Source organism: Strix aluco, chromosome 1 (genome assembly GCF_031877795.1).
Source record: "Strix aluco isolate bStrAlu1 chromosome 1, bStrAlu1.hap1, whole genome shotgun sequence".
NCBI classification, from domain to species: Eukaryota; Metazoa; Chordata; class Aves; order Strigiformes; family Strigidae; genus Strix; species Strix aluco.
Genome location: NC_133931.1, coordinates 163926729 through 164500303, shown reverse-complemented (window position 1 = coordinate 164500303; position 573575 = coordinate 163926729). Strand labels below are relative to the sequence as shown.

Below are 573575 nucleotides of genomic sequence, written 5' to 3'. Positions count from 1 at the left end.
CACATTCTTCTACAGTGTTTTCTAAAAACAAAAGTGGAGCTCTTAGGTAAAGTATTGCCAGATCAGTTTATAACAATTAACCACCTTATTTCATGGCTTCATTTTTGGTGAATCCTGGAATGCATGAGAAATAGTGGGAGAAGAATCTAGTAATTTCCTTTAGCAATCTGAGGGGGTTTTTAACCAAGTTTGGAAAGCAAAATAAAACGCTGAATTATGAATTTTTCTCTATTATCTGTCAGTTGTCCCTATTCTGGAAGTATCTAGCAGCCCTAATGAAAATGGAAAACTAGCTTATCTGATTCTGCATGAATGCATCCTGATGCACAGTTCCTGCCTAGGTTGAAATGGGGGAGACAGTCCGCTCTTGTGTGGAGGGAGGATTATCTCCTCCTTTTTTACCAAGCACGCAGGAAGTCCCCAGCAGAGCCAGAAAAAGATCCCAGCTCTCTTGCCTTTCTGTTCAGTTTTTCAACCCAAAGGTAAGCAAGGATGGCACAGAAGTATTTAAGTCATTGCTGAAAAATGCTATGGGCAGGCTTCTTTCCCTGCAGGTTCAACCGACGCCACTGAGAGCACCAGTTTAAGGAGCTGCCTTGCTCTCTGTGACAGAGGAGGGAGGGAAGTGCTGATCTGCAGCATGGCTCAGTCAGAGATAAGATAAAGCGAAGGAGGTGATTTTGTTGCATTATTGTCTCCTAGACTCAATGGTGCAAGTCTCATTAACACGGTGAAAAGACATGGAAAGACTGCAGCAATCAGAAGTCTTTACACTCAAGTCTTTAGAGATCTAATTTTGAGGTGCAGGCTACAGTATATATGGGTTTGCAAGGTTTCTTGTTAAACTACAGAGCAACAGAGTTGTTTTAAGACTCAGTCTCTGCCTAGCTGTAACCCTGAAAGCTCATTACTGGTGCACTGAAGATTAAGATCTCCCAGTAAGTCAACATGTTTCCTCCAAACCTCCTTTATGGTCAATACAAAGAGCAAGGCACCACCACAGCAGTTCACCTATGTTAGGAGGAAGAGACAAGGAGCTATTTGGAGGTCCTTTTCTCCACTGACAGAAGCAGCAGCCTAGCCTTGGCTAGGAGTTCTGAGATGGCTAGTGAGATGATCCCAGGTGTTAGGTGATGTACCCTGACAAGTGGCACATTCACCCAGGCAGAAGTGAGAACAGTAGAACAAAGGTGAAGTTTTGATGAAAACAAGATCAGATTTTGCAATGCATGGTGATTTTTTCCCCATCCAGTGAAGAGAAAGGAGGCAAACCCAAACCACAACTGTTACACTGAGTATCAATTTAAGTATCTGGTACTTACAAACTGGCCCGGGAAACAATAGATTTCTGCATATTTAACATTCCAATAGGAAATACAAACAGGTGCACAGATTCTACCAGAACCTCTGTGGGCAAGAACAAAAGACTGAGAATAAAAATGAAGATGGAGTTGGTGACTAAGAGCAAAGCATGAATGCTTGTCACCAGTACAAGCTCACCAATACAGAAAAAACACCTGACATTGTCCTCAGTCACCACGGGATGCTGAGAACCTGCAGAATCCTTCATTCCAGTCTTGCTATGCAGTGGCATAGGAAAAGGGTGGTAACAGTGGAGAGTCTTCATCTAGGTAAATCCATGATGCTCTGCTGCACAACAGAATCCCCCTCCCTTGTCCATCTCAAAGCTGTGGCCGATCCATTGGCCTGGGTCTGATATCATTTCACAAAGCAAGTCTGAAAACTAAAGAAAAAGATTCCCCACCCTTACTTATCAAAAAGCATCAGCAGTGGTTTTAGAGCCTATCAGTCAATAGAGAGCTCTATTATTGATCATATGGTGGGATGTTATTTTTTGAGGCTGAATCCCCGGGCTGGTACTCTGGAAACATGGGTTCCTTCTTGAATGGGCAAGTCTCCTCTTCATTTTGCACCTCAGTTTCCTGTGAGCAATGCAAATATTATAATACTGCCTCTTTCCAATGGTATTCATTTGAATTGTAAGATTTTTGGCCAGCAGGACCTTGTAACACAGTCAGTGTAATAATGTGCTATTTTTCTTCTTTTCAGTATCACTGCAACAGAAATTTTAAAGTCCTCTGCAATGACTAGTGTTGGGGCATCTTGTTTCCTTTCAATCCCTGTATCTTTCAGAAATTAAACTTTTTCCACATGTTCAGATGCGTTTGCAACCAAAAGTGAGTTTGGTAGGATGCCACTGATATAACTGTCCAGCTGCTACCCCTCAGACAGTGAAAACTGCTCCAGCAAACCAGCAAGGCAATGTTCTCACAGCCATCAATGCAATTATTAATCACATCAAAGTGGGGTTGTTTTTGAGATGGTGAGAAGGGGTGAGGAGAAGTGGGTGCATACAAAGAGAGATAGAAACCAGGCTGTGTCAAAGACATTCAGAGAGAAAAATGGATTAAGCCCCACAAGAGCAGCTTTTAAGAGGTTTGGTATCAGTGGACATGGCATTGAAAAGGAACACCTATTAAATGCTGATTTATTTAGTGAATTTGGGAGGCTTTTTGTCTGACCCTGAGAACATTGGTTCAAGGAAGACACAGCTCAGCAGCCACTGAAGAGACACCTCCACTTAGCTTTGCTGAGACACTTGATCTGCATCGTCTGGGACGCTGTCACCACTTCCTGAGTAAAAAGCACATCCGTCAAGGTGAAATGCAGCTAAGAGAAGTGGTTTTATAACTCTCCTGGCTTGAAAACCCAAAGGAACAATATCTGGGTCTGCTGTAGTCACGTACAAGAGCAGTCACGTACAACAGCCCAGATGTGACACTAGAGACAAAAGATTTTACAAACCCAATTACCAATGATTGGGGTGGATAAAATTTGCTTTCCTGTCCGTTTTGTGAATGTTCTCAGGACAAATAAACCAGGATACATGACATTCTTTGAAATCACTTAGATTTTTAGCTGTAGTTTGTCATATTTCATTGGGTTGGTACATTCTTTTATCACCTTTTAGGAGACCTTGAGACTAATAAAAAGCCATGAGTAAAAGACTGAAAGAATGGTCTAGCAATCTCCTTTGTGCAGAGGATGGGATATACAGCTTGAACTGTGTTTCTGAGTCCCTTGGCAAGGGACTCCAGAGTCTCGTCTACTTGCTGTGGCCTCTCAAAGTCCTTCTAGTTGGAGCATTGCAGTTACACAAGCATGGTGAGAAAATATCTGTCGCTGCATTTGGTCAGAGAAAAAAAATGCAAGGAAACACATACTCCCATCTGTCAGAGAAATTTCCAAGAGAAATGCCTGTGCAGCAGGAGGTCACAGAAAAGACAGTAGTGTTTTGGGGGAGTAAAGGGAGAAGAATAAGGCAGAAGAACCATTTTTTTCATGTTAAGATGACTCACAGTGGAGGAGACACAGTGACACACCTTGTCAGGTTAGAAGTCAAAGTTTAGAGCTAATTTAATCAAAAATAACTAATTCCCCACATGAGTAATCCACCGGTCTGATTCTCCATTGCCTGATGACTAGCACAGCCATTTACAGCAGGGCACAGTGAGGGTAAGATGTTACAATGGCTCTGAACTGTAAATGACACAACATGAAGGGCAATAAAGAGTTTGGCCCCAGATGTGGGAAGTACAGAGGTAACTTCCATTACATTTAATTAGTGCTATCACCATTAATTTCCTGTGCATAGACAGCAGAAGACATCCTTTTGATTTCAAATTAATTAACACATAATGATTAATCTGATAGGGTACATCTTTTCAGACAAGAGTGTCCTCTTGATCACAGTTTGGGTGCCAGCACCACTCATCATCTGTGTGTTTTAATTTCTAACTGCTCTCCAGAAGCAAATTTAGCTCTGCAAATCTGTCGATGGAATGAATGACTGGCTGGTTTCCATGTTCTGTGTGTTTTGTTCATTTGATAACACACTGAGAACATCTTGGAAATATCTTTTTTTTTTTCTTCTCTCTCCCCCTCCCCTTCAAGGAGGTTTCAAGGTAGAAATTGAGGACTCTGCATCAGTGAGAAATTTATACCAGCTCTTTACTACAGAATGCAAGAAATGAAAAGTTCCTAAAAATTGAAAAACACATAAACAGTTTATGGCAGGTTCCCAGACAGATTTGTCTCACTTTGGTTGCCAGCATTTAACAGAATCATTCTCCTTGCCACCAACTACAGTAAAGTGTGTTTGTTTCACTGAAACAGGATCTTGAACTTCATCAGCTTCGCACCATTTTCCTCACACTGTATGATACCTACTGAATAGTACTGTTAATATTACTCTTCCCTTTCCATTTGTCAAGTGATTACTCAGTCACACTTGGTTAATATTTATCCACTTTCTGTAGATGTTTATGAATGCAAACATCTCCATATCCAGGTGCACCAATACTTGATTAGACAGCCCACGGTTCACTTTAATATTGAGAAATACGCAACTAAACTTGCAGTTACACAGACATAAATTAGGAGGTAGCGGCAAATCTCAGATACTTTGAGTTAGGAAGACCTTTAAATTCCAAGACATTCCATATCCATACAGAAAAGTATTTGAGCGTATTTATGGTGACTGGCAGCAGAACACCAAGTATGCTTTTGCAACATGGAATGAATAGGGGAAAAAAATGCTTTTTTCCAAATCCCTTAGCTAGGATGAGAAGTTTTTCTATTATCAACTCTGTGAACTCATACATACAGTTTCTGGATCAATTGCTGCATTTAGGTAACCATTAAAAAAAAGAAAAGAATGGGAGGAAAATAACAAAGAAGATCCTTCATACTATTACTGTGAAGTCATTTATGTGATACAGTTGTGTTCTGCATTCTGTCTCAGCTATGCTTTTTATGGCAGCTCTACCAGCGAGAAGGCTCATGGCATCTATCTGCCCATCTCTGCTCCAGCAAACAAGAATAAAGATACAGCTAGCACGGTACCCTCAGGCAGGAACAATCATAATTCCTGATCTGTAGTATTCAGTCTTTTCAGATGCCATTTACTGGGGCAAACCACTGCTTGAAGATTGAGGACTCTTGTTTTCTTTCTGTCTGACTCAGAAGCAAAAGGAGATGACAAAAGCCTTTTCAGTCTTTAAATTTAGAACCTGACTTTGGGCAGCTAAATGAAGTTGTGGTCCCCCTTCTCTGCCCATCAACGTTTGAGCTGTTAAGCACAGTGAAATGGTAGCTGCTGTAGGAAGATACCAATTTATTTTTGTCTCTTCAGTATGCCTGCCATTTGCATTGAAAGAAATGAAGAACACTCAGTTTGATATTCAAAGCACCCCTGGAACATACATGTGAAAACTTACAAGTGAAGTGACTCCAGGGAATGAAGCTTTTCTGGAAGTGTGCCAGGTAGTAAAAGCTGTAATAACACTTCCAGCCTTCTCGTATGTTGGTAAATAGAAATTTGGGTAGGGTTCTGTCTTTGTGAAGCCTTTGGTAAAATTCCTGTTCAGAGGCCACAATATCAACTTGTTCTGCTCTTTTCAAAGTAGAAGTCCTAGGGCTGGTTGAGACAATCAGTGTTGCTCACTGTGAATAACCGCATTGGAAGCTGATGGTATCTTAGTGCTGCATTTTAATCACAATGTGAGCTCACTCTTAATTGAGAAGAAACATTACAGATAACGCTAAATAACAATAGCTAAAGATGTTTCCATTTGAAACAGCATAAGACTGAGCTGAAGAGGGAGAGAAAGAGCTGTATTTTAAGCCTCCCAGATACATAAGGGAAAGTGCATAAATTCAGTGCACAGATTCTCACAGGCAAGCAAACAAAACAACAGTGAAAACAGTAACAACAACAATAATTTTGCTGTACACTCAGTTTGAGTTTTGTCCCTTTACTTGAAAAAACATACCCTGGCTGGTCGAAAAAGACAACCTATGAAGCTATGAAAAAAATTCAAAGCTCTTTAAATCTGGAATTGAGCTCTTTTAACTGGAATTAAACCCAGAAACAGGAAAAAAAAAAAAATTGTTTCCCACATCATATCTTACAGATCAGAAGAGAAAAAAAAGGCTTTCTAATATTTTTAACCACTACAATGAAAAAAAATTATAAGCTCCAACCTGTATGGCTTGATCCAGCTGTTAATATAATGGAATAGTTGCAGGCTGGTGCATCTGTGCCTCTGCTCTGCCACAGACCCAAAGTCTGAAAAACTGGACGACAAGAACTCGTGTTCTTGGTTTGGCTTTCCACCCCCATTATTTTTTTTAAAGATACCGGGAAGGGCAGGAAAAGGCTCTTTGCCAAGAAGTGGTGTTTAAGTTGACAGTTCAGAGGGATGATTGCTTAGTGTCTAGGCAAGGGGAGAGCAGAAATCAAAACTAGTCTAGTTTCTAATGATGGGAACTCTAGAAAAAGACAAGATGGGAAAGAGGGTGGAGGAGTAAGGGCAGCAATAACTAAAACAAAAAAAAAGGAAAAAGCAGAACTTGCTTTGGTTGCTTCCATTTCCAAGAAATATATTGCTGTCCCTTTAACTCTGTGTGCTTTGGCACATGTACCAGGGGAAGGATTACACTTTACTAAGGAAGTAATGCAAACTTGTCTTCATTTGGTTACCATGGATATGGCACTATGTGAGACAAAGCCTCCCATTTGCATTGCAAACAACCAGGAGCAGTGAAGGACACCCAACTTGATATTCTGGCCACAGAGTGTCCCAGGTTCTTCGTTGTGACTGATCACAAGTAAAACAACCAGCAGCTTTGGGTCTGTGCTTGGTACCAAGAGAACGAAGGTAAGGCATGTTGCATTTCAGATGAAGAAGGAAGAGGCAGAATCACGCACGTCTGCAGAACAAACGGCATTTCTTGTTCTACCTAGTGTGAAATAGCTAACAGATAGGTATGGTGATCATTTAGCTTTCCAGCTTTTTCCCCCTGGGGTACTAGAGCTGAATCAATATGTTGGTAGTCTGGAATAAGTGATTTCCACAAACACTGGAATGGAATAGGCAGTAGCCAAGTCTTATGATTGCTGGGCTTTTATGCAACAGTTTTTATCTAGCTGAGTGTCCTCTTCATCCTGCAGAAGTAGTGTATAAAGTACCTTAATTTTATACAAAATCCAGTTAAATGAGCAAGATGAACATTCCCCTAAGCAGATCTAGTGGGAACCAGCACAGTACAGTTAATAGCGAAGAGGGACATTTTCTTGTTTCCCTAAAACAAATTGCAGATGATTGTTTGTCTATTAGATTGTTAGATTGTCAGTAATTCTTTTTTATTGCTTTAAGCGCTGCCAGATATATAGTCACACATTTTTTTTATTTCAACTGACATGGAATACAAATGGTATGACCCTGCTTCTATGGATAGAAATGGCCAAATTGCCATCAGTTTGAGTGAAAAAAGAACTGGATCCCAAACAGTTAGCCCACATCCATGAATAAAGGATTTTCTTTCCAAGGGATTTTAGGCATAGATTAACCAGAATAGTACATCAGACGTTTAGCAAAAACATTCTTTCCTCCCTTAGTGATGGACTAGGCACATCTCTGATGGGGCCAGGGCAGCTATATCATTCCAGGATACTCTTCTTGGCTCCCCACTTCAGGACAGTGGCCCACAGCTGGTGACAGGGCACCAGCACCATCTAAGTAGTTTTCCCTCGATAAGAAGGGTGCAGCCACAGCTCCCTCTGTCCTTACACCACTGTTCTCTGTGGGTACAGGGGCATAATGAGGACCACCAACCCTTCAGTTGCCCACCAAAGGGTCCACAAAATAGTAGCTTTGCACTAGTATAATCCCACTCACATCAGCGAATTTGTTTCCTGCTGGTGTTGTGAGCAAAAGAGAAGAATCAGCCCTAGATGTGTCTGCTTTTTCCCTCTCTTCTAAATCAAGGAGCTCGTGCCATGCCAGCACTGAACACATTTTCTAACCCTGTGCTCATGGGGAGCTCAATCCCACTGCTGTCGTGGCCCTGAGCAAACACCGTGAGCAAAGAACAGGGAGCTTTGCAAAAGGGTTCCGTCTTTGCTCTGGTGTCCCACCACAGCATGCTCCTGCAACTCCCACTCAGACGCTGCAGCAGCACAGTGATATGTGCCCTTGAGACCAGTTTTAGAGGTGCACAGCAACATCACCAGACTATGACCTTCACATAACCCTGAGGATTATTTCAGGTGTTTCCAGCAGCCCTGGTTAACTACCAGTGGGACAGATTTTGTCAGACATTTCAGGGGATGTGCTGCTGGGGAGAGAACAGGGAAGGAGGCAAGTGTTAAACACAGAAATACTGCCCCAGCCTCGTGGTGCCTGTGTAAGCACCACTGGACTTTATACACACACACTTCAGTCTTTTCCTACCCTTTTGGAGCACCTGGTAATGAAATAAAGCCCTGGGTCTACTCTTTCCTCCTCCCTCTCTGCACCAGCCCATGAAGCGATCAAGCTGGTGGGTGGGACTTGAAATTGGAGCAAATACCTGGACTGGCAACTCTCTCTGCATGCCTCCAACAGCTCTCCAGGGCTTCAAGTCCTCAGCCTCCCCTTGCAGCAGTGCAGAGTGGGGATGTGTCACCCATGGGCTGCTCTTGGTGCTCTTCCAGATGCACCCTGCAGCAGCAACAGGAAAGTGTAGAGAACGCGGGTGCCAGCCTGTCTTGTCAGGCCAAAGCAAACATAAATCCTGACCATACGTAGGTCTCCTCAAAAACTGAATTTAGCATTTCATTTACTTTTAGTCCCATCCTCCTGCCCTGTAGGATCCTTTCCGTCCTCTGCAACAAAATTGATTAGGGAACAGTTTTCTTGGCATTTCTTTAAACATTAGTACACCAGCTAGTATAGTGAAGGTAGGTGGGATGGTCAGTATCTTGAATGACAAAATGACTCAGAGTGAATAATCTGTGAAAAGCACTGCTTTCTTTAATGTCTGAAAATAAGTTTGGACTCAGTCCTCCAATCAATAGGTCTGTTTCCTCTGTGTGTTCAGTCCTCTGTTCATTTTAGTAAAAAACATTTTGTTGCTTTAATTCTATTAATCCTGCACAACCACAAGAGGGGTGGGAAAAGCAGCATTCCCTGCCTCCTCACATCAGCACGACCGCAACTTCTGTATGGTAATGCTGAACCCATAAATGGTAGATATCCTGTTATTTCCACTGGTTTCAAGGGAGTTACAGCCAGATATTCCAGAAGAGGTAAATGGCCTGCTATTTTTATTTTTAGCATTGTCAGAGCCAGGAATAACTCACCCTGACTCTTATGGACAAGGCTAAATTTGCAGAACTGAAATTTAGAACGTTTGTTTTTTCTTCTTGATGAAACTAGGATCTTTAAGTCATAAAGGATACAGCAATAGTTAAGTGTATTGGCCCTTGTAATGTCATTCTTACAGGGTTCATTTAAAAGTGTAGCATCAGTGCAAACTATTTTCACATTTGTTGCTATATATAGCAATACAGTTCAGGTGGAATCAGGTTCTCACCAACCTTTATATCCCTACCCCACCCTTATATATGAGCTCAGAGTTCTTATTTGATGATGACAGTTCAAAAGCCAGTACCAATTATGGGATGGGTATGCATTTCATTAATATCTCAGTAACGTCCTAACATGGAGAAGCAAACACTGTTTCTGCTTGTTTGCAGCTAGTCGTACCCGATTTTGCCATGATTTTGGAACAGATTTGGATAGCTTTAAGTTAGATCACAAGCAGCTTGGCTGACTTCAGTCAGAAGCCAGCATGCTTGGTATGTGTCAGCGTATAAGGAAAGAAATCAGATGAGGCTGACCTCCTGTCTCAGATTAGAGATACTACATGTTCACCAGAATTGTTCTGACAAGTGTTTAACCATAATTACTCCCTTCTTTCTCTCTTCTGTACAAAGTTTGAACTGATTTTTCTTTCATATGGAAGTAGACAGGTTTTGCCCAAAATTGCTCCCAATTTCACTGACAGTCACTTCAGGTCTAGTTCTGAGACTACAAAAGTCAGTTGAAAATTACCCACTGAGAATTTGGTTCAGGCTTCATCTACACCAGACTCTGCTAGCCATTACGAACATTAATTTCCCCCATCTGTGAACTGGCACAGGAAAGCCTGAGGGCAAACATTTTACTTTTCTGTGTCGATAAGAGTATGCTTTGCACACTGGGGATGAGCAGGGGGGCACTGTAAGTATATGTAATCTTTTGTGTTGTAGGCCAGATTTTGTGTCCCTTAGTCAAACAGAGCTGTCATTTAAACAATGGCTAATCCTATCTCTATGTCTGAGAATACGAAGAGTACAGCTGATAAATCGATAACTTAATCTGACTTTATATGGACCAATAAAATCATACGGCTCAATATCTTAGATAGTGGTATCATTAGACATGGTTTATTTAATTACTCAGTGACATAAGCTTCAAACTTTAGCCACTGGTAATGGCATTGTCACATGCACATGGAGTAATACAGTACGACACAGTGGTGCTGTGTTAGACACACCTTCCCTCTTGATTAGATGTGTTTGCATGCAGTGGAACACCAGAAAAATAAATTTGTCCTCCAAAGACACTTGCCTTGGCATCATCCTTCTGCCAGTAGTGCTTGTCTGGAGTAGGCTTACAATACAAACACAGCTTCAATAAAGAATAAGGGAACGTGAACAAGGGTTACCTGGTCCTGCACGGGTACTGCAGAGCATGCTCTAACGCTCCCTCAGAAGCCAGAGGAGGGACGGGTGAGACTCTCCAGCAGCTCTCCCGTCGCAACTCAACAGCTCTGAAAATCTCTCGCAGCTTTCCTGTTCCTAAAGGAGGGAGGACAAACATTTGCCTAACCTGGGCTGATATTTTCATAAACCCCACCTGTTCATGCCAAAAGAAACCTGTTTTTCAAATACGCTTTGTCTACTCTGTGTCACATAGGTGTTTTCAAGAATAGACGTGTTCAGGTTTGTTAATGTTGAGTTTTTTCTTAAAGTGGTGCGGGAAGTTGATATGGCACAGATTTTAGGGCCAGTGAGACCTGTTGTGAGGGCTGTTGTCCTGTTGATGCAACAAGCCAACCTGTTTGTGCACAGAGTTGTAAGTGAATGCAAAACACTCTGGGCAATTCTGTGGGGTGAGGCAGACACAGGCTGGGAAGAGGTCCCAATAATGTCCAAAACTGGACTGCCTTAACATGGTCAGTCCACGCCATCTTCTCCAGGTGTGAAGGTCCCAATGTCTGCAAGAAGACAGTCTGCCCAATTGTCAGTCAGGTACCTGGGGAGGGTGGCAACCGTGGAGTTCAACAGAACAATAAAAATTCCCATTGCCTTCACAACTCATGGAAATGACACAAAGCGCTCTCAAACATCAATCCCAAGAACAAACAAGACTTTTAAAACAAACAGGCGAGCTAACAAAAACAAACTCAGCACTTGAAAACTAATGAAAATAACAACACAGCCAAAGCCTACAAAGCTGCTCTCATCAGACTTGGGAAAAAAAAAAAAAAACAACAACAACCCAGCCTGACAAACAACAAATCCAACCTTGCAAAGCTACTCTCAGCAGCACAATATTCCCAAATATGCAACTTCTGCAGGGTGTGCCATTTCAACTGGGGGCAAGGACACTTCAATAGCCCTAGTGCACCAAAGATATTGAGCAGACCAGCTAGCATGGATGTCAGCCGGGGCAAAGCTCTCATTCTCAGCCTGGCTCAGCCTCTGACTTCCAGTGTTTTGGGCAAGTAATTTAACTTCTCTGTCTCTGCGCTGTAAAATAAGGTTTCTAGCAACCTGGCACTTGTATATTAAGGTACGCATACCACTTTACACATTAATATTATATATTCCCTATGGCCATCTAAAGTCAGTCCTCACCAGCGATGAAGCTTCTCCTCTGCAAGCTCATGCTACAAACTCGGAAAGCAAGACTTGTGAGGGGAAGGATGCCCTCGAGCAGCCCTTTGACCTGGAATCCTGACCAGAAAAGTCTTCATAATGTCTCCTTCCATGTATATTGAGAAATCAAAGGTCATATTGGATGGGCTTCATAAAATAACCAGATCATGAAACTGTAGTCTGTAGTCAAGGAGGTTAACTAAACCAATACTGAGACTAGAAAAAACAGAATGAAGGAAAAACCTAGGAATCTAATCTGGAGCTCTGTAAGAGCTCCTGGAGGGGAGCTACTTGTCGTGCATGAATGCACATAAACAACACATGATTTCATTAAGTGCAATTTATCCTTCCTCCTTTCTTCCTCCCAATCTTCTACGCTTTTTGGCTTCCCACCTTATCAGCGAGGAAATCAAAAACACAAACCACTGGTTTCACATGTAATTTCAGTTCATTTGCTCATCCCTCCCTGCTCATGCTGGAGGATAGATGTACAAAACTGAAAATAATATAAACAGAGTGGAGCTGCACTGAGCTCCATCAAACTCCTAGTGTACAGCACTAACTAGTTTGCACTATTGCATTTTACCAGTGATAAACCAGTTGACAGAACTAGTTGATATTGCTTCAAGATGCAGCAAGATGCTCAGCAGAGCCTGCAGGGATGTCTCTAAACACGAAGTTATGTTGCATGCTGTTCATATAGCAAACTCACCCCCACAAAATGATATTTTCCCTAGTGAAATCTGGGCCTCTTTAAAAGGGAAAATGTCACCCAGTCTGGATTAGCAATTTATCTGCACTTATCCTCCCTTTATTTTCAGAACATTCATTAGACCATTGTACTAAAGAGGTGAAGTGAGAAAAAAATCAAATTAAAGAGGCCAACAGAAATCAACCAGCTTCTTTTCCACAACTTTTTAACTAAGTCAGACACTGTATCCCAATGTCTTTGGAACAGCCAGTGTGATGTAATTTATTGTTACCACAAACACATTTTATTGAACATACAAAAAAAATCCTTCAATAATGATTTTCTTCAGGACTCAGAAACTGGGTTTCAAAGACACCTCACCCTCCAATATGCAACTGCTGGGTCAAATGGCATTCTCAGATTTCTCTCTAAACTTTCCTCATATACAAAATCCTTTCATTTTATTCAGATTTCTGATCTTTCCACCATTGTTGTTTAATATTGTCCCCCTTTTTCACAGAAAATACCAATTGAAATTTTACAAACTCTTTCAAACCCATTAAATGTTTCTATCTTAGTAATATCAAACCAACTAATTTTATTGTTATAATTTATATTTGAAAATATGTATTTGAATAAAGTGCATTTCTATGTAAAAAACCCTTTCAGACTGGAAATAAAAAAGATCTTGTGATTAAAATGCTATAATGGCGTATTTTAAACAAGTCCAGAAGAAAGGCTATCCTAAACAGTTTCAGGTCAAGAGCTGGTCAAGATGAACTATTTCTATAAAATGTTCTTGTTTTGGCAGACCAACATTTTTAATGAGGAAAACGTCAAAAAATGTTCTAACCAGATTTACCTCTAATGCCTTTCCCTGCTTGTCCTTTAATCTCAAATTACTCTGGGGAGAGTCATGTCCTGTTAAAAGACACATCTGTCTTTCAGGAGCACATGTTAAGTTTCTGAGAGACACAATATGATGAATATGATTGCCAAGCAGTGGTAAGCTGCTCCTCAGGTTTGCAGGCAAATGTTCTGCATTTGGTGGGAAACTCCAGTGCATTCACATCCTTCTCTCCATGTAGTCTTTCACTTTCTACAGAGAAATCATTCTCTGGGACATCAGAGTGGATATACTTTGTTGTGGCCCTCAGTAGAGGATGAAAGGCACATACTTGTCACCTCAGCTCCACACAAGCCAGAAGAGGGGACTATCCCAAAGACCAGGGATTAAAATGTTGCTCTTTCATACTGGTGGGATTCAGTCTTGCCCACTGCAAAGGATGTGGGATTGCACCAACAAATTTGAGGTTATATTTTTGGCGGACAGAATGAATTTGCACAAACACCCCAATAGCCAAATTTCCCTCCTTATCTCACCGTGACCCCACTCCATCCAGAGAAACTAGCCAGAATTTAGGCTTGGAAGCAGCAAAGTGTGTGCTTAGAATTAAGCATAGTTTCCACTGTTTTGTGATAAAGTCAGACTTACACTTGAAATTAAGCAAGCTGGACTCAGCCCTCCAGCAGTAGATTTTCTGCAATAATCTTTTACATTTTCCTTCCACATCTCCTGTAAAACAAACTAAAAATCAAATAGCTCAGCTTCTTCCTCAGAGATTTAAAGTCACAGATGCCTTTTGTACAAATAAAATCTACAAAATTTGGTTGTTGACCTGTGAGACTAAAGTGAAACTAGTCCTCCCAGAGCTATTTCTAGAATACTAGGCAAAAAAAAAGAGAACATTTTTCGACAGGACAGTCATTGATAAGGAGCTATTTGCATGTGTGCATGTGTCTGCTTTTCTACGGGCGCGTATGGGGAATGTACAAAATTAGAAGAAAGCTCTGAAAGTATGTTTTTCCAGCATTCTCTGTGAAGTTAGCCAGAAACATGAAGAACAAATCTGGATCGGGAAACAACTAATATGTGTTCTTTTGCAACCCATGGCACAAAGAGCTCATTCTGGGCTCTTGCCATGTCTTTTCTGCTCCCTTTTTGTCACACGGGAGACTCCAACTCAGCGTGCTAAAGAAAATTTGGGAAAACAGCATATAAATGACAGGGCCTGCCCTGTCCTGTGACTGCACGCTCCCTAGAGATATCTGGTTGGAAAGTTTCTGAAGAACTTTCTTTCCCCAGTGAAAAACAGGGTTATGTTAAAACTGAGATTCTTATGAGAATTAAGTTTTCACAAGCTAGGGGTTTTTTTAATGTGTTTTTTAAAAAACTGTTTTTAAACAAGCACACTTAGAAAGACACTCTAGTGTTTTCACGTCCCATTTTCCCATTCTGCTCCTATGTTACAACTAGCAAACAATGCTCAGCAACTACAAAAAGTGGGTAAACCCCCCCTTTCTTTCTTGACTACATTCAGATCTTTGTCAATAACAAAAGCTTGCAGACATTGGCATAGAAAATAGTAAGCTGGTATCTAGAAAATGGTACTGTGACTTTAGGTAACATTTTCAAAACTGCCATAATCTAGAAAATCTATGTGGCCATAATTTTCTGTTTTTCCATGCCTGCATATAGATGAATATCACTGTCTATGCAAAGTTTGCTGATTGTTATTATTCACTAAGTGCCCTTTATAGAAGGAGACAGAAAAGGAGATAGTAAATGACATATATTATAAGCATGATTCAGACCATAAACCTTTTGGATCTTATAGAAAGATTAGAAAGACAGACTCTACTAGTAAGTGCAGAAAGATGGTCTTCTTCCAAATCAAATCCATCTTCCACACAGAAAGGAGTAAAATGACTCTACTATCACTTATGTGATCTAATTTTATCCTTGCTAGGAGTCTGCTTTTTATTTTTAAGGAAAGGATGCTGCAGGAATGGGTGCCACAGTCAAAATGTTTTTTATAAGAACAAATATTTTGGGGTCACTGTCTTTTCTTTAGTATTTCAGCATTCCTTGGGCCTATATCTTTTTGGTACTGAAGATAGCTGACAATCTTCTAACATACAGCATCTTTGAAACGTTCCAGTTCTCCTTAGAAGATCTCTGCAATAAAATATGCTGAGAAAGCAGAGCAATAGCATTTGGGCACAAACGTTTATGAAAAGACCTGGATAATACTTGATTAATTGAACAGACATGCAAATTTCCACCAGCAGAGGTCATTTTCACTCTAGAATGAATTAAGGAGCTCATAAAAAGCTCTGTCTTTTTATCTAAGGGAATATTTTAAAAACAGTCCCAATGCCCAGGGTATTCTTCATCAAAGCAAGTAATCTGGGGTAGTATATAAAGAATGTTAAAAAGCTTAAGCAAATGCTCTTAATTTGATCAAGCAAATTCAGTCTATGCTGTGAAACATCAACAAAACCCCTGCTTTCACATTTCTTGTGCATATGGCATTGGTCAGTTTAAGCAACCCTGATGGCCTAAATATTTATCCTGAGCAATTATGCTTGTCTGGGAAAAACTTGCCTATGCAACACTAAAACTTTGTACAAGTCTCAGTAAAAATGCAGTGGGCAAATGGGAGCCATCTGTTTTCTCCACTTTCTTTCTAATGTCTACCAGCATCATCTGCAACTCCCTTTCCAGAAGGCCAAATCCCACCCTAACGTACACTGCCTCAGTGGCACGGCTGTCATTAAGGGATGTCTCTGACAAATGGACTGTGTTCGCAAGGACATACACATGCATACCATTCACGTGGAGATCAAATTATGAAGTAATACATACTGACATTTGAGTTTTTGGAAGGGGGTGCATTTTAGGTCTTTGGCAAAGGTAAGAGCTGTTATTTAGAAAAGGAACCTGGAATCAAAAAAAAAGTTAAAAATTAAGTAATACCTGTTAGGCACAGCTATGGCATGAGCCTGAGAAACCATTACACTGTTGTACTGTAACAAATTAAAAACAGAAACAAAGGAAAACGGAAATGTTGATAAAATGTGCAATTGCCCTAAATGAACTTTGAGAGTAACACGATGATTCAGGTAAGCAGACGCATACGAGAGTTGATAGTAACTGTTCCTCATATAATCATACTGGGAAACACACCTACACTGGGATATCAGGGAGCTCTGATTTTTCGGGTTGTCTTTTTGGGTGACAAGATGCTTAGAAAACACATTTCCCTCTATGCTGTCACACTGCCATTAAAACACCTACACTCACTGACCAAACACCTCTCTACTATTTAGTTTTTCCTTTTACTGAGACTACAAGTTTCCACTATGGATATATTACACTATCTGCTGAAGAAACACTGTACAAAACCAGTATTGTTTAACATTCCCACAGAGCTTATCATCTGTAACATCACACGATTTTTTTTCCCCCACCACAACAGGGGCAAGAATCCCACTGCACTGTGTAAATGCTATAAGCAAGTATTATCTTCTAAATGTGTAGAAATGTGTAGAAATAATTTCTAAATTGTTGCAATTCAAGGAAAATAATGTTATAGTTCATTTGGAGTTCTAGAATATTTTTACAGCAAGATACATGAATTTCTTGAACTGACAGATCAACTGTCCCTGTCTTTCACACTCAGCATTTGGTGAACTTCCTACCCCAAAACCTACTGTGGGGCTAGATGATGCATGTGAAACTGTGGAGATGATGCTACTTTGTCTCTCAGGTGTTTGGAGAAGGCCGATATATGTTGACTGGTTATAAAGCAGTCCCAGGATAGAAAGTCAGTTGCAAACTGGACTGTGGACAGGTTGGTGTCTTGTACAATAACATGTTCAGCAAAGATGGACTTGAGTTTGATCCAAAGTGCCTGAAAGACAATGGGAAAACTTTGAATTAGGCCCAGCAACAAAGGTAACAAGGGACAGGTTTTGTTTATAAATGCCATGAAGACTGTTATTGGGGGCAACAAGAAACAGGGAGGAATGGATGTGAAATATCCCTTCTAAGTCTGAAAACGCTGCACGGCAATCACTATACAGGAATTAACACTTGGCAAAGCAATAATATCCTTATTTCTCCTTGTTTTACACCAAGGACCGAAAGGGGAGTTGAAGGAGATTAATTACTTTGCCTGCTAATCAATGCAAAGACATATTTTTCTGCTCCTCCATCTCATAATTTTTATTTCATCTAGTTTGGGTTTTTTTAGGGTTGCCAGATGTCCCAGTTTCACTGGGACAATCCTGGTTTTTGAAGGTACATCCCATCTGCTCTTGAAAATATTTCTGTTCACTGCTCTCTTGTTGATTGTGTGGTTTTAGAGCAGCCAGCCAGCAAAGGGCTGCAGGAGAGAGGCTGATAAATTATTATCAAACTATAAAAAGCTGCCCATATTTCCCCAATGTTGAAAATTAATTCTGTAGGGACACTTTTTCGCAAAATATAAATGGTCACCATGGCACATAAGAAATTATGATTACAAGTCCCACTGCTGCTTGGAGATTGCCCGTTAATGTGTGTACATTTCAAACTGGAAGCGGTACTTCTGCCCTTCCTGGGCTGCCTGAGCTCCCATCACAGAGGGAGCCCTGGACTTTTTGATTGTGCAGCCAAGAAAAGAGATCCTCTAAAACTAGTGAGGGGGAAGACATTGCAGGAAAACCTCAAACTAAGATCCAGACTTGGATACAGCAGCAGTGCAGGTGAGCGGCAAGGAGACTATGTTGGTGCTGGAGCGAGTGCAGAGGAGGGCAACGAAGCTGGGGAAGGGCCTGGAGAATAAATCCTGTGAGGAGCGATTGAGGGAGCTGGGACTATTTAGCTTGAGGAAGAGAAGGCTGAGGGGAGACCTCATCACTCTCTACAGCTCCCTGAAAGGACATTGTAGAGAGGTTGGTGCTGGTCTCTTCTCACAGGTGATTAGTGACAGAACAAGGGGGAATGGCTTTAAAATGTAACAGGGGAGGTTCAGACTGGACATTAGGAGAAAATTTTTCCCAGAAAGAGTGGTCAGACAGTGGAATAGGCTGCCCAGGGAGGGGGTGGAGTCACCATCCCTGGGTGTGTTTAAGGGTCGTTTGGGTGAGATGCTGGGGGATGTGGTGTAGGGGAGAACTTTGTAGAGTAGGGCTGATGGTTGGACTCGATGATCCCAAGGGTCTTTTCCAACCTGAATGATTCTGTGATTCTGTGATCCCTGACTCAGGAAGGTTCCCCAAGGGAAGGAGGCAAGAGGTTGATTAGCCCAAGGTATCTGGAGAAAGTGGGAGCTGACTCCTGCACTCTCAGCTCCAGATCTATTTCACAGCTGCTATCTCCCATGAATTACAATTATAATGAATGTATCACAATATTATTCCTAAAGCTCTAGCTACTGGAGTCATGTGAATCTGAGCTATTGAATCAAAGATATTCATTAAGAACAGAAAGTAAGCTTGTGGTCCTCATTACATAAAGCTTTCAAAATCAGCTGTGAAAGGACAAATGAAAAGCATACCAAGTCAGTTGTTTTCCATTCCTTTTCATGGTGTTCTTCCTAGGCTTGACTCATAGTTTCTGAATGCTTGGGGAGAACAGGAGAAGATCAAGAAAAAGAGAAAGTGATGATACCTCAAATGGGAGGCCATCTTCCTCCAATCTGGTGCCACATTTGCAGACAAATCCCATCACAATATCTCCTGTGCATTCCTTCAACTTAACATTCACACGACTACCCCACTTTGTTCCAGCAAATGTCTCATTAAAAACTGCCTTTGTCACAAAGACTGCAAAGGGCTTGACAACATCTACACTGCCAGTTGTTGTACTGAAAGTAGAGGCATAAAACTTGCAGAAGTTAAGAAGCATAACTGCTTGCCTTTTCTTCCCTGAAGTGTGAGGAATTAGGGAGGAAAAAAATAATCTATAGTTTTCACTCATCCATCAATACAAACAAATATTTGATCCCTTTAAGAATTAGAAATATGGTAAATATATTTCAGCTAGTACATATAAAGTACTGGGAGTATATTTATAAACTAAATCAGCACAAACCTTTTCTTGCAAATAACAGCATATGGGAATAACAAGTTTCTAATGGGAGAGAGAGTTTACCTAGTGATAGAGTTCAAAAATGGGAAGAGTGGAATATCAAAAATAAAACCTAAACCCACCAATCTTGCTTACATGACATCTAAAAGGAAGGTTACATCCATTAAACTCAGACCTGTAGAACCCGATTCATTTGTCCAAATGACTGACTGTAAAGGGAACCAGACTTACTAGCTCAGGCACAGAAATTTACACTCCAGACAGCTGGAATGAGATGAGATGCATCCCACTCCTAACGCTCTCATACAGATGGAGGAACACCTATTTTTAAAGAGTTTGGAAAGCCACCATAACTGCCCAATAATTACTGAATGTAACAAACCAGGATATTAAGTACTAGCAACATATTTACCTTAGAGCACACCAGAATCATAAGGGACTAATACTGTCTGGCACCAGCAACTTCACCTGAAATAATTATTCAGTACGGAAACCATTTTGAAGGACTGAAGTACAGCAATGAGAGTATGATTCTCTAGTTTTCTTCTGGGATAAAAAATTTAGCAGGAGAACAATTTTTTTTTTTTTCCTCTGCATTTCTAATTGATGGGAGGAAACTCTAGAACTGCTTATTCTGCCTTTTCAGCTCTGCCTACAACAGTCAGCTGTCTTGCCGGCCAACATGGTCCTTCTGCTTCCTCTTCCTCAGGATAAATGTCTTGCCTCCAAACACAAGCTCGTTGGAGCAGAAAATTTATTTTTTCTTGCATTGTGAGGTCCAACTTACAAGCAGTTGCTTTGATAATTGTTCCCATCCTGTTCCAAGACTCTTCTAAGCACAGCCCATGACACCTCCACATCTCCTCTGGCACTGTAGTGGCCTGTCCTGGCCAGGTCTGAGCTTGTTCATGGCTGGAGCATGACCCGCACATCCTTCTCTGGGAGGAGGTTTGAGGAAGAAAGCTCCCATCTTGTGCTTAATGAGGTACCTGTTACAGCATCACTGTGTCAATGCAGGGTCCTTGCAGGATTCCATGCTTCTAGGGCAGCACACAACAACCTGGTTGCAAGCTCACCGATCACAAACCACTGGACTTAGATTCAAAAAATGAAACACATTGGTTGGGAAACATGAGTACTCTTTCTGACAAATGAACTCAAACTCTGCAGCTGTGTGCAACCTACCTGAACTTGCTCTGGCACTCTGATGGCATCATTAGGACATAGGTTTAACTGGTAGCAGACAGTAAGGAAAGCAATGGCTGGTACATCTATGAGAAGGTTTTGAGATCAAGTTTCCCTAATACTATGGCAGACATTTCGTATTAACAGGCTTTTAAAAACTAAAACCTCACCTGTAAAATGCACATTTTTGAATGCAGGGTACTATTTGCAAAGGTGGAGAGATATACCTCAAAGGTCACAAGACGGAGGTATAACTCAAAAGTCACTAACTCCTTAGTATCTTAATTTACCCAGTCTGTGGATTCAGCTGACCACAGTACTTGCTTGCATTGTGTGTATAATATTAGACCTATATCATCTGCAATACATGGAAGTTATAAAGTTTATTTCCAAATGCCTGTAGAGGAGTCAAAACATCCCTACAACTTACCAGCAAGCGTCTAATAATTCATATGGTAATGCCAGTGATAGCAGTGCCATCATTTACACAAAAGATTTGCAGAAACTCTTTCTGGCTGACACATCCTATGTTTTCAGTAAGGATGCCAGTCGTTTTTCATTTGACATTTGTTCTACCCGAGTTAAAAAGACGTTAAATTAAATTTTAAAGCTGAACAGATACAATTCTAGGTGCATGGAGTGGAGCACCACAAAGAAAGCCTCTTATCATTTTTCCCTTGTCTCCACATAGTGATTTTGTTGCTTTCATCAAAGACAGGAAAGGCACTTTCACTCAACAAACAATCTCAAGTGTCACCCTTAAGTAGTTAAATTCTCTGCAAACAATAACCCTACACCTGGTGTTTGCATAAAGCTACTCTGTTTTCAGGGTCCCTCAGACCTGTCTTCTCTGCTGGGTGAAATAAAAATTTTTGTCCTGATATGTGCCTGGCAAAGAGCAATGAGCAATTACGGATAAATCTTATAGTCCGGTTATACTGATTCTGTCACTTCCAGGACACAGCTGATTCACATGGTGTTTACCACAAAGACTGCCTGCATACATGCAACGTATCTGATGTTCCCCAAATAGTGTCTGCTTACTGGGCAGTGCGTGTGCAAGTATTTTCTGTCTAGGAAACGTGCTAGTCTCACTCTTGTTATATAATGCAGTTCCCACTATACCCCAGATCGGTTCAGCATTTCACTGCACAGTTAGACATGGAATTTAAATACCAAAGTAAATGAATTTTTTGTATCAGAACTATTGTCATCACTTACTCCAACCTGGATACAGAGACATCCAGTGTGAACACTCATTAATTCCAGAGAGCAAAAAGGTTCAACTCTGTAGACCTCTAAACTACAGACAACTGTTCAAAAACCAGTGCATCACTAGAGTATTGTATGTTCTGTGAGCAGGTTGAAAAGCAATCAAGAAAGATCCAAAGACAATTCTGCCTCTAGGATGAATTAATTCAGAGAAAGGAAAACAATGCTGTTAAATAAGAAATGACACAAACTTTTATTTGAACTTGAAACAAATCAGATCACAGACCTTTGGGGAAGTGTAAAAGATTGTATTTGATTGTTTTCTATTTTTTACCCTTATTTTCTCTAATTGTGATCAAGACAGGAAGGGCCAGCACTGACATACAAAAGAAGAAAACATAATTAAAAGTGTTCTCACTGTGACAGGCCAAAGCATCAAAAACATTGTGAAATGCCTTTATTAAATATGTAAAGCTATTGTGAATACATGCTTAAGTGCTTTATTGCGCTGGAAATGCAGTCTTTTATTTCTCAGGCAAGATGAAACAGAATAAAGAAAGAGAGAAAGAGGAGTTGCTTTAAGTCCTACGTTGCACATCTGGTACTACAGAAGCCTTACAGCACGGGGTTTTGGCAGACCCAAGCACCAGACCTGGCTGCTCGTGGTCCCACGTACAGCAACCCAGCACGGCAGAGTAAAGGCAGATAAAATGACCATCACTCCAGCTTGGAGCTCCTGCTTTCCATACCCAAATAATTTAGCAGGTCAGGAGACAGGGAAACAGGCAAAGCAAGCATTGAATTGCTTGACTTTGTGCTTTTTCTTCCTTGCTCTCTAAAAAATGCTAACTTGTTACTGGCCTCACAGAAATTTCACCCTCAGGGAAGCACAGGAGCCCACTAAAAGGGCTTTCTCAGCTTGCCTGCCTTGGTTCAGCCCTTGCCCTTGGGCTCCCATGCTCTCATATGGCCCCACATGGCTTGGAGACTCTTCTGACACTGCTCAGCCCCTGCCGTTTGTTCCTGCTATAGGAACAAATCACTGGTTAATCACTCATGCCCTTTCTGTCTTCTGCAAAACAGCCTCAGCTGGGAGCCTGAGCGCAGAATGATATTCAATAACTGCCCCCAAATGTTTGCTGGAAGACGCTTTTCTAGATCCACGGAGTCGATTTCCTGCTTGGTTATCCGTTATGCCCCTGTTCAGCTAGGGTAATGTCTACATGCAGGGAAATTTCGTGTCTCAGCAGAATGATACTGTATTTTGTCTCACAGCTAAGATTACATATGGGATTTCCAAAATTGTTATAGATCGATATTTTAAGTGATTGCACAGCAGCTCCATGTCTGCTATGTGCCTCACGAGCAGATAGGATACTTCCTAGTCCTAAATGCAAAACAAATCTCCTGTGTTTTAATTCAAAAAGCCTGGAGAGGCAGCGAAGTCTTAAAGCCTGCAAGCATAGATAGACCCACTGGCACATAGCTATTTGCTTCAGAAATTGGACAAGAAAGCTTTACCCAAAGTCAACCTACCTACTTGAAGGGTATGAAGATTATGCATAACCCTTGTCCAGTTGCACTAATTTCTGCAGTAGTTTTAATACACATCACCTCTGTTATAACAGCTTCTGAGCACCCCACAACCTCTCATGGATTTATCTTTATTTCTCTTAGGTGGGTGGACAGCAAAGTCTCAAAGAAGATAAATGACCTGCTTCAAACCACCTCGGAAGTCTAGAGCAGGGCAAGATTTTGCACATTGCCTTTCTCAGGCCCATCATCTTCCCCTCCTTTCTGAAGAATAGAAAATCTGTTTGCAGAGGACCCAAAACAAAACCTATAGAAAATCTGTTTGCAGAGGACCCAAAACAAAACCTATAGAAGAGCAAATTGCCCAGAGCTGACCATCCCAAATATGAGTATTTGTATGAATAGATTTGCATAACATGTTCCTGTTTTGGCAGGATGTTGCACCCCTTCGCTTCAGGTTCAGAATACTGAAATATATTGCTGAAAACGTGGGGCATTTCCATCTACAAACAGGATTTTACATGTGCACATCACCAGGTGCTACAGACAGTACGGGAGCTCCCTCGTCGTTGCTGTGGACAGATGAGGCTGTGCATGCTTTGGCGTTACACGTGTAAACCACTTGCTTAGTACAAAGTGGATGTATTTCCTCCAAGGCAAATAAAACCATTACAACTTCTGCCTATGACTTCACAGGAGATTTGAAAAATCAAGCAAACTCATTAAGGCAATTAAATGATCTTTAAAAAGTGAATCAGCTCAGCTCTGGTTTCCTGGATTTTAGGGGAGGGAGGCAACAACAGAATTCTCTAATCTAATCATGACTTGAAGTAAATAAAAAGGGATAAACTGAAATAGTTGCCGACTCTCACAAGAAGAAACATAGGAACAGTGACAGAGAAGCACTATGTCACTTCAGGGACAGAAGGATTATGTTTCTCTGTTTCTACATAATTGTCTCTACCTGGACAGATTTCCCATTGTGTTCTCCATGCCAAGGGGAGCACTACTAAGTTAATTACTGTAGTTTACAAGGTAGTCAGTGACCATAATATCTAAACATATTTAGCATGGAGTATGACATTTAAATCAGGGAGGGAAAACCTATATGACTTTGAGGGCTGCAAGTCTCTTCAGATATTTTGGAAGTACAACAGAGTACTAGCGTTTTTACCATCTTTCCCCTGTATATCATACCCTCACATTCTTCCTAATAAACAGCCCTTTAAATATATATGCCCCTGTAACAGGGGTAACCAGAGACTAACCATTTTTATCTAGGGAAAAACAAATCTGTGAATATTGTGCATCTAATGGTCCAAAAAGCTTTAGCAATGTTCCTGAAGTCTGTGGTACCAAGGTACTTCAGAATGAAGATGATCTGTCATTTTCAGTTGAATTTTAAAAATTCAGCCTACAATATCTAATAGCTCTCCTGCTTTCCTAAATTTCCAAAGGATTATTTGTATTTTTATAACGCAAAAAAATGCTCTCAGTAAAATACAGTTTTGTAAAAGCAAGGCAATTTCAATCTAAAATAAGTTCTTGTTTAACTGCAAGTTTGACTTTCCTTATTTTCCTGTCTTGCTTTTAAGAGTTCAGAAAACTCCAGCCCAACTTACAGTTTTCATCCCAGTCAAAAATCAGTTGCTTATAAAAAGGCATTTTCAAAGAAGAGTTTTCTGTGCCCCCTTACACTGATACTAGATCACACAGCTCTGCGCCTTTAATTTTCAACTCGTAAAAAATTGTGATGCTGACAACAGAGGTCAGACCTGCTGATGAAGGAAGCAGCCTGTGTGACAATAACAGGATCTGGGGCTAGCAGAGTGCTTCTCATTTTTTGAGAGTGACTGCGCTTTTTTGGTAGCGATTAATCCAACCTTTACAGGTAAAGCAGAATATACTGACAAAAGCCCACTTCTGTTAGCACAAAATACCATCAGCTACCCCTTGTATAGCTACATGGGCCATAAATCACTCCTTGCCCTGCCTATCCATGGTGGCTACACCTCTGCTAATAAAAATGTGTGGTATAGACTGACACTGCCCAAGTCATTGACATTCACTGACATTATCAGCCAGTTTTGCCTGCTGAGAGGTAACTGGCTGGAGACAGCAGCACTTGGGAAGGCACAGACGATGAAGATTATGCATTACCTGTCTGCCTGCAAGCGGCCATCCCTGAAATAGGTGAGGACGCAAGTGTGAGCTTCGGAGTAAGTAAGTAAGTAAGTAAGTAAGTAAGTAAGGTGGTCCAGGAAGCTCTCCAGGCTCAATTTAAATTTTAACACAGCCATAAGTTAGAAACATCATTTGCTTTAATCAAAATCATTTTGAGAGTGCAAGTGCGCAGCCAGGGGTGAGTAATGCTGGTGTGAAACATGCGGTGTAGGAGATAGAGAATCCCCCAAAACACTAACACCAGCCAATGCCTCGTGTGCTGCATTTTCCTTTCTGTAAGAATTTTTCTTCCTAGTTTTCACAACAGTTTTTTATGGCTTCCCAAAAAAGAAGAGGGCCCAAGTCAATGCTCTGAATCATGAAGCCCAGTTTCAGGACTTATATAAATGGGTACCAGTGATACAAACAGAGTTGTATCTGTTTTCACCAGTTCTGAATCTGTGAAGCAATCTTAGGTTCAAAAGTCATCTCCCCATTCTTCATGTAGTCATAAAGACATTTATATGCTGGAATCAGTTTCCTTTCCTTTTTGCACAGCCATTAATACATTTTTTCTTTTTTGTTTCATAGCTGCCAAGTCTTGCACAGCTCCATGTGTGAATTTATGCAGATTTCAGAATGCGCTAATTCACATATTTGCAAATTGGCAAGTGATTGGCAAACATGTAAATGAGCTCATTTAGTCATTTTCCTCTTCCTTTAAACCGCAGTTTGGGTTCAGTACACCCTTCCCCAAGTTATGACAATGAAGGGAAGTTAATGCAACTGCCCCAAACACAGCAGGTCTAGTAGGGGTTTGGGCCAGTTACCCATGGGCCTGGCTGAGTATGGGAAGGATGTTAAAAAATGCATAGACTGCTAATGCACCAAGGAGATCCCTAGATGTGGTAAGAAGGTGTCAGGGAAGTACCCAGCACATCTGCAAAAGGATCAGCAGTAAATGGTTGTGGTTGTGGCCATGTTTAGCACGGTCAGGCCAGGGGTGGGAGCTGAGATGTCTGACGGTGTGAAGCAATGCTGACTGTGAGGGGAGCTCAAGAGCTGGTTTCACTGCAGGGGACAGCAGTTTGGAGCATAGCCAGTGTCCCTGGATGAGAGAAAAGGATGAGTTTGACAGAAGGATGTGGATCAGGAGGTATGGTGAAAAAAGTCATCTCTTGACTCTTCTGGTAGAGCCTAAGATTTTGCTGTAAAAAGGGGAAGCAGGACATGGAGCAGGAATGGAGATGTCCTAGCACCCAGGCTCCCACTGGCTGGGCTTGCTCTTCCCCCTCCAGACTACGCAGCCCCATGGGCACCCATCACCCAAGAGCTCCTGGCAGCAGCTCCTGCAGTACCTGCAAATAGCTGCTCGTAGCAAGAGTATGGCAGAGCTGCCGCATAGGGGTGAGCCGTGCCAGATGGAGGGTGATAGGCAACCCTCTTAATTTTCCCTCTCACCAAGGGCAGCTTAATGCTTTTGTATGGACGGCACAGGCTCATGGAGAAAATAAAAATTACTCTCCAGTTTGCCCATTGCTCACAGCCCAGCAATGTCTGGTGCAAAGTGTGTCCTCCTGAGCTATGTTACACCAGCACTTCCAAGGTTTAGGGCAACCTCTGATCTTCTCCCTTTATTTACCTGAGCTGGAATATGTTTGAAGCCCTATCACACTATCTGATAAAACATAGCTTATGAGCTGATGAGTTCCCAATAACTGCTTATTCCAGACAGCACCAGTTGTGTTGCTTCTCCTCATATTTGTAGCAAGCTGTATCACCTCTAAAAATAACAGATACTTGGTAAAGCATCTCTAGTTTTGGGTGACAAAATTAACAGAGAGTGGCCTCAAAAGGTTAAACAAACCAAGGTTGAGAAACTCAGGTAAACCAAAAGGGAAAAAAAAAAAAAGGCCAGAGAAAACATACAATTCATCTTCAAGTTATCTAGGGCAGCTTGCCTTAGAATTAGCTTAATTAGTTTCATTACCTTGTTTCATATGGAAATATTGTAGGAACAGTATTCTTTCTGTGGCACTCAGGTAGTTAAATCCACACAATTTGCTTTTTGAAGCCTGGATTCTGCTGACTTTATTTCAAGCAATCAAAAGTATCTAATTTGCATTCACATTCACATTAGTGGTCCATATGTTAGCCCTGTTTAAAAGCTATATGCTGCATTCATTATGAAATACTTGGCTTCCTAGCTTTATCCTTTTACTTTGAAATTATTGTGATAATATTGCAACTCTTCTATTTAGGCTATTCTCAAATACAAGGGGTTTTGTGTGATTTGATTCTTTTTCAAAGTCTTCCAAGGGTAGGGCTTTTTAATTTTTGTTTACAGTGTTATGGGAACTTGCAAATTGGCAAAATAACTCACTACCGTCATTTAATATGACAGTGTATTATTTCTCATACCTAAAGCTTCATTAAAATATCAGGATTTCAATCTGGCTCTGCATAAGATTTCAGACCACACACAGTGTCATGAAGTACATGCCCTTCAGAGTTCATCATGCTACTCACTGAATTGAGTCAGCCTCTTAAAATGATAAAATTTGGTTACACTACATTATTGTTCTTCAAGTTTCTTTTTCATCATGGAACACAGAGCAAAGAACTTCCTTCTTACAGAGTTCATAATCCAAATGAAACAAAAATAAATTGACAGAATTAAAAAAAAATGAGTCACTGTTGGATGAAATGTCCTGTCCATGGTCACATAAAAGGACTGTGACAGAGCTAAGAATTAAAGCAAGTTCTTCAAGGATGCCCTCCTCTGCTTGGGATGGAAGACCACCTGCCAAATACTATTACCTACTTCATCAGGTCATCACTTTGTCAGTACTTGCTGTAATGAATACATTAAAGACATCACCAAAGTATTACTTCCAGAATTTAATGTATATCACAGTTTGTTTTTATTCGCCAGCTTAAATATTGTACATCTAATGCTCGTAGTTTGGGAAAAGAATTGTATTTCTTCTCAGAAAAAACACTGATAAGTGATTCCCCCTTGGAGACTGATTCTCATACTCCTGAAAACTTGAAAGAGAAATGCCTTTCTTGCCTGCATGTTCACTGTGGCTTCTGATATTTGGAAAATCCTTTCCCACTTCAGTACTTGGAAGCTCTCTGGACATCCTAAAAGGTGAAAAATAATGACGTGTCATCACAAAAGGGTATCTGCTGAGTATGAGACAAATATCCTAAGGTAAACATTAAAAAAAAAATCATAAAATCTTCATTAAGAATCCAGTGATCAGAAAAAAAATAAATCCTTCATTGGTCCTAAATTTTTACATGAAATCTGTTTAAGCAAAAGTTTCTTGGAGAGGTGGAAGAGAAGTGGAAGGTTTATTAAATGAATTGTTTCAAACAACGTGTGGAGTTTTAAATTATTAGGTTTGCTGTTTGGAGACGTCTCGACCTGACTCCATTAACAAATGTACATGCTACCCCTGAGAATGAATTGTCATTAATGGTCAAAGAGTTCATTTACAATTAATTCCGAAGTGTAGGAGCTACATCTTTCAAACAAGGGTTGTGTATGGGAGGAGCATGAACAAAAGCCATTGGGTTATGATGGCACCCAGCATGAAATCAGAAATTCAAAGAATAAGCTCCAAATCCAGATTGGATCTGGTTATTAAGTGATTTAAGAAGAGACTCTGAATATCCTATTCTGATTACACGTAGAATAGAATAGAATAGAATAGAATAGAATAGAATAGAATAGAATAGAATAGAATAGAATAGAATAGAATAGAATAGAATAGAATAGAATAGAATAAAGAAAATTCAGTCACGAAATGTAAGATATCCAAGCATGAAACCTGTGGTACATAAAGAAATACAAAATCACTACAAAGCATTTCTGATCATTGTGGTCACGTCTCTGGCACATAACTATTTGAACTAAATAGGAAATACTGCCTTTTATTGGTGGACTACTCTGCATTTTTTAAAAAATGGAGCTCTTCACAACACCTGAGTAATATAATAACACATGGTAAATTGCAGCTCACTTTCTAGAGGACTCTGAGTGAGGTAAACACAAATAATGATCCACAACTCACAAGTGAGTTTTTCAACATTCTTTCTGTGGTATTAGTTTAAGCAGAACATGCCAAGCTTTACGTAGAGTCTAAAAAGCTAGAAAAAACTCAATGTGCATAATAAATAGACTGACTTTTTCTTAAGTCCAAGAGAATTCAGATCAGTACTTAGTATAGCTAGACATTATGTTGAACCTTCTCCTCCACCCAAAATCCCAACAGTTTAGAAAGTATAGGCAGAAACCCAAAATTTTAGTGTTAGAATCAAGCAAGCTTCTTGAGTCAGAGTATTAACCCTGAAATAGTTATAAAAGACCAATATGCCAGGAATTAAGAACAAAACTACATGTGTCAAAAAGTTATCCTATCTGCATTCCATTTCCACCTATATAACACCTCCTTGGGTTACAGTTATACTATCCATACCGCATGTGATCACTCTCGAGAGTCAGGCCCTTCAGAGGAACAAGAGATGTTTCAATAACACAAATGAAAAGGCACAGATACACCATGTCCAAGATGCTTCCCACTGTGCTGACTCACTGGCAGAAGTACAGTTCTGAACATCTTGAAATAATTTATCCATAAAAGAGTGGGGCCCTGTCTCAGTCGTGGTAAGTCACAGAGAGCAATGCCTGTAGCTGCTATAGGTCCCTTGAAGACAGCAGAGCAACGCTGACTGAGTCCAGCTGCGGTCCTGGGTCAGTTGGTCCAGTTTTCTGAACAGGTGTAGGTGAAACCTGGTAACTGAATTGATAGGGCTGAATATTTGCTATGGCTGGGTCATGCTTTTGTCTTAGCATGTGATTGCAACTCCCATATGAAATTAAAAAAATGAAACTTTAATGTCTGGGGGGGAAAAAACCCTAGAAAGCCAAAAGCTTCTTCTCTCCACCTGACACACTCATTGGCTCTATGCAGTTGTCTTAGCCAGAGGCAATGTCAATGTACAAGGAAAAAAAATTAATATTTAGTTTAGGAGAACCACTCACACACACTAAGATTGTTTTTTTTTTTTTCTGAAACAGGTGTAATGGAGCTAAAAAAAAGATAAGCATAGGCAAATCAACATGTAAATTAGTCTTCACTAAAAATGAAGCTGTGCCTGGATCCAAACTTCCAGTATTTCATTTGTATGGCAACTGGAATATCCCAGCTACAGACATCAAACCAGCCCAAGTCATAAAAAACTGACAATAACTTTCAATGAAATCCGTATTTAGCCTTCCATAAGCCTTGAAAAAATTCATGCAATCATTTAATTCTCTGTGCGCCTGTGAGTACATACTGCTTTATTCCCTTGAAGTGCAAATACTAATGAATTTTTTTCCCCCCTTCTTTGGTACTTCCAGTTTAGAAGAAATCAAAAAGAACAGGTTTCTGGCTAAAATGGTGTTAGCATGAAAGTAAGGTGAATGCTCCAGGTTTGGACTGTCTCAAAGAAATTCCCATCTGGGTGTTTAAATTTTTCTTGCCATTTTGAGCCACTAAATTGGAATCACAGCTGTTAGGACCTGACTATATACTGGGAAGGCACTTTGGATAATATAGTTTTCTGTGGTTGACTGAGTATCCTCATGACCTCAACAAGTCTGATTTTTTATCATGTATGTTATCCTCTGCTGCCTTGAGATCGATTTCATCAGAACAACACAAATATCTACATCTGCCCTGGGAATAATGTAAAGAGTACACACCCATTCACAGGCTTAAGCTAGGATTTTGCCACTTTCTCCCATACCTTCCTCAGCAAATTTCAGTAGATAACAGCACGTCCCCCATTATGGTTTCTTATCTTACGAATCAGGCTGCATGGTTCTCTGCTGCTCAAAGGACACATCAGATGAATCACTTTGTTGCCACCGGTTGGCAGGTAATAAATGTGCAGGTTAGGAGTGTTAATGATTTAAAAGTTCCAGTGCTGCTCCTGTTGCTGGCAACCTCTTCCCAATGAAACAGAGCTAAAACTGACTGAAAAGCTAGATTTTGTGGCAGCTCCTGCTATTTTCTACTAGAAATCTCCTGTAGCTTCATACTTCACCAGCCTCAAATGTTCTCCTCCCTGTTTTTTTTCTAACCAGTGTGGAGAGTGTGCAGGGTGGTGCCACTCACATTGAAAAGTCTGTAGCCATAAAGACATAGACAAATCTGGCCCATTGGTTTTAAATGCTGACTGAAGAGTATGGGAGAGCTAGTTCCATGTTTTAATGGTTCTTTTCTCCATAAAGCAATGAGACTTTAAAGAAAAAAGCCAAAGAAATTATATATATATATATGTATGTATTCCCACATGATGTCAGAATTTACCTGAAGTACCTCTTTCATTCAGGACTAAACCACACTCCAGGAGGGTATTCAGCAGCATCAGAGTGTAGGGAGCTCATAGAAACCAAATCGAGAGTCCCATAAACTCTGAGGACTAATGATCCAGCACAACCATTTCATATAAGCACAGAGCACACCAAGTATGGGACTGTAGTTAAAGTCTGTTTCCAGGAGTGGCTAAGTGCCGTGGCATGTATATGCATTTTCCACTGGAAGTGTCTTGTACATGCTTTATTGTAGGTAGGGCTCATTTTTCTTCATTACCTGGGATGATTCTTGTGTTTCTATTGACAATTTTTGAATCACTTTAAGCCACCAAGTCAAACAATCATTGTTACAAAGCTATGCTGGGGAACCGGTGATCCTGTCAGCCACTATCACAGGAATTAGGAGAGCAAACCTATCTACTCATGACTAGCAAGGTCAAAAGAAGCCAGGCAACTTAAAACAGCCTTCAATGTGCACCAACTCTAGGACTAAGGAAGTTCAAATGTAGCTTAAAATCAGCTTCACATACTCATCTTTCTTGAGCTTGAACTCTTTTAGACAAAGTACAGAGTCCGGTTTCTGATGCCAACAGAGGACTAATGTCAAAGTCTAGAGTAGATTCTTCACAGTACTGGGTGTATTGGGTGAGTGGATTGACTCTGATTTCCTGCCTGGCCTGCAGTTGTGGTAAACTGTGTCACCTGGAAAATGTTCATTAGGAACCATCAACTAGCTGCAACGTGCCCTAGGTCCTTCCAAAGTCTCCTCCATCTACACCTTCCTCGGGGAAGGGTCTAGGTGAGCTCTAAGGGACTGCGGTGGCCAGGGCCACTCTCCAAGCAGCAGGGACTAGATGCTTCATATGGGACAGGAGAGTTGTAAAATGGGTAGAGGATGTAAAGTCTGAACTTTTAACTTTTTCAGGTCCTTACTTGATATTTTAACTGTGTACATAGATTTGCATCCTTTAGGTATTTACAGTATAAATCAATTCATTCTGTCATCACATCAACTTGTATAATATCTGTATATTATAATATACAATCCTCAGCTCACATTCAAATAAATAAACATTGACTTAATATAAATTGTTCTCTTACCATATCAGAACATTGTGTAATTAAATCATCTCACTGGTAGTGTGTACAGATGGCTTAATTTTCTGTAATACCCACTAAAGCTCAATTGACTTAAAGGGGACTACTAATCTATTTAAAGTTAAACCCACAATGGATAAATTTGTAGCTCAAAAAGTATTTGTCTCTCTAGTAGACCACCATTTACTTAAATGTTTGGGGAGAGCAAAAGAATTTGCCATTTAGAATTAGTAGTAACCTAAAAAAAAGGAAAAATATTAAATTAAGAGAACCCCAACCCTGGGGGTTCTACGAACAAAGTAATAAGGCTAGCAGATGATCTCTTTCCTTCTCAATAATCTTTCACCATGAAACATTTCTTTCAAACTGGAACCCAGCACTGAGAGCAAAAGCAAAGCTTAGTCTTCTTTCAGACACTGCTGCATATTTCTACGCTTTCGTATCACAACAGAAGAAAAAAAGAAAAGAAAAAAAAAATAACCAACTGAAGTGAATTACAAGGCAACACGTTGCATGAAGGTTTACAGCTTTTTCGTAAAGTGAAATTTAACATCTCCAGAACCTGTGCACTGAGTTAGTTTTCTATTTTTATTGTGTTGCAGCTTTAAAAAATTGCCAATTAAGTCAAATTAAGCTGTTGTGCAGTCGGCTTCTATAATTACTAGCAATAGTTTATGGTAGGTTCAAGCAAATAGAGGGTGTTTGGGTTTTTGGTTTTTGTTTTGTATTTTTTTTCTTCTTTTTTTTTTTTTTTTTTTTTTTTCCAGAGTAGTAGTTTCTTTTTGTAGAAACAATTATCATGGTAGTGCTTCCCAGCAAAGAAAAACATAGCCTGCAGCCATACCATATTTCATTTTCAGTCCAGCAGTTTTAGAGAGGCTTTTTGCTTTTCTAGCGAATGTACAATAAGAGGAAAACAATCCAAGGTGACGAATAAAATGTGGGGCATCATAAAGCAGGCAGAGGCATAAATGAGGCAGAATGGAGAGGGAGCCGTGCTGGTCTGGACGACTTCTTCCTCTCATGCTCAGACTCACAGGGGCAGTAAGTATCTGTTCTGTCATGCAGCACCAGGACTCTCATATACACCCAGCCACTCTAAAGATCTTATTGCCACACCTGAAATAATTGCAATGCAAGCCCATGAATGACAGACTTGTCACAGAGGACAAACCAAAGACACGTATATATCATTTTATATATCTGGAATGTGCTGGTCTCATGCATGTTGTTTGCAACTCCAGTCCCCCCTCCTTTAAAAGAATATGGTGGCACTGAAAAGGTAAAGGGAATTATGGCAAGGATGGTCAAGGGTAGGATGCAGCTTTTGTATGACACTTTGTTGTAAGAGGAATGGCTAAATAGACTGGGGTTCCTTCACCTTGGTGTGGGATGATGGTATGGGTATCCAAAGAAATCTATAAAACCATGAGTGCTGCTGTGATACAGGCAATGATCATCTGCTGTGTCTTCTGGTGTAAGAAGCAGGCCATATGAAATAAAACTAGCAATGGCCAGTTCAAAATTAACTGAAAGAAATCCTTCTTCACAGAGGATGTGGTTAGACCCCAGATCTCTGTGTCAGGGCATATTGGAGGTGTTGAAAGTCTGCATGAGTTCAAAAAGCAACAGGAAAAATTCAGAGAACTGGAAAAAACCCCGCCACATTAGGATCAGTAATCTGTACTAATTTGATGGAGCTGAGACAAGGGAATGATTGCTCTAGCCTTCTCTTTACAGCCCTGGCATCTCCAGTCTTCTGTCCAGTGTGCCCTTTACTCCAGCAGTGGACACCCTTGTCTAGCCTACCATGGCAAGGTGAAATGGTTCCCATATTAGGGAGAAAATGACAAAAGCCTCAATTGTTCGACAGAGCAGAAACTAGTATAAAACTGTATTTTACACAAGGCGCAAGTCAAATGTAAACATTCTGGTAGCAAGGCATTGATAACACGTAACATCTAGCCCAACACAAGCGCATAGTGCTTTACAAACCTTCACAGAGTCTCCCAACACCTTCCATGTTAGCATTAAGATATTATTACACAGGCCAGCATCAAAGAACACTCCAACCTCCACAAGTAGAGAGATTAGCCTTCTTTTACAGAAGGAGAAAGCAGAATACACAGATGTTAAGTACCTAACCCAAAGTGATCTATCAGCATAGCCAAGACAGCAACCATCCCAGCTACCTCCCAGTCCTATGCTTAAGCCTCTTGACTGATCTGCTCTCCAGCTGACAAGCTCTACACAGATCTCGGCACCACACTTCCAAGCAGTGCCTGCTAAGTGGCATATACATCACCACCAAAGAGGTGCAGAGAGGGAATGCAGCATCAGAGTCAGCGGCTGCCTCGACTCCAGCTCTGAGCAGCCCGTTCATCGTGCACAGATTTTCTTCACTATAAAGAATGAATAATTTGTTCAAGCACTGAATGCAAAAGCCAGTGCCAGATCAGTCAGTGCCAGTTCAGGGGCTATATCAATGAACATGGGTAGCCTGAGTCCGCCACAAAGCGTGGGGTGCTGTGAGGACCTGTAGAATAGTCCTTCCTCTGTCTCCCTGGGAGGTGAACCAAAGGAAATAGCTTCTGCCCCACAGTCCTACCGCTGGCCAGGAGAATGCTTTGGCTTGGACCTGTATGCGATCCCACAGTTGGACCTTTGAGAAATTTATCAAAGGATTATGAGGGTTTTTTCCCTCCTTCCAGGATTTTTTTTTTTTTTTTAACTATCCTAAGGAATGCATAACTTCAGATTAATTGCAAGGGGGAAGGGAGAAGAACAACAAGAAGTCCATTTTTATTCTCCTTGAATTAGAAACATGAATTTTCTTCCCCTCCCACTGATTCACCGCTCAGCATTCAGCTAAGATGATCACCGAAAAAGGAAAAGCAAATGAACAGTGATGTTTCTTAGGGTATGAAATACTTTACAATTAAATAAGGTGCTGCGGAGTATTGCACTGATCACCAGTGATTGGTAGCTCTCTGCTAAGCTGCAAATGAATTCAGCACAGGACAGCATTCCAAATTGCTCTTACAAGCTTTCCTTTATTATTTTTATTTGGTTATGCTCTGACTCTCATCCAGAATTGTACTTAATGCCCTCGTCTGAAGTTGTTGAAATGGCACCCCATGGCATAGTGTGACAGTGAAAGGATATTGCCTTTGGAAGCTGCTAATGGTCCATGAAAAGAAAACAGCAGAAAACGGGAGAGCAGTTGTTCCAAAATAATAAGAACAAAAATCTTTACATTTTTAGCTCATCGTCTTCCCATTGTCAGAGGATTGAGAATGGGCAGAACATAGTTTGCAGCTAGTGAGGAGTTGCAGATCCAGATGGGTTACAAGTCAAAGATACCAGTGACGAAAAAATATTGCATTATATGTAGCAAAATAATGTAATATTTTTAATCTTCCACTTGCCGCTCAAAATTGTCATTTACTATATGACATTATCCACAAGGCATCATTATTCCCTGGTGTGGGAGATTCAAACCAATAAAGTATCATTAGAAATGAGCAGCAAGGGTTGCAAAGGTCAGGCCAAGCAACAAAAGCTTTAGTCCCAGTAACTCTGTCTTAGACAAAGATACTTCAGTGACCCCCAAGCACAAGGCCCTACTGAAGCCAAAAGGAGCTTTCTGCCTCGATTTTTTTAAATTTAGGAGTACAAAACACAGCTGAGAAGGCCTAATTCCTCAGTGACTTTACCCTAGACTTCCCTGCACATTGCTCCAGCAGGAGTATTGTAAAGGCAAAGCAATAATCACTTGACTAAAGCAATGCCAACAGGCAAACTATGAGCGTATCTCTGTTTTAACAAACCTGTTTGTCCCAATTCCCCCGAAGTGATATATTTCCCCTGCTGTTGAGCAGACTTGTACAGGTGAAAACAAAGAAAAGAGAATAAAGGTAAGGGTGGCTCATTCCTTTAACAACTCTCTCTCTACTCACGAGAGTTTATCCTCCATTCTTAGATTATTTCTATGGCCATAACTGCCTCAGCATAAGCTTTGGCACCTGCCTCTGCATCCCACAGACCACAGCAGTAATAAGGCACTAGCTGGACCCTTTCATGTCCCCTACCAGTCTACCGACACACTTGCTGCAGGAAAAACAAGGAGATACCAACTTCTTCATCCCAGCATAACAACATCAAAGTGGAGTCTATGTGTCCTAAGTTACTTTAACAGCTGTCTAGCTTACAGTATATTTCACCCCAAAGTAAAGCATTACATTCTTTTTCAATATAACCATTGCTTGAACGACTTACTACCACAAAATTTGCCATTTTTTCTTCCCCTCTCCAAACAACAATATGATAAAATAATAATAATAATAATTAGAAGGAAAAAACGTTGCCCTAAGAGACAGTTATGTTTACTGTGTAATGATTTCCCAATAGAAATTAATTCAAAACAAATTTACATTCTACATTTAAAGAAGATATAAATAATTCATGTTCTCATATCATGAGCACTCTGCATGTCATACACCGGGGTACCTGCAATTTTTCAGTTTATCCATTTAAAATTTTCATTCAGGAACTCATTATCATGTTTTTTTGTGCTTCTATTCCACTGTGGTAATTTAATAGTCTTCAATAGAATTATGTTCAATTAAAATGTATTCAGTTTTACCATTCCAAATCTTTTTAGCTTTTAATTTAATTGCTGTAAGCTTCGATTTTACTTATGTACTATTAACTCACCTTGTTCATCGATTCTGCTCTCAGAAATTTGAAAAGAGTAACCCCATAAAGGCTGCGAAACAGGGTTTCACTCCTCTTAAGACACTTCTGCATAAATGTCACTCCACCTCTTCCAGGCCAAACTCTCAGAGCAGAGCCAAGCCCTATTGCTTCATTTTTAGCAGCCATTCTTCTTCCATATAAACACAGTAAACTCCCTTGCCCGCCAGTGCACCCCGATGTCCCGCCAGTGCACCCCGATGTCCTCCGACAGGCCGTTCCCACACCAGCACAGGGTCCCATGGGTTTCTGCTTGCCCAGCTCCTGCCCACGATTATCATGTGTGTAAGCCCCTGCAAGAACCCCCAAGCCACTGGTGTGCTCAAAGCTGAGCATAAGTAAATGCTTTGCTGGAGAGGGGAGGAAAACCCTCCACTTCTTGTAGGATCAGTGACGTGACATGGAAATGGACCTCCTTCCAGTCACTGGAGTTTTGATGCCTGAAAATAGCGAAAAAGAACAAGTGACCCATGGAAAGGTAGAAAATGGTAATTCAGGATTTCTTCTGGATTTCTTCGACTCTGTACCCCCGCAGGCATGTATGGGGACGGTAGACCAGGAAGTCTCACATCAGTTTCTGAGTCTCTGCTGTCAAAAGCAGGTGTCCTAAACTGTACTGGCATATAAGCAGTGGACTCATGAATGTAACACACTCCTTGTCTGGAAAAAAAAAAAAATAGCTCTGCATCTTCTGTATAGGCCTCTCTGATCCTATGTTGCAGGTGACAACACACCACTGATGCGTACAGTGACATTTTCAGGTTCACATAGTTCTGCAACTGTAACTGACCGACACAGTTTTATAGTCCAAACTTTACAGGTACTAACATTTTGCCTATTTTTGAGCTACTTTACAGACTCACTAGTTCTGACTGACCTGTGTTCAGTAGTATTTTTCCTGATATTAAAGTTAACTTGTAAGCTCCAAAATGAATGGGCTGTTTCAAATTCTCCCTTCATTATCCCAAGATAAATGACTTGGTTTTATCAAGTTTCAGTTTCCTATGTCATTGTGTTAAGTCCTATTGTCTCCTTCTGAATTTCCTTATGAATCTTGACTGGCTTAAATGTCTACAAATTCTTCTACCTGAGAGTTTATTTTCATGCTCTCAAATGTCAGTCAGTAATTCACCAAACTGCAAAAACTTCGAGTGTTCCTTTTCTCCTGTACTGAAAGAACTAACATTTTTTATTTCTAGCAAAACAAACCCTTTTCATGGGTATCTCATAGACATAGAAATTTTCATCTAATAAACACCGTCTCTTTAATTTTTTCATGTGCAAAGACATTTTGAATAGTGATTATAAACAAAATCAGGAGAAAAAATTTGTTACAAAACACTCTAGAGTCATCTGAAACTACTAAATTTATGGTAAAGAACTTGGAAAAGCATGCTGCAAAAATGGCTTGAAATCAGTCAGGTAAATAATTTACTGGGGAAAAAAAAAAAAGGTAGATATGTATTGTCCAACTTCGTAACCTTGCTGCACAGGTACTTGTTGGACCCAGGTGTGCTAGACTCAATCTTTATGCATTGTCAGATTATAGTAGGATTGATTCTCTTCTCCCATGTATACGTGTATGCTGTTATCAAAAGATCAAAGATCAACCCAAATCTGACAGGTCAGTCAGATTATTATGACCAGCTTTCCATAGGCAGTGGCATGGGAACAGGCAACGTGCTCAGCAACACACTTGGCTTGCTTCAGAGACCATTTACACATAAATAACCATAGAGGAGGTATTCACTAAGATCTACAGCAGAGTCTAGACTCACACCATTAGCACTGTATCAAGACTCACTGTGCTGTTGAGAAGAGACAACAGCTCACACTTGGATCAGACCAAATGTCCAGCTAGCTGACAGCCCTGTCTCCGACAAGGATCAGCCACAGAGCCTGTGCCATGGCCCTTCCACAAATGGTAAGAGACTTCCATTTAGGACGAGCAACACAGGCAAAACCTGCCAGAAAAAGAATGAACTTTTTCTTTGTGTGCAGTGATATATATATGTCCATCTAGAACTCATCTGGCCTATGACACAGGTTTTTTCCGCAGTCAGCAGTAATAAATTCCCATTATGAATTAATGCCAGCAACATTTCATTTTTAATATTAGAAAGACACTTAGCTCTTCAATCACTCCACAAAGAAATGATACAAGGAACCACCAGGTGTCATGTCCCAAAGCAACTTGAACATGGGAAAGCAAAGTTTTGTGTTTTAAGTTTCAAGCAGCACTGAAGTTTAGCTGAGATTTTGCGTGCCAAGTTTCAGCTTAAAGGGAATTTTTTTGGCTACAGTATAAGCCCTGGAGAATAGGAAGCATTCTAGAGGAAGCATCAAATCACACTTAACTACTGTATGGCAGAGCAAGTGGCTGTGTTACAACACAATCACTCAATAAGATAATTTCTTATGTTAGCATTTTAATTAAAATAAAGAATACTTGCCTCCATCTTACACTCTACAATTCTCTCTTCAAATTACATAGACAGACAAAATGTACAAAGCAAACAGAAAATAGGATCACAAATCCTAGCAGACTTGAAGGCATGACTCAGAAGCTTTGTGAGAAATATGGCCAATAAAACCAGAGTTAATGATTCCATAAACATTTATTTCGAGGAAATATTAACGGCGGTCCCTAAAATGTTTCTGGGCAATAAAGGATAAATAACACCTATTATTAATGTAATGGTAAAAAATGTCATTTACCACACATTTGCAGTACTCTAGTTAAATACATTATTAAACAGCATCCCAGTATGGATTAACACTGAACAGAAGCTCCAGATGTAGAGATGTTTCCCTGTGGTTTTATCAGCAGCTACATGGTTGGTGCTAGCCCAATCCTGATCCCAGTGTGGACAGGGCCTCTGGCTTGGTCTGTTTGCTTTTTGGATGAATAATAACACTTGTGCAGACTTTGTGCTGGGCTTGGTGCTTTGATCAAAGCACTTTCCAGTGGGCACAAAATCTGCTTCTATGTTTGCACCTAAGCTTTCATTTTAAAGTAAATCACTGGGGTTAGACCCTGTCAATCCAGCCTTGCATACTGCTCTCTTCAGCCAAACGGTTGCAGATTGTCCCCTACAGGGTCTTGCACCAAGAGAAAAACAGGTTTTCTCCCACCTGTGCCAACAAATGGTCCAGGAACCTTGTCTACACCTCCTCCCCTCTCTGGTTTCCCCCAAACAGTGTCTTTGCTCAGCCCAAAGGCAGCAGTGGGGGAATAGACAGTTATTGGGCAGCACGTGGCAGGAGCCGATATGTGCCGGTCTACTCCTGACGGTAGAAAAGCTCTTGAGGAGAGACAGAGCTTTCTGCATTGACCTCCCACTTCTCCAGCCAGCCATGTTGCTTTGGGGTGAGCAATGGTGTCTTACCCAGCAGGTTTCTTGAGAAAGATGAGCAACGTGGCATGGACTGGCTGAAGATGCGGTTAAAGCCTCACTTCAGTTAAATGTGATCTTCCCACTGGAACCCAGATCAGATGTGTTTTAGAGAAAGGCATTGCTGATGCTATCCTGGAGGGTCAGGCGGGTCCATGCAGGCTTCTTTCACTCTCTCCAATCCCCACGGACCCCAGATGCTGAAGAAACCAGCAGCCTTTCACTTGGGTAGTAGCACTCCAGTCTGGTTGACATCTGCCTCCTCGCAATGGGAATTTTTATCACCGATCTCTTCGTGGTGGTAGACGTGCTCTAGGTTATACGAGATCATGTCTCCCTCTAGTGACTAAATGTCTGTATTTTTGAAAGTCGTGACCCCGACTTTAGAGACATATTTTTTTAAAGGGGTTGCAAAGTACATGTCTACCTACCTATCCATAGATTAAACTCTCTTTTCTTTCACTCCTGATTGTGCACCAAGGTTTTAATTGGATTTTTCTTAAAACTGTCCAATTATTAAGAGAGTCATAGGACTCCTCGGTAGGCATTGTGTCTCCATTATGCTGGGCTTTTAAACAAAAAAGGCAGTATCTGACCAGGAGGAATGATAGATCTTGATTAAACATTCATGCTATTTATTTTGTACTGGCAGCTAATCTTTGTCCAAACATTTAAATCCAGACAGTGATATTTAACAGCAACTCTACTAAAACTATCACTTGTGCTTGCTACAGATAGGAGGATCACTCTTTCTTGTTTGGCAAGCTAAAAGACATCTACTTATCCTCCGAACAAAACAGTAGCACAATTTGTTTTTAAAAGACATAGAAAAAAAGGGAAAGCCATGTTCAAATTTTCATCAGCTGGAGACAAGAGTGGAGAGAAGATGATCAGAGAGAAGAGACTGGAAGCTTGAAGCTGGTTTCTTCTCTGGCTTATGCCACAGGCAATAATACACCTCATGCTGATAATAAAAAGCAACAACATGCAAAGCATCAGATAAGGAGGATGTCCTGAGATTTAGAAAAGCAAAATCTTTTTATATTTAGCCCTAGTAATATGAGGCATAGTGCAAAGTGTGGTATGTACACATCAACAAATGGAAATGGAACATAGAGTGTAAGAGTGTCCAAAAAACAGTGCCATGGCACATAGCAAGGGAGAGCACTAGGAAGCAAGGAAAGGCAACACAGAATCTCATGGGAGGTATGTCACATTCCTCACACAGGGACAGAAGGAAACAGGAAAGTAAAATGACAACATACCTGAGCTATGCTGGGAAAAAAAAAAAAATCGCAAAACAATTTTTAAAACTCTGCTCAAAACTGCTAAAAAAGCATCATGAGACAAAGTCAACTTCAGATTCACATTTCCACTCAAAAATTTTAAGCAATTGTTATTATAATAAATATAACTGAAAAGGGAGGTAGTCTTAATATTTTTCTATATGTTTTCTTTATTGAATGACTTTTCCGCGCATAAAATCAATTAAATTTTACATCTGGCATTACTTTTGTTCTCATTTTTAGTGGTAGTTCTTAGATTTAGTGCCTAAATCCACATGTAACCTGTGGGAACACACAGAGCTCAACAATTTCAGCATTTCTGCTGACTAGGAAACCAGGGCCTGGTTCTGCGACTGCCGATATGTCTGGCCTCAAAGCTTCGTAGGGTACCATGAAGTGGGAGCAAGAAACCTCTCTACCAGCTCTTATCATGATCTGAGTTTAATGTTATCTTGCTTGATCCCCTAGATCTTTCACAGAAAAGAGGGTAAGACAGTGTGATTTAAAATCTATAGAAACTAATAAAGTTTGGAAGTGGGAATAATGCCCAGGGCTAGATGTCAAGCCTGTGGGGTTCATTAAACTAATCCTACCTAATTGCAAAAGAGAGTGTTATACCAGTGTTTTATATGGTCTGAAATATTTTTGATTTTTTAAAAAATAGTAATAACCATCATAATAAGACTCCAAAGCTAGAGGAGATCCCTTGAAACTCTTCCTAAAAATTCACCGTGCCCCTAGTCTTGTTTCAAGGATGGTTTTGATTTTTCTTCTGAGTCAACTCTAGTTCAGCTTCTTCTCTCAACTTGATTCTGGTCCTGCTGCAAAGGAGTAACTAAACTTAAGCACATGCCCTTCATCTCAGGATGACTGTAGCTTCCTTTAGCTACAGTGTAAAAATATGAAATAATAGGTTGTTCTTTTTCTCCCCCCCCCCCCCCCAAACCATTTTGTATAATACTTCTCTTTCAATCATCTACATTCCCCAGTTTACTTCTTCAGCTTCAAGTCACCAGCTAGAAAAATAGTATGTCCGTACTAGAAGAACCTGGAAAGGATAAAGAAATACACCCGCCTACAAACCTTGCAAATAGTACAAACCACCACCCCTGCCTCCAGAAGTCTAAAAGCTGTTGCGGTGCTCCTCAGCGGCAAAGCAGACCACAGCTCTACCGGTTACTTTTCTTCTACCTTTAGGTGGCACTAGTTATGTTTGTAACATCTCAGCCCATGCTTGCCGTTCTGTCTGCGGACCTGGACTGTAGCTTCTTGGCTGATTTCTCCCTTGCTGTCGGTAGAGGTGTTAATCACAAACTTTAAATACATTCAGAAGCAGCTTCAGACAAACTAAACATGCATTTATAAAGCAAGAAATAAACTCTCCCGATATCTGCCAGTTCACACACCTCCACCGCCTGGGCGTACATGCGTGTCCTCTGGGTGTCCTCAAACGTTAAGGCCAAATGGTGGCAAATAGCAGTCTGAATCATACTTCTCAGGAAAGGCGGCTTTATAATTGTTAGGGCATATTTAGCATTGTTCTCCCAGACCTGCCTCTGGTGAAGAGAAGCAGCAAACCCACCAGCCTCCCATGGAAAGCAGCATCAACCCACAATTCACCGAATGTCACCCCAAATTTGACAGTGTAACATTGACTATCATTTGAGCCACAGACCTTTCTAGATTTTAACCATTAAACTAAGCCACAAACACTTTTCCCATCACATGTGAAATTGCAGAATTCTGGTAAAAAGCCAAAAACCTGAAAAATAATGCTGTTCAAGAAGACAAATAAAAATCCCTGAGATTAAATTGTTAAAATATTTCACATAAATAATGTTCTTATGTTTTTTAATTTTTGTTATTTTTTTCCACACTTTAAAGTATAAATTAACTAAAATACTGTGATTAAAGCATTGGTTTGAATTATAAAACAATAAACTCCTCTTGAAAATATCAAAAAGGAACATTTTGAGAAAACATTTTTTCCCCCAGAAATGTTTCAGATTAGATCAGAACAATCAAAACTGATCCTTCCTTACAATCAGGTTATATTGTTGTTTCAATGGACCTACATTTTCCAAAAGAGAAACTAAAGAGTTGAAATTAAAATGTCAGATGTATTTTGTGTCCTGTTTCTTTTTCTCGTGATCTGCTAATTTTTACCCTTCTGTTGCCTTTCATTTTGTGCTTCAGGTTTTTTTATTTTGCTTTAATTCGGAGAACCAAAATGTTTGTGAATAGATGTATGCATTTTTTTTTTTTTCCCAAACGCTGGTGTTTAATCCTGGCCTTTAGAAAATGAGGTTACCCTTAACACCCTGCTCCATCCAGAGAGAACTACAAGGAAGACCTTACTCCAGGCACATGCAAAACTTCTCCAAACAGCTCAGGAACTGCCTCAGCTTGCTGTGTCCAGCTGTACGCCCAGCACACGAGAAGCAGCAGAGAAAAGATGGATCAGTCTTATAATATCTATTGAGGTAAGGACTAATTTCACCTAATTCTAGCCATCTGAAATGGGAATGTCCAGTTGAAACCATCAGTGGAGAGTGATGATCCATCTCAGCCTGAAGCAGTTTCTGTGGGATGAGTTGTCCTCCAGAAATGTCTCTCGAGTGCTGCTGAAGCAGACTGCAGAACTAGCTTATACTCAGCATGTCACGCTTAGCTGGCGTGGTAGACCTGAGGACAAAGACCCCATGCATGCACCCTGAATGCAAAGGCTGCTTGTGGGAATGATGCACACCGAGGTGGCTGTGTATTTTCTTCACCTCTACTCTCACCAGCCATCCGCCATCTGCACTGATAGGTTTTTAAACCTCAGGCCACCTTCATGCCATTGTTTGAGTGGTTTGTTAGATGCTGTGCTGCCCTGCCCTTTACTCTTCTCCTTTGTCTTCAGAGCAAAGATAAATATTATGTACTGCAATTCCAGGCTTTTCTCTATAAAAACAGGCCAAAAAATATTCTAAATACAAACAACTATATTACACCCTAACACACTCACAAAGGCTAAAGAATTGTCACTCCTGTGCAACATTATTTTAGTCCACTTTTCAGTGTTTTATTTAAATGATTAGTTATTGTGTAACTTACTTTTCTCAAAAAAAAAAAAAATCTGTTTTAACACATTTCGGCTCTGTTAAACTACCTTTTACACATGAATTAGTGTGAATTTTATTGCTGTATTTTCCCAACTTATTAAAAGGGCTGTACTTCACAAATAAAACTGCAGGATGGATTTATTATTTACAGTCCTAGTCCTAGCCTTCATATCTACTTAATATGTGTAAAGTGTTTAGTCTTCCAATGTAGTCCAGCTGCATCACTGGAATCAAACTTGTAATTGCCTCTTTGGGATTTAAAACCATTATAGTTGTGCTTTTATGTTCTCTTTTGTTTTGCTTGAATCACTTTTTCAGGTCTATGAAGTACAGCTGGCACAATAAAAGTTTGATCAATGCATAACCAATGCAGTGTATATTTCTTCCAGATATATAAAACCCAGGTGAAAAATGTTAATCTATGAAAATTATCTTTGTCAGCTACTTATTCTTGGAATTTAAATCGGTTTCAGTCTTGAGGTATATGGTTTGGCCTGGGGTTTTCCAGTCTGGGTTTTTCAACAGTTTCTTGTAATGTGTACATTTGACATATTAAAATGAATGATTGCCTCATGTAAAGTTTCAATTACCAGGGCAGATTTTTTTCTCATACTGTGATACTTGAATAAAATTATCCTGTTACCACAGGAGTTAGCATTGGAAAAAGTCTACACAAGCAGCCTTTATTTCCTTACCAATTTAGGATCCTCTCACGCATCACTGACATTGATGCTATTGGATCATCAACCCAAATCCTTTAGGCCTCAAAGTCATGCTTTGGGCATGTGGGAAATCACCAAATCCCTGCCAAGAAACTGAAAAACTAAACCACTGGGTTTTGGAAACATGAACTGGTCTTCAAGTTCTGGAGTGCATTAACCTGGTAGACAATTATTTCTCGTTCCCTCACACTGATTTAGTGGCCTTCTCCACCTAAAGCCTGACACTTCTGGAATTGCTGGTGGAGCAAGGTGTTCTTCATTATGAGCCAGTAATTAAAACTCGGGCCTTCAGATAACATTTAGTGCACTATACCCTTTTAAAGTCAAATGTAAAATAAAATAGAAAGTGGGGAAAATGTCAGTATATACCTTTTTGGTGGTAGTTTTTCTAAATAACATTGTATAAAAACATTGTAGGTGTATTAACATAAAACTGCAGAGCCAGCTTAAACGTGGTGTTGCCAGAGCTCATGGTTTCAGCAAGTTTCACAATATTTGATGTTTGTCTCTGAAAGCTCAGTTTCAGGATTTAAATGATTACATTAGCCTCAGAAGCAAGACCACAAATAAAATGGACAAGATTTGTAAACAAATTTGAAGCCAACTTCACTGTTAGCAACTTAGACCCCAGACTCCTCCGTTCTGCTCATGTCATATGTAGTACATCACACAGCCCTGTGTGGTTCCAGAACATGACTGACTTTGTCATCAGGCACAGACAGCCATGTAACCTGTCCATACACCCTGGCAGAAAGCTTCACACAGGCACACTGATGTATTAATTTAGGAGCCCAATATATAAAAGTGTCATAGCTTGAGTGGTGAGCAAGTCTTGGCTTCCTACACTGCCGATGCAGTACGTTTGGCCCAACTGCATGTGCAAGACAGATTTTCTTTGTGGAGGCATTCGTAAAAACAGAGTCTCTAGTAGTTATAAGAATGCTCTCCTAGACACTCTTCAGATAGGTATTATAAACATGTCTATGAGAACAGAACTTGCATCAAAACATAAATGTGATTTGACTGAAAGTGTGAGGGGAAACAGCTACCTCTACAGTAGACTTGACTAGTCTGATTAGAGTGGAGGCTCTCATACCATCCAGAATAAGAAGGATTTTCTAGACAATATTCAAATGTCTTCTTCCTGTCTAAAAAAACCTAATTATGAGATTCAGGTTTCTGTAGCTTATATTCATATTTATAAATTCAAGACTCACATTCTGCTAATGTGTTGAAAAAAATAGGTAATATCCATAGGAATGTCAAGTCTTCCTCACTGTACCGTTTGACACACAATAAAGATACTTTGCATATGCAAACATAGTCATAAATTTCAGTTAGTACTCACTAGAATGATTTTGTAGTTCTCCTGTACCATGTCATCAGAAACGGGTGTAACAAGAATGTATTCACAAGTGGAATATATGTCCCATCTATTTTCTAGAACAAAGAATGTGTACAAGGTAATCATGATCATCTTTCAAGGGAAGACGTCATTTACGAATGCCACTAAACAGAGAAATCCCCAGATATGTCCTAAGATACTCACTTTCAATATATATTAAATAGACATTTTTTTATTTATTGTCCAACAGACATTTCTGACAATTCTTCTATACTATATATTGCATGGAACTCTTCTAGATTGTCCCTTGAATTAAGACTCTCACTGTCTTCAGAGAACCCTTGAAGTTCTGACTCTACCACAAATATCTACAAGAAAACAGCCATGCTGAGGAAGATTTTCTCTTCCTTTTTCCCTTTAATTATCACCTATTTGTCACCTATGCCCCATTTGTGTGTTCTCCTGCCTCTTCTGCTCAATCCTCATCTGTTCTTTGGTTCAGTCACTAGTAGTAACTTTCCCAAAATACCTCAGTGATTGAAGAAGTTACTCTGGCATGATTTGGCAGATCTCACGGAACTTTTCAAAAACACCTCATTTTTTGACTTTTATTGATTTGAAATACAAGTAATTGCAGACAATCATGTTCTGACCATCCTCTCCGGATGGCCAGTTTAGGCATAGTTTCTCCTGCTCTCAACTGACTGTATACAGAACTCAGACCTGGCAACTTCAAACAGCAAATGTCCTGGATTGCTTATTCCTTTCTAGTACTTGGGCCATAATAGCTCACCTCAAAACAGTCCTCAGACATTTTTTAAAATCTAATGAGGGGTCTTCTTGCATCATTTTCTACCTAGATAGTGAAAAAAACCCGACCATGCCTTATTACGTCTTCTTCTTGAAAGACAGTGGGCCTTAGGCTCCCATATTCCTGCTGGTCTTGAAAGTTGGACTTGGGATTTTGAAAGTGCAGGTCCATGATATGAATCCTTCTCTATCAGACCTGGCTCAAAATAAGGTTCTGCGCCCTTCCAAGAACATCCTGTTCTCACTGCTTCCCTGTCAAAGACTGCAGTCTCTCCATTGTGACAATACTTGTGTGTTTATATTTAATACCATCTTTTTAAAATTTCCCTTAAAAAAAAAAAAAAATTTCACATAAATGAAAGGATGGTACTAGTACAGTGAAGAACCAGAGCTGGGATAGAAAGGAAATTTCCTAAAATTATTTTGCAAACAAATATTTTGTAAAGTAGCGTTTAAAACTAAATTATTGTAGTTTTAGCCTTGTAGTGTTCAGTGACCAGCAATGTGGGCTTCTCCCACCCTCAGACCTCATACCACCATCATATCCCAGTATGGGCAGATAGGAGCTAGAGAATCAGATGCTGTTGTCACTCTGACATACCTCATCCTTTTCATAAAAATATCCTTATTCCATCTAGCACTTGCTATCATACTGAGACTTGGTTTGTCAAGGTTTAGGCCAAATCAAGCATTTGCAAAACAGTTCCCTATTTTTGACTGTAGAGATTATGATGTGAAAAACAAACTTCAGCAACAGAACTGCAGGCACAACTGCTGCTGTAATTTGGATGGTGTGAGGTGTCTGTGAAGCTTAGTTCATCCTTCTAACACAACATTCAGGTAGGGTAGCTGCACTACATTCCAAATTGTGCTATTTTAAAGTAAATTATTTGCCTTTCGCAGCACAATAATTGTTAACTGTGAATATTTGCAGCCACTACAGGGGTACACATAGGAGGCAGAGTAATGGAAGACTTGTTAATTTATTTTACCAGTGGGATATAATGGTTCCTCAGCATTTCTCTTCTTCTCTCTTAGAAAAAAGAGGCATGAGGAAAAGATGTGCTGTATGTCTTTCAAACTCTCCCTTTGTATCATCATTGAAATTAGATATTTGTATAAAGACCTACAGCATCATTTGTAACGCTGAACTCTCTAGAACTGCTGCTTTAATCATGTGTAATATAGGCAACAAGATGTACAAAGCAGGAAGGAAGATACACGTTCAACCATACTTGGCCTGATATCTCTTGACTCTCACGAGAAAGGTCAGAGTAGCAGGTTTTGGAGGCTGAAAGTCAAATGTTTAACCATCAGAAATGCTGCATGGAGATTAATGTTCCATATACCTTCCCATCTAAACCACCACAAAGCTTTCCCCACCCACAGCCATCATCAAAAAGGAAAATACAGTTCAACCTCCATTTTTGTTTCGATCTAAACATCTGTGCTGAAGAAACCGCAAAAGAAGATCTTTAAAGTCAATGGTAGCCATAATTATCTTGTTGTTTGGCCAGATCTTCCACTAACTAGGAACTCAGCTCCCACAGCATGCCAAACCACCACCAGATGGTTCTCTGAAACCCTTTTTGCCAAGCTTATAGTACGATTTGGATGAAGTTGCCAGCCTTGTGTTAGAAAGCCTCTTTCTGCCACTACCATTATTTCTGGACCCCTCAAGCTTTTTATCCCCTGCACACGCCACCCATGCATGGGAGATGTGGCTGTGCCACACTCAGGCACAACAGGTGTGTTAAGACATGGTGGCATGGCCCAGAGAGAAAGATTACTTCCAGCCTGAGCTACTGGAAATAACACCACCATCCCTCTATTTTGTCACGGTCTCTCCTTCCCACAGAGGCTCCATATACCATGTCTCATTGGTAGATGATGGGTCAGGCGAGAAACCACAAGGCTGTACTGCATATGCATGAGAATGAGACCTAATTATGAGGAGGCGGAAGCTGGTTGTGTAAGACCTGTACGAAACACATGAGTATTGACTACTCGTGTCTTCTCTGTGAGCCTGTCTTCATATTCAGCTGCCTGCCCTCTCTCACAATTCACAGTGGTGTTTACTGCTGTGGTTGAAAGGAAATTTCTTGGGGTTTCCCCTTCACTGGAAGTCCCCTGGTTAAGGCTGCTGTTGCTGGGGAACTCTGTGCAGCCTTTCTTCTGGTAGAGGGCTGAACCCTGTAGTCTTAATCTGTAATTAGCTTTCCTTTGACCCCTCCGCAAGGCTTGCCACTGGAAGGCTTCTCCCTGGGGTGAGGAAGACACCTACTTGCGTAAGACATTTTGCTGAATCTCTTTAGAAGTGCTCAGGCTGAGAGAGCTGCCAGGACCTGCAGAGCACTCTGTCTCAGCTTCATGGTAACAGGGTTTTCTGCAGAATACTGTACACTGGCCACCAGTTAAAGTCATTTCAGCTTTGCCCCTTTTGTCTCACTGACGTTGCGTGGGTTCAGGCCATTCCCAGCCATGAAGATTTTACACGGGACGGAAGACAGCAAGAAAGGCTGATTACCAAGTCTTTTCACAAGCAGATCCCTGGCTCTCTGCAACCCAGCTAGGCACCCACATGCAAAGAGGCTGCCCCTCTGTTAAAGGGGCATCCGCTGTCTCACTGGGCATAGACATGAAGTATTCCCCATCAAGAAGTCAAGGAAGTTTGGTGACATTGCTACTTCAGAAAAGTTTGAGCTGGAAACTTCTCCGATGCCTGGAGCAAGTATTACTTTCTGAATGCAAAGACACGGTAAGAAGAGTTATCACAACACCTACCACGAGGCAGATTCCTACAGAGCACCCACCACAGAGCTGAACTCCTCAGGTCTCTCAATGGTCAGCAATGGGAAACAGGCACCGTCAGAGAAAGGACCCATAGTCATAGTCCAGGACCCTACTGCAAGCACCAAGGACTGCCCTCTAAATAAGTTTCTCTCCCTCTTCGTTGACTACAGTTGATACCTTGGAAGATGAGGGTATAGTTCGGCAGTTACAGAAAGCTGGATGACTAAATACACACTGGTAGTGTCATTGACTGATCATGATTACAGGGATTGTAATAATTATGTTCTCCCTTTCCTTTTCTTGCTGTGCTTTTGTGATTGCTGCTAGCAATATCACTCACAGTGTCTGCATTGCAGCCTGAGTTTTCATTATCAGAAACAGTTGCACTAATATTAGCAATTCCCTGGAGCCTACAGCTTCACTCTGATAACTACTTTTTCTAACTGAATGTTTTGCATTTCACCTGGGCAACTACCACATCAATCTATTACTGTCCAATAGGGTTTCCCTCTGTTAGAAAGGAGGTTTTCTTCCACCTTACAGTCTTTAGTCATAGAAGGATTTCTTCTTCCTTCCTCCAGCCAGGAAGTTGTATTAATTTGCTGAGCTTTCCAGCGCTGGGCCGTGAAATGGGCAACACCTTCATAGCTGGAGTCAGGGGGAAACATCATCAGGTATGTTGAAGTCACTCAGCTGTCCGAGGAAACGGTCTGGCTCCTCTTCAGTCACGCGGGCTACCTGCCCCTGGGACGGCGTGACATGCAAACCATTAGTTGTTTGTGCATCAGACACTCATCCTCCAAAATCTTCAAGAATCTTCAGGCAAAATTTCTTCTCTGCTTTCTGGGATTACTTTGGTGGCAATACAATATCTATCGGCCTTGCTTTTCTTGAAGTGGCCTCAAAAAAATTCTGTTTTCTTCACTCGCCATCCGATAGTTTTTCCTCCGTGTCAGAGGAGACCAGCTGGTGCCTCAATTTTCTAGGTCCAACATGCATGCTTAAAGGTTCCCTGCAGCGACAGCCCTGCCATGTGGAGCAAGCCCAGTATTTTGTGCATTAGCATGGGGCTATCAGTGCACAAATGTTGAACTGGGACGATGTGTCTCCAAAACATATTTTGGATAGTGCTATATGAAGGTGTCTGCTGGGAATATTTTTTCTGGCTTTGGCCACAGCTTCTTTGGATTCAACTTGCTGCACTTTCCACAATTCACTTCATTTTCTCTCCAGAGCAAAACGAACTTACTTTTGTACAGACCCTCTTGATGTGATCCCTTCTTTCAAGACTGATTACATCGTCACTTTCTGTTTCTTTCCTGGTAAGTGCTGCTGCAGCTCACACATCTGCTCCTTTAATTCTTCCTCCCCTTTTGCAACATGCTGCCCCATTCAACCACAGTCAAGAAAAATCTCCTAAAGGAATTTTTCTTCTGGGTTTGTACTGTACTTTCAAGGAGCAACTTCACAGATTAGAAGCACTGCAATGAAGTCTTGGCCACGCAGATACTAGAGGTTTGTCAGTAATGTCCTCTGGGGGCCTGTGATCTGTTTCAGTGGTAGCAGCACAGCTATATATGTGCTGATTAAGCTCCTGATACCCAGGGACAACAGCAATAATCCATTTTTTTCCATCTCAACATCATTTTGCTGTGTTGACATCTGTACTATCAATCCTTTCACTGGAGCTTCTCTTTGCACTAGTGCTGTTTCAACTGCTGCTTGTTAAGCACTTCCTTGTGGTGCGACTTTCCCTGTTTTCATAAAATATTTTATTTCTTTCCCAAGGCAACAGCATCCTTCATGTTGCAGATCACTGCCCCATCCTGGCTGTTATGGAGACCCTGTGACTTATGCTGATCTTGGTACCCAATATTAATTGGTAAGTAATTACCCAACACATGGCTTCCAGTTTCTTAGGGAAGGTTGTTTAATGGCATTTACTTCGTTCATGGTGCCTGAAGTCCTTCATTTGCTATGCAGTGATTTACATTATGCTGTGATCCAGATTTAGTTTATGCTTCCCGAATTTTGGCTGAGCAGCGGTATTCCCTCTTGTCTTGGTTGCGTACCTCTAAGTTGTCATGTACGTTTTCACCTCCTGTCAACATTCATGCAACGCGCACCCTTTTCCCAGGAAATCTCTTGTGCCGATAACAGGCCAGCAGGTGTTTCCTACAAAATGTTGTGGCTGCTTATCTCTTCTTCCAGTCTCATCTGCCTCACCCAGGATAGGCAGGTTATATTCAGAATATGCTGCAGAGTCCTGATAAATAATAGCCTATAGCACAGGGAGCCTATAACCTATAGCCTCCCTGAAATACTGAGTTGCTTTTTTTGCAGTGATCAGTATGTATCCAGACTGTTATTTTCTTCCTTGATGTACCCATTTTAGAGTTCTGACTACTTTAAATAATACTCTTGTGTCAGACACTGAGGTTCCTTTACCTCTTTGCACCTCGCTTGTGGATGTGGCTGCTGAAATACCTGAGCTGTTGGTACCAGAACCTTGGGAGGGGACTTATTTTTGCAGTTTCCAGGGTATAGCCCATGATTGCAGGCAAAAAATTCTTAGCTGCTAGAAAAATCCCACTTGCCTCCACTATGAAATGGATTGTACGGATATGAAGTTTTTTATCAAGTGAAGCCATTTTCTGTCTTGGGATGGATTTGCCAGCCTGTCAACCACATAGAAAGAGAGATTCTGACCTTTCTCTTTGCATCTATATTCAATCTGCATTTCTCCAACACTTGGGGTGGAAGACCCATATTTTGTTAGTCCTACTGATGCAGGCAATGTTAGAGTCCAAATGAAAGCTGGCTTTTGCTCATCTTCTGTCTCATGAATACAGATTACTTTTTCCTCAGTTATCTGTTTTGAATGTCACAGGTTTTCCTTTGGCCCTATGCGGCTAATTAGACCTAGGAAGCTAGCTGCATTGTGATCCTTCTCTTTGTACTGTACCGTAGCCAAGAAGAGTGCTGTGTCACTGCTGCTGCTCAAGTCTCTTTGGGGGTGCTCTCCAACTGCAGGCACCATACGCCCTGTACTTTTCTGTTTGCTTATGCGTCATGCTTCTGCAAAATGGTTTACTCTGTGGTTGGAATCAAACAGCCTTATCGAAATGCAACTCTTCAATAAAGCTGAAATGAAACATTTGGACCTCATGAAAACAAAATGTTTTGCTATTTTGCACGGGGGAGTTTAGGGAGAAGGTGAACAGCTTCTCAGTTGTTGAGTCAGCATTTGGAGGGTGGGGGGTGAGGGCGGAAAGGATCTCCCTAAATGACCAGAGCATTATTTTCTTTTAGCACAGTTTTAATGGTCAGAATTGGAGACAGTGTCAGAACACAAAGCTGCAAACATGAGAAGATGATAGTTCAATCTAGATCCAAAAGCAAATTCACAGCTGTCTGTAAATTAAAACAAAGAACAGCTCAGTGACTTGGGAGCTTGCAGACATGTAGAGCTACGCATCTGCCTGCACTTAAGGCTGACGGGGAACCAAGCAATCCTAACCCACCAGGACGATAGCTGTGTGTGTGTGGCACTGAGTCCCAATAATACGCCTTGCTAACGGGCAGTGTGTCCTACATCAGGGTGAACACCTACATAACATAGTGCCATGGCTTCCAGGCCAGGGCTGCCTCGTATACACATGTGCATCCATGTCCGAAATTACTTTCATCTGCCTACAGGGTTAGGTTTTTAAAGAGTACCGAAGGATGCAGATAGAGAACTCGATGGCAGTGGGGCGCTGAAAACAGCAGTGGGAACCAATTTGCCTCTATAGGTCCTGAATGTGTTTGCAAATCTGGTTATGTTTCAAGCATAATAATGACTTTGGTCAAAAGTAAGTTTGGTTATTTGGCCCTACAAATTGTTCAATTTTTACCTGAGATGACATTCATGAAGGACAAGTTTTATTTTTGCTTCTATTTTCTCCTAATTGTTTATGATGCAATTGAATATGACAGAATTTTTGAAAAATATTCTGATTAAAAGAATGACTGTAAAACCTCTATCTTTAGCTATAGCAGTAAAAAGATTCTTTTAAGTAAAATTCTTTACCCATATTCTTTCTTTGTCTAATGTTTATTCACAAATTCTTTCTTACTACTACTGGATTTCATAGATGAAACAATGTTTTAGAAATAATATCAATAGAAGATAATGTTTTCTTATCTTGTAATTATTTTCAAATACTGATGAAATTTATCCGGTTTTTGTAGTAAATGTAGAATTAAAATTTATTGATTGGTAGGCGGAAAAAAAGCATTTAGCTTGTAATCCCCACACAGGCATTATAATAACAAATTATTGTACCTGGGTGTAGGTGTATAAAGGAAAAATAGGGGCTGTCTCATTTCATAGGGATGATTACATTTTGAATTATCTAGCATACATCTAATATGCCAGGGGCATCCTGGGAGCTAATCAACACCTGCAAATTTCACAAAAATTAATGGATTCAAGTCTATAAGATAATCCTGTTGACTTAGGCCCAGTTTGCACTTAGATTTTACAAACTAATGAAAGTATATCAGAAGGGACAGAGTTTATGCCTGCAAAGTATACATTAGCTTAAACTCATTCCTTGAGCAGAATAGAAATATACTTTATTAAAAGTATAACTGCATCTATATTACAGCTCTAACTGCTGTAGCTAAATTTTTAAGTTTAGTAGCAAAAAACCAAAAAAAATAATCAAAAAGGAGCAAAGTGACTTGCTGTGGTAGAGCAGAGGATCTAGAGGAAGCTGCTACAAGTCTTTAACCGCACCGTGCTGTAAATGCATGGTGATGGCAAGTGATGGGCAATACCCATTTGAATCTTCCACAACACCCACACAGGTGTCAAAGTGGCACCAATGGCTAAAATCTGATCAAAGCTTTTGGACAAGGACCCAGTGAGCTTTCAGAGGACTGTTTTGGGGCCAGCCCTTGCTCATCCCCCATTCCCAGTCACCGTAGTCTTGAAGAGGAGACAGTCAGTCTCACTGGGGGAGGACTACAGATTTCCTCCAGCTGTAGTGGAGAGAGCAATATAAAGTGCCCCAAGGAGGTACCAGGGCTTCCTCCACTGACCCCCATGAAAACCAGCTCTGCTCTGCACCCTGAGAGGAGCATTAGTAACCAGCCTACAGATATCATGGCATCTGGATATATTACCCGACAGACAGACACCTCTCTCTTCAATGTTCTCTCAAACCTCCTTAAAACCTCCCTGAAACTTGGGACAATGGCTTTCCAGGCATACCAAGTTCAGGTATGCAGAGCAGAAGGACTGTTCAGATGTATACAAAGAGGCACACCCACAAGGGTGTCCAAGGAGGAAAAAACGACAGCACAGTGACCTGGAAAGCTAATCACTTCTCCCAGGCTTTTATGGACTCTGCTGACTTTGACCTCTCAGCATTAGCAATTGGTTAGACGGTGTAACTAGGAAGAGGGGAAATAGCCTTGTCCCATCTATGACATGGCAAGAAGGCTCCTTAGAGTTCCCCTTCGGCACCTAAATCAGGAGATCTGCAGCAGCTACCCTCCCTTAAAGGTCTGACTGTTCAGAAGCATCAACGAGTTTCATGGTTGCAGTGGCTCATTGCAGGAAGTAAATTAATGAGAAAAACAGCTGAAAAGGTGATTAAAAAGCCAAATCAAAAAAATTTCTTAAAAAAATTAGCAGTCTTAATATCTTAGACCACATATTTGCACTCCGTTCTTCTAACAAAAGACACGATGAGCTTGCGCGGGCACACACACGCACACGCTCATGCTTATTCTATGCTTTTTCGCCTCATCTGGCAGCCGCTTTCCGGTCCAGCAGACACTAACATCTAATGAGTCAAACTTCCCATTTTCAGACTAATCAGTCGGCTGCACTAATTGCAAATGCAAATATGCAAATTTATATTAATTAATTACTCTGCTAATTAGTTCTGCGGTCTTTTTGGGGTAATAAATCATTGTGCAGTGGAAGGGAAACACGTCCTGTCCCATTTCACTCCACATAAAAATTTAATGTACTCATTGAAGAAAATATATAAAAAAACCCCCGATTCTGATAGCTCTGCTTCTACTGATGAGTCCCCTACAGAAAGGTATGATTGTAAGAAGGCTTTCACATCTCCAGCAAATGCCATCACTAAGGTGCCTGTTAGCAATTTAATTATCACATTATGAGCTCCAGGAAAAGCCAGTTTGCTGTGCTGCAGGCTGTGACTCTGAGCTCCGTAGTTCACACATTTTGCAGCAAATGCTGTTTATACATACATGAAAGATAATCTGGAGGAAAGCATTTGGTTTGCTCTACCTGAATGGACTGCTAAAGCTTGTACTCAAATCCCAGGAAGCTGGATCTGCTAAAACCGTCATGACTATATATGCTTTGGTCCTGTAGCCTCACTAGATCACATTTGAATGGGTTGTCAGGAAAAATGAAGAGCAGCTGAAGAAGAAACTGCTTGCAGAGCACTTTCCTGGCCTTGAATTTGGCTCTGATCCATTTCAACAGGGAACTCGTGGCTCCCCAGCCAGTGCCACCTCTCCCTTACACCCCTCACCTCCCCAGCACACCCCAGGAAGAGGGAGGGTCACTCCATTGCACCCCTGCCAGTGGTCTGCCCAGCCTGAGGGGATCTCTGGTCTTCCTCCCCCACACTGACATCTGGAAGGTGCAGCGAGTTCCCCACACAGGCCTCATGCCCCAGAACTAGCACACAGGGCAGGACGCTGGCGGAGGCTCAGGCATCAGAGCTCGTCAGGGTAGGGAAGTCAGTGTGTCATCCTACGTCTTCCTCCTTTTAGAACAGGAGAAAAACATCCCCATGGCATAACAAACCCAACGGCACCTGGCTGTGAAAAGAGAGTCGCTCAGTCCCCTCATCATATGGAGCTACACCAACTCACAGCAATGTTATGGTGCACAGTTCATCACAGGCGTACTAGGAGCCAAAGGCTTTCCTAAGAGATTTAGAAAGGCATTAAGCAAAGTACATCCTCTTACCTCACACAAGTTAAGGCTAACTAGAAATACAGCATCTCCCACAGCTCTCAGAAGGTTTCTTCATCCCCCACTTGCTTACTTTTCACTGTTATATGCCATCGTTTCAATAAATGTGAAACCTTCACAGAGCATTTTATTGAGAGCTTGAATGTGATCAAGTGAGTTAAACCGCCTCACAGAGATAGGCTGAAAACCAGATAAAGATGTTATAAAAGTCAACAGAGCTCTTCTCGTATCTCTGAGATTCAGGCACCTCACATGTAAAAAGTCTTCTGATATTAAAAAAAAAAAAAAAAAAAGAAAAAGCATTAGCAAATGTTTTGCTTTATGCTTTAAATTATTGTGTTTAAATTGAAACAATAAATGAGGTTTACAGGTAATTAAATTCCAAGAGCCTTTATCATGCTAGGTTTAACCAGAACTTGAGCTGTATATTTTTCTCATAGTTTGAAACTCTAGGATAGCTTCTTTCTCATTTATTTATCTTTCCTATCCAAACACTGGAATAAAATACTGTTGAACTGACTATCTGAAGTCCTGTGACTTAGGTTCTGGGAAACAGAGCAAACCAAAAAACCTAAAAAAAACTTAAAAATTGACCAGGCAGTTTATGAAACAGCCAAAGATAAAATTTATTTTTAAAAAGTTGCCACCTTAGTTTGAAATACTAATATGCACTAATGGCTATGCCATTTAACATCATGCAAATTAAAATATTTATTTAACAGCAAACCACCTTTGTGATCTTTCCAGGTTTGCAGGATCCTGGAGTCACTTGGGATCCAAATTGTTTGTTATAGAGTACAGTTCTTCACACCTACTGTGACTTTTTCCTGATATTTAAAAAGCAGCTTCTTCTTTTTTTTTTTTTAAACCCTACAAGTTTTCAGAGATTAATATGTAAAGATTTTGACAAAACTCCACAGGTAACTCTTTAATAATGAATAGGTACAAGACGGTAATGGGACTTTGTTCTGGTTGTCTGTAGTGTTCTTTAAAGAGTTACATTTAAATTGTAATTGCACTGGGACATGAGATATAACTTAAGACATTTGACAAAGTCTCTAGACCCTTTGATGGGTTAGCTTCAATTAGAAAGCTTCAACAGCACATGCATCTTTTGCAAAATGCAGTAGGCTTCCTCACGGCAGGCACTGTGAACAAAATTATCTTTTTTTTCTTTTTTTTGATTGTGTTCGTAAAATAGCTAAGAAAGTTCTGTCAACACTTATTTCTGAAGAATATTGTCTTGATTCAGAATGCTTACGTACAGTCAGAAAGGAGTGATGCTAATAAAAATTCCATCATGATAGTCTATGTTTATTCCCTTTCAGTTACTTCTGGCTGATATTTATTCTCCTGTCAGGGCTGTGAAATTAAGACTTTTCTTAACATATAGGACAGCAAGACCCATTTGGCATCCAAGATGAAACCCAGATGAGTGTTAAGATTGACAGTGTTTTCACCCTTATAATTAGCTATTCACACAAATGGGGTTTTAGTTTGCACTTATGCTTGGAACATGGCACTTCTTCATACAGAGAGCAGCATTCACATGTTAACATTTTCACTTTTGTTTTTTGTTGGCACGTAAACCAGCGTACTTGCTATTGACTTCTGTTAGCGTTTTGCTATATATTATTCACTATTTATTAATGCCCTATTTAAAAATAATTTAACATGAGCAAAGCATGAACAAGAACTACAGTGGTGCTCCTTTTCTTTGCCCTGCTCTGGAGGAGGATGGCACCTCCAGAGTCACTCTGCTGCTTCCAGGTGAATGCTCTGCACATGCATAAGCACCGAGGCACAGCTTTCTAGCATATTTTTTTTTTAAGGGTTAAAGACACCCCTCCTTTGCTGAGGGAAGAACGGGTGGCCCCAGTGCAACAGAACGCGTACCATGCCGAGCTAATTTGCAGCCTTGTCCTCGGTTGCACACTGACTCAGTGATGTCTGGAGGAAGGGCGCAGAAGTAGGAAACCTTATGGCAGTACAGCAACTGTTGCCAGAAATTCATCAAGGATTGTGATGGGTTCTGAACAAGGTCCCGTCGTTCTAAATCAAGGAATAAAAGGCTCAGTGATGGAAAAGAAGGCAAAAGGATGGATAAAACATCGCTGTTTTGCTAGATCTGGGATGTGACTGACTTGCTCATATGCATTAAGAGTTTTAAACAGAAAAAACCCCCAAAATAAAACACCCTAAATGGACTGTGCTCAATATGCACTTAGGATAGAGAGCTCAGTGTCACAAGAAGTGGATTTCAGAAATGTATGTTTGCAAAAAGGAATTGATATGCATATCAGAGTTACCATAATTAATTACAATAACGTTTTTGGGTTATGCTTCAGGGCTCACAGAATTCAGCAACTGTTAGAGAACGGGCTGAGACTTAACAAGGGTAATGTCTTTTTAACCTTCATGCACACATTTTAGGGGTCTCTCTTTGGCAATGGCTATTGCCAGAAAATAAATATGAGATGAAACCGATCTTAGGTCTAAAGAAACAGGAAAAATTCCTGTGTTCTCAGCTGTGGACTATATCCCTACAGTCTTTCCTCTTATGGGAATGGATGGCTTTTGGCAGTTGATTTAGTCTCTTTCCTAACTCTTTATAAGTCTAAAATAAAAAGGGGATTAAAGAATATACGGAAAACTTGATCACTTGAGCAAAAGAGGTGGTATAATATACAAGGTCTTTTGCACCAAACAAATTAATTAATATTGTTAATCTCTTTAGAAACAATTGCATCTACAATGGACAAGAGGACAACTATCAGGCTAGATTAAAATGAAGATTACATATAAAATCACTGGGGGAAAAAAAGGAGAACAGACTAATGGTGGAGAAAAGGCACAGAGAAGCCCTAAAGGCAAACAATAGAATGAATAAGTATGGTAACTGCAAACCACCTAAGCAAAAAATAAAAATAACGATTGGGGAAATAGCAGTAAAATGGGAAAATCATTTGTCTATACCAAAGCTCCATGACCGCAGCTCTTTGCCTCCAGGCACACCAAGCACAAGGATGCCTTCTCACCCAAGTTGTAAGATATCCAAACTGAGACTGCTGTTCATCTCCCTTAGAGGAGCAGAGCAATGCCTCCCTCTCTGCTCCCACAACAATGCAGCACCACCACCACAGCTCAGAGAGGGCAGCTGTGTGGGCAACCAGACATGAGGCCGGGCCAGGGGAATATAGCGATATACAGCAACGTCGGGAGCCCAGGGCTCACATGCTGCGGTTGCAGCTGCCCAGGAAGGCAGCAGCAACAAGCATCTCTGATGCAAATCACAGTGTGAGGCAGGTCAGTGCTTCAGGGATGGGGACTTCCACTGGTGCAGGTCAGAAAAGTGGAACTGAACCACCACATCCCTACCAGAGATAACAAAGTCTGGTTTACTCTCTTTTATTGTATTTCAAAGTCCTTTGCTCACCTTTGTTGGGGGATACTTCACTGCACTGTGCTGAGGCAGAAACACTGAGCCTGCTATGCGACAGGTTAAAATGGAGTTGTGGCTGCAAGGCACTTTGAGATAGTTAAAGATAAACCAAAATCAGTGTATTCTTCCAGTGAGTTATCCCAAAATTTCTGTGTTTGTTTTCAATCCCAGTCATGATGAAATGTTGCAATACTTGGTTGAAACACACCCTAACAGTATTTTCAACTGAAAAACTATATTTAAATTTCAGAAGCCGAACCTTTTCAGCTCTGATGTACAAAGTAGGAAACAAACAGCTCATTGCCAGACATTTAAAACAGAGAAATGCCTATTTCCCTGACGACACTTGGTGTCGTGGGAGTTTTCCTCGGGAGCAAGTGCCTCCCGCAAGTTCAGCTTCCTGCCCCAGCTGCACATGGTGGTACAGAGGGATGGTCATTCAGAGGCAGGATTGCCCCGTGCCCTGGAAAACACGTTATGGCCACAGAACAACAGCAATAAAGAAGAATTGGGGCCCACACCACAGCTCCCATGACTCAGTGTGTCTTCTAGGACAGGACACACTGACATTTAACTGACTAGAGAAATACGCATTTTGGGGCAGTCCAACAAACATTATTCCTGTCGGGATTTACCGACCCCACAAAGGACTGGTTTTGGCTTTCTGAGCAGATAGTCAGCCAATTTCACGAACGACAAAACACACTCAAGAAAATTCTGATTTGTGAAAACAGCTTTAGAATGAGGAAATTGTTCTGGCAAAGGATTTCCAACCAGCTCTAGTCCTGACCCTGCAAAGACTTCCAGTGGAATTCAATTTACCTAACATCAGCCACCAAAAAAATTGTCTGTCCTAAGCAGGCTGTCTAACACATGCAGAGAGTTAATGGAAAGTAGTGAAAGGTGATTCATTGAACTTAGTTTAGACACCCCAGGAGAAGATGGTGCCTCCTCTTCCCATTCTCTAAAAGCAGGTTTAAGTGGTTGGTTTTCACTCAGGCAGCTACTGAGCAGTAAACTGGGGGTATGCGAGTCCTTGCACAGCTTCACGTGTACATGCAGCGTTGTTATTCATTGCCCATCTCAGATGGTGGTGGTGCTGAGTGCAACCCGCCTGGAGCTGAGCTCAGTGAAAAGCCCTTACCCTCACTGTCATCCTTAGCATCACCGTGGCTGCATGTGTCCGCCTGAACAAAACGGAAATAATAACGCTTTGGGCTCTGTAAGATTAAGTGGCAAAAACCTGAAGTTATGGCATGAAATATGTGGGTGAGAGCAAAGGTTGCAGCAGCCTAAGATGACAGGAATCTTTTTTCATTCCCTAATTGAAAAAACTTTCACTGAAAATGGGACTGAAGGATTTGGAGTAAACTTTTGATGGGATTTTAAATGTCCTAGTGGTCTCAAGTTGGCTTTACAACATCGCCTACAGTGTTTAGGCAGCTCAAAACCAAAGCCTTGAAATGAGTGTACTAGTACTTAAATAAAGAAAAAAAGACCTGAAGTAAAAAAAAAATCCTAAAAAAAAAATCAACTAGGGTTTTGGGAGGATTCTTACACGTTTAAAAAGGTTTGCTTTGGGAGAAAAGTTGTTGTTGTTGACTAATTACTAATTTTTAGTTCCTCTTTTAATTTCTCATTTGAATTACCCTCTGATGCAAAGAGCAAAGAAGAAAATGGTTTTGTATGTAGTTCTTTAACATTTACTACCTAGTGTACTTAGTGAAGAACCGAATTAAAATTCTGGCTTTCAGTTAAATAATTTTTCATGAGTTAATTTCTTTTACTGTATCTTAATTATCTTTCTTTTTCAGCATTTTACTCATCCAGGATCAAATCTTAGCTTTGAGCAGTGACATGATAGGAAGTATGAAGTTTAGGTTTGTAGCTGAATATTAAACCCCTTCTCCTACATAAAGCATGTAAATTCACAACTTTTTTTCTACAAGAGCAAAGACATACATGTGTCATATTCGACTATAGTTTTACATAAACAGAGGTTAAATAAAGCATTGGTTACAAATGCCATTTGACCAAAGCAAAGGTTTCTCGACCATACACTTACAAGATGCAGTTTAAACATCTGAGTTCCTTGAAAATTAATTACTCAGTTTCTCTGAAACAGAAGAGGCAGCACAGACAGGTCTGGATGGATTTTATCAGACTGCGAACTAGCTGTGCTGTAAATAGAGAAATACTTGAGCTAGATCAGGCTGGAGAGGAACAGAAAAATGTTTATGCTGTGCTGCATTACCAATAGGACAACCACGTGCTCCATAGACAACAGTGTCACTGACCTTTCTTTTTTCTGCTCTGCTCTCAGTCTATCCTCTTCTAGCTCACACCACCATTGCCCCAGATAAATAATAATCAATACCATCACTCTTGCCTCGATCTATCACCGGTAAGAGATTTCAGAAGGCAATCAGTCCAGCTGGAGAACACATCAAAGTGGAAAATATATTTGTACCTAGGAAACATTATGTTTGTATTTGGGACTTGGACACATCAGGCTCTCACATATTTCCTCTAGCTGCCTGAGCACCCTTTTTTCCTAATCGCTTGCAGATATAAATTGGGCTCTGTGCGTGTGGTAGCGGTGTACATGGAATTCACAGCAATATTCACAGCATCCACCTCAGGGAACGTGTCCCTTATGGTTTCAGTCAGGAACAGATGTTTTAAGTACGTAGTTTGAATAGAAGTTTCTTTATTTTCCTTTGAGGTTGAAAAATAAAATTGTTTCACTCCACGATCTTCTCATCACTTAAAAGTTAGAACTCAGCTGATGGGAAGGGCACATGTATGTGTGGGTTAGATCCAGAGACTGAAAGTTGCTGAGCTCTCAGCATATTTCCCACTGTACGTCTGACTCACCATGGGAACCTGAGCAATAGCTCCTCCATCTATGAAACACTGATACAAACTCACAGAACCAGCAGGCGCTGAAGCTTAATTTCAGTATGTACAGTGCTGAGAGATATTTATTTGCTGTGTGCTGTAAGAAGAGCAAAGTAACTTCCACAGTACCAAAAGTAAAAGCAAGTAAAGTGGATTTCCCTTGGACATTTCTGATAAGACGTCCTTGGTGCTGTGAGTATCTTTTCCTGCCACTGATGGGATTTCACCATTTTAGTAGTAGCACACAAAAAAGGTTTTTATTTCACAATGCTCCTTTGCGCATAAACAGTTATTAACTTTGCATCAACATCTCCATGGATTAACCAGTCCCTAAGTACACATTGACAGCACGGATCGTTATGGACCCTTAACATTTAAAATGGGAGGGGAGGGAGGTTGCCTGTGTGTGTATTCATCTCCTTGCTCCCTCTCTTTCACAAACTATAAGGTTTAATAGCGATTAACACTAGACCACAGCACTTCTAAATTAACGATAGCCCTGCCAATTCTAATTGGTATTCTAATTAGTCTGACAATTCTACTAATTAAGAACACTAAACTTTTTAACAAAGGCTATCTTTTTTGTGTTGTGTTTGGCAAAATGGAATTGAGGGTATAGGGGAACCTGAACTGCTAATTCAGAGAACTGACGATGATTAAAGGAAAAAAAAAAAAAGGTTTGGGGATATAGAAACATTTATATATGGTAGTTAAACAACAAGAACAGGCTATCTGAATTATAGGATATAGTAAATAACAGAGAAGTGGATTAACAAAGTGAAAACTGCAAATCCAGAATACATGGCTGAAAGAGGTTTGCCTTTTGGAAACACTGATTTAGCCCAGGTGCTATAGGGATTTTGGTACAGTAGGCAAACTGAGACATTCCTTTGTTTGGAGAAAGCTCATGTTTCTAAATTTGCTTTCCTTCAGATATGATACAAAAGCAAAGGAAAAAAAATGTGTTCCACTATGCAAAGTTTTCAGTATTTGTTTCACATCAAGTGAAATGTTTCATTTTGGAAAAAAAAGCAAAAAAAAGCAGCTCTGTTTTTGATTGTATGTGTGATTTTGAAAAGAAATATTCTTTTGAATCCCTTTGAAATTAAAGACCTTACTTTTCCTAAATGTCTTATTCTCAGAATAAAATTTCATTATAATTCGCTTAATACACAAAGTTTTATGCCGAAAAGTATACGCAATCTTCTGAAAGAAAACACATTCTATTTTCTGCCACTTTACGTTACAAGGTCAAACTGCAAATATCTTGCTCATAATCAAGATTTCTGTTTCCACGGGAGTCAGAGCATTTGCACAGTCTTTGCAAAAATACTCCTTGATGTTAGTTAGTGCTGCAAGAAGCAAACGAATAACAGACTGAACAGAAAGCAATATTTACTCCAAACCCCACCACCCTGAACCTCACAGATTTTATTCTTCCAACACCCAGCCTCCATGGCATAGTGCAGAAGCTCTGAATCTCTCAGGATTTGGCCCCATGCTGTAATGCTGAGTGTATTTCCTCCATCCCTTCACCAAATTGTTATTGCACTGCCTGTATTCACACTGTTCAAGGGCTTAGAGGTACGGGTAGAGACGGCTATTCCAGTCACCATCTGCTGGTGACAACAAATGTTCTCCACATGGCTGTCTTCAAAATTCATAGCAAAGTACCCTTTTGAGATAAATTTTACCTAGATGGCTTTACATAGTGAGATGCCTTAGAGGTCCGAATGCAGAATGCAGAAGCCAGCGTGTCTCTCTAGTCAGAAAGTGCACTTCAAATTTCAACCCAAGCCACGCATAAAACTCCTGAACACAAGAATGAGGCCCTGAACATATTCTAGCACAATCTCCAGAATGCATATCTTCAAATACTTTCCAAAGCGCTTGTTTTTTCTTTCCTGGTCACACTGCAGTAATAATGAATTGAACTGCAGTAAGTATTTCTCCAAAAATAACAATTGAATTAAAGATGATCACGAAGAAACCAAAATAAGGCCAGCTACATACTGGCTGACACTATGAACAATATCATAGCAAAAAAAAAAAAAAAAAGGAAAAATTATTTCTAACTTGCAAAAATATATGCATATTCAGTACTGTTTCTGCTGACCACTGACTCTTTTAGCATTTTGCAAACTATGCCCTGTATGACCTTTTCCTGGTACTTAATTGCTGAAACAGTAAGGCCCCCAGTAAGGCCATACAAGCCAGGTAGAAAGTCAGATTATACAGCAGCTAACACAACAGAGGGGAAACACAGGCAGGATTCAGGCTCAGCAAGCCACACTCCCTTTTTAGGAAAGGGAATTTGGCCAGAAAAGAAGGCTTTTTGCCAAACTTCCAGGTGCATTCTGGCCATGGTTGCTTTAAACTATTTGGGGATTCAAACCAGTCCTCAGCCAGCCCAAGGACTGAAATGAAAACTCTGGGCTGCCAAAAGATACTACTCGCTTTCCTTTGCACACCCTGTAAGGTGAGGCCACTTTACAGAGCAGTTCCCTCCAAAAACAACACTGTGTGCTCAAGGCTGTGGCATGAAGCACTGATTTTCATGATGCCTGGTGGCTGAGGAAATTGGCAAGCTGTAGGGCTTACACAGCTCCTTAGAGATTATGCAGACATAAGAGATGGAAAGAGATGGAAATTACTGAAACTACTGTTTACTTCATCTTGTACTTAAATACGTGATAACCTCACCTCTCGTTATGGCAGATCATAACTTCATGTTGGTTTTGGCAAATTTTATTGACTGTTGCTAGACAGTGCTGCTTCCAAGGGGATGTCCACAAATCTGACCAAAACCATCTAAGCAGGTATAAGCAAAATCCTCTCTTGAGCTCTACTTCTCTCAGCTGTGTACTTGAATAGATGGGAACCATTGGTCTGTTCTTAATCTTTTCTTCTTTACCCCGTCCTAGGATAATTATGAGGCTTGCAATAGGACTCTGAGAAATTTACAGCTCACAACATCAATGTGTCGACTTGCCCAGTTAATTTGGTGAAAAACACATTAAAATGTGTTTTTATAAAGATGAGAAACATCAGTTACTCTAAAAGTAGATCTGCAGCTAGAAGTAATAGAATTGTTAGTTCATCACTGAAAAAAATATTCTTTAAACATCAATTTTCCAAAATTATTTTGGAAAAAGATCATTACAGCCCAATCTGAATTCAGCACCATTTTACAGCTGAGCTGAAATTGGCTGTGCCTTTCACTTTCTCAGAAGCTTGGGGATCGAATCCAGAAAACAGTTTTATAAAATCCTGTTCTATTTGTGGTCAAATTCTGCCACCGAATCTCCAGTACTCTCTGGGGAAAATTGATCCTGTGGGTAAAACACCTCAAATGACCCAGCTTCCAATCTCAGCTGTGACAAACTTTTTGTGTCTTGAGGAAAAATATGATGGTCAAGATCATCCAAAGTATATTGCTGTCCATCTTTCACTGCCTTCAAATCAGTGAAGATACATATAGTTTTGTGCAATAGGAAAAAGCAAGAAGGCTGGAGGATCCAGTGACTGTATGCTTCATCTAATCCGCTTCTGAAAAATAATTTCTGGAGAATTTATCAAATAGAGATCAGGTTCTTGATTACTCCTAACACTTGCATCAAGCATTTTAAATCAGTGGAACAAGTTCAGGAACAGTGCCATAAGATCTTTTCCTCCTGGGAAGTAGCATTTCCCTGCTTCATAGGAGTGTTATAAAGATAAACATTGAATTCTGGCACTGACTTAGGTTTGTTTGGTTTGGTTGGGTTTTTTTAACCCAAAGTTACCTTTCTTTTTGATAAGGAAAGATCTTCAGTAAGGTTTTTAAGTGCACACATCATCACATGTTGCAGATGCTGGTTGGCAATTGCAGATGTTAGAAGGCAAAAGTGTAACGCAGATTTGGGAAATGTAAGGGAGGCCGTAGCTCATTAACAGCTTGGGATCCCTGTTTGCATTGGTTTTCTGCTTTTTGAATGGAACGTTTACTTATCTTCATCAAACCAGTATTTCAGGAAGTGTCCTGTCCAAGGAAGGTTATAAATTCCGATAATAGAATGAAAACCAAAAGGAGCAGATATTCCCATTACAGTAAGCCTGAGTCATCCTGCCCCACACTCAATATTATTTCCTAAAATCAAGCACTCCAGCTGAGCTGTGCTGTTAAGAAACTACCTGCGTATTTGTACATAAGGAGAGACCATAGAGGTTTTATAGACCACTGTAGCTCTGGCATTTCCTACTGTCAGCTACTCAGCTTCTCAACTTCAATAATGTGCTTTCAAAATAGGTTTAAAGGAATTTTTACTTCTAAGGTGGATTGTTTCGGTTTTCGTTTTTGTTTTTGTTTTTTCTTGAGGTGTTCAGGTATTACTTCAGCATGCTGCTAAAATTTGCCTGAGGAGTGCATGCAAGAGAAAGGAAAGGATGATTCTTCGTTAGGAGCTTACAGCTCACCTGAACCTGGAAAAATTTCATGGGGGTAAAGAAAAGTCATTTCTCTAGCCTGAGGGCTTTCTCCCTGCTGAGTTTCAAAGGTCTGCTGCAAACAATGGAAATGTCAGAGTTTCTCACAAACTTTTCAAGGATCTTTTACAAAGTTCCCCTTACAAAACATCCTATAATTTCCTGGGAGAGAACTGTCCACCAGAAGCTGATGTTATTCTTCAGTTTTATTTTGCACTTCCATCAAGTCAGTGTTAATTCAACTTCTCTGGTTCCTTGCATCTCGCATTTAATTTAGATCATGCCGCACAGTCCTAAGCAAACTGCTTATCTCGGCGTGTGCTTTCTGTAAGGCCGTTCTGGTCTTCTGACTAAGTCAGTGCTGTTGCCACAGGCTCAGAGCTTCCACCACTTCCCAGAGGGTCTTTGCCCTGGTGTCACCTCACCACGCAGGGCTCAGCATGTTGATGCTCCCCACACAAAGGATAATCCTCTCACAGAGACAAGGCTGCAGGAAGGGAGAAAAGTATTGGGAGCATCCACATGGGTGACCTTGGGAGAATATCCCATCGGGCACCTCTTGCTGAGGGAGATTTGCAGCAGAGAGAGGAAAACAGCCCATCAGCCTCAGAGAATTTGCAAGGAAGGAGTGCCCCCTGGTTTATGGAAGAAAAAGCCTGCATCATAGCCAGGGGTCTGCCTGGGGAAGGGGAAGAAGCACAGGTCTCTTCTGGGGTCATGCACACCCACATCACCTCTTCTGGAAGGGACTGGCTTCAAAGTCTGTCCCCAAAAACATGCTTTGATGGGCACAGAGACATTCTCAAAATGGAAACATGCCTGCAAATCACTGTAGACACCAGCAGAAGAAAGGGAGGATAAAAGCAGGATCACTAACTAGCTGTTTGACAGAGATTGCCATTAAAGAGTAGGTGCCAATCAGCAACGTCAGGGTGTGTGCTACAGCCCAGTCTCCCTGATGCAGCCTCTAAAGGCTGCCAAACTTACTGAGCTCAGAGCATCCTCAACGTAGGGTAGCAGAGTGTGACAAGCCCAGTCACCAAGTATGAATGAAAAAAAACAGTTTCTCAGATGTACTATAGGGTTGCTTCACACCACAAAGCAATAGGAATGATCTCAAACCCCTGCAGTTTCAAGAAGTGACACAGCTATGTGACCGGTCTGTCTAGAGCATTTTTCCCCAGGGAAAGAAGTATGTTAAATCTGATATTGCTGCAAGGTACATATCGCCTCAGTCTGGTAATAAAACTTTCAGGCCCATACTGTACCATTCCTTTTCTAGGTGAAACACATTTCATTAATTTTTTTAAAAATATCTTTTCCATTTTAAGACTATTTAGTCCCACCCCCTCTCAATTCATTTGTATTAGTATAAGCCAGGAGTAGCTCTGAATTAATGGGATTATGCCAAATGTATGTCATATCTAAATCAGACTCATTCTAGTCATGTGTTTCAGAAATCTTAGAGCAATATCTGGTCACAAACTCATTTTTGGTTAACCATAAGCAATGAGTATTAGAGACCATTTGTAAATTCTAAATTCATGTTTTACTCAAGCGACTCTCATTAAAACAGAGTAACTAACCCCTCTACAGCTCTTTCATATTTGTCCATAACAGCCTATTCAAAACATAAAATTAAGAATGTCTGACTAGAGCAAGAAGTGCATCCTCCTTACAGGGGGCTTAGATAGTGCAAAGCACTTTTATAATATCTTGCAGCATTAGCAGATGGGTTAAAATCATGTTTTCAGGCTGAACCAAATCCTCTTGAGCTAATGTCGGTTACTTCTCCGAGATGGGGGTCCTTACTAATGTCTTCTTTAATCTCTCCTGGGAGAAGGACATATATCCCTGAACATCATCTTAACGCTGGTGGGAGAGGGCTTAGCCAACTTGATGGGAATGTCAGGTTCCCCTCACAAAGCAGTCCGTAGTCTACAGCAGCATACTGGGGACACAGAGAGGCAGGAAAGGGGCTGGATCACCCCTGGACAGGGATGCACATCACTTCAGTCCCATAGCGTGCTAGCTGCACACAGGATGGGCAGCTGGCATGTGACATGCATATGGCACATTGAGCTGGTTCCTCCTCTGGCAGCTCCTTCTGTCGGGATGCTGTCCCGCCTTCACCAGAGAGTTCCACTTCTGACCAGTCTGAAACTCACTGGGGCTGGTAGACCAGAGTCCCTGCTCAAGAAACCATCCTCTTTTGCCCTACTTTTGGAAAATAAAAGCAAAAGAAAACAAAACCAAACACAAACACACACACAACACCCAAAATCCCCCCACAAAACCCCCCAAATAGGTATTTCCCACCTCTGCCTGAGCTCTGAACTCGGCATGAGATTGGAGCCAGGAACCACTGTTTTTTGTACTGTCACCCATGTATTTGCCCCTCGTGGTCTGGCTTTGCAATTTGGGATGCCCAAGGCAGCACTGTCGAGGGAAGCTGAGAGTCCAACCCTGCTGCAGGCTTATGGTTGGGTTCTGGCATAGCCACCAAACGCAGGAGCCTGCCCAGAGGTGGGTGGGTTTGGAGAGGGTATTTCTGGTCCTCCCCCAGGTGTCTGGGCTGTGCGCGTGGGTCCTGCGGCAGGAAGGCAAACTCATGTCAGGTCATGAGTGAGGAAGTGGGAGTTCGGCTTTGCAAGATTGTTGCCATGACTTTACGCGCACAAGGAGCAGAGCTGCTGTGACATTTAGTGACTACATTAGAAAGATGAGGAAACAAAGAAAAGAAAAAGATTTAGAGAACTCCCACTTCTGAACAGTCCCTCGCTGCCCGCAAGGTCCCACTGCAACCAGCAAATGACCCAGATTACCACACACCAAACTGGTCCTGAGCAAACGTCACTAGAGTTCCTTAATTCTGATGCAGTTCTCCTGTTCCAGTGAAACTGCGAGATATGGCCCAGTTGGGAGAGGGTGGGAGAGAGTGATGAAAAAAAAGAAGGAAAAAAAAAAAAGAAAAAAAAGAAAAAAAGAAAAGAGTAGAGACATTCCCTGGGGATCCCATGGTAGTGTATTGAAGTTACTGAAGGACTCCCATTGATTGCAGTGCAGTTTGGGTCAGTCCCCCTGATGCACCATGGAGGTTCTGCAGTCCTTTGAACTCAATATTATTTCAGTGAATCTATTAATGTTTGGCTGTGTTAAATGTATTATAATATTACATTTGAAAGAGTCACTTATAATTCAAAACTATACAGCCTGGGCACAGGAAAAAAAAAATCTGTGGTATGTGTTCAGTAACATATTTGGTGCTGTGCAGCCGTTCTATAGAGTGCATTTAACTGTGTTTTGTGTATTATTCTTAACATGCATTCACAGTAGACAGCAAAGCAGCAGTTATGGGGTATGCTGTGAATGCATATTAACAGCAGTACACATTTGCATATCATGGATCCATAATACAAAATGCGTAGTAAAATCCTTATGAAAAGTTATTATGCATGCACAGTAGAGGCTTTTTAAACCTTGATATCTCAGCTATTTTGTTTCTCCACTATTTATTTGAAAATATTAAAAAGGTCAAATGATGGATTAAGAATCTGCAAAAATGTAATGTTACTACTACAGAGGGAATCCTTCAACACAAACTAATTCATTTATTTTGTTTTTAGTGGCAGTATAAAAGCCATTCAAAAATGCATTTTACAATAACACTTGGGTAGTTTAAAAACCACCTACTTCAGCAATAAAAAAGGACAGAGAAAATATTTTTATAAAAGTGTATTTTGGAGGCTGGGTGATATAGCTGGAAATTTTGATGGTCCTTCCCTTAACACAGAGCCACTACAATGTCAACCTTTCCTTCAATTTCTCGTAGTATTTTTAGTATGCATTGAAACAGGGTTTGGTTCCTCAGGACTTTGCATATTTAGATTATCGTGCATTGTATAATACTCTGAATATGCAAAACACTTGAAAAGGTTGACAACCCTTAGGACCTTCCACAATATAAATCTTAATACATAAATTCCTATTGAGAATAATGGGATTCTACCCTCCTCTCTGTTACACAGATTGTAATATTTGGGATAAAACGGAACAAATGTTATGAATAGTACAGCTCTTGCTCCTTTTGAACAGTTGTCACTTAAGTTTTAACATCTTTGTCACTTCAAATACATTTGCCTTAAAAAAAATAAAAATGAAACAAAAAGAGGCCTGAGCTCCATAAAGAATGAATGACCCGATGTGTCTCAGTTCTGTAAAAAAATACAAAGTTTGGGGCGAAGGATTTTTATTTTTTTTTTTAACAAAAGGCTCCAAAATCATTGAGTGCATGCATGTAGATGTACATAACACACTGTCCCCCCACCACATACGTTGCTCTGTTGCTGTCTTTTTTTTTGTTCCCCTCTCTAATCAAAAAATGTCTAAACAGATTTAAATGAAACTTTGTGAAAACAAAATAATTGGACTGGGACTGAGAACATTAATGCCAAGCTTGGGCCCAATGTGAATTAAAGCAGATGAGTTATAAACCCTTCAAAAACAGGATTTATAATGGAAACGCTGACACAGACCCATAACAATAGCAGCTCTGCCAGGGATTATTTTAATACTAAAAGCATACTCAGTCGCTCACTTTTTTAAAACAGAGATTACTTAGTCACTAAAAAGCAGTGATAATACTCAATAATAATGAAAGCAAACTTTTAAAAAAATGTTTCTAAGATGACACATCATTCCCTCTGTAACTCTTTTGATATCGCTTATATGTGACACGACACTCCTTAAACAAAAAAACCCCCCACAAACCCCAAACACACCAAGGTGGAGTTTGCCATAAGCTCCATGGCAAGGCTGAGCCGAGAGGCTTTGTCAGCTTCGTTTAACAGTTTCTTGCCTGTGGAAAGAGACAAAAGGGTTAAGGGAGGAAGAGCAGGGAGTACAGGAGAGGCAGCTGATGGGAAAAACAAGGGCACGAAGAAAGGAGCAGCCAGAGAGGCAAATGGAAGAACAGGGGGAGATTTTTAGGAGGAGGAAGAGCGTGTTTCCAAAGGAAATAACTCAGTTTTTAAAGAGATTTCGGGGAAGCGTTCACAAAAAGGCCAGGCAGGCAGAGAAAATTTGGCAGAGGGACAAACCCTGTGAGCACCCCAAGTTACACCTGTGAGCGTGTCATCCCGCCGGGAGCAGGTGGGTCTCGCTCGCACCACATCGCATCGCACGGGGGCGGGATGGGGGCCAGTGAGCCCCACCACACGCTGCCGAAAAAATGCATCGCTTCTTAAATCTTCACCTTGTATGTCCAGTCTCCTACAAATGCATCTCTTCTTTCGGAAATGTCAAAACCCACTGAGGGATGAGAGGGGAGAATTTCATACAGCCGGCAGGATGTTTGCTCCTGTTCCCCTGCTCTCTGGGGCGACACGCTGCACTCAAAAAAAACCCCACACCCCAAAAATTGCTCCCAGCAGCTTTATACAAAAACTACTTTTTGTGACCATGCTATGTGTTACAGCACCGGCATTACTTCCCCATTCCTGCCTTCCCTTTTTTTTTTTTTTTCCCTGGGTACCAGGTGCACCAGAGGGACTCAGATCAATACAAGACAGCACTTTTCGTATAAACAATACCGTATTAACAACCACAGGGCAGCCGTACCTGTAGGCAGGGATAGCACCAAATGTTGGCATGTCTATCTGTGCAGCTAGGCTGCTAAAAAGAAGCAGCTCCAGTGGAAATGCACCTACTGTATGTGAAATGCTGGTGCAGATTTTTTTTTCATTTCTTTTTTTTTTTTTTTTTTTTTTTTTTTTCTATCAGTCTAACCTTCTGTGTTGATACATGAATGCTGGTACCCACTTAGAGGGATGCCAGATGATCAGTGCAGAATGAAGGTCCCAGGAGAAAGGCTCACGTGGTTTTCTCTGCCCCGTGACGTCACTAGCAGATGGCATGGGTACCAGCTCTGGCAGTTGGCATCAATGTCACTTTTTAGAGATCAATGAGATAGTGCAGATATACACAGATCTAGACTCCAGGAGACGATGCGACATTCAGACTGAAAAGATTTGGAAGGCAAAAAATGAAAACTGATTGTTGAATGAAATAAAAAGCTAAGGTAATACAAATAAAGATATATTTCAGTTGGTGCTGGGTGTGCATGCAAGTGTTTAAAGATACAGTATCATTGTCTTGTATTTTATGTATGCTATTTACTGTCTAATAACTCCTCCTAACATTTTATTCTTCTGATGCAATTGCATACTTTCATTGGTGTTATGTAATATTGCAAGTGTGTAGACAATACTGATAGAGTTAGTCTTTGACTGGGGTTTTTGTTTAGTTTTGTTCTATCAAAAAAAGTCCCTGCATTCGTTTTGCTTGTCTCTTTGAGGACCGTGGGATCCAAGCGTTTGCTGCTCCCAAACTGCAAACAAAAGCAAAATAATTGGGAAAAGGAAATTATTTTCCCATTCCAGGCTGGATTCTGAGCACACGTGCAGGGTTGCAGTCAGAATCTACAGACCGCTCCTGTCAGCTACGAGCTGGAGGGAGACGTCTGAGCCTCGCAGAACATAAACACTGCTATAGTGTGCAGGGAATTTTTCACCTCCCCCCCACCACAATTGATGGGGGAGAAAAAAAAAAGGAGGAAAGAAAAAGAGAAAAAGCAAATAAGTTGATTCTAGCTAAACAGATAATATCCATTAGAATTTTTGCTGGGAAAAAAGGAAAAAAAAGGTAGGGGGATTTTATTTCCTGACTCTAATCTGAATAGATTTAGGGTTAGATCATTCTGATTTTTGTCTTAATATGAAATAAGTAATATGTGATTTTCATACAAATGATTAGAAAAAAAAAATTCTTTGTTTTTACTTATGTTACTAGCTGAGTGATCTGGAGGGGGGGGGGGGATGTTCCATTATTTTTTTTTTCTCACCCACTCTAACTTACTAGAGTTTAATATCTTGATTCATAAGGGAAGAAACGTGGAGAGGGGGGAAAAAAAAACTTTGAAATATAAGTCTAAAAGTGATTTTAAAATATTTAACAATCAGTTAATAGAGATATGGCACTTTTCAATTTTAAAACTGCTCTCGCTCTCCTCATTTTTTCACCCAGGGGAATTTGGATTAATGAAATTTCTGTATTGCTTTATCATGTTTTGCATTTCTTTGAATTCCATGGTGGCGAGGGTTCGAAGGGCTTGTTTAAAAATAAAGATAAATGAGCAGGGAGCTAATTGTACATTTTGAATATTGATTTACTCTATATTTATCTGTGAGAAATGTGGCTTTTTGGTTGCAAGATCCTGAACGTATCAACTATTTTAAAATTCTGGACAGCTTTTATTTTTTAAAAAATGAGCATTTGCAACTGGCATTTTATGCAAAAAATATAAATTGTGCATTTATATATATATATATACACACAGACACTCATACACAGGGTGTGCACACAGACGCACGAAAGGTGCATGAGGATGTGTGTGTAAGTCGGCAAACTTTGAAAATGGAAATATTTAAATATTGTGCTGGCATTCTTTCAGGTAACTTAAGATTATAGAACCATGTTAACACTACCGTTTGATGAGTCTGTTGTAATGCCAGAATCCCAGATGTGCAGAAAGTTTTCCAGAGAAAGTGATGACCAAAAGCAAATGAAGAACCCAGAAAGCTTTTCGAAGCAGATCGTGCTCCGAGGAAAGAATATTAAAAGATCTCCTGGAGAAGACACAGAAAAAGAGGAGGAGGAGGAAGAGAGAGAAGAGGAGGATGAGAATGGCTTGCCTAGGCGAAGGGGCCTCCGGAAAAAAAAGACAAGCAAGATAAGGATGGAAAGGATCAAATTCAGGCGACAAGAAGCCAACGCTAGAGAGAGGAACCGGATGCACGGCCTTAATGACGCCCTGGACAATTTAAGGAAAGTGGTCCCTTGTTATTCTAAAACACAAAAACTGTCCAAAATAGAAACTTTAAGACTAGCCAAGAACTACATTTGGGCTCTTTCTGAAATCCTGCGAATTGGCAAGAGACCCGACCTGCTCACCTTCGTCCAAAACTTGTGCAAGGGTCTGTCCCAGCCAACTACAAACTTGGTGGCGGGATGCCTGCAGCTGAATGCCAGAAGTTTCCTGATGGGCCAGGCAGGCGAAGGTGCCCATCACACCCGCTCGCCCTACTCCACCTTCTACCCCCCCTACCACAGCCCCGAGCTTGGCACCCCCCCGGGGCACGGGACTCTCGACAACTCCAAGTCCATGAAACCTTACAATTACTGCAGCGCTTACGAGTCCTTCTATGAAAGCACTTCCCCCGAGTGCGCCAGCCCACAGTTTGAAGGTCCCTTAAGTCCTCCCCCAATTAACTATAATGGGATATTTTCCCTGAAGCAAGAAGAAAGCTTGGACTATGGCAAAAATTACAATTACGGCATGCATTACTGTGCAGTGCCACCCAGGGGTCCCCTTGGGCAGAGCTCTATGTTCAGGTTGCCTACAGAGAGCCACTTCCCTTACGACTTACATCTGCGCAGCCAGTCTCTCACCATGCAAGATGAATTAAATGCAGTTTTTCATAATTAATGAGGAAAATGAAAATAAACAGTGGTCATTCACCTCCCCATCTAATTAAGAGCAAGCAGATGCTTGGGCACTGCGTAATTGGCACAACTCTATTTAACGTGTTTACTAGTTCCTAAAGTGTGTTTCAACTATTGTGGGGATTTTCTATGTATTAATAAATCCTTTTTCCGATAAGTATTTTTCCTTTCATTTTTTTGTCTGTAAACACTGTGAGATTCTGTTTCCTCCCAGAGGTTATTTCCCCCTCCTTTTTTTTTTTTTTTTAATTTTTATTTCCCTGTTTGCTTGATTTGTTGAGCAGTGTGTCTGAATAATATCGCTGAAATAAAAGCGTACACACTGTGTAAAGTCAATGTCTATTTTGATTGTACAGTAATTATACAAATGCATGTTATTGAAATCAGATTAATAAAAATGATGTATTTATAATTGGTAGAAAATATATATTATGTATTTGAGGAGAACTGGATTAAAAATATTCAGAACTTTAAAGAAATTATCTCAGAACTGAGATGGGCTTGCAATATGCAGAGGTGAGAGTGCAGCAATATTGAAAGCTATGCAAAAAAAAAAAAGCAAACAAAAAAAACAAAACAGTTTTTTGGGTTGTTGTTTTTGGGTGAGCTAAGGAAAACCAGTGATTGTCACTGACATTATTCAGCCTGACCTTTAGAGTGTTGCTGGCAGGGGCCAGATGCTAATATTTTAGAAGATGTTGTTGAAATTTTGCCTCAGTTATTTTGACCATATATAATCAGCACTTTTTTTTGTATTATTCTGACTTCAGATGTAAAGGTTTGTTATAACAATGTATAACTGTGGTTTCTCACTACGTACTTTAAATGCAATTAAACATAGATGTTTCCACTTTTAAAATACATCTATTAGCTGTGATACTGTATTTTGCCTGATACTTATTATTTCACAGTATACAGCTGCCTCTGGTCTTGCCTACACAGCTTTCTTCCCCGCACCCCTGTAGTGCTTGAGCCTAGGGATGGAAATCATGAATTATCAGGGCGAACCTTGTGCTATTTTCAGAAGGATGTATTAGCGATGCAGTAAAAGTGGACCCAAAATATCACAGAAACAGCTGTGTGCTAAATGAAACACAGGTTAGAGGAAGAAGGTAACTTTGTCTTGTCGCTCAGTGAAACACCAGATTTCATACGGGAACGGGCCCTGAGCAGACATGCAGGCCACTAGCTGCCCCTCCGGCTCTAGCTCGTGGAGGGGTGCAGGAGCATGGCAAGCATAAAAACTGCAGAGAAAAGGTCTCCCTGAGCATTGCTAAACTTAGTCTTGGCTAATAAACAGCACCAGTAAACTATAGATGTGTCTGCGACCCACATTAGTTCAGCAGCCACAGGGGTCTGCACGGCCCCTCGCACCTTAACAGAGCTGAGCTCAGCTGAGCCTTGGCTGTTTTCTAGCCGCTCAGAGCTATTTCTCAGTAAGCTGCACGTGTGACAAAACGAATGAACAGTTGAGCTAAAAGCCAACAGTCTTTAAACCTGTGAGTGAGCAAGACCTCTTGATTCTGAGGGATAAATAGCAGCTACCTGACAAGCATTCACCTGAAGTATCAAAATGCTATGCTGTGAACGAGCAGGGAATACTTTTTAAAAAATCTGTATAAAAAGTGTAAATCCACACACAAGTTAGAGACTCCTGGTTGAATCACAGTCTGCGTTGCCGTTTGTTAATGACACATCAACCTCAGACCCTCACTTGAGTATGCAGCTTGACAAAGAGGGCACGGGCCAATTTTTCCTGATAATTTGCCTAACTTCACAAGTGGGACTTGTTGTAAACGGTCTGCTCCCTCAAGCATTGCAGCTCCTTCAGGAGAGCAGCAGCCTGACATTCACCTATTCTAAATAAGACCACGCTACACCAACTGCTGGAGAGGGGTAACAAGTCCCAAAGTTTGGATCAGGGTCTAAATGCTTCCAAGTTTGCAGAGGGGGGGTTGGCAGACATGGGGTTTTGCTCAACCAACATCCTCTCTAGAGACCAATATCAGGCCCAGAATAGAGCCTTTTGAAGCAGTCTTGAGCCACGGGTCAGGTGGTTTAGCTCAGGATTATCCCACCTTTCATCAGGGTCAGGGACTGTGGAAGATACAGGCAGCGGTTTTCTGCCTTGGATGAAAGGTAATGGTTAACGACTCTCAGCTCAACAGCATCTCCAGGTGTTCTGCACCAAATATAGGAGGGGTTGGGGGAAAAAGAACAGGTTAAAATAGATTGCTTTTGCTGTTATTCAGAATTCGCTGATATTCAGCAAAGTGTGGAAAGGTGACAGGAGAGAGCAGAAGGGGGAAGAAGCCAGTCAAGGAGAAGAAAACATGCGGTCCTGGGCACAGATTGGCACAAAGAGACACTGCGATATATTAATACATCACAAGGATCTATAGGCAAGTGGGCCTGGAAACGGGATCCTTTGAAGCGGGGGGAGATGCCGTCCCACTGAGCGGTGGCAACAAACTTATCTAACCAAGTTTTCTAAGAGGAATCTCCTCCAGGAGGCTGGAAGTTAGCCGAGCGCTTCAGAGCAGCCTTGCTGCACCGGGTAAGGGTGCGTTTGCATAAGTTGAGAGCGAAGCAAGGCGGCAGCTGTAAAGTCCTGCACCAAGGGAAGGAAATGCCTGCCGCGATACATTCAGCAGGCACCCGGGGGTGTTAGGACTTCAGGCTCTGCAATCTGGGGGTCTCCAGCTCCGTGGCCCTATATTAACTCAATAACTCATGGGCCAGTTCCAGTTTCCCCTTCTGGCAGCAGAAGCAAAGGGAAAGGGGAAAAAAAAAATTATCCCTGCCAGTTCAGATCTTTCTCGCTCACTCCACGACAGATGGGGAGGCAATTCGCAGCCAGATTCCCCCTCTGGTAGCTCAAGGCGGGCACCACGCTTGCTCAGGGCATTGCAAATTGGAAAGCCAGTCCAGAATAAATAATGGAGCAAGTCATAGAAAAATATTGAGACAGCATAAAGACACCCGACGTTCCCTGTCTGGAAGGGTATGGATTATTTAGAGATATGGAGGTAGGGGATCCCCTTGAGAGCAGGCTCTCTCACATACCTTCTCTTTCATGCACGTGACAAACATTTCTGTGCTCCTTCACTGGCCAGTCACAGAACATAAGGTGCTCCAAGCTCTGACGCGATTTATAAAAGCTTTTGAAGTCACCTTATTTTAGGAAACAAATCCGAGCATCGAGAAAGTTCTGGTGCTTTAAACCTACAGGAGCAAAAGCCAGGGGGTTTCTTTACCCATAATCTCCACTTTATAAGGTTTGTCTCCTTTCAACACTATTCATACAGCAAAACAAAGCTGTTCATTTCTGCTTGCCTTGTTCTCCTCTTAACTGCCTTCACTTCCTTGAGGATAGAAATATGTAAAATAGCAACTGCTCCAGAAAAATTAGGTGAGAAGTTTCTATTCTTCCCTGTCCTCTAGCACAAGAGTAATGAAGCCTTCTGTCAATTTTAGAGGTGGGAACCCCAAAGCTGGCAGAAGAAAAGCTATTTCATACATGGCTTTGTTACACAGTGGAACTCTTTGCCATTTATTATTTCCCAGAGTAACATTTTAGCATGATTTTTAAAAAGCACTGTATGTTTTTATGGTATCAGAAATACACTAATTATTTAAGAATGGCTGTACTGGTTCAGATTAAACATCCATCTAACCTAATATGCTGTTTCTGACATGAGGGCATAAAAAAAGATGTCCAAAGATGTCAGAACAGAGTGAGGAAAATAAATATTTGTTTTACTAATAAAAATGCTGGAAAAGAAACTAAACATCGTGTTCCAGGATTGCAGCCAGCCCTGTTGAAGACAGGAACTGGAAAAAGGAGTGGGGGGCATGACAGCGTACTTCAGGGTTTGCACCCTTTCCTCTGCAACGCTGGTCTCACTAGTAATGGCAGAGTAGGATGGACGGGGTAGCACTAGGCTTTACCTCTGAACTTCATCTCAAAAAACACCTAATTGGAAGTAAAATTTAAAACCAGTGGCCCCAGCCCCACAGTCCTACAAATCTCAGTGCAACTGCAAAGAGAGGGAGGGGTAAATCACTGCTTTGCCAGAGCTCAGAGGAGATCTCAAAGCTCCTCTGCATTACAGTAGGAATATGCTCATTTTAGGACATATCCTGGCTGTTCTCCCTTTGGGACTGTCTGCATTCTTTCACTTCATAGCTATCTGCACAAAGATTTTTAAAATGTATGGAGATTGCACAGGCACAAACGTGACGGCAGGTTTTTTCTACACAAGCAATTCCCTTTCCCATTTTTACCCCTACTTTACTCTTCTCTTCTCCCCTTTGCCTGTAGGGCTCTCAAATGGCAGCAAATTAAGTGAAATGCCATCAATAAAGATGAATGAAATCCCAGTGAAACACATGGCAGAATCTTTCCTTGCAAAAGCAAATAGTACTTGCCCAATTTAAAAAGTAGCTGCATGGTTTTGTTTTTCAGATTGTGAATCTAGCTTGGCTCAAGCCTACGGTTATATTTTGTGGTCCGTAGCCAGTGTGAAAGCAGGGTTAACCCCGGTACCAAAATCCTACAGCTTTTGATATACAAGTAGCAGAGATGGTACCACTTTGGGCCAAATTTTCATGAAAGCAGGACATTATAAAATTTCAGCGATTTCCCAATTAAAAGCAAAACCAAACAAACCAACAAAAAGAAACAAACCGAAAGAAACCACCCCTCAGTAATCTGGCTGTGGGTCTGACCCAGAGCTGAACCATGGCAGCAGGTTGTGATTTTGCTCTGGAGAGACACAGATCAGCGTGGCGAACAGCTGGCACCGTGCCACCGCAGAATCTCAAGGGCAGACCTGTCTTGTCTCACTGATACAAATCTAACTACCGTACACAGGGCTGCCATGCAGAATCGCACTCCCAAGCCCTCTCCACCGCACAATCAGACCTGAGCAAGTCGACTCACAAAATTCTTGCATGTTATGCCAAGAGGATGGCCTATTTTCCTGCAGAGCCTTACCCCAGAGGATGTGCAAGAGCGAGCTAGGAGAAGGGAAAGGAAAGCCAAATTCACAGGCAAAAGAGCTCAGGAAAAAAAGTTTCTTTTTTTTTTTTTTTTTTTTTTTTTTCCTAATGCCTTCAGTGTGGAGTCCCTCTGACTTGGAAATGGCTTAGAACTGGCATCACCCACAAAGGTTGTTACAGCGTGGTGAAGAGGTTTCCTCCCCCTTCCCCCCCAAAACATTGTTTTCTCTTGATTGTCTTCCTTTGTCACTAGCTCCTTAGACTCCCACATTTATCCCTGCCACTGCGCTACTTGCACTATTTAATTCTAGGACACCATGTATGTATAACATACCATACAGAAACAAACCTGATCTAGCTGTAGCTGAAATTCTGGACTACTTCAGGAGGTTAAAAATAAATAAATAATAACATTGGAACAGAAAAGCAACCTTTACGATTTATCATTTTTCTAGGATGTTCAGTGTGCCCCCATCCCCACCCCAACTTAGTGAACATTGTACTTTCTGATACGCTGGGGTTTTTTTTTTGCATTTTTGTAGAGCATTACTAAGCAGGTTTGATTTTTTTTTTTCTTAGGATTTTTTTGATTGGAGCTGATTAATATGTGAAATAGTATTTTTCAAAGTGATGAAATTTCCTGGTCTGTAAGTATACCCACACATAAAAGGTTATAAATTCTGAACTGCTTGCACATTCTGTTTGCAAATGAAAAATATAATAATCAACTGAATTGGAGGTCCTTGTACAGCTAGAGAATCCAGGCTAAATCTGAGATTATAACATAAATTTTGTACTCTTGAAAGCACGAACATGAGGGCTTGGGTCTGCTCTTGTTCCGTGGGAGTTCAGCAGATACCAGATTGGATTCTAAATCACACGGGAAGCTAAACGTAGCCTTATCCACTACGTTATTTATTTACAGCCACATGAGCAGATGCATAATGCTTAGATGCAACTGAAATGACATTTCTGTTGGGCAGACAGATTGCAAACAAAGAAACTATGATGGGATCTTCCTCAGAATCCAGGGGGAAGCCCACATGAATACTAGTGGATATTTGCCCCGCAACAGGAGAAGCACATGTGGGAAAGAAAAGCATTGTCCAGACACGGAGAGCAGCAAGAGGAGGACTCTTGCTAATTTTAATAATTAAGCAATTGAGATTCCATCCCCAAATTCTGTGGGAGAGTCTGTGTCAGTCACAATGCAAAACCCTTTCCCTCTGGATTTATGAAGAGTGCTGTTCTTGTGCTTGGCATCTTTGTCTTGATAACAGATACCACTTTAGAAAAGTAAATATATTCCCCACAATAGTTAAAATAACCATTTTGGTTCACTTCACAACCATCAGTGTACATACAGAGGCACGCCTATACCTACTGGGACACAGATTTTGCAGGTCCCCATCAGAAAGTGGGGAAATCGTTTGACTGAATGCATGTAGTTATACTAATTTTGATGCCACAGGGACACAAAATTTAGGAGTGTGATAAGACAGTGAGTGAATAACCAGGCAACATGTCCATCCACAATTTTAAAGGTGTTTAGCTACACAGACTTTCAGCCCATGGATTCAAATTAGTCATAACCATCATGTTCCCTCAACTCCTAAATTTCATATATTCTTACTCTTTCTACACACCCAGTTTTTCCCTTATTCAACAAAATAATAGAAGTTTAGCTAAAAGGATAACCCTGTCCCTGGGCCTCATCTCACACTCTCTTTTTAGGCTTAAGATAACTAAATCCGGAAATCAGAATGACAAATATTGCAACCACGGAAACACAACCCCAACATAACAAGTGACACAGGATGCGAATAAATGTCGCCAGGAGCATGACCACAGCTTTCCTAGCAGATAGTGTAATTCAGTGCTTTCAGAGTAATTCGGATGCACCGCAGCGCCTGGTGGAGACACAGGTAAGGGAGTACTTGGTTTCTGAGGGGAAAAATCAACTTCATGGCCACAACAAATTCAGATAATTACCTCCTCAGAGACAAATGCGTTAAACATGAGCGGGGTGCCGGTGCGCTTTGCCTGGACAGCAAGTGTGTCCCGGCTACGACTCTGTCTATCCCCATTTTGAACAGCGCAGTTGCTTTGCACAGCAGGTCATCTACCCCATAACAGTTACTTCAGCCTTCATGCTGGATTAACAGGCACTTCACAACAGCTGAGCCTGCAAAAGATGCCCTAGAGGAGATATGTTGCTGTACAATACATCCACATCTTACTTAATCACGGGTTCCCCGTACCCTCAGGTACTCACACAGATGTCAGCGCTTTCTGTAAGATGGTGACTCCACCATGAGTAATGGCCTCTACCACAGGCACAGCCTTATGGAAAAGCTCTTCAGTGGTTCATTTAAGCTGTGCCTAGTGGCCTCCATGAGAGACTAACAGTACAAGCTGCCTGAGCGCAGTATCTCACTGCTAGTGTGGTCATATTCCCTATACTCTTTTTCCTATCCATGTGTTGGGATGTGCCCTCCCTTCAAATTCAGCACTGTTCTGGGCAAAATGACACTAGCAACATCAGTATTAATATATTAAATATGTTATTAATGGACCGAGAGAAGATATTTTATATGGGACCGCACACATTTCTATCAATCCTAGGCTGCAAGCATACACCCACCATCATTCTTTGCCTTCTTACAGTCACCAAGGAGATGTCTGGGAAGCAACTCCTCCTCCAGAAAGGATAAATTATTGTCAAGGAAGGACCGCACACAAGGACGGGTAACTCTTGTGCTCAGGTATCCTAGATCAGTGTTATACCTGCCCCTTCTCTCCTGCAGGCCAGTATGTGTAAAGGTAGCAGTAGACAATAGAGTCTTTGCTTAGTTCACCCATTTCACCTGTGATCTACCCCAGCTCCTGCATCATGTATAGGTAATCTAGTCTCCAGGTCACTGTGTCACAATGTGACGTTTTACTTTGAAATATCTAGAGAATTGTTAAATAAACTCAGTCTCAAATTATAATCTAGCATTAATTTTTTTAAAAGAAAAAAAATCCTCAGATTTGTTCCTAAATGTATTTAAATCTTACCAGTGAACATGATGCTGGTTATTAAAAAGTAATTCTGGAGAAATTAGCTTGCAGCTACAAAATTAATATAATTCATTTATTACTTGCAGCCACAAATCAAAATGCTGTTAACACTGCTGCACGCAATTTAATATGCACAGTAAGTTTCCATATGGCTTCAATTTTAGGTTCCCTGGTCACTACAGAGGCTCATTTGCAGAATGGTCTGTAGGCATGTGAAGTCAGCTTGTGCTTACTGGCAGAAAAGCTGTTCTAGATGGTTCTTACATAGGCACAACAGTCCAAACAGGTCCAAACCCACTAACACCATTTGGGATTATCATATCCTACATAGGACTGAGGAATACCTATATGCATTCATAGAACCACAAATATAACCAGTATTTATAAAAAAGACATCCATAGTCAGACTGCTGTTACCAGTTCAGCCTCCTGAACATGAATGCACATTTTTTTAAAAGCACTGAGCATCCAGTACCTCTTTCGGAGCCAACATAATAGTCAATCAGTGTTGACTACAAAGCTTAAAAACAACCAAAGAGCCTAAATTTTAACAGTGACATACAGGTTGGCTGTTAGTGAAGTACTGCTGAGTTTTTGCATAAGGTACTCGGAGCTGTGCATACACCATGATCAGTTTGAACACATCAGCTAGGTAAAGGCAGTATACTGCACATACATTTCATTTTCAATAGGCTTGTTGCAGAACCTTGTCATGTCTGAATGAACAACAGCGCTTGTTCAAACTTGTCTCTCTTACCTCTTCGAGCACTGAGACCACACCAAACTCCAGCGATACCAGGCTCATCGTTGTCTGACAAAGCCCACTGAAGAGTGATTACAGTGCATTTATGCCCCTAGATTCAAGTCTGACTGATCAATTGCCTGACTGGGAGCAAGAGCAATGTACTGAGCCCTTTCCAAATAAGAGCAGGCCACGAATGTTGGCATCCCATACCACAGCTCTAGTCACTAGGCTGCAAGCCCACACAGGTCACAGCAATGCTCATTCCGTTCCTCTTCGTCTCCTCCAAAAAACCCACCCATCGAAGTTTCTCTCATAACCAAAGCAAGATATTTCAAAGCACTTTTGCCTTGTTGAAAGTTTTCTGACCATCTTTGCTAACAAAATTATCGGAGATTCCCAGTGTGCTTTCTCTCTTGCTTCAAACAGGCAACTGGCATCAGCTGTGGCATGGCGATCGGCACCAGGTCAACAGTGAATAAGGCCAAAATCATAGGCACAGAATTATCTTTTTTTCATTAACAGCACTTGCGATTGAACCCTTGCCACTTGTTCGATAAGTCAGCAGCTGGTTTGGTTCAGCACTGTTCAGCTGTGCCTGGGTTCCACTTATAGCTGGGAAATCACATGAAACACAGCCCCAGTCATATCCAAACTCAGAATAAAAGCACATGGGGCTGGGGCAAAAAAGAGCCTTTCACATCCTGAGACCACAGTGCATCAAGTAACAGCCTGAAAGCACCTAACAGAGGCATGAACACCACCCAGAACTAGGAGGTCAGTCTTACCAAATATCCACTAGGCTAGTCAAAAAGAATAAGAAGGGTGGGGGAGTCTTGATGACTGTTATTTATCAGGGGCATACCTTTGAGTCATCATTAACTGTTGGTTGTTCAGAATGGTTGATGCCAACACAGCCCCTCACCTGGAAAACATCTTTGCCAGACCTCTCCTGGGCGGCAAAGGCATCAGCATGCCATTGCAGCCTGGCTAACCACAGATGGGAAAACCCACCGGAGATCAAAGCACTAACAATGCTGAAGCCCTGATTCTGAAGAGGTTCAGTGAAACAAGTCTCTGATGTAACCTCTTCTAGGACTTCAGGTTATTTTGACTAATTTCTAACTGACACTTTTGGGACAACCCCAGGCTAAATTACTGTGAAAGAAAGGAGACAGATGGAGGGAAGAACAATAGAAGCAGACAGCCTATTATAACTTAAGTCCTACTCTTTCTAGCATTCCTGACATCAATAAGTCCTGTCCACCAGAAGGGCATCATGATGGAAAGCGGGCTCTCACAGAAATATTTCACTGCATTTCCACAATGATTTCCCAAGATGGGAGGGAGCGGGGGAGCTGCCTTCTTTATTTTAGTACTGTCAACTGTTAGTACAGAGAGTCTCTCTCTGGTGTGTTATGTTCTCGTGAGCTGGCAGACCTGTTGGGAATATAATGAGGTCTGTGCATGCACCTCCTGGTGTGATGTTTAAAAACTCCATTTCTAACAACTTATTCCTCAGATGCTCTCCTGATTTTCTTGAGGCGTAAGGACCAGTTGACTATGCAAATGAAAGAAGAGAATGTAGGAAATGAGTTAGACACAAAAGGGAGTTGCTGGCAAATGCCATTGCTTCCTCGGGGCATAATGGTAAGAGACAGCTGCTACTGCCAGCCCAGAAGCAGTAGCTCAGGGGGTTAGCACAGCTCTGTTGAAAATCTTTAATCTGATGAATAACCAGGCAGAGGCTGCCTACGCTTACGAGGCAGGACCCCCAAACCAAGATCTTTGATTTTTGCTCTGCTGTTTTCCATTACCATCCACCGTAAATGCACACAGGAGTGATATCAGACAATTTTTGTAGCAGTTTGTGAGTTTATTGTCTGAAAGTCCTTTGTAACAGGAGGGGCAAGACAGGAAATTGACTGCAAGTACATGAGAAGCATTGTCCTTTGCAACTTCTAAAGGTATTATTGTAAGAATATGGTCACCATTTTTGCAGCAAGACATTAATTTTTCTGGATCAAATACTTTAAAATATGAACCACCTTCATGACTGTAGAATAAATCATTCCACAAATATTTAATCACTGTACACGATACTAAGGTTTTATTTTTAATTTTCATTATGGAGTGATTTCCTCAAGTAATTATCACAGCAATCGTAACTCTGATACATGTATTTTGTCGTTCTGCCCAATAAATGGTAACAGAATACTGTAACTGATGTGCATACATAAATATTTTAGGACTTTGTGCTTCTTAAATTGTTTAGAAATACTTATGGTAACCAGTAAATACTGATACACTTCTTTCGCCTCCAAAATAATCTGTCACTTGGAGAACTGGCACGATGCTTAGAGTACCACTTTATGGAAAAAATAACAGAAATGTTTATTGGTAGTATTAAAGGAAATGCTTAGTGTTTTTCAGCTCTGAGCAGAATAGCTGTCTGGAGTGCCACATGTTATGATCATCACACAAAGACAGAATAAAAATCCTTCCACAGGGGAACACCTTCATTACAAACAAGGGAGAAACCAAACCCCTCAATATTAAATGATTTTAAAACATATTGTATTTTTAAAAAATGGACATTTGTGTATTTTTCCTGGGAGGATAGGGGCACCTGATACTTTCCAAAACACCCAAAGAGAGTAAGTGGCAAGCAAAAAGCACATTTCCTGATTCTTCTGCTCTTTCCTCAGCACTTCGCAGGAATTATGATAGATCTCAGCTGAGGTTATGCATGCTCACCAACAGAAGGCTAAGTCCCTATGGCAAGATTCTGTCCTCGTTTATACCAGCAAAACTCCTTTAAACACATTGGATTTACTCAGGTATTAATGAGGACAAACATGAAAACTTTTCATTAAACTCAAAGTTCAACATACTCCACAATTCTACCCAGCAACAAATAGAAACATCCTGCTCTTATAATATTCCTTCCCTCCCCCCCCCCCCCCCCAAAGCACTTCACAGTTGTGAGTTGGCACCATTACTACTGCTATATGCATGAGAAAAAAACAAGATGAAACAGTTGCCCAAAGAAGTCACTAAGTGAGCAGAAGCCTGGTGACCTACCTCCTGAACTGAACCCAGATTCCTTAAATCGGATTTCAGACATATGACTGAGCTACCTTGGCTTAATGGCTGCCATGCATCAGCTGAGCCCCAGTGAAAATAGTTTAAATTAGCGTGTGCTACCCTACATTTGCAACAGCTCAGCTGCTACACAGGAACTCATTAAGCTATGGTAACTTGCTCAAGTGTCTGAGACCTCAATCTGATGCTTTACCCAGTGGCCCACATAACTGCCCAAATCATGCTCTCTGCCTCCATGCCAATAAACATCCTGAGCCCATCTTTCACAAAGTGAGGACGTGCCCAAGAAAATAAGCTCAGTACAATTTTCCAGTGAGATGCTTCAGAAGAAGATTTGTTTAGATGAGGAGAGACCCCTCAAGGATGCTTTTATTTCTTCTCTCCCTGACCTAGATCTGGACAGAGCTCTCTGTAATTCAAATAAACTCCATGGACGGCACTAGGAAGATCTTCATGTCTTGTCTGTATCTTCTCTTTCATATACAATGTTTTCTTCCTCAGCCCACCAACAAGGATTATGCTGTTCATTACTCTTACAGTAATTATTGCAATTTCTTCTCCTTCTGATCTCCTCAAGACCTACTTCTCCAGAACACTTCAAGCAACTTCTTTTTCCTAGAGGAGAAAAGAAAAAAAACCCATTTTTAAAAAATCAGCCATATAACCCTAATTTACATTAGACTCTACTGACTCCTTCTTCATTTAAAATCCAGTTCCAAACTGTCTCTATGCTTCTCTCTTCTTCTCTAAACCATCTGTTCATCTATTGTCTACCAGAAATGTAGTGCAGGAAACTTCACTTCAGCTGGTGCCGTGTGGAATGCATCTTCTGATCCTTGAGCCATATCCCTCTTTTTGGAAAGAGGGCTCCTATTCATTCTTGCTTGCTTCCCTAATCTCTCTTTTGGGGTATTGTAAATGTATCATTTAACTCTATTAAACATTTTAGGATTCAGATCACACTGAAATGTTATGCAAAATTAAGTTATATTTTATTGTCTTGCATGGATTTCTTGTTATTTTGCAACCTGTAATATCCACCAAGAGAAATATCTGTGAAGATAATTAAATTATATTAAATGCAGAGCAGAAGTGAATATCTCTATATTCCTGACCTGGTGTAGCTCAGTATCTCAAGTTTTCTAAGCCACTAGTTTAAGCCTTGGGGCAAGCGTTATCTCACTATTATATCTACAGGTAAAGAAAATCCGATTGAGCCAAGAAATTTTGGGCAGCTATAAAATTGCCATGCTAAGATTTGTAATTTTGCATGAAAGAACACACCAACTTATACAATCACAAAGTCATATTTTGGAGGGGCTAAATGCAAGGAGAGCAGTTACTCTCTGATGCAACAAATTTACCAAAGCATCTCAAGAAAAAGCAGGCTAGTCTTCTCCCATCTGACAATGATATTATCACAGCAACTTCAACAGGTAAACACGATTTCAGCTTTGTGCTGTAGGGCAAAAGCACTGACTATCTGTGAGTTATCCTTGAACATGCTGCGATACTTTCCCTAGATTTATGACTCCTAAGCTCACAAGCAGCCAAAGTCAGGCTTAGCTTTAGGAGTGCCTCCCAGAGCTGATGGCTTAGTTGTACTAGCACAAGGTCTGCTAAGAAATACAATTTCCTGGCTGAGAGAGGAATTAGGAAACAGAGGATTGCCGTGGTTGTTTTCATCTGGTTGGGCTGAGATCTTGCTGCTTGCTCAGCCCAGCCCCACCAGCTGTGAAATAACAGGACCCTAAAGGGGCCATTGCCATCACCATTCTTCACTTGTCCTCTCAGCTTTCTGAGGGGATGTCTCTTATTACCTCTATATTTGAGGAGATGTCATGGATTTAAGGGTCAGCCTGTCTATTAGGGCATCGTGCAATCTCTCTGCTATCCTAGAGGAGAGCCAGGAGGCAGCTGTCAATGGTCTTAAACTGGGCAGCAATGGTCAGGGAAGGGCTGGCCTCAGGCTTGCTTGATATAGACTCCAAATGGCCTTCCCTGGTGGCAATTTGTTCAGATCATCGGCAGGTTTTAAAGCTGTGTATTCACAGCAAAACCTCTGGGAAAAGACAATGAAAATTTTGTTCTTTGGCATCTCCATGAGGGAATCCATACTTTAGCTCAATCAGTAGCTACGAGAGTGATGGAGGAAATGAGATGCGAATCCCTTTCAGCGAGGGGGAAAGGGTATCTGTCCCTGAGTGCTTATGTCTAGATTCCATGCCAGGAGCAGAAAAGCAAACAAATGAAAACAAACATGTTTTATAATAAAAAAAATGGCAAATAGGGAATGTTCCCCAAAACTAAGAAGAATAGAATAGCTCAGCACACTAAAAAAATGCTGGAGACAAAACCAAATGCATCCTATTGCATTTTCCCAGAGCTAGGAAGAAAGTAACTAGTTCATAAATTCCATCAGGAGCTTGGGGATTTTTGATGTAATGAGTTTTACAGTTTCAGAGGAGACTGCTTTGCTAATAATTATGTAACAGTAATTAAATCTGAAAAAGGCTGTACTCTAACTATGTTGATTTATTGCAGCTCCAACAAAGTACTCCTAGAGTGTGCTTTGGAGCGTGCACCTCCTCCCTCCAGTTTTCTTTAAATTCTCACAGAGCACTGGGTCACAGATGGTCTGAGATGCGATATTTTCCCTATTAAATTCCTAATAATCTTTTTCCGAGGCTGAGTCATGGAAGCCTGGGGATTTCTCATTTTAATTAGAAGGTTTAAGGAGCTAACTCTGTTTGAAATTTCCTCCTAGGAGATATGGGTGCAGGTGATCCCATTCAGAAGAATGACACAATATCAAGGCCAACATCTCATTTCCATATTAGATTACAGCTAGTTTGGCATAACTCCTGATCTGGATGCTGATGATGTGCCGCCTGAGCAGGAGGCACGAACTTTTACCATTTGAAAACAGGATTATTTAAGGATTATGTCTGAAGACATTTTAGGCTCTAGCTGGATGTTTCCTACCTTACCACAACGCTCCATCACCCTGTGTAGAAACCATTTAGAAATGTGAATTATTTATCAGTCTGATTGAAGCAATAAGTCTCTATCATTTGGAAAGCAGTGTTGTTAAGGATGCTCATACAAAGAGATTTACCGTATTGTCCAAAGGGCTGATCCTCATGGTACTTAAGATATTAGTCTTTCAGATGGATTTTGTCTGCAAATATTATAAGCTATATAAACAGAGCATTCACCCAGCAAAATGTTTTATGTACGGCTTCAGCATTTGCAGCACGCAAAGAGCAACGTCCCACCCCTGCCATCCAAAGGAGGTTATTCTTAGGCACTCATAGCTGAGTTTGATCATTTGTAAGAATGCCTGTTGTTTAAGAGTTAGTCTGGTGTACTGTTCACATGTCCCTTGATAGTCTATTGTGAAAAAAACCTGCTTCTTAGAAGACAGCTGTTGAAGTTTCGTCAGCCTACACTGTACAGCCAATTCCTGTGCTTTAGGAAAATAATGAGCATCTCTTATTCTTCCAGCGTGGCATGCAGTTGTCAAGAAGTCAGATGAGACATTATTTTCCTTTTATAACACTAGGTAGCTTCTCAGTTTTCGAAAGACAGAAGTGACTGTATTTTGGGAAAATAAAAAATTTCACCCACTCTAAGCTGCACCACTTAAACATGCTAAAAATAAGATTTTATTGGAAGTAGTACTGCAGCATATAGACTTGGCTGTGAATAGAAGAAATAACCTTTTCCACATTATATCCTGCCAGCTATGCCATCTCCATGAAGGGGTTTTGATGAGCCTGAAGTTTTAACTTTGTTATGCATTTTAAAAATACTCTGCATGTAATTGTTCAAAAGCTTGAGTTGTTATAAATTGTTTAAAAGGTTTAGTTTCTATATATAATCCATCCATTTGTATATGCAATTTTTATGCCCTTTGTTGCTCTGAAAATCTGGGATTTAATTTAATGGCAGGTATTTCTCTTCTGCATCATGGAAACAAAAAACCAGAGACATGGAATAGTGCTTTAGATTGTTTTCCAAAGATCAGATTCATCCTTACTGTCATACCACAGTCTCCAAATGCCCCACAAATAGGGTTACTCCCAGTAAAGTGCTACACTACTTGAGAAAGAGGAAGAAGCCATAATAGCAATGAGTAAGAAAACCCAACCCTTGCCTGGGACACAACAAGAAAGAAGAATTTGACCCAGCCCTAGATTTCACGTAGTATTTTGTATATGAAACTTCAACGTATGAACTGCAAAACCAGCCATTCTTCCAAATGCCCATGAGCCCGGCTGATGCTGTGAGAATTGGCAGGGTTTGGACACTTGCTTCACGACACCTTTTGTGAAGCCCAGGAAGGAGGTGGCTAGCAGTAGCTGCCTTGGCAAGGCACTCACATGGAAGCAGGTTGGCCTCTGCGGTGTATGTCGAGAGTACCGTTTCTTGTAATAAGGCCCTCTAATTGCATGGAAAATCCAATTAATTTCCCCAAAACTGATGTAGGGAAAAGCAAGTATTGCTTTTCAGTCTCCATTCATGTAATGGTTGAGATGCAAAATGAACTCCTCAGTGGAGGGTCAGCAGAAAGTGTGGGCAATGACAGCTTTTTCAGAAGTGATTGGACTTCCAGCTCTGTTCTCCTCCTTGAAGGCCCAAAGTACGAAAACACAAGGAAAGGTAGATTCAAAATACTCTGTAAACCAAAGAGTTAAAATGGCAGATGAAATCAGGTTCTGTAATGAGTTAAAGGGAAAATGTCTCCGAGTTCTGATTAATGACCAGGGACACCTAGAGCTGCTTTGCCTGTCTCAGCAGTACATGACTGGTGCAGCAGGGTAATGTCTAATAACTAATCTTTGACACTAGAATTAAGTCATTTTGCAAGAAAGCAGGTCATTAGAAGCTAAATTGAATTATAAGTAATACTATCTCTATGGAGGATTGTAAATTAATTGGTTTTTAACAATAACATTTCTGTATTTTATTAAAGCAGTGTAAGAATTCAGCAAAGAAAAGAATGTAGCAGATAAACAGGGCAGGTGTTGATGATGCAAATGAAATAGATGACAGATGGTTAGTAGCACGATCACTCACTGTGTGTGTATAATGGATAGAGGTAATCAAATTCCTTTGTGAATTGGTGACTTTCTTTACATCAAGAACTTTAACTGTGCCGTGCTTATACAGCTTCTCCTTAAAAATTAACTCCACTCCTTGTCATTATCTGGAGGTGCAGGACGTTCATATTTGCATACTGTCACAAACAAAAGCCGGGCGTGCAAATAAAACCCCACCTGGGCAACCAGCTATGTTTGCAAAGTGGCCATGGGACTCTGAAGAAGCCTCTGCCATCAAAGAGCAGCCCACCCCTCAAAGCAGTCAGGGCGACCCCCCGTGTAAAGGCTTTTCTCCAGCCCTGTGGATGAACCACTGGGCTGAATATGACCCCACAATGTGGGTGCTGCCCCCCAAACCCCAGTTCATGCTTCTGTCTCGGAGGGAAGAGACAAGTTAACTCCGCAGCAGAGTAACACGACTGTTGCTTGCTGACGGGTGCCAAGCTTGGCTCAGTCTCTGACCGGTATACCGATTTTTGAGGGAGATTTATTTCATGGCACCACACAGCTATGCCTGATGATTTGACATACACTGCAAGAGAAAATCACCAGGCTCTAGATGCAGAGATATCATATCATTATATATCCACACACACGTGCAAACACACCCAGGGAAAAAGCAGAGAATGCTTGAGCCAGCACTTACTTTACAGAAAGCTGTCCTTGTTCTGAGCCAAAAAAATGAGCAAAAATAATTGATCAAGGACTGCAGACACCATATCAGGAGCCACTCTATTAGCAGAGCAGTTTCCAGGATGAGTACAGAATGCACTACAGACACTGTAGATGGAAAATATTATCTACACACAGCACTTTCTTAGCATTCTGCAATTCATCAAAACAAAGGCAAACCTTTTCCCTGGAAAACACCTACTCTGCACACAGCAGTGTTGGAAGAACCCCTGCAAGATATTTCCAGGATCGCTGGTGAGGCAAGGTTGACATTGTCTTACTCTTACAATTATGAGCATAGCATCACCGTACCAAGGCAGCCTCTTGCTCTTTAGCAGAGTGGTGTTGTCAGGGTGGCATAAAAGGGCAATAGTCTTGGTTTTGTGGTCTAGCAAAGTATTCCTATAAGGATCTGCTCTGCTGGAAGCATCTGCGTTGCATACCCCTTCCTCACCCTCAAGGAGCAGAGGGCAATGCCTGCAGGGAGAGAGAAGGGTGGCAGGATCCTCTGCAGCATCCCTCCACCACAGCTAATCCTTCTAAACAGCCAAAACCTCTCCTAAACTCTAAAACTGCTCAGGGGAAGGCTTCATTTGCTTTAAGGTTAGAGTAGCTTCAGGGCCACAGTATCAGCTGCTTGTACCCTCCTCTGTCACCGGAAACCTGAGCCTGGATAAATGCAGATCACTCACCACGCTTATGGAGAGCTTCGCAATATGATGATTTTTGTGAAAGTGCTAAAATATTTTGGTGATAGGTGTCCTGCTGCACACACACAGCTGTGTACAGCATTGGAAATCTGGACAATATAGTTGATGCTTTGCTTAAAGTATGCAGTATCTGCTACATGTTATTGAGGCACGTAACTTTTTCATATTTTGCGTATTTGTTCTTGAAACTTTAAGTATGGAAAATGAAAAATTAAAGTAGGTTACAAAGTACCACATAAAGGATATTTTTTTTTCTATTTTTCCTCTTTGTAGCAGGAACCTACTTATTCAGTTTCTCTTACCTGCAGTACCCTACATGAAGTCAAGGAAAATAGCCCATGCAACTGCATTTGTTTATGAGTCAACACGGAAAAGTGAGATAGACACCTTTCAATAGAAACAAATACACTTTCTTTGGCTGTTAAGAAAGCCACTGCAGCATCAAGAAAAAAAAATAAACATGGTACAGAGTAAACACTGTGCTTGAAGGTACATGTCAAGAATTCTAGCAAGCTTCTGTGGTGAGAGTACAGATATACACAGATACTACAGGAAGTTTACTACATTTTATATTAGGGAATCAAAATGCCTCTCTATGTTAGATGACAGACCAACTATTAAATACTTTTTGTAACAAATCAAGAACAGTTGTTGACACTGTTTTGGAGCAGAATATTTTTCCCCAAAAACCCTACATCTACTCCCTATTAAAATGAAATTGTAGCAGGTTGCTGTATCATTAGAACAGGAGAGATGCATGCACAGTCCAGACATTACCACATGCAACAAAAGACTGGAACTACATTCAAGACCCCTTGATGTTTCAGTTTATTCATGCTGTATTTCTGTTTTATGATTCTTTAATATTATACAACCATTATTTTGGTTTATTCATGCCTATACTTATGACTGACACCTGCAAACAATTTAACAAAGTTATTAGGGAATTTTATTATTTTTCCTGTGGGAAAACTGCATATTTCACAAAGGAAAGAACATGTGATGATATCTATTTTTGGGAAGGCAAAACACAGAACCTTCATGTTAAAGAAACTATGCATAAATCTTTTAATATCATACGTATTTGGAATAAAGACAATAATTGTTACTGAATAAAAAGAAGAGTAATTTACAAGACATTTTATCACTGCCTTTAAATTATATCTGCTTAGGCATCAAATCTGTTGTTGCTATTGTTGCTTCTGCTCCTTGTTTGCCTTGCAGAAACAAAACAGCAAAGAATGAGTTTGGTTATTTCTTTTTAGGAAGCAACATTGACAACTAATTTCAAAATACATGTGCAGTGTGTTAACCCTAACTTTGTGTTAAGTCTAACATTGAATGAAAAGCTGTGGCAGGGGAAAATATGGCCTGTTGCATTTTCACCACTGCTGATGGTTAACAACTAGAGAAGGTATTTGGACTCTTGGATGGCAGACTGAGCTTACAAGAGTATTTCTTATAAAAAAAAATATTTTAGTATACACAATACAGAAACTAGCAAGGAACAAAACTGCATGCAGAAAACATGCACACACTATTTTTGTGATCAAGTTTCTGAGTTGAGGAACACGCTAAAATGAATGAGGTTAGATCTCATATAGAGGTATTTAACTGTCTTGTGCTTGGTGTATTGCTCACAAAGAAAGTTACCTAAACAGGTAAGTACTGTGTGTGACCAGGGGTTTCTATGTGGCTGTTAAAAAACAAACAGGAGTTGTAAAATAAGATCCCTGTGACAAGACCGGGTCCAGGTGTACACTCCAACCTAGAGTCCTAGCTCATCAGAAGCCAAACCAATAACGCATTTGACTATTGCATATGTTAAAATGGCATTTTACCACCACTATTTTGACAAACTGCTGTGTGGTCATTTTGTACAGAAAAGAGACCTTAGAATCCCTTCCCACCAGTTCTTTCCCATAGGGGCTGGAACTGTTTCCATGCTGGTCAGAAGTTCCTTTAGGAGGCCACACAGTTATCTCAGCATTATCCAGGGTTCACATTTCTGCCTTGACACCTAAATTCACTGAAATTGGTGAAGAATTACATGCTTAACAAGAATAAGAATTTGACTATTGATTTTAGCCTCTTTCCCCTGCTCCCCCTGCCAGTGTCATTTTGACGAAGAGTTACAGATTCCCAAAAGCTGACAACATACTGCAGATGACCTCAGTCATGCATTTCATACGCATTTTAGCAACTACAGTAGTCTCTCAACTCTATTCCCATCTTTGAGACCACCACAGAAAACTTTTATTGATTAATATGTTACATCTCACTCACCACCCTAGGGCAAGTGTTAGGGAAGGAAGGAAATATATCCTATACCAGTTAAAGTAAATTAAGATAGACTTCAGGTGAATAACCCCTATCTATCCCTGCGTATGTTGTGATAACTGTGTCTTTGGAAGAATAGCAGAAATACCAGATTAAATTTTTGGAATGCAAATCTCCTCTAGAATTACTGGTGATGGAAACCTGAAATACAGAGGAAAGTTAACGAGGAGGAGAAACACCCTCACAGCATTTTTGTTTCTTCACTTTTCAGTATTCCTGCTGCCAAATAGGATCTAGAGAAATAGGGTGATCATCAGTTGTTTATTCATCAAAAACCTTACTTTGTGGGGAGGTGGGAAAAGGAGAAAACACAGAAGAAATAATAGCAAAGTTACATTTAATTTTGCTGATTTGAGGAATCCAAAATATATATATAAAAAAAAAATAATCCCCGTTTCTTTTATAAATTACATAGGCCTTTTCTTTGAGCTATTTTGGAAGACCCAGGAGTCCTCCGGGGTTAAAATAACAGTCTGCATTCAGACACTTGGATGCATCCCTATTCCAGTAACAAACCACAGAGTAACTTACATTTACGCTATTCAGCAGTTACAAGGATGAGCAATTCTGCATCACTTCTCTAGTGTGCTCTCTTCAATGACAACTAAGCATCCCTGAGGTGAAAAAGCACTAAATTATCACTTTTTCACCTTGATCTCTTCCATACCCATTGGGACTGGCCCTTGCACTGAAGTGTTACCATCATATTGGTCTTAATCTTCTCACCAGTGGTAGGCAGAAGCTAGCTGTGTTTCGAGATGGGAACAGCAAAAAAACACTTGCGTCGAAGGTTTGTTCAGAGTTTTTGGCTGCCCATGAACTTCAGATGGAGGAGACTGAAGGCATTTGCCTGTGGGCTGGGAAAGAACCAGCCACAGAGCAAGGGCTGGACATTGGGAGACAAAATGAGACTCAGCTTGAACACGCTACAGGCCTATGGAGGAAACTGGACAGAAAGAGCCTTTAAAGCAGGCTCTTGGGACCTCCTAAAACAGAAATCAGATTTTTAGAAACTATTTTAAAAATTTTTAAAGTAGGATTTACTTTTTAAAGCTGTTACTAAGAAGTGGCTTTTCATTTTAGATTCTTTTTCTACTCAGAAAGCACATAATTTCTGCTACATTAACTTAATTTTCTGGCTGTGTTATGTATGTTAGACAATTATGTATGTTAGATAATGAACTTAACATGTTTGTCTGTAACTGGAATTTTGGAATAGGAATCCAATATGGAACAGCTATCTTGTAAGGATCAAACATCACCTCTTCTGCTAGTGTCAAAAGACTCGACAGATGCCTTAAAACTGTTGAGGGTTTTCAGACAGAGAGTGGCACTTGCTGCAGTCCTCCTCAGGATTTTACTGGGCAAGGACAGAAAGAAATGGCTGCCATGGCTTTAGAGAAAAGCAAATGACCAAGAAAAGGAAAGTGTTACAGTAAAGGAGTCCTTCCTTCCTATAGAGAAGGAAAAAACCCTCTCCCTAGACATGTGAGAGGCTTTAATGAGAAAACAAAAGTCAAAGATATGGAAAATGGACACAGAAGATTTGTCATGAGCTAGACCTAAACCACTTTCAGAAAAAAAATGGCAAAGTAGCCAGCTGAAAAGATTGTGTCTGCCTTTCAGCAACCATGTGGCACCAAAGGTGAAGTTAGAGCTGCACAAGCCATAGAAAAGTTCATTTGTTCCTGAGAAACTCTGTAACCTAAAATTAGCAGTAGACATCACAATCCAGAGATATGGCATGCGTATGTGATCCATGATGTCCATAATGCAGTCACTCGAATATCTGATGGAAGGATTTTGAGTTGCTTTCACAAGAGTTTGACTGTTGCAGAGGAGGCAGTTGAAAGGAGAACCAGCATAGCTATTGCCATAGGGAGCTGCACAGGAGATAGGATGGAGAAGGTGCTGTGGGAAAGACCCAGACAGCAGCTGGGCAAGAGACACATGATGAGCCCAAACAGAAAAAAAAGCATCTACACTGAAGCACAATCATAAGCATTTCAACCTCTGCAATTGTTGATAATGAGTAAGGGGAAGTTGCACGATGCTTGCGCTGTTCAGAAATGACTTGAAGCTAAGCAGCTCCTTACAGGCTGAATCTGAGTGGCAACCGGTCACCACAGAGAAATGCAAGACTCTGTGTAACACAGCCACTGTGCCCAGTGCTCTCATGGCAGAGTCTCACAAGGGACAGTTCCCCACAACTTTCTCCTTGTCAAACTTAAAAATAAGACGGATTGATCAACATGAACATAATGCACATCTGCAGTTGCTTATAAGCAACCTGCTGACTCAAGTGGAAACATTCAGTTGCAGTGGCACATGGACCTCCACATCCACACGTGATTTTTGGGAGGCAGCAACGAGAAGTGCTCAGTCTACCCCCCTGCCCTGGGTCTCAGCTCTCACAGGCATCTCTGCTTAGTCTCAGGGTCTCTTGATAGAAACAACCAATATAGCGCCCTCACTGCTCTGACATTTTGAGGAGCTGCCACGTGTTTTTCCACAGGAGATCCACAGTTGGTGGGAATGGAAGCTTCATGCAGCTGGAGCACTACCTCGTATGCTATCCCCATCATCTGCAGCTACAATTCCTAGTGTAGACGCACACAACATTGCTCCTTGGAGAAATGACAATACCCAGGTGGTCAAATCATACCAAGCATCTGTTTTCCTGATCTTTATTCTTTCCATATCTCTACATCTCCACTGAGCCTGACATCAGTGTCTAAACGTGCAGACATTGTGCTCTGCAGCCGTCAGTTGAACAAAATGTCAGCAGGTGATGATTCATGCTTCATTGGTGCTGCTCTATAATTTAACAGCAGTATATACAAATTAGGTCTGCCTCCACTGTCTTTTTTTAAGAGAGGCGGTATTATTTTGATGCTGTTTTCCAGCAACCTCCCTGTAGTGGTTAAGGGAGAGTAGCAGTTACTGGTAAAAATCTTTACTTGAAATGAAGGAATGGCTCATGTTTGTGATAATTCATTTGTGAAAGTTACCATGCCAGATATAAAATATGAAAGGAATAGATTCAATACGGACAAATATCTAGCTATGAGTTCTTCCAGTAAGAATATCTTGGGAAAGAAAGAACATCAGATTAGGAGAAATACCCAGTTTTTTGAAACTAGTAAGAGGAACAGGAAACTTGCTGTTTGTCCACTGTGTTTTAATAGTGTTGCTTGGTTTTGCTGTGACTCCTCCCAACGCTGGTCATGTGGCCACCAAGACCAGGGTGTTACAGAAAAGTATTTAAAGAGTTTCTCTTGGGACTTCGCTTCATCGTATTCTTTTAAAATGCTGAATACAGCATATCCACAGCCACGATGTCTCCCAGAATTGTATCGTATTTACCGTTACAGGTGGAAAAAAATTCTTGTACCATTGCAGGGAGATAGGGAGAAAAGAGGAGGAAGAGAAAATACCAAGCCAGGGAGAGGTGATTTTACAGAGTCAGTTTCAGTAAAAGCTGATCCCTCATAAATGATGAGATTAAAATTTTTGCACCTGGTTACCTCTGGAAGATCAGCATTTACTGACACCAACTCCAGTTTCACATTCACTTACTAAGACCTAAACCTCCTCTTCTGTTTCAGCATGCTGGTAATCCACCTTGCCAGCCCTGACGACAAGCTCCAAATGTCCCATTCAGATCAGAGTATTGTAAGAGAGCAGTAACAATACCCTGAGAAATGACAGCGAGCAATTCAGTCTCTGAAATACTTTGACAATAAGCATGAACTTATTTTGCTAACTGCTTCAGCCACTCAAGCACTTGATTTACAATTACTCACCATACCTGGTTTTCAATACTTTACTCAAGGTTGTTGGATCAGGTAGCTAAGGAAGATGCTTAATTCCTCCACCACGTGTTTATTTTAAGTCTCCATATTTGTCATTATTTACATAACAGTTCATGTAAATCTGGAAAATATTAATACATCTAGCCTTTTAGGACTACTCTCCAGATACAGACGACAGCATTTTTTAAATCTGAAAAAAACATCATGCCAAAATAAACTTGTTCTTAAGGTCTAAGAAAACCCCCAACACCTTTGGAAATGCGGCTCCATCTCTCTTTCAGCTTGTTACCAAAGAGGAGCAGATTTTGAATGATTAGCCCCAATGAGTGAATTGCCTGCTGGGGTTTATAACACTAAACCACGTTTCATTTATAAATTAAATGTTTTTTCAGCTTGCTGTCTCAAAGCAATCCCCATGCTCTGCTGTCTTATGAAATATCAAGCTTTAACATGTTGCTGATGTTTTATACATACTGACAGTCTTGTTTACTAAATACACGTATCGTCAACTGTGTTATCCCTAACCACATTATAATCTCTATTTACACCAATCTAATTGGTACTGCCGCTGAGCATTATCAGTATTATTAACAGCAACTAAAGCACAGAAAATACAGCAAGTGTTTCCTCAGCAGAAAGTCACACTCTCTGTTGACCTGCTCCCCCCTTTATGTCAGTGAATTTAGGGCAGCGTGAATGGAGAAGTGTAAGACAAGACTGAATTTGCAGCTTATTTTGTACTGTGCCACTTCTCAAAGTCCTGCCCTGCTTCAATCACAGGCAGCTTCATGCACAAAGGATTTACATGCAACTCCATTGCAAGAAAAGATCTACTCCGGTTTGACCCAAAGCCCATTGCAGTCAGAGAAGGTCCACCCTGACAATCTGTACTGAGCCCTTACTGTCCATAGCATATTTATAATTGTTAACCAGCAGTAGTATCAGCTAAAGCTGTTTGAGTAGAGAACCCCTAGAATTTCATAGGTAATAAGAGTCCTTTTTATAAAAAATAAATAATCAGAGAAATAAGGTTCCCCACTATACTTTGTAGGATGTTTAAAAGAAACTACAGAAATGGTACCATTCTTTATTAAATTTTAAGTGGTTCTGAAAGAGTAGTTTCTAGGGGGGCCCATTTAATTTCTAAACAGTCCCACTGGGTTTCATCTCTTCTGAATTCCATGGGGAAAGAAGAGATAGAAATTGCATTAAAAAAAAAATAATCTGACAAGAGGGGAAAACATCTTGCAAGCACTGTACCCTCCCCAGGAAAAAAAAAAAAAAAAAAAGTAAAAAGGATGATTTAAACAAAAATTAAGGACAACTCACATTTGAATATTATATCTTTGGGCACAGAGCCAAATGCAGATGCATCTAGCCATGTTTTGGACCGAGGCCAAATTCTCTCAGTCCCAGTTGTTCAATTTTATAGCGAGTGAACAAAAGGGGGGGGTTGATATAATATGGTCGTTTGGTAACCAATGTTTGGGGGCTTGTTAAGGTGCAAGTGAGGGTGTTTATGCGAAAGGAGAGCATAAAATTAACACTGTGTTCTTCAAACCAAAGGATGATCTGTGTCATGTAGCACTGTATTTTGTGATTATTTCCGATAGCAGTAGGGCAGCTCAGTGCAATGATTTACAAGCGAAGACATTGTGTCAATCCACTGGGTTTCACTTCATGACCATCTTGAGAAAAATCAAATCTGGACACGATATGCAGTGACAATCCCAAATATACCACAGTAACTGTGTTTCTATCTACAGGCAAACAAACATCTACAGCAGTGTTTTTATTCTTCTCTCATAGCACTGCTAAACCAAGTCAAACCTTTAGCAAATCCCAATGTCCAGGAATATTAACATGCTAATATTGGGGTTTTGTTCCAAATTGCAATGCATTCACTGAGCCCTCCGACCCAACAGACGGGGAGGGAACCTGACGGCTCTGGTTTGGGATGGAGCAGAAGAGGCGATTACCAACAACATGAGGAACACACACCCTCCCTCTCCCCTCCAGCCACACTAATGTATTTCACGGTGTGGAGGATCACTGAGTGGGGAAATGACAGCTGCAGAGGCAGCACCAGCCACCACAGACCCATGAGATATTAGCAGGTACATTAAGGCTGATTCTGTCGGCATTAATTTCCTGGCTGTCCTCTCTGCAATGTGAAACTCTCCCTGGAAGGGTTTTGGGGTAGCAGAGGGGAAGCTGTATGTTCTGGCGGGTACCCAAAGTGACTGGGACCAACTGAGGTGACAAAGGGCCTCTGTGCCACCAGCCCGGACCTCCATTACCATGATAGTTTGGGCTGGCTGCTATTCCAGGGGTGGAAAAGAAACCCTCCATCTCAATGCCTACCGGGAAACTAGTGAGAAGCTCAGTTAAGTGAGTAATAGTAACAATTAATAATCCTGGGGATTTGTAGCTGCAGGAAGTTAGAATAGCTGGCCAGAGGGAGAACAAAGAGTCTTTTCGATGTTTGAGATATTTACAGTGGCCAAAAAAAACCCTCTACAAGGGAAAACAGAGTCTCAACTTCTACAAGTGCTCTTGGGCCAACTGGAGAAACAACGCAACAGCCAGTGGGTAAGAATGGACATTGGAGCATGAGTGGAAGCAAGATCACCCCATCACCCAGGGCTGGCTCTGACTCTAAATTACCCTCCTGCAGAGGAGGGGAAGGGCAGGGCCAGCCCATCCATCGTTGCCGCAGCTGGCCCTGGTGGCTCAGTAACACCTGCGACACAACCCCACTCACGGGCAGAGACAGCAACAGGTCTTGGAGGACCATTTTGAGTGCTCTCCAGACTGTTCTCGGGCACACTTCTCTAAGCCTAAATTCAGCTCGAGTGCAGGCGGCTGCCTCACAGTTGAAGTCAATGAAGTTGCACCCACCTACACCGGATCTGAATTTACTCTATGAATAGATATGTACAGGGTAGGATATTCAAATTCTGTGGTTGCCAAAACTAGACATCTGTGTCAAAGCATTTGACAAGTGCACTGATATATGTCAGCAAATTGCCTGAGGTACTTGCTAAAAAACTACAGCAACTTTCTCATCCTGAAATACTTCATCTGCACAATGATTAGAAAATGGCTACAAAGGCAAAATGCTAATAACTCCTGCCTGAGAATTTAACTATATGCTCCAATTCAAGAAATGAGACTGCAACTTAAATTTTGTTATGTTCAAAAAAAAAAAACCAAACCCAAAACCAACCAACTTTCAAATACAGGACCTTCAAAATCAGCTCTACATGCCAAGGATCTTACTGGGATCTGATGGTAAAGAAATACTACTGCAACTTAATAACTCAGCCTGTGACCACTGCAGGAAACTCAAGACTATCATGATCATCAATTCCAGGGAGCAACCTCTGTGCAAAGTAACACTGATGGGTCAAGTGCCCTGTCCTGTTCTCTGGCTTAATAACAGAGTTGTGCACCAGATTGGTGCTTGAGGAATCCATATGCTGACATTCTGCCTCGCTTGCCTCAGCCCAGGCTGCACTACTCATTGCTGGCATCTCTGGACACCACATTCGAGGGAGAAAAAAAAGCCAGATTGAAAAAGGAAAAAAAATCCCATTCTGTCTCCTTTTATCAAGGGACACCAGAGCTTCTAAAGCATAGAAAGGGCCATAAGCAAATTCTGTGGAAAGAAATACCCGAGACAGAAGGACACCACCTCTGGTTTTCAGGGGAGGAGGGGTGTAGTTTGGATTCCAGCAAGACATGATATATATGTTCTGTTTTGCAATGAAGATGGCTGTAGTCATAAGTATACGTCAATAAATGCAAGCTGTTAGAGAATACCAAAACAGCCCATCCAGGTCTTTGATCAGTAAGATATTTATTATAAATATACATTTTTATTTTACCTCTGGCAAAAACCCCTTAGCTTGGAATTGCTGCAAAATCGCAATCCTGGGTTTTTCTTATGCATTCACTGATTAAACATTCAGGGGAAAAAAAAAAAAAAACAACACCCAACCAAAAAGCAGCAGATATTTTGAGCCCAGCCTGAATAATTAAACAAATTATGTAAAAATAAAAAGATAGTCACAGGGAATAATTACAAACAGGAGCATATTTTATAAAACAACTGAGACAAGGTAGTTCTCCAAAACCAAGCACAAACAAAGACAGTTTTCCTAAGAATATGAACCCAGCTGGAAAAATTTAGTTCGGAAGTCTTTAACAACCCTGAAATTACCCCAGTGCACTGCAGTTATGACATGGCTGTATCCATTCCGAATAACAGGTAGTATCTCTTCACAGCACTGACAGTATTTGACATTAGTTTATTTAGAGCTGCATTGCACAGGATAGCTGTATTTCAGAATTTACTGTAGCTTAAGCTATGTTACTCTTATAGCTGCAAGATTTATTTCAGTAATTTTATGCAATTGGCAAATAGGCAGAAACGGTATAATTTAACATTTATGAATTGCCAATCTCCTCATATAAATACTGTAAGGAATGCTGCAATTATCAAATTATCTACAGAAAGTAAATTGCAAGTTGGGATGCTGCTTATTTGTAAAAGTGATTTATAAAAGAACATAAGCACATCGACTTAAAGAGCCTAATGCAGTGACTCAACAAAAAAGTTACGCTGCCTAGCACAGGTGGTTTCATAATGGTGATACGTTAGGAAATTTCACTGTGTTTAAAGGACCCCAAACTCACCTTTCCTCTTGAAAACAAACTAATGAGATCTTTGATGAAGAAGTGCCTAGGAGCCCTCTCTGGAGTCAGAGGTAAAATGCAGTTATCAGCCACATTTTATATATTTTTATATATATATATCAGCTATAACCTGTTTGGCTCGGTCAGATTTGGAGTTTCACTGAAGTTTAGCACAACCTGAATTCAGCACCCTAATATTTGTTATTTGGCCCATTAAAATCACTCTTATCAAATAGGTTATGCTCTCTAGAAGGTAAAGAAAGCCTTTAATTGGCTTCCTTTCTCTCGCCTACAGGAAAGAGCACCTCCTCTTCCCCCATCCCATTGCCGGGGCTGCTCAGAAGCACTTGAGCAGGCAGCAAATCTAGGACACCAGAGCAGACGTGCAGGCAAAATTAGCCCTAGTTAACTCACAGGAAGGGAAGTTTCTGCATATGAAAGGAATTGTGTGAGAAGCCACTTGTTCCCTGAAATTTGACATTCATTGCTTAAATATTGGATCAAACCCACAGTTTGAAATGAAGCAACAAGCAGAAAAGCTCAAAACTTCTTTGAGCCACAGACATACAGGAATGTATGTACTAAAGAAATGTATATAGATACCAAATTTTACAATAAGGGGGGATGTATTTAATGTAATAAAAAGTGTATATAAACATACATAAATAATTACATTTCTTATGCTAGCAGAAATACTTTATCTACAAGGGCAAGCTAAGAATTTTAGTGGAAGGCACTTACACATTGTCATCTATTGTTTAGTTACATAGAAGTTTTTCTTGGAGAATTATATGTGGGGATCCATATATCTCATTTTGACATGATCCCAGAAAAAGAGCAGTAAGAATTTGACAATTTAGCAAAAAGTATTTCTATTCAATTTCTTGCATTGCGTTCATCACTGTAGCATTGGAGCACTTTCCAGCAGAGCAGTAAGCCACACGGCTAACACGTCACATGTTTGTTCTTTCTTCCTCTCCCCAAGAGGACAATTGTGTGTGGCGTTTTCCTTTTCTTTCTCTTGCACGCGCAGACTGCTGGGGAAAATTTATGCTGGGGAAGCTAGGGTGAAAGACTTGTGTTAGTGTCAAAGATGATAACTGCAATGGTACTTCATCCTTCTGCAAAAGCATTAGAAACCCATGCAGAGATTAACTTTGTCCTTTGAGTAAAATAATCTTTTAGCCTTATGTACAAAGTTGTTCTCTCTTGTTGACCTACCCTAAATGCTTACTGCACAGAGCACCCAACGAAGGCAGAGGCGTCAGCATTGTGAAAGATACAGAGCATTGGTGAAAACGTGGTCACAGCCATCCACTAGAATTTGTAACATTCTAAGCTGGACTATTTTCCATTAGCAGACACACTAATTTATGTAATGAAATGTTGAAACCACTTACTCACCAAGAAGAGCCTGTCAACATTTTCCCAACAAAACTCTTCCAACAGAAAAACTGGTGTTCTGACTAAAATTAAATTTTTACAAAAAGTATCTACTTTCTAAGGAAATTTTGCCTGCTTGTTGAAAAAAATAAAAACATGAAAAGTTTTTGAAGCCCATTCTCTGAAAAGTTCTAGTCACAGGCATAAACTTAGCTTCTTTTCACACATCTTGACAATGTTTAGATCTGTTGACAGTGTTGTTATCAAGAAATGCCGAGGGGACACGGACAGAAATCTGTTTCATGTAGCTCATTTAAGTTAATACCTTCTCCTACCGTTTGCTATCCCAGCACAGCCAGTATGTCCAGAAATAGATGGAAACAACTGTGTGCAAAGGGTGGCTGGTGATAAATCCATCAAAATTAAAATTCAAGGTTCGAAAACCTTGACAACAGGAAGGATCCAGATTTGAATCTGACAGCAAAATGAAAAGAGCAAAATTCTCATTATAAGCACTTCCATGGCGATCTGGGGGATTTAATCCTAGAAAGCTGCATCACAACTGGGTCCAGGTTGCCACTGCTCTCCTAGAGCACCAAGAAGCTTGCTGTCACCTTTGGGGATTCGTTCCTGTTAGGCTTGTGACACCCTGTTCCCGCAGCTTGAGGCCAGGAAGAGTATTAGGAGAATACCTGTGTACAGAGGACCAGCCTAGCACCAGTGATGAAGCCTGGAAATTGATTTTGGCCTTTTCTATTCAGGGTCTAAACAATCTCTGAATTTCTTCGTTAAGATCTCTGATTCAAAGTACATCTCAGATTTAATCAACATCTACCTGCCAAATTTATTCTAATATAACAGTGCCCCAAATAGATAATTTTTTGTTAAATATGCTTGTTAACTAGTATCATAATAGTCTATTTTCCACTCTTTATAAAAATATAAAACCAACAACAACAGGAAAAAACACACACAAAAAACTCACCACCAATAAAAAAAGCTTTACCTTCTCTGTCTAAGTCTTCTATGCTAGATGACCCTTCTGGGACTGACTCTTCTGGAAATTTTAGGCAAATGCCCCCTATAACTCCAAAGCCCAGGTGTCTGGAGAGGAGGCAGGACCCCTTTGTCCATGGAGACGGGCACACCACAGGAACGAGGGTGCTGGCCACAAAACAAAACCAGAATGGTCAGACCCTAGAGTCTTATCCCCTTCTTTTCAACCTCTTATCAACTCTCCTTCCAGCTCTGGCTCTATCAGGTTGTCAATAATTCAATCAGGTTGCACAGCTTTGGGGCTGATTGAGTTCTCAGGCTCTCCTTAACTTTTTCACCACCACCATGTTGTTAGCTCTGTCTGCACAAATGAGGTTTAATCTTACCAGAGCTCTCAGGGGCTCTAAACACAGAGATGTTACTACAATCTCCTTTCTGCACATGTAAATGATTTCTTTAGAAATAAAAGGATAATAACTGAGCACCTTGAATACAAGGGGTCAAGAATTGAGAACAGATTTGATCTTCACCAAGTCACCTGGCATAGAGAGTGCCCAGCATCCACACACCACCTCTGTTGTTCAAATATGTTCCAGTGTTGTGTCTTGCTCGTGGTTTCCCGAATACAAGACCACATTGTATATGCTCACTGTACTCAGTCAAAAGTGACAGAAACATGTTTAAGTAAGGACTGGCCAACACATACAAATGCCAAGCAGATATGTTAAAAGCCAATACTGGAAAATGAAGTTATGTGAAACCTTTCCAAGAAAACTCTACAAATATTCATAAGTCATGCAGCATCTCAAACATCGCTTCATCCAACACTGTCCTAAAGCAGTGGGTCACCATGAAGAAAATGCAAGGCCACGTGTAGTGGAAGGCAATTGAGGGCTTTACCTCTCACCTGTATATGTCCATTGATTCAGTTTATTTTGCCTTACATTTTGCTAATACCTGCATATGGAGATTCTACAGGGAGAAAACCCACGTCCTCGTGGGACAAAGGTGCACCCTCCACTGCTTTTGGAAGGCACCCTGAGGGGAGAACCTGGAGCTGGGATTGAGATACCCAAAATGAGTTTCTTCAGTGTGGGTTGCATTATTCCACATTTTGAAGGGGGATGGGACACACCTTTTCCTAACAAAGGCGTTGAATATTTTGGCTGTGAGCAGCACGAGTTCTTCAAAACCGTCCTTCTCATCAGCCAGGGAGGATGGGACTCATATATTTGGTATTTTCAGTACAATTGCTTTAAGCAACCCCTGAAACTGCACGTGAATAAATGTATTAAGCCCTAGGAATGCAGATAGGGAAGTGAAGACATCAGTTCTGTGATTTTTTTATATCTGCACTCCTGTCAGCATGAACGTTGAAGTCTCTGGAGGTAAAAGTCTGGAGTATTTCACCATCATTGCCAACAAGGTATCAGTAAACTCCATTATGAACCCTCTGGGGGCACGGCAAATGAACAAAAATGTATGTTAGCCTTGGCTCTGTTTTCTATTGTTAGATGAATGAATTAAATCAAACGTGTCTGATCTGAGGGACCGCTTGGGTTTTAAAGTTTGAAGGGATGATAAATGAAGTGTAGCCTTCCTTTCTCTCTTCTCTGAGTTTGTGATGAGCCCAGTGGCCTGCTGAGAGAAGGGAGGCAAAGGGAGCGTCGAGGAATGGACTAACACTGGCTTTGCCATGTCCTCTGCCTGGGAGTCTGTGATAAAAGCTGTATCATATGCATCATGTTTGAGAAGTCTTCATATTGTTTGGTGGCAAGTAATCTTGCATTCATACTAATGTCTTTAGTGGAGATAAGTAATATAATGTTCTTCAATCAACTACATCAAGTAATTTCCAGGACTCTGTGTCCACACTTACAAATACGTATACATGTAAGACTGGTCTGACTCAGGCACCTTAGCTATATTCTTTCACTGAATATCCCTATGAAAGAACCTCTCTCTGCTCAGTCATGGGTGGACCCTACGGACACCATCTGCCTAACTACATCAGTAGGTTAAGGTCCCTAACTGCAATTTCTTGTGCATTTTTCTTCTATCACCTACTTTTCCTGAATGCAGTTGGGTTTATCAATGGTGTGTTTGGAAAGACAAACTCCTGCAACAATTCCTGAAGAGCCTCCCCCATATGCCAGTACCCAAGGACAGCTGCTAGGCTCCCCAGTTTTCCAGGGAGATGAATAACAGTGGTAGCTGAAGACAGCAAGGTCTAGTGAGTCTGAAACTGGTCAAGAATGCAGGAAATCTGGATTTTATTCCAAATCTGTCACTGAGTGTCGTGTGACTGACCTTAGGCAAATCTTTTTTACCTCTCATTATCTCCTGTTCTCTCCCACTCACTTTCTATCTTATCTCTTCATGGTACAAACTCTTTGAGATAGGAGCTGCCACTCTTTACGTACAGAGAACCAGGAGACCTAAGCTGGCTGTTACAGAATTAAAGCACTTCAGTTCTTTAGTACGTGCATATAATTTTTAAACACTTTACAAACAATTACTTAAATCTGCTTTTACAGAGTAGTAAACTGGCACATGACACTCCAGTGACTAGCTTTAACTTCTGAGAATCCGTGGCAAACTATGAACTACAGTCTTGAAATCCTGGCTATTAACCACTTGATACAGTCCTTGTGCTCTTCGTATGGAGTCTGCTAAGTTGGAATTACTCTATCCTTTCCAGTGATATACATCCAAAGCGCTCAATAAAAAAACCCTCTAAACTTATATAACAAATGCACAAATGTATTTTAGCTCAGAAGTATTACGGATCCAGAGTTGTCTTTACATGTCACAATCACATTTTCTTACCCATGCTTTTACCATGTGTTGTAAGCATATGGCATGTTGGCAATGCATGACAAGAATGCACAAAGTATGGTGTCAAAAAAAAATCCTACCAAGAAGTTTGAGAAGCTGCCTACTACTCTATTTGCTCTTGAGTAAGTCAGGCAACTTCTAAAGTACCCATTTTCTTGTAACCTGAAGACTCTCTCTACTATTGCCAGAGGCTTTTATTTTCATACTAAATAGAAACATGCAGCTCTGGAAGGGGCTTGGTATTCTGGTCTCTTGTTCACAATAAACACCAGTGGAGAGTGTATGCCATCTAATCTACCAGTCTCCCACGTGTCTTCCTCATGGGCACAGGAATCCTGATTGTGACTGTCTGTGTGCAATACCAAAACTCTGCTTCTACTATTTGTTCACTGGCTGACACCTTCTACTTTCATTAGTCAGAGGATGAAACAGACAATTAAGGTGCTACTTAGCCTATACCACTAAATTAAATAGTGCAAAGGAGACTTCCCTGCCACTGAAAGCTGAACGTGTATTTCTTAGAACAGTCTGCAGCCCAGTTTTGGCCCAGGCCAACCAGCACCCCCCCAAACCATTCCTCAGCATGGTTCAAGTATTAATAATGTGTACATAGGCTTCACTGTGCCAGATGGCCTTGAGGCCAGGGAATAGTCATGTCCCTACTAGAGGCATAGTCAGTATGAGGGAGCTGATGGCATGTGATCTGAAATCTTAAGATTTAATCAAAGACTCTTGACAGAGAATGAAGCTCCATACCTCTTGATTTGTCAGTGAAAGCAACAGGTATGCAAAAAATCCAGTCACTGTGTAAAGAAAGCCAGGGCTACTCCCTCTATGAAAGGCTACAATGACATCTAAGGCTAATTCCCTCCTATTTGCAAGCTCTTCCCCTGCCCCTCCTCAAATTATACCCTCAACTCCTACTCTAAATCTTGCTCTTTCCTCCAGCAAAAGGACCAGCTCCTCAAGCTGACCCTTAAATGTTCCTGCTAGGTGAGCTTGTCCTGCCTCCAAATTTTTGACAGCAGTAGGAAGGCAATTGCAGTAAGAAGCAGCAGTAAGAAGCAGCCAACAGTCGAGATGGTGCCACCTCACGCTCACACTTCCCAGCCAAATCCTGGGTAAACACTATTTAAAGCAACTGAGAAATGGGCCCTGATCTGCAGAACCTGAAAGAAGGCTGCAGACATCACATTTAAAAATTGCTTTCTAATGACAGTGGCTACTCATTATGTATTAAAACTTTCTGATAATCACACAGGACACTAGAAACAATATTTAAGCAGACCAAGGAATGTTTAGCTCATTTACTAGGTCAAGTGAGCGATTTTGGTACTGAATACCCAAATTCATTCTCAAGTAAGGGGATGGTAAAAAGAGTAAACTTCTTTCAGTTATCAAACTACTTGACACCATGCCAACAGGTATTAAGTAGACAGAACATGTCCAGCTAAAAACACTGAAAGACAGTGTGAAAAGAAGCAAATTAAACTATGAATTACAGTGTGTTTTCAAAGACTGCGTTATAGCTGGTGGCAAGCAGTGTATCCTAGCAGCTCAGAAAGAGACAAGGAATCACAATTCATGGCACAAACCAGTTCACAGCTGCCCACCAGAGAAGTTGTTGTCAGGATTATTTTAGCAGAAGTCAGATAAATAACAAGACCTATAGCAAGGCTGCCTAGCATTGTCGAATGTATATTCTCGTTGTAAAATGGGCAATACTGAAAATACTCATAACAATAGTGATGTTGAATGCCCATAGCCCTGATCATTTTCAAGGTGTGTTATAGTAACCCTACCACATCCCACAAATATAAGGACGACTGATACGGTTGTGATCAGTATAACATCTGATCCATTTATGAAAACAGACCTGTATTCTCTATTTGACAGCACCTCGGACTAAATCCAAATGGCCAGTCACACATTTGCTGTACTCAAATTTTCCTCACTATTATAAACTACACGTTAGTTGTTAAGTAACTCCTCTTTAACAGAAAGGTAAATTTGGATAATCATGTGCGTACAAAATAAAGCATCAACTGACACCATGTAGAGGATGCAAAGTCATCCCTTTTTCTTCTCTCACACAAAATTAGTAGACATTATCTCTACCAGTGCCTCTTCCTTCCTAATAAAATTATGCTATGTACCTTAGAAAACCCAAACATCGTTCTATAAAACATGATGTACTGGACAAATGAAACTTAAAAAGTTAATTTCATTAAGTGAATAGGAAGATGAAGCCATTAGTAGTGATGAAGTGGAATTTTTAATTAGCTAGAAAATAAAAGGTAAATCCTTTAGTAGACATAAGGCAGCAAAGGAATTAACATTGAAAGAGATTAGGGGCAAATATCTTCTTTTAGATCCATGGGAGTCTGTACCCCAATACTATTTTCTCCTTTGTTGCCCCAAACTCTCCTGTCGACATTAGTGTGCAGAGAGGGAGCAGAGCATCAAAGACAAGGAAGGTCTCTGATCTGCTTGGATGTCTCTCGGCAGCTCTTCTTCTTGGCCTTTCTCCCTATCGTCACCTACCTCTTATGCCTCCTCTGCTTAAGAGACAGCACACAGAAATGCTGCATAACTTGTCGATTGTACTTTGCAGCCTCAGCCCTGGTAAATGTTGGTGGGTTTTACCCTATAGGGTGTAAAATGAGCAGACCTTTTTTTTCTTGTGCGAGTAACGGAGAAGGAAAGCTGGAGTCTTGGGTTTGTAGTGTGCAGCTGGGACAAGGAGTGGAGAAATCCCGAGCTCCAGCTCCGTGCCCAGGCTCCCTCCCGCTCTTGTGTTGGACAGGTCTGCCAGCCTCAGCCTCAGAGCTGGGAACTTTGGTTTTCTGAATAGAAGATACATTAAAACCGCAGTTTGGGAACCATTAAAAAACCCAACAGAACCCTATTCACAGTTGCGTTGAAGCCCGTTAACAGTCTCAGCTGTCAAAAGTGGGTTTTTTTCCTGAGAAGTTGAAATGCTTGCTTTAAACTTTCAATGCAAAATGTTTTGATTGTTCTTTTAACTGAAATTTCAATTTCAAAGTAACCTAACTTTTTGAAATATATATATATTTAGAGAAGTGTTACAGAGTCCCAAAATAAAAAAGGGAAATTTTGTATGAAAATAAAATTTGGCCAGTGTTTTTATTTTAGTCTAGTCATTGAAACTTCAAATTAATGTAATAAGATAAAATTGCAAAAAATTAAAATATTTAAAAGTGTTCCACTTATTCTTAAACTACATGCTACAAATCCATGTGATTAATTTAGCAAAGTAAGAATTCAAGTTCGAACACTCAAAAGAAAAAACCTCCACCATGCCCCAAAATGATACTTTTGGTATCTTCTTGTAATTCAGATTAGATTATTTCTTCAAGGAAAAAAAAATTGCATTTTTTCCCTTCATGATCACAGGACTGAGATGGGGTTGTTTCAATGCCTTAACAATCCAGAGCAGTACATGTATCTCAGTGTCTGTGCCCTTTAAGCTTTCCCACTCTAACCCTTCCTCAGTTCTCTCTAGTGTTCCTGTCTCAGCTTGCAGGAACGTAAACGCAGCCGTGTTGTGTAAGCCCTCAAACTGCCCATCTCCATGTAGCAATCGTAAAGGGCAGTGACAAACGGACCAATCAGCTCCCTCTTGACACATGCAGTTTCCTTGAAGCCACTGAAATCAGTAGAACTGTTGCAAGCAAATTAACATTGGTGGAAATACAGTTCTTGGCAGAACTAGTCATGTTGTCTAGGTTATATTTAAGAGTTATAAAAACTGTTGACCAAGGCACATCTATAGCTTACAATAATCATCGCAATTAGAAACAATAAATGTTAATAACTTTGCTTAAGTTATTAACTTCTTCAAACACAGCCTAAGCACAAGATCTGAATTAGCTTTATAAGAAAAGTTTTAAGTGACTGATATTATGCTGTTAAGACCATTTGGGACAAAGGAAAGTAACACAGGTGCTAAATTTTGTAAATGACCCAGTTTTAAACTAACTTTAACAGGCAAACTAATGAATGGTGTTATATGAAATTCATCCAATACTTGTAAAGGAAGAACCCAAAGTTTGGTGAGGACATGTTGCACTGTTCAGAGGTAAAAAAAGAGATTAATCTCTTTTCTATAAACCAAACAATACCAGGCTGTAAATTTTGGCCAGTGTCTGTCTGCTGTTAAGTGTTATCTATTTTATGGACTTGAATGGACCATAAATATCCTAGCAAATTAAGACATTTTAATTTTAAATGTTTTATAACCTATTCTAATACTTCGATGGAGGAATTCACCTCCATCAACCAAGTCAGTGAAGCTTACATTCTTGAGGGAGGTCTTAGCTTGATAACTTTATTCTTTTATATAGATATACTTTAGGTATTTAAATATAACTCCAGAATAACCCCAACAGAAGAGGCGCAGAGATGTCCTCTTCTGTCAAAACACTCTGCAACCAGTTGGTTAGAACACATGCTTGGATAAGGATGAGTTGGAACCCCATCAGACTGAGAAGGGAATTATATTTGGTTACCCCAGGTTGAGGACTTTGATTTGATGCATAAAACCCAGCAGCAGCAATATTTTAGAAGGAAATGGCCACAACAGCATTTCCAAAAGGTCCAATCCTGTTGATATTCATGAGGCACTCCCATAACATACCTTCTGGTTGAAGCTACTGAAGAGACTGAAATAGTGGAATATGGAGGTTTCTGGATCCTCATTGTATTTAAATAAGCTGGAAATCAGTATTGCCTTGATCAGAGGTGTGGCGCAGGGTGCGAGCACACTTCCAGGTACGTGGGCATCTCTGGAAAGACGGGGAGGCACGCAGGGGCTAACAGGTTTAGGAGTTTTGCATTGCAACTCTGGACCATCATCTTTACTTTCCATATCCATCCTGCTTTAGCCCCCCATGTTTTTACCAGTGAACCTTTTAACCAGCAGTCAGGGAACATATTTTTACTGTGATTGTAGGTTCTGAGGAAAATAGCTGGTACAGTGCTGTTATGTAGCTTGAAACACACGTACCACAGTGAGACTTACACTGTCATTTGGTACAAAACATTCAGACACCACTACTTACAAGTCGACTCAGTTATAACACAGTTTGCATTTGCACCTAATATTAGTTGTAAGCATTGTAGGGACTCTATGCTGCATGGCTGAACTGTTTGATTTAAAACAAGGCAACAAAAAGGCTGGTAAATGGCCTAGTTGCCTTTAAAAATGCCCATCCATGTCTTAAAAAGAAAATCATGCTAAAATAATCACACTAGTCTAAAATCAAGCAATCAGATTCTATTTGCAAATGATTGTAAAATTGGGGTAAAAAGTGTGAATTGAGCTGAAATGCAACACTACTAACCAACTATGTTCTAGAGGCCTCCCTTAATTTACTTTTTTTTAATCTAAGGGGACAAAAAATAAGGTACTGCTGTTGGTACATTATTTCTGCTTAACGCACAAGATCAGTAATTAAATATATTTCTGCTGGTCTTGTGGCCATATGCCTGCAATATGTAAAAATATATTTGCTTCTTTTCTTTTTTTTTTAATTCCTTTTGTTCCCAGTACTGACTGCCTGTCAGAGTGAACCCTCCAGATTCCTGTGTGCTGGTATCCATGGGCTCTTTCTTGCCAAGCTGCCAGTCTGGAGCGTCACACCTTACTGCCTTTAAAGATTGCCCTGCAGAGATAGAGGAAAATGGCAATTTTTACATGATGCAGTCTGGCGGCCCAGGAGATTTGAAGTCAGAACTGGTGCCAAGATTTACCCAGGAGAGCAAGCAGAGGCAAAACAGAGAACCTGGGCCAAAGGAAAAAAAAAAAAAAAAAAGGAAAAAAATAAAGCAAAGGAAGAAGGGAGTGAAAGGGAGGAAAGCGTGGCAGAGTGGGAGCAGGTTTTCTGATCAAGGGTGGAACACAGGGCTAAGCAGTGGACACTACATGTTGTTTGCACGTGCTTATTAAGAGGGTCAGGGTCCTAAAGAAAGTCAAAGGGAAGAGGTCGGCTTTTTTTGCATGCCCCAAATTGTAGTAGATTGCAGAATGTAAATGAGACAATTATTACACCAATGCTCATCAAGCTGTGCTGGAAAGACTTCAATAGCCTGATGAATATGCATGCAAATTTGTTAATTAAGTTAATTATTCTGCTGAAAATTCATTTGTCTTCCAAGGACATTTTCCCAATGATTTTAACATGCTTGTGCCATTAGTCATGCTCCATGCTATTTAACATTACTTTTTGTCCACTTTTTCTTTTTTCCTTCCTTCCTTCTTGCTTTTCTGTTCTATTCAGGTTTTTTTATTAAAGCTTTAAAACCAGATGATTGGTTCTCTTAATTGACCCCTGCAACGCTGGAAGACGCTAGCAGCCAGCTCCGTAGGAATCCCCTAAAACCAGATTTCGTTCAAATACATGCTTCATATATAAAAAGTCCCTAAAATGTCACCTAGGAAAGAGGGGGTGCCAGGGGGAGTGGAGAGGGGGGAGCGAACCTATCTGGCATCATTTGAGCTGGAGTCTGAATGAGTCCACGCGGGGATCGGGAGGGATAAATCTGTCCCTGCTGCAGGCTTTTTCCTCAGTGGCAGCCTTGGTTTGGCACAGGGAGTTACCTTGCTCTGAAAGGTGCGATCTCCTCACACCTCCCTTCCCTCTGCCTGTACAGCTATACACAGAAACATATGCGTTCAAAGAGGAACAAGAACTGAGATACTTTTCTGTCACCATGAGGGCCAAAACCCGTTACCATGGCAACAAAAGGGAATCGTGAGTTTAAAAATCATGTCTAAATGGCAAAATGAGATACTTTAAAGAAACAGAAGGATTTTTTTTTTTTTTTTCCTTCTGTGAAAGAGAAGCACGGTATTGTTACAACTTCACATGATTACACTCGCAAAAAACAGGACCTTTCTCTCTCCATTCTCAAATCCCCAGCATTTGAACATGTGTCAGAGTGCACAATGACTATTTTACATTTCTAATATGCATTAGGCTTTTTCTATAACTCCACAGCATTTAGCTGCTGGTTCCTCCTAACTTCACCGATCCTTATTCTATTACTCACTTATTCTATTCTGTCACACATGAAAAATAAATTATTTGTTTTTTCAGCAAACAGGAAAAGTCCCAGTATGACCACGGGATGCTTTCTGCCTTCCTACAGCAACAAGGATACCAGGAAAATCTTAACAGAAAAGGGGTTATAAGGAAGGGAGAACTGCAGATAATGGAGTTTAAGAAAATTAATTGGCAAGATTTCTCTTTTGTGCAGTCCTTATACATTACACAGTCTGAATGGCACTGTAGTGTCACATAGATCGTAAACCAATTAGGATGATATTTTAAACCCTGTAATTTCTGTAATTCCATCTGCTTTAGATGGTTTAATTAGTGAAAGTTACAAAAGCCAAATATATTTGAATATTTTGAAATCAAGCCCAAAGGCAAGAAATAAGAGTTACCGAAAACACTTGATGTGCAAGTGGGCATATTGCATGAGTATATGAAAAAGGGGAGGGGAAGTCTTTTTCTTTTCAGGTTTTTTTTTTTGTGTTTTTTTTTTTTTTTTAAATGGAAGATTGGTTAAACAATATTAGTGGTGAAATCCCAGCGGTACAGAAGACAGTGGCAAAATCACCATGGACTCCAAAAGGGTAAAAGTTCATCCCAGAAGAAGACAATCTTTAGTCCTGAGCTATTTTTCTAGCAAGGATATAACTGCTTTCTTAATTACTTAGACCCCATCCCGCTCCTTCTGAAATCAAATACAAACTCCTCACTGGGGACTCTGAGCAATCCCTTCTTTTGCAGTATGTAGTTGGGAAAATCTACAATATTTCTGACTTTAAGATGGTGGAGGGAAAGACTGGTCAATGGGTATAGCCCTTATACTTCCAGAAGCTCTATCCTGAAGCCATTACCCCTACTGTTTTATATCCTTAACCTTTGCCCAGTGAACTGGTGAATACTTTGATTAAAAACCACTTCTCACTTAGCTGGGTGATTATACACAACATATACCTGCTTTCATCTTTTTAAATTTTACCATGGAGCTGATTGTGAGAAATTAAAATCCATCATTTTCTGGTGTGTTTCCAATTGCTAATAGTAACCATCATAATATGGAAAGCCATCGTGCTGGTAACTTTGTTGCTGCAAATATTCCCAGAGAAGTCCACAAGAAGGATGATTTACATGGAAGAGGGTTACACAAACAACCCATGAAATCACTTTAACATACTGGAAAGAAGAGTAATCTCTCATTTTAAAAAGGAATTTATCAGAACTTTAAGAATGTCTAAAACCAATTAAATTATTAGCACCGCACCGTGTTTGTTTAGCGATGGTATTTCTCCTGCACGGCAGCTGTGCATTATTATGGACCACGAATAGCTTCAGTCAGTGGTGACTGACAGCAGCATACTGAAGACAGGGTGTATGCTATTGCAATGTCTGTCACCCTGTGATTGAGACACCGTAGGTGTCCAGGGCTGTCCTTGCTCACTCTGAAATATTCCAAGGTAAAACTGTTACTCATAAAAAAAAAATGACTTGTCTTTCCACTTAACAGGAACACAATAATAGAAGTGAGCTATTAATTCATGGTGCCTCCTACAGTTTAAACAAATCACTTTTGTTCTAGCTGTTGTGAGAAATGTCAAGTCAATGAAAATATCTAACATAAAAACAATTGTCAAACAGTAACGATGAAATGGAAAAAATAAGGGGAAGCAACAGTTATATAGTAGTGTTAAAAAAAAAGACTTATAAAATACCTGTGTCATTACAGGGCAACAGCTGTTTTCTGTAACTGTCGGGAAAGGTTTTACTAATAAAATCAGGCACATACTACCCTCTTGCATATTTGGTTCTGTAGCCATTTGCAGTGTGGTACTTTAGTGAAGGAGAAAGGAGAGGAGAAATGAAAAAACTTTTCTCTATCCAAAACCCACACCCTTGACGTCAATCAAAGTCACATCAGAAGCAGCTGTAAAGATGAAGGACACCTCCTGCTCCTGGGATTGCCCAGCTGTTTGGCTCTTGCTCTCTATAACGCAGACAGCCAGCTTGCTTTCCTTTCCATAGCCTAACACTTGAATCCAAGTGTCCTTGTGACAGCTGGTAATTGTCACTGTAGGTGTGCCGTGAACATACACCTTTCCTCCCAGTTCACAACCCACTGGTAAGGGGTGGCCTGAGCTTGCTCTCCAAGTTGCTGAGAACACCTGAGTCTTTCGCTAGTGGCTCCATTACACATAAAGTGTAAAGCTAACAGACCATGGAAAATAATTCGGGCAAACACCTCTGGAGCCCAGAACTATCAGTTTTTCAGGTAATCTCTTTGGGGCAACGTATCTGTGGTCATACACTCTATTAAATGAGCAAATTTGAGTGAACCATAGATACATAACTGATAGGAAATTTTAAAAGAGGAAAGCACTATTGCTTAGCAGCTGAGAGCCTCCTTTCATTGGGCAGCTCTGGTTCCTGTGCCCTTGCTTCATGTTTCTTTCTCCTCTGGACATCATCAGCACATTTTGGGATTAGTTGCCTGCTCTTTAGCACTCCATGACTCCACTGCAAAAGCATTAAGGATTTAGCCGTACAGACAATGTTAGGCAATCCAGGAGCAATAGAAGATCACGATAAACATCTATTCCAGGACAAAGCAGAGGCAAAAAAAAGAAGAGGAAAAAATCCAGAACAAGGGACAAAAAGGAAAGAATGAAATATAGATATTTATTCAGCATTATTACAGCAGAACACTACTGTCCCACAAGGGTTAAAATTCCCTCCACAAGTATGTTATATAGAAAAATCCAAACCATATCTCCCCACAGGCATAGCCAGCAGAATTAGAGGTCAACAAGATGCCTGATGCTCAGTGCTGGGAAGCCAGTCTGTCATCTTCTGCGGAGGGATCGCTGGGCTGCTCTGCACCAGCAGCCTCCCTGCTGTCCGGTGGCCCCAAGGCTCAGCTGCCCATCAGCTCCCACCGGCAAAGAAGAGCACAGCTCCCTTTCCCTGGCATGAAGAGAGGCAAAAAGGCATCTCCCTACTCTCCACAAAGAGCGTCTCCTGCACTGCTGCTCTTCCTGTTGCTGGAAACCAAATCCTACCAGCCAGCTCTTCTCAAACCTTTGTTTCCCCTTCTGATAGCAGCAGCACCCACCTGGGACATATTAGGGCCCGCAAACTCATCACAGAGGGGGGATCAGCATCTCCTCTTTCCCATGCAAGCTGTGGCCTCTTGACAGGTCTGTGAGGTCTGGCCCACCACACAGGACACGTGTTCTGCAGAGCTGCAGCAGCTCTTTGGGCTCTGGACTGGATCCTGGAGGAGGTCTGTGCCTCCGGGCATGGACAGCAGAAGCAGTGTCACCATGCGATGGAGATGACATTGGGCCCTGGTGTTTTTCACAAGCCACCAGAGCAGGGAGAATATTTCCATTTGTTTCTTACACTATCATGAATGGAGAGTGGTTTACTGCCCTGACTGAATGTATTATTGACCTCCAACAGTAACTTTAGGCAGAGTTGGGCCGTTACACCTCATTACTGCCTTGTCTTGCTGCTTTCTCCCTCCAAAAAGCACCACTCAAGTTGCATTCAACTTTCACTGACTTAGAGCTGCACTGCAATGTTTCTCACTCCATCGACCCTCAGAGAAGTACTTAATGTATCCTGAGGGACCGTTTTTCTCAGGGTGTTTCCCCTCAAGGACTCAGACAACCCTTGTGCTCCTGCCTCCTCTGCTGCCTTTTCTATTGTTGTCTCCACTGCTAATTGTGGATGTGACAAGGAGGTAGCAACAGTGGTAAAACCTTAAGTAAAATGTTGTTAAGTCCGAGCCTTCAACTGCAAAAGAAACTTATAAGGAGAGTTGACTCAGCACACTACTGCAACAATTCATTTCCTTTTTTTAAATCCAACTCAGCTTATTTAAAAAAAAGAGGGGGGAGAGGGGGGGAAGAAATGGCAATAGACTTATCAGTGAATTAGTCACGGCAGATTTTGGCTCTTCTAAGACTGGCAAAGCTACAGAACTATACCTAATCCTGTCGCAGTCTTAAAATTAATATCATAGCCCACTCTCATTCTGTGCACTAGAGCATTCACTGTGGTTTTCCCTCTGCGGGAAAGACTGTACTGAACCCACAAACTGCACAAGTCAAGGCACACATGTGCAGCGTGAGCGTTCCTTGGGATCACAGTTGGAAATGCCCAGGCAGTCCAGAGGATGAGAGGTGCTTGTGACAGACCTCCAAAAGAGGGGCAGAACTTTGCTGAGGGGACATGGGCTGTCAACGCTGCAGTCATGATCGGGCAGGAGCTCAGCATTTCTGGCACCATTTGCTGATGGTTTCTGCCTTTTTTTCTCATTCACTTCCCCTACGAAGGCCAACTCCATCCCATTCTGACAGCACAGCTGTGTTGGTCAGAGGTGCGATGAGATGTGTTCTCTGTCAGCGTAAGCTGCCACCACGCTCTGGCACGTTATTTTTCTCCAGTTATCATTAACACTTACAGTGAATAAACCTCTTAATGCAGATTGCCGCAAATCCCCATTTGTCTTCTGTTCTTTTAGGCGGAGAAACACAATATGTGTCTGCGCTGCAGTCACAACAAAGACGGCGAGTTCTGCCCACGGTCCAAGCTAGTTTTAAACCAGCAGCCGTGTGGAGGCAGAGCCACCCTACAGACGGCAAGAGACAGATCGGCTCCTGCTGAGCATCCCCGGATAGCATGAATAAAGCCAGTCCAGCTACACCGCAATCACAGCGGCCACTCTTGGGTAGAGACACACTCGGGTGTGTCACAAGTCTCACCATAAAAATTGCAAATGTCTTCAGCTGAAGACACTCCTGTGAGTTTCTTGCCAACGATGAGATATTTGGGATTTCTCTTGAAATCCCAGTACTTTCGAATCATGCGATTGTGTCAGCAGTTTCAGCCTCCAGTTTATAAAAAGGAAAGCAAAAAGTAAATCTTTAGCCAGGAAAAAAGTCTTCAAGTGAGACCCCCCTTCTCAGAAAAACAAAAAGAGGATGAAAAGACAAGCATCTCTAGAGATTTTTTGAGGGCTGGACGCATGAGGTGTTGCTCATCATGTTTTGATTTATTCTGTACTTCTTACGAGACTTCATCTGCTGGTCTCTGCAGTGAATGCCAGTGGAAGTTTTGTCATGCTTTGTGCTTGCACTAATGTATGCTTTTCCATACACTCAAAATTTTAGGAAATGCATGTCTCTCAGAGTCCAAAACCCAGCTACATCAACAATTTAGACTGCAGGGTTTTTTTAGCTTTACTTCAGTGACAGAGCGTTTTAAGCTAATGCATGCTGAGCGAACATCAGGTTCTTATCCCACGATTCTTCGTCGTGATATTACTACATTACCCGGTCCAAAGGAACAGGCACACAATATATTTGAGCTTATGTGATAAAGAAATAACAGACATGCTGGAAGGAGGGCTTCCTGCCCGGCTCACCGAAGAACTATGTGTACACCCAAAGTGCTGGCGGGAGGTACAACGTGGAGGTGGAGAAAGAAAAAAAGGGAAAAAAGCCAAAAAAGACAGACAACCAACAAACTGATGTGTACTTTCTCTCCACGGGTCACTACAAAATGTAATGGGAAGGGACACAACAGCATTTGCAAATGAGCACATCACTAGAATAACTTAGGGGCAATAATTAACCACATGGGTATTACTGTAAACTGAATTCAGACCTTCCGGTATAGATATTGATCTAAATCTTCTTGACCAGAACAGACCAGGGTTAACTTTCAGTGGATTTAATGACTTTGCTTTCAAAGGGGAAAAGGGAAAAAGCCACATGTTGAAGATACACTACAGTTAGCACACACAAATAACATAATGCCAGTTAAAAAACAATTCACTGGCAGGGATTTATTTTTATTATTATATTTTCTGTTGCATCATGTGAATTACCCCTTTTAAGCTTTTTTGAAATGACTCAGAGAAATACAGACTTCTTTGCAAAAGTAAATAGGGCAGTGTGATTTCAGGTTTTCCTTTCCTCCTTCCTCTCTTCTTTCCCTCCTGCTCCCTCACTGCCACTCCCCTTCCCCTGTTTACAATCTCAAATGTATTTACTGATCATCAGCAAATGCGTAAACGATGTAGTCGGGATGGTTAACATTCTGTTTAGCCAAGATCTTCAACCTTGAGCTCGCAAATGTTGCTGTGAGCACTGGTGGCTAAAGACAGAGGTTTTCAATTATAGCCGTGCAAGTGCTTAATGTGTGCATCTGTTCTGCAGAAAGGCTAAACATCTTTAAAATTTTAACACACGCACACTGACATTGTAAAAGGAAAATCAAATGTCATTGAGAAGCGAATGGTTAAAAAGGTTGCTGAGGATCTTATTTGCATTTTTTGGATGGCTAATTAGGTCACAAGGGTTAATATGTTAAAGAATGGTCTGTCTATTGTTATGTTGGCTGTCAGAGCCTATCTCAATCAAGCATAACTACAGATTACGGGGCAGCTGTCTTTGATCAAAATCTGAGTCCTTGTTTAGTCTTGGTTCAAAATGAAAAGCCTAATACTTACTATTTTAAAATATTTTGTAGCCTAAGTGCCATTGTGAGTAAAAGTCCTGCTGAGGAAATCAAAAGCTTTCTTATGAAAAAACCAGGAAACTTCTCACAAATTTAGGTTGTCGGTCTGATGCTTTGTACCAGAATGAAGTATGGTGATGTTGGCATCATTTTTTTCCTCCCTAACAAACAAAAACTAGTCCTGTACCACCCTGTTTCAGGAACTTTTTCAATGTGAGCAACATTTGCTAAAGACTTGTGTCCCTTCTATATACTGAACTGGAAAAAACACTATTACAATGGACATTTTCCCCCATTATAGTGAACAATTACTCGGCAGTCTAAGTTATTTTAATGGACATATCACTTTAAACTAAGCTTTCGCATCTGTTCTGCCCTCTAATTACAAATGCAAAAAGAACATAATTCACAATTGCGTAATAAAAAAGGAAGCTGTAAGTGATTTAAATGTATGTGTATGTTCTTCAGTAAACACAACATGCAATCTGCTATGTTTTTCCCATGTACTGGGAACAAATCAGATGGAAAACCTGATGTACCAACCAGAGATTCCTCTTTCTCTCTCCCTTTATTCCCCTAGTAGAAGAAAGATTTCGCCGTATGAATGAGTCTGTTGAAGAAGCAAACTGGTAGAAGAATCAAGTACATTCTCCTGCTTCCTTCTTATACAGTAGAGGATTGACTAAAGCTGAGCAAGTACTTCACAGTTCTTAATTTAACAAATTTTGATGTCTTATGTCTGCAATCTGTCCCTAAGTGACTTTTTTTTTTTTTTTTTGTAGTTCTTCTTAAAGAATTAGGAAAAAATGACACAAGGGTTTTTTACCCTCTTTTTGGTCAATACTACATTTTTTTGCAATAATTTTCTACCCACTTTTGATATTTTTCTCTGTTGCAGTTACTACAAATACTGGAGGAATTTTGCTACCATTTTTGTTCCCAACCGAACACGGTTCATAAGCAATTTTGAACAGCCATCTGATACGCCAGTTTGGGCAGACTCAACTAGTTGTTACTGGAACACAAGTTACTTGCTTCATGTCTCCCTATCACAGTGGGTCTCAGAAGTAGGATGACAGTAAATGATTGCATTTAAAGGTTTTATTTTTCCTCTTAATATTCACTTCAAATTCACAGTTCCTATAAATATGCCTGATAGGAAAGTCTTGTATGAAATCCATGTATGAATATGTAAATAATCAGTAAGATCATTTTGACATCTACCCATTTGTTCCTGTAACACTATATAGAGAGCAACAAAGGTACAGCTGAGAAATAATTTTCTCTAGCCTATCACCTAGACTGCTTGCTTTTCCAGTTGTTACCACCAGGCTAGATGGATGACATGCTCGCTTGTGATTTCCTCACACACTTCCACAACCCACATGTGGGCTTCAGGACTTCTCTCCACAGTCAATGCTCTTATCTAGCAATGACCCTTACAGAATAACTACTATAGGGGCTGGTATTGTGCGTTTTGTGGATTTCCCCTCAAATATATAAACTGTTCATCAAAGCACAGGAGAAGACATCAGAAGAAATACCGATGTGTCTGAAAGTTTTTGCCATTTTTTTCCTTAGCTATGTCTGATATAAGCCATCCTCTCACTACATTCCTCTCCTCTCATTTAGATTGCCCTGTAAGTTTATGGAAGGGATGGTATAACAGAGAACTTAGCTTTTCAGCTCAATCCTTAGATCCCTGATGTGATGAGGTCTCCAAAGGTACTTGCAAGGAGACATCACCCACCAGTGATCTGCAACAGTTATAGGGTATTATCCCCGTACGTCACCTAACAGACCAGAAGAAACTCCATTTTCTTAACTATACCACCATCTGATATGTAGCATGGTTTATGGGACATTTTTTCACCTTCTCCCATTGAAATAATGGAGACTGGCCACAGCTATGAGCAGAATGGACCATTGCCCACTTTTTAGAGTCCTCTGAGAATCTCATGTAGTAATATCTGTTGAAAGGACCAAAGCCTCAAATCTTTAATTTTCCCTTATTTTCATGGTTGTTGGTCTCCCACTACTTGCTCTAAGTTTGTAACAGTATCTCAGGAGTGTTTGGTAGTGTGTGACGATGCATGGAGCTCCCTATTGATCCTCCATCCCTTACAACACCTAATTATTGTGGCTAAACAGCTGAGGAACAGCAGTGCCCACACGCTCCTGTCGTTATTCCACGTTAGGAACAGATCTAGTTAGCAAATCACAAGCGAGGCTTTAAGCTTAATGATGTAAAGCTTTGGGGAAAAGCCTGGATCTGCAGATTTCACTGATGTCTGCCTAAAGCTGAATTTGCACGACAGCTTGGCAAGCCCTGGCCGAAAAGCGAGTTCCACCATACACACTCCCCTGGACTTGACGTCATTTTCCAACAGAGATGCAATCCTACGCAGCCTGGGGTGCTAATGTACCAAAACAAAATGAACGGGCTTTCGTTGGTAGGTCTGAGAACTCTGCGTAGCAAGACAGAGTGAGGATTCAGCATCATACAAAAAGCCCGCCGCAGAGGCAAAGGCAGGCAGCCCACGGCCCTGCCAGCCAGCCACACGGACCCTCTCAGAGTGTCACGGAGCCATAATTCAGCCAGAGCTATGGGCTAGGAAACGTCTGCCTTACTTTTGGTTTGACAGGCCCATGCCAACTCCCTCAAAGAACAGAAAGTCAACAGCAGTGTAAAATTTAGAGAGAAAATCGGGTTTCCAGAAAGAAAGTGCACTGAGTGACAGCACAGAAAGCTAAAATGGATGTTCAGGACAACACACATTGGGTACCAGCTTCCAGATGCCTCCCTGGGACGTTTCAAGTCTGGAGCAAGCGAAACTGATATCAGCACAGCTTTCAAGGGATAAAAAGAAAGGCAGGTAACATCATTCATTTTCCTTTCCTCGCCTCTCTCCCCATCTAGTAACTGCTGAAACATGGCAAAACAGGGATGTCACACCAGGGTGCTGCGGGGCTGGAGGCTGCGGCATCCCAACACACCCGTGCTCTCCCATCCCTTCCCTCCGCTGTCCCTGGCTGCAGCTGGCACAGCAAATGGCTGCTTTCTCACCGCAGCAGTTGGTTTCTATTGTTTCTATCGGGCATCAATAGGCCTCTGCTGCTTCATTTTATCCCCGTAACAGTGAGTGCCCCAGCAAGCTGCTGCGCTGTTTGTCTCTGTAGTCCCTGGGGACTCTGGCGGAGACCGCGTTTTTTCTCCAGAAATGGCAGGTGCCCGCTCTTTGACAAGGTGAATTTAAGTCTAGCGCGGCAGACGTACTGGGAAGAAAACAATCCTAGCCTGGATTGTGTCTCTGGCATGAAAGGCAGGCATTTTCACTTGGGTAGCTCCCGTCTGTTCTGGGCAGTTCGGTGCCCTCATGTCGGGCGGGAAGGGGAGCTACCACACCAGAGGGAAGCCATGTCAAGCCCGTAAGCAGCATGGGCAGGACCGGCCCCCCGGCCCCCAGCTCTTCCTTCTCCCTGGTCCTTCTCCCCATTTTCAGGCTCTTCGCAGCTGATTGCCCTGTGCAAGGAGCCAGGCCAGGCTGCATGCTTAACTTTCCCCTCACTTGTTTTTGTCCCTGTTTGCTTTCTACCCTTCCTGGTGATTCCTCCGCCTCCTCCCTGCCCCACAGCAGTAGAATCCCCCTTTTAAACAGACACACGGCTGACACCACGGTGGTGGATTAGAAGCAGGGTCTTGCTGGCAGGTCACCATCTTGCACTCTGCTGCTCTCTGCTTCTCACTGCAGCAGCTGCCAAAACCACCTGTATCACCGTTTTGGCCTCTGAAAGTATCCCCTGTTCCTGGTCCTGCTGGACCACAACCCCTGGAGCAGCCATTCATCTTCTCCTATGGCTCCTGAGGACTGCCCCGGTGCTCTCTGCAGGAGCATCCTTTTTACACCCATAATTGCAGCAGAAACCCCAGAGGTCCCAAATGAGACATGAAGAAGCACAGGTTTGAGGCAGAGGAGCCAGTGCTGCTGGTCTTTCTGGTGGGAGCTAGTTGAGAACTGATGAAACCCTCCCATTTGATGTTTTTTCTCCCCTTGAACGTCCTACTTCTTTAGGAGCGCTGCGAGCCTGCCAGGAAGTAGGCTGACCTAGAGAGAGGAACAGAAACATTTTTGGTGATGAGAAGGGAGCAAGAAATGGGAGGGTTTCTCACTGGTAAGAAATATCCTTCACAGAACTGCATCAAATTTGGCAGCTCTGAGAAATCTCTCTGGAACTCCTCGCCCCATCATATGTCATGGCTAAATGATAAAACACACTGTTCTCTCACTAAACAAGACTGGAAAAATCCAGAAAGTAAGACATCGCTTTCTCCTGAGAGGTACCACCTCTCAGCCAGAGGCCAGGTGGGCTGCGAGAGGACTTTTGCTACTGTGTTTCGTATGAAATGAGATGGTCTCAACCTCCGTCATGACAGTTGTGAGTACAAACAGTTGCAGACAGATGACAAATCAACACCACAAGAAAGAGGATGGGTCTGTCACGTGGGGAAAACCCTTCTCACAGAAAATAAAGCTTTCCACGCTGAAGGAAAGACTGAACGGTTGAGGCTGAGTAGCCTTCCAGATGCTTTCCAGAAATTTCATATTTCAACGGGTTTATAATGATCTTTTGTAGGGCCACAATTGCTGAACATTTAAGCAGCAACGACTAAAGAAGATTTTTAAAAACTGAAATAAAAAAAAGAAAATGCAAAAAATAATGTTTAAAAGAGAGTTCTGCTTAGAACTTTGATTCTTGGGATAACTTCACATATTAACAAGCTACACATGTAGGTTCCCACATACCATGTGTGAATACACATGTTTTTAACTTTTCCAGTTGCCCTGCCACTGTGGCCTTGCATGGCAGAGCGGTCTCATATCTCTGCTTCAGAAGGACACTGAAGTGCTGTCAGCCCTCACCGTGCGAGTACTTCCACTGCAGCCAACCGAGATCATCACATTCCCCATGCTACAGCTGCCTGTAAAGCCTTTAGCAGAGGAGGCCCTGTTCTATTTGACTCGACCAACCTCTAAACTTCACGTTTTTTCCCATCATTCCCTTTTTTTGCAAGAAACAGAAAGTAATCAGAGTCATACATTACCAACTCTTTTTTTTTTACCCCCAACTAAGTTCTTCCACCCCATTAAGCACTGTGCATACGCCCTAACCACCCCCAATATACTCAACACATTTTGGGAACCCAGAAAATGTCAATTTCTGTATTTATATCTCTATTTAGTGAATTATGGCACTGGCATTTCTTCCGTTTTTCCATGTAGCTATGTAATACTTCACAATATGTCTTTACACCACTGTGATATTTTATCCCAGCTATTTGGTCAGATAGTGGATATTTTGGTAACTGAATGCCTGCAATTTCTATAATTTCTACACTGTTCAAATAGGGTTACCCAACTTCTGTTAATAATTGGTCATTCCCACACAATGCTTACTAGTGCAGCTATGTCAAATCTTGTGCAAATCAGGAAATCAAAATGTAGAGAGTTTAAATGGCTTGCTAGAGGACTTATCAAGAGTCAGTAGTGAAGCCAGGCACAAAAATTGTACCACATCCTTTCCGGATTTGTGATTTCTCCTACAAGCGCTAGGCCAGTCCAAAACAAATGAGCATAGGATTATCACCAGAATGTATAGTATTAGATAGCTGATGCTATTTTAAAAGTCATTTCAGATAAGGAAAAATATATCAGCCAAGTTTTGTAAAGATGGCAGGTTCCCAAGAGAGGACTGTGGCTGCTGATGCCACAGTAGTTCATCAACTGGATAAGCATATACTTCTGTCTCTGCTAACAAGTCATAGAGCAGAATCAAGGCTGACATGTTTAACTACTTTTAATCTCTTTTCTAATAGGATTAAATCCATTATTCATAGAAATTTGCATATTTTGCAGTATGATGCAAAGGTGGGATTCTGCTCTATTCAATTACAACGCATGTCATATAGAAGGGACTGTAGCCTACCCAGCTCCACCAATACACTTATTTCTGGCCAGGGGTATTTTTCCATCTTTAAAGTTTTCTATGGAGGAAGTTTTGGCCAACTGTTCTTTCACTTATTCTGGCTACATATACTTGCTTTACTGTAGAACTTACTCAGGCAAATTTCTGTGGGCAGAATATGATCACAGTATTGTGAAAAGTTAGAAAAGATTTTTTTTTTTCCTAGACTTTTTTTTTTTTTTTTTGCATTTTGATATATCTTTTTCTAGACTTGAGACAAAGACGCTCACATTTCCGAGGTATTTCAAAATTTTTAGCAGACCTGGAAAAGCCTGAAAAAGGTTGATTTTAAGTGGGACAGTTTAGTATCTCTCCCCCCACCAAATTCAAACGCTAGCCTGTAATTCATTAGAACGCTACCAACAGCATAGCTCCAGTTAATCTTGAGCTGTTCTAAAAGACAAAGTAAAACTAAAATGTGAAGAAGTCTTTGTACAAAATCCTTGCAAAAGTAGCACGATGCTTTTGAACGAGTCTGCATAATACTGAGCCTCAGAGCTACCAGCAATCTGCGTCGAAACTGGAGAGTTAACTGAAAAAAACCCTCTCAAATCATATGCTTAAAAAAAAATGGGAGATACTGGTAAATCGTGCCAGAAAGCTAAATCAGATGCAACCTAAATTCTGCAGCACAGTAAAATTCACTCCTACAAAGAATTTACACTGAAGAACCCAGAAGCCATCATCTTCACCTGCTGAAGGTGAATTCTCTCCTGAATTTAAAATTGTTAACAAGAATTTGGCTATATTTGCCCTTTATTTTTCCAAGTGCAAAGGAAGAAGCCAAAAGAAAGAAGGAGAAAAAAAAAAAAAAAAAACCCACCCACAACAAACCCAACCAACCCAACGATCATCTCATCTGAAAAAAAGCTGGTTCCTAGCGGTAAGCCTTAACCCTCAGAAAAAGAAATGGCAAGAGGAAAGAGAGACGGGGAAAGGCTCTTCCTAGGAGAGTGAATTCCTAGGAGAGGAATGGCAAGAGGAAAAAGAAAGAGAAGTCCGGCGCTGGGCTCTCCGGCACCCGCCGGGCACCAGCCCCTCGGCGCGGGGGGGCCCCGCCGGAATCCCTGGGTCGCAGTGACCTCTAGGGGTAAGCGGCACATCTGCAGGGTTCCCCCGGCTCCGGCTGCAAAGGGAAAGCTTTCTTCCACACAAAAGGAGTCTCCTGAGGATTTTTTTGGTGAGCGTCACCCAAAATTCTTCCGTGGGGAGCTCGCCAGTGCATGCAGCTATATGAAATTGTGAGTAAGTTTTTCCAAATACGAACGTGAAGCGAAAAGTTTGCTTCTCAGAAAACAGGTTGAGTGTAACAAACTGAGTGAGAACATGATCTCAGAGTGACCAAAAAAATTGCACTAAATAAATTAGAGTCAGACCCCCTGCCTGTTGAACACAGTGGTAAAACTCACCCTCACCTTGGCGAGTGAAGGACACGATGGGTGACGGCCTTCCATTCGCTTATGACTACCCAAAGAAACTCCAGCCACGGTCCTGCAAGAAAAATAATGCTTTTAAAAATAAACCAGCAGTCCTTGGCTCCTAAAGGCAGATCATTTGTGAGTGCTGTTCTGTGAGAGCTTGTTCCCACTTTAAACCATTGAGAATCCAATTCCCATTTACTCGGAGAATCCTTTCTCTTGCCAGACCTGCATAAAAAGTCTGTAAGGCAGAGTAATGTGTACGCTGGCAGGTTATGTTTTAGCACACTCCCCACTGCATGAGGAATTAAAAGCTCAGTCCCTGTTATTTGTAAAAGTTGTGTAATTAATTTGTAGCATGCATTAAAAAGCTCCGGGGAACCGGAATGGATTAAATTAGTGATTTTACTATTGTTCAACCAAGCTATACTCCAATTCTCAGGGAAAAGACAAGGGAATATAAACTGGAGGTTGTACTTCTAAATCCCACTTCCAGTCTTATGCCAGCTGCCACTAAGGTCCAAACTCTGACTTTCTGGCTGTTTGCAGTCTTCTCCCCAGAGGTGGCCTGGCCCATACTGGTATTTCAGCAGTGAACATTCATGGGGAGAGGGGTTACACACAGAGAAACAATTTCATGGTCTATCCACCAGCCGTGGAGGACTTTTTAACGCTAGCACAGGTGGAGCATGGTTGCACATCTTCACACCCTGGCAGAACCCGAGGCGTCTCACCTCAGAGTTTTCCACGGTGCCTGAAGCCACAACTTACAAAGCCTTACGAAGTGTGGATGTTAGGTGTTTGTATCTGATGTGTGAGATGGGAGGAGGAGGAGGTGCATAGTGGGCCCAAGGAGAAGAGAGAACGTGTGGCACTCTGTCCACATGGCAGCTGAGGAGCAGGCTTCCACCCCCTTCCACCATGGATGATCCTTGTATATTCAAAGGTATTTAGGCGACTGATTTGGTTATTTCCCCAATGCAATTTTACTGCTATTAAAGATTCAAATAATATGAACCCATCTGGAGGAAAAAAAAATCACAGACAAAAGAGCAGCTAGTTAGAAGAGTAATACGGTTGGATTTATTGGACACAAGACCACAGACAGGGGAAATACTGCTTGGTATATTAAAAAAAAAAAAAAAAAAAAAAGAAAAAAGAAAAAAAAGACCCAATGCTTCTTTAAGCAAGGGAGAATCAGAGCAAAACAGCCTTGCAAATCAATCATCCATTACAAACCAGAACATATTGGCATCTCAGTCTGCAGTCACTCAGGATGGGGGCGAAGTCTCCTGATGCCAGCATTGCTCCAGGCTTTCCGAGACATCTGGTCATTTCACTGAAAGGTGAAGACTCCGAACAGAAGTGAATATACATGAAAATTAATTTAAAAGAGGGGGGAAATCCTCTCGCTAGTGCTGTTGGGATGATTTCAGGAAAAAAGGGAGTCAGTGCAATGCAGAGCATTGACTAAGCAACAAGCATGAGGGAGGGAAGCGTAACTGAGCGTGCTGCACAGAGCAAAAGCAGCATCCAAAGCGATTTGATGATATTTTCTTAACTTTACTGGAAACTAGGTAAAAGAAACAAATAATACAAACAGAAGTTAACCGACGTAACACGAGAGGTCGCTCTAGAATAGGATTACCCGCGTTGACAGCTCCCGTTAATTCTGTGCGGTGACAAAATCACTGCAAACACAGCTACCCTGTAGCGCAAGAAAGTTGCACCAGATTGAAGACTGGGTTGGGGTTTTTTGCCTACGTGTAGCTTTTTCGAACATGTATGTTTATACATCCATGGACAAAACTGCAATTATATTTTTTTCTCTTGTCCCACTGATAAAAAAATCAGATGGAACCAGACTTTATCCAATAGCCACATCCAGGTTGGGACAAACTCCCATGGGAGAAAAGGGAGGCATCTTAATCAGTTATATTCATTCGCTGGGAGAAATATTATTGCCTACAATGAGTAGTGAAGCTTCACTTCACACACAAGGGTTGTCAAATATGGAGGGGGTCACCAAATAACCAAAAAATGAAGAGCGGTCAATAGAAAATAACCAAATCTAGGTACAGCATCTGACAACAAGGTCCACCGATGTCCCCTGAGTGCCTTTACACTGTCTTCAGTAGCTTAAAATCTGCCTTTGCAAACAAAATCTCCTCAGCCGTGGTTACTTTTCTTCTACTGGATTCCCATGTACACGAAAAATTGAGTTATTGCCTGTTTTCTAGTCTGTGGAGCGATGCTGACTTTGTTAAGCATTGGCTCTCAGCTCTTTCTTCAAATTTATGACTCTTCCTGCAGCATATGACTTGCTTTCATTGAAAGAAAGCTTGTCATTTTGTTAATAAAATTCACATTTTCAAAGAAAGAAACTGAAACCTCTTTTCTAATTGCCTACACTCATATAAACTAATGATGCTAGGTTGGTAATGAATATGACAAATTCCTGTGGTAATTTGTGCTTCACGCTGGCTCTGTGTGGGCTTGCAATAACATTTGCTACACTAAAAACATGAGGTGAAATCTTGGCCTCATTTGAATCAATGATTTTTATTTTTTTTTATCTCTTTCAGCCTCCGCAGGGCTGTGCCGCGATGGTGCCTACTGAATTCAGTGGCATTATCTGTTTGATTGCTGTGAACATGGCCATATGGACATATCCTTTGCCACATGGCATCACAAATGAATATCTCATTTTTTTTCCCCTCAAGAATTATAAGATGTTATGCTATGTGATGGTACCATAAAATATTTAGGTTAAGTCCCTGCTCCCACCAAAATCCACAATAAAGAATGGCAGTGATCTCAAAGGGACAAGATTTCACCCTAAAACATGCAGAAGAGCAGCTCTCTAATGGGAGAGCACAGGGGACTTGTTTAAGCTTGAGTCCTTAAAGCAGCTCTGGTACCACAGTAGTGAGTTTTCATTCATGGAGCTATGTAAGGACACTGCATTGCCCTTTCACTGCTGCTTCACAGCTTTTGACTGCTTTTCAATGTAAGATTTTTCTGCTTTTTGCCACACAAACATAAGATTTGCTTCTCCCACCCTCCTTCCCCTGAAGTAATGGATGTCCATCAATTCAGTGATAACTAGGTAAAGCTGAGAAGCTTATGATAGACATGGGATCAGGTAAGGCTCCGTCTCACCCCTGTTATGTGAATCCTTTATATGGCTTCTAGAAAATTTCATAAGTAAAGGGATGAGCACTCCTTTTCTCAGTTTCCTGTTATTTTATTCAGGATTTTGATGTTAGAGCAATTATAATATTTGAGAAAAAGAGAGGTAGAACAACAAATATGGAGAAAATAAGAGTGTGGGAAGGAGAGGGAAACCTCTCAGTGTGAAACCACAACATACAGCTGGGGGGTGTCTCAGATATCTTCCGCTTCAGTCAGCACCAGGGCAGTATTCATTTAGCATTAAGAAGTATGTCACAGTTGCACCCCCTCCAAGATGTGGACTGTGTAACTATCACAGAAAATTTTCATGCCCAGCACTTCTTTTAAAAATAAACTGCATTGGAGCCAGTTTAGCCAATGACTGAAATAATGCTGAGCTTTCCTGTGACTTCTTTCTCTCCCCCCCACCCCCCCGCTGTCACTCACTGCCCTCCTTCAACTACCTCTATTGCCTTCAACTCCCCAGCGAATTAAAGCAGCTCTCTTGAGGCTGGGTACTCCATAGGAACCAGCATCTCCTGGATCCCCCTGCCTGAGCCCCACAGTCCCAAAACTTTCAGCTTCTTTTCCAGGCACATCTTTGGGAAGAGCATACTGCGAAGCCAGTAAGGCCAATTCAGATTTCACCCTGTAACCCTGGGCTTTGCACACCAGCGTGGCCAGTGCTCGCTGGGCTACCAGCACGGGGAGTCACCTTGGGCAGTGTCCCTGGGCAAGCGACAGGCAAGAGAGCAGTCGGTCCCTCCTAGCTGCCTAGAGCACTTGCGCAGAACTGCTGTCGGGAAGATGCAAAATATTCTGTGGTAGTATGTGACCACACAGACGTCTGGCACGAATAACAGAAAATTCTGCTTAAAGGCTTCAGAAAATTCAGTAAAAAGACAGCTTTTCAACAACCCTGGATTTCTCTTAATGCACTTTTTGAAGTCCACACAAAGGCAGTAAATGCCTTAAATGTGTGACCAACCCCAAATCGCAGTGGCTGCCAGTGCAGAAGTCCTGCCCAGGCTTTTACATGCAGCTTCCAGCGCTGTGGCCATGCTACTTTATATAATGGAGCCTGTTAAAAGTTAACATGATAAAGTGGCGTGTAAAAGAACTAGAAAGGGCAGAACTAATCCTGGGGGTAGCAGCTAACAGCGTAAAAGGAGTTTAGTCAGAATAATGAATGCAGCATAGCTGAAGGAAGGAGTGCAACAAGTTCTTGTTTCAGTGTCGTATCTGCAACAAAAAAATTAATCGCAGAGGAGAAAGTTTCTTGATGTGACGTTAAATCTAATAGGGAAATTGGACCGCTGCTTGCATATCAAGGTGTCTTTCAGGTCACTTGTTCTTATAACCGTTGTGCAGAGGATACTTGCCTTCTAAAGACTGTAAAAATCATGATTCCTCTTAAGAGGTTATCATAGCTTTTTAACAATAAAGTCGTCAAGACAGCTGAAATTATTTGGGTTTTCTACTTATTTTTCTAGATCTGCTCACTAACAGCAAGTAGCTCTCTGTACATATAAAACCGGCTTTTTTTGGAGTTTATATGGTGTCAGTTTTACCTCCAATGTTTCGTTTGGCATGTAGTGCTTGACAGCGCTAGCACTGGACTGTAAAGTAAACAAATAAAGTTTTGTGGGGAGAAAATGTTCACTCAGAGATTCCATGGCTGAATACTGCAAAAACCTAGGAAAGGAATACTTAAAGACAAGCCAGTGGGCAATCTTCATTCCTTTCCACTTCCAGTATTCTTTCCAACTTCTTTCTTTCCTCAGCCACTTTAACTCCCAATAAAAAATAAATCAATATGCTATATTAAAAAAAGAAAATCTTCAATCCATAATGTCCTTTATCCAAAAATGTCACCAGGGTCTCTTTCAGTGCGGTTGGCTAAAGCTGCAAGGCTAATGTTCATGTCCATTAGTGAACATTAGAGTTGGTCTGATCTCTAATTTTACAGTCATCTTGCCTTCAATAGTCTGTAGGTTTTCTTTGGCAGGCTACTTGTAATGATAATGAATTGATCACTGCTGGATTGCTTGAGAGCTACATGAGCTTTTATAGACAGTGAGCTTAATCCTCCTCAGATTTACATTCACTCAGCTGCTCCAGCTACCTCCGCTGCGGCTGCGCTGGAAGTGCTTGCCATAAAGAAATGAAAGCACCTAAACTAAACAAGATGTTTTTTTAACAACCGAATGTTTTAACTTTTTTTCTGTCTAGGATTCAAGGTCTATCCAGTTTTTAAGTCGTCTGAGGTTTGTTTTATCCATAATATAGTGTTTGAAGTCACAGACTGAACTGAGGACATGCCAAATAGTGAAAAAAGGATCCCTGCTCCATCACTTCTGCAGTTTCTATAGTCCCAGGCACCAGGTCAATAAAATGAATGGATACAGGAAAGCAGTAAGACACAGGGCATTACAGTAAGTGACACAAAAGGATGTTGTAGTATTACTGTAGCCATTATGAGACACAAGCAATTTAAGGAGATTATCTTAATTATCCAAGGTGGCTTTGAATACACTAGTGAACCAAATTCAGGACAAATGAGAGGAGTACACACATTAGACGATACGAACCACATCTTCTTAACCTGGCCTACAGTTTTAAGACTATTACAGCATACTGCTGTTTGAGTAGGGCATAGACTCATTGTTTGGCAAACTTAGGTGGTTGATTTTTTAGTAATTCAGGTCAGACTAGTAAATATAAATTACAGTGAAAACTTTGCCATATCAAAATTGATACTACTCTAAAAGTGCAGCTGTCATTCAAAGTGTGTTCAGATGTGAACAGCAAAGGAATGCTACATTTTACTAGAACAACAAAATTTTGTTTTTCATTTTTCTTTCATACTCTTTGTGTTGACTGTGGAATTTTCAATGACTGGCAGATTTTTACATCACTGAGATCAATCAGTAGAATAAAGATCAAAATCCCATAGGATCTTCTAATATTACAGAAGCTTTGGAGCATTTCTTTTATTTCACACAACAGGGTCTAGAGCTTGGACCGTCTGGGCACTGATGTAACATCAATGTACAAAGAACAGCTCAGGAGACAGGTAGCTGTCTGCTGTTATTTAACTTTAAAAGTGCATATTTGAAACTACCCAGCAGTTAATTTAATGTGACAAATGGTGGTGGTCTACATGAAATGAGGTTTTGATGCCTACCCAGTCCCTGATAAAAAATTGCCAGCACTAAACAGATTATAACTTTAACCATAACTTTTCTGCTGTGACAGGCTCAAGGACTAAGACTGATTCTGCTAAACTGCACACACACGCCCACATTACCATTGACACTCCCATTGAAATTTTTCTCACAGGTAAAAATTAGGACCCAGCTTCACATTCGCACAGCATCTCTTGTTATTTCAGTATTGGAATGCTTGTAATGGCAACACTCAGTACATCACTGGTGGTGTTTTGAGGGGGTGCTCACAAGGGAGAGGACTTGGTCCTTCCTTCAGAGCTTTCATTCTGTTACCTCTCCAAGAGCTACATCTCTGCTGAAAAAAAGAAAAAAAAAAAAAAAAAAAAGAGTGGGGAAACAAAGCATAAATATTTATTAGCATTTCATGTTATACAATTGCTGCAACACAACGACATGGAAGAAGTAGCCATCACCTGCTATTTAGAGACTCAACAGACAACCTCAATTTACAGTTTTTTGATGTTCTTTAGGTGGACACCTTTCTCTTTCAGTCATGTTCCTGACTAGCCTTCAGTAGCACTTTAGCTTTTAGGATGAGCTAAGCAAAGTAGAATTCGTTTCACTGTTGTTATTAATATTGTTGATTGGCACCTGAAGGACAATTTTCCTCTGGGAACAACCTGAAATGTTTTGCTGCAGTAACATATGTTCGGGGTGGCAGGGGGAAGGTATTTGCTAACAACTATATGATGGGAGAATGCTAGACAGTAAAACAAATTATAAAGAGCTATGCCAGAAGGAGTGAAAACTTTAAATGATGGAAACAAACAGAATATTTAGGTATCACTTTGGTGAGGTTTGAGATGATTCAAAATCATACTGGGAAATTGGATGTTTGGAGTGCTTGTTATTGGATATCTGGGATATTTGATACAGGAGCCCCTTAAAGATTTAATCTCAAATATTCATTTTCTTCAGAAGTAGTTTCTTGGGCAGGCAAAAGAGCTATTGAAATAATTCACTCTCCAACTGCAAAAGGAAAGACACAAAAGTCAAGATTAAAAAAGAAAACCCAAACTGGTCTCCTCAGCCTTCCTGATTCTGTTATTATGTTCTATTATTCTCTCTAACACAGATGGCAGCTGACTTCCATGGAAATGGGGATAGTTTTTTCTACTTATATGAAATGGGATTTTAAAAAAAATTATTATTGCAACCACTGAAACAAAACAAAAATAGTTCCCTTAGGAAGCCAGAGGAATTCTCTGGTGCCATAGCTCATCTGAAGAATTTCCCTTGCTGCTGGAGGCCAGTTGAAAGCCATGAGGATGTACAAATGCCTGCTCTGCACCAGACCATCTCACCCAGCATCCTATCTCCAACACTGTCTGGGGCAGATGTGCAGAAAAAAGAGCATGTCAAGTGGGGAGCGACATTTCCCCAGTACACTCATCCTGCCTCCAGTGCAGAAATCACTGGGATTTCCTAAGCCAGACATAATCCATTTTCTTTTAATAACCATTTGTGGATTTTTCTTTTACATGTCAGTCGGTTTCACTTTGAAAGCAAAATCAATGAGGTAAACTCTGAGTATTTTCCTGTGTGTTTCTCGAACCTCTGAACTGTCCCAGTTTACATATACACACCCTAACCACTGAGGACAGACCTTTTCAGTCAGTATAAAGGTGCATGCATCACCTTCATGAGAATGGTAGGATTCTGTACCATTATCAAAGCAGTTTAATACATCTAGAATTCTCCACACCAGGCATTACGGAAATATCTCTAAAAAATTTACAGCTATAAATATGATAAATATATAAATGCAAGGCTGCATTTGAATCAGAGTCACATAGGTCTTAGTTAATTGAAAAGTCATTGAACTAGAACAGAACAGAAAGGTTCAGTTGGAAGGAACATACAATGATCATCTAGTCCAGCTGAGTTAGTAAATAGTACTAGTAGTAAATTTCTAGTAAATAGTAAATTTCCAAAAGCCTTAGCCTAAACCCAATGCTAGTTTCCAAAAGAATAAAAACATCAAGAGTTAACTATTGAAAGAAATTAAACCAGAAGGAAATAACTCCAGATTCTTTCATGGCACGTAGCCTACACCACTTTCCTTGGAAAATGTGTGGGCTTTAGGACCCATTTACACTTTGACCATTTTATTTTTCATTTTATTGAAGTAAACATTATTCCAAACATAAATGTTTGATAACTAACAGTGCCCCTTTCATAGTATATGTCAGCTTTTGTATACCTATTGCCAAAATAAATAATTATTTTTAAAAACACTGCTAAGATTTTATCACACTGTTGTAAGACTATGTTCTCTGTAGGGTATGCCAGCACTCTGCACACAGAAGTACATGACAGCTATTCTAGTCAGAAAATTAAACAAATAAATAAATTAAAATAATGCTTCCAGTGCATACTAAGGTAAATTAGCCTGGCACTCAGAGAAAGAGGAGCAGATCGTGCAATGAGCGATGGGCTCATATGCCAATCCAAACTCCACTGCACACACACAAAAAAGGGTCATCTTAAATGAGTACCTGCTGAAGGTAACTTTGGCACATCAAGCATCAAACACCTGTGTGGTTATGAACTTTTACATACTCAACATCTGGGGAGATATTTATCTTGTTAAATAAAACATGCACCTGGCCCCTTAATTATCAGCTATAATTGACAACTTCACTATCTCAGACCACTTTTTTTCTGCCCATACCTCATTGCTGAAAGTAATTAGACAATAATTAATTAATGGTGTTTTAAGTGCATGATATCTTAGGAAAGACTCCAAGCATAAATAAGAACAATTGGTGTTTTGGTCACCTAGCATGTGGTCAGCACTAGTTGGGAATTTTCTGATGAAAACGCTCACTGAAGTCAAACCACTTTGTGCATTTATATATTAGTTTCAGTTAATTTCTGTCAAAACACAGCCAAAGCCTCCCATGGAGAACCTCTCTGATTCGCTTCCAGCTCATCTAGCAGGAAGGCATCATACTCCAAAGATCTACAGCTCAAGGCACAGCCATGGGGTGGTTCCCTTCATCTCATAACAACCTTCTCCATGGGGCACCGGCAATATTTGGGTTCCAGACTCCACAAAATGGTAGATGAAAATCTCTTGAGAAAGGTCAGTTGTGCTAGAGCTTTCAGTGTCCCTCGTTGTTCAAGACATCTCACAGAGAGCTGGTAACCTTCATGGAGCCAGGAGAGCTAGTCCTATGTACAGGTGATGTACAAGGCATTGAACAAGGAATTTGGTAACTCACCCAGAAAATAGTGTCTTCTTCTGGTCACCCATATTCAAGAATGATCAACTCAGAACAGGAAGGAAGGAAGGGACTTACTTAAAGAACTTGTTAGCAAGAGAACAAATTGAGATGAAAATGACCATTAACAACACCATCAAAATGAGGTGCTGGAATACTCTTTTAGAAAGAATAATAAGAAAAATAAATTTAACTGGTTCTACTGGCCTTTGTTCAGTTAGTTCATGAAAGGAAATATATGGAGTAGCTGCCAATGAAAATAGGAGACTGGAGTTGAGTACCTTCCAATCCCATGCTCCTAATTGCATTTCAGAATTTCCAAACAAAATGTTTACATTATTCTGAAGGGCTGAGGCTTTGGCAGGCTTGGCCTTTATATATGATTTGTCCACTTCCAGAATAAGTTTCAGTCATATACACATCTGTCTGTCTGTCTGTCTGTCTGTCTATCTACCTACCTACCTACTTACCTCAGATTTCACATTCATTAGTGTTTTGACAAGGTACACTTCAACCTGGCTAATAAGTGAGACAAAAAGGAAGCTGAGGAAAAGACCACAGTGCCCGACACAACTTCCCACAGGCCTCAGAACTACTGATGTAGTTGGGAAAACTGCCAAGTTTTCAGGACAAATCTTTCTTTGGGTCTGAAACAAGTGTAACATATTTCAAAATAAGTGCAAGTTGGGAAAAATCACTTTAAGTTAGCCCTCTTATTCAGACAAATTGAGAGAAAAGGGTAACTTAATGAAGCAGAGGAGAAACTTAAGAAGAGGCCATGTGAAAAAGTTGTGTCTGTAGGGTAAGAGTGAGAGTGGGACAAGCACAGCTGAGCAGGCAGTAGAGTAGGAGACAAGGTTATTGTAGGGTGACACATGCCACCTGGTCAAGGCGAAGCATGGGTGTCTCCTTCGATGAAGCCATGTCATGGACACAGTGCTGAGCTAAGAAACAGGGCAACACTCCACCTTGATGTTGGCATTTGGCAATGCACAAAAAACTTTTATTTTCTTACACTGTTAGATGCAGTCTCTCATCCCCCACCCTGAGAATTAAAATGGAGAAAAGTATTTTACCCCATTTCTATCATCTTCTATCCAACCCTATGTATAGAATTCATGAATTTAATACCGAGCAGCTATTCTGACCTCTTACTAGGTAATCAGTTCATTGCCAGCTCCCTATTCTGTGCCATTCTCCTAAAATCAACACAGCAAAATACATAACAGGAATTTTAGCCATCAGCCTGATTATTCAAGTTAGATAAAGGTAAGTGGGCAGATCATGTCCAGTTCTCAAGTGCCCCATCTCCGTTGAGAGACTGATGTAGGACAGATTATATCCTCGCTATGAAGTGGTCTCTTTGCTAGATAAAGTGATCGCTTTTTTACTGTTCCTTTTCTCTTTCTGAATATAGCATGGAACAGCATCATTAGGACTGAATTACACAGCTCTCAGATAGCAAACCCAGAGGAATACTGTTTAAATGACAGAAATTACTGTACATTACCACTTATGCAGATTAGTGCAAAGCTTGTCTCATGGTGTGTGTCCTTCAGCTTCAAGGGAGCCTGTTTGAGTCCCTTCTCACTTGTGTTAGTATAAATCTAGAATAATTTCATGAAAGTCAATACATCATATCTGAATACGTGTCTGCAGCAGGGAAATCTCTGCTCTGGGTTACTACTTCATTAATTTCTGATTCTTTACAGCTGTTGAACTGCTGGTTAACTTACCAAAACATTGCACATCTAGAAGTTCAGGCATTAAAATGACACTAACTACATCAAAAGCAAAGGAGAAATGAACTGGAAATCCATGAATTAATCCTTTCCGACAGTCACAGGAAATTATAGCATGGCTAGGACATGAAAAAATAATTTCCATTGCTCTTTTGTTAAGATGATTCATTTCTCTACTATCATGCTTTACTTCTGTCAAAGCCACTTGCAAATAAAATTTCTATTTGCAGGCATTTAAAATGTTGAAACCTCGGATGTGCAGGATTGAGCAGTCATATGACTTTAAATCCATTTGTACATTTGAATCTTCACAAAACAGCAGTTTTGTTGTATTTTCATTCTGGTAGCAAGCCAACTGGGGCCAGAGGACCAAAAGATCTACTTTGCAGCTTTAATGACTCCCACAACGCTCTCCTTAGTCATTCTGGGACTCCATTATCTAGTGTGTGACAGGCACTGAACATTTCAATCAAATCAAAATATCTTACCCAAGACTACTCAGGTCAGTATCCACCCCACTAGACCCAAGAGCTGAAGTGAAAAGTCACGTATCTCTTTACTGTGGGATCTTTTGCTACTAAATGGAAAAGATCTAGCAGAGGTGCTCCCATTACATTCCATCCTAAGAGCAGGCCAATGGCCCGCATAGGAAGTCAAAATGTCAGACGAACTCCAGTTCTACACAAGTCAGGCTGAGCAGCATGCTAACAGATGAGCTGCTTTTTCTGTGGTCAAAGAACATCCCCCTTTTCTTGAATTTTGATTTAGTTTTGATCTAGTTCTTCCCTTCTTGGTGAAACTGGAAGAAACAAATCTGCAAAAGGTTTTGGGTTTATTTTCTAAAACAAAGCCACTTTGTCATAGAAGTCCTAAGATGTTCTTAAAAAGCCACTTAGGGAGAAAGCAACACACAAAATCCTGCAATGTAGAGACTGCTGTTCTCTGCTTAGTAAAAAGAAAAAAAGGAGCAAGCCCCACAGAGGGCAGTGTGAGCTCATCCATCCTGCGTCCCCAGGAGGGGACAACCATCGCTTCCTGCCACACACACACGCTCGCACGATGACAAAAAGGCATTAGGACATCTAAAAGTTTCCGGTAATTATTTTAGCTGCTGCTGCACTAATGCTTCCACTAATCTCCAAAAGCAAACTGCTCATTGCATTCCTCTCAGCAGCATCCTCCTCCTACCACTTTTGCCCAACGATGTTTTCTTTCCCCTGAAGAAAGCTTTCCAGACTGAGAACATTTGTTTTTACTTTGAAGGGTGCTACCTGCATGCCAGGACTCACGTCTACTTGGAGGTCTCCTAATGCCTTTGGCTTTGTGGTACATAAAGCTGTGGTCTTCCACCAGTACAAACGTGCTCTGAGTCACAGGTTAGGTCCTAACTCTGCCCAGCCTGTTCTTAGATATTTAGCCGACAGCCTAACGCTGAGGAAACAGGCTGTTTCTGTATGGCTGGAGAATATTTAAACACTTACACAGAGGTCTCCACAAAAACCAGAGAATGGAGCCAAAGATGAGGAAAAGGAGAGCCTGAAATTTCAGGTTCAGTTTTCTCTTTTAGAATGAAGGTTCGGGTCAGTTCATACTTTACCACAGAGGTTTCACCCATCCTCAAAATGATGAGAAAGCTTCAGTGGGAGCTCTAAGGGGTATTAGAAGTAAAGAGGTACACCACAGCCATAGAAATCAATCAGCTTTTTTTACTGCTTCTATCCAGCTTCTACTCCCTTTGACAAAGTAAGCATAGGGTAGTACGGAGTCAAAGAAAATCTTTCAAATGTAATAGTTAGCTACTCATGGAATATAAATCCTTGCAGAAAAAATACACGAAGCTGAATAATTTGACTTTCATCCAAATTCATACAGTCTGAAACAGAACTTAAGTTATAGGGGTTTACACTCATCACAGAGCAGTATCACCACTACGCGGGGGTTTATTGGATGTTGATAGAGCAATACTGTTGAAATATAAATAATTCCCACTGCTATTATTTTATTTCCATGGTTTTACAATATTGTAGTCAAATTAGTTATACTCTTAGTCTTCAAATCTTGATTTTATAGAAGTCACGAAACTACAATAAAATATGTCCATTATCCACATGCTGATAAATACATGCACATACCATTTAATTCAAACATACATGAGAAAATGTCTCACCCAATTAATGGAAAAATACTCCAGCTGGACAAGGGCAATAAGTGACAAAAGGATAATATTAGGATAATTTTGCAGCCACTTTTTATTCCAAAAAGTTGTATTTTTGTAAACCTGACATTTCCAAAACAGTGCAAGTGAATTAGAATACAGGTGAACACGAGCTTCTAAATACAGGTGACATCATAAGTGTGAACACATTCTTCCAACCACAAGTTCACAAAAAGAAACATACAATTTTACAATACATAAGGAGTGACATTCTAAGAAAAAGGAGTGACAATGGCGCGAGTACCCTACTGCATATGCAAACCACGCTTCAAAAGCAGTTATAGTCTTCATGCCAGTTTAATCAACATACACTGAATGAACCAAATCCTACTTTCATTTATATCCAAGAAACCCTAGCAAGTGGATGAACTTGCACAAAGGTAGAAATTAGTTCCATGACTCCCTTAATCCTTCAGTGAAAGCAATATTATACATTCCCACGCCACATGGATACTGTGCTTGAAACTCCAAATGTGCCCATAAACAGAAGACGTTCAAGAAAGTTAATACTAAATATTGCCAAACACAATCTTGGTGCAACTGTTGCTCTCAGCAAGCCGAGTTACCTGCACATCACTGACTTGTATGTAGGGTCCTTCCCATCCGCGCATCAAGGCAGAGGGGTTTGTCCTCACTGGCTCGGCACTGCAAAAGCCTTTGCCACTTGGAGATGAAAGGATTGCTTAAGCGGTTCACAGGCTTGGGGTTCACATCAAGCACAATTTCTCTCTCAGATATTCCAAGTGATTTGTGAGGTGACTTCAATTCAGAGGCTGCTCCAGTATTTTCTAGTTTGTTGACTTCCTCATTGTAACTGAGCAAATTAAAAACTAGCTTTATTTAGAAAAACATAGCTAGAATTTTTGTTAGCTACAATGGCCAAGTAGCAGAGCATACCAGTGACAGCCTCAGAGTACACTAGCCCTGCTGTTGCTTGGGGTGAACTGATGGAAATTCACCTCCAAAAGCAAAACATGCTTCTTATGGTCATAAAACATGCTGTGAAAGATGGCAAATGCTTTCAGCTCTTAGGAGGTGAAACTCATCCCTGTGCTGTGGGCCACCAAAACTCTGAAATGACTGTGATGCTCTTGATGTCAAGATGGAAATTAAATGGGATTTCAATGGCATGGGCTCTGCATTAAGTGAACTTTTCTCTAATTTTTCTTCCCCTTTCTTCCTGATTGTATTTTTCTGAGATTGCTTTCTTCCTACCCTAAAAGCAACTTCAAGGGTACTATCTGTAAGAAGACACCCTGCACAGCGCAAGCCTCAGGGCTTGAACAAAAGATCTCTCAGGCACCAGATGATGCATTTGAAAATGTTACTGCCCCACTTCTAAGCCTTCACCTGCACACCTCAGAGCCAGTGCAAAATGAGCCCGCTGCAAAAAAAATGTAATGCCAATGCAGCAAACCCTTCAATGAAGTTGTCATGAAGTTGTCCAAGATAACTGATGACTTTGTCCTGAAATGCATTAACCGGAGAGAACTAGTACAATGACTTCCCCCAGCTCTGCTGCACAAGTGGTACAACACAATGGAACTAAGAAGCAGATGACAGATGGGAACTTCCACAGCCCTAGAAGCAATTTCCAAAGTAACCATGTCTCTAGATTTTGATAGAATTACATTTATTAGGATTTCTTATTTTTTTTTTAAAAAAAGCACCCAACAAAACCAAACAGCAGATCTATAGCACAGCTATTTTCTACACGTTCTTGAAGTATACTAAGTTTTCACAAGATTTTTGGGTTAGAAACTGATTGCAGCCAACTGATATTAGTGGGGTTTTTTTTTTGTTTGGCTTGTTTGGTTGTTTTTTAAGGAGTGGAAAGGTGCATCTACAGGATTTTAATACTAAGTACTGGTATGTTTCATTGTCAAATATGACTATTTTAACTGGAACCAAGCAAGAAGCCACAATGGAATTTGACAAAAAAAAATTATGAAGAGAATACATATAAAAACAAATAATCTGTGACAACAGAACTACTGAGTATCTAACAGTGATGATACTAAGAATTTATAGATTATTTCAAGAATATGTCACTAATCTGGCCAACAACTAGATTTTCACTGAGTGACGACTTGTGCTGGATCAACAGTAGAAAATTCAAGTCAGAGATCAAAAAAGTCCAGTGTGGGCTCAATTAAATGGGATTTACTTTTAATTGTTTTTTCACTTTAATCAAATAAGAAAAACATTTTTGCCTTGAGCAAAGAAAAAATAAATAATTGTCCAACACAATCTGAAATGCTAAATGGGTATTTTACCTTAACTCTTTTTTTCATATACTTTAAAAAGATATTTCAAAGGAATAACTAATCTTGATTTAAAAATACTGTAAAGAAGCATTTTTGGCAGATCTGAAAGTAAATTTTTCTTTAAAAAGTGGAAATGAGGCATTTCTACTTTTCAAAGGGAATTTCCTCCTTTTTTTTGGATGGAAACTTTCAAATTCAGTTAAATTCACAAATAGTTTCACTTCTCCGCTGAAATACTTTTTCAGCAAATTTACTTTTTAATAACTTTTTGAAGGCTCAGTTTTAGAGAGGGGAGATACTGAAAATTCTTCCAGCTAAATAGATGGATTTTTTTTTCAGCAAGAATTTTAAGCAATTTCTTATTCAATTCATAGTCGTGAATCAACCTCATGTCCAACTTCTGTCAGTCTTAGGTATTTTTCAACAACAGTAAAAATAGATATATCAGGTTTAAATACTAGCAGAACTAACTGACGTCAGAAATATAGTGTGAGGAATTCAACAGCCTCCACACAACAGTGCAGTCAAAGGCCACGAGCCTTTGTTATTACACTCTGATGAAAATTCTGCAGTCCACTACATATGGTTATAACAGGATTTTTGCCTCAGCAGTTTTTGTCAGATACTGGCTTAAATGATCATTTGTTATACGAAATCTGCCAAATCACCAATGATTGTTTTAAGAAAGATAACTTAATAGACTAATAGTTTTTCTTGTCAAACGTTGAATCAATACGCTTCATTCACTTAAAAACCATCTTCTGCCTAATGGGTGCAGATAGTTAAGTTAATAAATATTGATCCCTACTGCAGTAATAGCAGGCACTTAATGCCAGTGGGGGGAAAAAGCAAACAGCAACATGGACGTGGTTCATTTTTAAAAATTGGAAGCTATAATGAATTTGGCAAGGAAGAGCAAGAATAAGACCTGTTCTCAAGCAGATTTCTTGCGTGTTCTCTGCATTCAAGTTTCCAAACTTCCAGCAGTTCTTTTACCTTACCCTTATGGAAGGAGACACCCTGCAACCATTCATTCCTGTTTCTCCTTCACCTTCTACCACAGAGCTCAACCCATCTTTCCCTTACCTGGATTTTATACCAACATGACATTTACTTCTTATTTACACAAGGTGCAAAGTACAAGTAGATTCTAAACCCAAGTCTTACAGAGTTCCACTATATCAATCCAGAAATCCAAGAGCTTTTTAAAGAAACATGGTTGAATTAATTACAACTAAGTTTCTTCTAACCCAACAAATGATACCAGCGAACAAAGTGGCAATCTGAGATCCAGTAACATTTGCACCTTGACTAAACTTCCTTCTTAATGCTTGAGGAAGGATGACATTCAGTACTTGGAACACCCACATAGGGAGTCTCAAGATCCAAAGATCCAAACATTTTAACCGTTGCATCTACTAATCTCTCTTAAAATTATCATATAAACAAACTCATGTATAAAACTCACAAGGCAGGCATAATGCTCATACCTTGTAGCAATTTTCCACTTGCTCTGATAGCAACAGATCACCATCATTAACAGTAGCTTAAAACCCATCCTTCTTAACATAATCATTAATATGGATCTATTTATTTTAACTCCAAGGAATTTGTCAGTGCCATAGTGGTTGGCCTAATTATATCCTTCTGGTATCTCAGTTGTACAGTCCTAGACCATTACCAAAGTACTAGAGACTGCAAAGGAAAACACTCTGTGATGCTTTCTTCAGTGAGCCAAAGCAAGCTACAAGTCTTGCGAGACATTACCGAGGAAGCGTTTTCATCCTTTCCCATTCAGGCCAGTAGAGGATAGACCCAGATACAGAACATCACATCTGTGTAATACTTTAGGTTCTTTAGTTTATAAATCAAACACCAAATTCAGCTCAGAAAAAGAGAGAGTGAAAAGACTTTGGCTTATTGCCATTAAATGCTCTATATACAACATTACCAAGCCTTGTGAATTAAGCATATGAGGATTTCAGCTACTTTTATCTGCAAATCTCTCTTTTTCTCTCTTGCATTGAAGTTTAAAAGTACAATAGGATTTATATATACATATATGTATTTCCAAGGATTTAGCCAGATATCAGTGCTTGAGTGAACTATATAGCTATTCAATAGAAACTATAAAACATTGATACAAATATAAAGACATAATCAATATAAAAAGCTTATATTTATAAAAAATATTTTTAGGTAACAGTCTTCCCCTGAGGGTATACCACATAGTTGGATTCATAAATATTGCTCTGCACTGCAGCTTGGTTACCAAAGTTCAAAGTTCAGCTCTTAAATGAAGTGGGAATTGCTCCAGTCACCTGACATGGCTGCAGTGGTTGCCTCAGGATATGTTCCCTAGCTTGTTGGAGTGATAAAGACACAGCATCAATGGGGTCTCCGAAAAATCTGGAGAAGATTCCTTCTTCCACATATGGAAGATACGAGAGCAGGACCTATAGGCTAGCAAGCGCGTGTCACATGACTGGGCTTTAGTTTTCACAGGCAGTTCACTGATTTTTCTGGACCCAGTCCCAACTATCTTCATTCTCCTTTCTGCTCTTTTCGGCCTCAATAATTTCTTTGTACCTCCGGCGGAAGAAGCCCATCTGCAAATCAAGAAGAGATGACAGTGGTGAGTAACAGTGTCATTAAATTGAAACTTACTTTGTCAGAAAACGGTGTGCAGAAAAAAAAAATAGCACAGGTGTTAATATCTAATTTCTCCTAGTGCCAATCTGGAATCATAGCTCCCTGTTTACATCAATATAAATGAGATCAAACCAGGTCCCAAATCTTCACAAGTGCTCTGCTCCTTACTGATGAACTACTCTGAGGGAAGAGTCTTCTTATACGAAACATGATTTTTAAAAAAAAAATGCACATAAAGTATTTCTAATAGACACAGACCAGAAGAGGCAGATACAGGTTTATTGGTTTCAAATAAAGACTAATGCAAAATTTGGATCTGTCCCTAAAGCCAGGCTAACAATTGGGTCCTGAGTAGATGCTGCCAGTTTTATGAACTATGCTCTCAGTGTCCACAACTGCACAAAGCAACAGAGATCAGAGGAATAAAGTACACCCACCTCCCAGCATGCCAATTCCAACTATCAGCCTTTTCTGTAAGAAACCCTCTTCCAGAAAAGCCAGCACGCCCTATGGTCTATCACAGGTGTTCCATCACCGTTCTGAAGAGCTCTGCTGCCATTTTGGTGTAGCTGTCTCCAAGAACTATCAGCCCACTGCTGCGCAGCCACAGGTACTCCTCTCCTGCCAGTAATCACTCTAAGTTCAGGTCTCAAATTTTCTATTTACAGATCGTTTACGTTAAGATGCTTTGGAGGAAACCAATACCTACAGACTCTTCTTTTTGCTAAATGACTTCCCTTGTCCCATTGCTATCAGTTGTGTAATCTGCAGCCCAGGAAGGCAAAATACAAGCCTAATCCTACAAAACACAGAGCATCAACAATAACTTCTCCACAAGCTTTCAAGATGCTGCAGGGTTGATAATCACTTTTGCATATTTTCTTGTTTCCTAAACCCTTGTACTTAGTTAAAGAAATGCAAGTGGGTTTCATTTCAGTTTAGATAAAAACCTCTCATATCTCTGTTTTTTTAAGTCTTTCAAATAAACAAAAATGATTTTAATAACAGACTTTGGTAAGCATTCAAGAATAACTCCTCAAACTTAGTAGGGCACTATTGAGACCATTGAATCAATATTTTGTTCATCATAATTAAACATTTATGTAACTCCTACCACTCTAAACCTGTTTTCTTACTCCTGCTGGGTAAAACATGATGCTTTAGTCTTCCTTTATCAACCAGTTATTGCCATCCTTTATTCCCAAATTGGCTATACATAGGAATATTTTGTGCTGTTTTGTCACTGCTAAGTTTCTGTTAAATCGGGCTTTTTAGTTTCAGTTCTTTAGCAACTTTAATTTTCTTCAAGTATATTTTAACTCGCGGGGGTCTGAAAGGCAGCTTGTTCAAACTGCCAACAGTGCTTCCTAAAGCCCAGGTCCTCGCCAGTGCCCCCACCAACATCCTGAATTCACAGCAACATTAGACCAGACACACACCGTCCTCTCAACCACCTCTTCCCCGCGGCGCTTGGATTTTGTGCAAAGAACACAGAAGCTGCAGCGTGGTCTGTCTCTCTTTTGCCTAACTGTGGACCACAGCGCCGGGGCGTGCTATTTATCTAGAGATAGGTGTCCCCTGCTGAGTGCATAGATACACATTACATACACACCTGCAACCCCTTTATAAATACATAATAGGTAGGCATACACAAAAATGCCCATGATCTCTATTTTGCAGAGGTCCCATGACCTTCTGGACGTCCCCATGAATAACTGGCATTAGACCTTAAATGTCATTTGTTCATAGTCTTGTGCACAGACCATGGACATAGTCTTTTTCCCATCTAAAATAAGTAAAGCTTTATCTGCTGCTCAATACATGCAAACGCAGAACAGTGGTTCTGTTCTGAAAAAACACCTCGCAAAAGGGACACTGTTGAATCTTGGAGAACCATGTCTCTCTCACCTCCTGCCATCTTTCAGAATTGTGTACGCAAGGATTCAGAAAAAGAGAATCTAAGAAGAGTTTCTCTAGTTCCCTATTCTTCAAACTTGCTCTAGTAGTCAGAACAAGTTTTTTCTTTAGAAGAATATCATTACTAGTAATTTTCATACTTGTACCTACGAGCTATACCAGTGCAAAGGATGCATTTTGAGAAGACATCCTCAAGATAGCACCACCATAAAATCCCAGTGAAATTTCACCATTGATGTCGACATACTTCAGCTCAATGAAGACTTGAAGCCAATAGCAAAAGTTTCCCTAGACTTTCATGGTCTAAAATAGAGGTGAATTATTTTATTGATAATGAAAAAAAAAAAAGTGTAAGACCTACTACTCTTCCGTTGTTCTGCCCCAGTAGGATTAATCACAGGTACTTGTAGTCACAGGAATCTGCAGATACTCCTTATATATGGCCAGAGAGCAGATGTGTTGAAGAAGTGGGTGCCATTTTTGTATTATCAATTTTTATAACAGACCTACATATTCTGCACATTAGTAAAGAAAATAGCCACAGGACTTTGTTTCCTAAGATTAACAAGAGAAATTCAATTTGTAGCTTTTAAAAACAGGTTTTAAACCCTTAAGGTTTCCATCTTTCATGCAACCACATCCTTGGTACAATAAAATCCTCTCTTGAAGTTATAATCAAAATTATAGAAAGGCTTTTTATTTCCTCGAGGGCCAAACAAACAAAAGCAAACTCCTTCCCACTGTTATTTTAATAAAAATTGTCTCTTTGTGAACATCTGCTTCAAGAATTATCTTAAAAAGTTGGTTATGATAGTTCTGGTATTTTACTATTTTGTTACTGGATAGAGAATATTTTTGTGTAACTTTCCGGTACAGCAAAAAGTGAGCTGAAGACTGTAATAAATATTAATGAAGCATGAAATCCTACATCTAGAGGTGATTCCACTACGAAGCTATATATGTTTACTTGCTGTAAATGATGTGGATAATCTAAAATGACATAGAGGACTTAATTTAAGTGCAAGCAAAGAGAGAAACTGGACCTTAAGGCTTTTTTTCTTTTTACATTTTTTAAAATAGTGGTCAGGAATTAGATGTATTTCCCATCCTTGAAAGGCAAGGATGTACTTTAGAGTACTGTTCCGTAGTGTTAACACCACATATTTCCACTTAACGTCATAGAGTCCCTATCATCACCAGAAAGGGATTTTTTTTGGTAATGTCCATGAAGAAATCACAACATAGTAGTTGTCTCACAAGAGACCACACAACCCACATATCCATTTCCTTACAATAAACTGATTTCATTGAAAATGACAGCAATACTAACCCATATGGTGAGGGCTGATAAGTGCCTGTGGCAAGCTGGAGAGAACAAGTGAATTTAACATACAATGAGGAGATGCAGGGCTAATAAGGAGAAGGACACTTGGACTAAAGCAGGAGAATTGATGCAACATGGGGCTGAGCACATACTGGCTGTCTTGTCACCGGGGTGACACCAGAAGATCTCTTTTCTGTGGCTAATGCAAAGTCCTTAAGGGAACTCAGAAAACCAGTCCTGGATTTCAAGCAGGGAGAGAAGGAATGGATCCTCAGCTTTAATAGGAATATTGCTGCATTCTCATTTGTGGAATAGGTGTTTACAGCGGGTCAATGGTGTCCAACCCATGTTTCATGGGCAATGAGTCTCTGACACTGCTGAATTCTCCCAAACTTTGCTTTCCATATATACAGACATATATGTGTGTGTGTGTACACATACAGATGTATGTATATGGGAAAGGAATATCCAAGTCCAGAGCTGTGACCCCATCATGCAACCTGTGAGTTCCCACCACCACATCCAAGGAAAGGAGTGATGACAGTATTTTGATCAGTAAACCTCTGCCTAGGGAAGTCACTCATGACAGGAAGAGCAACATCAGAACATATTTACAGGAGGCAAGGAGAAAGTACCATGGGAAGCTGAAGGGTTATAATGGAAAAAGAGGCATCAGCCACCAAAGACAATGCAGGAAATGAGAAAAGCAAACTACAGTCAGCATTTCAGAGTTGGGTGAAAATTATTTAGGAAGGCTGAAGAGCCCCTCTTGAGTTACAGGCCTTTTGGGTCTGTGTGGCTGAAAGAAAGGTCTCAGGATGCTTTACTCTTAACCCTGTCAGACATCACCAGAGAGGAACTGCTACGCCAAGGGCACCATGTCCTACCTTGCTGCTTCTGTGTGCAAACATGGAGGAGAAAGAGGGCCACTGAAGACTTCAGGAATACAGGGAGAGTCCCAAAATCCTGGGGCTATCAGTGTCCGTCACAATGGATTCATGCCCCACACCACAGAAAGAAGAGAGTGTCTGAATTGTCTGTGATTCCACAAACTGTCATGTTTCACATCTGCCATGATAAACTGATGTCTGCTGGCTTTTAAACAAATCCAAACGAATTCAGGCAGAACCAAACAAAATGGAAAGAAAAGGTTGGCCTGGTCTTTACCAGAAGTGACAAACAATAACCAGTCCTTTCTGAAGGTGCTTCAAGTAAGTATTAAAGCTGTTACAAATAGGTAGCTTAGATTCAAAACCTGAAACCATCCATAGGTTGTACACACATCCTTTAATTCAGTTATTCCAGCCCACGTACCCTTTTCTAGCATAACCTTACTGCCATCTACAGTATACGTGGAGCAGAAAGCATGTTCCGGGCAAAACCGAACAACAAAGGAATAGAAACTCTGTGTTACTTGTAGGCTGGGGAATTACACCTGCTACTGTGAAGTTATTTCTTGCCATGTGACAGCACTGTTAAGTCCTCTATTCAATCTTGAGTATTTAAAGCCTTTCACTAGCACACACAACTCCCTCTAGCTGTCGCGACAGGTTTAAATCCCTTAAAAATCATAGATAAGTCATGTCTAACAACACTCACATAAAATGGTACTCTTCAAGCACTCACAAAAATGGAAAACTTCAGTCAAAGTGATTTCAAAGTGTTGGATTAACATCACAATAAACTATTGTCTTTTTCAGCTGCTATTTTCTGCACATCCAAGGCTGACCGCTGAATTACTGGACTTTATATTTTTCTGAACTCCAAAAGTATAAACATTTAGTCAGCACTTCCTGCATTACCGTCCTGTGGCTATCTCTCTAGGGTGCCAATTATAAGTAGGTTTGAAGAGTGACAATATTACAAAATAAAATTTAATCAGCAGTTGGGAACAAAACAAAGTTGATCAGAGGAAAAGCAGTATAACTGCCTTTGTTATATTCGTTGTTGGGTAAATGTCTAAAGCATTTTTGTCATGCCCAGTGAGGCTTATTCTCTCAATCAAATAAAAATAGTTTGAAATGTGGATTGTAGAAGAATGGTTACATTATGTATCTTTTTAACAGTCTTTTTCCCATTAACATCACCTATTAAGAAATAAGAAACAATTGATAAGAACAGGTAGACACTGCTGTTAAAAAAAAAATTGTCTTGATTTACAGTTTTGAGACTATAACTGAGCTATGAATACAGGTTTGTGAACGACAATGTTCAAAACGAATCCAAAACTATATCAGAGACTTTTGCCACTTTTTGTTCATTTTTTAAATTAAGTTTCTCTAATGTATACTGAGGTACTAAACTGCACACAAAAAGTATTGATTTCTATCACTATGGCTCTGCTGACAAATGTCTTCTAAAGGAGGTTACTGACCACAGTACAAACCACCAAGTAAAAAGAAAAGAGAGCGAAGTAAATACTGACATAGGTGCAACTAGAAATAAAACAAAATTTAAGAACCACTAAAGAAATCTTCCATTAAACAAGGCTTTGACAAGATACTTTGGGTTCAGTGCCTTAATCACAAGCTTATGTCTTACCTCTATTATACAGTTTCTTCATCTACTGTAAGCACTATCCAGCTATACCTGATGAACAGTCCGGACTTACATCATGAATCTTTTACTGCCACATCTCTTTAATGTAGGTAGAGGTCCCAAACCATTGACCTCATGGCCCTTCAGAAAGAATTAACTTACTCCTCTCCTCACCTCTTTTGGGTGCGTGCCCCTTGGCCAATTCTGCCTTCTCATAAACAGCACCACAGCTAGAAAATACACAGCTAATCATGGTTCAAAGTGGGGCCAGGAACGTCACCCCAACAAAGATGACACCAGTCGGCAAAGCAGCAACACCCCCAATCTCTGCAAAGCAGGGCTGCTGAGATTGGAAGCGTGTTTCCCCATGCAGAGATCAATCACTGGTTATTAGGTGCATCTCACTTTACTACTGCCAAGAAGGCAAGAAAAAATTCTTTGCTCTTGGCTTCACAGGGCCCTGGATAATTCTGGCAAGCCACCAGCTCCAAGAGGATGCACCACTTCCTTTGTCCCAATTAAAGGACCCTTGCCATAGTACAGAGGGGTCATGAACAGATACTGTGTATCAGCTTTTCCATAAAGGACTGACAAACTGCCACTGCCCGGCTCCCCATGAGGAAAAGGCATGTTTGGAAAGCAGCTATGTGTCTTGCCTGCAGTTAAAAGAGAACTGTATATTTAGGAGGAATCATAGAATGGTTTGGGTTGGAAGGGACCTTAAAGACCATCTAGTCCCAACCCCCTGCCATGGGCAGGGACACCTTCCACTAGCCCAGGTTGCCCAAAGCCCTGTCCAACCTGGCCTTGAACACTTCTAGGGAGGGGGCAGCCACAGCTTCTCTGGGCAACCTGTGACAGTGTCTCACACCCCCACAGGGAAAAACTTCTTCCTTAGATCTAATGTAAACCTACCCTCTTTCAGTTTAAAGCCATTACTCCTTGGCCTATCACTACATGCCCTTGTAAAAAGTCCCTCCCCATCTGTAGTCCCTTTCAGTCCTGGAAGGCTGCTCTAAGGTCTCCCCAGAGCCTTCTCTTCTCCAGCTGAACACCCCCAACTCTCTCAGCCTGCCCTCACAGAAGAGGTGCTCCAGCCCCCCGAGCATCTTTGTGGATCTCCTCTGGACTAGATCCAACAGATCCATGTCCTTCTTACGTTGGGGGCCCCAGAGCTGGACACAGTACTCCAGGTAAGGGTCTAAAGAGCAGAGCAGAGGCAGAGAATCACCTCTCTCAACCTGCTGGTCATGTTCCTTTTGATGCAGCCCAGGGTATGGTTGGCTTTCTGGGCTGTGAGCGCAAATTGCTGGGTCACGTTGAGCTTCTCATCAACCAACACCCCCAAGTCCTTTTCCTCAGGGCTGCTCTCAATCCACTCTTTGCCCAAGCCTGTATTTGTGCTTGGCATTGCGCTGACCCACGTGCAGGACCTTGCACTTGGCCTTGTTGAACTCCATGAGGTTTGCACAGGCCCACCTCTCCAGTCTGCTCTCCTGAAGTCCAGGGTAGTGAGTTTGCTGTGCGCCCTCCTCGCTGCCCTAAGGATCTTGAACTCCACCATTTCACGGCTACTGCAGCCAAGGCTGTCCTTGAGCTTCACATTCCCCACGAGCCCCTCCTTGTTGGTGACAACAAGGTCCAGCATAGCACCTCTCCTCGTTGGCTCCTCTATCACTTGGAGAAGGAAGTTATCATCACCGCATTCCAGGAACCTCCTGGATTGCTTATGTCCTGCTCTGTTGTCCCTCCAACAGGTATTGGGGTGTTAAAGTCCCCCACATGAGGACCAGTGCTTGTGAATGTGAGACTGCTCCCATCTGTCTATGGAGGGCCTCATCCACTCGGTCTTCCTGGTCAGGTGGCCTGTAGCAGACCCCCACTATAGACCCCCACTATAACGTCACCTGTCCCTGCCCTCCCTTTAATCCTGACCCATAAACTCTCGGTTGGCTCCTCACCCATCCCCAGGTGGAGCTCCATGCACCCCAGCTGGTCAGTGACATAGAGGGTGACCCTCTCCTCATCTCCCCTGCCTGTCCTTCCTAAAGAGCCTGTATCCTTCCATTCCAACACTCCAGTCATAGGAGCCATTCCACCATGTCTCTGTGATGCCAATAAGATGGTAGCCCTGCAGGCATGTGCACGTCTCTAGCTCCTCTTGTTTATTCCCCATGCTATGTGCATTTGCACAGAGGCATTTAAGTTGGGCCCCTGATGAAGCTGACTAGGACGATAGTGTGACTAAGGTAAGCTAATGAGGACTTGAGAGGTCTGGCTATGATTATTCAGTGTCTTTGACTTTTTGAGCATCAAATCCCTTAATCTTCCTGTGATGTAGGTCCTCATTTGCTTAATATACACAATGCTATATATACTTATACAGCTGGGAAATTGAGGCAAAGAGAAGTTCAGCAGCTTGTTCAGAGGTAAGTTCTCCTGTCCAAACACCTGGTCTACTACTATGGAAGAATTTGATACCTAGCATCTGTATCTGATCTCAACATATTGCAACAGATAGACATTGCTATGGCAGAAAAGAACTAGCAATGTACACAGTATTGCACTTAACTTTTAAGCTGTTTTCACATAGCCTGGCTAACTGACTTAAGATAGTATTGTTTGTACCTAGGGTGAAGATCTGTAATCCTCCACAGATTTTAGAAGGAAGTTCATTTTACATGCTGTAGTAGTAAAACAAGCATAGTTTTTAAACACGTATTTTCTTAGGCAGTTACTTTGTAATGTTGAAATAATAAGAAAAACTTTAAGTGCTCTTTTTGTTTTGCTAAGAACAGTCAGTCAATTCATAAACTTAGCTCAAACAGTCATTAAATAAACTATTAATTTAATGAAAGGCTTTATGTCTGTCTCAAAGGCCAGATTTTCAAAAAACACTCACTAATGCTGAGTACCTCAAAGTAGATATACACAATTCAGAGTAGCAGCATGCATGGAAAAGATGCATTTATGTGTGTGAAAGAGATAACTGCACACAGAGATGGACACCACGGCAGGCAATCTAATTTAGAACTCTGGTTTTTTTTAATGTAACATGCCTTGCTGTTGTCACTGATGCTATAGTGTCACCCCACTCTAAACACAAGGCTCAGTCATCAATAATTTGTTCCTCTAACCACTTCTCATGCAACTTTTCTTCCAGGAGTTGTTCAGTGGGCTTCAACAGACCTACTTGCTAATGTAGTGAATAAAGCTGGTAGTTCTGGTGTCTACCCTTGGAATATCTTTCCCATGTAGGTAAGATCTACTCTGCCTCAGACAAGACTCATCCGTCTAGCATTTGAATCATTTGTGCATACATAATACATTTTGTTAAGGACTTAGTACTTACAGTAATTTAGAAATGAAGAGAACTCCAGTGACTGGACTTTTAAAGATCTTTCAGTAATGAGTTCTGGTAAGTTTTGTTTAATGAAAGCATGAACTTCTTGCTGGATGGTAACTGTGCACAGTAACTTGCATGACAGATGTTACCAGTATATTTACAAGTGTAATCAAAAAGCGAATTAGCCAACAGTAAAACTTATAAACACTTCCAAACAGTGTAAAGATTTCTTCCTATTGCAAAATCTTACTAAGTAGTTTGTTTTTTTAAAAGTCATAGAATGAACACAGCCATCATCCAAAGCTCATCTCTGATTATCAGTCTCAAAAATTAGAAAGAACACAATGTCTACTGCAGACATGTCTGGACAAATTACTATATACTGATTTCTTAAATCTCAGCAGGGAATAGGACAGTAATTAAATATATCATTCCTGTAAGTGCTATTAATTTAAGATGTATCTCAATCCTTATTTCCTATTTCCTCTCCAAAGAAAAAAAGAAAAACTACTGAAATATTTCTGGCTTTGTTTGAAAACCAGAGACTAAACATTAAAGACTATTTCTGGAATCAATAAAAAGTAGCTTTACAATCATATTTTGATACATTCCACTTGCCAAAAATATTTGAATGAAAGTTGTACTACGTCCATAATTATCAGAATAACTTATTACATGGGTTTAGCTGAACCAGGAGGAAATGGCAACGGCTGTTTTAAGTCACAATACAGCATTTCCCACTGTGACACCAAGCCTAAAGAGAGAATTCAGACTATGCAAGTCACATTTTCTCTGTTATTGGCATTTGGGTCTGAGGGATGCTAACGACTTCCAATACATACACATGTTGTGTTCCGGCCGTGGGGAACCTTGGAACCTTAGGTACTTATTTGCAATTTTTCAGTCTACACACGTATTCTTTTTCTGGTTTGGGCTCCTGAAAATGATGGCTATCTTTCTTCTTTTCAGAAAGATGTTCTGAACCACAATTCTATCTCTCTCTTGCCAGCAGATTCAATTTGTTCACACAGTGCCAGGATGAGAGCGACACAGTTGCAATGGCTGTGATGTTCTGAAAGTGCCCTGGCATGCACAGCTCCCATTTGGAGGACACCGAGACCAGAGAGAACGCTCAGCCACAACATTATTGTTGTACATTTACATAGCTCATTTTATCCGGAAAGATAACAAAGGCATTTCACAAGTACTGGACACACACCACCACTGAAATGTTGCCAACCTTGTTCTTGAGGGTGGTGAACAAATATTACATGGCAGCCAGCAAACTCACTGGGGAAGACAGTGTTTTGGCTACAACAGCAGCATTAACCACTTACTTGTGTAAAAACAAATAAAAGATGCCAAGCTCAATCTTCCTGTAACATTCAGGCTGAATTCAAAAAGTACAGCAAAGACCCCAAATAATCTACTGTAGAAAAGCCAACATTTGAGTCACTGTTGCAGGAACACAAACCTTTTTGGTCTCGGGAAGTCGAGGGTCTACAAACATTTTGTGATGCTCACTTTGGTCCAGGAAAAGGAAACATAATAAAACACAGTTTTGACTGTTCTTTAAGAAAATGAGCAGATTTCAAATGATCCACCTAACTTCTGCCTGGTGAAAATGTCATTATTTATATAGACAATCAACAACTTCCACCGCCCCATTCCCTTCTCAAGTTTTCCCAGCTGATACACATAATGAAGATGTATCCATGTTTGGGAGTTAATATGGGTTTGGTTTTCAATCACTGAAGTTAATTATTGTCTGACTGGAAAATATTGCAAAAGCCTCATTCTAGGACTACTGAACCTAGAATTTGTGTCAAAAAAGTAGTACTCCTTAGAAGCCTACATACGGGATAGCAAGTAACTTACTTGAAACAACTAGATCAATGGGTAACAAAAGCCACAAAATTAAAAGTTTATCAGAAAAACTCTACAGAATGCAATGATTTGAGGACTACAGAAAGAGGACGTTCAGGGAACACAAATGAAATCACAGTTTTTGCAGGTCTGATGGACAGACAGGACAGATAAAGGCTATGTAGTTCCTACTGGTAGGGATCATACTTTTGTAAGTGAGAAAAGCTGAAAAATGAGCAAAGCTGGGCAGGAACTTGTAAGAAGGTGTGAGAAACTAGCATCGCCATGGTTTTACACTGAGGAGAGACAGTGGAGAAGAAAAAAAAAAAAGGAAGAAAAAGGAGAATTATAGACTTAATGAGTTCTGAGGCAGCTGGTGCATCCATCTACATCTCTACAGGGAAGACCTTTGTGAGCTGTGAATTCCACCCCATCACTAGCCCCTAGCAAAGAGTCGGCTCCCTTGTTTATCTGAACATCAATTATGATTCTTAATTTTAAAGCATCACCTTAGTAAATAATGGCTTATTCTTGGAATTGTATGTACAGAAAGGAAGAAGCATGTGAACTCTGAATAGGCACCACTTTCATCAAAGGTACAAAATGCCACTCAGTTTCAACAGGTTTCTCTGTCCCCACCTCTAAAACCAACATTTGAGGTTACAGACCTGTGACTGGGTGGGTTACAACCATCTGGGAGATTTTTTTAATTGAAAAGTATTCTTCCTGCAAAGAGTATATAAATAGATTATAGACAGATATATACAGATTATAGATATACAGATAGGAAATATATATATAGAGAGAGACAGAGAAGCCAGACTTCTCCCCTGCACTGAAATCCAAAGAGGTTTTGTGCCATAACTGTATTTGCATGTGCACCTCTGGGGAAGGAAAAGAAAAAGTTTTATTTCATTGCAGATCTACTGCTCCAAAACCTGGCCACCAGGAAAGGGGGTCAGTACAAGGACTGGCCAGGAAATGGTAGCTAGCCTCTGCCACCTGAGCTATAGATAAAAGGGAGAGAAAATACTTTTGGGCTTGTAACGCAGGATACAGAGCAACCACTGGCAAAGAATAAGTGCAGAGGGTTGGGTTGGTTTTTTTTTCCTCTGCTGGAAAATGGTGAGCTGTATATTTTGGCCTATTGTAAAAAGACTTAATGTTTGAGGCCCTAAGTAAGGGAAAGTGTCTCCTTCCAAAAAGGGGGAAACAGTGGTTTTTGCTACATAGGTGAATTTCAAGTTCGCTTTAGCCTTGGTTAGCTTCAGATATTTTCTGAACACTGAAAGGATATGAGAGGCAATGGCAACTATTGCATGTAGGGCAATACAAGTGTTCTTTCAAAGACACTTGTGCAGGCACAGGAAAAAGTCATAAGGCTTCTCCAAGCGAGAAGCCCAAAAGCACCTCTGAAAAGCCTGCTAGGGTTTGTCTGGCTTTTTTTAAAGGACTTCATATTTCATAAAGAAAGCTTCAGATTTCAAAGTTTGTCCCTTAAAGCAGTGCAAGCAAACAGCTGCATCCACGCATACAGCCTCTGTTTAAACGAGGATTTTGCAAGTCCAGCACTTGGTAGGACTCACGCTCCCCACTGGAAAAAGCCAGTTCAAAGAGCGCAGTAACTCAGCTCAGTATACAGAAGTGTCTTCACAATATTTCTCCTAAAAACTAAAAAAAAAAAAAAAAAGTCTTAAAACTTTCAATTTAAGACAAAGGGAAAAAAAGTTCTGCCTAGCACATACAGAAGAGCAGCAACCCTCTGGCTAGTCAAAAAACAACACATGTGGGTGCTATCCTGCTTGTCCTTCTCTCTGCAACCCTGTCAAAAATCCACGGTTTGAAGCAGAGGAGCGTCATATTACATAAGGGACACCCACAGATCAATTATTTGCCCCAGGAATCCAAAAGCTATGAAACACTGTTAGAAACCTCATTTTAGACAAGTCAGAGCATGGCTACCACAGGGATAGGCTCAGTTTAGAAAGAAGATTAATGTCTAGATAAATAAGTTTAGATAAAAGTCCAGCTCCTGCGTTATACATGCCACAAATACTACTATGAATATAAAATCTTTGTTTTGCAGGTCACTTCCACAACTGGCTCCACAGATCACTCAGCTGCCCAAATGTCCAGTCTGGTACTCACTTACATAACCCCTCTTTGATATCCTCTGGGCACAAAATATTGTTTTCTTTCTGTGCACTTTATCTAAAATGATATGGATTGAATAATTCACTCCCACAACTCAAGCCAGTTCAAATGTAGAAACTTCAATCCAAAGCATTGTAAAGCACTACTACTATTAATAGAATATTGTGTTATAATATATCATGCTTCAGTTTTGCATTTGCATGGCGTATGCTATTTCTCCACTGGTTTATGTGTGGATAAATCCACAATGCCTGAAGGGGACCTTGTCCCCGCGCATGGCTGCAGTCCTGACAGCTGAGGGAAGCGTGTGTGGGACAGCACTCTCCAAAACAATCCAGCCATGACTGCCTTTCCTTCCTGAACTGTTGCCAGGGCTTGTGAAACCACCAGCTCGTCTAGCACGTGGGTAGTTGGCCTGAAGCAAAGCGACCTCCTCCCCTGCTCCACTCTCCACAAGCATCTGGAGGCCACCGAAGAGGTACAGGCCAATCTCCGCAGTAAAAAGCAAGAATCTCCGCAGTAAAAAGCAAGATGTATTGCTGTGGGCAACAGCATGAGAGCCCCTCCTGCTCCACTTCCACGTGGGAGACCACAGGCGAGGCACAAGTAGGGAGAGCAAGCCACGCTGCAGAGGAACTGGCAAGTGGGAGCACGTCCCCACAGATGCCTGCACAAAGGCATCCAGAGGGGATGAACAAGATACAAATAGCCAAAAGTGTCAGTGTAAAACTGGGCTATCCAACGAAATAGGCAAAAATGGGGCAACTCTTGCCTCTCTGCCTTATGCACAGCATCTCATGGAAGTCAGGGAAATGCTGCTCACCCCCTCTGATTCTGCATGCACTTAAACCAGAGGAAACACTGTGTCTACACCAAATACTAATATAAACAGAGAAGCAAAGCCAGTCAAAAACTGATCAAGCTCACGCCCTCATAACAAGATTTTGAGCATAAACATGGCTGTGGTCTTGCATGTAAACAAATAAGCTTTTATTTGAAGTGAAACAACCCAGCATTTAACATCACTTCCATTGACATGGACCCCCTCAACTGTGCAGTTTTAGATTTACAAATAATGAAATAATTACCGTCTTCATCTTACTGTATGCACAGTAACCTTATTCTGATTCAAAATAGGATTTGGGGCTGGAATGTCCCTGAGATCTCACTCCTGCTAATGCCATTAATTCTAGCAGTGCATTATGTGAAATATTTACAAGTATTCTAATATTTTTCTGCGATTTTAAGGAGCTGCTTACTCCATCTGCAAAACACTGGCATGCTCGAGGATTTGTCCATTGTGTTGCACCACTCCCGGCGCAGTTGTGCGCACAGTGAGTGTGTACCTTCCACAGCGGGCTGAGACACAGTCGCTGCCAGCAAGTCCTGCACGGCTGCCAGCGCTCAGTTCCCTTATAATGAGTTTGCTCCAGCTCCTGCTCTGTTTTGTGTAAACAGCTGCGTGCCAGGACCACAGTTTAGCTCTAATTTCTTAATAAAAATATAATTTAGTTTATACTCTAGTCCTAAAATTTGAGTCATTTCTAGTTCTCACTAGTGGTTCTAAGATGCCCAAACTCTAATTCAAATCTGTTCTTTCGTTCCACAGTTAAAGACTATAACATTTCTAATACAAGGATTTTTTTGATGACTTCACACACAAAATTTAGGAATGACTGTAGGATATACTTGGCCAATTTTAGTATCAGACAATTAAGATTCCTCTGTAGGACCGCAACTTTCCCATGTCAGTTTTATCTCAGACAACTTTAATATTGCCAGTAACTAATAAATATAGCAACTAGTGAGTGCAAAGTATTACTTAGGTATATTTATGTTCCAAACTAAGACTTAAATGAAAATACTGGCTGATTCTAGCAGCTACACACTTTTAATCACTTTTCTCTAAAACAAAACCTGAAGTTATTGGTTCCTTTAGTAATCATGCGACGCTGTGGATAAGCACTGGACTGCAGCTGACAAAGCCTGGCTGTTACTGCCATCTCTGCCACAGGGCCTCGGGCAAGGCATCTCACCTTGCCTTGCCTCAGCACATCTGCATGTAGAAAGGGCTATATAAGCCTCGTGTTCGTTATAATTATTTATTACTGTCACTTGGATTTTCCCTCAAGGCTTTCATGCAACAAAATGGCAGCTTCTTCATGTGTACCTGAACGATCCCTATAAAATTTAAAAGAGCTCAAGTCTCAAGCTTAAGCCAGGAAGCAAAAGACTGTAATTAATTCTAGTAGAGACCAAGAATTGAACTTGTGTCAGATTCTGATGGAGACTCACAGTGAAAGGTGCTGTTCCTCTTATCTTGTACATTTTCAAACAGCTCATCTAGTTCCTTTTTACCTTCAGGAAACGAGCCATATAAAATCAGTCATATAGGTATCAGCAGCAGTAACTCCTTTTTCAAAACTGTGTGTCATTGAGACATAAACCCTGGGCCTCTTCCAATCTCACATTTTTCCATTCTCATGGTTATTTTGCCATCTAAGTTGCTCTTTTTTTTTTTTTTTTTTTTTTTTTTTTTTTAAATTTTCACTCTTTCTGCCATGGAAAGCAAAAGCATTTCCTGCATGCCAAAAAACCCAGAAGTTACAAGATATTCTAGACTATGGTCAAATCTTGTTTTCCAAATTGAAAACACACTCAATTTTGACCTGGCCAGTATGTGTTTAAAAATCTTCAAAAGTGACTAGAAAAATACGTTAACTCTATAACCCATATAAAATGCATATAATCTATGAAGTAGTTGTATAATCTACAACACAGCTACATCTGTATAATCTACAATAAAAACTGCACGGCCAGGTTTTGGCCCAGGTTTGTAAATCCATTTTACAGCCTCGCGACCTGCAGCAATATGTCCTTTAGCAGCACACTGGGGCTGTGACCTCCAGTCCCGGCACAGTCAGCGAGCAGAGCCTGCAGCACACATGCTGCTAAACAGTGCGAATCAGGCTGCTGGACCTCCGCCACGGGAAGCAAAATAAGGTTGGACTTGTTCCCATGTGTGTATTTGAGATTTACTTCTCTCAAAGACAGTCCCTGACCTTGACCATGGCCTTTTAAATTTATGGATTGGTAACAGGGAACTGAGGAATGAAAACACTTGAAGCTCCTTACCCTTCATATTTACCACACCAGATGGTTGCTGCTAAGTGTCAGCATCAGCCCAGTTTTACCATGTAACAGTGCCTGGGTACAAGAATTCTGTCTTGTCAGAGATGGTGTGAAGGCTGGCTTTTAACAGGTCCCAGTGCTTCTTGCTCTGATAATACATTTTACTCATCCAGAACTCTCTCTTTGAGGGATCTGAAGAATTTATTGCTGGATACTCCTCTCCCCCAGGTGCTTAACTCTTGAAAACAGTAGTTAGACTGGTTTTTGCTAGGCATATATACAATCTTTTGGCTGGTCAAGCAAAGCTGACCTGATTTTCAGGAAACCCTGTTGAAATCAGCGAGCCTCAGTCATCAGAAAAACATAGAGATGAACCAAATATCTAAGTGTGAGATAACAGCAGGTTTTTAAGAGGGATCCTCCTTTGTCCTGAAATGGCATCAGAGGTTTCAACTTTTAATAACCAGACCCTAAAAAAAAAAAAATAAAATCCACTTTTCCACTTCTGCTCTACATCACGAGTCTCTCCCTGTTCCTCACAAAAGCCTGGATATGAAAATATTTTCACTGGCTGATGGCTTTTGTAATGGAGTGGACAATCATTCAGTTCCTAAAGCAAATGGATGTTAAATGCAAGGATAAATTTAAGCTTTTTTTCCTGGGAATAGCCTTGGTGTTTTTGTTGCATCTGTTACCTTACCTTCCATAAGAGCACAGCCAGCAACAGGAAGATGAGAATTCCCACCAGCAAACTGATGGCAATGATCCATCCGACAACATATCCACGAGGCTCCAGATTGTGCAAAGCCTCGAAGACCACCTACAAAGCAATTAGAAAAAGATCTTTTTATGATTGGAAGTTGTATTGTTTTCTCTTGTACTCATCTTATTAAACACATTGCATGGTGGCCTCGCTGATCGTATTTCAACTGTCAAACAAATACGGAATGCGTCCTTCATTTCGTGCTTTCCATCTATTTTTCGCAAGGGATTTAAAGCTTTCAAGTGGAATTTGAGTAGCCACGCATTGGATCCAAAGGATATCAGCTTCCACCCTGAAATAATTCCTACCCTGCCAACCCCCACTCCAGACACTGAGCTTGTTCTGTACTGGGCCACCAAAGGTGCACAAAGGTTTGCACAAAGAGTCCATCCCTTGGATTGGCAGGGATTGCCGTGACATCTCACGTGGTTTGTCTCACTCATCATGTTCCTGGCACTGCCAAACGCCCCAACGCTTCACATGAAACACTCACGTATGCTGAGCTTGTTAACGTTTTTCCACAAAAAATGGGACAACTCGCATACATCCCTATCGAATACATTGTCCCTGCTGCTTCACAAGGCACATTGTGTGAAAGAGGGAAGGGCGTGTGCAGTCATGGGTTCTTCTGGGAATGCAGAAAGCAGACCCCTGCTGTTATTGTCTCTCTTTTTGTACAGCATGTATGGCAGGGAAATACATCCTACAAAGTGCTTTCCTTAACCGTCTGTCTTAAGACGAAAATGGGAGCAAATTATACTGCTTGTATACACCGTGTGAATTTTCAGTCTCTTATTTCAATCAAAACCAGTTCCTCAGTGGAAAACTCAAAAACAGTTCACCTCAGTGAGGGCTATTTCATGTTAAATTTTGCAATTTAATATCCAGCAAATGCAGAGAGGCAGCAGGGATTTTTTTTAAATGTAATACGTTTGCTTTGTCTGGCTTTGCTTTGATAGGCAAAGTACTGAGTCTTCCTCCCTCCTTCACAAACCACTTTCATCATCTTTGCTTAAAAATGTCAAAACCCTTTAGTACATATGAACTGTTAAATCAACTTTTTAAACAAAACAAAAAAAATTGGTAGTTAAAAGTGGGTGAAAATCTGGGAGTTAAGAGTCAGATACAATTACGCAACCCCCAAGATACTCATCTTTAAGAGGCCCATGGAGGATCCACCTTCACTCACCGGTGACAGCGTGCAAACAGTGTCATTCATGAGACAGCAAAGGGAACACGATAGCATTCAACCCATGCGGATGTTGAAGGTGGGCATTCAGGAAAAGGCTGCAACAGGGAAGTGATGGCAGCACTGGAACAAGGGCCAAAGAGGATCTGGGTTCTCCATCCTTGCAGGCTTCCAGGCCTCAGACAAAGCCATGGAGATCCCGAGTCAGTGTGGGCAACAGCCCTGCTCTGAGGGGGAAATGGGACAGGACAGCCTCCCAAGATACCACTAAAGAACATTCTTCTGTTTCAGTTAAGCATACACAGCCTCAGCAAACACCCACAAAAATTACAGGCACAGATGAGAGAAAGCAGGTGAGTAGGGCTATATTTTGTCATGGTGTTCCCATAAAGAAGTACTCAAAGATCCTTTGCTCAGTTTAACAGGCTAATGCTGACTAAGACCACAGCTTTTCTGGAGGAGGAATTTGAACACAGTTGATTTACACACACTGTTTTTTTCTATTGATGAGATATTATCAGGCATTTGATGATGACGAGACATGAAAACATAACCAATGGACAGGAATGAAACTATACATAGAGAGCATTACCCAAACATATTCCCATAACTACTATCATAATGCTCAAAATAGCTCTCAAACATGGATCAGTTCTTCACCTGAGAAAAAGAATAATTTTAATGTTTCAGACATTAGTGCAAAGTCTTTGTAAGACCTTTTAAGACATCTTGCTGAAGAGAGAAAGTTTCCTAAGTAGCAGAGTTTCCCTCATAGCCAAGATGAGCGTAAGGGAAATACCAGAGAGATCAAACACAAATTTTGTGCCTTACTCGTATTTCTGAGCCAGCTTGGAAAGATGATCTGGTGTGGCAGTCCATTTCTCATGGAGGCTATGGCTAGTATCCATCTTGTGGACACAAGTTAGATAACTATTTCTTAGATGATAAGTCATTAGTGTTATTTTCCTTTCTGACTCTAAAAGAAAAAAACTCTGAACATTTTAAGTACTGCCAACTTCAGTGAAGAGACCTTTCAAGCAGTCCCTGAATGCTAAATGACACGGTGCCTTCTCTCCACTACTCAGAGAGTAAATGTTAACATAACACAACCTCTAGCACAATAGACCTGTATGTCCTTCATGCTGCCAAAAGACAGAGCCAGGAATAGCTGCAGAGATCAAATCATACATCATCTGTAGAGCAAGAGTCCCACATTTCAGATTTGAAGTACAGTGGCTGTAGCTTTTGCAGTCACAGCTCAAGCTGTAAGGGTAAAGAGCAACAACAGCTTCTTATCTATCCTGTTTCTTCTATCTGTCTGCAATCAACATACAAGCATAAAACCCACCGTGTTTATGGCTTTGTGGTTTGGAGAGGAGCAGGGATGTTGCATATGTTAATGTCCTTATCCCTCTCAAGCCCTCAAAATCTGCCTGCACTAATACACAGCTACTGCAGGGAGTTTTGGTGAAGAAGCAACCAACAACAAAAAACCCAAGCCAAACCCCAACCAAACCAGACTGAGCAGACAGTGTCGATCACACGTTAGGAGTATCAGCAAGAAGCCAGTACAGTAAGTGGTGGGAGGACAGGGAAGCAAGTCATCCTGGGGAGGGAGGTTGGAGGCAGAGGGTGACATTACTAAAGAGAAGCATGCCATCCACCACCTGCCGCTTGACCCCTTGGCCATTGGGCTGTCTCTGAAAACCAATCTCAAGTGAACCTTGAACTCCTCGTCCTGTCCACCCCAGCAGCACAGCCCCTACAGGGCAGCCAGCACGTTGGGGAACACAGGGCAGTCCCCAGCCCGGCGCACTTCCCACAGCCCCGACCGATAGAGAAGACAGGATTGATAAGAGTGACTGATGCAGAAGATAAGAGGTGGTGACGTTGGGAAAGCATCCCAGAGCGGGCAGCAGCCGTCTGGTTCAGAGAAAGCACATGCAGCAGTCATAAAATATGGAGCAGATTATAGGCTTGTTTTCAGACTCTGACGAAACACCAGGGAAAGGCCGTGAAAAACACAGTTGTCTTGATAATGTATACGGAGTTTTAGTTTCATATTTATCTTTTGCACTTCACACTGTACTTGCAGGATCTGAAAGCCCAGGAGGCAGCGTGGTTTGCTGTTTAGCTGTACCTAGCTCACATGTCAACCAGGTTTTACCCAATGTAACTGACCTTCTGTAAAATAACAGAGATTTGCACCCTACTACTGATTTCTTAAATGTTGAACCCTCATGGACAAGGGCATCTACCAGGGCATCTTCTACCTGTGCCAAACATTTGCTATATTCTGATAGTCTTAGTGAACAAATTGAAATAAATCAGATTTTTTTTTTTTTTTTTTTTAGTGCTTTTAAAATACCCTATTTCAGAAAAGTGTGTAGGCAAGAAGTTAACTGAGTAGGAACTTTGCAAATACCTCAAGTTCATACTGTGTTGAAGCCCTTTGCAGAATACGCACACACTGCTGCACTGGAACTCAGACAAGAAACATACTTCAGCAAAATCTGGTTAGAAATACATAATTGCAAAGTTTTCATTTCTTTTTGCTTATGCACACTAAATGAGTTTTATGCACTTGTATCATGACCCACTGCCCATGGAAGACAAAGGCTGATAAAACAATGCTATTTGATTTCTGTATTATCACCCAGAAGATTTCTGGTGTTTCGAACCACGCTGCACTGCTGGCTGACTTGTCCATCCAAGTGCTGTTATACTTGGGGGGACTTGCAGTAAAGACACCATTCTCCTATACATCTGTACACCTATGCATACGCATCCCTTTTTATATATTTATTTATTTACATATACTAAGAAAAACCTTAGAAGTTCTTGAAAAATACAAACCTGAGGTATCCTTGCTATCTGCTTGTCTCTATCCTTGGGAAATGAACTGCATTTTATTGCTATTGTGTAGTGTTCTGTTCCTTTACCCAAGTTTGTGTTTCTACCTGCCAGACTGCACTGTAAAGGCAAGAAAATCTATAAAGGGATTGTTACAGTAACAGATGCAAAGGTAAAACGATGAAATGAGAAACAAAACATGGGGAAAACAATAAGGCAGCAAATAACCCACTGGAAAGGAAGCTGCAAAGCTGCATGTATCTGGCTCCAGCCAGGCTAGGATGTTCCGCCCATCTCAAAGGTAAGCTGGAGAGAACAGGCAGGAGGGGGTGGTGGTCCGGAGTCTGGAGCATGTGTCGTACGAGGAGCGGCTGAGGGAGCTGGGGGGGTTTAGTCTGGAGAAGAGGAGGCTGAGGGGAGACCTCATCGCCCTCTACAACTCCCTGAAAGGAGGGTGCAGAGAGGGGGGATGAGTCTCTTGAGCCAAGTAAGAAGTGATAGGACAAGAGATAATGGCCTCAAGTTGCGCCAGGGAAGGTTTAGACTGGATATTAGGAAGTATTTCTTTCCAGAACGGGTAGTTGGGCGTTGGAATGGGCTGCCCAGGGAGGTGGTGGAGTCCCCATCCCTGGAGGTGTGCAAGAGTCGGGTTGACATAGCGCTGAGGGATCTGGTGTAGCTGGGATCTGTCAGTGCTGGGTTAACGGTTGGACTAGATGATCTTCAAGGTCCTTTCCAACCTAGATGATTCTGTGATTCTATGGGTTGCTGAGTGGAAGAGCTATTCCCATGTGCATTAAAAAAAGGCTGGGACACCATGAGCACTGTCTAGTACCACAGGCTGCTCCTTCCAATGCAGACATGGAGAACAGGCTGAAGTCAGGAGTCCTCTGCACCACAGGCAGACAGCTAAAGCTTAGGCACCTGAACATGCATTTAAATGTCTCTGCATATAAACATGCATATAAAGACCCCTCAAAAACACCTTGTAGGTCTTCACAACCATAAACTTTATTTTTTAAGTTTTCTTTTTTTTTTGTTGTTCTTTTCCCTGAAATACATTTGTTTATGACTGCAAACAAACATACCTAAATCTTGGGCAAAAAAAAAAAAAATCCATGTAGGGCAGCCACTTGCCTGTGTTGAATTAAACCTGGGGTGACTGGGCTGAAAATGGAAGAGTGAACTCTATCCAGGAGGAGGGAAAGGTTCAAAGGCTTGATGAAGCGTACCAGTGCTGAGCTGACAGCACCAGAGAGCTATACAGTAGCCTTCAGCTCTACAGGGCACTTTGTTGCAGGAGCTGCGTGCATTTTATCTGGGGTTCCCCTTTCATCTATTCAGCTTTGCATTCTCTCACTTTCAAGACAGGGAAGACTCGGAGACATTTGGCTGGTTTTGACATAGTGAAATCTAGCCTATTTTTCCCTCCACACTGGCACCCACAGAGGGAAGTCCTTTTGCTCCATAAGAGCACTCCTCCTCCAGCACATGAGCAGAGAGCATGGGATGCGAATCCTTGGATCTGGTATTTGACCACCGTGGTCTCAAGGAGCTTATTGTTGGTTTTGCCTCACATGCAGAGAAGGGAGCCAAACCTGCATGGAAACTCATATGCTCAAGAAAATAAATTATGCCTCCTGAAAATACCACGTCATCATTCTAGCCAATATATACTCATGTTAATACAACTGTCATCACAGAGCCAAATCCAAACTCTGCTCACCTTCTTCGTGTGATTTGTCTAAGAGTTCAAACAGCCTATTATAACCAGAGACAGAAAATATATCATTCCAAATCACATAAAACCATATCCAAATCCAGAGAAATGGTTTCTGAAAATTGCATAAATGCATCTTTTTAAAAAATGGGTTAATTTCAAAGACAGCCTGCTACCCATCTTACAGATATTTACGTAAGCTTTTGCTTCTCCCTTACAAATCGTCTACTACAGTTTCTGACAAAGCTGATATTTATATGTGTGGTCCTGCCCCTACGGGTACTTCTTACACTAGCATCACAAATATCAGTCTTCTTTTTACTTCTGCCTTCTTTACAGGTAGTTTGCACTGTGATATTGTAACATTGTCTTGTAAAAGTGCCCAGTGAAGTAAGAGCACATGGTTCTAAAGAACCATTTAAATGTGGTAATAAGTCTACATCAAGCTGCAGAAAGCAAAAAGGCCTTTTCAAATTTACCACAAAAAAGTGTTTAAGAAAATGTTTTTCATTGTTAGGGAATATTTTCATAAACAGAGGAAGTCCACGCACAACTGTTCAGAAGGAGCTGCTATCCAAATGGATATGGTAAAGCTGTCCACGGTCAATGAAAATAATACAGGATGAGCTTTATAAAGGAAGGGAGGAGTATGAACAAAGATATTTTTTCTCTCCTGCCTCTACTTCTAGATGAATAGCTGTGGCTTGCAACAAGTACTATTCCCTTCTGCATTCCACAAGAAAAGAGTAGGGGAAAAAATGAATACCTTGAGCCAAACCACATGTCTTAAATTTTTCCCTGAACATGATCCTGTGCAAAACATACAGCAATGGTGAAGCCAACAGACATATGGAAATAGCATAAAAGAGAGAGCAAATGGCAGTCTCATTAGAAAAGACTTGAAATTACAAATTGATGTTACATGGCTACAATGTGTCAAGCATGCTCCTCTACAGCTAGGGCTTCCCAGGAACTAGGACCAAGCTCTTGTCTGAAGATTAATAGAGCTTCCCAGCACACACAGTGCACTTTATAATCATTGCAACTCAAGGCTTGATGAAAGGCTTTCCGGGAACAGGAAAAGGGCAATGGGGGTTTTTTGTTGTTTTCTTTTTTCTCCAAGCATTAGATAATAATGAAATACAGCAGAGCTTGCATTCCTAGATAAAAGCATTTCTAAATTTTGAACATTAAATAGTAATCCCACACATTTTACATTATGCCTATCACTCTGAGGGATTCTAAAACCCTTCACAGAACAAAATATTTAGTAGAGATCCAGGCTTCTTCCATTTCACTTGGGGCATGCGTATCGCAGTCAGGTGTTACTTCAGTCATTAATGAAATTTTGCCATAAAAATTGCAAGATTTGCTCTGTGCAAGCACCAGAACCAAAAAAAGATAAAGCAATGTATTAAAATCAGGGCTGCAGGTCACTTATAAGGCACATTCCCAGGGAAGGCTAGCTATGTTTTTCATTTCTGCTGCCAAGACTATTTTTTAATGCTCCTCAATGGTCCAGAAACCTGACAAAGAAAATAAAACAGAAGGGAAAAAATGGGGTCTTGTCATATAAAAGAATTTCTTTTTCTGACAGGTGTAATAAAATAGAAAGTTAAGTCTAGGGTTGCAGACATGATGATGGAGAAATGGTCACCATAGCGGTGTCCTCTACTTTCAAACTGAAGGTAATAAGTAGATGCCAGTTCAATTCTTCCTTTGCCTGTAGGGTTTTAAATCCAGTATCTCTGAGATAAGGGCTTTAACTCGGGACATCAGTGTCTTTGAAAAGCGTGTTGAACTCAATGCTCTCACGCTCAAACCTCAATAGTACTCACTGAAATGGAGCCAATGACAGAATGGTTGCATGGGCTGGTGGTGATGACAATCATTGGGGATAAAAGGATAACTGAGAGATGGGATCTAGATCATGTTTTAAAATACACAGCAATAGGAAAGATTGAAAGTAGTCCACATTCCCTCTGATCCTCACGTGAGAGAGAAATAAGAAACAAAACTTTAAAATTTCACCAAGCAAAAAGAAAGCTGAATTTGGGTGTGGCCCCCTATTCAATTTTCATGTGTAAGTATAAGGCGACTTCGTAGTAGGAAACCAAAGCCATTACCTCTTCCAGTAGATTGTAAACAAGGTCCTATATAGCTTTACTTACAGCCAAAACTATACAGTGAATTCACCTTAAGCTTTAATAGTTCCCCTTCAATTTTCAATCCAGACTCACGCAGATCAACACAAAATGCAGTATCAGGTCACACATGAATTCCACCATCTCAGCACAATAGAACAGTTAAATGAATCTCTGAAAGTTTAGACTTCCTTGCCCATTTTCACAGCTCCCAAAATATCATTAAGACTTCTAAATATTTCATACTGGCACTTCTGAAAAGACTTTGCTGGGGTTTCAAGTCTCTGCTAGGTTTTCAAGGAAAATCTGCCTTAGATTAAAGCAGATGCTAACCCTAGAACAGGAAGCTAAACGTAACTTTGGCATGAATACCTCAAGGGTATTACAATTTTGGCTAGTACAACACAGATCCTACTGCTCCACATAACATCATTCACTGTGATGGCATGGTTATCACAGAGAGCAAAACCACAGAAGCACAGTTCACAGCACTGCTAGTCTAGCCAGACAAAGTCTGGGCACTCTTATGGGCTAGCCCAGCCCAAGCCCAGTCACAAATTCCATTTTGTGTCGAGCTCTCAATGATCTCCAGCCCACTGGGATCAGGAAACCTTTCTCTTCAGGTTTATTTACTCACTGGTTTTTCTTCTGGGCTTCCATTGGGCACCTCCACAACTCTGAGGTCAGGGTCCACCCTCACCCTCGCCCTTGTGACAAACTGGATGACTGATGAACTGTCCTGAAAAGTACAAAGACGAAGAATTAGATTTGAGGGTACAATAAAAAAAGGACCAAAAACCCCCCAAACAAAATATCAAACATTTGCCAGTGTAATAAACACATCTAGACAATGCTTAGTGGGGGCTGGGTTGTGAGCTAAGTACCATCACGGTTAAAACCCTGCTTTGAAAAAAAATATATCTTATGCTCATAATAGACAGACAAAACTGAGCACATTATCCTAGATTAAAACAAAATCAGGTATGCTGGACTTTAAACACATCATTTGTATTTGGCCTGTTAATGTTACCCACATTTACCGCAAAAGCAAAAGACAGAACGTTGCCAATCAACACAGGCAGGCTCGATATTAACCATCAAAGAAAAGTTCCTATTTGTTTTTCAAGTGAACAGAAGATATACAAAACCTGGGATAAACTCAAGTATATCTCATTAATCACTCAAACCTGGCACTGCAGATATCTTAAAAATTCAGTGTACACCTCTCCCCTTATTAATATATATTTCTTCTGTATTTTACACAGTGCATTTTAACAGGCATATTCCAATAAGCTGCCATTTCAACTCACAGGTTAGTCATTTGTGTGCTGTTCACCTTGGGGAGGGTAGGTGATAAGTAGAAAATGGCATGTATTGGTGATACTGACCCAAAGACGCGTGTAAGCACTATATGTCTTTTAAAGGAGCGTTGCCAATGGTTATCTTGGAAAGGAGCTGGAAGATGGGATGAATCCTAGTTATTCCCAGCACTGAATTTCCCAGAAGCACATTTTGTGTGCACTCAGTTACTTGCTTACATATTTCAGCATTTCTTCTAAGTATGTAACAAATACCTGAAACTTCTGGCCTTGACTATGCTTTCCGTTTCCAAATAGGAACAAACATTAGCAGACTGGTTGGTTTCAGCTGGAAAAGCTGAGAGCTATCAATTGCTTTAGGAACTGCTTTGTCATAAGGGATCTCTCCAATGCTTTTAATCTAGCAGCCATCAAAGACAGGTTTATTTTAGTAGGCTCACGTTATCAGCTTTCTCCTCAGATTATCTTATACCTTCATAATCTTACAGCATCATGCCACAATTACACAGTCAGCATTTTTGTAAGTAAAGGAAAAAGGCCAAAATGCAGTAAATCACTAGAAATTTAAAAGATTTGCTGTCTCATTCAGTGGCTTCAGAGAAGACAAGAATTAACTTGCAACCATTTGTTTCTTGTCAAAAATGTCAAGTTCAGCATTAATATGGTCATGATGTATCTTCTTTGAATAATAATCATCTGAAGTAAAAAATTACAAAAAACTGCCACGTCTCTGTTTACATGGAAGGAATGATAGATAGTTGGTCACAGTTTACATGCACTTACTCTACTTCTAATTTTTCAGAATGAAAACTTTCAGAAATCAATTCAACTTTCAGAAGTCTCTAGCCTCAACACCATGCATACAATTAGGGGCCTCATTTGTTGTTTCTCAATGTATAAATTTCTGAACTTAATTTATTTCTATCTTAATGAGAAATGGGTAAGAACTAGGATTAACACCTCCATACATGCTGTTGATAAATAGATCTGTTTTCTTTGACACCATAATTTTTTTTAACACGCTAGTAAAGAGAGGAAAGAATGCAAGTTTTGAGTCCACTGGTGTGCATAAGCATTCTGAAATTGGTATTTAAGACAAACTACAAAGGAAGCACATACCTTCTTCAGTATCTCAGTATTCAGCAGCGTATAGATACTTATATCACAGGACTCTGCTTTGGCTAGTGAGCTTAAGTTGCAGCGTATAATTAAGCAGGACCTGCCTGGTCTTTCACAGTCCTACAGGAAATATGGAAAAAGCTGTTAGGCAAAGGAGGAAAAAATTCACACAAATTGTGTGACAGCAAACACACCAGCTGACTAAGCTACATAGCAAACTGCTAAAATACAGCACTCCTGCATTGAAATAAGAGCAACTTTCAAGACTTGAAGACAGCTAGATACAGACCCCTGCATGAAAGCAAGCCAGGTAAAATTCAGCCCTCTACAGAGCTGCTGAGCCAGGCAGGTGCCCGGGGCTGGGAGGAGAGGAGCCACTGCTGCACATCAGCCCTCTACGTGGGTCAGGCACCAAGCACGTGCCTTTGACAAAACACGGGAGCGAGGGCTCTGGTCACCCAGTGCACACTGCCATGGCAGGTAACTCCCCACTGCACTTCCTGAAACTTCCTATTTCTGTTTAAAAATCAGATAATCAAAATCACTAAATATTCCCACAGCACAACATCAGTATTAGGACACATGCACCGAACAGCTGCTCTGTAATGAACTATCTGCTTGAGTTCTTCATGCTAAGCCTTGCAAAATCTTTTGTAAGATACACTGTATGTTCAAGTTTGCCATAAGTAGACTTTCTTACCAATACTTTTCTGCCAGACTTTGTGAAAAAAGCAAATATTGTGTGGAAAATATTTTCATTCTCTTGAGGAACAATGCATGGGCTGGGGTTTCTGTGAAAAGAACAGCTTCCTTTGTCATGACCAACCTGCAAGCACAGTTATAAATCACAATTATTATTCTGAATTAAACACAAGAAGCTGGGATTACCCTCTCTATAAAAATACACGTATATCTGAGCTGGATGTCTGGACTCCCATTAATAGTCAAAAGAGAAATAAGCGCTTCAGGAGTTAAATAAACCCAAAGAAAATATCTGCAGTAAGCCAGACGAACTACTCTTTGGAAATGCTTGTCTCTCTTGACTGGATAGGATATGAATGGATCCGACCTAGCTCACGTGTAGGTGTCTGTGTTCTACATGTCTGGAGATAGAGACAGAAGAGAAAAATCTCAGCAAAAGTTATATATCACCACATAGCATTTTGAGTTAATAGTGTTACCCTGTGTATTACCTTTTTTGTAACCGTATTATTTGGTGCTTTGGCCATCTTGGCTGTTTCACAGTTTATACCAGAACTAATGAGAAAAATGAAATCTCTGTGTAAGTGCACAAGCCCAGACACTAAACCTGTTCTTTTACCTTCAGCACAAATAGTATAAAAATAAACTTTTAGTATCATTAGTTATTCACTTGTCCAGGAAAGAAGATGCTTGAAGCAAGTGAAATGTACCAAGCTTTGATAAAATGATCTTCAGTCAAGATAACCTTGCACTAGAAAACCCTTCTCACTTTTTGCAGCTTATGAATATTCCAAATCTATTGGAATTTAATACAAACTATGACAACAAAGTATCAGCAAATTCCTCCTGCTGCCATCCTTAAAACCTGTAAGAGTGAGAGGGAGATTTTCCCACAAACCACCAAGTGACATTATTACACATCCTGCTGTTGACCTCCCCACATCCTCTATATTCTGAGAGGATGAAAACTTGTACCTTATTCAAATCACAAATCCTTGAAAGAGGGAGAAAAAAAGTTATAGATATGAAATTACTGCGTGCTCTGAGTCTGATTCTGCATTAAAGAGTTTATAGCTGAGTTAGCTGAAGTATTGCCAAAAAAGAAGCAAAACCCAAAGGTCTAGATAAATCTGAAATGGTATTTCCCAGACAAGTGATATCTATGTCTCTTGGTAAGATATACCTTTTGTGCTTCACTGGCCCACAAGCTCTTCATAATCTGTTCTTTGAAGTATGTATTCATAACCTGTCTTTACATAATCTGTCCTTACTTCCCCAACAGATACAGGCACAGGTAGCTACCCACATTTTACAGGCTCCCTGGGATCAGCTGAAAATTAACACTATGATGTTCTCCATTTGTCCAGATCACCTGGAATGAGTTTTCTTATTTATTGTAGGTAAGAGATTCACAAAGCCCACTGACATCTATTTTCTTTGAACTTTCACATGGGAATTAGATCCAGATCAACCAGAAGGTTTTTGTTAAATCAAGAACAGCAAAGAGTCAAGACCTACTCAGTACTTGCTTTTTCTTCCTGAAAGTTTGAATTACCAAACACTTGGACAGATGTCATTAGATTCATGCAAGAGATACAGAAAGGACAGGATGAGCTTCTGCACTATCCCAGCTTTTGGCGTATTCTCCAAACAGTCCTGCTTTACATCCTGTACAAATATGGTGTAAGAACAAACCAAAGCAGAAATATCTCACAAGACTAAAAGGAATTACCTGGCATGAAGCAACATAAATCTGGTCCTTCCTTCTCTAAATTATTATCTTTTCTTAAACTGAAGTTTGGCTACATCTCGTCCTTCTTAAAACACTTCAGCTGAAACAGAGAAAGGTACCTCCAGAGGACTAAGTCTGAACTTGGAAATACCCCCTCCTCTCGGCCAACCACGCAGCAATCTTACATGAGGTAGCTACTAAATCCAGTCTCAGCCCATGTTAGGAGGGACACGTGCAAGCACTGAGCACCTCCTGTCACCTGTGCTGCTCTGGAACAGACCAGCAGGTCACCTATAGCCTGTTTTAGTAGCCAAGGTAGATGCCAGTTCCTGTGAGGGGGCAGACACTACTACTTGGCCTGCGGAACTGGGGGGAATTCAACCAGGCAGAAATTAGGTCATATTCATCTGTGTATCTCTGAACAATCAGCATATGCTGACAGCAGGTAGGCAGGAAAGGATGCAAGGCAGCTGAGAATCACTCAGCTTCTTTTAGCACTCTTAGAAACAGCAGAGACACAGAACTAGGAAAAAAAGTAACAAAAAACTTTGAAATGGGTGGATCATGCTGAGGTAGAAGGAAATCCAGCCTTTCCAAAGGACTGGCCACAGTTAGGGTTTTTGTTTTGTGGTGGTTGTTTGTTTTTTTTTCTGGGGGGGGTGTGGGTTTGTTTGTTTGTTTGTTTTGTTAGGGTCACTGTCAAACACTTATATTTCACATCATCTCTTATTTTCCTCAGTTTTTACATGCATAAAGGGAAGGTTCAGTCAACCGGTCAGACAATACTATGGTAACTTTTCATCAAACTTTGTTTTCCATGAAAAATTCAGCTCTAGGAAATCAACCTGGTAAATAAAATTTTAGCACAAAGCTCCTACCTGCATTATGCTGACACTGAACTGCATCTCTGACATACAAATCAGGATTTGGCCTCACGTGTGTGAACAAGCCTCTCCTCATTCCTACATGGTGCTATCCCAGTCACCTGTTTTTCCTCATTGTGACCAACCTCAATCTGGTACACAGAGAAGAAAATTTCTGGCAAAGTTTAAGGGCTTTGCATGAGCAAACGCTTACAATTTATAGATGCAAGAACTGTGCAAGGCTTTGAAATGGAGTAGGTAGACAGGCTCTTTGACAACATCTTGGGAGTTTCAGGGTACATGACCTACTAGAGCTTTTCGGAAATTTCCACGTGGTCTCAGCAGCCTATAAACAGCAAAGGACTGCCCCCAAAGTGATCTTCCCAGGACCTGGGATCTAACATCTCACAGAAATAGCATCGGGGGTTTTCAGAGCAGCACAGAGGATGTGGAAAGAGATGTGCGTTGCCTTTGTACTCAGTACGAGGACTACACAGAAGCCACAGAGAAAAATCAACATCCAACTCCTAACTTAAACACAAAACTGGGGCAGGGGGAATGGGGACAGAAGGGAGGCTCTCTTAAATCCTACATTAAGACTGCAGCTTGGGAAATAAAAACCCTGTCCCGAGTGAGGTACCAAGCAGAAGCAGCCCTACAGCCTCCCAAGGCGGGACTTCCAAGAAGCTGTGTTGGAGCTGTCTCTGCAAGACGTTTTTCATTCTGTTTTCCAGAAGGTACTTAACCACTTTAAGTCCTGCATGAAATGATTTGTGGTCTGGTGCACTGGCAATACAGTTAAATCTCCTGTACTGGAAGCGTACCTACAACCTGTACCCAGACGGGTGTAGGGAAAGTCTACATCAGCACGTAATGTAGGCCAAACAAAAAGGTGAACCAGGCTAACTGCATGGCATCCTCAACACCTGATGTCCATATTACATACTCTTCTAACACGCTCCGAGTCTGATTCTGTAGCCTGAATGTGCCGCAGCCACAAATGTGTGTTAAGCTCACTCTCCAAGTGCTCCTTTGCGTTTCTTCTGACCCAAAAGGAATCCAGTCTGTGCACTCTGCAATGTGAACCACAGGTTCCTGCGTGGGGAGGGCTGGCAATTTTGCGGTAAAAGCTCACTTCTGGGCTGAACTAAGATGCTAGTAAAGAAGCACTTTAAGGAACACTTTGGTCTTCAGTTCAGCAGAGCTTCTGCAGAGGGTGATGACTTTGACAGTGCACTAAATATACATTATGCATGCTTGCTAAGAAGTTTTCAGTTCTTTCACCCATGAGTGTGGATATTACATTGACTTCTATAAGCAGGACTCCTTGAATTCATATTGTTTCTTATGTACTAGCATGGTTACACTTCTATATAAGCAAACCCTTCTGGAATAAAAAAGCTACAATCAGTCTTGACCATACAAAATTCCTCCATAACTAAAAGCAAGATATATATATATATATATATATTTAATCTGATCTAGCAGATTTTATTGAACCAGCTTTACATTGCAGAAAAAAAAGGCATAAAAATAATTTCAAAGGTCTTAAGTTATTTTCTACTTTTTCTCTACATATAGTCTAGACTACCACATATATAATGAGTTTTTTCAGGGTAACTGTGTAAAATTTTTGTAACACAGAACTAAATATTACCAACTACTGATCCTAGCCTTCAACTCCTGGAAAACCTAACCAATTAAAAAAAATAGAGTATTTTTTCAAAGAAATCAGATTTTCAGATTTTTGATTCTAAACTGAAAAAGTTCATAAGGGAGTGGGACTTTCTGATGGAAACCGAAACATTTTTGAAAAAGTTTTCCATGAAGAATTTATAACTTGATATATTTATTATGATTTGTCATTGCTCTAATCAGAATGAGGCACGTTTTGACCATCTTTAATAATGTCTTAAACTTTCACGTGAGGTAAACCAACATCAAGAACGAAAGTAAAATTTTCCCACACATTTTTACTGACAATGGTTTCTTTTTACCGACAATGGTTTCTTTTTACCAGGCTCTTTGTGTGCAGGGATGTTCCCATTCTCTAGGAACATCTTGTCATAGACTGCAAAACACCTAACATCAGCAGAATGTGTATTATTTTTTTCTAGTTTTTATCTCAAGTTCAAAAGCACTTTTGTCGAAGTTCTCAGCCCCAAGGTGAAGGAAGGTAAAAAAAAAAAAAAAAAAAATCACTGATATTTCCACTGTGGAAACACTTCTCACATTCCCACTAATGAAACACTTCTCACATTTCCAATTCAGGTCAGCCATGGGTTTAGGGGGCTTGGAGTTTCTAGGTGAAATAATGCACCTGCTGCCTCAGCAGAGTCCCCTACTATCAGCTCTGTCCCCCACCTTCATGGTACTCGTAACATCATTTTTGCTCATCCGTAGCTACTCTCAGAACATGGCAATGTCTAGCAAGCCTTTGGGGCCTTTAAGAATATCCACTGTGGAATATCAGAGCGATTAAAGCCAGCACAGCCTGCATTCAGATCTCACCTGCATTCTTGAACATGGTTGGATGCCAGAATAGCCATCGACAATTTTCAATAGCAAGACATTATTGTTGGGCGCCTCACTTAAGACACCTAACAGGCCTGCTTCCAGAAGATGGACACGTGACACTTAAAAATCACCATCTTCCAGAGACTTTTAGATGGACATCCAAAATCTAAGGGACTGAAAATCACTACTCACTCATGAACACATATGTGTGTATTCTTCTACTGTATTCAACACTCGTGCATACACATGCAACATGCATAAACACAAAGAGATATAAGCCAGAACATTTGTACTACACAGACCGTAAATGGCACCTTGCGTAACAGCCCTCTAAAGGTCACCATAAGTCTGCAAAAGCTAATAGTATTACTAATCTATCATCATGCAGAAAACCAGAACATCCCTTATGCTGCCTACCCTACCCATAAATGGCCACATGTTCAGAGACAAGTTAGTCTCTAGCTTTGTTAATTTACTGGAAGTTGTTGTCCCCTTAAAGAGCCCATAACCACACTTGAGAGACAATGTTTAAATAGGACAGCCTATACAGTGGAATACCTTGCCAACTTTTTGTTGTCAGCACTAACCACTAACCTTCTTAGAGACAAGACGTAATCACTGGAGAAAGCATGTGCATTACTTCATGCTTTAGAAATGCTGTATCTGCAACAAGAAATTCCCACAGGATGACTTTAATGGACTCTGAATATTTGAAAAGTCTTACGGAGCAGGGGCAAACCCATGAAGTAGCAATGATTTTTAATCATATCAGATTACACCACCCTTAAGAAAAAGTGGCAGGAGGACATTTCAGAGAGAAATAGTTGTATGTAAAACATACAATAGGCACATCACATCCTAAAAAAATGCAGGATATTTAATAGGGCTGTATGGGAATAGCATTTTGGATTTATTATGTACACAGGGATCATCCTCTCTGACTTTCTCTGCCCGTGTAGGTATTTACGAGAATACTTGGGCTGGGCTTGTCACTCCAGCAAGGTGGTACCAGTGCAAGGGGGACAATCACCACACGTTCCCCCGGGAACCCAGGGCTACTAATGAAACACTTCTCACATTTCCAATTCAGGTCAGCCATGGGTCTAGGGGGCTTGGAGTTTCTAGGTGAAATAATGCACCTACTGCCTCAGCAGAGTCCCCTACTATCAGCTCTGTCCCCCACCTTCATGGTACTCGTAACATCATTTTTGCTCATCTGTAGCTACTCTCAGAACATGGCAATGTCTAGCAAGCCTTTGGGGCCTTTAAGAAATTATTGGGGTTTGTTAACAAACATTTTAAGGGTTCAGGCCATGCTGCCTGTAACATAAACTTCACAGGTGGACTGAACCTCAACTTGTTTAACATGCATCAAAGGCAAGACCCTCCACTTTTTCAGAGCTCTGTATCCTGCATAAGATGTCAACCTGGGAGATGGAAATGAAATTCAATTTCCAAACAGTGGGCTAGGAAGGTCAGCTGAGGACCAAGCACAGAGAAGTGGAAATTAACATTTGGCATGGGGTTAAGTATGTGCATGTGATAGGAGTATCTTAGCAGAATGAGACTGAAACTAGCTGTTGCTTCCAACGAAGCATTAAGCACAACCTCCCTGCTACACTGCTGCACATTAGAAGCCGAGGGCTAATCCCATATTTAATGACTGGCATTTTACAAGATAAACAGGCGAGCAAATGCATGTCTCCAGCTCATTCCATATAGACAACACTAGACACCCATTAATGCAAAAGAATTCATTATGGTATCAAAACTTAAACGTTTCCAGGCTCTTCCAGTAAGCCTGATTCCTCTCTTGAGCTAAATCATCACCAGTTATTAGTGGGAGCCTGGAAGCCAGAAGAATTAAGCTAACACAAAGCAAGCATGAAGAAAGTGGAATCCAACCGTGAGTGCATGTGACAGAACTAAATGCATGTCCGATCGTGGCAAAAGGACAGGGGCAAGCTCAGGGAAAACATCATAAGACACAAGATGTTTGGAACAGCAATTTTAGCTGCAGGAAACATGCTCAAGGTCTGAACACAAGTCGGTCATCTCACAGATTTGTTAACATTGTCCAACTCCGAAATGGATGCCTTTCTCATCAGCCCTGGGGTATGCCGGCTCCAAAGGACAGTTTGGCCATAGTCTTCTTGAAATTGCTGCCAGATAGTTTTTAGATATTTCTCCTTTCTTATTAGTTTTTTTTTACTGTTTTATTTATGTACACATGCCTCATCAGTGGTTCAAGTTTGCAAGCTGGATAATAAATAACAGATCCACTTTTGTTTGTCTTTGTTGTTAACCATAGCACATTCATCCTAATATGAGGGAAAAAATGTATACATGTGTCCTGATTCAAAGATACTGATTCACCCTTTAGTAGGGGAACAGAGATGAATTGATAGGCATGGTTAATCTGACATGTCACACTGAGAAAAAAAGGGTACTGACAAGAAATTCCAGACAAGGTCAGACTTTCAACAGTAGACAAATAAGTTATGTAAATATGTTATCTGAGTACTTGCTCCATATGCCAAAAATGTTTAATATTCACAGATAATGAAACATGCTTGAATCAGTGCAGTTTTGTTGATTCTGGCAATAAATTTAAGAGCCACTGAAACAACAGAAAAGAATTTAAAAAATTAACCCATTTTACACAACCCTTGAAAGATTTCGACTAAAAATAGCAATGCTGGTAAGGAAAACTAGTACTCCGCAGATCCAATAGGTAAACTTACATGGTCATAAGGAGCAACAAGATTTAAACAGCAAAGTGGAGATGCTAAAGCATTAAATCAGCATAGAGGAGTTCTGGCTTCTGCTTCTCCAGCCAAAAAGCAGAACACCAGATGCACGTTTGGCATAAATCTGTGCTAACCCAATTGCAACGCCTATAGATGTTTTTCTGATGCACTTAACCCTGCAGCTTAATTAAATAACCTGTTAACCTTGCTTGATCAGCATAATCCTGCAACATTTGCCTGGTTTTGGCCCTGCAACCACTTTGCACATACCTAGCAGCAATCCCCAGAAGTACTGCTCTCAAGAACTAGTGCTGCCCAGCCAGCTTAGTAAGAAAAGCAAAGATGTCCTGATTTAGAGTTCCTGACTTACAAGACGGTGGCTTCTTTCCTAGACAGAGGGTACTGCCATATGTACACAGAGAGAAGAAAGACCAACCACTCGTATGATTTAACTGCGAGGTCCATAGAAGGTTGGTGAGGTCGCCCCTCAATGAGTGGGTTCAGTTTTGGGCCCCTCACTCCAAAAAGGCCACTGAATGACTCGAGCGTGTCCAGAGAAGGGCAACGGAGCTGGTGCAGGGTCTGGAGCACAGGTCTGATGGGGAGCGGCTGAGAGAACTGGGGGGGTTTAGTCTGGAGAAGAGGAGGCTGAGGGGAGACCTCATTGTCCTCTCCAACTCCCTGAAAGGAGGGTGCAGAGAAGGGGGATGAGTGCTCCTTCAGCTAGGTTCTACCTGTCTCCAGCACATCCCTTTCTACAGCATTTCCTATGGTGCATAAAACACATATAAACCCATGGTTTTTCTTTATCTAATTGTTCAACTTTCCTCATGGGCTGTGTTGATGTTTGGATGAAAAGTTCTGAAGACCATGCAGGTAAATATATTCCCTGCAGGGCTCAAACAACTCCGGTGGGATGTTTCACTAAAGCAGATATTTGAATGTATTGGAAAGGTATCTAAGATCAGCTCTAAGATCTAAGCTCTCTTTAGAGGCAGTGGAGAGAAGGTAGGACCTCCAGGAGGATGATTATGATGATCTGTTGTAGACATTGAAGACTAAATGAGTCATGCTCATTAAAATAACCCTCCTGGGGGGTGAAGTGGGGGTGAAGTGGGGGTGAGGTATTTTAAGTTAGGCAGATATCCTTTTTTCCAGAACATCTCAGAGTTCTCTTTCCCCCAGGGAATGGCTTACTGATACTTTTGATACTATCTGGTACCTTGCACAAGACTGGAATGATGTACTTTCGAAGACAGGAAAAAAATCCAACAAAAGACACTTATTTCCACTCTGATACATGAACATGGCAGTACACCCTTCTTCCATCAAATGAGCTAAAGTTTATACACACAGATACCATTGTTCTTAACTCTTCCTTTCTGGTTTCCAAATTTACATTTAAACCACAATCTTGTATATTATTTACAGAAGGAAAAGGCTAGTTTATGAATCAGAATTTAAAAGAGGCAGGTATGTTAAAAGCTCTTTTCTGAATTTCCTCCTTCATTGTTTTTTGGCAGGAACAGCTTCACCAATGGGAAAATTGTGAAAGGATGCAATTCCCACACTCCTTCAAAAAGAAATAAAATAAAAAATAATTTTAAAAATTAATTTGTGAACTCTTTTCTCGTTCAGCAGTTCCTTCACCAGGAGGAGCTTCCTTCTCTGGCTGGGAAGCTTACAAAAAGTCTACTGTATATTTTTTTCCATACCTCAGCAAAACTTCTGATTACTGTGGTATCTACCAAACCTCCTGCTTCCTTCATGAATCTGGTAAGAAATGTATATATCCAATTCACTTCATAAGACTTCTTTTTTTATCTGAAATTCACTTTTATAAAAAGGCAAATCAGCCATCTTTTTCAAAATTTGGATTTCACATATTCAGTCAAGAAAATAGGAGCTATGGGAAGTTCACAAAGTAGCAACACTTTCAGTTAACCCCATACATTAATCAGACCGCCACATCATATTGACAGGTCATGAGTTTTGAGGGGAGAGAGTGTTGGAAAACTTCAATAACTAAGAAATTTGACAAGCTTCTGTAGTTTAGAAGTTAATTGTGAGCAGGCCACAAGTGAACACATCGTGTTGCCATGGTTTGATTTAATACATAGATCACTGCATTTTTTCCACATTTTGATGGCCTTGATTTTTATAGTACCAGTCTTTCTTGAAAGTTAAAATTGTTTTTCTACGTTCAAAATGTGTTTTACATGAACATTCTCTTTAGCATTTTCAAAAAAAATTCATTACTTATGCAAATACTATAGCACCCTCGTTGCTAGAAGATTTGGTCAAAACAAATAGAAAACATCAGAAAATTTGTTGAAATCAGGTTTCACCTAAAAATCCAAACTAGGAAGTCACAGAAAACTTTCTGCCATGTTAAGTAGCTCTGCTGTATCCTCAAGGCAATATCCAGCAATGCATGAAGAGATTATTTTGAAACACTGAAAATGCAGTGAACTCTAACCAAGGCACAGCTCTTGTATAGTGATTCAGATGACTCCTGTAAAGCAAAAATGTCACGATTTTTTTTCCACTTTGGATTTATTTTAAGGTTCCAACTCAGGAAAGAACTTAATTTTACGGCCAGGCACCCTTTCCTGTATAACAATGAAAACTTAAATGAGAGCTAAGTTCCTCTTCACTGAAAGAGCTTCAGTTTATCACGTTGACATTAGGAAGATGTTTATGAGAGCTCTTTCTGAGCTGCTTTGGGTCCTGCTTCCCATGTCTAGAGGTGACTGTGCCATGCTGCACCATGGCGTATGCTCCTGCCTCCCCTCATGGCCATCCCAGGATGCGGTAGATACACCAGTTTCTCCTGCAAGTGACGGAGCTCCCAGGCAAAGCCAGATTCCGTTGCTATCACAGAGATGCTCTAGACTGGGGGTGGGGGAACACCTCCAACTGCCTAAGCAAAACATTTTGGAAAAGTCATTTAAAGAAGCAATTAAAGTGAAGGAGGCAGGAAGGTCAGCAAGTTTCTGTACAATACACTCCCTGGAATGAATAATTTCCTCCAACAATCTAGTTATGCCTTTAAATATAGTGCCAAAGTACGTGTATGTCAGTGTGCATATAACAATCACTGCAAAGAAGAGACTACGGGGGGGATGACTAATACAAAGAGCTAAAATAAATCTTGCTCTAAGTCCAAAATGTTCCTATACATTCTTGTATCAATGGCGGCAACCAGCGGCAGCTTAAATCGCTGCTGGAAAAAAAATTTGTTACATCAAGTACTATTAGAAAATATTTATATCTTCCATGCTGGGACTGTTTATATGTTTTCAGAGCCGAGATCTGAAACTTCAAAAGACAAAAACTAAACAATTTTAAATTGGCTGCCAACAAACAAGGGGTTTTCTACATAATGATAACAACATACAGGTTTGCCTCTATACATGGAGCATGCAATAGTAAGTCTGACGATCTCAACATATGCCTCAAGTAGTATTCATGCACTATCAACACAGAGAGCTTTGGCAGGCCTCCTTTGCTTATGGTTTTAAACATCAGCAGTGCAGTAGCCAACACATCTTATTCTTATGTTGGAGGATAACAACCTACAGATAATAAGCAGAAATTACATTTAAAGTTTTAAAATTGCAAACATTTCTTTTTCATTATACAAGTGAAGAAAAACCTCAAGCAGCCCGGGACCTTTCATGGATTGAGACAGCAAGCTTTAACTCTTCCTCTTAACATCTTCCCAATTCTTACAGACATTACTGTGCAAATGTCATGAAGAAAAATGACATGAGTGCTACACAAAACTAGCCTTAAAAATGTCACCTGTCATCAGCCAGGAAAGACTTGTGGCTCTGGGACTGACTCCATTTTACTTTTTCTATTTCAGCGTTCAAAGGAAGAGAATAATGTTTATTTCAACAGCTTTCCTTACTGAACATGACAAGCTTTTCTACAGTCTCATGCTCAGGCAGCCATTAACTTAAAAGGCAGCTTGGAAAAGGAATTCTCTTCAAGTCCTCCATGCTGCTAATCCATTTCCAATTCAGGTTTTCTTTATTTTTTAAATCTTACTGATACCCAGCTTTCATAAAGGCACAATCCAGGTCTCACTCACCCAGACAGAACAAAGGAAAAGTGTAAAGTGAATATGCCAAGCATAGTAAGGACAACTGGAGGTCTTCTGTTTGTCCTTCCAACAGAAGGACTTTTTATTTTGCTCCCTAACCAAAAAGTGAATGGGAATGCTGGACCAGGAACTAGGGGCTTGAGCTAACTGGCACATTCCAGGTTAATGGGAGCAGGATTCAGAAGACTGAGGTTTAACCCATTTTTCACTCTCGGGAGATAATTCTCAAAGTCTAAGCTTAGATGCCTAGGGAAACTCAGGGAGACTAGATGGCTTTTGCACTGTCAGTGGAGACTGGCAAGTGCTTCTCCAGAGTTGCTTCTGTGACCCTCTCTCTCCATTAATTACTAGAGTGAAAGAATATAGTAATTTCAAAATATTCTATTACCAGCAATTACTAAAACAGTAATTACCATACTTAGATATCAAAGGTTAGATGCAGGGAGGGAGTTTCTCATCAGAAAATTGAGGACAGTGTTTCTTTCCTTCTCCCTCCCTCCGAATTCCCTTTTATTTCATCGCCTAGACTGCAAACTCTTGGAAGAGGTTGTCTTTCAACACATACATCTCACTTTCCAACCAGACTCTTATCTCAGCAGCGATAACAACACGGTTCTTTACACTGATTCACGTAAACAGGCTCTTAAAAAACCAAAAAATATATATATATCAGTGCTTGCTGGCCTGCATGATGCATGCAATAGAAGGAGCAATACCTCCTTCCAAAAACCCACAAGCACACACAGCACTTGCTCTGGGTTAACACTGTGCATCTTTGGTTCTGGTGACAATTGTATGACTGGAGTCTAAACAACCTGGCAGCCTTGCAGAGCCTGGTCCCTCCAGAGGAAGGGTGAGGATCATCTGCTTGCGCTGCAGTTGGCTTCCAGTTCAAACAGACAAACTCGGTTTCCAACTGCTACTCCCTCGTTCCTCATAATTGTGTTTACCTTCACTGGAAATAAAATAAATAGGAAGGCAACAATCTGATCCAATTCCATAAAGCCAGCATCAGAGTAATCCCGGACACATTGCTAATTTATCAACAGCTTCAGGAAATACCCTGGTTAATTGGTAGGAACTCCCATTGTGAAAATCTTTTTGGATGCCCCTGAAAGCAGCTCCTTGGCTGGCAAGTCAAGTAGCGCTTCCCTTGCCCTCCAAATTAGCTGGATACCCAAAGGAAATTACTAATCTTTCAGTTCAAAACCAACACACGCACAAGTATAATGAGCACTGTTTTCCTTTGTGGAAGAATAGATCATCAATGGCTTGAAGAGTGGAGAACATACATTTCTGTTAACACTACCTCTACTGTACTGTTTGGGCGAAGCTCTTCCGTGTCATCACCTGTACTGTTCTTATCACACCACTTTTACCAACAAGATGAGCTATTTCATTTATTATGTTTTTAACCTGGCTTGAAGCCTCTGCCAGAAAGCAAATACAAAAATACATAAAGCCAAACAAGTACTAATTTGTCTTATCTGCTTCCAAAATATCATTTACCACTGCAGAATTTGAATATCTACTAGGTAAAACCAATGCCAATAGTGAAATTCCCTAGTTAAAATGACTTGTAAAATTTTTTGAATTTCCTTTTGGTTTAAAATTTCTGATAGGGAGGATGTTCACTTAGGGTTTTTTCTAGTTTTCTTTCAATTATCCATTTTCTTTTACTTCTGGCTTTTACTGTTGGCTTGTTTCCTTTACATATTAGGGGCTTTGTTGGGGGAAGTGCTGCAAAAACTCCCAAGACCCCTTGAAGAGCATCTGAACATCTCTAAGGCAGAACTCTAAATGTCAAAATACCTTTGTGACCTGAATTTCTCTGAAAGAAAATCTTAAAGCAGTTTCTGCAATAAAGCCAAAAGCTTAGAGCAACAGGAACAGAGGAAGCATGAGGACTGTCATTTCCTCTAAGAGCAGCAAGATAATAATTCCTATTAACACCTCCCAGAGATACAGACCATTCCAGTGGGCCATATGTGACTCTATTTTATTATTTTTTGTACCTGTAAGACTAGATCAGTCCACACAACATGAAGGAATTAGCTCCTGGCACTATCTTGTGTGGTATATGTGCATCTGAGACACAAACTCTAGTGCTTTTACTATGCATTTTCAGCCATAAATTTCATTGCTGTACTGTATATCAGAGAAGTGGCAAAAGTATTACTAGCTTTAAAAAACCCAAACCATGATGAAATCAAATCTGAAATGCTGTATCAACAGTTTCAGTTACAGATAATTGACAGTTCCTAGTCCTCTGTATTAATGACAGCTATTCTGAAAGGTCTGGCAATGCTGACACCTAGAACGGCTGGATTATAGGTATAAAGGTATAATTACAGAAACATCTGCACTGCCTGAAAGGATACTATCACCTTTACTGCAGGCTAGATTCTGGGAAGTTCAAAATAAGCAAAAGCTTGAAATATTTAATGACTATGCTTACAAAAATGCTCTTGAAAAACAGCTGTTCTAACCCATTTTCCAAAGGTCATTCCAATCTGCTTTTAGGGGTTTTTTGTTTGTTTGTTTAAGTATATTTGGTCTGTGAAAAGATGAAAAACTCCATGATTTTGGTTCCCTTTTCTGTCAATAAAAACTCAGTGGGAGAGAAGCAGGAGGAAAGGCAGTAGGATGCTTTTCCTGTTACAACAGTAAGACTTGGGAGACATGGGTTCAGTGCCTGGCTCTGACACAAATTTCCTGTGTGACCTCAGGCAAACCATTTGGTGTTTCAATTATTTATCTGTAAAGCAGGGATAACCACTATCCCAGACAGGATTTGCTTGGATAACATTTATTAACATGTCAGAGGTGCTCAAAAAGTCATGTATTAGACTCCTACTGACCATATACCCAAAATCAGTGGTTGAATTGACCCAGGGTATGCCAGTGTATCATGCAGACATCTCTCATAAAACCATACTGGCCTACTACCACTCTTCAGCCTTCAATGAAAATAAGTCTCACAACAGCAGTTTGAAATTTCTATAAAGACAAGAAGAAAGAAGTCAAATAATGTGGGGGGAAATGCAACTTGTTCTTGGAGAAAAGGGATACAAACCCTGCAAGTATTTATTAGCACAGTGCCCAGGACCACAGCACCCAGCTGGATATCCTTTAAATAAGCCACCAGAGGTACAACAGCAATGAAAAACAAGTTAAGAGCAAGATTTTGCCTTGTTTTTCTAAGAGCTATTCAAAACCACATAGTCCATTCCATTCTTGCCAGTGTAACTTAGGGTCTTATGTAGAAATGATGGCAAACTATGCCTGGAAATTAGCCCTTGCCCACTTGGTGGGTAGTGTACACCTCAGCTAATTCAAATGTGCAAAATAGGTGTCTTGTCTAAGACAATTTCCCCAGACTTCTGGAAGAGTCAAGACAGAGAAACAAGCAATGCCCAGAATGAATTCTTCACACCCTAAGTTGGATGGGGCTGAGTTCCTTTCTCTTGCTATATAGGAACATGTAGAATGACTGACTTTAGAGGAGACACCAACATTTGAGCAGGCAAAATCTGTTAAGGACACCACCTCTCTGCTGCTGCTGCGAATGCTCTCTCCCACAGCACACAGAGACCAGGGAAGGGACAAGGAAATGGGTCACGATCCTTTGAGAGACAACGTGTTGAAGGGAAGGTGGTCTTCCGCCTATAAGGCTGGACTAAATAAAACATTAAAATGCAGTGCCATGGAAAATGAGACATAGGCTGGAGAATTAATTCAGTCTACTTGGAGAATTGACTCAAGTATATACAATACTGGTGCCTCATACAATACCCCAAATCTGTTTCTCAGTGATTCTGTCTTTCGTGCCCATCTGTAAGCCATATATATAGATTTATCTCATACCTTTCAACAGCACAAATCTTGTAAATCTGCTTAGAAAGGTCTTATTGGAGCTATATTTACACAGATCCAGCAACACAGTTACCTGCATATGAGGGATGATAATACTTTTCAGCCAGAAGGCTAGAGAAGTAGCTAGCAACAAAGAAACTATAATACTTCTTTTCAAGTAGCCCAAAGAGCTGGTTCCATCTCACAAAGACAGATTACTCTGAATTTCAACAATAAATTTTTCTCAGTAGTGAGGTTTCCCTCCCTTGGCCACCACAGTATAAATGATGGTATTTTAGTGATTTAACAAAAGCTTTGAAAGTAATAAATAAATATTAGAAATTAAATCTACAAATGTGTCTAATTTATCACAATTTATTTTGATTTTCTTTGTAGTTGACACAAAATCATATTTTGAAAAACATTGTGTTGAAAGAATTAATTTCTCTGTTCCTTACACTTGCTAACACTCAAAAAGAGCAAATTATAACATGGACTATAGAAAAAATAGATATTGAGAATGTATTCAGACCTCGCTGGTGTTTTTGCAGAAAACCACAGAAAAAAAACAGGGAACGTGAGTCAGCTTGGTAACACATCCTGCTGATATTACATACACCATTTAATCAGGGAGGACTGATTAAGACTCAATCCTCTCTGGAGGTGCGACTCAGGGAGTGTCTACACATTTCCTTCAGGATTATTAGCCTGACCTAGTTTTACACTGCGTTGTAGGAAACCAGGAACACGCAACTGGCTGCTTGCCCTAGGTGAGGGACAGCAGTCAACAGTTGGAGGGGCTCAGCTGCTTATGATGATCTGGATGCAGATACAAGGAACCTCTTATTGTCTTAAAAAGCCACTGACCCATCTAGTTCTGCTGGAACTTTTCTTGTTTCAGTCATCGACAGCTCTCAGTGCTTCTCTGGGCTCAGAACACATCATAACGTACTCACCATCATCTGCTGAACATGAAATATTTCGGCTCCAGTGGCAGAGAGGCGGTTTGGAAATGAAATGTCGAGAAAAGCTCCAGGGAGAGTGCTTGGTCCAGCATTGTAAACCTGTAAGACAAAGATGCATATAAATGTATAAAAAAAATAAATAAAGTTACATACATGATTGCTCATTAATGGGGAGCTACTGTAGAACCACAGCTGGCAATATAGAAAAATTTGAAAAAAATTCAAATACTATGCAAGTTTTAAAATGTCTTCAGACTAAGACTTCTTTTTTAAGTGTCAGGATTTAGCTTACCTAACAGTCTTTAGGCACAGTTCACATATCAAGAAGCAGTTTTGCAAGATAATGACCAGCCATCAATACAAATAGCATGAGACTCCCACCTTACATACAGAGACACTGCTAGTACTCTTTGAGTGTTTTGGTAATACCATCCGGAAGACTAAGAAATCTTGCTGTCTCAGTTAACATTCTCATTTCCATCTGGTAACCACTGCATTATATTCTGCATGTGTTTTCCTTACGGAGCAGAAGCCAAAGTAATGATGATTGTGACTACCGGACTGCGGGTTTGCTGAGTGAGTTGCCAGGAAATGCATGTGAACAACTTCCATTCAAGTTCTGGGGTTTCCAATTAAATGAAACTCTTAGTGGAAAACATTGGCTTTCTATCAAACCTCCCATAAATTTTCAACAAAAGCTCAAGGAATTTCCAGTCCACCACTGAAACGTATTCAGTGAAAATTCTAAAATCTGTGGGTTTTTTCTGAAAAGAAACAATCCATGGAAAAATTTCAATGAAAATAAGTTTTCATGTCTATCTACATTTTTTCATTAGGAAAAATATTTCCTGGTTGTTTCCAACAACACATATAAGTGCATACAGTAAAAACATTAAGCCCAGTAGAATATTTATCTGCACTGAGGCACTACTGTCAAAAGATGTATCAATCAGTCGTTAATTGTGTAAAGTACAAATATTAAAACCAACAGGTTTTCATTCTTCAAACACTGTTTATATCTGAAGAAATGTCTGACTGATAAAGAGAATCATTTCACAATGCCAAATCGTTTCAAAAACCCTGAGGCTTCAGGCAGGGAGAGAAATCCCACTACAATGGAGCATGATAAATGCTGCATGAAATACAAACATAATGTTTCATGTTAGACATTTAAAAAAACTTGATTATCTCATTGAGATCAGATATAAGAGTTAATGCAGAAAAGACATTTTCATTGCACATGTTGTTACACCCCCCCACCCCCCCCCACCCCCCCAAAAAAAAAAGCTGCACAGATCTGTTTCCTTACCAACACTGGACATAGTATAGATTCCCACATATAAAAACTGCTATAAAGTCCTGTATTTTTGTAAATCATCTCCTTTTCTTGGTTAAGAAACTATTCTCTCCATCTGGAGAAGTTTAATAAATTGCAGGCAAACCATTAAAAACAATTAAGCAAACAGTGATACAAACCATGCTTTGCCCATTATGAAACTCTACCCTTTCTCTCTGACACACACAGTTATGAGGTTTACCATGTTACTGGGGAGCAGATCTGTGACTTGTTACAGGATAATTTTCTACTTCTATATGGAAAAAAAATTATTAATATTGCAACTTGTAAGCACGTGCATGAGAGACAAGAGGATGGGGCAGGACAAATGGTGGCTCTGCCAATACATAGATTGTCTCTCCCTTACCTGTTATCACTTTGTTTTATTGAAAATATTCATCTAGTTAAAGCATCAGGACATCTGTTCTTTATCTGTTTTTAACCAATAACTGGCTTGGGGGGGGGGGGGGAGGGAGGGGGGGAAGACCTATAAACCCTCAAGAATGAAATCAGAATCACAAGAATTAATAGCCTGGTTCACAAAAGCTTTAATGTCCTGAAATCCTGTTTTCACTCCTTTTCAGTAAATAGCTAAGGGCACTGCATGACAGTGGGGGCTTAATTGCTCTGGACCACAGTCTGTCCACGGAGGCAGACATGTGTTATTCATTATGAGCTGAGTGGCAGTCATGCCTAGGAGAACAGAAAGGGGAAAAAAGGCGAAAGACTATTTTTCACAATAAATGATTCCCCCACCTCCATATGATTTATCATTCCTTAGTTCCATCTAGTGGTCAAAAAGGATGTGAAATGCTTGTAATAGTCAGTCATGGCAGCCAAACAAGTTCATTTTGGCCACATCGCAAGAGTTTGTTGTAATAAATCATCCAAATATTTTACCCATCTAACTGCCATGTGAAGCGTAATCTATAAATAATTCTTGAATAACACTGAGATGCTAGGAGATGTTTAATAAACCTTCTCACACCTGTCCTTTTAGTGGCACAGTCTCTTCCCTGTACAGTATTCCTGTCAGGAGTGCTATAAACATTTTCATACCGGGGTCATTTAGAAAGTCTGAATCCCTTGCACAGGTATGTGTTTGTTCTCATGGATAAAGGCTGCCCACTCCTCTGCTCGATGACCATGCCACTAAAAAGAATGACTCCTCCCTTTTGAACCTGTGACTGCATCCAAGATGTGGCACTTGAGTAACCAGAGCTCTTTACTCAGCATGTGATGAAAAGTAAAAGAGAAACAAATGGTAGCAGCTTCATTCCTGTGGAAGTGAGATGCCCTATTTGCAATTCTTGTAATAATATATTCAGATGAGGAAATATACCATCCCTGCACGTTGTAAATATGGCATCCAGTCAAGAATGCATTCCACAGCATACTGTGATTTAGAAACATGCACCAAAGCCCACACCACACTCAGAATAAGAGAGATACAAACCCAGAATGTGCTGTCAAGCACGAAAGCAGTCGAAATAAGGATCAGTTTTACCTGCAGTGTGAAGTTGAGAGACTGGAAAAGGCATTCGTGGTTTTCCAACCGAACAAAGTTGGATACTTCCACAGAATCACCGTAGAAAAATGAAGTAGGGAAGACTTCTCTGAAAGATCAAGACACAGATTTAGTAAGCTGTGTTTGTCACCAAAACTAAATATATTTGTGGCAAGCTGAACTGCACCCCCTTGCTTTCTAGTAATTTGAAATTCTATGGGACCATTTTACATTAATCTATTATTTGTGATTCGATTTCCTCTTGACAACACTAGACTACACAAGCAGCATCTCAACCGACCTGGGTTAACATCCCATCACGTTAATCCCATCCCATCAAGCAGACTTCATTTGATTACTTCTCTTTTTTTTTTTTTTTCTCCTTTCCTATCACAAAACCTCTTCTCCAGGGCCCCCTTGCCACAGATGATTTGTGCAAGTCCTATAGTTTGTGTAACACAGGAAATCACTGCACTACCAAGTTAATCTGAAGAAACAGTTACTAATAGGAATACTTTCAGTTACATCTTCACCAAAGTAACATTTCAGTTTTATCTACCATTTACATAGCATTGCAGGAATAAACACTTCATTAATTATCTGAGCTTCACTACCTTTATGATTAGCAGATGGTTAAAGGGAGGAATAGAGGAGGATATGATTTGCTTTCAACTACAGTGGCACAGGCCAAGTCTCCTCAATTATTCTTAGCATCTTATCACAAAGTAAAACGCAGAAGGGTTTTATCAGAAAAGGCTTGGAAGCACAACACAGTACCTGGAAATCCTGTAGAAGAGGACTAGGAGTGCTTTAAGCATCCTTTGTGCCCCCTTCTAATCTCAGGCTGCTCCACTGGCTGGAAAGGGTCCTGGTGTAATTTCAGACAAACCTTGGTGAGGGATTGCCTAAAACTCAGCTTCCTTCTCAGGCTGTCCTTTTGGGTCAGAGTTTTTTGAGACAGGATTTTAAGCCTGTTTAGGTGCATTTCTTTTTTTCCTGCCTGCCTCCTATGCCAGAGATTGCTAGGGGAAACAGTAAGAGACAGACGTATTCCTCCCATTTACAGCGTTGTGCCAAAAGGCTACTCCCAAACATGGTACAAGCCCTTCCGGGCTATTTATGACTAGGGATAAAGTTTGCTCTCATAGACTCAAATGCAGGCTAGCTAGTAAAAATAAGTTTTAAAAATGCACTGTCCAAAAAAGAGTATTACTAATATTACCATGCCTGGGAATGTTGTGCCCTCCAATAAACCCAACCTTTCTGTAGTAGTTGGACACTTCTGTGAGCTTGAATTAACTAAGCCTTGTCTATGAAAAATAAAAAAATAATCCACACAGCTGGGTGGGGCTTATAAATTCAGAAACCTTGTTCTTTAAAAAGTACATTCTGAAAAAAGCCAAATTTTTATCAGTTGCTTTGGCATGCATTATTCTGTAGGTGACAAACAGAGATCTAAAGACACAGATGAAAGCATTTGTATCTGTACAGCTGTATAAAATCCATCTGTATCAAAGAATTAAGAAGCCACGGATACAGAGTTAAATTTCTACACAATCTGTAACAATGAAAGCATTCAAAAACTTCCAGAACATGCTGCTGAGAGTGTACTCTCAATATAGAGGGATTTTTGTCCTTGCTAGTCATCTTGTGAGGTCTGACAGCGCTCCTCACTTCCCTGAGCAGGCTCAAGCATATCTTCTATCCATTCTGACTATTGTGGCAGTAATTAAGGGATTTTATTTCTATGCAACAAGAGGGGAAATCAACTTTATGTGGCAAAATCCAGACTAGGCAATGACTCTGAGTTTACCCAGATTTTTAGCCAAATCACATGTCAGTGCAGGTAACTTTGCTCCTACCCATGTAGCATGCTGGTCACGGGAATCTCTGACTTCTGCTGATGCCAACCTGCACTGGTCATTTAGACAATACACATTCCCTGGGGTTGCCATAAACGGTGGCTAAGATACACTGACCTCTTGGGGACACCACTGACGAGCTTTTGCTTCTCCAGTTTAGGAACGAACATCAGCTTCCTCAGTCTACGTGGATGCTAATTCACCTCCAGTGAGCAGGTCCCCCAGTTCCAGCTCAAGAACTGTCTACACTAGAGGACAGTCTGTATGTTGGGACTGACCACAAATCTTTCATTTTAGACTTAAGATTGTAATGCAGAAGTGGAAAGGAAGACCCCTGAGTCCAAAGGCAGGAGCTCACACATGTTCAGCCCCGGGGAGAGGACAATGGCTATGTGCTATACAAGTATTTCAGTCAGAGGGTGAGTGATGTTCCTCAGTTGGTATTCAGATGCCTCGCAGACTAGGAAGCAGAAGCGAATACTGATTGTGAAATTAAACAGAAACGCAAACAGCTAGGCTCCACCAAGCTCCTTAAAATCCCAGAACATTTGACCCTAACCTTTGGCCTGGTGATTCTCAACCATATCCTTAAAGACGGGCCCTAAGGAACAAGATGTGATTTACTTGTTCTCTTTTGATTTTATTTTAAGGTCCATCATATCTACAGAATCACATGAATTCAAATATGATCACTACAATACCTACTATAAATGTGATGGTAACTAATTAGCATTAGCTAAAAAGGAGTGAGAAAGAGGTACACGTTGGAATGAAAGGCATGACAAATAAAATTTCCAGATAATGAATGAGGTTGTCTGTATTTCCAGGGTCTGGGAAACAAGAAAAAAACCAACAGTCTGGCTACATGTAAACAAAGAGAAGAATTCAGTTTTTCACTGGAAGAGACTCAGATGTTATTGTTAGGATTATTATTATTTTTGTTGTTTTCATTTGGTGACTGGTACTTACCCATTGATAGATGAGTCCACTTCATGCATCAGTGGCACCGACAGGGTTAGAGTATTATCATGCAAAGATTCAGTGCGTTCTAGGTTTCCACTGTGCCAGAAAGGAAAAATAAACATGCTGTAAATCGACAGCCTTTGCAATATCTCACACAGTTTCACAGCTACCGTCTCTCTGCCTTGTACTTCGAGCCTCTCTATTTGAGTGATGTCAGCTCTCCTTAAGAAGCCTCTTAAAGATTAAGAGTTACATTTGTTCACTCACCTTGGAGAGGGCGCACACATAAAGCATGTGTTTTGCAGCTGCTCCTCTGTGTCTGTGATGTGATCAGGCTCACACCAAGAAAACCTATCTTGGAGCAAGTTGTGAACTCAAACGGCAGTGCAAAACTACAGCAGCCATCACACACAGTGGAGAGAAACAAGGACATTTAGACTCCAAAGAAAGAGTTCATCTTCTCCCAGCCTGACTGTACATCAGTTTAAGGGGGATACACACACCCCACAGAGGGTCTTGACTCAGTAAATGAAACGGTGCTTTCACCGTATCTGCGCTGTACCACAGAACCAACGTGGTGCCACTACAAGCAGCTTTTTGGGCGAGACCCTCGTGCTGAACTGGCTGTAACCTCTCAGCAGTTCCACCTCCTCTTCCTGTACTTAGTTGCCAAAATGAAAGCACTACTGCTTTACATTTTCAAAGGCATTTGCCTCAACTGGTCAAAAGCAGGAGGAGGAAAGAGAAAAGTGAGCAATCATCTCTCATTTGAGTCAGTTTATTTCAGTGTGAACACTTATGTATGAAGTCTGGGATAGGTTCCTGAAATGCATGTCCAACACGTAGACTTGTGATTACTCTAATTCTGATGGTGAGTCTGCTTGGCAGGTGACAGCTCAGAAGAACAATCTTGAAAGACATGTTACATATGTTTCCAACACAGCAGTGACTCTGAAATCACTTTGCCTTGCAGTTCATTGGATTTACTCAAAAATCAAGCTGGCAAAACAAAAGATATGATCCTATTTATTTGAAGACAGTGTCACTGAGGCAACAGCAGGCAGTAACATCCCAAGTGATACCATGTAGATGATGAGTTGCTCAGATTACAAAAACAGAACCTGCTGGCTACATACATGCACAGATACAGCTCAGCTTTCTGCAGCTGACACACTGGCCATGTCTGCTAATAAAACTATGGCCCAGATGGAAAAACCCACAAACTTTCAGTCCCAGGAAAAAAACACTTAATAAAAGCTTTTCCTCTGAATAGGCTCAAGAGTCCAAAATGGAGACATTTCGCATCCAACACAAATACCGAGATACCATGGTGGCAAGCAGAATAAGCAAGTAGAATTCCATACAGGGTTCATGGGTATGTGCTTATCTGTTTCAAATGGAGCAAAGGTACTGTCACAAAAGGACAATATAGCTCAGTGAATCTAGCTCTAGAAAATAGTTCATGCCAGGAAGCACAGAAGAGGATTTGGAGGTTTTTTAAACAAAAAGAATAACTGTAATGTAATGTTTAGTTCTTTCTCCAATTGATCTCTCCCACTACTGAACCAGTCTCTTGTTACAGATGCTACTGCCAAATTTGCAGCTTCAAGGGACAGGCTTAAGTGGCCACTTGAAGGGCAATAGTTACTTTCCCATGACAGTGTGGCATAGCTTCTCTGCATCCAGCCATTTCTGCCAGGCTAGCTCCAGTTTTGTGTGGAAACAATGTCCCCACTCATTGAAGTCTGGCCACAACACAGACACTTCCTCTCCATTTCCTTATCACTGACTTTACCCCAGGGCTCCCTGCAACTCTTGTGGTAGAAAGATTTTATTACACTTATTTGACAGCGAGGGAATTGAGCAATTGTCCAAAGACACAGAGAAAATGAGCGTAATCAGCAGTGGGGCTTGCACTGTTGTCTTTGGAGGTTCAGCTGAATCCTTCAGAACACAACTGTCCTCCCACCCATCCTTTTGAAATGAGAAACTTTCTCTTAACCCCTCTTAGCATTTCTGCTATGTGTACAAACTTCTATTTATTTCGTTGGTCCATCTAAAGGCACTGACTAACCCTTCTCACTGGTAGCGCACAGAAATCTGAGGAGTGAGGTTACAGAGGAAAGTCCTGTGCTATCCAAGGCAGGGAAATGGGCGGTACCATCTGGAAAACACTGGCTGGGCAAATTTAAAGCAGGGCTGACCCATCTTTGCACCAGCTGGCATTCACCTAGCAGATATGGATACATCTCCCTGACCTAGAAGCATCATGGGGTCATCTGAACACACAATGAATTTCTCCTCACAGAGAATAAAACTTCTCTAATGTGTAAAACATGGCCTTGTCTCTCTGATGCGAGGTCTCACTTTCAGCATTTCATACCAGCCCTGTATGCTGCAGGATCTTGTTCCCACCTACAGCTGTTACTGCTGGGGAGGACTATGCCTTATGAGAGCAGTCACTCAGCAACTGCTACATCTCATCTCTCATCTCCAGCCCGTCAGTGAGATGTCATCAAATTGGTGAGAAGAATTAAGGCTGGAGATCCTGATTTTGACATGGGAGGGTATGAAGTTGGCTCACTTACACAGTAAGTGGCAGCAGGAACCAGTCACACACCCGGCACATCAGAGCAGCAGTTCGTGGCCCATACACACGCCAACAGTGCCTGTGACTGAATCAGCCATGGAGTCTCCTTCTTTGTGGCATATCATCTTAGAAGGCACAGAGTATGTGTCACACCTTTATTCTGCTCCAGATAAAATCCCTATGCACACATACTTGGCATCACCCTACTTCAATGCCTGCTTTAAGCACCCTTGGGGAAATACCCTATTCAGCTGTTTCATGCGGTCTGTCATAGCTCACTGAAGATCCAGAGGAAAAAATAGACATGCAACTTTGGAAACTGTCAGTGAGATCCCTGACCATCTGATGAAAGCATTTATCTTTTTTGGTTTGCATCCAAGCACGCTTATTTCATTCAAATGCTGGAACAAATGGGTCTGCCTGGTGCTGATCGTCAACCACAGCTGAGCTGAGCTTGATACAGGGCCCAAAGGGATGGGCACAGAAACACAAGGGCCTTCCAGCTGAGAGAACATGAAATGCTCATTCAGAATTGAAACTGCCTGGCAAAGAAAGCCTAAGTATGGTCCTACCTCATTTTTCAGGAAGCTGCATCACGTGGTTCCTCTATATTATCAAAATACATGCATTTAGCCCCAGTAATTTAACCTCATTTATTACACATACACATGTCTACAACTAATATCACACAGCTGTCAAGCATATGCAACGCACACTTCATGCAACAAAGAATATCCAAGTCATCAAGATGTACAAAGGTTCCCTTACCTTTGGGCAGTGACAAGGAATGTAAGCGTTTCTTCCTGCCCAGACAAGTGGCTTGTGTCAAAGATCACGCTGAACTCATACTGCACAAAGAAAAAGTGGTATTTAGAGACACTGTATATTGTTTCAAAATACATTTATTCTGAAACTGCATATACATTTTACTAGCCTAGCTGTACAAAAGTAGTGTATTTTGATACATGTAAGAAAGCTTTCTCTACTGCAGCTTTTACACCGCAGCAACCGTGTCTCTGTTCAAATACGAGAGTTCAATTTTTCCCTCATTGTGAAAAGGCCTTTACTAGAATTACCATTCAAAGATATTTCTTGAGGACAACATCTGCCAGGGAAAGAGTCTTCCAGTATAAGGGGATCCCTACCTGAAACTACCTCAACACCAATCTATGTTTTACTTGCTGGTGAAGAGATCTTTCGGATGAATAAAGATCACACCATAGCCCTGCACAGAGACTTGACAAGCTAAAGCAGCATCCAGGCCACCCGTCGTAAAGGATAAAATGAAGTGCCAGTTTTGAAAAGAGGATCTACTTTGATGACCACTGCAGCACTGTATTAGTTTCTCCGTGCAGTAACTTTTCTACCTAACTCCAAAACAGTTTTTGGCCAAGTGAAACAGTTTCCAAATTCATACTAATTTCAATGGCCTGTTGAAAAAAACACAAAGATAACCAAACTATGTCATTTTGAAGCAAAACACTGAAATTCTTACATTCCAGATAATATTCTGCATTTATTTTTTTCCATTCCATTTAAAATCTTTTTAAATGTTTCAAAAGAGCATGTTACGGTCAATAAAACACATAAAAGAAAACATTTAATGATGGGCCAAAGGATACATCGGTTCAAATGGAAAAGATCAGTTTTTGAAATTGAAATTTTCTGAAAAATTTCACTCATTTTGTTCAGGTCATCCTAAAGTTATTCCTCATCATCTCACCTTTCTGGGTTGGTCATTTGTACAGTTCGGTTTAGTGACAGAAAGAACCCAGCTGGATTTCTAAATATTATGAGAGAGTTCATCTTCTATTACTGAACAAAATCCTCTTTAAAAGCTATGAGGAGACCATAATATGAAAAAGTGATTAAGACATTTTCATTGTAATTCGTACAAATTCAGTCGCACTTTAATGCGAGAGGAGACAAAAATAAAAATGGAATAAGGCAACATAAATAAGTCAGAGAATCCTTCTCTAATTTTCTGCAGAGGAAATATATAAGTTTTTCATAGCTGCAACTCTTGCCTCATTTTACAAGAGCATTGTATTGCGGGGCACAGGGTACTGTCATTGGCTCTATCTGGTGGAAAGAGGACAGCTACCCTCCATAACTGTGAAAGGCTTGGATAAGGGGGTTAGAAAGCTACAGAAAGTATCAGTCACAGACGTTTAACAGAGCAGTTGCCTTTCCACCCACTTCTTGGAGACAAAGAAGTGAAGGGACCATCACTCTGCAAATATCACAACATTACCCTAGATTTTGATCTCATGAAAGGAAATCCCACGCTGCACTTGAGGAAGTCTGACTCCAGCAACTCACAAGCAATGCCCAGCTCCTCCTGTAAGAAAATAAAAAAAGACCATGAGATGATAGATTTGGGGAGAAAAAGAGGATTACTAAGAAATACCATTGCGATGAAGTATTGTAGAAAACTAAACATTTCCCACCATAGCAGTGTTATTCCCAGAAAACTAATACTCATTGAAAAAGTGAAGTGTTGCACTTCCTCACTCTGCCTCACTCAGACCAGCACTGGGACGAAGTCAACCATCAGAACATTGCTCTGAGAGGCAGACCACACGGAAATACTGCAGGACTAAACACATTAGAGTCAGGGCATCAGTCCAAGTTCTTGGATAACTCAGACCATCAGTTGTTCCCCCCGTTTATTAAAAGATAGCTTTCAAATGGCCCAGAATACAGGTTCCCTGAGGTAGTGTTTGCAGGTAACAGTATCATAAAGAAAGAAGTGCGTTGGGCAACAGTGACCAAACCATGCCACGCAGAGATGCTGGAGAAAACGTTAATCTGGTCCTAGTGTCATTCACTGCCTTGGTCTCTTTCTCTGATCTTCAGGATGAGCCACATTTGTATGGATACCAACTTTCTTTAGTGATACAATGGTGGTATAGATGAAGTAGAGAGATGAGCCTCTCCTCACGCTGAACATTGACAGACTATGGCCACTGTCAATCATACAAATGATAAAGGTTAGAGCAGCCCTATCCAGCTTGACTAGTGACTCCTCTACAACAACAGAAATACTTCTCTTGAATGGAGGGTGTTTCATTGCTCCATAAAATAAGTGTCTGGCTCCAGGTTAGCATGTTCTCATCTCCAGATTATCAGGGAATATTTTTTTATTCAACCTATGAATTCTCCTTTTTTTTTTGTCCCTCCCCTATTTCACCGGGAAGGGGGGAAGAAAGTAAGTGACTGGCTGCATGGTGACTGGCTACTGGCTGAGTTCAAACCACGACAGTGTCACTTCTCCCATCGTAGTCAATGGATGTAGAAAATGGTTCAGCAGACCAAATGCAAGATGTTTGCTGAATACCTCTCCAGGGCCTATTATTGACTGGATCATCACTGGAGCTATGGCATTGATGTTATGCAGCTACAATATGAATGCCTAAATTTAGGTATCTGAATCCAGAAATTAACTCTATTCTAGACATGCAGCTAAGAATCTCTTAGCTACAGGACTTATGATTTATTTGACCTGTTTTTGGTATCTACAGCAGTTTGTGAAGCCCAGGCTCTGTCTCCTTATGCACATTTCCCAAATAACTTCAAATATGAGTTCTACTTTAAATATGCACTTAAAATTTATATGAGTACCATTCTCAGATGGAACAAGCACATGTGGAAGTAGCTTCCTCTACCATGGACTCTGGCCATAAGCAGCTCCAGGAAATGCCTCTCTGCCTTTCACATTCTGACCCAAGCACAACATTAGCACTCTACAAATGTTACTATTATCCTAATTATGAGTCTGACAGCATTCGGATTCTTGATCTTTTAACTGGTTCCTGTGATATCTGAAAGACAAGGTCTCCTTTGTCTTCAAAATCATCGTTCAAATCAGAGCACACATTTATAGAAAATTATAGACCTAACGCTACCTTTCTTATCTGACTCGATATTTCACTGGTTTCATATGAAAAGAAAATAATGTAAGCAGAAAATCAATGCAGGCTTGGAGATACCTGATGGCATGATACTACTCCAGTACTACTCAAGCAGTGGCCTCCACATTCAGCTTCTTTATGGATTTGTTTCCTTGCAATCTTCAGTAGGCTTTTGTTTCCAGAAATACAGAAGATGGCACTGCCCAGCAAATCAAATATCTAGTTTCAGTTGTACAAAGCTGCCGTCCTCATACGCTGTGTTAGATTTAACACAAAACAGCAGAGCAAGTGCTTCATGCGAGAAGCATCCCCTTCACTTGCCTTTTCCTCTCAGCAATCTGGGAGATTCTCTAGTTTTATGCCAGTGATCAAGTGAACACAAACTCTGAGCAGCTGCGTAGCCAAATGAAAAATTTCACAGCTGTTTCCTCTGGGAACATTCTTGGTTCTGTGTTGTTCAAATGTCCCTTGCTGTCTAACTGTGGCAACCTATGAACTCTCTTTCATGAACTCCCCGCCTCTGTTCATTCAAGAGGGGTTTCTATTTACATAGCTGTCTGGTGGTGACAGTGACCAGACAGACCCAAGAGGCTTCCTCCTCTCCTCAAGACCATATCCCTTCAGAGATGTCAAAAACCAGGACAACAGAAAGAACTCTCATCTTGATAATGGAAGTAGTGCAGTACTTCATTTTGCATGTTGGCGGCTGCCTGCCTTTGCAGCCCTGACAGCAGGCAGGCAGATGCCAGTTGTTGGCCTGTTAAGGAAATGACAGATAACATTGCACTGGCTGGTTTTGCTGTTGTTGCTTGCAACATCTTATTGAACAACCTTCTGGCTTCATTAACATACCATTCAATTGAATGATTAATATTAATACAATATTACTGAAGTTCAGATTAGCCATTAGGAAAAGGCTCTCAAGTGGTGGTCGGTCACTGGAAGAGGCTGCCCAGAGAAGTGGTCATGGCACCAAACCTGTCAGAGTTCAAGGAGTGTCTGGATGATGCTCTTGGTCGTATGATTTAGTTTTAGGTAGTTCTGCAAAGAGCAGCGAGTTGGATTTGATGGTCCTTATGGGTCCCTTCCAACTGGAGATATTCTAGGATTCCATTAATGCTGCAAAGGCAAATTGTTCAATGCTAGGAAATAGCAGAAATAAGTTTGCCCGTACCACACTGGTTCAGCCTTCCACACATTTCTAAATTACACAGGCTACCCAGAAAACTTCTTCCATGGACCCCTGGCCTAGCTCTGTGATTAGAATGAAGAAGTTCAGCTAACAAGTAAATATTTTGTTTTTCCTTCACTGCTCACTGTCTGACTTCAGGCTTTATTTGCAGTGCACTGTTTTGGAGAGAGAGAAAATTATTTCTTCATGGGGTTTCCTATGGTGTTCAGCTCTGTAACAGGTGAGCACTCTGTAAGCACTACATAAATTCAATTTTCACACTATTCCAGCAGGCTGAAGGGTTGCTGCTGTCTTATCTAACAAATAGGGAACAGAAACAGCCCGACTCACGGCTTACAGAAGTTTTGGATGCCGCTCCTTGCTGATGTTAGGTAACACTTTCAGTGCGCAATGCTTTTCTCTATGACAATATAACCCAGCTGAGAAGTCAGCTTATTGCATGAGTTTCCATAGCAGTTTCTAGTTTGCTTAGAAAACATAGCCAAAGGGCTTGGAAGTTTCCCTTCCAACGAGACAGTGTGAAGCTTTATCTGGAAAACTGTTTTCTTTCTGAAACATTTCACTGCCTTTCATATTCTTATGAGAGTCAATCAGATAAATAGACAGCTAGCCAGCCAAATGAATAGCTGTACCATTACTGCATAACAAATGCAGACCTGGCTATGAGAAACATGAAGCTCAGGCTGGCTCACAGTCTGTTTCTCAAAGTCCTTTATCACAGAAAGAAAAGTTCCTGGTAATTATAACACGAGCAATGAAACAATCAAGTTCTAACCCCATTATAAGGGGCACATGGGGAAAAAACAAGGCAACCTAAATTCTGCAGCATAATGCTGTCAAACAATCCCTGCAGTATGTGATTGGGGGTATATGCAGAGATCTAACAAAATGGCCTTACTTCTGGACATAAGTGTTTTGAAGCATAAATATTATGTGTGATTTCAACTAAGTGCAGGAAGTTGGTAACGATCATATTAATATAGTGCTTAGAAGCAGCGACCTGGAATGTTGCTATTTGCTAAATTTAAGACTTGAGAGAGGAGAAATTTCAGCAATGCTCATGTTCTCCCCCAGTTCTTCCTCCCCTTCTGCTGTTTCAGATATTCACCTGGTGCACCACACAGTCTGCACTGGGGTACACCCGCTGTCTCCTCCAGGGGCAGCTTTGGCCAGTACCTGTCTCAGCAGAAGTGGGCAGTTGCTGAACATGGGAGCTCTAAGTTCATCTGACTACAGGCTGACAACATGGGATGTGCCTAGGTGCAATGTCTCCTCATATTCTTGTCCCCAAAGCACACACTACATGTGCTCAAATCCTCACTGCCCAAACCAACTCAGATACCTGCCAGAGGAAAGTAAGGTGCTCATGGAGTAATTTTTTTTTTAAGACAGGTGAACAAGTTAGATCAAGCTGAATGCTTAAAACAATGCATTCAGCTTTGTCTAGAAAATATTTCAACGTGAGTAAAGCATTTTAACCACATAGATGGGATGCTAGATTATGGGATCATTATCTTACCCTGGAATAACTCACAGGCAGTATCCTTTTGCTGGCTTCACCTAGCTGATTATCTGTGGATATAAAACATTGCACTAGTCCAGATTTTGCTCTTTTCCTAACACAGAGATCATGACTGGACTGCAAGAGAACCACTCCTTTTCCAGGCCACATTAAGGTAGGTTATCACTAAGAAAATAGCTTGTCAACACAAGAACAGGTCATGTCAAATAAGCCTTTCACTGCATGTATTTTGGCATTTTAAAAGCCTGTCTTCCCTTAATAGTACCTTATGGGCCCAATGTTCTCATGGTACAAAAGGTGGGACTGGTGCCAGCTGGAGAGCAAGACCAGATTACTTTAGGTATGATCCTGCAAAAGGCCCCTTATTAGAACCAAATCCTGCTCGAAGACAGCTGCCATTTGTCCCCCCTCCTCCCGAAACAAATATTTTTAGAAGATTTCTCAAATATTGTTTACTTTGACCTTGAAGGGTCCTTTTCAATTTGGTTAACTGCCAAATCTAAGGCTTAAGAAAGCAAAACAGAATGCCTTAAGAGAACAGTAAGAGAGAACTGCCGGTGGAGGAAAGGTTGCTTGGCCCTGGATAAAACACAGCCACAGGTCAGAGACTCTGCTTCTGGGAAGAGTCCATGCTGACATACCAACACAACATGTTGCTCCTAATCGAGCTCCCTCTTCCTGAATGCAGATGACCAAAACCAGCCACCATACGTGAAATGGCACAGCCCAACGGATATTGAAACTTCCTCAGCTTCACCTTGACTAACCGTTTTCAGATCAGATCACATTTTTTCTTCCCAGGGGAGTCTCACATAGCTTGGATGTGATGACTTACTGATCAGTCGATACACCCTGATCTTTCTCTGCCTCACTTATGTCCAATCAAAACCCTCCAACCTTTCTGAGTCTGATCTGGCAGCTCATATAATCATATTCTGTTTTAATTTTTCCCATCCTTGGGGTCATTAATTTCTTCACAAAGGTAAAACAATTTCTCTGAACTGATGTTGGTCCCAACTCAGAATCATCAGCACCCTTTTTCAACTTGCTCCCAACCCCTCATCCCTGCCCATGACTGGTTGCAAGCTCCTTGCCTCAAACATCTTCTTCTCCCCTAGCCTGTTAATTCCCCTTCAACAATCTCCAGTACCAGCCTTTTATCTATCTGCCAACTCTTCTACCAAATTATGACTAGCAGCAAAAGCAAGCAAATATAAAAGTATAGGTCCCGTGTATTATTTCACACTCACCAGTGCTCTCACAGAGAAGGTGTGACTTCAACTATCCTAACACTCATTTATGGCCTGCTAGCTCTCTGCTTTTCTAAGCACACAAGCTACTAGTAGATACTACATCTGAAATGTCAACAGGGACATGCAACAGAGCAATACTAAATTTGCAAAAGGATGTGCCAGATATGGCTCTAACCAATTTTTTTAATAAAATCATACCAAGATAGCCAGAAAGTTATATTAATTTATTAACTTAGGATAAGTTCAGTACGGCTCTGAATACTGTTGATCATCTGTGCCAGAGTTGACTTCACCCTTTTAAATACTCTTCTGATTAGCTGTTCTTTATAAATGGATTAAAACCACTAATGAAAGGCACTGAAAATATCTTCATTGCAGAATTAAGATAATCTGTGTATTTCTTTTAGAAGGAAGAAGACCCCAACTTGTTAGAAAATATATTTACCAACCGCTTATATTTCTCTTTCCTTAGCTATACTCTAATTAAAGTTTTTTTGTCGTTGTTTAGATGGAAGTTTCCCCTGCAAATCCTGGCTACTAGCACATATACTCTGGAACAGAGGAGAAAATGTCCTGGAAGCCTTGATAATATATTGGCAGAACACTCCTGTTTTGAAGATGCTGAGAATTTATTTAGCTTGTTAGTTTTTTTTATGCTGCTGCATGTTTTCCAAAGGGTACAAAAGAAGAATGACAAGAGTGAATACTGAGGAACCTGCACTTGTTGCCAGAGCACACACTCCTGTTATTGCTTTTCTTGTTCTATAATGCCTGTCTGTGAACCATCACACTTGACACCACGGGGGACCATGAACAGTATCCTCATTCGAGAAGTCCTAAAACAAATACGCTAAGAAAATATCACAAAGGAGGGCTACTTGCACTGTCCACTTCATGCTATGCTAAGTCTCAAAAGTTAGATACTATCCATTTACCTACTATATACTCTCCAGTATACAGACTTTACAACTAACTCTCCCCACTAGTTATCTGGAAATGTGGGTTCTCTGATAGCACCAAAGGTAGAGGCTTACATCAGGCACTAGGAAAAATACAGTTTTACTAAATTTGTACAGTTTTTTATTCTCCTCATGGACCCGGACTTAAAGCATATACTTATACCTGAGTAATTCCAATTTGTACTTTTGGTGAAGAGGGACACTTTCCCAAATGAGAGTTTAGATGAACATCTGGATGTTTTGTTCAACCCAACAGGACAATTATATAGACCTGACCTGCATTTTAAGAGCTTCTTACTTTTGGGAGATATCACTGAACATATGTCTGTTCACAGCTGGTAATCTGCTTCCTGTGCACTTAGCTAGCAAAGTCTGGTAGCACAAACACCTCCCAAGTCAGGAACATAAAATAAAGGCTCACCTCTCTGATGATGTTTGAGGTGGCTTCTTCAAATCACTCTTCTTAATCCTGGTCTAAGCCCAACAACTTGTGGGTTTCCCTAGGGTTTTGAGAGTGTATTTTTTATTTTGCTCCCACCCTTATCTCTCTCTGCCTCACAATCCTCTTAATGCCTTCACTGAGGCTTCAAGGATATGAAGATTTGTCAACTCATTTAACAGCCAGCCCCTAAGCATACTGATGTACTTACTTTCCACAGCAACTGAAGTCACCAAAGAATGTGGGTCACAGTTACCCACATGTACAGAACAATTAGGGATGCCTGAGCTCATGAAAGCTTGGGGATTTTTTCCAAATAAAAAGACTGGCTCAGGCTGAGTTTCCCTATGGCTGAGAGCAAGTGCAGCTCAGTAATTTAATCTTGGAGACCCCTTCTTGTGCATACAACAGCTTATTTTTTCCAACACAAAATTCCACAGATACCATGCTTTCCTCCAACACTGGGCTTCACTGGGTATTTTAAAACTGCAAGAACACAAAGGAAATCAGTGGCATTACTGACTGGGAACTCTTCCTGGCGCTGTACAATAATTCAAGTAAAAATCATCTGAAATGACTGAAATGGTGGGTCTGATCTATCTCAGATAAAAGTTGCTTTGATCATCATTCCTGAAAGCCCTTTGGGCCTCTGTTTTCATCATATAACTAGCTGTCTGATGTCTGCTTTGCCTCTTTGTTAGCAGTACTCTGTTAGCTGCACAGACATTTCCTCTGTGTTTGCCACAGACCTTCCCCAACTCCTTCAGCCCACAGCTAATGTCAAAGGCATCAGCAACTCACTCATGTTTGGAAATCTCAGTATCTCACAAACTGAGCCAGCAGGTTTGGTTTTCCTTTTTTTATTCGTCTGTTTCAGGAGTTACAAATGCACAAAGCATTCAAACACCCATTGCCATCAACACCCCGCTCCCAACACTGCACAAACCAGGGGTTAGACAGAGAAAGGAAGGCACAGGAAAAGCAGCGTGTGGTGATGAGATGCACTGCTTCCCTGAGGCCAGCCTCCCAGGTGGTGGCACTGGCACGTGGTGGTGGCACCGGGCCACCTGGTAAGGCCACGAGGCCTCTCGTGAGCTGCAAGTGTGCAACAGAACCTGGGGGAAAATAAAATCCTAATACTGATAGTAGCTTTGAAGATGGACTGCAGTGGTCCAAGCAGAGGTGGCCATGACTTTAAAAGCAATCAAAGGTCCAGAAAAAATTCTCACGTGCATTTCAGGGAGTTTTTGCTCTCAGACTGCAAATCTCATGAGTTTTATTCCAGTTTTTTGAAACATAGTTTACTTGGCAACTTCAAGTAAACACCTTGTGTTCAGAAACTCTTCTGCATGCACTTCTCCACTTGCCAAAGCAAAGTGTGTGACGGAATCACACATAGGGAAGAAAAAGATGTTCATGATGAAAAAAATTAAGATGGTTTTACTCTTTTAACATAACAACTCTTGTTATCTGAGCTTCACAGGTTTCTTCTGTTGTAAATAATTTCCAAACACAGGTGGAATGTGAGTAACATGAAGGACAAGTCAAAGATAAATCATCAGCAATAGCAACTATAGCGTGAAAAATTATTGTTAATCATTACCTGCTAGGATAAATATTACGGAGAGGGAGATATAGCCTCAGTACGGACTTGCTCAGCTAGAGACTGTCATGAAACCTCTTGAATGCAATGATTAAAGAATATTGGATATCCAATCAAATTATACAATGAAGTAAAAAGATTTTTGTGTGCGCATTGCAAAAGTCTGTTTTAAAGGTGTGACAGGGACTGAAAGTCATCCTTTACTTTTCAACACACAGATATTCCCCTAACAAACCAAATCAGCTAATGCAAATGCCACACATCACAAATTCTGCAGCTCCACAAACTGCTGTTTCATCAGCAAAGACCCTCACCATCCCAGCACTTACACGAGCAAGCAAAACAGCATACCTGAGTACGCTGACATGCATGCAGCCAACTGTGCATATAAAGATCTGGCGGAGCAGGGCATCTGGACCTGTATTCTGATAATTAATCCTTTGATTCATTATCAGAAAATAAGCTTGAAAGGGGGTTAGGGGAACCTCAACAGTTGTTTCATAAAAAGAACGGGGTGGGGGGGGGTGGGGGGGGTGGGGGGAGTTTTCTTTGGCATTATGGAGAGATTTCCTGTCCTATTCCATGATCTCACTAGTAAATGCTGTAGGCACACCCCACCCCCAAGCCCAGTGAGCCTGGCTTCAAACATCTTGGATTTGCTGCTTATTTTGTGAAAACAACTATTTCTATATAATTAATTAGAGCCTCCTGCCTCTCCCCTCTCCTCCCTGGATGGAACCTATTTATAGATCATGAGCTCACTGATCCCAGCCAACACTGCAAATCTCTGAGTAAAAAGGGAGAGAAAGACAAAAACTTTTCTATTTACTGGTATTCCAACATTCTTTTTTTTTTGCTCTTTTTCTCATAAATGTTTATCTTAATTGGTGAAAAGCTAGTGCAGCAGATTTTTAAAGCACACCGTCTCAGAAACTGAAGAAGCAGCAGAAATTGTTTGCTCAGGTCATGTCAGTGATTAAAACCCAAGACAAGTTTCAGAACCAGACAACAAAATCGATTGTGTTTTTGCTTCTCCCATCTTTTAAGGGACCTGCAGGGAAAGCTGTAATGAGAAAGGGGGATTTGGTGCCACCCTGAGAAGTTTAATCTTCTTTGCTGCCACACTAACTCCCATTTTTAACAGACCAATTAGACTTGCATCAGCTTTCACTGTATTATACAAGCTAAATCTTTCTTTTCCCCAGTTGCTGAGATCTGCTGAACTTAATTTCTTCAAGATATAGGAAATAATCCAGGGAACATCACCAAGATCCACCGTCCCCATAGAGCTGTTAGGTCAGCTGTCCCTCGTTCACTGTGTGGTTGGCCACATTTCAGCTACTCTGTTTGGTTGGGCCTGACTATATGATCCTTTTCCATGCCTTAATGTACTCTGCCAGCAGAGCAGCTTAAAGGTCAGACTTCCACCTGCCCACACAACAATGCTCATCCACTGGAGCACCTTCGGGCATGACCAGGGTGTTATTAATAACATAAGGAATGTTCTTTAATTTGGGCAGAGTGGGCCATATGACTAAGTCGCATAGAGCTTGTTATTTAGGTAGAATGCCCCCCAGGTAGAGGATAGTAGCCTATTTTACGGTGGTGGATGACCAGTGTCCCCAGTAGAGTTGTCCAGGCAAGTAACAGCTGGAGACACCAGACTTGCCCTGTGATGTCTTTACTATGTCTCATAAAAGTTTGGAACAGAGATGAGAGCCTTATTCTTCCTTTTATATCCTTTCCACAGACAGTGGTACAAAAGCAGTCACAGAGGAAAATAGTTCTCAGCAGAGCAAATATGTATTTTTTTGGAATCCAGCTCTTAACGACAAGTCACATTTCTGAGACCACCCCTCCCCCCCGCAGCAGCAATTAACATCTGAGAAGTGACATCATTGCTGACACCATCGGTCTGGGAACTCACGCTGGGGCTCTGGCGCCTGCAGCTACCTCCATGCCCCAGGGAAGATGTGTTAGCTCAGACTTGGCACTTGCACCTCTCTTCTCAGCACAGGGGGCTGCTGGTCCAGTCAGGATAACTTCAGGCTCCTGAAGGCCTCTCTTACTCCCAAACACAACCCAAACCAAACGTTTTCTCAGGGCCAGAAGTCTCAAGCTGCCTTTTCCCTCCTATCCCCACGAGTCTCTAACGCTTCCCAGATCCCATCGGGGAGGAACCACCTGAGCTGAAAGGCTGCAAGGAGGCCAGCAGCTACCTTGACTGCCGGCACTGGAAACTTCCCAAGGAAGCCTCTTGTCATGCCATTTTCTGGGTGGTTTGCTGTCTGAGGCTTTGGAGGAGCACACAGGGCCTTGAGAGCTTCCCCCAAACACTTTCTGCCAATGCTCCTCTTTGTTTTTAAACACTTGTCTCAGGCTGGGGGCGGCTTTGGGATGAGATTTGCCTGCTTCCACAGAAGAATGATCCAGGAAATGTTGGAGGAAGATCAGTACAATCCCCAAAGTCAGTTCATTCATTTTCTACCAAAAAAGGAAGAGCGTTCTTTTCACGGGAAGGATTCACATGGAACCCTCTGTCCCTTGCAGTATTTAAGCAAAACCAGTCTTGAGCAGGTCGTGGCAGGGAGCCCCACTTGCACTTGGATCCCTTTCTGGTTTCTCCTACTTGCAAATTGACCTTCTCCATCCTTCTTTCCTCTAAATGATGCTAAGCAATGGCAAGGTACTTCTAACAAGACAACTTCATTTAAGACTGTATTACGATCAGCTGTCTCTTGCAAGTGGCCCTTCTTGTCTCCCCTCTTTAGAGAACAAAGAAAAGAGAGGACAAAAGGGCTGCCTGCTTGTAGGATGGGGCAGTTACCGTCACTCCACAATTAAAAAACTACTAAAAATGCAACATAGTGAAGTATCAAGCATGGAATACAAGACAGTTTTGCAAGATTTATTTACCTACTGAGTAGTTTAATGTACTTTCATGTCTATCATTAACCAAGAAATTACTACCTTTCTAAGCCTGTATGAATGCATGTTTAATAAAAGCAAAAATCATTCCAGTGATCCAGTTTTTGTTGGTCCTTTGTAATCCTCACTAAAGAATCAGGCCCATAACTTCTATTAAGACACAAGCGCCTTTCACATAACAAGTACTTTCTATAGTGGAAAAATGTAATTATTGCTTGGAATAGAAAGAGAAAGAATTCTTTGCTTGGAACTCTCTGGCTAAAACAATAAACAGGCCCCTTTGCTCCTGCTCTTCTTTGCATGCAGCATTTCAAAACTATGTACAGTCACTGGGGAAAAATGAGAAACAAGGAGAAAAAAGCCAACATCAAACTTCATTTGAGGTCCACTGCTCATACTATTTTCCAGTTGAGGCAGACAGACAAAAGTATATTGGTTTCAAACTAGGATTAACCCATTGGCTCCACTCATGACCATAACCTAATCATTTTTATTTTCTCCTCCATAGGCAGTTCAGATGAGAAATGGGAGAAAGGACGTCATGACTGTACCAGAGCTGGTAAGATATCATGCTATGTCAGGTACCTTCACAGATAGCTGACCTTGCAGGTGTTTCCAAAATATATGTTGCTCCTACTGCTATGCTCCTTGCCCTATAAATACACATGGATAGATTCATGACTGCTGCATTAAAAACAAAACCAAACCACACTCACAAAATAACCCCCAAAAAAAGACAAAAATTAAAGGGGGTAGGTAATAATAAAGCTAAGACATTTTTTTCCTCTTGGATCAAAGAGCCAACACAACTGGAAATGCCAATCATTCAACTTTCAGAAGTTCTGACTATTCCATCAATTCCACCAAAAGTTTATTTTTGATTAAAGAGAAAATAAAACAGACTGCTCTGCTTTAGTTGGAGAAGGATTAGGGACATACAGGATCCCTGAGTTGACTCAGTGGCATCATAAATATTTATAGTTTTGGTCTATTCGTATTGTACCATTTTTTGAACAAATTCAGCTGCTTTCTTCCATACACACACATCACCCCATTTATTAGTAAGTCACAAGGCAAAAATAAAAAGGTAACTCTGTACTTGCAGCCAAGCAAAAGAAAATATTTCCTAGATTCAAAATCAGTAACACACACACACACACTGCAAATGACCCAAACACAGCCACTTTACAGCAGGTCTTTTGTACCCCACAGGTTATTACCATCAGTAGATATTATAGTTGAGGAGCCAAGCACATGCAGGTTACACTTACATTTGCAGAGTCTTTTCAGTAGATTTTTATACACACCATTTACTTTTGTGTGAGTTTCCCAGCTTGATATTGGAAAGGATGGCAACCATCACTTCTAACGGGAATTCTAATCACACAGATCATTTCATATTCTTATTTTTCAGGACCAGTGTCACAGGTTGCACAGGCCAGACACGGTGTGAAGCATCCCTTTCTTTTGTTTGCTTCCTACCACAGACAGCAGGATAGCAGAAAAAATTAATTGCCCCTCTTAAGTCTACTCAGCTGATTTACTAACTACCTTCTGCAGCTACTGTCTTAGGTAGCCTCCTTGGAAAACAGACCTCTTGTTGCCATCACTTGAAAAACTTTTTTTCATTTATTCCAAGAGATGTAGAGCTCTCCCTTCTAAAAGCACACAGCATCACTTCCTGACACGATGTGGGCAACAGTCTTTTGCATCCACAACAGGACAAGTAAACAGGAACAAAATCACTGGGAAGTGAGCTGGCCAGCTGAACTCCCACCATCCACAAGGCAAATGGAAAATGGACGCAGAAGGCTCCTCTCCATTTGGAACACTGGTCTGGACACTCCTCTCCAGTGGGATCCCACTGCTGGCTGCAAGTGCCACAGCATCAGGAACAGTCCCTGAGATCTTAACACAGCCAAACACAAAGCTGGAAACTTGGACTACATCTACTCCAAACTCCATCTTCCCCATATACTTGCACCTTATTTTAGAATTTGTACCTTTACTGGTCTGGTCCAACGATTCTGCCAAGCAGCCAGAGGCCCATGTGTAGATGACCACTGGACAGCGAGCCAACTGAGAGAGGAAATTCAACACAGACTACCCCTTGCAAAAGGGATGCTTAAAAACAGTTGAACACAACATGCATTTGTTCCCTCTCTGCATGCCTTGAACACAAGTTTCATCTTAAAAAAAGAAACCTGCAAAAGGTAACCCTGTGCACAACTGCCAGTCCTACAAATCATTCATTGCCACAATATTTCTCAAGTTAGACTGAAGATTTCATGAGAAATCAAGACTTAGGTGCAGAATGGGAAAAATCCACGATGCACAAGTAGCAAAGCATTACAAAATGGTGCCTGCTTAGTAATGCACTATTAGCTTGCCAACCAAGCTAAAACCTTTGCTCATAAAAGTGTGGACACACCTTTTGAAAGCACTACACTGGCTAGTACATACACTAATATACTACTACACCTAAGGCAACTTCTACATACTCGCCATGTCCTTAAGTTCCACACACAAAAACATACTAAAACCCTGAGGAAAATAAAAAACAAGGGAAAATCAGGTTTCTGACTCCACAGTGATATATTTAAAAAGCAACCATGAGAACTATTACACAAAGTATCTGGTACACATTCAGCTAAGTTAAGCAGTAATTTAGATTGTGCTCTTCCCCAAAAAAAGCTTTTCTCTATAAAACTGCAGAAACTTTGTTGGATTAAATGCCTGTCCAGACATAATGGAAGTATCCAGAAGAGAAAACTCAGTCTTGAGAGTAAAAAAAAAAAAAATGTCCAGAATTATACACTTCCTATACTCTTCATACCACTACGTGTATATCCAAACTACATATGCTGTTGTAATCTGTCAGCAGTGCATTGCATTTACACCTTTATTTCAAAAATATTGTGGATGAACACGTATTTTTATCTTTATTATTCCCTCATGATATGTGCATAGGAATATTATGATAAGCTTCATAATAGCAGTGCATTCTTGTGTGTATGAGTCCATGCTCTCCAATAACCCAAGGAAAACTCACAGAGAGGGAAGATGTTGGGAGGAGAAAGGGCTCTGGGACAAGCCTTCCTTCATCTCCCTTCACATGTAGATGTATGTATATATGTGCTCACACACATGTGTCTCACTAGTAAATCATGGTTGCATGGCAACATTAACAGGGGAACTGGTTTTTAATTATTACAGATAACCCATGGGTTATACACATTCTACAATAAACAAAAACATATCTTCAAAACATGCTCCTCTTAAATTAAAAGCAGAAAAAAAAAGCAGCAGAAATCAAAAAAATTAGCTAACATTTATTTCCTAGTGGTATTTCTGAAAGCATGGATAATATATCCCTACATACACTGTAAGACAACCTTCTGTAAGGCGTCGATGATACTGAATATTGGTGTATTCAACTGCAACACAGCTATTCGCTCTTAGTCTTATAATGAAATACTTAAATTCATAACAAGGCCAGCAAATAAATTCAAATGTCATAAACTACATATAGTTCAATGAAAAAGCAAACGGAAAACCTCACAATTAAAGAAAAATATTAAAACCAAACTGGGTGAGGAAATAAAAATCAATAAAGTCAATCCTTACACCCCCACCCCCCCCTTCTTTGCTGGTAGTAATTCTCAAGTGGAAAGAATAATATTAACGTAATAACAATAATGAGTTTGGCACTGGGTGTTTTCCTGGAATTAATAAACTTTAGCTCAACCTATAATCCCCAACAACCAAAGCCAAATCTGAAACCCCAGGAAATGCTTTTTACGAACACACACAGGTCTGGGGGTTTTGTCTTTCAGAAACTCAAATCCAAGACGCATCAGGACTTCCTCACAGAAAAGCCTGATGACAGGATAACTACAATATAACCTAGGGAACTGCTGAAATGCAGAGGTATAATCCATTACCTACTGCACCAGGATAGCGAAACAGGGTTTTTTTATATACGTATTTTCTTTTTTTAAAACAAAAGCTTAGCAGTTCACTTGTAAGGCTTTACTTTAAGAGGTGCCGCTCTACTTTATAGAGCAGCTTTTTAGTGCGTTCCTCCTTTTTTCCCTTGCTAAGTGGAAATCACTGCGTTACTCTTGCGCAGCTGGTTACAGCCAAAAGTCAGTCGCAGGTTTTCTGGCTTCCTCCCAACGACAGGCTGCGAAAGCACTGCCGGCGGGAACACGCCTGGCTTGGTGTCCCCTGCAGCCTGCCTGGGCGGGGGGTCAGCTGAGACAGCCCAGAGAGGGGTCCCCCGCTCACCCCCCGAGCCTGCAACGGAGCCAGCTGAAACGCTTCTCGCTCTTCTTTCCTGCCTCGCTCAATGCCTCTGGGTTTGATGAAATGCCACAGGAGACTCCCTCTGGGAAACAAAACAGATTTGGGGCCCAAAGGACTCCTTCGCAGTGGCGGGGGTTAACATGCCTGCTCCTGCTAGTAGGAATGTAGACTGATGCCAGCTGAACCCAGGGTTGAGTCTCTGACTGTCAGCTGCTCCAAGCCTGCCTCACCTAGTCCCCTAGAAGAAATCAAGGCTCTCCTGAGAGCTTTTCCACCATGTATTTGGAGGAAGGGAAAGAGCAAAGGATGAGCAAAAAGGAGGGAGAGGTAACAGAAAGGGGAAAAAAAAGGCAGGGACTTTCCTTTCACACCAGAAACCAGGGAGTTCGCAACAGTCAGAAAATCCGAGGGCCCCGGTGTCAAACCCAAAGAAAGGAAAGCTTGTGATTTCTTAAAGAGTGCTGGCCCCTCCTTGGATTTTCAGCTAAGAACTCTTCACATCCTTACTCACCTTTTTGACTGTGAAGCTGGGTTTTTTTAAGTCTTTCTACAGACAAATCTGTTGACTTCAGAGAGGCTACACCTGAAGTATGACTGCAGGATCATGCCTTGTGGTTAATAAGATTAATTAAAGAGGGGTTTGTTTTTATTTATAGATCCTATCAGCATCACAGGAGAAATCTGAACTATTAGGTGAAAGAGCAATTGCCACCACTTCCCACCACACAGCACCGTGACTACAACATCCCACAGGACAAAGCAACATAAACACATATATATGTATACATGTATATTATACATACAGTGTAATATATATAATTTGTTTATATATAGTGTAAGCATATATCTGTATTTGTTTACAATTCCATTGTATTTTCCACTTGGGGGTATCATTTATCTTCTGGCACCTTCTTGAGTCACCTGTCTTAAAAGTGACCAAAAGAAACTCCTGCAAGAACAGAATTGACCTTTCATACCAGAAACTTGATCAACTTTAAGCTTCAAGTTACAACAAAAACAACCCCCCATTTCTTGCTGTAATGAAAGCTACTGAAAGCCACGCAAATCAATTCTTAAGTCTTTTGCAGAGGATGTCAAAGTTCAGACAATTTTAAGCCTCATCCTAAGTACACAGTAGACAAACCCTGCCCAAAGATTTCTCACCTCAAGCGTTGGTAAGTCTCTCTCCACTGAGTTTAAAAGCAAAATATGATAATGAAGAGAGACACTGGCACACAGGAAAGTCACTGGTGATCTTTCTGTAGGGACAGCATAGCCCTTAAATAAGGACATCCAAGACCAAGTGTGTTGAGCTCGCTGTATACTGGGCTCTACCCGCTGTGAAGGGTTTTCCCCTTCCTCCTAGCAATGCAGTTTATCAAGATAATGGTCTAGATTGGGGTGGCTGGATCTCAGCAACCAAGGCAGCCAAACCCCTTTTCCAAAGCCCTTTCCCATGGCCAGCACCGATGAACTGATTTGCTGTACGCAGGCTTTGCTATAGCACCGGCTGCCTTCTAGCCTCTACAAAAAGTAGATCTCACATGACTGTATTCATCCACACAGCTGTTCTTCCTTTAGAAAACCATTCCCCTCTCAGACCCAAGGGAAGAGCAGAGCTAGGCAGTCAAACAAAACCTCCCTTAATAATCTGAGCCACAAAAAGCATCCCAGGCTACTCCTCAAAACCACTATGCATATATACGTAAACAGTCAAACAGAGTCATGACGAGCTACTTCCAGGACAAACACTTTCCACATCACGTAACCCAGAGCACAGCCCCACCTGATCAGGATACAACTTCTCAATGTATCTGGTCACATGTGTTATTCCAGGACCATCATGTACTTAAAAACAGAGGTGTTTAGTAATAGCTTACTAATCGCAACCTGTTTAAAAACAACCAACCAACTTGCCCCTTCCCAAATCCACACAAAAATTGATACCACCTTTTTGTACCACAAAATAAATTTTTAGTCTGCCTAACTTCACTCAAAAGAAACAGGCATATCATCAAAAGTCCTGTCTTTTTGAATCTGAAGTTTCTGTTGCTTTCTGTGGAAATGCTTGGGGTGATTCCCCCCTGCATCTCATTGTTTCCCTGCAAGTAGCGTAAGATTGCAAAAACTTGGATTTTTAAAGCTAGTTGGAGTTAGCTGCATTTGGTTTTGCAAGGCCAGAGTCATTTAGGCTTTTGGAATCTTATATGCTATCAACATTCAATGAGATTTCTAAGTGTTAAGCTGCTCCTGAAAATGTGATTTCACAAACTCACAAAGGCTCCTCCAACACTAAGCAGAACAAGACCTATAGTCCTGCAAAACCATGGCTTCTGAATCATTTATTCCAGTCAGGATTTTGCCAAAAGACTTTAGGGATTTTTCATTCTATTCATTAAGTTAATTTGTTGGGAAAAATAACAAAGATTTCTTTCAGATATACATGATAAATCAGAGTATAGGAGAAAAATTTACAAGACTCTGATCAGCAATAATTACACAGCTAAACCCAGTCTCCAATGCCTATTGCCTGAACGTGGGAGTGATACATGAATCCCAAGTGGAAAGTTTGGATCAGAAGTCCAGCCTTCAATTCCCACCTGCTAAGAGCAGGGGGATATTAGATGGCTCTAACAGCCCCTGGCCTGAAAAAGGTGCTGCTCTTTACTTATCCCTAGGGAAGCATAAAAGTTGAGGTTTTCATTGAGCATTCACAGAAAAAGAAAATTAAAATAAACAATGAAGTCAGATAGCTTGAACTGCACGTATTTCTTCTTCCCAATTAAGAAATTGGACAATTTTGCTCCAGGCATGCAAAACATTTTGGTGCACTCTGAAGCAAAAGTTAAGCATTAGATTTCCAAAAATAGCGAGGCAGCATGTGGCGTGGTTACCTCCATGCTACTGATATACCCAAGCCCTGGCTATAAAAGCTCTCCCGGCAAAAGGGTTCAAATCTCCTCATGCAAGTGATATATGGCTTGGGCAATCTTGCAGATGCACTTGTATCAGTGCAAGGGGTCACAGCTTCCACACTGCTTGGCATCACTCCCCTCTGACCTTCTGGCAGAGTGGTTTACATAAGCAAGTCCAACTCACTCCATGCAAAATCAGCTGCATTAAATCAAACCACTAATTTAAAAGGTTTCTGCTAACCAGCTGGATGTGAATTGAGACTGATCACATTAGCCTGTCTGCCAGTGGATCCAAAGGGGCAGTAAATGCTGGAAACAGAGACATAATGAATACCCAGGACCTAAATTGTCTTCCAGTGGCACAGCTGGATGCAAAAGAGGGCACGTGTCTTCTGCTTTTGTGCCCTATCAGTATCCTGTCCCTGTCAGCCTTAAGACTCTTAGAAAGTATGAGCAGCATGGGAAACCAGTGTAAGAGAATTTCCAGTTTGGAAAAAATTAAACTCTGCCTGCGTCTGCGGCTCTTCTGGGCAATCCTAGTCAAGAGATGTCGGCAAGCACTCTAGGAGCAAGGAAGAAAGAGTTCATATCCAAATTGCATGAACTCCCTGCTAACCTGGAAAGAGACATATCGCAATACTCATCAGAAGAAAAACCCCAGAGCCCGTGAGCAGCATGACTCTGGTTGTCGGCAATATTCATACTCAACACCGGTTTCAGGTACATGCTCACGACAGAATCACAGGATATTACTACATCTGAAGAAATCATAACCTCACTATTCACCCTGCCCTGGCCTGGCCCCACTAACTCCACTCAGCTGTTGCTTGCAAAAGCTGCAGGAATGTTACACACAGCTGGCTTTGGATGCTGGGAGCCTGTCTGAAATTTAGGAACAATCCATGGCTGGAAATGACAGTCAGCAATGGGATTTCCTGACCTACTCTCTCCGTAACCAGCCCTGAAATGGGGTTAGCTGATAGATTCCTGACAGCCCTTGCAGAGCAGCGAGAGATTAATGCTATACATATTGGGTTACTGCTGTTGTTTTTACTATTATTATGTTATATATGCTATTTTTATACTATTGTATAAAATCCCATGCCATAGCTGAGCTGATTTAATAAAGGTATGGGTCTGCCCTACACCACATTAACTGCCACTGCCAGTAAGGTGGCAGTGCTTTTTCTGCAACCGTACTGAAAATACCCCTCTGCGCTGAACAGCCCCTAACAAACAGTTAGCAAAGTGCCTATTGCTGACAAGCATTTTCCACAAAACATCACAAGCCAGGAGGCAATTCCAATAGATGTGAAATGGTGTCGAAATTAGTAGCAATGGCTTTTTATTCTTTTTCCAGACTCAGCACACAGCAGCACTCTGCATTCTTGTATAGGAAAGTGGTATCACCTGTGTTAAGTGGGTTTTTCAGACTCTGAAATAGGATGCTTTCCTGAAACTGAATTAAGATTATGGGACAATAAACTTTAAGATTAAAAAAATAAATAAATAAATCTACTCTACACAGAGGAAGGGACCAAGATTTCTTTGTCAACATATTAAAAAAAAAAAATCAAAGCGGACAGGTGAAGTGTCTTTCTCCCTCTCTCTTTTTTCCTTTTTAAAGGGAAAATGATTAAATCATTCTGTATTTCAAAAGCAACATTTTTCTTAGTGTACACATTTTGAAATTCAGTGCAGTACAGTAATGCCATGCATCTGTAAAACAATCCGCTCTCACAGAGTGAGAGCTGGAAACTTTGCACAGGAGTTGTATCAGTGTCCAATCTTCACCAGTCAAAAACATACCCAAGCCTCAGTCCAGCCCTGAAAGGACTTTGTCATTTTAGCTGAATGTTTCTTTTTTAAATATGCAATGTGAGTTGCAATTGGCATCTAAAAATCTCATCTCAGTTTAACTCCACCAAATTTAGGAGTTGAAAAATAAGGCTCATAACAAAAGTGTTGTCATGCCCAGTAAGAGGTGCAATAACTGTAGGGCAGTAAATGTAAATGTAAAGAAAAGCACAGGCACACTAAGTTACTGGAGATGAAACCCATGGCTATATCCTAAGTCTTCGGGAACTCCACCAGTTAACAAATTTGGTATTTTACAGTTACATGCTCACTTCCCCAGAAAAGCCCCCCTGTATTTAAAAAAGGTGAAGGGATGTGCTGAGTGAAGAAGGACAGTGACACCTCGGTGAAGACAGCCCCTTCAAAGGGCAGTAGTGGTGAGAGAGTTAAAGTGCTACAGAGAGCACGGCAGGAATGAGAAGTCAGCCCCTGCCACATACTCTGCCTCTCAAGAGAAGGACTGACTGTATGTTAGGAGCTACGGAAAGAAAATGCTGGGCGTTGTCCATGGAGACGGGGAGGACTGGCTGCAGCACAACAGGAAAATTAGACAGTGGAATAGGCGGAGTCTCCTAAGTACCAGTCAGTGAATGAATGCTTTTTCACCTCGCAGAGATGCGGCAAAGCCTTGCCACATATCACAGAATCACAGAACACCAAGTGGGAAGGTACCTCAAGGATCATTTGGTCCAATCTTCCTTGAAAAAAGCACGGTCTAGATAAGATGGCCCAGCACCCTGTCCAGACGAATCTTAAAAGTGTCCAGTGTTGGGGAATCCACCACTTCCCTGGGGAGATTATTCCAATGGCTGATTGTTGTCTAAGTAGTGTATCTATCCACCACATCTCACGAAATCTCAGTCTCCAGGAAGGAAAGAGGAGCTAGCTCCACTCAGAGCCTTCAGGGAATGCTACTGTCATCATCCCTGAGCTAGGCCACCCCATTTCTTTTCAAACGCAAGATGTGGCATTTTTGTCTCGATAAATCCATTGGAAAAAACCAGCATTAAACTTCTGCACTGTCAGGTCTCCTTGTAACCAGTCCATAGAAAGGAACAAACTGCACTGAATGTGCTAGAAACGTTCCCAGTGGGGATACAGGGAAAACACACAGGGAACTCACAGCATCTTGAAAGGACTCCAGAGGCAGGTTACGAAACCCAACCACAAGATCATCATTCTGAGTCTCCTTGCAGAAAAAGGATCAGGCAACCACATGGAAGAGACCACTCTCTTCCACTTCAACATTATTCATTAAAAGGCAATTGCTGCTGAAAGTTTCCCACAACAAGAAGCTCTTCTGATTCCAAAATTGCTCCACTAAGGGAAATCTTAGCAGTTGTCATTTTTATTCTGGCTTTACATTCTGGATATTTGCCTGGGCAATGCTCAACCAGGAACAAAACCTATTTAAAGTACATGCACAGTACATATTATACATAGATGTCAAGGGATGGGAGTAGGTTATGAAACATGGAGGCTGTAATGGTTTTTTTAAAAAAAAAATCATTGTTCAAAGATCTTAGGGAAAATGTAAGACTGTAATTGAGGCTATGAGGTCATAATCCAGTTTCCCAACTGGACAAATGGTGAGGCCAACAATATATTAGTTTGTCCTAAAGCAGAAGCTGACTGAGAGGAAGTAAGACAGCCCAACACAACCCTGTGACTTGGTTTTTCAAAACTGTTACTAAAATAACCGAAACCCTATAAAATCAATCACAAGAACAGTGGAGCAGAAGGAATAATAGCAGACTATACCCTGATCCTGTTTGTAAGACCCGAAGAAGAAGGAAGCCTACATGCTTCCTTGATGTATGCTGTGGTGTTGGGGTTTTAAGAAATGCTAGCTTCTATTAGCAGAAGACCCACTAAGTAGTGAGATAACAGCACAACAATGTCATCTGCTTCCAGAAACTACTTCTTCTAGGCAACATTGAGCACAGATGTTTCAAGTCTGCTATAGACCCGGGCTCAAGGTAAAATACCAAGGAAAACAGTACATCATCTTCAGCTTGTTCCCTCACAGCATTGGCCAAGAAGAATGAAGGCAACTGGTGTTAGTCCATGTGTGTAAAATATCCAGCATGTAAGCACAGAAGAAAAAAAAAAAGCCACCACCACCACCAACCTTTTAAAAGAACATGCATCAAGCTTTGTTTCTTTTCCAGTGCAGAGGATTGGAAAACCTCCCATTGACTTCAGCGGGATCTGGGCCAGACCCTGAAAATCTTCACATAAAACTGCCATTAAGGCTAAGTTGCATATTGGTGTAAGGCATTTCTGTTTTATCCCCTGTTTTTTTCCCCTCTCGATAAACTGCACACTTGCAGCACACACTGTCCGAAAAGAAAGCTTATAAATACAAAGACAACTTTCTGAGGCTTGCAACTGTATTAAACATAATAGTCAAAATTGAACACTAAAAGAATTAACATGTATAAGGAATTACCGTATTTTGTTTTATTATGTAATGAGTTAATTTGAGAGGTTTATAATAACGAAAATCTTGTCATAAACCATGACAAACAATGGCAAAACGTCACTGGTTCAATGGACCGAGTTAATCCCATACTTCACAACAGTTGTACTACTGTTTTTAACACTGCTCTTACGGCTTGCAAAGCAAAGCTCCAGCAGACAGAAACAACTGTGAAAGGCAGGAATAAACAGAGAGAATGTTGTTACAATGCTCCCATTTTGCACAATCATTTTCACATTACTCACACTCAAGACAGCTTTCACAGCCATCAGTTTGCAAAAAGCTCAGTTCAGTGTTTGCATTTCAACAGCTTTATCTCTAAATGAACTCATACTAACCAAAACATCCGAGTATTTCAACCTAAATGTAAAGAGATTAAAACTTAAAATATTCGCTTGACTCCTTACGGGTGAAATTAAAAGCACTTTTGAGCTCTTTGATCTAGTGACGTGCCCTGGCCACAACCCAACCTTGCACCAGGGCGTGAGCAAAGAACAGCCTTGTATCTTTGTTTCAACGAGGAGAAAAACTAGGAGCCCAGGTCAGGAGATGAGCAGGACTGCTGAGTGCAGTGTGGCACCACTCAAACTAGAGGCATCCTTCATATTTCAGCACCATTTGGTACCCTACTGGTTTCCAAACCAGTCTCCCTCTACCTTTCTTTTCAGTCTTTTTCGTTAGTGCGCCCCAAGTAACAGTGCTGTGTCTTCTACAGTAACACTAAGAGTGCAATTTACGCAGAAAGAAAAGAACTCAGTAAAGAGCCTGGAAGAAATTCAAGTCCAGCATAAACAGAAATAACTTCCAAAGGTCTCAACAGTGTGGACCAAACCACCCTCTGTCCCTACATCTTGCAATTACATTGGTTTAAAGTTAAGAGACTTGCTCACAGAGAGATTGGCCTTTCTTACCTTTTGCCACATTTTGATGAAGAACAGCTCCCCAGAAAAATTGAAGAAAACATTGGTGTCGTAGGCATCATCCCCAATGTTAGAGATGGAAATGTTAAGTGAGATGTTCCTCACCGCTCCCAGGGCCAGGTAGGCAGTTCTGTCATCAACACTGTAGGCAGAAACAGTTACACTGGTTTAACTCCGAACAACTTTCACACTCTGGTCCTTCCTTCTTCCTGCTACGGAAGTGTCACAACTCAAATGCTTAAAAGCTCAGCAGTCAGCAGTTCAGGAATGTGCTGTATGACCAATGCATGGTGTGGGTACAGGGAATGAGAAACTCCCGAATCCTGGTTCTGCCACTGCCTTTTGTGACTGTGAGGAAACCCCATGATCCTCATGTAGAACTACTTCATGTGACTTATTGTTAATACAATTTTAGTGAGAATAAAATAGTTGAAGACTGTAAAGTATCTGGAAAGGGGAAGTGCAACAAGTGCAAGATATTATGCTCACATTCAAATACACAAGCTATTTCAGTTTGTCTCTCAGCAATTCAAACTTTTTCTAACATTCTAGTAACTTTCTGAAAAATCTTCTTAGAGTTATGCTATAGATAGAAAAAATGGAAAAGAGGGTCAAATAAAATCCAGGAACTGGTTTAAGTAGAAAAGCATATGGATATTACAATAAATATCCACTGAATGTGACTAATCTTTCTTCAGGTGTTTATGCTGGACCTAACATGATGAAGTCATCTTCTGTAAGTGGAATACCGAGGGAATAGCTTTATTAAAATAACAGCTATATATCATGAATCAACACACTATTGTAATATGGCATCACAGATTATGAACACAGACAGGCATGCACACATAGGGGCAAATATACATATTAATACACACACATTTATTATTTGATATTTAATCATAGTAGTCTGTCCAGAAGATGAGATAACAAGTAGGAATAAAGGCTAAGGATAAATCACAAGAAAATACAGTATCAGCGCACAGATCCTCAGGTCTAGGAGCTAAAAGTACAGTAAAAGATAATATGAAATATGCAAGGTGCAAATGTAATCATAAGTAAAAATAGGCAAAATATCAGGTTGGCTACAGTTATCATAACTGGAATCTAAGACCATTCATACATCCTGGAGAAACAGTGTCACAGAGAAAACACGAAGTAGCTGGTCAGAAAAGGACAGAGACCTCCAGCCTCACAGCAGGGAGATATTCTCATTTTCCCTAGGGGACAGCCACACCAAAAGAAAAAAGGAACCACCTCTGAAAAAAAGTACCCTTGCACCACCCACCCTGCCAGATGCTGTCGCACAACACACATGCACACAGTGGCACAGAGAAATCCTTAACTGACCAAGTCACCAATTTCCATGAAGCTGTGCCAGGGACGTACACGTTGGCACATGCTGCTCCTCTGCATACCCGCAACTCTCTGAAAACGGCTGGGGTGCAGGATGTGAGCTGTCCCTCCATTGCCATGAGCCCTCCTCTGCCAGCCTTGCTCTTGGCATTGCAGTCAGAGCACCTGCATAAAAGCGGGGTTCCTCAGAACATGGTGCTTATAAACCCTGCAGTGTCTTCTGCCAACCACCACCATACCAGACCTCCAAAGGCAGAGCTTGCTGGACTTCATCTCCCCATGTTTGCCAAGAAGTCTCTAGATGTGGGTTTCTGAAGGTGTGTACCAAATCAGCCAGGGGCACTGGTGAGTGCAGACTTCAGAGGAAGGTGGTCTAGACTCAGGCTTTATAGCTGATGGCTGTGGATCGTGAGCGTAACTTTTCCACGTAACAGAGACAATATTTATAGCATATTTGTTTCCTGTACTTACTTCATTTATGATGATCTTCATTTATTAAGCACAAAGTTATGGCTTACATTCAATGACAGCTTCTTAGGAGGCAGATATCAGTCTCCAGGAAATGTGCCTGCTTTCTCATGCTTACAATCAACTGCAGACACCAACTAATCCTACTAATAATTGGCCACTTTGCTTTCTAAACATTATAGTTTATTCTCATAGTCAACTATCAGTGCAAATAAACATTTGCAAAAGTGTACGCAGAGCAGGATCGACTGCAAAACTAGTTTGAGAGGTCCCAATCATTTGAGATGTTGCTCCTCATATACCAAATTAATGGCACAACTATAGGAGAGTACTTGGAAGCATTTAACCTTTTGGCCCCGACCTCAACATTTACTGTTGAAAAGCAGACAAATTATGAAGATGCTAAACAATCTGCTGGGATTTTCTAATAATCAAAAGCACATATTTGGAAGCAAAGAAATAGGACAACCATTTATTACTGTGGATTATTTCTCATCAACTTTATAATCTCACTTCTTGCGATCACTCCAAAATTTAATCAGCATCTATCAAAGCCATTAGGAAAATCTGGAAGTATCACTTCAGTAAGCAAAGGAACATTACAAGATATTTATCATGCAGGGTTGATACTAAATGCAATGCACGCTACAGACTCCTCTCTGAACTGGTAGATTTAACATAAAGACAATCAAGAATGCTTGTCTTACTAGTGAATAATAAAAAATACTCAAAATGAAATCCTATTCGAACCTAAACCAACAAAAAATGTCAAAATCAACACCATTGGGTTGTGTTATTCCTTTCTAAAGCTATCACTCTCTTAAAAGTTCATCATACCAAAATGATATTTATAACAACATTTTCCTCAGCAGAGAAAACAACCACTTTCTAACAGCACACTGTGGCTGCTGCTACACAAAATTCACACACTAAAAAACGTTGAAAAACCTCACTGATTTTAGGCTGGCAGAGGAGTTCAGTTCTTCCTCTGAAAGGCTATATGACATTGTGCTGTAAGTCCCATTTTAAGAGAGCGGCTTTCTGAGTCATTAAATCTGTGTACATCTGGAATGAATCAGGTTCACTTGCAGTGAGAAGAGGATTAGGAATCTCCCCCTTCACAGGGGAGCTCCCAGGCCCTGTTTGGTGCTTGAGAGAGTAACGTCACGGGGCGCGGACAGCCTGTTGTGGTGCTGGAGCAGCTCTGCAGCCAAGCCGGTGCCATCCTCCTCCAGCGCCTGCTGCATATCGAGCAGCCCAGCTGCCAAGTCAAAATATATCCACTAAAGAACTGTTGTCACCCTCCAGAAACAAGAAAACAAACCAAAGGCACCCCTTCATCTCGACAAGGTATGTCAAACAGTTTAAGAAACATAATCAAGCAATGGCTTTCAGTTTATGTTTTGTTGGATGAGAACTATAAAGCCGCCAACGTCCTCACCATGACCCTTGTAACCTTGCTCACATCAAGGAAGAGAAGCTAAAAAGACTCAAAAAAGGAAAAAGAAAGAAGAGGAAAAAATATCAAGATATAATCACTTAATTGGACAGAACACCACCATCTCATTACATCAGGTAATACACACAAACAATGAACTGAGTAGAAGTTCTGGGTAGACTGCAGACATGTATTATATATAGGCAACCACATTTGCACACACACACACACGTACAGGTACACGAAGGGTGTCAAGCTATCAATGTTTGCACGGAAAGGAAAAGAAGTTTGACATTCAGTACTAAATACCTGCAGCTTTCATTCACATGCCCCAGACTTGCAGGTAACAAGCAGTTGTGAAAATCAGGCTCCAAATATCTGCCACGGTTTTGAATTCACTGGCTGTGGTACTACACATCAAATGTAAACAGAAATATTTAATGTTTTTCTCTTAAGTGATTAAGAATAGGAAACTAAATTCCAGGATAAAACAAGTATCAATTTTTTTGCATGCTTTACCATTCTTTGTTAATGCTTGCACCACATCATTGCACTATGGTCAGTGAGGGAAGAAAGACCAGCTGGGAAAGGCAAACTGAAAAGATCTGCAGTTTTCATTTCCCCACCCCCCCAAGATGCTGGTGTTTTTATTAACGTGGGTCAGGGGAGACATAATCTGCATTCCAAAAGGTACGCAGGGACATATTTCTCTATTTCCTGCGCTAGAGAGAATTTTTTAAAAAATTGAAAAAGCATTTAGCACTTCCTCTCAGCCTGCGCACATCATACATAGGGCAAGGAATGTGACAGGGTTGCACTTACCCTGTTAGTCTGGGTCACCGACTTTCCCTTTTGAATTAGGAGCCTTTCTTTCCTTACAGCAAATCAGCACCTACATGGATAAATCACCACTGCTCGATGGAGAGTGGAAGTTACAGCTGGGGTCAGTTAGACTGCAAGTGGGTAAAAATGCTTCAAACAACTAAAGTCCAATCTGTCCGCCATCCCCATCAGATGAAATTAGAGTCCCACCTTTTGCTTTTAAATCAGTAAAAGGTGTGAGTCAACAACACTGGTCCTGTGACAGATCCAAACAGATTTCTACTTTCCCCAACCAGCATCGCAGTTGGTCTTCGCAGTTACTATGACACTTGAATATTAATCTTGTCTCCACAGACTCTTTACATCAATCCTGAAAACCTTTCTCCTGATGGGTTTTTATTACAGGCTCCATGGTTCATTGAACTTTGGGAGGAGTTTTGCAAATACTTAAACCTCAAGGGCCAATGAAAAGCTGAAACCTGCAGCTGATCTTCTGGGAATTCATTTGATGTCTCCGAGCAAAACTGAGAAGTAGCAGCTCCATAAAGAAATCCAACCCAAGTAAAAATTTTAAACAACCCCCCAGGGAACAAAGCTATTGGATTTTACCCTGCTTGGTTACACTGTCTTGCCATCACATGTGTGTTCGAGGTCAATTCTCTCCACAAAGTTCACAGCCAATCTAGACTAAGGACTCAGCCAAACACTCAAGGTATCGTGGCTTATTCTGCATTAGCTGAGCTGCTGCCTTCTCCCTCTCACACAGAATCCTACGCTAGCAGAGGCATTAAGAGACCTCATGCAGTGGATGACTGGAACCTATCTGAGGTGCACTAAGCCAGCTATGATAAACTAGCTCTGAGCCCATCAGATCATTTCATTAGTGATCTTTTCTATTTCTGTTTCTCAAGTGGAAACTTTCCAGTGTGCTCTGAGCAGCAGATAACACGAGGTGATGGGAAAAACATAATAGAGAGTTTGAGTAGTCAACCAAGCCTCTGTGTCAGCAGGGCAAAGCCTGGGAGTAATCTCATACCAATATTGCTCCCTGTAAAAACTGAGTAACAACGTACCAATGTTTCCCCACAGGAAGGGGCCAGAAGTCCCCTATGAAAAAAGAGCTTACTGCGGTGAGCCCAGGGCCAAGGGGGTGGAACTGCTCATGCTGACACCCTTCTGGAGCAGAGCTGCCACCTCTAGCGCTTTGGTTCCCATATATATTGCAATTCAAGAATATGGTACAGTGTTACCTTTTCCATCTTTCCTACACTTAAATTATAAAAATGAATGCATCTGAGAAGTAAACAATGGGGGGGGGTGGGGTGGGTGTAAAACTCTAGGAAATTCTTTTTGCTCTTTATTATGGTATTGAAACAGAGTGATTTCTAGTTACAACTAGTTACCATATAATTCAAAGCTTCTCTGGAAATTGTCTTTTCCCCAAATGTAGTTTCTCCACATAAATCCCCCATAACTACATAACAGATATAACTCCCAGCCACTTACGTTTTCAAACTTTTAAGCAAAAAGGACAGAGCAGGGCACAACATCCACATAAAAATACCCCTTATCACCCTACAGAAGTCTGGTGCCTTTTATTACTATCAGTAATTTCAATTATACCCAGATGTTCACAACTTTTATAAACAGAACTGAAGAAGCAACGGGGAAAGAGTCGCCTCAGTTTCCACACAGTGTTTACTCCAGGGAGCAGCTTTTGGTTTGAATGGAGCTACCCTGGTTTATGAAACTGTCACATGAAAGCAAGATGAGGCACAACATCTACCGAAGCTCTAGTCTAATCTCTCACCCTTGCAGACACACATACAAACCAACACCTTTTGTATAATCACAAGCAGCATCCTTGAAATCAATGGTATGTGCCCCGGGACAAAGCTATCCCTGCACGTGCGTGTAAAACAGCATCCTAAGGTTGGCACACAAACAAAACCAAGTTACGAGTGGCAGAAAGAAATTCAAAAGATAAATGGTACCAGGCACGTAGCTGAAAGTTGCACTCATCAGCCTGACATGAAAGAAAAAAACCCTCTACGTTTTCCCTTTTTGTTAAAATACTTGGACGAGCTCTGTTAAAATAGGTGACTGTTGACAATAGATCTGGCCCTGAAATTTGAGAACGAAACAGTAGCACCTTCTAGGAATTAGATCATTAACAAAGTCACCATGCAAACCACGCATTTACCATAGAAATTATGCCTTCAGAAATAGATCTCCTACTATTAGATAGCTTCAATTGCTTGTCCTATTCCTGGGATGCTGAGGTGCAATATGTAATTTTAAAAGCATACTCAGCTGAGTGTCGATGAGGGAGAAAAAGACTAGTGCCCTACACAGCAATCACTTTCAGAGGTCAATAAAAGGCAGTTAATCAAAGATGAAACGTTAGAAACAGTACAGGTTTGTTACTTCAGGAAATCTGTTTTGCAGTAGCAGGTGTTACACATCAAGAGAAAGTTATGTCTACATGTCAAACATGATAAGCAACATATACCCGTATCAGCACATCTCCTTTATAGCTCATGCAAAACCAGCAAGACGATTTACCTGGTGACCTGTGAAGAACCTCAGCTTTACCAGATTTTGTAACTGCATCACGGAAGAGTATGTGTGTATCTATGTATACATACATTGACATGCATGTATACATCAGCCAAGATGTATTCTGCAAGTACAAAACAACGGTGCATCTGCTTCTCATTGTGGTCTGTACAGCATCAAGAACTTCCACCTCTGGAGGCAGCTAATGTATGACAGTGCTGCCTGAGGTTAAGCTTTTGTTAGCTTTATATTTCAGTTGCTAGAGGAAGATACAATATAGCGACTTGAACTATCTTAGGTCCATAAAATACTGATGATGAGATGTTCACAATGAGGGCCAGGTTATACATTACTCCAGCAATTAATTAAAGTTATATGAAAGAACATCTCTTCAGGGTCTAGTTTAAAAAACAAACAGCAAAATCCTACTCCAGTAGATACAGTCAAGTGATTCTTACAAAACAAACCCAGTACTTATGAAGTGACAAGACTGGCTTGTATAGTAGCCCTGATCATCAGTGGCCTGTTCTTAGAAAATAGAGATGGGGAATCTGTATTCTTGTATGAGATGTGGACGACTGGGGTTTGTTACCACTCATCACTTGATGGCTCTATTACCATCCATATGGGTTCAATCACCGTATGTTCAAAAGGAGCAGGACTGCCCACTGCTATCAAACTGGACTTATTTATTTTAGGAGAGATTTATGAAGCTCTGAGCACAACTAACCAGATGGAAACCAAGAAACCATTCCCTCATCCCCATTCACCCTCAACAAGGGAAAACATTCACTCGTTCCTGAGATGATGCTCCCACTGCAACTTGTACAACATCTGAATAACTGCGGGCCCTGCTAGGCAGCCCTTCCAGAAGACTGCAAATCTGATCCTGGATGAGCTACAACAAAGTTTTCCATGTGCCTCACAAAGACAGCATTCAATACACTAACAACTGTCTGTAGGTAACAAATCAATAAAAATAAATATAAATTAGAAATCAGAATTCTGCTTCCTGGATTCACCAAAAAGACTAAATTTCAAACAGAATTACAAATGTAGTAATATACATGAAACTGTATACGCATTTTTTTCATAGCACCCTTTACAATGCAGCAAATTGCTTTTAAATAACATTAAACTACACTATAATTCATGAAATCACTTAAATCACAACGTGAAACTTGGTCTGACTTCTTGAGAAAGCAGAAAGCAACTTACTCATATGGATTTTCCTAATGCTTTGTCATTCTTTTCTCCCTGGAAATAACTCTTTTGGTAGTTTAAAAGAGTGCCAGTTAGGACAGCACTGGGATATGACCAAGTAACCAGTGGGCAGCACATGACTGCAGTGGGATCAGTCATGGCCCCGTATCTGTGGTGTGGGGGTTGGGAATATCCATGTTGGTACACACAGATTTATACACATGAGGTCTTGACGGAAAGCTCAAGACCACTTTCCTAGCACTAGAAATGTTAAACCATAGCATTTGCTCATTTTTCTTTGGTTGTTTTTTGTAAAGCAGAAAATTAGCTCCATCTGAGAAGCTCGGCTATTCAGGGTAGCCTGTCTAGGGTAAACAGAATGTCAAAAATATTTTTGAAAGAAGTGTTTGTTCAATGAAAGATAAAATAAGTGAAAACAAATTCTTCATCTGCTATGAATGAAGAGGAAGGGAAAACCCGATATTATCAGAGCATGTAATTAAGCTCCAAATGAAAGGATATTGTTTTTCCCCATCACAACTGTTTTGTTAAGATGCACTTCAGGGGCATAAAACCACAACAGGCATGCCATGAAACGTGAGGCCTCTCTGGAAACAAATCCCCGTTGTGTGATCAAAGAAAGATAAGTGCTGGGGTGTGAGCCTGCTCAAATTTATGAAACAGCTTTGCTTCCCACATTAAACCACAGGCTTGCAGCTTCCCTCAATAGATTTGCAAAAGCCTCTGATCGGTGAAAACCTTTATTAACTTTTTTTATAAAATACTACTATATTTATGAGACACACTTGAAGATTTTTCAACTTTCTGATCAAAATTTGATGTTGTTTCTCCTTCCTTCAGAAGACACTGACTTTCTGCACTGTTACCGCACTAACCTATGTTCTGTGCCGTTAACATTTTATGCTGGTGAAAAGCAAGTTTGACAAAGTTGTCATAACACATGTTTTTATCTACAATTTCTGGATTCCTTCAGCTCGGGTTCTGTGATAATTTGACAAGTCAATATGAAACTGCTGAGGTTCATTTTTTCCAATCCAGGTGCCCAATGTCTGATGATGCACCCAGGGAACCAGAGGGAGTCCTTCCACTGATTTTAATAGGTCCATCAGCATATTCATCCTTCACTTACACACAGCATTTACAAAACAACCAGTTTTGCAGTTGCATAGCTAGTCACCTATGTGAAATTATTCATTCTTCACTAGTACAAATAATATGCTTACAGACTCTTACAAACTTCAGAGTTGTAAGCTCAAGGGCTGGGGACGGGGGGGTACAGGATGGTGGTGCACACTCTCACTTGTCTTTTCAGTGAGGCCTGGCTTAGGTACTTCGAGATTACATCCCAAAACATCAAATCATTTACCTGCCTATCAAATAAAGAGCCATGCCTAAGACAAAAGAGATCATAGAAACAAAAGGAGTGTTGGCAGAAAACATGTTAATCCTTTAGTAAGTCACAGAAGGAATTTATTTGGGAAAAAACAAACAAAGCACCTTCTGTGGAGCTGACCAGGAGATACTGGAAAATACTTTTTTTTTTCATAAATTACCATTACATTAAAATGGAAACACTTCAAACTCAAGGAAATTTTTGACAGACTTGGACTATGTCCCTTCTCTCGCAAATTCCAGAGGGATCAACAGAAGCAGAAACAGCTCAAGTCACAAACTTGACCTTTCACCTGGAAAAGGGCATTTCCCAAAAATCCCATTTCACAAGAGAACTTTTGAAAGCATTGACTCCAACTCAGAAAACTCCGCAATTCGAAAAACCTTGAAAATTTCTACAGAGTGCACCTGTCACCCCTTTGGCTTTCTGTGACTTTTGCTTCCAATTTCACGTTTCCAAAATAAACAATTTACAGCAGTATATATGGGAACTCCAGCCAGTCTGTAGGGGAAGAACATAAATTTGAGTCTAACGAATGGTGGCTCTTAAGGATGGCCTAAACCAACACATAAAAGCAAGCTGCTTATTCCAAACAGCCAAACATACACTCAGAAGCACTCCAATGGGTGAGTAATTCTGTTTCTAATGATGGATGAAGGGTAACCTCATGTCACATAAATGTATGGAAGACAGACTTCCTCCTGGAACCTTCTCAGGAATAGCAATATTTATTGCAGCATTTTTTGTTGCTATAGTATTTATTATAGCAGTATTTATTACAGCATTTTCTATCCAAGGGGGCTCATAGTCCTGAGCTTACAACCTGATTTACACAGGTTGTAAGGGAACGCAGCAGCTACATGACATGCTGCATCATCATCTTCTTGTACTGTTTGTTTTTGGTAACGCTGCTCTATTCATTGCAACACATGGGCTGTCAGTATATTTACACAGCCATACAGGATTTCCTTCCTAGCTGCATCTCGCAGGGAAGCCACCACCCATTCTGCTCTGGTCTTTTTAGCTGGTTTGTTTATTATAGCTGGAGGAAACTCTGTTTTTCTCAAACACTCTCACTGTTACTCAAATGTCTTCTCCACGGTTTTCACTTTGTTACCATTACAGCCTAAAGAGAGCTTGATAACTACTGATTCCTTCACAGAGTGCCAATCAGATGGATAGGCGTCAGCTCAGGACCTGAAACTACCCTGGTATGTCAGACAAGATGTGTGTTCCTGTCAGCCCTGCTCCCTCAGCATTTCAGGTTCTTCTTAAAAGACCAGAGTGCTTTTCGCCCATATAAAGTACCAGAAGAATGGATTAACAGATTTTAAAGGCTAGGGAGGTCTAATCTTCTACAGAACACCTACTTCAGAGTCTCCCCCAGCACATCTTGAGGAAACAGATGCAGTTCAGCTTCTAAATAAGTAGCTATGGAGAGGTTCAATAAAAATGTGCTATTTGCTACAGAAACCTGATGGAAAAGACATTTGCTGTGCTGAGAAAACAGAGTGAGGCATTGAAGTCAAGCATACTACGTAATAAATATATTTTTAATATTAAACACTATTTGAAAATAATAGCTAACAGAAACAAAAAATTGCATTTTGCTTTTCAGTACTGGATTGCTGGAAAGGAGGTTTCCTATTGCTGACCCAAAGCTATAGCTATAAAGTTTATTGCAAAATATTCTATTCCTATTTCTCTTATGGTTTCAGGTTGTGTCATTAAAGTTAGCCATTTGCAATACATAAATACCTTCTTTACACTAAGATACATTTAAGTCTCTTCCTTTAGAAATCCCCGTGCCCTCAGTCCCAACACAGGGCGTTACTGCACAGATAGGGCCAGATTTTGCTATCTCTTATGACAGCTGCAAGATTTAACACCGGGGACTCTTTGAAAGGGATGCGATGAGTAGTCTCTCTGCTCCGTGCTGCCGAAATCTCATGTTTATTCTTTAAGAAAAATGGATTTGAAGACAGTCACGACTGGAAAGATGAAACACCTCTCTTCTGCTCCTTCAGTTTCTCCCAACACTGCCTTTGCCAAGTCCCCAGCACACTCTGTGGCTCCTTCTTCCTTACTCTTAAGTTGCCATCTGTAGTTTCAGCCTAGCAACACTCACACTTCTATGAGTAAGTCCAGGCCAACCACTAAAAAGACCGTTTATAGTAATACTAGCACACACCACTGCAGCTGTTTCCACATACTATCTCGTAATGTCTGTCTGCCATAGAAAGTTAAATCCCCACAGTTTGCTTTGTCAGGTCCAGCCTTCAATATTACTGTCGTCTCTTGTGATGTTCCATGTTCTTGCTGGCAGAGGTGGCATCAGGGAGAGGCGAGGAGTTCCACAGGCAGGTTTCCAGCCAGAGTGATGGAGCACACTCACAACCATCCTAGACTGGTGTTTCCATGTTGGCGTACAGCTAGTGGTCGTTGAGGCAATTTTGCTCAGGTTACAGGAGGATTTACCTTGAGATGAGTCAGAAAACTGCAGAAAAGTTGGTTGGAAGGGATTTCTAGAGGTCATACAATCCATCCTCAACCTCCTCCAACAGATGAGGTCAGCAGGGACCTTATCTAGCCAAGTCCAGAAACCCAGGATGGCAGAGCACATCCTTCCTGCATACTTCATTCTCGTGCAGCACAAACTGCCTACACAAGAAGGTTTTTCCAAATCCCTGGTCTGAACCTGCCAAACCACAGTCCATGACTGTAGCCCCTCTTGCAGTCTCTCACAAGCAGGAAGAGTTCGGCTCCTTCATTCCAGAATCCCTTCAGGAAGTTGGGATGGGTTTACATGCAAGCTGATGCTAATGAAGGTGGACAAGCCTTAAAGAGATTCGTCTGTTAACTGAAAACAAACCTTTTTTTTCCCCAGAATAATGTTCTAACACTTCTTCACTCCAGTAAGGCATGATCTTCAGCATAAGTCTCCAATGACACCTTTCACTATAACAGAAGTATTCAAAAAAGCAGAATACAGGAATCACTACCACATCCCACCCTCACCCTCCCAAGTCTTTGCAAAAGCTTCCACGCAGAGTTAGAGGCTTTAAGGGTTTTTATCATGGCCCACTTTCACCTCTTCTCGAGCTTCACAGTGGAGGGTTTCAGCTTGCCCAGCAGCAGTTTCCACATGCAGCAGCACCTCAATAACAGGAAATAACGAGGCAAACCCAATCCCATCTGGTCAGAACAGCACTGAAGTTTCTAACTTACACATACAGATTTGCTTGGTTTGAGCTCTTTGGATACATATTAGGTCATTACCTAGACCGAGTGTTAACATCCTGGGCTATTTGTTATTTACCAAAGTGCAGTGCTCCCAATTTGAGGAACCATGAGTAACTTTTTAGAAGAGGAGGAGGATCGCAGGAAAAGCAAAATCGGAGCAGACCTGGTTAGCTCTTGCCAGCACAGGCTGGTTTTCCTATCAGCCATTTGGTATGTGTGTTTGGCATCTTCAAAGCTGGGTGTAATCTTTTAACTGGGTAATTCTAGTCATCCAAACGCATCCCAGGTGAACTCTAAATCCAAGTAGCTTGTGCAGTTCCTGAACTCATAAGAGTGACCTCAGCAAGAAATTCTCTTGATGATAATGTAATCTGAGCTAACTTCTTACGCACACATACGCTCTAACCAGCACACATTTGAAAGCATATTGTATATAGTGATGGACAAAACTATACCTTACAATATATAGCGCTCTGCACAGCTTTTGGCTCTACCATGTTACAAATTCATGAAAAGTGTGTAAGAACAGCCAGACCAAGTTGGTTCATCTATCAGAGTGCCCTGTATCTAACCATGTCTAAAAGCAAGAGGCCTATGGAAGAACAAGGCAAGCACAGAGTGTTATTTTGCTGATATATTTCTGCAGCTTCCAGCATTCATATTTGCTGTTTCTTTACCATGTAAACAATTAGCATTTACGACATCCCCAGCATTACAATCCACAGATTAATCACACGCTTCATGAAAACATACCTCCTTGGTTGTTCTTTTCATTTCTCTGAATAGTTTAGCACGATTAGCAAACTTCATCACCTTGCAATTAATTTTTAGCATATTATTTCCCTGATCATTTATGAATATGCTGAATACCACTGGCCCCAGCAGAAGCACTTGTAGAATTTTTTCCACCAGGAAAACAAACTATTTACTCCTCTCTGTTGACTACTTTTTAATTAGGTAGCAATGCTCAGGCACCATTCCTCTCAGACCTGGGCAACGTTCTTTGTGAACCTTTGATGAGAAATCTTAATAAAAGCCTTCTGCAAGCTCAGGTAGATGATCTTAACTGGATCACCCTAACCACATGTCCAGTGACATCTTCAAACAACTGCAGCCGGTCTGAGAGATGGCACTTACTGCTGCCTTCCCATAAACATGCTGTTTATTTCAATCCAATGTATCTGTGTCTCATTAATTGCATTCTTTCAAACAGTAAGTCCACCAAATGTAGTCAGACGTGATTATTTAGACAAAGACATTGCCATAACCTTGCTAACATTGAAGTCAATCGTTTAGTGCAGATAGTAATAAATGAGTCACCTTTTTTGCTCTTTCTACCAAAAAAGCTTCGTACACAGACTTAGCATAAATAGGAATAATGTGGGAAAATGCTGATAGGATTCTTTAGCATAAAACACATGGGGCTGGAAAAATTACCATATTCTTCAAGAGAGGCACTTCTCTAAAATCAGAATCCATAGCATGTTTTTGTAGTTTTACACACAATAATAATAATAAAAAATATCTGTTCTCTTTAGAGATACCCATTGTGTTATGTTTCTTAACTGAATCTTACAGCGCCCTTTAGCTAAAGAAAACCCATTCTGTGAAGACTTGATGTATTTGACGACATCCTGTTTACTTCAAACAGGAGTTCAGTGTCACTGGATAAAGGAGATTTGAGGGCATTTGTTCAACATTTTGCTCTATAAACATAGAAACTGTATTTGAATATCCTAAGCTTTTTTGACAGTTGTGGCTTTTAAATTGCCAAGATAACATAAATAACAGCCATAAAAACAAACAGTCTAATGCTCCAATTGCAAATACAGTTCTTTCTGCTGTGATTACTATACGCGAACAAGTTTTTAGGACTCATTCTCTGCTTTTTACTGATTATTCCTCAACTGCAAGTCAAAATCCCTCACTGGCTTCCTTAGTCCACACAGACACGTCTCCAGCTCTCAACAGATTTTGCTCACCATGAAGATCGAGCGAAAGGTCAAAAATCCAGCCTAATCACAGTCAAAGCTCGGACTCTGCAACCTGAGACCTAACCCTGCTCCCAACCAATCCCCCAAAACATTCCTGTGGACTTCAGTCGTGTCTGGAGAAGTCAGTAACTTCTCAGACTTGACTCTGGTTCAGTTTTGTCTCCAAGTACAGTTACAGCATGCTGTAGACTTATATAAAATGAGTATCTCCTGATTATTACCTCTTCCCCGCCCCACCCCCCCTTCCTCCTAAAGCAGGGGAGTCTATTCCCCTCTCTTTCCTGACCTGAAAGCAAAGCACTTCCACAGAAAGCATCTCCATCAAACAGCAACCCCCCTGGCATACAATTAAATAACTCGCATCAGCACTTCCATCTCTAAAAATGCTGAAAAAAAGGAAATAGAAGTGATGTGTAAAGGTCACCTTTAGCCTGATTAATCCCAAAATTGAATAACTACATCCTGGCAAAACAATAGTCATTTTTCTAGGATCACCAGTCACAAGGGACAGAACATAAACCACCTCTGATCTATTTGATGAGGTTTATTATCCCGGAAGAAAGTGAAATTAGACATCCCTCCCCAAGTTACTAACAAAAATAATCTGACAAAGGAGAGTAGTATTTCAGAAGAGTTAGCAAAACTACAAGTTCAGAAACAGAGAAAGATAATTTGAAGAAGATAATTTGCCATGCTGTGAGGGTTTTTTTTTAACCTTCCATGTGACTTTTTTTCTGAACAAAACTGCTTTTCTGCAGGCAGTTTTACTCCTACCACATCATAAAGACTATTTTATGATCTCTGAAAAATTACATGGTTGACATTGGTACTTGATTTGGGCATGCATATTTACTTTCCTTGCCCCTCTCTGCTACGCTATTTTTTTTCCTCCAGTTTCCTCTGTTGTGATTGGGAAGGTGAAGGTGTCTTGCCCTGTATGTGCACAGGGCCCACCACCACAGGAGATTTCAGATTCTGTGTACCTCTCAAAACCTTTCTGCACTAATGGTATCGCTGTCGTCATACATCCATCATATAAAATGTCTGTGTTTGTATTTTGATTTTTCAATGCCATCTTACATAAAATGAATGGCATACTAGTGTGTAAGAAAGAAAGAAAACCAAAAAACAAGTTCACCTACTCACCTAGACAGCAATAATTTACCCTGAAGTTTCAAATCAGCAGCACAGTCATCAGATTGACAGTTCCTCTCAAAAACAGTCTGTGAAAAACAGGGAGAAGAACTGTTACAGCATGAAAAGAGTAAGATCAAAATTCAAAGATGGAACATTCTTGGATGAATTAAAACCCCACCAAAATCTGTGATACAGGAATATATGCTGTGAGTGTTAAAGAAACTCAAGGGCAGGCAAATCTCTTCTTTATCAGAATAATTTTTATTCTCTTCTAACTGAACAAGAAGTTTCACCAAAACTAGACTCTCTCAGATGTTTTCCTCAATTCATTCCCACTTCTCATCTGACAAGAATTACTGCTCACACAATATTCCTGGCACTCTTATTTCTCCTCCCAATGCAGGTGCATGAAAACAAAACAGAATATAAACTATTTATGAAACTATTTTCAGTCCTAATAATTGCAAGTAAGGAAATCGTGCAAACATATTCACTAGCCTGTATTAAAGATAAGGAATTAAACTTTTTATATATATTTTATGTATGGTAGGAAGCATTTCTGCAATCCTGCAAGCAACAGAAAATTACAAAAACTGTTACATACCCTCAAATAATGGAACCATTGTCAATCTTGTGAACTCTGGTAAAGACTATAATTTAGAAAATTTAACAGATTGATAAAGCTAGGAACTGTGAAAGGACGACATACCACTAGACACGGGCATGCTATTTAAGCAGCAAAAAGAAGGGGAATATGTGAAAAGTCTATGACCCTGTGCAAATCTCTATTACAGTTTGCCATGGCTACATGAGGCAGCCGCCAGTGGGTGAAAGATGAGGACAGGAACATGTCCCTGGCGTCCAAGAAACTCAGATGCTGTCAAGATCATGGTTATTTTCCCCTGCTGTTGAGAACAGAGACCAATACCTTTCTGAACATATGACTAGACTTTTCAGGCTGGAGGATTCATTCTTTCAGAGTCGTAATGCTCTTCAGCTTACCAAGTATTCAAAGGACAAACACCCAAAATGAGGGTTGCCAACACTGTTTAGCTAGCAAACCTGACAATCCACCCATCTCTTCCTTTCATATGAAAGCTCCTTTCTACGGTCTTGGCTTTGTGACTTTTTTTACCAAAGTAAATATCAAATATATTTCAATCATAAGTGCAAAGACAGAGCAAATCCGTGCAAGACACACGTAATGGTCAGGTAGGATTGGAGACACTCAGGGGGGAAAAAACAAAAAAAAGAAGATAGTTAATAAAGTTTTTAAGAGTTCTGCCCAACTCTATCAGGACTGGAGAATGACTTTGAATCTTGATCCCAGAGGGCATACAGACTTCTAGTCCTTGTCTCTCCAGGAAGATTCTTGGCTAAGGAGACAGCTTGCCCTCCTTTTTCTATATTGTCAGAGCTCTCAGAAAAGGAGCAGATCTTTATGAAGATTAATTGGTGCTGGACTAGCCAATATCAAACTATGCTGTAGGTTGCACTGAGTTGCAGAGAAAAGAAAGGTGGGAGGTGACCAGCGCATATGGGGTTATTTAGTTTGTCCTTTCACTTTCCTCTCCCACCTTTTGCTTTCTCAGAATCTCAGAAGTGGAAATTGTTGATGATTTAAACACAAGGGCTGAACTTATCCTTCCTCCTTAATAAAGGCTACCACACCAAAGGACAAGAATAGCCCTGAGAGGGCAACCGGCACAAGGTATCCCTCTGAAAACATGGCACGTTTCAGAGGTAGAGTCTCAAAAGCCCTCAGAATTAATCCTCAACCACCATAGTAGCTATATATGGGAAAGACCATTTGACTTTCAGAGGAGAAAGAAAAATAAACTGTAAAAATATTCTTGCCTGACAGTTTCCCTATTTGCATTGCAGAAACCTTGGCAAACCAAACAGAGCGATCAAAGATACGACCTGCACATTTCAAAGATTAAAGTACTGTAAGTACATTTAAGTAACCACCTAATAATCCTGGAATTTTGTTACTAAATCTATAGTTGTGGTTCTTTAAAAAAAATGAAAAAATACCTCGTTTTCTGAAACTACTGAGCATGTAACTCTTCCAACATACCATGCACTAGACAGCAAGCTACTTTGAAATACAGTGGGAGCATTTGATTGCGTCACAGAAACTCAAGTTCCTACACAGTACCGGGATAGGAGAAGGAAATAAGGATGGAGTCCCCAGATCCATAACTGCAGGAGGAGTGAACCCTTTGCTTCTGTGGAGGATCTTGAAACCATTCAAGGTTTGAGGGGAGAAAGGATTTCCAGTCCAGCCAGCTGCTAGGACCTATCAATGCAGCCACAGCTAGTTCAGCAGTGCACTTCCATTGCATGCTAATGACATCTATGGACTATTTAGCTATTTTCTGCTGTTGCCCTGGTCTGGATAGATCTTGCCATGACTCTACGCCACCTCCCCTTTTGGTATGCCTGCCAGAGCCTCAACCCTGTAGCTTCTCACAGTCAATCTACTTCTTCCATTTTCTCCTATCTTGAGCCTCCCCTTCCCCAGCTTGTTGCTGCTTCTGCCTTTCCCGTTGACTAATCCCTGCCTGTTCAAATCCCTCCTAAAGAACTAAGAAGTAAACACACTTTAAGTCGTCATAACATTTGTGAACGCTGCTTATATATTCTGTTACTGTGCCCTTACTTGGGCTGTTATTTCTTTGGGCCAGAAATTGTACCTAACGCAACACTGCATGTTGTTAGACCAGGAGTCCATTCCTGGGATATGCACCGGCCCTTCTAGAATATAATCACTAACTCTAAGCAATCTTTAAAGTAGTTTCAGCTACCATTGTACAGTACCAGTTTTAGGCATTTATAGAGCCCTTTACATATTAAAAGTGTTGAACAAGTTAACCAACGGGCTGTATGTATTATCTAGAACTGGAAAAAGGGAAGTAGGACAAAACAAATTCATTGCACTATGGAAACACTTCATAATTTTTGCTGTTACTGTTACCCAAAGTGAAGAGGAGCAATTCTGAACAGTGGTTTTAATGAAGTCAAATTGATTCCTACTGGATTCCACTTATATTGTACCAAGTACCTCACAGCTTTGAATATGTGTATCAGGGATGGTCAGGAAGCTTCTTTACCTAAGAAATACTTACAAGAAAAATTGTAAGGGGGGTGGGGGTGGAGAAGGGGCAAAAAATTGTCCTGAATGAGAAACACAGCTGCATCTCTTATGTCAAGGCCACTGTGCTTTTGTCTGGCATTTCCAGGAGGGAAATAGGTGTTTGTGTGCTCAGTAGCAGAGACAGAATAACCTCAGTGTTTCTAGGACACATCTTTACTGTACAAACACAAAGCTAACGTAAAGTGCATGCACAGCGAGTCTGTCGGACTTCCTGCAATCACCAGATCTACAGCAATGCACAGAGCAAATCCAGTGTTTCCAAGGTCCACGATTCCCCTCTGCACTCTCCCCTGCTGCACTGAATACAGCAGCTACGGGGAATTGCTCCACAGAGGGTCCCACCAGGTCACCAAACTTCCCAGAAAAACATGGTTTTCTCAAAAGTGTGGCAACTTTTCCAGGTAGAAAATATGATGCTTTTTGAGAGGTCAAGGAATGTGGCAGATATATCCTGAAGGGTTAGCAGAAATGGGTGTTGTTCATGTCCTCCAGAGGGTAAGTCAAAAAGCCTACAGTAAGATACACTCATTATAAAGAGTGAATATACACATCTGTACACGATTAAATGTACAGTAGGTAAGGAGACACCTAGAGCCAGCTGATAAGGAAGGGGGTATGTCTAAACAGGCACTGAGATCAGGGCCCCCAGGCAAGTACCTTTGTGTCCACTCTGCCTCTTGAAGAGATGTAGTGGCTTAAATTCCACATTTTCTGGTAAAGGCCAGGGTAAATGTACAGTCCTCTGCCCGAAGGATGAATCCCTAGTTCCAGTATCCTAAGCACAAAGCTGCTGGGTACTGGGTGTGAAGGTACTTCTCCTTCCTGCTGATTGTGGACTGTTAAGGAATGCTGCTGGGAGGTAAAACAAGCTACAAGGAGCCTGGCTTCTCAGAGCTCTCTTCTCAGAGGAGGGTAATCTGGGATTTCAAACCTGGCTCACTAAATTGCTTCACTTTCTTTCAATGGCTATCTAAGATTAAAACACATCTATGTTTCTGGGAGTAGGGAAGAGAACAGGAAACAGAAAACTAAGAAAACCTGTGTTTATGGCACTTCTACCCACAGAGAATACTGGAAATCATCCAATAAACAAAGAAAAAAAAAAAAGTATTTCAAGACGTTCAACCTCCCAAAATTCAGGGAAGCACATGGAAATTTCAGGTTGCAGCCAAAAAGTACAATCAAGACTTTGAGAGGTTGCCAGTACTGGTTCCAGGAAGAGCTGTGCCTATCCTTTCACAGAAAAGGGGAAGTGACAGCTGAAGGACAATGCTTGAAGAAAAGAGGGAGAAACAGGATTCTCAAATGAACCCTTGAAAACATGTTGGTTTATGGTCTGGATAAGAGAATAGTGATTCACTCTGATCAGGCCTTAACTGCTTCCTCACACATCAGTCTACAAAAGGTTCAGAGAGCAGCTCTCAAAAGGTAGCAGAGCTGGCCTTGGGTAACTGAGGATCCATTCCTTTAACTTCATAAACTGTGCCACATACTTCAGTAGGATAATTTAGGTTATGCTAGGTAATCTGCATTAAGAATACAGTATTCTGATCTCTACATTGATTTCTTGTAAATTGTCACCATACCCTATGGTATGTGAAGGGATGACTTAACAATTAGATCATGCTAGTAACACAAAAGCAATTCTATTTAAAGGATGCAGGATAAGGGGGCTTGTTAGTCTAATAATTCTTTACTTTTTAGATCTTGATGCAATATGGCTATTACCATGTTATCTGGTGAAGTTGGGTTCCTGGGTCCTTATTTAGGGACCAGGATATGTGATCCAACTTTCAAAAGTACTGAGCTGTAAGCAAACTTCACTGCCTTTTCCAGGAACTATCTCCTGTTATATAGCTTTAAAAATCAGTCAGAGAGGGACCTGGGGGTGTTGATTGACAGCCGGCTGAACAGGAGCCAGCAGTGTGCCCAGGTGGCCAAGAAGGCCAATGGCATCCTGGCTTGTATCAGCACTAGCGTGGCCAGCAGGGACAGGGAAGGGATCTTGCCCCTGTACTCGACACTGGTGAGGCCGCACCTCGATTACTGTGTTCAGTTTTGGGCCCCTCACTACAAAAAGGACATTGAATGACTTGAGCGTGTCCAGAGAAGGGCAACGGAGCTGGTGAAGGGTCTGGAGCACAGGTCTGATGGGGAGCGGCTGAGGGAACTGGGGGGGTTGAGTCTGGAGAAGAGGAGGCTGAAGGGAGACCTCATCGCCCTCTACAACTCCCTGAAAGGAGGGTACAGAGACGGGGGATGAGTCTCTTGAACCAAGGAACAAGCGATAGGACAAGAAGGAATGGCCTCAAGCTGTGCCAGGGAAGGTTTAGACTGGATATTGGGAAGCATTTCTTTGCAGAAGGGGTTGTTGGGTGTTGGAATGGGCTGCCCAGGGCAGGGGGGGAGTCCCCATCCCTGGAGGGGTTTAAGAGTCGGGTTGACCCAGCGCTGAGGGATCTGGTGGAGTTGAGAACAGTCAGTGTGAGGTTAATGGTTGGACTGGATGATCTACAAGGTCTTTTCCAACCGAGATGATTCTGTGGAATCAATCACTTTGATATTAATGTGCCTAAGTATGGATTTTAGACCTTTATTTATTGTGTCTTCAAATTTTCAAGTTGCCTGCAAAATAAAGCTATTATCTACAGATCTATTGACCACAGAAAAAGAGTGACTGACTCTCCCCAGACATCCTATGCTTCACTGTACTACTCATGAAAACCGTGCATTCATATATCCTGCTGAGCCAACTGCAAAATGGCCGATTTAAATTCCCACTAGAAAAGCAATTAATATTGTGAAAAACCTTCCAGGATTTCATCAGATGTGCTGGCTAAAATGAGAACGCACGATTTCCACAATAGCCCTACTGAGTGGTGGAGCAAACGTGTGATGAAGGCAAGAATACCAGGGGAGCGATAAGCGTTCAATAGAATCCTACTACAAAACCAGAGCCGTGATGGTACTGCATGATGCAGGGGACCAAGATTAGCTAGCAAGCTCCCTCAGCTCCACGTAGATTTCATCAGAGCATGTCTTCATACAAAGAAAACAGATGCTCATTTATAGTGCATTAGCGTAAGAAAACAGAAACTGGCCAGTAATCATTATTTTACTACACAAGTAAGGTTGCAACCATGTTAAGTTGAACTTCTCCAGCTGGAGAAAGCTACAGGGGAATTCATCCACTTTATTGAGAGGAAGACTCTGGGCCTATGGCTCATGACTAGCACATTGCCACTTGTCAAGCCATCGAAGACCAAATGCAACCATTTCTCCCCTACTTCAGCCGCATCCTGCTTTCAGTAAGTTTTTAGAAGCTGGGCTGGAGCACCAAGCTAAAAAGGAGAGAGGACACTCAAATATTAGATGAGCAGCAACTCCCAAATGAAATCAGCTTTTCAGAAAAGATCAGGCATGAAACCTGTTAGCTATTGACAGCGAGCATAAATTAATGAACATATGTATTAGTTATTCCTCACAGCAGTGAATGAATTTAACAATGCTTTTGTCCTCATATTCTCCTGGGGTGAAGAATTACAATTGGTGGCAATAGAAATACGCCCCCAGCCTTTCAGAGCTTTATTAGAGCTCTTGTCTGACTCACTCATTTTTCAGGCTGAGGCGATTTTTTTTTTTTTTTTAAATCATTAGTAGTTCAAATCATCCAAATAATGTTCTCATTTTACAAGACTTCAGACCTTATAAATTCATAGAACAATAGATGGGAAAGACCTATTGGGTTAATTGTCCCATCTCCCCATACCATTATAGAACGGATTTCTGCAGCACATTTCTCAATATATTTTCCTGTCTTGTCTTAAATGGTCTTCCATTTGTTTTAGATGACTACAGAATAATTCAATTATATCATCTCAGGAGGGTTCTTTAATGATATTTGAGCACATTTTCTTCTCCAAACCTCCTTTCTAAAAGTGGAACCATGCAAGATGAATCTTTTTCACTTAGGATGCCTTCATACTTAAACATTTTAACATAAGAGCCAAAACCTTTGTTACTTATCACACAAGTCTGTAATTAAAAATATAAAAGCATAACAACAACAATAAATGAAAGACAGATGTGGCATTTGTTTTGTCAGCTGGAAATGCAAAAGAAGACTTCAAATCATCGGATACACAATTTATGTCTACCTTTAGCTCATTTAGAACCCCAAGGATATGTGAAAGTTCTATCCTATAATCCACCTGCACTTCAGTGGCTTTGTATTTATGAATGCTACCCTGAACCAACAAGGATTTTGTGGCACTGAGGTACTCTGAACTGAATGAACTAATACTATCATATTATCTCCTCTCAAAATGTTAGGTAATCCAATTAAGCTCTACTGATCCTTCATATAACTGCTGAAAAGATTTGAACAGAGCTAATGGAGCTTGGCTTCCGGAAGTCTGTCACCAGTCTCTGTGGCTTTTTAAGAATATTACAATTTTCTTTTATAGCTCCACACATAAGCAGGAACTCCCCCTTTCTTACAATTACAATTCTCCATCCACAGAGTAGTTTGGAAATGAAATGCATGTTGTTACGCTCAACTGCAGAAATTATGCAGTAGGATTTTAAGTTAGGGTTCAGTTTGCAAATGCTTACATGATCATCTCTCTTTTCTCTACTTATTTATATGAAGAACCTGTAAACTAAATCAAGTAATTCACATCCTGCCACCTAAGACAGGATAGTCTGACCCTCCCCTAGCACATATGCCAAGATATGAAGGTCTATATATCTGTGTGTGCATTTGTGTGTATATTAGCATGTGATATTGGCTAGTGTTCTTTAGGCAGCCCATGAGATCTAAACCTGGGGATTAAACCATGTTTTACACATTCTCAGTTATGTTGTTTTTCCTCTACTATTAAACAGGAATATGAACAAGTTGGACAATTACTGGCCAAGCCTGTCATTACTTAAGAACGAGCATATAGAAACCTGCATACTGTCAGAGGCACTGATTTCCACTCATTCTTACTTCAGCAAGTTTGCTAATTATAAACATTTCAGAGGTACAATACATCTGGACACCTGCTGTTCTTGTTCAGTTCTGAATCTCTTCCAGATTTGCAGATCTTTCCTCTTTACTGCCATTCAAGAACAGAAAAAAAAAAAAAAAAAAAAAAAAAAAAAGAAAGCAGGCAAATGTAATACTCAGCCTAATCCAGTACATGCTCAGGGTGGGTCCTTTCCAGATTTCCTGGCATGAACAGCACCCAGTACCTGCCAGTTCAGCACCAACTCTGACCAAATTTGTCTAGAGCAAAAGACAGACACCACTAAAGGGATGGAAGAGGGAGGCGTGGAAATCATCACTTTCAGCTACCCCACTCCAGCCAAAGGGAAAATCATGGCAACTAAGCAGGAAGGGTGGCACATGGTGGATCTTTGCAAGAATAAATGCCGAAGATAACTTGGGAGCTCACTCTGCCCAAGGGGGAAAGAGTTTAGTGGCAAGACGTTTCATCTGGAACATGGCAACTGGGCTGACTCTTGCAGTCTCCTGAAGACTTCCTATGTGCCTAGGTATAAGTCAGTTAATCTTCAAACTTTCCACCTACCCAGCTACTGACAGGTATACTAAGGTACTGAGGCTTCGGCTGTACCAGTAAATTAAACTGTCCTGTCCTCCAAGATAGGAGCATCCTAACTCCTGACTCATGCCTGGGAATGGTTTGCAGTAGTTGGCACAGGCTAAAGTCATGCCAAGAGCCACTTCAGCAGCTTACCAGGATAAAGATGTTTTTCCAATGCCTAGAAATGCTCCAGCCACAGCTCAGTTTGCTGGCAGAGACATGACCTGAGTCAAGCAGGCACACAGGGATGTCTGCTCTGGAGAAGGCACCCCTGACAAACCTGGGCCATGCTGTGTGTATGGAAGCTACATTTCAGCCCGTCCAGATCTGTCATTGCTTTGTTCTCAGTATGAGATCAGGGGGGTGCATGCGTGTTTTAAAATAGAGGATGGAATTATTTGTGCCGGAAACCAAAAATTACTAAAGGTGTTCATAATTCAGCTCCATAAATATCCTCCTGTACCTTCTCATACCTGCCAACTAAGCTAATTTACATGCAAATACTTAGCCAGCTTTTCAAACACAAGTATTTCCAAAAAATAGTCCTCTGCTTTAAAAAGGTGAAGTTTATGCCAGAGATGTGCAGCCTCAGTCACCTGGAGGTGTAGCACCGTACCCAAATTCTCACTGCAAGTCAGTGACACAGTTGGGAACAGAACGCCCTAAAACATTTTCTGTCTCTTCTTATAACTCACAAGGAGTTTTATGGCAGACCATTCACAAAGTCCTGAAGACACTGATGCAATTAAATCTACGGATAATATTTTCCTATAACAAAATGGTGTCTCCATCCACATAACAGCAGGTGATTTTATTACAGTACTTAGAACAGGCAGAATTCTAGCATACCACATTTTGAACTCTAAAATACATTACTGCATACTACTAGGAACAAATCCCCACTGTATTTGGCTGGAGATCTTTCTCCTTCTTGGTTGACATGTATTTATACAGTGGGTATACAAAAATAAATGTTATAGTACAAACCACTTACAACGAACTAAGCCAAACCAAGTTCTAAATACACATTCATTTCCCTGAAGTAAGAAGACTTATTAGTTTTTTCCAGTGGATGGAAGTAGCAACTGGATTTGGGAGGCAACAAAGAAGCTCATGGAAAGTCATCCTCAGGGTGGGAAATTTTAAAGTTCATAATACACACTCAAAAAGTAGAATCTTTTTTTTCCCCCACCCAGTCTTGACCCACCAGAGATTTTCTGTTTGAGCAAAACTGAGCTGGCTAGCCACTTACAACTTAGAAAGCTGTAATCTTCTCCATGCAACCAGTCTCCACCCAACAATTGTATAAGTTGCCAAGGTATCTATCAATAGACATGTACACATAACCCTTAAGTATTTGCCTTTGCTACCACAAAAAATTACACCAAGCTACAGAAACCATTGTTTCCGGTAAGCTTATACAAGAACCAAGAAAATAATTAAGTCTATGAAAAAATCAACCGTTACTGTATCTTGGACCAAAGAGTCCCCCAGACCAGTTTAATTACATTATTACTTCATTTTGAAGTATCAGAGCCTCTTTGCTTACAAAAAAAATGGCCAATATATGAAGTCCCAAAATTGCATGCTTTTTCATTAGGAAATTTCAGTTAAGATTCTTTTCTTCAAATCAATCAGACATTCAAATTATTTATCATAATTTGATTGTTTCAAGCACAGTTCATTTAGGAATAGAAGCAGGCTCCTTCACTTAACCAAGGTTTGGTTTTGTTTTGTTTTATTTTTAAATACAAGCATTTTGCACTGCCTTACAGTAAAAACTGCATTATTTCAACATAAAGGTGACCAATAAATAAAAGCATTTTGACTGATATCCCACATCCATGCACTCCTTTACTACTATAGCTCTGCTTTGGTCGAAGTGATAACGTACAAGACCAGACTGCTCTCTCACATACAGTGTAATACTGATTTAAAGGATGAATATCCAACAAAATCCTTTTCTGTGGTTATGTTATTAGGGAGATGTCACTTCTGGTGGTGGGTGTCCAAGATGACTCCTTAATGCATAAGAGCAAAGCACCATGAAGAACTTTATATGTTCAATATAATCTTCAATTCTCATGTCAAGAGGCCTCTTGATGGCTTTCCTATCTCCTTGCTTGTGAGCCATAGGTCTGCACACTCTTTTTGGGAAGTCAGGCATGCATGCAGGGAACATCTGGTTCATGAAAAACAAAACTGAAATCCCAGTGCAAGGGATCACTTCAGCTTCAACACCACTTTAGTTTAAATAAAATCATATCTAGGTAACTATAAAGCCCACATATCTGTAAGATGAGTGGCTTTTCAAGTAGGTCTAGCAGACCTGCAGTAGGATCTTGAAAGACAGAAGTCTCCCCCTTTCCTGCCCAGTCTCAGCTCCCTCCCATTTCTTCAGCTGTTCACTACTTCCAGCTGCTTCTCCTGCATTCATTCACAAAAACCAGTCACCTGGGCTTTTTAGAAAAGTGTCAACCTCTTAACAGTATCTTAATGGTGCCTCAAAGCAACAGATGCAACATTTCTGATTTCAAAATGCCAAATCTTATTGGATCAATAGGATCTAGGGCTTTTGAAAACCACACACAACTAGCTATATTTAAAGACTTCAGTACTAGCACCAACACTAAGTTTGTCCACCTGCCCTCACTCGTGCTGTATCTTCTGAAAACAGAGTCCACCAGATCTGTCTTAAATTAGACTTCCAAAATATAAGGACCCTCCATAATCATTAGATTATTTGAAAATGTAAATCCTTTATTATATAAACTTTGGTTCCCAGTATCCCTCTTGGCTTTCTAAACCCATTTCTACTCATAAGATAACACGAATCCTGAAAGAGAACGCTACGCCCTGATTTCCCCATGAAATCGGTTTTTGAGGACCCCACCACCATGCCTCGAGGCTACTCCGTCAGGGCTTTGTCACCATGACTGCCACACTAACTCTGAAGCTCTTCCCACTTCCTTAGCTGAAAGCACGCTTGCAGGCACACCCCATGTCAAAATCCTTTTCTTACTAAGCTAAGTGAACAACATCTGGAAAGCAAATGGAAAGGGATTGTTAAACAGGCTCCCTCTCATCCAAATTACACAAAAAAACAAGTCAGGAAAATTCCCAACATATTTTTGTTTCTGCTCTATAATCTCAGCATTTAGGTATTTTAATATTGATCCAAGACTATGCCTGCAGGGCGAGATGTGACCTTTTGAGTTCAAACCCAGTGGTAAAGCATCCAAGCAGTTTCGTTCACGTAACACTTGGATTTTCAGCACGCTGCTCAAGTTCCAAAGTTCTCCACAAATTCCCATCATATCGTTGTAACAATACGACATTCAGATATGTAATAGCCACACAATCCCTTTTCATAAAACTAAGTAGTTCTTAGATGCATCTTTCATTCATATATTTACAAAAATAAAGCATGCTTGAATAAATATGTGTCTAGAACAAGGATTATAGCCAAATACATTTCAAAACACTTGTGTATATGACAAAGCAAATCTCTTCAAGCCTTTTACTTTTTTTAAGTAGTATGCAGGGACCTGGAATTTCAATGCAGTAACATATCCTGATGAGCAGCACCAGAAAGTAATGTTATAGATGATGACGCAAGCATCACTTAATAGACATGAACTTCCCAGGGTTAAAAACCAGATCTAAGAATTCACTGCTAAAAGCCTCAGACTCCAGACAGACTTTTCACAGCTTTTAAAAGACAAAAAAGAGTGAAGTTTCCTATTCACAAGCAATTCCAGCTCATAACTCTGTAAGCATGCTTTGGAAAACAAACTTGACTGGCTGCAAACCTGAGCAACTTGATCACTTTTAAGTTGGCTCTGCTTTGAGCAAGGAACTGGATTACAAAGGTCCCTTCTAGCCCAAATTATCCTGCAATGCTGACACACAAGAAGTTTTACAAGCCACAGAAGTAGTTTGATTTCCCCGTGGAGCCTCGAGCTTCACGGCTGAATGCTCCAGTGCCGACACGGTGGGAGGTTGAATTGTCCTGCAGGCTCCTTCCTGGAAGACTGTCCTGCACCTACAAGGACCGAGCTTGAACTGGAGTCTTTCAAAAGCTCACTAACATGGTCTCTCTCCTTGACATGACTATCTGCTTCATAAACCCTGAAGGTGTTTAATACCTTCATAAGCACTGTCTTGATCACTCCTGTCAAAACCTGCCAAAATTGGGCAGCATTTTCTGAAGATGCTAGTGAGGTCAAGACAGACAAATAAGAGAGGTGGGATAATCACGTACGCTTCAGTTCCTTAGGGAACAATTTGGGAGAAAAAGAAAAATAAATCTCTACTCTCTAAATGAGAAGTGTTTCAAAATTAAGGGAATTCTCTTGCTCTCACCAAAATTAAAGACAAAAGGGTTTTCCACACTGCAGTGGAGCAAAATAGGACACTAATAAGTACACAGCTGCACCTACACTTCACTTTCTCTGAAACAAAACCATCCTATTTTAGCATGGCATGTCCTGCAATAACAGCAGGAGTGGATTTCCCTTGCCACATGACTGGATGTGAGGAGCCCTCAAGAAGAGAGAGCAGTTGGGCCAGACAAGTTTTTTTGTTCCGTCTGTCGTTCTCCCCTCGCACAGAGGGGCAAGTTCCCGTGACCCCTCCTGGAGCCAGCCCTGTCCCTCTGGCACTAGCAAAGGCTCAACCTGGAAAGAAAGCCAGGGCCAAGCCTTTCACAAGAACCTCCTACAGAAAGGGAAGAATCAGAAGGAGCGGGACCTTTCTCATCCTTTCTCCTCTTCGGTCTCCTCCTTCCCAGCACAAACACCCCGAAACAAGAAAGTGACCTCACGTTGCGCTGCCCAACATCGTGGCAGCACAAGTCTTTACCACCTCGTGGAAAAGCACTGATGTCAACAGCAGGAGGGATTGTACAAAAAGGCTACAGTGTGCAAACAACCCAGAGCTTGGCAATCCTCTTTTATATCCACTTCCACTGGCACAGGCCTTCTAGGGAAATAACATAGCCCAAATCTAACCTGATTCCTTTGTGCTATCTTTTGTCCTTTCTTCCAGCGGAGAATGGGCTTGAGAGCAGGTAGTTCCTTGTTCTCTTTTCCTCTTTCTATGGCATGTTCCCCAAGGCTGTATGCAGCTTCAAATACAATTGGAGATATGACGTCTTTAACTCTTTTCTGTAAAAGAAAACAGGCAATTCACCTAAGCATACAGTCAAGAACACTTTTATATATAACAATTATGCGTACAATTAAAGCAGATTTTTCTATTCAACACTGCAGACAGGAAGCAGACTCCTCTACTTCCTTTAGTCTTCTCCATGTCAAACAAGAATAAGCACATTATATCAAAACAAGTCAGAATATTAAGAAAGTCAACAAGAAAAAATAGTTCTTCATTTGGAACCTACTCTTGGTTCCACAGAAGCAGTAGCATATTTGGCGCACCTATAAATCAAGTTTTTTTCCATAAAACCAAGACATCATCTTAAAAAAATAAAATAAATTAGGAAGTGTTTCCATTAGTCCTGCACAATGCAGAAGCAAAGAGCAAATCATCTTCATCACTAGGGTTTCTAAATCCTAGACTGTGAGTGTGGTCACCTCTAGTGTGCTCTGCTCATTAAAAGAAAATAAAATTCCATCTTGCTTTGTTGGTTTGCAATTATCAGTGAAATGAATGGATGGGTAAAGATACCCATGTGGCTATAAAACAAGATTACAGACATGCAGGAGCAGGAGAACCCATCTTCCAGCATGGTTCGGAAAGCAAAACTCACAACTCCCCCCACCCTCAGCACAGCAACACTTTTTAGTATGTACAAGAAGAAAGTTTTTCAGTGTCTTTATTTGCTATATTCTAGGCCTCACACCAGATGTATCAAATTGTGCCACATTATTCCTCTGATGGGACGAAAGGATTGCCTTTTCTTGTTGTTGGAGCCCAAGCCACAAAACTCATGCCATTTGTCACAACATGTGACACCTAAATCCAGTTTGCTGTGCGAGGACAAAATACTCATTGTGCTCTGTTCAGTCCTGACTTCCAAAATCCAGACAACCAGAAGTGGCAAGTGCTCCACCTTTTCATGTGCAAACATTCCTCTTAAATTTTAACTACTTAAAAACTTAGCGTGAATTCAGCGCAGACAAAATTGAGGCAATAAATAAATACCATAAGTAAGTAAAACAAATCTTCAAACGGGCCAACTCTCAACTTGGCCTTGCATCAGTTACCAGGCTTCTCTGAACACAGCCTGCCAACCACAAGTAATTGAGATGCAATGCAATTTACATTGCGTCTTCCAGATGTGGGAAACCTGGGAACTAACTGGCTTTCTGACCACCCTGTTTGTCCTGTTTCAAGGCAACCATTTTCTCTCTCCAATACGTCAGCTGATCACAGACCTCTGAAGTCAGATGAAGATTAGTGGCTAACCAAATTCCCAAATCATCGGTTAGCTGGGTGAATGATAGCAGAGACCAGGTTGGATGACATTTACCCTGCTGCACCTTGAAGCCTCCAGCCAGGCCCTGAATTCCCTCGCACTACCAACGTCTGCCAGCGCCCTGTGCCCAGAAGCAGCAGCACAAAGCACCTGAAGTTTAGACCATGCATTTCTTGGAGTGGCTTGTGCCTTCTTTGTAATGGACATCAATCGACAGCTCATATACTGGCAGTAGTGATGGCAGCTCTGTGACCTCTTCCCCATCCCATAAAAAGGACCATGCATACTCCGGAGCACTGCTAATCCCCTCAGCAGAAGAGACGCCAACACCTTCAGCCCCTTCCACAGTCCCACCCTTGGGGTGGGAGTTGTCCAGTTCTGAGATTACCAAGTACCAATATTACAACTCACAGAAGCTACTAGCATTGCTCTCAGAAAAATCACATGTATTAACTTAAGCGAGGATTGAATCAGCATACAAGACTATGTATACAGAGAAACAAGACTATAAAAGAGCATGCCATGCATCAACAGTCAAACACAATCAATCATCAGGCAGATCACCACCTAATCCAACTGTATGCAACCAACTGTGTAAACACAGAACAATTAAAAATGTAGGGAGTGGGTTAAATTAAAATCCACCTATAGTTTTTCTAGCTCTATTACTGCAGCATGGCAAGAATAAGTACTTAATGACTTCTAAGTGTTTTAACGTGATCTTGCAGGCTTCAGTCCAATACCCTTTGAAGTCAAAAGACAAGTTTCCCATTGACTTCAATGAACGTTGGAGTGTGCCCATATTGTTCGCTGGTGTCTCTTTCTGCTTCATTTTAGTGGTGAAATTGTGACTTCCAGCAGCTAGATTAATTACATGTGTGGATATTCCCTCACCACAGCCCTGGGGAAATATATTTCACATACCCACTTGTCTTTAATTAAGGATGAAAGTATGAATGCTACACAGTTATTAATTTTGCCACATGTTCAGTCCCTTCTGCTCACAATCTTACAAACATGAAGGCGACAGTCTGTGGGATTTGTCCTCAGTAAGACAGAGACAAGACAGTTCTGCCTCGCAGGTACACCACAGACTGTCTGGGATGTGAGCATGTAAAGAGAATAATGAATATTTGCCCAAACACAATCTGGAGAAGCACTATTTTTGGTTGAAAATACACCCAATTTTGTTCTCTTTCAGTCTACCCAAACGTACTGCTTCCAGTAGTTAAATCACATACTGACGACACAGCACACGGATTGCTTTTAAGTATTCCTGATTTCTAAAAGGCAGTCAAAAGATGCAATAACAATCAGGTTTGAGATAGACTGAAAAATCCTTCAAGTCAAGGAAACTATGTGTGTTGCTTTTCGTATCAGTTACACAGCCCTAATGAAGTGGATTTGCCACGGGAAATAATTACCACAAACAGCTTTTATACATATTCACCATTTTTCACCACGACGCTGCTATGCTGAGGAAGTGTCGAAGGTTAAAGACATTTCTGCATCATGAAAAAGCATCCCTGGCAAGCATAGCACACAGACAACACAGCTTCATTAATGGAAAAAATGTCTGGAGGACATTAAAACCAGTGTAATATCCAAGGAGCTCACATTATCAACAGCAACAACTGCATAACAAGGGTTCAGTGAGTAATAGCAATAAATATCCAGTCTGTACAGACTGGATGTCACTAAACTGCTGCAAGTTTTCACTGTGCCTGAATTAGATTGGGGACCTGAAGCTGGGTTTCCCACCAGCCGTCAGCTATCCTATGTAGCTTTCTTATTCTTACAAGCAATTTCTCTAGAGTGATGGGTTTTTTCTTTCTCTCTCTGTCGGACCAGATTTTATTCTGGACATAATGAACTTTTGCAACAAGGCTTTTGCTGAAATCAGTGTGCTTCAGTCCCAGTAAGTTACCCTTCTGCCAGTATCCCCTCCTGCAATGGAAACAGCCCTAGCCAACTGTAGCCTTTCATAGGGATCTTTTATCTTTTCCTGTGAAGCACATTGCATGACATCACTCAGAGTTGAAGAAAAAGGTGTTTTGTATGAACAAACTGGGTTTTTAATCAAGGGTACTACAGGATGATCCCTCGCTAGTATCTAGCAAAGACAAAGAACTCCAAGTCCAAAAAGAGCACACTTTTAAATGCATTTAAGCAAGCAATAAGGCGCTTAGAGATGTTTCAAAAGATACCAGTGTCCTGAAAGCTCACGCTAACAAAGACCAAGCTTGCCATCTCCTCTCCCAGACCAATCACCTCGAAGAAATAGGCATTTTTTATTTCAGTGCTGTGGTAGAAGCTGGGCATGACCACATATTTCTTCCTTTTTGTTTTCTAGCTTAGCAGGGGAGTAGAAGGCAAGCAAGCAAAGCCTCTGCCAGATTTATGACTGCATTTCTGCTTGGCTTTAGTACCAAAAAGTCCTAAAAATCTGAAAAGTAATCACAGAGCAATGATCAAACATCAGAGCTGTGATTCTGAACACCATTTCCAATTCCCTCTCGAAGATGGAGCGTGATGACTGTAAGAAATCGTTTTCTGCGCTTTTCACAGACACAGCTTAAGGCACATAGTGACAACACAAACAGCCACAGATTCCAACATCCTAAAGGCACACTGCCTTGGCGGGCAGCCACTGCCTTCTCCTACCATAACTTTGTGCTACCAAGAGCCCCCACACATCAGGAACTCAGGCAAATTTGGATGGAACAAGACAGGGTTTTAGTCAAGGGATAGGATTTACTCTGCTCATGATGCAAGTGGTTGCCAGAGAGGACTGGATATCATTTCAGCTTTCTGTTGGCTCACTGCCACAGTACCGTCAGGGGACTGTACATGAGCCCAATAAATCATCACATCTAATCCCCTTTCTTCTACAAGGTGAAAGTCTCCAGCAGAGGCTCTGGAGAGTGCCAAATTCCATTTTTAATTACGGCCAATGGGCTGAGAAATAAATTGAGATGTAAATAATCCTCACAATCTACAGCAAGAGTCCTGCAGGAATGACGGATGAAACGTGGTCCTTTAAAGCAATGAATATGAAGTCATTTTCAACAGCATCGAGTGAGGAAATACACGTAACTGTCAGGGTGACTTCTACAGTTGCCCCTTGCTTTTGTCCTTGTTTATGCCCTTCTGGAGCTTCCTCTTTCTCTTTGGTAAAGTCCTCTGAACTGTTGGGCCTTTTTTCTACTCCCTGACTTGAATCTTGAGGACATCAACCCATGCATAGATTCCAGAGCTTTTACTGAATTCAGCACAGCTTTTCAGTACTACTGAGAATCAAGCTCTCTTTAGTTTGATGACTAAGAATGAATTCAAGAACCTGGCTTTTAAAACACTCAACTTGAATCTTTTAGTCTAAACATATTTATTTCATTTTAAACAAGCACTAATAATAGACTACAGGAATTTTTACAGCCTTAAAAAACACAAAGTAGATTTGACAATCCAAATTTAATAACATATTAATGCTGTAAAATGTATAAAAGCCATTGTGCTAATGCTAATCCAGCATAACACTTTAATCAACTCACAGGTCACTACCACATAAGTCCTCAATTCAGTGCCATGAGATAAATAGTTCCCTGTTCACTGACATCAACAATGACTCAAATGTCCCCCAGCCTTCAGAGCCAAAGGCCACTACTTCCACAATTTACCAAATGAAGTATCAGCTGTAGGTCTTAATAAACATACATTATGGCTTATGAATCAATAAGATGACAGTGCTTGACTTTAAAATGAATTACCTTCTCCTATTATCTCAGACTCCCTCTCTAAACCATGAGTCATTCAGGATGCAAGGATTAAGTGTGATGCAAATCAATGAAAATATCAGTTAGACAAATTTGCTTTAAACTAGAAGACAGATTTCCATTCAATTTCAGACAAATGAATGTGTACATGTCATTCTTGTACCTGAAAACAAGTAAGGAGTAACTTTCTTGCAACGTTTGAGTCAAAGTTTAGATCCCTTGGTGTCAGTTCCCAGTGCAAGTTAATACTTTCAATCTTTTACTAATTCTGTGCAAAAGAATAACCACCTCTGTCCTCACGAGAGCTTTCCTCTGTCCTGTGTTTCCTTTCATAAAGATATCCTAGGACTTGCAATAATTTATTTCAGATTGGTGCAATTTTAGCATTGGTGTCTCCCAACTGCAAAGGCAGCAAATCATCATCATGCCAAAAACTTCTAGAAAAGATCTAGTTTCCCTTCCACAAACAAGTTGATTTTAATATATATTTTTTTAATTATTATTTAAGATGTTACTGTACTTAAATCGGGAAAAAACCCAACTGCAAACTCTTTTCCAGAGAAGAGGCAGAACTAGAAGTTTACTTGGTTGGTAAAAGCTCATTTACAAGATTATTGGTGAATTTTTTGTCAAATTAATAACATATGAAGGCAATCAGAGGCCTGATGTTTCAATAATGCATGCTTCTGTTTTCTTTTAAGAGCTTGTGACAGCTACAATTCAACAAGTAGGCCAATAGTCTTTGTTGCTAAACTTCAAACATTACAAGGCTTCTGAAGAATCCCAAAGTTTAGAGCAGGGGGGAAAAAAAAAAAAAGAGCAAAGGATTTGGAGGGTGTCACACCCTTGAGTGTTATTTAGGGTTAGCATTTGAAAGGAGTCCTTCCTTTGTCCTCTTCCTAAATGCATGACTCCAGCACACAACTGTTTCCATCAGGTCAGCAACCCCTCTTCGCAAACACTGATAACTGGAAAGATGTTGTGGGAGAGAAAAAAAGCAAATCCTGGGGAAATCTGGTGTTAAATAAACACCAGGCATCCAGGAGCCTGTGTGCATTGAGAGGACACCCTGAGACAGCAAGGGAAGAGCTGCGAGTCCAAACCCCAGCTGGGTACAGTCACACTCTGGGTTTAAATAAGTGCTCACCATTCCCGCGCATCTGGCTTCCCGCTATCAGCTGGGGAGTGATAAAGGTATTACTGACGTCGGCATGGGAGAGATTGCGATCAATAGTGTAAATATTTTCCATGTCAAAGGTTACAAAAGCTTAGCAATAATATATTACTGATAATCCTTTCATGGTCATCAGTAAGTCTCTACATGCCACCCAGATACAATATTGTGTATTAGTGAGTTCAGACCTTAATTTTCCAGCTCAGTACTAAAATACATTCTGACAATATAGTTTCACACCCTATCTATATATTCAACTGTTGGGTCCTTTATTGGACCTAATGTTTTCAGTTATGTTTTTATCACCCATTCCCCTTCTCTCTTTTATAGTTCCCTTTCAAGTCTTTCATTGGGTTTTTTTAGATGAAAAATAAGGAAAATTCCTCAACTATCTAAAATCGTGTTACTTCCCTCTGAGGAGAATAGCCCTGCTGGGATCAGATGCCCAGCTTTTTCCTGGTACCAGGCCAGACACAACCAATCTCCATAACATATGACTGGATACCTGCAATACCAACCATACAGAAATACAAATAATTAGAAAGTTCAGGAGTTGATGGGTATTTGTGAAATGAAGTCCTGAACTTAGCTGAGCAAAGAAAACCCAAGAAGGAAGAACAGGGGTAACAATTCAAACATTCATTTATTTTACTCACTTTCTGAAAATATGATCCATTTCAGCAGGGAATTATATGCAGAGTAGAGACAGTAATTAAATCCAGACTCTTCCTGCACATATGTAACCCTATCATATACTTGTCTTTTCTGCTGGAGTTACCACATTTCATATTCTGCTGATACAAGATTTTATCAAAACCAAGCTTTAAAGAGATTTCCTCTAATAGTGTCTTAAAATGCATTGGGTCCAAAATATGAGTTAATTCAACTACCTGTTTCCTTTTATACAGCATTTCCCTCCAACCCTGATGCAGAAGCTGAACACAGGGGTCTCTGTGTACGAAGCTGTTAGAGGAGAAGGAGTTTAAGACCCTTGGCTCCTGGGTCATTGTGTACGATAACAAGTCTGCTAAAAGTTTGACATGTTCATGGAGCTGGGGGAGCAGTGTTTGGTCAAAACATCATGGTTAACATTAGCGTTCATATATGCATTTGCTTGCTCACTCTCTTGCTTTCTTCCTGTATACATCTAGCTAGGGATAAAGACAGCTGTGCGACTGTGTCATCCAACAAACTTCCAGTGCAAAACCTCACACAAAAGCTGTCCTCAGAGCCAAGGACTGGGGTTGAGGACCGACCCTCCCAGCCTCTTCCCAAAGCCACGGTCCACAGGGGTTGTTAGGAGCCCTCCTTGCTGGCCCTATAGCCTTTTTGCTGTGCATGGCAGATGGGACTGGGGTGCGGTGCAGCCCTGCAGCTGATGGCTGCTGCTCAGGGGATGCTCCAAGGCACTGTGGCCCTCAGTCTTTGCCTGAGCTCAGCCTGCTTCCTACGCAGCTGTGAGTAAACTTCTGAGCTGCTCTATAAGCCATTCCTCCCTCATTCCCTTGCTCTCCAGATGGATTTTCTTCCTCCTTTTGAAAAAAAAAAAAACAACCACCAAACAACACAAATAGCAGAAGCACCTTTCCAAACACATCTCGAGAGGCAATGGTGAAGTAATCAAAAGGCTTCTCCCAATATCTCTCTAGAGGACACAGGAGCCACAGGGTGGGCTAAGATACAGGACACACTCTTCTCAGCATTTCCCACTGACCATCCCACAAAGCGGCTGACTAAATGCCTGCTCCCATTTGGAGGTGCCTGTCGCTTGTCAAGGGGAGTAAGCAGCTAATACACGTTTATATGAATTGAGACAGGATCTACACCCCTTCTTGCATCTGGATCCTAGGGCACATTTTATCTCACACTGTCATAAAGTATGTCTATCTCATATCTAGCAGGTCACCTTATTATCAGTAGGTCAGACATCTATGGGCTGAATGAGACTATCCTGCTGCATTCCCTAGATTTGCAGTGGTTTTGTTTGAGAAAAGCATCGGTCTGTACCAACTGTCATGTCTCCTCAGTTCTAACCCTAGAATCTCAAATGGTAAAGGTGGCTGAATATCTGCTAGAAGAGTCAGGGCAGAAGACAGAAAGCCTGGATGGCTATGAAACATCACAATAGCAGTGGAAAAAAATAATTTTGATAGATACTTCATTTTAAGGTGACTAGAATTGAAGGCCTGACAATACACTGTTATGGTCCTTTCAACGCCACTGTGACAAAAAGCATTTCATCAATACAGCTTTATAAGAAACACATGTATGGAACAAAGAAATGCTCTATTTAAGCCCAGTATCCTACAAAAAGAGAGCTAAAGAAAAAAAAAAGTAGCATTGTGTCAGGATTGAAAGTAAGCAGAACCATCCTCAGTAGAAGAGGATAGAGAGAGATGAAAGAAGGTTATCATTGACATTTTTAGTGACAGCATTTTAATTCAGTTGAGTAGAGCCAACAGAAATGGTCCTTAGAAGCGTTGCAAAGAAAGCAACACACTACTCAGCCTGCCTGCCTGCATCTGAGAGAGAAAGGCTGAGTGCATGAGAAGAATGGTGTTCATATGCTTCCACTGACATACTATGGAGATGAGAACAGTTTACTTAAGAAATCTGGAGGTATTTACACACAAAAATATAAATTCTTCTTTCAGTCACAGGAGAATGGATAGGTCCACAATGGGGGCCTGAGAGGAGTGTTGCAATAATGTGACCCAAGTCTATTCTTCCACTATTAAGTGGAGGAGGTAGTATTTGTTAGTCTAATTCTCTTGAGAGCAGGATTTAAAATCAATACGGGTAAAAGGAAAAAGTGTTATGATTGTCTACTTTGCCACATGAATTTAAAAATGTGAACAGAGCTCCTCTGTGACGTCTATTTGTATGTTTAATATCAGTTCACATTTCACATGCTATATACCTGCTAGAAACCTGAAACCAGGACCCACAGTTGTAGCTCTTTATTCCCGTGTGCTATGGCTTCTGTACACACATGAGCTGTGATATCTGAAGAGGGTGAGGGAACCATATTGTCCTGGAAACAATGAAATCTCCAAGGATGACAAGTTCTCATTCACTACTCTGTAACAACCTAATTAATAGGACTTAATATTATTATTAACCTTGTAATGTTGAGGAGAATACTTGATGGAAATTTATCCATCACATAGCACAAGCACTATGGATGACTTCAAGGACATTTCATTAGCTTCTAGGTCTCCCATCCTGCACATACCTACAAATCAACACGCTGACGACACCTCAGTAACACCCTGCCTCCGTGTCATTTCCCTCCCCACCACTTTTCTCCTTTTCTCCCATTCTCCTCTGATCATCCAGACACCACTTCGCTAACACCCTCCTCTCCAGGCTCCCAGCCTCTGCTCACAACCAACACAAAACCAAAAGGAAGAAGAGGAAGGAATCAGAACATACTTCACGAACCTCACAGTCATTTTAGTCCATTTACATCTGAAATCATGACTGAGTGGAAAGCTCAACATTCATTTCAGCAAGGATAAGGCTTTTGCCCTTGTTTCGCAGATCATTCACAAAGAGGCAGAGCGGATACGGCTGCCCAGCTCTCAGAGATGGCTGGGCTGGAGGATATTGTACGACGACAAAGAGCGATTGTTTAAACCCACGGACGGGAGCAGTATGAACGACCGTTTCTCAGGGGAACCAAGGAAAACCAAAACTTTCCCTCGAGTTCCACAGGCTTTAAAAACAAACTGGACAAATGTTTCCACAAATAAGTGCAAACCATACAGTTCCCCAGATCAAAGCTGAAAGATCTACTCTGAAGCTAGAGGTGCATTCATGGGGAATGGAAAAAATGGCCCTTTACGACAGCAATACTGCATTTACCGTAATAAGGTTTTAACCCAATATGACTAAGTGCAGGTATTGCCACTTTACATATCTGCAGCCTGCAGCTGATTACTTTTGATCATTTCAGACATTATTCACCAGGATGAGAGTGCTCGTCCTAACAGCAGCACTTCCTCAAAGCCTTGTCTCTCACTTCCACCACAGGTAACGTTTCAGTGGCAACAGAAATTTATGGCCTAGGCACAAGACTACTCGAGATGATATGCAGTGACGCTAAATGGATAACTGATATACGCTGTGGTTTGGGTCGAGGGAAGAGATGCCAGCAAAGCTGGGAAAGGGCAGAGTTAGCCCCTACCCAGCTGCAGGCCCTGCCAGCTAAATACACACAATCCTTGGGAAAACGTCTGAAAGAGATTATAACCAGTGGGAGTATCAGAAGAAGGGAGGGGTTGGGGATTGGCTTTTTTTTTTTTCCCTAAATTCTGTTTTTAGGAAGACATAATATAACAAAAATTCATAAAAAGACAAGTTTATCTGCACTAGATATTATCTTATATTGTAGAGCTGCAAAATAATCTTGATCTGTCAGATTATTCTCTTGCAGCACTTCCTCTTACCTAATAGAGTCAAAGCCAACCAGACTCAGCCCGAGAGTTAGGTTTTTTTGTGTGTGTTCAGCACATCAGGCTGAGATACAAAGCTACACAAATGCCAGAATGGAGAGATGCTGAAATGTTGTCTTTATCAGGCAATGAAAGATGCCTTCCATTCCAAAGACAGAAACTGTCTGACTTCTCAACCACTTCATCTGTGAACAGCTCACAGTATACCTGAAAGTGCGTGCAGGTAACAGCCACCAGTACCCGAGGAGCAGAAAGAGCTTGTGCTATATTTCAGCAACATTCCAACTGTTAGAGGCTCGGTGGTTTCACCTGTTAATTCTGCTTTTTCACTGTAGAAAGTAACTTCACATTAATCTCAACAAGACATGACAGCACACCGAGCACTATGTAACATTATCAGGAAACTCATCTCTTCTGCAATTCCTCTTTTTACCCAGCTGCTCTCCTCGGGTGTCCCAGAGATAACCACTACTTTCCTCCTTATCATCATTTGCGTGGTACCCCGAGCACACTGTAGGCTTTTTGTAAAGGGCTGTGATCCAAATCTACCTCCTCTGCAAACAGCAACCCCTTAAAAACCAAGAGCCAATACTGTGGAGAAAGGCATCTTTCCAGGTCTCAGGCATAAGCCAACTGGAACCGGTTGCATGGTGGGGGCCACTAACACCTCTGACACTGACCGTGGCAGATCCCTGCCAGGAGGCGGCTTTCAACATCACCAGCCAGAGAGGTACCGCTTTGACCTTCATTTCCAGCTCCAGAGGGAATGAGAGCTCTTCACTGCCCCTCACTTTGGGAGTACGCAGCACGGCATCGCTGCCCTCGGGTAAGTCAGCTTTCAAAGGCTGTGAGCTCGGTGGCACCAGGCTTGGAAGCAGCTTTGTTACAGCATGCAGCACCAACAGCAATAAATATGCTCGCCCTAGCTATGAAACTAGGTCAAAGCTGAGGTTATTTCATTTTAAGGGGTGAAGCCTTTCTTTAATTTTCTTACTTCATGAACTTTTGGAACGTAATTTTCCAGGGTCTGTCTAATTCCAAGTTGGCTGGGATGCAACGCTGAAGTAAGAGCAGATCAGAGAACAGTAAGCGCGTTGGAGGAAAAACATCAGACAGTGCAAGGAGCAACTGTGGAGGCCAGGGAGTACTTGGAGAGAGCTGCAAGTGCATCAGAAGCATGGCACTGAGCTTGGGAAAGACAAGACGAGGGGGAGATGGATCAGAAAAGGAAGCCAAAGCCACAGGCCAGGATGGCAAAGCTCTGACTATACAAGCAGCGCATATCAAATCCTGAAAATCACCACCAGCCACCTCTAAATGCTTCGTGATAGCTAAACAAAACAGAAGAAAAATAGCTGTGTAGGAAGCTTCAGTGGTCAGATTCAAGACACAAAGAGAGTCTTTCAAAAAACAGTCACAGGTCAGAAGCGTGCATCAGGCTCCCAGCCCAGCCTGCTGTTGCACGGCCTTGCCTAGACTTGGACATTTGCCAGCAGCACGTTATATTCACAGAACTATGCTGTGAACATATTAAATACATACCCACTGGCAAGCTGTAATATTTTTACCTTTATCTTAATTTCTCTATTACTTGTTCAGAAATTATATCTTCAATCCCAGACACAAACTACATCCTGCTCTTTTTTATCCCACTGGCTGTGGGATTTTGTCCTATCTCTCTGCTTTGGTACTGCTTCAATAATCCAGTACAGAGAAACTGTTATTGCTTTGTTGTAATTTGTCCCTATTTTATCAACAGGAAACTCTTAGAAACAAACACTGGGATACTAATGATGCTCCTTGAAATTCTCCTTTGTGTAAAAATCCTAAGAGGCAGTAATAGACTGTATCATTTAGTCTGCCTACTTGTAATATCCCAGACATTACATTTCATTTGTTAACCTTCCACTATATGAAATCATTTGTTTAGTTACAGCATATTTTCCAGAAATGCATATAATTAGATCCTATAGTAATCCTTCTTGAACTTGAGAAGCCCTGGGTCTGGCTTCTTTAAATGCATGTGGCACCAACTTTCAGACACAGGTTTTTGTCACGCCTTTCTCTGCTAGATTACAAATATCTTCTTAGCTGCCTCTTGGCCTTAAAATAAATGCTGTGACTAGTTCAGATTTCTAAGTGAGGCCTTCCCAAGGACACTTGAACAGGTTTAATAATTGTTTACATCATCTAAACAGAAAGCATCTCATCAGTGAACACACAACTCCTGCCCTGGCCAAAGCAGTGATCTATACAGAAGAAGAATCCCTCCAAGGTACCATTCTCTCTGTTTATATAGCCAAAGAACTCATTACTCCTTTTTGCCAACCATAATGCTGGGAAGTCATGTTAAACTGTTGGTCTGCTGTGACCCTGAAATCTTTCTCAAGGCCCCTGGCTTTCCAGGAGACAAGCCCCTTCCCCCTTTGTAGGGCCTGCGTTCTTCATTCCTGGATGTATGACCTCACACTTAACCAGATTAAAATAAACTTTTCTTGAGTGGCTCAGCTTAGTAGCTGCTCCAAAGCACTTCATAAAAAATTCCCTGTCCTCCCTTTTAACCAGGTATTTTTGTATTACCTGCAAAATGTAGAAGTAATTTTTTATTTATTTTCAGAAAGCTTAAAATGAGTATTAAAGATCCACTGATCCTGGAAGAATGTCACTGGAAGTAACCCCACTTAACCCTACACTGACATCTCCTTTTTAGATCAGCCTGCTGTCCAAATATTAACTTTTATGTGCACAGATTTTGTACAATCGTTTTAAAAAAAAAAAATCATTGTGCCTAAAATGCTAAGTAAAATTGCAAGCCCCTAAACCTCTATTACATCTTCACAGCTACCTTCACTGAGCAAACTCATTATTTCATTACTCAGGGTTTTTTTTTTTCTTGATTTGTTGTGGGGTTTTTTTGTTTTGTTTTGCTTTTTTAAAATCAAACTGCATTTGTTCCTTTATTTTCTTGAGTAATCACATGACATATTTGCATTTCCATTATACTACTTGTACGATGATGTCAATGGATCTGCTCTTCAGATCAGCTCTCCTACCCTTTTTTGGTATATTGACACTTTAAAACCCTTAATGCTTGCTGGAATTTCCCTTGCATTGCAAGAATTAGGAAAAGTTAACAGTATGGAGCCAGAACGCTCTTCAGCTGGTCTTTGGGACTCAAGTTTTCAGACCATTTAAATGTGTTTATTTCTGGTAAACAGTATTTGACATCGTCCATATTTACAAACGCATTAAAAGCGCAGCATAAACTTCATGAAAGATGAGTGCATTCTTCTCCTCCTTTACAAAATGCCTAAGTATTCAATGAAGCACTTTTGCCTTTGTGTAGGAACAGCTTTATTGCCATCACCAAATGACAGGCCAAATATTATTGCTAGGATTTATTTCATTAATGCCTCACAACTTTATTCTGAAGAGGCTATAATCACAGAGGAAAAGACACCCACATAAATTCTGAGGGGACAAAGTACAGCTGCTGTACCACAAATACTGATGGTCCCATTACAGATGCCATAGAGTAGCTAGGCAAGAGGTCAGAAATGTTTTATCATCTTAGAGAACAACGTAAGAAGAGACATGAGTTGAGAAACCTCTCTAAAAAAATGCACTGCACATCTTCCTTTTCTCCATAAAGATAAATGAATGTGTCCAAACAACTACTCTCAGCTTTCTCACCATCCAGGCTGATTTCAAGTGTGACAGCTTGAAATCTCTGTAAACTGAAATCATGAAAACCCCCACAAACAACAACATGAAGGCAAATTTATACCCTAGACTTACTGGTATAGTGTGGCTCAATAGACACAAAGCTTTTTACTAAGAATGGAAAAATGTCCTGTAAAAAGCTCCATGCAACGCAGTAGGTGTTTAAACCTAGATGGCAGAAATGATTTATGGCCGCCCACAGGTGATCTGATTCCTTTGAAAAGGACCTCAGTCAGGCAAGTAAGAATAAAATGAGACATCACAAGTGACAGGATGAAAAGAAAAGGCTTACTTAGCTCTATTTTGTTAAAAATACAGAACGATTTTTAGGTTTTCTTTTTATTTAAAGTGGGTGGAATTCTCTTTCCACAGAAACCTGTTTTTACCACTACTCATCAGTAAAGAGGAGGCTTCTCTCAGCATGTGACATTTAAAAAGGAAAAAAAAGGGAAAAATAAAGATCATGTTACGGTAGTAGGTATCCACCTCCAGCAAGTTTTTCCAAGGCCTCTGAGAGGAAAACCCTTTCCGTTATGTAGAAATAGCCTCAATTGACTTTTCCACTCCTTTAACTGCCAGTCTGCAGCACATATAATCTCAAAGGTCTACCTTTAGAGCTGACCAAATTAACAACCACATCTTTTCCTTGGAAAGGGCATTTAAAAAAATAAACAAAAAGCCCAAAACAACATAAAAATATATTACAAATCCTCTTGAGGATCCTAAAGTAACAAGTGTTCATTGCCAGCAATTCCCCAGCTTGTTGTAGATGGATGAAACATATTACTAAAACTTCAAATCCTTGGGCAAGACAGATACACACAGTGCTGTTAAACCTTAATGTTTTAGGAAATAATAATTGAGATATTTGTGGTACTCTCGGTATACTACATAAACCACAATTATCTGCTTTGCAAAGATGGAATTATATAAAGACCAAAGGTTTGCCAGTTTACTTTCTTGGCTAATATAAATGGAATTTAAAATGAAAATTGGCTACCCGGGAGAAGCCTACCCTAGGATTCAGAATAACGGTTATGAAGGTTTGTTAATCTTCTTCCCTAGAAACCCAGAGAGAGGAAAATTGTCCTTTTCAAACAAGGTCTGGGTTACTTGATGCAAAAAAATCCAGAAATCATTTCTTCTAGAAAAAAGGCAAAGAAAGAAGTGCACCTAATTGATGAAAACATTGCCTCAGAGGTGAAGTGCGGGTGAACACCACTGTCCCACTGCAGCTGTGCAGTCCTGAAACACACTTGTGACACGCCACAACCAAAAACTTACACACTTTGAAAGTGGTATTTTACACATCCTTCACTCCCTTTCACCTTTAATACTTTTTTTTAAAGCACTTGATCAAAGAAAACATTTCCATACTTTCCAACTTGATGGGTAGAAATTTACTGAACTCCTCAAATAATGACTCCTGCAACCAAGAGTTCTCATGTTGATGTCTTGGATGACAACCTTCAAAGCAGTACTGTCACACTCAAACACTGAGCCGAACCACTAGTCAAAATCAGTTTTCTCTGAAAATCCCTGCCTTAATTACATCTGCCCATTTGCATTCTTTTTGGACCTCTGGGTACATGAGCATGCAGCTTGACACGTAAATCAAATTATTACCCTTCTAACCGACCATACACATAGCTATTATTTTGTTCTTACTTGAACGCAGATGCAGTTTGCATCCATGGTTTTCAAAAATCTGCTCTTGGTCGGACCATTTCTCCACACTGAAAGTATCCTGAGCTCCCACCCAGCCTTGAGCCAACAGAACAAGCTATAGAAAGTGTAACAGTTCAAAACAGGCCCCTGTTTTTCTTCCCATTTAGTAGAACTGTAACATATTCTGCTTCTCTTCACTGTGTTTTACACCATACTGTAACACACTAACCATTTATTACCAAAACATGACAACTGAAAGTTTCTGGAAGACCTCTACTCAATTATCAATCATGTTCAAACTTCAAGCTTAGCCCCATTAGGCTTGCTTTAAAACTGCTTCTTAAACACACAAACACAAATCCCACATACAATTAAAAGTGGCTTTCTATCAAGACAGACATATATGGTTTGGATGTAAGGTTTTACTTAGGAAACGATTTGGGCAATCCTCACAGAGAGTAAATAGTATGTTAACAAACAGACTCCCAAACACATGACAACCTAAAAATACAGACCGTTCGAAAAGGATGGGATGGGAAGGGAGAATACTTCAGTTTGTGACAGTGAGGACTGGATACTTTTCTAACTAATACTCCTAAAACAAACTATCCATTCCACGTCTGTTAGGAGCTGAGACTGAAGATACAGTCAGGAACTGTTTTCACACGAAGAGTATATGCAAAGTCCCACTTTTCTGAATACAGCAGTAACATACAGCAAGAAACCATTATCAAACTCCTCTCCACAGCACTGCTTGCCCCCAAGCTTTCAGCTTATTCTTAAACTTCCGTCCTTTCAGTGGTCTATGGTGCTTCCCTACCACGGCTGCTGTGAGCCCATCACCAGACCCTCCAGACTACCCTGCTCAGGTTGGTGTATAGCCTAGACCTGTAACGGAGACTCACCTTTATGTCCATCACTGCCACTTCAATAAAATGCAGCCACAATATCCAATGATTTTAAGAAGGCAAAATGATATCCCTACCCTCATATACTTTTGGGGAGTAAGAATATACACATACTTTTAAGAGCAGAGCGAGGGCCAGACTGGTCCATCCCATAGTTCCTCAACCCACTCTTTGTTCGTCAGCCCAGGTCTTGCAAATCTCGCCAGAGGTAAGTCAGTCAGGATGCCTTGACAACATGTGCCATGGAAGGGAAAGAGGCACAGAGACAGCTGTGGGAAAGGCAGACAATGCCACTGTTGCTTTATAAAGCTTCTGTGGCACTTCTTGCTTAATGAAAGCACTTGGCCTTTGGTCAGCCTGAAGAACACCTCCACAGTCATTTACAACAATGCTGTCAGGATTCGTTTATATACCAAGCACTCAGACATACACTGCATATCTTTTAAACCAAAAAAGGGAGACACTATGCATTCTCACTTTGGAAGTTATTCTTCAAAACTCCTGGTGCTGTTTTTAACTCTCCTTATTTTCTACCTATCTGCTTGCTGGAAAAATCATATATTCAGCCTCTTTTTTTTTTTTTTGTTTCCCAGAAGGAGGACATAAAGCGATTTAAAACTAGATCACCAGTCTCTGAACTGAAGTAAGTGTAAAGTATACCCTTGCTTTCCTAAAACCACTTCTTTCTATTAATACAATACAAATATCTGGCTAGCCAGATAGCAAGCAAATACAAAGTGCAATGCAGGAAGGAAATGTTTTTGGAGAGAGGATAAGCGGAGGCAGCGTGCGTGAAAAACCCAGCACAAAAAACAAAGCCAGTTTTCTCAACAAACTGGAAGAGCAGCCCCAGAGCCCCCCAGGTGGAGCCCTGCCGCAGGCCATCCGGGCCCCATGCAGGCCAATCGCACCCCTCTGATCGCAGCAGCTGTATTTCCACCTACACAACATCTGGCTGTAACATCGGGCTACCTCTTACATCCGCAGGACCACTGCCCTGACAGTGCTGGCACAGCTCTTAGCACAGCCAGGCTTTAGAGTGGGCTCAGCTGCCTTCTCATTAAGAAGTCTCTTCAGAGGCAGTTGATTCTGATGATCTAGTGCAGAGACCTGCATAACAGAGGGCACAGCATGCAATGGTGCAAGGGTAGAAAGAGGGCTACAGCCCAGGTACCTGGTCTGAGAATCGAACAAAAATTATGCCAACTAATTCCAGCTGCGTGAATAATGAATCAAATCCTTTTCATCTAGCCATAGGTTTCCTGAAGCTTTCGCCTCACCTTCACCACATGGGTAACTGCATGTGGGGGAAAAAGCAAATACACAAATGGGATTCTGCTTCTAAGAAGAAACATTCTTGATAATTGCCTCGTTCTGCTTTTGTTGTAGTTATAAAGTATATCTGCTCCACCATCCTTCCCTGGTAGTACCTGAAGGCACCAGCTTGGGCAAAAAAAAGCTCAGATTAACATTTTGGTAGGCTTTCCAAGCTGTAAGCAGTTGGAAAGAGTACGTTCACCAGGTAATGCTTTTAGGAAGGCAACATGTCCACATTCAGACTGTTCTCTGTGAGCAATACAGTATGCACTGGGAGTCACGACATTGTCAAGCCTCTCTGAAGGACGACAGGTTTGTATCTGCAGATTCAGCTTTTAGTCCAAGCTGTATGTGTACTCCTTTTCATTAATCTCCCAGTCAATTCCCAATCTTATTGGCAGTCAGTTTCAAGACCTCAGACTCTTCAAAAACTAGCTATTTGCAGTTCACAATCTTAGTTGGGCAATAAGGATTTTAAAAGAAAACAAACAAAAATCAAACAAATGGATCCCTAAAAAAAAAAGCCACCCACCAAAACATACCAGAGGCCCAGCAAAAGCTCATGCACATCACCGTATGCTGCATCTACTTCCCAGTCAGATCCCCTGAAGTAGTGCTGGGTCTTTGGCTCTCAGCTTCATTCTCAAGTTAGGACAGTGTGCTTGGCCTTGGGCTCCACCCAACTTTGGGTAGGGATTTCCAAAGAGTACATTCCCTGGGTGTGCTGCCATGCAAAGCCGCGATGCACCCCTCAACACCAGGGCAGTGGGAGCTCCACATGCCAGGGTAAATCCCTGTTCTGAGGACAGCCTGCCATCAGGGGCAGAGGGACAGCTTACCTGGGAGTTAAGCATTGAAATGTCAACTCTTGCTTTCTTCTCAGACACTCTTACTTCCAAAATACGTTTTTTATGATCTAGTGTTCACCACCACCACCACCCCTCCCCCCTGACAGAACAGGTGCTTATTGCAGCTGCTATTCAAAGATTGAAGGATTTTACTCCACTCTGGTACCTTCATCTCTCACAGATATTCCCCAAATCCCAACAGGATGGCAGCTCTCTGCCACTTTTAGAAGATACACGCTGTCTCTTCCCGCCACGCTGTCCCTGGATTGTCCTCATCATGTGGTGTCAGCCCCTAACTACAGTCATCACAAAACCAACATTCTCCAGGCTCTGATTGTAAAAGCCCTCCCCTTGAAAGGGCTCAAAGACCTTTTAGACCTTTATTTTATTACTATGAGCTTACTAGCAAGCATTTTTATTTTTCAAACTTTTAAAATACACTCCTTGAGAAAGACTAGTTTTGTCTTCAGCAGTTGCATCTACACATCATGTCAAATGCAAGCTGTCTGTGTAGACATTAAAAAAGATGAAAAAATAAAACGGCTCAAGTGTGTATTTTTCCAACCTTGCCCAAACCCAAGGACAAGTAGAGAAAGTCCCATTTCTTCTACTTTGCACAGTCACGCCACACGGAAAATTTCATTCCCCAAAAAGCAGTGTACCGAAAAGGTATGATAGTGTGAAAAAAGGGTGCTAAAATTGAAATCCTTTTGCAGCTGTAATTATAGCAGTTGCTACGAAGCCAAGGCTGTAATTTTTGCAAGCCAAACTAAAGCAAAAGGAACAAAAGTACTGCAATTGTTTTGGAAAGCTATGAGGGAGGTTTTCTTTCCTTTCCTGCTGTCTAATCAAAGTAGCAATGGGTGGGGTCATGAAGACACATGAAAGTTGTATTAATGTTCTCGGCTGGGATCCAGTCTTCTCAGTATTTTTGCAACATAATGCCATTAGAGGATATTCGTAAATCATGTAGAACATTACCCAAATTGAATCCTCCTTCTTACTAGTTAAATTAACCACTGATCTTAAAAAAAAAAAAGGCAAGTCCCAATCCTGCAATAGGCTCCATAATGGCTTATATTCCTGTGGCCACAGGGAAGCTATTATTTTACATAGAGTATATCAGAAGAGTGTCTCAAGCTAATGAGAAAGAGAAGAAGCAGGCACAAGAACTCCATCCAAGTCAGTCAGGCCAACCACAGTTGCAAGGGGACGTCCTCACTGAAAAATGTAGGCTGAAGGATGCACACAACCAACCTGACCTCCCAGACCTCCACCATGGTCTAGAGAAACCCAGCAACCCAGCTAAAAATCAAATCTTTGGAGAGGACAACAGTTTTAACTTTATTTGGCTACCGAATTTACATTGACCTGCTTTTTTCCTAAGATTCCATTGTTGATTTTCAGCACAATAAATAGAGCCCAAAGAAAATTCCTGAGAATAACCTGACATGGTTCCAGTCCTCCTTATGGTGAGGGGATACACTAGCAATCCAAAAATCTCCCCTTTAAACATTTTATACACACCTGTACTTTCCAGTTTCAAAACCACTTCAGCTCCCATATTATGCATTGAGAGAGATCAGAGGGTATGGGATATTCTCAGCTCAAGCAGAAGCAGACAATTCAGGGAAGGGCTTGGTCTTGTGTTTCTGCTCGCAGCTAAAGTGAGCAGGATTGACTATGTGCCTAGAATTCAGCACTGCTGCCAGACCAGGTAGTATTTTAAATCTGAATTGCATTGGCTCAGCTTAGGAGCTCTGAGGATTCCCAGTTGTCAAAATGGCAATCATACGGAAACATTAAACGTGCTCATACTGACTTAACCACATTTTTTATATGTACCACCTTAGTTGTTCTTCATGTATCTTCTGCAGCTGTGTAGAGGGTTTGTGTTTTGGGTTCTTTTCAAACTATAAAAATTCTATAAAAAGAGAATGTCTTTTAATTTTTCCTACACTTGAGATAAATTGCTGGTTTAGCCAATAAAAAACCTTTGTAAAAACATCCATATATCACTTTGTACCACAGCCAAGCATCCATTTCAAAAAAGCAGCAAAGTACAAGTTATCATTTTGTCCACGTTTACAAGAGAATAAACAGTGCTATTTTTGGTCACTTGAACTTTAAAATATTACTGCAAAGAACTGGTTGACCTCTTCCAAGCCACTTAATTATCAGGCAGCTACTTAAATACAAAGTCTATATTCCTTGCTTCCATAGCTTCTCATTTCCCTTTTTAAACCAATTTTCTCTGAGATAAAAGGTTACTGCAGATTAGGGCTGTAATTACAGCTAAGCAGGACTCTGGAGACTGCTTCTCTTTCTCTCGTGATGGAAAGATACAAGTTGTTATATTCAAGGTTCAGAAAATCTGCTAAATGGAAGGAGAAAAATTTTGAGTTCTTTTGGTGACAAAAAAAAAAATCTCAAACTCCTTGTGACTGAAGAAAAGTTTGAAAGGATTTACAAAATTAAAAAAAAAATAATTAACTCTATTTAGAAATAATTCTGAATTTGAGGGAAAAAAAAAGGTGGAAACAAAAATGAGGGGACAATTCACGACCATTTCCCATGGAAATTACTATCCCAAACAAAAAATACTTTGAGCATAAGGTGATGAAAAACCCCCACCAGCCACAGTTGGAGGACCAAAAAAACCACCCTTTTGTTGTAGACTGTCTCTTCCCACATAAGCATAAACTCAAAAAATATGCTTTCTAATGTTGTAGCATGAAATGTCCAAAGCTTGCAAAACTGAAGTATTCTGATCTAACTTTATAACTAAGTTTTCTGATGTAACTTTATAAAAAGCCTATCTTTCCCACTTCTACATAGTATCTTTCCTCAAGGCCACGTCAATGTCTGCATATAACTTGTTCTTTCCTGGAAACCCCAGTCACTCTTTATTCCCTGTACCTTTTAGGCATAATGTCTCAACTTTCCTACATTACAATTTTCCTCTCACTTGCAAACACCATTCACCACACGGAGTATTGACTCAGCTTCCATTTCTGATAAACATAGAAAAAATTCTAACCCAAAGACAAATGTTACGATGGATAAACATTTCTAAAGTGTATTTCAGGAGTTGTAGAAATTCACAGCAGAATTTCATATGGAAAAGCATTGGTGCTTATTGGCAGTACAACTGACTGCTTACCTGCAGTCATTCAGAGTTTACATAGCTTTACTAGACTGTGAAATTCCTCATTCCAGGGGTCTGAAAGATGAGAAAATCCGTATTTCAATTACAGCAACTTGTTCTCCTATCAAAACAAGCCCATTTTTACACAAACTAAGTCTCTATAGAAAAAAAAGTTCTTTACAGAAAGTAGTAGAGTTTCTTTACAACTCTTCCTCCATCACGTCCATTTACACAGAATTATCCGACTATTACCAGAAAGTTCCTGCTATTTTAAGCCATATGAACGTCTGCCTCACACATTTGACTATTATTGTCCCAAGAGCAACAACTGCCATGCAATGCATCTTACACAGCACAGTAAGAAAAAACACGTTTTCTTTTTTGTTTGTGCCAAGCTGACCATGATGGGATGCCAATTTAATTTTTTGTAAGCCACCATGCTTGCCACCAAAGCTTGTGTTTAAAGCACAATGTTATCCCACCAGAAAGTTGCCCAACACTGATTGATCCAAATGACAAAGACGGCTCCCAAAGTCATCAGATGGACAGGACACACAAAGGGCTTGGGTTTGGGACAGTTTCTGGATTCTTCTAAAGTTGTCACAGAAAGATTGCTTTAGTTTTGGGTACTCAGAGTTTAATGGGGCAGGGTCAGATGTTACTCTGATATATGTATCTCACTGTTTGTGTTACAGAAAATGCCCTGTGACAAAGTACAAACTACAGCCTGTGAAGTTTCCTTCAACCTGATAATATGAAACCCTCAAGAGCAACATAATAATGAAGAAACATTTCCCTCCTTGGCATGGTATTCATAAGAAGTGGTCTCTTCTTTATACTTTAAAGACAACACAGTCTTTCAAAGCATTCCAAGTAATGCCTTTCAGAAGAATTGCATTTCATATGAAGAAAAACCACAGGAGGGAAACAACACAAAAAGAGATTTAAACCTCTTGATCTGTTCATTTTCTTAAACCACCTTAAAAAAAGGTAATTTATTTGCAAATTGAAGGTATAGACAACTTGCAATAAAAAATGTGAACATGAAAAGACATTTTTAAAGTAAGAATATAGAGTTCCTTAAACATGCAGATAAAGCAAAGAACATTCAGAATAAAATGAATGGGAATAATCAGTGGGATTTGGAAAAGATCATTATCTAACTATCTATGTCACAACTCAAGAGTATAAGTGTGTAGGGGTAGCTGAACTAGCTTTAAACTGAGTTACTGGTAACTATGTAACCGCAATTTTGCAATTTGAGGGACTTCCGGATGTCTGAGTGGAAAAGAACTGCCTGCAAAGCTGGTGAAGGGATTTATATGTTTATCTTTCTCCAATTTATTTTTTTTAATTCTCCAAGCACATTCCTGGGTACAGTCTTGGCCACTGCCAGCTTCTAGAAGGGATGCACAAATCTTGATTTATTGACCAAAAGAATCATATATTCTCTCATTAAACCCGTCCCAACAACGAAGGACACACTGTGCTGCAGGGACATGCTCATACCAGCGCGCTCTCTGCTACTGTCCTTCCCCTCTAAAATTATCAAAGGGTCATTGCACTTTTTCACCCTGAAAGCCTCAAAGCGCACAGACCCAAAACTTCCCAGGGACTCATTTCCTGCCCAAGGATAAATGGTGGTATCTGTACTTTATTAATCCCTCATCTTCGCCAGGTCTCTGGGGACTGGCCACTATCTATATGTCCCCTGAGGATTATTAAACCAGCTGGAGGTTTAAATTAACTCCAAGTGCAGCCCCACAGACAGGGGTGGCTTTCAGAAAACGTGCAGCATAGGGGCTTCACATGCCGCACTGACACATGCTGGGGACCCTGTTGCTTGATGCCACCAGGGCTCTGTTGGGGACAATGCAGTGCCTGCCTTCTGGGCACAGCTCCACGCTGGGACAAGAGCTGGGTGGAACTGCTTGTGGAAAAATGGGTTCACTGAAATGGAAAAAACACAGCTCAGGAAAACACTGCTGCTTTAGTGACCAGCCTCACCTACAGTACTACAAAGAACCCAAACGCAACAGACATGGAAAAAAAGAGTTCCTCCAAGAGGGATGGAGGATTTCCCTGCACTGGAGGACGAGGGGACAGACAGGAAAATCAATGTGGGATGCCACGGGCCTTCAGGTCCCCTCATGGATGTAGACAGGCACTCTCACAAACCACTCCAGCTGCGTTACCTGCCTTCACAGCCCTAACAAATCCAAACCAAAGCCCTCCACTGATAAATGCGTCTCTAAATTCTCCACGCCTGAGGCCAGCGCACACCCTGCCCCAGGTGGAGCAAGCTGCAGTGCCAGTGCAGCCTCAGGGCTTGGCTGCAGGGAGCACAACCCTCTTCTGCTTTCCCCCCTCCTCTTTCCTTTTAACTGCAAGGGCACGCTAACAAAATCGGTCCCCTAGGGCTCCCGTAGCTGTCTCAGCTGCCACTGGGGAACCATGGTATGGTTTGGGGGGAGTTTAACAGAGAAAAGGAGATGGCAGAGTGCCTGCTGATGCTGTTCCCCATGTGAAATGCCCCAAGGCTGACACAGCAGCTCCTCCGGGGCTAAGTCACCAGCAGAGATAGTATAATGACTTGTTTCTAACTTGATGCCTAATTTAATGAGCCTGGATCTGTGAAAGAGCTATTTTAAAGAAAAATCAGTAACAGAAGAAGAGCTTTTAATCCTTCAAAAATCCTTAATAGGCCAAATTCATCCTGCTCTAACTTTGGAGGCTGACCAGCCCCCGCCCCGTAAGGAGTCAGATAAGACCACAAGCAAACACATCTGGCAACTCTCTTCCCCTCCCAGCCTCATGCACGCAACCGACTGGGAGCCATGTGCAGCACTCACCAGCTCCAAAATTCTGCTCAGGAGTCATTGGAGAAGGCTAGTTTGGTCCAAAACTGTGCCAGGAGCTATGCTATAATGTGGTGCCATGTGTGACTGAACCACAGCTGCCAGCAGAGCTTCCCAGTGATGCTTAATTCAGTAGTACAGGTACCACCATAAAAACTAAGTCCTGTGCTTAAATTCATAAATATTTATACACCAATCTCCAGCTTCACAAACCACCTCAAGGCTGGGAACCTTGAGCTGCAAGACAGCCAATGTTGAGAAGAGGATGATACACCTTTGTAGTCACCATCTCTCTCCAGCCACACTTGACATTTTCATTCCAAACCAGAACAAAAACAAGTTTCAAAATATCAAAGCTATTGCTTATGAAGTAGAAATACCTTCCTCTACCAAAATCTACTGACTGGAGACAGCCCACATCAGCAGAAATGCAGCCACATGAAGCTTTCAAGTCCGCATGAAATATTTCACTGTGTTCTCTCCTTGCATGGTTTTGCTTTCAAACCTAGACTCCAATTTCTTCTGCTCTCTAGTAAAGAATGAGAAAACTGAGAAGAAAGGTCAAAAATTACTTCCCTCAAGAGATCTACACAGTTCTGGAGGTTACACTGACTCTTCACCCCATTTAAACAGCTCAGACAAATGCTAAACAGAAAACTCCTGCAACAAAGAAATTCCACTACATCCAACTAACAAACTTTTCAAGTAAATAAATGTAACTGATTCTCACACAAATTACCTCCAGTGAACCCACCACTGGGGACCTCAGTGCTCAGGCGCAGCTTGCACAAGGCATGACATGGCCAAGGTCCCCCCATTCACTGCCTGACCTAGACCTATTGTCCTGTTGGACCTTACCTGAAATGGGAGACAAAGCTACAAAGTTTTAATCCCAGAATTTTGACACTTACTTCCTTAGCGGTTTTGAGCAAATTATTTTGTCTCACTACCTCACCTTTCCAACTGTGAAACAGAGATAATGCTATTCACCTATCTTAAAGGAACTTTCTTGAGACTGATTGTGTCTGCAAGGTACCCTAAAGAAAAACACTTTACAAATGCAAAGCAAAATGTTTTTCAACCAAAATTCTTCTGGCCATCCTGTTTATTAACAAGAGGAAAACATCTGAGCTAAAAACAAGGCATGAGGCTATTGTTTCCCATGAGGCTCACAGAAATACTAAGTTGTCCCCAGGGTAAATGCACATCATTTAACTCGTATCACCAAAAAAAACCCCACCGAAAAAAAAAACCAACTATGCTCAGAGCAAACTGTACTAATAGAAACATGGCATTCAGGTGAATAACACACAATCCCACTGTGTATTCAGCACTGCACGCTTCAGAGGCAACATCTGACCAGTAGAAAAATGGTCTTGCTCTTGGGCTGAAGCCAAGTCCCTGTGTACCAACGGCACAGCCACCGGTGCAGCTGACTTACTGAAACCCAGGTGCAGGCTGTTTCAGGAGGTGGGAAATAGGATATGTTGGGGGTGTTTTTCCCCCCTGGGCAATGTGTTGTCATTTCATAGCAACTCTGCTGAGAAGGGGAGGAGGTTAATTAGGACTTATTCCTGATTTCCAGCTGTTGGGGGTTCAAGGCATGAATCTTAAATGTAGTTACCACAGTAGCTGCAGGCAGGGTGTGCAAGGAGCAGGGCACTGAAGGACACCGTGCACTTCCAGAGCTTGTGCTGTACTGGAGAATTTCATCTTGCAAGATTTCCCAGACCAAGAGTTTTCAGAATCACTGCAGCTCCCATGAAAAAGGAACCAAAAAGTCTGATGATGCTACTTTCTGCTTCAGCTGCATAATGGATGATGCAACGCTGGCACAAGATTTGAGTGCTGCTATAGAGTGCAGGAAAATCACCGAGATAAAAAGCAGCAAGAAAACTAGAATGGTTACTAAATAAGGCAAACAATTCAAAACTAGAGTTGCAATGGGACATTAGAACAGAAAGAAACATGGGACTTTCACCAGATGATCAGCACTGTTGCTAACATGACTGGAAACAGCGTATCTCCAGCAGGGGTTGTGGTGGGATTTTTTTAATGCAAGAAAACCAGAACACATTTCAGACGAAAAAAAACATAATTAGGAAGGATTACAGGTTTCATGAGAAACTCATCACTGATATTTTTGCCTTTGAGACTAATTTCTGTCTCCAGAATCTGGTCAACATCAAGGTTTAAGAAATACAATAGCTACTAACATCCTTTTTTGTCAAAAAGACAGAATTATTTTACTTGTAATAAATATTTGACATTCTACGTCACCCGTCTCCCACTGACTTCTCCAGCTTATTTCATCTAAACAAGAAGGAAGTTGAATGGTTAAAAGCACAGTAGCAGATTTGTCCCAATGCAGCCTAAAGTCACATGACAATCAATGAGCTCCAGTATACTCTGAACTTTCAGTAATCAGAGAAATGACTGCATGTAGCAAACTCTGGTTGATATGACTGGGGACTATGAACTATTCAGTTTTGTAATCCTCAACTCTTGCTGCAGTGCTTTAATTTGTTAATTCACAGTGTCTTGTGAGTTATAAAACTTGTGCCTGAACTGAACTTCAGGTGAGAAAGGGGCTTCATGTTGCATCTGCATCCTGAGAGAGTTGGCTTCTGACCTTAGACTCAGGTAAAAAAGTGTACAAATACACAAGTTCGGTAACTGAATGTTGTGATAGGACTGCATAGTCTTTGTAGTATTGTTTAAATTAAAAGTAAAAAAGGGAGAGAAAGAAAAGAAAGTAAGTATATTAACTCCAGAATTAGGAGATCAAAACCCACTTGTTTCATTTCAGAATGCATCCAGAAGCCTGTTCCATCACTCCCTCATCTTGAGATTAGGTCTTTTAACCAAAAATTTGACATTTTTAAATTCCTGGCATAAAGAAAACACTACCTCCCCATTATCTCCAGCTTCCAGTAAATCAAGTATTATTAGCTAGATGTTATTTGCTTTGGACTGCAAACAGCAACTTCTATCCCAAATGTCAGAGGAAGCGTAGGGGTGGCAATATAGAAGTGACTGCTCTTTTTGCTCAGTAGCCTTGCAATTTCTCAGCATCACCTTGTTTGGTAGCTGGCCAAATCAGTACTAAGTACCTTCATCTAAAGATCATGTTGACACTTCATTTATCAAAGCAAATGAATAAAAATGCATCATGTAACACAGTAGGTGAAATCCTGGGACAGTAGCAAGGAGACTGGCGACCTATAGTGTCAGTTTAAATGCAAAACTGAAGTTAAATGGAGCACATTTTCTTGACTACATTTACAGCATCTTTCTTTCCCAGTGGACTTACTGCATTTCATCAGAAGCAGGGGATGTTAACCAGTAGCAGCCTCAAACCAACCTGGTGCATCCTCACATCAGACCGGGACTTTTTTAGTAGCAAAAGTCATTAAGGGAGTGTATCTTTGTCCTTCTTTTGTTTGTGCCCACTGAAAAGAACCAAAGCACCAAGACCACCATAGGACTTCATTAGCGAATCAAAACATATAGCTGTGAAATCCCAGGGGCAAGATCCATTTCGATTGAAAAGTTTTCCCACTTGACAATTTTTGGAAGGCTTTAACCAACCGTGTTCTTTTGTGTAAAAGCGGGGCTGAGTCATTCCGTGTAGGAGTAACTATAAATACCTAATGCCAAGACTTCTGCGCAAAAGCTGCAGCACTTGATATACAGCATTTTGGAGACACCAGAACACTGGAGAAAGAGTACAGCATGTCCTTTTTAGGAAGGAACATCTGTTGCACTCACTGAGGAGCAGCTGGCGTGACCTCCCGTCCCCTAAATAATGTCAACTTACCGGTGTTACTTTTTACAAGTAGCATCGCAAGATTTCCTCACAGTTTGGGGGGGGGGGGGGGGGGGGGGGGGAAGTATTTGGAATGGAAAAAGGAGCTGCCGCCAGAGGATTTGTTCAGCCACTAAAACTTTGTTCCTTTCAGTAAAACATAGTCATTACATTATCTCATAATGATGCAAATATCTGGTTCTCTTTATTCTGTCATTGTCTTCTGCAGTTCATCTTGATGTAGAAGTCAAACAGTCAAAGTCTGTTTGCAACCTAGCCATCACCGTGCTGCATTCCCACTCTCCCAGAGGTTTCTTCCTGAATTCAATGCCTCTAGAGATTAGAAAATACCTAGGCAACTATTCTGATACACAGCAGTGAAAACCCTCATATGTGAGTTTAACTCAACGTTAAGATTATTTTTTCCTGCCATGATCAGATGTAGGAGTGCAATCTAACAAGACAGGCCTGAATCAAAGCACGAGACCAAAACAGCACCCAGCCCTGGAAGTCTCATTTGCTTTGCAATTGATACCACAGATAAGTAACAAAGTCTTCAGGCTCCATCTTTTTCCTTTCTTCTATAGACAGCTCTGCCAGTTCCTAAATACGTGTGTATCAGTGAGTTCTGCTGTCTGGCTCTACAGCTTTCTGTAGAGTTTCAACACTGGTTTTATAAAGTTAATATTTATAGCTACCTCAAGGAAGGGTCTGAGCACTTCCTACCCCCTGCAGATAAAAGCAAAGAATCTACCCTGAAATCCCCTGCCAAATACTATAAACCACCATATTTCATGCCTGCAATGTCAACAGACTGTTGGAATAGGGCTTGGGTCTTCACTCACATACCCACTTTTCCCTTTCACATGCACACTGGGGGGTTTTTTATAAACAAAACATGGCTTTATGCTAGTTTATTTTGCTGTTTCATTTTGAATCCATAATTAAGATCTTTAAGAACATGTTACCAAGCTTCCCCCCCCCCTTTTTTTTTTTGTTTCTCCCTCTTCTTTAAAAGACCATAAACAAACCTGAGTTCCTTAGCGTGTTCTACCAGCACTGTGACAGGCATCACAAAAGAAGACCAGATGAACAAACAAGTATGAAAACCTCTGAGAAGCAATGAAGTCTTAATTACAAAGTAGGAACTCTTTCTTTCCTGTGACCAAAAGTGGTAGCTGATTACCCTCCAACACACAGAAATTAGATAGGACACTCACGAGTATTTGCACTGATCTTTTGTTCCTACCCATCAGGTTTATAAAGCAATCAATGCTACAGTGCTCTGTAGCCATCTGGGGATCAGCTGGTCCTGAGGCATGATTTCTTAAACCTTTCTTGTGACGGTGCTCTGCTTGCACAAAATACATGGGCCCTCCTAACTGCTTATGAGGGGGTCTGACAGTGACTACAGGCCCACTGGCTCAAGCTGGGATGTGCCAAGGAGCTCAAAGACCCTACTGTAAAAAGGGTGAAAAAGAAAAAGGCTCTCACCATCTTGCTCTGAATGCAACAGGAATACTTTTTTTTCAGCCAAAGTTACTAAGGGAAAATCTCAAACTGCTTCCCCATCCTCCTCTCCCACAAAGTACCCCTATTTCTGACACAGGACAAGAGTGACTTGAGTCAAGTTTGCACCCACTCTCAGCCTGATTCAGGCCACACCACCAAGTTCATGATTTAACTATCAGGTTTTGGTCAAAAGCTTACTCTTTTGCCCAAAGATTACTCGACTGCAAAGCTCAGACCAGAGCAGCACAGAGCCAGCCTTGTGATGAGGATCCTCCCATGGCCAGTGAGAAATGCAGCTTCAACTAGGATATTAGGAATCTAATTAAATATCTAGATATTAGGAAGTATTTCTTTACAGAACAGGTAGTCAGGTGTTGGAATGGGCTGCCCAGGGAGGTGGTGGAGTCCCCATCCCTGGAGGCATTCAAGAGGCAGGTTGACATAGCACTTAGGGATCTGGTGTAGTTGGGATCTGTCAGTGCTGGGTTAACGGTTGGACTAGATGATCTTCAAGGTCCTTTCCAACCTAGATGATTCTGTGATAGGAGCCCAGAGCAGCCATACGGGATCAAATCAACCAGTAAGTATGGCATATACAGGAGACAGACAATAAAGGACGTTAAGGAGGAGACTACAAGAGTGGGGAGAAGACACACCACCACTATTCCTGCTATATACTCCCAAGTTCAGACACTAATTTTTACCTAATTTTTTTTTATTAACCCTTCATGACTTTTCTTGCTTGAATTTGCCCAATCACCTTCTGAAGTCATCTCACTCCTCTAACTATCCTTATTTCTCTGTACCCCTCCTAACTTTGTCATACCCTTTTCTGAAAGCAGATAAAGACGACAGTGCCCAGGATATGTACGCACCACAAAGATATCCTGAACACAAATGAATTTCAGTTTGGCTCTCTACTTCTCTCCTAATTAGTTCTGATCAAAAATTGACTTTTTGGCTGCCACCTGAGCTGATGTTTTCAAACAGCTAGGCATAATGATTTCAACATTTCTATACTGAATTGTAATAACCAGTTTAAACCCTATAATTGTGTGTATATATTTACAGCTGGCTTATGCCATGTACATTAGTGGGAATTTAATCTACTATTTTATTACCCATTCACTGCGAAAACCTTCTGCAAACCTGGAATAACATCTTTTGGTTTTTTTCTACCCAGAATTCTACCATACCATTGGCAGTTTTTTCCTACCCTGAATACCACTGTAGCATCAGCACACTTTGTCATCTCACCATTCATCCTTTTTCTGTATCACTTATGAAGCACAGGCCCAACAGTTCTCTGTGACAACCTGGTAATCTTCTTCAACTACAAGACAAGACTATTTATTCCCACTCTTCAATCAACTCCTAATTCACAGCAGTACCTTTCCTCTTGAGGGCTTCATTTCTACAAGGCTACCTAATGAAATAGCTTGTAAAAACCCTTTTAGAAATTCATTTAGACAATATCCAGAATAGTATCTTCATTGACTCTTTCTAATGAACACAAACAGATTTCTGACAAATGGATATCTCCCTAAGAAAATCATACTGATTTTTCCTCATTCTATCATATAATTCATGGACATAATAATTCTATTCTTTGCATACTTTCTTTCAGTTTCTCTGGTATCTAAGGAAGACAAACAGTATTTAGTCTCCCTGAAGTCTGTTAAATTTGTATCAGATTTGTCATTGTTCTGATACCAAAAAGTAAATTCAGTGGCAGCTTGTGAACTGGAGCTGATAGTTTGTTATTTCCTATTTGAGTTCCCTCAGAACTTTTGGGTGAAAACCAGCTGGTCCTGAAAATGCAAAACACAATTATTCATTGCATCAGTTTGTCACACAACCTCTTTCACTGCCATTTTGGCTTGTGACAACTCACCTCATTTGTCTCCCATAATGAAAGGGTCATGTAGGAAGCCTTCTACGCATTTTGAGAAGGAACTTAAAAAGGAAGGAATTAACTGAGATTTTTCTGCCGTGCCTTTGCTATCTGTGCATCCTCATTTCAGGACCTGATCTTCGACAAATCTTTTGGTTTCTCACCTAGGCTTCTTCCTCTCCTCGGGCAGAGGGTAGCTAGTATTCCTTTCATATCCAGGATGAATATCCTACTCATTGTCTTGGTTAGCAGCTGTTACCACCAGCCCACCACCTACCTCTGTTTTCACTGGTTTTGTAAATGCTTTTGAAGTTTAATTCTTTGTTTCTACTACTTCCCTTCTGTAAAAACCCTTTCTAAAATGGAAAATAAACAACCACTGCTTTCACCAGAATGAGTTAACTTGAAAAATGTCTGAGGAGGTGTGGTTTTTTTTTTCCAATGGAAAGTTTTGTTGAAACACTTCTGTTCAATCCAAGCTTTGTTCTCCCTTTTAGTTTTCTTTCTCCTTTACCTCCCACTTTTTCCAGTGTAGGGCTGAGCCAAAACTCATTTAGCATTCACATAGCCTCTAATTAACCAATGCTCATGAGATAAGGAAATGACATACCACTATAAGTATTGTTTTACAAATGAATCAGAAAACCAAAGTCTTCATTAAAGCCATAGGGCGCTTCCTCTCTGCTCCTGAATCAGTCCAAATGGGCTGTCCAAACCCTAGTCAGTCTCCATCTCTGCCTATTCATGTTGCTCTGGCATCCTTTCTGCTCCCAGCCACCGCTCTTCAAGCATGCTAAATGTTAGCTGCCCCTTTTCAGAGCACCCCCTTGTTTCAGCCCCTATACTTTGTATATGGCTACAAAGAATCAGTTTACAGACCCTTGAGACTCAAACCCTGTGCAGCATTCAAAAATGGTAGATACCATCATTGTGTAGGACACTTCTTTATTTTGGAAGGTGCAATTTCTGGCATGTGGAAGGATACAACAATGATTCTAGGGTACAAAACTACTAAGATCTCATGATCTTCCTCCCTTTTGGCACTACGCTTCTTGAAATAATCTCTGAAAGATTCACCACTCCTCTTTGCTCATTCACCCCACCTCTTCAAAATGACCACAGAGAATCAAACTAGTATTCTTCACCTGCTGTCAGAAACACTTGTCCCTGAGTTGATGGGAAATGCCCCCCCTGATTTACACCAAGATAGACTTACAAAATTTCAGATTAACAGATTGCGAGTTACACAGGCCGAAGAGCCTGCACAGAAGCTCTTGGGGCTCCACAGATTAAAACAATCAAAGCAGTCTGAATCCCTAAGACACTGTCATCAGTGTTTCTGTGTATACCAGGAAAGATGAACATTAATAATTTTAGCGTAATCCAAGAGAGGATCAAACGCTCTCAGATGTTTGAGCATTGCCAAATGTCACTGTGTTTCTTCCCTTCTGAGAATTAGAGGAACATAGCCATCAGTGGTAGCTGCTCTTTGCTATTCCATATGAAATCAGATTTTCTAGAGCACTTCTCATCTGCCTGACCCATCACATAATGCATCTGCCAGGGCTTAATGATATCATCTGAAATCATACAATCTTCCCCAGCCCAGTCATTCCCTCTGGAGTTCAGGTTTTCCCCTTATTTTTAAAATTCTAAATACTAAACCACAAAAGGTTTCCAAAGTTACTTCAATCTCTCTTTCGGAGCCTTTCTTTCCCCTTTTATTAAATCACAGGACTGCTTTTAGATCCAGCAACAGAAAGGAATTTGTTTGGCATGTCAAGGAACCTGTTGACCAGACACAAACACAGTCACTATTTTTAAAACTAAAAATAAAATCAGAGAACAGCTTACATATTTTTTTCATTCTTTTGACAATTGCCAAGATATTCATCCCGGGCCTCTGCAACAATAACTTAGAGAAGAAAAAAAATGTTAAACAAGAGGTGGCAGAGGAAGAACGGTTTTCAAGCCAGCTTCACTTTCGTGTCACTTGCAACCTAACGAAATACTTGCTTCCTACTCAGTTAATAAGAGCACTTCCAGCTGATTATGGAAACAGGAAACAGTGCAAAAAGCTGATTTCTTAAAAGCAAACAGTGATAAAAACTAGGATTGTTTAATAACAATATGGTCAATTTAGAACCTTTCCCTCCTCCCTCACGGTCTCTGGAAACAAATACACACCTGCAAAGGAACACTGCAGAACTGTTTGCCACCATCTTATTTTTATTAAATGAGACATTTATAGAAAACCAGGAAGGACAACTACAGTAGAAGGAAATGTCCTTTCAAGCAGCCCTCTGGCTTTAACTCATTCATCTTACAGTCTCACATCCCATTGACAACTACTTCCCCAGGCTGTAAAACTCTTCTGTTCCTTCCTCAGGTTACTCCACAGACTTGATCTCTGTCTCTCCTCCCAGCTAAGCCCCTGCCCCTCCTGATGCCAGAGATTACCTGTTTGCAGGTTACCCTGCCTGTAATGTGTCTACAGGCACAGCCTGTCTGTATCTTTCTACCTGTCACTGTAAAATGCTTTGGGTGCAGCCTTCAATGAAGACACTACTTGTGCAACCAGTTACTGAAAAACAGCTGTCAGCCAACTGAAGCACCAGCAGAGGTGCTGAATTCATTAAAACTGTTTAAGGCTCTCCTATAACGCTGGTATTTCAATTATAATTAACTTAAAATATTCACAAGGATGACAATATGGGTAAGAGTATGAGGTAAGACCAGGGGACTGTCTCAGCCTGTGCCTATTCCCAAGCACAGCCAATGGCAAAACCTATCAGAGAAGAATAAGCAAAGGCCAAGCACACAGTGATAACCCCCTGACACACTGTCCCAGCTTCCAGCAATATGTAAAGGCTCCCTGAGTCCAAGGCTGCATCTTTGTGTTTATCTTTGAATTATTATGCCATGGACTCATGTGATCACTTTTGGAACCCAGGTAAATTTTTGGCATCCACAGTTTCAACCACCTGCCTTCTGTCATACCTACTTAGGAGCTCTGATCTTCCCAAAACACATTCCCCAGGTTACTGAGAGTCATTCAGAGAAAAAGCTGTGATATACACACCTCCCAGACTCATCTTTTAACCAAAACCTCATCTCTGCCTCCCCTGGTTGTTTTCTGAGGCTAAACTGGCATCAGCTGCTGGAAGCAAGGAAGAGCAAATGAAATATTGCCTCCACCAACATCTGCGATACTGATATCTCCTGAAAAGTAGGCTTGAGATATCTCAAGGTCAACACCTTCAGTTAAGATTCACAACTGGATGCTTAAGTGTTTTCTTTCCTTCACACTCCCTCTGGTCACCAAGAGAGAGTCACCTGCCTCCTGGAGGTATCTGCCTCTGTTGTTTAGTAACACAGCCAGACTGCAGCAATAAGGCCTTCACTTTACAACAGTTAACTGCCCTAAGTCAGTAGGAATACCTAAGCCTAACGTTTTTTGGTGCATTGAAATAAAAGCACCTACAACAGCAGAGCATTGTCATGCTGGGCAACTGGCTCATCGCTAAGTCAGCAGAAGGAAGGCCAAAACCCAAAGCCCCACACCCACTTTGCTACAGCTTTTTCAGTCTTCCAAGTTTTCCCACATTGTTTCCCAGCTTGCTAGGCCTTGGTTTTCTTAGGACATCTAACAAGGTCACAGCTGGAGGTGTTACAGCTTGAGGCCCTCAGTGCAATTCATTGTTATCAACAGGTCAAATCACAGCTTATTCTGCTTTTGTTGAAAAACATCATCAGATATTTGTAACAGGGCATACAAGGTTTATGCTGTGGCTGTAGAAAGCACTAAAATAGATTTGAGTGGAAGAGCCTAACAGAAGGTCCCAAATAGAGAACACGATTGAAAGTATTGTAAAAAATATATTTACAGAATGAGACTGATGTAGCCCAGCTGGCAGATATGCACACACACACAAAATGCGTGGAAGATGAGAAGAATTTTAAAGCAAACAATCAATGCCTTCAACTTAAAAGCATCTCTGTGATCTATTGCCTTGGCCCCTGACCCTGGAGTGCTCTGTCTCTTACAACACCGTTGGCAGTTATGAGTAGCCAATCTGCACACTTTCACCCAAGCTTTCCACACCACAGTGTATGGCAGTGAGATTTGGCAGCGTCTGCCTCTGCCAAAACACCCAAAGGGAGGGGAAAAAGCAGAGAGCAAAGCAAAAAGAAAAAACTAAAACGCAAATTAATTTGTCTGGCAGAACTGCACTGAATTCTGAGCTGGATTCAGAGAATTAGTGTTCCAGTAATACACAAATACATAAAACAAATGATCACCATAGGAACTGCAAGTTACAGACTGTCTTCAAAGTGCGAAAAGCCTTGGAGCAAACAGGCGTGACGACTCGAGGGCAAGAGAGAAGGGCAATACAAAGATCAGAAACCGAAAGAAAAATTCTAAGTAAGTGCCTTCCCAGCTTCACACCAGATTACTGCTTTACAGCTGAGAATTCAATGCAGATTTCTGAACTCCCAGCCCAGGACTTCAAACATACAACAATATTTCCTCTTAGGGAAACAACGACGGCTCCAAACAAAGCTCCCTAGGACATGCCAAGTTTGGTGGTTTTGGTGGTGGTGCAAAGGCCTGCTTTTTTTTTTTTTAAAACTCTCTGGATTATTTAAACAACAAACTGGGTGGTCAGGAGTGCTTGTCATACACAGGATGGTGGATGGTCTAGTTGCTGGCTGGTTCACAAAGGAGATGGTGACTGCTAATGGTGGCAGCTAATGAAGTGATCCCTTCAGTTCAAGTGGTAGGGATGCGTGCCTTGGAGATCAAACGTTAGGATTTCTTTGCTGGAGACGGTAACTACCCAGGCATGTTTAGTATTGCATTTGTCAGGGGACACTTGGAACGTTACTGTCTCATCGGGGGCCCATGGAGGGACCACTGAACACTTTGAGGTCTATTTTTATGCTGAGGGAGGCCAGGCAAAGAGCCAGACCAGACCTGAATTCACCCAAAGCATGGAGACAAGCAGGCTCTTCCTACCTTTGGATGTTCAGTGACAACATTTCAGTGCTTCCAAAGTCATTTATAAAGCACAGAATATGTTCAAAAGGAGAAAACAGTGATTATTTCACCATTTCCTTTAAGAAAGTAACTTCTTTGTAAAAAAAAAAAAAAAGTTAAAAAAATCCCGTAACACTTAAGCCTTTACCTGCACTTCTTGCCTTTTTATTGTTTTGCTTTTGGTTTTGGTGAGGCTCTGGGGAAGGGGGTGGGGGTAAGAGGGCAAATTCCTAGTGATGTGATGCTGTTTCTAAAAGCTTTACATTTCTATGAACAGTGCTCCAAGCGTTGTCTTTCGCATGAACATTTTCCTTCCCTGGATGATTCATGTCAGAATTTTTATCATGTTAAACCATTAATAGAAGAAATGCAGGAAGAGGTTAAGAGTGCAGTCTGACATTCAAAGAGTGAGGACCACTGTTTAATGTAATTTTAAATGATTGGGAAAAATAAGCAATCACTGAAGTGGCAAGTGATGCCAAATTATTAAGTTTAGCCAAAACTAGAAAAGGCCATGATGAAATTCAGAAACATATAGAAAATGGAAAAGATAACCAGTGCACACAAAATCTAATTTTGATAAAGCCAGGGTAACAGCCACTTTAGAGAAATAATTTAATTTATATTGTTGGGTACCATTCAAGAGAGAGGTGGGTAGTGCTATGGACAGTTCAGGCAGACCCACTTCCCACAGTGTGCAAGATAGTAGCCTGAAAAAAGACACTTGAATTAAATGTTGAGATTCTGTTAGATATGAAAAGCACAGATGCTTTTATCTAATGAACCAGTTTGTTCTGCTGTGTGTAATGAATCTCTTATTGAGTCCATACTTTCATTCTAGAAACTGGCTAATACAGTCTTCTAGCTGAAGAGCTGGCCAAGGCTTTACCAGTGAGCGTATTATGGGTCTGGCTCTGGAACAGAGAGAAGGTAGTCTTGCCTCAAACGTCCATGCTAGGGGAAGTTTTGGCTCAGACCTCATTTCATGTAATTCTTACACGGTTTCCTGCACTACTTAGTAAATTATTTTTATATAGGAGAGAGCTTATGACCTTCCCAATAATCCTTAGCTTCACAGTCTCTGCCACAGAAGGATTAATTTTTAGGGCTGTGGATCACATCGCTCAAGGAAAGCACTAGAAACCCTAGTAAAAATAAATCCATACAACAACATGGCTACGAGGTCTGAATATACTGACTCGGGACTTGAAAACTGCAGTAAACGTCCACTGTAGCTCAATGTAATGAAAGATTTATGAAAAGCAAGAGCAGCTTCTTTGTGTTAGATGAAGCATGAATTCAAGTTTGGGTATTTCATCCAGAAGGTCTTTTTTCTCCTCCATACTTCGAGGCACAAGCAGGAGTTATTTAATATGTTCTGGAGAGCTTTTCTTTTCAGTGTATTTCTTATTTGGTAAACAACCAACCCACCCAGGAGTTCCACACATCCTAAAGCTCACATTCCTGAAATGGCAAAATTCGTTTCCTTGATAAATAGGCATTTTCAATGAAAGAATAGAGCGCCATTTTCAGAAATTGTTTCAGACACATTATCTGTGCTGTTTCTGATCAAAACTATACTAACACTGAGCAAACACCATTGCCACATTTCTTTGCCCACAATCCACAACTCTGAAGCCTTTGAAAAATTCCACGCCTTAAAAATAACGCAATGGATGGGTGAGCTCCTCAGAGAGCCCACTAAACAGCCCAGGAAAAGCAAAGAGCTCTTTTGGAACACAAAAAGAAAAGTAAGGACCAAGAGTGGTTTCTAGAGAACAGAGCGCTCTGGGGTCTTCAACACACTACCTGCACAAATATACAACCAAGACTCCTGCAGAAAGATAAATGTTTCATTTACAGACCACCACTATAGATGTGAAAAACACTCAAAGGATTCATCCACATGGTACCACTAGCACATACAAAAATTACAGTGAAGTGTAGATGGACTCGCTTAAGTTTGACCTGATCACACTGGAAACCACCCACAGAAACCAACCCCGGAATAAGTCCCTAGCAGAAACACAACCTTGTCCATTGATTTTCATGTAAAATTCCCCATATAAGCTCAATTTTGACTCTTCTATTGTAGCCTAAATCTGTAAGTGGAAGCAGCAGGCTGACTACTTTCCTGAAATTTTCGTGGAACTTGACTTTCTACCTAAAGCAAAGTTCAGGTTCCCACAAAAATCCTTGGGGGGAAGGATCAGAACACATCACTGACATCTGGAAGTGGGTCTGCTCTGCTGAAAAGATGCAGGCTGATCCACACTGAGCAACACGGTGCTGCCTGCACTTACATCGTCTCCTGTGAACTGTGCGTGCTAACGCTGCTCTGACCTGACTGAGCAGCCCCCTCAGCTTTTAAGCATCCAGCTCACTGCTTCTCCCACACATCTCAGCATCCAAATCTCCTGCACGTCTCCCCCTTTCAGAAATTCATCCAAGTCAAACCTTTCTTTCAACCCACATACATGGCAGCATGACCGAAATCTTTCTTAATCAAGTAGGACAATTAATTTCTTCAGAATGGATTCTGCGTCCATCATTTATTTTTAAATTACAAGAAGCTGAAGCTATAGCTGTGCTGCTGCTATGCAGTTAGAGCATCCTCGTGTGTCCCCTTATCTTCTGATTCAGAAACTCCCCTCTTTTCAGAATGTCTAGAACGCATCCCCAAATTGACATCTGTAAGTCTAAAGCCAACGTTAAGCATAACAAGAACCTGTGCCTACAGCTCAAAACTAAAATCAGACACGTGCCTCATAAGAGGAATGACCTGCAGCGGCTTCAAAAAAAAAAAAGTGAATTTTTTTTGCTGCAAAAGTTCTGTTAGCGAAAGACTGGCTGAAAAGGTGCCCAACCAGTGCTCACAGTTACTTCATGTCCTGACTCATACTGTTTACACTGTGTTGGGAGTATGGTGGCATAGAACTCTATGTGCAGTATGCCCATGGGTTCCTCAGGAAAACACACTGTGTAATTAAAACCCCAGAATACTTTTGACCCTGACAAAGTGAACTCTGATGAAACTGAAGAATTGAGAAAGCAACTGCATTCTCTGCCACTGGTTGCTCAGGAGGTATACAGACAGATGCATGGGCAGGATTAGATCATTAAGCAAAATTTCACCTCTGCCTATCCAAATGCGATGGATAGGGTTTTTTATGACCGTGGCATTTTTCTTTGCTATGTATTAACACAAATAGGGAATTTTGAGAAAGTTTTCATCTTTGGCTGGAGCACTGACTAAAAATTATCTCTGCTAGTCTTATGTGGGAATATGGCAAACTGTCATACTATAACTGAAATGCAACAGATGAGAGAAGCAGTGGAACAAAAGGAGACAGATCTACTTTCTGATCTTGCATTTCTCATTATTTCTTTTTAATTCAGTACCCTAGGCCCTTAGGAATTCTCCTAGGAAAAAGAAGATTTTAAAAAAAGTAAACATTTCACTGTTTCCAAATATGTCAAAAAAAAAAAAAAAAGAGTATTTAATTCTTTTTTCTGGGCAATGCAGAAACTGGGCATCACCACAGGATACAGAACCTCATCTATAGTAGAAGACAATGATGTCCTAACACAAACAAGCAAGCCAGCCTCTGGCTACATTTAGTTAAATTTAACTAAAGAAAAAAAAAAGTAGATGAGGGTAGTACTTGGAAATAGCAGAACACAGTATTGTGCTCATCTCTAAGGAAGGTGCTGAAGTAATTTGTAAAGCCTCCTGAGTTGACCTGCTAACTAAATCTATGAGAGTGGAAGAAGACTTCACATAGCTTTATATATATATATATATCATTGCACAACAGCAGTCCATTATTTCAAGAGAGCCATGTAAAGCAAAGCTTAGACTTAAGGAAAAGTCCTTCTGATTACACTGATGTCTTTGTTAAATAATACTATCATGATTGTGCTCCTAGATAATGGGACACAAAACTATTGTTCTGCAATATTACACATGGTGGCATAAAATGCTTAATAAATGTCAGGGAAATCATAGGACACCGTGTGAGTTCGTTCAGTCATTAAACAAGGCATTTTCTAAGCTGCTGCCTAGGAGGACTGGTGACAGACCAGACACAGCAGCCACATACTGTGGGAAAGCAGCAATGCCATAAAAACATCAAAGACCGGACACTCTCTGGCTCTCGTGGAGAAAAATGGGAACAAAAAGAAGGGCTGTGAGAAAGCAGCAGACAGACAAACAGATCTTCAATAGAAAGCAGAGGAAGATGAAGCCTGGGGCGAGGAGAGCAGAATCTAACACATGTAGGGATTCCCAAACTGAGAGCTTCTATCCTACCTCATAAGAGTCAAAACACAATCTTACACAGTATATTTGTGCATCTTAGAGAGGTCAGACTCCCTAAATGTCCTTTCCATACCCTGGGTGATACTGGGAGGTAGAATTAGCTGGGTACAGGCAATGCAACCCACCACATTGCTGTAGGAACAAATGTGAAAATGGCCTGTTTTCTTCCCCCCAGGAGCCAGGGAAATGGCAGTCCTGCCATCAGAAACCTTCAGGAACAAATTTTGCCTTATGCCACGGGTACTGCTGAACAAAGCTGTGCAACTGTAGAGTGCTATGGTAGCAGGCATCCAAGTTTATCGCTCAGCTTCCTGCTCTGTCAAGGTTTCCTTCACACACTGATTGATGCAACTCGGATACCTAAAATATCATCGTGCTAATCCGGAGGAATGTTTATTACACAGCTATAAATCTTCACACAAAAACATGAACTCCTTGGTTAGAAGCCATGGGAGGAGGTTTCCTTGCCTTTCTTGCACGTACAGCTGCGCTCCCTTCAGCAAGGTTATATGCAAAAGTAGCAGAGAGCAGACCTCACATCATTTTAGTAAACCATATCGTAGCAATAGCACTCCAGTGCCTGAAGGTAATTTGTTTAAAATAACAAATTCCCTGTCACATTTTGATCCAAAACTAGAATGCTTGGATTATTCTTATGGTTTGGGGGACTGTTGGGGGTTTTTTGACTGTCACTTGGACACTGCTCCCTAAACTTCCCTTCACAGAATCACCTGGGGTGGAAAAGACCTTGAAGCTCCTCCAGTCCAACCATGAACCTCACGCTGACCATTCCCAACTCCACCAGATCCCTCAGCGCTGGGTCAACCCGACTCTTCAACCCCTCCAGGGATGGGGACTCCCCCCCTGCCCTGGGCAGCCCATTCCAACGCCCAACAACCCCTTCTGGAAAGAAATACTTCTTAATAGCCAGTCTAACCCTTCCCTGGCACAGCTTGAGGCCATTCCTTCTTGTCCTGGCGCTTGTTCCTTGGTTCAAGAGACTCATCCCCCCTCTCTGCAACCTCCTTTCAGGGAGTTGTAGAGGGCGATGAGGTCTCCCCTCAGCCTCCTCTTCTCCAGACTAAACCCCCCCAGTTCCCTCAGCCGCTCCCCATCAGACCTGTGCTCCAGACCCTTCACCAGCTTCGTTGCCCTTCTCTGGACACGCTCAAGTAATTCAATGTCCTTTTTGGAGTGAGGGGCCCAAAACTGAACACAGTAATCGAGGTGCGGCCTCACCAGTGTCGAGTACAGGGGTAAGATCCCTTCCCTGTCCCTGCTGGCCACGCTAGTGCTGGTACAAGCCAGGATGCCATTGGCCTTCTTGGCCACCTGGACACACTGCTGGCTCCTGTTCAGCCGGCTGTCAATCAACACCCCCAGGTCCCTTTCTGACTGACAGCTCTCCAGCCACCCCTCCCCAAGCCTTCCTGCAAGTACTAGCCTAGAAATCGATGGCTGTGCTTTCTCATCACCACTTTTCGCACACATAGGTCTTAACTGCCTGTGGGAACCTGCCCCACTGAGTCTGCTACCGCCAGCCCACCCTCCCCTCCCCATTCCTATCAGGTTACATGGCAGCATGAGAATCCCAGACCCCGTAGCAGTAGGGTGTCCTTGGACTGGAAGGAGAGGAGGGGGGAGAAGGTGGGAGAGCCACAGCTGCGTGAGCCCTTTGGCAACCTCCTGGGACACGCTACAGCAGCGGCACCATGCAGCGAGGCACAGGCCAGACACATTTGGGTGAGCAGAAGCACAGGTCTTACAGGACAGTTGCTGAGCCACCTCACTGGCGTGAACCTGAGGGCGACCAGGGATGAACAGTGTGGTAAGGGCCAGCCCATGACAGCCAGCCCAGGAAAAAGGGGGGGCATCCCTGCAACAGATCTTGGAGAAGAATGTAGGCATGAGTAGTGTCTTCAGTAATGTCCCTTCTCTCCTACAAGTCCTACTCAGCAGCCCCAAGGCAGCTTTCTGCAGCAGTATCATTTGCCAGCCCTGGTTTACAGATCAGATGACGGGTACCAGATTTTACCAGCAGGGAAACATCAGCCACTTGCTTACCCTATAAAGCTTTATTTAGTTTGTGCTTGGTTTTGTGTTGGTGTTTTTTGTTTGTTTTGGGTTTGTTTGGTTTTTTTTTTTTTTTTTAAAAAAAAAGAGTAAAGTTCCCACTATTTTCTTTTTATTTCCTAAGAAAACTGTTAAAACCCACCATTCATTCACATGGCAACATGCCACGGCCCACGTACTATTTTATTCTATCTTATTCTGAGATGCACTGGTAAGTTTAACAAAGGGGAAAAAAAAACCCAAACCAATACCATCTCCAAGGTTTGAGTTGAAACCCCAGAATAAAGCCAAAGCCCAGAGGCAGGAGAGGAGTCTGCTGTCATGATTAGGACATGTGTTAGTGTTAGCATCACTAACATGCTGAAACGCTTCTCTGGGGGAGAACTACTTGCCTTAAACTTCAGAAAGTAATTCAGAAAGTTTTGAGTTTACTAACATTGATGTGCTGATCTGAAGTTCATCCCACCAGTAACTACAAGTATTTATTTCAGGTTTAGAGGAAATAATCGCTATGACCTGAACTAGCTCTCCCTTGTGAAGTGTATTACAGGAACAGCATTCCAAGAAGCAGCAGTTAATTAAGAAATTAATCTCCTCTTTGCAATGCAGCTAGAGATCAAGATCCTACAACTTAACCATGCTGATGAGTTAAAATGAAGCAAAGAGATTGCTAAAAGGAAAAGCTCAAAAGAGTGTTTCAGTGCTAAGAAAGGAGAAGGAATTGCTCTTACATTAAAAGAAGCAGTGTTTGTTATAGAAAAGAAACAGTGAAAATAAACTGAAAGTTTTTGCACTACACATAAATTTAGACTTTTTAACCTAGCATACTGTGAGGCCAACTCCGCCTCTCCTTCATTTTACTTTTTTGTAGACTAACTAAAAATAAACCACCTTACCGAGATTAACTTTTCTATTCACAAAGGTGGCAAATTAGATCTGTCACGCATGTGGTGGTGGCCATATAAACAAAGAGTATGCCTTGCTTAAACACAAGCTGCTACTGGGAGGAATGGGCAGGTTCCCCTACCAGCTCTGCTTCGTTCTCAGTCACTGCTACTAATCCTGCAGTGGAGGCCCTGCTGATTAAAATGTCCTTTCACTAGCAGGAAAACTGCTTGACTTTTTTTGACTGCTGACACCGTCCTCCCCTGTCCACTTGTTTCCTTTGAAGTTTTCCTCACTGTTCGTTTAAGGCAGGAAATGCAATACTAATTCAACAAAATCAGCAGCCAAAGACATGGAGAAAGTTTTAAGTTTTGGTACGAAAGCCGAAGGGTTATAGAAATAAAAATTGAAAATGCCATCAATTTCCCACCGAAAGCAGCGCCTGACCGCCAGAAAGCTATTTATTTTTATCATGGCAGCCTAGCCTTGAAAGAAGCTGGCACAGAACAAGAGGAACTCCGTCTCTGCCTCTCTGCACTTCTAAAGCTTTTAAGATGAACACTGTTGGGAAGGAAAGAAACGGAGAGTGTGTTTTAACAACTTCCTTACCGTGCGTTTAGGAAGTTAAGCAAACAGGACAGACTGAAGTCAGCCAAAGTCAAGTGAACCTTTCCAGGAGTCATTTTCACATCTGCTACCCAGCGACGAAAATGCCAGGTCCATGACCCATGGGGACTGCGTGACCCCTCTGCTAGGGGCCCCACATGCAGGGAATGCTCTTTCCTGGGAAGGGGAGAAGAGATTGAGAGTGCACAAGCTGTGCCGTGCTGCAAATGCATGGGTCCTCAGAGATGGTGGGCAGGGATGATGCTCATCACTGGCAGACTGGTAACCACTAAGGCAACAGATTGGTCCCTCCTTACATTGCTGATAACCTAAAATCCCAGCAGCTGCAGCTCTGTAGTTTGGATCAGGACTTGTGGGATGGTAGCCATAGTTGTAGGAACATACTTGCCTACCCCAGAAGTCACTGCTGCAGTTTATTCTTTTGCTCGCCCACTGACAGCAAGAACAACTCCTCTCCAGGCCTCTCCTCCAGCTCTCTTCCTTCCTCTTCCCACAGTGAAGGCAACCCAGTCCTTCATTTATGGGGCAACAAAACTTGAGAAAGACACCGAAGTACATCTGCTGCAGCAAAAGTGTAATTTCTCAGCAAAACTTTTGTTTGCTATAGAAAGTTGATGATTTCCCATCACTGTCCATAACGCCTTCCTCCCCACCACCAAGTACCACCACTTTGTCGCGGCACCCAGCAAAAGCCCTTTCAGATTAGTGCTACTCTTTCCACTGACTTCAGTAATCTCTGGATCAACCTCAACACAGCAGCTTTTAAGAGGCAAGACCCTCGTGTTCTTTTGCCTTCACATGTACTACCAGTATTACTTCAGTTTTAGGTAAATGTTTCAACAGTTACTCATTTCAGCTCAACAAAGGAGGTGACAACGATTCAACAAGAGGGTAAGTAAAACTTTATAAGGAAAAACAATGGACCTTTTGCAAAAACGTTTACTTTTCATGGAAAACTGAAGATTTTCATGAAGAAAAATAACAAACTGACTGCTAAACTTTCTACAAAGAACTCATATTTTTTCATTAACATTATTTATTTTAATCTACATGGCAGGTCAGCTAGGCACCCTCCAAGCCCCTGCTGCATGCTTTTGTACAGACAGTCATTTCCTACTATAGTAGAGAAAGGTCGATTCACTGTTTCTCCCACTCCAGAAACCTCTCTCTGAAACTAGAGTTCAGCCTGCCAGTGGGACAATGCTGTTCTCTCTGTTCCAATCTCTTTCTAACAGCAGATCTAAATTAGACGGCAAACTGTTCAGGGATGGATTAAGTGGGTTTTACGATTTATTTTGTCATAAATCGAGTCAATTATCAGGCAGTACAAATAACCTAAAACAATTAGATCCAAGCAGAACTTTTAAAAAAATCAAAACAAGGGGGGGAGAAGAGAAGAATTTTCTTACAGCTTTACTTAATAACACTCATTCTCATGTTTTAGCTGTTTTCCCATGACTGGAGACAGATTTAAAAGATCTTAGTGGTAAATCCTATAAAGTAAGTCAGCAAAATCTTGACACAAAATCTCAACTTAAATGTTTAACACTGGAACATGGGAACAGATGTTTCATCAACACCTTATTTCTTGAGGGGCCAAGAAAGCGTAATGCAACTTTCTGAAGATATGGCTAATCACATTGCAATGGAGACACAAGAATAAATCTATTCATGATCATCTCAAAGATGTATCAGTTATTAAAATCCCAAACACCTTATGCATGTTTTCACCTCTTGGTTAAGCCTTACATTACACACACCAAAAAAAAAACCACCCCAAAAAACAAATCCCCAAAACAAAACGCAAAAGGTTTTATCTGGGAGGCACAAGGGTTTTCACAGAAGAAAAAAAGAAATGTATTCCTCTTCATACCAAGCTGGAAGCATCTCTGAATGCTTACAGCATAAGTAATGCCTGAATTTATTGTACCTGCACTCCTACAGGTTTGTTTGCAAAAGTGTTTAACAGAGCTGTGGACACTGCTAAGAAGGAAAAGCTGATGACACTTGATCCTGGCAGAGTCCAAACACAAGCCTCATCTAGCCCCTTGTGTTAACATCCCCATGCCACACCATCTGCCTTCTACACTCCACAATTGGCTCTCCAAACTCTGAAGTGATGACAAAAATTCTAAGAGAACTGTACTACTGAATTCACTTGCATCTCGTTTCCAGCAAAGCAGATTTTACCCTTATGCCCACTCAATTTTCAAAAGATGAGGTGTAAAATATGACTGGCTTCAAACACAAGGTAACTTTACAGGCGTTTCAAACATGAAGTAGTAGTAGACCATAACAATGCTACTACTAAGATCTTCAGTGAGAGTAATATAAACTATTTAAAACCATTTAGCTAACATCTTTCACAGCTGTTGGGTTGTTTGCCGGGGCTCTGATCCAACCACTACTGCAACTACCAATAGAAAGGCTGTGACGAGCTCCCACATGCATTGGTTGCCATTTTAAAAACAAGGTGGGCTACCCATCTGTAATACAGGAATACGAATTTGCTGACCATGGATAGCCATCACATCACATTTCAGTGAAGCTGAAGAAAATCAGTAGGATTTGGATGTATGAAAGACTCCTATATCTTTTACCCCATGACCATCAGGCAGAAAAGACAGGAACATAGGACAGCAGTTGTGCTCTGCTCACTTTCACACCTTTTCACTCCACTAGACCTTGTGTGTCCCATGTTGAGTTCAGATTTATAGCTGAAAAGCCTGATTTTTTGCTCGTTATTTGACTGCGGGGGGGTGGGGTGTGGTGTCGGATGGAAAGTGAGTTTTTGACTGTACCACTTCTCTATTCCAGTCCTTTGGCTAAAATTCAGTTTGATTCACTTAAATAGAACGTTGTAAACAGATCAGTGCATCGTTACCAACTGAGCATTTTTCCTTCTTAACTTGCAAATAATGTCAGACAACACTGGACTGGATTGAGTGGGATTCATTTGGCTAACTGTAGACATCTGGAAAACAGATGTCTACCTCCAACAAGTTGCCTTTGGCTTTCTTGTGAGTCAGTGGAGACCTAGTCAATGGAGTCTGACTTGTCACACCCTAACACACACACGTGGAGTGGGCCAAGTGAATCGTGCCTTAAAAATGCTTATTTCCTACCATTAATTGTAAGGGCAACCAAAGGTGAATAGCTACAGACATGGAAAGTGTGATGAGTATCACCCAGCCATGCACATCAGCCTCATTTATGCCAGTGCTGCTGTCACTTTTCCTCTCAGATGACAACTGTTAGCATCTTGTTCTAGAGAAACTCCTTGAAAGCGTCTTAAGTATGCTACCTTCTGCTGCAAGTAGAATCATTTAGTTCTTCCAGGAGGCCTAAAGTGCTATGAGGTAACAAGCTTTAATGACTGAGCTGGAATTAAATATGCTCAGCATCATAGCTTAGTCCCTTTGTACATTTCAGAAAAATATTACATGGAAAATAAAACCCCACATTCTTGTATGCAGAAAAGGAAAATTGCACCTCTTTTCAGTGCTTCAACAAAAACCTGAAGATTGTCAACTGAAAAGATCCATTTGCAAATGCAACAGTAAAATATCAATACACCTTTTAAGTCATGAATTGTGTTCATAAAACACAGGCTTGAAAGAGATCTAGCTGAGGTAAGTATGGAAATAACACACTGTATGCAAGAGCTGCAGCCATCTCTCATTCCCTTCAGTGATTTCTCCTTCCTTGGATTACTCAGCAGCAATTCTCAAGCAAAGCAGGCAAAAGCAGTCCTGACAGACTACTGCATCTGAAGGTTCCTAAACATGCTTTTGTTTATGACTAGCACAGTAAAAGTTCATGCCTTCTTAGGAATTTTTAGATACTACTATAATATATTCTTACTGTTTTTCTTTTCCTAGAGAAGATGGCCCTTTAAACTTCTTTCTAAACAGGCTTTCTTTTCCAAACAAATTTTGATTAGGGGTGGCTTCTGTAAATATAATTAACATAAAAAGCAGCATCACTCCCTCTCCCTGAATATGAACAGGACTGCTCCAAAGTAAGAGAAAAGGGGAATAGCAGAAGGTTTAGTTATACAAATGTCTGGAGTTTATTCCAGCTCATTACTCAGAAATGTATGCTTTGTGTAAAATGAAGGCTAAGCTGAAAACGCATACTAAAAGTTGTAAATATTAGTCAAAATATTAGTAAATTAGTGGTAAAAACAGTAAAGTAAAAATAAGACACTTCATGACCCAAAGGCCTTTCCTGAGGGAATGAAATTAACTTGCATATTTTTAGTTACTTTCATCCATCTGTCTAGTGAAGCAATCTTGTGGGTCAAGACTTTCATCGTCTGTGTTTACTGTATACATAAGATAACAATTTGCAGCCCACAGCTTAATGTAGTCCTGTCTTTCATACCCAGATTCAGTAGTACGCGTCCACAAAAATAACTTCTTGCAACACCTCAAAAGGAAAAATGTTTCTGAGGGTGGAGCACAGATCAAATGGTAAGGACAAAGCTCATATATATAAGAATATTCCATCTGTCCAAAATTGCAAGTGGTACCCAAATGAGCAAAACCTGACCATGCCTCTCTTTAACTATGTTATTTCTAACTAAATACCCACTAAGGAAATTAGCAGAGTCATCTGAAACACTGCAACCTGTAGTTACTGATGCACAGTTTTGACAGTTGTCAGCTGACAAAAAGGTTTTAAAAGAGACTAAACAGTTTGCAATAGAGGTACGCTAAATTCCTCTGCCAAAGCCTAGAGTCAGCTGCAGGTCCAGCATAGACCAATGAGCTCCTAGGTGGAGTGTAAGTTTGGCAGTGTGCTTCTTGGCAATCTAAGCTAACCTACATGCCATGCTCCCCAGGGATCATAAATCAAGCTCTTTTTGGATAATACTGAGCTGTTGGCAAACTGCTACACAACTTTTGTCTCATGGCCTACACCTATCATCCAGCCTGGCACTGGAGGAACGCTTTCAGCAGAACAAGAAAAGATTTAGTAGTAGGAAAACCAACACACTAAACAACGTTTTGTTGTGAAGAAGATTCCCATGTATCAATCTACTGTATTTAGTAATGAGTCCTTTGCAAAATACATCACAAAGCATAAGCATTTATCTGGCTGACTAGACTTCCCTCTACCTCACATGTAACACAGATCTCTAAGAAGTTCTCCAAACCTATACACAGAGAATTTGGGAAGAAAAAAATTTAAACTGAAGACGAAGATGAGATTATTAAGCAGCATTTTACCTTTATCGCCTTTGCAACATTTTCAAGGCTGACAATATAAGAACCACTGCATTAAAGAATTAGGGACAGACGTAATGTAAATGCTTACAAGAGTAAGAGATTAATAGTAATAATAGATAAGTATTAAATGTTAAGCTGGCTGCCCACCACACTGCTCTTCAGAGTCACACTCAAGAGTATTCTTTTCAAGATGACAAAGACAGCATTTACACCAAAAGTAAGATAAATACAGATAACGCAGTCAGAAATGTTAGATTTTTTGATAGCTGCTTCATGGGTAGGAGGGGGACACAGCAGAAGCCCTGTAAATACATTCTGCTCATTCCCTGAAGCAAGCAGCCTTGTGCTGAACCCACCAGCCTTCAGTCAGCAGAGGACATTAGATCATTTTGTTACCAAAGCGGAGAGAGAGAGAACTAATGTCAAAAAAGACCAACAGAAACAACGCAGGGCAAAATTAAGACTGTTCCTAAAATAGTAAGGAAAGAAGAATGAGCCATCACAAATATTTAAGTTGCTTATATAAAGTTTAAAAATAAATTTCGGCATTTGTCCAAGTTCTTAGAAGGGACAAATAAAAACCAGCACTTTGGATAATATTTATTGCTTGCAATGGCTACAATGTCACAGCACGGTTTCACGCAGCATTTCCATTTCAAGGATGCATTTTGCCACAATTGACTGCATATGTATCGGTCAAGCAGAGATACAGGCACCACAACCTGCCCCCGTGTATTCAGCAGGAGTGGAAATACCAGAGGTAGAAGCACCATCCCAACCGGCTTAAACACTCACCCATTCACAGAATCACCTCGGTTGGAAAAGACCTTGAAGATCATCCAGTCCAACTATGAACCTCACACTGACTGTTCTCAACTCCACCAGATCCCTCAGCGCTGGGTCAACCCGACTCTTCAACCCCTCCAGGGATGGGGACTCCCCCCCTGCCCTGGGCAGCCCATTCCAACACCCAACAACCCCTTCTGGAAAGAAATACTTCCTAAGAGCCAGTCTGACCCTGCCCTGGGGCAGCTTGAGGCCATTCCCTCTTGTCCTGGCGCTGGCTCCTTGGCTCAAGAGACTCATCCCCAGCTCTCTGCACCCTCCTTTCAGGGAGTTGTAGAGGGCGATGAGGTCTCCCCTCAGCCTCCTCTTCTCCAGACTAAACCCCCCCAGTTCCCTCAGCCGCTCCCCATCAGACCTGTGCTCCAGACCCTGCACCAGCTCCGTTGCCCTTCTCTGCACACGCTCGAGTCATTCAATGGCCTTTTTGGAGTGAGGGGCCCAAAACTGAACCCACTCATCAAGGTGCAGCCTCACCAGTGCCGAGTACAGGGGTAAGATCCCTTCCCTGTACATTCCCCCATGCCAGAAAGATTTAGTGGGTTCAGGAAAGGCTTTTAAAATGCTGTCTCATGTGAGTAGGGTCTGCTCGGTCTCCAGGTGAGATCCTCAGCCCTTGCTGAAGCCTGGATAGCTCTGCCATTGATTTCTACTGCCAGGGTTGCAGTGTTTGTGTTGCGTCGGCACAAACAGCGGACTGGGCTCCCAAACCTGGCTGCGCTGCAGGGCTCAGCCTCTCAAAGCCAGCTCATGAATTTTGCTGCTGCAGTTCAAGAGCGGACAGGGGCAGCTTTCATGGAAACGATCACACGGGTAACACAAGAAAATGGAAACCACCTCCTCCAGCCCCCTTCCTGCAGTCGAGCAGTGGATGGGTGGAACGCTCGCATGTTCCAAGGCCCCCACCGACATCTCCAAATCACAGGGAGCTCATAGGTTGCCAATTACAGCTGGAGGCCTCAAGCCTCTTCTTCACCGTGAACTGCAGAGCTCACTGAATGGGGGCAAACCAGCAGCCTTTCCTGGGCAAGCTGCTTCTGGGGTGGGGGAAGTCACGTACCACAAATGGGAACTGCACTCGCTCCCTTTCACAGGGGTAATACTTTTTCATACAAAATTGGGTTTGTTACCACGTGAATTTGTCAGGCTTTTATACTTTACCAAGACATGAAGCAACTGTTTCCCCCAGTGGCACAGAACCAAAAGAGTGATTCAGAACCACTCAGTGATCTGCTCAATGATTTAAAAGGAGTAGTTTATAGCTATTGTTGTTGCATGAAACCACCTGTTTTCTCTGAATAAAGAAAATCCTTATTAGAAAACAATAACAAAAAAGGTTCTGCTCTACAATTTTTCCCTCTGGTCTCAAAGACTTTGTACCTGAAAGACAGAGCAGAAAATCAAAAGTTTACAGGTTGTACCACTCCAACAATGTTGCTGCTTCTGCACTTGCAGAAACACTTGCCACATTATTTTTTATTATTTAAGGACTGAAAACCTCAATGCTTACAAAAAACATTCAAGATATCTTACAGACAGCCTCAGCTATCCAGTCTGTTCTCAAAGCATCCATGACCCACTGCCTGTCCCCGGTGAAAGGGGTAAGATGCAACAGGATAAAAACTTTATACATATTTCAACATGGTTTTGGGTGGGTTTTTTTTAACTTCTTGGAGCATGATGAAGTTTCGGGCTTTTCAGTTTTCACATTCTTTCTAGCTCCCAGAGCAAGAGCACACGAGCCAAATTTGCATGCGGAGTGATAAAGTTTAGTCTCTTACACGAACGGTTGAAAGCCTTTCCATCAAGACCACTGTCGCTATAACCTTGGACTTCACCAAAACCACTTTTTCATGGCTAATGGTATGTTTCACTTGGTGCTTTCTATATCCTAGCAGGACAAAAATATGTAAAAGAATGTATAAATTTATATGAGACATACCCTGTTTTAACTTACATTCTTTGTTAGTTGTTTCTATTTTTAGACACACTTTCCTTCTCACCACAGTTACATTAATGTCAGTTCCCTTATAGTCCATCTTGCCAAATGAGAAGCTGTGTGTCTGCTAATAGGATGAATATTACTAAGTCATGACAAGTTTAACCAGTTGTATTTCTAACTTATTTTGTCATCTAAGGAAGTCTTAAGTGATGCAGTGTGTTTGCCAAAAGGAGGAAGTAGTAAATTTACCCTCACATTAGATTTCCTTAGATTTACAGCTAACTCTTCACATTTCAGTCTAGAATTTAATACCAGGCCTGGGTCTTCTCCCAGGACTTAAAAAAAAAAAGGCAATATAAACTACTGCAGGACTCTCTTCCTTTTCATTATTATCATTATTTATTACAGTCAGGCTATCACCCAGTCCTAGCCTTATGGTATTAGGTACATTCACATATCACAGAGTAAAACATATTCAGTGCCTTAAAACCCACACATAAATGAAGATTAAAACCAGCTAGAACAAGATGGCAACAAAATAATTCAACTTGATACTGGATTAAAAGCATGCAAAAGCCATTCATTATTAAGTATTTTTCAGGTTTTCATGGAGAAGATAAGTTTTCACAGTTAATTTCAAGGAGGACTTTATTTACAAGAAATTGGTCACGTTACATGTGAGAAATCATGAACACCAATATGCGCTACTTAAGGAGAAAAAGTGGTCAATAACTTGACAATAAAGGTAGACTAGAAGATCCTCTGGGGAAGTTTTCTGTGAAACACTGAAGTTGCTGGGGGAAATTTGATCAGAGAAAACTCTGGTGCAGTTTTTGCTTAAGAATCAACCAGTTAATTATATTCTATGCAGCTTTTACAATACCCTGAAAATTGTTCTTTTAAAGCTATGTAATGCACATGCAGCAATAAAAATTTTAACACCAGATGAAAACGAATGGCACATTACACTGAGCTGCCAGAGGACACCAATGGAAAAAAACGAACCCTCAAAATTAGACTGCACATATTCTTAAACTTTGATTACTTCACTCCTTTGAGGATTGCTTTCAAAAGTATGCTTATTTTCAATGATGATCTTTTTTTCAAAGCAAAATGACCACTGAAAGCAAGCACAGTGGCCACAAACATTTGATGGGAGAAAAGGCCATTGTAAAATCATTACACACCAAAGTGGAAAAGCACAAGCTAACTTGCCTAATACACCCAATACATAAGAATATCTTGTATATAAAGTCAGGAAACAAGCTTAAGCATACGCCATTCAGTCAAAGACATTGTGGGCAAGTGGAAAACAACTTGAACTCCCAGATAACTACCTTTTTCAAATCACTGGAGAAACACAGCTAGCATAGCACAACATGCAGGTTCCAGGTACAGAATACTAAATATTCCCTACAATAACTGGGACTCCAGGAGAGGTCACAGAGCTCTACAAGGGGAATCAATAATTAAAACGACCCACCAAACTGGAAGCCTGTCACTAGGGACGTAACTTTTCATCACCAGCACAACCATACCATCTGTAACTACCCCACTGCATACGGAAATGTCGGTGGGCATGTGGGCATGAGGGTAACAGCACAGGGTATGCGCCTTTCCTCAACTGTTTCTGGACCTCAGGAGTTCAAGATGAATTCAGTTCCACAATTTAAGTTATACTGTGGGCGAGAAAGGGAGAAGAGGCATTTTCTGCCAAAAAAGCTCTATGCCTGCAACCTATTACTCCCACATTTCTTCAAACATGCTGTCAGGCACTTTCAGTATGAATTAGGGCGCTGGATTAGCATTATGCATCGCCACCCAAACCAAACGCAGCATCTGTAAGAGTCTACCAGGAGACTCAAGTCTGTTCTGACTACATGGAGGTTATATGGTTTGGAACATACCCAGAAGCCACAGCTAGCAAAATTCATTGTTTTCTTTTTAGCTTAGAGAGGAGTTTTCCGTTGGAAGTTGCCTCCAATGTTTCCTGATGAAGTGCCCTGCTCATTCCTTCCTCAGGGTAGCAAAATGAAAGGGTGACAATTTCAGGCCCTCCCCAGTTTGGACAGGATCAGCAGAGCGTGTACATGTCTGTGTCCGAGATTACCACACAGACTGATATTCCTCCATGTGTTATAAACAGGAAAACCACTAAGACAAACAAGATGTTCCCTATTGTAATTTTCTGCAGCAATACTCTAGCATTAAGCGTATTCCCCCTAAGTGTAAATTTGTCCCAAAGAAGTACTAATAAACTTTTACAGCACAATTTGCCATCATATGTTTAGTTTATATCACTCTGTACAAAAAACAAGCTTAGAAAGTTTCTAAAACAGTAGTGTTGCCTTCTTCGCTGCTTCTTTCCACCTGAGAAAACAAGCTCTTTGGTTAACCAGGAGTGCCAGAGAAAGCAAAAATATTCCTATCCATCATTACCTGCCTTCTGAAATGACTTTTCCTAGCACGAAGTGCAGCACCTCTTTTATCTGTTTGGCCATTCACTTCCTAAAAGTGCCATCACCAGGAAATGCAATGACTCCTCTCAGACAAAAGCCCCATTAGACAGCATCTCCAAACTGGTATCCTCCTCCCTAAAAGAGCCATGCTAAATCTGCCTGTTCTGAGTCTCCAAAAGGTTTAATCTGCAAATGAAATCTCTTTCTGAGGAACTACAGTATCAGACAGAAACACCTCAGTGGGCAGACAGTAAAGCCAGGCATATGCCTGCTAACGAATGTCTAAGAGCAGCAGTGAAGTGTCATGCTTCATTAAGCATGCAATAAAAGTAATTCTCAATTCTGTTAAAACTTAAAAAATATGTATTTGAGAGACTACTTGAAAAATAAGTCATATTTATTTCCCATTATAGAATATATCGAAGTGACAAATTTATCAGATAGCTCAAGATTTAATTCCCTTTAGGCTTTAACAGGGAACACTACAGTTTAAAAACGACAGGTAAAAAGAAATACAAGGCAGGCAAAGCAGAATTTCAGCAGTCACTGTGCTGTAAGTCTACTGACTGAGCCTCATTCAGGATGATATTTATTTCATTTGGGGAGCATGAAGTCTCTCTACTTGGATTCATGAATGTGATTGACCAGACACTTTGTCTGACAGCAGCTCTACCAGAGCAACCAAGTTTCTGCCTGGGCCACAAACAACATACCTGGCTTTTTTCATACATGCCAGCAAGAGTCCAAGAGCAACAGTGAACTAAAGTAAAATTAGTTACCTTGCTAAAACTTGAAACGGGATGGGGCTTTTTTGTTTCATTGCTTTTATAATGGACAAGCTTCGTACAGAGCAGAAAATACTCAAAGACACTCTCCAACTGGAAAGGAGGAGACATTTGCCACCCAGCTATATAATCTGTCAGTGTGAGGAGGAAAAAAAAAAAAAAGTGATTTCTATAAAAACCTGGGAAGATGGGCAGAGGAAGGCATGTGGACAAAACCTCTGTCTTCAGCTCACAGCTGAAAACCTCCCGCTGGTCTCCGGACACAAGACCCTTTGGGCTACTGAACAGCCCTACTAGCTACACTGCACAGTAAAAAGCCCCCAAACAGTTAATAGCACAGTATCTGCTACAATTTCCTCTCCCATGCACCTGCACTACCAGCCCTAACAGATCGTACAGCACTTAACTACTTGCAGCATGGGTCCCCCCGAAAGGATGCTCGTGTCAGGCATATTTGGCAATTTCATTTTGGCCACCTTGTGCAGGACAGTTTCAAACCTGAGTATAAGCACACCCTCGAAAAATAATCTTGCTCTCCATGAGCCTTGCAAAAACCTTTGGAAAAGTCAAAGACAACTCCATGGTCGTTAACAGTATCTAAATCTTGATACAGATAATGCTCAGCTCAGAGATGTCAGTCTTCCCACCAACTCCTAATACTCTTTCTAGTACGTCTAAATCCCTGTACTTAAGAGGCAATGAAAAGGAACCCAGAGTCATGCAGCTAGCAACTGTTCTTCCCTTGCCCATATGAACTACTCAGGAAAAAATGCAGCTTCTCCTCTCCCTGGCTTATTTTTCAAGGTGAGACATTGGCTCTATGCAGTGCTGGCCAGAGCATATCCAAAAAGAGAGGGCTGATCAGTTTGCAGAGTAAGGCAACAGAAAACACTATATTTATTTTGCCAGGTTTATATTTATGTTGCTCTGCTGGAGGGGAGGCAGGCTTTGCTAATAGATTACTAGCACACTTTGCGCAGTTTTGGAAAACAGAATTGTTCCGAAAGCATGCTTCTGTAAATAAACCCCTGTGCTTCATGATCACCCCACCTATCCCACAGCCCTTTAACGCTGAACATATGCTATGACTGCATCTGGCTCGGCCTGACAGTTTCTCCAGTTGGCTCAGCAAAAGGGCAAAAAAAAAGTTATAGAAAACAAAAAGGAACAAACCCAAAGATATCAACTCTGCTCTTGGTCTTAGCGCTGAATCTCACTGCAGTCATCATTCCTGGCAAAACTACACAGCAGCTTTCATCTCGCAGCGATGATAAACTTCCTGCTGCAGGCTGGAACAGGTCAGCGCTCCCTTTGTCTGCCCAGCGGTCCCAGCCCTGTGAAATCCTAGATAATCATGACTAAACTTTCATAGCTGTTGCTGCTGTGAAAGCAGTCTCTGCTTCAAGTGTTATTCCTTGACTTACTCCGACTTCTCTCCTTTCTCAGGGAGAGGTGTGCAGGACCAGCTGGGTCACTACCGAGGGGAGTTGCACTTGCTAAGGGTCTGGGTTTCACTTCTTCCTCCACAAAGCAGTGGTTATCATTACATCCAACACACCATCCATCGCTCAGAGCACCAGTGTCCCAGAAAAGGCCTCGCTAAAAGTGAACAACCAAGCTCTGCTGAACCCACCCTCCCCTCTAAAAGGCTCCGTGTTGACAGTATGGGAGAAACCAATCCCATTTAAAAAAAAAAAAAAACCCAAAACCAAACAAAAACCAAAAAACCAACCTTCAAAATAAGCTCTGAAGTGTCTCTGGCTGTATGTCTCTATCCTGTAACACCACCAGCCAAACCTCAACATAGAGATGCTAATTCACAGGCAGAAAACTTTCAGAAGAAAGTACATCTTGCAAATGATCAAGGTGATAACATCGCTACATCACACAACTGAGACTAAATGCTTTGCTACCCACACTCTAGAAAAAAGCCAGATTACTGTGAATTAAGAATAAAAGATTTTAATACAGGCACCCCCCTCAGATGAGATCAAACAGCTACAGAGGGAGAAACAATCACAACCACAAACAGTGACTAAAACTGGCGAGCACTAGAGATGAAGCTGTGTGAAATCAGCAGGCAGAGTATCTTTAGAGACCTGAGGTAACAGTGATGCATGGCAGACAAAGGCCAGAAACATACTTACAAAGAGGCAAGTTTTTGGCTACAGAATTCAGCAGTGAACAAAACACAGCTGTGCAATTTCTGTTGAAAAGGCAGCATTTTATTCCAAACCTGCCTGCACAAACACAGCACGAGCTCCTCACCTACATGCCATTATGAAAAGCCTTTGGTATCACCACTCCTCTGTTGATTCTCAGCCCCATCCTCCCCATGAGCTACAGCCGGATCCATTAAGAGTTAATACGATGAGCAACATGAGACTGCTTAAAACAACCAGACAGTCACCAAGATAAAGATCTCTGGAAAATATAAATGCTGCGTCTGGTTTAATCATGTGCCAGGACTGCTGATGGTGTTTGAAGCTATTACAACGTTCACTCTGCACACAGGCAGCAGTGACTGGTAGCAACAGGCAGCCCAGCTGGCTGGCCCATGGTGGGGTGAGAAACCAGACAGTGCTTCTTTAATAAATGCAGGAATCGTACAAGGGGCTTTCACCATCATCACCATTACACCTTTGTGATAAATCAAGGAAGATGAGATCTGACCCCACATAAATCTGCAGGCACAGTGTGTTTTGCTGTCTACATCAAATTCTCTCGTCCTACCCACAGGTAAGTCTGTGGTAAATATTGGGGAGCCCACATAAACAGGGAATAACCAGTGCAGTTACTGGAAAGGGAAAACAGTGTTTCCTCAGAGTCCATACCCTGATCACAGCACATCTTAAACACACAGCTCAAGCATTCTGAGCACTATCAAATGAGTGCCGTTCCCAAGAAAAAAACTCTACGTTCCAGCCGCAGGCCCATATATTAAGGAGACACGTGTAAAGCCTTCAAACCCATCTATTTTTCTTCATCTTTGCTGTTTCTAGCCCCTTCTGCAACCTCCGCTTCTTCTCCTCTTAGTACATTACATCTTCTCACATTTGTTTGCCATTCCTTCTCCCAAAACCCAAATCCCTTTTCTTAAACAACAACAAAAAAAAGCTCATCAGATTTAAACTTTTCCTTCATTTTCCCCCAGCAAAATTGACTGACAGTTACCATGAAATATATTTATCTGCTGTTAGTAGTCTTCTCACCACTGAAGGAGACAAGGTCTGTAGTGGCAGCACCACCATCTCCAGCCGGCCGGAGGAGGAACTGTCCAGCAGCGAAGCACCTCCTGAGAGACGGCGGGGATCAGCCACGCACTGACACAAGAAAACCAGCGATGCTCCTGAACGTCTCAATTAATAGTCACTTATACCAGCTGCCCATTTTCTACTGAATGTATCAGTCAAACCTCCAAAGGTTGTTTAAATTAAAACAAACACAGATTTTGCAGATAAAACCTGAGGCACTGTATTGGAATTACTGTCCATGTATACTAAAAAATTACAGTTTCTTCACTAGAAATCATCAAACAGGTTCCAATGAAGAGGGGGGGAAAAAAAGTCAGAAAACTGCATCTCTCCTCTACTTCACCATGCCCACTACAAAACCAAACTTGGATCATGCTGAAGTCCCAAAGCATTTCCAGTTCATTCTCTGTTCTCAAACAGAAAAACACATTTTCTCATGAACTACCATAATTCCAGCAATTTAAGCTGTAATTTGGTAACCTACCTCTTACAAGATCAAGTTCCAAGCTACATCTATCCTACAAGCCTTCTGAGATCCACTTATCTCAGTCACACAGTTATAAGGAAAGACAGACTTTAATACCCAAATTCAGTAGCAGCAATAAGAACAGTAGCTCCTGTCCTGAGAGGGAGCCACATATAGGAAAGGAGTCATGCTCAAAATGTTGACACATCAGTTGCAGAATGATTTAATGAGTCTCCCTGTCAGTTCATTTGCAGACTGCAACTTAGGGCTCAGTTTCACTGGGGTCTCTTGAGATTAAAATCTGTCAAAAGAAATTGCAGCAAGCTTGTATAGGTCTATTTTTTTCCACGACATTTTTCAGTCCTTCCATTTTATGCCTCCAGCATGCTAGAACTACATGTTGGTAAGACAATGTCATCCAGCAAGGCCTGGCACAGGCTTTTGTTGAACTAAGGGAGCTCTACCGTGTGCCATTTGGACTGGACACCTTGTTTGCCTGGTAGGGTTTGTCAAGCTAGCACACGAAGTCACACACAAGTCCAAACAGTTTCTCTATCCTTGATCACAGGCAGCCCAGAACTGACATCCTCATATTGCCATATAAACCTATTTGTCACCGGGGATTCAAACAAACAACAAGAAAGTGACCAGATTAAGGATGCAACTGCAAACAATTCTATTATTTGCCATGAAGGAGAATTCATCAGGCATACAGTAAATAAAAGGAAAGAGGAAAGCCTAAGTGAAATACCCCATATATTTTAAGCCCACATCTTTTATCACCCATTCCATCACAAAACTATGCAATCAAGGAGATTTCCGGTTGGAGTTGGGGAAGTTTTTGTGTTTTTTTAGGGGTTTTGTTTTTGTTTTACTAGCTGTTACTTAAGGATAGCCGTGAAAGATCATGACCCCACTTCCACTCCTCCAGAGTCTGCAGGACTCTTTGATGTTTTTAATGTCATGTAGCCTCGTGGATCATATCACCTCTCCCATGAAAGCTCAGGGATTATCTTTCCCCACTACTTTGCATTCTCCCTTACATGAACAAACGACACTTCCTGCTTTTCTTCCAACTGTGAAAAACAGCTGCTTATATCATACAGAAAGCCAGTAGCCTTGTTTGTTAACCAGCTGTTTTGCTTTAAGTTGTTGGTATTTTAAAACATGCTTAAACATTTCTCTTGCCTATAAAAATCAAATTTCCCAGGAATTTTCCAGAAAAATAGTTCTTACCTTGCATTCCCAACATCAGCTAGAAATACTACAATAAATTAAATAGTTTCCTAGGCATATGTAGCTCTTTAATGAATTCTGCATGATACCCAACTACAACAGGGCTAGTGTGAAAGAAATCGTTATTGGGTTAAGATAGAAAGGCATATGGCTCCTTTTCACCCAAACTCAATACGTGAAAGCCTAACCAGATGTGCTTATTTGAGAAGAAACAGAATGAGTAAACTCACAGCCATATTTTCTACGTAATGGTAATCTCATAGGTCTGCATTTGCTTTAACGAGCTTTTCCACAACAAAAAGCAAAGGTTGTTTGAGAAACAAAAAACCATGGAAGATACCTAGTCTCTTCTCAGAGATCCACACAACAGCACAGCATTTCCTCCTTGGTGGTCCCCTTATTTATTTTATTTTCTCTCAACAGCCATGCACAAAATGTTGATAAAGTCAAAGGATGAATTTTATCTCCCGTTCTCACAGTTTTTAGGCATGAAGGAGCTTCCTGGAAAAGTTTATACATTGAGGGATGTCTGGACCTGCTGGATTCTCAAAACAAGACAGTGCCAAGTGATATCCATTGAATTTAGGTCATACTCATCTATGGGAACACGTCCTTCAGTAAGGAGGATATGCAGCTCACCACACAACAATACTTCCCACTAGACTGGTGATACAGATTAGTGCTTCTAAGACATAGGTGGTTTAAAAGATAAATCTCCTTCCTGTATAATTTTTAAATCCATTCTATAAATTTTTTCGCTGAGAAGAAGACTATTGCGCTTACTTTGCAAACAGAATGGCACCTGGTGACATTTCTTCAACAACAGCTGCCAAGCAAAGATAACTATAGTTCTAGCAGACCCTGGATAAAGATTATGTCACAGGAAGCCCAGACCCTTTCTATGGCACAGGATGTCTGGAAAGCACTCTCTGTATCCCTATGACCATGACACGTGTGAAATTAAGTTATCCCACTGCTATTTGGAAGCCCAGATGAAATCCAGGGTGCTCTTCAAACCCAATAGCCCAACTGCTTCAGGACAGACCCCATGTTATCCTGCCATTCCCATGCTGATTGCATCACCAGCCTCTTGTTCAGTCAGACCTTATACAAAACTAAAGCTGTTGCTCCAGCCAAAACAAAACTTTGCCTCCTTATTTTGAGTATAACAAGTGTAGCAACAAACCAAGCCAAAAGAAGAAAGAAATTCCCTGCAAATGCGCCTGATCAAAAGTAAATAAATACATATTCCTGGCACCAGGTCTTGAAGGCCTGATGGTGCTCAGACTGACTAATCATGCCAAACAAGGAGTTCTGGGCTTCCACCAAAAAAAAAACTCCATCCACCCATCAGGAAAAGAAAGAACATCTGAAGCCAAGCAGCACCACTTTAATTGGCTGGATATTAAAAAAAAAAACCACAGTGGAATTTCAGTGAGGCCAATGTAAGTAAGGACAAGAATGAACCGACCTTGACATACGCTAGGTAATGATCACACTTTTCCTGCATGTATGACAGCTGTAACTTCTCTGCAATCTGCCCCGCTGTCTCTCCAGAAGTCACAAAGTAAACTCTGGGTTGCTGGCTCTTTTCCTTCTTTGCCACATCAGCAGTCAAGTTATAATTCAAACCTGTTTTAAAAAGGAAGAAGGAAACAAAGGATGTCAGTGAACAATAGTTATTTTCTAGACACCTATCAATGGATTCTGTTGCCCCGGGGCACGTGTGCTTGAAGAAAGGTCAACCCTTGCAGGCTCTCAATCAATCACTGAGTTTCCTGTGGCTGCACAAAACCAAATCCAATTACTAATGTACTCCCAGGTTTCATGTTGCTACATTCCCCAGCCCATCCTTTCCCATAGGAAATGATGTATAAAAATACATCTAGACATGCACGCTTAAGAAAAAAGAAACAAGAGATGTTTAAACTATGTTGCTAACAGAAAAAGCACAAACACAACACGACAACAGCAGCAGCGTCAAACTTTGTTTTTCTTCTAGAACAGCACAAACCATGCAAATGTCAACCAGGATGTGGCACTTCCTAACAATCACTTGTGTTTTTTGCAGTCATCCTAGCATTTAGGCCTTAACTAGAGGTCGCTGCCTTGCACTCAGTATCCTCCCCTTTTAGATGTTAGACATCCCTGGCAGTTTATAAAAGACAAACCCAGGGACTCATGAGCTGTATCTCTGAATCCTGTTTCCTGCTGTTTTACAGAATAGGTAGTTTAACAAAATCTGTTGGTTCGTGACTGGATGTATCTGTGTCCAAAAGAAAACTTATTTGTTACCTGAAGTAGTTGCACAGTGATTGAACAAGCCAAGCTGACTCTCCCTTTCCTTTCGGTAAATGCAAGAACAGGAGTAATAAAACTGCACAGAAGCACAAATCCTTGTTCTGCTGCTTTCTACAGACAAGGGTAACACAAGCTGTGAGGTCCTTTCACTCACCACAGACCACTGCCTGTATTGATTTCAGCTGTTATCAAGGCAATAACAGGACTACCATGAAATTGGCTCACTATAAATGGCTTAATTACTTGATAATCTTTGTAAACAACAGCCAGCACCAGCTCTTGTGTTGATTACTTACATATCTAGAGTGCTTGCCAAATTAGTATTTTTATAGACTTTTTATAGACTTTTATTTATGTTTTCAGTACGAAATGATTGATGTCAGATAATATGCTCCCTATAAATGTAAACTATTTTTAAAGCCAGAATTTTATAAATAATCAATGTAAATGCAACACATTCCTGGACTGAGGTCTTCTATACCAAATTTCAGCAAGGGGCCTTTGCTGAGTTTTGGTGTGGTTTTATTTGGTTTTGTAGTGGTGGTTTTTTTTTTTTTTAATCAATGAAAATCCTAATCTCTTTAAATTAACACTGCTGCCAATGCTATCACTCCAATCCTTTCTCCACCAAAATTCCACTACTTTGAAGAATTTATTTAATGATATTGTAAAACTTGGTGCAAAAGTCTTTGTGAACATTTGTAATTCACATAACTCAAACCGACCTCGCTTCCATGTGCGCTGTGTTGCATTCTGATGAAAAGCTCACTCACAAGTTCACTCAAAGCAACCAGAGACATACCCTAGGCAGTAAGAAAAGCCACAGCTGAGGGACCAGACTAACTACCATCACAGGGCTCCACCTGAATTTTTTTTGCTTGCTTTTGGCAGAATAACTTGCTTAGAAGGATAATGCCTTGAAAGTGCTTCAAACTCTGGTAAGTGCAGCACCAAAAACTCTTCACTGGAGTGGTGTTTGCTCAGTCCCGCTAAGGAACACCACCTAAACAGAAATACAGGGTTTAGCCTTTTTAAAATCCCAGGAGTCTCTTTCTGAACATGTTTTTATTTTTTCAAAGTGTGTACATCCCACACCCATCCCCAGTTGTCTCCCTTCCGCTTCCAAGACCTCGCACGCACAAACGCATGCTGAGATCTGCACCGGCATCGCAAGAATAAAGACAAGAAAAGCCATTAGCAAACCCAGGCCCTGCGTAGGCAGAGGCAAAAAGCCTCACGGGGAGCCACAGCCCTCTTCAAAGGAGGATCACCAAAGGAAGGCAGGGCTGCAGAGCTTGCAGGGGCTCCTGGGGAGGCTCAGAGGCTCCCCGAAGGAAGCACGACACGGTCCTGACACTGAACAATTCCTCACTGCAGGCGTGGAGACGCATCCCAACGCGAGCCCTGTCCCAGGCCTCCAAGCAAAGCGATCCCAGCTACCGTCTCTCTGAAACGGCAGTGGATGTTTTCAATCAAGCAGCACAGTTCCCGTCCTCCCCCCTGCCTCCCCTTTATTTTGACAACTTGTTTCTATGTTATATCCAATGATGTCACATCAGTGGAAAAACTGAAATATCATGAGTAAGGTTTTTTTTTTTCCCCTCCCCAGCTTCACTGCTTCCAAAAAGCAACCAGAGTGGGGAGATAACTGGCCAAACTTAGCACTGCTGGTGGTGTAAATTCCTCCTGCTCACTCCAGTAGGAGATCAGGAAGAAAGTTTTCGCTAGCAAATTAACTCTTCCAGGTAATGCCTTCAATTATTTGTCCAGCAGCTTTAAGCACGTCTGGTTAGAAATGTCTCTCTGGGGATCTGCCCACCCAGCTTCACACAATCCAGATAAAACTCTGGTATGGCTTTGATAAGCTCAGATGAAAGGCTTGATTCTTCTAATGACTATTCCGTTTCCATAACTAAAGTTAAATGCTTAAAAGCTTTGATAAGCTCCCTCTGAGAAGTTTTGGTCATACTTGCAAGAGGACCATCAGCCAGCAGACCAGGCAAGTAACTCCAGCCAGTAACAGATGCACCAAGTAAAAGGTAGCAGGCATTTTATAATGGATTTTCATCCTAAGTGGCACATATGTACTCATGATGCAAGAGTTACCCCCTCACAGGGCTGAAGGCAGCTGTGAAGCAGAGAAGAGTGAGGAGGGATTGAAAGCGGGCAGTGGTATCCCGTAAGCTAAAATGGGAACCACAGCTGGCTGTGCTAATTGGAGGGGTTACACACCCCAAGCTACCCAGCAAATCCCTTTGTCACCCACTCAGATGATGCTACAGCACACAAAAAGCTCAGCAGGAATAAGCACATCCGTAAGTGCTTGTTAAACTACTAGCTATAGTACTGATTCACAGCGGGGTAGGGGAGGCACCACATGGAGAAAATAAAGAACATACTAATAACAAAAAGCCATTGGAAGAGGAATGTGTTTCTTCATCATCTCTACCAGTAATTACAAGGAGAAAATGATTCATGAACTTTGTTTGCAGAGAAAATTTTTAAGTAACAAAAGTATTAAAAAAATTTGCCCTAGCAAATGACAACATACATGGGATATTCCCGCCATCCTCTTCCAAAAAGCTTTCCTCTTCCTCTCACTTCAAATCCTGTCTCACAATTTTGTCCCTAGCTTCTAAGTAGGGAGCCATCCTCGCTGCTCCATACACTGAACAACACCACGTCCCTACAGCATCCCTGCTTCTGAGGCATTCAGAGGGTAGCACTGACTCCAGCCTGCATCCACACAGACTGGAAAAAGGAGAGACAGACAGAAACAATACTCCTGCACCAAACTACAGCAGGATACAGGTATGAAGAGGAGTGTCTACTTCCGTCAGGTTTTGGATCAGGCATGTTTCTTCAGTCCTAGAAACACATTCAGAGTGAAATTATCAAAGAACCTGTTATCCCACACCAAATCTCACACCAGTATTTGGGACATGAGGACTACACTGGAAATGGATCAACACACAAGTGATGCACATCTGAAGTGAAGAGTACAGGAGAAACTCTGAAGCAGTTTCTAATGCATCTGCCTAACTCTAGTCAAATGCCCCAAACCCTTCATTTTCATAGCCACTAAAATTCACCTAATTCTCACGCTGGTACTATGATTATTGTAGAGGAAATTATCCAGACTGTAGGCACAAGTTTACTTCCACTCTCCTGCAGGGATGAATGCAGAAGCAGCGCCTGATGCACACAGATGCCAGCAGCCTGTTTTCTTGTCCTGGCCACCCAGAGGCACATGGTCTGAACAGGCTGAAGCCTGCTTCTCCAGGCTGGGAAGGGCCTTTCTCTCATCCTTGCCTTTCCTGCAGATACAGACCCCAGGGAAGACAAAGCAATGGCCCTTCAAGTGAGGGAGGAACAGCCTGAGTGAGATTCCGAGGTGAAAGAGTGAAAACTTAAAATGCCGTATTTCTCACACATCCAAGACGCAGCAGAGGCTGTCTCTGTCGGTGGGCGTGCGACCAGACGCTCGGCGCTGCGGCAGAGCGAAGGGTCAGACAATGGCTGGCACACGGCGCAGAGCACATGCTTCACTTGGGCACTGCAGTTTTTTCAGACAAAAACATTTCAGCAATAAATTCATACTTCTGAAGACTGTAGTCTGCAAACAGTATCCACAAAATGGATGGGAATTATACTGTCATTGGCAGTTATCAATAAACACAGATCCTCAGATAGCTGTTACATGGCCAGTAGTATTGCAACTACCACTAGAAGACAAAAAAAAAAAAAAAAAGAGGAGGGTCGGGACGGTTTCTATGCAAGTGTGAGATGAAGACAATTTTCCTTCACATTCCAGTTCACAAAATAACCACACTTTCAAATCAACACTGAAGACATACATTTGCCACAGAAGAATGCTGCCTGCACGTTCAGCTTGACTTTCTAAACATTGTGTAGCAGGTGACCAACTTCAGCTGCTCAAAAGCAAGAGCAACACCCAGTTTTTCACCAGTAAGCAGCAGCCTTGAGCGTCCACAGTGACAAGCCTGAGGGGAGCAGCATTTCTGGTGAGCGCTGTGTTCTGGCTGCCTGACTTAACAGACCACCACCAAAGATGAGACGATCCCAACACTTTTAGCCACAAAACTTTGACATGGCATTTTAACACCTCCATATGCCTTTCAGAGTCCAACCTGGACAACGACGTACTTACAGGGCTATTCTATTTTTTTCCCCACATTTAACCATGCAGGAGAGGAACCGTTGCAATATTTCCACGAATTGTTCCACCCTTTTTTTAGTTGATACTCTTCAACTGCAACATAATTAAAATGGCCCAACTGTTAGATTACAAACTGAAAGCTTATTTGAGCTATTTTATCCAAATCATATCCCCAAGGGGTTTTATACAGTCAGATAGTTCTGGCTGCAGTGATTTTAAGACAAATCACTTTGCTAGAAGCATTGTATAAAAGGACAATGGTTGGAAGTTTTATAATCATCTACTTAATAGTAAAAAAATTCCTTGTAATGAGATGGATGTTACTCGCCAAAGAAGATGCACATATGCTTTCACCACAATAAATCATCAGGAGTACAGTTCGTATGACAACACAGGGGAATTCAACTGGCTCTTGCAATACACGATGAACAGGAAGACATGTCTTTTGCAAAGAAGGGGAACAGATATTTAGATTGGGAAAAAAGGCAGCTCATTTAGCCACGGGTCTAGAGGTATGAAATCAAAGCAAAAGAAACATTTTAAACAGCACCCCCAGGAACATAAGAAAACCTAGATATTCAGAAAATCTATTCAGTGATTTTTCAGAAAGGAATTAACACCCCTGGAGCATTCAGAGAGAGCATTTTCTTAACTGATAGAGTAGCAGACAGTACAAAAAATACTTTAGCTAAGCATGTATTTGTCTGCTGAGAGTCATCATTTACAGGGAAGGAAAAAGTGTAAAAATAGAAACTGAAGTCTCAGTTGCACCAATATGTTAGAATCCAGAGGAATCTTAAATTTAGTAATCCTACTTTTTTGAGCTGTTTAGGTGACAAAGTGACAAGCTGCAGAGAGCAACTTCAACAAGCAGCTTGTAGTTCTCATTCCATGTGACTGGCAGGAGAAGTAGCAAGAAGCCTTTTACTTCTCTGACTCATTTAAAATCCAAATACTGTGGCAGGCTCTGCATACTGGGATGCACAGATGCAACTCCCACCCTTCTTGATTAGCAACTGAGAAAGGCTAGGGCACAGAGCAGAAGGCACCGCTTCCCCCAGCTCCTCACCAGACCCACTGCAGAGACGCAGCACGCTGTGAGGCTGGGGTATCTTCCCTGAGCAGCACACTGGAAGTCCTCTGCTATTCCTAAAGTATGGCAAAGGTAAAACATCGTGGCTGAACTAAATAAACCCAGACCTTACAATATTTAGAAACGTCATATCTATCCCATGGCACTTCACACAATATCTAAGACTTGTAAGCACTGGGATGTAAAAGGCGTAATATTTCAGTGCAGCCAAGATGTAAAGGCTTCCACAATTACACACCTTAGTCAATTCCATTCACCCGAGAAACTCCATGTGTTTTACAGAGACTAACTAACCTGGAAGATAGTCTTGCCATCAGTAAAATACAGGTCTATTTATAATCATTTTACAGATAGGCAGACTGATGCACAGAAAAGGATTTGCTCATGTCTGGTAGGAATTCAGATTTCTAGTCCTCTGTTTCAAAAGCTCATTGTAAACTTCCAAAAACTTAAGCTGGAGTAAATCACACCTGCTTTCTGATAACACCGATAGAGGATATGGATACAGAAACGTGTTCTCAAGAGGTAAACAGGGAATATGAACTTACAAAGCATCGATTGCTTCTGTGTTCTTTGTCCCTGCAGTAAGCCCAAGGACACATTTCCCTCCTTTCAGTGGGGAGGAAACTGTGCCAGTATTACATCAGCCTCATCAGAAGGTAAAACATGCCCAAGAAGCTTCTCAGGGAGCCTTCAACTTTCTGAAACTGTATAGCCCAGCTCACCTTGAAACAACTTATTTCACAGAGAAGCTCTGTTACTGACTCCAAATGGAGCCCTCGACCCCAGGCTGACCTGCTAGCGTGCCCCTGCCCAGCGCTGGCACAGGTCCCTTACCTATTTCTCCAGGAACACGCCTGCCCCTGAAGCGAAAGCATGCTGTGACATTGAGGCAGTTCACCGGCTGCAAGCCATCGTGGCACTGAGGAGCTGTGATATTGATGGAGGAGGGCAGGAAAATGGAGATGTCCATGGTAATGACAGGCCTGGATCTGGAGATCAACAGAGAAGTGGAACTGAGTGAGGGAAATTCTCAAAGGACAAAAGAGTAAATTTGGTAAATTGCACAATTTTAAGCAGACATGAAGAATAAGAGAGTGTATTTGAACTGTAAGATATATTAGCACTTGACCCAGCTGGCAAGGACTACCAATGACTGAATGAAAACCATAACGTCAGCTTGAAGTTCACTTCTCAGATACAGGCTGCAGCAGGCAGCTGGGGAAACTGATAATACATAATAAAAATCATCTCCAGCAAAAGTTGCATAAAGCCTTCCTGATGACTGAAGAGGATAACAAAATTAGCACAACGGCAACAAAGAACAACAAGCTGATGCAAGTGAGACTGTTTGCTAAGCAGCCTGGTTGGTCAGGAACAGGTAGGCAGAGACCTTAGGTTTCCAGAGGATGGTCTACAGTCAAATCTGTGACCTGAAAGTCAAGGAGGGAGCACAGGGGTAGGAGATGGATTCACCCATAATTTTTCTGACAGTATAAGAGGGGCAACAGATACCACATTCACGTTTTCTGGAGGAGGAAATGTTTGGCTAATTCCCTCCCAGCGAGTGGTAAGTGGCTGCTGAACTCTGTATCACTGCACTGTAAGCTTTCTACCCTTGCAACTCCAGCACTGGGTTATTGCTACGACTACTGTTGGTTGAAGAAGACCTCGGCCAGAATTGCAGAGCAAGCTGAGTGCCATTTGGGGCCCAGGTGGGTCTCCTCTCTCACACAACACAGAAGCCCTGCCAGCTTGGTTGGGAAAAGCAGCCCAGAAACCCAGCCTCTCCTGAGCCATTCCCAGTGCAGGACTTCAGCCTAAAAATTCACCGAGTGTTATTCTTTGTGGTTTCAATTCTGTACATGTTCAACATGAACATGTTCTTCCAAAACCAACCCCAGTAGTAAAAAATACGTGCAGCAACCAGCAGAATCACTTCTAAGGTAGTCCCAGCACCTGTGCAAGGCTAGACCATGCAAGTAAACTACTTCAGGACTCTCACTCCAGAAGTCACTTAATTTAGAGGCAGGAGAAAGGGGGGAGAAGGGAGTGGGGATTGTGGTTACACCTAATTCATATCAACTGGAACAAGACACATCAATCTCTGAAACAGCTGCTCAGACTCTTTACCACAGCCTGAAATAACAGTTCAAGTTTGCATTCTGAGATGGAGGAGGAAGATAAATGATAAACCTAGAAATAAATATAATGGGGGGGGGGGGGGGGGCAGAAAGGATGAAAAAGAGTGAGCTTCCTAGGATCATTTCACACCTTTGAAAAAAACTCTTTCCAAATGCTTGGGGAAACATAAAAGTATAAATGCTATAACTGATCTAGAAAAATATTTCTCCTAGAAAAAATTAAAATTCTCCAGCCATGATGCACTGTGTGATTTTTCCTTAACATTAGCTCACTTGGTTATTCACTGGGAAAAAAAAACAATGCATCTGTCAAATGGCCATACACACACGCGAGCAATACAACAACAAGATCCGCCCCAAGTCACTGCGGCTTCCACCAAAGCCTTTAATATCACTTGGCAAAACATTTGTTGGTTTTGGCCAAAGGACTTCACAAAGGCTTCTGGAGGGGTGAGGGGGAAAAAAAGAAAGAGCTGATTTCTTTATCATAATCTGAATCTAAACAGCAAGAGGGACACGCTGTAAATTGGCAGGAGCAGCAATGAATTGGGCTGCCCACAAAGTCAGTTGGTAATGTGCTAATTTCCTCCGAAACACACAAGCATGACTGAACGTGTGGACAGAGGTCACCACGCTGTTGCGATGCATGTTCTTTTAAACATCACAGCAAGCCTTCCAGATTGCCTTCCCCCCACTGCAAGTAACAACGCAGCAGAAAAATGCAGTTTTCTTTCTAGCAGTTTCGAAGATGTGGGGCTGCAAGATCCCATCTGGGGCCCAGCACACCTTTTCACAGAAGCAATCAGCTTCCTCTGCGTGCATGTTGAAGGAACAGAAAACTCTTCAGAAGGATTGACCACCTGCCACGCTAATCATCAGGAGCATTTCTTTCCCCTCTCCTTTTTCTTTTTGGTTTTGTTTAACTGATTCAAATGGAAACAGAGCCAGGTTTTTCCTGCCTTGAACAGGAAGCAGGCTGGCATCTCCGTTCTGCAGCTCCAGCATTTGTCTTGCCAGTCTCACCACATCCCTGCATCTTCCATTAAGATGCAGGAGTCTCTAGTGACTTCTACTTCTAATGACATCTAGGTATTGACAGGAGTTTTCTATTAAATATTAACAAGTGTAACAACGGAGCTACTGGCAAAATTCAAGCTTCCCGTTCTCTTCCCCAGGTCTGTGCATCTAAAGCCCCACTCCTCCTCTAACTCTCCACCTGCATAATTTGGTGAACCAAGCTGTCACACCTCTCTCCATCAGATGAAACAAGCAATTGCACTTAACTCTTAACTACACTTGAAACAGCAGCCCAAATCCTGCGTGCATTGAAAATGTCTCCTTATTTCATTTCCCTGAAGACTCCTATTTCATTCTGCGTCCCATTATAACTTGCAAAATTAGATCCTGGCAACCGTACACAGCTGGCTTTTTGCTCAACTGCATTCCCTCAAATCATAATTTATTTATTTTATGCAAATGTAAGAATAATAGAAAAGCAACCTTTCTAAAGAGGCCCTGAGATGCAACACATTTCCTTCTGTTTTCTTCATAGCCTTAGGAGTCCTACTTATTGTCATCCCTCGCTATGCTGCTTAAATTAGATAGTGCATTCTTTGACACCATTCATGTCTAAGGTTCTGCTTAAAAAGTAATCCAGCTTGCTTCTTCTGACCACAATAAACTAGGGAGAAAATTGGAGTGGTGGAGGACTTAGACCACACAGGATATAAACAGAAAACAGACAAAAAGAAAACAGCGGATGAAAAAGACATTCATCTCACCTCAGAAGTACCACATTGTCTGACAAGAAGGCTCCAACAGTCATATCTGAAATTTTTGTAACATTGAGACAGTTACAAAGGAGGCACAGACTTCAGTTCTCTCAAGTCAGTTGTTAAATTACAGAGCATATATCTAAAAAAAGCATTCTTCTGACTTAAATCAGCCAGTTGGTCCCTTCAAATATCATTATGTCATAAGTATTGTAACTGGAGGATTAAGTCTGTGATGTTACTTTACTTCTACTTCATTGTTTGATTTTTATTATTACTATTATATTATTTTTTTTTTTTTTTTTAGACTGTCATCATGACTGAGCAGCTTCCAAGAAACTTACAACCTTGGCCAGATACTGAAATCCTCTGCTTTAATATCTCAAGCCTTCGTCACAACTGCCGAAACACCCGAATTAAGCAATCGGCTCAGATTCTTATCAGGAGCTTCAAATAACAGAGGGGAAAGGGAAGAAACCGCTCAGCTTCATCAGCCTCCTGTGATGGCAGGAACCTGGAAATTACCAGCTCCGCTGTTTTCTGAGCCTGCTGCTGCGTTTCCCCGGTGCTCTCAGTGCCAAGTAGCGGACATACCTGGGTAACCATTGCCATCCATATCGACTCCCCCTGATAGGGACTGGCCGAACATCCGCAGCATCGGGTTTACTGTTTGCCCCGACAGCTTCTGCAGCAGAAAACACAAAGGGAAATCAGTCAGTAACACAAAGAATCCTCTAAAAAACCAAAAAACAACAAACCCAAAAAACCCTTCAAGTCTGATTTTCACAGTCACCGGGGCTCTTTTCTAGGGGCTGGAAGTGCCACACATCTGCAGGCTTGCACTTCACCCACGCGGCCCTGAGCAGGAAGGCTGCTGACTGCAGGAAGCCCTTCTGCTCTGGGCTAGGAAGAGGCCAGTGTTGACTTGGATTAAAAAACACACCTGCATTACAACCCTCATGCAGACCCAAGCAAAATAAAGAACACATCAAACAGATTTCTTGGGGCGGAGGGAGGAAATTTAACTGCACCCTAGAGAATTTTTTTTTTTTTTTTGCATTACCTTCATTTCTGTACACAAAAGTTTTAAGCGGCATCTTAACAAAATTAATGATCAATTGAAACAGAAAATCCTGGACAACCATTTCTTTTCACAAAGTTTGCCAGCATACTCAAAGTCAAAATGATTAATTTTCATCCCACTCGGAAATTCTGGTTTCCATCAGCTATTATGCAGTATTTTGTGTCAGTTTGGAAGCTGTATCTCATTTCTGCCTCCCCAATGCAAAGATTAATTAGCTTCTAACATAGTTTTTTCTTTTTTAATTAGTAACACAAAAGCTTTCTCTAAACGTTTTGAATTGTAAATGCCTTTGTCTGAAGTAAATTAATATATCAAAACTCCCTTTTTTCTAAGAAGGCAATCAGATGTCTCCCAGCTCTCATTCATTATGCTGGGCCACCAATGCAAGACCTGAACTCAAACCAACATCTAACTGCAGAAGTTACAGACACACAAAACCTATCCCACAAAGTCATTTTGAGGCTGTTGGCGGTGCTTCACAGGTTGTGACATACAACAAGCTCTTCCTGGCCCTCCCATAAAAGGACATAATATTGGACAAAAGGTCAGACAGGAAATTCATGGAAAAAAAGACAAGTTGAGGGGAAGAAAGATATCCTGCAGTCCTGACAGCCAGTTTAACGGGATAACAGTGCTCCGCTGCATACAGATCTCCTTTTCCTACTCGTGGGCAGATAAGATTAAGGCAACTGGAAGTAACTTCCTCCCCACATTACATATGCATCACATTTTTGGGGGGTCCCGGTTAGGGTGGTAAATCCCTCCTGCAAACATCCCAGTGGACATCTGCAGGCTATTACAGCCCAGAGGCAAGAGGTATAATGCTGCTCTGCTTTTAAGTGCCATGAATGAAAACAGCAGGCCACAAAGCCAATTAAGCTGCTTCTGCTCATGGCCACCACTAAAGCTGCTGAAGGGACATGAGGGAACAACATTGATCAGCAATTTAAATGAAGAAAAGAGGGAGGGGGGGAGCTAACGAAATGAAAAGGGTGAAAACATATACCCTGCAGGCCCCCCCTCCACCTCTCTCAGTTTATTGAAAAAAGGAAATCCAGGGTGTTAAGATGGCTCAGGGGTATAGTAATAAGATACAAAAAGTCTTTCACCTCTGGGTTCAAATCCAGGGCAGGTAGGTAAAGAGCTGAAGTTGTTACACTGCTTTTTTTGGTTGAACATAGGAGATGAACCCGTGGTGTGTCTGGTGCCCTGCAGCAGGCACTGGGAAACAGCACAGAGACACTGCCCATAAGTGGTGCCCCCTTGGCTGCCTCAGGACACCAGACAATGACAGGAACAGTATTGAGAGTCAGTGATCACGGTACCCTGCCACCCTCTTGAGCTGGGCTTTGTCCCACTGACCAAGCGGAGAGGCATGCGCCATGTCTGCTGGCCTTGCTCCAGTGGGAAAGGAGAGATCGTAAAGCAGGATGTTTCATTTCCCACCCTGCTGATCTGGCCTCCTTCAAAAGTGGAAAATTTTCTCATGAACGACCAAAAAAAAAACCCCTGATCCTTTTCAGCAAGAGCTGGAAAGCTCTAGCCTTTTCAACAGACAGAGAAGAACCTCCCAACCAGTGGGTCTCAGCAAGAAATGGGCAGAATCCTCCACATGCCACACATTAGTGCATTTTAGAAGTATCCATAAAGAGACATTTAACTTCCTTTTTTCTAAAAAGCAGCACATGGCATATACATGGTAAAAGGAAGGACTAAACTTCTATGGTCTGTCAGAAGAGTCTCCAATACAACCACGAAGCTCTTTAATTCTGCTTAAACTGATTTACTGTGAGGATCCCACCCAGCAACAAAACAAAACAACCAGAACTTCAAACACACAGAGGGAGGGAAGATTCAGGCTCTCTGAAAAAAGAAATGTGCTAGACAGAGACTAGGGGACACATGTTGGACAGCATGAGCAGAAATTTATCTTCTCTACTGCCTGGCTACAGTAACTAAATTGCACTGTGTCCTATCTGCACAAGATGCTGTAGCATATACCAGCTGAGATTTTACTTCACAATAATGGTCAGGGGAATAGCACCCAAGAACGGCCTTGTGATATAATGTCACATTGCAAGAAAAGGGCCAACAAGATGGGTAAAGAGGCTTCTGCAGGGCACAAAAGAAAACTCAGTACCTCTTCCTTGTCACTAAGCCTGCTTCTGCAGGAAGAAAGTGCAACTCCAGGGTTTTCATTTCTCCTCTGCAGCAGTACTATCTCTAAGAACTGACATGCAAATACCAAGACATCGTTTGCCTCAAGAAGGAAGCTACAGCTGATAACTGTAACAAAAGACAGTGAAAAATATCTCCTAACTAACATAATTTTACCCTACAGCATAGATCCGGACAAACTTTGGGAGAAGCAATCTTCAAACCAGGACTGAGAAAAGGATGTAGAGCTACGACGAGGCTACCTATAATGGGACCCCTAAGTATGGTTTATATCTACAGGCCCTGGGAAAGTGACTTCAGGCAGGTATCGTAAACAACGGTGTCACATACCATTGAGTACTGTGGTACAATACCATTGGCATCCCCATGGTAAATGTACACTGCTCCTATGTAGTTATCCTCCTTAGGCGCTCCAATGGCAACATCTGTAAAATGGTACAGATTATAAACATTTCACAATCCATCCCATTAATCCAACTTTTTCTCAGTTTTAGAAGCCAGCTATCCATAAGAAAATAGTTCCCCATGACGAAGATGATCAGCAGCTCATGGGAATCTGGCTAGAAGGAACTTGTTTGATTTAATGAAGAGCTCATGTTAAGATAAACTTTAAAAAATACACAAATGTATATGAATTTGTACATGCATGTGGCTATGTTGCGCCTAATTCAAAACATGTGCTTGTTATGAAAATGTGTGTTTATTAACCAGCAACTATGCTCAAAAAGTTAATTTAGAATCCTCTCACATCAAAATCTCCAACCCGGGGAATATCCTTTGTGAACCAAGACATCATCAGCAAAACATGTATTGTAGCATTACGTTAAGTTTGCTTGAAAATCCAAGGCTCCAAATTGAGGCTGGGTATATTAAATGGATAGACAGGAAGAAAAAAAGGCTGCTGAGGGTGCACTTTCAAATTATATTTGATCCCATTTAACTGCAAACTCCTACAGAAAGAGTGATGCCACCTCCCATTTTTCTCTCCTAGTTCGATCTAGTGACTACACAGGTCCTAAAATTAAACTCCTCCCGACGGCTTCATACCCACGGACTGATCCAACTCACTCTGCAGTCTCTCCAACACCACAACTGACCCACAAAAGCAGCATCAAGAACACACAAACGCATGTCCAAGTGCAAATGAAGAGCATGCCATCTGTGAGGGCAACCTGCAATGAGGTTGGGTTAGCTTAATGGGATAGTGCGCCCTGAGTGGCCTGGAAGAAATAAATTCAGGCACACACACCGGCCTTTGTTTGGAAGTCCTTGATCTGCACTGCCAGAAATCAGGGCAGAAAAGGTGCCAGCATCAACACTTTGCTCTCACCTATTGCTATCACAGCATGGGGCCTCACACCAAGTGGCCTGCGAAAGGAGCAGGGGTAGAATAAAGCAAAGGAGATAAATTAACAGAGTACATGCTATCAGGAGTGAGAAGCTACTTCTTAATTACACTTCATGATAAGAAACGTGATTATGTCAACAAAACTGGAAAGGCTTGAAGACATAAGGAAATGGGGAAGAAGAAAAAAGTCAGACGTAGGTTCCTGTTTTGTTCAGGGCATGGGTATCTAAAGCCTTTTATAAACTGTACAAGGAAGAAGAATATGCAACAGCAAGGAAAGCAAAGCAATGTTAATGAGAGTGGGGTGCGAGCTGCACGGACATGGACTAAACCCACATCAAGGACAATCAGCTACAAAAGGCTTTAGCAGACAAATCCTACCCCAGCACATTTATCCTTAGCGTGAGCCCAGGTGCTGGTTGGGTCCTGAGGAGGAATGGATGCCACACAGCACCCAGCCATGCAGAGAGACCGACCGTGCCACCAGCCCCGCTCGCATTTCCAGAGAAATGGCCCAGGAGGAAATCACACCGACCTGGGAAGCCATCGTCATCAATGTCGCCAAGATCAGCCATGCTCTCCCCAAAGTGCGCGTTGTAGGCGCTGTCACCGTCCAGGACGAGCTGCTCTTCCAGCACTCCCTAGCAAGTACGAAGTAAAACAGGGTCAGGGAAGTGGTGAGAAGCCTGGATGAGGTGAGCCCTGCCCGCAGGAGCTGCCCGTGTGCTGCAGGAAGCACCTGGGACAAGGCTGGAGTCTTTTAGTTTTAAGAGGGGGAAAAAAAGAAGTGCATGAGTTATATAACTCAAATGCTAAATTAACTAAATGATAACTCAGTGATGTAACTAACGCACTCACAGGGCTTGGTGACCTCATGAAGGTTTCCAAACGCCCAGAGCTTGTTCTGCTGACAGATTACATCCGAGGAGTGAAATCCTCAGCCCAAGCCTATTCAGCTAAACCCCAGCGAGTTAAGGAGAATTTTCCCCTAAGCAAAGAACATTTGGGAAATTGGATTTGAAAACTTTTTAAGTATTGGATAGAAGGATTAAGGCAAAGTCCCCAAAAAGCCTCCTGAAATGAAGAATAAGGAAAGGGACTTAATGCAATAAAGAGACAGAGGAAAGTTCAGAATAAAGTAGCTTTGTACTCCTATGCCATGAGAAGCCTTATATGGATCTGGTATTTCTTGCCCACCCACTTTCTGGTCAGATACATAAGCTTTAGCTTCTTGCAGTCTTCCCTCAAGGGGAAAGGAACATTTCCACAAGAAAACAAAATTTAGTTACGCAATCCAACTCTGTACCCACCTCAAGGGTTGTTTTGTTTTGGTTTTGCTTCCTTTGTGAATGAGAGTAAACTGCCCTCTGGAACATGTAATAAAATCTTTTTCTTGGCTGTGGGATGTTGCTGACTTCAAGAAAATCCCACATAATGAAATTGAAACACAACAGAGAGGAGACAGGCAGGCCTGTATGTGCGACTCATTTCTCTGCAGTCCTCACAAGAAAGGGCAAAACACAATCCTACTAAATGTAGCATCACTATGCATGCTTGTGTTATAATGCAGTTTTCTCTGATCCGCTGCAACCACCTCTTAAGCAATGGTGCTTGCAGAATGAAACAGAGTTTAAAATGTCTAAACCCCAAAATAAACCCCACAATCCTGCAAGTCATTGTTCCTGCAAGTAATTATTGCTGCAGGAGTGTAAGAAACTCCTACTAGTTTCCTGATTGTTTTATAAAACATAAAAACTAACTCATGCATGCTCTCACTGTGAGCAGGAAATGTTGGCTATTATCTGCTTGGCATTCTGGGCCCTATCCTGAGGACCCAGCAGCAACACTGCAATATAAGAAGTGGGACAGCCTGTGGATCAAATTGAAAAAGTAAGGCTCATTTAAAGGAGTGATAATAGAAAACAAAATTACACCAAAAGCAATTCTGAAGTCTCCCAAATGCTGCCTATAGGACTTGTAGTGAATGTTAAGCCTAGCACAAACAAACTCTATACATTAAAGTTCACAAAATACTGATGAAGCAAACCAATTTCATTTTAGTCCATAACAACTCCTCCTTAGAGACAGCAGGTTTGGGACTTGAATATTAAATATTTAATAATACCTAAACAGCCATTGTTTTCCTATAAATACTACATAAAAATGATCTTCTTTTGCTGATGCAACAAAGTTCAGACTTTTCCAAGACTGTTGCTGGGTCATGTGAAATCCAACAGTACCAGCTGATAAGAACTTCCCCTGAAGTCTATATATGGGACATAACGTAAAGACAACAAGAATTCATTCTCTGGTTTCTCTTCACAAGGTCTCCTAAATCCCCAGCCATCTGTGTTCTAATTTGTAGGTCCTAGTGACCACCCAAAACACAAAGAAAACTCTGTCAAAGCTGCTGACTCTTATTTGGTTTTGGCATTAAATTCATGTAAAGCCACAAATACCACCAAGTTTCAACATAAAACCAGAAACTTTCCCAGACCTCCTCGAAAGATTCACAGCTCTGTGATGAATGTGGGCTGGTGTCTGGGAAACCATGATACCAGATGAGTTTTCCATGACTTCATGCTCTGCTAGAGACATCCAGAGCCCCACTATTTGAGACATCAAGTTTCATCCATGTAGTGCTGGAAGGACATTAGTGTTACCCTGCCCAAACCCACACCCTCGTCCCTTACCAAGTCACCTCCTGTACATACTCACGTTTCCTCTGTTGATATAGACTGTGACTTGACCCTCATCTCTGATCTCAGAAAACATAGGTGCTCCGACCAGCAGGTCTGACAACCCGTCAGAGTTCAGATCAACTGCACATAAGGAGGAGCCAAAGTAAGAGCCCATCTGTAACCAAGTCGAGTCACAACAAAGCATTCAGTATCTGCCCACACACAGGAGGAAGTCATTTAGGCGTTTGTTGTTTTTTTTTTTTTTTAATTTCAAATGGCGACTTGATGCTTTATCACTCACAAGCACTCCTACAGAGAGAGCTTAGGGGATAATTCTGGCAGGAATTAAACACTTTACTGTAACAGTGCATCAGCTTGGATGTTTTACCAACAGAATAAAATTTATATCCCGGGACACGCTTAAGTGAGGCACTTAAAGAGCTTTTTTAGACTAGCTTTCACTTGTCAAATGCTTAAACCCAGAAAGGCGTGAAATAAGTTTCCCAAACCAAGACCTGGCTAGTGATTATTCACGCCCAGTGCCAGACTTCCTAAAGAGACGTGAGGTTGGGTACCACATATCTTCTGGGGATACCTTAAAAAATAAAGAAAAAAGAAAAATAGGCAAGGGGTAGGGTAACCATGAAAAGAGGCATCTAAAATTACTTCTTGATTGTGGACTATCTTCCCCAGCTCTATTTGTATCTATCTGTATCAATCACCTTCAAAGAGCAGTCCTGGTTGTGGGTTTTGATCATAGCCTTTCCTCTCGTCTACTGGCAGGTGAGTTGACACCGAAAAAAGACTTTCAATAAAAGCTTTTCAGTTGATACACAGAAAACCTAAGCCACTCTCAATCTCCAGTTAATACTGCTTGATAAAACTCAATTGCTTAACTTTAAGAAATATATTAATTTCATTACATAATTTTTGATAAGAGTTAACATTAAATGCTAATCAGCACTCACATTATGAATTTCAAAACCCATTTAAACACAAAAAGGAAACCGAAAGCAAGAATGCTATTCCACCCTTATTTCATCCGCTTCTGCTAAGGTACCACAAGGCTTACTCTTTGAGACCAACTACAAACCATAGGCTCAAAATTAAAAGCAACTTCCAAAGGAAAAATTAAAAGATACCATTTCTTATTTGAAATTGAGAGCTGTTTACATAGTAGGAAAAATTGAGGCTACAGAAATAATTATTTAGGTTAAAAAGAATGAATCACATTTCTTGCATGCTTTTGCATTCCTCATTGAGGATTTCTGACCCACAGCCTTCCATGCCTCTTACATTTAGATGCACGAGCCTGAGCTACTGGGCAGGGTAGGAGATGGGCAGCAGCAATTCTATTCTCTGCAGTCCATAAGATTTAAAAGTTGCTAAATATATATAGTGGGGTGAGTTAAGGATAGAGTTTCAGTTTGTAATTCAGATTTTTGTGTTTGTGTGGGTTTAAGGTCAGACCTCAAACATCATTTGATTCCAGTTATTTTGTAGCTTAAGTTCCCTTGTGGATTTTTTATTTGTTTATTTTTTTTAATCCACTAAGGTTTTAAAACAAATTTCTCATGGGTAAGGAGCGAAAGTTATGAAAAGCATTTCACTATGTATTCAGGCAGTTTTCAGGGAAAGGCTCTTATTTACTTAACTGCCACATGGTACGTCTGTAGCGTGGGTGAGTTCACAGTGCTGTGAGAACCTGAAGATTGTGCACTTAATATTTGTCACAAGGCACTGCACTTTCTTTTTTCTTGTCTGCATTTGATTTCTTAGTTCAGCCTCCAGCAATAAAAAAGGGAAGGAAGAAACTAGCCTGCTTTTAACATCTGTCTAAGAAGAATGTCAGAGCAATGAACTTTCACACCACTGGGAAGGACGCAGCATTTTGTGAGAGCTCATTTCCAGGCAGTGCTTACTGCTGAGCATGTCTGGTTATATTTCAATCACAAAACAAAGAAAGGGGGATTTAGCACAGCCTTCTCTTTAAAATAAAATTCTCATTTGGATTTTAGAGCATTTGTAGAAGACAGATGTTAATGGGGAAGGAGGAGATGACAGCCCAGAAGTACCTGAAGGATGCAAATACTTCATTAGTTAAGTTACATATAAGAATAACACAATTAAATTGAAAAACTAAAGTTTTTGGCTGAGACCTGGAAACTTCCCGATAGCTCTGTTTATGAGGCTGAGGAGTAGTTCTCCAGGAGCACATCCTTAGGGATATTTAAAAGTCAACAAGGAAAGAAATGAACAGGAAGCAATCAAACACGGGAGATGCCCTGGATGAACTGGGAGGTCTTTTCCTTTCAAGATGTCTGCACTTCTGCTAGTGCACTCCTGCTAGTGCACTTCTGTTAGTGCCTCTCCCCTGGAGAGGCCCTAAAATACAAGTCACACCATCCACCCACACACCCTTGCAGTTTTCCCCTATTCCAGGCGTGTTTTTAAAGACTGCAACTGTGTTTTTTCGGGAAAAAATAACAAAACATGCTAACACTCCCAACTTGATGATATAGCCAAACACTTTAGATCCTTCTGAGGGTGGCAAGTCTTCCTAAAGCCAGAAGTCACCTTTTTCTTCTGCATTTCCTCTCCTTGCAGAAGAACACAGGCAACCCCAGGTAAGGAGCATTGGTTCCTCACTGCATTATTCCCAAATAAGACATCTTTTTGTTGTTACCTATAGTTAGACATACTGTCCACTTTGTTTCCCCTGCAACACATCTCCAGCAATCCTCCAGTGAAGAACACAAACTTTTCCCCACTCAAACACAACACTGGACAGGGGGAGCTGGATCTCACTAGTATTCACTAAATTTCAAGGCGGGGGTGGAGGGGGGAGGAGCATGGTTCAGTTCTAAGACATCAGACCCAGAGCAAAATGCAGGACTGATTCATGGTGGGAAGCGGGAAATCATCGTATCCTGAGGCAATGAAGCTGCTCCTCCACAAAACAGCGTAACTCTAATACCCCCTCTGTCACAGCAGGACACAGAAAAACAGGCTGGGGCTTTGTGTACTAAACTAAGCTCCAGGCCACCCACATCTCCCAGTAACATCTACTAAGAAGAAATCTCTGCATCTAGGCTCACCTGGAGACCCACATCCCATGTCTCAGAAGGCACTGCTACAGTTGCATAAAGCTAAAGAGAACCACTAGTAAAATTTTCAGCACGATCTTTAATTTCAGTCACATGGACATTGAGCAGATGTTGCAGTCATGACTGCTACAGAAGAAAGGGTATAGAGCTAGTCTGTACCATAGCTTTAGCTCTTCTGGGAGGATAAGGAGAGACAGAATTTGCTTCACAACTCATGAAGCAGCGGAATGTAAATGATGCTCTGAGATGATCCTCCCTCTATTTCCCCCTTCTCTACCCTGCAAAAGAAAACACACATACATAAAAGCTCACCTTTTTTCCTGAAGCCTGAAAAATCTTTATTAGAGAGCCTGATCGTCTGTCTGTTCTGAAAATATAAACCTGAAAAGCAAAAAAAGAAAAAAGTTAACCAATACTAACTATGAAGTACATAATGTTACAGCATTGGTGCTTTCTAAATAATATCTAAATCATGATCATGGCCATGGCTATCACCAAGATCCAATTTCATGACCACTTTATTGCTCAGTCTTCTTTTAAAAGACAAACATAGAGTTCCGCATTTTCCTGATGAATCACAGGCCTCTTATCATGAGAAATGCTTGAATAGTATCTTGTCGCCTACATTTTTGGTTCACATGTGTGTATGTGCACATGTCAATATTTAAAAGCATCTAGTAAAGGAACTTTGCAACTCTCAAACAAGTGGCATCTGGAGACTGCCTGGAAACAAGCAGAGCAAAAGGCTGAGAAGGCATAACCCCACTCCCCTTCCCTTTACAGAATCACAGAATTGTCTAGGTTGGAAAAGACCCTGAAGATCATCCAGTCCAACCATCAACCCCACATTAACAGTTCCCAACTACACCATATCCCTCAGCGCTAAGTCGACCCTACTCTTAAATACCTCCAGGGATGGGGACTCCACCACCTCTCTGGGCAGCCCATTCAAACGCCTAACAACCCATAATAAACTCTTATCCAGCCTTCCCTTCTCAAGGACACGTGCCTGCACGTACTGCACTGCAAACTTCACAATGCTTTAGCAAAGGTCAGAGTAGAGATCCCAATCGGACCACCCAAGGCATCTACACTGCTTCTGTCTGAAACAATCTGTAAATCAGAAAACTATTCAAACACGGTCCACTCATTGCTCTTTTCCACAGGAGAAACTGTTTAACCAGAAACTCTTGGGGAAAAAGGTATTGATACAAATTCAATAACAGATCTTGTGTCAAAATTAAAGACCTAAAATGTATGGCTTGTAGAAAGGGACTCCCTTTGGCAAAAAGGCTGGCTCGGTCAGCCTTGGAGACTCCTCCAGCGTTTGAGAGGCTCCCTCCTAGCAGGTGCTCAGGCAGTTTGCAGGACAGAGGATCCCTTACTTCCAAGGCCACGTGGCGGAGCCAAGCACTTGACATAGTTGAATATGTGGCGAGTTATTAATAGGTGGCGAGACAGAGTTCAAAGCTGTTTCCAGCCAAGAACACAGCACAGATTTACTGCGGACAATTGCTCTAGATATAAAGGACTCCCTAGGTTTTGCAGTCGAATGTTTAGCAGCAAGAGCACGTTGCCAGGTGTCACAACTCCAAACCCAGTCTTAACTAATGACACTCTCAGTGACTTTGGAGAAATGACTCAGTTTCATTAAGTGTCTTGGATTTACCTTCAGTGAAAAGGGTGTGACAATGTTAATCACTTTCTATCAGGGAAGTGGAAAGGATTAGCTTATTGGAGAGTGTGGAAAGCAGGACAGGACTGCTCAGTGTAATGTCCTGTACTCAACACCTCTTACGGCCCCTTTGCCACGTGTTCCTGCTACCCACATTCCGTGCCAAGAGAGAATAACAGGAGCTTTTGCAACTAGAGCAGCAGTCTTTAAACTACAGGGCCAGCTGCTTTCTCATGGATCTTATGTTAGCAGCTGGTTTTTCCCCCCTCCTTGTACAGAAGTTGTATCTGTTCCACAGAGAAAACAGGTTGGAAGGAAGGTGCATTGCAGCGGCTGTAACAGCACCTGAGACAAATAAATTATGTCTTTCCCATGCACGTGTCCTCTCAGTAGCAACCGCACTGCTACTATATTCCGTATGTCCTAGTCACGCCAGATCAGGTGTATGTACCGTGTTCATCCTCTGTTTTTATACCATTTTCCCCACTTGCGCTGCTACCCTCTGGGACACGGCTACTGCCAAAAATAATCTGCCTAAACCAAAGGCCATCGTTCCTCATAGTGGAGACCTCTCACTCCTTATCGTTATGACTCAGCTACAACTGATGTCCCTATAGAGCAGGAGAGCCAGGGGGAGAAAGATGGAAGGGGGCTGCAGGACATCCTTGTTCAAGCACATGGTGGCAGCAGGTCTTGAAAGGATTGAATTTTGAAGAAAGTGGGACAAAAACACATCCTTTACATCCCTTCCCTCCCTCTCCCCACTCCCACTCTCTACCTTTGTTTCAGAAGTGTGTAAGAGTCAACTGGCTCCCCCGATAGCAGCTGGCTACTTGGCACAGACACGGCAGGCACAGCTAACTCACCAGCCATTTCCATCTAGCCATTCACTTGCTTACATCTTTGGGACATCAAACTTAGGTATGCCTATTTTTTTTTCCTTCTCAAGAGATTATCACCAAGATTTCTAAGTACAGCTGGCAGAAACCCAGAGTCTAATCCACTAAACATGAAGGTATTATGAAGTTTTAAGAGGGATATCAAATCACCTAGTAAATGGCTTTTCATGCTATTAGGGGTGGTACTGAAACATAAATGCTGAAACAGTCAAATGTATGAAGAAAACAATCAGAAGACAAACTCTCTTTATCAATATTTTAATTTCCAGGCAAGGTTTAAGTGATACCTGTATGTTACAAATCCTAAACAAAAGCAGTGTGAAAGAAATGTTGCCTGTGTCTCATTAAAATAACTACTGTAAGGATTGGGTGAGAGAGAGAGGAAAGAGAGGGATGAGGGATGTGAGGCACCAGGAGGGACAGGTAAAGAAAACTGATGACTTCATCAAACTACCTCACCTCTCCCCTGCTCAGTGCTCCAAAACTACCCCGTAGACAAAAACCTCTTGGCTTCTCAAACATGTGGGAACTGCATCAGTATTACTTTTTTTGCCCTGTTGCATCCGACCACATTATTGTTTGACAAAAAGCCGCACCTTTCCGATGCCTCCATCCTGGGGAGCTCCTCCTACAACGTCCGTGGTAGTTGGCTGAGAGAAATGACCTGCTGTCACCGCATATCCTGAGCGGGAGATGGGGTGGAGTGGGAGAGGAGAGAGGAAATAAATAAATAAATAAATAATCATGAAAAGGAAGAGCCTGAGAAACAGGTCAGCCAGCTGGATCACACTCGTCAGGTTTCACTGCTCCTCCCGGGCTGCACATTGTTTGCATCCAACAGTCATTCTGCTCAGGATGTGCCAATATTCCACTCAAAAGCTCACTGCAGTGGGAAGCCACAGTACGCCCTCCAGTACTCTTCCAAAAGCTGAGAGAAAAAAGGTGTGTGTGGAGGTGGGTGAGGGACACACAAAGCAGGTACTTGGTAAGCACGAGTGCAGAAAGGGAAGCGGTAAAACAGGAACAGGCACACACAGACAAAGAAACTACATCACTGCAAAGAAAGTATCACGTCAAAAAGCAACAGTCCCACATTGACCAGACAGCAGTGTCCTCCTTTGGCTAAAATCACTGCCCAGGAAGGCTTGGAAAATTACGTGCCTTTTTGGTTGGGGGATGGGGTGGGGGGAGAGCAGAGGACAGTAGGCAAAGAGGTCAAAGAAGTTAATGGCTTAAAAAGATTTTTGTTTAGGCAAGAAGAAAAATGGGAAGATAGATCAAAGAAAGAAGGAGTGTATTTGAAAGAAGGAGATCAAAGATTCAGTCTTATTTGATATATTAAAATGATATATAATAACGAAAGAAGAGTAGAGTGCTTTCCTTCTAAGGCTGTCTTGTATTTGCCTTGCTCTTCTGCTGTAAATTATGAGGCTCTCGTCTACATGGTAAACACTATAATTCAGGTCTATCAGTGACAAAATCTATTTATGTCCTTAAATATGTATATATACACTCCTCGATTAGCTATCATCAAGCAGCATATTCCAAGTGGTATTTTTTTAAAGACTAAAGGTTAAGGGGAAAAAGAGAGGTCAGTGTGAGTCTTTAGTCAAACAGTATCAAACTACTGACTGAAATGCCTTCTAGGTCTCAACAGTCTTAGGCACTGGAAATTAGGTGGAAGCCTTTAAGTATTTTGGGGACATTAACTGGTTTTAGAGCAAGTAAAATCAACTGAGTTAAAGATGTACCCAAACCTATAGCCAATCCTTTCACAACCTCCTTCTGTTCCCAATGACTCACTTACATGGTGCTATTTTTGTTGAAACAAATTTGTGTCTGCAATATACATTCTGTAACTATGTGTTGTACCCATTTTAAAGGCAGGTGTAAGTAGACATGCAGCCTAACCAATGACAAATAATTTGTCCGTCACAAGGCAAAAGCAGGAATGTAGGAGGCCCACTACCATCCAACCTGCTTTTCAGTTGAAATGCATTTTCTATATTAGTCAAAAAAATTATAACAAAGTTTTTTTTAAACAAGCAAACAAAAATTGAATATTCTGGCTACTTCTTTGCTTATATTTCTTTCCACATAGGTAACCTTTTAATTCAGATATTATTCCTTTCACACTTCTCATAAAAACACTCTACACCACCAAAAAAAACCCAGAATCAACTTTACAGCATTAAAGCCTTGAAATATGTTCTTGGACCGATCCATTCTCACAGTGAGCACCAGACAGCTGCTTACCAAGGTATGTGTATCGCCTGGCTATCACAGCATCATCGTTGAGCTTGTAATATGTGTTGTCAGTAAGATTCAGTACTTTGACAGTTCCTGTCCAATAATAAGATCCTGGTGCCCCCATGATGACCAGCTCCTACAACAGGAAAAACAGAAGGGCGTGGGGGAAAGGATGGGGAAAAAAATAAGTCACAATCAAAACTGGACAAAAGTTCATGCTTTACACAGTAATGGAGAAGGGACATGATATTAACTTAAAACACCATCTACAACAATCTCCATTCTGTGTGCATGTAGAGAGTATCCTTCTTCCCAAACATGGAGGTCACTGCACACACCCTAGAGACACACAGTCTCCTCTTTTATGGCCCACGTCTGCTCAGCTGTTCTGCCACTTCGACGGAAGACCTCCCTCAGCCTTATGAACCATCAAACTTATCCCTGCTAACACAGTCCTCCCAAAAATCTCTCTCCACCTGCTGCCTTGCCCAACCATCCTCCAGAAGACCTGAAGACCTTCACCAAGTGTCAGAAGCACCCTAGCCCACCCAGACCCAACACTCAGCTACAGACCATGCCCCAATGCTGGCTGACACATTACACCAATCTGCATCATGAAGGATACAGCACACAGGGTTTGGATTTTACTGCTCTGAAGCTCAAGAGCTGCTATGCACTCAACAAGCAGGGTGTGCATTATGTCATGGTTGGAATATTTTGCCTTGCTCTGTCCTCAGATACGCTCTGCTCTTTGAGAGACAATCTGGTTATATTTCATTACAGACACCCAGCATGATTCAGGATTTTAAAAGGCCAGAAATGAGGCAAAGTTTGATCCAGCATCCAAAGGTAGATGCCCATGGATAATGCTTTTGAATCAAAATCCAAGGTACATCTGCATGCAAGAAAGAGTGGGAAAATGTTGCCTCAAAGCATCCAGCATTCTTGCAGGGAAACCTTACTCCTGGATGTGGTTTTAAATACCTCCAGCAAGGGACCAAATCAAGCCTGGGGAGCATTAAGCCTAGGTAAGTTCTCCATCCCTGGAGGAGACATGAGACAGCTGCTTTGCCTCACATATTCGTTCAATGCAAGGCCACGGGTGGACTCCATCCTTGTGGGAAAATGCTCCCACACCCAGGATCCCTTTGGCTGACCAGTTCCAGTCAGGGGGATATGTTAAACAAGAGATTTTTCTAATAAGACTATGGGGACAGGGCTGCAAACCCAACCAGAGAGCAGAACGTGCTTGGCAACAGCTTTTTTCCTTGGGAGGGGCCATGCCCTTGAGGTCAAGGGATCATTTACCAGCAGGAACGACTACCATCAGCAGCGCTGAATATACGGTAGGGGCTTGCCTGTTTGACCTAAAAAGCCATTTATCTGCGTTTCCTGCTCAGTGAGATGCCATCGGGCTGAAGCAATGAAAGTTCAAAGATATCTTTTGAACTAGGGTAGCAAAGGAGGATTTAAAGCATGGGAACAGAAACAGGCTGGAGAGAGCAGACAAGCCAGGAAACAGCTGCTGCTGGCTGAACATCCAGTTATCGGACAGTGCCACTGTGGCAACATCACCTGCCATCCCAGTTTACTCAGAAATCACCCTCTGCCATTTCAGAGAGGACACCTTTATTCTGCTGATATCAGCCTAGACAATAAATTCTGCAGACCAGTGCATATATAATTAGGAGTTGGTTTATTATATATAATTTAGTTGTTGGAATGGGCTGCCCAGGGCAGGGGTGGAGTCCCCATCCCTGGAGGGGTTGAAGAGTCGGGTTGACCCAGCGCTGAGGGATCTGGTGGAGTTGGGAACGGTCAGAGTGAGGTTCATGGTTGGACTGGAGGAGCTTCAAGGGCTTTTCCAACCAAGATGATTCTGTGATTCTGTGAGTGACTATACACTCAACATGACAGTAACAAGGAGTCTGACACTGAAACAGCTTTTTTTTTTTCCTTAAAAAAACAAAACAAAATTTAAAAAAAAGAACAAAAACAAACCCAAAAAACCCTAACCCTGAAACATTACAAAAAAAATCAATACATACACATAGGAACAAATTCATCCTTAACATAATTAAAACATGGCTGATAAACTTCAGTCCAGTATTTAGAACAGCTCTGAAGCATATATTTTACCATGCTATTTTTTCTCTATCTTTTTGTAATAAAGAACTGAAGCAGAACTGAAAAAAAAAAAGTGTTTATCTTATGTATGTATATGCATGTGCATATGTATATTCACACAGATACATATACCTGCATGCAGACATACATAAACAAAACGGTTCAGGGAGGACTGTTTTACATCATCACTTAAAGTAAAGAGTTGATGTTAGACACAGAAATGCCTCTATGCAAGTTTTGGGGTGTACAGAATAAAAATATTCCCTGAGGATGCTTCCCAGGATCAATTCATTCATTCTTGTCCACAGACCTTGAGACACACACACCCCCCCCTACATATGAACCCCTGGGCAGGCGTTGTTCAAGATGCAGGCACCCAGAAGGCTGGACAAGGCAGGAGGGTGTTTGCTGGCAGGAAGGGACCATGCTCAGCACTCAGCCACCTCTCCAAGCCATGCTCGGGGCTCCCCTCCTGGGGCATGTGGCAGGAGAGATGCTCACCAACCCCGTCCCTGCCCCTACTCACCTCCGTGAAGAAGCCCGCGATCCCTGCCTGGCACGAGCCGTGCTCCTCCCCATACTTCTTCTTGTACTCTGGATGGGAGAAGGAAAGAAAACAAACTGTGGTCATCCCTGGCACGGCACATGCTCTCCACCTGAGCCGACTGCAGTGCCACACGCACAGCCTGGAGAGACTCCAGCATGCAGGGCTCCTGGGTTTTATCAATGGCTCTGCCACCAGTGAGCACCATGGCAGCACCCTCACACACATCGGGGGGTAATGCAAGGGGCCTGAAACTGGGGCGACAGCCAACGTGCTGCTAAATAAGCAGTATTACAGCAACATGATAACAGCAGCAGCATCACCCCAGTAAAGGTGCATCAGAAGAGGCTTCCACCTCCGGAAGCCAGATCAGCACAGCTAGAAAGGGGGGATCAAAAGGTGATGCAGATGCCTGTGTGCCACCAACCCTGCACTAGCAGGTTTAATCCTCAGGTCCATCACTACCTCAGAGAAATAAAGTGATTTTCCCCTACAGTGACAGTCACAAAAGTCCCCATAAACATTTCTTGTGGAGGGATGCTTCAGGACACCAGCCCCAGAGCAAGGCAGTGAGTGAGGAGAGGGCGCTGTGCTTCTGAGTGATCAAACAGGCTCATTTGAGGGATGCTCAGGTCTGCTGCTTGTCATGGCCCCCTGCTCCAAGCTCCAGTTCACAGGGGACCCAACCAGCATCACTATAGTTTTTGTTTCTGTGTTTTATGTAGCAATTGTTTCTCCTATCAAACCTGAGGAATTTTTATTTTATCTTTTTACAGAAGAGGAAAAAAATATTTTTAGAAATACATTAAATTTGGGGTGGGAGGCGAAGGAACTAAAAAAACCAAAAAATAAATCATTTTCTACCCTGCCTTAACCCAAACATTTTCGGTTTAGGAGTGTTTGAAACTTAAGAGCTGGATCAGAACCTTCGCTGTTTTTTTCCAGAGCATTATTTTCAAATATTTACCATACTAATGAGTGCCCAGCTTCAGCATATTGTCACTTCTTGCATATTACAGTAATTTAGGCTCCAAAAACATTCACCATATAGCCTGGTAATTGTGAATTTTTTTAATGTTTATTTAAGTAAGCACCATTAACTCATTGCTAAATTACAAAAATTTTAATGAAATCAATGAGCAGATTGCCTCTTTGGAACCAAGCAACTTCCTTTTTGTTGCACTTTATCTTATTGAAAATCAAAAGGAATTAATTATAAACTGCCTTCTCACAGATGTTTTTCAAAATAGTGTATGTTTAGAGATATATATACACACAGACACACTCACCATTCCCCCTTGATATATTATATATAGTCTCTTCCTAACATCGTAAAGATGCTCAGATTTTAAAGAATTTGATGAGGTCCTATCAGTTGCACAGGGAGAGGTTGAATTGGAAAGACCATACAGAACAGTGACTTGATCCACAAATTACAGCCCAAATGCCTAATGCAAGGCAGGGTCCTGCCAAAGCAGATGTGTGTCCCAGCAGACCAGGAGGGCCAGAAGCACGCTTGGGTTTCCTAGTAGGAATGCACGACTACAATTTCAGAGAAATGATGCCCATACTTGCTCACGGCTATTCAGAAAGTGCTGGGGCTCTGAATTGCTACCTCTTCTATATAGTCTCTCACAGAGCCAGGCACTCCTTTCCTGGGAAAAAAATATTTGTTCATTGATATGAACATTTTTTTATTCAGAGAGCCGAGGAGATGAGGTTTCTCCCTCTGGCATTTCCTGAAAAACAATGCTGTGCATGTCCTAAAGGCCCTGCCTTTGCTATGGCTGGATTCCCACCCTTGCATAGGATGAAATGCAGCAAGTTCCACGTCTGTCCCACTCGGATGTTTTCACTTCCAGCCAAGTTTTTCCCTTTACATGATGTACTGAAGTGTGAGCAGACCTTGCCTCTTCCCAGTTTTCCACTCAACTTACTGTAATTCGAAACAAAAGGCCGCTAGCCACGGTGGCCCCGGAGGTCTGGAAGTATCCTTCTGCCTCACCTGCTAACCTTGGCAGGAGGCTTCTGTCACGCCAGAGCTCAAGGCTTTAGAGACTGCCTTCTTAAATCCCACTTTACAGGTTATATATATTTTTGATGGAGGACTAGAGGGGCTCAGGCTGATGCTCAGGCAGTGTAAGCGAGCACCACGCCCTGCCTCCAAAGCCCCCCCCGGGCTGCAGTGATGGCCGACCCAGCCTGCCAGCCCACCACCAGACCACAGCACCCAGAGGCCGTGGTCCCTGCTAGATCGTACTCACAACCCAGGCCAGGGCCCGGCCTCTTCAAAGCCAAATGAGCCCATCATCTGCAACATGAGGAGAGGGGATTTCTTAACGCATATACTTCTTTTGAGAGCATCAGTGGTTCTGTGTGTCAGGCCCATAACCAACTGCTGCAAGAGGGCCCCGCTGACAATCTGATGGATTTAAAATCTTGTATTTCCCTATAAAATTGTATGACGTTTGGCTCATGGTTTCTTTAAGTGTCTCCTTCAAGAAACACACAGCTCAATTTGCTTTAAAATAAAAGAGGAAAATTGCCATAAAATATTTAACTTGTGCAGTGATTTAGGTCAGGTGAATAACGACATAACCACTGGGAATGCCTCACTGGGGGTTGGGAGGCAAATAAAACTTGTTTCTTATTTTGGATTTTCAAATTTTTCCTTCTCTTCTTTTATAAACAAGCTTTCTAGAACTTTTTTCACAGTTCAGCAACGCGTAAAAGCCTCAAACATGATGGCAGCTTCCCCAGCCATCAGAGCTTTGCCATAGACTTGGGTGAGGCCTGAACATCTCCAAACCATCGCCCCCCCATAACTCCAGCCACCTGAAAGGCCCCGTCCACATGTGCCTGCAGGCACGAGTGATCCAGCTTGCACAAGCTGTCCCCTGAATTCGGCTGCAAAGAAAATCCATGGGCATGTAAAACCATCGGAGGACAGCAGAAGGAACAGTAGCAGCTTTAGCAATGGAACAAGGCAGCTATTCAAGGGTGGTAGGTAGATCCGTAGCTTCATGCAGCAGTGTTTAACAAACATGCAAAATCACTTCGTTTCTTAGGACAAGCAGAGGATTTTCTTCTGATAAAACATTATATGTACAAAATTTGAACCATTTCTCCAATCAGGACAAAAACCTTGTTGAATTCACAGCATTGTTTTATTAGAATATAATTTTGCCCACTTAAAAAAAAAACAAGACACCAAATTCAGATCTAGGAGTAACCTGAAACAAAAGTCCCAACATCAGAGGACACAGCACAGCTGATTTTCATCAGCAATACATGTATTAGAAACGGAACAGAAACACACACATTATTGTTTTCATTGTCAGGCAATGAAAAAACACTCTTTAAATGAACCAAATTATTAACTGCAATGCATAAGGAATGGGAAAGATTTGGTGGTTTAAATGGTTGTACAATAAATTGAGTTGGTATGTCCACTGAAGCTCATACTTCCACAGTGTTCATGGCTTTATGTGATGTTCGGTGGTTTTTAAGCCACTTACACTGCCATTACTATCTGCTTGAACTAATGGCCCAGCATCACAGACTTCTGCCTCCTCCCTAGAGCCACTCTGCCTCTCCTAAGCAGCAGATGAGCCCAAAAGGCATGAAAACCAAGACTGCTTCTACCTCCCTTCCACTTCAGTGCACTGTAGTGACACCTGTCACTCAAACGACAGTGCCATCCATCCATCAATGCAGTGAAATGATCAACCAGCAGGAAATTGTGCAGTTACTGTGTCAGCTCACAGCTTTTGCACACCTGAATAGCAACATTTGCATGAGGTTTAGATATTGCATACAGTGGATTCGGTAGTTTCCGCATAGCTCCAGGCAGTAACTGCTGTCATGAATAGATCCTCTGTTTTTACACTTCTTTATTGTTCTTTCCCATCGCCTGCAGACTTCTGTGCACCCCTGATTACACAGACCGCAAGCCACTAAAGTTAACTGCTGCAGCAACAGCTGATAGCAAAGCAGTAAGATGAAGCTGAGTCTGGAAGAGGTGGCTGCCTCTGTGACTTTGAAGATGTGCCATGAATAAATACATAAAGCAAAAAAGAGGAGAAGATGGTAGTGGTTTGTAGCCATGATGCTCTCAGGTTATAAGAGAAGTAAGGCTGAGGAAGAAGTAATTGGATAAAACAATATAAAAACAAAAAGGAGAAGCTGTGATGTGTGAAGATTCTGAAGGCAAATGCTCCTCAACCTCTTCTCTGAGGAAACCTCTCTAAAAGTCTCTACGCAATCTTCAATGCCATAACCTAGAATAAGCTCCAGACTGCAATAAAATCCTGTATCTTCATAGATGGAAGCAAAGTGGACAGTTACAGGAAACCACCATTTGCACTGGAAGCCTCTTCCTTTCTATCTTACAGTGTTTCGCTACACTAGGAAGAAACAGTAGTAATCTTTCTGACCTAGAATTGTGGTATTGGGTTTCCACCACAAAGCAGGGATGTTCCGATGGCTCCCAGAAAACCAAATGTGGTCTGAACCCTGTGGGAAAACTTGCTTATCCCTTTGGAGGTGAGGCATGTGAGCATGTGCTGTTCCCCTTATTTACTAACCAAAGGGTCCATCAGTCTTTCCCACCTCCACCACCAACTACTACCACAGAGGAGTAGGAAACCACCCCAGCATTCCCCATCAGCTGGGCTGCTTCTCACAGTAGACGCAGCCACCCTTCTTCTTTGCAAACTGAATGCATCAGGGGAATGCAGAGGCAGCTCCATTTTTCTGGAAGGCCATTAAAACTATGAGAAAAATAACCAAGTGAAAGCACTGCCTGGAAGACCGTGGCTCCATACACCAGCTATACCACGAAGGACATCCAGCTCATATAAACCAGATTAGTTCCTACTCAGAGATTGCATTTAACTATTAGGCTTGCTGCTGTTCTCATTAGCTCTCAATCGCTTCCAGACTTCTGTCAGCCCGTTCAGGGAAGCCGGACAAGAATAAGATGGATTGAGACTACTATGTTGTACCACTACCATCCAGTCAGGAAATTTCCATTTCCTCCTTTGTCTTTAATTATTAAGCCTGCTTTATGTGGAGAGAGAAAACATACCGTATGCATTAAGTATGTCTGTCCCAAGGTCAGACTCCTCTCCTTTTCTGGCACAAGACTTTTGTTCTACAAGTGAATAATCCCTATCAAGGTGCAGACACACAGATGGATGGAGACTGATATGCACTCAGCTGGCCTACACCCTTCACCAGGTAGGCAAGAGCCAGCTCTGGTTGTGGACCATGCAGCCACACCAGCCTCTCAGCAGGCTTACTGCCCTGCCTGTGCTAACCACGGGGCTTCTGGAAACGAGCACGTGTCTGCGGGCACCCATTCGTGCGTCGCAAGTCCCCAAGAAGGCTGAGACACCGGGACCTCAGCAGGCCAAGGCGTGCTCCCCAGTGCAGGGTTGGAGCCGCGGGTCCGGCAGCCTCCCAGCGACGGCCGCAGGGGCTCTTGGTGTCGCAGCACTTCAGCTGCATTACGCACTGTGTTTATTATCCCTATCAGACTCGCTGCTTCCCCGCTTTGGGCTGTTCCTCAGTGTCAGTGGAGGAGAATTTCTTCTTCTTCTTCCAGAAAGTGAAAGAAAAAAAAGTTACAAGGATGACTGCAATCTTATTTCACAGCAAACCTCAAACAACAAATCCCTCTGCGTGACATACCACGGCTATCTCTCTCTTTGAGCTTGTTTTATTGAAACCTAAAAGATCCAGGAGTAAACAAATGCAGCCACCCCTCGTGATACTTTGTGATTTCATGTCTGATGGGGGAGGAGAAAATCAGTCCCAAACCTCCAATTTTCACTCTAGCATGGAGTGAAATTAAGCCAACATCGTACTGCACCAGCCCTGCCAACTTTCCACTGGCTGCTCTGCGTGCACTAGGCCCACACATTTCTATTTTCTAGCAATTCCTGGCAAATATCCTGTCAGATTAGCAGCAGTTTTACTCCGAAGACATGACGCACAGAAAAACACAGGCAGTTCGTCTCTTCCAGAAACCACCTCCCTGCCACAGCTTCAGGCAAGCCGCTTTTAAGGCAGCGCAGGAGCAGTGACACAGGCTCAGAGGGAGCCCCGGCAGCGTCCCTGCGTGCGCGCGCTGACCATAAAGTTAGCATCAGATGATTTGTAGTTTGCAGATTGCATTACCTCAGTGTGAGGCCTTATCCTGATTTTGCTGACAGAACAAGGGAAGGGGAAAAAAAAAAAAAAAAAAAGACAAGTATAGTAGGACAGTGCTCACAACAGGAAGGCTTACATAGTTGACTTGTATTCTGCTACGGAGCGGCTGGCATGGCTGGGTCAAGAGACTCAAAACCCCTCCCATTTCAAATGACTGATTTCAGGGCTGGGAAATACTCAACACACAAGTGTGAGCAATCTCCAGAAGGTGCACAGGTTTGTGGTGGCAACTCCCTGAGCAAAGCCTAGAGGGAGGGGAGGAGCTGCCTCAGGAGGAAGAGTGGGCATGGAGGACTGTGAGCCAGGTCTGCCCCAGAGCTGGCTTCATGGGCTGCTGAGCTGCAACACGGCCACTCACCAGCAGCAGAGAAACTTGCCAGGACGTCTAGCACCTTATCCCTCTCCCACTTACTAATGTCAGCAGCAAGCCTGCTGCTAACCTTGGAGAGGGGGGGGAAATGAATAAAAGCAAATAAATACATGAAATCAGAGGTCTTGCCCACAACAAACCCTGCTGTGTCTTGGCCTCCAAACACCCACACTTCCTCAGGCTCCTACAGGCGAGAGGGGAAATACGATGCCCAGGACAGACAGGAGAAACCGAGAAGGTGCTTTCCCCCAAATGTTTCTCCAAAGACCAAGAAATCTTAGGAGATATGCTATCTTCTTCCTAACACACTCATATCTCTGGTTTAGTTAATTGCTCTTGGCTGAGGAGACACTGTCTTCAGAAGTCTTTAGGAAAGGAAACACGATACAAGAGTCTCACATGCACCAGAGAGCTGGAAAATTAAAACGCTGACACTTGAGATTTGGAGCAAAACCAACAGGCACAGCCCCCCCCACCCCCCCCCACTCAGAGCTGGAGCCCTCCCTCTCCATGGACCCCAAACCCAGACCTTCAGAGGTTCCAGACAAGGACCAGGACACCTTACAGCACTCAAAACACAGCAGCAGTTTAACATAAAATGCTGCAGAAGTTCCCCAAAGTGAGCAAGGTGTTAAGCAGCCCTTTCTCCCCCCTCTAGTGCTCTGATAAATCACACCACAAAAACGAAAGTGTTTCCATAAAATGGGCAAACTGGTTCCTGATTGCACGTAATTCAGGATTTTTACTCTGTGCCACAGCAAAGCATGAGAGGCCAAGCTCAGATCACTATCTACTGATCATTCACATAAGAGAAGAGAGAGCTGCTGTCTCACAAATGCAATGCAGGAATGTATTATTCCTCTAAGAAATTGTGACCATGCAGAGTAAGTCACAGGACCTGTTCAGTCATTGTTCTACTCTCCCAGCTTCACCCAAAACCCGACCACTGCAGCTGTGCCACAAGGCAGGCATATGTTTTCAAAAAAAAAAAAAAAAAAAGAAAAGAAAAATATCACTAGTGAGGGTTACTGTGGATGATTTTGCAAATAAAGGGAAAACACAGCAGCTGTAAAATGAGAGTGCAGCAAGGGAGGTGAGCCCTGCTCCCAGCACCCACTCCTTACCTTCGTAGCAGGGCAAGAGCTTCCTCCCGTGGGGCTGCAGGTTGGGGGGAATGATGTTGCAGAAGCCGTGGGGCAGGATGTACTCCGTCTCGTAGTAAATGTTTTTCCAGCGGTGCGCACATGCCTAAACAGATCACATCACATGCATTACTGACCCAGAGTCATAGGAGAGCCCTCCAACCAAAGCAGAGCACGCATGAACAGGACCTCTCAGCATTGCCTTGCCCCCATGACTCCACTGTCCTCTCCTTAGTTCCTACTCTTTCTAGATAAAGTATCTTCTCACCGTTATCTTCTGCAGCTCATGACACTGCCTGACCTGGCAGCTCAGACCTCAGCCTTCACATGCATGACCAGGAAAAACAGCAGCTCTCAGAGCAAGACAGAGCCCATGCCGGAGATTTCAAAATCTCTCACTGTGTATGAATCCTCATGGCCAGTGAAGCTTTTGTAACTAAAGATGCACTAACAGAATCCACCCAAACCAGAAAAGGGGGAAACCCAGGAATAAAGACATTGAGAATACACGCAAGAGGATCAGAATGGATGCTAAGACTCAGAAAGTTACTAAGACCTTATCAGAAGGTTATCCCACCAGAGGATGCATGTGTGAGTCAAAGGCATGTCTTGCTGGGAAAGGCAGCTTTGTTTCTGGTGACAGAAGAGCTGGGCCTTGCTCACTGGTAATTAATTTAAGTAAAAACACCAGAGATTTTGTGGCAACAAGAGTGGCAACATCAGTCAAGGTGCAGATGAGCTGCAGAGATCAGGGTGCCTTTCCCTTTGTAGTGAAGAATAAGACCACCCTGCAAAACCAGAGCTAAACCAGTCTCACCAGGACACTTGCTCAGTACAACTGCCACACACAGGCACATGTACAAGCAACGTGGAGCCTGGTTCACGCATTCCCAGAACCCATTTACTCCAAAGATTAATACTGCATTGCTGCCAGACAAACCACAAGTTGCCTGATGCTCAGGGGTTACTTGGAATAAAAGGAAATGAAGTGTGAAACAGCAAGGGCTTTGAACTTGAGCACATGCCGGGCCATATCTCCAGCTGGTCTAAGTCACTGAAGTCAGTATAGATGTGTCAATTTATATCATTTAAGGCTTGGTCCCATGCAAACAGAGCAGCCTCTATGCTACAAATCGTCTCCTCCATGTACTTTCAACTTTTCCTGGAAACTGTGTCAGCCCCCTTCACAATCCCCACATTTGACCCTATCCTCCCCAGACAAGACATCCTCTGTCTTCCTTCCCTTTGTGCTACCCCACTTTTCTGCCTCAGTACCTCAAAGCTGCCCACTGGAGCATCTCAACATCGTTAAAAAATATAGCCTTAAGAGAGGCAGAGTTGTGTCATCTATCCAGTAAAGGACCTGGAAAGTGTATCAACCACTGGGAAGCTCAAAACTCAATCCAGCAGTCACCACAGGCCCCTTCCCATCTACTTAACCCAAGAAAAGACATAAAAGGCTAATACTACTCTCATTTTTTTAACTGAAACAGAGCAAAGCCAGTTGTGCAAAAGCGTGCTCTGCTGTTAGCAGCACTGCATTTGGAGTTTGATATTTATTGCTTTCCTAATTTCCAGTACTCAAGGAGAAGCACGTATCTCCTGAAGATGGCTATTGCAGAGGAATAATGAGGGACTCCAGGGGCCATGGAAAGCTCTGCACTGCATGGCACAGGCTGCCACCCGTGACACGAAGGATGCTTCTGATAGTACTCTGCTTGACAGCCAAATGCACATGCCAAGCCCTGCAAAGAGCAGCTTTGGGGATTCCCTGATGGGCTTTAAGGAAGCCCAGTTATGATTTTAATCCCCATGTATCACTCATTCAAGATTCAACAGCCACAAAAAAACAGCACATGAAACGCTCGTTTTCAGAGTAACCAGGAAATAGTTTCTCTCCTGACAGATCTGTGCTGCGAGCACAAATACACGCATGCACAGCCCTTTTAAAGACAGTACCATAAAGACACATACCATTAAAGCAACAGTCAAGTCACCCCCAACTCCAGCTGTAAACTCAAACGGAAACAGACTGAGAATATTTTTTAAAATTATGGACAGATAAATAAAGGATTGTGATATTGTAAATTCCTTGACATTTTATATCTCGGAAACTGCAAGGGACTCACATAAATTAACCTACTAATCTCTCCCAGAGGAGCACAAACAAGAGTTGGGGAGAGCAGCAGCATTTCATCACAAGCAGGAGGCTTTGCTCAGGAGTGAAGTGCAGAGGTCAAGAAACATAGAACAATATAAGGAGAAAAAAAAAAAGGAGCTGCTGCATAAGAAGTACGTTCAAAATCAGATGGAGGCTATGGGCTCAGTTTAGCCTCTTTTTCTGGGCACACTTACCTAATCTGTTGGGGTTCGGGGTTTGTTTGGGTTGGTTAATTTTTTTAATGATCACTTTTCTGCACCTTTAGCATGCTGTGTATTCAGGCACACTACAGTTTCCCACTGACTGCCTGAGTCTGCGGACAGCTCATAACCATAGCTTCAAGAGATGAGCTCCACCTTGGTTATCTCAGCAGGGGCTTCCCCAGACTCCCCCAGGCCACAGCTGCAGCATCTGACACTTCCCCAACGGACAGGAGAGCAGCAGCTCCTCTTCCTCCCAGAAACTCATTCCTCTGCAGCCAGGCAACCAGCACATTTGTCTCCATGCCACAGCAAAGCTCATCCACAGTTGCTTTTGGTTCTCCTGCCTTCCCAAAAACGTTTAGTTGGATTACAGTATGCGATCCCTTATTCAACGTTGCTGAGGCAAGGTGATGTGCCACCAAAGGTGGCTGCAACCCTCCTTCTTCGATGGCACGCGTCTGAAGAGGTCTTGGGAAGAGAGATGAGTCACCTGAATTTGATGCTGTGGGGAGGGTTTTTCTGTGTTGTTGGCTTTTTTTTTTTCCCCCAGGTGACTGCAAACAACGGACAGCTTACACACCCTTTGTAAGATGCAAGCCATAGGTGGGCCTGTGCAATGAGGAAGCCATCAGCACGCTTGGTGCTCAGCAGCTGCTGCCGGGGCACGTGCTCTGCCTCTGCCATGGAACAGGGGAGGAAGGATGCAAAGGCAAAGCCTGCGGCGGGCTCTATTGATGGCAGACACCGCATTACCACGATAAAATGTATAGGCCATTTCAGAACCGCAGCCACTTCGCTCTTTTGCATATTTAACACCAGCCACGGGCTTTGCACCTCAGGAGAAGCAACACAAGAGACCCAGGCGTCACTCCAGAGGCCGAGTGCCCCACCTGAATGCACCATCCTTACAGAGCCCTCTGCTGACTCCTAAAGACAGAAACCAAACAAGGGACTTTTTGAATGTGCCACTGTCAGACTACTGCTGGTTTGCTCTTCCCTAGGAGGACGTCGGCTTTGCTCGCAGTGATGGGTTTTTTTACAGACACGCACACAACCACTAGATGTGTCAGTAAGTCTTAGAGTAATGACGGATGTGGCAGGTATTTAGGAAGAGCAAGGCTGAAGGATGTGGCTTATCTCCAAATCATAACGCACTGCCCCAGTTCCTCCCCCAACAAAAGTAAAAGGAGGACTTTTGCCATTCCGGTTTGGAAAGAGCTGGCAATCTCAGCTGTATTATTTCAGCACTTCGATTAATGCAAATATTGACTGATAGCACACCCGAGGACAAGAAGCCATAGAACTGCAGACTCAGAGCTTTTTTAGCTACTCTTACTTCTTCATTTGTTTAAATCCTCATTGCTTGATGCTTTTCATTTAGTTCACCACACAAACATAAAACTCTGGTTCAGTAACATCCTGGCATAATATGGGCTCAAACACAATCCACTTTTTACCAAACACCAGCTATAGCGCCCCTGCACGCTCCTCGCCTTCCCTACCACCCTTTCCACTGAAGCTGGTACTCTTATTGGGCAGTTGGGGAAGGCTGATAAGACAGAAATTTAAGCCACTAAGCAGTTTCAAAGCAAAAGAAACAACTTCTTTGTACAACCCACAGGTAAACCGTGGGACTAATTTCTCTAACACAGGGCGTCAAGAGCATGACTTGTCCACAGGGGTTTAAAAAGCTACCTGTATTTACGCAAAAAAACCCAGCCAGGGCTATTGACCACAGAGATACCACTTTGACTTAAAGGAATCCCTGAAGAGATGCAATAAATAGAGTTGTAATGCCTGACAATACAGACTGCACACACTCCTAACTACAGGGAATTGCTCTGGAGTTAGCTAGTAATTTTGTCAAAAAGCTAAAAATTGGCAGATGCAGAACACACATTGAGAAACATCTTCTCAGAACATCACCGTCTCGTAGGAGCTTCAAAGAAGAGCCATATTTTAAAGAAATACTGATCTTCAAAATTAGAATAACACATGTATTAAAACCCATCTGCTTATGGGAAAGTCACAAATCTTTTTCATTAAAAAGTTATTTCAAAACAGAGGGTAACAATGCCCTGAAACAGCCAGGTATTCTCCATCCACAAAGGAATTCATATGCCTTCATCCCAGGTTCTGTCTACACACAGATGTATAATTAGTAGTTTAAGACTGAGCACTTTGGTGATAAATATCAATGAGAATTAGAGATTTAAACATCCTTGAGCATCCGAACATGATCTCCTTGGCGAGAGCAGTACAATCTTGTCAGAGGGCTGATTTAGGACTGCCTTAAATCAGCATAACTTATGGTGACATTTTACCAGCTTAAGCTGCACCAGAACAAGCACACCACCAGCTGCACATTTTACTTGAGCTACATTTTGCTTTTAATCTGCTTTATGTCTGAAATTTCTATCCCCTCAGCCCCACTCTGAACCCTGACAGCCTGCCCATGTCTCTCACCCCTGCAGCCTCCCCTCAGCCAGCGAGCAGCCAGCCACAGCCTTGGTAGCTGCCCTGCTTCTTTCCCCAGCAGCTTTTCCCTTCCTTTGCTGCTTCTGTCTACGGAGATGACACCTAAGCATCAGCTGCAACCGGTTCCCCTTTGACCCAAAACACACAAAACCATTATTCTTAAGTAACATTTTGACAAAAATGTCTCAGCATTGCCTAAAAAAAAAGTGTATGTGCTAGCTTCTGAAAATGGGACAAGAATTTGTCTAGTTCAGCCTGATGACTGGAAAATGGAGAGGATGCTGTGTCTTGAGGTAGTGTTATCCTGATCAGTGCAAGTTACTCCCCAGTGGTCACACAGGACTCTGAGCACACATATAGATCAGGATATCCCTTGAAGACATGAATTGCTTACACTAGCATGAATGCTTTAATTTTGTGCTCTGCTGTACATGTTTACAGTGTATTTTATTTATGTCCCTCTTTTTCCCCTCCTCGTCTAGTGGTGAACAGATTTAAAACATTCAAGACAATTAAAGCATCAGTCAGTCCCTATAGCACTGGTAAGGGGAACGCCAAAAGAAATGATCAGATAAAATACCACAGTATTGTCGCAGCAAGGTATCCAAACCACCTGCTCCTCCATGGGGAAGCTGGTGGGCAAGGACTTGGGGTGTAAGCGTTTGGATTCTAAGCACATATTAAGAAAAACATCTTTGCACGAAGCAGTTTTGTCCACTTGCCTTACCCAGGTGGCTGGCACAGTAATCAAGGTACAAGATCCTTCTCACTAGCAGCTTTGTGACAGTTTGATGCCATGTACCAGGGCAATCAATCCCCTAGTTCATTGGAAAGATGGGATCATACTGCGAGCTTCCGACTCCCAAACAGCAGTGTTTAGAATTAGATTGTCGTCAGGGTTACCCTGATACAAGCTTGAAATTTGCCTGCCACGTATACTGTGCACAACATTTTGTTGCAATGTTTTTTTTTTATTTCAGTTTAACAGTGCTGCAGACAAACTCACTCGGGCAGACAGACAGAACCCAACCGTGGATGTAAGCACAGACAACTATTGATCATGATATACCCATGTATTTTAGAAAGGGTTTTGCCCAGCTCTCTTTATGATTATTTTTTTTCCACCACAGGAGATGTTATTTTTCAAAGATAAATTCCACATCCTAAGGATAACATCTGCTCTCCTTGACCAGCCTATTTGCATGGCAACCATATCAAAGACAACAAGGCCACCCACGCTCAATGAAGTCATCTCTACTCTCCACTCTTCTGTCTTGTTAATGGAAAATTAATATACATAAAGAAAAAATACTGCCACGAAGACTCGTCTCACATTTTTCATGGTAAGTTCTGACACGCAATACATACACTCAGGGAAAATAGATGCATAAACACAGACGAATGACAAAAAGAACAAACTATCAGGTACCTCCCAGACAAAGTTCTATTTATTCTGTTCAAAAATTTAATCCCTCAGATTTAGGAGGAAGCCCTTGGGTGACACAAGTCAGGTGTGACAGCTTTGAAGTCCTCCCTCTATAAATAAAAGTTTCTGGCTGGGGCTCACTTTTCCTTCCGCTTGAAGGAAGGGACTATAGAATTTGCTGCCCGTAAAGCTGGACTCCGTCAGTCACTGCCGAACACATTAATCCTGACGTGTTTAGCATTAAAGTCAGACAGCAACAACGGTTTTAATGGATCAAAGAAAAGAGTGGACTTACCAGCACACTTCCACCAGCCTTCGGCTGTCTAGCCAGGCTCACACCCATCCATTCATCATCTCTGTCTTCTTTGCAGGTCTTTCCACAGAGCATGCCCCGAGAATTGCCTAGAGAAAGACGGGAAAGGCAGCAAGGCAAGGAGACATGAGTTTTAAATACCCACTAAAGAATCCCTACGTGAAAACAGACAACCCATCAAACATCTGCCTGACAGTGCTTTTCTTTTCCCTTTCATCCTGATTATTAGTTCTTGTATGCAATAATGAGGGCAATGCTCTCACTCTCACTAGGCATCATACAAATACATGGTAGAGGACAGACCCTGTCCCAAACAGCCAGCAGCTATTACAGCATGTCCACAGCTCTGCTTCAATAAACCACCCCAGTGAAGTCAATGGGAGAGATGTGAGATTTGCCTGCACAATTCAATCAAAGCAAAAATCACTCTTGAAAATGAGATCTGGGGCACTAAAAAAAAAATAAATTGCAGCCTAAATCCTTAGTCGTGTCAGGCGGTATTCACGAATCCATGAGAGATAGTTTACATTACAGTAGCAGTACAAATCAAACTTTGCAAAACCATTCTTTTAACACTTGTAAGCTTCATAAAAATAAATTCTACTTGACTCAGTCATGAAAAGATGAACAACACTAACATGTCTTTTTTTATAGGCAGAGGAAGCAGTAACATGCATGTGACCAAGCCAAAACATTAACAGGCTTCAATTTTCTTCATCAGAATCCAGCACGAGATTTTAGATCAAAGCCTCACTTTAGGATGCCACTGTCCCCTGCCACCATCAGACAGTACATCAGAGAAACCAAACTTGACCCTGATCATGTGCAATAGCGTACAAGCACGGCTTTGAGAAACTCATTTCCTTTCACACAAGAAGCAAACCCAAGGAATGATTTGTCACATTACAAGGGAACCCACAGATCGCCACGCTGCTAAGAAGGACGCACATCACGGGCCCCCCACAGCACCGTGCAGGTCATCCCACCCACCCTTATTTCAGCACCACCTGGAGTAGGCAGCAGTGCTCCCAACCACCCACATACCCACCAACACGCTGCAAAGTCACACTGAAGCAGGTGGAGAAAAGACAGCAGGGTACGCAGGGAAAAACCCACCTTTGCTTGGGTACTCACTGGAGAGAGCGAGCAGGGCCATGGGGAGGACACCAGCACCATTTGGTGGGATGCCATTTCATAATGCTGAAGAGAATAAAACACCTTGGCTACCAGTGCTCAAAATCCATCAGGAGAGGCTGATGAATCCCTCTCAGTGTCTTGGGGCCTCTCTGAAGCTGTCAGGAGGATTGCTAGCCATTTGGGGTATGGGCTTTGTTTTGGTTCCCGTCCTTATCACCCCCTCAAGCATCATAACTACCTACCTCGACCCATATCCAGTTCTGTGCATCTTCTGTCAGGATTGGTATGGACTCGACATTTAAACACTGCTCCTGGGGACTGAACAGAGGTGCTGTATTTAGATTCTGCCTTGGGAGCACCAACCAAGACCCTGGAAACCAAAAGCAAAGTAACAAGTGATTAATTTCAGGAGAAAATAATAATTAAAAAAAAAAAAAAACCAACAAAAAAACGACAGCAAGGTTTGCATCGCCAGAGCTCCCTTAGCAAAAGGACTTTCTCTGGCAGCCTTATAAAATGGTGACATTGACTCCCAAAGTGAAAACACCACACACAATAAAGGCATTTTTCCCCAGTGAAGACAGAAATACTTGAACAAGTCAAATTTCCATTAGGACTGTAACACATTTAAAGCAGGACCCCATCCCCACCCCTACCCTGAAAGCACTTAGGAAAGTATTAGGACCAGACAACAGCAGCTGCATCCATTTTTCCTCAGTGTTAACTACATCCCTATCAATCCAAGAACCTATAAGAGCTAATACACACACCCACAAGAGGATGAAATCTGAACCTGCACGCTTGCCAGTCAGCCAAAGATTAATAAACTTGTTTAGAAAGTTGAGGCACCCCATTCTCAGAACACTTTATGTAACTACAGCTTTAAAAAACAACAAAAACACCCAACCAACAACACAGGAGCAAATCTCTTCCACAATGCATTGCTATTGACCCACATTTACCACTAAGGCTGTGAAGACTATACCTGGGCTATTTATCCCACATGAGAGCTCATGCCTCTGGGAAGCACCAACACACAAGCTCTGACCATAGGGTTCCTTAAAATACCCTTGAAAGATGACGAGCATTTTTTAATCATTGTGTTACAATCCAGTTAACTGTTTAACAAGCTGGCAGCTGCTCGTGCCCTAGGAGATGCTTTTTGCAAAGGACTACACGTGAAGCACAAATATCCACCTCCTCATTGAAGGGAAAATCTTTCTCACCTGGTTGTGAGCCCAGATCTGGGCACAAGAGGGTGAGGAGGGAGATTAAGCAGGAGGAAGGCAGCTCCAGGGAGGGTAGTGGGGAGCACCAGGTAGTTTAGTATCAGATCTGTTGATACCCTTGCACTGGGAGGCAGGGCAGAGCTTCTGCATGTAACAAAGTCCTCGCTGAAGTTAAGCCCAGGGCTGGAACTAAGGACAACCGTCTCTAAAAGACTGAGCCTCCAGCACTCGCATGTGTGGATCGAGCCTCCTACTTGGGAGGCAGCAGCTGACCAAGGAGTTGCTGTTCTTGGTTTACCCACTAAAGGGATAAAGAGCTACTAGTACAAAGTCAATCCGCATACACAGCCCACCCACAGCACAGATGGACAGCCCAGCACAAGCCCCAGAATGGAAGGTTTCCCTATTTTAAACAACTTCTCCTTCATCTTCTAAAGTTCCACCCCCAATCATCACCAGGGAGACCCAAGGCACAAGGACACGTGTGTCCAGGGTCAGCCTGAGCCACCTGGAAGAGCTGCTCCTGCATCAGAGTCTGGTCTGTATCAGACAGCAGCACGTCACCGCTCCTGCTGCTTCCCTGGATGCGACAAAACCACCCCACTGCATTTGGAAATATGTTTACAAAACGATGAAAATCCCCTACGTTAAGCAACTGTTTCCTCCCAAGTTTCATGAGCTAAGCTGTACCATTTGGAAAAGTTTGATGGGGCTGCACTCTACAACGCACATCATGTTTTCACAAGTGAGAAGAATTAATATTGGAAATACTTCAGTTGCGAAAACCTACAAAGCCTGCACACATTGAGGAGAGAGCGTAAAGGAACCTGAAATAATAGCTCCAAATGGAAATCCCACCAGGCAGGCAGCAGGCAGAAAATCAAATGCCAATCATTTACACAGACGATGAATGTGTGTCATTCACTTATTGACATTCATGAGGTCTAACAAAAATAAATAAGGGGGGATATTACTAGCTTAAAGAGTTATGGATTCAAGTTGCAAACGACAAGAAACTGTTTCTACGACCTGTTACAACAATAAGATAACATAGGTCACATAGATCTGCAGTTTAAAAGACGCTTTGCTCTAACCTAAGAAAAGTAAATACAATTCAGCAATTAGTGCACAAGGTACTTTGGGTTGCAGAATGCAAGATGGAGATAAAGGACCTAAATCACAATGACTCTTCATCTCTCTCTGAAAAGCTGAATGGTAAAAATTGATAATTAATGATTTGAGTAGGCTACTGGCACAGATAATATTGCTGTCTTGAGCAAATACACCTTTCAAAAAGAAAAAGTCTGTTGCCGTTTCCTCATGTGGACCAAGCAGAAAGAAGCAGGCAGTAAAGGCAACTGGTGAGACGTGCCAAAAGCAAATCTATTTTGGATTGTCCTAAATGTCCATACATTCAGATTTGGTATTTCACCTACATCACTCACCGTGTCATCTCAGGCTCTTGTCTCATTCTGTCACTCTTGCATCTGGACCCCAGCAGGTGAAACCTTTGCAGATCTCCTGTTCTGTCTGGCATGACCCATGCTCACCCATGCCCCGAGACAGCTACCTTTAGGGATAGGGGAGGTTTTCTGCTCGTTCACATGCTTTTTGGTTGGTCAAGTTGGTATTTGTCACATACTGCTTACTTCGGTTTTATTCAAAGGTTTGAGATTGGAATAGTTCCTTTGTCAAGAAAAAAGTCCTTTACTCTCTCATTAGTTTCTCTATGCAATAGCTTAACTGTCGGAAGAAAGTCACCTATTTAACTGTCATGAGACGTTTCAGCAGACCTGTATAGAAGACTCATTTGCATCTAGGTATTTTGGGACTCATCGAGCAAAACAAACACCTGTTTTGTATCTCCCCTACATATTAAAACACCTTTGAAATCTTTTGCAATTTCTATGAAACAACGCTGCAACCAGAGAAGATGTTTTTCTCTGGTACCATATCAAAACAGAAATACATTTCAAAACAAAGCCTGAGAGTCCAACACAGTCTTCTTGCATTTCAGTGCTGTGGAGTCTTGCCTGGCATAAGCACAGAAGATACTTGAACAGTCAGCAGCAGTACAACCCTGTCCTCTTGCTATTACCAGGCAACCTTCCAACATATTCCAACTAGCTTAACCAGCTCTTATTTAGAATAGCCTAATTTTGTGGTACAGTTTCCCAGCGCTGCTATAGGACTATCTGGGTTGTCGGCAAGCAAGCAGCAGCAGTTCTCCAGCCTTTTGCCAAAAGGCTTATGATGTGGCCAGTACTCTGCAGAGAGTATTGATGAGTGCAGGTTCTCACCACAACAGTAATGCAAGGAAGCCCCTAGGATATTTGTGAGTAGCTACCCAAAGTCACCTTGAAGGGGAAACCCCATCAAGAGAACGAGATTACTTTCTATGGAGGAGAACCAGGGGCAGTAGGAGTGGGCTTTGGGGTCATTTTAGGGTCACTTTTGCTTAACGCACACAGAAATCTGTAGGAATCAGCCACATCCCACTGGCTCTGTGAATGAAGTACTGGGGTCTAAACCAACATGAGGAGCAGTAAGCAGAGAGGCCCTTTAACCTTCTCTTCTTGCATTCATACAATCAAGGACAAACGCCCTCATCTGTATGGAGACAACTATGCAGCCACAGCCAGGAACCACCACACAGCAGGAGCTGCAGCAGCCAACATTAATGGATGACAAGAAGCTTTCTTGGCCACAGGGAAATCCACACCTCCTTAAAATTACTTCCTGCAAAGCAGTAACTATCACTTCGCTGGTGATTGACCCTCGGGACATACAGATTTGGAAATTAAGTGCTGCATTTAGCAGAAGGAACAGTGAACGAAAGTGTCGAGCTGCCCGATGGCATGGAGAGGTGCCAAGTGCATTAAGCATCAGCCTCTGGCGTGCCAGCAGCAATTAGGCAATCACGGCTCAAGGACTGGGGAGTGTAGGTACCTCACCTCACTGCAATGTTAAGTAGCAGAGAAAAAAGTCTTTAAATATCCTCACATACCACAGCTGATTTCAAAAGCAGCACCAGAGGAGGGTGCACCACCAGCATATCCCAGCTGAGTTAATTCTCATCAGAAAGGTCTCTGCCACTTGCCAAGCCCTCGAAATAAAACCAAACAGTGGTTCATCCATTACGTGCAGAGCGAGAAGCAGGAGGGCTGTTATTTGGGTGGTAGATGGATGACCTGTGACCAACAACAGCAAGCCCAGGTTCCCCGAAACGCCACGGCAGCACCTACAGCATCACTACATCCTTCATGCAACACAACATCGTTACCACAACACGCAGCCTCCTGCTCCTGCGTCCTCCTTCTGGTGGCACACAAGCACATCACGCACTAACGACATGTATCTGTCAGCCTGAGAGGCAGAACAGTCTTCACGGTTCAGGGGCAGCACAATCCAGTGAAGAGCAGGGCCGAAGGAATGAGGTAACAGCACAGAAACCAGACTCGTTCCTTATTGTAAAACTCACAGCAGGACACCGTGCAACTACACTGACTCCACACTACTTTTTTGTGCCAGATCGTGTTGCCAGAAAGGATAAAGTTGTTACCCTGGACTTGCTGAGGGATTTGGGGGTGTCAGCAAGAAGGAGGCATAGGGAGGGGAAAGGAGAGGGATAAAGTAACATCTTTTTAAAAAACAAAACAAGTGGACATGCCACATTATTAACATTTTTTTATTGGGGCAAAACTGACATTTGTTTCTTCTTAAACTGTCTGAAGGAAAGCAGAGAAAGCAACATTCTTGGTCGCTTTGTAGGGTCTTTACTCCAAGCTTCAAAATTATATCCAGAGAACAGAAGCACTTCAGCTTGTCTCTGCTCCAAATGCAAGCAGCCACCTGGTTCCTTACTCGACTGAAAATGGCAATGATGGGGAACCGGATAAATCTGTCAAGATTTACAGTCCTAAAACCCGCTTAAGGAAGGAAAAGGGGACATGGTCAGAAATACAATAACTCCAGCACATCTGTGATAACAAACTTTTCTTGAGTCTAAAACTGTGCAAAACCAACTCCAAAACAGAAGCATCGTTGCAATTAACTATTTCAGCCAGGTCAAAGGCACTGACTTACTCCACTGTTGTAACGGAGGCTGAATACCCATATTCCACTATAATTTCTGTGTCAAGGACTATGTAGCAGCCTGACTATTCACATTTATCTGATGGAATATTGCAAAGCAAACATCCCCCCTTTCTTTCCTCCTGCAAGAATATTTGGCTTGTATAAATCCCCAAGAATCAGTAAACCCTGAATCAGTTTACTGGAAACTGCAGGCCTATGGTAGATAACATAGATGGGTGCCTTTGTGGTGTTGGAAAATGACCAGCTGAAACACTGAAGACCTGGCCATTACAGACACCATTTTAATATAAATCAATGACCATATACATACACACCAGCACACGGACAGACTACTGAGAGTAACACACTTCATCTCAGAAGCTCTCAAGATCAGAAGTACATTAGCTGAATATCAGGCTCTCAGGCAATAAAGAGCAAGAAGCCCTGAACTATCATGACAACACTCTCAAATGCTTGAGAGCGTATTAACACATTAAATAATTTCAGATAGGCAGGAGCCCTATCAGCCTCAGATATGATCAATCACATTTTTTCAGGCTCACATAGTGCACAGCTCCCCAGGTGAGCCATGAATGCCCGAAATATTACTGACTAAACTTAGCTTAACTACTGCCCGCTGTAGTGGATAGGCAAAACAGACACGAGAAAACTGAAATCATAACTCTTCTTTGGGCATAAAAGAGCTACAAAGGTAAGAAGAAAACTGACGCACAAAACCAAACAATAACCCTATGACTATTAGGGGGAGCTATATGCTACAATGGGACGGACAGAAAACATTTTTACTAACATATTCCCTGTAACAGACTTCAGCCTTTCCCCAGAATAACACATTTAAAAGAGAAGGGGGGGGAAATAAAAAAAATCATCCAGTATCTCTACAAGCCAGTTAAGGAAATAGCTCTATAGATTTGCACAGAAAAACCTGACAAATCTGAAAAACGGCATGAGTTCTCCTAAGCATTTCCCTCTGCACTCAACCACCAAACTGGGATTGCATCTTGTATTTCAATAGCCTGAAACTGCTAATCAGTTTAAACTTGAAAACAGACACTTTATGCTCCGAAGGGATGTATAAGATTCTGTACAATATAAATATGGTTTAAAAATAGTACTATATAATACTGGAAGCCTTCATGCCTAGTTGAAGTGGGCATAGCTAAAGGCACTGACAAGGGTTCAACCCTTTGATGGTCTGAACGCCAAGGAGTATTGGCCAGATCTTCTAAGCTTTCCAGAAGAAGTATGTTAAATGCTTCAAATTGATATTACGTTGCAGTCTGCAAAATAACCCATCCAGTACAGGGGATGGCATCTTCAGAAAACTGGAAGAGGCTGCATATACATTTAAGAGCAGAGAAATTCATTGCTGTCCCTTGACCTTTAGGCTGCATGCACACGTAAGAGCACCACTGCACACTAGAGTCAAGGAGACTGTAAAAAATATATCTCCCAAACTTGTTACCCCAGCCTGCTGGGCGCAGCATTTTGAAGCACCCGTGAAAACAAACTCCTCCAAGTTCCCATGAGTGGTGGCAATCCCACCCTCATGATTTTTGACAGCCCGGTGCTGATGCTGAGCATACTGAGCTGCTGTTAACCCTTCCAGGTGTTAGGGCTAGCAATTTATTTATTTAAAAACACTTCGTGATCTTAGATTTTTTTTCTTTTTTCTGGTTGCCATAGCCAAGGCTCCATGAAGAAGCTCCACTGACAGAAATCTGGAGTTCTTACTTCCGAGCACCAGATTTTTACAGACACCTACCACTGCTAGCCCAACATTGTTTCCCAACAAAGTGGGATATCTGGGAGACACCCCTCCCCTCTCCACCAACCCTTCAAAAAAAGGAAATTTAAAAAAAAAGTAAACCACACCAGCAGGTGCTATCTGAAGATAATTCATTTTATTGATCAGAATGATAGATGCCTACACAAGGAGCAACGAATGACATGATTTTCATGCCCCCATACCCCAGTAGATCAGCACTTCATTCACCCCACTGCGAATCCCCAGCAATCTGTGTGGAACACAGGTCGCTTTCAGCCCCTGCATCCTTTGTCAGTTCCTGCCCCAAGTTCAGCATTGCTTTAAACTGAGAGCTTTTCTTCTCCCAGAGCGCTTTTCCTCTATGAAGTCTTCTGATAAGTCCTTAAAAATGAATGCTCCATGAAAGCCACTATGGAGAAAGGCAGAGCACACAACTACTCGTGAAGTAAAGGGTGTGAAAGAAATTCATTTTTAAAGAACTGGACGCCAGCATGAATACATTTATTTATATCACAGAGCACCACAGTTCCAACATCAACAGCTGAGTAATTGGGCCATATCTAAGTGTAAAAGATAAAGACAAGCTTTGTGGACATTTATTGGCACCAGTGGCTCCTACTCCCGTTAGAAGGGCACCAGATGACATCGACTAAGTCCAGTTAAGAGAAATCAGTTTTAATTCTAACAAAGAGCCTCTGACCCAGACAAGAGAGAGACAGACTATGCTCCAAGACTCTTTTCACTCAATGGGAAAAACAAGAAGCTTGCCCGTTTGCATAATCTTTTGAGATGTAGACAAACTTTCCACCATCCTTCATTTGTTTAAAAATGAAAAAAGTTACAGAGACATTTCCTCTGCGGCCCCTCACGCTCAGAGCGGCCACGCCGGGGGGACACCCGCACCTCCCGCCCTGGGGACACCCGCACCTCCCGCCGGGGGGGACATCCGCATCTCCCGCCGGGGGGGACACCTCCCCGGCCACCGGGGGCCTTTCTCCGCCGCCGGGCACAGCGCGGAGAGCGCAGCGCTGTCCGTGCGGCCCGAGGTGCGCCCCCGCCACCAACACCCCTCCCGGCCAGCACGGCCTGACCGCTGCCCCCCACCCCGCAGCCCGGGGGCGAGGAGCCCGCAAGGCGATGAGCTGCTCCCGCCGGGGCGCGGGGCCGCAGCCCGGGGGCACCCCCGGGGTAAAACACCGCCCGGCGAGGGGTGCGCGGGTTTACCGCAGGGGAACACACGCACCGCCGCCGCGCACGACGGGCGCGGAGCCGCCGCGCTGCCTCCGCCGCGGCCGCACGACGGGAGCGGCCGGAGCCCCCGCAGCCGGGGCAACCGGAGCCCTTCCGAGGGGCTGCGGCCCGGGTCCCGCTGCCCCGCCGCGGCTGCGTCGCCCCCCCCGCGCCCCGGGCGCGCAGGGCCCGCGGTACTCACCACCGCGTGCTGTCGTGGTAGTGCTGCAGCACCGAGTACCCGAAGAAGGAGCCGTTGGGACCCTGGAAAACCAAGGGGCGACCCACGTCCACGTTGTAGCAGCGCGCCAGGGCCACCCACAGCAGCGCGCACAGCACCCGCGCTCCGCGCCGCCGCGCCGCCGGCATCCTGCGCGCCCCGGGGCGGCAACCGCCCGCCCGCCCGTCCCGGCGCCGCTGAGCCCCGCGCCCGCCGAGCCCGCGCTGCCCCCGCCGCCGACTCCCAGGCGGGGCGGCCGGGCGCGGCGCTTTTGTGCCCGCCCCGGGGCTCGGCTCGGCTCGGCCCGGCCCGGCCCCGCCGCGGCTCCGCTGCGCCCCCCGCCACGCCGCTGCGCGGGGACTGCGCGCTCCGCTCCGCGGCGACGGCGCCCCCTGGCGGCCGCGGGCGGCACCCGCCGGTCCCTCCGCTGGAGGGGTCCCCGCTGCTGCCGACCCCCCCCCGCCCCGGCCGCCTCTCCGCCTGCCGCCGCGCCCGGGGGGTCCGGCGAGGCCCCGCTACCCCCCCTCGCACCCCGCTCCGCCACGGAACGGCCCGTGGGCGCGGGGGCTCCGCCCGGCTCCCCCCGGCCCCCGTTCCCGGGGCGGTGACCGTCGGGCGGCGACGCGCGGAGGGAGGAGAGGGGAGCGGCAAAGCCCAGGGCCACAAAGAGACGTCGGGGGGGGTCTGTCCTGGCTCCCGACGTTCGCTTGGGGCCACCAGCCCCGCTTGGATTTGGCAGGTGGAGAGGAACGCTTCGTGGCCGGGGGGACTGCAGAAGGGCCTGGCAGGCCTCCCGCTGAAAGGAGCCGGAGATTTTCCCGGGAAAAGGGGAAAGTGGGAGGAGAGGCGGTGTCTTTGATCAGGGCATCAGGAGTGAAAATACTTTGGGGAAAAAAATGAGACCCGTGTTTCCCAGACCCAGTCCTTCGGGTCTGAAAAGGAAGTGGCAACGTGCACGGCTAAGTAAAAGCTGAAAATAATTGCTCTAATATTTTAATAGACCATCTGAGACCAAAAGCAATCAGTCAAACACTCAATAAAAGATGAGCAACGGCAAAGGCAAGAAGATAGTCTTCTCCAGCGGATAAGACAAGGGTGACATCCCACCCTGCAGGAGAAGGGGAGGGGAGTTATGTTTTTGAAAGCCCTTGGCCCACAGAGCCCATCCTTTTATTATTCTGTAAAAAGCAATAAATTTCAGCGCTCAGGATTCCTGAGAAATTGCGTTTAGATCCCTCTTGAGGATCGAGACCAGGATCTCAGAGAAGAAATGCTCCCTCAGAGGTAGCAGTTTAAACTGCAACACGGGAGGTTTAGAATGGACATTAGGAAAAATTTTTTCCCAGAAAAAGTGGTCAGAGAGTGGAATAGGCTGCCCAGGGAGGGGGTGGAGTCACCATCCCTGGATGTGTTTAAGGGTCGTTTGGATGAGATGTTGGGGGATATGGTGTAGGGGAGAACTTTGTAGAGTAGGGCTGATGGTTGGACTTGATGACCCCGAGGGTCTTTTCCAACCTGAATGATTCTGTGATTCTGTAATTGGGAGTTCCATTTGTTGTTGTTAGCCTTGGCTTTGGCTATTTAATTCCATGTGCTCCCCTTGTCCACAAGAGGTGTGCAGGGAGCAGCAGAGCAGGTCCTGGGAAACGCAGGAGTGGAGGAGCCAGGATGTTGGTACGATGGGAACATCTTCTTCGTGCAGGCAGCTGGAGAGGGGCGGCCAGGGCCAGCACATCCTGCGTAGGCAGATGATGGTTCGTGGGGAGTTGCTTCTGACACCGACCGTGATCTGCAGGGAAGTGCTGGATGTTGGGGCAGTTTGAAATCTGGCGTGGGAAAATGCTGGTGCAGGAAGCACTTGGTGAAAGTTTAATCCCTTTCTGCCAGAGGGTTTGCAGCGGGATGCGTGTTTGGCGAGGAGGGAATTGTGCGGTGAGCTGTTTCGGGATATCCCCGCGGTTCTTTCAAAAGTAGAACCTGTTTCTGCAGGGGATCGTCCTCGTCAGGAAAAAGATTGTTCATAGGCATCGGCCTTGAGCATCACCCTCAGGGCAAGCGCCTTGGTGCCATATGTGTGTGTTGCTGTTTAGAAAATGCCATTTTGTGACGGTGATGCCAGAAATGGGACATCAGGGTAAGAATATTCCAGGTACCAGTTTAATAGAGAAGTAATAACTACAGAATTTTGTAGTGGGGAAAAAAAAAAAAAATCAAGGGAGATTTCCAGTCATCAAGGTATTTTATATTTGCTATGTAAAGACTAGTGGTATAATTATTAAAAGCTCTTGTTCAAGGTGGCTTGGGGTGCAAGTCTTGTCTTCTCCGTGTCCAGAGTTATGGAGAAGTGAACATATTCCACTCTTAAATCTAAGTGACACAGAACTCCATATCAAATAAAAAGGAAAAGTCACCTATCAGTAACTCCAGCCTTTAGTGTATGATCAAACTGAAAGAATGGATTTGCTCATTAGAGCACCAAGTGAAAACAGTGGGGCATTTACATCATATTAGCAGGGAGATTTATAACATTTAATGAAAAGATTTTCACGGGGGGTTTTATAACTGTGCAATCAATATGGATAAAAGTAATCTGATTTAGGCAGAATGTCAATATGCCATGATGAAGCAAATTCCACAAATGACACACAATCCCATTAGCACTACCAAGCCAAATCCTCTGTCTTTGGAAGCAAGAAAGTGATGGGGCTTTTCAATTCATTATCAGGGCACTGAATGGTGCTCAGACAGCTCTCCAACAAAGTTAAAGGGAGCCAGCCTGCGGGAGGGAAGAATGGGTTTGTCCATCACCAGAGGGAGGAGGGAAGCAAAGCAGCTAGATGAGGTGAATGAAGCACTTGTCGCTCACGTTGTAGAGCGCTCTGGGGAGGCCTGATTTCAGCTAGAAGAAATACAATACGTAACTGTGTCAGTACAGAAAAAATTTTAGCTCGCCATTCTTGGCAAGGAAGACTATCCATAGAAAGGCCAGGAACACTGCGCGTCCATCCATTTCTTTCTTTTACTGCATATCCAAATATTGAAGTCATCTCACAACATTTAATCCAACGGGAATTTTGTCAGTCCGAGCAGACACAGAAACTGTCTCGATGGTTTAGGTTTAGCTGATAAAATCCTGGCACACCATTTATGAAAGCAATGGGGAAGCATCCAACTGCAGCGACAAGTGTAATAATAATGTACTGTTAAATGAATATGATGGCTAAAATAAGGACTGAGAACAAGGAATAATACATTAAATCATATGCTAACCCTTTGGGAAGGAACCATTCAAACTAGCAAGAGCTGTAGCTGTATTTCTAGATCCTTGTTCTCACTGCTTGAACCTTGAGGTTTGCACCATCAAGGGAGGCTCCATACCTGCACCTTAGGGCTAGTTTGTAGCTTACTACCATCTATATTAATTAAGCACTTAGGTGGAATTTAAAATGCTGTATTTTGCCAGGGCTCAGTCTCCAGATTAGTTTTTAAATTAGAAAAGTTTTCTGTAAATTGAGGAGGATCAGTGAAACAGCACCCTTGACAATACTTTTTAATTAATAACTTGAATTGTAGAGCTCAGGGAAAAAAAAAAAAAAACAACCAACAAAACAACACAATAATGTTCTGACTGTGGAAAGAGGAAGAAAACAAATGCCCCACATCTGCATTGCTTACAGAGTCAGCTGTGTACAGACCTGGTTCATCAAGACTGAGTGTTAACAAATAGTTTCTCTCCTGGAGGCTTCTCCTTCCAAAATGCCACTTCACACATGATCATATTTTTTTTTAAGATATATGTAATTTTGCTTCTCTGCTGCACATATTGAACTCAGTATCATTTTCCTTATACCCTAGTTAATTTTAGGACACCGGTTTTTGGTATGCTGTGTTCCCTTGCATTTGTATGGAAGTGGCTCTGGGGCATTCCCGTGGGATTATTGTGGCTGAGGTTTCACTGTCTGTTTTAAGCCAGTCTATATCCACAAGTAATTGCACTTTCACTGCCTTCCCCTGAGCATCCACGACGTATGTGTACAGTTGCTGTCAGCTTATCTGGCCATCTTTTTTGAGCCCCAACTCTTCAGGTGTGGATTTCTCTAACCCATCCCCAGCTCCCTGCTGCTCACCCCCAGCCCCAGCTGGGAAGAGGCTGCGTGCCCACCTGGGGACATGCTGACAAGGGGAAGGCATCCCATAAGCTCATTAATAGAAAAGCTGCCGCCTCTCCCACTCGTTATTTGTACATTTATGTCAGAACATGCTTAGTGAGGAGGTTTTAAAGTGAACTTGTGTTAAAGCCTTCCCATTGCAGCTGTGACCCTTGTTGGTTCTTTGCTTGCATTCTCCGTATTTCTCTCACAAGTGCTCAGTACAAGGAGAATGGGAACTATGTTTGTAAATCAGGTCTTCATGATAATAGTACAGCTTATTTTAAGTCAGTTCCCAGAGCTGTGTAAATCTAATCCACCTTTAGACTCAGCTGTAGAGAGCTCAGGAGACAGAACCTCTTCAGTCTTTCAGTGGACGAGATGCTTTCCAGACGTTTTTTGTAGCTCTTCTTGCCTACCAAGTAAAGAGCACCTTCTTCGATTCCTCTTCCACTGCAGATTCATGCAAAAGAGTGACTGTGGTTGCCTCCCCCACTGAAGGAGAGAGCGCGGCACTGCCCCCTTTTATTGCACTGTAAGGAGAATGGAAGAGACTTCTCCTCTTCCCTCCTTTCTTTTTCAAGTCCTCATCACTGCTGAAGCTGTCAGGGTGTTGCTTTGTAACAAACACATAAAAGGAGTAACTACAAAACACCAAAGTATTAATAGATATACATGGAATATGATAAATATCACATATTTTGGATAAAGAGGGAACTCCCCACATTCACTTGCCTACCAGAGAATGAAGTAGGAAACAGCTGGACTGTTTCCAGAATGACTAGGGTCACACGGAGAGGAGCTGCCTACATTTCAACTCACACCATTTCAGCCTGTCAGACATCAAATCACGTGCAGCATCCAGACTTACTGGCAAACCCAGACTGCGATTGTCATGGTACAAATTATACCTTCCTACATTATTCCCATTCAATTAAGGAGATGTCACCCTCAATTTTTGCATCAGATGCAAGAGGAATTACTTTTGCTAGGTAACATGTTCAGGTTGAGTTCCCACCGGAAAACTGAACGAGATGCCTACACTGATGTCCTCACCTATAAACACACTTAATTCCCGCTGGTCTATTCTTCCATTTGGCTGTAACTAGTTCTCCAGTTGGACTAAATCAGGAGAAAATAAAATTATTCTCTTGCTGGTACTGTTACTTGCTGCTGTTAGCTCTTCAACCTCTGTCTCTTAACCTTCTCGTAGAGTTCTACTAGAGTTTTCCAAACAGATTGAGAATCCAAAAACTTCTATCTGGGTGGAAGACAGAGCCAGCGCAAACCTTAGGTGATACAGAAGCTGATGATTTAATCAAAAATCATCTTCTCATAATAATAGCTAAAAGAATAGAGTGGAAAGCCAAAATTTTCAAAGCCTCATATGCAAAAATCAATTGTTCCATTTTAGGTATTTCAGGGATTTCTTTTCTTAAACTGTACTGTTTCAGCAACAATCCAGTTTATTTAGCAATCCAGGCTCACCATTTTTCTATCCCCTTGAAAAATATGCATTAACGTTGCACTTAAATGCTTGCCCTGGCTTTCAGTATTGGGGTATATTTCAGCCTGATTTACGATCAATTTGTGCCCAAATGCAAATGCATCATATAATGTAAGACATATTTCTAAAATATTTATCATATGCTGTATACCAGCAACTGAAGGAATTTATCTGAGCCAAGTAAAAGAAAAATGATCCATCAGGTACACTTTTCCCATTTGATAAAGGAGTTTTTTGTCTTTCTTTAGTACATCCAGATCTCTGCATTTCCATACTGGTGTAACAGACCTCTACTCAGCAGTCTCCGTTCAGCTACGCTATGTGCTTCACTCAGTACATGCTTAAATAGGACTGCCTGCTTGTGCTTTACTGGCCCAAGGGGAACTGGATGGCAGACCTGGAGCCAAGCGTGTGCGTAGGGTGCACCGGGACTCAGGCTACCTTTTGGATACACTGCCAACAGCAAGTAGTCATCACATTTTGTACCTCTCACGTTTTCTGATGGCCATCATATCACAGAATCCCAGAATCATTCAGGTTGGAAAAGACCCTTGGGATCATCAAGTCCAACCCTCAGCCCTACTCTACAAAGTTCTCCCCTACACCACATCCCCCAACATCTCATCCAAACGACCCTTAAACACACCCAGGGATGGTGACTCCACCCCCTCCCTGGGCAGCCTATTCCACTGTCTGACCACTCTTTCTGTGAAAAATTTTCTCTTAATGTCCAGTCTGAACCTCCCCTGTTGCAGTTTAAAGCCATTCCCTCTTGTTCTATCGCTAATGACCTGTGAGAAGAGACCAGCACCAACCTCTCTACAATGTCCTTTCAGGGAGCTGTAGAGAGTGATGAGGTCTCCCCTCAGCTTTCTCTTCCTCAAGCTAAACACTCCCAGCTCCTTCAATCTCTCCTCACAGGATTTGTTCTCCAGGCCCTTCACCAGCTTCCTTGCCCTCCTGTTTGCAGGAGGTTAGAATATGTTTGCACGTGGTTAGAATTACAACCTTGCTATACGTATTCGTATCCTATATATTTAAAAATGCACACACACACACGTTACAAACCAAATACACGCAGGCTTCTTCTGAATTGCTTTTTGTTCATTAGCATTGGCCTCACTAGTAGGCCTGTCACTGTGCGTTCTTATTTCATGCTGGCAGTGAGATCACGTGCTCAGTCACTCAGAGTTGACTGAACCTCATTACCACAGCCCAGGAATCAATGGACCAAAAAGCTTTTATCACCATAACAAGAGGAGACACACTTTTATTTGGCAATATACTGTAATCAAATCCTCTGTGTGATATTTCTTTTGATGTATATATAAGGAAGACCAGTGGATAAAAATGTTTAAATCCCAAAATAAGCCATGTAGCAATATATTCCATAAGCACATGCAATGTGACCTACGTAGTTACCCCTAAAAATAGCTGCGCCAGCCCCATGAGGCCTCTCTTCAGCAAAATGATGAAGAACTTGTTTCCTTCGTCTCCACTGACAGACGCCCGTTAAGACCACTGTGAGGAAGGGGACAAGTTATCAGGGTACAAGAGCTATGGTTAACGAAAAGCGAAGCTTCACCAGCAGACAATTCAGAGCACCTGAAGATGGGCTTTCAAAAAAGGTCAGGAGATAAAATCCCTCTCTCATCTGTGACTACAGAGAAGCTCCAGAAATCCTAAACTCACTACACCAAAACCAGCCTTTTTCAGTACCTCCTAAATAATCGCTGAAACGCAACCAAAAATGTGACAGCCCTAAAACATAACTTATGGGTATGCCCATACTTAAGAAGGTTATGATCTTAATCGAACCCACTTGCTAGCACTGTCTCAGACTCATCTAAACAATGTTTCTTGGCTAACTAATGAGCTCTCACCCATGGCTAATTCTAAACTCAGATTAGATGAGGCTGTTGAATGTATCATACGAGTTGGAGAAAAACGTGTCACTAGATTGCAAAAGGCATTGCCCCAGCCTATAGCTTTTCTTCATAATCTTCTTAATAACCTCATGGGGACTACAGGTAAAGGAGGTGAATGCTGAAATTGTGACTTTTCATAAAAGAGCTCTTCTTCCCAGAAGACTACCTCTTTACTGCTAACCCTGGGACTTCTTGGAAAAGCGCTCAGCTACCTGGAGAGATACAACAAAGAGAAATGATAAATCAAATCTCCCTACTGATTACTGTTCTTTGTCCAGCATCAGGAGAGGATCAGACCTGCCACAAACCCTGCAGTTTCTACATCAACCTCAGGCTGACAAGAATTTGGGTATCTGAGACAGAGACACAATGGATCCTTATCACAGTTTTCTCAAGCAGCTTAGCCCTACCCCCAGTCGGTATCTGAGTTGCAAACCACCGACAGCTCTTCCCCCTTCTCCTGGAGGAACCCCAGGACAATAGAGCAATCTCATAAGGAGAACCAACATGCTGCAATGTTGCAGTGAAAAGGATAAATTGTAAATGAAATTCTGCAAGCATCAGCTCCCATGCAAAAATCCCACTGATTTCAGCCTGCAGATTTCCAGTGCTAAGCACAGCTGGAGCCTACCGCTCCCCAAGGTGGGGCGAGCCTCGCTGCAGTCTGTATTTCAGCAGTGCTATCGCAGCAGCTTATGGATCTGCTGCTTTATGGACAGCTAACCCTTCCTACGAGCTGCGCTGGGGCCATAACTCAAAGGACTGGCTGACGGTGAAACCTTCAAAACAAATACAGTACTATAAACCAGAACCTATCCTATTTTCAGAAATAGTTTTAAATCTAAGTGGAATTAACTAGACTTAGAGATTATATCAACTTCCATGCCGTTAAATTTATGTGTCTTATTTTTCTATAAAATCACAGCTTAAGACAAAGATATTAGGTATATAATTATAAAGACTGTAGATCGTCTCCTTCATTTGATTCCCACTTTTTTGGTGGACCTCCAGTGGTAGAGGTCCTTTTCAACAGCCTGGACCTAACCCACAGAAATCCAGGAAAGACCTCCCAGAAGCTTTAATGAAGCTAGATTGTTCAGAATTTTTTAAGCCCAATACAAGTGGATTTTGTCTCCTCACATTTCACTACATCAAAACAAAAACCACAAGTTGGAAATGTGTACTAAATATGAAAAAGTCACAACATACTGGCCACAGGGTGGATCCTGTGATCCACCGTTTTTCTACAGGATACTAAATCTCACGGATTTCTACATTGAAGTGGTGTCTTTCCTTTTTAGTCTCCGTTTCTGAATCTGTTAGTCTGAGACCCTGGAGGTTGCACGAGCTTTGGCCACTTGTCGAAAGGTCCAGTTTACACCGCAGCTTTCAAACGTTTTGCTTGGCATTCTTGACACATCTGCCTTCCATTAGCTGGCCACTCAATGTTTATTATTCCACATGTTAACTATCATACACTCCTTGTGTGAAAAGTTCAGGTGAACAATAACCTATTTATCATCCTTGAGAGATCCAAACTTGATCCCCACACAGAAAAGACACTTTTTGCAGTTATGTGCGTGGGCACTCAAAGCTTGAGCCCTTAACCAAATAATTTGGGACGTACAGGACCCTTCTGTGACCCAGTTATTCCTAAATTGTCTACTATGCTATGGCTTAATTTGGTGTGTGCTGCACATACAGAGTAGTTCAGAAAAGTAAACTATGAGACTCCACAGGACTTATTGGCATATGCCAGAAGTGGTGAAGTTATCCAGCTTAATAATGTGAAAAACACTGAATTTGAGCACCCAGATGGCAAGAAGAATGCTGTGAGTATGCCACTGATTTTAAATAACAAACAACAAAGAAGAAAAAAAAAAAACCTCACCCCCCCCCCCAACCCTCTAGGACAAAATTTTGCAGGTAGAATTCAATTTAAATCAGTGGAATTAAGGCAAGGAATTCGTAATCCCACAGTGATATTCACTACAAATAATGGGAAGAGAGAAGCACGGCAGTTGTGATTACACAGCAGGCTCTCTTGTTCATGAGCGACATTATTCACACACCTCAGTGACTGGCCCCGGTATAAGAGAGGTTCTGGGAGGAATTTGGCAGTAACAACCCTGTCATCCCATAGACCAGCCAGAAAATAAGACAAATTTGGAGGTCGATGTGACAGTTTCGTGGTTCACCTGCTGATTTCTACCGAGTCACTTCTAGCATCATTCTATTAAAACAAAGTTGCACACTCCTAGCCCTCTCGCTCAGTTGATGAGGACTGACCAGGTGGCACTTAGAAATGTTAGAAAAGGCCTGGGATGTCTTCCAAAAAAACAGCGACTGTTGTGCCCAAGCTGTGAGACTGGGGTTTGGGTAGAGGCTGCTCCATAAGAAATAAACAGTCCAAGCTCACTCAGCCTCATCCCAGATTTCAGAGAAAAGCAGAACCTTTGGAAAAAATTAAGAGTACATGATGCTTCTCTGCCATCCTTGTGAGTGCTCACAGCCTGGCATGTCCCAGGTGAAAGCAAGCCATGCTTCTGTCCTCAGCAACACCACCAACACAACTGGGACCAGCGCGGTTGGGCTGCTCAACAGCAAGCATGAAAGCAGGTGAGATGTTTGATCACCTTGCCTTCCCTGGCACATGATAAACTAGTCCAGGCATCCCACTGTGATACATTAAACAAACTATACTCACAATTAGTTGACAGCAGCAGTGACATGAGATATAAGCAAAGTTTAATTGTCACCTTGTCAAAAGGGCATGAACTGAAGTTATTTTTACCTCCTCTTGTCCTCCGCGTTGATTGGATTCCCTAACTATAGTATGCCATTACTGCAGCCACAAAGGGCTTTCTGAAAACCACCAGGATCCTGCCGAAGGATGTCTATAACAATACATAAATTGACTTCTATTTTTAGTCAATATTAAGAGTTTATCTAAAGTAAACATTAATTCCAGCTTCCCTATAGTCAGCATCTCTCCCAGAAATACACACTCTTATTCTCAACCTAAAAATAAGCCGGTGACTTCATGCGTTTGCCTCTTAGGCTCAGTCTCCCCACGCTATATAAAACAAGCAGCAGACCCATGCTGTCTAGCAGCTCACTGAAAGTCACCCTCACCTTCTGCCTGCTTAAAATCTTATTTCCAAGAAGACACTGGTGCACAAGCCCTGGAAAAGGTCGGTGAAGACAAATGAAATAAAGTGTTTCATGGAAAGCGTTTGATGAATAATTGAGTGTAACCAGCCCATAGAAGAGGAGCTGAAGGGACCACCTGTACAACGCAACGCTGGCTCTCGCCCAGCAGCTCTCTGGCCTGCACTGCTCTTGCCCAGAGGAAGCCACCGGCTCTGCCAAAACTTCTGTCTTGCCCTGCCGGTTTATCAGGTGTCCACACACGCCCATCCAGAAGGTGCAAGGTCAAGTCTAGCTCTCCAAGCAGAAAGGCTGTCTCTAATCACTACACTTTTTTTGAAAAAAAGATTTCATACCACTACAAGTAACTAAGGCAGTATATCTGCCTATGCTTAAAAGCCTAAACATCACCAGTCCCAGGCACGGCACACTACAGAGCAACCACACGTCTCCTTCTAAGACCTTATTCATGCTGGCTGTTGCCACCAGTGCATTCTCCCCTCTTCCTCTATTATTGTATTGAGCAAGTCACATTAAAAAACCATTAAAAAACCCCTACAGATGTAGGTCAGACAGGTCCATAGATACAGGTGCAGCCCAATTCCCAGGGACTGGCACGGCAGTTTTGTATTTATTCGCTGGTTGAATAAGGAGAGAGCTGTAAGAGTAGCACAACTTCCATAGTATTTTTAGGTAGCATGGGGATAGCCTCGTCTCAAAGAAAAGTACAGGCAACCTGGATCTCTCCAGCTCACCCTGGATTGGTCCATGCTAGAAATGAGCTCCCACCATGGCAGAAAATGCATAAAACACACAGAACCTGTGCTTCATCTCAAAGAGTTTAATACCCTGAGAATCATCATGTCCTGAATGCGCTACCTCTAGAAGCTGAGGGGGAAAAGCCCTCCACACCCAACTAAGGTAGACACCTCCTGTACTGAATTTGTGGTTGGATCAGATTTTAATTCAGTGAGTAACAGCACTGGAATTTCGGGGCCGAAGCGTGCTGTGCTTTAAATAACGCACAGATAACACTCACTGCGGCTGCAGGGCTTCAAGGTGAGGGCAGTTTCTTTCTACGAGGAAACAATTTTCAGTGAAGTCAACGCTAGAATTCAGTGTGTGAAAGCAAAACATTCGCCCTCTGAAGATAGCTCAGCCTACTTATTATTTTCATTACCATAAAGGAAGACCGTAATCATTCATCTCATCCCTCCTCCCCCCCTTTTTTTTTGCCACTTACAAAATCATCATTCTAAAACAGCAGCCTAGCTCTGGTCCTAGCCTAGGCTGAGGGGAAATAATCTCCATTACTTTTAAGGCATACTACTCTGTATATTATAAACCCTAGACAGCCATCACAAAAGAGCTATTAGGTTATCTGTGTCTCCTTTTTGTATAGTTTGCAATTCAGTTGTTTCAAGCTTATAAACTATCTCCAGGGGGCTTTTCCACTTCTAGGCATAGGGAAGTACTGCCCGTTTTGTTAAGGGATAAAGGAAAGTCTATTATTTTCAATCCCACAGTTCATTTCCAGAATAATTTGCTGCATCAGCGAAGATGATAATTTGGTAGTATCCATAAAGGTACACAGATGTGTAAGTGAACCAGAATATCCAGTTACATTAACACAAGATATTCCATTCCAGCAATTCTCGTGTCCTGGGGCACAAAATCTCATGGGAAGTGGGGAGATCTACTTTTAGCCAGCTTGTGCCTGCTCATGACCGATTACTTCTCCCCCCTCCACAATGGCTGATCGGCTGCAGGAGAGCAGCTGGAGTGTTGGTCAGAGACACGGCAAACTCAAAACTTCTACACAAAACCAGCAATGTAGTTAGTATTTCTCATCTATCTGCCACGATGAATCTTACATCTCAAGTAACTTTACTTTGTACCTACTTCTCTCTTCCTCATTCAGTTACTCATTCTCTTGGTTTTCCATTTCAGCTGCTTCTCCAGAGCTTGTGGCTTCAGTGAGAAAGACTGGCAGGACTCAGCAGAAGCAGCGGCTTAGTTAAGGAACCACAGAGCGTATGTCATGTTGGCTGCACAGAGACGCCTGTTCTAAATTTGTACGTACTGTTTGTTTGATCATTTTGATTCATTTGCAAAAGATATACTACTGTCTCATCCAAGTAAGAAAACATAATTTTAAGTGCTTCCCTTACTCCATCAAAACTGGACAACGCATAAGGCTGCTAAATGCGATGGCTGTTTCTCTTGCAGACATCAGCACTGCAGCAAGTTGGAATGATAGAGCTAAATAAGAAGGCTAAATACTTTCTTGGACCATTGAAGTTTCCAAAATATAAACAGTGGCAAAGATTACAGCAGACACTCTGCTATTCATCCGTTTTCCTTTCAGTGAAGTTAAATGCTTACAGAAATGCTGAGGATTCAAGTCATCCAGCCACAGAGAGGCTGGTACAGCTCAGCAGGCCAAGCGTCTGCCGCAGGCGTGCTGACCTGCTTGGCATCAGCCCCAGGGTGCCCTCCAGACCCTGAACCTGGTCAGCCCCCAGGGCCACGCAGGCCCTGGTCTCTGTTTGGAAAACCCACCTGCCAAATCAAAATGGCTTTGGTTATGGCAACATGCCTCATCAGAAAACAACCACCTCCTCTGCTTGCCCAATGGCCACCAGGTGATGGCGTGACCTGGGCTGCTCTACAAGCTTTGACCGAGAGGAGCGACTCATCTGTCACAGCAGATGTCTGCACCACACTTCACTCCATCATCATCCACGACTGTACCACAACCTGCTAGCACAGCCGTAAGGTAACACGTAATTACCATGGGCTTAATTACCGCTTCTCTGAAACGTCACATGTATTATGTGGCAACTGTAGGAAATAATAGCTGTCACTGTTCTACGGTGAAAGAAATCTCTAGAGATGTGCTTACTGTGAGTCAGTGTGCCTTTAAAATTACTCTAATACATACGGGAAACTAACTCCATGTTAACAGAGGCAGACTAGAATCAGTGTAAAAGAGAAGAGAAAATTGAAAGTGGCAACTCCTTGATCATAAAATGCAATGTAGAATAACATGCAACTTACTGCTTACTTCTGTTCTAGCATCTCTGATTTGCAACATTATGAATATACACAAGGAAATAGAGTTTGAAAAGCCCATGCTAGCAATGGTTTTGAAGACCAGGGTCTAGGAAGAGCCACGAGGATTCATATATAGCTGCATCTGGATATCCCACACACATAGGGGAGAGGGGGCCACTTTCTGCTCATCTTCATTTCCATAATGAATCAGTAATGGCATTGTGAAAGAGCTGTCTTTTCTTGAAAAAGCAAATGAAAAATAACTTTCTCAATTTAACAAACTCCATAAAGAAAAAAATATTGCACACGTGGACGGACAATAAGATTGTATGTGAGAAGTATGAATTACAATATTAAACCCATCTCCTCCATATTCATCCTAGTTTTCAGAGAGTCTGGAATCCTCATTTGAGAGCAGAGAACGAGGTACCACGTACTATGTAGAAAAGAAAATAAATTTTAGTATAGATCACAGAAAGAGGGATTATAAATGGCAGAACTGGAAGTTAGATGGATTTATATATAATGTTTTATAAAAAGTTGGAAATTGTACATTGCCAATAAATATCAGCCTAGGCACTGAATACAGGAATAAAAAACCTGGTATTTTTCATCTAAATTAACAATGTTTAATCCTTCAGACACTAGAGGACACTCAATAAACATTTTAAGTCCCATCTTTATAAATAGATCTACACATTTTTTTCTATACATGTCCATGGGTCCATAAAATTATAAATACGATGTATATTGCATGTAAAACTGGGGACAGTTCAACATAAGACAATCCAAGTATGTTCTCTTGCAGCAGCATCTTTTACCAATCCAGTCTGAACAAGCTTGGGATCCTCTAACCTTTGCTAAAAAGACAGCCAAAACTTTGATACAGTCTTTGGCTTTGAGCTACGTGTGTCTAAACAAGGATTATTCTATAATCAGAAGTATTTGTGGCCTGGAGTATGTTAGTCTATAGTCACATTGGCACGACTAGCAGCATTTTATGACACTCCAACAAAAAAACACTACTCAAGTGAAGCTCTTTTTCATGCTTTCACCCTAACTCATTTCCTTTATCTAAAGCAATGCCTTATTTACATATTCTCTTTAAAAAAAATAAATCTAAAAGCAGTTAAAACTTCAGTCTGACAAAACTTTTGTACTTAACACACTGTGCCATTATGTTAAGGAGTAGTCGTGTGATTGCTTATGAGTTATATATAGAAGGGAAAAAAATCCCAAACATTTAACTTTTCCAAAGTGTGAATTTGGGGAGTGGTTATCTGATTTTAGTTTTTAAAAAAGAATCAAGGATAACTCTATAATCTCCTTGGTGTTCTTTAATTAGGTCACTTAAGGGAAAAAAACCCCACCCTATTTACTCCATCCAATGGCGTATGAATATTATACAGATTATTTTAGTTTGCTCCACTGCACTTAGGTCATGCTTGACAAAGTACAGTCCATAACTAGTATCTTTCATGGAAAGGGAAAAGAACAAAACCAGAAAACGTGAAAAATAGCCTATTTGTGAGGACCAGAGAACTGTAAGTGATCACAGTGATACTCACTGTCAGAGTAACAGATCTCTGCACTTCATTCCCCAAAGCCTAAGACAATGTATACCTTACATGGAAACTTGAAACTCAAATCTACATTTTAGATTGCTGTAATGATAGCGATAGCAAAATCCCACAAATCCTCAGCCAGCTGTGAGAGGAACATGCATTTGTCAGAGCCAAACGAACCCATGTCAAGTTTGGTCCATGCTGCTGCCGTGCCAGGAAACACACTGGAGGAAGCTGTCCTGCTACGCAACAGAAGCAAAGAGAAGCTCTGATAACTGAAACCATTACAAAGAATATTGATTTTTAAAACCAACTCTGATAATTTGATGTTTGATAAAAGGAAAAAGCTCAGAAAAACTCCCCCAAAACTACAAATAATAAAGCAGCATAAAAATTTTTTGCCAGACAAGGCAGTAGGAAATAAAGATGTAACTGAGTCCTTCACTATCAAAGGCAAGCCATGTCCCTTTAGATGGTAAACAGTAATTTAAAACCAGATGTATTTGTTGACAGCTAGCAGCCACAACAGACCTTGGAGCACTCAAATTGTTGCACTTCTCCGAGTTTCGTTAGCATACAAAACTGTGCAAACAAATTCAGCTTCTTCATTTCTTTTCCTGCAGATGAGAAAAAAGTGAACCCCAGCACATTTTCAAAAAAACCCCACCAAAAACCAAAACAAACCCCAACTGTATCAAACATCCTACACGTCACTGGCCTGTACTTATTTTTTGGAGTCATGTGCAAATATTAGGCTGCTATCTGTGCCCTGGCCTGAAGGTAAGCCAACTGAACAGGACATGGAAAACTACAGGGCATGGCAAGAGAAACGGCTGAACTTGACAGGCAACAGTATGAGAAGCTGACAAAAGGGATAGTGTTGTGAGGAATGACTGGATCTCACTGGTGGCTATGGGGGAGTTATGCAAGAAAAGGTTGAACACAGAAAATCAGAGGCGAATAGTGGGGATGCAGAGTCTCGAAATGCCAACAATGCTGAGGTAATCACAACTCTAATGCCGTATGAAACTAAGAATATCTAGATCACAGCATGAGAAATACAAAATTTGGGTAGACAGAAATACAAAATTTTGGGTAGTGCCCTTGGGCACGACAGCTGAAGCAGGACAAATCAAGTCTGTCGGTTTGGACCACACCACGCTAGCCAAACCTGTTTCTGCAGTCAGGAGGACCCGCTGTTTCCCTTGGCTAACAGAGGAGCACCCAGAGGAACAGACTGAGCATCCCCGGAGCAGGATGCGTGTTCCAGGCCTGACAGCATCAGCAACTAACCATGGCTTCCTAACAGTACTCAGAAGTATCTTTCAGGCAGGCAGTGTATTTAGAAGGCCTGCTTATGTTCAGAGATGAGGTATTTAGAGGACTGCTGACCCTATAAACGCTTGTTAAAAATTGTATTCATGGAAGACTGATCACCTTGAACCATCCTGGCAAACTAGCATACACAGTACAGACGACAGTTACTGATATGGTAAGTATCAAAGCAGTTGGAGAACAAGTTAAATTTATCCATACTTGCATATTGCTTCAGAGGATCACAACTTACACACCAAAATGACCAGACAGGCATTACTTAAAAGAACAAAAACACATAATTTAAAAATTTTACAAAGCAAACTTCTCTACTTGCTATATTCTCACGCCAGCTTTTCAGCTCACTGTGTCTGTTTCACAGGTTGTGATCCCTTGAAAATCCGAAGTCTCCGCTGACTTCTTACAGTTCAACGTACTTGAATAGCTCTCCTTATGAGAGGGATTTCAGCCTCTAAATGTCTCAGCTAAGGATGTCTCAAACAGGAACAAGAACAAAAACTGGTTGTTCCTTTCAGAAGGAAAATCATACCAAAGAAGTTCCAAAATTATACAGTAAATATACTTTATTTCACCTCAGCTCTTGTCAGATTAGTGCTGTCAACAGTCACAGATCAGCATATGATACAGATATGTATTAACTATTTACAATTTACAGTAACGTACTTTTTCTCCAGAAAATATAAGTACAAAAGCTAGGAGTAAACAAATGAGGTACTGCAATTTGGATTTATTGTAGGCAAAAGCAGATAGAAGTGACCTTTAGCAAACAATCACAGGATCAAATCGGGAAAGAGTGCCTAGCTCATCAGGAAAATCACCGCAACCGCTACCCATACAGAAATTTATTGCACAATTCATTCAAAAATAAAAAAATAAATAGAAGAAACAAACAATTTATTTCAACTCTTAAAAAACACCCAGTAAAGCCTGTATAAAGATACAGTAGTGGGCAATTCCTTCCTAGGATAAAGTCTTTTCTCTCCTTTAAAAAAATAACCTTTAACACAAAATAGAAGACAGTGTTCAATAGAAGAGGAAAAAGACTTATCACTTGATAACCCCTGATTAGCGTTTCTCATCAAGGCAGTTTTAACTATGTTCCTGGTCCAAAGGTGGCGCTGAGTTTTGGTTCTTGCTGTTCCATTTGTGACCTTGAGTAACAGCTTTTCTTCTTGGCCCTTATCAAAGGACAATGACAGAGATGTGAACTAAGCAGCAATGTCACGAGACATTCTCATCACCATTTCTTCAAGATGGTCGTAGCCATGACTAGAAGAATGAAAAGTTAGAAAAAATGAGCAAATGTTACATTATTATTTTAATATTAAATGCTTCTAAGTTGCTCTTAATAATGACACTGTTGTTTATTGACAGGAATAGGAGATGGAAGGATTTCAGATAAATCAAATTGTCAAATTATTAACTGATTTTGAGCAAGTAAATCCATTCCAGTATCTGCAAAACAGTTGAGAAACTATGATGAAAACAAAATAACCTGTAGCAAAACAGTCAGGAGTCTCACCGGAAATAGTCTACCACATCATTGCATTAATCCAATGAAAAAAAAGTTGGCCTTTCTGCACAAGGCCTATCATCAAAATCGAAGTGATGAAATAAAATTTTGGGGCTAGCAAAAAGCCTCCTCTACCAGGAAAATATTTACTGCTTTTACAATGAAGTCAGCATCATCTTAATTTCGTTTTATACATGCAAGAATATTATCCTGTTTGCTGACTATCTACTGACAGGAGTCACAAAAATACTTGAGATAAAGAAAGAAACTACAATCCAATAATGAGGTCTGAACAGCTTCCATAGATATTAAGTTATGAAAGTGTACCAGGCAATTGCTGGCATTAAGGTCAAAATCAAGCCCTTCTGTGATACGCTTCGAATACAGCTGAGAATGCCTGAACTTTTTACACCAGCGTTACAGACAGCATGGCAAGAACTTCAGTTTCACACATGCTTTCTGCAACAGTGTTGTAAATAGCTTCGTCCTATCATTAACAACAATTCAATTATTTTCAACAGAGGGCTAGAAAAAACTGTTGCTGATTCAGTCAAGAAGGGATCAAGGCTAGGAGACAAACAGTCCAAACTCTACTGCGTTTAAGTGCAATAAAGCCCATCCGCTATTGTATTCAAAGGTTTAAAAGAACACAAAATAAAGCAGACACCATGACTGTTTGCTAAGATGAATGGATATTTTTCCTTTGAAACAGATATTATTTTGTAGAGGGCTACATCTGCATGACTGCAAGAGAGGGAGATAGCCTGTCAACTGCACTGTGGTAACTGGCAACGGGAACAGCCTGAACGAATCCATCCTGCTCTGGCGGTGGTGCTGGCCAGCCGCTGCGTTTCAGCCCATACACACTGCATCCTGGCAACTGTGCAAAGCTTTTCCGTTGCAGAGGAGGAAAAGGAAAGTTGGGCTGACTGTATGCTTACTTCATCTGAAGAGTTGATTAAATTTCATACAGCACTAATGACTCAAATTATAACCCTATCAGGCAGCATCCTGCTCCCCTCTGCACCACTAGTGCTTGTGTGTGTTTAGCCTGGCTAGTCTGGTCTGATGCAACTTGCATCTTTAGGCCTAAATCAGCTGTTGCTTTTCTGTACCACTGCAATTAGTGTTGCAGATTCATAATGAAAGTAGCTTAATAAAACCTAAAAAAAGGCACAATAAACTGAGAGCATAAAGCTCCCCAAGTTGTTCTCCCTAATCTTTCTGCTCCATTTTCTCTCGATACCAAGCCAAAGCTCCAATTCAGAAAGGTACTGATGTTTAAATGCAATCATATCCCAATTCCTCTACAGAGGATATTTCTTTCATCAACTTTTTTTAAAATAATCCATTCTCATATTTATAAGATGTAATGATTTATTTCAAGCAGTACAGTATGTCTCCCATAAATCTGACATTTGCCTATTCAAAAAAGGAGCCCAGAAAATGAAGACAAAACAAAGCCAAGTGCAATAAAATTCAGTATTACGTATTGAATTAAAATCTGATTTTCTTTCTACAACGGAGATTTCTGTAGGTCAAACATTTCAAGTTTGCTTACAACTCAAAAAGATTGGTTTTGAAGCAATATTTACCATTTTCAAACTTGGCTTTGTCAAACAAAACATGATTAAGAGTAGAACAAAGTTTATCATACACATATAGAACAAAAAATTTGGTTTTTTTTCTAACAAACAAAAGCAGGCAAGAGAAAAAAGCAGAAGAATGATTAATCTCATACTACAGGTTTCATCTTTAAATAAACAAGTATGTATTAGGCTTCACTCACCCACATGCTAACTAAGCACAGACTGATAGGATATTCAGAAGATACCACGGCGAGGTGAGGCAAACTACAAAGCCAGGAAGAAAACAGAGTATTGGACTACTTTGTTAATAGTGTCGATAACTCTGTGGACATCTACTACTTACAGATGAGATTGCTGCAGTTAGATCACAGTAACTATGCAGTAAAAGCTAGATTAGTGAAGGAGACACACTGATCTAGCATATGTTTATTGACCTAGGAATTTGTTAAAAATTTAACCTGTTAAATATATGCTCACTAAGAGGATAAATAATTACTCTCAGATACTTAATACTACACACACTTATTCTCTTCCAGTAGTACAGTTAATTAACAATTTACACATTAAAATTAGTTATAGTTTTTGGCCATAAACTAACACACAGAAAGAACCAAGCTTTATGTTAAAAATGCACATTTATGTTGTAGTTCAGAACTTTATTGCTCATGAGATCTAAATACTGGGTATTTTCAAATACCAGCATCACTCCAATATTAAGTGTGGAGAAACACTACTGCCATGTTAGTAAGCGTCAATAAATAAAATACAAAAAAACAAGCATATTTCTTCACAGAATAATTTATGAAGACCCCTCTAACTTTTTAGTCCTAAACAGAGTTACAAAAGACTCATGCCAAAAAATAATTTGTGCTTCAGTAAACAAACAGTAACTTTGAAAGTGAAGAAAAAAAAATTACTAGATCCTCCATAATATGCCCTAATATTTGAGTTTCCATTGAATGTCTAATTTAATCTCTGTGGATTAGGAAAGGAGAAAATTCATAGGCTAGATCTGAGCCAAGAAAGGACTGCTATGTGAAACTCAAGAAGTTTTTGATCAGGACATGCAGCTCCTTGAATGACAATATCCTTAACAACCAAAGCACTTGGAGCCTGCAGAAAACCTCACTGTATGTTTTAGACAAAATGTAAGATCAAGGACCAAAACCTGATGGATGAATTCAAGTCTATTTAGTGTCAGAAGATGTGAATATCTGTTTTAGGAAGACCAAGTTTCAAGCATCAAAAAGCTGAAGGGACTGAAAAATAAGGTTCATCTCTCTAACCTCTCTTTTGGCCAACAGAGAACTCAAAATGTTTCCTAAATATTACTCTAGCTTGCCAAAACAAAACAACAAAAAAGTGCCATCTTTCTACCTGAAGGTCAGGGAAAGAGAGCATTAAGAGAAATTCATGTTTGGGATGCATGATACTCACTGGAGCTGCAGTATTATCAGTATTTATAATTTTAAAAGTTTTTTAAATATTTAAGATTGCAAGACTCTCAAACCTACTTCAAGATGAAATGGTAAAAAAATTTTTTGATGTTGTTTCAATGAATCAACAGGACTTTAACAAACCTACTTCAACTGAAATGTAAAAATGTTCAAATTTTTATTTTATTCTGTTTCTGCAAGTACTAAATAAATATATATGCAAGGCCAGCAAGAGAAACAGAATGCAATTCCTCTCAATTTAATTCCTGAATATTGTACTAAACTGACCCACAAAGAGAGGGATCACAGTGTTGACTCCAGATACAATGTAGAGAAAACTATTACTGCAGTTTTTATCTCAATAAAAAATAGCTACTAGACATAAAATAGTAACAATAACACCAAAGAAATGTTTATGTTCGTATATTCTTCTTTTTTGGGTCTGCTTCTCAAACCCAAATTCACCTTTCTGGTAAATACCAAGCAACTGTCACACAATAAGAAATGTATTGAAACTGGGAAAAAAACAACCAAACAAAACCAAAGTGAAGTGTTGAAGACTCTTATTTTTGATGTGTCCTGACCCAGAGTGATCCTGACATATTTTGATGTTTTTTCAGTACAAAAATAAAGCAGGCTCTTAGGAAAAAAAAACCCAACCAAGAAACAAGCAAACAAAAAAACTCAATCTTGTTAGGACACTCAAGATAAAAATGTACATATCCTACTTCAAACACACGTGTCTCAGGTGGTGGAGCTAATCACTTTTCTACTCTACAAGCAAAATGGCTTTTGGTTTAGCCAGAAATTTTGTCCCAGGGCTGAAAAAAAATCTCAACATATTTTTCATGAAAACTGGTATGACTCCACAGAAACTTCTGAATTTAAGAAACACAAATCTTCTGTCACTTTTTTGATTAGAAAACCCATCTACAGAATAGTAGTGATGACTGAACTTGCTTTGTTCTGTTGTACCCACAGCTATCAGAAATATGGCTTAACTGACGATAAGAAATACTAGTTAAGAAAATATGCTTGGTTTTTTTTTCCCTTCACTTTTGCTACAAACTCAAACCTACAGCTGGAATTTGACATTCCACTGAAGAAGAGGGAAGGAGGGAGAAAAGGAGTTTTCTTTAATGGGGACACAGGGAAAAAGGAGACTTAAAAGAAAGTTTCTAATTCCTTATTCTTGCAACCTAATCTCTTGCATAAACTTGGTTTACTTCTTTAACTTACCAATGGTCGAGCATCTTCTCGTTCTAGTATCTTCTGAGTCTGATCTGCTGGGAACTTCAGCAATGTTGTTATAACCTTAGCCATTGTCTAAAAAAAGAAAAAATAAAAAAATTTCATTTCATATGCACTAAATGCTTTGAAATGCATTTTAAAATACATTTCATTTAAGAACACTGGATGCTATTTTTAGTAATATCAATGGAAAACATTGTGAAATGGTAAGATAAAACTACTTGTTTCATACCATATATGCATGACGTGCTACGTGAGTTATAAGAAAACCATGAAGAATCTGTATTTCACGTTGTCACAAACTGCAGCTACTATAATATGATGTAAGCTCTATGGTATCTATGCTCAAATCATTGAAGTCCATTATTAAGAGAGTGTACTGTTACAAATACTGCTCCTACCACATTTGATCTTAATGTGGCCTTTCTGAAAAGCACATTTCAAGCCCATGGCACGTGAGAGAGTCCTTATGGATTCAACTATATTCACATTATCCAAATATTTTGTAAAGAAATGAAACATTGAGAAAGCAGATCCAAATGTCAAATGTGGAACTCCAGTTCTGTAAATATTTTTAGCAGGTATACAATAACCTCATATTTAAATAGCAAACCATTTAGACATCCTCAGACAGAAGACATGAGAATGTCAAAGCTTTGTGCAAAATAGGCAATGATTATTTCCATTTTATAAACAGATGTGTGGGAGGAAAAAACTCCAAAAGGCACAAAACAAGGTTCAGGTGACTTTTACAAGAAAGGTCAAAGTAAGAGCTGCAGTGCAGCTCAAACAGAAGGTGATTGCTACAAAAGCAGTAACTGCTGCTCTTAAAGAATGCGGGTGAGATAAGATTGCTGTTGTGAATGTCTACTGTTTATTACCAGTCTCACGTGTGGAATGAAGAGGGAGACTGTAGCAACAAAGCAGCTGCAGGACAAAAATGACTGCAGCAAAAAGTGAGAAGTAAAGCCCTAATTTGCAACAATTGTTTCAGTATATAACTTAACTAGGGGATAAAAATCAAAAGAAAGCAAAACAAACCAAGCCCTGTTGAAGCCTTTCAGCTCCAAAAGCTTGATTTTAACATATAGCTCCCATAATTTAAGAAGTGCCTCTACTGCAGTTCCCAGATACACAAAGGAATGTGCTAGGTGCCACAAACTAACATAACGCTTTTCTAATTTTTTTTGCCAAAATCATCATCACAATTATTTAGGACTAAAATATTAGAAAGCATTGAGCTTACAATTTATTCAAACTCTCTGTAACAGAGCTATCAAGAAATTCCTCTCCTAACAATTTTCTATAGGATGCAAATATTAAAGAAAAATCTACAAACACTGCAAATACTCCATGAAAGCACAGATACTTATGTGCCAACTTAAACAGGGGCTACCTAAAACCTTCTTTTCCTGAAAACCTCCATTTTGTAATTTGTCACTAGCAACGACTTGAAATCATCGCCACTAGGGAGATTTTGAAGCAGAATTCTTCTACATTATTCACAGCTGCATAGTTATGAAACAAAGTTACAAGGACTGCAGACCTTGGGATAGTATGTTTAATATAGCCTTACCTTACCACTCTAACAGTCTGTTCTACTACAAAAAACCCCTAATAACTCTCTGAGTACACACACATATGTTCCTGTGTGTGCATCTCTATATCTACCTATAGAAAGACCCTGAGCCTTCCCAAACATAATAGCTAGTTCTGCTGTAAGAGATGATACTTTGCATTCCCATTTCTTTTTCTGAGGTTGATATATTTAAATATATCATCTCTGAAAATAATATTTTTACAATGATACCAATCAGTCCTCTCAACAATTCAAGAGCTGCTGGTCAAAGGCAGAACCTTCAAAATCAAAGTTTTCCCCTTTGTTTTATACCCCTTGTTTTTCTGCAATGCAAAAGAACCTGTCGAGGTGCCAGAAAAAGATCTGCATAAATTTACTATCTCCAAATCATATGTCTTCTATTACATTCTTCCATGCACCCAGTTGGTATCAGCACACACATTTATTACAGACATACAAAACTTAAACTGATTTTCTGGCCTCAGAAGAGACTCCAAAGAGCGTAATTAATTTACAAGTAGAGCATCTAGGATTTCTGCAAGACTTCAGATTCAGAGTGCAGTACAGCTGGACAGTGCAACTGTTCACGTAACTGAAGAAAATATTATCTTGTTTGACCTAGTGGTTTCTGCCACGTATTTCCAGGTTCAGATATTCTGAACAAGGTGCATGCTTAGAAAAAACTGGCAATCTCATTTCTTATACCCTGCCAAGGTTGAGGCAAAAAAATAAAGTTGGACTGGAGGGCAAGACAGTAAAATCCCCCAGCAAAGACATGTGCAAGGTTACATGTTATAAGCATAATTCCTGACTCTGAGATACTGAGTCACTATCAACCTTCAATATTTCTCTTATGTCTGCAGCACTATAACACAAGTAATGCATTCATTAATGTCTCTACTTAATATGATTCTAGGATCACTTACGAGGCTGCATAAATGGCAATCCATCCTAGAGAGTTTGTACAGATTCCCTTGAATTCCTTTTAGTAAGGAGGAAATAATGTCTATAGAGAACACCAATTTCACTGCTCACACCTTTGAGACGTGGCATACATATCTGCAGTGTAAAAGGAGACCCTGTACAGAAAAAGGCCACCAGAGTGATCTTACAAGAGCAAATTAACGGCCTCATTTGGTTCAGGAAAACAAAAGCTGAGAGAAAGGTATCTGTACTGAAGAGGTAAATCTCAATACAGACCTTTTAACTCAAGGACTGGGGGGGGGGGGGGGGGGGGCGGGGAGGAAAGTATGTTAATACTTTACTAACACACTTTGTGTATTCAAAGATTTTCTCAATCACATTGTCCAGTCAGTGTAGCTGGGTGAAACCAGTTTTCAAGACACAGTTCAGTAAATTTAAGATTGTGCAATACAATCCCTACGAGAGCAGACACTAAGCTCAGCATCTTCCAGCAAAAAAGGAAGTTGAAAGAAAACCAGCAGATGAAATCAGCTTGGAAGTATTTTTTGAAGCAAAAGTGAAGAGACCAAAATATCTTCATATTTAAATTAGTAAAAACGTTAGTCTTCATTCAATTTTAATTTCCCATTAGTATATGGCAGCATTTCTACAATCTTGATCCACTAATAATAGAGAACTAGACAATACCAGAAATTCTTCCCTTCTTGCAATACATCAGAATATTTACCCTCAATTAAAATTTGCTACGAGATAATCAAATTAGTATGAACACACAACAGGGAAGAATACAATCACATTCTATTGTAAGAACTCTGTCACCTTCCCTTACCTATCTACATCTAACTTGCCAAAGCTAAAAACTGTAGTGCTTTGAAAATTATTTCTGCTGGTTGGTTGTTTAAATATACTTCCTCTTTCAATCATACCAACTTTCAAACAATGCTTTCTCAAGTTATTGTAGGAACCAGATCTCTATCTCTTCCGATTTATTTCTTCTCCTCTCAATATCCATCTTTTTTTAGGAGCCTGTGTGCAGGCAATGTTGTAATGGCGTCTTCTTGTTAAATACAATGTAATGTCCAGGGCAAATAAATACATATATGTCTACAAACATATACATACATATAAATGCATACATACATAAATTTATTATATATATTTATTCATATAGCTTTTAATCAAAGCAATTGAAAGACAGAATAAAGACCTAAAGCCAATTTACTTTAGCACTGATTGTTGTTAGTTGCTGTAATTGAAGAAATCAACTACAAACTTTAGTACATCACTGTTAAAAAGGCAAAAAAACCCTCACAATTTTATAATGCAAAGTTTTGAGGCATGTATAGTAATGTTTTGAAGTAAGAAATAGCCTTAATGAGTGAAAAAGAGGTTTTAAATTAGGTTTTCTTAAATGCAAGTTTGCTATGTGCATCAGCTATCTGCAAGTCATCTGCAGCTGTCTCAAAACTTGAAGCCAAAACATTTGCTGACATGCTTTTTAGCATTTTCGCTTGTCTAAGTCCCTCACAATTCAAAATCATAAAATTTAGTAACATATGTATTTTTCTTTAACGATTTCAGTTGTTTGTTATTGAAGTAGGAGAGCCATCCAATGAGCTTGTGAACAGAAGGGAACGAGTGATTCCGGGTTTTTTTGATCAGGGATTTGTATTTTTAATAAAAAAGGAATTAATATCAAAGTGAAAAATGGGATAAAAAGAAAGAGAAAGAGGAATCCTGTAAGGTCAAGATGTCCTGCACAGACCAAGTTTTATTCTGTACAGAGCACGACGAGAACAAAGCTAATTAACACAGAAACCTACATAAAACCTCTCTGCTTAATAGTAGTCCAAGTTGAGAGCAGGACAACAAAGAATGGAAGAACACCAGGGAGGAGAAAAAAAAAACAACTAGAAAAAAATTAATCCACATAGCATTTATCGTCCAAGGAAAATGTTTGTGTTATGACATACTTCTTTTGAACCTGGTCAGTCTCTAAGCATCAGTATTGTTACAAGCTAGTAAAATTCCAACTTAGGAATGATTTCACAGGCTTGCAGCATACAATAAGCAGCCTACTGTGCAGTTTTTTTCACTACTTTTAAGGGTAAATTAATACTACCTAGAGAAGGTATACAGATGTGGGAGCACTATAAAACATCTTTAAGTAACAATTAAAGAGATATTTCATCATCTTTGGAGCTATTAAAAACCTATTATTTAATCCAACTATTACTTACCATATTTGTGTCAAGATGACATCAAAAGAGCACTTTTGCTAATATTGTGCATACCAGTTTTCACAGTACGTTAAACTCGAATGACAACAGGACTTGTGTTAATAGAACCATACCTGCCTATAAAGGTTTTTGTCTTCATAGGTACATTGGTGAGAGATGTGACAACTCCCCTCCCCCCGCCACTCATCTCGGCATGCTGGCAAAGTTATTAAGGTATGGATCATGCCTCTTTGGAAAAAAAAATGTGAAAGCCTATCGAATGCTGTGTCAGTAATAAACAGCATGTACTGAATCACAAACACACGGTACTTCAAATCCATACAGCAAGGATGTTAAACTGTATTCTAACCTCAATCACGTGTCACCATAGACAACTTCCCATACCTTTGTCTCACGACCCATCATATATTCAAAAAGCACCTTCCTCAAGTATTCAAACTCAGCAGGCTCCCCAAAGAGGGAAACGTCAGTATGGTGAAGGTTTTCATCTGTGTAAACAAAAATAAGAGAATATTTATACTGAGAGTCACTCATAGGAATCCAAGTTTCACCAATGGCATGAAACTGGACAAAAACAAATGCTCGACTCTGCACCTGGAATAGGGTAACAACAAATACAGGAAGGGGTCTGGGGGTGCCGGTTGACAGGAGGCTCGTCAGGAGTCAGCAGTTGTGCCCTGGCAGCCAAGAGGGCAAACCGCACCCTGGGGTGCATCAAACACAGCGTAACCAGCCGGGCAAAAGAGGGGATTATCCCCCTGTATTTAGTGCTGGTGCAGCCTCACCATGAGTATTGTCTGTGGTTCTGGGCCCCACCATTTAAAAAGGATGTGAAGGTACTTGAATGTGTCACGAGGAGGGCACCAAAGCTGGTGAAGGAACTGCAGGCATGTCCTGTGAGGAGCGGCTGAGGGCTCTGGGTTTGTCTGGTTTGGAGAGGAGGAGGCTGAGGGGCGACCTCACTGCTCTCTGCAGCTTCCTGGAGAGGGGAAGGGCAGAGGGAGGTGCTGAGCTCTTCTCCCTGGTACCCAGCACCAGGATGCATGGGAGTGGCTCAAAGCTGTGTTGTTGGGGGAGGTTCGGACTTGACACGAGGAAACATTTCTCTACTGAGAGGCAGGTCAAACCCTGGAACAGGCTTCCTGGAGAGGTGGTCGATGCCCCAGGGCTGTCAGTGTTTGAGAGGCATTTGGACAATGTCCTTAATGCCTTAACAGTGAACTGGTCAGGCCGTTGGACTGATCATTGTAGATCCCTTCCAGCTGAACTAGGCTGTGCTCTGCTGTGCTTCTTCCTACCTCCTCCTTGCCCAGCCATTACATGCCGTGGAAATCCCTGATGAATTTATCCCCAGCCCTGCCCTAGCAGAAGGCCCTGAATACCCATAACCATGCCCCAGCCTAGGCACTGGCTCTGTCACATTGTGGGAGGCAGGCCTGTACCTTCTGATGGGGGTGAGAGCTGTGGATCCTCTTGAGATAATTGGACCATCTGCACAAATTTGCAAAAGGAAAATTGTGAAGTGTCATTTTTGAAAGTCTTCTATGTTCATCCAGTTTCACTGCATTTCCTCAGGATGGTAAAACCCCACAGCGAGGTTTTGACCCTAGTGAGGCTCAAAGATGAAGCCCTCAGTCTGAAGCAGGACTTGCTCCTCAACTAAATGGTTGCAAATCCTTTTGAGGTGAGCAATACCTGTTCATTTCCCCATGGATATTTTTTTCTCCCTGTACTCATTGTTAGAAATGCCTGACCTGTTTCCCATGGAAAAAAAGCTGAAACAAAAGAAGCTGAGAACAGCAGCACTCCCTCAGAGGTGGGGTCCATCTGGCCCAACACTCTGTCTCCAAAGTGGCCAACCATCAGTGCCTACAGGAGAGCACATGAGCAGTGCACGTCTGCTTCTGTCAGGGTCCTGGGGGTGCTCATAGGCCTCAGTGGCTGGGACCGGCCTTGTGGGACCCCCCACCCCCCCATCTCCTGATAAGGGCCCAGGGGACGTGTCTCAGCTCAGCCTGGGGCCTTCAGTCCGTGCCCGAGAGATGCTGTAGCTGTGCCCGTCTCTGCCCCTGTCTCCTGGGGGGGCCTGGACCTGCTCTGCAGAGAGCTGCTCTCCTGGAGGGACCCCTCAGACCTGGCTCAGAGCTGCTCATGCAGAACTCTCGGCATAGCACAGTGTAACTGTTCTGTTCTATTCCCCGTGCTCACCATGAGTTGAGTAACGAGGAGATAGTTATTTGCCTGAAATGCCAGGGGGTTTTTCAGCTCCAAAACCACTTTCAAGGACACATATCATAAAGATTACAAGTGGAAATGGGATTTTACTTATTACTGTGTCAAAGCAGATCATCTTGCAAATGAACTCTAATCACAAGAAGAGTAAATGTCCAAACACATAACTCAAGAAAGATCCATAAAATCCAGCAGTTATATTGTTAAGAGTTTTAAAGTCATAAAATGTATATCTAATTAGCCAAGACAAATGGATAATTCCTCCCTACCCACTTCTGAGTGACACTGCTTACACCACTCACCCTGGAGAATACTGAAGAACTCCAATATAGAGCTTTTTTAACTGTATGACATGAAAACAAACATCAAACAAAATGCTGTGTGATTCGCTCATCTGAAATCACACACCAGCTCTACTGTAACAGACAAGACAAAACAAGGATAAGATGACATAAAAATATTATACAAATGTTTTAAAGAGACTGACATTTTAATAAATTGTCTAAACCAAAGCATATCTTTGAAACAAACGAAAAACTTCCTTGTGATGAAAACAGTGTACTCACCTCCGTACGGTGTTCCAACTGAGGTGACGTACACATTCTTCTCATAATTTTTCAACTGGTCTTCCAGTACATGAATCTAAATAGAAAACAGTCAAAATGATGAATGGTGTTCACAAGCAGTTAAAATAAGCATAACTGAAAGTTTTCAGCTAAACATCATCTCCTTCTATGAAAGCAAAATACATTAAAAATTGTGTTATTAAAAACTGTCCCTAAACTACTTAAGGAAATGTGTGTACATGTGTATATATACACATAAGAGTATCTATAGCAAATGTTATGCATATATATGTATTCACATATATATATACATGTGTCTATTCTATACACATAAGCATACATAAAGAAAACATGACAAAAATTGTATTCATGAATTGTGTTCATGAAGCGCATTGTTCCATTGTTAGCAAATGTTTTGCTAACCTGTAAGACAATCACGTGGTACTTGCATTCTCAGGGGATAGAGAAGTACTTTGAAAAGTGCAGAGATCTGAGAGGAAGTATGAGACAAAACTATTTTATGTATTATTTCCATAGTACCTGTGTGGAGATGTGCTACATCATCACTTGGAAAGAACAAACCTTTTAATACTGCAAACACAAAGTATCAAACAAGAATACTGCTTACGGGTTTGAATAGCACCCTCACCTGCTCTCTTAACTCCTGCTCTTTCAGTTTTGAATCATTGACTAGTGTTGTCTTCTGTGCAAGCTGTGCCTGAAAGAACAGCCACATATGGAAACCATCAAAAAACTCCTGAAGATATATCACAGGTACCTTTTCAATAATCCTCTTTCTGCTTTTAACACACACACAAACTTATAAGCAGTATTTCTGCTTTCAATTTGCTATGAAACAGAATTATCTAGAGAGTAAAATCAGTAAAATTTGAGACTTACCTGAAGTTCTGTTATTTTGACCTAGAACAACAACAACAAAATTAGATTAAAATGTATGAAAAAACCTGAGTATATCGAGTACTGCACACAGGTAAAAAAAAGAAAGAAATATTAATCATCTAGTTCTGATACAGTGTGCTAACTGAAGTTGATAAAAATGGAAATGATGAAACATACTTTAAAAATAAGTAGTCCCATAAATAGAGTTTAACTTATTTGTACTGACAGTACCTAAAGATTATATTTAAATTCTCTCATTTGATTCTGTAAGACAATTATCATAAATATAACTTTGAGAACCCAGTAATTCCAAATCTTTACAAAATACATATTGGAGATGAATGGTAACTGAATGAGTATGAAGCACATGCCAGAAAGCCCTAGCTACTATGAATACTATTCACAGTATTTTATCTTATTCCTTAATTCTCCAAGTTGCATCTGGAAATGTGAACATTTATCTGAAAATAGCTTCAGCTGAAGAGCTTCATGAGCTCTACATCTTGTGAAGATAGCAATGTTTATGGAGTACAGAAACAATTCTAAGGTGAAATTCCTATCTTCCAATGTTCCAGCTCTAAGGAAAATAATGCTTTAGTAGTCATGGGTATAACTCAAGGTTGTAAAAATCATTTTAACATCAAGTAATTTGTGTGTGAATCTTTTTTTTTTTTTTTTTTTTTTTTTTATTAAAGGTAACCTAAACCTTAACAGAGAAGGGCTATATCCCACTTGTTTCTTCCCGAGCCTCTTTGGACTTGTGTTGAAAAGGAAAGCTATTCTCTATCTCTGTAAGTTCATAAACCCTGTGGGTTTTCCTACAGTCCACAAACAGACTATAGGGGAAAATCATTCCTCTATGGGTCTCAAACCTGTAAGTGCAATTCTTGCTTCTGAAGAGCTCAACTATCTGACCAGGCATTTATTTTCTCATGCAGAGAGAGAGTTTATGATATTTTTACATCCCTACACTAACACTTAAGGACATAAGTATTTGCCAACTGTTTATCACAGTCAAACAAGTATTGTTCAATCACATAGTTATGATTCATGTCAAAGTGGATACATCATGTGTGGTGTTTGGCCTAGGCTGACAAGAAGCAACACAGGAGGTTTTATAAGACAAATTTCGGTGACTTGGGAGACTCCAGCGTTACACAACACGTGTATTAGCTGCCCACAGGAAGTTGCTTCCAGTCAATGGAAGACTTCTGACCTGTTTTACTACTAGTGATGAAGGAAAAAAAACCCAAACCAAAAGAGAATAATGTTACAAAGCAACAAAATAAAAAAGAAATAAGGTGAGACAAAAGATACCACAGCGAGTATAAGATGACAGAATTAATTTGAATGGACGTGTAAAATCCAGATGTGGATTGGTACACTTCTGCTCAGGTATGTGGACAAGGTCCACAGGCCCCATCCAATTTTCTCATCTAGCTCTGTAATGTTGCAAATGCTGTACGAGTTGCAAATATACGCTATTGCACCAGGTAATAGCAAAATTAGTTTGCTACAGACATATCAAGGACCAGCAATGGACAAATTAAGACAGGTAAGAATTAAGAAGAACAACTACTCTTAATTTCTAAGGAGGAAAAAAGAAAACTACCTCCTGATCCCAGACCAGACTGTGTCAAAGAGTGAGAATCCAATCCTGAAATACTGATAAAACAAGAACTAGAAGCCCACTTACAGCACTCTAAATATTTGGGCTTTGACCAGACCAGAGATGCACCAGGAGCTATCTGCACAATCAGTAGCATCTGACTACTGGAATAAGTTATGCTGTTTTGAGATGAAGTCAGCACTACAATTAGTATGAAATATGAAATTTATATCAGTTAAATCAGAGCTATGCAAAAGAAAGCTTGTGAACAATTTGCTAAATTTGAGTTCAGCTGGAATTCTCAGAACTACTCAAGAAAGCTTGATGCCTGTATGCCAACGAAATCATGGATATTTAACTGCCTTACACTCACCAAAAAATCTCATTCTTACTCTGCAAGAACTTCAAACCTGGATGCTTTAACTGTACTTAAGTAGATGCACTACCACACAACCTCATTTTCCCCCCCTCCAAATGAGACATCATTTATTCTTTAAAACAAAGTTATTCACTAGCAATGGAGTTCTCCCAACTGGTTTATATCTGCCACAGATGGAACAACTCCTTTGAGTTTCTCCAAAGTCTGCCATGGAAACTCCAAGGAGTGGACAACTGTGGACAAGGTTCCAAGGACAGGCAAAATTATTTATTTATTTTGTTTATTGTAAGCAGACATAGAGATGTAATATCTGCAATATTCAAATTTTTTACAGCTCTATGCTACCACTGCAAATCTGTGTGATGCATTTCTGGGAAGAATTGAGAAATACATGAAATACCATTGCTGGTACATAGATTTGATATAACTTTCATGTCCTATTAGTGAATATGTGATCCCGAAGATGCATGTGCTAAATGACTGCCTGTGTTTATAGCATACTTCTATAACAAAGCAAGCAGTGAAACAGTTAGCAAAGAAGCCCTAAAGATAAAGTACTCTTCATACTCTTCAGAATGTTTTAGGGTTTAGGAGTCTCTTAAATCTTCCTCCAGATAGTAAGATGATGTAAGATTCTCATCAGTGGGTGGACAAGGGTTGATTAAGAATACAAACCAGTCTGATACAAGTATTTCTGCTTTTACTGTTATGAAAACATCACTCGTGTCATGGAATAGTTCATTAAAGTAATATAAAGGGTGTTGTAAGTAAGTGCAAGGTGGAAGGGACAAACATTAGGACAGTGAGGTAATCTCTACTGTAAGTTTGTAGTGTCAAATAAATATATTTAGTATCCCCACTCCTGCCTGTTGTCAAAATGAAAAATTTAAAAATAAGGTTAACATGATGTCTCATCAATGACTCAACACCTCATACACTTTTCCTCTTCTCAGTGTAATAAAAACTAGTAATATTTTCAAAGAATTCCTCAAAGTAAAATGTGGTCTCAAAAAGACAAAAGCATGTAGTCTTCTTCCAGTGAAGACTTCTCTGTCCATAACTGATATATTCAAGGCACTATTTCAGAGCCCTCTGGGATTTGAATGAAAAAAGTAATAATCACACTAAAAATGACCCAATGTGATTTCCTTTCCTTCTAAAGGGCTTCCAGTAAAATCAACGTAAAAATCACAGGTAGAGGGCAAACCCCCCCACCTTAATAATCAAACATAACTGGACTTTTCAACATAGCATTAAAAAAGGTAGTATCAAATACTGCAGATTCTAAAGAGGTTCACTTTTGAAAAAGTTAACATCTGAAAGAATAGAAAGCGTATGGGAAAGCAAAGGCCAGGTATATAAATAAAATCCAATTAAGAGCAAACTACAGAGTTTTATGAAGACTAAGCATTCCATATTTTAAGATATAAAAATAAATGTTAGTGCCAGCTCACTTTTTCACTGTTCCAATGTTGTTGTTCTGCCATCCTTTGTTTGTATTCCTTCTTCAAGTCTTCTAGCTGTGCCTGCAGCTCACGAACTTTTGCTGTCATCTCTTCTTCACGAGCCTTCAAAATACAGGAAAAAAAAATTACTTAAACAACTAGCCACTCAAAACCTTAACTACAATGGACAGAAAGCAACAAAAGAGTTATGCTATACACAGAAAAGAATATGCTTGAAATTCAGTATAAAGGCTAGTTACACTACAGGACTACAGAAAAGAGCAAGAAAGAAACATAGGAGCTTGGAAAGATTTTGCAGGCCTTTGACAAGATTACGTAGTTAGGATTAGAGTTAGTTTTTTGAAAATTACAAAAAAAAAAAAAGAGCTATTTCTATTAGACACTAAAACAGCATTCGAGTATAATCCAGTAAGTGTATTACTGGAAAGATTGTGCTTGCTTATTATAACCTTCATGAAAGGGACACATGATGATACAGTTACCTCCTATACTCTGGAGGTGACAAGGACTTAAATCTTTTCCTCACTCACTCTCACAGACATGTTCCTCAAGCAGTTTTAAGCACATTTTCAGCAACAACGACTAGGTTTGGAGGGCACTCTGCTTCGTGAAGGAAAGAAGCAGTGGCAAGACTGGTAGGGAGGAAATGAACTTTTCCTGTCTCATTTATGACAGTGTGAATGGTACATTTACAGGAGAAAAATACAATGACCTCAACCCTAGGAAGTTAATCCGCCTATATGGCACTTTGCAAAAAGAAGTATTTCTAAAAAACTGTGTCCTCTCCGGCCTTTCTGTGAGATAACATGTTAGGGAACTTACAAAACAGCACTCCAATTCAGAGTGTGTGTCTCCACAGCGGAACTAAACTAAAACTTTAGTTTCACTCATGCTAACCACTCAGGGCACTGAGCTGACCCCTCTGCTATGCAGCAGTACTTCACATCAAATTTGTACAATTAATCAACTGTTATCAAGAACAGAACTGCTGATCAAAATTCTGCTCTATTCAAAATCTCAGGATTACAAACTACAGTGATACAGAATATTCACTGGAAAAGTAAGTGCAGAACTGGAAAGCCAGCCCAGGCTTAATAGATTTAGGGTATGCCATAAGTTAAAAAAAAAGATTTATTTCCCTGTAAGGTCACTTTTTAAGGTTTTCCTTGCACCCTACTTAAGAATAAAACACCCTCCCCTATGCAGCCCCTCAACCCAAAAACCACCACAAACAACAAGCAAACCCCACCCCCAAAACACCAGTGAATGGGAAGTCACAGTACCTGAGCAAGCTTTACAGCCTAGAAGTTTTAAGAATATCCACCTTCAATAAAAACCTTGCTCAAATATCATGGCCTCCAAAGAGCATTATTTTTCACTCATTTCACATGATTTTTCTATGCCCTCAAAAATACATCAACAATTAATCTTTTCTAAGATTTTTTAATAGATGGTTATAGACCTCTAGTTAAAAATCCTCAATACCTGGCATACTCAGCTGCTTCTATTTTCTCTAATTTGGGGTGTTTTTTGGGGGGTGATGGTGGTGGTTGTTTTGGGGATTTTTTGAGGTTTTTTACATCAAGAACCATAGAATCTTACAATAGTATCTTTAGAACGAAGTTCGCTGCTAACTCCTGGTTGAAATGTTACTGGAGCAAAACTATGTTTATCTGCAAATATCAAGCAGACAAACTGTTCGCTTAGAAGTAAAAATGAAAGCTTTATTAGCATAAAAACTATGCAAACAGACTGCATCCCACATAGAACAGAACCTTACTTTAAGGGCTATGGTGCCTATCTGGACAGAGCATCAGAGAAAGGAGCTAGGGAGGGAGGCTGACCTATACACACCGTATTTAAATCCTTAAAAGAAACACCACCACCACAACTCCAGTAAAGCTTAAAATTTAACTCACTCACTTCCCTCTTTTCCATCTGGAACACAAACTGTTCAAGGACACAAGGACCTAACCATATAACATTTATTAAGTAATCAGAGCTGGAGCTTAATTTTTAGTGTTTCATGTTCATAAAACAGAGAAACAAACGTTTTAATTGCAAGCTAGGTCACCACCCATATCAAGCATAATCCAAGCAGTAAGATATTTACTAGAAAGAATTATAGTTTCTCTATCTAGCTGTGCAATGAAAAGAGAGGAAGGTGATTTTAAAATGTATATAATCATATAACTTTTCAGAAAGATACCTCAAGGATTTCTTCATATTTTTTCACAGTTCTTTTTAGATCATCGTCTTTATCAGCAATTTTCTTATGCAACTGAGTTGTCTCTATGTGATGATTTTCTATCAATTCAGTTTCTACCTCCTGGGCTTTACCTATAAAAAAAGTCAGGCAATATAAAAAAAACCCCACATTTATTTTGTTAAATTATGTCACAACAGTATTACAAAAAGCTTGAAGACAATTGAAGAAGGCATAAGGAAAACTTGACAAAAAAATTCATTTTTCCACACTGTCAGTGATAACTATGTAACTTGATCCTAATGTATATATGAAGTTGTCTGCAGTTTGGTATCCAGAGCAATTTTTACTACCTGATGCTGGAACTTTTCTCTAAAAGTTAAGAACACAACCAATATTTATCAACTAATTCTATCTCTTACTCTATCTAGAGAATTAATTGGAAGTGATTGAAACATCTGCAAATCTTCAGAAATTCCTCACTTATAAGGGTACTTCTAGTAACTGCAGAGTCAAGAGATACTTTCTGCTCACTTCTCCAACCTCCAACTTACACTATGGTGGAAAAACAGGGACAGAGAAGCTGTAATTTGCTGTACTGTATTATAACCGTATGGTATAGTGATCAGACATATCCAGTTGGCACCTGTGAGTAGTTACAGTGAATGAAGTCTGTAAGACACAGTTAAGAAAACACAATTCTGATTCCCAGATAGATTTAAGTTTCTCTAAAAGGCACCCTTCAGTGCCATATATTCAACAATGGAGCATTAAAGGTTTGTACTGCTGAAGTCAAAGTAGTATTGCAATGAAAATTACCAATGTGCTTTCACCTCTAAAACATTACTGTCCTTTTTTTATTTTGTACATATGATAAAGATAGGTACCTATGGCTACCACAGGTAACTCTTGCTGTGACAGATGCAAACAGAGTGCTAGATCAAAGATCCATCCTGCAGGGTAAGGAAGAACAGCTACATATGCATTTTCCTATTTGTGCTACAATTAAAATTTATGTGTTAGTTCCTGACCAAGAAAAGTTTTTTCCGCAAGTTCTTTAGGCAGCCGTAAAACACATGTTGTCTCTATCAGTCCCAGGTAAAACCCCTTCCCCAAAACATCTGATGATTTGGTTTTCTGGCTATTTTACTGATTACAGTTATATTAGTATTTCACTCACTGATCGCCTCTTTTACTGCTGTTTCCAATTCTCTTTCTTTTTGAGCCAGCTGAGTATTGAACTCTCTCATTAACTGCTTTAAGGTGGAGTTGTGCTTTAACTCAATGTCTTCTTGTTCACATCTGTACAAAAATGTCAAAAAATACAGTGAGAAAATAAAATATTTGAAGAGAGCGTGAGAACAGTTTAGCAAGGTAGGAGATCTGGGAATTTCTCCAAAACTATTTTTAGAATGGGATGGTTTTGAATTATATGAATTCTGTGGGATTTGGGGAGGCTTTTTGTTCCCCTCCTATTGAATTCACCTGGAAGGTGTAGGTGTTTAATTTAAAAAACAACCCAGAACTGAACCCTTCTAAAAGATACGGAGTTTTTCCTGAGGAAGATGAAGAACTGGAAGTAAAGAACATGCCATGTAAAAGCAGAATTTTTAGGGAATTCCTTGCTTGAGAAACATTACGAACGTTTCTTGATATCATTTGAACATGAACCTCTCAATACTAAGTTTTAATAAACTTTATTTCCCATCTGAGGAAAAAAGAACTATATTTTATGTTCTGGCAATGCTGAAAACAACTATCACTAAAACAAATCAAAGTGGAATTACTTTGCCAAAAGATAAACACTTTTTCAACTGATGATTCAAATAGTGGCTTATGTGTTCATGAAGTGCTACTTTCAAGTAGCATTTTTCTTGCTGTTTCTCTAAGTCTATTTAGAAAAATGATAGAAAAATAACAGTCATTATTTCACTGTTAGAAATTGAGCTTAAAAAAAGGATTCTTGAGATTTTAGTGGTTAAAGCAAAGAAATAGTAACAAGACCAGGAACAAATAATTTACCTGATTCTCTGCTCCATTTCTTCTAAGGTCTCCTTCTTTACTATGTCAAGCTCTTGCTGATGTTCCTTTCGCAGAGTACGCAAGTCTTTTTGAAGATTATTCACTTCTTTGCATAGTTTCTGTTTCTCCCTTTCAGTCTCTTCCAGTTTAGTCTGCAAATCCTTCTGCTGGTTCTGCATATCACCTAATAATTTCTGCAGCTCCAAACCAGATTTAGCCTTTTCTTCAACATTTTTCTCAAAAGCTTTCAGACTGTCATTTCTTTCATCCAACTGTTGCTGTAAAGCTTTTAGCTTTTCTTCATATCTCGAACTCGTATCTTCCATCTCAGTCTTATGTACTTCATTTTCCTTCACTAGATTATTTTCCAACTCTTTTATCTTCTGTTCTAAAGATTGACTGACTGCCTCCTTTTCCTGCATTTTTTTCTGGAAATCTCCAATTACATTCTCCATATCAAGATGGTTTTGTTCTTTAGCTCTTAATTCTTTCCTACTGCTTGCTAAATCACCACTGCAACAAGCAAGCTCATCTGCTAACAATGAGTATTTTTTGGTTTGCTCCTCAAGTTCTTTCCTGAGGCTTTCAGCCTTACTCTGCTCCTCCTGATGGCTCTTCTCAACACATTCTAGTTTTTTAAGGAGCTCTTCCTGTTTGGTTTGCAGTTCTAGACGAGAGTCATTACTCTCTTGTTGCTCCTTTTCATACTTCTGCAACAGTTCATCTTTTTCAGTTAAGCCCTTCTGCAACACGTGCATTTTCTCTTTGTATGTCTGTTGGATGCTCTCAAGCATGTTATTTTTTTCTTGTTCTACGGCAGCTTTTACACTCTCTACTTTTTGCAACATTTCTTTCTCTAACTCTGTGGAATCTCTTGTTGACTTTATTTTTTCTTCTAAGGACTCAATTTTGGCCTCTCTCTCCTGCACTTTTTGTTCCAAGTCTCTTAACTGATTTTCTCTATCTTGCTTAAATTGCTCTTCCTTTTCTTCCATCTGAGACATCAATTGCCTTTTAATAGAACCGATTTTTAGCTCTGCCTTCTTTTTTAGATCCGCCAGCTTAGTGTTGTTCTCTGCATTCAATCTCTCTTCTAATTCTTTCAGCTCTTCCTCTTTGCTTTTAAGTATCCCCGACTTCATTTGAACAAATTCCCTCTCCTTTGCTTCAAATTCAGTTTTCAGTGAACCTATTTGCTTCTCAAGATTAAGCACTTTTTCTTCAGCCTCCTTAAATCTATTGTCCTTTTCAAAAGCCACCCTCTCTGCCTGCTGGAGTTGCCAAGCTATCTCTTTTTGCTCTGTGTCTTTTTGTTCATTAGACTTTTTAAGTTTCTCCATCAAGGAATCATTTTCTGAAGTTTTCTGAGCAACGTGTTCTTCTAGTTCAGCAATTCTTGCTGCTTGTTTTTTTAACTTTGCAGTTAACTCACTTTCTTGTTTTTCCCTCCTGTTTTGCTTTTGTTCCAATTCACTTTTCAAACTATCGAGATTCTTGCTTTCTTTAGCTAGCTGCTCCTTCAGTTTATTTAGCTCTTCACCTTTTTTATTGGCTTCAGTATTGCTTAATTCAAGTTTGCTCTGCAAATCTTTAATAGTATCATGATTTTGTGTAAACCTGGTTTGTGCTTTCACCTTCCACTCGGACAGCTTGGCCGTGCAATGATCTACTTGCTGAAGAGCTGATGCTTTTTCTTGACTCAGCGTCTCAACTCTGGCCGATAACTCCTGTACCTGGTTTAACAACTGCAACCGATCCTCTTCATGTTGCTTGCTTAACAGAGACATGGCTGCTTCCTTTTCCGTTAAACTTATCATGCTTTCAAGTCTAACATTAAGGTCACTAATTGTTTTGTTGAGAGCAGAGATCTCGGATACTTTTTCCTGGAGTTCCTCCCTCATTGAGGTGACAGCATTGATATTTTCAGATAATTCTTTCCTCAGCTGTGTTATACAAGTTTCTTTTTCTGATGCTGCTTGCTGCTGGTGCCCTCCCTCTTTTTGCAACTGTTCCTTTTCTGTTACAAGTCCTTCAATGTCAGCTCTCATGGACGTAATTAAATTGTCCTTCTCTTGCAGCTGTTGCATTGACTTTTGCAAAGAAGTACTCACAGCAGAATGATGCTCTGTTACTTCTCTAAGTTGAGCTTCTAGTTCAGGAATCTTACTCGTTTTAATTAATACTGCTTCTTTAACTTCTGCAGTTCGGCGCTTGCAATCTGCAATCTTGCATGTTACTATGCCGATTTTTTCACTACATTTTTCAATTAATTCATTGATTTTTGTTTGCAATAAAGCTTCAGCGTTCTTCCAGCAAGCATCTAACTGGGCTAAAAGTTCTCCTGACAGCCTTTTAAACTCAGCTTCTTTTAGCTGAATTGCCTCTATTTTTTTCTCATAATTTTCATGATCTTTATACTGAGAAGACTGCACATCTTGGAGTTTCTCTTCAAGTGTTTTCAGTGTATCAGCCAGCTCGGTAATTTTGGCTTTGTCCTTTTCTTCAACTGCTTTCTGTTCACTGAGCTGTTCCTGAAGTCCTGACTGCTCTTTCAGGGACTGATTAAGATCACCTTCCAATTTTTTCAACTGTGTTTTCAGGTCACTTTCCTTATCTGACAAAGCAGTCACCTTAGCCACTGACTGCCTTAGTTGTTCTTGCAATTCCTTCAGGGACTCCTCCCTTTTCACCTGTTCTTCCTTCAGGTGGGTTATTTCTGCTCTGGTGCTCTCCTCCTCAGCGCTGAAGGTGGCAAGTTTCTGTTTCAGGTCTCCAACTTCCTGCTCTTTCTCTTGCAGTTCCATTTCATGCTTTTCCTGGAGCTCTTCAACCTGCTGATGGAGTTTCTTTTCCCAACTTTGGGTAATTTCTTCCAACTCCCTTCTATGAGCCTCAGCAAGACTCTCCAGTTGCTCTTTCTGATTAGATTCTAGTTTTGACACAGCATCGTTGATTCCAGCTGAGCTGGCATGTGCCATTTCCAACATTTTAGCATTGAATTCGCTCTCTTTCTGACTGAACTCCAATTGCTTGTTTTCAAGCTCTTTTTTTAGCTTAGCTTCCTGCTCAGCAAGATTCTTTTTGAAAGTTTCCTGCATATCTTTTGATTTCTGTTTAATTTTCTCCATTTTGTTATCCTGACGTTTCAGCTTACTTTCATATTCTTCTTGTAGAGCACTCATTCTCTCCTCTGTGGCTAACAGTTTCTGTTTAAGCTCTTCCACTTGCTTGTTATGTAACTTCATGTGTTCAATTTCATTTTCCTTCTCACTTAGAATTCTCTTTGTATCATCAGCCTCTCTTTGTAGATCCTTCAGCTGACATTCATATTGTTGTGTTAGAGAGGTTTCTTTCTGTGTATTTTCATTCCTTTGCTCTTGCAAATGCTGCTTCAGGTCATGTACCTGAGAGATGTATGCCTCTAACTCATTCTTGACATCATTCAGCTGGGATTCAGTTCTTTCTAGCTGCTCACTAAGTTGCAATTTTTCACCTTCAAGATCTGTCAGCTTTTGCTGCAGCTTTGCTAATTCCTCTTCATAAATCTTTGCTTGCTCATTAGATGTACTCCGATGAGACTCTGAAAGCTCCTCTAGCTTTGCAGACACTTGTAGAAATTCAGCTTCAGATCTTTCTGAAGATTCCTTCAATTTCTGTTCATGTGCTTTTAGTTCCTCCAAATGTCTGTCCTTCTCCTCCAATGACTGCCTGAGTTGGTTGAGCTCCTCTGTGAGTACCTTCTCAACTCCTTGAATAGACATTTCATGCTCTTTTAACATAATTTCAACCTCTTCTTTGTGCCTTTTCCTCTCTTCTTCCAACTTTCCTTCCAATTCTTGCTCTGCTTCACACACTTTACTATTCAATGCAGAGAGCTCTTGTTCTAAATCATGACGTATTTTTAGTGCTTCTGATAGCTCAGAAGACAGGGCTTCTAATTCTGTTTGTTTCGCATCAAGTTTTTCTAATGTTTTTTCATTCATCTCTTCTATGTGTGCACGGAAAACTGTTTCTTTCTCTTTCAAAATTGTAGCTATCTCTTGTTGTTGTTTCTCTCTCATTTTTTCTATTTCAGTTACTTGTTGTTGCTTTAAGATTTGAAGTTTTTCTGTCCAAAGCTTTTCCTGCTGCTCTTTCATGTTTTCCAGTTTATTCTTGTGTTTTTCAACCATACAATTTATTTCCTTAGTGTGCTGCTTTTTTCCAGACTCCATCAGAGTACTTAATTCCTCTGATTGCTTTCTGTCATCTTGCGAATACTTTGCAAGAGAGCTTTCCAGTTCAAGAACCCTCTGTTAGAAAATACAGTTTTAAAAGAATATCAATACTCAAAAGGTAACAAGATAAAATTTTAAAAAATCTCACCAGGTTCACATAACTACAACTTATTCCATTATTTTTTAGTGAATATCAACTATTTCTATAAGCCTTTCATGCACCTAGTTTCTGCTCAGCTTTGCTTCCATTATGGTTAGTTATTTAATAAAAGGTTTTCTCTTTCATTGTGGTGAAAATACATACAATAAAAACTTAGAAAGAATTTAACTAATACAAATAAAATAATTCATGTGATATTTATGAGATACACATTCATTTTTTCTTATTAAGCTAAAGTGCCAACACATAGGATGAAAGACATCAAGAGTCTACGTGAGCATTATCGACCTACTGATTTATCTTAATTCCACACATCTCATGGAAATTCTGCTGTGAAGGTAAAATGCTTCTATAGGCAAAACTTTCAAACTAATATTTGGGAGTGGTGGAATAATGTACAAACTTGCATTAGCAGATAATACAATCTTATCCATTACATAAAGCAAGGGACACTTCAAAAATTTAAGCACATTTTTTAAATTTATTCAAGTATCCTTATAAGTGTTTGTATGCTAGCAGTACCCAGAAGTTAAACAGTTTGAAGTTTAACTCTCCTGTACAACATATATAAAAATTATGCAGATGGATACAAATTAATATCCCACGCCATGACAGCAAGTGAATGCAGTTGTATATTTTGTAAACATTGTGAGATTAAAACAACCCAATCACAATAAATTCACAGTATCTGTAAACTGCCACAGGTAAAATATATACTAAAAGGAATTCCTGTAAACGTTTACCCCTTTGGAATCTTTACTCACAGTTCTATAAATCTCTACTACTTCACGCATCTTCTGAACCTTCCTGTCACATGCTGACTGTATTGCTTTCTTCTGCAGCTCTAATTCTTCTAAAGCTAGGGATCCTTGCTCCTCTTGTTCTTGAAGGGTTTTTAAACATTCACTCTGGTTTCTTTCCTGTATTAAAAATTATGATTAGAACAATAAATATAGTCATCACACCTTCAAAAACAGTATAATAGAAAATTTACAAACAAGTTCATAGGAGTCATACACTAGGCACCTGTATTTTCACCACACGCACAGAGTTTGTACTTCGTCTGTGAAAACAAAATCATTATAAATCACTTTCATTTTATCTTCTTGGGAACCATTTGTCTTTCTATGAAAAACATATCTCAATCCAGCCTTTCATTTTGTTTTGTTTAACACGATTGAGAGTAACACCTTAGAGGAATAAAGGTCTGCTCTCACTTGATTCCACTGCTAAATTATTTTTAAGCTTCTATTCCTTATAATTAAAAAATAACCTGAGAAATAGGTAGGAAAAAAATATAGTCAGGAAGAGACTGTCAAAGTCCCTCAGTCCTACTCACCAACCATCATGGAGGAGCACAAAAGAGAATCTAGTATTTGTTAGGTAAAATTACATGATCTAAAGTGGATTACAGCTTATGAAGAAGAACGAAGAATCCAGTGATTCCTCCCAGCCTGACCTAGAAGAAAATTCTTTTCTGAGGTCAAACACTATGAATAGTTAACCCTGCTCACATAATACAACACAATCACAGAATCATCTAGGTTGGAAAGAACCTTGAAGATCATCCAGTCCAACCATTAACCTAACATTGACAGTTCCCAACTACACCATATCCCTCAGCGCTGGGTCAACCCGACTCAAACACCTCCAGGGATGGGGACGCCACCACTGCCCTGGGCAGCCCATTCCAACGCCCAACTACCCCTTCTGTGAAGAAATACTTCCTAATATCCAGTCTAATCCTTCCCTGGCGCAACTTGAAGCCATTCCCTCTTGTCTTATCGCTCATGACTTGGTTAAAGAGACTCATCCCCCCTCTCTGCAACCTTCTTTCAGGGAGTTGTAGAGGGCGATGAGGTCTCCCTTCAGCCTCCTCTTCTCCAGACTAAACCCCCCCAGTTCCCTCAGCCGCTCCCCATCAGACCTGTGCTCCAGACCCTTCACCAGCTTCGTTGCCCTTCTCTGGACACGCTCAAGTAATTCAATGTCCTTTTTGGAGTGAGGGGCCCAAAACTGAACACAGTATTCGAGGTGCGGCCTCACCAGTGCCGAGTACAGGGGTAAGATCACTTCCCTGTCCCTGCTGGCCACGCTATTGCTGATACAAGCCAGGATGCCATTGGCCTTCTTGGCCACCCAGGCACACTGCTGGCTCATGTTCAGCCAGCTGTCAATCAACACCCCCAGGTCCCTCTCTGACTGGCAGCTCTCCAGCCACTCCTCCCCAAGCCTGTAGTGCTGCTGGGGGTTGTTGTGGCCCAAGTGCAGCACCCGGCATTTGGCCTTATTGAAGCTCATACAATTGGCCTTAGCCCATCGCTCCAGCCTGTCCAGATCTCTCTGCAGAGCCTCCCTACCCTCGAGCAGATCAACACTCCCACCCAACTTGGTGTCTTCTGCAAACTTACTGAGGGTGCACTCGATCCCCTCGTCTAGATCATCAATAAAGATGTTAAACAGGAGTGGCCCCAAAACCGAGCCCTGGGGGACACCACTCGTGACCGGCCGTCAACCGGATTTAACTCCATTCACCACAACTCTTTGGGCCCGGCCATCCAGCCAGTTTTTTACCCAGCAAAGCATGTGCCCATCCAAGCCACGAGCACCCAGTTTTGCCAGGAGAATGCTGTGGGAAACGGTGTCAAAGGCCCTACTGAAGTCAAGGTAAACTACATCCACAGCCTTTCCCTCATCCAATAAGCAGGTCACCCTGTCGTAGAAGGAGATCAGGTTTGTCAAGCAGGACCTGCCTTTCATAAACCCATGCTGACTGGGCCTCATCATTTGGTTGTCCCGCATGTGTTGTGTGATGGTACTCTGGATGAGCTGCTCCATCAGCTTCCTGGGCACCGACACCAAGCTGACAGGCCTGTAATTTCCTGGATCATCCTTCTGATCCTTCTTATATATGGGCATCATATTGGCCAGTTTCCAATCTGTCGGGACCTCCCCGGACAGCCAGGACTGCTGGTAAATGATGGAAAGTGGCTTGGCAAGCACCCCAGCCAGCTCCTTCAGCACCCTTGGGTGTATCCCATCAGGTCCCATAGACTTGTGTATGTCTATGTGATGTAGTAGGTCACTGACTGTCTCCTGGATTGCGGGGGGGTCGTTCTCCCAGTCTCTGTCTTCTGGCTGAGGAGGCTGGATTCCCTCAATACAACTAGTCCTGTTATTAAAGACTGAGGCAAAGAAGGCATTAAGGACCTCAGCCCTCTCCTCATCACTTGTTACCATGTTTCCTCCCGCATCCAGCAGGGGATGGAGACTCTCCCTGGTCTTTCTTTTGCTGTTGACATACTTATAGAAACATTTCTTGTTATCCTTGATTGCTGAAGCCACAATGATACCAACACTTTTCAAGTAACAGCCTCATTCTTTGTACCTCTTTTACTCTAGTTGCTCTGGCTAATCGCCAATGATCCAGAGGAAGAAATTAAAAAAAAAATTTAACAAAAGGAATTTTAAAAATAAAAGAAGTCTTTCCCACAAGATGCAGCTGTTAGTGAGCAGTGATAGTGATTATCATTATTCAGTCTTGTATCACCGCAGCTGCTTTCCCTTCATGTTGCTGAAGTGTCTGACCTCTTTGACTTTTGGAGGACACTTTGTATCTTTGAGTGCAGGACTCTCACTACAGAACAGGGTCAGATTAAGACTTCTAGTTCCACCTCACACTTAGAGAAACGTCTTTCTACACTTTTTAGGGATACTTACAAGAGCTAACTTCATCTTGCCCTGGAAAGCCTTTTCTTGGGCCTGTAATCTCTTATTTAGCTCCTGATCTTTGGTAGCCATTTCTTTTTTATGGTATTTTTCTAGTTCAGCAACACGCTTCTCTGAAGACTTCTGTGAATCAGTCAGAAAAAAACTGATTTCAAAATATTAAATAACACTTTGTATTATTTCTTAATAAGAAAAGCAGTGCAAGAGAGAGAGGAAACCAGAACCATCTCTTTGCTGCCTTTGAATAAGTAACAGTCACTTGGAACGCTTCATATTGAGCCCTGAGAGTTGCTATTTTCAAGCTTGAAGTTATCCATCTTCCTTCTCAAGTCTTTCACAGTTCTACTAAAAGAAACACCAAATTTTCTAAAGACTCGTCGACCAAGGTGAACTTACATGTTTTCAGTTTCAGTTCAAATGTGATAATAAATTGGAAAAGGAACTTCTGTCTCTAGCTTTCCCTGCATTCTTATTATTTCATGAGCCAGAAAGTCAAGTGATGATACTCTACGTAGACAGCTATCTATGATCTATATACATGCTTTATTTAAGAATAATGTAATGCAAGTAAGTTCTTCCCCTAAAGCATCAGTCTATTCTCTTAGAAAAATTACTAACATAACAAATGCCAACACAAGAACTGTAATTTAAAGGTGTTTAAATTTACAGCTTTGCAAGGCACATGCAGTACTTCTGCAATGTCTACCTGAATACACCAAATGATGCAAATTTTAGCAATTCTTAACTAGCAAACAGTTTGGCAACAAGTTCTTAAGGGTTTACACATACTGGGCTAGGATAACCATTAAAAGTACTTAGTATTAAACCCCAAAATCCTGGAGGAGATGCGTGAGCTGACCGCCATTAATTTCTTCTTCTTGACTTCCTTTAAAGTCTCAAGTGTACTTCTAGTAAATAATTTTATTAAATACTGTGAAACAAGGAGTAATACCGTTCATTTTTATATGCCTCTAATGTACTGATTTTAAACTGTTAGAGAAAAAAAAAAAAATCTATATGGGGAGTTTTCTGTTCTGTCTTAAGTAAATCTTTAATCCTAGAAATTAATTTTTATAGAACTTATTAAATCAGAAAAATTTTATAACATTATGATATACTAATGTATTTTACAACTATAGTTTAATTGTAATTGAATTATTAGATTAAAAGCCAATACAAGGTGAGTTTCAGCTTTTACCTTCATAATCTCAATCACTTCTTGTTTCACTCTGGTTAACTCCCGTTGAAGAGTTACCCTCTCTTCCTCACTTGCCTTTTCTACTGCTTTGATTTTTTCATCCATTTCTGCCTGCAATTTCTTCCGGGCTTCCTCTGTCTTCTGGGCAAGACTCAGAGCCCTCTCAAGCTCTTCAAAAGCTGCAAAGAAAAAAAAGTATATGATAGTCAAGAAATATCAATGTCCCTTGATAGAAGAACAGAGTTCTCAGTAACTGTAAATTACACAAGTAACAGAAGAATGAACTTCGGCATCCATCAAGAATTCACATGGGTTTATATCTAGAAAGGAAAGAGAATTGACAAATAGATGTGAATGTCTTCCAACACATTCTGTAGCTTCTATTTCTTCCCCTAAAATCACTATAAAATACATAAACCGTATAAAGAAACTATGGCTCCTCTTCTGGCTATATGTGCTGAGTAACTTTGAAGAAGAGGAAGAAAGCTGCATGAAGAAAAGGCAACTCACAAGTTGTTCTTCCACTAAAACAACCAGACAGAAGCATAAACCAGGAATAACTGCTATGCAGGTCAGTTTTTACTGAATCATGAAAGAGTTCTTCCTGAACAGAACACCAAAGTACAATACCAGGCACTTTATTTACCTAAGAGTTGTTCATTTCAAACTGTACAACCTAGATAATCTTCTCTTTAAACTGTGGGTTTGGTGGAGTCCATACAAAGCTAGTTTTATTATTTCACTACTTACATTTAATGTAAACTATCAGTGCAATTCAGAGAGACTGGAAAAATGCTTGTGTGTTATGAAGACTGTCCTGTGCTTCTAAACTTCACAAATAAAATGGAAGAAAAAAATATTAACATTTGCTCCCAGAAAACCTCAATGTCCATAAAATGTTTCAAAAGAACACTGAAGTTGCAGTGATAAAGATAAGATGCACAAGTCTGCTGTTAGAAATCGGAACCAGTAATTCCACAGCTTCTTCCCATGCTAAGGAGAAGTATTCTAACATACTTCATTCACTTCATAGATGATCACTTAGATATAAAAAGAAACAAAATAAATTCCTGTGTTGTGAGCTGGTTTTTTTATTACTATTATTACTCAATACCAGTATCTGAGTTCCTCACTGAAACTGATGGCAGAATCTGTATAGAATTACACAAGACTAGAATTTGATCACTATTAGGGAAAACTCTTTTCCTGAATAGATCGTGAATGTGGAAAACCCCTACTACATATCTAAGGAAAATTCAGACTACTATATGCTTAAATTTGTTGCATAGAACAACTTTGGCCAAACACCTCCATAAAACTCAAAATCACAGTGCAAATATCAAGACTGTAATTTATCAGAGCACAAAACCCCTAGAAGTATATTATTTTACTATACCCTGGAGGACTACTTGGATACTATTCTGGGAGCAAAAATAATAATTTTCAAAGTGTTATTTAGTATGCTAAGCTTTCTACCACTTAGTTCTACCCCCAAAAGAAGATCATAACAGACACACACATTTCTAGTTTCCTTCATTCACCATTATTTGGTAGGCATACACAGCAATTTTTGTAATCCTTGTTTTTTTGAAACTAGTAACACTCAGGTACAAGTTTCAGAAGTGAATAATAATTTCCATTCCACATATTCTGATAATATTCAAATCTGAAGCTTTTAACCACAATCTATACTTTTGAAGCAATACTGCAAATATGTTTCCAAGTAACTTAATTCCATAAAATTGCATTCACCCAACTTCTGACCTTTTCCAGAATTTTCTTCTATTTTCTGAGGCAGCCCTTTGACTACTCACAGCAATGATCATGTTTTAGAGCAAAACAGGGCTGTTACTGACCCTGGCAATACCAAAGGCCATCATTGTATCCACTTTTTCACTCCTAACCAATGAATACTAGAATTCATTACAAAAAATTAGGAGCACTAGAGATTATTTTAAACAGCAAACCAGTCTAAAACATAATGCAAGCATGCACGAGGCTTATAGCTCCTTGCTTTCCAAGCACAGTTCTTCACAGTCCCCACCAAGGCATTTGCCACCTGGGACCCACAGGACTCAAGTCCTCTCCCCTGGCCACCCCAGGCACAACTGTGTTATGAACACAGCCTGCAAAAGTTGTTTTTGGAGAATGGCACCAACTTCCCTGATGCTTCTCTCGCCCCTGACAAAAGCAAGTACAGCCAGCAAAATTGGCCAAGTCCTTCAGTACTACAGCATCGTAAACAGCTTTTTAAAAAAAAGAACAAAACCAAAAACCCAATCCTATAGACCATTACAGAGTATAGCTTGAAAATAAAGCCTGCAAGTAAAAGATTGTTATTTTACTTTTCTATAGATGTTTTCTGATTCTTGTTCTCAGTAACATATACTTCATTTTCATTTGAGAAACCTGTATCTTCTGCAAAAGGAAGGAGAATGTGTTTGCCATAGCCCACAAATCCATCAAAGAGAAGACATCCAGGTTCACACTAGGCTTGACTACTGATATGTAAGAGCTGAGCAACATGCAGTACAACAGCTGCATCACCATCGTCACAAGCAGGATGCCAATACAAAAGCTAGACAAAAGCTGATGGATAAAACGCCAAGGGGGTATGAAAGCAGAAAGAAGCAACACTTCACAGAACCACGCTTAGCTCTCTAAAAGTTAAATTATATGCATCTCAGGCACTTACAGCACTTAAGCAATACAGAACATTTTTATTCGAAGTAGTTAATTCTAGTGTAGCATGACACAACCGAGATTCAAACCAGATGAGGGGTAAACTATCATCAAGCAGACAGAACATGGTCTAAATTATTACTGTTATTATTTTTTTCATCTATGGGAGATTTTAATTCTACTGTCAATAAAAGCCTGGAATAAAAGTCCACGTTTTTATCCAAATACGTCTATTCTGAATGCAAAGACTAAAGGCACTGCCTGTGTTCTTCCCCAACCAGCGGAGCTACTGTTGAGGGAAGATCTTTTAACCAAGGCACTGGTTAAGCAAAGTCTCATAAAGGCACAGTGGCAAATCAGAAACAGGAAGAAGCACACCAACAGAGTCTCAGGTGAGTCTTGCAAAATCCCATTCATGTGACCAAGCCAGACAAACAGGAAACCTTCATGTGCAGTATATAAATGACACAAAGAGCCTGAGCAGAGTTTAAGAAGTGCAAGGTTGCAAAACTGATGTTTACAAAACGTGCTAGAGAGTTGACTGCTTTACACAGGCTACTCCAAAGCACCCGTCTCAGTTCCCTTCACCTTGCCTCTCCTACCCACTGTCACACCAGTCTGTACTGTAAAGGGCTTCTTGCTTACTCTCCCGACGCTGCAGACATGGTATCTTCAACTACAGTGCCATCTACTGCTGAAAACTGCGAAGAAAGCACTCAACAGGATGGCAAAGGAGGGATTTTTACATTTCCTTACTGAAGGCTGAGAGCAGGCACCTTGTCTGAGAAACCAAGGTTGAATTCACTTCCTATAGTTGATGTGTGCACCTAGGCAGGATTTCAGATGCACAGTCCAAGCTTCTTGTTTCTCTGCAGCAAGGTGCAAAGCATACGTTAATTAAGCTCACAAAAGAAAGTGTCACCTACAAAGAATGCCAAAGTAAAGCAAAATGAATTTGCTTTCTAAAGACTTTGTTTACTGTACAGAAAATTCTAAGTAAGTAATCTGCATCCTGAGAAGTCAGAAAGGACTTATGCCAAGTAGTTTCAGGAGAAACAAACTTCAATTTACCAGTAAATTTATAAATACTACAAATAGCTTTGTTGAAGTAAAATGTAAGTAATTGATGTACATTGCAAAGCGTTAGAAAAAAAAGATCAGTTGCAGTTACTTCAAGTAAAAGTGCCTGAGAAGCACAGAATTTACTTTTTAGAGCCCAGTTCAAGCACCCAATGTGTGATGTAAGAAAAAAGAGCCCTTACCCCAGTCCTGTTCATACAAGGCTTGGGAAAGGCACCATGATTCACTTATTGGCATGTGTGGATGCACAAAAACAAGATGCTGTGTGAGATTTCAACATAATGTACCTCTAACTACAAAAAATAATGAACTTAACTGGGGAGACCAAGTTACAGTTTACACAACACGCACAAAAAATAAGCATACATATCTTTTCACTATTTCAGTACACAAAAATGCATTAACATTAAAACACTGGAGCATTTCTCTAAAGTCACTGAATTACATCAAAAAAAAGCCAGACACGTAACTCTAGGCAAGTTAAAAACATGAAGTGGAAAATTATACCATTTTTTAGCCTACAATATAGCACTATGAAAATAAATTCCAAGTATAAGTGTATTATGTTTATCCTTATTTTGCCATAACATAAATGAAATTAACATTTCTACAAATACAGTATTCCCTGAAGTCAATTCTTCACTAAATAATGATATAGAAGAAGAGAAATCTAGAATTTAAAATCATCTCACATCAACTATCCAAGAAATAGAACTTGAAACATGTTGACCTCAAATACATGAAACTGCCAAATTCTTAAAACTGGTACAACTCCAAGGTTGTGACCTAAAAGTAATTTCGTGCTCTCCCAATATTGATGGTGGTTTTCTCAAATGCCTGAACAATTTAGTTCAACTGCATTGGACTACACTTCCATTGTACGTCACAACGTTTTTGTAGTGCATAAAGCCAAGGAAGTAATAGGAAAACCTAATAAAGGTCACCTTACAATTTTGCCTATCTTAGAAGCAGTATTAACTAATTTTCCAAGGGTTTCAACATTTATATATGCATGTATAACAGAGTACAGAAAAAAATGCACTCAAAGGCAAGGTGCATGCTTATGCACCATAAAATCTACCAAAAGTACTTTAAAATTTTATTTAAAAGAGAAAATATTTAACACACAAATCTCCCCCTAAGAAAGTGCAGCATACTCAACACCTTATTCGTAAATGAAATTACTTCTCACTACAATAATTGTTTTCCAGGTATCCAGAGCATCATCTCCAACCCATTTTCAGCTTCTGGCTATGCAAACCTGAGGAAATTACTGTATTAACCAGAGTGTGTAGATATTAGTTCATAATTAAGAGTTTTCTACTGCTTCAAAACAATGCTGTGTTTCAAACAACTATGACAATAACTTCATATCTACAGGAGTATTAAAATATTCTTCAGCTTTTTTTTTTTGATCATGAAGAAAAGCTTCCTAGTCTCCAAGAACTGAACAAATTCCAACTTTAGCAGAACTGACTTCTGAAGTATGAATTTCCAGAGCTAAAAAGACACATGCAACCTGAAAGGGTGGAGGGCACCTAATCAAAATGCTTGTTACTTTCACAAGATGGATGTTCAAGCTGCTCTTCTGTATTACGGCAGAATGACCTACCCAAACTAATCTTTAAAACTGAAAGTCCTACCCTAAACCTACGTAGATTTAAAATAAACCCCTATGAAATAGATTGTTTGAACTTATCATTGTTTTTTAGAGAAAGAAAATATGCATAATGTTTTATGCAAACTAACCACATCTGAGCTTCTGCCAAAAGAATGAACTCCTATTGGATGCCTATGAGAGCAAACTAAATTCTTCTAAAAGAATTTTGATATAGTGCAAAACAATCTCACTGTTTAAAAAAATGAAGGTGGGGTGGATTGACCTTTTAATTTAGTTTCAAGCAAAAGAGAAATGCGAGCACACATAACATTACCTAATTTCCATCAAAAGCAAACTACAGCATGTAATAGTGACATAACTGCTAGGTTCCAAGCCTGAAGCAAAAGGAATCATCACTGCTGTTTCACTAAGAAGTAATCAGATACACTTCCACTATTATTACTGAAAGAAAATGCTTATTATGGTTGTAACACATCCTCTTATTTCTACTCCTTCCCAAGCTCTTATACACTCATTGCTACGTTTTCGATGTAAAATACTTGTGGCATTATACTCATAATTTATAGATAGGTGCAAATTTCCCTCCTGAAGTTATACCAGCACAAAACTATCAATCTTTTTTCCTACAAATGGGGAAGTACAGCTGCCCTTCAGCAGTTTCCCTCCTAACTCCAGTTGAATTGGTAACAGAGACAAAGCAGTCAAAAACATCCCTAAACTCTGTTGACCTAAAGTGAATTTAGTAATGAGGCTAGCAGGGGAGATATGTAGAACATCAGGAAAAAGAGCATCTCTCAATATCCATTCCAAACAACAACTGATGAAAGAGTGCAAAAAGACCACGCTGAAGCTTCCTCATGTTTAAATGTGAAAGCTAATAATCTCCAGAATTTCTTACCAGCTCTTTCAGATTTTTCTTTCTGTTCTTTTAATTCCTCTCCTTTTGTAGTTATTTGTTTGATCCGAGCACGCAGCTGGGCTATCTCCTCCTCCTTCATTTCCAGTGTTTCATGCATTTGTCGCTTTGTCTCTGCAATTACCATGCCCTACGGAAAAGATCCTTGTGATAAAAAGCTAGCAAATAAGTAAAATATATACCTGAAACAATTTCAAGCCAGGACACAATCCTTGTCAGGAATAAACTTTAGTCTATTACTACAAGACCAGAGATCATGGTATGCTTCTATGTCAGAAAATGCTAACAAAAAGAAGATAATAGGGATTATTTTGAAGAGTAGACAGAATTTATCTAGTGGTGAAAAGAACTCCTTCAGCAACTAAGGTCCATCAGAAAACTTCCTCCTTGTGGTACAGATACTTTTGTCTGAAATATGCATTCTGTAAACAAACCAAAAGCATTGTAGTGTGCGTGCTTCTCCTTAGACAGGCACATATAATGAGTGTTAGTCACGTTACTTATTATACCACTACAAGTTACTCCAAGTACCAAGACTGTGATTAAAAAAAAACAACTTTAAGGAACAAAAAACTGAGAAACTCTTCATATTCCTAAGAAACTAGTTACTGTTTCTTCTTCAGTCATTTTTAAATTCATCTACATTGTATCTCATCTTTATTAGTGTGGGGGGTTTTTTTTTGTTTGTTTGGTGTGGTTTTTTGTTTGTTTTTTTTTTAAAGCTGGCACTGAGGAGTGTATTCAGCATAATTGCTCCATCCTAAATAACATCATCTTGCAGTATTAAGTATAACCCAACAGACAATTACCCTAAGGTATTTATACAATAAAATTCTCGGGTAGTTTAAATTATTTGCTTATTAAAACATAAACCAAACCACATCAGATGACTAAGAACAGCTTCCAATACCAGGAAGCCAGATATTTTGAGTTTTAAACAACCTTCTTCAAAAACTACACAGAGTGTAATGAAAATTTTTTGTTTACCTTATCTTGTTCTAGCTGCTCAATCAAATTCTTTGCATCACGCAGCTGCGTAATCAGTTTAGTCTTCTCAGCCATTTGAAGGTCCTAAAAAAAGACCCCAACCACAAGTTTAGAACACTGCCATCTGTAAGAAAATACCTTCTCTGACAAACAGCTTAGGTTAGCTCTTATCCTGCACTATGCCTTGCAGGAAGAGCACAGAACAGAATCCAGAGAAATTAACTCGGCAGCTTTAAATCACTTTTAAATCTCCCAGTGCTAGGCTGCCTCATGGCTTCCATAATAATTCAGGTATCTGAAGGCTTTGTTACAGCCTCCACAGTTCTCTCATGGGTGTCAGACCTGTTACAGTAAAATGGGCAAGAAACATGCCTAAGGCAACTGCTCTGTTACCTGCATCTCAGCTTACAAGAGGATCTCAGCAATGCAACTTAATTGCTCATTACTGGCCTTGTTCTAGAACAGTTCCTTAGAATACTAGAGATTTTCAGAGCTCTTTCAGATTGGGCTAGTGCTCAGAGAGACCAAGACAGAGAAGAGAATCTGATCTCCAGAACTGAAGTTGAGTACAGCTGTACTTTCCCATTTTCATGTTTCTGTTACTATTAGTCACCTTACTTTTATTCCACGCTCGGCATTAATGGCCTTAAAAGGAAAACTGAGCAAAATATTAATTTAGCTTTGGGACTGCACTTATGTTTTCTTCACTGTATTGTGCTCTCCACTGTCCTACCTGTGTTTGCTGATCATTTACATAACTGATGCCTCTTCCACTATGTCTTAAAGGTTTAGCTCTGCTCCACTTTTCTCACTTTACCTCCGGTCTTGTGCTAGGGCAGTCTTTTCCTCACCGCAATGTCCCACAGCTACTTTATTTCTGATACCATTTTGACAGTTATTCATATAGTAAGGTTTCATACCCTTCTTTACAGCTTTTTGAGCAATTGCTGAATGTGTTCAATCCAGGCGAGTTTTGCACCATTAACTCCCAAAACAGCATATGGACAGATTGTTTAATGGTCTGCCCTATTAATAAAGTTTGGAAATACTGGAGTTCTTACTGTGTTTTAGTAGCTACTCATAAAGTTAAGAGCATTTTCCATACCTTCATTTTCTCCAGTTCCTGAAGCCTCTCTTCTAACTGCTCTTGAAGTGCCTCTTTCTCGTTGGTTAACTGGGCGCAGCGCTCCTTATGTGACTGAATCATCTCCTTACAACGTTGCAGCAAGTTTTCTTGGCGCTTCACCCTCTGATTAAGAGTTTCCAGTGTTTTAACTGAATCTTCATTATGCTCTACAAGACAACATAGCAACATTATCATATGCACACCTTTCCCAAAACGTAGAGATGCATTCATCATTCACATTGTGGATGACTCTCGGGTCTCTAAAGTTGTGCAAAGTCTGCAAAACTTCCTAGTGACTACTGTAACTGCCAGAAACATGCTACACACACACAGAACCGTAAATACAGTCTTTCACCCCAAATTAATTCACAAAACCCTAGTTACTATACAAGCTTCAAAAACAAACTATTATTCAACAAGGTTTTCTATGCAATTAAAAAGTCATCATGATTTAGAAACCTGCCTGCTGCTACTAACAGAATATTCACAAGGCAGGAAAAAATGCAAAGCAAAGTAAATCGCATCTCTCAAGTGCCAAGCACACAGATTCCTGCTCTCCCAGGGCTGGGTATGACGTTAATTCTAAAATATCCAGGTTGGCAATACCACATTTGGCAGGATGAAGGCCACATTTAGCATCTTTCCAAGCTGTACTCCTCCCTGTGTAACCAGCACAGTGGGTAATATTTTACTGTGTGTTCTGCTCTGATGCTCTGGAGTCTGTACGAGTACTTGTCATGAAAACAGGACCAGACAAATTCAGAGGTTCAGTTCATGACCATAAGTCTTACATGCTACAGTCCAGAAGCACACTCCAGCACAGGAAACGTCTTGAACCCTGATTCTTAGGGCCTGGATATTTAAATTACTTCCTAAGCACTACAAAAGACATGCCACAGAAAATCTCTGATCTAAGCCTTCATATCATCCTAACATACAAAAATCATGGCAGATGCTGAACAAAGATAATTTAAAGATGCATGTTCACCTCTATCTGAACCCTAGGATACCAATGAATGACACATTCATTATATATCAACATTATAATGTCCCTTGCTCAGTAATCAAATATACAAACTACTGGGTGTCCCGTAACTCAAATAACCTCCTGATGTGAGGGAACACTTAGATTAGTGAACAGCATGAGTATAAAAATTGATCTTTGCTTTTACTTTTCCGGGGGGGGGGGGGGGGGGGCGGGGGGTGCGCGGGGGGGCAGGGGTTTGGGGAAAAAAAAAAGACAGACTGGCAACTGGTCTCTTCTCTAAACTCCAGGGATAGGTCCTTGCTTATGGGGGAATCTCTTAATCATATTAAGTGGGGATAGTGACAACCCCTACCGGCAAATGCAATAATTACAATACTATCATCCTTACTGACAAAGGCAAGACAGATCAGATTTGAATTCTTACGAAAATTTAGTATCTTAGAAGGGTTATCCTGTCCTCTAGCTGCCACACTGTTTTCAAAACAACTGTCTCCTTCCAGGAAATATACCTTTATTATGACACGCTCATCATAAATAACAGTAGGCTTATTTCACAAAATTCAAGATCTCTTGAAAAAGCTGCAAAACCTACCATTGCTTCCTGGTTCCACAGTATTTTCTGTAGTGATTTCTTCTATTGGACTTTGAACTTGTGGTTCAGATTGGATATTTGAATCAGGCAATTCAGTGCCTATCTGACCATTCTGTAACCTCCGTTTCAGCAACAAGACCTAAATAAAATGTTCTTTTTGTTAAAAAAAAGCCAAGGATTCTAAGTAGATCATGTTTTCATCTTCAAAACTAAAGAGAGTTAAATAAAATTGGTATCAGTGAGTAGAGAAAGGAAAAATCTGTCTGAATTTTTTTAGCATTTTAAAAATCAGAATTATGTTTCCAATTAACAAAAATAATATCAATATGAGTGGAGAAAAAAAAAGACCAATTAAGCAAAACACATAAATTTTGCCAAAGTGATTTTCACTCAAACATCTACTAATGTTATGTTCTTGATAAGAAAGACAATACAAAGGTATTCAAGCACATATCAAAATCACATTTAACATGAGTGAGATTTTACAAGAGTATCCTCTACCACAAAGATGCACTTAATTTCTAGATAATCATAAATTCTCAAGAAGCTTAACAACATCACAGCAATTATATAAAAACATGGACATGCATTATAGGAAATACATAATTTAAAAAAAAAAAAGTACGAAGAGCAGTTTTAAAGAACATCTGTTGGGTAAGGTATCTTACCTGAGTTTGCAGGACACTAATAAGTTGATCCTTTTCTTCTAAGGAAGCATCAAATTCCTCTTGGAGATGTTTCTTTGCTTGTTGATCCATCTGGAGCTCCTGCGAATCATAAACAAATGCATCTCAAATGAAAACTGAAATGTGAATTTAAAAGGTTTATCAAAATACCATGAAATATTAAAAATATCTCTTCACATTTGTGACCCTAGAATACAACCACAAAGTGGGTATTTCTTTTACTATACAACATTCCACACAACATCAGAACATCCCATTGTAATACTAGCATTAAACCAGCAAGAGTCTAGATCTAATGCAAAATTATCACGGAATCTTTCTTCCTAAAACACAAGTTTGTGTAGGGATCCCTTCACGCTTGCTCCCAAAAACTGTTTTCCACACAAACACTTGTGGAAATTGAAGACTGCACTTCAGTAAACTAGATTGTTCATTTAGCCACCAGATTAAGTCAACTGAAACAGCAGAAATGTTAATTTCTCTTATGCTCATTCAATAGGCTAGCATTCTAATATGACATATGGCATTTATAAGAGCAGAAATTTGGCTTCTTTATTCCTCAAACATATCTCAAATCAGAAAGTCAGAGAATACAAAAGAACTTAGCTATGTGGCTTTACTTGCTACTTAGTTGCATTCATTTGGCTGAACACCTTTAGAAACTTCTAGTTGTTACCTAAATGCATTACTAGGATCTATGTAACCATAAAATACTGCCTTAGGGAGGTTTCTTTACTTCCCATGCGTTTAAAGTTTAAATATTTTAGTTCCTTTAAATAATTATTGTTCTAATAGAAAATAAATGTATTTAAATTGATTCACATCTAACTGCTTACTGAATCAGAACCATACACATTTCATGCATGCACTGTAAACAATTTCCCAAACTTGTATTCTATTTTTTTTTTACTTAAATATTTACTTCATCCATATATATCTTCCCAGTGATTTACTGCAGGAAGCGAATGCTTCTATGACCATTATTCTGCAAAGATCGGTTGTATAAAAGCAAGCAGCACCCATAAACATGGCTTCTGTTAGCCAGGAAAAGATAAAGGGCGATAGGATGAAAAAGTGAACAAGAGAAAAAAACCACAGGGCACTGAATGCTTCCTGCATTGCTTTCCTCTAACTCCAAATGTTGCTTTTATGCTGTCTTGCTGCCTACCCCTTACCTTCCGCAGCGAATCCCGACTGCTCCAGCGGAGCCTGATACCAGCTCTGAGAACCGCAGTCGTGTGAGCTGAGCCTGCCCAGCCCCGCAGGCAGGGCAGTGCTGGAAGGTGGCACTGGGAAAACTAGTCTTCTCTCTTCCCAAGTAACTATATCCACTTTATAACCATGCCTTGCCTCAGGTTCTCAACAGCTACTTGCCCTTCTGAGCTTTAGAAGCAATTCCTTCCAAGCCAAGGAAAGCAGCTCAGTGCAAGAACAAGTGACAAAGAGTTTTACTGAAATCAACACAGAAATGGTCCTTTTTGGGTCCCAAAGTCCCTTCTGATCCTTGTCTGAGAATGAGAACACTGAAGACTGCTGTTGAAGAGTTATTCTTAACGAGAAAACTAAGGTAAGCAAAACACACATTGATAGCCAGGGACTCTTTCACACTGTCAACTTGGTCTCAGAGAAGACAGTTTATTCCTACATGGTCCTCTTAAAAGAAACTTGTCTGATTCAACATATATATGGGGAAAATGGACTGTACGATGAAGAAAAAGATTTTTTAACTTCTGATAACAAATTATTACATCAATGAATGATCTATTTTGTACCATTTTAGCTTCCGTAATGGAAATATACCATTTTATCTGTCATTTTTCTTTTAGGTCTGTTTTACCTGATGCTGTAACTTGGGCTTCCAAAAGACCAAAAAACTACTTTTTGAAGTTCTTCAATTAATAGAAAAGAATTTCAGTATGAGATTTGAAGGAATGCTTAAATCTACAAGACTTAGAAGAATGAAATTAAATTTTATATCAAATATATATACAAATCTATATATATCAGAATATATATATTATATGAATCAGAAAGGCTGTGACAGAAAATGTGGAAAGTAAGTATGCACATGTCCAACCCTTCTTCATAATGAAAAGCTTTAACTCTGGTGTATATATATATATGCCTTCCAAACTTTACCAAGTACCAATAAGCTGGAAAACTAAACCTACTGGAGCATGCAGATATAGACTTAACACAGAATGAGCTTCTTTCATTTGACCTTGTAGTGAACTGGGAAAAAAAACATTGGCAAGCCACTTCTGTCAGTAATGCTGTGGGTTTTCCCCTCCTATGGGCTGACAGATTAGCTTAGGACAGGGCAACAGCCCAGGCACAGACTCCAGCTCAGCTGAGCACCACACACTCAGCACTCTGGCCGCCTGTTTGCAGGTGCTGGGGCAGAAACAGCACGGATCCAAACCAAAATGCTATCCCCATGGCATACACAATGCACAGCCGGCTTACCTGGATTACACCCTGCACAGCTGAAGTAGAGTGCTCCACAATTTGTCAGCGACTTCCTTTGAAATAACGTCGCACAGGGGCAGCCCCTTGCAGGTGAGCAGGAGCTTTGGGTACCTGCACGTCCGGATGCTCACAGTCACCATCCCTCACCCTCAAGGGCCAGATCCTGGCCCTCATCCGTGGGCGAGACGCCCGACTGCCTGGAGCGAGTCTGCCTTCAGGCTCAGGTGGGACCTCGCCATGGCCTTGCAACCTCCACAGCAGCGCTGCTGCTCGGCACAGCACACACCAAAACAGGAGTGCAGCCACAGAGAAAGCCCGTGGCTTTGAGCGAGCTGGTACCCAGCTGCCAAGCGAGGTCAGAGCATGGACAGAGGCCCTCATGCACCCATCTCTGAACCCGACGCTGCACTGGCTCTTGGGGCAGTACAAAGGCTGCAGCTTCACATCCTGCTTCACCAAAGTTTGACAATACGGCTTTTGTGAACTTGCCCTTTTAATTTGTTCTGCCCAATAATTTGTACATGTCTTGTAATTAAACTCAACGTGTTTATTATCAATACCATATATGTTAGAGCTTCTCCTTTTAATTTCACTATAACCTAAGGAGACAACAATCATAACACAACCTACCTGATTTTATGATTGAAATAAACTGCACTACAAATCCATAAAAACAATGTATATAATTGAGATCAAGAGAGCAGTTTTTAAAATTTTATCCTTTTTTTAAATTGATAGTCATTAAAATATTTATTTAAAAGTGTCTCTTACTTGTATTTGCCTAACATTAGTATTTCTTAATACTAGAAGAGCAACAAGTTGCACAGGGACATCTACTGCTGGACCCAACAATACTTTAAGAACCACACACATTTCTACCTATTTCACAATGAACAGAAAAGCAGTTCAGTCGGTACAATGAACTGCTCCATCTTAAGAGTATGACAATAAGCTGCTGAATGGGAAACAAGTCAGAGAAATAACCCCATATAAGCAAATAAAAACAAGCAGTAAGAAACCCTGCTGCACGACAGAAAATATTTTGTAAAGTGAACAAAAAAAATCAAAAGCTAGGCAGAGAAAGATCCTATGTATATGTGGTATAAATATTCAATTAATAAAGTAAATTACCTCTCTCAGTTCTCCAATTCTGCGGAGTGCTTTATCCTGACTTTGACTCAGAATGGCCTTAAAAGAAGGAAGAATAAACATCAGGTATATTAAATGTAACTTTTATAAAGTATAAATAAATCCATAGAATTCTTTTCAGCAGAAGAATTAATGATCTGTATTTTTCTTTCAAGTCAAGCTCAATGTGTAAGTATTATCGTAAACTGCCAACTTGGCAGTCACCTGAACTCAGCTGATGCAATAAAAAAAGGCTGGAGTACAATAGCTTCACAGTTACTTTGACAAACTAATATTAGCTTATTCCTCAGAAGTTGCAGCTAAGGAGTCTTCTGTTATACACACACACATATACACAATGTATTGTGTAAACACACACACACAATATGCACTGAAAATTAAAGCTGTATTTGCCCTACACATTCTAAGAGGGTAAAAAGTAATGCTTACCTGTAGCTTCTTCTTCTCCCGCTGGATAACTTGATAAGCAGACACTAGCTAAAAAACAGAAATCAGGTATAACGACGATAATACATGCATTTATAGCTATCAAAATAAATTACTTAGTTTTATCCCTATCTGCATTTTCAAACTCTTCATTTGAGAAAGCTCTTCTGACACAAACATAGTTAAATTTTCTCAATGTTTCCTTCTTCCATTTATAAAATATCTCCAATGTCTTAAAAAAATAAAGCCTACATGTCAAAACAATAAGGTTATTCAGCATTCATGCACTGTTCTCCCTTCACTGAAAAGACCTCTAAGAAGAGCCATGCTTCAATACAGGCAGTCAAAAAACAACCGTATGACAAAGTTACATCCCAGACAGTTACCCTACAGAGATGTACATCTGTAAGGGTTCACATCCCAGAGAGCTTCAGTAAAATTAATTTTACAATGAGTATACGTTAAAAAATACACTTACAAATCTAGAAAAAAACCCAACTCTGTGTAATAATGAATGTTCTCATTCCATGTGCTTTGCATATACCCAGCAGACAAAGAAAGACTGGAAGTGGACACTATTTCTTATTGTAAGCAGACAAAAGGACTTCATGAGTAACTGCACAATTTAGTTTAATTAAAAATTTGATCACAATTGCCTAAGCTGTCCAAAGCTTAAGTAGCATAATGGCACTTGGAACTAGAATATGCTACTTCCAAATTGCTGAAAATTTAAAGGAAAACAAATCCAAAACACCAAGCCCAGAAATATTTAAGTCAAAAGGTACCTTTATTTTAAATAGCAATTTGAAGATTTTTCAGAGTTCAAAATTACTTTTAATTTCAAAGTCATACTTATTTTACATTTAAAAGAAAACTAAACCTACTATGGATGGTTTCCCTTACCATATTTTTGAGATGCTAACTTTGTATCCTACTTTAAGTGAGAAAAAAAATTTACATCTTAAATACTCATTATATATTGAAACTACATTCTTCCAAGCTCCGGCAAAACAATTCTTTCCAACTGACCTAAAGAAACCCACAAGCCTTTTTGATAGAGAAAATTAAGACTTGCTAGACAGACTACACTAAAAAAAAAAAAACCAACCAAAAAACCCACTAAAACAAACATACAAACTGAAGAATTTTCATTTTGGCAACATTGTTTACATAAACTTTTAAAAAAATTATCTTCTTATACTAGCTGGAAGAGAATGAAAGAATTAATGGGAGACAACAATTACTGAATTAATGGAAGAGAACTGTTTTTTCAGGCATATGTTGAATACTGTAATTACTGTATACATATTTTAGATTCCAGGGATTTTGACACTAATAGCCAAAAGGCTGCACAGGAATTTTTGTATTTGAGGGCAGCAAACACTTAAAGAACTGTAAAAGCCAGTGCAAATGTCATTTTAAATACAATACACACACATACTTAAAAAAAATAAAAAAATCCAACACCACCACTTGGAAACCTTTACTTTTCCCAACAATTTGAAAAATTAGTAGCAAAACTACTTATATCATTGGTTTTCACTAAAATAGCAAAATAAATAGTCCTTGAATTAATTCCTTTCCGGGAATACCTGGAAATTATGGGGAATAGAACCTACTTATTGAAAACAAAACGCTTGCCTATCGCATGTGCAGGAAATACACACTGTGCACTTCAATAACAAGTTCCAGAAGAAGAGTAAATTTGCTGTCATGCGAGTACAAGCCCTGCTCACCTCTGTACCGAACTCCACCCCTCGCTACAGGCTTTCAGCAGAAACCTTCACAGGCCTACTTTGTGTAAGTAACCACTAATTAATCTCTATTGCTGACAACATGGAATTATTTACAAACAAGAGAAGAAAAGGATTTCCGTGTTTTATTACCAGAAAAACATTTGACCTATCTAAATCAAATATAACTAGACTTACAATAATAACTTAACTTCCATGTTAGCTGTAAGTCGATCGATTTGCTCCAGATAGGAAAACAGAAAGATTATCCACTACTGCAGTATCTGTTAGCCTCATCTTTTTCCCCTCTCCACCCATGTAAGTCACTCACAACACTGCCTACCTCTGAGTATTTTCCTCTGTAGTTGCCCAAACTGCGCTCCATTCTGCGCAGTCGCTGCCGCATCTGCTCTTTGCTGAGGCTGTCCATATTTCTCAGAGGCTCTTCGGTTTCACTTTCCATGTCAGAAGTTGAGTCAAAGGTGGAACCAGCTGCATCCAAGTCCAGTCGATTCAATGAGTCTCTTGAAGAAGCTTGTATCAGGGACTCCTTAGAAGAAGAGCAGAACAGGGACTCTTTTACTGGGCTTCGAAACAAAGACTCCATGGAGGGGACTCGGAGCTGAAGCCTCTGGGCAAAAGACCGAGTGTCACTCAGCTGCAAAAATTCAAAGCAAATAATTACTTTTGCACTGCTTTTAGGCAGACACACATACTGAAGCCCAAGAAACAGACACCTGACCAGGGCAAAGGGACGACTGTTGCCTAACACATGCATGACACCAAATACCTACCACTCCCTTAGAAGAATCATCTTGTGCTGAGAAATTAAGCATGCATCTACCACTTGTGGGCAATTTCACATAGCAACTAAATCCAATAAGCTACACCTCTGGTTTAAACTTCTAAAATAATGTATTTCTGTGTAACCCCTTTAAAAAGTGAAGAACATGTAACTAAAATAGTCGCATTTACTGTTGTCCCAAATTTAAAAAAAAAAAAAAAAAATACTGACTCACTTCTTGATGTATTAAACAGAAGACTGTACTTATCTCAAAGACACAAAGATATCTTCCTATGATTAAGAGAAGAAATTTATTGCAAAAGTCTATGTACAAGTTAGTTCTAGCATGCCGTCTTAAACAGTCCTTTTCTTATTTTTATTTTATTTTAAATGGCTTTATGATTGTTACATAAAATGTAATTATTGATTTATGCAGTTAAAGTACTTACGCTGTTGTAAAGGAAAAGGTTTTGTGCTATGGTACCAGATACTGCCAGTGCTACAGAAGTGATTTGAAAACATTACTGCACAATGTTGCCCTCACAATCAAATGTTGGGATGCACGTACAAGGAGTCACAGCTAATTCCACTCCAGCAAGCTAAACTTTTTCTGAGACATATTAAAGAATGACCCCCACCTTTACCACTAGTGACAAATTTTTTTTAGCCTATCAGCTCTTTTTCTTCAGCTAGAAATTAGCTTTCTAGCCACGCAATATGCCCTCTCCTTTTGAAAGCGAGGTTAACACTCCGTATCCCATGCTGGCTCTGTCCCATGAGCAATGAGCCACACCTCCACACAAGCAGCCTGCAGCATGCCATCAGATACTGCTAACCTGTCCCTACAAAAAAAGCTCCACGCATCACTAGCAACACTTAATACCAGCTAATGGGATTACACACAAACAAAACACCCTAGTATCCTGACAGGCTACGTACTGGTCATCCCTACTCCAGAATGAAGATCTATATTGGGCACTTAAACCAACACAACACAAAGACAACACAGCAGTGAAGAAGGAAACAAATCCCCCATGTCCTCGCCGTACCTGTGGGGAGGCTTGTCCACTTCCATTGTTTTCTGTGGATCTAGGAAGTGGTTGTTTAGCTAAGGTCTACAGGAGGAAAAACAACTGTTAGAAGGAATAGACTGCCAGGACCGCAATTCACGCAATTCCTACAAACAGCACCTGTGCTTTTTCCTTGCTTGTGTTTTTAGTACTTTCTTTTGAACGTTTATTAAGATGTCTTCATGCAAACAAGCTAGTTTGTTAAATTCAAAACAGATTGCTGCAATATACAGAACTACAAAGCCGCTACGTGTGCACAGATTAGTATGAGACATCTGCAAATGCTGACATCTCCGATTAAATTATTCATAATGATTATTTATGTAACATTTATGCACAAATCAAAGAAACACTAAAAAGACAAAATGATAGCAGGAAAATATCTAATTTATGACCACTGTTGTTTACAGCCAACATAAGTAACAGTGGAATCACACCATCTTTCTCTGTTTAAGTACATTTTGGGGGGTGGAAGCTACCTGACAAAAAAGTGCTGGTAACAGACTGTTTAAGACTCCAAACAAGCACAGGAAGAAAATTAAACTTTCAGAAAAAATATCCTGTGCAAAACTTCACACATACACTCCTCTGAACTTCCAAACAAACAAAAAACCCCATCCACAATAGAAAATAATGCTCTTGGTTGTTTTGGGGTTTGGTTTTTTTTTAGAGTTCAAATATTCTGTTTCTAATCTGTCTATCCTGCTTTTCCTATGCCCTGTGTTCAGGTATTTTCTAACCTGTACAAAACCAGATGGTTTTCTGATACTTAAACCAGGTCAAACTGAAATAGCAAAACATGCTAGAAACCATCTTAGATATGAATTTTTTCCAAGAGAAGCAAAGCACAGAGATATATCGAACAAAGTAGGAGGAATTCAGAAGCTAAAAGCAGTGTAACTTTTAATTTTTAATCAAGATATACCCTGATAGTTATATGCAAGCTGTAAAATCTAAGGTTGGTATTTTAGTTGTATACGTATCATAATCATCCATGTAGCTGCTACATGATTACACCCACAGCTTCTACTCTGTGGATACACAGATAAGCATACATAAACATAAATGTAGAAGAGGAATGATTCAGTGTAAAAGGGCTTCAGAAATGTTTGACGGGGAGCAAACTTAAGGAAGTACAAAAATAACAGAGAAGAGAAAGAAATCTAGACAGTTAAGGAAGCCAGCGAAATGAGCAGTCACCCAGATTCAGACAGAGCGAAATGAGCACTAACCAGCCATACAAGAAGTCTGTTTGGATTTCGAAACTGCACTTCACCTGGCTTGAACAAAACCTGTATTCTGCTTCAGAGCACCGTCTTGTTGTGGCTGATTTATTCCTAGTGGATAAACTGCTCTTACTGGGTTTTAAACTAAAGCACTCCTACATTTTATTCTCGTCTCCATTACCTGTTCTTTTTCACTTCCTAACTGGAAAGCTAATAATAAGCTTATCTATCTTCTGCTTTATAATTTACAAAGCATCTACTGTGCTACTACTGGACAGAGGAAGACTAATATTTTGCCAAGAATTACAAACTAACTACAAACACTTCTTTCAAAAAATCACGTATTCTGATACCCATAAAAAGAATTAAAAGAAACTACGAAGGGTTTGTAAATCTAATTGACAAGAATAATTTAATAAAATTTAAGATCTAATTTTAAAACACAAGATTAAGTAGATTTATTAAATCTAATAAGGTGTTTATGAATATAAAAACCATGGATGCTGTTCTTTCCAGGAAGATCCTTAAAAAGCTGTCATTTAAGGATCTATGAAGATCCTTAAAAAAGCCATTTCAAAACTAAAACTCATGTCACCACTTTTAAAATTTTCCTATTAATTGTGATGACATCTTTGTATTCAATCTGTGCGAACAAAAGTAGAACCTGTATTTGGGATTACACTTTCTACTGACATAAATCATAAAAGGGATACCTGTGGTGGTTCAGCTTTTACATAAAAGATTAACAGCGTATCTAGAAGATGCAGTTCTAAGTCACTTTGCTCTAGGGCAAAGGGTCATATTCCAGTGTCCACACAGTGAAAGGTAAGCATGAATGGAAGTTGCTATATATAATAAGTACAGACTCAAGCAGCTTTGAAGAGCTTAAAAGCCCAAGCCTTTCATAAGCCTTAAGAGATGTTTCAGCAAAACTAGAATCACAGAGCACAGGCTGGCACTTTGAAAGTCTTAAAACCAACAGAGTTACATCAGGGTTTCTGGAAACCAGCAGAAGCCTTTCCTCCACGAACCCACAGAACATACATAACTATCTCCTCTATCCAATGAGAGCTATACTTCGAATCTCTACTAAAAAGGCTGCTTTTTGTTACTAAGATGTATAAACCAGAGCTTAATTTTAACTGGAGCACATCAGAGCATTCTAGTGACACTTGTGCTTCCTTACTTCCCTATTTCTGAAATGCAAACTAATTTTATTTATTTCTCAAAGGTATAAATAGGTTCCATAAGCCTAAAGAATGAAAGCTTAATGTTTACATTTAAAAACATTTTACTGTTCTCCCTCCTTCTCAGGTATTCCAAAGCTGAGTAAATTATCAAGGAAGGAAGGACAGCTTAGTACACATTTTCTTCCTTCATTTTCCTTTAATTTTTCTTTAAAAAAACCTGTCCATCCAAGCATATTTGAATTATTTTTTCATGCAACAAAACCCATGCAGCTTAGTTAGCAAGGAGTTTATACTAACTTCATCTATGCCAAAAAATCCACAACTACTGTCATTTCTCTATGATGCTCACTCTTGGATCACACACCACTTGCACACACACAGTTAAAATACTGTTTTAGCACAATTAATATGCATTTGTGTGTGCTGATGAAACTTTCCTTCTCCTGCATCTTTAGTTTACCCAGGTTTCCCAAACGTATATAATGGGTTTTTTAATATATATTTGTATATAATCAGCCCTCCTCTTCCCTATAAACTTCTAAATCATTGTTTTCTCCCCCCAAATTATTACCATGAGAGTACAGCTCTAGAGCCTTCTAGAGTACACTTCTAGAGCTCTACCAGTTTTACAGGTAATGTATCATTACTACACGTTGGTAACACATTAATGATAACTCTTACATAATAATTATGTATGCAGTCTTGTATATAAATATGCAAGTCAGTGATTCCTACCCCTGAAGTATATACTAAAAGATAATATAAAGACAACATTTGAGCATTCTCAAAAATATGTTTTTCTAAATGCAACTGTACTAGGGATATTCTCTAATTTAGTTGAAGAGAGCTCAAAACTGTTGAGTGCTGTAAGTTTAGAAAAGCTTAATTAAATTTGCAGTGAAACTTTAAGTAGTGATCACTGGACCTGGAATACGGTCAAAATAACTAGAACTGGAAAAAAAAAAAAATCTAGTAACTACAGATCTTGGCACAGTCTGAACGTCCTTTTTGCCCCCCATCAAAAAGCTCCATCTTGTGAACACCATGATTGAGCTAGTAATGAATCTGTGCTCTAAGGGCATGCTCTAAACAAGCATAACCCTTTACCACAAAGGAAGACTTTCCACAGATCATCTTTTTAATCACTGTTTCAGTCCAATCTTGCTTAGACTGAAAGAGGCAAGTCCAACACAACATGGGTGTGTTGTGCTAAGTGCATCTGCTTATCGAATTTCTATCTTGTTACAGCTTTCAGTGACTTCTCATTTTCAGCATCTTCATGAGCAGCAGAAAAGCACTTGCTAAACTAGAAAGCAAAGTAATCATGAAGCATGAGGATGAGCTGGGACTCTAAAAAACACTGTGTTTTGAATCCCTAAGGACTCAGGAGTGCATGCCTCTGAAGCATGTGGAAGATGCCATCCCAGTCCTGTGACAATAATAAGAATACATTTTTGTAGGTGTGTATGTTAGAAACTAGAAGCCTGCTTTCCTCCCTATGCCTGCTTCTTTTTCTCCATTCCTTGTTCTCTTCTCACTGAGCTTCACCACTTGTATACTATGAAAATAACATTTCCAGGCAAAGAAATATATATTTAAAATAAAATCTAATTATTAAATAAAGGACTATTTATCCTCACAATAATAGCTGCCAGGTTACCAACTAGAAGTAGCTGAATTTCAGTGTCTAGGTGAGATAATTATTTCCTGCTACCATTAGTAATAAATGACATTGTGAGGCTTTCACTGTACACAGCAAAAAGCACATAATTTTTAGACAAAAACAATCTCAATGTTTATCATATCCATTTATCTTGAAATACATACAGACATACATAAAAATGAAGAGGAAGACTTTCAATGGCATTAAGGAATTCTAAGCAACAAACACACAAACTTGTGCAGCAATTATTTAAAAGTTGTGTAGAGTATGGTTACCTGTATAACAGAAAACATGTTAATTTTTTATGTTACAATAAATTCACATCATACAGCACACCAGCCAGGAGCTATCAGGTACTACCTCTGTGAAATTTAGTGCAGGGTTAGCAACAGGGTAAAGATAGATGCCTTTGTGAGAACAAGCCACAAGCAACACTAGGTTTGCCTTCTAGTACAGTACGCTCCTTCCCCTGCTAAAGGCATCACTAAGAGGGGTGGGAGGACTCACCACACCGTCACTCTGTGGCTTAGGTTGTTTGGTGGGATCCAAAGCAAAGATAGTATACTCAGAGAGAAAAGCAGGTTCTGCTATCATCCCGGCTAGCAGCTGTCATTCAATGCAAAAAGTAGGAAAATAAATCAAGCAGTAAGGTAAAGAATGTTGCATGGTTTTACTCAATTTTCCCACACTATTAAAAACATTATAAAACAATACAGCAGTTTATGAGACAACAGATATTGATAAAGGCAGGACATAACCAGAAAATATGCATTAGATCATTTCAGAACAGTCAAAATACAGTTTTGATCATTTAGAAGTAAAGAAACACACAATTTAAAAAAAAGACCTTAGTTTAGCCAAAGATAAAGACAATGTTTCAGGCACTGATATTGTAATTTTTTCTGCAGATGACTTATCTTTGGATACCACTGAGCCTTCTTTGCTCTCAATTATGTGTGAAACACTCATTAGTCTAAAAATTCTATCGGTATTTTATCTATAAACAATATAAATTGCATGCTTTTTACTATCTTCTACTGTTCTTATACACTAGAATTCTAACTACATTAAAAAAGAACTTTCTCACAAAATTTTTCAAACTACTAGCAGACTATTTTGTAAAAACACAATTAACCATTTTATCAAGTTAGTATCAAAGAAGAGATTTAAATTCCTAGAGACAAAAACCATGAAGAGACTAGAATTTGAATTCAAACTGAACATACACATGTACTGTAAAGCAATCTAATGCTGTTAGGATGATGCAACAGATTTCAAAAATTATTTCTCTCATGAGTTTACTCACACACAAAAGTTCAAGGTTCAACTTTCTTATTGCCTGAGATTTCAGAACTGTGCTGTCTGCAGACTGAACTAAACACAACATGGTTTTTCTTTCTCATTATTTCAGAACCATTTTGTTTTGTTTCAAGTTACTAAATAGTATTTTTAGGAATGAAATCTATTACAACGTAAGTTAGAGTTTGATTTTTATTTTTTTTGTGAACATTACATGGACTCCAGTGCTCCAGCAGATGAATTACATAAACTCAAATTGAGAGAGGAAAAATATTTTCATGTGTAAGATCTGGAATGCTACAGGACTCGCAATTTGTGTCCACAAAACCCTTTCAGACAACGTATTAACTGCTTAATGTTCAGTGTCAGCCATACACAATAGCCTCTGAATGTCAGTACTGACTCCCTATGCCTTTTCTCTAATATATCTATGCTGAAAAAACCCAAATAATTACTGAAAAACCTGAGTAACTGAGACCTAAATTACCAATCCTGCAGAAAACAATGCAAAATAAATGTGCTTTTATTGCCTCCTATTTGATTCACTATACTATATACATACATATACACACATACACACACACACACACACCCTTTGTACAAATATCCATTGCTGGAGAATCCTGCTAGTTATGTCAGAAGACCTTCTAGAGCTACAAAAGGAAAGCAGCTTAGTTTCATGGTCAAAAAAGAACCAAAACCAAACACTACAAAATTGTGAACTGTCTTTATAGACACTGTATCTGCAGAACACTAATCCTAGCATTTATGCCCAACTTTTACTTCTCAGATTGCTAAATACAGTGGCAATTAATTTTGACTCCTATTATTCAGCTGCCCTTGTCATAGCATTCCCAAAGCTGGCACGGGCAAGCGCTCCAGTAGTTTAATTGATTTGCCAAGAACTAGCTAGGTCCAAGAAATTCATGTGAAACTTCTCACTTTTAAGCTACTACAAACACAAGCTGCTAACAAAAGAGATGCTCCCATTTCTCCTGCTCCCAATCTTCTTTCCCCCCAGCCTGGACACACTTGCCCAGTGCATCCACTGTGGTCACATGCTGAGTTTGGTCAGACTGGTCACCAATCCCTCTCAGCCTGTCAGAAGTATAATTCCTAAGAGTAAGCTGTGTTAAAGTTCCTGCTATATATTTATTCAAGAGTGTAAAAACCACTTAAGTTTCTTTTCTCATCTGAGCTTTCAGGGAAGTTGACAAGTGTTAATGTTTCCAGAAAATCTTTGTTAAGTGGCAATGGTTGTAGAAGCTCATAGCCTTGTCTGTGCTATGCATTTTGTACATGTACTTCTGGAAAGGGTACATGCCAGAAAAAGAAATGGCAAATACTATGTACACACAAGTGTACAAGCATACAGCAGCAGTACTACAAGCAAGCCTGATGGCCTTGAGAATTAGAAGCATGCAAATTCTCAACCACAAATAAAATTATGAAATCTTGAAGACAAAAATTACTTTGTATGTTTAGAGAAGACCAGTTAAGATGATGAAACACAGTTTGCAAAGACTTCATACATGGATTGTGGCAAATATTAACCAAAAGATTATGAATGTTTTCAACATGTACCATATACTATCTTCAGCTTAAGTCACTTTTAAAAACAGGACTGTCAAGAACTTCAGGAATCACAGATGATTCAAATTATCTCTTCATAGTAATGGTATGCTAATATTTGCTTCTCAAAGATTAAATTGTGCCATTTCATCATAGTATTATTTTATTTAATCCTAATTCCATTAAATAGTATACCAAGCAATTTGCATTAAAAAGAATTCCTACTTAATCTCTAAGAAGTCAGTATTCTTCACCCGAAATAAAAAAAAAAAAAAATTGGACTGTCAGTATGTTCAGCATCCATGAATTGTTATATTGTTGATCAACCTCAGAAGTCCACAACCATGTCAGTGCAGCCAAGTTCTAACAGGAGGCTTAGACAGTAAGTCTTTCACAAAACAGTAACTACAAAACCCAAAACTTACAGGTAAGATAACCAAGAGCTTTAAACAATGGAAAGAGTTAATTTTAAAAATTCACTCAAACTACCTGGTAGGCAAGTGATAGGGGGTGTCTGTAACTCCTTTTTAGCAAGATCAGAAGATGCAAGCTATTCACAGCCTAAAATATGCCAATCTACATTACTAACTGTTACAGTTTTGAGAAAAAGCAAGAAAAAAGCTTAGAGATATAAATTGATGCAGCACTGCTTGAGTCTGCAGACATACAACACCAGGGTCTCTACCACAACTAATAGTTTCCCCAAACAACAGAACGTGATTAACAGTATTGTTGAGTGTCACAGATGTTAGTCAGAACCCTGATGCAAGAACACCACTACATCATCTCAGCTTCACCCTACTGTTCCTTGAGTAAAGGCAAGCACAAAAGGGAAGGAGCCAACCCTACAATGAAGAAGGGCAGAAGGCAACAATACTGAGGCAGAACAGTAATCACTATCAAAATGAAATCACAAAATATTTCCTCTCCAGTAGTCAAGACAAGTTTCACACTTCAAATAGCTACCAAAGACAGAATATACTCAGTCATGTTCCAAGAGTGGTATTTCCTTAGCACTTTAGAACCAGCTGTATCTTCTCATCAGTGAGTTCATCCTGTTCTCAGATGTTGGGTGCCCAACAATGAAAATACTTAAGTACCTGCTCACAGTATTTTTGTTACTCCAGCAGCTCATTACCTGCTACGTTTTTATGCCTAAATTATAGGCAGAGCTGTCTAATACATCCTGTAATTACACTACCTAATGCTTTCCAATATATACATGTGTTTTTATCTGCACTTTTTAATTTTTTTAATCAACCATTCAGTATGGCTTTAAAACTAACTGTCTAGTTAACTTGGAGGGAGGAAGGGTATTAAAAGTCACTAAAAATTATTCACCTATGCCTGGAAAAAAGGCAAGAAACAACCTGCCAGTCTGCCAAAATTAAACAGATACAAACATTTCCACAATGGATTCTTGCACTTCAGTATCTGGCCTAAAACCACTTTGAATTACCTTAGCAGCTTCAGAAACAATAAACATATATGGTGCTATACTGTCTAATGCATCACTAGCACATTAGTGCTATGCCAGTAACATGATCAATAAAACCAGACAAGCAGGGAATCCAACTGGGCTGAAGCATACTGGAAACAGAATGTGCAGGGATGTAAATAATCCTTTAACTAACCTTCTCTAATCCTCTGAATGCCATCAAATCACACTTGAAGCTTGCTATAGAAATTCTACTAATATCTTCCAACATTCTGTTTTAAACATGCTCCAGGGTAAATGAACTCTCTAACTCATACTGACCTTAATCTCAGGCACCAAATCAAGGCTATGATACTGCTGGTCTTTAGTCACAATATTTAACTCTTTTTTTGTAAGTAAAATCTTACTAACCAACAAACATTTCTATCTTGGAAAGAAAGTTACAAATGAGGTAAATTATGTGATGAAGCCAGACACCAGATGACGCTTTGTTTCCTTCAGTATTACCAAAAAATACGTATTTTTAAAATAACCTTTGTATTTCCAAAATTCTGAACCGTTTTTGTAGCCCTCAAGTTTGGCCTAAGTTAAGCAACCTTACTTGTTCTTTATGGACTTTCTGAACTCCAGAACCAACTGTGTTCACATTATTCTTGCTATTCCTCCTTCCTCTGAAGAATTACAATGCTCAAATCTTCCTTTGCTAAGATTCTGATGAGTGGGGAGCAAAGGCCAACATACATGCGATCCCCAGATCAAAGGGACATGATGTGAAACAAAAACCAGAATTTGACAGGGATTAAAGTTTCACCCAAGTCTCATTGCTCTGGAGATGGCAGTAGTTGAATCAATGCATGTTATATATATATAATAAGTTTGCCAAAGGCAGTCATTATTCCCTTTCAGGAAAAAAAAAAAAAAAAAAAAAAAAAAAAGAATCAGTGGTTCCAAATTTCAGATTACCCTGTTATCAAGCAAATTTGAAAATTCATACATTTTGTTAGCAAAGTACATAATGGTGTATGTGCATCTGTAGTATGTTAATGCTTAAAAGCTTCTATAATGCATGTGGACAGTTTGGCTATGTTGTATACAAGCACAGTAAGACAGAGGAAAAGGGATCAGACTATAAGGTTGTCTGAGACAAGCCGGTATTTGCTCATCTAGTTCAAGGAGCTGGGGGATGTCAGCTATCAGGCCAAAGGTTTAGTTTCAACTCTTACTGATGAGTAACCTATTCCTCACAGTAAAATGAATAAATAAATACGTTTGGTTATTTGCCCAAGTTGGGGAATGCCAGAAAAAAGTTGTGAATAATTCAGTAATTTGCTGATTTACACAAATATTTATTTATAGAAGGTTTGTGCAATTTGGAACATAACCTCTTATACCTCATCACTACTGTGATCAGGGAATAGAAAAAACTGAAAGAAGAGCTGAAAGTTGAAGGTTTCTCTCTGCAATTAAAAAAAGCCCCAGAATCTAAGAGTACAGAACTGCATTTTCAGAAAGAGGTAGTACAGAAATCAAAATACAACTCTTCTCTGGTTTGTTTTTCATTCTGATGAGCAATCTAAAGATCCTGGTATACACATCAGGAGTTGTAAAATCCAGGCTTCAGATATAAACTAGGTTATACAGCCTCCAAAATTTAGTTTTAAATTTGCAGGTCAGAAAGGAAAAAAGATAATAGACATATCTGAACCACTACCATCTTTGCATGGCAGTGTCTATTTAGAAGTACTGCAAATTAAGTGTATGAATACAGGAAAGATGCAGCATAAACAAAACATTTCAATTAGTTTAAAAACACAGTCATCATATAGCACTAAAGTGAGACTGAAAAGTACCTTGGCTAGTTTATCTTTAGCTCTAGGAAGAGCTATATATATTGTGCTCTGCTGTCACTTCCATAACACTCATGAGGATGTGAGTGATATTTGGATCTGCATGACCGGTAGGTCATCCACAGCAAGCTATCAGCTGTTTGCTCTCAGTTCATGGCTCCAAAGTAGCTTTGTTATCCTCTGCAGGTGGGCCTGACTTGTAAATAAGTATATTATAGAACAAAAGAAAATTTTGAACTTCTAGGAACTATACTGAATGTGATTGAACGGAATTTGAAGTGAAATACATCAAGAGTCAATGCAGTAACAGTTTGAAAACCAAACCCTATCCTTCCCTAGAAAAGACTGGAAGCACCAAGTAAGCATTCAGGGCTGTTTCAAATGGCACCGAGACCAACCCAGAAAGCATCTGCTACGTAAATTGTCTGAAGAAGTTCTATGTCATATTTTATGGGCTACTTGCAAGAACAGAATACAGAACTAGGCAAACTTCTGCTTTTTTCTTATACACGAAAAAAATTATGAGCTTCTCTGTAACACTGCCTCTGGAGATCCACAACTCCATTAAAATAGAAGCTGAAGAAGAAAGTGGGCCAGAAAAAGAAACCCACCTAGTATTTCATGAATGGAGCATACATTAAACTGAGAATGTTTTGGAATTTTGAAAAATAAAAAAATATCGCAGAATATAAAGCAAGAATGTTTGCTTGTATGTTATATAATTCTTTGATCAGACTAATGCTGCCATTTACAACTGTAATTCACTCTGAACTTTCTATTCTAAAAATATTCTGATTTTAATTCAAAGCTTTCACATGCAATACTTGCAACTTTGATATTACAGCACTAAAAATCCAAATACTTGATCTGTTAAAGACGTACTAACACATAATAGGCCAGAGGGAGCACAGAGAACGTACAAAAGAATATTCCTTAGCTTTCTGTACCAAAAGGGTTAGCATTTATTCATGTACCGCAAGAACATTGTAGCATATGATACTCTTCAAACACCAAACATTTCAATGTATTAAATGTCACCCAACTTTAATTCATTGTAATGCCACTGTCACTGACACCTGTACATAAAATACCTGCCTGATCAAATGAGAACACTGCAAAAAATTCCCCCCAAAAGACATAATGCATTCATATAATCAGGACATATATTTTCAGAGATAGTACGTAATATCTGCATCTTTTTTAAGCATAGTAATACTGCTGCTGAACGGAATTTTATGAAAATCTAATCCAACAAACAATTTTCAAAGCTGATTTGCTTTTAATCATTCTGTTAACATTCATGAGAAATATCTGGAGGAAGGAGATTTCATGTCTTGATCATTCAAATTTATCTTGATTTTAGTAAAATTTTCCATTTAATGTAAAACCGGTCCTTAGAAACCAAAAGAAGATTTTCATTCCCTTGGCAGCTTCACTACTTTCTGAATTTTCAATTACAGGATATGTTTCACAAATGAAATTCTCATAGCAGCTCCCTAAGCCCAGGGACAGCTGTAAATCTCATGTCACTTCAGTACCCTGTTTCCATTCTTAATCTTATTTCTCCTTCTGCCTCTCTGATCACTCCAGCGCAACCACTGTATTTAGACCATAATGTTCTTCCAACTTAACTTGACATGTCCTGTGGGGAATCCTTTGCTGCTTCTGTTTGTCTGGAAAAGCAGTATGAAAAAACAGCCTGCTGGGGGTGGGGGGTGGGGGTGTAGGTGTGCAACATAAGTCTAATGCGCTACAAGACGAAACGTAGTTCTCCATAGAAATGACAAACACTACAGAAAGCATTGATACAAACAGGTGACACACCAGTAGCATTCAACATCATTTGGAAATGTATTAATTTTTTAAATAAGTTACCCAAATTGTGAGGAGAGCTAGTATTTTTCACCAAATCAATTGATAAAACTGAAAGAGAAGAAAAGCCTTCAGGCTCACAAACTTTTTTCAGATCTGGAATAAAAGCAGGCATCCTCAAAACCAAAAATAAGGAAAAGTATTCTGCCTTTCACTCAATGTGTGAGTTACACTATTTGAGCTGAAAAGCAGTTGGTAGTTGTATAATAAAAGGGATGAGGAGTGTCACCACTTGATCTTTCCCTTTATTATTTCCCACTGAAAAGAGAGAGGAAAATTTCTTCCTTTTGTGTAGGCAGGGCCAAGTTAATGACAGACAAGAGCAGTAAATCAGCCACACAGAGGAAAAATCACTGTTTCACAGCTTCAGTGTTTCATATTCCACCAAGCTTCTGCTGCTTAAAAGGTCTGAAAACCTTGGCCAAATCTCTAGCACATTCTAGAATGGATATATGTAAATTTTAAAATAAAAAAAAAGGGGAGAGGGCAATCTTTATGTTTGCACTGGTTACTGATGACATCAACTCTTGGCACCAACTCATTCCTTCTAGGCCACAGTGATAGTTCTCATGCAGCAATATGCCACATCAGTACTCTGCATTAAGAACAGAAACGCTGGTTGTTTTTCCTGAAAAAAAAAAAAAACAACCTAAAAACCAGCAAACTCTCCTTACTGAAACACTTAATAATTTAGCTGGGTGACACTGCTTGCTGACATTATGGAGCATCAGTTAACAGAAAACCTCTCTCTAGGGTCAGAGTGAAGTCATTACATACATACACATATAAAAACAGCAGAGGAAAAAAGCATTTATTAGAAAATTCAATACTGCATTTCCAAAATACAAAACAAAATCATGAGGTACTCTTCCTTTCATCATTGCAGGAAGCAAACCACCGAAGTGTAATAAATTGTAGCATTCATAATCGAATTTAAGACAAATTTCAGGTGTAACTGATCATCTCCTCAAGAAAACGTGGTGTTAAAAATTAAAGGGGATTGTTCCACTGGAAGAAAACACATCTTTTTTGTAGCAAAACCCAGCAACTGAATTTTCTGGTTGGGAACTCAATGTTTCCTCTGACAGAGTTTACAGAATCACAGAAGTTCCCTGCTTTACCCCACCAGCCTATTTTCACATACTCTAAATCAGGGCTTTTTTTGCTTGTTTTTCTTTTTTAATCAAGCCACTGACAAAAAGCCATAGTACTCAATATTAAAAAAGATGAGTGCAGATTAACTCCTCTGGTTCCTCTACTACGCAAGTCATGGTTACCCATCATCCTGACAGTGATTTTAACGATATGTTATGATTGATAATTTAGACTCAGTTCGGTTTGTTCAGGGGTTTTTTTTCACATTTTATAATGATTATTGGTATGGTTAGAAACATTCACCACGGCTCAGTTTAAGCCTTCAGGCTCATCCACCTCAAGTTACCTGGGCAGTTAACTGGATTCCCCCAACTTTTCAACCAAAAGAGGCATAAAAAACAAAGTTAGTCTCTCTGAATGTAACTTCTGTCCTGCTACCTTGTTGAGTTCAGTTCAGAGGTAAGATTTTTAAGACCTGAAGACAGACTTAAAAGGTTTCCTATTCCGGGGGTCAACCACTACAGCTTAAAGGTCTGTTTTACTAATATTAAACACTTCATTATTTAACCTAAAAATTAGACTATTCGTACCTATAAATGCACAGAAAATAGTGAGATTGAGGAATGAAAAAAAAGTTAATCAAGGAAAAAAAGTTGGGGTTTTTTTTTTGTGAAGTTAAAGAACACAGAAAAATGGTTCTCAACTGACCTCTTCGTCTGATGTTGAAGTGCCGTCATCACTCTGATCTGCGGATGTCCTCCTTCTGCTGTGAGTTGCAGAAAGGAATTCAGTAGGGACCTACACAGAGATCACATATATCCAGAATAATATTAATTGCAGAACTAATTATTCCATATCATAATTTACTTCAACAGTTACTAACTGTAACATCTCAGTAAAGTCTAGTCTAGATGTTCCTTTTAAAGATAACAAGCAGCTCCACGTACTGTCTGTGGAAAGTTCTATCTTACTACAAAGTCTCCAGAGCAGACTACATCATGCACCACCCACAAGAGCATGTAACAAAATCAGTTATTTCGATTATTTCTGGCCATGGTCCTTTTACACCAGATTTGAAACACAAGCCTCCTAATACTTTAGGAACATAGTACAGTTGCTTAAGGTTTAAAAGTTTTGCAAACCGACAGGGATTGAAGTATTTACATATGGAATACCATCTGATTCCTTTAAGAAATTAAAAAAAACCAAACAACCCTGACGAAAGAAGAAAAAAACCCCCACTTATAAAATTGAATCTAAACAAAGGGCAGAAGAAAGTGATACTTTTTATGTTAATATGAACTTGTTCCTGTCAGCACTGAACATCTCTTCAAACAAATTTCACGTCATGCTGAGCGAGGTTGCAACAAGCCACATCAACCCAACTCAAACATAATTTGCCAGCCTCATACTTCAAAATTCAAGCTTTTATGTACAAAGAAACTAATTAGCAAGATCTCTCATTAGGTATATTGTACAATATAAGCAGAATGAACAAAGTGTGGCAAAAAAAAAAAAAAGACCCTAAATCCCTTAACACTTAGTCACAGAACCATCACTGAGGTTGCATACCTAAAATCTGCCTTGCAAAATGCCTGTCTCACAAGACAGAGTTGGATGTTCTAAAACATGATTGACAAGGGTATCAGACCACTGAAATGATATTACCAAAAAAGACAGGGTTTTGGAGCATTACGCTCACTTTATAGCCTAAATCTATGGGTACGTTTTGTAAAATTTGGATACTAATGAATTAACTCCAGCATCATACAAAACATAAGATTATTCCAAAATCAGTCATAGTGTCCTGGTTTAGCTAGGATAGGGTTAAGTTTCCCCAGCAGTAGGGGGGAAGCTCTAGCCGGGTTATTCATATACCATGCTGACAAGAGCGCAGGAGAGTCGGTGAAGGCGCGTGTGTTATGCAATCTCTCTGCTCTCACTGCTGTATCGGTAGATATCTTGCTCTGTTCATTGTTATTACTGTTGTTGTTTGTTGTGTTGCTGTTGTACTGTTGTATTAAACCTCTCCTTATCTCAGCCCCCAGGCTTTGTATTTCACTCCTTTTGTGGGGGAGGGGCAGCAGCCACATGGTCTCAGACCCCAGCAAGGACTAAACCACCACACATAGTTACAGGTCTGACCAAGTAGACCCAATATTCCCACTTGAAAGTACAACTAAAAAGTAAAACCCCTCAACTAGTACCAAATAACCATTCACCATGAAAGCTCTATGTCCTGCTGAAAAATTTCACACCAAACAATACAAAAGCATTCATACGGTTTGAAAAACAATGACGATCTATTCATACCAACAGCCTACTCTCTTTATTCCTACTCCCTAACCTTACACTAGTGATTTAAAAGAGAGAGCTTCTGGCACTCACCATATAGGAGAAAACATATTTCCAGCAGTCCATCATCGCTTTGCTATTGTTTAGGAGTATGAATATATCTCTTCACTCTGCCCTTAGCAGTCCTCCACTACTGCCTCAGACTGCTCGTCAATTTGCAGCTGAGCAGCACTAAGCTCTGCAGCAGTCACCAATGTGATGTCACAGAACAGAAGAGTTCCACTGGAAGGGACCCACAACAACCATCTAGTCTGACTGCCTGACCACTTCAGGGGCGACCAAAGTTACAGCATGGTATTAAGGGCGTTGTCCTGGGGCATCGACCACCCCTCCAGGAAGCCTGTTCCAGGGTTTGACCACTCTCCCAGTAAAGAAAAGTTTCCTCATGTCAAGTGCAAACCTTCCCTGACAACACAGCTTTGAGCCACTCCCATGCATCCTGGAGATGGTTACCAGGGAGAAGAACTCAGCACCCCGCTCTGCTCTTCCCCTCCCCAGGAAGCTGCAGAGAGCAGCGAGGTCACCCCTCAGCCTCCTCCTCTCCAAACCAGACAAACCCAGGAACCTCAGCCACTCCTCACAGGACATGCCTGCAGCCCCTTCACCAGCTTTGGTGCCCTTCTCTGGACACATTCAAGTACCTTCACGTCCTTTTTTAAGTTATGGGGCCCAGAACCACAGACAATACTCAAGGTGAGGCTGCACCAGCACTAAATACAGGGGGATAATCCCCTCTTTTGCCCGGCTGGTTATGCTGTGTTTGATGCACCCCAGGGTGCGGTTTGCCCTCTTGGCTGCCAGGGCACAACTGCTGACTCCTGACGAGCCTCCTGTCAACCAGCACCCCCAGACCCCTTCCTGCGGGGCTGCTCTCCAGCCACTCCTCTCCCAGTTTAGACTTGTGCCCAGAGTTACTCTGTCCCAGCTGCAGAATCCAGCATCTCTCCTTGTGCAATTCCAACCACTGATGATTGCCGAATGCTCCAATCTATCCAGATCCCTCTGCAAGGCCTCTTGTCCCTCGAGAGAGTCAACAGCACCTCCCAGTTTAGTATCACCAGCAAACTTACTACCCGTGCATTCAACTCCTGCCTCCAGATCACTGATAGACATATTGAACAGAGCTGGTCCTAGAATTGAGCCCCGAGGAACAACGCTGGTGGCTGGTCACCAGCCAGATGTAGCCCCATTCACTGGAACCCTCTGAGCTGCTCAGCCAGTTCTTCACCCAGAGCACCATGTATCTGCTCATCCCACAGCTGCACAACTTGTCCAGAAGGATGCTGAGAGGGACAGTATCAAAAGCCTTATTAACACCCAGGAAAACAACATCCACCAGTGGGTGACCTTATTGTAGAAGGATATTAAGTTAAACAGGACTCTCCCTTTGTGAGCCCATGCTGAGTGTTCTTTAAATGCCTTTCAGTAGCACCCAGTATGATCTCCTCCACAATTTTTTGAGGTCCTGAGGTTAGACTAACAGGTCTAGTTCCCTGGGTCCTCCCTCACGCCCTTCCTGTAAAGTGGAATAGCCTTGTCTAGCTTCCAGTCTGCAGGGACATCCCCAGCCTCCCAAGATAATTGAGAGGGGTCCTGCTGTAACATCCACTAGCACCTTCAGAACACCAGGATGAACATCCAACTGACACAAGATGTCCCTTACAACTTCAGTGTCCACTAATGGAAAGTCACTGCTCCCAGAGTCATGGTCCTCTGACTCAGGGGACCAGGCAGCCCAAGGTCTATCAGTATTATTCAAAAGTAAGACAAAAAACACACTTAATGTCTCTGCTCTTTCTTCATCCCTATTTGTCAGGTGAACATCTTCAACAAGTATTGGTCCAAGAGACACCTGGAATTGCAATAGCTTTTTTTTTTTTTTTTAACTCCATGTCAGTATGGAGCATGTCAGATGTGTTCTTTGGCCTGTGAGGGGCAGAGCACAGGTATTCTCAACCTGACAGATGACATCAGTTAGCTAACCATTCATATGAAAGTTGTAGGCCTAAAGGCCTCCTCAGAAAAAGTGTTACACTTGAGAAATTTTACCTCCAGATTTAATCAGTCTTAGGTCAGTAAATTTAGTCTCGGGCACTACAAACCCAAGTACAAATAACAAGTTCTAGGTCTCAAAGCAGAAGATATGAATAGAGCAGAGAGGGTATGGTGAGCCAAGTCTGTCTACACAGGGTACAGGAACAAAAAGAGCAAAAATGAATGCAAACAAAAGTCTCATAAAACTAAGAAATGTTAAGTGTTTGGAAAATCTGGTTTGAAAATGTCTCGATGGCAAGTAGCTGATAATATGTACGATGACAGAGTACCCTATAAGTGGAATGCATTTTCAGGACCTGAATTACTAAAAGCAAGGTAACAAGACTCCAGTACATTTTACAGGCTTCAAAATCTTCCCACTCCTTCCTCATTTACAGAATCTGTTTTCAAATGAGATGAGGAGTAGCAGACTAGACTATTTTACTTTTAAGATCAAATTTAACTCCAATTTCCCTCTAGTGTTACTTGGGAGCAACTGAAGAATAAGCAATACTGCAAGACAACTATTTTACACAAAAATAAAAATCTGTTCTCACCTTCTGCTTCTGCCTTTCCGTTCATGTCAACTCTTGAGTTATATCATCTACTCAGTCCACAGTATAGTGGACTAGGTGAAAGTATCATTTATCGTAAGCTCTTGTATTAGGTTTCATGAAATTTGTCAATGTTAATTTTAACAGCCAAATAAATACTGCAACATATTATGCTGTTGGGTGCAAGTGTGCACTCAGGCCCAAACTTATTCATGAGGCTGACTTTCAGCAAGTACTGACCCTTTAACACATGCACTGAGTATCCCTGAACTAAGTGGGTTACAATATTGTGTGCAAGATATCATAATCTAGCTGCTGCTTATTGAAAACAGCAACCTCTGCAGCTCAATCCCTTTACACTGCACCAAAAGTTCACGACGTACACAAATTCAGGACAGCACTCTAAACTGTCACTGAAAAAAACATACTTAACTTCACTAACTAGAGAAGACCCAGAGTTAACAACTATGAAAGGGCTTAAAATAAAACAAGCTACATAAAGCTTTACAGTAGATCCATTTCCAAAAATACTGCCCGTATTCAACAAACGAGTGATTTAAAAAATACTACATAGCCGAACGTCAGCAGTTTTGAAACCATGGTCTAATACTGAGACTATGCAGTGTCAGATCTCCCAGCAGTTCAAATTACATTCAGATCAAGCCCAGGCAACTGATCACGTATTTGTAAAATTAACCAAATTATCTGTCTATAGCTTAACATTTACATGATACCGAGTTTATCCCAGTTTTATTCTTTTAGACTCCAGGATGCAAAGGATACTTAACCCAGCAAAAATCCAAAGAGACACAGGCAGACGTTATCTTTTTCAGCACTGAGTTTGCCAATGCAAAGTTAACTTGCCAAAGTCCTTCTACCCAAATTTGAAACGGTAGAAAGAGTTTATTCTGTTTCGACACATGCATGAAATCATCACGACAGTTTTTTGGCCACTGTCACTTTCAGAGATACTCTGCACCCAGGTCATATCTAATGTGCATTATTATCATTTAACGACAGTAGTTTCTAGAATCCAACATTAATCATAATTTTGCGAAAGTACAGATAGAAAAAAATGGCCAACTGAATTATGACCAAAAAAAAAACAACCAGCCCTGCTCTCAGCTTTATACTTGATTCTCAATTTTTCCACAGTTAAAAACAGCAAGAATAAGGTTAAAGTAAGCAGACCCGTCCTCTAAACGATGGAAACAGAAATGACTTACAAGAATTTAAAGAACAAACATTATGACAAGAGGAAAACATAACTGGGGATCTCAATGCTGGACTGTTACACAGCGCACATGAAAATGTCATTCCTTTCAATGCTGAAGAAGAAACCCACTTCTGTTTCAGTCAGTTTGATGTTCAAGCACGAGACGGCTTTTACCTTCCTCCGAAAGACAGCCTTTGTAGAGCGGCCGAAGAGAAAAGCAGCCCCGGGAGCCCCTGGAGAGAGAGGCTTCCAGGACAGGAGGCAGCTCGGTAACATCAAACTTGGCTCTCCAAGTTACAGCGAAGCCGCCCGGCGCTGCCAGGGAGCGGGGGCGCGGCGCTCGCCAGCCCGCCCGCCCCACAGCCCCCCTCGGCCGGCCACCACACGAAGGACATCGAGGCTTCCCCTGCGCGACCCCCGCGACCTCCCCCCGCGGCCGGGACGGCGGGACCGGCCCGACCCGGTGCCGGCGGACGCCGAGGCCTTCCCGGACGAAGCGCTGCCCTGCCCCGCCGGGCTGTGAGGCCACCGCCGCCAGCCGGACACTACAAAGCCCAGTCCCGGCGCCCCACAAGGACCCGGTGGACACCCCCCGCCTCCTCCCCACGGCTGCCGGTACCTGCGGGGGGAGGGGGGCTGCGCGCCCCCCCGCCCCGCGCGGCGGCGCCTGCTCCTCGCTGATCTTCTGCTTCAGCTTCTTGAACATGGTGGCGGGAGGGGGGGCGGGGGGCGACTCCCCGACCGGTCAGGCAGAGCCTCCCGCAGCGCGGGTGGGGGGGACGGACGGGGGGTGGTGTTGGGGGGACGGAGCCCCGCTCGCCCCGGAGGAGCCGCCGCCGCCTGGGTCCCCCCCGCCGCGGAGCAGGTGAACGCCGCGGCTGCTGCGCCTGCGCAGCCAACGTGGAGCCTGGCGATCGGGACCGTACGGGGCTCGACGAGGCACAAACTTCCCCGCGGTCCGCCCGGCGCCATTCCTCTCCCCACCTCGGGGGCGGCCGCCAGCGGCGCCCTGCCCGGCCGGGACTGGGCTCCGGGATCGCGGCGGGGTGGTGCCGCCTCCCCCCCTCCCTCCGTCCGTCCCTGCCGGCGGCTGCGGGGCGGGAGCGGCGCCGTGCTGGGCAGAGCGCGGGCAGGGGCCGGGCAGCACCCGCCGGCGGCCGAGTCGCCGCTTCTCTGTCAGGGGGGAGAAGGAGAAGCGGAGCGGCCAGAACCGCCGGAACCGTGTGATCCGCTGCCTGAAACCTCGGCACCAGCGGGGGGAGCAGCCGGGCTCTCCTGCGCCCCACGAAGGGAGAAGGTGCGCCCCAACCTGCCCCTCCCGCTCCGGGCAGGGGCGAGCTCCCCCCGCGCCCGGGGGGGGGGCGATCGGCTCCCGCCGCTGGGGGTTTTTCCGCCGTTTGCTTCCGTAGAAGACGGCTGGATACGTAATTGCTAAAAAAAAAAAACCACCTTTCCGTCTCGGGGGGTACGGCAAATCCGCGCAAAGACTCGGTTTGCCAGTGCTAGTAATAGGGGTTTGTAAGCGCTTGGGTGACGCGAGTCCCGCTGCGATTGTCACAGTTTAGTGCACAAGGTTTCACAAGCTCGTTATCACAAGGTAATTAATTCTCTTACTCCAGCCTTCGGCTTGTGAAAGCTTCTGGCTGCAAAATGCTTGAAAGCTGCTTTTTGAAACTGTGTGAAAACCTGCCTGCTAAGAAAATCACATGTTGACCTGAAACCTTTTGAGTACTATTTGTAAACATGGAGTACTCTGCACGTTGTTTACAAACAGAGTACCGATAGAGGGGGAAAAGGCAGCGTTTGCCACCGTGGTTGTTATTACCTCTTTAAAACTGGGGGTGGGGGGTGGGTGTAATGTTCTTGGCCACATTAGGTTAAAACCTATGGCTTTAGAGGCCCTGGGTGAGGTTTGCGGCCCGGTCCGTGCAGATGCCGCGAGCTGTCGGCAGGAGCTGGCATTCACTGGCCAACAATGGGGCTATTTTGAAACTTGCTGTGTTGACAGCGATGCTGGGTGAAGGCTGGAAATACACGATGCTATTTGCAAGAAACGCTGAACCGTGTGGTCTGCTGTACAGCACCACGCTAAGGAGGCTGCGTGCCCTCATCACAAACGTCCAGAAATGTTTTCACTGAAATACACTCCTGTCATCTTTAAGTAATTTGAGGGAAAATGCAGGCAGGAAATGGACTGTTTGCTGTACATTGACCAAAAAAACCCACCAAGATACATCTACAGTAAACAAACTGCTGCCTTTCCTCATTTTTTGCTACATTTTTTTAAAAAAGTAATTTTCAGCAGTCTGTTTAGCTGTAGATAAACAGTCTGGTGGTGATCCTTTTTTGTTGTGCTCCCATTAAGACTACTATGCATACATCAGATGGGGGCTGTGACTTGCACACCCCACTGATTTCTAGTGAGAACCATTGATTTGGAGCACCTTCAGAAAAGTTAGTCCAGACCTACAAGCTGTAATAGATAAGTATTTTTGAAGATTTTTATATTCTCTTTTCTATAGGTGAGCTTGAAAGAGAGGTATAGGAAAAAGTCTCCAGGACTAAAGGGGCAAAAACATCTGAATAGCAGTCCATGAGGAAATAAAATGGGTAATTAAGTTTACTGCAGCCATAAAAAGCCAAAATTCTCTCCTTCAGTCAGGTAGCTTCTGTTCCCTCTAAACATGACATGCAGCAGCACGGCTGTACAATTCAGAGGTCAGCAAGTGAGAGGGGCATTGCCCAATGAACGCTTTGGGAAACTCTCCTAGCAACCTTCAGCCTCCTAATAAATCCGTGATTCTCTCACACCTCTCTGCTCTATTACAAACGGTAGCTCACATTCTCTTCAGCATCTACGGATTACGCTTGAATTTTAAACCTAGGTCACTAAATGTTCTGAGTTTGATGGACAGATGCATAACTGAGAGGACACCAGCTCCTACAGCTATCAAATAGAAAAGCAGAGCTTTGTTAATTCTTTCATCACATGTATCCAACACAAAAGAGAGCTCTGTATCATTCCCTTGGAAAATTTAAAGCTTGAGATACTATGTTCTGCCTGTTTCTCCAAGTGCAGATGCTTTTGCAGGACTAAAGGCTACACGGAAGAGAACAAGCACAAGACTAGAAACTAGGATAAAAGAGAAGTTATTTTTTTTCCTACACTGAATTCTTAGTAACTACAGAAAATGGTAAGGTGATTAATTAATTGAAACTCTTAATGGGTTGCAATAATACTAACCCAGCATGGTAATCATATGGCAGTTAGATATTTTCCAGGGGCTTTTTTACTACAACAAGGTCTTTTGTTGTGTAAATTCCCACGTACATAATAATCTCCTGTTCTCCCCAGGAGGTGCCTAACCTGGGCTTTAGGAAGAAGTGAAGTAATATTTGTATGTATCATTTAATCATATACGTGGTGGCATTTAAAAAATCAAGGATAGTGTGAATTTCTGTGCTTTTGAATTGGTACAAAACAGCGATATTTTGTGATACACGACTATATGCCTGGTGTTGCTCAGATAATACAAAGTGGTATCCCACATTAAGCAGCAGTATGCCAATTCTGAAGATATATAGTGTAACTCTGAAAAATACTATCATAAGCCTTCTAAAAGGGCTTTAGATGTTTTAGTGCCTGGTCAAGTTTGATTAAAACATACTGCAACATACAAAGCATTTACTCTAAACCCCACAGAAGTTCTGGGGGAAATGTCTGGAACCATATTCGTATGCACACACACAGAGCATCAATATCCCTGACTTAGCTGAATAGTACCTTATTTCCAGAGGGTCGATCCGATCTTAACAGATTTCTTTGTGAAGTTAAAAGTAGTAGCTGAAAGTGAAGATTTGCCTCTCCTTTTTCATCTTTCTTACACCAGTTAACATAGGCTAAACAAGAGAAATACGACATTATTGTACTGTCTGTGAATGATAAATGTGTATCTGCAAACAGCACTGGTTATGGTAGGTAATTAATAAAGGTCTGTTCCAAATTAAATCTATAGCAGTTGTGAATGTATTTCCGTGGGAGAATAGAGCATAAATGTAAATGTAAAAGACTGTGTTTTCCTAGCAGTCTAGACTTCTCTAATTGTCAGCGGCTGTGGCGCACACATCCCTGCAGTCCCGTTCCTTGCCTTGTGCTAGCTCTGGTGCTTGTCAGACCTTTCCCTTAGTCATTTCCGCACGTTGACTCTGCAGAAAACTAAACCTGACAAAAGAGCAAATAATTTTCTGCTGACTTGCTGTGCTGAGTCCCCTGAGTACAGGAGCTGCTGCAAGAGGGACAAGAGGCAGGCAGGAGCTGGATAGCCATACGTTGCCAGAGTCATTCCATACTGCTCAGGAACACAGAGTCTTTGGTGAGCAATTTGCTTAACTTTAGACTGCAGTAATCCTACCAAGTGCTACTTCAAGTTCAGCTGACAAGCAACTCTGTTACTGAAAGAATTGATAATACCTCAACCACTAACGATCTTAGTTGTAATGATGACTGAAGTATTCATGTGTATGGCCTCCAGCCAGTCTAATGAGATTTTTAAATTGCTGTCTTTAAGTTACTGCAGCTTTCTGGAAGTCACAAAAAAGCCATGGGCATAAATTATGAATATGGCTTTCAATACTCTTTTCCACACCTACACTCCAATTACTTTGTGAAAAATGTATGAATTTGCTAGCAGCTAGTTCTTTCAATCCAGTCATCCATCACAAATATCAAAAGACATAAAAGCAAGCTACACATTTTGTTTGGAAAGGAGGTTTGCCATGTTTGAATTTTTCTTTACATCATCGTCATGCTGTTAAAATAATGTCTAATAAGAAAATATTCCTATTAATCCTACTGGGTAATATTTGACATTGAGGGAGTTACTTTAAAAAGAAATTAACATTAACTGGTAATAGAGTAAACAAACGTAAGCAGAAGGGAGCACTAATCATGCAACGGGAGTCACTGTCTAGAGCTTGTGTACACACCACTGTCCTTTACAGACAGTTTATGGAACGTTGCATCGGTAAGTTTTTACTCCTACTCATAAAATTCAAACTGCTGATGTTGATGTTAAAGCAGTCAGAGAATGTACCATACACAGATGCACAGGGAATCAGTTTCAGTTAGGAAGTATTTTGATCTTTACTTCAGCACAAAGGTTACAAACGACAGCATGTTATCTGATAGCGCAGTAAAAACTCTGCCAACTCATTGTGCCTGCAGCCTATAGAATAAGGAGAAAGAGCTGTGCAAAGTAAATCCTTTATAGTGCTCTGATTAGAAGCCTAAAAGCTTTAATATGAATAAAATGGATAATCAGAGCATTTGTCTATCCTGATTTGATTGCCATTTTTACTTTTGTATTTACATGTTGTGACTTACAACGACCACCAGATGACAGTGTTCTAGAAGATTATAACTGCCTCTACAGAGTCGGTCAGTATTAGGAATGCGAAACTATACCAACGGTGGGGGGGGGGCGCAGTTTATAAACATTCAGGTCAGGGAACTGACAAAAGCCAGTTTCTACATCAGCTGTATAATCCTTCCGTGTACAAACTATGGGCTGCTCTAAGTAACTTGCTGGATATCAAATACTAAATTTCTTTACCATGTGGCTGACTTCATGGTTCCCTAGCAGTTTATTTGCTGTTTGTATATTTGTATCTTCACCTGTGGTGCCCAGATATTGGTCTGATCTCAGTGAAGGTAAAACTGAGCAAAAAGGTTCATTAATAGCTACTGGAATAAAGATAGCGAGTGACTTAAGGGAAAGGTCAGATTTGTGTGTTCAAAATGCACGAGGCTATGAAAAGAGCAAGGGCACTGTCGGAGAAAGCTGAAAGGTAGTCTAAAGGCTGCAGTTGTTCGAACTGACAAGACAAGAGGAATTAACTCACTTCAGAGTGAAGAAAAGCTGATGGGCATTGCTGCTCTGCACCCTGGGAGGGAAAGGAACTTCTCTGCTCTAGTGGGAAAGTTGTCCAGAGATCACATATCGTGCCTCTCTTTCCAAAAGTACAAAGTGCAAACTCAGGCATTGAAGACTACTAAGAAACACTGCAGTAAACTGGCTCGCTAGCTAGGACTGAAGGAGGAGGAAAATTACTTGGGATTTATTCCACTGAAAGACCATGAGCCATCTTTTTGTGAATGGGAATACAAGACATGGAGAGATTTAAAAGCGAGTGACAGGATTTGACCCTACAAGAGTCTTATTTTCCCAAACCAAAAATCTTCATTTTATCACTGTCTTGTTAAGTGGCATTTCCTTTCTGCTTTGTCTAGAGTGTCAAAACCTTTCTCCTAACTTCCATTTCACTTTAATTGTACTTTTAAAAGCTCTGGATGCTGCAAAAAGGGAGTCGATGCTATAGAACAGCAGATCCTTTATATCAACAGTGATGCTGGTCACGAGTTTGATTTTAAATTAGCTGGCAGGAGACTCTCACTTAAGTACTTTCATTCTTATTTCTGTAATCACGAGATTAAATTAAAAAAAAAAAAACAAATCCATATGGGCAGGGACCTTGTATCTAAAAAGAGAAACTAACTTGCTCCTGAGGGCAGAGCTTCTTCATGGCAGAGGAGTGGGCTGGTTTTGAGGAGACCTGGGTTCTGTTCCCAGATCTCCCAGTGCCCTGGTCACCCACCCTGGGCTAATTTGCATCTCAGTGCTTCTATTCTATTGGTATTTTAATCAAGAACTGTGATGCTACCCAATTTCCTACAAACACATGGTTAGTTTTCCTCTTTGCTTGCCCAACTGCTGAAGGAAAGGTCAAAGGAATGACTGCTTGTTTAGATGCTTTTCAAGAATACTAAGATACACATTCATAAAACACAATTATCTCCCTGCTGGGATTTTTCTGATTATATTGTAGTATCTTCCCCTTAAGCACTGTCATTAAGAAACAGCAAATGCTTTTGCTTAATCATTTCTAGTCAGCGGGGCTAAGAATACACGCAAAGATCTTGAGACACTGAGGTTATTCAGTTGGGAAGAGCTAAAAACCTAATTTAATTTGTGTGATCCCTTTAGCTAAAGTGCAGAACATCTAAAACCACATCACTGGAGATGCTACACCCAGCAGAATTCACTGCTGAGGAAAGTCACTGAGCCATAGCATGACAGACTCTTAAAGAAGTGCACTGAATAACATTTGGAACTATCAAGGTAAGCAGCTATTTCAAGGAGAATCAGAAAGTATTTTTCCCAATTACAATACTTTATAATTTGATACGTCATTAAGGAAAACATTCGCTTTCCCTCTCCGGCACCAGATTTATGAAACTGATGGATGCAGAATACAGAAAACAGTGATTTCAGAATAGTTCTACTACTTTCCTGCATCACAGTTTCTAGAATCTACAAAATAGAACAAATACACATTTTTGGTCTGTGATTACACAAACTCATTACATATAAAAGCACAAAGACAATAGTTTTATGTAGCTAGATCTATCAGTTAGTGCTTGAATTCAGGACACACAAAGGTTATGAATGTAACAGATCTCTAAGAACAGTCAACCAATTTCAGGTTAGGAATTTGTCAGCATTTAAGATAATATCATGATACTGCTATGTTGTTGCTTGAGTATTGTCATACTCTAAATTCCCTACTACTCTTACTTTTCAAATGTTTTGGAGGGAATTGTTTCTCATCCTCCTTAACTCCTTTTTTCTAGCTCCCAGGATTTAGTACAAGCTTTGCCACCCACTGAGTAGGGTGGAATATCTGGTTGAAGAGACCGAGGGCTTTAGGCCTGCAATTCCTTTGATGTCTGACCTACTTCTCAGTGACAGGCCCATAGGGCACTTCTACATGAAGAAGAGTAACTTACCTTTCAGTTTAAAATAGTGAATACTCTATCACCTCTGCTGAACTACTACAGAAGCCGAGTTACTATTCAGTATTGATTTGCATACATGATATTATCTGGCTTTCTTGAAGTGCTTTAGAAACAAATGGTGGTAGGGCTGATGGTATGCCCATAAAATAAACACAAGTCATTTTACAGGTGAGTAAAGTGACTTCTGGAAAACTCGAGATACTGCACAGCAACTCAGTGGTGGATATAGCACTGAAACACGGACCATTTGATACCGTTCCCAGATGTTTCATTTAAAATCTTTTTAATCCTGTGGTCTAGAAGACATCCTTACTATGTACACACATAATGAAAAGAGATGCTCCCCTTCTTGTATTCTCATGCTATTTCATCATCTCTAGGAGCTCACCTGTAAGGATGACATGCTGCCGTGTTTTCTTTTTATTATCCCCTTCATCTGCAAAGAAATACTGCCAATGCAGAATCTTGACATGTGAAGCACTTCTTTGACTTGAGAAAACCATTATTTAAAAGGAAGCAATTACCAAACTGCTCAGAATGCTCCAACTATATGATTTTGCACCTTCATCTGTAAATATGCACAACGTCAAATTAAACTCAAATTCTAAGCATCAAATTGTTCTCTCTCAGACTTTACCTTATTTTGTCACTTTGATTCCACCCTCCTCACACACACACAACATTCTTCCCTGCTTACTTCCAAAAGGCCAGAGACATTTGCTTAACAAATACCAGATACAGCTCACACATAGTTATGTTTAATTATTAATATCAATTATACCTTATTGATTTAATAATATAAAAAATTCCTTATTGAATTTGTAATATAAAATATTTTTTATTGAATTTTTAAGTATTCCTTATTGATGAGTGTATCTATTAAAATAGATCACTTACCTTCTAAATTGAAAAATAGCAGTTTTCCAATATCCAAAATAAACTCTGATGTCTGTAATTGAAGTACTACAATGTTACATTTACAGAGGAAAAAAATGCTTCAAAAAAAATATCACCACAACACAGTGACAAGTCTTCACAGATATTTCCTCTGGTAATTTGCTTAAACCATCTGGACTTTCCCGTGGCTCTGAAAGGGGAAGGGGTGTTAACCTAAGGGTTGCAATTATACAGTTCAACTTACAGTAAACGCAGTATGAACTCAAACTATTATATCAAGATAAACTAGACTGACTTCAACTTGTCCTCCAGCACCTGAAACTTCCTTTGGAACACCACCTGTGGGAGTTATTCCAAAAGAGATGCTGAGTTGATGGGGTCTGCCTCAGTACTAAACTGCATTCAGTGTCCTTGGGTCAGGAGGAGGTCATAATCTGAAAGTTCAGCTCTAAAAAAGTACTAGCAATTTGACAAGTTGGTTTGGTACTACAACATAAAGCAAAATAGCTTGGCGTAAAAAGAGCAAGACAACCGTGTCACTTATTACTCTGTCTGGCTAAATTAAAGGATTTCAGGTAATTTGGATATTATTTCCAACATTGCCAGGTCCTTCTTATGAAACCAGGAGCCATACTGTGAGCTTCTTATTCTGATTTAACAGCAATCTGCATGCAACCAGAGAAACTCTGAGTTATGATGCAAGTCACTGTTTACTAAAGAATTTACAGTATGATTTTTACTCTGTGAATCTTTTATATTAAACACATGTGATAATACTTATTCTCAGAAGTGCTACACTGAATTATTTACCAGAGATGAAGGCCAGACCTTGTGCTCAGGCAGGGGGGCCTGCTGTGGATACTTGGGTCAGAGCACACACAACTCATGGAAACACTGAGATGTAATTCGATCTCCTACAAGTAATGACTGGAATAGAGACATGTTATTTAGTCTTTGATTTTCAAGCATAAAGTGTCATGTATTGTTCTTCTATTATCCTACCTTACTCAGTCGATCCCTGTAACTATCCAAAATAGCAAGAAATGTTATTTCCACATCACATAGCTCCCTAGACCTCTGTTCAACTCATTCTTCAATATAAACTGCCACAATCCAAAGATAATCTTGAAGTTAGGACACTAAGAGAAAAAGACCATTGGTCAGCAAAAGTGTTGCAAACAGTTAAAATTTCATAATTATACTATAAATATGCACACAAGTAGTTAGAAGGAAGGCGTAACTTCCTTTTGGTTCTGTTCAGATACTGTAAGAAAGATAAGTCTTCATTTGCTGTCGTAATGCGTTAACCACCATCATGCTATTATATAATTCTTGTTCAAGGTGTGCTCTAAAAGTTTGCACTGAAAATGTTTCATGTAGTATTTTCTCTTCTTCCTCCACATACTAAAAATGGCCTTCTTTAAGAACAATATGAATACATTCATTAATTTTATTATTTGAAATATTTTTTAGATATTCTTTATAATCTAGTGATCCAAACTTTTGCTACTCCATTGGGGACAATACTAAGCAAGTAACATACTGCAGGTAAGATCAAATTTTGTTCTTGCCAACCTCTGTTACAAACTTTGAATTTCTTATAGCTATGAACAATGTCAAAGTCTCATCGGGTAACGTACCGCCCACAAGCCATGTGGGGCTTGGGGTCTTCTGGTGTACTCCCTTTAGGATGTGCTCAAGCAAGAGCCGCACAGGAAGGTTAGGTATAGGCAGGTAACTGTGGACTGTTATGAAACAGCAAACCACCGTGAATGAGGCTGCTTTAGCTTCCGTGGTGTCGGTAATCTAGAGTACACAGTGCATACTTACAAAACATTCTCTTGTTGCCATCACCTTGCAGCCTGCAAACCAGCCATGAAGCTATCGAGCGGTTTTGGAAGTGACTTCTCTTACCTAAGCAGCCTGAAATACTTCAGAAGCAAGGTGGTACTTCTCTGGAGTTCAAAGGAGAAGTTGCTGCTTCAGGAGAATACCTAGTCTCCAAAACCAAAACTGGAAAAGCAGACATCTTACAGGTAAACACAGTGGTGGCTCAACACAAACCTCAGAGCAAAGCGAACAGATAGGTAGTAGACTGCAAACACAATCCAGAGCAGAGAGACAGGGACATGAACAGTCTTCAAATCACTCTTTGTCCAAAAACAAATAAAAGTTCTGAATTTTAAGTTCAAAGATTTGCACTTTTTGAACGCAGTTTTATCTTTTTATAGCAGATTTACAAATAAATCCAGTTGCATCATTCATGCAGAGACGCCCTAAGACAAAAGCAGAAAGGATCAAGTCAAAAGCTTTGTTATATGGAGCAAAGGAAATAATGACGGGGGAGAGAGTTCCCTCATGCTTATTTGAGAAGATTACCACACCAGACAAGAAATTTAACTCCTATGAAATAAACTCCATTAATGACAACTAGTAATTTTACTTCTAGTTAGTGAAACTAACTTCATTTTTTCTGTAGTGAAAGAATTTTGTTGTTTTGTTAATTTAGTCTAACACTAAGACTGCTCAAAGAGAGAAATACTGAAATCACGGAAAACTGTGGTTTGCCTCCAGGGTTTCCAGAAAAGATGATTTTTAGGAGGGGAGGGATAAGAATCTAAATACTGAATACACTGAAAAGACCTGCTGACTGAAATGAAACGCTTCCTTTAAGAATGAGAAACACATCAAGTACATTAGTTAACACAGAAAATATTTCTAGTTTTTAAATCAAAACCAACAGCTGTTTGCTTTTTAACATCATCTTCTGACTGCTGTATTAGGTATATTTTTGTTTGTTGACATATTTGGAAATAGGGGAAAGTATAAATACTGAAAATATAAACTATTAACAGAATTCAAAACATGGGACTCAAAAGCAGACCTCACAGTGCAAATACAGAAGGGACAAAGGATCAGAAAATGGCATCACTGTAGAGATAACAGCACAGTATTGAGAAAGAGAGCAGCGGTACTGCCCAGTGTTAAGGATACAAGTACCAGCTCCTCTGTACACCAGTGTAATTACCTTCCATCTTTGTGATCCTGACCTTCCCAGCACTTTTATTATAGCCACCTGCAGCAAAGCCTACTGCCTGCCAGTGAGACGCTGCAAACAGCAGCACCTTTCATCAGCTGATCAGGAGTAACAGCTTGTACTTTTGCACCTACTTCTCTATCTTCTTACCTTTAATACAACCCTGCCAACTCCACTCCTCAGCCTTCTCCGTGCTAAACTGAAGAGTTCTCAGTCCTGGGTTTCAGCCAGCTGCCTGGCTTCGTATGGCCAGCAGCTGCTCCCCAGGGGGCCAGCCGGCCATGGCTGCGTTGCACCCTCACGCTCACTGCTGGGGCACCTGGCAGCCTACGCTGCCTCCCACCAACTGCTGACCTTGCCCAGAGTCAGCACCCTGCCAGGCACGGGCTGGCGTCAGAGCTGCTTTCCAGGCCATATGCTGAGCTCTAAACTTTTACTTGTCATTATCAAGGGAATGATTTCAAATTAAAAGCCTATGGATTTTTTACAAAATCTCCAAGGGAAACTCTCACATTTCTCATCTTAACCTAGCATGGTCAAGGGCAGATGTAAAATAGTTGAGTTCAGTGTTGCCCTTTAATCTTATATTAAGTTGCCCAAAAATAGAGCCAGTAAGTAAAATAATTGCATCTGAGAAAAGCTTAGATGAGTTTCAGTTCAACATCTTCCTCACAACTTTTTCTTGATCTCAATAATTTCTGAGGTAACTCTTTACAAAGCATCTCTTAGTAGTCTTTCTGGATGCTATTCCTTTAAATCTGACAAACATGAACAAGTGCAACCCTCAAATAGCTACTTTGAAATAAGAGTTTTTACTGGTTTTCCTCATCCAGCATGAAAGTTTCTCTTTTTTCCCTGGGGCTTTTTTTTTTTTTTTTTTTTTTTTTTGAGGAAAAGGCGTGCATATTTTAACAGTAACAACATGTAGATAGGAGGCCACTTTTTTCCTGTTCTAGGTTATACTCCAGACATTACTTCTACACTTATCTATGACAAATTAAAAGGAACACAAGACCTATTACATAGTTTCAAGCAACTAAATTTTAGTTGTATCAACCCATATTTTTATGTTTAGATAGCAGTTATCATCCTACTGATTATGTTTGGTACTATTTTTTACAAGCAACCCAGTCAAATGTCCTCTCCATAACATACAAAAGTAGATAAACGCAGATGCAGAACTGGTTGTTCTAAAAATGAACGTGGCTGTCTTGCTTACCAGGAATTGAGAACTGTGGTATTTCCCTCAAGAAACAGGCAAAGCTTGAAAAGTCAGCACACATCTTACTTATGCTGGTCTGGTGACTATTTAAATATCTTCTCAAAGGTTTTGAAGTAAAGCAGACATGGTGAGTTAGGAGAATACTTGTGACATCTTCGGTGAAGGAGTAACCTAACAGCATGAAATGGTTATTTAAATAATTGCTTGTCATTAGACACTGCAGCCTCTTTAAGATTCCATTTAGCCTAGTTTTAACATTTAATTTATTAATACATGATGTTCTGGTTTATACATATTGCACATATGCTTATTTTATATATATAAACAGAAGTTACAATTTCTGTTGGTGATTTGAAGGATTCTTAAATTGGTGGATTAACCTGTTCTATTAATAAATCCTGAAAGAATTTGTTTTCAGCCTTAAGTAATTAAAGAATCTGATGTCTGTAACAAAGTCACAAAAATAAATTGTTGCACAAAAGCTTAAGGTGTGGTTCAAAGTATAGCTTTGCTCTGCAAAATTAATGTAAAAACAGTATGAAAAAAAAATCCATATTTGTTGTGCCTTGGTTCTGACACCATATATGCTTTTTGTAGTCATGTAGAGAGTTTGGGTTGGGGGGGACTTCTTTATTGTTCTTTTTTTCCCCAAAATTGCCAGGCCCATAAACCCAACCTTGGCTCCTGTAGTCACCCGGCCTTATTTCTTGCTCATGTCTCACTTCCTGTAACAAACGTTCTCCTTGCCAAACACTGTCCTCATTACAGTTGTGTAATCCCGTTTTTTAGAAGTGATGCCCTTGGTGACACCTGTGAAAGCTGAGCTGAGGTTGCATAAATAACCAACTGGCTCTCTTAAATGGATGCTAATAAACAAGTCTGCACAAGAAACTATAATCCAGTTTGTGTGTGCCTTCTCTCTTTTTTAGCTGAGCTCATTGGAATAGTTAATAAATGTACAAAATATTCAGGCATGAATCATCACAAAAGTTACTCGATCTCCTTTCAAATGCTACAGAAATGTTGAGCAAGACTGTCGTGTCACTCTTCAGAATTAAATCACGTCTCGAAGTAGAATTGCCCAGTATATATTTGGAGTGACATCTGCTTGCTTTTACACTGCTTTTACATTTGCTCAGCCTAGAAACAGTAGAAGACAGATTCTTTCCCTTATATCACCTATAGCTCTGTTTGCTCTGTTTCAATCAGTTTGACTTTTGCTAATATAATTCAAGAACTCTCACAGAGTTGCACAGGTATTGTGCATAGGTGAAATTTAGGACGTCCCTTAACAATCACGATTATTTGCATGATTGTCTTAAAAACCCCTGAAAAGGAAAAACAAAACCTCTGAAATTGCAAATAATCTTTTCGACTTCGTATATCAAACACAGAATTCTACAATGTTCAAGTTTTTTTAGATCAGAACTGCACATACAGAAACATGAATACTTGCTTTTTGCTGCTAGGCCACAAAGGTTGAGCTGCCATAACCCTCAGAAGACTCAACATGAAGTACATGGAGAGATAAGTTTGCTACAAAATCTAAGAAATCCTATGTCCAAGATCTAAAATGCAATGTACATTTAAAGGAATATTATCAATTTTGTTTAATTAATTTGTTTAAACATTTTCAAATTATATATCCCCTTTTCAATGGTTTAAACTGTATTTAATTTAAATTAATTAAGTATTATGAACATTTCTGTGAACTTTTCACATTTTTCTTCTTCCTTGTTGTTTTCTAGTGTTTGAATTCCATTAGCAGAGCATTTCTCTAAAATGTTAAGAATAGGAACTTACCTCTTTAAAAACAAAAAAAAAAAACAACAAAAAAATTTGTATAGTACGATAGTCCTAAAATTTCAAGCATTGGAGCTATTATCTGCTCTAATTACGACCTGGCAAAGCCAGTTTTGCTCTAGATCTTGGGTGCATGTACCTTATAGACAAATATTACTTAATTCCCAGTCTTCTGATGTTCAGTTCAGTAAATGGAAATATTAGACTCAATCTGCTTAGTTTGAATGGGCTGTTTCTCTCAGGAGTGCTGAGCATCCATAGCTGCCGTTGACTGAAGTGGTAGTGTAAGCTCAGGAGCTGTAAAAAAAAATGGACCAAAAGGGATGGTGATTAAATCTACCAAGAAGATACAAAGTTACCATCGAGTGGCTTCTGTGAACAATATACAGATTTCACAATCTCTAAAGTAAACTCTAAAGTTCAGAGCCTGGCATTTAAATTTCAGTGTCCTTTTGCTTCTCCAGTTTAACAGTACTTGTAGGTAGGAAACATTCACCTTCACCTTCAAGTAATGATGGAAATTAATGTCAGACATACACCAACAGAGGAGGAGAAGTGCACTGAAGCAGTGAGCAGCAGTGTGCAGCATACAGGCTCAACACCGATGGAGAAGAAGCATCTCTCTCAGTTTGGCTTTCAGTTACTCCATTTTGTTGTTTTTTAAATACATTAGACAGAGGGTCAACTTTGTTGCTGGAGAAAATGAGATGAAGGCTCAGCGAAAGCTATTTTTGTTATATGGAGAATTTGTGCACTTGAGATTTTGAAGAGAATTGTAAAGGAGGGATTCCTTCAGGTAGGAAGCAAAAATAAAAAGAGTTTCTTAATTTTTATAACATTTTTGAAAGAAGACAAAAAATCACAGTAGATATGTCTTAGTTACATTAATAATTTGTTCACCTCTGCATACCTGGTGGAACACTGTAGTAGGTGAAGATCATTTGGGTTGTGGGGATATCAGGCACAGGAGAGTTCTGGTAAATGCCCATTAAATTTTAGTGTGTTATAAAATCGAAAGTCATATTTAAACTTTAAATTCTAATGACATTTCTACATTTAAAAATATAATGGCCGTCAGAAAAGCGACTAAGAAAAACATGTGAGTACATACTAAAAGATCCACGTGTTTACTCACTTATGCTTAATATAGACACTGCTCATTAGTTTTGCAAGTGTAACACCACTGTGTAAGAGTGAGGGGATTTCCTCTATGTGGCTGGTGTGTCATCAGTAAAATCACCTAGCATTTACACAACCTCTTTGGGGGGATATAACACACACAAAGAATAGATCATGACTTCGGATTGTTTTCAAGAATGATATTTAGCATAGGAAGTTGTCAGTATTTCTTTATATATCAAACAGAACATATAGAAATTTATATCTATGAGGTTTGTAAGGATGACGATTCTTGGATCTCTAGTTGTTTCACAATGGAATAATAATGAAAAGCTCTATATGAAAATTAAATATACTGCTATGAATAATATAAACTTCAAATTTTAAAGTAAAATTTTAATTTTTAAATAATTTTTTTCAGAATATAACTTCACTCTCTTAAAAAAAAGTTTCTCATAAACTCTCAGCCCACAAACCTTGTTAAGATACTTCATCATTTATTTACATCTAAATGGAATCAATCAAAATAATGCCAGTATCTTCCCCTTACTCGTTATTTAACAAGGTGATCTTTGGACACCGTTCAGAGCACTCTAGTGCTAAAAATTTTAATGTATAAAAGTGGATACTAATTCATACCAATTAAAAAAATCTTCCTATAAACACATTCTAAACATAAACCACAATATTCTAGCGCTTACCTTATTTCTAAAAGACTTTAAAAAAGAAAACAAAACCAAAACCAAAGCAAATAATGACCAAAACAGTGAAAATATAAATCTCAAAAGTGGGGAGCATTCTGTTTTCAATTGTTTGGTCAATTAACAAATCTGTGTTAAAACAGATGTTTTCTACAAAAGATTGCTTTTACTTGGAAATCTAGATTTCTTGAAGAACACTGGAATACAAATTTTTCAGTTAGGCCTACCCACAGCTATTCAACAGACAGTCTAACCCTTTCCCTCCTGAGGATGCAATGGATCTGAACCAGAACAACTTGTGCAATTCTACTGCTGGAGAGCACCAAAAAGATTTGTGGGTGCTAATCCCCATTACAATGCATTGTATATGCATAATTCCTACTGTGCCCTATAGCTTTTTGCACTATTAAAAGTAAATGAGGTAAAGGGAATAACTAAATCTCACTGATCCTGCAGCTACCCAGAATTATCAGAAACCTTCTAGTCTATAATTAACCCCTACAAGAACAGCTGTGAAATGTGCATATCCCCACAGCAAACAGCCAGGAGTTCTGAAGGCTTGTTTTTTTCCACTACTTGGTAAATGTCATATGTATGCAAAAACCTTACAGAGGAAGCCTGATAATAGGCTCTCAGTACTCCAATGAATACTACAAAAGGTTTAAAAACAGAATTCTGTGATTATGTTTAGCATACAGTCTGCACGCATTCCGGCTTATAATTATTTCAAATATTCTCTTTAAAGTCTTAAATTGTTTCCCATCATTTACATTTAAGTCATGCAACCCTTTGCTTATTGCTTTGAATGTAACTGAAAATCAACATTACTTTGAATAATACCAAGCGCTTCAGCAGAGCTGGTACTGAATCATTTTAAAGATCTTTTGAGTTTACCAAAGGATTACTCATTCTTTTGCTCTATCTATTTAGTTTTCCAGCAACTAAAAATATATTTTGCTAGTCTAGTAACTGAATTACAAACTGCTCTGTGTTTGTTTATGTAACTTTTACCTTTAACTTACAGTAGAAATTTTCTGATTGCTATAGTTCCCCAGACCTTAGATTTTGCAGATATATTCGGGGGGGGGGGAGGGGGGGGAGGAGAGAAAGAACAGAGAGGACACAGAAGGGAAAATACATGGAATGACATCAGGTATTAAGTTAGACTATAATCCTACATGTGTGCTATCACTATTACATTCTTAACCAGAAGCTGCAATAATCATGAAACAAAAGCTTCACGGGAAGATTAGAAACACTAAAGAGAGGGACAAAAAAAGATGTTCAAAACTGCACAAATACAAACATTACACAGGAAAACACCTTTTTCTCACATCAAAGTTGCTTCAGTGACAAAATGTCTTTAAAACTATATACAAATTATTGCAGGAAGTTGACATTGTTGAAAGCATTCCATACAACTGACTTACAGATTCATCCTAGATGAACTTTCTCAGGTGACCATGGGTCTACAAAGAACTAAGATTTCACCCATGGAATGCCTCAACTGAACAAAACAGTTTTAGAGACAGATTTCCGGAGAAAAGGGGAAGCAGAGAGTAAATCAGCAGGTTCAATTATGCATGACAAGGAATCTATACTAACCTACTACATAAAAACACAACAGTGAAGAAAAAAAATTATTCAAAGGCAGATCCAGTGATACTTCTTTCATTCATTTATTTATTTTTAGCAGAAACTCACTATTAACAGAACAAGCTTACAGTAGCTTCAGTAAGAATTTGTTCAAGGCAGACTCATAAATAAATGTCTGTTTTGTAACTGCAGCCATTTCACAGCAAAAGTTCAAACGTAAGTTTCATGTTCTGGATTCTAATTAAAGGTTTATAAAGAAACTGTATATAACTTGACTGCTTAACTACTCATTAATGACGCTGAACTCAGAATTGCTACCGTGACATGCTGTACCACTGCCTGTAGTAACTGCACTGTGTAGACACTGCACTGTGCACCGCTTTTCAGCCAAGTAAACAATTGCTCTTTCAAGCCACAAAAACGCCTGCCTGCTCTCAAGGAGACATGCGTTTTGCTGCATCATTAAAGAAAAATGTGCAGCCTATGATATCAAAAGACTAAGCGTATGCAAATACCAACACTTCATCAGAGAAAAATGTACAAACGATTGAAAACATTTTTCCCCTTTATATAGCAATATGTGAACAGAGAATCATCCCACACAGACTTGGGACATCCCACATTTCAGAAGATTTCATACAAACCCTCCACTCAAGAGGGAACAAAAGACTTCTTCCACCAGCTAGACTAAACTAAAATGATCCGAGATGTTTTTAAAGAAGACTCTCCATAAAGCCCAGAAAAACAGCAGGTGAGTCCTTCTGTAAGAATAAACTTCAAATAAAAATGTAGTTTTTAAGCCATTACTTTTTTTTTGGTCTTTCCTACTGATGTTCCACGAGAAACTTTCTGCTTCATCTCCTTACGGTGAGATCATCACCTATTACTACAGAAATTAATGGGATGTTAAAAATAAGCATGGTGAGACTATGCGGTACAATCAGCTGAGGAAAGAGATTGAGACAGTATAGGGTTTCTCAGACAGTTATAAAATACTAATGAAATTCAAGGGAGGTATTTTATGTCTACTGTAATAGATTTAATTCACTTTCATGTCCCTTTTTCTTTACTTTATTCACATCCACTTGAGCTTATTTTAGCAAGACGAGATTTGACCTCTGCTAAGGGCTCTGGTGAATGTTCTCGAGTCCTACCGCTGGGCTTGCCATTTTAACCATGCTTTTTCATTCCCATGTGATTTCTAACATATGAAATGCCATCTCCTCCAGACCTCTGATCATCTCTACATTCTTACCCACACCCTGCACTTACTGACAGAGGTGTCGAAAAGCAAGTGACTACAGATCTGATCCAAAGGCTATTTCACAGCAGAGTCTTATCGCTACTTTCATTGGCTCTTTGTGTATAAATTGGAATATATTTAATGGTAATTTCCTTCTTTTCTGTATGTTATCATTAGGGACCCTGTTTCTTGCTCATATCTAAATTTTGATAGTGCGTAAGTGCAGTCACGTTTGGGTCAGTGTAAGATAAGGTGTAAATGCCTGCACAGGATTTTTACCGACAAACCCTGCCTGGCACCCACCCACATCACTCTCCTGGAACACCTGGGAGAAGGGTGGCTCAGGGCGCGGGAGGAGCGCGGCGGTGTCCGCGGGCCCGGCGGGGGCTGAGGCCAGCAGGTCGCGCCGCGGTTTTAGGGCTGCGGCCTGCCGGGGCTCTGCCTGAGCCGTGCCCTGGGGGACACCACTCGCTAAAACCAAAACCCCAGCTAAAGCCGAAAAGCCAACCCCAAGGAGAAGGTCGCAGACCTACCTCTCCCCGCCACAGCAGTGAGCCAGCCGGGCCGCCCGGTGATAAGGGGGGGCCCGAGGCGGAGAGCGGGGCGCCGCGACCCTCCTCAGCACAGGGCGCGACCCCCCTCCCGTCCTGCCTGCTGAGGAAAGGGGACACGGCGGGAAAGGAGAGCGCCTCTCAACTTGAGGCACCGGCCACCGCCTCGCCCGCCTTCCCGGAGCCGAGCAGGCCCCTCCGGAGGGGGAACACCCCCAGGCGGAGAGGCCGGGACCCCGCCGGCGGCGCTGAGGGGAGCGGGGCGCCGCCCGCCAACGCCCCCGTGGCCACCCGCTTTGCGCATGCGCATCGCCCTCGCGCCCCTTCCCCGGCGGCGGGAGCGGCGCATGCGCGGTCGGGCTCGCCGGCCTGGGCGAGGGGCTGGGGACAGCGTGGGTCCTGCGCCGTGCTCGTGGCGGCTGCCGGTCGCCTTGCCATCCCTCATCGCCGGCCCTTCTCCTTCTCCTCCTCCTTCCCCTTCCGCAGGGCCTTGCGGGCGGTTTGAAATTAGCCGCAGTTTCCTACCCGGGTTCTCGTTGTGGCTGTGTTGAAGGGGAGGAGGCAAGAGCGCGGGGCGGGGAGGAGGAGGAGGAGGAGGGCGGCCTGGAGCGGTGCGGCTCGTTTTTGCCTAAAGCTCCGGTTCCTGCGGCCCCTCACGGGGAAGGGGCGGGAGGTGAGGGGAGGGGGGAAAGGGTGAGGTGAGGTAGCAGCTGCCTTGCCGCGGCTTCTGGAGGGTGCGTGCCCGGCGGGCACCGCGCTCGCCCTGGGGCGGCTTCTGCCTCCGTTCCTTGGACTCTGGGCGTGGGGAGCGAGGGAAGGCAGGAGCCTGAGGCGACTCCGGGACCTGCGAGCCCCTCGCACCCTTGGAAGGGGAGGGGAGAGTGAACCAACCCCCCCCTCCCTGTTAAGGCGTTGGGGTGCTGCAGCAGGCTGGCCCGCAGGTAAGGCTGCTTGGGGCCCGGGCGAGAGGAGGGTGAGGGCCGGGGGGGTTGGTGGCGGGGGAAGGGTGTCACAGGCATACAAACCCGGACGGGGCGGGGAAGCGGAGTGGGAACCCGGTTCTTCGGGTTTAGAGCAGCGGGGAGGGCTCAGCCGGGGCTCCCTCGTCAGGTAGGTGAACAGAAAGAGAAACTAAGGGCGGCAGCTTGGGGCGGTGGAGTGCGGCCCCTGCGTTCTGGCCGCTGTCAGACCTGATGCGGGCGGGCGAGGGGCAGCCGGGCCCGCCCCAGCCCTGCCGGGCCCGATCCCTCGCCCGCGGGCCTGCGGGAAGGTGCCGTTCACGCCTGGGTCCTGAGTGGGAACGGCGGAAGAAGGGGAAGGGAGAAAGGAAAATGTCCTCAAATCACAGCTGTGTGTATTTCAGTGCCTTTCTCTCTCGCACTTCCTCGAAGCACGTTGCCACTGCTCCCCAGAGCAGGGCGTGCCCCCTCGGTAGAGTTACGGGAGGGCTTATTCGGGCATTTATTTATTTCGGAGCACGTTTATTTATTTATTCGTAGTATGCCCTGCTGCTGTGATTGCAAAGAGGCTGTTGATGATAATAAGAGAGATGGACACATTCATGAATTTGGAAGGAGCCCAAAAGCAGCTCTGGGCTGTGATCTGCACCGTGTGTTCTAAGTGATTTCTAGTTTGAATCTTAGCATGGTACTTTGAAGGGCAGTGTTATGTATTTCACTGATAATAAAAGCGTTTTGTAGATGAAGTTTTGCTACATTGGATTTGTATGATCTTACTCAGCGGCTCCCTCATTTTGGAGAGACTTACAGACATTTTTGGCTTGAAATGAGGAAGGTCTATGATCAATCTTATCCCTTTAAAGTATCAGTGTTAGCATTGAACATCTTTGGAGATGTGTGGGGTTTTTAGTTACAGATTTCCTGTAAGATTAAATCAACGCTTGTCTGGTGGGTTCTTTAAACATTCATTGTGTCTTGACTGTAAAGTGATGTAATTAAATAACAGAAACAGTTACCATCGTAATATACATCAGCTTCCTTGCTTAATGTAATTGCTTAGTGATGTAAGACCAGATGAAAGGTGCTCTAGCAGTACAAAATAGTTTGACGTACATGACATGCTTTTTCCATTGTTTTGTGTGGCTTCTGTTTGGAGATGTTTACCTTAGGGAGTGAAGTCAGTCTTACCTGAACTGAATTCCTGGCTGTAGCTGAGAACTTGTGAATAGAAGACAGTTGTGTGAAAGTGTCAGATGTAAGCTTGTTGCCCTAAACATCAGTACTTCTTGAGAACTGACTCCAAAGGAGTTTATTTTTTCTTTTTTTTTAATGACTCACTGTCTCAGAAGATGGCATAGTTCTTCAACACACATGAACTTTTAGAAAGTGCTGTTTAAATTGGACTCCAAGTAGTGGGGATCTGTAGAACATGTTAAGTTCTAGACTTTCGGGTAGTGCACAAGTTGTCATGTGTATATACTCAAAAAACCTAGGCTGGTATCATATATAATTGGATACCTCTGGTGTATAATGCCAGCAGAGGATTAGAAACCAGGAACAGATTTGATACGATGTTTTTGATACTATGTGTTTGATCATGGTGTGAAGGTGTGTAGTGTTAGTTATGGGTCAGCAGAGTCCAGTAGGGTTACAAAAAATGATTAGAGATGCCTTCTGAGAAAGTAATCTAAACTTACTATCTTGAATATCAGGAAACTAGGTAACACACAAATGCATGTAATGGACAGTTTGTGTTTGTGCATTACACATCCTTGAAAATAGTTTGTGTAAATAGTGCTGTCTGCTTGTGAAGACGATAAAGTTCTTTTTTTTTTTTTTTCTGTATTAGTCATGCAGAGTTAGTGCTGCTCCAAAAGAAGAGGTGAAGGGGCACCTCCCAGAGGGCCAGGTGGGAACAAGTGTTTGAAGCCTACCAGCCTGCTACCGCAGCAGGGGGCTGGTCAGCAGGAGTGGTGTCAACTGATTGAAGCAACAGCAGGTGGAGAAAGCTCTAAGGGGTACCCAGGAGAATTTGTCCTGCTTGCTTCAGTAGCTTTTCTTCATTGTACTGTAACTGTAGCAGTAGTAGAAAAGAGTGTAGGAGTGTATTAAATTAGTAATGGAAAAATATCTTAAATAGTTGCAGCTCATTACTGAACGTGGGTTGTTACCATGGGGCTCTCTGTTTGTTTCATTAAAAAAATGGAGCCTCAGTATAGTAGCAGTGTTTTGGTTTGTTTTTTTCAATGAGTAATGAATCATTCTTTTGCAAAATGACAGAAAGGATACTCATTTTGGAAAAGCTGACAGTGTAAAAATTATGGTTGTTCCATTTTAGAATAAACACTTATGGAAGGTCCTTGTGAATTTGTTTTTTATTACGCATTCCCATCATTTTTCATGGTGCTCATTATAGTACTGTCATTTCCTCATATTTTAAAATCCCATTTGATTTCTTAGTTTGTTCCTGGATCTTCAGCATTTGTGGTAGCACTGATTCTAGAGAAGTCCAACTGTGTTACACTGCTTCTCTGAAACCCACATATGCTTCACATTGTGCCCTGAGAGATCCTCTGGTGAGTGACTATTATAGGAGCTTTGCAGATGCTTCTTGTCACTGACTATAATATCCTGTATGTAATGTTTTGTGGAGTAACGGTATCTCCAAGTGCAGCTGTTAGGAACTGACTGGCGGAGAACTCATACTTCGTATGAGTTTGCTTGAAGTTGCATCACTGCGTGATGTTGTCTTGGTACTTTGGTAATTTGCAAAGACTGAGGAAGGTCACTAAATACAGGTTGGCAGGTCTGGAGTTTACCAACACTAGCCAGGCATGGTTACACTTTATGGCTCCATCAGGCAATGCTTTTGCAGACTGCGTAATGGCCTTTGATTGTCTTAACTGGTGACTTTCGGTTCATCTATAGCTTAATAACACCAACAAACTGAGGGATTTCAACTCCCTCTAAGGAATTGCCATTCTGTTGCTAACACCGTGAACTCATAAGAAGTTGTATTTCTCAGATTTTAAAATGGTAAATAAATTGCAAATATGCTGCATTAAAGGGGTAAATTGTGCAGTTGTCACTTTGCACTGGATTAACTGTCAGCTATTCAAAGAGCAACTTTTTTCCTGAAGAAGCTGACATGAGCTTGTCCACTCAGAGCAGAAACTTTGTGCCAATGGTTTCTGAAGGCCATGATTAGAGATGAACAGTTTTTTTAAATGGAAACACTGTTCATGAACTGGAATAACTTTGCCTCCATCATCGTGGTAAGTGCTCTAATCTTTTGGCAGACAGTAATTACATGCTTTTCTCAGTCTTTGCTTTTTCCTTTTAACGTTAGGCTCTTTTGCTTATATTAGCCGCTCTTTTTTGCAGTAGCTCTACTGTCAGTTAATCTTCTGAACAAGGTTATTCTGAATGAAAATTCTAAATGAATCCTTGAAACTATAGCATTAAACCCCTGTTTATTTCCTTCTCTTGCTCCCCGCACACTCCTTTGTTGGGTCATGGTCCCCCTGTGATTGTGCAGCTCCTCTTCTTTCTCAGGTGCTTTTGGGCCACGGGCAGACTACTAATTCTGTGTCTCCTTTAGAGTTTGCTTTGACAAAGCACTGAAGGTTAAGGAAATAAGATTGCAATTTCCAATGTGATTTTTTTTTTTTTTTTTTTTTTACTGCTTCTTCTCAAATATGAATGCTACTCCTGCTGTTTTGCAGTAAATAATACCTCTGGCCTGTTTGTAGCTTTGTGTTGTTAGAGCTGCAGTTTCGTGAGACAGTTCTTTAAAATTGCTGGGTTGGGTTTTCCACTGTTCTGAGCGCATTAACTTTTAGAACTTTGCTTTAATTATGGGTATGTAGCTTCCATACCTTCACTCGTCAGCAGTATTCATTTGTTGGAAGTAAAGAGCAAGTGTTCGGTTAACTTACGAAGTATATTTAGATTCTTTAATTTCAACTCCATCATCATTGCATAGCACTCCTGTTTCTTAGATCTTTCTTTTTAGTTAGGTATTTGAAAAAGCTTTTGCTCTCTTCAGTATATTTCATGAGAATATTTAACATTTGTGGAACTGTCAGAAATCAAAATGAGTTATTACTGTTTGTGCTTTATCAGCAACCTGTGATTGGCAAGATTTGCTGGTGAGGAATGTTTGGGGTTTTTTTCCTGCTTTTTACATTCATCCTCCTTATTAATGTTTCTAATGTTATTCAAACAAGTAACTTTCATTTGGATTCTTTTAGGTTTTTAGAGTGATTTCAAGAAATTCTAGCCTTCCTCTGTGTTACTATTCCCCTCTCCCACTGGCTTCATTGCCTTTTTGTTCTTATGAAATCAAAGAGTTTAGACAATAATTTAAATTGAATCAACTTATAACTGGAATTGATCACACAGACTATTACTACGTGTTCTATAAGACCTTTGCGTTTTATTGAGAAAATGCTTAGTGCTATGTCTTCTTTGTTAAGAGAGAGAAAATTCTGTAATGAACCTAGGTATTTATATACTCGAATATTGTGAAATTACATTCAGATGATATTTTATACTGAACAACTTCCCAGCAGTGTTTATCATATCACATGTCCAAGATAATTTCCAACAGCGGGGCAGTTAGCACTGTTGCAGTATTCTGTAGAACCTCCTTTATGGTCTGTTCGATTCAGATGTTTAGAGGTCTGTAGTAGGTAAAAACACTAACTTTGCACGTGGACAACTGAAAGAAACTTCGGATGTTATGGACAAAAGGTGCAACTCCTTCCCAGGATTAAAATAATTTACTGCTTTAAAGATACAAACAGCCATGTTTTTGACTTTGGCCTTAAAGTGCAGGGCTGCTGGCTTTTATTCCAGTATTAATTAGGAAACTGTGAGGCTGGTTCTAACAGACGGTAGCTCTAGAGCAGGGCTGTGCCTTTCTTTTGTTGGATCAAATATACAGAGATTGTTTCTTCACAGGTGAATTTTAATTATCTTGTGGTCTTACTTGAAAGAGAAAAGGAGAGTTTCGGTCTGTTTATTTATAGCCTGTTCACACTGTAGTATCTGAATGCCTTGCATGTATGTGATGCCAAATACACTGGCACAGACCCAGGCATCAGAACAGGTGGTGCCATTGAAGGTGGTGAGTGATAGGGCCTTAAATTGTAGTGTAGCTTCTGTTTTACGTAAGACGGGTCACACTTTTTTCTAGGAAGGGAAAAAAAAAAAAAAAACAAACAAAGAAAACCTTTAGTCAGAAGATAATAGGAAGACGAGTAGACAGCAAAGACTTAGGGAAGAGATAAAATTTATATATGCCAGAAGTAAAGACGAATGAGAGGGGAAACTTGAGGGAGTTCCTCACAGGTTTTCTGGTTTGTTTGGGGACTTCAAACACTTCAGGTTTTTGGAATGAAATGCAACAGAATGTCCCTTAGTCATGTAATATAGCACGTAACCCAGTCTATAGTGTAAAATAAGCATGTAATAGATGTGACTCAGTAATTCCGAACCATAAATGCAGCAGATTATAACGTACTTTCCTTTTATTACCTTTTATAGTTTAGGAAGGCCAGTGTAACAAACTGGTTTTTGTGTGGTTGTGCTTTGTTTTGGGGTTCTTTTTGCTTATTTTCTGTGAAAAGTCTTATGTTCCAGCATATATTAAATTCTTTGTAACATGCAGGACGATAATTTTTCCTGTAATTAGCAAGTTAGAAGTGAAGCACCTAAGAAATACTTCTGCATGCATATGAAATATTTGGCACGTTATATTTTTCTGAGAAGTAACATCATGATACGTTTAACATTAGGCTAATGAGTCTATTAGTAATAGAACTAGATCTCTTTAGTACTGAATTGTATAACAAGACATGAAATACTTTGACATACATCACCTCAAAAATTACATGGAATGGAAGAAATTGTGACAAGAGCCTTGAAGGAATATTAAAACATCTCACTAAAGAAAGCTTATATTGAGATTTAGTTTCAAAGCTGGCAGCAATAATAACTATGAAATCATGTAATCTTTTATTTTGGAAGGAACCGCTGGAGGTCACCCCTTGCCCAAAGTGTGGTCAATTAGAGCAGGTTTGTCCAGTCAAATTTGTCCAGTCAAACTTTGAGTATCTTCAGGCTGGACATTTCACACCCTCTCTAGGCCAATGTTTAACTACTCTCTGTTCTTCAGCTCCAGGGTCCCTTATTTGCATGTGATTCCCATTGGAGATGTGGATGCTCTTAGATTTGTGTGTACCTATGCTGTTCCCTACAACGCCCTAACGCACGTGCCAGAGTGCACCTCAGAAGCTTGCGTTCATGCATCTGAGGTGGGGGTTCTCCTCCCTTGCTGCACCTTGCACTGACCACCTGCTAGCTGGAGTGCAGGACCTTGCAACCTCCAGGAGGGATGCTGTGCTCTCTGGCCTGGGCAGATAAGATGGTGCTGTCAGCATGGGGACTTCTGGCAGTGTCAAACGGGGTTTTGCCTGATGCTGTTTCCTCTCCAAGGTCTCTCCCACTGGTACAGACTTTCATATTTTTTTTATACTTCTTTTCAAGAGGACTCCTTTATTTCAAACATTTCTTTCCAATTCTCTAGTTACTGTGTAATCTGATTATCTTCTTGGTCTTCAACATGACCAGTTTTGGGCAGATATCCTGTCAGACAATTTTGCATATTTGAATCACACACAAAAATTCCTATCTTCACATTTGTTATCTGGACCATTATGCCAAGGATGGGCCTTGCAAACACCCCCCACTGTGTCCCCTGCCTCTCTAAGCAATGGCCCTACAGTTCTCTTAGTCTTTCTTTTGTTCCCAATGTTCTTACAGTAGCCTTTCTCTTTGTCTTTACCAGCCTCTGCTAGTTTTGACTTAAGTTGAGCTTTGGGTTTCCTAACTCCTACTTGTAGGCAAAGGCAACGTCTCTGTATACCTTATAGGTAGTCTGTCCCTGCTCCCTTTTCTGGGTTTGGGCTTAATCAGGAGTTCTGTGCTCATCCTAGGTGTGAAGTGTGGCAGATGGCCGTCAGAGATGCCACACTTGCCTTCCTCCACAGTGACTTTGGCACAATTATGCTACAGTGAGACTGAGATGAAGCACCTTTTGCTAATTTAAAGCATCAGCATCTCATTTTTTTAAAAATTCACTATGTATATACATTAGTACTTATTGTCAGTCTGAACACAGTTATACTAAAAATAGCTGTATAACCTATTACGTTCAGTTCCCCAAATCAGTTTGCCCGTGGAGGGAATCTCACTGAATTAACAAACCACAGTTAGTTGTCTATCAGAAGTGGTATGTTGTTTAAAGGATGCCCACAAATGCAGTTCAAGTCTATGGTATGTGCAGTTATTCTGCAATTTTTACTTATGTGGTAAATATTTACTTAAGAAATACAATGCTTTAGTTAAGAAATACAAATTAAGAGGATTTCACTTCATGCTTAGTGACCTTTTTTAGTAGATAGGCTTGAGTTCTGTTGCTTGCATGAACTGATCAATTGTAATAGCATAATTTCTTGATTTTTCTTCTTCTGTTTTTTTTTTGGCTAATCTATAACCTTATGAAAACCTTCTGTAGTGGGGGATTATTATTTCAAGTTGATGCAACTTCTACTTTGGGCCCTATCTGCTTTTCTTATTTGAAGTCAGTCAATAAGAATTACTGAAAAAAAATGCTGATTTTTGGAGACATTTCTTTTGAATGTGGGCAGCAACCTGTACCTCTGAGCTTAAACCTCTGCCCCAGAGATCTCTAAACTGCTTTCTGCATGTATATATCTAAATTCATCTGAGTACAAAATGTATGTTTGCTTGCTTGTTTTTAAGACTAGAAAGACAGACTTTTACCAGATGTATTAACAGTGGCAATACTTGTCCCAGGCCTTATCTCAGTTTCTCTTAAGGAGTGAGGTTGGAATCTTGTATTTCTTCTGGAAAGTGTGCTGCTGCCTAACACCAGAATTAAAGCCAAAACAAACAGCAACCAAAAAAATCATGTTGTGGGGGAGTAACAAATACATTGAACCATGAGCCACATGCAGATGGTAAAAACACTCCCTGACAGGTGAGTCCTGTGTGTTGGTCCAAATGCCTGTATTTTATCCAAACACTGCACTGCAAAATGAATGAGCAGCCTGTGGAGGAATGGATGGAATCCAGGGGGGTACTTGCGTCCTCTCTTCCCCATCAGGAGTGTGTTTATTATTGTATGACAGAACTGCATCTTTCCTGGCCCCTTCAGATGCTGTGGTTTTATTCCTCTGCTACTCATCCACAAACACTGCAAGTGCTCCTTTAAGGTTTTTACACAGTGGAGTTGTTGTGCACCTGCAGTATTGAGTATGTTTGGTTTAGTCTCAGAATAGCAACAGGAAATGAATAAGATTATTGCAGAGTTGTATCTGTCCTATATGGGAGCTTTTAAGAAGGGGGGGACATCTAGTTTCAAGTCTTTGTTTTTTTTTTTTCTCTCATTAGCAAATATTCTATTTCCCTTGTCTAAACATATAAAGAGTAGTAAAATACCTGCAGAATAATGGACTTCCTGCCTGCAAGGAAAAGAGAGGACTAGCAGCATAAAGTTATGGAGGGGGAAAGAAGTGTAGAAGCAAAAAAAAAAAAGGGAGCTGGGATACTACATGATATCTTTGAGTGCCAGAAAGTACCCCGATATATTTTGGCTTTGTGATAGCTGTATAAAAATAATAATCAAAACTGTGCTTGTACAAAAATACCCGTCACATTCTTTCTCCCTGCTGCCCTTCTGATTAAATTGTAAGGAATTGTTAAATGTTTGCTGGTTAGATCCAGTATGAAAGATAGTTCTGGCACCAGTTCAGTTTCAAAAGGAGAGTCAGTAGTAGTTCCCTTCTAGACCTTTTCTACTCTCATGAAGAAGATTTTGTTCTAAAAAAGGTGTCTTCCCAAGCCCTACGGGGGACACTTTTGTTGTTTATATCAAATAGCTGGACTACCACCAAATTCTGATCTGACATTTGGAAGGACCTCGATGTCTGGAGGTAGGGTTTCTTTAGGATATTAGAAAAAAAAAGAATTTAGTTTATTTTTTTGAGTAATGTTTTGCTGTCTGTGGCTGTGTGTGCTATGTTTTGGTTTGGTAGTGATATTTATATTTTTGCAATTGATAACAGAGGTTTCTGGAAGAAGACTAAGGAGGGTATTTTATGCATTATTTTGGGTATATGATGCTAGTATGTTTCTCTCTTCATTTCCCAAATTAGGAATATTGTTAGGCAAAAGAGTGTTGGCCTAGAAATGTCTTTACTTCTATAGTAAAACTTCTGCTTTATTAGAAGATTGTGCTTCTTGTTCAGTTGCAGCTGAATGAGAACAGCTGCATTAAAATGTAGGTAAGCCCCATCTACCTTCTTGGATGCTTTGAAAAGTTTGTCTGCTGGTCAATCTTTTCTGGTTTTGAGAGAGCTCTAATGATCATGTAAGTTTAATTCTTGACCCCATTGTTGCCTATAGGTTTTCTTCATGTCCATAAAGTTAAATGGATTCTTAGTTTTAGGAGCTGTGAAAAGTGACAGGTTACATAGGAGTTGTCGTTGAGCTAGGAGCAGTTCACAGTTGTGAACAGAAATACAACCGCTGGATAAATTCGTGCCAATGACATGTAGGTTTCTTGAAAATTATATAGCTAAAGAATTGGAGAACTTACTACATTTGGGGTGTGGATTGTTTGTTTTTAATTTCAGATCTGAAAACTGAGCTTTTTCCTGTGTGTTTTTGCAAATACAGAACCAGAGAATAAAAATGGGAACTCCTGGATCAGGACGGAAGAGAACTCCGGTGAAAGACAGGTTTTCTGCAGAAGATGAAGCTCTGAGTAACGTTGCCAGAGAGGTTTGTTAATTTCAAATTGTCTTAAATTCAGAAGTAGGTATGAAAGCAAGCTCATTATCCAGGAAAAGTTAATTTTTTTTTAAGCTGTGCATTAAAAAATGTAATTAGCCAAAAATATGACAATTAATACAAAGTAAGAGTATTTTTGATCAAAAAAATCACATATACTGAAATGTCACAATGAGATATTGATTGTATGATGAGTGTAGCTTCACAGGATCACACTTAAGCTTAGCAGCTATTTCTACAGATAATAGCTTAGCTAAAGATAAATGAGAAGTCCAGTTGCCATCTCAGGTCTAAAACTAAAAAATTCAACATTTATCTCATTGCAGTATGTAGTATTCTTAAGATGGTAAGTATAGTGTATTAGTGTTGGATGAGTAATAGTCCAATATTTCTGTCAAAATAAGCCACTATACCAGGATTTTTTTACAGAGTCATCACCTGAAAAATAGAGAGCTGGAGGTAACCAGCCAGAAATGCAGTTAACAAGAAGTAAATACAATGGGGAATTTTGTCCCTCCGGATATAGGAAGGAGGCAGCTGGAATTTGGAGTCTTGCAGGCGTCTATTTGGACTTGAGTTTTTCTGGGAGGAAATGCTGTGACTTGGAAACAAAAGCCTTAGTACTGTTTGTATGCAAGTGGATAGAGAAGCTTTGAGCTACAAAGCTGCTCGCCCTAGTTGACATGAGTGCAAAATGCAGATTCTAATCAGCCTTGTAATGTAAACTGTTGTCTATACATGTGTGTATAGTGTATATATATGTGTATGTAAGACGAAATAGGTAGGTGATAAGTCTTTGAAGATGCAGCTTCTGTATGCATTTCATATGTAGCTGTCGTAGACTGTAGGCAAAGGAAATGCTCTGACAGAAAAAAAAAAAAAAAAATTTAGTTGGTAACTTTCCAGAAAGCTGTGTTCACACCAAATCTAATGGAAGTTCTTGCCCTACCAGCTATATTCTTTGTGGGGCTCTGGGTCATGTACTGTCCCACTCATGAAGTTCCATCTCCCATTTTTGGGGAAAGCAGTTAACAAAGGAGAAGGAATCTGGCTTTAAATTTCGTTCAAGTATTCTATGTGTGGTTCCAGTACAGTAACATCAGCTTGCAACTTAGCCTAGGGAAAAAGGTATAATAAGTACTATCTTACTTAAAAATACTGTGGTGCTTTGTTCTAACCCCTTCAATTAAAATTTGAGCATGAGCATAAATTAAACAAAAACAAAGGGGTGTTTTTCCCTGTTAATGCAAAATTAAACTAATACTATGTCTTGCAGCTAGAGGTATTTGCAGATATAACAGTTGAATATGTCTATTCCAGGGATTAAATGTATATTAAGTCTTTCTTTCTCTTCTGTCAAAAATGAACTGGAAAGCAACTTGCTGAAAAGCTCATAAAACTTATTGAGTATTCTGATATTAATCTAAATCTGCTGAAGATAACTAAAATTTTTATGCTGATCAGCATATCATTTACAGGGTAGGCATTTCATATGGTCTTTAACTGTTTTATGTCTGTTAATAATTCTTAAAACCTATTTGAAATAATTGTTTTAAATGTTACTTCTGATTTTCTTATTAGAATTATTTTTTCCCTTTCTAATATTCTGGCATTTTTCTGTATTTTGAGGGTCCCCTTTCATGGCTTGTTAGGGAGAAGAGAATTCAATGTATTTCAGAATAAAATAGTTTGCACCTTTACATACACTTTTTGAGGCTGTGCATAGCACCATTTCATCTTTTGTGTTGCCATATCTAGGTTTCACTTTAAGAGTCTTAAAATTGTTATCCAATTTTAAAATGGTGTGAAAAGTTGTCTGTCGTCATGAATATTGTATTATCACAATATGTACTACTGTCAGGTTGTTAATCCCTTGGTCTGTAGGAGAAGCTGGCCTTTAGATCCCGTGTCAGACAGCAGCTGTTGTCATTGAATTGGCAGCTGTAATTCATAGTGTCAGCCAACTTATTCTAAAGAAAACTTTTACTTTAAAGGAACAGAATGCATTTCTTAGGATATAACAGCAGAGGCTAGTTAACAAAACTAAGTTCTGTCTCCAGCATCTGATTTTACTGTGTCATAATATGCCTTATTTGAGACTGGGGAAAGTTTTCCGTTACCATGCTGACATAAGGCATGCCAGTTCTCCGTGCATGAATATATAGAGTAGATGTGCTTTGCTGTTCTGAGGCCCTTATCTCAGCAACATGGCTTCTTATCTTTTTATTGTCAAAGGGTGTTTTGTTCTTCAACTTCCTCTTCTGAAATTACCTTTTTAGCAGATGTTACTTAGAACAGTTGAGTCCTGTAATTCAGAAGTCAGATGTCTTGAGGAAAATGTTCCTATGAGGTGTTCTAGGTATCAAGAGATGGTAAACACAATATGCTGAAACAAAAGGCTGGCACTCAGGAAGATCTGCATGGAAAAACTGCATAGACGTGCTCTGGAATTTAGAGCAGTCACAAAACGGCACTAGGAATTATCAGAGTTTGTAATACTAGCAAAGACTTCTAGGGTAGTATGAAGTTTCAGGTGTTTTTCCTCCAAAAGTTCAGATTTCAGAAAGCACTAATCTTATTCTTTCTCACCACTCTACTTTGACAAAATTGAGTTTTCCTTGTTCTATGGGATGTGTGGAGAAAAAAAAAAAAAAAGGTGCTATCTTCCTTTTGGTACCAACAAACATCTGCTTTATAGGAAATTTTTTGTAAAGAATTCTTTGGTACTGATCCAATAAATTCTTTTCTATATAGTAATTTTTATGCACTGGTTGAATCTGATGTGTCATCTTACATGACAACATTTAATGGAATACAAGGGCACTATCATAGGATCTGAGGGGCTTAGTCAAACTACTTCCTCCTTATGAGGTTTCTTTAATTTTCTCCATCTTTCCTCTGCACAGGAAAGCTTTTCCTCTCTTGGTTGTGTCTCCTCCCCTTCACTTCTTGTAGCACTAGCACTGTTATGTAGAGAGTTCTTTCATATCTTTTCCTTGCTCTGGAAGTTTGCATTGAGACAAATTCATCTGCAATGCCTCTGCACAAACCAAGGCACAGGTATGCTAAAACATCAACATTGGAGTGAATTACTGTCTTATTCCAAGAACTTCAGAGTTACCAGACCTCTTTCTTTGAGACCTGCTTTGTATTCTGTTTGTGTGTTATCCTTCCTGGCACTGAATTCCCAGTGCTCATGGAAACTGAGGAAGAGTAAAGGTGATATACATACCCAGGGACAGGGATCTATGCATTGTTCTCTGGAAGCAATGCACTTGCCATATTATTCAGTATCTTAAGTGATATTAGTTGCAGCTGGTCAGTTTGGAAGTCTTACCTTGGTAGCACAGAGAGGATTACCAGTTCATCACGTTTGTTTCAAAAGCTGTGGGAACAGGTGTAGGTATATTGTCCAGGTGTTCCCTGCAAGGAGAAAAAGAACTCTTGAGTATAAATGCATCCAATGACATTGAAGTGGAGTGTTAGCAAGTGTCTTCAGATTATAGCAATGTTAATTTGAAGTCAACTTATCTCTATTAAAAAAAATAAAAATAAATGCCTATCTCCTGAAAATGAGGAGTTTCTTTATACCACCTTCTGATTCCTTCTCTAGCTGTTGTAATGGATGCTGAAGCTGTTAGCTTTCTCAAATTGACAAAGAATACAAGCCAGCTGGTGTGGAAGACAGTTTCTTCTCTCTTGTGGAAAGTTCTGCCTTTCCAAACAACAGATAGGGATTGTCTAGTGTGACTTCAGGCTCCTGTCAAGATTAGATTCTTATGTGGGAATCCTTTTTGTTGAACAAAGAACTAAATAAACAAAAATTGAAGTTCATATTCTCAAGGTTATGTTCGCAGTCTGTGCTGGATACTGCTGATAGGGTCTCGAGATCTGTTTTCCCTATGGTATTGTTGTGGAGAGTCTCTGCTTATAAAGCTGTTTTGTGGACAGAGTATCTTCAGCTGACAACTGCATCACTGCTTCACTTGTCTTTGTAATTTACAGACAAGTTGTGTTCATTTTAAATGTCCAGCAGTAACCTGTCATCACCAGGCATCTGTTAATGATTACTTGAGGCCTCTTTCTCCAAGACCAGCCCTACGTGCAAGAGCAGAAGTTTCAGTCACTTCTGTGTTCTTACATTGACTTCAGTTCAAGCTCAAATACAATGAACATCGTGCCAGAAAGTGAGAAGAGTCTGACTTTTGTCACCTCACCAGCCTCAACCTGATAAACAGCAGTTTGAATCGGGATTTACCTTTTATATCCTTTCTTTTCATGCTTGCATCAGCAACCCTTCCATTCTTCAGAGCTAAATAACTCTAGATGACAAAGAACTAGAACTTGTGGACAGCAATTGCATCACGATTCACTTCCTCCATGTAGCATCTTTTTCGTATTTTTTCAGGAACTGTTCTCACGGTTCTGTTTTCATTGAATAGCAGGAGCCTGGAAACTCTTTGAGGTGTTTTCTCATGAGAGAGAATAAAGATTTGTGTGAATTTACAATTCGCTGTGTAGAGTGCAGTTGTTCTTACTTTGGTTAAAAATGTCATGTTACTTAATTGCCAGGGTAGAAAAAGCCAAAAGTTCAATATTTTAAAATGCATGAAGGCTATATCATGAATTTAAAAAGAGTTAACAACATAGTCTGTCGTATTGAATTTATTCAAAGTTCAGTACATGTTTCTCTCTTCATACAGCTTCAGCTTTTCTTAAGAAAACAAACAAAACCCCAAAGAACACCCTGACACAGAGACTGGAGATGCTTAATGATTTTTGAATTTATTAATAATGAATTTAATGAATTTATTTATTTATTAATGAATTTATTTATTAAGAGACCATTTAAATCAGCTATTTCTACTTTCAGTAATAATTCAGAATTTTGCTTGCTGTTGCTTTTAATAGTGGTTACAGATATTTTATAGGAGATAAGGTATTCTAGAGATTTTTCTAATCTACATATGGATCTGTATAATAAATGGAAAAAGAATAAGAGACATCAGAAATAAATGATCCTAAGCCTTTAAGTCATGTAAACCTTAAGACTTCGTTGTTTATATTCTTTGCTTTGTAGGCAACTAGAGAAAGAGTAGGCACATCAGAAATAAGTGGAAAGAAGATATTTCTGAGGAGGCATAGGAAACACATTTGGCACAGGAATGATGGTGTTGCTTTGAGTCCATGAGACAGTAAGGAGATGTGGAGTCTGAAAAGTGTGGAAATGAGAATACAGAAGAAAATGAGCAGCAGAAGAGAGAAATAATGCATGTTCACTTAAGTCATGAAATAAACTTTATATTGCAGTGTGTAGTAGCGTATTAAGGAATAGGGTGAACGCTGTTAACATGCTCATCCTGATGCTTTGCTGGAGCTGGCAGAATGTCCTTCCCGCTGTTCTGTCCAACGCCCGGTGGCAGAAGGGCAGCCAGGTACCATGGCAGGGCACCTGGTGGAAGATGGAAAACCTTCCTGGCCTGGGCCTCCTGCCTTGGAACCTGCGGGACTGTAAATGCTGTGTATCCCTTCACAGAGGAATGAGTTACATGTATTGTAGCCCATGATGACAGAAGAATTCTGATTTTTCAATGGAAAGCATTTGTATTTTTTCAGAAGTGAATAACATATTGTAGTGTAGGCTATATTTTATCCTTATGAAGCTTTTACGCTGAATCTGTGATAATGAATCGCCTTCTCTACAACATGAAAAATAAAATACTATTGCTTTCTAGTGAATTCCTTCTTGCAAGCACAGGGAAGGAGAAAGATGCCTGTCTGCACTGTGGAGACAGATGTTATGCTTCTCCTTGCCAGCACGGACGGAAGCTTCTACCATATCAATTCAGTGTACTAGTATGATTCTTACCTTGATGAAGAACTTGATCATGGCTGTGAAGAGACTAAGAAAAAATGCATCAGAAAGGAGAGATTCCAGACTCAATCTTTACAAAGGCATTCAAATAAAAATCTGATCATTTTCCCTTTCTCCTTTCTTTTTTGCCAAAAATATCTTGGATTTAACTGAAGAACTAGATGTTATCCTTGGAAGTTGGTTTGAAAGGTTTTCAGAAGATTGTGGTAGAATATGTATTAAAAAAAAATTGAAAAAATGGAGTAAGCAGAGATGGTGTTCTAAATGACCCTAAGTAGTTTTAGTAATTGTTTTTTAGGTGAAAATGAGGAAACTGACCTTGTCACCTGTAATCGAAGGAGAACATTCTCTTGTTACCCCTATGTTCACTAAACGTATGCAATAAAATAACCTAATCAAAGTGACTACTGCTTCAAGGTAGTAGCTTAACTGCTTGAAAACAGCCGGAATCATCATATTCTTCTAGAATGAAATGCTGTTTCTGCAGGTGCAAGGAAACATTACTTCTTTTCTGTTGCATGTAATGCTTTTTGGTACCTATTTTGAAATAAAAATTCCAGAACTCAGTGGCGAACAGATGGGTTTGTTACTCAGAGCAGAGCTAATACCCAAAAAAATGCAGATATGGCATTTGGTTTAAAAATCCCATATTTTCTTTAGGGTAGGAGGTAGAAGATAAGGAATAGTATGTGTGTTCATATAAAAAAAAAAATCACAGATTTAGTTCTTAATTAATCCTTTATTAATTGGTCCTTTTTTCCTATCCAAACAAAGTCTTGAGGGCCTCTTCCATGTGTTTATTTCCACCCAATCTCTTTTGTTACAAAGATTGTAGTTTTCTGTTTCCTTTCTTGATCACTTCCCTGAATGAATTCCATGCAAAATTGTTGTATCTATACCTAATGGCTCCTACTTGCCCTCCAGAATATATAACCAAACCATTTCTTTCCATTTTAGCCACCAGTGTAAGTGTACTGGTAAGGCTGTAACAAGTTTGGATATCTCCTATCTTATTTGCAGTTGAAGCGTTCAAGAAAATTTAGCTATCTATTTGCAGATGAAGTGTTCAAGAAAATTTAGCTATCACATTTCTTTTTAGAAATTGGAAGTTCCCTTTAGAAACTTTTAAAATAAAGTATCAGATTTGCTAGATCTTGGGCAATCCACAGTTTAATTTTTACTTCAGGAAAATACAAATTTGGTACATTATATCACTTCTTAAGAAGCTGTACTTCTAACTATATGGTATTGTAATATATCTTTACTGTAAATATATTTATGTGTCTAGTCTAAAGACTGTATAGAGAACAATGAACAATGAAACTGAAATCAAGACTGTAGTAGCCAATCTGAGGTTTTCTAAGAGTGGAATTTGTTTAATGAAAGCTGTAGAAAGTAACCTGGACTGAATCCCAAGCTCCTACATCGCTATTCCATGCTCGTATTTGGAATGCTCTTCAATTCCAGTATTAATTTAATTAGAAAAGCATTATAACATGACTGTCTGTGCTTTTGTTGTTGGTTTTTTTTTGGTTTTTTTGGGGGTTTTTTTTTAAATAAGTAGTCTAGATTTTCTGTGCTGCTTCTATAGTCCGAACAGCTTCATCTTTTCAATTTGGTTCTTTATCCAAAGCTGTTGTGGCACTGTATTTCCCTTAGCAGATATTTAAAGACTTTATTTCAACATAGCTGAAGAATTTAGTTTGTGAAGAGTTTGTTGGAGGAAATCTGTTTCACAACTTTCATAGGCTTCCTTCAGTAACACAGCAGAGTGAACAGCAGCACCCAGGAAGAAAACGATGTCCTTTTGAATTATGGTTATTTCTTCATTTATGTTAATCTTGAGTTTTGATTACGTAGTTACCAAGATTCGTATGAGTGCTCTATTAATAACATGAGGTCTGCTCTCTGAGCAGACATTCTTTATTCTGCTGAAAATAAAGAATGATACGGTATGATGGCCTGTCAGATAGTAATGTGATTTGTCTCTTGCTCTGAGGCTTGGTGAAGGAAGCCTGAGAACCACACTTTCAGTTAACTTGCCAACTTCTCTGTCTTTTTGAAATGGTGTACTTTTTAGAGGAATCTAGTTGCTCATATTAATAATTAATGTAATATCAAACCATTTTTTGCTAAAAATTTTTTTCTGAAAAGGTAAGGGTTTTTTTCCTTCAATTTCAGGCACCCATTTGATGACAAATGTTTGTAGAATTTTCCTGTGTTTTATCAAGGGTTTAGTAATTGGAGGAAATGGAGTTTCCCCTGTACTGCAGGAATGTGAAAGTTAGGTCTCTGGCTGTAGGAGAGAATGGTGAAATGTGAATTGCTTTTTAGTGCGAATCAGTAAAAGAATGAACTTTCTTTCTTTAACAATAAAGTGTTGCCAAAATCTAAAGGCTAGATGCATACATCTGCTGATCTATAGACAGAGCTGAACCCAGACATATCAGCTGTTTGAGTCCTTTCTCGTCCTGGGCTGCGTATGTATCTATGTGAAAGTTTATATGCTGCAGAGCTGCGCTTACAGACAATTACAGAGTAGGGCTGCAAGTGAGAAAAGACTTCCTGTTGCATGGGAATTCCCTTGCTTTTCTTGTGTGCTGTCATCAGGTAGGAAGAAAAATAGCTTTATGCTGCTCTGAAAAACGATTACATCGTGGCAGTCGAGTGCTGACACAGACTTGGAATCATTTCATCTGAGTATGTAAAATACAGAAAAACAGTCAATGAGTCATTTGAATTTAAGACAAACTATTTTAAGTAACAAAGTTATAACGTGTTTGTCTTTCTTGTCATTATTTCATAGATATTTTTATACCTCTAGTTTAATCATTATTTAAAGTTAAACTCTGAGTTAAATACCCTTTGCTTTTTCCTGAAGCGCCGTAAAAGATAGTTATTTTCAATTGTCATGAATTTTACAGGTTTCTAATGTTTTACATAAACCTATGCTGTGATAGTGGCAAAAGCAGAAAAATACCCTATCTTAACCAAAGGCAAAAGCCCATTGAATTTTACATTTTTAAGAAGTTCTATAAAATTAAATGTTTTGGGTATTGGGAGTTATGAATTTTTGGCTGCTGGTGTTTCTCATAAATTTTTAATTAACATTAGATAGACAACTGGAATTTTTGGTGGAAAATCTGTCTTCAGTGGTTTAATATTTCAAAAATTTAAGAGAAAATTTTCATCAACTCATTCAAACATGAAAAAATTGAGTTTGTGTTTTCCTCAACTATTAGCTTTACGTCAAAAATTATTACCTCATGTAATTAACTGATTAAATCTGAGGTAGCATTTCAGGTCTGAAAGATGGTGTGTTTCTGTTTTGGTTGAGGCTGGATAGAAAGTGGAGAAAATAGGTAGTTGTATCTGGCAATAACCAGGTTTCACAAGCAGTATGGATGTAACAGCTTTTTGCCACTGAAAAGGGGAAGGTCTTGCTAGTGTTTGTCCTGCCTGTCCCTTTTGCTGTGTCTGGTGTTCATAAGATCTTGTACAAGCCACAGCAGAAAACTCAGAGAACTACTTTTTGTTGTGAACTTTCTGCTATGGTAGTTATATTGGCTTGAGCAGGTCCTGATTGCCGGAGCTGTGTCCGAGGAAGGTGTCGGGAGTCTAAGGGCTTGAATGGAAAGCTAGGAAGGTCCCTTTTTGGTGATGGTAAATGTTTGAGTTAGCTCTTCAGGAACTGTAACCTGCAGTTTCTTTCCTATGTTTTGTCCAATAATTGATTTGAGTTTGATTTCTGTTTGAAGTAATTCAACTTCTAAGAGATGTTTGCTTTTTGAAATAATTCCAAATGATAGCAGAGCCTTTAAATACAACATGAACAGTAGTGGTTTAGTATCTTTGTTTTGATTCTTTCTTTTGTTTTAATGTCTTTCTGTGGTCAAAGATTCTGCAGCTGCATACATGCCTGTTTAAATACTATTCATAGGCAAAGCCCTGTTAAAGTCAGCAAGACATGAATTTTTAGATTTAGTGATAGTAATATTTCTGAACTCAGTTCTTTTACCAACATGTAATTCTTTTGACTAGTAATGATATCTGTAAAGAGTTAGGTATATATCCTTTCTGAAACATCATTCTGAGAACTTTGATTTCTTTACTATTGATGTATTGTGATGTTAGGATCTTAATGTGTTTTTGTGAAGAGATTATTAAATTGAGTATTCTATTCAAACCATTATACAAAAAATGTGTTTTTTAACTTCCAGTGTTTTCAATTTGCTTGTAGGCAGAAGCCAGGCTTGCAGCCAAACGGGCAGCTCGAGCAGAAGCAAGAGATATACGTATGAGAGAGCTGGAGCGACAGCAAAAAGAGGTAGTGTAAATTATCAGGAATTATTGCAAACCTTTACTAAAGTTCTTAATGTATTTTATTTCTGTACTTGCATCAGATTTTGTACTTTGGTGTAATTCAGGTGCATGCTGGTATTTTCAGCATCAGGCAACTGTTAGCTTCTCTCTCTTCCTCCATACACTCCTCTTTCCCCTTAGGTTGTATATCTAAAAGGATAACTTGTTTTGTATTTACCTGTGGGTAGCACCTCACAAAATATTAGTCTGAACATTAATTTTGAACTTCCTTAATAGTTACACTCATATTGTGGAAAAAAAAAATCTACTATATGAAATAGGCTATTAGTACTCTTGCTTTCAAATTAAAAATAAAACATTTTTAATGTGATTTTAAATTTTAGCTTTACAGGCAAAATCAAATGTTTGGATGTTTTACCTTTAACAAATGCAGTAAATCCAATGCTGGCAATCAAAGTTGGACAACGATTAATCTAAATGTTTAGATATTTAAAGGGCTGAGGCTTTCTTATTATTGCTTATTTAATTTTAAATGAGCAGAAGAGAGAACATAACGACACTGTCCAGAACTCAGGCTCGTATAAATAATTTTGCATAGAGGGGAAGAGTTTTCAACTTCTAAAGTGAAGTTTAATATTGCTTGGATTTGAATTACTAGATTTGTGGCTGAGTCAGCTGGTGACTTTCGTGCTTTTATAAGAGCAATCACTTAACACGTGGCAGATTCTTTGCCTGTTGTTGCTGTGCAAAAAGTCCATGCAAATATGGATAACTGGCAGCACAGCATAAATAATAAACATGACTGTATCCAAAGTGTACACTGCCTAATGTATAGGATAAACAACTATGAAAAAGAAGAATTATTTTGCTCTGCTTTTAATGTATTTATAATATACTCAGTAGCTGGATACTTTGGATATGCAGTTTTCAGTCAATTTCTTCCCATATGGATTATACCGAAAGTATTCTATTCACAATAAATAGCTATTGTCAGGACCTTTATTTTTAAAAAAATTAATAGAATTGGGATAATACTGACACATACGGTTGTGTGTTGCTCCACACATTTCTCCTAAAAAATGTTTGCATTTCTTGAGCAAAAAACCTTAGGAACCAGATTTTCAGTAGTCTGTTTATTTCATGGTTATTGCATTTGATTCAGGTTTTGACATAGCATGCAAAAGATGGAGAATTTATTATTTATCATGATTACATTCAAATCCATGTAAATGCTGATATTTGGGGGTTTTGGCTGTGGTAGTAAGTGCAATTTACAAAATGTTTTTGCCTCAATTTTATATGGTTATTATTATTCCATAATTTCAGTTTTCTAACTGCTGTAGGTGTCTCATACTGAAGATGACATGGCGATTAACTTAGATTTTTTTCCAAATTTTTGATTTTTGATCAGTCTTGGGTGATGACTAACCTATATTGTAAATGGTTTGTTTTTGTTTTTACATTCTGTAGTTTTCTCAGCATTCATATGATAGAAAATGGGCTCATATCCAGAAATGGATGGTAGGCTAAAACCGCCTGTTGTGCATGTTTTTGCCTCTCAGAGAACTAACACAGGATTTGGAGGAAGTAATTTACTAATGGTTTGCTGTGTGACATTTCAAAGTGTTTTATTACTGAAAACAATTACATATAAACTATATCCACATCCATATATGCAGGGTACTTTATAGTGGCAAAAGACAAACTATGAAATGCAATGCTTTTCTTAAAATGAAATGGTTTTGTTTCCACCATGTGCTGGCTTAAGTCACAAACCTATTTAAAATAAAATTAAATTCATTTCAGTCTAGGTAAACATCTTTTCAGTAGTAAATGTATTTATTTAAGTTAACTTCTGGAGTTTGGTTTTTTTACTTTTTTTTTCTTAGCAGACCTGCATTTATTTGTTTCCTGTTTGAGAAATGTAATAAACGCTAGCTTTTTCCCTGATGATTAAGTCACTTGTATGACTTACAAAAACTAATTGTAAAAGATTTAAAAAAACCCCAACCAAACAAAAGATTAAAAAAAAACCCCAAACCCAAAAAACCACCCCATGAATCACTTGCATCCTTTTACCCCTTGCCCCTTGTTTTCAATTAATAATGATAAAATATTTGTTCATTTATTTAGATTATATCTACTAAGTAGGAAGGAGTAGAGATAGTTGAGTTACAATCTGAGAAAGCTGCTGTTCAATTTATATCAATTTAGTGCAGTGTTTCTTTAGAGAGTTCCTTTCACAAACTTCATGTGCCTCTTAAAAACGCACATGGGAAATGTGAGTTCCTTTTTATGTTTTTAGAGAAGTGTTCACTGTGTGAATGTTTTTGAATCGAGAAGACTGCAGTAATACATGCCGAGACTAACCATAATTTCAAATAGTTAAAACTACCGTCACAATTAATCAGCACGTCTGTTGAGAAATCCTAGAACTGCCATTAGAATTTTATTTGCAAAAGTCGTGCTGACTTTGTTGTCTCTTTGCCTAGCTTACGTTTGTGTGTACGTTAGTTCTCATGTCACTTATAAAGAACAACATAGGTTTCTGTTATCTCTTGGTAGAATGCACATTTGAATGCTTTTTTGCTGGAGAGCAAGGCTTTCCAAACTGTGGAAGGCAGGTTGCATTTGTGAGAATCTCACTTTGAGCATCTGAGCAGATGTGCACTCCTTTCCTGGATTGGGATTGTTTTAGATAAAGTGCATATTTCAAACTTAAATTCTTAGAAATCAAGCTTGATAGCTACCAGCAGCAGCTGTTTGCAGTATGTACTACAGTACTTTATCCTTTGACCTGAATACGCTGAACACTTAACACTGGCTTTCTATTTTGTGATCGTATGTCAGGAAGAGACTTGTTACCCTAAGTAAATTACCTACAGAGATATACAGAAAATTGTATCAGAAGTTGAAGTTTTGCGTTATAGGAGCATATTATTAGCTGGGGTGTTATACTGCAGTTAAGAGGAATCTTAAATGAATAGCAAACTGCAAATATTAACAGGTATTTGTCCATTTAAACCACAGGCACAAACTATATTAAAATTGACAGTGATCTGACTATAATGTGTTGAAAAGTTATATAGCATAAATGTTCATTTTAAACCTCAAAGTAGACACTATAGAGAGGAAGACTAAAATGTCATTATGAAATGAACCTCTTTTCCCCCTCTTTGGGAAATTATTTCCTTGCAGAGTATTAACTAGGCCTCTTGAATAGTCACAAAGTAATATTAAACAACTGAATGTATCCAGTGATAATGTAGACAATAACCATGTGACTATAAGCAGTATAAAAGCCAGCTTTAGACTTTAGATATCCATCTATGATCTGGAGGCTGAGCTTTTAACTCTAAAGGTAACTGGCTTACAATCTGTAGAATAGTTTGACATATTGAAAACTGTAGGAAGTGAGTCTTTAAAGAAGGATTCCTAGTTTTAGAGCCCTGTTGTAGTCTTCAAATTGGATAGTTTAAAATGAAGGTTATTCTTAACATGTAACTGAGAATTTGAGAAGCTTATGGCTTGTGAAACATTTTAATGTTTAATTTTAAATTAGTTGCATTTTTGTTCTGCTGCTTCTGACATATTCCTTTGTGTGAGCCAGAATGAACATTCTCTGATCTTTCAACAGAACAAAAGATATTAAGGTGCCTTAGCTAGTTGTCCTCCCCCAAATTTTATGTTGAGTTTATTATTTTCACTGTCACTGTAGAGGAGAACTACCTGTAGAATTTATAATTGATCAATTAGCTTAAGAAGCTTTGTTCCTATAATAGAGGAGAAAATCTGAAATATGTATGAGGAAACTGAGAATGATCATCTCTATTAGGGCTAAAATAACTGCAAAATGTTCACAATCTGACTGTGGTAATTATATAGAAAATTTCTTACTAATGTAATTTTGTAAAGCTCTTATTTTTTTTATTTTTACTTTCATTTCTTAATTTCAAAAATACTGTACTTTTTTCTGCATTAAGACAGTAATCAGAAGAAAGATTGACTACTGAACACAGATTATTAATTATATTAAGCCACCCTTATTTACATCTCCTAATGTAGTGTGTTGGCATACTTACACAAATCAGGTAAAATCACAGGTCTTCTGACTTGAATGAGTTCACTTGCCACAATGGATTATTGAAAATAATACACAGCATTAAAAGTGCTCACAGCATGCTGCTTGCTTTTACTTTGTCATCTTTTTTTTTTTTTTTCCCCCCTATGAAATAATTCTGCATTTCTTCTTTCTCAGGAAGATTCAGAGAGGGCCAGGTATTCTCACCGGTCCAGTCGACATTCATATTTGGTTTGTGTTCAAACTGTATACTTTTCCTTTTCCATCATAGCCTTTAAAAAAAAAAAGAAAAAAGTTGGTGTTTTGGTTTAATTTTCTTAGGGAGCAGATGATGCTTTAAGTCTTCCAAGTAGTAGCAGTTTTAGAGTCAGTATTTTAAGTCACATATAGTGTTAAAGTTCATCTGGTATTTTATTTCCATCAATGTTAACAAGGAGGTTTATGTATTTCAATCTTTGCATTTAAAAAGAATCTTTATTGTCACATTTTTCTTTGACTGTGTTTTTACTATAAAACACCTCATGCTTTTTTCCCTTTTCTACATATAGTATATTTTCATTGATGAAAATAATTAAGTAGGTGTTTGGAAATGTATGTAGTTCAACAATCAATTATTTGGAATAACATATATTTAATGACAAGTTTTAAGTGTCATCTTTTACTGTTATTCCAGTCTAATATAATTTCTTTTTTAAAAAGCTGAGTAATTGTACTTACTTAGGCTTCAGATATTGCCAACTAGTAAGAATTAATTGGCTTGTCTTCAAATGGTAGAGTATTAAGATTCTATTTTAGATAAGTCTAATGGGAAGCCCCCCCCCCCCTCTTTTCCATTTTCCCTATCTGCCTCAGAAATTCTGCAAACAGGCAAATTTTATTTAATAAAATAAATACTACTGCTGACTCAGTGCCACTTACTGAAGATGAGTGATACTGACATGTCGTTTTGGCTTTCATGCCAAACTGATGCTCGTCTGCCCATTGTTGTGTCTTTTCTTGCACTTTAAATATTATTGTGTTTCTATAATATTTGTGGAAGACATCGTACTTTAGGATACAATTTGAAGAAGAATTTGGTATGATGCAGGGTTTTATTTCTTTGAGAATGTGGGGATATATTATTTGTTAGTGACAAAGACTTACCTGAGTGGTGCGAGGTATCCAAAAGACTGCTATAATAGAAGTATTTATTGTGTTGTATAGGCTGGCCTATATCCTCTACAGGTAATATAGGGTGCTAAAGAATGGTTTTATTGATGGTTTGTAAACATTTTCCTGTTTTTAGTAGATCTGCCTAGAAATCATCAAATGTCATTGATCTGGATATATAGGCCAGGAGAGGGACAAATTACTAAAAGGGCTGGTTTTGTTTATTTTGGAAGGTGGAATAAGCAGCTGTTGCTTTGTGTAACTTAAAAAGAAAAAGTGATTGTCATTTACTAAGAGGTTTCAGCAATTAAATGTGATCTTTGATTAAGTATTTTGTGTAACATCTTGCAAGTTCTCACGTTGTTTCTGCAATTTATCCCACAGACATCTTGCCAAATAAATCATTTAAATCAGGTAGTGTTGACTACTTGCAAACAGTAAATGATTTATAGAAAAAGCATGTAAAACATGCTATTTGGTACCATTTATAAACTTGTGAGCTGGTACAGGTTTGTCTTTGCCTTAACATACAAAATATGCTAAGATGGAGATTAAGTAATTTACCCTTGACTAAAGAATGTGCCTTTCAGTGAAGATTAACAGTTATCATTAGACCTTTTTAAAATTATTTTATATATTGATATATTTTTACAATTTCATTCTGAAGAGTTCTTTGGATGTCAGTGGGTCTCACAGGAGCAGAGCAAGTACCTCCAGAAGGAGAGATGCCGTGGTGTGTAGCCTGGAATGAGCATGCTTTGATGTGTTCACATTGTAACGTTTTCTGTGTCTACTTACCAAAGCAGTAGTTTGTTGAAAGCATATTTCTGTATAGAGAACAGTATTCATTGAACTGCTGCAATGATCGATGTAATCGAACACTTTGTGAGAGCAAGTTTGAGGGCTCAAAGAGAGTGTTAAGTGTTCTGTCTTGAAGATAAGGTCAAGTTTGAAGAGAATTAGTCTCTCCAGTCTCTCTCTTCTGTTGTACCCAAAGAGTGGCAAAGGTTGTGCATCAACTTTGATAGGTACAAAAATGTTGCTAGAAGTTATGGCAGGAAACTTTTTTTCTCAATTATGTTGCGATGTTAGTCTTACAGTTAAGGCTGGAATACAAACAGAAATTTTACTTTTTCAGAAATAGGTATTTCTGTATATTTTGTGGTATTCCTAGTTTAGCAACTTACATATTTCTTAGTAGACTGTTAAACTGTTGATAGTTAAATAAAGGTATATGTTAAGTGTTGTGATGATAATGATTATCTGAGGGATCTGTCTCCATTCTCTGATAGCAAGGTTGCTTATTGATAGGTAACAATTAAAGATAAAAACTGTTTTTAAAATAAATGGTTAAGTTGGTTAATATTGGTACAGTGTCCTATGGGTCCTGTATGGTAATACTTTTAGCAACATTATTTGAGATAAAATGAATACAAGATGAAATCATATGAACTAAACCAGACCTATATTAATTTATAAGCAAATATAAAATCTAAACCCAGGAAATTTTTGGTGTTAATTTGATGTCTAGAAGGAATTTTCAGGTGACTCAATAGACAAGAAGAAATTATTGTAATCCTCTCAGTAGTTTTCATGTTGAAAATTACACTGGATAATACTCTAGCATGCTATTAATATATTGTGCAATGTTCTCAAATCAGCTTCAATTTCTGTTTTGTATTTGAAGAAGGCTTAGGATGACACTAAGTAACATTTTGGATTGTGCATTACATACCAGAATAGCTAATTATACCTGTGAATTGTAAATGAACTGGAAAAAACAAGGTTGTTTTGAAAATCTAACATTTGTATGTTAAAAAAAAAAAAAAGTATAAGCTCCCCAAATTTTGCTCTTGCTGAGTGACAAGAAACATAGGGACACTGGCTAAGCTAACAAAGCTGTTTTGGTAAGTATAGTTGTTGCCAAATCTGGTAGACCAACAGTCTCTTTACACCCAGGTGGCCCTTTCATCCCCCTGTTCCTCCTTTTTCACCCACTTGTTCCTGCTGAAAACACTTTTCTTCCTCCCTTTCCCCACTTTTGATTCCTCCCCTGATCCCCAGATGCTGTTCCCCTGCATCCCATAATGTCTTCCGTGCCCTGTAGGCAGTAACCTCCCTCCATCTGTAGGGTGCCCTGGAGAGCCCCGACGTGGTGATGGGTTTCACACCCCACAGGGGGACTAACTAATGCTCCTCTGGGCTCCTTTGCCTGGGCAAGGATGAGCCATTTATGACATAACCCAACGAATACTGTCTCAGTTTAATGCAATCTACCGTATGAGACTCTGCTTAATTATTTAAAAACCTGTTAGTAAAACCACATGAAATGTTTCACATAACCTACTGCTGTTCAAAATTACCTCACTTTTCAGAAATTAGAATGCTGTTTGTGGGGGGAAAAAGAAAGTTTTTATTAAAAAGTGTTCTAAACTCAGAATGCCCCTTAGATTGGATAAATGGCATTCCTTCACATATAAATTCTCATAATTAGTAGAATATGTTTTCTTTTAATTTCTTTTTAAGGCTTTTTAGTCATTCTTTGAAAAAAATCAAATTTCCATGTCTTTGTTTTAACTTTATGATTTTAATTTCATTTTCTTCAGTATGACAGCGCTAAGGATAGATCTGCAAGATACTCAGTCCCTGTATGTTAACACTTTGCATGTCTTTGAGTGAAGACTGCTTTTGTGTTTTAAGGTGTAATGACACTAGCTTCTCTGAATTACTGATTTTAAAAAGTATATAAATTTGTACTATCACACTTCTGCACCTAGAATAGCAGTATGATTCTAACACTTTCCATAGAATGCATGTATAAACTTTTTCTGGCAGAAAATATAATGAAGTCACATATTACAGACAGCTATCTTACAGTAAGTACTCTAGTATTTATCTGTTATTTCAAAACTTTGTAGTGAAGTGACATGTAGAGATTAGACTTAGAGCACATACTTTATTTAAAATAAACCAGCGTATGTGTATGCATATATTTGTATTTTCCATTTCCATATAGAAACTTTAATCTAATGGAAAATTATTTCAGTCTTGAGAAAAAGCAGGTGGTTTGTATACCTTTACTTTAAAAAGTTCCTTCTTATTGTTATGAAGTGACAGTAGAGTGCATCTCATTGGTATTATGCCAAGTAAGGCTTGTGTGTGTCTCCTTATGCAAAGACAAGCATCAAGTACCACTAAAAGGAATATGTAAGCAACTTAAAAAGCTGGATTTGTTTAAACAGCTACAGGTAGGCAAACACAATATCATGTTTAAAATAGTCTGTAATGTTAAGCTTTTTTATTTCATGTATTGATTTTACATTTTATTGTGAAATTTGAACACTGGCTTAAGCCAAGTTTGTGTTAAACGGAGATAGGGCTGGTTGTAGTTTCACTTACTGTTTTGCTTTTTTTTTTTACACAGCAATAGAAGTATGGCCTACTATTCTAATCATGTAGTTAGAATTTTCTGTGGTGTTTCCATTGTAGGTGATAAAAATCTTAAATCCTTATGTTTGACTTCTTTATATTTTAAGATTGAAGGTGCTGTTCTATAGTGGTATTAATTTTCTAAATTTTGTTCTTAGAGTCATACTTACAGTGAATCTCATAGTTCAAAGAAGAAAGCTGCTTATTCCCATAAAGATTTATTGGTTAGTTTTCTACTATAATATTTACTATATATATACTAACTGTGTGGAGTTTACATACTGATACAGTTATGGATAAATTCATTAGCTTGCTGACATATGCATAAATGTTTTCATTTGGAAAAAAGAAACCTCTGGTATTGGCCAAACTCTGACCTGAAGTTGAGTGTTTGAAACTGTATTCGTGGCAGGGGAATCCCATGAATGTAATCAACTGAACAGAAATCATGTTCTGTTGGAGGCCTGGGGAAGGGCTCTCAGAAATACTGAAAAGTGGCACTTCTCTGGATTAAAGTTCATTCATTCAGGATGGAGATAGGTGTTCTATTATTTACACTTTGTCCCCTATCAGTTAGAGGTATTTTAAACATAGATGTAAAGCAGACTGAATTTACCATAAACCTTGACAACCCAGTGAACTGTTGAGAAAGACATGTGGATTATTGTGATCTTCCAAAAAGTATTCTGGAAAGTTCAGTGTGTAACATAGGTGAATATAGTGCCAAGAAATTAAAATATTTTGGCTGTAATTTTCCAGGGGGTTTTGGCACTGATGAATTAGCAGTTATATCAGAGCTTGGGGGAGTCAGAGCAGCAGTGGACGCCTGTGTTGAGACAAGGCTGAAATAATTTTTGTGTTTACTTATGATTAGTTGTATTACAGCATTTCGCTGTGCGCTTTTGAGGTACTATTTTCCTGATCCCTCAGTTCTTACATAAATGAGTAATATGAATCTTTCTGCCTTCTGTGGCCTATGGAGATACGAAGCACTGCATTCTGACACCACTACTTTTTGCCATGTCTTCATCTCTCAGTTCTTCCTTCTTTATATGTGTATATCAATTTTTTCCTCACATAGGCATATATATGTAATTTGTGTAGAAAGTGTCAAAAAACAAACTGAAGTGTAATTGCTAGGCTTTCAGCGTGCACGTTTGGTGTGAACAACAGTGGTAGGGTACACACTAATGCTGATCACATAAACATCCCATCCCCTATTAAATTTTTAGGAATTTCTGCCCTTCTCTACCCAAATGCTCTGATTCAGGATGGTATCTAATGGGCAAAAAAGATCAAGCAAATGATTGCACTAATTATTAACAAGTTTTGTCCAATATGTTTTTCATGTATTTCATGCTACACTTGTCAGGGTTTAGATAAACTTTTCAGGGTTTTCTTATTTATTGGGGAGAAAAAAACAAAACTATCTACTACTTTGGGCATAGCATTAAAAATAGAGATAATGCTGATATGCAGAGCACATAAGTAGTTTTGGGGAAGTTACCTTATGGTTGACCCAAAAATCCATGTGAATTTTTACAGCGTTCTGTACAAGTTCTAAGCTTGGGAATGTTTGGGCAATGTCAAGATGGAACTTTTATTTACAAGATCTACAGCTGCGACCTTCATTTTCTCTTTTCTTTTTTTCTCCCAACAGAGTGGAATTTACTATGATCAAAGAAATTATAGCAGCCTTAGATATAGTAAACCAGTTTCTTCCTACCATACGCGGGTCTGTCTCCTCTTCCTATATTAATTTTTTAACGTATATAAAATACATATATTTGTCTTTGCTTACTTATGCTATGTGAAGGAAACTTCTCTCTTTCCTTCTATAATAATGCAAATTATTACAACCAATAGCAGTTACAGTTGTATTTCTTGCTTTTAAGGGTTGCCTTTTATAACATCAGTGGATAACATGCAAGTTACTCTGTGTTCTGCATATGTGGGGTTTTAAATTCAATCTAACTTCTGTTTCATGATTGCTGTATGATATAAAGAAAACAACTAGCAGCTGCAATGCTTTTTCAAAGGCCTATTTAAAAAAAAAAAAAAACAACGAGAAGTCTTAAAAGTTTAGCACCAATGTACTACTTTCTTCTACAGTAATATAAATGATAAATCCTTTGTAGTATCAATACAAATCTGTCATGAGATGTGTAGTATCTTCCAGTACTTGCAGCTACTGTCATGGTCAGGTTTAAATAAGTAGCTAGAGGAGATTGACATGTCTTTTGAAAACTACTTAATTTCTTATCATTCTCTTCTACAAATCTTCTGATAAAAATACTAGGTTGCTTTAATGGTTTAGATTATTATTTCAAAGATAATGGTTTTCTTTGAGTGTTTATCCACACTTTTCTTAAAGGTCCTGTCTGTTATAGATGTAAAATTTATTATTTCAATCTTTAGAACTTTAGGGGAATATAGAGCAATAGATAAAAAACTTAATGTACACAGAAAAAGTGGTTTTGACTTTTTCTATTCTTCACACTACAGTCGTCTTCTCTATACAGTGATCCAGTGGCAACAACTAGGAGTTACAGGGTTAGTACAATGTAAAATAATATCTTGCTCATCTCTAGATGTTTGAATGGCCCTCAGAAATATAAAATTATACTTTTCTTCATAGGTGTCTCCTTCTGTAAACACTGGTTTGATAAGAAGTATCAGTTTGGTTCGTAAGCACCATTTGCATGGTTGCCTTAAATTGGTATTGTATGGCCATGAGGCTTGACAGTATTACATGTGCATTTTTTTCATATTTTTAAATAAAGCTGCAGCTTGTGTGTGTCATTTTGTGGAGGCATTCAATTACCATTGTTAAATTGCCTCTTTAAAGTATTTTAGTACTTGATGTGTTACTGATCTTTTTAGACAAGCATAAAGTTTATGAATACAACAATGATGTTGAAGAACACTGGGGTTAGAACAAGTTAATCCAAGCATACTAAATAACAACTGCATGTATAATACTAAAAAAAGTATGTAAACAAGTTACTTCAGCATTTCAGTGGGAAAAATCATTGTCAGGAGTTTACAGAAATCTGTGGTAAATACACTTTAAATATTTTCAAATAAGGTGCCATATTTAAATTTAGTAATCATACAAAAATGTAATAGGATGAAAACCTAATCTGCATCTTTACAAAATGAAAAGTAGCTAGAAGTGCCACAAGAATGGCTAGTACAGCTCTACAAAAAGTTGTTGTCTTTAAAAAGTGACATGCATGCCTGAAATTTTATGCCTTTTGCTGCTACAGTAGTTCAAATCCAACTTATGCTGCCGTTTACAGACATACTAAACCGATGTAGAAAATTGTCAAGTATCTTATGTAATATTTTTATGTAGTGAGGTCTTCTTCTGCACTTTGGTTGCAAATGGAGATAATTTATGTTTTTGGCTTTGTGCATATTCTTGATAAAACATTAGAAGATCCAGTGAGAGAACAAGACCACGATGACTGCTATTACATATAATTCTACTATAGATATAGTTCTAATTTCTACTAGAGATCTCTTCATCGGTAGGTAGAAAGCAGCATGAGACTGTTTTGGGTTTTTTTTTTTAATTGCGTTGCCCAGAGCTGCTTTTATTATCCACTGCATAAATAGATTTCAGCCTTGCACCTTGAAACATTCTCCTTCAGGAAAACCTGCATGGGTGAGCACAAAGTAAAACTGGTAAGTGTACAACATAGCTTCAGTTCCCAGGGTGGATTAGAACTTCTGAAGGCTTCAGAACAGTGGAAACCAAAGTGCAATTGAAATAGTTAATTTTCTTCTGAAAATAGGTGAGATTTGATACTTTTCAAGGAAATTCTTAGATTTATATTTGGAAATAGACATCCCTAATAGCAGGAGGAAATGCTGCTGGAAATTTTTAAAAATTGCTTGTCCTTTCAAAAAGTATAATGCTATCTGGAAAATGCATAGATGGGATAAGATAGAGTACATTACAGTGCGTAAGAATTAGAGCGTATAAGACTGTGGCATAATTCTTTCTGAGACTGAATATAAATGGTATTTCATTCCCTCTTTCTCAGGCATCATTGCGTGGTGATGGATTACGTAGCTCATATAGTTCTCGCACTGTAAGTGTGATAGGCTTTTGGTTGTTTGTTTCTTTCACTATCTTCATTTTCTGGAGATGAAAATTGTGAAAATTTCCTTCGTACCTTTTCTTTAGCCATCTGAATACAGTTATTCTTCAAGAACAAGCTCAGTTCGAAGTAGTCCTGTGGTGAGCGACCCTCTTGCATGATTTGGTGATTGCTTTGATACTAACACACAACAATTAGGAGCGTTTACACTGTGGATCATTTTACTGACCAACACACAGATTCGATTTTTCCATTTCACAGCAAAAGAATGTAATTTGTTATAGATGTGACTTTCAGGAAGATGTAAAGTTTCAGCAGTAAGACAGTAAAGTGTAGAAGCAGTAAGGAATTTATTTTTCTAATCATGTTTTAAATGTTTGTAATGTATGTAATTGGAAGCAATTGGAAACTGGAGCATAGTACATTGTTGGGGTTACCACCTTATGTCATAGTTCAGGCAGGCAAATGAGACTGTTACTACAATACATGTGAAAAAATTCTTTCTTTTGGGGAAGAGGACTAATGCAAACTGTTGTATCATGCAGTAAGAAATAGCTGGCTCATTTTTATGGTGACTGGTATTCAAAATGGAGAGAAATTTGTTCCTGGATCTGTATTGTGTTAAAAGTATCATTCCAAAGATGGCTTTTCATGCTGCAAGATGATTTCACATAGATCTGCTCTGTTTCTGCCACAGAACAACTGTCTTCGTTTCATTGGTACAGCTGCTCACTTGTCATGCTAGGCAAAAAGTAGATAGGTATGGGTTAAATTGAAATGTTTGGTCCTTTTTTCGTTATTCACATATTTTTAACAATGTTATATAGACTAAACAAATAAAACCAGATTTGTCAGAAACTGGATGTTTTTAGGTACAACAGTTGTCAGAGCAAATTTTTGAGGGTGCAGGAAGAAGGGAATTCTGCTGTTGCTTTAAGAAGTTCCAAAACCTAAGAGGTGTTAACATCCATCTGTAAAGTCTCTTGAGCTGTGAAAATACTACTTGTCTCCTTAGCTCCTCTTAACATTAAGATTCATTTAAAAGTATATACTTCATAGATATATATAGGAGTGTATATATATATATCTCAGATTTCAGTATGTATATGTGATACCAATATTTCCGAGTTACCGTTCACTCTCACTAGTGAATGTTTAATAGAGTTCAAAGTATTTGTGTAATGAAGTAATTCTGAAAGGCAGATGAAGTAAAAATCTTATTCATAACTTTCACTTTCTACTGTTTCTATGGTTAATATTCTGGTTTCACTCTGGGTAGTGCATTGGAAGTCAGCTTAGTACTCGCTGGAAATCAAAAGAGAAAGTAGGAGAGAAGGTAGAAACAGGAGAAAACACTGGTGAAAAACTGTATGATGCATCTCCATCTTAAACTGTCCTGGTTTTCATAAACCCATTGAGAAAGATACTAGAAGTATGAAAGGTATGCAAGGAGGAACAGTAAGGTTTATCAGACATATGGGCTTTTCAACAGCAAAGATAAGCTGGTTTTGATTAAAAAAGGGCAGTGTTGTCATAGATTATGTTTGTAGCCCTTGATTTGTTCTTTTACTGTAAGCATAATTCATATAAGCAGAACTCTGTTCAGCATCTTTATACTTTGTGAAATGCAATAAGAAATAAGAAAATTTAGCCAAATTTCTGATTGTGAAAATTCATTTACTTTGTTATCTAAAAAAAAAAGAAATATATTATTAAAATGTAGATATAGCTGGAAAATTCTTTGTCAGAGAAATAGAACATGACGTAGCAGTGACAAAAAATACAAATTCTGTAGTCCTAAGCACGCATAATCAGAGACAGGTGTTCATCAGCAAATGGGTTTATATGTAACTGGTCATATTTGCATAGAAGACATCTCACTGTCTTCTAATTGGAATAAGATGAGGCTACATCACTCAGGTACATAAAGTATAAAGAAAATAATTATTCTTTTAAAAGGTGAAAATTGGATAAGGACAATATATTTTCAAACTGTTCATTTAAAGATTTTTTTTTCTTTTATATAACCACTTTTAAAACTAAATATAATGGTCACAGTAACTTTCTGCTTTTTGAAGTAGGGCATTATCAATACAACACTTGATAAACCTACTCTTCTCACTAAATACTATGTTTAAGATGCATACTGTTTTCTTAGTTAAATATTTCACTTGGAATTCCCATGGCAGTTGTAATTCTGTAATGTGGTTAGATTTATTTTGCCTTTTTTTACCAGTGAAAATGCATTACCATTTTTTCCTCACCTTTTTAGGTGCCTGTCTGACATACAGCTTTGGGGAGTAAGCTTGTCTTCTATTCTAAAGCCTCTTAAAAATTGTGAATGAGAGGAAGCCCAGCTCATGTTCATAATTAGTAGTGTTGGGATTGTGTTGATTTGAAGCAAAGACAACATTTGTAGAGAAAAATAATAACACTTATCAATTTCTGGTTAAAAAATCTGTTTTTATAATCACAAAACTTTTTAAAAAAGTAAATCTTGTAGCTTGTGTTTGGCACTGTATTAGTACTAAACCCATTTGTATCTGTTTTTTATATTACTTTAAATGAGGAAGATGAATCAATAATAAATTCTTATTGCTTTTAGTTTTAGATACTATATAAGAATAAGAAACATGTGAAGAGAGTGTTTAAAAACAGTGCATATGCTGCCTAAAGTATTCATATCAGTATGGTACATTTTATTCGTGTAGACACATTCAAAATAACAAAAATCTAGAAGAGTAATTAATATTTTACAGCTGTTAAACTGTTAGAAAAGCAGGAATAAATTGCAATAATGGAGATTTAAGTTAGGGTTTCCGGTTTATTTGTTTTTTTTAAATTTTTGTTTGGTCTGTGGTGTCATCTTCGGTTCACTTTCACACTTCTTATCTTTTGAAGTCCTCTGATTTTTCTGATCAAAGTGAAACTGCTGCTGACTATTTTAGTCGTTCCAACCGCAGGGGAAGCGTTGTTTCCGATGCAGATGATGTCCAAGGTTTGAATAGCGTGAGTGTAATCCTTGTTGTTATACTGTGGTGAATACAGCAAAGTTACTAACCATGGATTTAATTTTCATACTCTGAAAGAGTAAATACTGTAAAAGTACTTGGAGTTATTTAATGGCAAATAGGCTTGTTGAGGGGTTGGGGCCATTTTTCGTATAAAAATGTCTGGAATCTGAGTTTTTAAAAAGCATGCTGCTTTAGTTATAAGGGGTTTTTGCCTGTTGCTAGAAGCATGTGACAAGTGTTAGCACTTCACATTTTTTGTGTGTGATAAGTTTAAGCATCTCTTAAATGTAAAGTGTTGGAGTTTTTTTCTTAGGGAAATTAATGTCTAGGTTGTCTGTGTATTTTTGGAATACAACTACTTGGTTTAGTGACAAAAATAAATGCTCACAACTGTGCCCTTGTTAGTGCATTTTAGTATTCATTCATCCAAGAGGAGATTTAGTCAGGATCCATTACTGGAGCACTCGTTGGCTATGCTCTTGTACTGAATCCCAGGTCAATAAATAGAGCATGTTACAGGAAAACGATCATGATGGTTTTCCGGTGCATCCCTTCAGTCTGAACATTATTTACACCAAACCGCTGCCTTCTCTTTATTGCTGCTATAAGTTCTAGAAATTCTTGTTACCTGCAGTCAAAACTTTTGTGTTTAATAGTGGAAAAAATAGGGAAATTTCTGTTCTTAGACGTGTCTTTGAAATAAGTCAGTCAGTACATGCAGTAGGGAGAGAGGTTGAGAGAACTAGACTTATTTAGTTGGGCAAGGGGGATGCTACATGGTGATCAAGCCACCTGCAACTGCTTGATTAGGCAAGAGCCAAACTCTTCATACCGACGCCAAGCAGTGCAACAAGGGGCAGCAGCCTCGCGCTGCAGCTTAGGAGGTTCAGACTACAGTGCAGGAAGCTCCACAGGGAGGTTAGTGTTGTGTCATGACAGGTTACAGCAAGGCTGGAGAACCTCCATCCTCAGGAGCTGGTGAGGCTTAGCTAGGTAACGCCACAGCTGACCTGGACTGGTGGCAGCGGTTCTGCTTTGTTGGGAGGCTGGACTAGGTGACTGCTAGAGTACTGCTACAGCCACAGTTTTGGGGATTCGGCGTTTAGATGATTTAATACTCTTATAGTGCTGCATAACTTGTAATAATGCATGGTATTTATCGTCTGTGTATGCTCAAAGCATGAGACACCAATCATTTCTCCAGTTTAAATTTTAGCTTTTTTATTCTCTCTAATAAACCTGCTTTTCTGAAGTTAATGCTCTGCTAAAAGAAAATGTGGAGGCTTAGACTGGCACTTATGCTACCTTCTCAGTTGCTTTTATTATCATCATCATAATTATGTATGATTAGATTCAAAATTTATTCTTTTATTTAAGTTATTTTGAATGAATAATTCAGATCAATTGGATTCTTCACATCATTTTATCATCACAGTGGTGAAAAATATTTTCAGTTTACAATTTCAGTACATCGTTGGAGATGGTTAATTTGCCATGGAAATGCAATGTTGCTTCTGTAGAAACTACAACAGAAGGAAAAAGAAAGATCTCATAAAGTAACATGTTTCTACTGTGATTGTAGCAGACTTCCACATCTCTTCTCTATGGGCCAGGAGAAAAACATGTGTTCTCAAAGAAGCAAGATACTTGAGATACCATACTCAATATATCATACTTGTTTTTGAAAATATGGCAACATGTTAAGGTCTTACTTTAATTCTACCTATTTTGATTCATAGAAATGTGGAAAATATGGAAATCTACAATATAATTTTGCAATATTAGAGATTCCTAAATAAGAAAGGGGGGGAGTGATAGTTCTTTTGCTTAGGCTTCAATACATAAAATAGGAGTTGAAATTATTTTGTAGGTTGCTATTAATTAGTACACTTCAGTTATGGGCTTTTACCTGAATTGGTTTGTCCTGATGCAATTGCAGGTTTCACCAAAGAGACTGAAAGAACAAATGTGTTTTCTAATAACTAGGATGTTCACACTGGTGTCACTGATTGTCTGAAGTGCACTTGCATGAAGCTTCGTGTTTGTTATGCCACCAAGTGTTGTAGTCACTACCCTGTTGAAATTTAAATTAATGAAACACATTTTGTTGTTAAGTACTTTAATATTGGTAATGACTTTTCTTTTACAAGCATTCATTTATTTTGCAATTGAGGTAAAAACTACTTTTTCAGGCTGATTTTTTTTTTTTTTCCCCCCTGTTTTGATCTGTGCTAACTTCTGGAATTTTTTTCATAGTTTCATTTTTTGTTTTTAAGTATTTCTCAGTATCTTTGGACAGAAGATAGTGATTCAGTAGTCCCTTGTTGCAAAAGGTGTGTTGTGATCACTTTCCTTTTTCTCTTTCAGCTGGAAGAAAAGAGTGAAAAATCACATTCAGAAATATTTTCAAGGGTAAGAGTTTTTAATATAAAAACTATTGGAAGTCAGTGTTCATCCACAAATTTGCAAATGGTAAAATAGTTCAAAAAGTATAAATGCTCTGGTTTTTTAGTAGAGTGTATTTTAGTAATTTTTAAGAGCTTGCAAAGAGCTATTTTTAGACATATTTTTTATGTCCAAAATGAATGCTTTGTGTCTTTTATTTCCTGGGGAAAGAATTTTATTCTTTAGTTTACTTTTAGCAAGTATGAGTTTCTTATAGAATTTGTATTTGTGAGAAATATTTAGCAGGAAATGTTGAATTTTAAGAGGCTAGGGCTATAAAAATTCATATGCTAGATTCAACTGGAGACTTTCTTCCGAATCCCTGAGTGTCAGAAATTATAATTTTTATAAATGTTTTAAACTTCTGCAGTTTTTCAGCACTAACAGCCTCCTTAACGAACATTTTCTGAACAGATGACTCAAAACTGTAATGTTATGATAACTGATAAGTCATCAAAGAGGAACCAGTGTTTCACCAAGAAGAAACATAAGTGCTGGAAAATAATCAATGGAAAATATTGCCTATAAGTTAATATTAAGAAATGGTAAAGAGAGAGAAAAGTGTGCTATGACTGTGAAGAAATTTATAAAGAGTAATGTCAAGTGTACCAGAAATGATGGTATGATTCCTGACACAATGTTTTTCCCTTTTGAAGCCATCATCTCGCAATTCAGTAAGTGCAACTCCTCTGAGTGGCAGCTCTTCTAGGAGAGGAAGTGGAGACACAAGCAGTTTGGTGGATCCTGATGCCTGCCTCAGTGAATTACGGGTAAACTGCATTTTCAGAGAATTTGGAGCTAGTTTAAAATTGTATTTGTGGTTAGGAGGAATTTTTCTTTGCTACAAAACTTCTGGTTTCTTAATAGTAAGAAAAAGTTAGGAGGATGTAGTTTCCAATCACAAAAGATTTCTGTATTTGTCTTGGTAATTGTATCTGTTGTGTTCCTAAATATTTATGGTGCTAACAGTTTAGCTTATATTAAAGTAACACTTTGTTTATGTCAAATTTTGAAACAGATCTGTCCTATTTGAGATGGCTTGGATACAGGGACATAAACAAAATCTTGATTTCCATCAAGTTGTGAATTAATGATAATTTCTGTGAATTATTGCAGGCTTTAGCATTTGACAGAAATGGATGTAAACTTTTTAATGCTTTTTCAACTATAAGTTATTTCCCCATACTTCTTATGCAATGGTTCATTCCTATGTCCTGCAGGATATCTATGATCTTAAGGACCAGATACACGATGTAGAAGGGAGATACATGCAGGGACTTAAAGAACTAAAGGTATCAGGGCTCCTCCCAAGCATGCATTCTGTATGGGTATTTTTGGGTAATGGAGGTATCACTGTTTCCACTAACTATGTAAGCCTTTACTAACAAGTTTTTAAACTTCTTTAAAGCATGTATCTAACTTATAATGCATAGAGAGCATCAGCTTAAATTTGTCATGTGAGTAAATTATTGACATGATTTAAATGTACCTGAGATGGTATATGTTTGTTATTTGGTTTGTGTTAAAATAGTATTAAACGTTCATATTTTTAGCAGGTGTTTTGTGGTAAGATGATGAGAGATCTGATTTATATTTTTTAGAGTTTTGTTAGGAAATAAATGGATATTCAAAATAATTGCTATGTATTGAATATGGAAGAAAGAAATGGGATATACTTATGACAAAGAATTTAAGAAATTAAGAATTAGTCTTCTAAGTTTCTGCAAATACTACATCTTATAAAGCAAAATGAAAGTAATAGTTCTGAAAGATGTGCTGAAATGAATCTGGGCAGGCAAATTGCTTGCAGGAATAGATTAATTTTGTTTTAATCCTTTGCCATGAAGAAAGAAATTTTTTTTTATGCTTATGGTCTACATTCCTGTTGCCTTGATCTAAATTATAGGTTGGTATTTTCAGCATTAGGTTAACGAGATTTGTCTGTATTTTGACTTGTTTAAATTAGCATGTATGCTTTTCTTTCATAAGCTTTCACACAATTAACAGTTTGCAGTTAATTTAAAGTATAATTATTTTCCCCTCTTCTGTGCTGAAGGGGAACTGAATACAGCAAGCGATGTGTCTTACAAATATTTTTCAGGATATTGGTTGTGTTCTTTCCTGTTATTGAATTGTGAATGGTTCCATGTAAAAGTAGAGATGTATTTCCATATTTGGTTTATATCCATATAGAGACTGAATTTAATGAATGCTACTTGTACTAGAGCATGTAACAGTGATGTATTTAACAGCTTCCTTGAATTTCATTGATTAAACAACATATTAAATGGTATAGTAAACTATGTAATTTGAGCTGTTCAGTGTGGCAAAAATTATTTCCTCTTTAGAGGATAAGTAACTTAGAATCTGATAGCCATGTGCTCAGATGAATTATGTCTTGTTTTAATCATATTGCCATATGAATATTAAAAGGACATCAAAGAGCAGTAGATTACAAGATTATCAGACATAGCTATGGTTGTACAAAGTTTGAATAAAACATGAGATTGCTTCATATTTTCAGAGTGGATCTAACTCTCACACTTTTGCATGTTTGCCAACACCTCATGACTACTGTTCTGAACCATTATTAGTGCACTATTATTTATTGTAATCCATTGCAGTTACCAAAGAGGACAGGTATGCAATAGACAGTAAGATCTTGATCTGTGCTTGGCTTACAAAATTGAATTGCATTTTATGCTATTGTTAGTACCGAATAATATGTTCCTAAATTAATTTGCCTTCCATAAAGATTCTTTCAGGAACCTTTCTTTCTCAACTTCTGCTTTAGCAGTTTTGTCTTGTGTACATTAGAAGAGTTACCAGGATACCCGCTTTTACACTTCTAAGTGCTTTTTCAGTGATTGAGTAACAGCAATTTGTAATCACACCACCTTCCTATCTCTGTGGTTGCCTATCCCTCATGCTGCTAAGAGTGTGTTTTTTAAGTGGCTACAAATCTGCTGGGTGTCAGCAGAATAATGTGGATAGTTTTGATTTAGTGAGGTTTTCAAATATTTTCATGTCTCAGTTTGGTTCAGTTTTGTTGATTCTTTCTATATTCCTTTGCATCAACTAGAAGGGAATCCTTTTTCTTTCCTCAAAATTTTTTTAATGCAGTTAACCAAGCACTCTCTTGATGTCTGCTGGGTTTAATCATCTTGTTCTAGCCAAGCAGGCTGATTTGCATAGCTGTTTGGCTTTACTGACAGAGTTGTGGGTGGTATTTCTTCATAGCTTTAGGTTATGTGGAGAGCCTTATTATCCATTTTCATTCCAGCCTGTTCCCACTGCTTCATCCTTAGACATCCCACTGCCTCATTCTAGTGTTTCAGAAATTCTTCCAAATCTGTTATTTTTCACCAAACTGGAAAATTACTGAAACTAGATGGAATTCTTGAACCCGTAGAGAACATGTGTAATACTTCACTCAAAAAGAAGGAACAGTTCCAAAGAAGTCTTAGCAATGTTCCAGTATTTTTAACTGCTTGGAGGCTCTTAGACATAGCTTGGTTTCTTTCTCAGAAGCAATTCTCACTCTTCTGTCTCAAAATCAATTTATTCCTCTTCCATAACTGCAGATTTTTTCCCCCCTTTAACTTGCTGATTTTAATCTAATCTTTTAAGCCCCAACCTAGTCTCCTCTTTAAGGCTGGAGTCCTGGAGCATGTGGCGTACAATAAGAGGCTGAGACAACTGGATTCGATAAGTCTTGGCAGGGTGGGTGGCAGTATCATTGCTGTTTTCAGCTGGCTTATCGGCTGTGGAGAACACAGGGCAGACTCCTTTCAGAGGTGCACAGTGACAGGGCAAGATGCAACAGACAAAAAAGTCGCATTGTAAGAGTAGGAATTCCAATTAGACCTCAAGAAAAAGGCTTTTCACAAGGAAGGCAAACACTGGAACAGGTTGTCCAGCCAGGTTCTGCAGTCGGCATCCCTGGACATACTTGAAATGAACTGAAGATGAGCTGTGAGCAGCCTGATCTTGGTTGGCCCTGTTTAATTAGGAGGTTGGACCAGATGGCATCCAGAGATCTCTGCCAAGCTAAATTACTGCATAACTCCACTCACCACACTCACAGAAACAATCAAATCGGAATTTTTTCCTAGTTAGACTTTTTGTTAAATTTTGTATCTTCCCATAAAAGGACTATAGCATTCATTTTAATCCTAGTATTTTCATTTTTTCCTCTAAATTGAATTATTCTTTGAAGGTCTTTGGAAGGTTTGCTGCCTCTGACATTTTGTTTTACCAGTCTTTACAAGATTTGTCATGTTTACACCATCACAAAAATGTTTTGTGGTTTTAATTTTAAGAATTACTTGAATGCACTTAGATGTAATCTTTATTTTTTCATTATTTTCTTCTCTCTTATTCTGAATCTTCTTTGCTCTTTGCTATTTACTACTTCCCAGATAATGGTACCTTTCTATTTTCACTACTTAGACTGCCTTGTCTCTTCTGATCTGTAGTCTATCAGGATATATGTCAAGTTATTTTTTTCTGGAGTTTCTAAAAATAGTGTATTTCTCCAGCAGAAGATTGCAGAATTCAGTGAATGGAACAGAGAGGTATAAATACATGTGATTATGATAAATTTATAAAAGGTAAAATATGTACTTTAAGGACAGCTTTCTCAAAACAGAGATTTATAACATGGAATAGAGTTTGGGGGTTGGGCTTTTTTGGTTTTCTTATAATGGAATATTGAACTGTGACTTGGTATCACTAAAGAGAAGACACGAATACAGTTCAGAAACAAAAATGGTTGCATAATTTTACTGTATTACAGATAGCACTCTTCAGCATTTTCTTAGGAAATTTAAATCGTTACCACTTCTCCCCCAATATCTTAGTCCTTAGTCCTACTGTTCTGTTTTCTGGAAAACCCAAGCCTGGTGCCCTTCCTGTGCTAGTACTTCTACTGTCATAATACAAATAATTAAAAATGTAGGTTATACTACTTATGCCTTCAAGGGACAGATTACATGAAATACTATGGAATTTGTAGTAGGGCACGGATCTACTTTGGAAAGGGCAGGGCTTATTAGTTCTTTTTCAATTCTAACATTAGGACCCCGTGAAACTCAAATTTTTGTATTTTTGAAAGAATGTGTATTGAAATCATTGCATATTTAAAAGTGCCTGGAGTGATAGTTTTTCTAGTATTTGAATAGTTGACATTTGTTACAGTACTGAGAAAAAAATAATAGGATAAAGTCATTTTGATAAATGTGAGAGAATTGCATAAGAGCACATATAGCAAGGCATATGTGCACCTTCAGGTAGAGAATCAGGCATGTGAATCTTTACATGCTTTTTCTTATTTTAAACTTGGAAAAACAAAATGTCTGCTTAAACAGAGAATCATTATTACTAAAAAAATGTGACTACCTTACAACTTTGAATCCGAGATAATAGAGCACTACTTAAATAATGAGCATTAAGTTAAAGCTACTCTTACAGATATTTCTGTGATCTTTTTTAGTTGTTTAATTGTCTGAGTACTTTGTCAGAGTTGCTGCCTTATTCTGAAGCGTTTTCTCATGCATGCACTGAAAATACAATAAAGCTGTGATATTGCTACTTTATCCCTGTAAGTTAAGTTGTGAAGATGGCAGAGCAGAAAATGCAAGTGGAATATTACCTTTTAATTTTCATACTTTTGTAATGATAACTTTTCATTGCTGTGTATGACCTTACTTGAATAATAGAAATTGAGCAGTGACCTGGTATCTCTAAAGGGAAGACATGACTATAATTCAGAAGCATAATTTTACTGTATAAAAGCACACTTCAGCATTATGGTGATATTCTAACATGTTGGGAGTGCATCAAAAAGTTAGATTAATGTAAGCCTTTCTACTGTCTATAGGATTCGCTAGCTGAAGTTGAAGAGAAGTACAAGAAAGCTATGGTTTCCAATGCTCAACTAGACAATGAGAAAAACAACTTGGTTTACCAAGTAGATACTCTAAAGGATGTCATTGAGGAGAAGGAAGAACAGATAGCAGAGTTCTACAGAGAAAATGAAGAGAAGTCCAAGGTACTGATTTTTAAGACTTTCTTTCTAATTATAAAGATAAAGCATAGAAGTCTGGACTGCTTAGTAAGAACAGTTGAAAACTTTTGGATTAGTCTGTCTGTCTCAGTGGCCAAAGATGTTTTGAGTATTGTGTTGGTTTAAAAAAAAAAACACCACCACCACAACCCCACCCCCAGAAAAAAGAAGTTATTTAATTAATGCAATCACTAAAAATAAAATATGCTTTTAAATCTAACAGGACAGATTCAGTCCGACTTTCTTGGAAACGAAAGATCTATGTGGCAGCTTTTTCCAGCAATATTTAGCTAAACTCAGTATCTGAGCTTTTCTCGTTAATATTGTGCTTAAACCTTTATGACATCTTTTTCTCCGCTTTATGTTTTATTAAATAAAATCTTCTGTATAGTTAGTATCTGGAGAAGTTACCAAAAACATTGTTTCTGTGATTTTTAGCCACTTGGTAGGTAGAATTTCTCAAATTGCAGTAATTTCTGGATAATGTGATGTCAAGTGATATTACTAACTTTTTTAAACTTTGTTGATAATGAGTGTCAAACCCAAAATAAATAATTAATTTATTTAATATAGGAATTGGAAAGACAGAAACACACGTGCAGTGTTCTGCAGCATAAGCTGGATGAACTTAAAGAGGGCCTTCGACAGAGAGATGAATTGATAGAGGTATGTTCATATGAGATAGGGTGTGATACCACTTGTGCAAATAAATGTGGTATAAGATTTGAATGGGAACAGCCATCATACACAAAATTAGCTTAAATATTATCTTGGATTTTTAAGGAAGAATTTATCTTGTGTTAGTGGCTAGAATTTAAGCTATCAATCTCTCCAAATTTATAAAATTGAAAATGTCTCTGCAAGGTTCTCAAATGTGTTACATCTTGTAAAATCCTGAATTGCTGTGAGGATCATGGTTCTCTCATGAATGTTCCTTGTATCTTTTCCTCCTTGTGAGGGCAGAACTAATGTTTGTATGGCCAGAATCTTTTTGTGTAGCCAGAAGTCCTGATGCATGGATAATACCAAAGGGTATTTTTTTCTTTTCCCAAAAGTTTCCATTTCAGTTATTTTTGGTGTCTTTGAGCATCAGCCACTGAAGCTTGCAGTAGTGAATGTTTGCTTACCAGTCAAGCATAAATAAAGCAACACTGGTCAGCATGGTATTGGGTCATAATCATGTTGCTGGGTGTATGGTGTGCTCTCTTCCTCCTCGCCCCCTTCGCCCTGTTCTTCCCCCCTGGCCCTGCTCTTTCCCCCCTGCCTCACCCTGCTCTTTCCCCCCACCCTCCCCCTCGCCCTGCTCTTCCCCCCCCCTCGCCCTGCTCTTCTGGAAACAATGTGCCCTAAAATTCCAGGGCACATTGGGAATGAATTACAGTTAAAATGAAGATGAAAAATTAAAATGAAAATTATCAGTCTTCATTTTAAAATGGTCCACAAAGATACATATTGTCAACAGTATATTGGTATCCATTTCCCATTGATTTTAGTTCTAGCACTGGAAGCTGTGGTTCAATTAATACGTCATTTTCCCACCACCTTTTGGTTTCAGTAAAAATTGATGGTCTTTAAGTGTATAGGCCAAAGTTTCCACTACCTGATTTTTCAAAAGCTATATAATATTGCATTTCACTGTCTTTCCCCACTAAGTGCTTGTGCTCTCCAGGTAGTAGTAGTAGCACAATAACTCAAAAAGACTTCTGAAAAGACTATTGAGAAAATAATATGCTTCATAAACTGGAGTTGATCTGACTTACTAACAGAAGAAGAGGAATAAGATTAGCTTAAGTAGCAGCATTTTGCAGCAGACTAGTGCTGACGAGCAAAAAAACCTTAGCAAATTCTGGTTGTAGCTCTGTCACTTGCTCTAGTTTTTCTTTGACTTCACTGTGAATTAAAAAATAAACAACTTTATACTTTGGTTCTTGGGTTTGGTTTTTTTTAAGTATGTGAATCATTGGATATACAGGATTTGTCTGGAGTGTTCGCTTTGGTGGAATGTAGCCTATGTGTTGAATATTCTCCAAAGGCATGCAGTCCCTTCAAAGATTTGACCCATATTTACCATTTATTTGAGTAACTTCTCCATCTATTAAAAGAAAATCTAGCTGAAGCCATTTAGCTTTTTGCACAAAGACATTGTCTTTTTTCAGATGTAAAATCAAGTTCACTCATTAGGAGGGAAAAAAATTGTCTCTAGCCCTAAAAATTCTTATGTCATCTTCATATATAATTATATGAGCATAGCAAAGAATCTTAGTTACGTTTGCAGGGAAAGCAGCAAAATGCAGTGTTAGATAAAAAACAGGACCACGCTTGATAGTACCAGAAAGCAGTCAGCAGCTGTGTTTCACTTCCTGGGTGCTTGATTCAAACTTCCTTCTTTGTACTTTCAAGGTTTTTTGATTTTTGTAGAACATTAATAAAACCACTTGCTAACATTAGTGTTCACTTCCAGATGGGACTTGACGGTATCTGGAAATTATGACAGGGTAATTATTTTCCTATAGAAGAGATGTTATCCCCAGTCTGCAGTGGGAACTGTTACTAAAGAAAAGTAGCTCTAGCTGCACTAAATTCTCCCATCAACATTGATTGAATAAAACTAATTACCGTTCTGTTGCATGAATTCATAAGGAATATATTATGTTAAGTTGCACCCTTTTTCTTTAACTTCATGCTCATAAACTCTTTGGTTGACTTTTATTACTTAATTTCCTTTATCTATTTGAATGTGGTTTTTTTCCATTTCCTTACTTCTCTTTCCTCTTTTATTCTTCCCTCATCCTATTCACTACAGGAGAATCAACGCATGCAGCAGAATATAGACTCCATAACCAAAGAGGTGTTTGATCTCCAGGAGACAGTTAATTGGAAAGATAAAAAAATAGGGGTATGAATCAAATATGGGGGAAAGGTGTTTTTTCATTTTAGAAGTAGGTGGATGCCCCTCACACCCCAAGGAATGCTGTGTACTCCAAAGAAATGAAGGCTGCTCCCAATTTAAAATTTTAAAACATTTTATATTCTTTCTTTTTTAGAAAATGACCTCCACTTCATCTTTACTTGCATAATGATGAAAATCCTAATTAAATCTATAACATAATAAACTGTTATGCATACAATTTTATAATTTTTTACCAAATATTTTTTACCTGTATTTAGGGCTCGAAAAAGTCATCATTTCCTTATTCTTAACAAAGGTAAACATCGCCTGAGTCCATATATTGATCCATAGGGACATGGCAATAATATAATTTTATACAGATTTGAAGTTATTTTTGAAGTTTTTAATCTCCTTAGAGGCAAATATAGTTTTCAAAACTTGGAACAGTTCAAAGCCTGCTCACCGTTTGACTCCTGCATCCGTTGACATCTTTACAATTTGCGTAAGAGTTTGCTTTACACTACCTGGGATAAGAGAGACAAAATACCCCGAATAATGGAAAAGCTAGAAAGCTGCAGGAGCTAAGGGTCAAAATGTAGAGAAGCCTCAGTGAGTATTTGTAGATCGTGCTTGCATTGGCATACCTAGAGCTAAAAAATATGATCTGGAATTGACTTCTGCAGCCAACTTTCACATTCCTGTATTGCACTTCTGATCCTTCTAGGGCCGGTTAGCTTGGATGCAACACTGAACCAAGCTGATTTTGTGGTACCACACACGAAATACCAGAGTTACCAACTATTGGAATTGAGAGTTGAAATCAAAAAAAGGTTGTGTGGGACCTTTTGGGGAGCATCCGTAGGGCTCCTGTATAGGAAGGAAGGTGGTACAGAAAGAACTGTGTTGATATTCACTATGCAGCCAACGTAGGTCAGGCAGGGTTTGTCAGCTTTGCTTCTGGGCAGCACAGAAGTGGTAAAACTGTGAGTCAGCCTGATCCTTGGTGATAACTACATGGCTCTGAAGTTGTGGCTGTTCTGGGCCACAAGTAGATTGCCAGGTGGTGAGAGGGAGTTAACTGGAAAGTCTTTAGAAAGGAATTGTCTGCCCCTTAGTAACTCTAGGGTCATTTCTCTCTGACTGAATTTTACCACAGATTTTGACATACTCAGATTCCTTTGAAAATTGCTGTATTTGCTGGAGTTCAGGTCACTTTGAAAAGTTATCTTTTAGCTGATGGTGCCCAGTTAAGAAAAGCCCTGTTATACTGTCTTTTTTCAATCCATATTTATTTTGTGTTTCAGTCCTTCAATGCATATTGCAATCTTCTCTTCCACCATAAAATAATACTACAACATTTCAAAGTTTTGTTCTGAGCATTCTTCTGAAGGGTTTTTTTTTTATGTTTAACCGTATTCTTTCCATGCTTACTCTGCACCATTGTGTACTGGACTGTCTCAATTTGTGCAATTATTTTTTTGTGCAAGCACTTTTTTCTCTTTCAAATACGTTGCCAGAGTCAGTACAGAGCATATCATTTGTTTAAGGTTCAGAGAAATAGCTGCCAGCCAGATTGACAAGAAAGACATATTTTTTCCTTTAGCCAAAATTTTCCTGCCAGTTTCTGTGTTCTTCTAAACACCGTAACTGGACTTTTTTTCTAGTTTTGATTTTTTTACCATCTTGGAATTGAAATCTCTTAGTTCTTAAAATGTAAAAATGCTGCTGTCTTTTCTTTCTCACTTCTGTTATCTAAAAGCATTTACATACTTTTCCTAGCTCCCAGTTTGAGTCTTTCTCCCCAGTACTGAGTAGCTTTTCTAGTTTTTACTCTATTCCAGCTTCAGAAGTCTCTGAGAAAGCTTCACAAAGGAGTGGCTTATAACTAGAATTGTAACCTAGTTTTACAGTGTACACAGGACTGATGCTCCTCAGAGGAAGAAATGGAGGCAAGAAGAACAGAGACAGCATGAGTTTGTTTTAGACCTGCCTTCTTATACTGTCCTGTTTCAAAAAAGTGATTGAAATTTGCGATTGTATTTGGTCTTAAATTAGATCAGTTTGAGGACACTGAATTATAACTTCCAGATTATATTCCTGAAATATACAGTTATTTTACTGTTTGGTGGCTCCAAATTGTACATGCACTGCCAGTTTGAAATTAGCAATGGCATGTCTGAGTTTGGTATAGATTTCATGAAGGTTTTTGGAATATTTAGAAAATAGGACCCCAGACACAACTGCTTTCTGCTAAATGATCAGATTTTATTCATACTGGTTTGTTAAAATGTGCCTGCAGAGCTTAGTTGTCCTGATTTCTGGCCACTGCCTCAATAGAAGAATTGCAGAAGTAGATTTAGTACAAAATCCCTGTCATCTGTCATATCCCTGCACATAGAAACACTAGCAGTTTTACTACAGTCTTGCAACACGATTACTAATCTCTCCATAGGTAGAGATATATGGTTATATCAGTTTCATTTCCTTCCCCATCAAAATTTTCTGATTTCCAACACTTATGCATGGAGGGGGATGCAGTGGGGAGGATAGAAAAGCTGTTTTGGGAAGGTCAGCAGCATCACAGGGCACTGCCAAGCACACAGGGTCTGTGTCTGCAACGTGTCTGCGTCCATTCTCTCAGTTGGGTGAGCTCACTTCCCCCTCTGCCTCTATCCTTCATGTAATAGCAAAAGTGTATGTATCTAAGTGGAACACAAAAAGATGTAATGATTAAGGTTCTTCACACTTTTATAATGTAGTTAGAGATCTAGTATGTGTTAGGAATAAAAGGACATCTTTTGAATTCTTAATCTAGGATGTGACAGCTAATACTTTTACACATGTTGAATTACCTGTACTTTAAATGTTACATTTACATACTAATAAATCAAGTGCAACAGCACTTCTTATTTTTTTCTGTTGAAATTGAGTGATTAAAACATTGCTCTAATATACAGATTCTAGATAATTATTAAAATTCAGCATACTGCAATTGTTATGTGGGGCAATTACATTACAAAGGTATACACCTTCATTTCTTTCTTGATATCAGTCCATTCCTAAACATTCATGCGTGACATAAGATTTAGCTGGGTAATTTTCTTGGCAAAATGTGTGTACACTTTTGCAGTTGCTGTATGGTCAGGATTATTTGTAATGCATGCAGTATTGAATTTGAATGGAATACTGGGGATGCTGCCCGGTCAAGTGAAAGTGTCTGGTTAACTGCCAGGTGACACAGCTCCAGGCTAGGTAGGCAAACCTATGTCCATGTCCATGTTGTGCTTTTAGCTGCAATCCTTTTTTTATGCAAAAATAGTGCTGCTAGTGTTTGTTGCCCTTTTTTGTCCTCTAAATATGATTGCTTTGGTTTTAGTAAAGGGTAGTTGTAATACTTAGGCAAGTAGTAAATAAACTAGTATTTATAAGTGGATGACAGGCTTATGTACCCAAGGTCTTTTATTAGGTAAGACTTCTATATCCTATAAAAGGTAGAGAAATTAGTTCAATTAATGTAATGTTTTAGGATCTTTGCCAATTGAGTTCCGGTAAATTTTATTCCTGGCCACAGAATGCCTGTATTAAGAAGAATCACTTACCTTTTGGTATTCAATTTAGTTTATCAAAATCTACCAAAACCAGAATCCACTAAATAGAAAATCTATTCTAGAATCTACTAAGACTTTCCTGGGAAAAAATTGTCATGACAAACACACAGTGCTGAGGCTAGATATGTGACTTGTAAAAGGTAGTTATCAGAGATGTACGTTTATATATAGATATTAAATACCCCTTTTAATTTCTTTACTTTTATTGAGCTCTTTCTATGTACTTGTAGAAAATCTCTCTGCTATCTGTCATATGCTTTTTCTCTGTGCCATTCTTTTTCTTGCTATCTGCCTGAACCCAGGCCCTAGAAAGACAGAAAGATTACTTTGACTGCATTAAGAATGAACGAGATGAGCTCAGAGAGGAGTTGGCTGACCTGAAGGAAACAATGAAGAGAGGAGAGGTATGTTGGTAGTAGTTACCTTACAGTAACAGAAATCCAGGAATGGGGCATGAAATCAAGGTTAATGAAAAAAAGGAACAATGGTTACTATTCCTGTGCAGTCTCAAAACCTGACCTTAGGGTAGGATTAATGATGCGTTTCATTGTTTCAGTCACCTTGAAAAAGTTTTTTTTTTTAAACTTTTCTGGCCAATTATATTTTAGCACTGCTCTTATATGAGTAGTTTTTTTTCTTTTGTATTTTTAGAAACATGGATTAGTTATAATTCCAGATGGCACGCCAAACGGTGATGTAAACCATGAATCAGTGGTTGGTGCAATAACAGTTGTATCACAGGAAGCTGCTCAGGTCTTGGAATCTGCAGGAGAAGGACCACTAGGTAAATATATTCTAACTTACTGTATAGAGTGTTTGAAGTCTTCGTTTTGCTCCTGTTCACAGTGGGTTGTGATATACAGCCACAGAAAGATGCTTCTGGAATACACGCTTACACAGCTTTCAGGATTGCTCAGTAAAAAGGCAGATGTATCTTTTGAGTAAAAAAAAAATTAGTATGTGCTTGGATGTTTGTAACTGATTAGATCTCTTGGTCCCACTTCTGTTTTATTACTGTCAGAAAATATCTTGTCTAAAAGTGCAGTCTTTTGGATTAGTATGTTTTCCATTGTGTTTCATTAAAAAAATTCTTTAAAAGTATTTATAACAAATGAAAGAACTTCCATTATAGAAAATAATGCATTGTGTACACTTTCCCCTTCCTTGAAATACTTCTGCCTTTGCTAGGGTAAAGCAAGTGCAGTCTTTCATCACATTCATTAGAAAAAAATACTTTTAAAAACATTCATAAAATTACATAGACAACAGAAAGATAGAGGTTTGGGGGACTTTTATTTTAACTTGCCTTTATCCTTAGGTCACACAAGTTATTGTACGCATAGTCAGTCCACTGTAAAATTCTGTTAGTTAACATGGAAAGAAACATCTCTATAGACTTGCATTATATTTGTACATAATATATAATATTTACATGCTTTTGTTTCAACAGATTAAACTTGATTCATGTTTCTGCTGTGGCTCAATCATAATGAAATACAGATGTCTTTATGCTTTGTCACTGTCAAAGTTATGATTTCTAAGGGAGCTACTCTAATCTTAGCACAGTGTTGCTTGACAGACTGTTTTGTAGCCACTACTGGTCTTCTGAATGATTAGAGATATTGCAACATTCCTGTGGGTCATTTCCAAAGTACTTTTTTGTGGTTTGAGAACACTTTCTACAAACTTTCTAAACATATGGGGAAGCTTAGTGCTTTCCTTGAAGAGATAGCAGTCTAAGAATAAGATGGGGAAGAGTATATAATCAGAAGAAAATTTTGTTGGTAATGGCTGTTGTAGATACTGGGACAAAACTGTGGTTTATTATTTTAAAAAAATCCTCAGTTAATTTACTTTGAAGAAATACTAAACTCAGAGGTCTTGCTTTTAAAATTGTTGTACTAACAAACAGCGTGAATGAAATATCTTTCCCTTTTTTCTGCTATTAACTGAAGGCTGGTGTGTTGTTATAAGTAAGATACTAAAGTTTTATGTTCCCAGGGCTACTAGATTTAAGTTTGAAGAGCATTTGATTTGAAAATGAACAAAAATTTATAAAAAAATATGTTGTTAGTTACTGGTTTCTCTGGTTTTAATTTGGTTCTTTGTTTTTAGATGTCCGGCTACGAAAACTGGCTGGAGAAAAGGAGGAATTATTGTCCCAGGTAAAATAAGCTATTCTTTTCAGAAATAGACCTTTGTGTATCCTTTTGCAGAGTACTAATATATTAGCAACAAACAAATATTAAGCACCAAAGGTGCTTAATCAAGTACATAAGCACTAAAGCAAAATACAATACTCAACTTCTTACCTGCCTGGCTAGCAAAAGTTATCAGCTCCTCTCACTAGGGTCCTTGTCCATGTGACTTTGATATCGGTTGGTAAAGAACCCTTATTTCACTAACTCACTAACTGGTTAGCTGAAATCTAACTTGCTGCTGACTCTGTTATTAGTGCACGTACTTAATGTTGTTCTTTATTTTGTCTTATGCGGAAATACTAAAGTCAGTAAAATGACATTCTCATAAACATTCTTCCAAATTGCTAAGTGGTAGTATTTCTTTGATCATTTCAGTTTCTCAGATAGAGAAGTAGTATTATCAAAGTAGTCCTCTGCTCTGGTGAGACCCCACCTGCAGTGCTGCTCTGGGGCCCCCAACATCAGAAGCACATGGACCTGTTTGAGCGGGCCTGGAGGAGGCCACGAAGATGACCAGAGGGCTGGAGCACCCCTCTGTGAGGACAGGCTGAGAGAGTTGGGGTTGTTCAGCCTGGAGAAGAGAAGGCTTTGGGGAGACCTTAGAGCAGCCTCCCAGTACTTAAAGGGGCTACAGGAAAGATGGGGAGGGACTCTGTATCGGGGGTGTAGTGATAGGATGAGGGGTAATGGTTTTAAACTGAAAGAGGGCAGATTTAGATTAGATAGAAGGAAGAAATTCTTCTCTGTGAGAGTGGTGAGACACTGGCACAGGTTTCCCAGAGCAGCTGTGGCTGCCCCCTCCCCGGAGGGGTTCAAGGCCAGGTTGGACGGGGCTTTGGGCAACCTGGGCTAGTGGAAGGTGTCCCTGCCCATGGCAGGGCGGTGGGAACTGGGTGATCTTTAAGGTCCCTTCCAATCCAAACCATTCTATGATTCTAGTTGTATTTTAATACAGTTCAGTATTGAGAAGAGAGGACTTAAAAAACCATATAGCTATTGAAGAATTGTTAGGAATACCATAGTTTTTGTGCTTCTAGTTGAGCACGTTGCAAATGGTGTTGTCATATTTGTTTTTGCTGGAAACATACCTTAACTTTATTACAGGTACTTGGTTTAGAATGCAAGTAAATTCTTTTAGTATTGAATCAAAGCTGTTAAATATAGGTATATAAAGATGTATATGTATATTCATCACCATATAATTGTAAAAATCACTGTTAAAATACTCGATTTATACCATGAATGCGAGTTTTGCAAGTATAACTCCCATACCGCTAATCTGTAGGGCAATATTTTGATAAGAGAGGCAAAAAAGTAGCTCCCATTTCTTTCATAAACTCCAGACACAGAGGACATAGCTGAGGAATCTGTTCCCTGACTACTGGAAAAATCCCAAGACAGCTGCTGTAGCATAAACCAGAACCATTTAAGACTAGTGTGCACTACAGGCTTGCCTAGGACCATGGCTTCCAGGTGGAGTAAAAGAGAAGACCCCAAAAAAAGCTGTGGATTATTCTTTCTGTAAACTCACCAGGATATTGTTCATTATCTTCATACATGTTTAAAGTGTAAACGGTATACAGTAGAAGAAATACATAAATGGAGTTTATTGCTGCCTCCCCCTCTGGAAGGGCAGCTGTGTTAGAGTTACTGGGTGCCCCTGCATTGCGCAGAGATCCCCACAGCACTGACCGAACGGGTGGGTTTGGGTTGTGCATTGACAGGCAGAGGGCACTCGCCCAGCGATGGGGATGGGGGGCTGCAGCCACAGGCCTCAGGGCCTGCCTGCCCTGCCTGCCCTGCCTGCCCTGCCTGCCCTGCCTCCCCTGCACGGCTCTGCGACTCCCGCTTACGGAACCATCTCAGCCAGGGGCATCTCAGGACTGCTTTGCCTTTTTCCTATGGAATGTTTAGATACACGACTACTGAACTTCTGGGAGCGTGTTTTTCACAAAAGAACACTTCTTTTTCAGGTTAGAAAACTGAAGATGCAGTTGGAAGAAGAACGACAGAAATATTCTAAAAGTGATGGCATGAATCCAGATATCATAGGCTTAGAGAATGGTTCTGACTTGCAGCTAATAGAAATGCAGAGTAGGTATATGGTTACTGTTCAAAAGTATTCTTACTGGGGAGGGGAAGCAGACCTCCAACTCCTTGTCCTACATTGTTGTGCAGTAGTAGTATTGTGAATGAATATATAGTTGAGCAGCTAGTTTTTTGTGGTATATCTCCTTGCAAGAAATTTCTCAATGCAGAATAGCTTAAAAATCTGCTTCTTTCGGTGCTGAACAACAACATTCTGAGAAGTTATTTTTCAGTTGATGACCTTGCCTAAATTGGGTGCCACTACTGAACAATTTTGATTTTTAGAATACAGAATATCAGCTGAGATACTTTGTTAATATATTATACCTGATTTTTTTTATTTTGTTGAATTTTTGATACAGAAACTTAATCTAAAATACTGTTATTCTTTGAAGCAAAACATGAAAAATTATTAAAGTTTAACACTATTCAGTGTTGCTTCATAGAAGCACTAAGCTACTTTCCATTTCAAGGCAGCTATTCCTTCAGCTGAAAACTTTACTCATTTGATGGATTGTCTTTTAATATGCTTGTGGCAATGGACATGAACAGAGCATTGGCAATGTCAGGGCTAAAATATAACACCAAAATAATTTGCAGAGCTCCTTGGGAGTTTGTCAGGCAGGTTCAAGCCTTGTGCTCCTCATTCAAATGTTACTACATACGTCTATGCTGAATGCTGCTGGTAGTATGTCTATTGTGATTTCACCTGTTTTGCAGTGCGTTTTGGCTCTTGTGTTGATTCTTTTTTTTTCGAGAGATGAGTTTGTTTTAAAAGGTATCTCATTTATATATCTGAGACTTAATGCACACTCTTACAGAGACAGTAATTATGTTCTCTAAATAACAGGAAAATTATGTCCTTTTCATATTCTCAAAAAATATTTCTGAAAGAACATTTACCTCATATAATCCTGTATATGGGCTTCTCAATAAAATGGTCTTTTTAATGAATTTTAATTTGAAAGGAAACTGCCAGTTTAGAGAGTTGCTTTAAGTAATACATTCATGTCAATTTTTGTCTAGGAGATGCCAACAGACAAATTAGTGAATACAAATTTAAGCTTTCAAAAGCTGAACAAGATATAACTACCTTGGAACAAAATGTAAGTGTGTCTGTCTTCATATTTATTGTTATCATTACACTTGCTCTGCAACTATGAAAACATTTCTCATTTGATTTATTGTTCTTCATTTTGCACGGAATGGCACTACATTTGTATTTTTTCATATTTCCTGCAATTCAATACCTGTGCATAGTCTAACCTTAAGATAAAATAATTTACCAAGATGTGAATGTATGGCAGAATATAAAGAGGAACTGATGCTATTAGTTCAAGAAAATCAGTTTATGTAGCTTAATTGCTTGTAAGAAAGTTGTATAGACTGTAGGAGGTACGTAATTTACTCTCTGAAATTCAAGAGTTTGTTTTTATAGATGTACATATATATGTATCTCACGCTGACTTATGCTTTGTTATTGTAAGTCAAAAATATGGTATTATAGTTCAGCACCTCTGTAGATCACCTAAAAATCACATGAAGGATTATAGTTTGGATCAGAGATGCATAGCTGTTCTTTTGCACAGCAACAGGCTACTAGCCCATCCTATGGATGGGGGGGTAACAGGGAGCTATAAATATAACAATCCAGCAAGTGGGCTTTAACACCTGCAGGCTGCAACCAGGGTTTGTCTCGAGCCCCCTCTTTACTGCTGAGCTCTGTGCCTCAGCTCAAGACCTCTTGCATCATGTCCTGCTAACAGTTAGTCTCCTTTCTACTTTGCACCTCTTCATATGGTCTCTGCTTTTCAACTTTCCAACTTTTGTTTTTAATCCCATGTGTTCCCCAAATCTTGATTTTTCTTTTTCCAACTCCTCTCTCTCTTTAATTCTTCAATCTCCTGTATCTTCTCAGCTGTGTCCTGTGCTACATTGCATTCTCTAACATTTCCTGTGACCTTTGCTAGGGAGGGACAGGCAATGAAGGGTATTCCAAGTTTCTGCCCACAACTTATTTTACCGTTTTATTAGTTCTTTTAAAAGCCCTCTTTGCAATTATGGCTGCTGCTAACACAGTTAAACCTACTCTTTCCAGAGGGAGATACTATGGATAATTCACAGGATGCCTACAGTGGCATTTCAGAAAGGAAAGAACAGCTGGTGGAACACCTGAGTAATCATTCCTTTTGTCGTTTGGGTTTGCAGATTGGACGGCTTGAGGGGCAGGTTGCAAGGTATAAAAATGCAGCAGAAAATGCAGAAAAAGTAGAAGATGAACTCAAAGCTGAAAAGAGGAAGCTTCAGCGAGAGGTAATTGACTTGATTTCCTTTTGAGCTGTATGCTCCTTTCAGTCTTGAACTGCTCTGTCTTTTGCCTCCAAGCTCTGTTTTTTTGTAATCTTCGGGTTACAGCTTTGAAGTGTTTTTGGAGGAGACCTCTGAGTCTATCAGTGTTGCATTCAGAAAACTGTAGCACATAAAAGTAATACTAATTACAATTCAGTGCAGTACTTCCTTGAAAGGAAGGGTCTAAAGTTGTATTTTCTTCTAAATGAGGTAACTTGTACTATTTTAAACTAATCCTTCCATAAAAATTACTGGGGAGCCAAATGCTCCCTGTGTCAAGTGCCAGCCTGGGAGGTTTCCAGCATGCACCTCACAGGGAGCTGGGATCATGCTTGTGTAAGAGCTGCTGCATGACTAGTGTGATGCCTGCTACCCCCGGGAACGTATATCCATCAGCAAGTGACGATAGTGGAGAGGACTCTGTCTTTAAACAGCATGTAATAGGAAGTTGCTGGCACCTAGTTCTTTTGGAATGAGTACATGTTTCATGTTTCAGTTGCTTCCCAATTTTTGTTTTTTTTAACAATTGAATTCCAGTTCATTTGACTGCAGCAATGAAAGTGTTGTGTCTTATGTGGCACTCTTACAAAGCGTGTAATATTTGTATTCCTGATTTAATTTCCTCTGTCAGAGCTTAAAAACAGCAGAAGGCCTGAGTAAACTTAAAGTGATCATAACTTTTGTTTTCCTTTTATAGTTAAGAACAGCACTGGATAAGATAGAAGAGATGGAGATGACCAATAGCCACTTAATGAAAAGGCTGGAGAAGATGAAGGCAAATAGGACTGCGCTTTTATCTCAACAGTGAAGTGGAAATTGAAAATATGATGCACTGCTCCTTGAATAATTAGCCCCTAGCTTGGTTTTAAAATACAGACTTTCATTGGCACAAACTATTTGAACACAGAGTTGTTCATTGGTGTTTTAGTTTCATAATTAAATGGCATACTTCTTTTTGTAACTTATGAGAGAATGAAATGTAGTTTGAATTTCCATGTGAATGACAGCAGTTTTCCTGTAGTGTTTGATTCTAGAGTCAGAGCTGGAGCACAATGCTGTATGTTCGACTTAGCGATAGAAAATGTTTTTACAACTGTGGAATCAAGTTTACTCACGATCTCTTTTGGCTGCTTTAATGATGCTTGATGCTCGGAGACAACTGCATGAATTCAAGAAGACACTGTATTACTGTATTATAAACTAACATATATTTGCTCAAGACATCACACAGCACAAGTGCCTTTTATCTGGTGCAATTTAGACTTCATTGTTGAAATAACCTTTGAAATCAGATAACATTTTATTTTAAGATACATTTGGGGTATTCACTAAACTTTATACATTTTGAAAATACATTTTTGTAAAATATTTAAATTTATAAGAAAAAAAATAGGGACTGTATATAAAAATCTGCTTTTTTGCATGGGCACATCTGAGTTCTAGGTAATTTTGTCAAATACTAGCCCCTGATACTCTTAGTATTAAGAGTGCAGATTTAAAAACTTCTGTTGTACACCATCAAATTATATGTCATCTGCTGCTTAAGTGTGAATTGAAATTTTCAGGTGGGAGGAAGGGGTGGGAAATGTGGCTAAGGAGTTTATTAAATGGACACTTTACTGACCAAAACCAGATGTTTTGTGTTTTCTTTTAAATACTGAGATACCAACAGACCAGAGCAAAATTTTTGCAGAATAGTAAATTCTGATCTCCATATTCTTCAAAAGTATCTTTTGGGCTTTGAAATAGTGAGTTTGAATTTTTTTTCTGACTACTTATCCTGGTCTGCTGCTGTTTGACGGTACTGCCACGGAGGAGGGGGGCAGTACAAGGAGGAAGGTGCTTTCTGGAATGGTGTTGGTTTTGTCTGTACCCTATTCTTGATGGACAGTGAATGTTATTAGGAACTTCCACTCTTTTCAAGCTGGCGCATCACAAGTGGGAAATGAGCAGCACCTGCAGTGGCAATTCTGAAGTATTTGAAGTGGCACTGCCCCTGTGTTGGACTTTCCCTGAGGCCAGCAGGAGCCCAACATTTGATATGAGAGGAATCATTCCTTTGGACTCATATCAGATGCTTTTCTGTTGCTAATTGCTACCCTTCAGGAGTATTTCTCAAAGCAAGGCAGGTTTCAGGACCATTGCAATCCAGAGGGTTAGTACTCCTGCTTGTACCAGACCTGCTTTCCAAAGAACAGCCATCCTGACAGTTCAAAACTGAAGCTTTTGGTCTCTTTCAGTTTGGGTGCCTCTTGGACTCGGAAAAGAAAATGCCTTCTCTGTTGAGAAACCTCCCTGTAAGTAGCAGATCTCCCTAGGCCTAGATTAAATAGGAGACGACTGTAGTTTGGTGATCACATAGATCCGTGCTGTTAACACTCTGCATTCTGCTGTGTACTTGTTCAGAAGAAACTACCAGGATCTTGATTAATTGCTCTTAATGGTGTGTATTGTGAAGGTAAAGGGATACTTCAGGGGTTTTGAGAGTGTTCACATGACAAAACTCTGCTAAAACCTTATTTGGCATGTGGCGGGGAGCACATCTTCTTCTAGTTCATGTCTTCTAAACCACCCCCTCGAAGCCAGCCATTTTATGGCACAGGGAAAACTGTGATTTCAGTATTAAACCATGACAGTCAGATAAGCAGTTACTAACTCAAAGTTGCTAGCCTACTGCAAAACTTTTTCTGGAGCACAGGTAAAGCATCAGTACATCCTTTCTGAAGATTAAGATTTTTAGTAGTTTTTAAAGTTGTTTATTACAGAGTTCTGTTAATGTAGCCATTTTAGTTGTAGAGCTTCCCCAATTCTGGCTACCAGAAAATCAAAGCAAATTCAACAAAATACGCAAATGTGAGATTCCCAGCGCGTAGACTAACTGAATAACACTGGATTATGTGATCCAATATGACTCTTAAGGCAGTTGAAAGAGTTAAGAGGGAACAGCCCTAGGAAGAATTAATTGCAAACCTTTAATCTTTTTCCAAAACAACGCTTACCAGAAGTAAGAATAATGTTTCACTAAACTCTTGTGAACTCCTTTCATGTAAGTGGGACAGATCCAAATAAAAACAAAAAGCAAAAGCAGTAAATAAACCAACATGATTATCAAGCCTGTCCCATTATTAAGTTTTCCTTATAAAACTATTTCAGAATCATGCAACTCAACAAAATTTTTGTAATCACCATATAATATCTGCCATTTGTTTGAAAATTACAGAGTGACTTTGTTTTTTAAGCTGTGATTTTATTAGTTATGATGCAAGTTAATGTTGCAAACTACTTAGAATGTATAAAAGTTCTGTCTACTAGCAGGGTACACTGAAGTTTAAAAACAGTCCTCCCGTATGGCTCGTGCTGCTTTAGTAACTGCCTGTTCAAAGTTTGGCCCTCGACGTTTAATAAACTGAAAAAAATTCAGCTAGCAGCACAGCAGGCTTATTGGCCACCTTTTTAACATTTCCCACCCCCTCACACCTCCCCCCCAGCAGTCTTAAGCAATCATAGTTAGTTGGTGGAATAAAACCTTGAGAAGCAAAATGCTTGTTTACATGCATTTACTGATTTACTCCTAAAGAGTCCATACACTGGTCAAGTGAATTCTTCCTCCTCTAGGGGTGCAGGCAGCAGTCATTTCCCTTCTGGTGTCATCCTTCTCCCTTTCTCTGTCAGTGTCTTGCTGTGGTCTCTTTCTGTGGTACAGAAACAAAACCAAAGTATGTTCTGTTCTCCTATCACTCAGGCAAAACATGCGCAGCAGATGGGATGCTCAATTCATGTGCTCTACCTTAACACTGAAAATGCAGAAAGTTTCCCTAAGCTTCCCAGAAAGAAAGTTTTGGTTTACTTCCTAGGCATAATTTGTTAAAAAAGGGTCATTCATAAGGGAATTTAAGACTTACCGATCACACCAGGATTCTGACTTGACTATACAAGGTTGAATAAGGAATATGATTCCAGTGCTTTTGCCTTTACTAGGGTAATGTCTACGTAATTCAGTAATGGAATTTATCTTTCTATCCCCCACAAGAGAATGACCTCCAAATAGAGATAGACCAGCGTGATCTCACTAAAGTCCAAAGCAATCAGAAAAGTCTTCAATTTCAGGGCCATGCTGTGAAATAAATAGATAGCATTGTATGACCTCAGGCATGATGAGACTTGCTGAGGAGGCACCATCGTAGGAGAGAAGCGTCCACTGTTGCTCACCACCCCCAGGCCTCCCTGTGTCCCCCTGAACATCAGCCATTTCAACCAGACCGCTGTCATCTTCCATTTCAGCATCCTGTGACCTGACTGCACGCTCCGGAGGTCCTTCGTTAATCTCTGTTGTCCCTTCAGGGGGGCCTGTGCTTAAGGGCTGTTCACTGGCTGGAGAAAAGCATCCAATTTCTGCTTGCAGGAATCGGTGGGGACTGGAATTTAGACATTTGCAAACAAAAAATTATCTAGAGAAATATCTCAAAAGTGTTCCTGAAATTGTTGAGATGACCTGGGAGGTACCATGAGAAGCAGTAACAAGAAAAAAAAAGAAGACAAGAGGTTACTTTGTCTTGTAACAAGTATAGGCATGAAAAAAAAAATTGTAAGTAATAATGATTGACACTTAGATAGCACTAAGGAAAGCTCTTTTTTTTTACTCAAGGTACAGTTCATTTAATCAGAACCAGTGTATCTGTGACAAGCAAGTGAATAGTGGCTACATGACCTTACCAGCACTGCTGGAGACCACTAATTGCTTGTCGGCCAAATGAAAAACAACGTTAGCTGTAATTACAGAAAGCTTATAGGGAAAGTCATTAGTTTTGGTCAGCCCAACTGGGCTTTGGTTGAGAAAAAAACATGAGTTCAATTATCTTAATCAGATAATTTTAGAGATGCTTGCAAGGGGACAGAGAAGGATGTTAGTGCCTCTTGCATGCAGGGTTTATGCCCCATTGCTGCCTGTGAAAAGTTTAGGAAGTGGACATAGATATAATTGTAACCTGGCAGAATACCAGTATTTTTATTGAGGGCATGATTTTTAACACCCAGCACAGTTTGTTCCTCCTTCAAGTTTGCAGGGGTCTTGTTGGGGCTGGGTGGAAAGATTCGGTGAAAGCAGCACCAAAAAGGTAAAGAGAAACTACATTTTCCTGATTTGTCCTTTGTGGGACATTAGGTGCCAAAAAGTAGCCTCTGGGGTACCTAATGTGGTCACAGCCTTTTCCACCACACTCCACTGAGACCGTGAATCTCCACAGCCTCATCTTGGGTGCCAGAAAGATCTTCACCCCACGTTTCCTGCCGAAAACCAGGAGACCATTAACTGCAAGCTGTTGGTTTAGTGCCCCATAAAAGCTACATCGGTGAGGCCAGTCAGGCTGAGCAGCAGAAACACCAACAATATAATCCCCGCACACACCCCGAGCCTTGCGGGCGGAGGGGTGAGGTGCCCTGTGGCAGCTCCGGGCCCCGCAGTAGCTGCAGGCGGTTGAAGCCCTGGCTGGTGAGGGGCCAGTGTAGGCCCCGCCGTGGCCAGGACGCCTGGCAGGGCCCTGAGGCAGGGCAGGGCACGGCGGTGCGGCCGGCCGGGGCTCGCAGAGCCCTCCCCGGAGCCTCCCTGCAGCTCCTGGTGACTTGGCAGATGCTCCCCGGTTCCCTGCCGTGGCCGTTGCAGGTGACTTCTTTGCCTCTGTTATTTGTGAAGGTAGGAGATGGCCAAGTCCTTGCGAAAGCTATTCAGAAGGAGTCAGGCCACACTGAAAGAACGAACAGAAGAGAGAAGCAAGAAATGAACAGGGCTGAGGAAGGCCTACGAGCCCTCCTCTGCAAGCACCAGCAACACAAGTTCGATGCTTTGGTTGCCTGTGTCACAATTTGCCCGGTCCTCTTTCTTTTTAATTTCCCATGCGTGACAATGGGCGGTTCTGCAGCCAGCGGGCCTGTGCCACTGCAGAGCATCCAAGCCAACAACAAAGCTCTAGCCCTGGCTTTGCAGGAGGAGAAGCTCGAAGAGAGAAAAGCCCAAGATTCCTTTGTGTTTGAAGGGAGAGAACCAATACCTGAAGTTTCACATCTTTTATTTGCAAACACTGCTTCAGTTGCAGCAAGGGCAGGTGCCCGCTGAGGTATTTTGAACACCATCTTTGTCTTGCAGTAATGGGGAGTGTCAGAATTGGCTCCAGATAAGCCTGAGGTCTCTTTCTGAACTTTAGTGACTCCTGAGAAGTCAGTTAGCTACACAGGAGAGGTCTTGTTGGGTTTCCCCCAGTTCTAGTCATTAATACATCCTATTTTCTGTAAGGAAAGTCAGTGCTCTCCTTTTAATGGACAGCCTGTGACACCTGATTTATGTAGAGTTGTTTTCTTATAACATGACTGTGAGATATGTGTATGTGGAGCTGAAAATAACTGCACCAACACGGTTTGCACTGTTCCTCCATTACACAAGTGTGTCAGCCTTGTTTGGGGCCCCGTCTTCAGAAGCTCCTTGGAAATTACTGTAGTTATTCGCTGGGCCAGAAGGGTCAGGGGGTTTGTGATGTGGTGGCATCCCACCCTGCCATCTTTGGTCTGGACCTTTACTTGTGTCTGCCAGGGAGGCTTCTGTTTTCTGAGTTTTCCCCTCCAAGTACCTCCATTGCTTTCTTCCTGCAGACATCCACACAATTCACCTGTGGAGAAGAAGGAGAGGGCTGGCTCTAAGCTTGGCAGAAGTTGGGTTTCTCTTCTCTTCTGCTGCTAGTCGTCTGAAGCCTTGCTCTCCTGGAGACTATCAGTCTTGTTTCAGCTGCTTAACCACAGTGAAACCTTTCTTGTTGGCAGAATGCGGGAACTTTTCCTTCAGTGCCTGTAGTGATTCTTGTTATCACTCAACAAGAGCATTGTGTGTAAGCAGCTCTGACTAATTTGTCTTGTCACTTCTCTTACAATTTTCTTACAGTGAAGAAGGGGGAAGGCGGATGTAACACAGGAGAAATAATTCCTTGTTCTAAAAGCAATGTATTTTTCCCCTCCCTAGGGAAGCGCCACAACATATTGTGGAACATGAAGAAATCCCTGAGAGTGAGACAAAGGCCACAGCAGATGGCAATAAGCCAGCTGGCTGCATTTCAGCAGACTGCTGTGAATCTGCCAGTGCTGATGCCATAAAGGAAGTAGACCCAGCGTGTGGTAAGGAAATCTACTGGGCATTCCTCCCTCCTGAAATAAAGAGGAGGACTGTATGCCTATAACTGCATCATGAATACTCCTTTGTAGTAATGGTGAGATAATACATGAGAATAGAGAAATTCTGTATAGTGGTAGCTGTGGTTGTAGAAGCTGTGGTGAGGAGCAGACTTGAATATCAGCAAAGGCTAAAGGTTTGAGTGAAGATGCCTGGCAGAATGGGGAACGAATTTGAAAGGTCTGACTCTTGTATCCCTGCCTCCTAGTGACCTACCTACTGAACAGCTGACTAGAAAAATCTCCTTTTCTGTTAGTGTTTATGATGAGCAGCTTTTTCAAAGTCCAATATTTGAAAAGGCTAATTGGAGAATAGATATGAGCTGCAGCTGAAATTTTCTGGAGTCCTGCTGTTAGGATTCATGTTTTCCCATGAGGAGAATACCCAAACTGTAGCCTATTTCAGGATGCTTTCTGGAGACTATATTCGCCCGAACTTATCTTGGTGACCACGCACTGGGTCTTGCAAATCTTTTTAGAAAACTCTGTGGTTGGTCTGACTGATGGATTTGGAAAGTAAGCAAATCTCTGTTAATCTGTAGTTCAGTAAGACTCTTTGTTCTGAGCTGATTTTTTCATTTTTTATCTTGCTAACGTAGTGCCAGAGCTGGACACTGTTTCTTCAAATGAAGAATGTGGACTATTTGGCAATGTGTTCCACAAAAGTATGTCTGTCAGTCAGTGCTATTCAGAGATAAAGGCTCGTGCAGCTTGTCCTTAGGGTTTTGCCCTTCCAGAGACATGTCATTCAACAAGAGTCTTTTCCAAACAGGAAGAAGTTAGGCTTGAGGAAAGCCTAGAAGCACATAAAGTTGAAAACACAAATCCCAGTATTTCTCAACAAAATGAGAGCATGGGAGAACTGGAGCTGATGCTGAGGCAGGTATATTCTGCAGGTGCTCAGCTGAATTCAGACAATGTGCCTGACCTGAGGGAAGTTGTATGTAAACTTGAGTTTGCTCTTGAGTAAGGAGGGAGCAGTATCAGGAGAGAAAGTTGGAAGGTGCTGGAGAAGCCTTTAGACCAAGCCTAGCCTAACACAAGTGAAGACTTTCCAAGGAAAGCCAGAGGAGCTGGGTGAGTCCTGTCATGGTAGGGGCCACACTTGTCAGAATGGATGTCAGGTGACAGCTTTTTGATGGAAGAAGATGACTGACCCAGGTACCAGCAGGGCTGACACAAGTCCCAGCCACAAGTTGGGCAGTATTGGAGAGGATTCAGATGATGACCTCCACATGCCTCATCACCATGAATCGCTCAGCGAGAGCAGCTCAGTGGCCAGAACTGGTGCATGGGGAGACTATGCAAGACCTGGACCTGAAAGAGGGTGTCTGGCAGAGCCTGAGCAGGAGCTCCAGAATGAAAGAGGTGGAGCAACGAAGCTGGTGCAGGGTCTGGAGCACATGTTGTACGTGGAGCGGCTGAGGGAACTGGGGTTGTTTAGTCTGGAGAAGAGGAGGCTGAGGGGAGACCTCATCACCCTCTACAACTACCTGAAAGGAGGTTGCAGAAAGCTGAGGATGAGCCTCTTTAATCAAGTAATAAGTGATAGGACAAGAGGTAATGGCCTCAAGTTGCGCCAGGGAAGGTTTAGACTGGATATTAGGAAGTATTTCTTTCCAGAACGGGTAGTTGGGCGTTGGAATGGGCTGCCCAGGGAGGTGGTGGAGTCCCCATCCCTGGAGGTGTTCAAGAGTCGGGTTGACATAGCACTGAGGGATCTGGTGTAGTTGGGATCTGTCAGTGCTGGGTTAACGGTTGGACTAGATGATCTTCAAGGTCCCTTCCAACCTAGATGATTCTGTGATTCTGAACATCCTACACCAAGGGCAAAGCTAGTTGCTAAGGGGCTTTTGGAAAGGGGTGTTGAAAACCTGATATGACAACGTCATTTATCCAACCACTTGTTTTGTCAACAAAGAGGTAACTGAAGCTGGATACTGTTTGATAAACTGCTTAAAACCAAAGTATACTGTGTTGTTGACGTTTCACAATGTTTTAAGGATGAAGGGAAATAGGAAGTCATAGCTACTAAGAAAGAGCATGTTGCCAGAGAAAGCTGCATATTCTTTTTTTAATGGCAGGTCAGGGCTTGAAGAGGATCAGCTTAAGTATTTTTTACTCTTTCTTGAATGGAGAGATGGATGTCATAGGTACGGCTGGCAGCTGCTTAATGTCTACTAGTTCATTTGTATATACTGTGCCTTAAGATCCATGTTTTCTTGAAGTGTTGTGTGTATGATGAACTAACGTGCCTTGAAACTCTTTGAACAGGTGAATATTTTGAGCCTTCTCATCAATGTCTTCAGAATGTTACCAGCATGGTGTGCTCCCACTTCAGCACTGGGGTATCAGCTCTTTACCCAGCACGTGAAAGGCCACCACCTCTGAAATGTGGGCAACATGATCCCAGGAACTGTGTATGTGTCCTAGTTCTCAGCTTAATGCAGTGAAGCACTGTGGCCTTTCTTAAAAGGCAGGATATGGCGGTGGTTATTTTGGGCAGAAAGTTCCAGGATGGCCTTTGAAGAAGGGTCTGATATCAGTGGTGTGAAACAGTTCAAAGCAGGATCTAATGTAATAGTTGGGAGATGAAGTGTTGTAAATAGAGGAGAGAGCAGGAGGTGAAATAGAATCCAACAGCTGTGTCTTGCTGCGTTACTTTTGCAGGAATCTTAGAGGAGATGCATTTGCAGATGAGCATTGTCTGACAGCTGCAATTTTCCAGCAGAAAAATAGAAGAATCTCTTGAAATAAAGGAGAAATGTTTTAGTTATCCTGTTTTTTTCCTGTTATTCTTAACACCTAGGCAGTTCATGATGCATGAGAACATCCCCTACAAATACAGCCATATCTGGGCATCTGATACTAGGGACACAGGCAAAAGCTTCTCTTGTATTCTTTAGTCCAAAGAGTGGCTTGTTTTTAAGGAGGTGGCTTTTGTGTGTGAGGCGTAAGGTGACTTTATAACAGAGGTGACCCTATTCAAACTCTTCTGGGAGAAATAATGTTCACTATGTCTCATTTTCAAAATGTCCCATACAACGATGGTTGAACATTAGAGGTTGACTTTCCTGTCATGTTTGAAGTAGGACTTTCGTTGATGTGGGTGGATTTGGAGTGCCTAGGATTACTTGATTATGAATGTTTGCGTCTCTTCAGGTCTAGTTTACGACAGGGCTGGTGTTTTATATCGATGCTTGTAGTAAATGCATTAGGAAGTACAGTGGAGATCTGGGAAGCGATTGGCATCTCTTGCATGGCTTCAGGGGTTGCTTTAAGTGTCCTCTGCCAGGCACTAGAGTCTGCTCTGGGCACAGTGCTAGCCAGTGCACTCTTCCTCCCCTGTTGTACCCATATAAGCACCTGCATTAGGCGGTCTGTCAGCTCTGGTTTGACTGCCTAGCTGGAGCTGAAAACGATCCCAATCAGTTGGCACAGCTACAAATGCAGCTTGAGAAATACAACCCGGGTTCTGCCTTGGCTTGCTGTGAAGACGGAGAGACGTGCTCCGCTTTGGGGCATGGGAGGGTGGATATCGTAAGGGTAGAGGGAGGTGTTGGCAGCAGAGGGCTTCCCTGCTTTGTTCTCACGGGCTTGATGCATTTGTCCCTGATAGAACATAACCTCAAACCACCAAGGAAAAGCCCTTCGTTTGTGAACTGGTGCTCTCAGTACTGCAGTAGGTGGTGTGTTAGGGGAACCTCTGCAAACTCTTAAACCATTTTAAGGCTGTGCAGCACTGACTGCTTTTTCTTTGCCTGTCTATCTGGCACTTTCTGAAGTGGCTGCTTCTGTTGTGAGGTCATGAAGACGTCAAGTGCATCCCAGGTTCATGGTGGCAGAGAACAAGTGTACAGCTTCTGTCTCTATCGGAGAGATTCGCAGCCTCACCTGTCCCATGTGAAGAGGCACAAGACCTCTCCCCTTCTGAAGTTTGTAAACAGCAGTCACTCTTACAGTTGCTTTGTCCGTGATGGTCTCAGCAGTTCAGATGAAGGCAGTGCCTGCTGATTGTTTTCTAGTGTTCCACCGTAATACAGCGTAATGGCTGTCGACCTGAAGCTCACAGGGTTGCCATGGGAGTCAGTAACTCCTGTGGAGAGTGTAAACTTAATGTTGCTGTCCCCTTCTGTAGTCTGAGAAGGATGTAAGCAGGGTGAGCTCTTCCCTCCAGGTGCTTTTTGTCGCCTTAGCACCCCTGCAGCCTGCAGTGACTGTTTCTGTGGATAGAAAGCTTGCTTTGTATGAAGACTCCTGAAGCATGGGAAGGCTTCTGAACCTGAGTGAGCAGCTGCTTCTCACTTCTGTATTGGTGGGCCTAGGGCTGTCAAGAAAGCAAGGCTGGGTTTTCTCTGGAAACTGCTGGATGACCTCTAGCAAATGTAAGTATATTTATGATAGGCTTTCTCTGCCTTAGGTGACAGAGCTCCAGACTAAGTCTTACTCAGTGAATAACAGCCCATCCTTCCATGTTTTTTGGAATGCCTCTCTAACTCTGGGAAGATACAGACCTACCCTTTAGAGAGTTTTTTTCCAGTGTGCCAAAAATAACTTGCATACCAGTAGATGATGGTAGGTAAGTTCAAACTCTAAAGGGAGAGGATATTGCTTCTGTTCTTTGCGTACTGTTACAAAGGGCATTTCACAGAATCACAGAATCATTCAGGTTGGAAAAGACCCTTGGGGTCATCAAGTCCATCCATCAGCCCTACTCTACAAAGTTCTCCCCTACACCACATCCCCCAACATCTCATCCAAACGACCCTTAAACACATCCAGGGATGGTGTCTCCACCACCTCCCTGGGCAGCCTATTCCACTGTCTGACCACTCTTTCTGTGAAAAATTTTTTTCCTAGTGTCCAGTCTAAACCTCCCCTGTTACATTTTAAAGCCATTCCCTCTTGTTCTATCGCTAATTACCTGTGAGAAGAGACCAGCACCAATCTCTCTACAATGTCCTTTCAGGGAGTTGTAGAGAGTGATGAGGTCTCCCTTCAGCCTTCTCTTCCTCAAGCTAAACAGTCCCAGCTCCCTCAATCGCTCCTCACAGGATTTATTCTCCAGGCCCTTCACCAGCTTCGTTGTCCTCCTCTGCACTCGCTCCACCACCTTGATTTAGTGGGCAAAATGCGCACCTAGGAAAGAGCATGTGTTTTCAGAGGAGGACTGAAGACCTCTGAGCAGATAAATCTGAGTTGCTTGAGGTGTTAAGGTTGCCAGAGGTTAGTACAGTTTGTGACAAGGTATGAATGTTATGTGGACTCTTTCCTGCTCTTCCAGTTAGAATTGCTGGCTGGGCCCTGCTTGGGCTCAGTGGACCTATCCCAGGGAATCTGTAGGCTTTCTGAATAGTTTTCTTGGGGCCACTGGAAGGGGAAGTAACTGACCTCTTGCAGATTCTGTGCTCAGACATAGCAGCACAACCTTTCTGCCCAGAGATGTTGTAGTTGCCCCATCCCTGGAAACATTCCAGGCCATGTTGGACAGGGCTCTGAGCAACCTGACCTAGTTGAAGATGTCCCTGCTCATTGCAGGCGGTTTGGACTAGATGACCTTTAAAGGTCCTTTCCAACCCAAATCATTCTGTGAACTATATGTTGAAGGCAGACCTAGCGAAGGAGAAGTCCAAAGGACTTCAGGTTTAGTTATACTTAAGTTAAACCTCCTCTGTACCACTATATAATACTGATTTGACAAATATGGAATTGGTCAGCTGTTGAAGCATTTGCTAAATCACATATGCTACTGTGACTTCATTGTACCGTATCTCAAAAACTTCCAATTTTAAAACTGGAGAAACAGTGCATCTCTTTGAAACTGAAAAGGGAGACACTCACTACACTTTTTAAAGATTACCAACTTCCACAGGCTCTGAAGCTAAACAGGTGCATCTAGCCAGTTGCAAGATGGTTGTAGTACCCACCCTGGCTATAAAACAGTTCTGTCTGTATTTTAGTAATGCATCCAGGTGTTGATCAGACTTGTTACACACTGAGCTCTGAGATAGTTCTAACATAGACATTTTGAATGCCATTTTTGTCACTCAGAATCCTTCCAGCTAGTCTGACATGTTCTTACTGAATAGACCCCTGATTTAATGTTCCTCAATCTCCACAAAGCCACATTCTTTGTCAGAAGACTGACTTTTTTTCAGCCTGGTAACTCCTAAACTTTACCTGTGGAGCATCTGCATGTATCAACCACCAACAGTGAAATGTATGTTTTAGACTTCATGAGAGTAGTTTATGAATTTTAAGTAGAAAATATCAAGTGATGAGGTCTTTGTGACTGACGTGCATATCTGTAGAGTTAGAGATACATCTGGGATGTCATGTAAGGAGCAATAAGTATATATGTATATTCAGTTTCATGCTGTGTGATGTTTTATATAGCAGTCATCTCTGTCCTGGGAGAGTTAAAGCATGTATCAGTGAAGAGTAGGATATGAGGCATATCAGGAAGTACATCAAAACCTCATCTTGTTGAAGCCACTTAAATACAAATCTAATAGACCAGAGACATTCTCAAAGATATTTTGAGGTTTTATGTCCTGCATAAACCAGGTCAATGTAGCATGAAGCATCTAGCCAGGCACTTTTCTTCATATATTTGTTATGAGACTGCAGTTTTCATGTGGAATATTTGTCAGGCTCCCAGGTAAGGCAAGTTCTACTTACATTGGTTTAGGACTTGATAGAAGATCCATGAAATGGTTTTTTTTAAGTTGTTCCTCTTCTCTCACCTGAGTGTTTCAAAAACTCTGTTTTAAAAAACATAAAACCTCAGAGTTTAAACTCTTCAGCACCTTGTTTCATTATACCATTTTCTAGTAAAATAGAAATGGGGGGCAGAGCTTTTTCAGCCTGGTACTTAATTAACTGAACTGCCTGAATAGTCTTCATATTTCCAAATCTACTGTTTACCATGTTCTGAGGGATTTTGCACTATAGTTAATAAAATTTTACATGCACACTGTAACCGATCATGAAAAACGACTTCAGACATCAAGTGCAATATAAGGCATCACTTCAATAAAATAAAATTTCTGTATTTTCAGTATAAGTGCTAGCAATCAAACAGGGAAGTTTCCTGAAACACTAACTTGTGAGAAACAGAGCTGCATCCCTAGATATAAAACAGGCATACCAGTTGCAAGAGAGGCAGTGTCACTTGTCAATCAGGCTTGTTTAAATTACGTATAGAAAAAATTCTCTATTACATTGTCACATTTGTGGAATTTATTCTCAGTGTAGTTTGTAAAAAGTCATTGAAAAAACCAGTATGACTTATCTGAGACACATAATAGCTACAGTTGCTTAAAAATTAACTAATGCTATGTTGAGGATGTGTTTCAGGGTGTGGTCCAGTTAAGGGAAAGGCAGGAGATATAATTTGAGAGAAGCTTGGAAGAGAATGAAGACCTTGACCTGCAAATACTACTCTGCCTGGACGTGCAGAGGGAAAATCTAAATGAGGGTGTTGTCCCATGGTGGCTTCCATAGGTGCTTTATTGGCTAGCGTGGAGGCAATGTGAGGTACTGGGAATGTCCTGCTAAACTGTGAGCTTGCTGGCCTCCCAAGGGAAAGCACTAAAATTCACATAAAGCACTGATTTTCCCTGCAACCCTCCTAGGGGATTTGGGGGAAAACCTTTCTAACTCAGATGCTTGAAATTAACAGTAGTGAGGGCTGCTTAGTCCTTCCAGGATAGCTTTTGAGGGATGAATTTATTTCTTGTGCCATGAGCTGTTTACCTGATTTTGAAAACTATTATGCTCCTGAGCAGTTCCTTTTAATGTTTGTCATGTTTCCCCAACCTCAGGCTTTGTTTTTAACTGGTAAAGTTGTCTCATCCTTTTGGTTTTGGGTTTTGGGTTTGTTTTTTTTTTTTTTTTTTGAGAATAATTTGAGGTCTTTAGGGCAGGAGACCTGTGGATAATTAATATCTGTTTGTTTCCATGTATGTCAACAGAGGCTGTCACTTGTAGCATGTGAACTTTAGGTGCTGCTGGAATGAGTATAACCTGAGAAACCTTAATTTGGCTGCCCTGTGTGCGTACACCTCATGAAGGGCTTGCTAATGGTATAGTTGCAGTTTTTGTGCTGTGACGAGAGGTCACTGGTGGTCTAGGAGTGTATACTGGGAACCTCGCAGAAGATGCTGTATTTGAGGAGCTAGTGATCTTGAACAGACCACGTCCTTAAGGCTTGAGAAGCCCACATGTTCCTAATATAATCTCTGATACCTTTGGGAAAGGTAAACAGCATGTGGATCAGGGGGTGGAATGTAATGATCCTGACCAGAGACCACTGTACACTGTGGAGTTAGTGTCACGGTCCACTCGGTGGACTCGTGATGGTTCATTTGCTACAATCTCGAAAGTGCAAAATTAAGGTGACCAACACCAAAGGGGATAGCAGTAATCAAACAGGAAATCTTTATTGTGTTGCCTGTGAAGTGGCACGTGATAGTTAGAGATGGGTGAAAGAAAGGAGAAAAGTAAAGTTAAGTTTAGAGAGAGGAGGAAGAGAGGTTATAGCTACCACCACTGATCTTAAGACGTCCTAACGGTCCCGGGTCCAGCTGATGCTGCGTCGTCGATCGTCGTGGTCCTTGGTGAGGAAGCTTTTGTTGCCAAGAAGTCATCTTTTATGCTTAGTAACACACCTTGCTCCACCTCTGCTTCAGGGGTCTCCACCCTTCTCAGAATTCAATTATCCTATCTCCACCCTTCTCGAGCGAGGCCATCGTGCATGCGCAGGGGGGAGTGTCCGAGGTGTGGTCAGTCTTGGAGGCAGGTAACCTTCAACCAGGAGGTGTGTTTTGGTATTATAATGAAGCAAAGTTCGTCTAAGGTTCATGATTTCTTCATCGGTGTTATGGCAACAGTTGCGATCCATCTTTTTTGACAGGGCTATGTGGTTATCTCTAACAGCTCCGGCTAGGCCCAGGTACCGAACAATAGCACATCACTCTTTGTACTGCACGGCTCAGGCACCAAAGAACAGCCCTGCACTGCCTGCACCACACGGGTCAGTGCTCAGGAGAACAGCACAGCACTGGCTGTGCCACACAGTTCTGCATTCAGGAGCCTTTGCACCACATTCCACTCCAGGGATCGGCAACTGTGTTCCAAACAGGCTGTTGTCGGGTACCTCACTGTCCATGTCCCCAGTGACAATGTTGAGACAATGCTGATCTTCTGACCGACTCTTACACCACCCTGTGGCTCAACATGGTCGTCAGGATGTCAGGATCGCATGGTAGTAGCATAGTAGAAGAAAAGGAGAAAGGGAGAGAGAGAGGAAGAGAGAAGAAAGAAAGGAAATAACAGTGATCGAACAATCTGCAAAATTAAGTTTATGAAATAATTACAATCAAAGCTGTTTATATAAGAAAAGAATTAATAGGGTTTTAAAACATCAATTGATTTGGGGATATCCACATTGAATGGGACATCAAGCATATTGTGTGTGTTCAATAGAGACATCAAACGTGTTAACCGATTCATCATTTTCCATGTTATGACATATAGTACTGCTGACAAAACCAAACTGATCAAAACCAATATCAAGAGAACCACGATGGGGTGACACAACTGGTTGAGGATGCCTGTAGCAGTAGGCAACCATCCAAAAAGTGTGTCCCACCATCTATGTTCTGCATCCTTTTGCACTCTTTCCAAAACTCGGTGCATTTCTTTCACATTGTGATGAACAGTTATTAAGGTTTTCTGTCCATTTTCCCTTTTTCCAAAATCTCAATCAAATTCTTGTGTTTTCATAACTGCTTTACCAAAGTGAGATTCATTCCAATGGGTGCAGGCAGCAATTCATGAATCAACGTGTAATTAGATTGCAAAAGTTGGTGAGGTGTGACCGGGGCCGAATAGGAAAAGTCACATCTGATAATCTCAGTAAAATTACAAACACAGAAATTTGAATGATTTTTAGTCTCTACAACTACCTTATCCATGAATAAAAAATCACAAACAGTCCTCAAACATACACAGCCTTTGCCAATATATATGAGTACTGTTTCAGGGTTTTCATTAGGATGAATCTCAAAATGACAAATATTTTGTTCAGTATCTAAACAAATATCTTGAGCCTCAATTGCATTGCCTTCACAGATAAATCCTTGTTCTCGTACAATGCAAGATTCCAAATTGACAGTTTGCCATTTTTCATCCATCTTTCGGGCCCATACTCTATGCTCAAAAGGCTAGAGTATAGTTCCATTGTGGTTCAACCCTAATGCAATGACGGGATAAATTGGGTATATGGTAGCATTATATATAGTAAGCACAAAGGTTGTAGGTGTGTTTGTGATGGGGTCATAGGTAAAGTTTACCAGGTTCCACCAGGACTGGAATTTCTTCTCGAAATCAGTGGCACTGTCCCAAATTATTTCCCGAATTTCAGTGGGGAGAGTGCCTTCTTCACCTTCTCGTATAATTGAGACAGCTACCAACTGCATCCATATTTAAGCCTGGATACAGCTGAGAGCCAAAGAGAGAGAGGTTATTTTGGATCACCCCAAGTGCATCTGTAATCAATTCGTGGTCCTTTACATTTACCTTTTCCCATTTTGGTAATATATTTGACAACAGCCACGGGTTAGTCCCCAAAGCCAATAAAGAAGATTGCAAAGGCTGTTATAAGTTAGCCAAATCACTAATTGACGTAGCCAATTTGTTCATTATTACCTCCGAATCAATACTATTTAAAACTCCCAATCCTGTTCCCAAAACACCGGTTAGGTCTCTCCGTGTTCTTCTTGTGGAAAGAGTTCGTTTTTGCAGCCACGTTGTCCATCCCTCATAAGAAGTCTTTAGGAAAGGTAAACAAGCTGGCTGAATGTCTGAAACATTATTTTGCATCAGGAATTAAACTCGTTTGAGAGACCATGCCGGGTTAAACAACATTTGTTGTTGGCCCGTATTCCTGCTTACATATGGTCCAATTCCAAAGATTTTTGGGCTAAGCACAACAGTTGGTTGGGTAGTAGGTATTACAACATCTATTTTGAGTTTTCTCCAGTATTTGGTGTTATTTTTACCACACATAACTTTATGGGCGTGCTGTAGAGCAGTCAAATTTAGCCAACAATCTAGGTTTTGATTTTTACACAACAAAATAGGGCCATGTGGTCCAGTTCCATAACTGTTTGTGGGTTCAATGTGGGATTCAGTGATCAATCGGCATCTTATTGTGATGTTATCCCCTTGTACCACCATAAAAGAGGGTATAACTTCATCTTTGTCAGTTAGCGTGAAGAGGGTATCTATGCCATCATAGGTGACTACTGCAACAAGCATCACCAGAGGCCTAGTTACAGCATTTATTTTGAATTTAAATGTTAGGCCTGATAGTCCTCCTACCGGTGGATTAGGACACCAATCGCACACCACATAGACTGGCTTAGTCAAAGTGAAATTATGCCAACAATCCCCTTGTTCCTTAATACAGGATTTGGTGATTTCGACATTGTTGGTACTTGGGTCTACCTGTTTGTTACATCCCCATTCTGTAGTAGGACAGAGTTCTGCAGTGATGCTGGAATTAGGGTCCAATAGATTTCCAGAGATGGTAATTGAGGAGGCTTTCTCATGAAGAGATCCTTCCACTTTTCTGCATCTCACCTGGATTTTTTCTCCAATCGTTCCAGTCAGGACACAGACCCAATCTTTTCTGTCCCATTCCCCCCACTCAAGTGGGTGGTACACTTCAGGATCATGCAGTGGCTAAGTCTGGGAGACGGTCTTTGGGATACTGTCCTATACGGCTAGTATGCTGGATAATAGCTTGGGACCATGGCCATTCTGTATCTTTTTGGTTACAGGTTAGTGGTAAGATGCAGAAAAGTACTACCAATCCAATTAAGTGATTCATGATTCATGCTATTCTTGGTGTCCCTCGGAGTTCTTCTGCAACAGTAAAGCAACAGAACTTGCCTCTCTGAGGCGAAAGAAATTAATACTGGACAGAAAATTAGAATGATGGAATTATCCAGCGAGTATTTATCCAATGCTCCTTCCCTAGGGCATCGGATGCTACCCATGAATGTTCATTCAGTGGGGTTTTTAGTACCAGTGGTACACTTCCCATGGTGGGAAGTTCTACTAAGACAGGTTGTCCAGGGAAGTGTGCTGGGTTCCTAGAATTATCTGGTCCCTTTAATGAGGGAAGTGAGAGGGAGCCTTTGGGCAAAAGGCAGTAATTTTGGGGCATCCATTTACCCCCCATCTGTCATTTACACCTTTGACAGCTTCCCATAGGCGGACATCCCAATTTCCCTCCTGTGGTCTCAAAAGTTGTTTTATGAGACCATTTGTTCTTTCTACAATTCCATTGGCCTGTGGATAGTATGGAGCGTGGAAGACCCATTTAATCCCTTCTCTTCATGCCCAATCCTGTACGATTCTGGCGGTGAAGTGGGAGCCATTGTCAGATTGTGTTTCTTGTGGTTTTGGAAAAATTCCAAGCCATTCATGCAGTGCTTTCACAGTTTTTTCTCCCGTAGCTTTGTTAAAAGCTTTGGCTTGGACTAGCCCTGATGTTATTTCCACTCCCACCAGCACAAAGCGTTTTCCTCCTGATTTCTTAAAGGGGCCGATATATTCTACCTGCCAATCATCCCACAAGCCTTTACCCTCTCTTAAATGCAGAGGGTCATCCTCTAAGACGTGTACGGCACTGTTCACAGGCTGATATGCAGGTTTTACACATTTCCCTAGTGACAGGCCAACCTCGGGCAAGGGCTTCATGATACAGATCTTTAGCTCCCATATATTTACGTTTTATATGGAACCACTCTAGCAAACGATCCTAATCTTCTGTGATCTGGTCCTTTTGTACAGGCGCTAGTCTTGCTAATTCATCAGCTTTGTTGTTCCATTCTCCTGCTGAGCCCCCATCTACTTGATGAGAAGCTACCCATCCCACAGCAAAGTTCCTTTGGCTAGCAATGCTCAGGATTTCTTGCCACTTGTCCTTTTGCCACACTGGAATTCTGTTAGCCTCCCATTCATTTTGCTCCCAGAAAGGGAGCCATTCAGTACATCCCTTAAACACTGCATAGGAGTCAGTGTACATGTGGACAGGGGAAGCGGTTTGTGCTTCATGCTTGAAAATGCTCCATACTGCAATTAATTCTCCTACCTGGGCACTCCCTTCTCCCTCTGTTATTATCTGTTCATCAGTAGTAGTGTGGAGAGCTACTGCCCGGTATTTCCACACTTTTCCTTCTCGCTTTGCAGAAGTGTCGGTAAACCAAGCATTCACTGACTGATCATGGGAGAAAGGAGGGGCTACCCGAATAACCGAGATAGGTTTGTCTTGGCTGCCGTCCAGGCTCTCTGTTTCTTGCATAGCTAAGTTTTTTAAAGCTCCTTCAGTCACTGAGAAAAGGTTACAATAGTGTTCAATCTGGGCAGACCACTTTCATACCGAGGCCCGTCAGGAGGAGGGGTCCCACCAGTGACTGCTTTTATAACTTTGAACAGGCCTCTTAGCACGATTGGTTGTTGCTAACCACAAACAAACCTTTCTCCCATGCAGTATATCTCTTCTCGGCATCCTTAAAGCCACGGGAATAAAATCCTACGGGGTGGGTTAGACCCTCAGGACCATGTTGCCAAATGTGTACTGACAATCCTGTTGTGGAAAACGCCCATTCTACCTGAAAAGGGTCTGTAGGGTGGATAGGGCCAAGAGCCTGGTGAGCTGTTGCTTCAAAAATTAACAATTCCATTGTTTCTTCCTGAGAAGCAGTCCATTCACATTTGTCCCTTTTTCTCAGTAAATCATAAAGAGGTCTGGCAATGATAGAAAAGTCTGGGATGTGTTTTCTCCAGAATACCAATAACCCTAAAGCACACTGCAAATCTTTTTTTGATTCAGGTATTTTAATCTGATCTAGGGAAGTGAGGGTGTCTGGTGGGATACATGTCTTTCCCCCTTTCCACCAAATTCCCAAAAACTTTACTTCTTGTGAGGGCTTTTAGACATTTTCTGGAGGAATTTGTAAACCCAAGTTCTCCAAATGAGAGATTTTATGTTCTGTTGGGTTGCCCCCACCTCCTCTTCTTTATCTCCCCCCACGAGAATATCATCAATATACTGATAGACAGCTATGCCTTCGGCTTTTGGTATTTTCTCCAGTTCTTGGGCCAAAGCGTAGTGAGCTAGTGTAGGGGAATGTTTGTATCCCTGAGGCAGCTGGGTAAAGGTAAATTGTTGTCCCTCCCATGTAAAAGCAAAACAGTCTCTGTCTTCTGGTCACAAAGGTATCATAAAAAACATATCTTTAGCATCTATGGTTGCCATGATTGGATGAGCTTTCTCCTGAATTGTTATTACCAGTTCAGCCATATTAAGGACTGTGGCAGTTAGAGGGTCTGTGTTAGCATTCAGCCTTCAAAAATCTATTGTGAGCCTTCACTTCCCATTCGGTTTTTTCACTGGCCACACCGGAGAGTTGAAAGGAGAATGGGTATTTATCACCACTCCTTGCTCCCGCATCTCCTGCATGACTGGTTTGATAACTTCCTTTGCTCCCAGGGGGAGGGGATATTGTTTAACATTGGTTACTTTGCTAAGCGGCAGAGGGGGTGCAGTTTGAAGTAGCCTGATGTTCAGCTGTGGTGTCCCAAAAGTCCACAACAATCCTTCTGAATCCTCCCATCCCCTTCTCTTAAGGGCATCTATTCCTAACAAGTTAGTCGGAATATTCCCAACCACCATGATAATGGTGACCATGCTTTCCTCTCCCAGTAATGTCAGCTTTACCGGAGCAACGTTCAGAACCTCTGATGACCCTAAAGCATTCAGGACACAAACGTTTCGCTTAGAGGGAATCACCCCACACCTCTGGGCATCTTCCTCAGTCAGGGCAGAGATCTGTGCCCCAGTGTCTATTAAAAAGGTTACAGGTGCACGCTTAGGACCTACAATAGCTGTAATCAATAAATCTCCTCTATTAGTTTTAGTGAGCTGTCGGATATAAATACATCCCCTGTTCCCCCGCCCACTGCTAAGGAACAGAGGTTCTAGTTTCCCTGCTGACTTTTCCCGTTGCCCGTGCTCTCCACGGGGGGAGCTGTGGGCATGACAGGAGAGATTTCTCTATTTGACCGTGAGTGCTGTGGGTGTTGTTTCGGACCATACCACTTTGATATCAGCTTACTCAGCTTATTAAGGGGTAAACCATCCATTACATCTCTGGGAACTCCCTTTTTAATTCCCAAAGCCCACCATTGTTGTCGAGTCAGGGGCTGTCCTCCTCCTCCCCCTGTTTTAGAGTGGGAGTAGTCAGCAACAGTGGCGTGGTCAGTGGGGGCAGTTACAGTTTTACTAACAGAAAGGGGTAGATGTTTAGCTCCTATTTGATGGATTCCTTTAGATTTCTCCTCCAGAGTTCTCACAGGACCGTATTTTCTGCTATAACCTATCAATTCCTGTGCTACATCTCCCCATGTCCACATCCTTTTATGTTTTGAGTGGGAAAGAGTCGAGCTATGATTGAAAGGTGAATCTGTGCCAGCATTAGTTTCATCTCTTCTGCCTTTTATAAAGCTCTCCAGCTTTTCTGAAGGGTCTAAAGATGCTATGGTCCTTTGGAGATCAATCCCGGTAGATTTGAGTGAGTCTGGGAGTCCCCTTATCAAGGGAGTCATGATTTCAGGATTCACCGACAGCATCATTGGGGATTCACATCCGGGAACTAACTTCCTCCCATGTATCATTTGCAGGCAGGCTGCTTTGTGCACACTTTCTAGCAATTGATCAACTGTGCCTGTGATGACCAGGGGATCCCCCCTGTCCAAAGGGTTCAACCCTCCGGCCCAATAGGCAGCCCGCTGGGTTAGGGACCATGGGGCACGTCCATCTCCTGTTGTTAAAAAGACGCCGTGACCCCAGTAACCACTTGCTTCTTTTTCACTTAACTGAATTTGGTCCCCCCCGGTTAAGGATACGCGCCACACATACTCCATTTCGGATTCTTTAGGAAGGCGCCCGTATACTCTTTTCATTTTGGCCAATTCAGTGGGAGTATATGGTATCTCTTTAGTTGTAATATGAGGGTCATTATCCTCATCATCTATATAAGCATATTCTGCTTTAATCAAAGGTCTCATGCGAGGGTTTTCCCTGAAGCATTTCCTCACTTCCTTTAGTTCCTTTTGGGGATATATTGGGCTTATTTGCTGAACACCTATTTTCTCCAGCTTCATTTCTACCTCACCCAACGATTCAGCAGTCTTTGAATATTCCTCTCTTAAGGCATCTTTTAACAAGGAATTTTCTTCCTCTATCTCCTCTTTTTCCTCTATCTGCTGTTTTAACAAGCAAATTACTTTCTCTTTCTCTGCTAACTGCTCTTCCAGGTTGGAGATTGTTTTCTGCAAAAGTTGCACCAAATTTTCAAGAGATTCTATGATTTGTTTTTCATGACTACGCCGCTTAAAGCGGTCTTCAACTGCTGCAACCAGGCTGGCTCCTAGAACTGCACAAATAGACTCATTCTGTAAAGAAATCACTCGGTCTGTTACACTCTGCAAATTTGTCCAATTATCTCGAGCCCAATCTTCCCCAGGTGGGGAGGGTCGAGCTCCATACTTTGCCAAGAGTGCATAGAACGAGTCAAGATTTTTCACTAACAAAGAGTCTTGATAATCGTCCTTTTCAGTCATTCTTATTACAAAGGGGCCAAACTCACTTCAGGGAGGTTGAACTTAGTTACACCACACACGCAACAACTGCTGCGTCACCCTTCTCTTCCCCGAGTGGCTGAAGGGACTAAAATCTACCACGGGGAGTCAAAACTTATTTACACACAAGTGTAGACTTTCTCGGCTTGTCCCTTCAACTTCCCCGGGTAGTCGACCTCATCTATGGAGGACAGTTCCCCCTTTTGCACTAAGAGATCCTTGCACTTGATCCTGATAGACAGAGCCCTCAATTCGAGTTTGGGGAGCAATACTCCGAGGCGTGTGTGGTGTGTGGGAATCTCGAATCGCCCCCCTTGCTTTCTGGACACCTCTCACCCTTTCGGGTGTAGGGCCAGGTGCGGCTGGAGCAAAACGTTCTCCCTCTGTTACAGACCACACACAACCCGCACCCCGCTGTCTCTCAGGATCCTGTCCGTGATGCCAGTTTAATGTCACGGTCCACTCGGTGGACTCGTGATGGTTCGTTTGCTACGATCTCGAAAGTGCAAAATTAAGGTGACCAACACCAAAGGGGATAGCAGTAATCAAACAGGAATACTTCTTTGTGTTGCCTGTGAAGCGGCACACGATAGTTAGAGACGGGTGAAAGAAAGGAGAACAGTAAAGTTTAGAGAGAGGAGGAAGAGAGGTTATAGCTACCACCACTGATCTTAAGACGTCCTAATGGTCCCGGATCCAGCTGATGCTGCGTCGCCAATCATCGTGATCCTTGGTGGGGAAGCTTCCAATTTTCATTGTCCAGAAGTCATCTTTTATGCTTAGTAACACACCTTGCTCCACCTCTGCCTCAGGGGTCTCCGCCCTTCTCAGAATTCAATTATCCTATCTCCGCCCTTCTCGAGCGAGGCCATCGCGCATGCGCAGGGGGGAGTGTCCGAGGTGTGGTCAGTCTTGGAGGCGGGTAACCTTCAACCAGGAGGTGTGTTTTGGTATTATAATGAAGCAAAGTTCGTCTAAGGTTCATGATTTCTTCATCGGTGTTATGGCAACGGTTGCGATCCATCTTTTTTGACAGGGCTATGCGGTTATCTCTAACAGCTCCGGCTAGGCCCAGGTACCGAACAATAGCACATCACTCTTTGTACTGCACGGCTCAGGCACCGAAGAACAGCACTGCACTGCCTGCACCACACGGGTCAGTGCTCAGGAGAACAGCACAGCACTGGCTGTGCCACACAGTTCTGCATTCAGGAGCCTTTGCACCACATTCCACTCCAGGGATCGGCAACTGTGTTCCAAACAGGCTGTTGTCGGGTACCTCACTGTCCATGTCCCCAGTGACAATGTTGAGACAATGCTGATCTTCTGAGCGACTCTTACAGTTAGTGAGCCACGGAACACTTAACCTGAGCAGGCACAGGCCTGTCCTGTGCTGCACTCACACTAAAGTGGCCTTCAGGCTCTGTGTGCTGCAGATTCCTGGGCTGCAGCATCAACTCAGCTCATCGTAACAGAGGAGCCTGCAGGCAGGTCCCACTTGGTAGCAGGGGTTATGCCACCTGCATGGCTTTCTTTTTATCTAAAAATACAGCAAGAAGTTCTCCTGTGAACATCCTTTATGAATGGAGTTGTCTTCTTGTAAGAAAATGATAAACTAGCTCAGATGACTGAAATGTAAGAATTTCTCCTATTGACAGGGTCTGTCCAGCATGCTGCTCGTGGAGCAGAGGCCTGTTCAAAGCTACAGCACCCATGGTTCCCACCATCTCAAGGAATGTAAGATTATCTATAATAGTCTCTCCTTACAGTGTTAGCTCTAGTAAATAACATTTTAAGTGATAGTTTACAGAGCCCAAGTTCCTCTCTTACTGGATTGTAACAGACTAGCACCTCCTGGTGCAAAACAGAGGGTATTTACGCCCCTGGTAAGCGAGCCATATCTAGAGTCTTTTCAATATGCAATTAGGAGTCCACAATTAGACTTCTATAGTTTTAACTTGTAGTTATACATGAAGTCTGTTTTCAGTACCCTCCACAATGTATCAAAATAGAGCAGGTTCATACTGTTTTCATAATAAGAGCTTTTATTCTGTGGAATCCAGGGTGTCTCAATTTATGAGGAGGATTAAGGTAATAATGTAGCAGAAAGTCCCTTACATCTGTTGTTTGCCCTGCAGCACTCCTCTAACATCCATGAACATTTTTCTTGAGGCAGAGGAGACTCTTCCTCAAAATTGATTGCAGACTGACAAATACTAGAACAAAATCTATCATGAGATGATGTGCAATTTGGTATACGTAAGGAGACTATAACGTATGTTCAAAACTTTCCAGACCTTTTTGTACATAAAAATATGTTATTGGTCTTAGACCACTTTTACTATTTTGCAGGTTTAGCCTTATTAGATAACCCTGTTGAGTACTATAAGCTCATCTTGCATGTTGTATCAATATTTACTGAGACTGAACTTTTTGAGCACTGGCTCTGTCAGTCCTCACTCTCAGACAACCAATTTTCCTTCTGGAATATGCAGCACAGGACCTCGGACTCTATTCCAGGGCTGTGCACCTAAATGCTGAGCCCCTAACCTGGGTACCCAGAGCCTGTGCAGGCCATTTGCTTCCCCCGGTCACCCTCCCAATAGTAAATATTGTACCAGAAGAGCCATCTGCAGAGCAGAGGTGGGAGGTTGACTGTGTCCTGACCTCCCTTTGATGGAAACATTCAGCTGAGTTGCTCTTACGCACACTCCAAGGCTGTGCTTTCTTTGTGCATTTGCGGACTTTTAAATTTCTGATTTCTGTGTGTTGAATAATCCACAGATTAACCCAGAGTAATCCCCATTGAGCTCATCGGGACATGGTGTATTAGGGTAACCAGATAATATTCTCCCCAGAGCTCTGTGGCACGAACAATCCTGGAATTGGCTGTGGGGTAAATTGAAGCAAAGCCCATCAAGCAGCTGGCCTTAACAATTCTGTGTTTGGCACACACATGGCTTGAACAGCTTTCAGTGAAGTATTGTAGAGGTTTGTAACAGAAATGACTGCTGTGAACGCAGGACAAAAGGAATTGAGCAGTGAGAGGAGGGGAGCTGGCCTTGTGCTTGCGGCTGTGACAGGTGAAAGGTGGCACCTTTCAAACATGCAGGAGCTGTTGGTCTCATATCGCATGTCCTCTATGGTCCTGTCCTTAGTTGGGGGTGATCGATTATATGTGATCAGATTTCCCTCCTTTGGGTGGGAGTGACTGGTGAGTGGCAGTCAGGAATGCTGTGCTCTCTCATCTTTGAAGCAGCCACCAAACTCTAAAGGTATCCTTTGCCATCTTCTGTTATAAAGTTATAAATATTGGTGATATTTTTGACAGGTTAATTGCTGCCTTAACAGTTTCTGAGTGGGTTTTTTTGACAGCACTGTCTCATGCCTTAATGATGTTCAACTTGATGGTTCACCAAGGGTTCTTCCCACTCATAATGGCATTGTGCAGGAAGGAAAACTGAACTATTGACCCTGTGTCATGTGGAGAGCTCATCTACCAGGAGCCCGAGCTGCCTCTCTTGCTACAGGGCTGGAGATGCTGGAGCAGCTTTCTGACCTGGCATTTCACTGTGCTGAGCTAGGCTGGAAGACCCTTTGCTGAAGAAGAGATTTTTGTTCCTGCGAGACCTTTGTTTCAAAAAGCATCTTCTGAGTGGAAGTGCTGTCTGGCTGGTACTCTGCACTTGTCTAAAGGAGTGTGTCAGAGTGCAGCTCTCAGCCTTTCCCAAAGCTCTCTGAAAGAAGAGGATTCTTTGCGCAAGAAGTAGAAGGCAGCAGAATCAGGATAGCCAGCCCTGGGGTGGAACTTTTCATGGCCTTTGTAAGCCCATGTGCACATTCTGTGTGTTTTTCCTTGCATCAGGGTGTTCACTATCATTTATTTTGTGAGCTTATATGAAGGTGAGCAGGTATGCTCTGTACCTACTAGGAATTGGAGTATATTCAAGACAGATGTTAAAAGCTTTCTCAAGAGAAGTTAAAACTCGATAAAAGAGTAAGAAATCTTGCAGTGTCTTGGCATAAGACGTGACTTACAGCTCCGTCTAGGGGTGACGAAGCATCAGGACACCGAAGAGTATAATGCTGTGCTGTAGCAGTGCACTGCAAATTAAGGTCTGTTTTTGACACAGAAGATACTTAGGAGGGGGAAAACTTGGGTTACAGGAACACAGGTCAGGAATGAAATACCCTGCTCACCGGTCAGGCTGCTGGGGCTCCAGCTGCAGTCAGTCTTTCCTGCGTGGAGGTTTTTGAAACCTTATGCAGTGGTATGATCCCTGGGAGCACAGTGGACTAAAAACACACTAACGACCCAAAAGGAAAATGTATTTTAGTTAACGTAACTGTTCTGGTTCTGGTTGTTCTGGTTCTGGTTGCTGGTGGATTGAGGAAACAGGGTGCATCATCAAAAAAGCAGATTGAAACTGCAGAACATAAGCTGTTAATATTTTTAAGGGATGGTCCAGCCTTTTGCTGTGGGTATAACAATCAAACTTGAAGATTCAGAAAGTTTTGAAAGACTGTATCCTCACGCTGGAAATGTTCTCATTTTGTTCCTACATTTGTGACTGTACTTGAAGATAGAAATGGCCGATGTTTCTGACTCCCCCTGCCCATTCTCTTCCTCCTTGCCCATTGTACATGAGTTGAATGAGCTAATGTGTTGTCCGTTGCATTTTAGCCAGGTTAATGCTGCATGTGCGTTCAGCTACCATGCCTCATATTGCAAGTGGTGGCGAGGGGCCTGTGACTGGCATTGCTTTGAGCTCAGCGAGCTGCTGCTTGAGCTCAGTTACAGCTTGTTTTCTTTCTGCTAGTCTGCCCCAGCTGTCAAGCAAATAGTGTTGGTTCAAGCCCCCTTTATGGCTATGAGAAATGAAATGACATTAAATTATGTGAAAATGGCTAGAGACTTCATCTTAAAGGTGAAGGGACTAGATATGAACTCCTGGTTGCTGAGTAATCATTCCGCTAGCAGCATGTACAAAATCAGCCTGGAAACAGTTTATTCCAGCTGTTATTTTACAATCTGAGCCTCAAAAAGATCGGCATTTATGCTATTCCAGGAAAGGAAAGGAAAAGTGTCCCTGAAGTGACTAATCCATCAAACAACCTTCTTGAAAAACAGGGCCTCCCACATGAGCTCTCTCTGGGCACGTAGCTCTGTGACCACCTAAACTTTCTTTTGGGGGTCTTTGAGCACTTTGTCACAGCAGAGACCTGTATCTTTTTGTAGGGCGCTTTGATTGAATATGAGAGATGATTTTCTCATTTGGGGAATTCATTCGTTTTCAGGATTATCTTGCCCCATCCATTCACTTTGCCACAAATGGCAAAGCTCCAGCTGGGGGAGGAGTGAAATCTTGAGAAGCTGAAGCTTCTGATTTGAAATCTCTAGTGCTCATTGGGAACAGTGGGTGGCCTTTTCTTTTGAGCCTCCCCATTTTCAGTATCTGTTGACTTGACTTTCATCTTCATTCATCCTGACTACTGCAAAAGAAAATCTCTGGGAGAAGTTGTTAGGGTTTGGAAACTGTGGCAACAGGGCCTGTGGCTGACTTGCTGGTGGAGCTGCTGACAGGAGAGTTTATGCATTAGAAAACAAAGGGAATGGTTCCCATGTGCTGTAATATCTCATAAAGATGTATCTTCTTGACATACATGTATTAGGTTGCCTCCCATGTAGTATGAAAATATTTGTCCAAGATATATTCAGTAGTTCCTCAGATTAATCTTCCAAGAACTAGGTAATTACTGGAAAGTGTTGTCTTGTGTACCTTATGAAGAGACTGGTAATACAATGGAGTAAAACTTATCTGTGGTAGAACTATATTTAATGATTGTTTGGACTCACTAGGTAAAACTTGTCAATCACTTGCTGTTGTCATTCAATCTATCTCTCTGTAAATAGCTATAGGTGCTGAGGAACAGATTCTCAAACTATTCCTCTGAGATTTTTGATTTCCTCAGCACTTTCTAAACGTGTGCTGGTGCCCCAGCAGTTTCAAAATCCCAAACTGAATGGTCCACTATTTGAATCTCCAAATTTATTAGTGTTGGTACCTAGTATCAATAGAAGTTAGCTGTTGGCAGACCACTATAATCCTTATGCATATCTTCTTCATTTACAACTACATGTGAGAGGAATCCACAGGTAGTTTTCCATATCACCTGTTGTAGGTTATTTTGATAGTTGAGAAGTCAGTATTCTCAAGCATGTGTCCAGTATAGGACACACAATTATTCTAGCAAGGTAAAGAATACATCGCAAATCCCTTTCCACAAATAAATTTGTTTGTGCTGATTACTCCTTTGTGTTTTCATGGGAAAAGTTGATCCCATTCTGTTTTCTTTTCATTAGAATCACCAGATTGCCTGTAACCATTTTTGTAGTATTTGCATTAATTCTGCAACTCTGTAACAGGAGTAGAGCAGTTGTAATGCTGGTACTTGTAGAAGCTTGAAATCACTGAAAATCAGTTGTGAAAAGACATGTACTTGAGAAGACATGTCTTTTAAGTGTTAACAAAGTCCTGACAACAGAAGTTTACACTGAAAAGATAACATCTAACTCTGGTGTGCACTCATGATAAAATAAGACTGCAAGTCCTGCAGACATCCTGCAGCACCCATGTTTTTGTGGTAGCAGTAGCCCCTACATGTACATATCGCAAGCATGCAGTTAGACCAACATGCGTAGTGAACGGTGAGTTTCACTGTGTTATTTACATGTAACTTAAGGCATGTGGTTTTTATCACTTTGTATTTCCATTAGAAGGAAATGGTTTAGCAGTATACTGTGGTAAAAGGCAGGGCGGCTGTGGTCTAACTGTCCTCAGCTTATCACCCATTCTCATCGCAGCCCACCTCCTCTGAACCAGTTCTGACTGGTTCAGTTTACAGGGTTTTTCCACTAAATAATAAAGCCTTTCTGCAAACAAATGCCCCAGCACCCAGAAGCCTTAAAAATCCACTTGTCCTCTTATGCAGGCTAAATAAATAAAAATTAAAAACTTGGTATGAACAGTATATATCTTATAAATAAAATTCAGGGACATGCGAGCTGTTGCAGATGTGAAACCTGAACCTTGAGAAACCCCGAGAAACCCCAGAAACGCTGACATGATAGCTGTGTTCAGCATGGTTTAGGGTTGCATGTAGACACGGGATTTTGTGCGAAAAGCTTAAAAAGCTGTGTTTTCTGTCTGTTTTCCTGTGCTGCATGGACAGCATCTTTCAGTCTCGTGTATGAGACACGACAAGTGGATTTGTGGATCATTTTAGTGAAAAAGATCTTGGTTTATTAATGCATCAAGCATTTCTCTAGCAGAGATCAAGGTAGGAGAGACCAGGACAGTAATATCAATGATGCTACTTAAATCTACATTCCAAAAATACCTTTGTAGCTATTTTATTTCACTTTGATTGGAACCAAGCGTTAACAAATAATAGCATGGGACATCAGCTGTTTCTCAAAGAGAGTTTGACTAAAGACTAGACATCACATCTTCCTTCGCATTGAAGAGTAACATGACACTGAAGGCAGTAATTAGTTGCATTGGCTTCAATATGCAGATTGTAAAATAACTTGTAAGATATGCTGTGGGTAAAATAGCTGTGGTTATTAGCATTGAGCCTGACTTACGTCCTCCTTCCCTTGCAAAGGCGTGAGCCATAGGCAGTCCTGTTGTAACAGCACTGCATTTCCCCCTGGTTTGGCTTAGCTCTTCAACACAAAAGATGTAACGAGCTAGCTTTTATTGTTCCGTGTAGAAGTATTCCTGTTCAGTACATTGAAAACTGGAACACTGGTGGTTTTAAGGATCTTTTCATTTCCTGAGGAATTTATACGAGCAGAGGAATGAATCAGGTTTTCTAGCCATCTTGGTACTTGCTGTGACAATGCTGGTGAACAAACCCAGGCCTCACAAACGTACCTGGAGGAAAGCTTGTATTGCCCTCTACATCCTTGCAGATACAGTGAATGTGAATGCTGCAGGCACTTATCTCCAAACTTACGGCAGTGTTTTGCCCCAAACTAAGCAAATGCTTCAAATATATCTACTTCTGATTTTTCCACAGAAATTTGAAAGGAACTGATCTGTGGACCTAGGAGGTGAAGAGTTCAAAGTCCAACACCTGAGAATTTTTCCTCTATTGTGAAATCACTTTATCAAAGCTTCAGATTTAAGGTTTTGCTCAACATAAAAAAGTATCTCTAAACAAGATGATGTTTGTGAGCATTACAATTGTTTTCTTTCTTAAATACAATGTGCAGGTTTTCAGTCTGTGTCACAGTGCTGGGGTGGGACCTGCTGGATTTCTTCCATTTCTGTATGCGTGCACCTTAGAATTGCTTTTATGATCGTCTGATTTCTTAATTCAAAAATATTATGTTCGCTTTTAAAAATCATGTTTAATTGACTCTCAAAGCACACACCACTTCAGAATATTTAAGTCCTGATTTGGTGGATACATGAGAGTTGCAATAAATCATTGAAAGTAAAAATGAACAAATACCTGTGAATTTACAGCACAGGAATGTTCCTAATTAAGCCTTAAGCGCAATGACAAAACACATCTGTGCTTTATATAGCAAAAGCCCTGTTATGCTTCTAAACTATTGCATGCATAACTACTGTTAACGTGAGTACCTTCCTCATTTTGCAATATGGATTTTGGATTAAAATCCAGGGCATGTATATGTATTCCTATTGCTCAGAAAAATTAGGAAAACCAGGCTGATATAAAAACACAAGAAGTAAAGCAAAACAAGCCCTATGCACTAATGCCAGAAAATTATTTGGGGATTTTTGTGTTGTCACATCTAACACTGAGAGCAGGGGAGTCTCTATGGATAAGCATACAGTAAAGCAAATTTAAGACAATTTTGTAAGTCTTTCCTAAACCAGCATTTATGCTTTCTTTCCTTGGTGCTTGGTTGGAGCCCACATTCTGTAGATGAGGAAGAGTACGATGAGATAGTACATGGAGCTCTTCAGAAGAAGGACGATGTACACTAAATATGCTGTCCTGTGCATTAAGTGATCTGTAATAAACATAAGACAGAAAAGTCTTGTTTAATGTCAGTGTTGTACAACCTCCTAAAAGAGGGGTAGAACTGGGACTGTGTAGTCTGTTTACTGCTGCAATTACACTGAGTTCAGTGGACAGTGTGTAAACACCTCCGGTGTCTCACTGTCCTTTGGGTTTGCACTACTGATAAGTTCCAGACTGAGCAGGTTTCTTAGCACTAGGCTGCCTTTCAATGCTTCTGGGTTATTATTCCCTGCAAAGGCAAGAACAGAATTCTAGTGCTTCCAGCACTGATTACCAATAGCACCATGTTTGCTTGAACCCTTTTGTGCTGGATTTTTTGAACATAGGTGCTCATGATTCTTCCTAAATCCCTGTTCAAACCAAAAGAAAGTTTCTTTGCCTGAAGTGCCAGGCAATTGCTAGGCTGATGGAACATCAGCTGAAGCGCTGAGAATTTAACCACTTCAGGTATTTAAAAAAGTGACACTTAATGCCAGCTAATAATCTAGTAGCCCAAACAGCATCTGTAGCATGCTAAGAAAGCTTCCAGTAAAGCTACCTAATAAAGGTAGGAGAGACCCTTCTTATAATCCCCAACAGAAGTTAATTTGGAGTAGCACTGAAGGGTTTTTAAGTTACAGACCCCAGACTTAAAAGTTTTACTCTACGCTCTTTAGAAAGATCATTTTTGTGATGTTCTGAGCATATGTAGCAGTATCTAACTCTTGCATGACATGCATCACTTTCCCACATTTTAATACATTTTAATTACCTTTATTAAAATTAACTGTGCTGTTTCCAGGGCTGCAGTCCTTTTGCTGAGTAGCAGTCTTTCTAGAATCTAATGGAAAGAGAGTTTAAATGCCCCAATTAGTCTTTTCTTTAATTTTAACAAACACGAATTGAGAAATAAGGAAAAAAAGAGGCAGTACAGCAACAGTGAAATGGAAAGTTAGTATTAAACAACAAAAAAAGATGTTTAAGATCTGTCTGCAGAGCAGACGTTCACAAGTAGGATTCATCTGCAGAGAGA

General features: G+C 40.7%; 5 protein-coding genes and 2 long non-coding RNA genes across 42 annotated transcripts in view; 4 read left to right on the top strand and 3 right to left on the bottom strand.

The window, feature by feature from the left end:
* The first annotated feature begins 74564 nt into the window (after window positions 1-74564).
* On the top strand, window positions 74565-78483 carry NEUROD6 (neuronal differentiation 6). Its single transcript, XM_074850040.1, has 2 exons — window positions 74565-75118; window positions 76550-78483. The coding sequence occupies exon 2, from the start codon at window positions 76571-76573 to the stop codon at window positions 77582-77584; it is 1014 nt and encodes a 337-aa protein (XP_074706141.1). The 5' UTR covers window positions 74565-75118; window positions 76550-76570; the 3' UTR covers window positions 77585-78483.
* Window positions 78484-146719: 68236 nt separating this feature from the next.
* On the bottom strand, window positions 146720-375689 carry ITGA9 (integrin subunit alpha 9). Of its 2 annotated transcripts, XM_074843942.1 has the most exons (28): window positions 375486-375689; window positions 367201-367328; window positions 365804-365910; window positions 359223-359346; window positions 351495-351562; window positions 348848-348977; window positions 347188-347273; window positions 344330-344398; window positions 340948-341085; window positions 338765-338870; window positions 337212-337306; window positions 334214-334304; window positions 333629-333674; window positions 330541-330695; window positions 323601-323761; window positions 260449-260604; window positions 246695-246771; window positions 231043-231193; window positions 207014-207100; window positions 205528-205607; window positions 202176-202265; window positions 199345-199453; window positions 196493-196600; window positions 179707-179832; window positions 179007-179126; window positions 177206-177307; window positions 168600-168719; window positions 146720-151579 (listed from the first exon to the last, which is right to left on the bottom strand). In XM_074843942.1, exons 1-28 carry the CDS (start codon window positions 375650-375652, stop codon window positions 151481-151483), a joined length of 3096 nt encoding a protein of 1031 aa, XP_074700043.1. In that variant the 5' UTR covers window positions 375653-375689; the 3' UTR covers window positions 146720-151480. The 2 variants fall into 2 exon arrangements, with proteins under 2 accessions (XP_074700043.1, XP_074700052.1); XM_074843951.1 differs by lacking the exon at window positions 202176-202265.
* A 17049-nt stretch (window positions 375690-392738) lies between these two features.
* On the bottom strand, window positions 392739-471978 carry GOLGA4 (golgin A4). Of its 20 annotated transcripts, XM_074843646.1 has the most exons (31): window positions 471662-471787; window positions 470834-470970; window positions 470642-470758; window positions 469832-470021; window positions 469323-469502; window positions 464864-464979; window positions 455629-455718; window positions 446305-446403; window positions 441698-441763; window positions 440208-440522; window positions 438135-438182; window positions 437688-437744; window positions 434070-434168; window positions 433402-433540; window positions 431801-431988; window positions 430696-430779; window positions 429691-429838; window positions 423410-423588; window positions 422203-422334; window positions 419247-419402; window positions 414106-418397; window positions 413264-413385; window positions 412087-412217; window positions 409866-409979; window positions 406424-406444; window positions 406173-406241; window positions 405524-405599; window positions 403110-403213; window positions 397971-398057; window positions 395496-395559; window positions 392739-393462 (listed from the first exon to the last, which is right to left on the bottom strand). In XM_074843646.1, exons 5-30 carry the CDS (start codon window positions 469435-469437, stop codon window positions 395530-395532), a joined length of 7077 nt encoding a protein of 2358 aa, XP_074699747.1. In that variant the 5' UTR covers window positions 469438-469502; window positions 469832-470021; window positions 470642-470758; window positions 470834-470970; window positions 471662-471787; the 3' UTR covers window positions 392739-393462; window positions 395496-395529. The 20 variants fall into 20 exon arrangements, with proteins under 20 accessions (XP_074699747.1, XP_074699766.1, XP_074699737.1 ...); XM_074843665.1 differs by lacking the exon at window positions 471662-471787 and adding an exon at window positions 471896-471978 and having other exon boundaries at window positions 469323-470021; XM_074843636.1 differs by having other exon boundaries at window positions 469323-470021; window positions 471746-471855.
* LOC141931574 (uncharacterized) lies at window positions 463091-471828 on the top strand. 2 transcript variants are annotated; one of them, XR_012625622.1, is made up of 5 exons: window positions 463091-464273; window positions 466475-466516; window positions 468123-468257; window positions 471305-471379; window positions 471693-471828. It is a non-coding gene; the product is annotated as an uncharacterized LOC141931574 (long non-coding RNA). The 2 variants fall into 2 exon arrangements; XR_012625623.1 differs by lacking the exon at window positions 466475-466516.
* A 4207-nt stretch (window positions 471979-476185) lies between the features above and the next one.
* Window positions 476186-480112, top strand: LOC141931584 (uncharacterized). Its single transcript, XR_012625628.1, has 2 exons — window positions 476186-476689; window positions 479884-480112. It is a non-coding gene; the product is annotated as an uncharacterized LOC141931584 (long non-coding RNA).
* Window positions 480113-481459: 1347 nt separating this feature from the next.
* LRRFIP2 (LRR binding FLII interacting protein 2) lies at window positions 481460-541201 on the top strand. 14 transcript variants are annotated; one of them, XM_074843803.1, is made up of 27 exons: window positions 481460-482044; window positions 491831-491935; window positions 502060-502146; window positions 503613-503663; window positions 506401-506454; window positions 508040-508105; window positions 509979-510020; window positions 510960-511025; window positions 512462-512536; window positions 513307-513354; window positions 513440-513484; window positions 514854-514901; window positions 514997-515050; window positions 517812-517919; window positions 520292-520336; window positions 521026-521139; window positions 521590-521661; window positions 526251-526421; window positions 527010-527102; window positions 529240-529332; window positions 533237-533338; window positions 533586-533718; window positions 535050-535099; window positions 537109-537229; window positions 538250-538329; window positions 539432-539536; window positions 540270-541201. In XM_074843803.1, exons 2-27 carry the CDS (start codon window positions 491846-491848, stop codon window positions 540378-540380), a joined length of 2124 nt encoding a protein of 707 aa, XP_074699904.1. In that variant the 5' UTR covers window positions 481460-482044; window positions 491831-491845; the 3' UTR covers window positions 540381-541201. The 14 variants fall into 14 exon arrangements, with proteins under 14 accessions (XP_074699904.1, XP_074699911.1, XP_074699927.1 ...); XM_074843810.1 differs by lacking the exon at window positions 513440-513484; XM_074843826.1 differs by lacking the exon at window positions 517812-517919.
* Window positions 541202-570898: 29697 nt separating this feature from the next.
* The window catches only part of TARP (TCR gamma alternate reading frame protein), a 16683-nt gene continuing 14006 nt past the window's right edge, over window positions 570899-573575 (bottom strand). For both annotated transcript variants that reach the window (XM_074843611.1, XM_074843603.1), the window contains exons 5-6: window positions 573315-573383; window positions 570899-572552 (exon numbers count right to left, since the gene is read on the bottom strand). In XM_074843611.1, the coding sequence (XP_074699712.1) occupies window positions 572419-572552; window positions 573315-573383 (203 nt within the window). In that variant the 3' untranslated portion in view covers window positions 570899-572418. The remainder of the gene's footprint in view (window positions 572553-573314; window positions 573384-573575) is intronic.

What these genes read in the sequence shown, in the direction of transcription:
- NEUROD6 (XM_074850040.1), top strand. Translation starts at nt 76,571, where the DNA reads ATGTTAACACTACCGTTTGATGAGTCTGTTGTAATGCCAGAATCCCAG.
- ITGA9 (XM_074843942.1), bottom strand. Translation starts at nt 375,652, where the DNA reads ATGCCGGCGGCGCGGCGGCGCGGAGCGCGGGTGCTGTGCGCGCTGCTG. An exon ending in TACCACGACAGCACGCGGTG is followed by an intron (nt 367,329 to 375,485) that starts GTGAGTACCGCG and finishes TTTGGTTTCCAG; the next exon opens with GGTCTTGGTTGGTGCTCCCA. An exon ending in AGGCTGGTGGAAGTGTGCTG is followed by an intron (nt 359,347 to 365,803) that starts GTAAGTCCACTC and finishes TGATCTGTTTAG; the next exon opens with GCATGTGCGCACCGCTGGAA.
- GOLGA4 (XM_074843665.1), bottom strand. Translation starts at nt 469,437, where the DNA reads ATGGTTTTCTCAAGTCAAAGAAGTGCTTCACATGTCAAGATTCTGCAT. An exon ending in TGTGGAACCAGGAAGCAATG is followed by an intron (nt 431,989 to 433,401) that starts GTAGGTTTTGCA and finishes GTTGTCTTGTAG; the next exon opens with AGCATAATGAAGATTCAGTT. An exon ending in AAGTGATTGAGATTATGAAG is followed by an intron (nt 422,335 to 423,409) that starts GTAAAAGCTGAA and finishes ACTGATTCACAG; the next exon opens with AAGTCTTCAGAGAAGCGTGT.
- LRRFIP2 (XM_074843803.1), top strand. Translation starts at nt 491,846, where the DNA reads ATGGGAACTCCTGGATCAGGACGGAAGAGAACTCCGGTGAAAGACAGG. An exon ending in CTGCAAGATACTCAGTCCCT is followed by an intron (nt 510,021 to 510,959) that starts GTATGTTAACAC and finishes TTTTGTTCTTAG; the next exon opens with AGTCATACTTACAGTGAATC. An exon ending in GCTCATATAGTTCTCGCACT is followed by an intron (nt 514,902 to 514,996) that starts GTAAGTGTGATA and finishes CCTTTTCTTTAG; the next exon opens with CCATCTGAATACAGTTATTC.